The 534,722-nt window shown below is 53.4% G+C and overlaps 170 protein-coding genes and 4 pseudogenes across 174 annotated transcripts, besides 4 other annotated features; 88 read left to right on the forward strand and 86 right to left on the reverse strand.

Annotated features, from left to right (window-relative positions):
• Positions 1–1,173: 1,173 nt before the first annotated feature.
• On the reverse strand, positions 1,174–2,595 carry NCS54_00836400 (LDB19 domain-containing protein; the record flags this gene model as incomplete). Its single annotated transcript, XM_053153752.1, has 1 exon — positions 1,174–2,595. The coding sequence occupies one exon, from the start codon at positions 2,593–2,595 to the stop codon at positions 1,174–1,176; it is 1,422 nt and encodes a 473-aa protein (XP_053009727.1).
• A 2,486-nt stretch (positions 2,596–5,081) lies between these two features.
• NCS54_00836500 (Hypothetical protein) lies at positions 5,082–5,606 on the forward strand (the record flags this gene model as incomplete). Its single annotated transcript, XM_053153753.1, has 3 exons — positions 5,082–5,299; positions 5,482–5,530; positions 5,589–5,606. 3 exons carry the CDS (start codon positions 5,082–5,084, stop codon positions 5,604–5,606), a joined length of 285 nt encoding a protein of 94 aa, XP_053009728.1.
• A 5,510-nt stretch (positions 5,607–11,116) lies between these two features.
• NCS54_00836600 (Arylsulfatase) lies at positions 11,117–13,062 on the reverse strand (the record flags this gene model as incomplete). The annotated part of the gene is made up of 4 exons (XM_053153754.1): positions 11,117–11,476; positions 11,525–12,493; positions 12,542–12,699; positions 12,747–13,062. 4 exons carry the CDS (start codon positions 13,060–13,062, stop codon positions 11,117–11,119), a joined length of 1,803 nt encoding a protein of 600 aa, XP_053009729.1.
• Positions 13,063–14,007: 945 nt separating this feature from the next.
• Positions 14,008–16,001, forward strand: NCS54_00836700 (MFS domain-containing protein; the record flags this gene model as incomplete). Its single annotated transcript, XM_053153755.1, has 12 exons — positions 14,008–14,129; positions 14,184–14,252; positions 14,301–14,403; positions 14,451–14,518; positions 14,567–14,638; positions 14,687–14,830; positions 14,882–14,933; positions 14,988–15,188; positions 15,244–15,431; positions 15,482–15,545; positions 15,593–15,680; positions 15,730–16,001. The coding sequence occupies 12 exons, from the start codon at positions 14,008–14,010 to the stop codon at positions 15,999–16,001; spliced, it is 1,443 nt and encodes a 480-aa protein (XP_053009730.1).
• A 784-nt stretch (positions 16,002–16,785) lies between these two features.
• On the forward strand, positions 16,786–18,018 carry NCS54_00836800 (Hypothetical protein; the record flags this gene model as incomplete). The annotated part of the gene is made up of 3 exons (XM_053153756.1): positions 16,786–17,094; positions 17,206–17,296; positions 17,351–18,018. 3 exons carry the CDS (start codon positions 16,786–16,788, stop codon positions 18,016–18,018), a joined length of 1,068 nt encoding a protein of 355 aa, XP_053009731.1.
• A 2,690-nt stretch (positions 18,019–20,708) lies between these two features.
• On the reverse strand, positions 20,709–21,925 carry NCS54_00836900 (Hypothetical protein; the record flags this gene model as incomplete). The annotated part of the gene is made up of 3 exons (XM_053153757.1): positions 20,709–21,170; positions 21,217–21,581; positions 21,634–21,925. 3 exons carry the CDS (start codon positions 21,923–21,925, stop codon positions 20,709–20,711), a joined length of 1,119 nt encoding a protein of 372 aa, XP_053009732.1.
• Positions 21,926–28,779: 6,854 nt separating this feature from the next.
• Positions 28,780–30,099, forward strand: NCS54_00837000 (Mitochondrial distribution and morphology protein 10; the record flags this gene model as incomplete). The annotated part of the gene is made up of 1 exon (XM_053153758.1): positions 28,780–30,099. The coding sequence occupies one exon, from the start codon at positions 28,780–28,782 to the stop codon at positions 30,097–30,099; it is 1,320 nt and encodes a 439-aa protein (XP_053009733.1).
• Positions 30,100–32,092: 1,993 nt separating this feature from the next.
• On the forward strand, positions 32,093–33,148 carry NCS54_00837100 (Hypothetical protein; the record flags this gene model as incomplete). Its single annotated transcript, XM_053153759.1, has 1 exon — positions 32,093–33,148. The coding sequence occupies one exon, from the start codon at positions 32,093–32,095 to the stop codon at positions 33,146–33,148; it is 1,056 nt and encodes a 351-aa protein (XP_053009734.1).
• A 675-nt stretch (positions 33,149–33,823) lies between these two features.
• NCS54_00837200 (Hypothetical protein) lies at positions 33,824–34,626 on the forward strand (the record flags this gene model as incomplete). Its single annotated transcript, XM_053153760.1, has 3 exons — positions 33,824–33,856; positions 34,151–34,214; positions 34,268–34,626. The coding sequence occupies 3 exons, from the start codon at positions 33,824–33,826 to the stop codon at positions 34,624–34,626; spliced, it is 456 nt and encodes a 151-aa protein (XP_053009735.1).
• Positions 34,627–35,517: 891 nt separating this feature from the next.
• On the forward strand, positions 35,518–36,849 carry NCS54_00837300 (Hypothetical protein; the record flags this gene model as incomplete). Its single annotated transcript, XM_053153761.1, has 1 exon — positions 35,518–36,849. The coding sequence occupies one exon, from the start codon at positions 35,518–35,520 to the stop codon at positions 36,847–36,849; it is 1,332 nt and encodes a 443-aa protein (XP_053009736.1).
• A 272-nt stretch (positions 36,850–37,121) lies between these two features.
• NCS54_00837400 (Hypothetical protein) lies at positions 37,122–39,399 on the reverse strand (the record flags this gene model as incomplete). The annotated part of the gene is made up of 2 exons (XM_053153762.1): positions 37,122–38,586; positions 38,633–39,399. 2 exons carry the CDS (start codon positions 39,397–39,399, stop codon positions 37,122–37,124), a joined length of 2,232 nt encoding a protein of 743 aa, XP_053009737.1.
• An 812-nt stretch (positions 39,400–40,211) lies between these two features.
• On the reverse strand, positions 40,212–43,094 carry NCS54_00837500 (Hypothetical protein; the record flags this gene model as incomplete). Its single annotated transcript, XM_053153763.1, has 3 exons — positions 40,212–42,544; positions 42,595–42,922; positions 42,975–43,094. 3 exons carry the CDS (start codon positions 43,092–43,094, stop codon positions 40,212–40,214), a joined length of 2,781 nt encoding a protein of 926 aa, XP_053009738.1.
• Positions 43,095–46,569: 3,475 nt separating this feature from the next.
• Positions 46,570–51,139, reverse strand: NCS54_00837600 (COP9 signalosome complex subunit 5; the record flags this gene model as incomplete). Its single annotated transcript, XM_053153764.1, has 12 exons — positions 46,570–47,567; positions 47,622–47,718; positions 48,006–48,236; positions 48,288–49,427; positions 49,477–49,908; positions 49,957–50,376; positions 50,433–50,504; positions 50,560–50,628; positions 50,678–50,857; positions 50,916–50,987; positions 51,045–51,086; positions 51,137–51,139. 12 exons carry the CDS (start codon positions 51,137–51,139, stop codon positions 46,570–46,572), a joined length of 3,756 nt encoding a protein of 1,251 aa, XP_053009739.1.
• Positions 51,140–52,666: 1,527 nt separating this feature from the next.
• NCS54_00837700 (Hypothetical protein) lies at positions 52,667–54,216 on the forward strand (the record flags this gene model as incomplete). The annotated part of the gene is made up of 4 exons (XM_053153765.1): positions 52,667–52,781; positions 52,835–52,907; positions 53,005–53,515; positions 53,560–54,216. 4 exons carry the CDS (start codon positions 52,667–52,669, stop codon positions 54,214–54,216), a joined length of 1,356 nt encoding a protein of 451 aa, XP_053009740.1.
• A 286-nt stretch (positions 54,217–54,502) lies between these two features.
• On the reverse strand, positions 54,503–55,350 carry NCS54_00837800 (Hypothetical protein; the record flags this gene model as incomplete). The annotated part of the gene is made up of 3 exons (XM_053153766.1): positions 54,503–54,546; positions 54,599–54,851; positions 54,904–55,350. 3 exons carry the CDS (start codon positions 55,348–55,350, stop codon positions 54,503–54,505), a joined length of 744 nt encoding a protein of 247 aa, XP_053009741.1.
• Positions 55,351–56,164: 814 nt separating this feature from the next.
• NCS54_00837900 (Hypothetical protein) lies at positions 56,165–57,427 on the forward strand (the record flags this gene model as incomplete). Its single annotated transcript, XM_053153767.1, has 1 exon — positions 56,165–57,427. One exon carries the CDS (start codon positions 56,165–56,167, stop codon positions 57,425–57,427), a length of 1,263 nt encoding a protein of 420 aa, XP_053009742.1.
• A 6,690-nt stretch (positions 57,428–64,117) lies between these two features.
• On the forward strand, positions 64,118–65,950 carry NCS54_00838000 (Hypothetical protein; the record flags this gene model as incomplete). The annotated part of the gene is made up of 1 exon (XM_053153768.1): positions 64,118–65,950. The coding sequence occupies exon 1, from the start codon at positions 64,145–64,147 to the stop codon at positions 65,948–65,950; it is 1,806 nt and encodes a 601-aa protein (XP_053009743.1). The 5' UTR covers positions 64,118–64,144.
• A 2,817-nt stretch (positions 65,951–68,767) lies between these two features.
• NCS54_00838100 lies at positions 68,768–70,687 on the reverse strand (annotated as a pseudogene). Its single transcript has 3 exons — positions 70,045–70,687; positions 69,744–69,992; positions 68,768–69,681 (listed from the first exon to the last, which is right to left on the reverse strand).
• Positions 68,768–70,687: a sequence feature.
• Positions 70,688–71,618: 931 nt separating this feature from the next.
• On the forward strand, positions 71,619–72,911 carry NCS54_00838200 (uncharacterized protein; the record flags this gene model as incomplete). Its single annotated transcript, XM_053153769.1, has 1 exon — positions 71,619–72,911. The coding sequence occupies exon 1, from the start codon at positions 71,637–71,639 to the stop codon at positions 72,909–72,911; it is 1,275 nt and encodes a 424-aa protein (XP_053009744.1). The 5' UTR covers positions 71,619–71,636.
• A 960-nt stretch (positions 72,912–73,871) lies between these two features.
• Positions 73,872–74,281, forward strand: NCS54_00838300 (Hypothetical protein; the record flags this gene model as incomplete). Its single annotated transcript, XM_053153770.1, has 2 exons — positions 73,872–74,011; positions 74,074–74,281. The coding sequence occupies exons 1-2, from the start codon at positions 73,977–73,979 to the stop codon at positions 74,279–74,281; spliced, it is 243 nt and encodes an 80-aa protein (XP_053009745.1). The 5' UTR covers positions 73,872–73,976.
• Positions 74,282–74,872: 591 nt separating this feature from the next.
• NCS54_00838400 (Hypothetical protein) lies at positions 74,873–84,022 on the reverse strand (the record flags this gene model as incomplete). The annotated part of the gene is made up of 1 exon (XM_053153771.1): positions 74,873–84,022. The coding sequence occupies one exon, from the start codon at positions 84,020–84,022 to the stop codon at positions 74,873–74,875; it is 9,150 nt and encodes a 3,049-aa protein (XP_053009746.1).
• Positions 84,023–86,175: 2,153 nt separating this feature from the next.
• On the reverse strand, positions 86,176–86,989 carry NCS54_00838500 (Hypothetical protein; the record flags this gene model as incomplete). Its single annotated transcript, XM_053153772.1, has 4 exons — positions 86,176–86,465; positions 86,518–86,634; positions 86,696–86,809; positions 86,863–86,989. The coding sequence occupies 4 exons, from the start codon at positions 86,987–86,989 to the stop codon at positions 86,176–86,178; spliced, it is 648 nt and encodes a 215-aa protein (XP_053009747.1).
• Positions 86,990–87,749: 760 nt separating this feature from the next.
• On the forward strand, positions 87,750–89,762 carry NCS54_00838600 (RRM domain-containing protein; the record flags this gene model as incomplete). Its single annotated transcript, XM_053153773.1, has 7 exons — positions 87,750–87,753; positions 87,825–87,878; positions 87,973–88,020; positions 88,076–88,081; positions 88,141–88,212; positions 88,262–88,543; positions 88,594–89,762. 7 exons carry the CDS (start codon positions 87,750–87,752, stop codon positions 89,760–89,762), a joined length of 1,635 nt encoding a protein of 544 aa, XP_053009748.1.
• Positions 89,763–90,792: 1,030 nt separating this feature from the next.
• Positions 90,793–91,413, reverse strand: NCS54_00838700 (Nudix hydrolase domain-containing protein; the record flags this gene model as incomplete). Its single annotated transcript, XM_053153774.1, has 1 exon — positions 90,793–91,413. One exon carries the CDS (start codon positions 91,411–91,413, stop codon positions 90,793–90,795), a length of 621 nt encoding a protein of 206 aa, XP_053009749.1.
• A 661-nt stretch (positions 91,414–92,074) lies between these two features.
• NCS54_00838800 (Hypothetical protein) lies at positions 92,075–93,733 on the reverse strand (the record flags this gene model as incomplete). Its single annotated transcript, XM_053153775.1, has 1 exon — positions 92,075–93,733. One exon carries the CDS (start codon positions 93,731–93,733, stop codon positions 92,075–92,077), a length of 1,659 nt encoding a protein of 552 aa, XP_053009750.1.
• An 834-nt stretch (positions 93,734–94,567) lies between these two features.
• Positions 94,568–95,248, reverse strand: NCS54_00838900 (Hypothetical protein; the record flags this gene model as incomplete). Its single annotated transcript, XM_053153776.1, has 1 exon — positions 94,568–95,248. One exon carries the CDS (start codon positions 95,246–95,248, stop codon positions 94,568–94,570), a length of 681 nt encoding a protein of 226 aa, XP_053009751.1.
• A 456-nt stretch (positions 95,249–95,704) lies between these two features.
• NCS54_00839000 (Usp domain-containing protein) lies at positions 95,705–98,195 on the reverse strand (the record flags this gene model as incomplete). Its single annotated transcript, XM_053153777.1, has 3 exons — positions 95,705–96,367; positions 96,422–96,797; positions 97,780–98,195. 3 exons carry the CDS (start codon positions 98,193–98,195, stop codon positions 95,705–95,707), a joined length of 1,455 nt encoding a protein of 484 aa, XP_053009752.1.
• A 3,596-nt stretch (positions 98,196–101,791) lies between these two features.
• Positions 101,792–103,519, reverse strand: NCS54_00839100 (Autophagy-related protein 1; the record flags this gene model as incomplete). Its single annotated transcript, XM_053153778.1, has 4 exons — positions 101,792–101,855; positions 101,906–102,867; positions 102,929–103,144; positions 103,196–103,519. 4 exons carry the CDS (start codon positions 103,517–103,519, stop codon positions 101,792–101,794), a joined length of 1,566 nt encoding a protein of 521 aa, XP_053009753.1.
• Positions 103,520–103,964: 445 nt separating this feature from the next.
• On the forward strand, positions 103,965–105,658 carry NCS54_00839200 (Protein kinase domain-containing protein; the record flags this gene model as incomplete). Its single annotated transcript, XM_053153779.1, has 3 exons — positions 103,965–104,035; positions 104,097–105,579; positions 105,626–105,658. The coding sequence occupies exons 1-3, from the start codon at positions 103,980–103,982 to the stop codon at positions 105,656–105,658; spliced, it is 1,572 nt and encodes a 523-aa protein (XP_053009754.1). The 5' UTR covers positions 103,965–103,979.
• A 393-nt stretch (positions 105,659–106,051) lies between these two features.
• NCS54_00839300 (Eukaryotic translation initiation factor 3 subunit L) lies at positions 106,052–107,671 on the reverse strand (the record flags this gene model as incomplete). The annotated part of the gene is made up of 3 exons (XM_053153780.1): positions 107,284–107,671; positions 106,191–107,228; positions 106,052–106,135 (listed from the first exon to the last, which is right to left on the reverse strand). The coding sequence occupies exons 1-3, from the start codon at positions 107,590–107,592 to the stop codon at positions 106,052–106,054; spliced, it is 1,431 nt and encodes a 476-aa protein (XP_053009755.1). The 5' UTR covers positions 107,593–107,671.
• Positions 107,672–108,175: 504 nt separating this feature from the next.
• NCS54_00839400 (Tr-type G domain-containing protein) lies at positions 108,176–111,412 on the forward strand (the record flags this gene model as incomplete). Its single annotated transcript, XM_053153781.1, has 2 exons — positions 108,176–108,238; positions 108,290–111,412. The coding sequence occupies 2 exons, from the start codon at positions 108,176–108,178 to the stop codon at positions 111,410–111,412; spliced, it is 3,186 nt and encodes a 1,061-aa protein (XP_053009756.1).
• Positions 111,413–112,593: 1,181 nt separating this feature from the next.
• Positions 112,594–114,014, forward strand: NCS54_00839500 (Hypothetical protein; the record flags this gene model as incomplete). The annotated part of the gene is made up of 4 exons (XM_053153782.1): positions 112,594–112,782; positions 112,832–112,959; positions 113,006–113,453; positions 113,505–114,014. 4 exons carry the CDS (start codon positions 112,594–112,596, stop codon positions 114,012–114,014), a joined length of 1,275 nt encoding a protein of 424 aa, XP_053009757.1.
• Positions 114,015–114,741: 727 nt separating this feature from the next.
• On the forward strand, positions 114,742–115,869 carry NCS54_00839600 (Hypothetical protein; the record flags this gene model as incomplete). The annotated part of the gene is made up of 1 exon (XM_053153783.1): positions 114,742–115,869. The coding sequence occupies one exon, from the start codon at positions 114,742–114,744 to the stop codon at positions 115,867–115,869; it is 1,128 nt and encodes a 375-aa protein (XP_053009758.1).
• A 1,159-nt stretch (positions 115,870–117,028) lies between these two features.
• NCS54_00839700 (Histone-lysine N-methyltransferase, H3 lysine-79 specific) lies at positions 117,029–118,563 on the forward strand (the record flags this gene model as incomplete). The annotated part of the gene is made up of 2 exons (XM_053153784.1): positions 117,029–117,582; positions 117,633–118,563. The coding sequence occupies 2 exons, from the start codon at positions 117,029–117,031 to the stop codon at positions 118,561–118,563; spliced, it is 1,485 nt and encodes a 494-aa protein (XP_053009759.1).
• A 223-nt stretch (positions 118,564–118,786) lies between these two features.
• Positions 118,787–119,546, reverse strand: NCS54_00839800 (Hypothetical protein; the record flags this gene model as incomplete). The annotated part of the gene is made up of 3 exons (XM_053153785.1): positions 118,787–118,960; positions 119,015–119,355; positions 119,462–119,546. The coding sequence occupies 3 exons, from the start codon at positions 119,544–119,546 to the stop codon at positions 118,787–118,789; spliced, it is 600 nt and encodes a 199-aa protein (XP_053009760.1).
• A 382-nt stretch (positions 119,547–119,928) lies between these two features.
• Positions 119,929–122,784, forward strand: NCS54_00839900 (Putative vacuolar protein sorting-associated protein 16-like protein; the record flags this gene model as incomplete). Its single annotated transcript, XM_053153786.1, has 6 exons — positions 119,929–120,073; positions 120,197–120,461; positions 120,514–121,010; positions 121,057–122,299; positions 122,392–122,473; positions 122,533–122,784. 6 exons carry the CDS (start codon positions 119,929–119,931, stop codon positions 122,782–122,784), a joined length of 2,484 nt encoding a protein of 827 aa, XP_053009761.1.
• Positions 122,785–126,076: 3,292 nt separating this feature from the next.
• On the forward strand, positions 126,077–127,993 carry NCS54_00840000 (Hypothetical protein; the record flags this gene model as incomplete). The annotated part of the gene is made up of 3 exons (XM_053153787.1): positions 126,077–127,167; positions 127,221–127,317; positions 127,373–127,993. 3 exons carry the CDS (start codon positions 126,077–126,079, stop codon positions 127,991–127,993), a joined length of 1,809 nt encoding a protein of 602 aa, XP_053009762.1.
• Positions 127,994–128,746: 753 nt separating this feature from the next.
• NCS54_00840100 (Hypothetical protein) lies at positions 128,747–130,535 on the forward strand (the record flags this gene model as incomplete). Its single annotated transcript, XM_053153788.1, has 2 exons — positions 128,747–128,881; positions 128,937–130,535. 2 exons carry the CDS (start codon positions 128,747–128,749, stop codon positions 130,533–130,535), a joined length of 1,734 nt encoding a protein of 577 aa, XP_053009763.1.
• Positions 130,536–131,030: 495 nt separating this feature from the next.
• Positions 131,031–133,752, reverse strand: NCS54_00840200 (Hypothetical protein; the record flags this gene model as incomplete). The annotated part of the gene is made up of 3 exons (XM_053153789.1): positions 131,031–131,528; positions 131,583–133,475; positions 133,534–133,752. 3 exons carry the CDS (start codon positions 133,750–133,752, stop codon positions 131,031–131,033), a joined length of 2,610 nt encoding a protein of 869 aa, XP_053009764.1.
• Positions 133,753–134,284: 532 nt separating this feature from the next.
• Positions 134,285–139,777, forward strand: NCS54_00840300 (Hypothetical protein; the record flags this gene model as incomplete). Its single annotated transcript, XM_053153790.1, has 2 exons — positions 134,285–134,722; positions 134,774–139,777. Exons 1-2 carry the CDS (start codon positions 134,315–134,317, stop codon positions 139,775–139,777), a joined length of 5,412 nt encoding a protein of 1,803 aa, XP_053009765.1. The 5' UTR covers positions 134,285–134,314.
• Positions 139,778–140,674: 897 nt separating this feature from the next.
• NCS54_00840400 (Hypothetical protein) lies at positions 140,675–141,159 on the forward strand (the record flags this gene model as incomplete). The annotated part of the gene is made up of 2 exons (XM_053153791.1): positions 140,675–140,909; positions 140,963–141,159. 2 exons carry the CDS (start codon positions 140,675–140,677, stop codon positions 141,157–141,159), a joined length of 432 nt encoding a protein of 143 aa, XP_053009766.1.
• A 214-nt stretch (positions 141,160–141,373) lies between these two features.
• Positions 141,374–143,368, reverse strand: NCS54_00840500 (EH domain-containing protein; the record flags this gene model as incomplete). Its single annotated transcript, XM_053153792.1, has 1 exon — positions 141,374–143,368. The coding sequence occupies one exon, from the start codon at positions 143,366–143,368 to the stop codon at positions 141,374–141,376; it is 1,995 nt and encodes a 664-aa protein (XP_053009767.1).
• A 640-nt stretch (positions 143,369–144,008) lies between these two features.
• NCS54_00840600 (Hypothetical protein) lies at positions 144,009–145,204 on the reverse strand (the record flags this gene model as incomplete). The annotated part of the gene is made up of 2 exons (XM_053153793.1): positions 144,009–144,741; positions 144,798–145,204. The coding sequence occupies 2 exons, from the start codon at positions 145,202–145,204 to the stop codon at positions 144,009–144,011; spliced, it is 1,140 nt and encodes a 379-aa protein (XP_053009768.1).
• Positions 145,205–145,964: 760 nt separating this feature from the next.
• NCS54_00840700 (HET domain-containing protein) lies at positions 145,965–147,530 on the reverse strand (the record flags this gene model as incomplete). The annotated part of the gene is made up of 1 exon (XM_053153794.1): positions 145,965–147,530. One exon carries the CDS (start codon positions 147,528–147,530, stop codon positions 145,965–145,967), a length of 1,566 nt encoding a protein of 521 aa, XP_053009769.1.
• A 1,152-nt stretch (positions 147,531–148,682) lies between these two features.
• On the reverse strand, positions 148,683–149,393 carry NCS54_00840800 (Hypothetical protein; the record flags this gene model as incomplete). The annotated part of the gene is made up of 2 exons (XM_053153795.1): positions 148,683–149,275; positions 149,372–149,393. 2 exons carry the CDS (start codon positions 149,391–149,393, stop codon positions 148,683–148,685), a joined length of 615 nt encoding a protein of 204 aa, XP_053009770.1.
• A 1,135-nt stretch (positions 149,394–150,528) lies between these two features.
• Positions 150,529–152,677, reverse strand: NCS54_00840900 (Glutamine--tRNA ligase; the record flags this gene model as incomplete). The annotated part of the gene is made up of 6 exons (XM_053153796.1): positions 150,529–150,609; positions 150,659–151,485; positions 151,542–152,057; positions 152,113–152,186; positions 152,236–152,243; positions 152,297–152,677. The coding sequence occupies 6 exons, from the start codon at positions 152,675–152,677 to the stop codon at positions 150,529–150,531; spliced, it is 1,887 nt and encodes a 628-aa protein (XP_053009771.1).
• A 1,031-nt stretch (positions 152,678–153,708) lies between these two features.
• NCS54_00841000 (MFS domain-containing protein) lies at positions 153,709–155,285 on the forward strand (the record flags this gene model as incomplete). Its single annotated transcript, XM_053153797.1, has 5 exons — positions 153,709–154,190; positions 154,246–154,258; positions 154,313–154,554; positions 154,616–155,054; positions 155,118–155,285. The coding sequence occupies 5 exons, from the start codon at positions 153,709–153,711 to the stop codon at positions 155,283–155,285; spliced, it is 1,344 nt and encodes a 447-aa protein (XP_053009772.1).
• A 516-nt stretch (positions 155,286–155,801) lies between these two features.
• On the forward strand, positions 155,802–158,703 carry NCS54_00841100 (annotated as a pseudogene). The gene is made up of 7 exons: positions 155,802–155,945; positions 156,022–156,500; positions 156,563–156,938; positions 156,994–157,445; positions 157,505–158,060; positions 158,115–158,209; positions 158,262–158,703.
• Positions 155,802–158,703: a sequence feature.
• A 2,524-nt stretch (positions 158,704–161,227) lies between these two features.
• NCS54_00841200 (Hypothetical protein) lies at positions 161,228–163,641 on the forward strand (the record flags this gene model as incomplete). The annotated part of the gene is made up of 3 exons (XM_053153798.1): positions 161,228–161,341; positions 161,392–161,656; positions 161,711–163,641. 3 exons carry the CDS (start codon positions 161,228–161,230, stop codon positions 163,639–163,641), a joined length of 2,310 nt encoding a protein of 769 aa, XP_053009773.1.
• A 3,199-nt stretch (positions 163,642–166,840) lies between these two features.
• On the forward strand, positions 166,841–168,326 carry NCS54_00841300 (Peroxidase; the record flags this gene model as incomplete). The annotated part of the gene is made up of 2 exons (XM_053153799.1): positions 166,841–168,016; positions 168,066–168,326. 2 exons carry the CDS (start codon positions 166,841–166,843, stop codon positions 168,324–168,326), a joined length of 1,437 nt encoding a protein of 478 aa, XP_053009774.1.
• A 273-nt stretch (positions 168,327–168,599) lies between these two features.
• On the reverse strand, positions 168,600–169,591 carry NCS54_00841400 (Hypothetical protein; the record flags this gene model as incomplete). The annotated part of the gene is made up of 2 exons (XM_053153800.1): positions 169,253–169,591; positions 168,600–169,205 (listed from the first exon to the last, which is right to left on the reverse strand). The coding sequence occupies exons 1-2, from the start codon at positions 169,553–169,555 to the stop codon at positions 168,600–168,602; spliced, it is 909 nt and encodes a 302-aa protein (XP_053009775.1). The 5' UTR covers positions 169,556–169,591.
• A 415-nt stretch (positions 169,592–170,006) lies between these two features.
• Positions 170,007–170,958, reverse strand: NCS54_00841500 (Hypothetical protein; the record flags this gene model as incomplete). The annotated part of the gene is made up of 3 exons (XM_053153801.1): positions 170,007–170,446; positions 170,499–170,750; positions 170,811–170,958. 3 exons carry the CDS (start codon positions 170,956–170,958, stop codon positions 170,007–170,009), a joined length of 840 nt encoding a protein of 279 aa, XP_053009776.1.
• Positions 170,959–171,777: 819 nt separating this feature from the next.
• NCS54_00841600 (Zn(2)-C6 fungal-type domain-containing protein) lies at positions 171,778–173,188 on the forward strand (the record flags this gene model as incomplete). Its single annotated transcript, XM_053153802.1, has 3 exons — positions 171,778–171,843; positions 171,893–172,012; positions 172,064–173,188. 3 exons carry the CDS (start codon positions 171,778–171,780, stop codon positions 173,186–173,188), a joined length of 1,311 nt encoding a protein of 436 aa, XP_053009777.1.
• Positions 173,189–174,062: 874 nt separating this feature from the next.
• On the forward strand, positions 174,063–174,925 carry NCS54_00841700 (Hypothetical protein; the record flags this gene model as incomplete). Its single annotated transcript, XM_053153803.1, has 2 exons — positions 174,063–174,675; positions 174,735–174,925. 2 exons carry the CDS (start codon positions 174,063–174,065, stop codon positions 174,923–174,925), a joined length of 804 nt encoding a protein of 267 aa, XP_053009778.1.
• Positions 174,926–174,969: 44 nt separating this feature from the next.
• On the reverse strand, positions 174,970–176,970 carry NCS54_00841800 (Zn(2)-C6 fungal-type domain-containing protein; the record flags this gene model as incomplete). The annotated part of the gene is made up of 5 exons (XM_053153804.1): positions 174,970–174,990; positions 175,090–175,715; positions 175,766–176,061; positions 176,115–176,753; positions 176,804–176,970. The coding sequence occupies 5 exons, from the start codon at positions 176,968–176,970 to the stop codon at positions 174,970–174,972; spliced, it is 1,749 nt and encodes a 582-aa protein (XP_053009779.1).
• A 470-nt stretch (positions 176,971–177,440) lies between these two features.
• NCS54_00841900 (Hypothetical protein) lies at positions 177,441–178,417 on the reverse strand (the record flags this gene model as incomplete). The annotated part of the gene is made up of 2 exons (XM_053153805.1): positions 177,441–178,032; positions 178,083–178,417. 2 exons carry the CDS (start codon positions 178,415–178,417, stop codon positions 177,441–177,443), a joined length of 927 nt encoding a protein of 308 aa, XP_053009780.1.
• Positions 178,418–179,112: 695 nt separating this feature from the next.
• On the reverse strand, positions 179,113–181,000 carry NCS54_00842000 (Hypothetical protein; the record flags this gene model as incomplete). Its single annotated transcript, XM_053153806.1, has 2 exons — positions 179,113–180,657; positions 180,713–181,000. 2 exons carry the CDS (start codon positions 180,998–181,000, stop codon positions 179,113–179,115), a joined length of 1,833 nt encoding a protein of 610 aa, XP_053009781.1.
• A 1,587-nt stretch (positions 181,001–182,587) lies between these two features.
• Positions 182,588–183,580, forward strand: NCS54_00842100 (Hypothetical protein; the record flags this gene model as incomplete). The annotated part of the gene is made up of 1 exon (XM_053153807.1): positions 182,588–183,580. One exon carries the CDS (start codon positions 182,588–182,590, stop codon positions 183,578–183,580), a length of 993 nt encoding a protein of 330 aa, XP_053009782.1.
• A 384-nt stretch (positions 183,581–183,964) lies between these two features.
• Positions 183,965–184,752, reverse strand: NCS54_00842200 (Hemerythrin domain-containing protein; the record flags this gene model as incomplete). Its single annotated transcript, XM_053153808.1, has 2 exons — positions 183,965–184,396; positions 184,444–184,752. The coding sequence occupies 2 exons, from the start codon at positions 184,750–184,752 to the stop codon at positions 183,965–183,967; spliced, it is 741 nt and encodes a 246-aa protein (XP_053009783.1).
• A 1,147-nt stretch (positions 184,753–185,899) lies between these two features.
• NCS54_00842300 (Eukaryotic translation initiation factor 3 subunit C) lies at positions 185,900–188,600 on the reverse strand (the record flags this gene model as incomplete). The annotated part of the gene is made up of 3 exons (XM_053153809.1): positions 185,900–187,162; positions 187,214–188,190; positions 188,255–188,600. The coding sequence occupies 3 exons, from the start codon at positions 188,598–188,600 to the stop codon at positions 185,900–185,902; spliced, it is 2,586 nt and encodes an 861-aa protein (XP_053009784.1).
• Positions 188,601–189,174: 574 nt separating this feature from the next.
• Positions 189,175–189,955, forward strand: NCS54_00842400 (Fe-S-biosyn domain-containing protein; the record flags this gene model as incomplete). The annotated part of the gene is made up of 2 exons (XM_053153810.1): positions 189,175–189,531; positions 189,584–189,955. The coding sequence occupies 2 exons, from the start codon at positions 189,175–189,177 to the stop codon at positions 189,953–189,955; spliced, it is 729 nt and encodes a 242-aa protein (XP_053009785.1).
• A 359-nt stretch (positions 189,956–190,314) lies between these two features.
• NCS54_00842500 (Hypothetical protein) lies at positions 190,315–191,402 on the reverse strand (the record flags this gene model as incomplete). Its single annotated transcript, XM_053153811.1, has 3 exons — positions 190,315–190,941; positions 191,111–191,316; positions 191,363–191,402. The coding sequence occupies 3 exons, from the start codon at positions 191,400–191,402 to the stop codon at positions 190,315–190,317; spliced, it is 873 nt and encodes a 290-aa protein (XP_053009786.1).
• Positions 191,403–192,090: 688 nt separating this feature from the next.
• On the forward strand, positions 192,091–192,738 carry NCS54_00842600 (Hypothetical protein; the record flags this gene model as incomplete). The annotated part of the gene is made up of 4 exons (XM_053153812.1): positions 192,091–192,157; positions 192,214–192,286; positions 192,373–192,533; positions 192,587–192,738. 4 exons carry the CDS (start codon positions 192,091–192,093, stop codon positions 192,736–192,738), a joined length of 453 nt encoding a protein of 150 aa, XP_053009787.1.
• A 415-nt stretch (positions 192,739–193,153) lies between these two features.
• On the reverse strand, positions 193,154–196,648 carry NCS54_00842700 (Transcription-coupled repair protein CSB/RAD26; the record flags this gene model as incomplete). The annotated part of the gene is made up of 1 exon (XM_053153813.1): positions 193,154–196,648. One exon carries the CDS (start codon positions 196,646–196,648, stop codon positions 193,154–193,156), a length of 3,495 nt encoding a protein of 1,164 aa, XP_053009788.1.
• A 1,181-nt stretch (positions 196,649–197,829) lies between these two features.
• NCS54_00842800 (Hypothetical protein) lies at positions 197,830–199,158 on the forward strand (the record flags this gene model as incomplete). The annotated part of the gene is made up of 1 exon (XM_053153814.1): positions 197,830–199,158. The coding sequence occupies one exon, from the start codon at positions 197,830–197,832 to the stop codon at positions 199,156–199,158; it is 1,329 nt and encodes a 442-aa protein (XP_053009789.1).
• A 3,327-nt stretch (positions 199,159–202,485) lies between these two features.
• Positions 202,486–203,418, reverse strand: NCS54_00842900 (Hypothetical protein; the record flags this gene model as incomplete). The annotated part of the gene is made up of 2 exons (XM_053153815.1): positions 202,486–202,710; positions 202,798–203,418. The coding sequence occupies 2 exons, from the start codon at positions 203,416–203,418 to the stop codon at positions 202,486–202,488; spliced, it is 846 nt and encodes a 281-aa protein (XP_053009790.1).
• A 4,955-nt stretch (positions 203,419–208,373) lies between these two features.
• NCS54_00843000 (Pre-mRNA-processing-splicing factor 8) lies at positions 208,374–215,480 on the reverse strand (the record flags this gene model as incomplete). The annotated part of the gene is made up of 1 exon (XM_053153816.1): positions 208,374–215,480. The coding sequence occupies one exon, from the start codon at positions 215,478–215,480 to the stop codon at positions 208,374–208,376; it is 7,107 nt and encodes a 2,368-aa protein (XP_053009791.1).
• A 1,111-nt stretch (positions 215,481–216,591) lies between these two features.
• Positions 216,592–216,983, forward strand: NCS54_00843100 (Hypothetical protein; the record flags this gene model as incomplete). Its single annotated transcript, XM_053153817.1, has 4 exons — positions 216,592–216,604; positions 216,658–216,693; positions 216,762–216,877; positions 216,930–216,983. The coding sequence occupies 4 exons, from the start codon at positions 216,592–216,594 to the stop codon at positions 216,981–216,983; spliced, it is 219 nt and encodes a 72-aa protein (XP_053009792.1).
• Positions 216,984–217,191: 208 nt separating this feature from the next.
• On the reverse strand, positions 217,192–217,968 carry NCS54_00843200 (Hypothetical protein; the record flags this gene model as incomplete). The annotated part of the gene is made up of 2 exons (XM_053153818.1): positions 217,192–217,822; positions 217,883–217,968. The coding sequence occupies 2 exons, from the start codon at positions 217,966–217,968 to the stop codon at positions 217,192–217,194; spliced, it is 717 nt and encodes a 238-aa protein (XP_053009793.1).
• Positions 217,969–218,310: 342 nt separating this feature from the next.
• On the forward strand, positions 218,311–219,403 carry NCS54_00843300 (Pre-mRNA-splicing factor 18; the record flags this gene model as incomplete). Its single annotated transcript, XM_053153819.1, has 2 exons — positions 218,311–219,027; positions 219,080–219,403. 2 exons carry the CDS (start codon positions 218,311–218,313, stop codon positions 219,401–219,403), a joined length of 1,041 nt encoding a protein of 346 aa, XP_053009794.1.
• Positions 219,404–219,741: 338 nt separating this feature from the next.
• On the reverse strand, positions 219,742–221,387 carry NCS54_00843400 (PCI domain-containing protein; the record flags this gene model as incomplete). Its single annotated transcript, XM_053153820.1, has 5 exons — positions 219,742–219,972; positions 220,026–220,787; positions 220,843–221,123; positions 221,182–221,226; positions 221,318–221,387. The coding sequence occupies 5 exons, from the start codon at positions 221,385–221,387 to the stop codon at positions 219,742–219,744; spliced, it is 1,389 nt and encodes a 462-aa protein (XP_053009795.1).
• A 5,556-nt stretch (positions 221,388–226,943) lies between these two features.
• Positions 226,944–230,021, forward strand: NCS54_00843500 (Hypothetical protein; the record flags this gene model as incomplete). Its single annotated transcript, XM_053153821.1, has 4 exons — positions 226,944–227,190; positions 227,293–228,667; positions 228,722–229,106; positions 229,158–230,021. The coding sequence occupies 4 exons, from the start codon at positions 226,944–226,946 to the stop codon at positions 230,019–230,021; spliced, it is 2,871 nt and encodes a 956-aa protein (XP_053009796.1).
• Positions 230,022–231,136: 1,115 nt separating this feature from the next.
• Positions 231,137–232,971, forward strand: NCS54_00843600 (Xaa-Pro aminopeptidase; the record flags this gene model as incomplete). The annotated part of the gene is made up of 5 exons (XM_053153822.1): positions 231,137–231,258; positions 231,316–231,380; positions 231,447–231,573; positions 231,625–232,698; positions 232,752–232,971. The coding sequence occupies 5 exons, from the start codon at positions 231,137–231,139 to the stop codon at positions 232,969–232,971; spliced, it is 1,608 nt and encodes a 535-aa protein (XP_053009797.1).
• Positions 232,972–233,353: 382 nt separating this feature from the next.
• NCS54_00843700 (Hypothetical protein) lies at positions 233,354–234,720 on the reverse strand (the record flags this gene model as incomplete). Its single annotated transcript, XM_053153823.1, has 2 exons — positions 233,354–234,563; positions 234,626–234,720. The coding sequence occupies 2 exons, from the start codon at positions 234,718–234,720 to the stop codon at positions 233,354–233,356; spliced, it is 1,305 nt and encodes a 434-aa protein (XP_053009798.1).
• Positions 234,721–235,932: 1,212 nt separating this feature from the next.
• On the forward strand, positions 235,933–237,550 carry NCS54_00843800 (Alpha-1,3-glucosyltransferase; the record flags this gene model as incomplete). The annotated part of the gene is made up of 3 exons (XM_053153824.1): positions 235,933–236,009; positions 236,072–236,838; positions 236,889–237,550. The coding sequence occupies 3 exons, from the start codon at positions 235,933–235,935 to the stop codon at positions 237,548–237,550; spliced, it is 1,506 nt and encodes a 501-aa protein (XP_053009799.1).
• Positions 237,551–239,397: 1,847 nt separating this feature from the next.
• On the forward strand, positions 239,398–242,639 carry NCS54_00843900 (Chromatin assembly protein; the record flags this gene model as incomplete). The annotated part of the gene is made up of 6 exons (XM_053153825.1): positions 239,398–239,400; positions 239,461–239,526; positions 239,585–239,643; positions 239,699–239,783; positions 239,835–241,519; positions 241,574–242,639. 6 exons carry the CDS (start codon positions 239,398–239,400, stop codon positions 242,637–242,639), a joined length of 2,964 nt encoding a protein of 987 aa, XP_053009800.1.
• Positions 242,640–243,263: 624 nt separating this feature from the next.
• NCS54_00844000 (Hypothetical protein) lies at positions 243,264–247,148 on the forward strand (the record flags this gene model as incomplete). Its single annotated transcript, XM_053153826.1, has 4 exons — positions 243,264–243,301; positions 243,354–243,748; positions 243,802–244,108; positions 244,886–247,148. 4 exons carry the CDS (start codon positions 243,264–243,266, stop codon positions 247,146–247,148), a joined length of 3,003 nt encoding a protein of 1,000 aa, XP_053009801.1.
• Positions 247,149–247,451: 303 nt separating this feature from the next.
• On the reverse strand, positions 247,452–248,525 carry NCS54_00844100 (Hypothetical protein; the record flags this gene model as incomplete). Its single annotated transcript, XM_053153827.1, has 2 exons — positions 247,452–248,414; positions 248,463–248,525. 2 exons carry the CDS (start codon positions 248,523–248,525, stop codon positions 247,452–247,454), a joined length of 1,026 nt encoding a protein of 341 aa, XP_053009802.1.
• Positions 248,526–249,093: 568 nt separating this feature from the next.
• Positions 249,094–250,394, forward strand: NCS54_00844200 (Hypothetical protein; the record flags this gene model as incomplete). Its single annotated transcript, XM_053153828.1, has 2 exons — positions 249,094–249,177; positions 249,228–250,394. 2 exons carry the CDS (start codon positions 249,094–249,096, stop codon positions 250,392–250,394), a joined length of 1,251 nt encoding a protein of 416 aa, XP_053009803.1.
• Positions 250,395–250,744: 350 nt separating this feature from the next.
• Positions 250,745–251,603, reverse strand: NCS54_00844300 (Translationally-controlled tumor protein-like protein; the record flags this gene model as incomplete). Its single annotated transcript, XM_053153829.1, has 5 exons — positions 250,745–250,829; positions 250,890–251,052; positions 251,105–251,242; positions 251,347–251,458; positions 251,589–251,603. The coding sequence occupies 5 exons, from the start codon at positions 251,601–251,603 to the stop codon at positions 250,745–250,747; spliced, it is 513 nt and encodes a 170-aa protein (XP_053009804.1).
• Positions 251,604–253,490: 1,887 nt separating this feature from the next.
• Positions 253,491–254,676, forward strand: NCS54_00844400 (Hypothetical protein; the record flags this gene model as incomplete). Its single annotated transcript, XM_053153830.1, has 2 exons — positions 253,491–254,211; positions 254,273–254,676. 2 exons carry the CDS (start codon positions 253,491–253,493, stop codon positions 254,674–254,676), a joined length of 1,125 nt encoding a protein of 374 aa, XP_053009805.1.
• Positions 254,677–260,102: 5,426 nt separating this feature from the next.
• Positions 260,103–261,864, forward strand: NCS54_00844500 (annotated as a pseudogene). The gene is made up of 2 exons: positions 260,103–260,390; positions 260,647–261,864.
• Positions 260,103–261,864: a sequence feature.
• An 810-nt stretch (positions 261,865–262,674) lies between these two features.
• NCS54_00844600 (YL1-C domain-containing protein) lies at positions 262,675–265,328 on the reverse strand (the record flags this gene model as incomplete). Its single annotated transcript, XM_053153831.1, has 2 exons — positions 262,675–263,294; positions 263,351–265,328. The coding sequence occupies 2 exons, from the start codon at positions 265,326–265,328 to the stop codon at positions 262,675–262,677; spliced, it is 2,598 nt and encodes an 865-aa protein (XP_053009806.1).
• Positions 265,329–266,008: 680 nt separating this feature from the next.
• Positions 266,009–267,892, reverse strand: NCS54_00844700 (Hypothetical protein; the record flags this gene model as incomplete). Its single annotated transcript, XM_053153832.1, has 1 exon — positions 266,009–267,892. One exon carries the CDS (start codon positions 267,890–267,892, stop codon positions 266,009–266,011), a length of 1,884 nt encoding a protein of 627 aa, XP_053009807.1.
• Positions 267,893–268,586: 694 nt separating this feature from the next.
• NCS54_00844800 (FACT complex subunit POB3) lies at positions 268,587–270,516 on the forward strand (the record flags this gene model as incomplete). Its single annotated transcript, XM_053153833.1, has 4 exons — positions 268,587–268,597; positions 268,722–269,459; positions 269,515–269,886; positions 269,937–270,516. The coding sequence occupies 4 exons, from the start codon at positions 268,587–268,589 to the stop codon at positions 270,514–270,516; spliced, it is 1,701 nt and encodes a 566-aa protein (XP_053009808.1).
• Positions 270,517–274,108: 3,592 nt separating this feature from the next.
• On the forward strand, positions 274,109–274,719 carry NCS54_00844900 (Hypothetical protein; the record flags this gene model as incomplete). The annotated part of the gene is made up of 2 exons (XM_053153834.1): positions 274,109–274,406; positions 274,475–274,719. The coding sequence occupies 2 exons, from the start codon at positions 274,109–274,111 to the stop codon at positions 274,717–274,719; spliced, it is 543 nt and encodes a 180-aa protein (XP_053009809.1).
• A 132-nt stretch (positions 274,720–274,851) lies between these two features.
• On the forward strand, positions 274,852–277,114 carry NCS54_00845000 (Allergen Fus c 3; the record flags this gene model as incomplete). The annotated part of the gene is made up of 2 exons (XM_053153835.1): positions 274,852–275,223; positions 275,756–277,114. The coding sequence occupies exons 1-2, from the start codon at positions 275,164–275,166 to the stop codon at positions 277,112–277,114; spliced, it is 1,419 nt and encodes a 472-aa protein (XP_053009810.1). The 5' UTR covers positions 274,852–275,163.
• Positions 277,115–280,180: 3,066 nt separating this feature from the next.
• Positions 280,181–282,673, reverse strand: NCS54_00845100 (CRIB domain-containing protein; the record flags this gene model as incomplete). The annotated part of the gene is made up of 1 exon (XM_053153836.1): positions 280,181–282,673. The coding sequence occupies one exon, from the start codon at positions 282,671–282,673 to the stop codon at positions 280,181–280,183; it is 2,493 nt and encodes an 830-aa protein (XP_053009811.1).
• Positions 282,674–289,947: 7,274 nt separating this feature from the next.
• On the reverse strand, positions 289,948–292,209 carry NCS54_00845200 (Hypothetical protein; the record flags this gene model as incomplete). Its single annotated transcript, XM_053153837.1, has 2 exons — positions 289,948–291,269; positions 291,327–292,209. 2 exons carry the CDS (start codon positions 292,207–292,209, stop codon positions 289,948–289,950), a joined length of 2,205 nt encoding a protein of 734 aa, XP_053009812.1.
• A 794-nt stretch (positions 292,210–293,003) lies between these two features.
• On the forward strand, positions 293,004–294,224 carry NCS54_00845300 (Hypothetical protein; the record flags this gene model as incomplete). The annotated part of the gene is made up of 1 exon (XM_053153838.1): positions 293,004–294,224. Exon 1 carries the CDS (start codon positions 293,100–293,102, stop codon positions 294,222–294,224), a length of 1,125 nt encoding a protein of 374 aa, XP_053009813.1. The 5' UTR covers positions 293,004–293,099.
• Positions 294,225–294,464: 240 nt separating this feature from the next.
• NCS54_00845400 (Hypothetical protein) lies at positions 294,465–296,717 on the reverse strand (the record flags this gene model as incomplete). The annotated part of the gene is made up of 1 exon (XM_053153839.1): positions 294,465–296,717. The coding sequence occupies exon 1, from the start codon at positions 296,625–296,627 to the stop codon at positions 294,465–294,467; it is 2,163 nt and encodes a 720-aa protein (XP_053009814.1). The 5' UTR covers positions 296,628–296,717.
• Positions 296,718–296,942: 225 nt separating this feature from the next.
• On the forward strand, positions 296,943–300,068 carry NCS54_00845500 (Cnd3 domain-containing protein; the record flags this gene model as incomplete). The annotated part of the gene is made up of 2 exons (XM_053153840.1): positions 296,943–299,607; positions 299,659–300,068. The coding sequence occupies 2 exons, from the start codon at positions 296,943–296,945 to the stop codon at positions 300,066–300,068; spliced, it is 3,075 nt and encodes a 1,024-aa protein (XP_053009815.1).
• A 237-nt stretch (positions 300,069–300,305) lies between these two features.
• On the reverse strand, positions 300,306–303,207 carry NCS54_00845600 (GPI ethanolamine phosphate transferase 2; the record flags this gene model as incomplete). Its single annotated transcript, XM_053153841.1, has 7 exons — positions 300,306–300,871; positions 300,928–301,382; positions 301,436–302,320; positions 302,370–302,497; positions 302,552–302,843; positions 302,893–302,937; positions 302,993–303,207. The coding sequence occupies 7 exons, from the start codon at positions 303,205–303,207 to the stop codon at positions 300,306–300,308; spliced, it is 2,586 nt and encodes an 861-aa protein (XP_053009816.1).
• A 314-nt stretch (positions 303,208–303,521) lies between these two features.
• NCS54_00845700 (Hypothetical protein) lies at positions 303,522–303,985 on the reverse strand (the record flags this gene model as incomplete). The annotated part of the gene is made up of 3 exons (XM_053153842.1): positions 303,522–303,661; positions 303,712–303,768; positions 303,823–303,985. The coding sequence occupies 3 exons, from the start codon at positions 303,983–303,985 to the stop codon at positions 303,522–303,524; spliced, it is 360 nt and encodes a 119-aa protein (XP_053009817.1).
• A 724-nt stretch (positions 303,986–304,709) lies between these two features.
• On the forward strand, positions 304,710–306,722 carry NCS54_00845800 (Hypothetical protein; the record flags this gene model as incomplete). The annotated part of the gene is made up of 6 exons (XM_053153843.1): positions 304,710–304,905; positions 305,054–305,365; positions 305,434–305,741; positions 305,818–305,923; positions 305,975–306,200; positions 306,257–306,722. 6 exons carry the CDS (start codon positions 304,710–304,712, stop codon positions 306,720–306,722), a joined length of 1,614 nt encoding a protein of 537 aa, XP_053009818.1.
• Positions 306,723–307,609: 887 nt separating this feature from the next.
• Positions 307,610–310,003, reverse strand: NCS54_00845900 (ATP-grasp domain-containing protein; the record flags this gene model as incomplete). The annotated part of the gene is made up of 1 exon (XM_053153844.1): positions 307,610–310,003. One exon carries the CDS (start codon positions 310,001–310,003, stop codon positions 307,610–307,612), a length of 2,394 nt encoding a protein of 797 aa, XP_053009819.1.
• A 535-nt stretch (positions 310,004–310,538) lies between these two features.
• NCS54_00846000 (Hypothetical protein) lies at positions 310,539–311,373 on the forward strand (the record flags this gene model as incomplete). Its single annotated transcript, XM_053153845.1, has 4 exons — positions 310,539–310,855; positions 310,909–311,026; positions 311,083–311,172; positions 311,242–311,373. 4 exons carry the CDS (start codon positions 310,539–310,541, stop codon positions 311,371–311,373), a joined length of 657 nt encoding a protein of 218 aa, XP_053009820.1.
• Positions 311,374–311,598: 225 nt separating this feature from the next.
• On the reverse strand, positions 311,599–313,346 carry NCS54_00846100 (Malate dehydrogenase; the record flags this gene model as incomplete). Its single annotated transcript, XM_053153846.1, has 8 exons — positions 313,199–313,346; positions 313,047–313,078; positions 312,886–312,996; positions 312,718–312,805; positions 312,144–312,606; positions 311,948–312,092; positions 311,757–311,893; positions 311,599–311,605 (listed from the first exon to the last, which is right to left on the reverse strand). Exons 1-8 carry the CDS (start codon positions 313,209–313,211, stop codon positions 311,599–311,601), a joined length of 996 nt encoding a protein of 331 aa, XP_053009821.1. The 5' UTR covers positions 313,212–313,346.
• A 2,792-nt stretch (positions 313,347–316,138) lies between these two features.
• NCS54_00846200 (Hypothetical protein) lies at positions 316,139–317,022 on the reverse strand (the record flags this gene model as incomplete). Its single annotated transcript, XM_053153847.1, has 5 exons — positions 316,875–317,022; positions 316,671–316,765; positions 316,579–316,602; positions 316,392–316,513; positions 316,139–316,319 (listed from the first exon to the last, which is right to left on the reverse strand). Exons 1-5 carry the CDS (start codon positions 316,927–316,929, stop codon positions 316,139–316,141), a joined length of 477 nt encoding a protein of 158 aa, XP_053009822.1. The 5' UTR covers positions 316,930–317,022.
• Positions 317,023–317,589: 567 nt separating this feature from the next.
• NCS54_00846300 (Hypothetical protein) lies at positions 317,590–317,982 on the forward strand (the record flags this gene model as incomplete). The annotated part of the gene is made up of 1 exon (XM_053153848.1): positions 317,590–317,982. One exon carries the CDS (start codon positions 317,590–317,592, stop codon positions 317,980–317,982), a length of 393 nt encoding a protein of 130 aa, XP_053009823.1.
• Positions 317,983–318,699: 717 nt separating this feature from the next.
• Positions 318,700–319,796, reverse strand: NCS54_00846400 (Putative Delta(7)-sterol 5(6)-desaturase; the record flags this gene model as incomplete). The annotated part of the gene is made up of 2 exons (XM_053153849.1): positions 318,700–319,486; positions 319,537–319,796. The coding sequence occupies 2 exons, from the start codon at positions 319,794–319,796 to the stop codon at positions 318,700–318,702; spliced, it is 1,047 nt and encodes a 348-aa protein (XP_053009824.1).
• A 4,722-nt stretch (positions 319,797–324,518) lies between these two features.
• NCS54_00846500 (Transcriptional repressor rco-1) lies at positions 324,519–326,579 on the forward strand (the record flags this gene model as incomplete). The annotated part of the gene is made up of 4 exons (XM_053153850.1): positions 324,519–324,651; positions 324,725–324,806; positions 324,865–325,822; positions 325,884–326,579. 4 exons carry the CDS (start codon positions 324,519–324,521, stop codon positions 326,577–326,579), a joined length of 1,869 nt encoding a protein of 622 aa, XP_053009825.1.
• A 546-nt stretch (positions 326,580–327,125) lies between these two features.
• Positions 327,126–327,985, reverse strand: NCS54_00846600 (Hypothetical protein; the record flags this gene model as incomplete). Its single annotated transcript, XM_053153851.1, has 2 exons — positions 327,126–327,582; positions 327,690–327,985. 2 exons carry the CDS (start codon positions 327,983–327,985, stop codon positions 327,126–327,128), a joined length of 753 nt encoding a protein of 250 aa, XP_053009826.1.
• A 1,524-nt stretch (positions 327,986–329,509) lies between these two features.
• Positions 329,510–331,768, forward strand: NCS54_00846700 (Aa-trans domain-containing protein; the record flags this gene model as incomplete). The annotated part of the gene is made up of 5 exons (XM_053153852.1): positions 329,510–329,679; positions 329,735–330,819; positions 330,873–331,033; positions 331,086–331,151; positions 331,205–331,768. 5 exons carry the CDS (start codon positions 329,510–329,512, stop codon positions 331,766–331,768), a joined length of 2,046 nt encoding a protein of 681 aa, XP_053009827.1.
• A 1,476-nt stretch (positions 331,769–333,244) lies between these two features.
• On the reverse strand, positions 333,245–335,110 carry NCS54_00846800 (Protein kinase domain-containing protein; the record flags this gene model as incomplete). Its single annotated transcript, XM_053153853.1, has 1 exon — positions 333,245–335,110. One exon carries the CDS (start codon positions 335,108–335,110, stop codon positions 333,245–333,247), a length of 1,866 nt encoding a protein of 621 aa, XP_053009828.1.
• A 6,285-nt stretch (positions 335,111–341,395) lies between these two features.
• NCS54_00846900 (Enolase-phosphatase E1) lies at positions 341,396–342,727 on the forward strand (the record flags this gene model as incomplete). Its single annotated transcript, XM_053153854.1, has 3 exons — positions 341,396–341,441; positions 341,586–341,626; positions 342,098–342,727. 3 exons carry the CDS (start codon positions 341,396–341,398, stop codon positions 342,725–342,727), a joined length of 717 nt encoding a protein of 238 aa, XP_053009829.1.
• A 440-nt stretch (positions 342,728–343,167) lies between these two features.
• On the reverse strand, positions 343,168–344,046 carry NCS54_00847000 (25S rRNA adenine-N(1) methyltransferase; the record flags this gene model as incomplete). Its single annotated transcript, XM_053153855.1, has 1 exon — positions 343,168–344,046. The coding sequence occupies one exon, from the start codon at positions 344,044–344,046 to the stop codon at positions 343,168–343,170; it is 879 nt and encodes a 292-aa protein (XP_053009830.1).
• Positions 344,047–344,572: 526 nt separating this feature from the next.
• NCS54_00847100 (Ribosomal-L23eN domain-containing protein) lies at positions 344,573–345,440 on the forward strand (the record flags this gene model as incomplete). The annotated part of the gene is made up of 4 exons (XM_053153856.1): positions 344,573–344,603; positions 344,899–344,951; positions 345,009–345,301; positions 345,353–345,440. The coding sequence occupies 4 exons, from the start codon at positions 344,573–344,575 to the stop codon at positions 345,438–345,440; spliced, it is 465 nt and encodes a 154-aa protein (XP_053009831.1).
• Positions 345,441–345,915: 475 nt separating this feature from the next.
• Positions 345,916–346,464, reverse strand: NCS54_00847200 (Mitochondrial import inner membrane translocase subunit; the record flags this gene model as incomplete). Its single annotated transcript, XM_053153857.1, has 2 exons — positions 345,916–346,079; positions 346,140–346,464. 2 exons carry the CDS (start codon positions 346,462–346,464, stop codon positions 345,916–345,918), a joined length of 489 nt encoding a protein of 162 aa, XP_053009832.1.
• Positions 346,465–346,830: 366 nt separating this feature from the next.
• NCS54_00847300 (Hypothetical protein) lies at positions 346,831–348,742 on the reverse strand (the record flags this gene model as incomplete). Its single annotated transcript, XM_053153858.1, has 2 exons — positions 346,831–347,410; positions 347,463–348,742. The coding sequence occupies 2 exons, from the start codon at positions 348,740–348,742 to the stop codon at positions 346,831–346,833; spliced, it is 1,860 nt and encodes a 619-aa protein (XP_053009833.1).
• A 1,788-nt stretch (positions 348,743–350,530) lies between these two features.
• Positions 350,531–350,939, forward strand: NCS54_00847400 (Signal peptidase complex subunit 1; the record flags this gene model as incomplete). Its single annotated transcript, XM_053153859.1, has 3 exons — positions 350,531–350,581; positions 350,641–350,700; positions 350,757–350,939. 3 exons carry the CDS (start codon positions 350,531–350,533, stop codon positions 350,937–350,939), a joined length of 294 nt encoding a protein of 97 aa, XP_053009834.1.
• A 146-nt stretch (positions 350,940–351,085) lies between these two features.
• Positions 351,086–351,613, reverse strand: NCS54_00847500 (RING-box protein 1; the record flags this gene model as incomplete). The annotated part of the gene is made up of 4 exons (XM_053153860.1): positions 351,086–351,184; positions 351,235–351,305; positions 351,365–351,443; positions 351,509–351,613. The coding sequence occupies 4 exons, from the start codon at positions 351,611–351,613 to the stop codon at positions 351,086–351,088; spliced, it is 354 nt and encodes a 117-aa protein (XP_053009835.1).
• Positions 351,614–353,023: 1,410 nt separating this feature from the next.
• Positions 353,024–354,205, forward strand: NCS54_00847600 (Hypothetical protein; the record flags this gene model as incomplete). The annotated part of the gene is made up of 1 exon (XM_053153861.1): positions 353,024–354,205. One exon carries the CDS (start codon positions 353,024–353,026, stop codon positions 354,203–354,205), a length of 1,182 nt encoding a protein of 393 aa, XP_053009836.1.
• An 835-nt stretch (positions 354,206–355,040) lies between these two features.
• NCS54_00847700 (Hypothetical protein) lies at positions 355,041–356,750 on the reverse strand (the record flags this gene model as incomplete). Its single annotated transcript, XM_053153862.1, has 4 exons — positions 355,041–355,211; positions 355,264–356,424; positions 356,480–356,635; positions 356,697–356,750. 4 exons carry the CDS (start codon positions 356,748–356,750, stop codon positions 355,041–355,043), a joined length of 1,542 nt encoding a protein of 513 aa, XP_053009837.1.
• Positions 356,751–357,348: 598 nt separating this feature from the next.
• On the forward strand, positions 357,349–360,339 carry NCS54_00847800 (Hypothetical protein; the record flags this gene model as incomplete). Its single annotated transcript, XM_053153863.1, has 9 exons — positions 357,349–357,939; positions 358,033–358,212; positions 358,283–358,458; positions 358,589–358,626; positions 358,700–358,773; positions 358,843–358,903; positions 359,059–359,216; positions 359,357–359,679; positions 359,904–360,339. 9 exons carry the CDS (start codon positions 357,349–357,351, stop codon positions 360,337–360,339), a joined length of 2,037 nt encoding a protein of 678 aa, XP_053009838.1.
• Positions 360,340–364,935: 4,596 nt separating this feature from the next.
• Positions 364,936–365,952, forward strand: NCS54_00847900 (Hypothetical protein; the record flags this gene model as incomplete). Its single annotated transcript, XM_053153864.1, has 1 exon — positions 364,936–365,952. The coding sequence occupies one exon, from the start codon at positions 364,936–364,938 to the stop codon at positions 365,950–365,952; it is 1,017 nt and encodes a 338-aa protein (XP_053009839.1).
• A 1,023-nt stretch (positions 365,953–366,975) lies between these two features.
• Positions 366,976–367,942, forward strand: NCS54_00848000 (Hypothetical protein; the record flags this gene model as incomplete). The annotated part of the gene is made up of 4 exons (XM_053153865.1): positions 366,976–367,124; positions 367,180–367,496; positions 367,554–367,800; positions 367,852–367,942. The coding sequence occupies 4 exons, from the start codon at positions 366,976–366,978 to the stop codon at positions 367,940–367,942; spliced, it is 804 nt and encodes a 267-aa protein (XP_053009840.1).
• Positions 367,943–368,553: 611 nt separating this feature from the next.
• Positions 368,554–370,669, reverse strand: NCS54_00848100 (Hypothetical protein; the record flags this gene model as incomplete). The annotated part of the gene is made up of 3 exons (XM_053153866.1): positions 370,569–370,669; positions 370,247–370,511; positions 368,554–370,191 (listed from the first exon to the last, which is right to left on the reverse strand). Exons 1-3 carry the CDS (start codon positions 370,661–370,663, stop codon positions 368,554–368,556), a joined length of 1,998 nt encoding a protein of 665 aa, XP_053009841.1. The 5' UTR covers positions 370,664–370,669.
• A 256-nt stretch (positions 370,670–370,925) lies between these two features.
• Positions 370,926–372,718, reverse strand: NCS54_00848200 (Hypothetical protein; the record flags this gene model as incomplete). The annotated part of the gene is made up of 2 exons (XM_053153867.1): positions 370,926–371,531; positions 371,591–372,718. 2 exons carry the CDS (start codon positions 372,716–372,718, stop codon positions 370,926–370,928), a joined length of 1,734 nt encoding a protein of 577 aa, XP_053009842.1.
• A 430-nt stretch (positions 372,719–373,148) lies between these two features.
• Positions 373,149–374,424, forward strand: NCS54_00848300 (Maintenance of mitochondrial morphology protein 1; the record flags this gene model as incomplete). The annotated part of the gene is made up of 2 exons (XM_053153868.1): positions 373,149–373,183; positions 373,242–374,424. The coding sequence occupies 2 exons, from the start codon at positions 373,149–373,151 to the stop codon at positions 374,422–374,424; spliced, it is 1,218 nt and encodes a 405-aa protein (XP_053009843.1).
• A 276-nt stretch (positions 374,425–374,700) lies between these two features.
• NCS54_00848400 (Hypothetical protein) lies at positions 374,701–375,917 on the reverse strand (the record flags this gene model as incomplete). Its single annotated transcript, XM_053153869.1, has 3 exons — positions 374,701–375,168; positions 375,328–375,708; positions 375,864–375,917. 3 exons carry the CDS (start codon positions 375,915–375,917, stop codon positions 374,701–374,703), a joined length of 903 nt encoding a protein of 300 aa, XP_053009844.1.
• A 3,434-nt stretch (positions 375,918–379,351) lies between these two features.
• NCS54_00848500 (Hypothetical protein) lies at positions 379,352–381,992 on the forward strand (the record flags this gene model as incomplete). The annotated part of the gene is made up of 3 exons (XM_053153870.1): positions 379,352–381,219; positions 381,268–381,695; positions 381,742–381,992. 3 exons carry the CDS (start codon positions 379,352–379,354, stop codon positions 381,990–381,992), a joined length of 2,547 nt encoding a protein of 848 aa, XP_053009845.1.
• Positions 381,993–382,814: 822 nt separating this feature from the next.
• Positions 382,815–384,729, reverse strand: NCS54_00848600 (Hypothetical protein; the record flags this gene model as incomplete). Its single annotated transcript, XM_053153871.1, has 5 exons — positions 382,815–383,314; positions 383,364–384,382; positions 384,433–384,532; positions 384,599–384,643; positions 384,708–384,729. 5 exons carry the CDS (start codon positions 384,727–384,729, stop codon positions 382,815–382,817), a joined length of 1,686 nt encoding a protein of 561 aa, XP_053009846.1.
• Positions 384,730–386,036: 1,307 nt separating this feature from the next.
• NCS54_00848700 (GDP-mannose transporter) lies at positions 386,037–387,366 on the reverse strand (the record flags this gene model as incomplete). Its single annotated transcript, XM_053153872.1, has 4 exons — positions 386,037–386,473; positions 386,522–386,902; positions 386,951–387,041; positions 387,103–387,366. The coding sequence occupies 4 exons, from the start codon at positions 387,364–387,366 to the stop codon at positions 386,037–386,039; spliced, it is 1,173 nt and encodes a 390-aa protein (XP_053009847.1).
• A 553-nt stretch (positions 387,367–387,919) lies between these two features.
• Positions 387,920–389,012, reverse strand: NCS54_00848800 (Hypothetical protein; the record flags this gene model as incomplete). Its single annotated transcript, XM_053153873.1, has 2 exons — positions 387,920–388,834; positions 388,890–389,012. The coding sequence occupies 2 exons, from the start codon at positions 389,010–389,012 to the stop codon at positions 387,920–387,922; spliced, it is 1,038 nt and encodes a 345-aa protein (XP_053009848.1).
• A 1,167-nt stretch (positions 389,013–390,179) lies between these two features.
• NCS54_00848900 (1,2-dihydroxy-3-keto-5-methylthiopentene dioxygenase) lies at positions 390,180–390,931 on the reverse strand (the record flags this gene model as incomplete). The annotated part of the gene is made up of 3 exons (XM_053153874.1): positions 390,782–390,931; positions 390,362–390,733; positions 390,180–390,308 (listed from the first exon to the last, which is right to left on the reverse strand). Exons 1-3 carry the CDS (start codon positions 390,809–390,811, stop codon positions 390,180–390,182), a joined length of 531 nt encoding a protein of 176 aa, XP_053009849.1. The 5' UTR covers positions 390,812–390,931.
• A 625-nt stretch (positions 390,932–391,556) lies between these two features.
• NCS54_00849000 (Derlin) lies at positions 391,557–392,408 on the reverse strand (the record flags this gene model as incomplete). Its single annotated transcript, XM_053153875.1, has 2 exons — positions 391,557–392,114; positions 392,232–392,408. The coding sequence occupies 2 exons, from the start codon at positions 392,406–392,408 to the stop codon at positions 391,557–391,559; spliced, it is 735 nt and encodes a 244-aa protein (XP_053009850.1).
• An 803-nt stretch (positions 392,409–393,211) lies between these two features.
• Positions 393,212–393,730, forward strand: NCS54_00849100 (Histone H3-like centromeric protein hH3v; the record flags this gene model as incomplete). Its single annotated transcript, XM_053153876.1, has 3 exons — positions 393,212–393,284; positions 393,335–393,459; positions 393,515–393,730. 3 exons carry the CDS (start codon positions 393,212–393,214, stop codon positions 393,728–393,730), a joined length of 414 nt encoding a protein of 137 aa, XP_053009851.1.
• A 416-nt stretch (positions 393,731–394,146) lies between these two features.
• Positions 394,147–394,740, forward strand: NCS54_00849200 (Hypothetical protein; the record flags this gene model as incomplete). Its single annotated transcript, XM_053153877.1, has 3 exons — positions 394,147–394,396; positions 394,453–394,532; positions 394,588–394,740. The coding sequence occupies exons 1-3, from the start codon at positions 394,189–394,191 to the stop codon at positions 394,738–394,740; spliced, it is 441 nt and encodes a 146-aa protein (XP_053009852.1). The 5' UTR covers positions 394,147–394,188.
• Positions 394,741–394,765: 25 nt separating this feature from the next.
• On the reverse strand, positions 394,766–396,956 carry NCS54_00849300 (Putative Xaa-Pro aminopeptidase P; the record flags this gene model as incomplete). Its single annotated transcript, XM_053153878.1, has 4 exons — positions 394,766–395,194; positions 395,247–395,508; positions 395,619–396,711; positions 396,779–396,956. 4 exons carry the CDS (start codon positions 396,954–396,956, stop codon positions 394,766–394,768), a joined length of 1,962 nt encoding a protein of 653 aa, XP_053009853.1.
• Positions 396,957–398,664: 1,708 nt separating this feature from the next.
• Positions 398,665–402,063, forward strand: NCS54_00849400 (Hypothetical protein; the record flags this gene model as incomplete). Its single annotated transcript, XM_053153879.1, has 8 exons — positions 398,665–398,709; positions 398,792–398,973; positions 399,026–399,367; positions 399,416–399,536; positions 399,584–401,354; positions 401,410–401,594; positions 401,644–401,924; positions 401,979–402,063. 8 exons carry the CDS (start codon positions 398,665–398,667, stop codon positions 402,061–402,063), a joined length of 3,012 nt encoding a protein of 1,003 aa, XP_053009854.1.
• A 182-nt stretch (positions 402,064–402,245) lies between these two features.
• NCS54_00849500 (Tryptophan--tRNA ligase) lies at positions 402,246–403,564 on the reverse strand (the record flags this gene model as incomplete). The annotated part of the gene is made up of 5 exons (XM_053153880.1): positions 402,246–402,700; positions 402,750–402,868; positions 402,924–403,039; positions 403,088–403,168; positions 403,292–403,564. 5 exons carry the CDS (start codon positions 403,562–403,564, stop codon positions 402,246–402,248), a joined length of 1,044 nt encoding a protein of 347 aa, XP_053009855.1.
• A 500-nt stretch (positions 403,565–404,064) lies between these two features.
• Positions 404,065–404,943, reverse strand: NCS54_00849600 (Hypothetical protein; the record flags this gene model as incomplete). The annotated part of the gene is made up of 3 exons (XM_053153881.1): positions 404,872–404,943; positions 404,773–404,813; positions 404,065–404,692 (listed from the first exon to the last, which is right to left on the reverse strand). Exons 1-3 carry the CDS (start codon positions 404,908–404,910, stop codon positions 404,065–404,067), a joined length of 708 nt encoding a protein of 235 aa, XP_053009856.1. The 5' UTR covers positions 404,911–404,943.
• Positions 404,944–405,262: 319 nt separating this feature from the next.
• NCS54_00849700 (Fcf2 domain-containing protein) lies at positions 405,263–406,167 on the reverse strand (the record flags this gene model as incomplete). Its single annotated transcript, XM_053153882.1, has 2 exons — positions 405,844–406,167; positions 405,263–405,619 (listed from the first exon to the last, which is right to left on the reverse strand). The coding sequence occupies exons 1-2, from the start codon at positions 406,078–406,080 to the stop codon at positions 405,263–405,265; spliced, it is 594 nt and encodes a 197-aa protein (XP_053009857.1). The 5' UTR covers positions 406,081–406,167.
• A 242-nt stretch (positions 406,168–406,409) lies between these two features.
• On the forward strand, positions 406,410–407,635 carry NCS54_00849800 (Histone domain-containing protein; the record flags this gene model as incomplete). The annotated part of the gene is made up of 5 exons (XM_053153883.1): positions 406,410–406,589; positions 406,676–406,689; positions 406,792–406,845; positions 406,901–407,557; positions 407,606–407,635. Exons 1-5 carry the CDS (start codon positions 406,511–406,513, stop codon positions 407,633–407,635), a joined length of 834 nt encoding a protein of 277 aa, XP_053009858.1. The 5' UTR covers positions 406,410–406,510.
• A 331-nt stretch (positions 407,636–407,966) lies between these two features.
• On the reverse strand, positions 407,967–410,921 carry NCS54_00849900 (Exocyst complex component SEC15; the record flags this gene model as incomplete). The annotated part of the gene is made up of 11 exons (XM_053153884.1): positions 407,967–408,045; positions 408,104–408,357; positions 408,414–408,570; positions 408,619–408,911; positions 408,959–409,094; positions 409,139–409,248; positions 409,300–409,401; positions 409,458–409,589; positions 409,641–410,651; positions 410,711–410,832; positions 410,873–410,921. The coding sequence occupies 11 exons, from the start codon at positions 410,919–410,921 to the stop codon at positions 407,967–407,969; spliced, it is 2,445 nt and encodes an 814-aa protein (XP_053009859.1).
• Positions 410,922–414,881: 3,960 nt separating this feature from the next.
• Positions 414,882–417,403, forward strand: NCS54_00850000 (RRM domain-containing protein; the record flags this gene model as incomplete). The annotated part of the gene is made up of 12 exons (XM_053153885.1): positions 414,882–415,340; positions 415,394–415,564; positions 415,620–415,880; positions 415,944–416,396; positions 416,448–416,569; positions 416,620–416,650; positions 416,703–416,720; positions 416,779–416,807; positions 416,859–416,902; positions 416,952–417,031; positions 417,080–417,194; positions 417,249–417,403. The coding sequence occupies 12 exons, from the start codon at positions 414,882–414,884 to the stop codon at positions 417,401–417,403; spliced, it is 1,938 nt and encodes a 645-aa protein (XP_053009860.1).
• Positions 417,404–417,816: 413 nt separating this feature from the next.
• Positions 417,817–420,390, reverse strand: NCS54_00850100 (SUN domain-containing protein; the record flags this gene model as incomplete). Its single annotated transcript, XM_053153886.1, has 1 exon — positions 417,817–420,390. The coding sequence occupies one exon, from the start codon at positions 420,388–420,390 to the stop codon at positions 417,817–417,819; it is 2,574 nt and encodes an 857-aa protein (XP_053009861.1).
• A 6,033-nt stretch (positions 420,391–426,423) lies between these two features.
• NCS54_00850200 (Hypothetical protein) lies at positions 426,424–427,281 on the forward strand (the record flags this gene model as incomplete). Its single annotated transcript, XM_053153887.1, has 3 exons — positions 426,424–426,706; positions 426,767–426,938; positions 426,996–427,281. 3 exons carry the CDS (start codon positions 426,424–426,426, stop codon positions 427,279–427,281), a joined length of 741 nt encoding a protein of 246 aa, XP_053009862.1.
• Positions 427,282–430,792: 3,511 nt separating this feature from the next.
• On the reverse strand, positions 430,793–433,980 carry NCS54_00850300 (Mur-ligase-M domain-containing protein; the record flags this gene model as incomplete). The annotated part of the gene is made up of 8 exons (XM_053153888.1): positions 430,793–430,994; positions 431,044–431,903; positions 431,951–432,176; positions 432,396–432,943; positions 432,999–433,581; positions 433,628–433,661; positions 433,717–433,870; positions 433,918–433,980. 8 exons carry the CDS (start codon positions 433,978–433,980, stop codon positions 430,793–430,795), a joined length of 2,670 nt encoding a protein of 889 aa, XP_053009863.1.
• A 1,096-nt stretch (positions 433,981–435,076) lies between these two features.
• On the forward strand, positions 435,077–436,117 carry NCS54_00850400 (PKS-ER domain-containing protein; the record flags this gene model as incomplete). The annotated part of the gene is made up of 1 exon (XM_053153889.1): positions 435,077–436,117. The coding sequence occupies one exon, from the start codon at positions 435,077–435,079 to the stop codon at positions 436,115–436,117; it is 1,041 nt and encodes a 346-aa protein (XP_053009864.1).
• Positions 436,118–436,586: 469 nt separating this feature from the next.
• Positions 436,587–437,668, forward strand: NCS54_00850500 (HNHc domain-containing protein; the record flags this gene model as incomplete). The annotated part of the gene is made up of 2 exons (XM_053153890.1): positions 436,587–436,827; positions 436,893–437,668. 2 exons carry the CDS (start codon positions 436,587–436,589, stop codon positions 437,666–437,668), a joined length of 1,017 nt encoding a protein of 338 aa, XP_053009865.1.
• A 1,188-nt stretch (positions 437,669–438,856) lies between these two features.
• Positions 438,857–439,237, forward strand: NCS54_00850600 (Hypothetical protein; the record flags this gene model as incomplete). The annotated part of the gene is made up of 1 exon (XM_053153891.1): positions 438,857–439,237. The coding sequence occupies one exon, from the start codon at positions 438,857–438,859 to the stop codon at positions 439,235–439,237; it is 381 nt and encodes a 126-aa protein (XP_053009866.1).
• A 2,154-nt stretch (positions 439,238–441,391) lies between these two features.
• Positions 441,392–443,564, forward strand: NCS54_00850700 (Hypothetical protein; the record flags this gene model as incomplete). Its single annotated transcript, XM_053153892.1, has 3 exons — positions 441,392–441,917; positions 441,968–442,754; positions 442,808–443,564. 3 exons carry the CDS (start codon positions 441,392–441,394, stop codon positions 443,562–443,564), a joined length of 2,070 nt encoding a protein of 689 aa, XP_053009867.1.
• A 777-nt stretch (positions 443,565–444,341) lies between these two features.
• On the forward strand, positions 444,342–446,134 carry NCS54_00850800 (AA-permease domain-containing protein; the record flags this gene model as incomplete). Its single annotated transcript, XM_053153893.1, has 4 exons — positions 444,342–444,641; positions 444,697–445,573; positions 445,620–445,960; positions 446,021–446,134. 4 exons carry the CDS (start codon positions 444,342–444,344, stop codon positions 446,132–446,134), a joined length of 1,632 nt encoding a protein of 543 aa, XP_053009868.1.
• A 570-nt stretch (positions 446,135–446,704) lies between these two features.
• Positions 446,705–448,255, forward strand: NCS54_00850900 (Amidohydro-rel domain-containing protein; the record flags this gene model as incomplete). The annotated part of the gene is made up of 2 exons (XM_053153894.1): positions 446,705–447,408; positions 447,457–448,255. 2 exons carry the CDS (start codon positions 446,705–446,707, stop codon positions 448,253–448,255), a joined length of 1,503 nt encoding a protein of 500 aa, XP_053009869.1.
• Positions 448,256–452,312: 4,057 nt separating this feature from the next.
• On the reverse strand, positions 452,313–453,449 carry NCS54_00851000 (ADH-zinc-N domain-containing protein; the record flags this gene model as incomplete). Its single annotated transcript, XM_053153895.1, has 1 exon — positions 452,313–453,449. The coding sequence occupies one exon, from the start codon at positions 453,447–453,449 to the stop codon at positions 452,313–452,315; it is 1,137 nt and encodes a 378-aa protein (XP_053009870.1).
• A 659-nt stretch (positions 453,450–454,108) lies between these two features.
• NCS54_00851100 (HET domain-containing protein) lies at positions 454,109–455,926 on the reverse strand (the record flags this gene model as incomplete). Its single annotated transcript, XM_053153896.1, has 1 exon — positions 454,109–455,926. One exon carries the CDS (start codon positions 455,924–455,926, stop codon positions 454,109–454,111), a length of 1,818 nt encoding a protein of 605 aa, XP_053009871.1.
• A 2,449-nt stretch (positions 455,927–458,375) lies between these two features.
• NCS54_00851200 (Prolyl endopeptidase) lies at positions 458,376–460,708 on the forward strand (the record flags this gene model as incomplete). Its single annotated transcript, XM_053153897.1, has 2 exons — positions 458,376–458,386; positions 458,620–460,708. The coding sequence occupies 2 exons, from the start codon at positions 458,376–458,378 to the stop codon at positions 460,706–460,708; spliced, it is 2,100 nt and encodes a 699-aa protein (XP_053009872.1).
• Positions 460,709–465,172: 4,464 nt separating this feature from the next.
• On the reverse strand, positions 465,173–468,833 carry NCS54_00851300 (Linoleate 8R-lipoxygenase; the record flags this gene model as incomplete). Its single annotated transcript, XM_053153898.1, has 5 exons — positions 465,173–465,303; positions 465,354–465,630; positions 465,683–465,901; positions 465,954–468,576; positions 468,625–468,833. 5 exons carry the CDS (start codon positions 468,831–468,833, stop codon positions 465,173–465,175), a joined length of 3,459 nt encoding a protein of 1,152 aa, XP_053009873.1.
• A 1,754-nt stretch (positions 468,834–470,587) lies between these two features.
• On the forward strand, positions 470,588–472,433 carry NCS54_00851400 (DUF2235 domain-containing protein; the record flags this gene model as incomplete). Its single annotated transcript, XM_053153899.1, has 4 exons — positions 470,588–470,813; positions 470,866–471,026; positions 471,072–472,065; positions 472,114–472,433. Exons 1-4 carry the CDS (start codon positions 470,651–470,653, stop codon positions 472,431–472,433), a joined length of 1,638 nt encoding a protein of 545 aa, XP_053009874.1. The 5' UTR covers positions 470,588–470,650.
• Positions 472,434–472,926: 493 nt separating this feature from the next.
• On the reverse strand, positions 472,927–473,622 carry NCS54_00851500 (Hypothetical protein; the record flags this gene model as incomplete). Its single annotated transcript, XM_053153900.1, has 1 exon — positions 472,927–473,622. One exon carries the CDS (start codon positions 473,620–473,622, stop codon positions 472,927–472,929), a length of 696 nt encoding a protein of 231 aa, XP_053009875.1.
• Positions 473,623–475,107: 1,485 nt separating this feature from the next.
• On the forward strand, positions 475,108–475,945 carry NCS54_00851600 (Hypothetical protein; the record flags this gene model as incomplete). Its single annotated transcript, XM_053153901.1, has 3 exons — positions 475,108–475,183; positions 475,233–475,454; positions 475,509–475,945. The coding sequence occupies exons 1-3, from the start codon at positions 475,129–475,131 to the stop codon at positions 475,943–475,945; spliced, it is 714 nt and encodes a 237-aa protein (XP_053009876.1). The 5' UTR covers positions 475,108–475,128.
• A 211-nt stretch (positions 475,946–476,156) lies between these two features.
• NCS54_00851700 (Translation factor GUF1, mitochondrial) lies at positions 476,157–478,315 on the reverse strand (the record flags this gene model as incomplete). The annotated part of the gene is made up of 4 exons (XM_053153902.1): positions 476,157–476,368; positions 476,437–476,624; positions 476,680–476,862; positions 476,916–478,315. 4 exons carry the CDS (start codon positions 478,313–478,315, stop codon positions 476,157–476,159), a joined length of 1,983 nt encoding a protein of 660 aa, XP_053009877.1.
• A 679-nt stretch (positions 478,316–478,994) lies between these two features.
• On the reverse strand, positions 478,995–482,988 carry NCS54_00851800 (MIT domain-containing protein; the record flags this gene model as incomplete). Its single annotated transcript, XM_053153903.1, has 3 exons — positions 478,995–479,182; positions 479,234–481,802; positions 481,849–482,988. The coding sequence occupies 3 exons, from the start codon at positions 482,986–482,988 to the stop codon at positions 478,995–478,997; spliced, it is 3,897 nt and encodes a 1,298-aa protein (XP_053009878.1).
• Positions 482,989–483,939: 951 nt separating this feature from the next.
• Positions 483,940–485,829, forward strand: NCS54_00851900 (DUF1716 domain-containing protein; the record flags this gene model as incomplete). Its single annotated transcript, XM_053153904.1, has 3 exons — positions 483,940–483,966; positions 484,020–484,068; positions 484,151–485,829. The coding sequence occupies 3 exons, from the start codon at positions 483,940–483,942 to the stop codon at positions 485,827–485,829; spliced, it is 1,755 nt and encodes a 584-aa protein (XP_053009879.1).
• A 172-nt stretch (positions 485,830–486,001) lies between these two features.
• On the reverse strand, positions 486,002–486,628 carry NCS54_00852000 (V-type proton ATPase subunit G; the record flags this gene model as incomplete). The annotated part of the gene is made up of 6 exons (XM_053153905.1): positions 486,002–486,160; positions 486,219–486,319; positions 486,381–486,389; positions 486,445–486,478; positions 486,535–486,573; positions 486,626–486,628. The coding sequence occupies 6 exons, from the start codon at positions 486,626–486,628 to the stop codon at positions 486,002–486,004; spliced, it is 345 nt and encodes a 114-aa protein (XP_053009880.1).
• A 564-nt stretch (positions 486,629–487,192) lies between these two features.
• NCS54_00852100 (Hypothetical protein) lies at positions 487,193–487,537 on the forward strand (the record flags this gene model as incomplete). The annotated part of the gene is made up of 2 exons (XM_053153906.1): positions 487,193–487,288; positions 487,376–487,537. The coding sequence occupies 2 exons, from the start codon at positions 487,193–487,195 to the stop codon at positions 487,535–487,537; spliced, it is 258 nt and encodes an 85-aa protein (XP_053009881.1).
• Positions 487,538–487,861: 324 nt separating this feature from the next.
• Positions 487,862–491,744, reverse strand: NCS54_00852200 (DNA-directed RNA polymerase II subunit RPB2; the record flags this gene model as incomplete). The annotated part of the gene is made up of 3 exons (XM_053153907.1): positions 487,862–488,024; positions 488,073–489,301; positions 489,351–491,744. The coding sequence occupies 3 exons, from the start codon at positions 491,742–491,744 to the stop codon at positions 487,862–487,864; spliced, it is 3,786 nt and encodes a 1,261-aa protein (XP_053009882.1).
• A 1,654-nt stretch (positions 491,745–493,398) lies between these two features.
• Positions 493,399–494,639, forward strand: NCS54_00852300 (Cellulase; the record flags this gene model as incomplete). The annotated part of the gene is made up of 2 exons (XM_053153908.1): positions 493,399–493,724; positions 493,781–494,639. 2 exons carry the CDS (start codon positions 493,399–493,401, stop codon positions 494,637–494,639), a joined length of 1,185 nt encoding a protein of 394 aa, XP_053009883.1.
• A 495-nt stretch (positions 494,640–495,134) lies between these two features.
• NCS54_00852400 (Hypothetical protein) lies at positions 495,135–496,601 on the reverse strand (the record flags this gene model as incomplete). Its single annotated transcript, XM_053153909.1, has 1 exon — positions 495,135–496,601. The coding sequence occupies one exon, from the start codon at positions 496,599–496,601 to the stop codon at positions 495,135–495,137; it is 1,467 nt and encodes a 488-aa protein (XP_053009884.1).
• Positions 496,602–497,940: 1,339 nt separating this feature from the next.
• NCS54_00852500 (Hypothetical protein) lies at positions 497,941–499,755 on the forward strand (the record flags this gene model as incomplete). The annotated part of the gene is made up of 4 exons (XM_053153910.1): positions 497,941–497,991; positions 498,096–498,183; positions 498,279–498,517; positions 498,583–499,755. The coding sequence occupies 4 exons, from the start codon at positions 497,941–497,943 to the stop codon at positions 499,753–499,755; spliced, it is 1,551 nt and encodes a 516-aa protein (XP_053009885.1).
• A 1,113-nt stretch (positions 499,756–500,868) lies between these two features.
• On the forward strand, positions 500,869–502,079 carry NCS54_00852600 (Hypothetical protein; the record flags this gene model as incomplete). The annotated part of the gene is made up of 2 exons (XM_053153911.1): positions 500,869–501,619; positions 501,670–502,079. The coding sequence occupies 2 exons, from the start codon at positions 500,869–500,871 to the stop codon at positions 502,077–502,079; spliced, it is 1,161 nt and encodes a 386-aa protein (XP_053009886.1).
• A 541-nt stretch (positions 502,080–502,620) lies between these two features.
• NCS54_00852700 (Hypothetical protein) lies at positions 502,621–504,849 on the reverse strand (the record flags this gene model as incomplete). Its single annotated transcript, XM_053153912.1, has 1 exon — positions 502,621–504,849. The coding sequence occupies one exon, from the start codon at positions 504,847–504,849 to the stop codon at positions 502,621–502,623; it is 2,229 nt and encodes a 742-aa protein (XP_053009887.1).
• Positions 504,850–505,460: 611 nt separating this feature from the next.
• Positions 505,461–505,772, reverse strand: NCS54_00852800 (Hypothetical protein; the record flags this gene model as incomplete). Its single annotated transcript, XM_053153913.1, has 3 exons — positions 505,461–505,467; positions 505,525–505,574; positions 505,644–505,772. The coding sequence occupies 3 exons, from the start codon at positions 505,770–505,772 to the stop codon at positions 505,461–505,463; spliced, it is 186 nt and encodes a 61-aa protein (XP_053009888.1).
• A 621-nt stretch (positions 505,773–506,393) lies between these two features.
• On the forward strand, positions 506,394–507,262 carry NCS54_00852900 (Hypothetical protein; the record flags this gene model as incomplete). The annotated part of the gene is made up of 2 exons (XM_053153914.1): positions 506,394–506,724; positions 506,775–507,262. The coding sequence occupies 2 exons, from the start codon at positions 506,394–506,396 to the stop codon at positions 507,260–507,262; spliced, it is 819 nt and encodes a 272-aa protein (XP_053009889.1).
• A 2,204-nt stretch (positions 507,263–509,466) lies between these two features.
• NCS54_00853000 (GH16 domain-containing protein) lies at positions 509,467–510,360 on the forward strand (the record flags this gene model as incomplete). Its single annotated transcript, XM_053153915.1, has 2 exons — positions 509,467–510,228; positions 510,280–510,360. The coding sequence occupies 2 exons, from the start codon at positions 509,467–509,469 to the stop codon at positions 510,358–510,360; spliced, it is 843 nt and encodes a 280-aa protein (XP_053009890.1).
• A 1,067-nt stretch (positions 510,361–511,427) lies between these two features.
• NCS54_00853100 (LisH domain-containing protein) lies at positions 511,428–514,208 on the reverse strand (the record flags this gene model as incomplete). The annotated part of the gene is made up of 5 exons (XM_053153916.1): positions 511,428–511,589; positions 511,643–511,924; positions 511,975–513,301; positions 513,352–513,518; positions 513,693–514,208. The coding sequence occupies 5 exons, from the start codon at positions 514,206–514,208 to the stop codon at positions 511,428–511,430; spliced, it is 2,454 nt and encodes an 817-aa protein (XP_053009891.1).
• Positions 514,209–516,922: 2,714 nt separating this feature from the next.
• NCS54_00853200 (Trafficking protein particle complex subunit BET3) lies at positions 516,923–517,669 on the reverse strand (the record flags this gene model as incomplete). Its single annotated transcript, XM_053153917.1, has 4 exons — positions 516,923–517,234; positions 517,285–517,507; positions 517,564–517,572; positions 517,635–517,669. 4 exons carry the CDS (start codon positions 517,667–517,669, stop codon positions 516,923–516,925), a joined length of 579 nt encoding a protein of 192 aa, XP_053009892.1.
• Positions 517,670–518,111: 442 nt separating this feature from the next.
• Positions 518,112–519,329, forward strand: NCS54_00853300 (Hypothetical protein; the record flags this gene model as incomplete). The annotated part of the gene is made up of 4 exons (XM_053153918.1): positions 518,112–518,243; positions 518,296–518,422; positions 518,470–519,225; positions 519,280–519,329. 4 exons carry the CDS (start codon positions 518,112–518,114, stop codon positions 519,327–519,329), a joined length of 1,065 nt encoding a protein of 354 aa, XP_053009893.1.
• Positions 519,330–521,200: 1,871 nt separating this feature from the next.
• Positions 521,201–522,636, forward strand: NCS54_00853400 (annotated as a pseudogene). The gene is made up of 3 exons: positions 521,201–521,984; positions 522,046–522,353; positions 522,412–522,636.
• Positions 521,201–522,636: a sequence feature.
• Positions 522,637–525,147: 2,511 nt separating this feature from the next.
• On the forward strand, positions 525,148–525,973 carry NCS54_00853500 (Zinc knuckle domain containing protein; the record flags this gene model as incomplete). Its single annotated transcript, XM_053153919.1, has 4 exons — positions 525,148–525,250; positions 525,296–525,307; positions 525,360–525,523; positions 525,578–525,973. 4 exons carry the CDS (start codon positions 525,148–525,150, stop codon positions 525,971–525,973), a joined length of 675 nt encoding a protein of 224 aa, XP_053009894.1.
• A 2,859-nt stretch (positions 525,974–528,832) lies between these two features.
• On the forward strand, positions 528,833–531,827 carry NCS54_00853600 (Calpain catalytic domain-containing protein; the record flags this gene model as incomplete). Its single annotated transcript, XM_053153920.1, has 5 exons — positions 528,833–528,992; positions 529,041–529,555; positions 529,606–529,902; positions 529,954–530,161; positions 530,212–531,827. 5 exons carry the CDS (start codon positions 528,833–528,835, stop codon positions 531,825–531,827), a joined length of 2,796 nt encoding a protein of 931 aa, XP_053009895.1.
• A 152-nt stretch (positions 531,828–531,979) lies between these two features.
• Positions 531,980–533,745, reverse strand: NCS54_00853700 (MFS domain-containing protein; the record flags this gene model as incomplete). The annotated part of the gene is made up of 4 exons (XM_053153921.1): positions 531,980–532,705; positions 532,754–533,214; positions 533,263–533,588; positions 533,639–533,745. 4 exons carry the CDS (start codon positions 533,743–533,745, stop codon positions 531,980–531,982), a joined length of 1,620 nt encoding a protein of 539 aa, XP_053009896.1.
• Between the last annotated feature and the right edge of the window lie 977 nt (positions 533,746–534,722).

Genomic DNA, 534,722 nt, shown 5'->3' on the forward strand with positions numbered 1-534,722 from the left:
TTCGTCACATATCTCCTCGGATTTGAATCCCGCCCTCCCCCCTCCCCACGGCCCTCGGGATCTACGCTGCACCTCCTGTCTATCACCCCCGCCTTTCAGCCGCCTAAACGTCTTGGATACATACAGTAGCGCAGCCTTTGGGTGTCATGACCTCGACTGGCGATGCACATGCCAGCCTCAAACGCTGTTTCCGATCCCGGCTCGGCTCTAGAGTGGCTATTATCACAAGCCAACAAATGCAGCCTCTACGCACAGCTTGTCCAGCTCACAAGCCATGTCCTGCTTCAACGCTTCGAATTGGCCTACCACGATCCGCGCCGCATCCAATTCCCCCGCCCCCGCGTCAATCACACCCCAATACCTATCTTTTGCTTGTTTAGCCTCTACCTCTCTTGTCTCCCTCGCTTCCCCTTGTCCTCGTCTCTCTTTTTATCCAGCCCTCCTTCACCCCGCTCCCCCCCCCTCATACCCCCAGACGTCCCCCAGACGCCTCCCGCTTGGCGTTGCAGCCACGTCTATGCACTTCCGCCCAATGCCAGACACGAGACGAGAAACATCCTCGGGAGCCATCTCTTGACTTCTGTCATGGTTGCCTGACCTTGCCTTCGCTATGCCCTCGCCTAACTTTAGCTCTATGCCTTTCTCTTGGCAGCGTCTTCTTGGCAAATTCAACTGTCACTGTGGCACTGATCATGAGATGCAATTGTCACGGTACATGACAGGTAGTTACGAAGTCATTACACTCGACAGTTCACATTGGGCTCAGACAAACAAGTTCTGTCATCTTTCTCTTGATGCTTATGATGATGCCTCCGAAGCCTGCTCCTTTTTAGGCGGCCTGGGCTATTCATGGCTACTAAGATACAGTGGCTCTCGTCGCTTGGTATTTCCAACACATGGGATCTGTTTTCATCCCACCCGTTCGTGGCCTGTTCTCTGTGTGTCTTGCACACCCAACACCTTTTTTTTTCGTCATTCCCATGTGTCCTGTAGTCCCGTTCCTTTGTAAATGCGGAAGCATCTCTGTCTTCCTTCAACGCTGGTGGGTATATCGCTTTTTCAAATCAGATCGCCGCGTATCTCATGGAGTTGTAACAAAGAAAACATGCGGCAATTTATGCCAGTAAGAGTATTAGTGTGAGAAGAAGAAATGTCGAGCGGTTGCCGAGGGTTTCAGGATTGTCGGCTGTCAATGGAAGAGTTGGAAACACTGAGTCGGTGAGCATCGAGTTGCTCCAGGCTCTCGTACTCAATGGGAGACTCCTGCATAGGATAGGCCGGGGGGCTTGGGGGCACGTCCTGGTAGACAGGCGGGGCCTCGTTGTCCCAGCTGACGCCCATGCCGGCGTGGTCCGTCATGACAACGCCGTAGTGCATCCGTAGAATGCGGCCGGTGCCCGTTTGTGTTGCGAGTTGTGGCTTGCCCTCGGGCGCGTACTCCCTGGACACGACCAGCTCAATGAGGAGCGAGTGGGTCACCTCGATGCCGTCGTGGGACTTGGTATCGCAAGCATACTTCAGCTCCTTGCTGTGAGACTTGTACTGGTTGGCAAAGTAGTCAAACTCCATCTCAACCTTGCCGTCGGTACCGGTAAAGTCCGACTTCCAGCCCTCGTGCAGGTGCTTCTCGCCCAGGACACGGACCTCGTTCCGAGGAAGACCCTTCTTCTCGGGGTCTTGAGCTTGGGCGGGGGCGTGTCGCTCACAGGCGGGAGCCACAGTCTTGATCGTCTCCTCGAGCCTCCAGGTAACCTTCTTTAGTCGCCAGAAGTCAATCGTCTTGGCCTTCTCGTTACGACTCATCAAGCCGTCGAGTCGCAGGTTGACTGTGTTGGTACCGGTGGGGTGGATGACGTTGTTGTAGTGGGCACTAGCCTTGATGTTTGTGGGAGGAAAGACTCGGACAGAGTGGTGAGGGATCTCGTTCTCAGGCAGAGAGCGCTTCACGGGGATGGTTCTCTCAAATCGTACGGGCGCGCAAGTGCCAGAGGTAGAGTTGATGCCGCGAGTGACGTAGGCATCGGCCTTGAACTCGTAGGAGATGGTGGCCAGGGGAGTATCCATGGTAGCGGGGAGGTGACCACCAAGGAGGATAGAGAAGGGATATGCGTGACGACCCTTTCTAAGAGTGGTAGGGTGAGCGAGCAGTTGCCAGGCCTGGAGCTCAGTGTACTGGTTCTGGCAGTCGGTGCAGTGGCTCTGGAAGGGTCGCTTCTGGAAGACGTGAAGCTTCAGGGATGCCGAGAAGCTGCCAATTTCGACAGCCTCCTCCTTGACATCGAGGAACATTTGGCCCGTGATGAGGGCTCCGGTGCTGTCCTCGGCGTTGCCATGGAAGACAACCGGGGGGCTCTCGATGCTCCAGTCGATGGAAACGGCAGAAACCTGATCCTTGTTCGACTTGCCAAAAGGCAGTGAGATGCGGTGGTGCTTCTTGACGGCGTCTGCGAGGTCGGGCATTCTGACGGCGTGAACTTCTGGTCGATCCTCACCATCAGATGTGTAAGGGCTGTTTGTGCGTGATCGAGCGACCTTCTTGATCTGCGCAATGTTGCCCGATGAAGTACGGAGGAAGTTGGCCACACGGTGGGGCATGGCTGCTAAGACTGAAGGAGCGACCTTTTGTAAGTCGCTCTAGAAAGGAAGTTGCGGTGGGGGATAGGCGGGTAAGAACGTTCCAGGGACGGGCCCTTGGAAGTCGGCGGCTAATAAGTAGCAGAGACGAGTTTTGCAAAATCTCTGCACGCTGATGTAATTCTGTCTTGTCGACGCCGGCGCCGATGGCGGGTGCTTCGATTTGATGGCGTCAACCGGGCGGGAGATGGCCAGGGGCAATTGTGCTGTTTTGAGGGTGGCCTTGTGACTTGTGGCAGTCCCTAGTAATGCAATGACGATGCCTTCAAGGGTCTTTTTTAGTTCAGGGAGCCTTGTTCGTGTGCAAAGGGTGTGTGGTCGGCAGGGTTTGGAAGCCGGGTATAAGCTGCAGGTTCTGAGAGCCGATGGCGGGGCGATTCTTGGTTTTCGCTCTTTTCAAGGTCAGGTGCCTCGATTATATGAATGGTCTGCAGAAAGAACGAGTGACTGAAATCAGAACTGGAGATGTGGTCTCGAGTTGATGTCCGTCTGCAAGGTCAATTGTGGTTGACTGTCTTGAATCGTTCGGTCTTGGGTTTCTTCGAAAGCTTCGATCGTGTGTAAGTGACGACGATGGCTTGTAAGTGGGAGGGCGGAGGGTTTGTGGTTGGTGTGAATGCTTGTTGATTGTGTGTGCTGTGAACCTTGTTCAAGTCTGGGGGACTCGATATTCAAGTCGAGATGAGTATGGGGAAGAATGGAGAGAGAGTCTTCCTAAACAGAGAGGCAGAGGGCATCACCAAGACTAAATATCTGATCTCAGGACTACGACTCGCAAAGAGCTCCTACGCCGGGCTGGGCGAAACGATGTGTCATAGCAAAGGTTGCCCTGTAATGGCGAGCTTGTAATGTGGCGCCTGGTGGGCATGCACTGACAGGCGGCTCCCGCCTGACTCTCCCACCTCTCCATGCACCCTGGGATGCTCGAGGATTCCCCTGGGCGTGTGGGTTGTGGTTGTGCCGTTGCGGTTCTGGGCAGTAGGGCGTGGCCTGGCCACCGCCGGTGGGTGTGAGACCATCAGGGTGGGCTTGACGACCGGGCCCTCGCGACTGAACACGGGCACAGTCTGGCTGGCTTAGACCTCGCCATGGTCTGTGGAGGAGCACCAGACGGTGCGGTTGGCTGAGAGCGCGACTGTGGGCCTGCGTCTTGGCCTGCCCGACGTTCTGATCTGATGCCCTGAACGGAGCACGGCACAGTGTAACGGACAGTACGAGGAGCAGTACGATGGCGAGCTGCTTGGTGGGTCTAATAGGAGGGATGTTGGATCTTGCGCAGAACGATCGTGGATCGTGGGACCAGGTTTAATTCCCGTGGGTGGATAGGACTTGCACCAGGACAACAGCCATGGAGACGTCGAGACCGTGAGGGAGACGAAAGGAACCGACGCTGCCCGGTTGTGGCCGGTTGCCAATTCGCAAGGGAAGCTCCCCATGCTTAGCAAGGTTCGTCCGTTGATACTGACTCCAGAAGAATACTGTGACTCCTGATGCAGATGAGTTGGATCTGATGAGCAGGTTGCCCTGGCTTAGCCTGGTGATGTACGGAGTACAGTGTTGCTCAAACATGCTCACTCTCAGAAAGGGAAATTTAGCCCTACTACGGCATGGCAATTCCGCTTTGCTGATCTGATCCCATGATTCCCCTTCGCTAGGCTGAGTTTGCTGTTGCTGTCTCGGCATGGCTCCCGTCGATTCACACCAATCCATCCATTCACCTAGCACAGACGGGCCATGTTCCCGAGACTGGCTCCTCGTCAGGAGCACACTAGCCTTAATCCAGTACGTTGTGAGAGAGCGCCCATCAGCAGTCCAAAGCATCGGCACAGCACGACCGAAGACCGGGCCGGTAGGCGCAGGGGAGGGAGGCCCTTTGATCAATCTGTGCCGTTTGAGAGCTTCTCGACTCCCCGTGCCTCGAGCGTTCGGGAACTGCTGTGGGAACAATCGAAGCCAACACCATCAGATGAGGTGAGGTGAGGTGATGCGACGCGACTGGACAGCACATGACGCTCTAGATGCGACAGAACCACAGCCAACCAGCTTCATACGCCCCGTCTTGTCTGGCTGTTTCTCCTAGACGAGCAATTGAAGCAACGCCATGCCGAGAAAGGTTGTAAGTGATCATACTGCGGAAGGCTTAAACGTGCTCAATTGCATGGAAATTCGGAAATCCGTTGTTCGGAGTGTCGAGAGTCCAGAGTCCGCGGAGACGACATCCAACGCCACACGGGCACTGGCGGCGGCAGATGCAGGGAAGGCACAGAGGGCGTTCCGTCCTCATAGCGCTGTAATTTTTTAGGCTACAGGGCAGGAGTGCGCTAAAGCGTTCCCGTAGCGGGAAGGAGTAGCGCATATCACGGCTCGCAGCACCTAAAACACGGCAAGTGAGCGGACATTCGGACCTTGGAGGGACCGCCCGTGATTCTGGCATCACCAAACTCAACATGATCCAATGCTGCTGCGGTGCATCCCTCTTCTGGCACGGTTGGTTAGGCGTACTCCAGAGCACCTCAGTGCCCGCAGTCGCTGACGCTACAGGCGGTGTACGCCCTCCGGAGCCCTGTCAAGGGGCAGAGTCAGGCGCTGTCTCGTCGAAGGAGGACCCCTGTGTCTTCGTGCGAGAAGAGACAACTGGAACCTCGTCCACACCAGTCGACCTTAGGTGCCGCTGCTGAGGTTCTGTGCCCGGAGCTGGACAGATCAGCAGAAGCAAAAAGCTGCTGCCCGGAGGTACCAAGCCCGACTCTCGGCCGATGGAGACGCCGGCTTGCCCCACTGGGAAATTCTCGTTTCTGGTCCCTGAAAGGCATCAGCCGGACATGGCCGGTTGTCACCATGGAACAGCACAGAACGGTTCTGGCGGCTAAACTACGCCTCCCGTCGCGGTTGCACTGTGAGTCGCCGCATACGACACATGGTCCAAACATACGAGACGACATCATCTACTCCAGATTCGACTTGACCAGTAATAGATTGCGCCTCCGGGTTGATGATGCGGAGCAAACTGGCTGGGGTCTGGGGATTGCCTCTTTCTCGCCGATTCCGACTTACTACGTAGTACATATCGTTGAGACACTATCCAAGCCCTCTTCACATGCTGGCTTGCAGATGTTCTGCCGTGTGCGCTGGCATGGATGTGAGGTGGCTATCCGGTAATAATGCGAATGGCTGCTTGATCAGCATGTTCAAAGCTGGGCAAAGGGAGTCAAATGGCACATTCAAGCAGCCAAGAGCAACTGCACGGGCATGAACAGCCGCATCAACCACAGCAGATGCTGCAAAGCCGACAACAAAACGGCATGGTCCACTAAGATGCCGACTCTGCTCCCTTGCAAGTCGTCTGAAGCAGGCGCCTCAAACTTGGCATGTCCATCATGTGAGCAACGCCCTTACCCCGGCTTCTTGACATAACCACGTCCGTTTTCAATGGGAGTCATCGAATTGCCGATCATCACCCTCATACTGTATCCTGCTTTGATCTGTCACTTTATCCTGTTCTCGTGAGAACTTCCAGATCCCCCAGTGTCCTCGACTCACCTGTGACGACTTGTTTACAGTCCAGCGCCCAGCCGTCACACACGTCAGGTGGCCGGTCTCAGATTTTGCACCTCCGGTGCCGGCCCCGCCAAACAAGGCCAGACTAAGAGAGCGAAAAACTTCTTCGATGGATAGCGTATCCACACCATTCATGCCGGTTCCGCTCTGAGCTCATCAGGCAAAACGGTGACCTTCTTACGTCTTTGACGCTGGCCTGGTTCCTTGGCCGTCAGCTGGTCTCCTTGACAGGGCCAGCGCTGAATGGTGCAATCCACTTGCGTCCAGCGCCTTTCCTCCTGCGACTGAGCACAGTGGGGGTACGTTGTGGGGCTCTTTCCTTGGTCACCATGGGATGAAAATTTTTCTTGAGCGTGACGGTGGAATGTGGGAAGGGACGGAGCCGAGTTACCGTACGTTAAGGTGAAAGCGCACGAGCCAATCGCGGTTGGAAGTCGAATGGAAGGCCACACCGCGGCGGGTACGTACCGATCTGCACCGTGCCAGCCCGTCCCGTTTCCTCTCACCTTCTAGGCGAGCACGTCCCTGACCTCACTTTCCTTGTTGGTCCGTCATCGTTCTCGCTACTTCGACCATACCATCATCGGTCATCGAACGGTGCCATGCCATCCAAAGATCCTGGGAAAAACTCTGAACCTGAATATCCGCCTCCACAGTTTTCCAAGGCACTAACACGATTGCGGTCGTGCTCTCACGGTGCCTTCGATTTGGAGCTTCGATCTGGTAATAGTCAAGGGGTCTATTACTGGAGCCGAGTCGACACCCAAGACGAGCGTTCCTTGAATCTTGCGGCATGACGACTTGATTGGCCCGTCACCCACGTGGACCTTCTGGAATACACACACACCCTTCCACGTAACGATTCGATCACAACATCGTGAAGCAGATTTGTTGCATCAGCAAGGTTTGCGGCCAGCGAGGCCTTCCATGGTGAGATAATCTATGTACTACGGCGATCGCTCTCCTATTGTCGTGGAGGTCCAACAACCAACGAGTCACAGGCGTCCAACTACACTAGGCATCGCGGTGTGTCACTCTGGTCTCACAACACGTGGCTCGACATTGCCGCCAGTGTCAACTTACAGTTGTAGTTTGATGCCACATGGGCTTCACGTTCTATACTTCCAGCATTCGAGTCGTATCTGCGAGTCAACTACCCACCCTAGTAAATCACATCACATTAACATCGCCAATTTGAACATCAACGCGACCGGGACCTTGTTGCCACAGCGTCACTGTCGCAAAGCCACTCAGACCATGAGATCGGGCGCTCAAACCTTCTCGATGAAGCAGATCTCACTCTCATCCCGTCTCAGATACGCAGACCTGGGTGACGTGTTGAGGGTATCTGTTCGCTTGAAGCTTCACCCTCATCTCCACGGATCTCGACAGTTGGGCCACACCAGAATATTCCCTGCTCCATGCCTTAGTCGCGGGTACTCCCACCCCGAAGAAGCACCAGAAGCATCTCCGCCTTTTGCATCGAACGTCTACTGACCCCATCGCGGAGTCAGGTCTGGAGGTTCTGATGCGGTCTAAAGTGGATCTTAACCACCATCTCAGCTTCTTTTTCTTGTTCTTCGCCACCAGCACCTGAGTCCCACACGCACGCGCACCTTTGCTTGCGCAAGGCCTCCGGCTCTCAACCACTAAACATCAACTCTGAGGCTGCCAAGTTCTTGTTGACAGACACAAAGATCGGCAACTACATATGCGGCGCAAGCCATGCCCGAAGCCTCCCTCGGCATAACCCGAATCAAGACGAGCCGCATCTTACATGCTGCAGTTCTCGACAAAACCCTTCACTTTTCAAGGGACCCGGATATTTTGCAAGGGTGTGCAACGTAACGCATTGCTCGTTCCTGACGATCCATCGCCAGCCACACAGTGCCTTTCCCGTTACATAAGAAGCCTCGCAACCTTGGTCGGCCACCACCCTTCATCAACTTTCCACGCCCTTTCACACCCTGTCTCCTGGAAGACCAGATTGGCCGAGTCTGCCTCACACGGCCCTGAGCCACATCTCATCGTGAGAACCCCTTGGGTGTTCGCGACTCAGCCCTGTCACCCTACCCTGGTTCGTCGCCATCTCGGGAGCCGCTTCTTTACGATGGTGCAATCATGGACCAAAGCAGCGCAACGTGCCTCCAGGCGTCAGCTCTAGACTTTGGCCTTGGCCCTCGTTCCTCAATGGCTGGTTCTAGGTCATTGCCTGAGCATCAATGGATTTAAGCCAAATGAACGACACATTCGCCATCACTTACACCATTGCTGTTAGGCCATCACATCATGGAAACCCGCCCGAGATCGAATTCTCTCGACCAGGCTTGGCACATCGATTTTAGCTGGGGGTCACCCACCACCAATGTTGGGTGCACGGGCACTTGCTAACCACACGTCTTTTCATTTTTCTGCTTCTCTAGCTCACAAAAGCGTGGGCCAAGCGCCGGTTTTGAGCCGCATTTGAACTTGGTGCGCGGGCCATTTACGCTATTATTATACCATGGGATCCTCTTTATCAATCACAAGACGGCATGAGACTTTTGGTGGGTTCTTTGAGATTTCTCCCTCAGCTCCGTTCCACCTCACGACAATCCCACGGATGTTTCATCTCCAACCTGTCCCGACACCAAGCGGTTAATGCCGGTGAAGACACGGTGAATGGGAATGGAGTCAATTTCGGCGTCCCTTGCCCTGTTTGTTTGGCTGAGAGCAAGGGCTTCTGAGACAAGCTTCGGTAGCGGTCTGAGTAACGGAACAGTAATTGCTACCCGTTCATGATCGAATCTGGCATCAACTGCATTGTTTGGGCTCCAAGAGGGTCCACGGCAAATCTGCAGACGAGATTAAGCCCAAGAAAGAAAAAACTTGGCTTCAGCACGGTTGCGCCCGAGTCTGCAACGGCGGCGATCGATAGGCATCAGTCGATGAAGCTCTATTTCACATAAACTACCCGCCAAGATCGATCTTCATGGCCCAAACGTCTATTTCTGCGGCGGAGCTCCATGCGAGCTCGCCCAGAGTCTCGAGCTTACCAAGGGGTGCAGAATAGCCGTGAACCGCTTGGCGCTGCATCGGCACACGGCGCCGTAGCGACCACGGAGCTCCTCCTCAAAATCGATCGCGACCGTCCTTGTGAGCTCCGGCTCTCACTTGTCCTGCTTAACGGAGCCAAGACCTGGGACGGACACGAAGCTCCTCGGACGTGGCTCACCTGGCACAGTGCTTGCGCTGGCCTTGCTTGCCCTTGGTTACGGATCCATACCCTTGCATGCCCTGTCTTCCTCTGCCGACTGTGACCCTTCCAGTGCCTGTGCATCATGTGCCTAATTATCGGCCTGGCCTTGGTAGGCCCTGGTCTCCCTGCTCAATGCGTCCATCTGAACGGCTGTAACCCTGGCCGGCGACGTCCGTGCCAACATGGGCCGTTTCTTGGGATCATCAAGCAAACGGACCATTTCGGCAGACCTGTCATATGGTGCAGTTCCCGATTTCTGCTGCAACACGCCAGTGCTTCAAACGGCGGAGGGCGTGATGTGGACGCACAAGTCAGCCTGTCATCTCCTGTCCATCAAGCTGGCTCTTCTCTCGGTGTCAACAAACGATACCCATGGTCTCGGCGACATGTTTGTCTTGCCATTGCAATAGAATTGCACCATAGTTTGGCCGGCCTTGGCAGTTGGTTCCTTAGTTTGAGCACCCTTTTTGAGCTTCATTACGAAACTCGTCAGGGTCGGAATAAGCTACCTACGACAGCAGCCACGTTCTCGTGGGATATGGTTAGGGGTTGCAGGGGTAGCTGTGGGATGGTTACCAAGATCCTGAAGCCTGTTCCCGCTCCTGGTGTCTGGGTTATTTCGGCTCGCGTGACCGAATCTCGAGTAAGCGACAGCGATTACTTCGGCGACCAGCTAGATGATGCCTTGTGAGGACAGACCAGGTAGCGCCCCTATGAGAGACGAGTGTCGTCGATTCCGTGGTGTCAACTCCTAAAACACCGGTCAGGTGACCGCGGTTGGCAGTGTCGTTGATCTCTCAGGCTCAGTAGGACAACCGTAAACTACATGCATGAGATCTACGAGTTGGGTGGGCGCTACTCTCTAGCGACATCTAGAGATAGCACATGCATTATCCAATTACAGAGCTGCCCAGATTCTCAGAACGCTAGCTGATATCTTTCATCCTCTGCCGAGAGACTGTCCGAGGATTCCGGGGTTGAAGATAAGTTCCCTTCTGGGGAATGATAAGGCTGCTTGAGATAAGAGTGTGTGGGATCATGACAGATAGGGCTGCCTGAACGGGCTGTGATAGATAGGCCTGGAAACTGCCACCTCTCGCACAGTGCCAAGAGGCCTGGTATGGGTTTTCTGTCCATGTGGGTAAAGTGAAGAAAAAAAAAATCTTCACACCGAAAATGGGTTCACGATGGTGTTGAGTGTTTTCACCAAGAGCAAGTCCCCCTATCCTGGCTATGCCCCTGACAACCAGCCCAGTGACAATGCACGATGCGATAATCTGTTTCTATACAGGGAAAGTGGGCTTCCTACATCACCTGCAACCTTGGATTGTGTGCCTGATTCCTTTTAAGGTTCTTTGACTCATAGTCGGTGGGCTTGTGGACCCAATATCGTTCATAATGACACAACTTGGGCTCTAAGCGAGGTGTATCGAGATCGAACGGGTTTCACCGATGTCGATGAGACGGGAGCTGACATGGTAGAAGCTGGTTGTCATAGGTGTAAGTTTGAGCTTTTGCAGAATGTCACAATATTCCTAAATGTTGAGATGTTAGACTTGGCTACCCTGAGGTACACAGGCATTTGATAAGAGAAGTGATCGAGTAACTAGCACGACGAGGGCTCTAAACATGACTTCATGTATAATTGAAATACGTTTTCTTATGATGAAGTACGTTTTCTCATGATCAAGTCCAATCACTCCATCTCGAACCCTGCCAATACACGTTCCCATCCTTCTCGAACTGAGGCCCCTCGGCGTCAATGATGTGGCCCAGCTCGCAGCGAGAGTACTCAACTCGAGTCTGCTGTGCGTAAAACTCATCGAAGCGAGGTGATAGTGCATCACGTAGACTTCTCACATTGCCCTGGGGATGGAGGGCTGCCCATGGCTGAGAGCAGGTCGATCCCTTGCAGGACTTGAGCACGAAGAGGAGTGAATCCAATCTTGGGACTACATCCTTGAGAGGATATCCTAGTATTGTTGTTCGAGAAGCTAGATCTGCTTCATCTGTGTGAAGGAGGTTTCTGAGCTGGCCCGGGTCCGTCTGTATAGGTTAGTCGCCAGTTCTAGTGGTGGATTCTTGATCACTTACAGTCATGTCATACAACTCCTTCTCGTTCGTACACCAGACAGAGTAGTAGAGGTTATAGTCCTGACCAACAACCCGCAGAGCCTTGTAAGTGTTGTTAAAGATTCTCTTGTCCTCGCCACCGTTGAAGCCCCATTTGCCCTCACTGATGGCCCATCCCCAATACTCGACGTTGACGTGCTCACGAGTTCGGGGGGCATGTGCTAGCTCTGAAGCAGAGAGGGGGATGGGAGACCCATCAAAGTCAGCTCTGAGAGGCGCACCGACAAGTGACAAGATTGTAGGTACAAGGTCAACATGTGCTGTGACTGCTTCGGAGATGCCTCCCTTTGGCACACCGGGACCACGGACGATGAGCGGAATGTTGATATCCTCCTCGTAGCTACACTCTTTTCCGGGCTGGAGACGGTGCTGGCTGATGTGATAGCCGTTATCGGTCGTGTAAAAGATGTAAGTGTTGTCTAGAATACCGTGCTGCTCAAGCCTTTCAACTAGACCTTCAACAAGTTCATCCACTGCTTGGAGAGCCTGAAGACGACCCCTGTAATGGCGATCATTAAACTCAACCATCTCATCCGTGAGCTTAGGCTGACGCCGGATCCAGTCTCCCCCCGAAGGCTTGTCGGGGTTGAAGTTTTCCGTCCTCGGGACCTTGGCGTCTGGGAAGAGATGCTCATGTCTCTTTGCAACCTTGGGGAAGTTCACACGGAAGAGGTCGTCAGAGACTGGCACGTCGTCGTCTGGTCCTTTGACGGGGTTGAGGATCGTGCTGTTGACGTTGCTGTGTGGTGCGATGGGCGCAATGCCGAGGAAGAATGGTTCGCCAGCTGCGACGGCATCGTCGAGGAAGCCGTAGGCTTTGCTGGCTACCAGGTCGGTGGAGTATTCGCCGAGATGGTTCTTGGGCTTTTCGTGGTCTCTCTGGAAGGTTGCGTTCCAGTAGTCATACGTGTTGGGGTCCAGGAGGAAGTCCTGGTGGTGTTAGCTCAAGGCTTGAGAGGGGAAATGTTGCTCACTAACCGAGCTATTCCACCCCTTGAGATGAGGACTATCATAGTTCCACACGGTATGGGCGTTGAACATCTTTCCGGTATAGAATGTGTTGTAACCGGCATTTTGAAGCCACACGGGGAGGTAGTTCTCATTGTGACCATTCTTTACAAAAATTGGAAATCCGCCTTTGAGAAGTTAAAGTTGAGCTCACAGAGAAATGGACAAGACTCACCATATGGAGGATTCAAGTCAGTAACGTTAGTGTTGTGAGCAAGCTTCCCCGTCCACAGGCTGGCGCGAGATGGGCAGCACACAGCAGTGGTACAAAAGTGACGCTTGTATGCAGTTCCCTGATCGATAAGATGCTTCTGAATCAAAGGAGTAAACTTCAATGAGTCCATATGAAGGTCCTGGTCGTCAGTGAGGACAAAGACGATATTCGGCCGAGTAGGTTTCTCCGGCCCGGAGCCGAACAACGGCGCTTGGCTATCTTGGGCCTTAGCAACGGCCCATAACGCGAGCGCAGCTTGAACCGACTTGAGCTTCATCTCGACATTTGTTGTCTAATGTCCTCAGGTTAGTAAAATCTGCTTCTGCGAATTGAGCTATATTTACGCCATCTGGCGGAACTCGTCTCGGATCTCGCAGCCGTTTTCTGCCTAGATTCGGAGGCCCGGTCTCCAGATTACGAGCCGGGATAGTTGATGATGTGCTCAACCCCATGGATCACGCCAATGCTGAGCAACGTATTGATCAACGCTAACGTGTGGTTCTCTGCGTCTTCTAGTGGAAAAGTTCAGCGACGACCCGACGAGTTCCAAGAAAACTTGCGATCTGTGATCAATATTTGGTCTTGGTTGTCTGAGTATCAGGTCTTGGTAGTGGATAGAGCCTGGACTAGATAGATTGGTAGCTTAGAGGTTCAACATTCTATTCACCTCCCCCCCAACCAGGCACGGAAATACGGCAAATCTCAGATACTGCCGAGCACGGGGCATCGCATTCACCGATGATTACTCGCACAGAAATCTCAGTACGCGTACATACAGCCCAATTGCACCGCGCGGTCAAGTTTCAAAGGCTCGATGTCGCAATTCCATAGTTCGATAGCATCAGACACAAGAACCACAGTGGTCCGGGCTACAGTGGGCCGTGGCCTGGCATCTCCGTACGGTAGTACTCGCCGGCATAAAGCTATCTGGGGCAGGACGTCGTAGCAGTATGGAGTCGCACCGCGTCGCCCCGACAGACATGTCCGTAACAGGAAATTCTAGACACGTTGATGTCGGTGCAGGTTTCCACTCGGTGGTATTGTTCGTCCCGATAGATGGGTTCCCTGCAAAGAAGTGGAATGAAGTGAGGGTATGGTCCATCTGTCTTAAATAGAGAGCGTTGCAGTCAAACTGGTTTCCTTCCGTAGTCTCTTGGTTCGCACCGATCTGCAAAAATCTCGTCGAATTTGGTCGTTAGCTTTAATCAAGTCATTTTGTATCATGGAGACCATAGGAGATGAGAAGCATCCAGACACTCTGCAGAGTGATCTTGTCGGAAAGTCCGACTCGGACACTGATGCTATTCAGTGGACTGAGGAGGAGGAAAAGAGACTCCTTCGCAAGTCAGTATTCCTATGAGCTGGATGAAGATACGACACATGCTGACAATATCCAAGGGTCGATCTTATCATCTTGCCCCTCCTGATCCTGGGTTTCTTTGCCCTGCAGCTCGACAGAGGAAACATGTAAGCATGGCATTCAATAATCCTTCATACCGGTACTAACCAATGCAGTGGTAATGCTCTGACCGATGGCTTCTTCAAGGATGTCGGGATTACTCAGAACCAGTTCAATGTTGGCCAGCAGTTGCTGTCGCTGGGTATCATTCTTCTTGAAGTATGTTCACTCTGTCCGTTGTCGAAGATCGACACTAACAAGTCTAGATCCCTAGCAACCTCATCCTGTACCGTGTTGGCCCGACTATCTGGATCGGCGGTCAGATCGTTGCATGGTAAGCATAGAGCAAGTCAATGAGGTGCTATGTACTAACTGATACTAGGGGTCTGGTCGCAACCTTCCAGGCCTTCCAGAAGGGCCTTGGTCCATTCATGGCTACTAGACTCCTCCTTGGGTACGTCACCTACACTCTCAAATAGAAGCAGTTACTGACTTGAAGTAGACTTTGCGAGGCGGGTTTCATTCCGGCTTCTCTCTTTACTCTGACCCGATGGTACAAGAGAGAGGAGACTAGCAAGCGATACTCTTGGTTCTTCATCGGCAACCTGGTCGCTGGCGCCGTAACTGGCCTTATTGCCTATGGCATGTAAGTGTATTGAGAACTTGGGCATGAGGATTAATCTGACACCCTATGAAGCTTGCACATGCGAGGAGTCGCCGGCCTGGCTGGATGGCAATGGCTGTTCATTGTTAGTTGACAACCCCTCAGTCTTGGGAACCTGTACTGACCATTGGTACTCTAGCTCGAGGGAATCTTCACCATCCTTGTTGGTATCGCCTTTCTGGTCACGTTCCCTACCCAAGTTGCAAAGCCGGTCTCCCTTCTCGGTTTCCGCTACTTCAACGAGCGGGAGGCCCAGATCCTCTACGAGAGAGTCTTGCGTGATGATCCTACCAAGGCCCAGGTCAAGCAGAGCGTCACATGGGAAGAGATGAGGAATGTCGTAAGTTTTTGAAGCCAAATGAATTGTCGTTTACATGTTTGCTCACATTGTTCAGTTGACCGACTGGAAGCTACTACCTCACGTCGGCTTCACCATCTGCGGTCTCGCACCCGCTTCTGCCTTTGGTTCATATGCACCAAGCTTGGTTGCCAGCTTTGGATACAAGCCTCTCGAGTCCAACGCCATGTCTTCAGTTGGATCATGGCTACTGTTGTTTACCAACTTGTTTTGGGGTTGGGCGAGGTGAGTACCCATTAGTTGCATGTGCGGACTGTTAGCTAACAGAAGTTCAGTGATAAGATGAGAGCCCGTGGACCCATGGTTGTGCTCGGCTTTGTAATAGGTCTGGCTTTCAACGTAAGTCTTTGATTGTTACTCGATGAATTTGTTCTAATGCTTTGTAGATTGGCATGTACGTGTTGGTTGACTCGACAAACTCCAACCTCAAGTTTGCCATCTTTACCCTTTCAAACGCCTTTTCATGGCCATGGCGTAAGTACAACTTTATAATACAAGAAAGGCCTCAGGCTAACATTAACAGACCCCGTCAACGGCGCCTGGCTCTCGTTGAACGCGAGAACGCCAGGTGAGCGATCAGTCACGCTGGCCATCCACATCATGTCGGCCAACTGCGCTGGAATCGTAGGAAAGCAGCTCTTCCGCTCAGAGGACGCACCCAACTATCCCATCGGATTTGGTGTCATTATGGCCCTCACAGCTGTGGCGGTCGTGCTGTCATGTGTTGCCAACCTTCAGTACTACTTCTGCAATGGACGGAAGCTGGCTCGGAGCGGTTTGAGGTATTCGTACTGAGTGGTTGGAAAAGGTATTGGTCTCGATAGTCAAAGGAAAATATAGGGTAATCCTCCTAGAAGATTGCAGGAGCATGCAGTTAGTTGTAAAAAAAAGGAAGATACATTAAATCAGCCTCTCTAGTTTCTAACGCAAAAAGGGTCCCTAAACATAATAAGAAAAATAGTAGAGGTGACTAAGTAAAGTATTCAAAGACTTGTGATATTATTTAGGTCTCAGGTTTTTTTACGATCGCGTGAGGAGGTCAAAATTGGCTCGAAGCGGGCTTTTGATAGTGAATCAGTGCTCGCCAGCCGTCAGGCATTGCTCTCATCTACGCAAAACAAAGACAGGCTATCTCCTCTGAAACAAAACTAAACAAACCTCCTTCCCGATTGAATCTTTGCATCTTGTTTTTCTCCTTCGCCTTTGTCGCGATTAAAACCTGACATCTCCCTCCTCGCCTTCTGACAACGAGAAGGATATCATGCACAGGCTTCGGCTCAGACTTGCCATACTAAACTACCCATTCGCATTCTACTTCTCTCTCAAGGCCATATTTCCTGGACCCCTCTGGTTCGATCTGAGGGCCGAAGTCAACGATCTTCGCGACTTCTTGTTGGCTCAAAGCCTAACCTCAAACCCGGCTACACCTCGATTCTAGCCTCAAGACAGGCCGTCGCACAAGAACAGAAGTCTTCATCGCAATTCGATCCAAACGTTTCGTCACTTCCCTTGAGGTTGGTTCCCAAACACTCTCGTTGTCGGGCTAACCGTTGATCCAGCGAGTTAGAATCCCATCATCATGGCCGCCTCAACATTCCCGCCCTTGTCCAATTTATCCCAGAACCCCGAGGACCAAGCCAGTCTCGGACGCATCAAGGCTGCCTGGGACGATTACTCTTCAGGATGGGACCAAGAAACTAAGACGACGATCCTTTCACGACTTCACGAGGTTCGCGCCACGCCAAGTAATCGAAGGAGGCCATGCGATCACAAGCTCCACAAGGCAGACTTCAACTTTGGCATCTGGGTCATGATTCGCTGCATCTATCCCACCCTCAAGCTTCGATTCCTCAAGGCCCGGCTCGTGGAAAAGTATCCCTGGATCGACGTCGATAGCTTTGCTGGGCCGAGTCACGGGAGGCTTGCCCATGATATTGGGGGTGCCCATGGAACGACAACTGCCGGAGGAGACGCGAAACCTGATCTTGACCGGCTCTAGCAGGGCTTCCAGGTACAGATACAGGACTATATCGCTTCTTCTTCTAATAACAACGAGCGTATGATCAAGCGTGAGAGTGGTTTGGCACCTGGTGAGTAAGAAGGAGATAGAGTGATGCACTCTTTGGCTAACTAGGCATATCGAGTCTTCACGCAGTCACGTCATTCAGACGGCCTCAACCGACAACAGGACCTATCGTTCAGCAGCCTTCGCCCAGTCCAGTCTCTGTTTCCCTCGCGTCAGAATGTGGTTCAACCTGCCGCTGCTCATCCACCTCGCGCAAACCCCTTTCCAGATGCGAACCCCCGACCACCGGCCGGGTGTGTTCCACAGTCGGACTCGTTTTCAAACTTTCTCAAGAGAAAGGTAGAAGAGAATATCCCCAACACGCCCTCCAAGAAGCTCGGAGTTTTGGCCACGCGTGCTGTTTCGCCAGTGGGTTTTGACTCTCGTTCGTCGTTCCTCGATGACGAGCTCGATCGCCAGGCACCCAATGCCCAGCCCGAAGTAGCTCCCGAGGACCATCAGCGCCCCTACGGTACTCCTAAGGAATGCTGCAAGCTGTACCACGAGCGACGCAATGCAGAGTCCATAGGGGTTCTGGAACAGACGCTTCAACAGATGCAGGCCGACTTGAAGACATTGGTTCAACGCTACGGCGAAGACATGAAGAGAGCGGTAAATCCACCCGGGGCTCGGCAGCAGCAGCAGCAGCAGCGACGTATCGGAGACGGCGACTTCGATCGCGACGCGTTTCTCGAACGCCTTGATGCAAGGGTCACACGCCTCGAAGAAGTTATTCGCTCGCTGTAGTTATGGTCAGCCTCACTCGTCGGTGTAACACAGGGTCGGTTGAATGAAAACAGAGCTTTTGGTCGATTGCTTCAGTGGGGAACAAAAGCAGGGCTATTCGCTTTGTATGTATGTAATAACAGTAGTTGTATAGCAAATCTGTAGATTCCATCACCCGCAAAAGCAAAGTGAATCGCCCAACGCAACCCAACACCGACTCTCCAAGGCACCAAAACTCTTAGCGAGAACGATAGCCGACTCGATGGACCTCCACTGTCAGTCATTGATTACTACCGTACGCTTCGCTTGCTATTATTTACCGCGCAAATTACCGACAACCCCAGCAAGCATCCATACATACGAACCACAAGCCATGTCCAACAAATCTCGCCTGACACGAAAAGCACAGATGCTCGGCTTCCTCGACGACAAGAAACGGTCACCGTTAGCAATCCCCTTCATCTTTTACTCTGGGAAAGACTCGTTGATGATCATCTCATGCTCATTTCTCAACACCTGTTGGCTGCAGGAACAAATCCCAGCCACTCCCAAGGGGGACCAACCGCAGACGAATTGTGCCTCCAATCGTTGGGGCTGCTGCTGCATCTCAGTGAACAGGAGGGTATATCTCGCTGTTTGATCTCCGGTTCGCCCTGAGATGCAATGCATCACCTGATTCTCGAGGGTCTGATCTCAGACGCCACCCTCGTCCACAGATGCGACAAGATTGATGGACGGAGAATCAGCTATGGGCTCAAGCGGTTTTAAAGCCTTCTCCTGTAATACACACGCGCATCAAGACGCCATCCCGTCTCTTGCGTGGTCAGAGCATGCACACACGTAACGGCCAGGACAGGGATCAAGCACACACAGCCATTCGGAGGCGCCGGGTGCCATGTAAATGAGGACACCATCAATGCCCCAGGTTATACACTTGAGTTCCTGGTGCTTATCAAAGGAGAGCTGCCTGGTCTCAAACACGGCAAGTCTCTCCGCGGCTGTTCCCGAGATATACGGATAATGATCACGGTGCTGGATCAATGATGGCGAGGCTGACTAGTGGGCATCGTGGCTTTGGCCGAGGGAAAACTGAATTTGCGGTAGAACAACTGCCAAGTCTTTAGACTCTGTGTCTCACTTCGTAGTTGGCAGATGAGAGATACATTCGCAGCCGCATGTCAAAGGACACCCTCCAACAAGACACAGTCGCGTGGCAGCAGGGTTGATGCACACACCGACTCAGGTTCCCGGCCGAGTACTGCACATTGACTCTCGAGCCCTCCTGAGGCGCTGCGATCAGACTCCCTTCCTTGGTCGTGCGATTACGCAGGGCCATGCACGTTGGGCAGAACCAGTCCAGTTGGACGAGAGAGAGGAGGCTATGCCCTTGCAGGTGTTAGTCTTGTTCCCTCTCGCATCCTTCGTCCAGGTCTTCTTTGCTTGGCATTTCTCAGAGCCTCTCGCTGACTTGCATTGCCGCGGTCGCGGGAGCTAATGAAGCCGACCCGACCTCGTTCTGGAATGTCGAGGGCAGCCGCGGCCACTTGAAGAATAATGTAATGGCTCTTGGTGTGATCGACAATGTGTGTCTCAGTCAAGAGTCATGGAATGAGGAACGGTCGTCGAGACTCGGACCAAAGCCACCCGAGGAGAGAAGTGATGCTGACGGCAGTAGAGTCTCTTCTCTCGATGCCTTGGAACGTCTGAGGTTCTTGACGATGTGACGTTTGCATGATTCGTGAAGAGTCACATTGCAAGCGCCACGGCTCTCTCAATGATGCCTTTCTAGGAAACGTTTCGTCCCCTCATCGTCTGCATGCGGAACTCCCCCAGACTGCTCATGTAAGAAGGCATTTCAAACATTGTCAAGGGTCCGTACTTTTCGACTCTTCTCCATGGCGACCGGGGGGGTGCTCTCCCCCTCATGCAGCGGGTGGTTTGACCGCGACCGGCGTTAAGAGAGGAGAGAGTTGGGGTCAGTCTGGTCTGTGAGGCCCACGACGGACGATGCGGGGAACTTTGAACCACCCGGGGAACAACGACGTTGAATCCCCGGGGGTGGGAACCGGTAAAACTCTGTAGAAGAAGTTCCGGGGTTCTTTGAAAGGGTCCATAATCATTGACCACCAGTTGTGTTGCCTTGGGGCCACAGGTTGGCCGAGGCAACGCTGCGTTGGTTCTCAAGAGTCAGTAGCCAGAGAGACAGAGAGATTTGATCTTGCAACCCCGGATACAGACTGTGCCTATGTTGGATATCCCCTTCGCCCGTTCCCTTCTCCCCGCCTATATCCTTGTCAGGAGTTGTGGGGTCATCTGAGGGTAGACAGGGGGTTTCCTTTGGTCAACGACGAAAAAAACTAGTGAAGATCGAATGTGGACCTGGGACAGGGTACCAGGGCAGGCCTTCAAACCGCTGACAGATCGAGACGCGAATGGTGCATCCAGGGAAGTGCCCTGCTTGTGAGTACGGGGCTGTCAATGCGTATGCTTCAAGTCTTTCACGAATGAGTGAGGAGAGTTTGGTTGGTGCTGACGCCTGTGCTCGTATTCCATGTGTTTTCATTACATTATACCTTTTGCTGGCAAAAAACCCTCTAAATAATCTATGTATGTGTGTGTGTGTGTGTTTGTAGGTTTGTTTCTGTGGTATGTATCTTATAGCAGTTGTAGCAGTGTGTGAGGTATCTGAGGTGCAAAACAAAACAAGATTCTTATCGCGCGTGCTCGATGCTGTATGGCTCCTGGTGAGCCTTTGTCGAGCTGGCCTCGCTGACGGCCCTCTCGTGGTGCTCGGGGATGTCGTCGTCCTCGTGTCCGCCGTGTCCGCCGTGTCCCGGGCCGGTCCTCACAATCTCGGTCACGACCGTCTTCTTGATGCCCTCGAGGTTCTGGCGCTCCTTGAGCTCCATCTCGTCCTCCTCGCCGAGCTCGATGTGCGTCCTGGTCAGAGTGGCGCCGAAGCGGCCGGCGTGCGTGGGCCTGGAGCCGCTCTTGCCCGTGGTGCGGGATCGTGAGCTGTAGTCGTTGGAGTCCTGGTTGTTGCTGGCGCGGACAACCTTGCCGATGAGGTCGGCCATGTTCATCTCGATGTGGAGCTTGAGAAGGTAGACCAGAGGATGGAACTGCACGTAGACGAAGCTGTTGGGCAGAGACATCATGCAGATGAGGAGGATCTGAAAGGGTCAGTTTGTGTAAGAGACATGTCAGAGTCGAACCTACATCAAGAGCAATAGAAATAGCAACGAGGAACAAGTTCATCTGGTACAGACGGTTGTACTTTTGCAGACCGTTGGAAATCAGACGCTTTTTTACAACCCAGATAAAGTAAAAGTTGAGGGCGGCATCCATGACGGCAAAGATGACCTTTTCGCAGCGATCCCAGACCTCGTTGACGTGGATAAAGGTGTCGTTGATCTGGAGCCGGGCGGGCACCCAGATGCAAAAGACGCTGATGTTGATGGCCAGGAGGATGAGGAAGCAGAGCCACTTGAGCCTCGTTCCGTTGGCGCGGACGACCATGAGAAGACTGACTCGGTTGATGATGATTTGAATGAGGCATTGCACTTGTGTTGACCAGAAGACGACTAGGGACGTGTTAATCACTGCATCTTGGTGTTTCGATGAGAGAAACCATACTGATAAAGAAGTAAAACTGAAAGCTGGGAGGAATGATGCCGCGCAGATACAACCACACCATGACGCCTAGGATGAAACTCGAGATAATCTCGAGCCACACGAGCACCACGTAGGTCGTCAACCGCTTTCTCCTGTGGATGGCCGACTTTGCCTGTCGAAAGGCCTTTGCGCAGTTGAAGACGACGACACCCAGGGACAGGCCCCAGATGATGGAGGCGATGTTCATGTCATCTTCGTTGGGAAGGTCGTCCTTGAAGTTCTCGGGCACGAGAAAGCCTCGCTCGGGAGCCATGGCGAAGGCTGAAAGGACTCGATGTCCTCGACGTCGTTGTTATCGGTTCGTTTCCTCTTTCACCCTCCCTCGCTCTCTTCCACTCTATCGTGTATGTTTGATGTATGATGATGCACCTGAGATGTGACAAGAACAAGAAAAGCAAACAAAAGACTTGCAACTCCCGATCGATCAAATTGAAAAGAAGAGACACAACAATGAGTGGGATGCACAGGCTTCAATAAGAAAGGACGAAACCGGGGTGTGTGTGTGGACTCCTTCTCTCGCACATCCGGAATGGAGAGGGCGGCGCCAATGGGGTTTTTCACATCTCTCACTCATACACTCACTCTCTCTCTCACAGTCACAGGTTCGACGGTTCATACCTTCTGCCTCCCCTCCTACAGTAGTCCTGGCCCCAGGCTCTTTCTGGAGAAGCTTGACAGCTCGTAGCGGGCGGTGATCCGAGTCGTGCACTAGGGGCATCCCCTGTGTGCGTCGATCTCGAGCCAACAAATCTACAGCAACTAATCCAGTGGAGTTATGAAGCAGCCCTGGTCCTCCTCGTCAGCCCAACTGGGGGGAATCCTTGGCTTCAACCATTAGTCTCGCCTCTTTTTTTTGGTTTGGGTCCTTTGTCGCCCAGGTTCCATGCTCCCGGACAAGGGGCGGGACTCCGCTTGAGCTCCGCCGAGCCCGGCGAGTTGGGCTTACTCTGCCTCATGATACGACGAGCACGGGGGACGCTACAGAGAGTGCTTTGCTCTAGCATGAGGAATGGCTTGGTGGCGGCCTTGCCGGGGGGGAGGGCCAGCCGGGCCCGGTACAGTAGACCCGGGGTGTGGTTCAAGATCTCCGTCTGCAGGAGAGACACAGAGTGCGAGTGATCGAGTGTGTGTCGGAAGAAATCTAGAAAAAGAACGGTTTCAGTTGACACAGAAGGACGCCCCGGCGTGGCAGAGGCTCAAAGTAACTTTCCTTCCCGGATGCCAGGAAGAAGGAAAAGAAGGATAAACAGAGTTTGACTGGTGATGGCTTCATCCGCCCCAGATTCTCCAGAGTAAAGAAACTCAAATCAGTAGATACCGAGGGAAATTCATATCCGAGGAGAATTTCGAGCCTGGAGTTGTAAACCCGCCCCAAAATCTTCATCTCGTCCCCCTCCGCACTTTTTCTCCAGACAGGCCTTATCCTGACCCTTTTGCCAGTGTCTGGACCTTGCAGCAGGAGATGGGAAAAACCCTGCTAAGATTGCATCGTTCTCTGAGCTGTGAGTGGTGTTGGCGTCTGGCGCGAGTCATTTGTCGGTGCGCGCTGATCGGCACTAGACGCGCCTGTCGATGGACCTCTGCGGGACTTTTTTTTTTCCTTTCTTTTTCTCTCTGTGTCTGATGAAGAGAAAAAGATGGCTTGAAATCCGCTTTGACTCTTTCTGCGTTGGCTTGTCTTGGCGGCTTCTGGAGCCCTCCCCAGCCAATGTATGTATGTCTCAGAGTGTTAGTCGTTGATGTTCGTGTCATGTTACAGTTCCATCGTTTCTCAGAAGGAAGCCATCTCGAATAATCTACTACAAGTCAGACGACCCAGAGGCTTGGGAAAAAAGAAGCAAAAGTTGGGGTTCAGGGGGCCGATGACGGTCGAACGTTGCTTCCCCCCCCGACAATCGAATCTCACACTTGACAGTCCAGCCCTTTTCCCCGGATCCCCGGATGAAACCCCACGAAACTCTTGTGTGCCTTTTTCTCTATTGTGATTTCAGACCTGTCTCAAAGGGCTAATCCCTCCTGCACATCATCTTTGTTCCATTCGTCCATTATGACAGGTTCTTTTTCTCGCTTCCCCTATAGAAGATCTTCACTTGATACCCTTACTCTCTCAACCTCGTCTACGCTACGTCTCGTCTACGCGATTGCGCTTACGACTGTTGCTGAACCCTCCCCCCGGTGCCCGGAGCCCTTGTTTCCGCCCTAGTGTCGACCGTGCGGGCCGAATCATGGGACGCCGTCGCCCATCTCAGCGCCTGAGCGCTCTCGTACGACCCAGGAGTCGAGACGCAACGCCTCGCGACCGTCCACTAACCACAGCTAGCTCGCTCGTCCCCATGGGTTTGTATGGATAGGTGGACGGAGAGCGATCTCTTGCTAGTGGCCCTTGATCGAGCTTGGTTCCTGGCCTAGCGGTATGGATGGGATGGGATGGGATGAGCGACAATCGATCCCGGGTTCTTCGCTACGGCGTGTGCTATCTTGGCTAACTAATCTTGACCCGAGCACGCCCGGATAAGTGCTTATCAAGAACTGTTAAAACGCACACAGGGCCGATCTTCATTCAGGTGAGAGAGTCATGTTGAGCCCTGAGATGCCGTCTGCATCCGGAAAAGCCAAGACGAAACGCCCAGCGTTGGCAAACACCGGGTGTTGACGATACCGTCCTTAGTTGATCGTACCTCTGTCCGATATCATATTTCTTTCGCCCCTCCCTTGTGCGGCATCAGAGATCAAGCGTTGTCGATCCTCGAAATTGGAATCAAGTGCCGCGCCCTCTAGATCTCGTTACGTCTTGGATTCCCCTTCTGGGAGACATGTCCGAGAAATGATGATGTGTGATCAGCAAAGCCGCCCCCCTCCCCGGGCCGTTGCAGACAGCCTCGTGGCTTCTTCGTTTCCTGATGACATTCCCTTCCCTTCTCCCGTAAACTCTGTTCATGTCCATTCAATATCCGGTCCGTCATTAGCAACAGCCACGTGGAATACCACGAGAGTGAAAGCTGTCAGCCTTGGTATGGTGTTGAAGATGTGAAACCGCCGAACCCTTGCCATCGTGGCATCCTTGGCTGCCAAAGCGAACCCCGATTCATCACTCGCCCATTCTCCCCAGAGCGGCGAGTCAGATCGTCGTATCAATATCAAATAGTGTCTTTTTGTCTTTTCATATCTTTTTGTCTCTGGCAGTCACCTCACACTGCCGAACGGGGCTCTTCAAGGTCCTTGTGGCCGGGATATGCTTGCCTCTGCGATCTCACCAAGCAAACACCACTGCTGACCCTTGGGCCAAAAACAATGGGGAAGACAAAACCTTAATTCCCTTGAAATTTTCAGGAACCGGGCGGCATTGACCCGGAGACCGAGATGTCGCGAGGTAACCTCATGCGGCATTCTGCGCCGACGCCTTGCATGGCAGCCTCACACACACAACAACACACAACGCGGTCAGACGCCAAGGACGCCAGTCCGAGCACATTCTGTGGCACAGACTCTGGTTCGACTTGACTCGACTTGTTCTACGGCGCCCCGATGACACACTACTCTGCCACGGCGTTGAGTACAGGGCGGAACTCTTTACATCAACCCGGGCGCCTAGAGTGGCTTCGCGCTTCATCAAGGCCATCACGCACGCCTTTCTGATCCTCACCTCCCCCCCTTCAGAAGGCCCGTCTCATTTCAGAAGGCGTATAGCAACAAATCATTACTCACCAGCCACGTGGTGAGCAGCCTTCGCCGGCCGCCAGACTTGAGCCTCTTTTCCCTCGTCCCGTACCGCCGGCCTTGCCACGTGTCTGAGCCGCCCATGACTCGTTTTAGGGCTTTGATCTTCAGTCTCAAGTCAAGTTCACCTGAAGCTATCAGGAGAACAAGGTCCTTTCTCTCCCCTCCTCAATCAGCGCTGTGGCCACCGCTGACGCGCTCATCAAGAGCAGGAGGGGTACTGGCCAAGCCCTTTATCCGTCCAGTCTGTCCTAGAGCGCCTCTAGCTCGAGCGGCCGCTTCATCCCATCTCTCTCCGTGTCAATTTTTCCCCGATTTCTCCAGGCCTTGTCTTATCCCGACGATGCTTCTCCAAAAAGAGAACCCGACGGTCTTCGGGTCCCCTACGCTAGGGGAGCGTTTCCGTACCTAGATCAACCAACCCCAAGGATCGTAGACTGAGAGGTTGCAATCCATCGCCCCGAAGGCTGCCACTCAACTGCCTCGCCACTCGCCCGGGAACAAGATCATCAACAGTGATTTCCCAAATCGATGCTCGAGTCAATCAATAGTCGTCAACCGAAATGGTCGACAACAGCCTCCTGGGGAGGGCCCCCCTTTTCTCTTCCCAGGTCCCTGGCCAACTTGGCAGGGAGCACGCAAACGCCAATGGTATCAACGGCGTTGGAACCCAATCTCATCCCTATTTCACAACAGCACACTACTGTAGGTACAGTACAGCCAGTGGAGATACTCGGCAGTGCCTCCCGGTTGTCATGTCCCAAGACGGGGTACTGCTGTCGCCATCACTCAGCTGTCAACAATCAACGCCGTGTGTTTTGGTCCTGACGGTAGTATGGTATCCGGTTTTATTAGTGTCGTGAAGAATTTGCTTGAGTATCCATAGCCACGGGAACTTCGGCCTTGACCGGACATGAGAGTATGGATCTGGAATCGCTTTTTTTTTTTAGATGATGAGGATGTTCTCTGTGGACCGAGGTCGTCGTCAGCCCAAGAAATCCTTTCAAATACGAGGCTTGGAAAGTGTCCATAGAGATAGGGAAGCTTGGCCATGACGTGCAGGTCTGTTTTGACGCCACTTCCAGGTTTCTTCTGAGCAGTGTCTAGGCACGTATGGTGAAAGGTGATGGCAAGGCAGGCAAAGCCTACAGGCGATGGGACTGGCGAAAGACCATGCCAGTGTCCTGCAAGCTTTGCTTGATCTATCTTCTGGTCTCGGCTTGATATTGCTTCCAAGTGGTCTCATCAACATATGGATGCATGCTCTATATCAAACCCTCGCTTCTGTGCCTCGGAGCATGCAACTCATCAATTGTCGCACCCTCGTGGTCTATAATAAAGTCCGCTTGTGTCCGATAGAAAGTGTATGCATCAATTTGCCGGGGCCGTAGCCCTTTTTAAAATGAGTGCACAATATCCGTCTGATAGCGTTCGAGGAATCTGCCGAGAGCCTTGATACTTTGCTCCAGGTGTCGTCACTGGTCTAGAGCCTAACAAGACGCGGGCATCAGGCAAAGCCTGTCTCGTATATAGAGTTCATCCCATTTACAGAGGTTTTCCCGACGTTCTTGGGCGGGATAACCGGGAGAAGCTGCAGTCAGAGGACGACGACACAGCCCGTTGCGCGTGTCCAAGTCGGTGAAGAAGCTCGAATGCAGGGACATTCAGCGAACAGGCCACTTCCAAGCCTCCCGTGTTTCTGTCTTCTCAATACAGTAAGAATGAGCGGTACCATGGAAGCTCGGGCGCAAAATTGAATGCCGCCAGTATCTTGCGAGCTCGCAACGTCGGCAGATGATGTGTCACTAGATAACATCGGTTTCAGCTCACAATCAATGAACTGGGCACATGGGCAATAGGGATGGAACCATGGAATTTCATCCTCTCGCAAGCTTTCCCCTTTGCTTGAAGGTTTCTATGTGTAAGCGCTGAGTGTTCTCGTCCTCTGCCCCCTTGTGCTTCAGCTAGCTCGGCTTACATCGGGTTTGGAATGACACGGGGACATTGCGATCGTGACCACTGCCATGCCAACAGACAAAGGAGGCAGTGAAGTCAAGGGGGGTGCCTAGTGTACTCCGTACTGGGTCTTCATATCTGGATGATGGCAAATAGCAAGAGAGTCTCTGTTAGTGGTGTTGTACGTGAGAGAGGTAGGAAAGGAAGCTTCGCTGTGCTGCGCCGAACCTCACATTTGTAGGGGCTTCTAACAGAGCGATTGAACCCATTGACTCACTTCATTGCCCCTTTTCACGGGGGCTTCGGGGTCTGAGTGTGCAACGTTCCGGTCCGCCAGAGCGGCTTACATCGCTCGGCCCGACAACTCCGTGATGGTAAACGTTGCTGATAAGTACATGGGGGGGGCGTGGCAAAGGGAGATTATTGAGCAGGTGAGTATTACAATTCTGTCGAGCAAAAATAGGTGAGAGAGATGCCTACTCCTCTAAAGCCTCAGTGAATGCATCACCAGACGACAGAACAGGCAGAGTTAAAATTGGCAAAAAAAGGAGCTCCGGTGCGGGGAGTCGAACCCCGCTCGCCGCGGTGAAAACGCGGAATGATAACCGATACACCACACCGGATGTGAGCTGTATGACCAAGGGTCTCGAATTGAACCTCATACAGTTTCAATGTAGAGGTCAATGTTGTTGTGATGCCTTCAGACATGAGCTCCCAAGTCGCTCTTTCTTATCTCGGATGACAGTTTTTAATCTCCAGTCAATTGAAAAGAATCATCATAATTTTAGGGTGGGCATGGCTTGTTTAGGAAAGAGATTTTTTGTTTGTAAGTGGGCAGCCCGGGCAAATGTCTTCGCTCTGTGTTTGCCCTGTGCTTGCTTGGGCTGTTGCCTTTCTTTCCTTCTCTCGTTGATGTCAAGGGCCCGGGTGAATGCTCTTTATGGCATCCCTTCTTCCTGTGATTAGACCCATCAGAACCTAAGATACCTGAAATTATACTCGTGTAGTTGATTTGAGAAGCATGCCGTCTCCTTCATTTGGCTCTGCTCGTTGACTCTTGTTCCAGAAGCGAGCTCTGGGAACATGGTCGAGATGAGTTCGTTGACAATCGGCGAAAATTTCATGCGACTACGCAAACAAAGAACTAACCCTCAAACAATGCCATAGTGCTCGGTAATTGGACAAGAAATCAAGTTAGAATCACCAGAATATTGTCAAGGGTTGAATTCGCAACATTCATCATCAACTTCAACATCGATTCTGACGAGTGGTACAGGGTAGCTCAAAGTTCCGATATTTCCCCGGCCCATCGCGTCGGATCCGACATGCAACCATCGTCATCATCACCGTCACACACTCTACGACTTCACTTTCACCCAGTGCTTCCGGAGCGACACCCTCGCTCCAAGAGAGGCATGCGCACTACGCCATAACATGCGCGAGTTTATGGACTATGTCCACAGCGCCTTCTACGAAGCTACGGGTTGGAACCGCGACAACTCGTACGCGGCGCTGAATGCGACCACCGATGGTGAGGACACGGGAAGAGTTGAATCAATTGCTCGAGTCATCGTACTGACACTGCTGATTGTAGCACTCCTGAATTTTCAGACTCCCCGTGGGCTGCGGCTTACCCTCTCCGCTCTTGCAAGCCCTAACTTTGCGACATCCTACCAGCTCGGTTCCGTTGGCATCGTCGATGGCTCCATCTCGTACCTCTTCTCGTCAGTCCCGCTACGACTACTCCTCACGCCACAATCGGAAACAGTAAATCTACCGGAGCTGCTGCGCTCGTTCCGACCCCTCGCCGAGCTCCCCCACCGAACCGATCCCTTGCTGCAGACCCCAAAGGATAAGCCCGAATCATCACTTCTGTATGGCCGACTCTATCTCCCACAGTCTCTTGTCGAGGCGATGGTGGTCAGGCGGCTATCGCCTGCGTTGCAGGTTCAGCTGAGTGCCGTGTCTGCGCAACACCTTAGAAACGGAGGGACAGTTCTGGGGTTGGCGCAGTACGATGTGGGAAAGTATGCCCTAGAAGGACTGGCTTCTTCAGATGGAGGACTGCTGGGCTTCAGAGGAGTGTACAACTTTGGCGGCGATGCCGAAAACCCGTCGGCACCGAGACTCTCCGATAATGGAAATGGCGAGAGGGAGAGGATATACGGGCGGTTCAGCACCGGCGGAGAATTCTATTACGGCACGCTGAATAAGTCTGGTGGGATCAGCCTGGGAACTCGTTTCGCGACATTGCCCTCCCACACGGGGACGCCGTTATCCGCAACGCTGACCCTCAACCCCCTGATGGGTAATATCAGCGCAAGTTACGCCGTGGTGGCCGGCAGGCATTGCAGCCTCGCCACGCGGATGGAGTTTAACGTCTTTAGCTACGAGAGTGCCTGGGCCATTGGTATGGAACTCTGGCGGAAACCGTTTACGCGACCTGTCTTGGATGAAGACGCCGATCCCGGTCGACCAAAGGAGCGCAGCTTCCAAGCAAAGCTCGAGTGGCGGCTCGACGAGCCGGAGCCAGTTATCGTCAAACCTCCAAAGGAAGAGGTTGACCCAGATAAGCCCGAAGAGGAGAAATACGCCGGTGTTCTCAAGACGCGGTTGGACCAGAACCTCCGAATAGGGGTGCTCTGGGAGGGGCGGGTCAAGTCCCTCCTATTCAGTTTGGGCAGCGGAATCGACCTGCGGAAACTGGACAAGCCATTTCGGACGCTTGGATTGGAAATCCAGTTCTCTTCATGAACGGGTACCAAGCCACCGACGCGCGGGCTAGACATGGTTTCCGGTCCGTAGGGACGGTAGGAACCCGTTACCACCCAGTTGGGCCGCATTGATGGCTGCGGACAGGATCATGGTGGGAAGTTTATGAGGCAGATCATGCGTGCAGACGCGGCCATTATCTCGATCCACATACATGAACGCTACGCTAACGGGGATAACAATGGACGAAAGTTGGTTGTGGATTCCCATGGGACTGAGTTCGTCGAGGAGGATGTTGTTGGTAATGTTAACTAACTGTATGGCATATCACTGGCGTTGCGGTTGATGAAATCACTACTTTGTATAGGAACGCTAGACTTGGAATCAATGATGATACGAGCGTTGAGGGATGGTAATCTCGAAAGCTCCAATAGAAGCTGTGTCATCTCTCTTGCTTGATCCCTCGACATCACGGATACTTTGTAGTTGGTTCGCTTGCACCTCATCAAGAGATGAAGTTAGCGCCCTCCATTCCAGACATGCACGCGAGCTGAACAGGATGACGATGCCGTCTGATCCGAATGAGTTGTTTGGGCGTTTACAGTTGCGTGGGCAGTTGACGCATCCCGCGCTTACATGGGTCGTGAGAACCTTGATAGACTCCGCGATCTGTCCGACGATCCAAGGTGTGGCTGGTGACGCGTGGGATGATCGAGTCTGACCAATTGGAGGAGGGAGAAATAATAGACGCCACATCTGTAAGGGGAACGGACTCGAACTGCTTACCGACAGACGAGTTGGATAGAGAGGATTTCACAAAGAAACTCGATGGTTCTGGAGACAAGAACCAGACATTTGTCAGCCAAGGAACCTCACTCACCATCAGCAAAAACCTTGTACGTCGCAGTCAGCAAAAGAGTCACCAGCCACAGCCAAAACAGAGTTTCCTGACAAAAGTCCATTAGTCGTATGCTTACTTGCTAGCGGGGGTTCCCTTGAGGCTGAGATGGCCATCAAGGTCCTCACCTTAAACTGACCCACCCACACACCTCCTCCCCCTCTTCCTGGCCGCGGATTTGGCAAAACGATTTTGATGCCAAGGAACGTGGCAGTTGCCGAGTTCCCTTTTCTCTGGGACCCGATGATGCAACGGGTTCGTTGTCTGGCATCTGATCCGGTGTGGAAATGGAGTGGGATGGACGTCATGTGGGTGGGAGGGATGGAGAGTTTGTGTGATGCGTGGTTGTTCAGCTACTTGAATCGTGAACAACTTACTAAAGAATGAGATACCCTTGAGATCTTTATAATCAAGTTGAGAGGGACGGACGAGTATAAAAGCAGCAGAGTTTGGTAGATCAGAACAAGTCAAGATGCTAAACATATCCAACCTCCAGCTTCAACAGCCTGCTCTTCAGCAACCAAATCTTCAAAGTAAACCATAATCCCCTGGTCCCTGATAACGAATCACCCACACATACCCACGCTACCGTCGACGCATCTCTCGGCACATCGCTTCCGTCAGCTGGCCCAATATCGTTCTCTCCCCCGGCAGCTAACCAAAGAGCCGCCGCGCCCACTTCCCAGCTGGGTCTCGGTTTACCGGCACACTCTTTTTTTTGCCCTCGACCTATACATAAGTCTCGAGTCTGCACCATCAGGGTAGTGTCGCGTACTTTCCACGAAGAACCGGATTTTTTCGAATCACGGAATCTGTTCATATTCGACATACATATAAACCCCTCGAGAGGTTCGCTGGTTCACGATTCCTCACTCACTCTGCAGGCCAAGCATTTTCTGTGGCACAGGCGAATAGATACTAGCGCATCACCCAAGCCCTTGGCATTCAACCCTCCGCTCGAATCGAATCGCTCCTTTGCCCTTGTTCGCTTTCCTCTTTGGGGAATTTTCCAATCGAGGTCCATCCTTGGCCTTTGGAGATAGACGATCTTGGCATTTTCACCTTGTTGGACAACCACAGACGACTTATACGATACTTTGTGTCCCTGAGCGCCATTGACACTATTTTCTCGACAACATGGCGGACGCTGCTGATAGCTGCAATGGCGATCCCGTCGATCTCGGCCGCAAGGGCCTTCGAATCGGCGCCATCTTCATCATCATGGCCTCTTCGCTCATCGGCGCCATGTCCCCCATCATCCTAGCGCGACAGAAGAAGATTGCCGTTCCCAAGTTTGCATTCTTCATCTGCAAGTTTGTCGGTACCGGTGTTATTATAGCAACCGCCTTTATGCACCTGCTGGTGCCGGCCGTCGAGAACCTGACCGACCCTTGTCTCGAGGATCGGCTTGATGGATATGATTGGGCTGAGGCGATCGCTCTCATGACTGTCATTGTCATGTTCTTTTTTGAGATGCTCGCTACTAGGTTGACCAACGATGATATGGAGCACAACCACAAGACGGACATCGATACCGATCTTGACCCTGCTATGGATGTCGCCAAAAAGTCGATCAGCCCCAAGGCCGAGGGACTCAAGCAGGCCACTGATGTCGAGATGGGTCAGCGACAGCCTGGTTTTGCCCCTGTTGGTGATAGCCACCTTGCTCATGGTCGAGAGCACAAGGAGGGTGATTCTCAGGGTGGTCTCGCTGGTCAGCTTCTCGGCATCTTTGTCCTCGAGTTCGGTGTTGTGTTCCACAGTATCTTCATCGGTCTCACCCTCGGAACCATTGGCACCGACGAACTGAACGTTCTTCTCATCGTCCTCGTCTTCCACCAGATGTTCGAGGGTCTCGGTCTTGGCTCCCGACTGGCTGTCGCTCCCTGGCCTAGCAACCGCCAGTGGATGCCCTACCTCCTCGGCTTCATCTTTGCCCTTTCCACCCCCATCGGCATCGCTGCTGGAATTGGTGCCAAGCCCAACAACGCCAGCGACCAGAAGCTCGTCAACGGTATTTTCGATGCCATCAGTGCTGGTATCTTGATCTACACCGGTCTGGTTGAGCTCCTGGCCCACGAGTTCATGTTCAACCCCTATATGCGCCGTGCCCCTCTCAAGGTCCTGTTGACTGCATTTGCCTGCGTCGCTTTTGGTGTTGCCGTCATGGCTATCCTTGCCAAGTGGGCTTAAAAAAAGAAAGATTATAGAATGATTGGGTCAGCCTGGCTGGCTTGAGTCGAAGAGGTGGACGTGGTGGACATAATTGGGGGGTTTGTCGCTTGCATCAGCCTGCTTTCTAGTGATACCTCTCTTGTTTTTCATAGCATATTAGAATTACATGGGGAATTGAACCATGGTTACCTTCTAAATCCGAACCTTACTCCGTAGTTTATTTATTTTGAAGTTGCTATGCCTCTGGTTCTTGAGTCTGTTGGTGCTTGTCCGTCGTTAGCTCGGCCCGTACTGGTAGGAGCATGTCAACATAAAAGTTACCTAGTTCTCGTACATAGAAAATTCAACGAGGCATGAAGATAATACCTTTTAATTGCAAGGCAGAGATCTGCATGCCCTTCACTTACACGCCTGCAATGTCGTGTGCTGGTTTCCTAACTCGGACGCTGTGAAGATGGCCCCACTCATATCTACAGTGCATCACACATGGCAGACTGTATCGCCAGCACTGTCCTTAGTCATCATTCTGTGGGCTCCCCCGCTAGGGCCGCAAACCCTACTCTGAAAAAGTTCACGAGTTCGAGATAGTCGAATTGCTTCAGCCCGAGCTCACCAACCGACCACGTTCGACATCTCAACCACCCAACGCACCACCCCAATTCCCCCTCCATCCCTCCCATCAATACCGCAAAAATGGCCGGCGGAGTTACCGTGCGCGACGTCGATGTAGGTCCTCCCTGAAAAAGAATCACAGAAGCGACATCTTTCGACGAAATAAACCCACACACTTCTCGACGACTTGGCGACACAATCTTCCAAGAGAAACCGCCTGCCTTCGCATCACGAGCCGCCCCGTCCGCCGCAGCGCGAAAGAAGTTTATAAAAAAAACAACTGACCGCTGCGTCGGGACGCTCGCCGCGATGTCGCAGGTCGGGAACAAATGGGATTGAGGAGCAGGCGCGAGGGGGTCGAAAGACTTCTGACGACGGAATCATTGCTAATGGGTATTGTGTCTCCAGGCGCAGAAGTTCATCACTGCCTATGCTGCTTTCCTGAAGCGCCAGGGCAAGCTGCCCATCCCTGGTAAGAACCTCTCACTCAAAAGTGTTGAAAATGCCTGCTAACTCTCATTCCAGGTTGGGTTGACACCGTCAAGACTGGTGTCGCCAAGGAGCTCCCTCCCCAGGACATTGACTGGTTCTACGTCCGCGCCGCCTCCATCGCCCGCCACGTCTACCTCCGCAAGACCGTCGGTGTCGGCCGCCTCCGCAAGGTCCACGGCACTGCCATCAACCGTGGCTCGCGCCCCTCCAAGCACGTCGACGCCTCCGGCTCCGTCGACCGCAAGGTCATGCAGTCCCTCGAGAAGATTGGTGTTCTCGAGCAGGACGAGGAGAAGGGTGGCCGACGCATCACTCAGGCCGGCCAGCGTGATTTGGACCGAATTGCCCAGACCACCGCTGAGGCCGAGGAGGAGGATGAGGATGACGAGTAAAAAAAATGCAACCAAAAACTTGCAGGGTAGCAATGGATTTGGGCGTTGGGTCATTAGATTTTGTCATGTATGAATGAGATTCCCCCGACAATGGGTCAGGTCATTCGGTTTGCTCAATTATGACCCGTCCACCTGTCGTTCCACTCTTGACCTGCTCGGTGAATGCCTTCTGTGAATGTGATGCTGCAGATATGTGAATGCCGTCAACTCATGCGAGCAGGTGTTAAACCCCTCTTCTACACTCATTAACTTCACGGCTCGTCACCTCTCACTTCAGCCCCCTTTGCCGCATCTGAAGCTATCACGAGGACTGGGCTACCCACGAGCGGTCAGTCTTCTTTCTCATAGAAGCCCATCGTTGCCGTTGCCGCTTGAGGCTCTCGCCTTGAGCGCCTATTCCATCGTTGAAGCTTGATGCTTTCACTTTGAAGGTGCATCTCCTCTCCAAGTTGGAGGCTCTCACCAAGCAACACAACTCGGGCACTCGCTCAACTCCTTCATCGCCAGTCGATGACTGCACCGAACCCTTTCATGTTTGAGTTTACTATTTATTCTGTATTCGACTTGCATCCATGTTACGAAGCTCCTTCACTTCTTCCCGAGTTCCCTCCTCGTCATCTCGCTGAGCGAGTGCGAGTGGTGTAAGAGTTTCAGGAGTCTCTGTGCTCACACAACTCCCCTCTTACCCACAAAGGATTCCCGAAAAGCATGCACTCGTTGAAGTGATTAAGTGCCTCAGACTTTGTTAGCATTCTTTCTCTTCTGGCTTTATTTCTATGTGAGTGCACACCAACTCTTGACTTGCCTCAGAAACTCATACACCTCTCAGCCAAAACCACAACTCCACTCACTCTCACATTGCGATACATCCCCTCTTAAGAGAAGCCAACAATGTCAAACTTTCAACAGGTCATCGAGGTGCCTCCCACCTTCCTCTCGAGCATCGAAACTCAACCTCCCCCCATCTACTTTCACCATGCCATCGACACCGAAACCGCCACCCTCAAGGTCATGGTCCTAGGTGCAAACCTCACCTTCAACTTTGCGCACAAGCGCGCATTAAGGGTTGTGAGACCCTCTCAAATCGCGAAACAGCTCGAGAACAAGACTACTGGTTTCCTCGCCCTCGTTACTTGTTCCCGCGAGAGAGTTGTCCTGGTGGCAGCAGAGTCTGGACACGGCGCAGGACGCTTTGGTGATCTTTTAGATCCGCAGAAGGGTGTGCTGAGAAACGACATCTGGACTAGACGTGTCATCGCCTTTGGAAAGACTCTCGGGTTACGCATGAACCGTCCCTTTGACGGCATGGGTCGTGCGGCTGTCACTAAAGTTGACGGAGTCTTTCTTGGCTCTCACGTCGAGGTCAAACTCGCAGTCCACGGCATATGTGTCCTGCTTAACATGTTTGGCATCACGAAGGACTATGACAACATTACTGTTGAACAGCTTCGTCACCTTCGAACCGCTCGCTGGGAGGATGGATCGCGACCAATCTTTGAAGTTTACTTCTCCCGAAAACACTGCCATCCTTGCCGGAGCCTGATCCGGAAACTCTCTGAGATGACGGGGGTACCCATCAGACTCCTATGGAAGCATAGGCTCATCCCCAAGACGTACGCCGTCACCTGCAAGCCCATAGGTCCACCCCGAGCCCGAGACGACCCGGAACCCGAGGTGGTGGTGTGCGACAGCCAAGACATGGACTTTGGCGACGAATTATCCGATGCAGAAACTATCTCCGACGGCGAGCTGGAAACCATCGACACCATCGACCTCACAGAGGTCGATCGCTCAGAGCAAATCGAAGCTTACATTGACGGCCTGGCTTATCGAGTTGGTCAGATCCGAGAGTCCCCCGAAGGCGTGACGACCGCCATTGTCGAGTTCGCCGCCACAGTGAAGAGACAGAAGCAGAAAGCCGCCGACATACCCAAGCCTCTCCCTGCGACGCCGGTCATAGAGGATCCAGCTCTTGCTAGGGAGCGACACACGTGGCCACCCGCAAGACGGACCTTCTTCCATGATTCTCAGACACGAAGCGGCATAGCGAAGAGTAGTTCGACATCTATTGGTCAAGGACGTGTTCAGAAGCAAAAGCCACCCAGACGATTCAACATGAAGGTCCCGGAAACGATTGTGCTGGACAGGGACAGTGAGCCACCGCGAAGAAAGTCGAGAAGCAAGTCCAAGGGCCGCCAGCGACCGACTCGGGCTTTCTACTGAGTTGCTTTTAATTCGGAGATGATGACTTGTCAAGGGGTCATGTTCTAAAACAACCAGAGGGGCTGAGATGAGATGAGACGAGGTTATCAGGCGAGACGAAGAGGACTAGATTCCCCGAGAGGACTGTGTATGAAATTATCGAGTTCGTGGTCTATCCGCATTAGATCCATCAGATGTGCTAATGCCCCTGTAATGTAATTGTATCTATACCAATACCCAACATGTTGCTCTGTGTGAGCCGCAACCATCATCGTACATCAATAGCTTAGTTATTACTTCTCCTCCTCTTGCATGTCTTGAAGTAGCTTACGGAACCCTTCAGCCATCTCCTTCAAAACAATGTTTACATCTGGAGCCTCAGGTCCCTCCTCCATCTCCCGCAGCGCCGCTTCGAGCGCGACCTCTCTCGCCTTCTCTGCACCCGCTACACCCGTCTTGCCCATAGTCAAGGTATGCTTCACATCCTTTCCATGTCGGAGAGGCCCCTTTGGTGTACCCGGGGTGATGGCTGTGTCTTCTATGAGACTCTGCCAACGTGAGAGGTACACTCCTGGTCCCGACATGTTGGAGTCTGAATCGTCAGAGTCGATGATGCGTTGGAGGCGACAGATCGAGAGCGCCTCTAGCTGGGCGAGATACGCAGCATGATTGTCGAGGGCGTTGAGAACAGCTTGTTGAGAAGCTTGGGGGAGCGACTGGAACAGTTTATTGAGTCGTTCATCCATGGCGCTCATGTCGGTCGTTCCGTTGGCCTTGGTAACGTTTGCTTTGTCTTCCTTGCCTGGGGTTTCGCAAGGTTTCCGCTCTTGTTGAAACTTGAGAACAGCATCCTTTGCCCACACCCTCATCTCACTCCACACATCCGGACACGACGCCGCAAGCGAGTGAACCCACTTGTACATGAGCTCTCGGTTCCTCATGAGCAGATCAACATAGTCGTCCACGCTCGGCATCCTCCCAGGCTTAGCCTCACCGCCCATCATGGACTTGAGGGGCGTCGAGGTGCCTGCATCGGTCTTCTTGGGCTTGCTGGTCTTGATAAAGTCGTCGATAAACAGCTGGCCTGCCTCAACGTGCTCGCGCAGATCTACCTGGGAATGCACCGTGCGGAGGATCGGCTCATACGCAGTAAAGACATCCTTGATCGCCGCGGTGAAAAGGTCAGGGGGCTGCCGGCAGAACGCAGTTGTGATGCTCTCACGGTCTCGGACGGATAGCAAGGCGGAATAGTACTCGAGGCACTGGGCGTGCTTTTGATCGGTGAGCTCGCTCGTCAGAGCCGGGTTGGAGCCGTTGAAAATGGCAGTGATGATGGACTGAGAGTGTTTTGCACTAGCATTTCTCACAGTCTCGTGCTCATCACGACCTAGAGCAATGTACTGCCGAATCGCCTCGAGCATCTCGTCACTCGGTCGTTCCTTGGCTTTCTCAATCTTATCGGCACCCTTGCGGAACTCTCCCGCGTCCCAAGATAGCACAAGAGATATGATACGCTGCAATAGGTTCATGCCATCGTCGGCATTGGCTGTCAAGCCGATCCAGTTGGTGACGCTGGTAACGCTCAGCTTGGCGAGGAGCAGGCGCATCATGGCACTGATCATGGTGGCCGCGTTTCCCATCCGCAGGGTCTGCTTCACCATCTTGTAAGGGATAAGGTTGTGGACATTTTCGAGAAGCTTCAGCAGGTATTGACCTTCAGGGGAGAGGACAAAGATGTGATGAATAAAGGTGGCGAGGCTGGACTGCCGTTAGTGATGAACTTGCTCGACGGGAGGAGACATACTGAATAATGGCATACTCTGCCGCAGCTTTGATGACTGGAGAGTGAGACTCGAGGTCGTCGGTCTTGCTGAAGTGGTCAAACATTTCGTCAACCAAACTTCCATATACCAACCCCTCCACAACATCATCCCAAGCCCTCACGAGATCTGCAGCCTTGGTTCGATCATACTCGTCCTCTTTATCACCTTTTGCCTTTGTCTCTGGCCTGTGTGTTCTCTTGACGCCGCCCAAAGCTCCTCGACCGATCATCTCGAGCAGCCCGCTAGCTCCAGTCGCCAACACCTTCCTGGTTCCCAGGGCACCTTTATCATAGCTCTCAGATAGCTCAGCTTCCCCAAGTCTCGCCAAAAGTCCCTGTACCCTAACGGACCAGTACTCCCGTGGCAGATCCCTCACACCCGGGAGGGGTAGCACGAACCGTGATAGCATCGTCTGTAGGATAGGCGACTCCGACGGCCCGTTATCCTCCTCTTTGCTCTCACCGACAGGCTCACTGACAGGCTCCTTACCAGCAACCGGTGTCCTTGATCGCGGCGTTGCAGGCGTAGAAGTGGCGGGCGTTCCGGCCCAGCTCCTCCAGCCCGTGCTAGGCGCGGGAGCCGGCGGAGCCTGGGGCTCAACCGTGGTCCTGGCAAAGGGATACCCATAACCCGTCACGGCGTCGGGAAACTTGAAGCCCTCGATCTCTGCGTACGTCTCATGATGAGTTAGAATGTCAAAGAGCGCATGCGTCTGCTCGGGGGCCAGAGTGGCAGGCGTCATGGCCATGGTGGCTGCTGTTGCATCGAGGGGTCCCTCCACGTGTGTAGGTGGATGTAGGTCAGGATAGTAGCCGGGGTGAGAGGTGCTGGTGGAGCGAGAAGAAATCCTTGTCTGATGATAGCTTTCGACTTTGCTTTTGATTCAAGGTTGAATAGGATACTTGATTTAGGTAAAAGCACTTTCATTAAAAGCGCCTGTGTCGTTTTCGAAGGTTCTCGTCTTTGAATAGGCAGAGTAAAGTTGTTCAGGTGGAAATAAATACCTTGATACCTACTCAACTCGAGTCGCAAGCGGTGACGTCGTCTGAATGGCCCACCTTCAACCTCAACGCTGTCTAGCCTATTTAGGTCTAGCCCTTGCCGTTTTAAATCCTGCCCGAGGCGCACTGAACGACAGTGCAACCTTCTTTTCCTCAATGACCACCTCATCAACCTTCATCGATCTGGCTCTCACTATTCACTTCGCGTCTTCACTATCATCATCGCCAGGATTGGACATAGCCCAAACTCCTCTAACTTCTTACTGTGACAGATGCTGCAATCACTCATCACGCTTGGTACAGTAAAGGCAAAACATCAATTTATCTGAACAAAGCGTATAGTCATTAACAAAGGAAACGGTCGTAACTAAGTAATTATCTCTCCAGCGTTTTTCCTAACCAAGTCCCAGTCTTTTGTTGTTTTATCCATCCATCTTCGTTACCGCCGTGGTATCAAAACAAGTTGAAGCAAAACTCAAGTCCTTTAGCATGGGTATAACGTCAACACTTCTTCGCTGTCACTCTCCTTTCCCCTGTCTGCGTTCTCATCACTGTCCCTCTAGATGGTGCTGATAGGCTGGCCAGTAGGCAGGGCCTGGCCAGTAGGCAGTGCCTGGCCAGTAGGCAGTGCCTGGCCAGTAGGCAGGGCCTGGCCACCGTACGCGGTCTGGCCATTTCCGAGACCGTAACCGTTGCCAGTGTGCGAGTGCTTGCCATTGCCGTTCAGGTGATAACCGTTGCCGTTGCCATTGAGGTCCTTGCCGTTCAAGGCACCGTTACCGTGACCGTGGCTGTGGCCGTTGCCGACGTGGCTGTGACCGTTGCCCGCCTGGTGGCCATTGCCGGGGAGGTAAGAGCCGTTTCCAGTGTCAGTGGTTCGGGGGCCGAGGTTAGAAACGGGGTGAGCTTTGCGCTGGATCTTGGGCGCAGGAGGAATGTCGGTGCTCTTCTTGGCAGAACCGATGGAGAAGACAGGGCTCTCCCACTTGTCACCCTTGCGGGCAAGCTCCTTGTACTCGGTGGCCTTGGTGCTGATGCCACCAGGGAGGGAGATGTTGGGGAAGATGCTATCCTCCTTGGTCATGGCGATGTTGGCCTTCTTGTCCTGGGTAGCCTTCTCGGCCTTCTTCTTGCCCTTGGCCAGCTGCTGCTGGGCGGCAGTGTAGTAGCGGTTGTAGATGTTGGGGGCATTCTCAGGATCGCTCTTGGCCTCAGCGGCGGCGCGCTCCGCCTCCTGCTTGATCTGGTACATTAAGGCATCGAGCTTGTTACACTGATCCTTGATGACCTTCTCAACTGCCTTCTGCAGAGGAGGGCGGATGGCCTTGAGCATGAGCGGCTTCACCAGGGCGAAGAGGAGCTTGTGGCTTGACTTCTTGATCTTGATCTGGAGCTTCTTAAAGTCGACGTCAACCTTGTCAACCTTGAAGTAGTTCTGGCGATCCTTCTTTTCAGCGGTAGACACCTTCATCTTGAAGGAGAAGCCATCGCCAGGCAGGATGATGTCGGCAACACCAGTGTCGGTGATGGAAGGGAAGCCCTTCTTGCGCTTGACGTGGAAGCTGACGTCGCGCAGATCCATCTGGATGCCGGCCACCTTGACCTCGATGGTCTGATGGTTCTTGTTGGCAATCTTCTTGCGGCCCCAGCGGAAGTAGTGCTCGCTCGAGAGCTCAAAGACGTTGGGCGCAAAGTTGTCACTCTCCAGAACCAGGTTCTCGATGATGGCATCGAACTGAGGGTCGGTGTACTCGATGCGAGGGATGGGAATGTAGGCAATGTTCTCAAAGACAGCCGGGAGGATGACATCCCTCAGATCCTTAAGAAGATGAGGCTTGAAGACTGGCTTGCCGTCAACATCGTTGCCGAGATCCTTGAAGAGCTTCTGAAGAGACTGGGCGAAAGCATGGTTCTGGGCATCCTGATCGAACTGATCGGCAAGGAACTTGATCTCATCGACGACACGGTCGGTGTGACCACGGTACTTGTCGCGGAGAAGGAATCGGCCCTGATCATAAAGTTGATCCCACTCGCGAGTAGACTCATCCTCCAGGATGTAGCCCTGCTGAAGCAGGCAACGGCGGATGTAAGAGTTCATGGCCTTGAACCAGTCCTTGAGCTCCCGGTCGTTGTCGGCATCACGGTAGATCTGGCCGATCGAGTCCCAAAGATCCTCAGTCGAGGTACCGTTGGCAAATCGCTCAATGATAGTGCGCAAATCATACTCGGCGGAAGAGAACCCGGATCGGGCCTCCTTGGCGGTATCAGCGGATCCCTGACCGTAGGTGCGGCCGTGCTTGCCGTAGGTCTCAGCCAGACGGAGGAGAGTCTGGATGGCCTGGGAGTAGTCCTCATGCTGCTGGCACTCAAGAATCATCTTCTTGAGGCGCCAGATGATCTGGTCCTTGCGCTCCTGGGGCATCTTCTTGTCGAAGTACTCACGGGCGCGGCGGCGATACTCCTCGTTGCGCTGAAGAATGTTCTGCCTAGTCTCAGGGTCGGCATTGTCATCGAGCTTGGCCTCAGCGGCCTGCTTAGCAGCACTCTTTCCAGCCTGAGGGTCAACGTTCTGGCCAACCTCGCGGGCGCCAGCGACGGTACTAGGGCCGTCAGTGACCTGAGTGTAAGTGCCCTGTTGTTCCTGCTGGGGAACGGCGGCATTGAGACCGGCGGCAGCAGTGTCCTTGGCATCCTCCTTGGGGTTTCCGCTGTAGAAACCCTTGGCCTGCTGCTTAAAGTTCTCCTTGGAGAAGTCGGGAGCCTCATGCCAGACATTGTCCTGAGCAGGCTCGTCAATCTGTCGGAGCTGCTCATCCGAGGGACGGACACGGGCAGCGGCGTTGGTAGCGGCATCGCCAGCCATGTCGCGCAGGAGAATAGTTGAATCCTGGACTAGATGGGTTGTTAGTATAGTTCTCAATTTGCGCTGGAGAGTAACTCACGAAGCTTTCGGAACTGGCCGTTGGTGATCAGAAGAGTACCAAGAGTCCTCAGGCCCTGGAGAGCCTCATCGCCGTCCTTCTTGGCAGCATCCTTGCTGATAGGAGCATTGGGAGTGTTAACACTCTTGGCGTCATACTGAGTAGTCTGCCAGATAAAGTCCTGAATCAAGTTGCCCTCGTTCTTGGACAGAAGAAGGTACTTGGCCTGCTGAATAACATCGCGCGCATCCTTGACAAGAGTCTTGCCTTCCTCGGAGAGCTTTTCGTGAGGGTTCGAGAGGGCGCGAGAGGCGAGGAAGCTGCTTAGGGCGACGTCGATTTGATCATTCTGGAGTATTGTTAGCGTGTTGTCGTCCATAGTCGAAGTTGTAACCACATACCGAAGGAATCTTGCCATTCTGGAAAGCAGAGGCAATGCCGTAGAGCTGAAGCTTTCGGTTGACGTCGGCCTCCTTCACCTCGGTGTTTGTGGGCTTGTTGACGTTGGCGTTGGAAGTCATGTTGGCGACAGAGTGTGAATGTGCAGTATTACGCCTCGAGATAGTGCTGGGTGTTTTGGACTAGGAATGGATGGAACGACTTCGATAGGGTTAAATTGTCGACGGCAAGAGATAAGTCGTTTGTGTTGGTTCTTGAGGTAGAGGAAGCAATGGGAGAGCTGCTGTTTGGTATCCTAGGGTATGGGGTATCACAAAGAGGATGGTATTATTCGTGAATAGGTTGGGGTATAATTGCTTGCGACTTCCACAAAGTAAAATGATGAGAATTGGTGTTTTGATGGGATGATGAAATGAGGAAAGAGCTGCGAGAAGCGAGTAGGAGAGATGCTGGATTACATATACTTTTTGGAAGTTGGTGACAGGCAGGCACAAGCACAGTCTTCTGGCCGCGAGTTACACATTGACACCCTACCCTACCATCCATCCCCTCCATCCATCCATCCTGATCGCATAGGCCAAGCGGGAGTTGGCTGGATCCGGTGCCCCTTCGTCTTGGAGGGAGTGACGTTGACGTTTGCTAAGGGAGAACGAGCCGCTGATCAAGGACGTCATCGGCCAATTTGTCGCAGAACCACTAATTAAGATACCTACGCTGCAGTACCTACGTCGACCAAGCCGGACACCTACTGTGTGCACTACCGCACGCGCGACCCGTCAATTCGCCATGATTTAATTGCTGGGGCTGCTTTCATTTCCTTGCTTGCTCCGGCTGGCGGCTCATTGCTGTCCCGGAGCGAACCCTACGGCGCAGCAGGGGTCGAGCAGATATTCATGGATCCTCAGCCAAGGGCAGCAGCTGAAGAGCAAGGGTTTTCGTTTCTTTTTTTTCCTGCTACTGCAATTTGTATCCAGTTGGAGGTGGTACCAGGCGCCAGGGGAAAAGAAACGGCGGCGTCGAGCCTGTTTGTTCATGATGCTACCTCAACGACGTTCTGGGCCCCTCTACCAAACAAGTCGACGGGAAGCTCTTGTTTCGGCCACCAAACTCTTGATGCTCTCCTTCACCCACCGTCTCGGTTTAATGGTTCGATCAAAGAGTGGGTTGCCCTGGTAAAACGACCCAGATCAAGCGCTGTTGCTGCTCCATCATGTCTCACCGACCCCTGGCTACCTCGCCGAAAGCAGGGTGAGACGAGAGCAATTCCTGTCTGCTTGCGCCTCAACGCTTCGGCTGTGAAGTGGACACCTGCTGGTGTCTGACCCTGTGTGTCGACGTTGTGCTCTGCTATCGAGATGATGCTCTTCTGGATCAATGGATACTACTCTGCTAATCTAGAGCTGTCTCCCGGATGATTGACATGATCTCCAGCCCCATGATTTCCCTCTCCACCCATAGACCTGAGAGAAAATCGACAAGGGCAAGGCTCTCAATATTGTCTAATCCATCTCGACTTGACCAAACAGGGATCCTTTCTTGGCTGGAATGGGCTACGGGAGAGCTAGCACAGACTGATCTCTTGGTGTCGTCCCCACCAAATGAAAAAGACCAAGCCATCATGGACCTCTACCTTGAGCCATAGCATCGTCATCACCCATGGATTTGACCCAATAACACGTAATCGCCAGCTGCTCCCTCGCGCGCATGCCCTGCTTTCTCCCATCTCATTTAATCGCGTCGCGTGGCCTGATGCTGCGATCGCATCAGAAGCTTGGCTCGCTGGATGTGAAAGTGAGCGATCCATGACGTCACCGACTGGACCAACCTCTACCTCGAGCACACCTCAATCCCCAGCCCAGCAATGTCGTCCGAGCGGAAGCCCAAGAGGTAATACGCCAGTCACGGTGCCTCGACGCCTCGACTGGGCCTGTCGACGTCAGGTACCCCTTGTTGATGTGCTGTCCAATGCTCCCCATCACGACGACAATCGTGATCCATTAGGAAATCCTCGACCCAAGATGGTGTCGACCTGGCACCGATTCCGACGGCCAACATTTCCAGACCCAATGATTCCATTTCCGCTCGCCAGCTGCAGAGGAAGTCTCCACGCTTCCAGTAAATCCCCGACCAGAAATGCTGAAGACGGCGAGCATGTGAGAGAGCTTGGCAATCGCAGCTGAAGGGTGACGTCTTGGTGGTTGTCTCGGCAGGAATTAGCTCTGAGCCACTGAACGCATCAAAACACACACGATACTTTGCGGTTCCCCTGCCTTTTTTTATTTTTTATTTTATTTTTTCAAACGGACCGGCTCTGCAAGAAGCTCTCCTCAACCGCAACCCAAACCATCACGCCTCACCTTACCTTCTCCGGCCTCGGGAGGCTGGCAATCATTGCCCAGTCGGGGGCTCGAGACAAACTCCCAGAGCACAGCGTGTTTTGTTGCACGCGCGTCGCATCTAGATTTCCGTCTAGATTCACCACCTCGTCTCGTGAGGCGCCACAGGTAGCACTGCCGATGGCTGGGACGCACACATGGCTTCATGGGATGCGAGCTTCCATGTTCTTAGCGGCAGCCAGTCTGAGGAGAAGGATTGGGCCTTCATTCCTCCCGTTGATACTGTGAACGAGGGGACCCTGTAAACTTAACGGCACTGAAGCCTGTGTCACATCGTCTTTCCCATCGCCAAGCCGGGAAGTCTTACTACGGGTGTGCAGCCTCGGCAAACATCTCCGGCATTCACGCTCAGTGAAAGAGAAAGCTCAATCAAAGTGAAGACAACCGAATGTTGGGTCGTAAAACAATTTCAAGTTGACTCTTTAATAAACGTAGGCAAGCTGTTGAGGAAAAACGATTGCACAGCGAGACAAGATTGCATAGATAGTAGTTAAAAGAGAGATGTCAGGGTGGCCTAAGATTAATCTGTCAATACTACAAAGACAATAGAAACCACTCTTCTTCATTATCTTCGACGTTAGAACCCCTATTGTAGAGATTAACGGTCTTGCTTCAATGATGGCATGGCTGGTATCGTCTTGCCTCCGGTCCTTGGACCCACTTCCCCGGATCTCCGCCCGGGGTTGTGGGCACCTCAACCCCGCAACGGAGCATTGACTACGTGAGAAAATGGGACATAGGCATTCATGCCACAGCAGATGATACGTAAGAGATAATGATAACAGGTTCAATATAATTTTCGGTTCTGTGGAGGAACAAGCTCATACATGTGGTTTTCTCACGTGTATCTTCTCGCGCCTGGATAGCCGAAACATTTCTCAAGAGTCTGGCCACATGACAGCCATTCACTGTAAACGCCTTCTTGCCTTCCAAAAGGCCCTTTGGGATCCTTCAAAAGCACTCCAAGTAAAGCGCACTGTTCCGGGTCCAGGATCCCCGGCAATCGAGAAGCTCACATTTAGCATGAGGGCATTGCCAGCTGATAGCTTAGCGACCTCACTGAAGCGCATGAAACACCAACCCAAGCGATCAAAAACAAGCGAGTGCAAGGATACACAAGGCCTCTTTATTCACCTCTGAACGCCATCTATGCCGTTTGTAATGCTAAGCGCATTCCTAAATTCCAGATCATCAAGCTTCGTTACGATGTAGGGTTCTCCTTGGACCCGAGCCCGTTGAAGACGCTGGCCTTTACTTGGCTCGCAATCAGACCAGACCGTTCCTTGGTGGCGATGAGGTTTGCGTCCTTGGCCAACTTCTCCACTGCCTTGTCGGTGTTCTTCGCCCCGCTCCTCATCATCATGCTCTGTGCTGCTTGATTGCGTGCTATGCCCATCGTGGCCTCCTTGATCTTAGAGCTCAGGTCCAGGACCTGTTTGTTACCGTAGTCGCGGTTTGTGAGGAGAGGGTTCTGGCTAAGGGTCTGGACCCAGTACTTGTGCCAGAGAAGTTCTAGGAGATGCGCATCAAGCGAGCTCTTGAAGTGTGAGACCTCGAGGCTGTAGTAGCGGCTCGAGTGAGCGCCAAACTCGGCTGCCTTGGCGAGGGGCACTGCCTGGAATCCATCGGCGGTTGTGCCGCCAACAGGATCCGCCTTGTAGTGAGCAGGGTAGGTTCTGAAAGCGCCAATCTCCACCTTGCCGGCGTTGATGGTGCGGTCAGGGTCAATGACAACAGCCAGGAAGGGATCCTGGAACTGCTGCTGCATGGCCTCTGTGTCCACATCGATACCACTGAGCCAGCATCCGTAGCCGGGGTGGCTGTGATACCAGCCCACCACGTTCTCCTGACGGCCCTGCGCTCGGCAAAGGTCGAGGTATTCAACCAGATATTCGTTTGCCTCTTCCTGGGCGTTGACTCGTGTCTCTGTTCCTTCGACGGGAAGGCGGAACGCATCGGTGACGACAAAAGTGTCCTGATCGATGTAGCCTTGCATCAGGCCCATGACTTCGAGATTGCCACCAGAGCGCGCGTGCATGGTCATCTTGATGAGAGCGGTGGCGCTGATTCGGACATGTTTGAAGTAGTTTGGATCCTTAGTCCACGGTTTGGCATCGGCGATGGTCTTCTGAGCTGCGGCATCGTAGTTGTAGAGAGCGTCGCGTTTGGGATCGATTAGCTGGACATTATTGTCCAGCTCTGTCGCATGTGTCAGTACCGTTTAAGAGCTGAGAGGGAGTTTTTAGAGCATACCCCACGCTTTCAAAGCCGATGCCTCCATCGTGACAACCCCAGGTCCTTCCTGGGTATGGCGAGTGATGGAGATGGAGGACGAGTTGATGTTGGTGATCTAGGCAGTCAACCGAGCCAAGGGCGGGGCTCTTCCCACTCGGCTTATCGATAAGAGCTCGGTGCTCCACCTCAAGCTTACATCCATCTTATCACCAGCTCTACAACCATCTCATCAATCTTACAAACACATTGATCATTATTTGAATTCTTGATTGAACGAAACAACTTGATTAAACTACTAAGACTCATAAAACTTCATCCAGAGAAGCTAAACATTAAGGTACGCAACATGACTTAAACCGCACTCCCCGGGGCAGCGGTATTGACTGGAACAGAAGAGTACACTGGACGCTGAATTCCAAGGCGGAACCGGGGCACTCGGTCCATGCGGTTCAGAGCGGTAGTGGGCATCCTCAGCACCGTCTCGCGGTACATGGTCTGCGTCTCCCACTCATAGGAGCATCCGATGGCTCGCTGCATACCACCCTCGGAGGCACAGAACATGAGAGTCACGGGGGGTCTGACGGCCTCGAAGAGGGTCAGCTCCATGTTGTAGGTGTCGACAAGGGTGAAGATCTGGATTCTGTCAGCTATAATGGCACGGAAATTGGGGGGTTGACTTCTTACCCTCTTTTCACCTGGACGGGCATTCTTGGCCGCCTCAACCTTCATTCGGATCTCGGGATCCTTGCAAGGGTCAATACCAACACGCTCGCCATACTCGTTGACGACGCTTCGGCTCAGGGGGCTTCCATGGGTGCTCCAGGAGAATCGCCCAAAGTTGCCGCCAAAGATGGCACGCTCAATGGTTGGGGAGTTGAGGTGGCCCTCAAAGCCAAACATCTCAGCCTGCGTGTCGGCAAACTTGCCGCCATAGATGACTCGCACCAGACCTGGTGTGATCATCCAGATATAAAGGAACAGAAGCAGGAAAATCACACCAGGGGCGATGGTGCTTGCACCGTATGCGCCAGCCTGTGCGCCAGTGGCAATGAGAGCGATGGCGATGATGAAGAAGGCACCATTCCATTCGACGGCGAGACCGGCAAGCCATCTCTTCCAGGATGGTCCAGTCGACCAATAGACGGGGTAGAAGGCCTTCCAGCGGATGGAGATGCCCCAAGCTCCGTCAATGATGATGGTGTCATTCTCTGCAATACCAGCCACCTGGCAGTAGGGAGTGATATCCCAGAGCGAGGACTCGTACGCATCCTCCATGTTGTACCATGGCTGATCGTTATCCACAGGCAGAGTGCAGATGTAGCGCTCAAGGAGTCTATCTGAGTCATTGGCCAGAGACAGTCTGGAGAAGGCCTGGAAAGCAGTATCGGTTCGGTCAACCTGGGGTCGAAGCCTCAGAAGACCCATGAGCGCATAGGCCTGGTCACCGGGAAGATACTCAGTTGTGTGACGGCTGTACAGACACTTGAGGGCGAGAACAGCTTGTTCCAGCCGGCTCAGGCTGATGGTGCCCAGGTAGTGGTCAATCAAGTGACGGGCGACATCTGGGTCCATATACGTCCAGACCTGAGCAGCGAATTGGTTCTTGGCAACCACCAGCGGAGAAGATAGGTCACTGTCGCGAGTATAGATGGAGATGCTTCGGCCGGGGCTGAGAAGAACCTCGGGGAAGGTCCACATTCGGCTGCCCCATTCACGAAGGAGAGACTCCGTGTTGGCCTTGCCCGAAGTCATCGCCGTCTTGCCTCTTCCGACAGCGATGATCATACTGTTGGCGCCGCGAAGAACATCCGAGATGCGGTAGACCTATTGGCGTTAGTCAAGGTGGCAACGGGACGGGCCTGTCAGCACTTACATCAGACTCCAGCTCACTCTCATCGCGCATGCAGCTGCAGGCAATCCAGTACGCAGGAAGCTTCGCAGCGCGACACGCCGTCTCAGCGATGTGATGGAGGGCCATCATGTCCTGCTCAGAGCTGTGGCTGAAGTGCTCAGTAGAGTAGGCGACAAATAGGTAGGCCAGACTGGCATCCCGACCGTCGCTGTTCTCCCACTCAACAACGCTGCGGACGTCGACTCCCCTGTTCTCATCGTTGAAGGGCTCGCGAAGGAAGCACAGGTATCGCGGGCGCAGCATGCGATAGACTTGGTTGTTCCGGGCCATGAGGGAGAGACCCTTGCGGTTCTCGAGCAGGTTGCTCCAGACCTTGGCATCGCCATGGTAGTTGTACAGGACCGGGGCATAGCAGAGGCTTCGCTTGATAACGGTGGGTTTACCATCCCAGAACTAACATTGTCAGACAGATGCGCAGCGCTGAAGAGAAAGGCAACTTACCACAAGAGCCATGGCAATGGCCGCAGGAAGGGCTCTGAGCACCATGATGCCCCAATCCTCCCAGCTCTGGGGGTCATAGCTAAAGTCAATGACCCAAGTTGCGATTCGCACCTTCATGGGCGCAACCTTGCGGACATAGGTCCTCTTCCAAGTGGAAGTTCCTGGCCCTTCATAGATGTCGTCGGTCGCTGCGACGTACATATTGCGAAGGTAGCCATCGTTGTGATGCAGATATCGATCGGACCGGGTCTTGTATGAGACACGACCAGCATAGTCGCGATGTCTCATCTTGGTCTCGGTGTCGGTAAAGTTGTACCCAGGCTTCTGGTACAGCACGGGATTGCGCCATCGGAAGACGCTTCGGGGTTCGAAGAAGTGATGGGAGCCCTTGAGCTTGATTGGGAACTCTTTCTCGCCTTTCTGTTGTCAACCTGTCAGCAAGCGCAATTAGGCCACGATTGGGAGTGAGTATTTACTTCGCCATCCTTGGAGCTATTCAGAGGCGACAGCGGCGCGGCAGACACGGGAACGATGGCACCTTTGGTTTGCTAAGAAAAGTTCAATTTGTGCCTATACGCAGAAGCAGCCACGGAAGAGCTTTACCATTGTTCCGTCCTGCTGTCCATTGCCTTGTCCTTGTTGTGGATAGACGACACCCTGCTGCCCACCATACTGTCACGGTCAGCAATGCGAGAAGGTTTGGGGAGAGGCTGAGACAAACCATGGGCTGCTGCTGCTGTTGATACTGCATTGTGTTTTGGTGCTGCACTTGTCCGAGGGGAATGGGCTGCTGCTGTCCTACGGGGACTTGATAACCGCCGGATTGGGCTGAGAGAGGGCTCGTGGTAGGTGACACGGGCTGCTGTTGATAGGGATGTGTGAAGGGCTGGTTGGGGTGTGACTGGTACATATCATGGTAAGAAACGTTGGGACAGTTGCCAAGGGAATGGAATACTCACAACGACAGAACTGCCTGGAGTGTAGGCACCACCGTGTGCTTGGTGCGACACTGGGGGAGGCGGCTGCTGGTACTATGAAGTGTTGGCACAATACGACCTGGAAGAGAAGTTCTCGGAGGGCAAGCTTACATTGACCACGTTGGGGTCGTAGGAGCCTCCGTGTAAGTGAGCCTTGACGAGAGTCAGCAACAAGACACATCCGCGAGAAGAGGGAGACATACCATGGTTAATGTATGCGAATTATGAAGAGGCAAAGATAACGAATCACTCGCTGGCTTGAGGAAGAGAAGAAAAAAAGAAAGGGGTCAAAGAGCTCGGGTGATCTCTCTGGCTATCTCTCTCTCGGATGGCCGCACGCTAATATGTTGACAGGACAAACCGAAGGACTCTTGTCACACCAAGAGCTCACAGGTGGAAAAGGAGCTGAGGCTCCATGAAATGCAGCTCGCCGTCTCGTGACGGTGCCTGGACGGGCTCCATCATGTCTGCATACCCCATGCCCATGCCCATGAGTCGAAGGGGGCTGAAAGGAAAAGGTGCAATGTCCTCTCGCCACCGGAGACCTAGACCGTTTGGGGAACGGGGGTGGTATTCACAATCTATGCATAGGACCACTTGCGTCGCACGTTGGATCAATCCAAGGGTGGGCGCATGTGATTGCTACGGTACTCTACTCCTGCGTCCAGCCTCACGATGCGCCGATCCGTGTGATAGGACGTGACTGAGCGACGTTTGCTTGCTGCAGTAGGGGTTGAGCGGCTTGTTCCGTGGCTCTAGGCCTCTGCTATCCGACAGACTAGGAACTATTCAAAGCGGCTGAGCCCTGAGGGATGTCACTCCCGTGGACGATATTGGTAGGCCTTTCAGCCGTGGCGCTACTTGTGCAAGTCGGTCGTGTGCCACGGCGCCAGCAGTCTCGACCTGCCCTGCCAAGCAACGCAGCCTGGTTTGAAATGTTTACCGCCATCTGGCTTGTTCAGCCCTAGACGACCCCCCATCTTTCCAGAAGCGGCACACCGGGCGAGAGAGGTTTGGATTTGTCTAGGCAGGGGTAACGGCAGCGCAGCCCTACAGAGTCTCTCTTTACTCCGGAGGTGCGACGATCCGCCCGCGTAGTGAGACCTGCACGGCCTCAGATGAGGGTTCGGCAGTTGCGATAGTGTAGAAACTAGGTTTGTAGTGAATAAAGGGAACCCCTGTCCTGGGGGACCCCTGGCAAGTCCAAGATCCAGCCTTGAGAGCGGGCTCTTGGGAGATACACTAGACCAGTGTCCGCCTAAGTGCAACCCAACCCAAGTGGTCGGGACGCGCCGAGTGGAGAGCAAAGAGGAACAATCTCAACTATCAAAACTCTACGCGAGGAGACGAGCGAATGGGAGCCTTTTCACGTCCGTTTTTGGTCTTGCACAGCTAAAAGCCCTGCATTTCCGTTCAGAGACGGCGATGCGGCGTCTGCAGGCTGAAACGTGGCGTCAGTCTAGACGCAACATCCGTTGGATATTCGGCAAACCTGAACAATATTTCTGCAGAAAATAGCTCGACGCTATGAAATAGTCCTAGATATGGGATGCCTTGCGCCGGTTCGACGCCGTGGCTCGATAGTCCGAGACCCCTGAGTGTTGCGCGGCGGCAAGCATCCCATTACTTGACTGTGTCAAAAAGACGGTCGAGGGGCGAACAGTCAGTCAGGCCGAGTTTTTGTCTAGCAAAGAAAGAGAGGTCCACAGAAAGAAAGGTAGAGGCAATTCATCATGTCGTGGACGCACAGAGACAGTCCTCACGATGCGTTTGCCCGAGAGGCAACGCAGACGCCCATCACCGTCGCTTTCCCTCAGTGGATGCTCAATATCTGGGAGGTTTCCCATGGTAAGAAGCCGCTTTTTCCCCGCGTAGACGATCTAGCCGCTGATCAGTTGTAGATCATCCCGAGGGCCGTTGGTACCTGGAGCCAAATGCGCAGTGTCTCCGCCAAAAGGCGAGCTTGAGGATTGTGTAAGTTTGCGCCATCTGCAACTCCATGAATTGGGAATAACTACAGGAACGGGAGTATATAATTTTTATCGAGACTTTAAATGACTGATTCTCTCAGGTTTGCTCCTCTAGATCTCCCCCGTCGAGATGCCCTCGCGCAGAGCCTCGAGCTCTTCGACATCCTCCACATCCCAGGTGACTTTACCAAAGAACGTCTGCAATCTGTGAGCCACAGCTTCGGCAGAAGCACCGATCGTAATGGCTCCAGCTCGTGGTTTCACTTCCTGTGCAAGAACATCGACATCAAGCAGGATGGCTCGAACCCGCCCGAGGTGGACAACCGCGCCGCAACCATGGGATACCACATCTCGACGCTCCCGCAAGCTGACTATAGCTGGCACCGTGCAGGCTTCTTCCTTCGTGTAGAGAACGACGGGAGCACTACTCTGGTGTGCTTCGGTGCCATGCCTAGAATCAGGCAGAGGATCAATGAGTTTGTCGCAGCCAAGGCGTGGCAGCACGTCGTGACGGATCCATACATTCTATTTGATCTGCTCTTTGAGGCGCTTTACTTTGAAGTCGACGATACAGTCTGGAAGATGAACACTGTGTTTGGGCCTCTAGAACACGCAAGTCACACTCTCCCCTTGTCGTCCCATTCTAACAGGAGCAGTTGATCCTCGAGTACGCCAACTCTAAAAACATCCGCAAGATGAGCTCCAAGATCCCCTTCGCGGCCATGCACAACTGCGCCAAGCACATCATCCACATCGCTGAAGCCATCGATTCGTGCATCATGCTCGTCGACGCCACCATACGTAATGTCGGCAACCACGAGCACACGAGGCCGACGACCAACGATCCTGTCCTGAAGCAGCTGCGCGAAACACTCCAGTACCGGCGCTCGCTCTTCGGCTCTAGCCAGCTGCGTCTGAACAGTCTCCAGAAACGCATCGACAATGCAATCACGCTGTCGTTTAACCTGGTCACGCAGCAGGATTCGATGGTGATGATCCAAGACTCCAACTCGATGAAGGTGATTGCCGCCATCACCATGATCTTCCTACCAACCACGGGCGTCGCCACGGTCATTGGCTCGCAGCTGTTCCTGTCCGAAGCCCACGACGGTGGCAAGACATGGGACGTGATGCTGACGCCCTTGTTCTGGACGATGTGGTGGATCTCGATTCCCCTGACCATCTTTGTGGTTCTCCTGGCTATTATCTGGCACTGGTGGGTGCATACCGAGGCTCCTGTTGTAGAGGTACAGCAAGTCATCAAGAGAGCTGCGACATTCAGTTCTTCAAACACCAAGAAGTCGGGAAAGTGATGGAAGCGTGTTTTTGAGCGTCGTTCGTGCTTCAACAAGTGTAATATCCCCATGTAATTCAAGACATTTCACTGATGCACGTGTCATTTGAAGTGGCAAGAGTGAAGCCGGTTCAAAGCCAGGCTTTATATGTCTTTTTAAAGAAATGTACATGCAATGTAGGTATATGTACAAGAAGTTTCGAATACATGTACAACCCGAACGTTGTTCATCATGCCGACTGGCGGCCATGAGAACGAGACCTATCTACAGCTCCTCAACCCCCACGGCGAAGAGTTGTCTGCATTTAGCAGGTGAACAAAGCAGGGCCAGGGATCTTGTAGGTGGAAGCTAAGACGACAGTTAGCAGGCATGCAATAGCTGATAGATAGTTAGAACTCACCCTTGTAGGCGTCATAGACGATGCCGGAGTCATTCTGGGCATAGGCTCCAGGGAAACCAACGAGATCAGTGGGAACGGTCGAGCCGGCACCGACGACCTTGAGCTGATGGCAGCCGGGGTAGAACTGGGCACCGGGGTACTGGTAGGCGGCGTGGAGGGCAATGATCTCGTGACGGACGAGGTAGTAGCCGGGCTTGAGGCAGCTGGGGATGGTGTAGTCGATGCCCTCGTTGTCGGCCTTCATGAGCGAGGTCTAAAGTATTGTTAGTTTCTCAACTTGGACTTTTTGGAGACATGAAGCTTACAGCAGCCCAGTTGTTGGAAGTTCCCTCTCGTCCAGCCTCCTGAACCTTGAACCACACCTTCTCGCTGGCAGGCTCCCAAGCATCGCAACCCTCATCAGGGCAACGAGCCATGTAAGTCAGAACAGGACCGACATGAGAGTCGGGCCAGAGAGTCCAGCGAAGGTTGACAGTAGATCCGGCCTCGGCCTCGGCGTGCAGAGCAGCAGGCTGGCTGCCCTTGACACCACCGGCAGTGTAGCCGTTGCACTGGATGTCGATCAAAGAGATGTCCTCGACAGGGCCGTTTCCGGGGATGGGGCGCGAGATGCGCTCGGGGGTAGGGTTGGAGTAGGGGTCGACGTTGGGGTTGTAGAATTCGTATTCTTTTCCTCCGATGGTCGCGCTCTCGACGTAACCGTGGGCGGCCACCAGGGCCACGGAGGAGAGAAGGGAGAGGATGCAGCGCATTGTGATTTTGTTTTCAAGGGGTGTAGTTTTTAGGTATAAAAAGAATGAATATATGAGGACGGCTAGCGTCAAGAAGATGTTGCAGAATGAAGACGAAAAATAAAGAAAGTGTATATAAGAATTCACACAACGGCTGGCGTCGAGAGGCGTAACGAACAAACAACTCTATCGCGAGGAATCATGACATTAAATACCAACTCCCCTTTCAACCGCCAAGACTTCTCAACGGAGATTCTCAGATGAAAGGGCCCCGACGATGCAGATATTCCCACCACTGAAGCTGATCTTGGCAGTTTCACGTTGGGCGTCTGGGATGAAGCCGTGATTGGTGGATGTTTAAATGTTTCCCAGACGAAACATACGGAACCCTGCTTTTTTTCCCCAAGGGATGGACTGATTTTATCCCGGTTTAAGCGACCGAAACTGTAGCGGTTTGAGATTTTGGCTGGGTCCGTCCGTTGACGTAGCATTCGCGGCTCTGTTGAGAACGGATGAATGCATACAAGATCTGCGAGGTAATAAACTCCAAACAATTTGGATAGAACAAAGATTGTTTGTAGCAATTCGGACGGGACAACACATATTGTTTGTAGCAACCAATATTGCTTGTACATTGAAAGATATTGTTTTTACAAGCTCAAGCTTCTCGGACGTCTGCCTAGGACTGATGATGGAAATCTAGCGGGTATAAGCACAGACAAGGGTTTGCGCTCCCCTGCAACTACAGCTGTGTAAGACGGCATCTCAAACTATCCTCTCTTTATATCACATAAGCATAAACCTATTAACTCTGTCTCACTACATCGCGGTCATCATGATTATACCCCTCGAGCTCATAGTGCTCATTGCCGAAAAACTTGCTCATCGCCTCGCCCAGACCTCTCCATTTCTTGTAACCACCGATGATGCTGAGAGGGCGGATCTGGAGGTGCATCACCAGGCTCTGATCAGCCTCGCAGCATCATGTACAGTTGTTCATCACAACATCCGACACCTACTGTACACAACTCTGGACATTTGCAACCCCGTCCGTTTAACTAAAGCCTTGGTCGACATCCTCAAGCATCCGCAGGTCGGGCCGTCCATCCGCCACATTTATTGTGACACCGCATTGGACTTTGAGGCTGTATGCAAAGGACCTCGGGGGTCTTCGTTCCGGAAGCAGATGGAGCGGACGGTAGACATCGCATGGGTCGAGGATACTCTTAAGCAACGCAATTGCTGCCCTCCTTGGTGGCTCAACCCTAGAACCACGCATTGGCTTCACAGAAACGGAATCAAAACCTGGATTCATCGGGAAGGACGAATACGTTCGGAGTATCTAGAGGTTGCGTTTCTATCGATACTACACATGGCGACAAAAGTCGAGTCCCTCTCTTTTCATCACGTCGACTCAGGCTGGGGAAGACTGGCATCCATGCAGGGCGCCATGGGTCACCCAAGCTCGCGTGTTATCGTCACGGTCGACGAATGGGTCGATGAAACGGTCATGACTTGCCGGGACGATGATAGCCAAGGACCACCACGTCTTATTCTGGGCAACCTCAAGGCGCTGCAAGGTAATTTCCGTGAACACAGTCAGTGGCTGCATCTCGCCGACTCTCTATTCGGTGGCGGATATGAGAAGCTGAAAACCCTCGTCCTTGACGGGATGAGTCTACGAGACATGAGCGAATGGTCAGACAAGATCAAAGTCGAAAACACAAAGACTGAGCAACTCTATCTTGGTTCGCGGAACCCATTTAAGCGCCCGATCTCCAACCCTCGCTTCGCCAAGCAGGAATGGGTCAAGGGGAGATGGCTCGTCGGTGGGCCAAGACTGGAGAACCCCCAGCTGGAGCTTGCAAGGGAAGACGAGGAGGGGTGGAGGCCTAATGCGGAAGATCGGAGGAGACGGAAAGCTAATCTAAGTGGCTTCAAGCATCTTCGGGTCTTGGATATTGTTGTCGATTCTCCGCCGAATTTCCCGTCCAGGACCCTTGTGGCGTTGAAGGATATTGCGAGTTCGTTAGAGGTACTCCGGGTCGAGGGATACCCATTCAACCTGTACATTCCAGATGACCACGTGTTTAGCTGAATAAGAATGACCCTCCTTTTCGATTATCTAGCCCCAAGGCAGAACGGGGGCTTTCAGGGGTGAGCCCGAATGAGGTTTCTCGGAGGGCATAGTCCGATGTAACTAAACGGCCATCTACCGCCTTAAGCACGCCGCAGCATGTCCTCTTTGGGTTTTTCCCGAAGTCTTCAGACAGTTAATCCCTTGGGCCGTGTTGTTCAGAGTTTTGGTGCGGTGTCGATACGACATGAGCCACCACAACTCAAGAACAAGGATCTGAAGACATGGGAGTATGCCAGCTGTTATTCTTCTTTTCACACGCGTTTCCCGTATTGTTGCAAGTGACCAGCATAGGGGGCGCCTTAATTCCATTGACAAAAAAACCAGGGTTGTCTCAAGATATCCCCCACATTTGCCGGTATCAACCCCAACCACTCTTCTTCACATCAAACACACTGTTTACAACAACATAAAGAAAGAGCAAAAAAAAGAAACTAACTGCAAAAAACATACAACAGCGGGGATTCGCTGGTCGTCACCGACCCAACTACTAATCCGCCCCTCACTGGCTTGTCTATGGGAGAGCGGACGGGATCCCGAGTTCTCCAGTGGGTATGGTCGTATGTGCTAGACAGAGGTGCTGAACCAGCTTATGGCTTGGCCGCTCTCAATGAACCTGGCATCAGAAAGACCCGACTATTCTTGTGCAAGTGAGAATGTTGACAATGTGTGTGTCACGCCTAGAGGTTTGGTAGCCAGGAGCATTGGTGGAGCTAAGAGTTGCTAGTCATTTAATACTAACGTCAGTGTTGGCTCAGGATGATCATTTGGTGTTGAAACACGTATCATTTGAATGACCACTTGAATCTCTGTCTAGGATCCTCTAGGATATGTGTCGTAGCCATTGGCACCTTTAGAAACCATGTCCCGTACTTTGGAGTGCGTCTCAACGTACGGCTTTAGGTCATCATGTCCATGGCACCGGGCAGATATTCGGCTTCCGGACCCCAAGGACCTTGAGCAAAGATAGCAAAAATACCATGAAGTTCCTCAACCTTTATCACTATCAACATTTGCCCAAATACAGTTCCTTGAGCATCCTACGTTCCAAGTCCCTTGTGTCCCTGGCATCCCTGATATGCTCATTGGGGGGGTGCCAAAGCAGCCTCTTGGATTCTTTTTCTTCCTATCTATGCTACTCAATGATACTGGCATCTGAAAGCGTCATAATAACTCGGAACCAGCTGACAATGACGCAGTGGAAATGGGGAGTTCTTTGGCATGATGAGCCACGGGGTGGGAAGTCATTTTAGTGGCTGCCCCATTAAATGATCGTAGCCAAGATTTGAATGAAGTTGTCCAAGATCTAATATAACATACTAAAAAAAAACTAAACACTAAAAAAAAAAATAAAAAAAAGTTGTTGCAAAGGAAGAGTGCCCAGTTCTCTCAAACCCAGTCGAGGAGAGGGGCCAATACACATCGCCATTCGATCCGACAGTTGTTTCCAGAAACCATCAATCCCCTTCGCTCACTCTAAACGGAATGATCCTGTTTCATAACCACTGTTGCTAATCTGCGTGCAGAAGTCAAGGTATCGCTGAGTTGAGATGTAGGGCCTGGAGGATTGACATCTCGCTGGCCTTTTAGCTTTCCATTGCTGTGTTATTTGGATTTACCGAGACAGTTTCATAATAACAAGAAAGACAGAGTATGAGAGATCCAGCCCTCTCATTTATATTGCCACATCCTCCATAAGATGTCTGGATTGTCCAAAGACTTCATCCTGATGTCGATCCAGATTACCCTATAGCCGGGCACTCTCCTCCAAAGGCTGGAGGGACAACTCCCAATTACCTCACTCAGTCTCTGAAATGCCAAGGAACTGAAATGCTCTATCACGATTGCAAGAATAAGGTCCTGTTCTCTATGGATTACCTTGTGTATTGGGAATGCGAGCATCAATTTGCCATAACTGAGACGGATTCATATGGCCTAGGATAAGTCTATGAAATGGAAGACAAGTATTTACCCATTTTAGAGTTCTCTTCATAGATATAGTATACAAAAACCCCTAAAAAAATATCATTGAACCATTCATTCGCACACAATAGTGACAATCAATGCTGTCAAAGTGAGCCCAGCGAGTCATGAAATCTCGATAGTCATCTGGAGCAGCTCTTCGGCTCATCGCAGATCCAGCTTACCCCGGACTATCGTACGAGCACGCAAGCCCACCACCACGCGGGAAGTGTGTCTCCATGCATATCTAGACCTGCACCAGCTGCCCTTCCTGGTCTAGAGAATCTCGGCCGGCAACTCGATGGTGGCGGCAAGCCCGGGGGATACCGGGGATCCTACAAAGGTAGAGAAGATCATCTCTGTCTGTGCGGACTTGAGCAATGAGGCCAGTTGCCTGGAGGTCTCGGCTGCGGAGAGGGAACAGATCATGGATGACGGGGAGATGGTGGTGTGGGAGTGTTGGCACAGAGGAGGAGTAACAACTGTCACTAGCAATGGAACGTGATAGGTAGAAGAGATAGATCTGTAAAGCTTCTGTAAACCATATTGATCTATTGAACCATACCGCTGGCTCCTGTGGAACCTAGGGAGCACTCAAGGAAGGTATCGTGACTGGCTACCTATGCGAGTGGGCCAATTGGTACTTCGTCGTCAATCTACTACGTAGTCTACAGACTGAGAGCCTGATCTACCAAGGGAACCTTTGCATTCGGCGATAACTACCGCAACAGCGAGTCAACCCGAAATATAGTCCCCTTCTTAATAGCTCCTGAATGGCTTTCTCTGGGGCAGCTCCCCTTGGCCATCGTCATGAAGCAGCGGCTAATAGTGGGCACAGTTGCATCGTCGCAGGGAACGACGGTACGTACCTTCTCGACTTGTCCAAGCCCGCTCTGCTCCCTACCTGAAAACGGCAAGGCGAGCCAAGCGATGAAAAGGGAATCGCTCGGTTGAGATAATGAGAGAGTGCTGACAAAAGTTTGTTGAAAGTTCTAATCTTGAAGCTTGGCCCCAGTGGCGATTGGGGGGACATAGAACTGTTTGCAACTTGCACCTTGTCCGATGGCCGGAGTTGATGGGGCTAGCCTGACGGCGAGATAAACAGCGTGGGGTATGTATGGAGAGAGCATGCGTTGAGGAACTGCTGCTGACATTACCGACGAATGGGAACCGCAGAGGCGACAAACTGATGAGTCGTTCATGTTCAGGTCAGTTGACGGGTCCCGTGATGGCAGTCGAGTGAAACATGGGGTTCAATGGTTCATGGGGTCGCGGAAGCCTTCGCTAGGCACCCGAGATGCTAGCCTGGGCTGATGAGGCCTTCTCAGATGAGGAGGCGGTGCTGGGACGATACAGTAAGACGGCCGACCAGTCTCTGTCGCGTGGCACCTGCAGTTGTCAGTCAGCCAAGAATAAATCACACAGAGTATTACTGGTAAAGATGGGCTTGGGAGATCTCGATGAACGCAACCGAGTCTGAAAACGAGAACCTTGTCAAGTCACCACCAATATCCATCACACCCCAGACCCGCTGGTACACCACCTATAAAACGGCAGCAGGAATTCCAATATTGTCGGCCAACTTTTGGAAGCGAACGAGGGGATCACCAACCACGATAGCCAGACCCTGCAGGTGGGGAATCCAGACCCCGCGTTTTTTTTCCCAGAGATTGGTGTGTGTGGGTGGTGGATGGCGTATGACGGCGCGGCGCAGGGCCAGAGGTCAAGGACGAATCAGACGGCCGTGATAAGGAGAAGCGTCGAGGGAAAGCGGGATGGGACAAGAGCACGAGGGACAGGCAAGCTTCCAGTGTGGAGGGGGGCACCAAGGTTTTGGTCCCATTGCCCAAAACGAGAGAGTGGCATGAACTGGGGGAATACGGGCTGTGTGACGGATTGATCGGATGGCCCATGTTTCGCGTGACCAGGGATGAAGAGCAGTATCTAGGGCTGTATTGTTTCGGTGATGTCACAGCGAGAAGGACCGGAACCAAGGTAAAGGGGGTTCTGGGGAGAAATCCAAGTGATGGCCGGCGAAATGTGAGAGAATGATCGTCAGTTCCCAGCGCAAAACTAGACGGCACGGTTGAGGACAGACTGGCGACAAGCAAGATTCCTCCCGTTCTTGTTGGCTCTGCGCGTCACCACTCGCACTTCTTCCTCACCCTCCCCTCCAGAAGTTCGAACCTATTCTCACCCCGAGACCCCATTGGAATCCATCCGGCACGCTCAGGCGCAAGGGGGGAGGGCTGACCCCCTTCGGCAACAGAGACATGGCGTCACCAGGAATGAATCAATGTCTTGCCCTCAGGTCGTTGGCCTATTCGCTCTCCCGAGACCCTGCAGACGCTGACAGGTTTCAGAGGGAGACCACCCCCCTTCTGACTCTCTCTGTTCGTGAGAGTTCGGAGGGCCGATTGATAGATACATGTGCCTGTGGAGTGATGTTGGGCCGTGGAGGTAGTGTAACCGCCGGACGCGGATGAGAAACAAAAAACGGTCGACGTGAAAAAGCCAAAAGATAAGGATTCCCATGCAAGGTTTGCTCCGAGGGTCCGGTCTCTGCTTTTCGGACGACTGCCGGAGTAGCCGCCGAGGGCCTCCGGTTCGGCTTCCTTCACCTTGACTCGCGAGACAATCGCCGACTCGTGAAGATCAAAAGTGCGAGTCGCGACGAGAAATAAAAAAAAAAATCCCTTCCGCGCATGCAGCTATAGAATAGCTTGGCTAGAGATAGATTGCTTACCCTGACCATGACGAGTAGGCTGAGGCGTGTGCGTCGTGATACCCGCGAGGCGCGTCGGCGAGCTGCCTTATCAGCTGGGCGCGCGATAGGACCTACACCCGAATCAGGCAGCTTAACTCGTGTGTTTGTTATCTCTTGCCTGCCTGCCGTTGTTCAGCTTGATAGAAGAGACAGTCATATCATAGGCAGGTCAAGAGGTTGGGGTACATACATACATACCTACGTCCCTCTGTCCATCGCCGGGATCTGTATGGAACACTTCTCGACGACTGCTGTTGTGCCAGCTGGCTCATCTCGATTTGCCCACCGCGGTTCGAAATCGATATCTTCTCAGTCCACCATCACAGGACATTTGCATCCATCGTATCCGCACCTCGTTGTCGTCGTCCTTCGTTCCGTTGGCACCCTTGCCTGCATGTGTCTTTGACCCGATAACCTGACCAGCTCATCCTCATCCTCCGTGTGGCCGGCCGAGGCTTTCTTGTGTGTGTCCCCTTTCAAAGAGGGCCGTTATTCTCTGTCCTGTTGTTGGCCGACTGTACTCCCCCGTTTGGCGCTACGTCTTGGACGACGTCCACCCATTGCTTCCTCGTGACGGTTGAGCCTGTGGTTTTGATTGTTGCGTTCAATCTCAGACATTTGCTTGGCACGCCTTCTTCGCCCAAGGACCCCAGTTATCCCCATCTGGATCACTCCCCTCCCCCACGACCAAGACCCAGGGCGCATGCATTGGGCAATTGTCGAATAAGTATTCGAGGTCACCGCTCATCCGCTGGGGAAGCTAAGAGATTCTGAGCAAGAGGCCGTCGTCTCCTTCTGGTCTATATCAATCCATCGACAAATTCACGAGTTATCGAGATACGGGCGTTTCTTAGGCGAGCATGGCCTTCAGCTTTCTCCGCGGCCCCACGATCACCGTCTCTCGTTTCGATTCGTCCACGCCCACGCGGCATCTGCCTCTCCCCCAGACGCCATAGACACACGACACGAGTATAAACACAGCAGAGAAACCCTTCAGTGCTCTGCAAGGCACAACCCGCCATCCGCGGTAGCGTCATTCGAACCCTCCTCCAGCTGCTTGCAACACAGGCAATTCGGGGTCCATCACTGAGGGGCCACTTGACCGTCGACGCCGTGATTCGTCCAGCGTCCATCACAACTTCAGTTCTCTAGCTCGCAAGCATCACCCTTGACCCTAGGAGCCAATCCAAGGCTTCGTTTTTACGTTAGTGAAATTGTCCTGCGACGCACAGCCTGGGGACAAGACGGACACGCGGTCATCCCCGGACTGGTCCATCGCTTTTTTGCTTTGCATCTCTTGCCCTCCGGTCTGCGGTGCGGATCTGACAGCCGGGACTGGGCTGGGCCTGGAACCTCAGCCGGTTGGGCCCTAGACTTGGTGTCGATTTTCGCTCGAGAAGGAGGAGGACAGCAGCTGAGCGATCGGGCGTCGGAAACCCCTCAGAAGACGACGTCAGATTTGGGAGGTCCAAAAGGCATACAAAAAGTGATACATTGACCCAGAAAGAGAAGGATCCCCAGACATCGTGAAAGGAGGCTTGCCTGCTGAAAGCTGAGGCGGCTTGGAAACCAAAGCCTTGAGCGCCGCCGGCGGGACCCACAAAAACTTACAGTGCCGCCCGACCCTGGAGCACTGCACGCTGAGCAGGCGCAGGCGCGCTACAGCACAGGGCAGAACCCCCCGGAAGGCCCTGAAAGCCCGCCCCGTGGGCCCACCCCGCCCCGCTGTCGCGAGACTGAATGCCAGCGCACCAGGCCCTGAGGTACCGACCCGAGAGACCCAACCCACCTGCAGCCCACCTGGCCAGCCCTGGCTGTCTGACTGAGGTGTCTGACGGAGGTGTGAGTGCCCGTGAGTGTGAGTGCCAGCCAGCCAAGCTCTGCCCTGTCGCACTTGCCCCGTCTTGGGTTCCGGGACTCGGACTAGGATTGACTGGGGGGTGGCCACTATGATGACTCCACGCTCCTTCCTGCTGGCCCAGCGCCAGTGCCAAACCCAGTATCAGCACCAGCGCACTCCCTCAGCTCCTTCCACGAGTAATCACAATACGGCTTTATCTATTCCGACTCCCTCTTTATCTCCCGCCCTCACTCCCACTCCCTCCCGTTCTCCCTCCCCTTCACCCTCGTCTTTGTCCTTGTCCTCTTCCATTCCTTTACATACTTCGCATACTCCTCGATATTCGCCCTCCTCTTCCTCCTCTGTAAACTACTCCTACACCGACGACTCGTATACAGCATCTCGACCATCCTCTTCGGCGACTGGCACAACCGCAACCACGACGCCGACCACATTCACCCTCCCGCGCTGGTCGCCCAAGTATGACGATAGCAAGAACGACATTACAGTCACCATTACGCCAGTACAACCAATATCCGATGCAACAATGGGCAAACGCAAGGACCGGCGGGAGACCTCTAGTCTCTCCCCTTCCAGCCCTCCTACTACAACTACGAGTTTGACGACAAGGCCGACAACTCCGACGAGCCCGGTCAAGATTCCCTCCGCCAGCAACAACCGTCATGGAACCCACCCCCAGAAGCGTCACACATCTCAGCGCCGACGGCCCCGTGATTCGCGCTCATCGGAGACAATGTCGCCTTCGCTTGCCGCTCTGTTGGCTGTGACAGATATTCCCCGGCCAAGACAACTTCAGCGCCGCCGTCGCAGCGAAAAGACCCTGACTGTGGAAGAGGTCATCGACTGCCAGCAGGCGTCCGAGAAGGAGCTGAGCTGGTCATTTAGCCGCAGCCCTCTCGACATGCTGCTCTCGCCTCCTCATGAGATTGCCGATGATGACGATAGCGTTAGTGACTGCAACATCGGGTCCGGCATGTCAACTAGGACTTACTCTGTCGACTCGATTCCTTCTCTTGATGAGTCTTTCACCAGCGATTGCCTCTCATCTCTGGACAGCCCTAGGACACCAAGCCTCTGCTCACGGAGGACGAGGTTTACTCCCATGCGAAAGTCACTGGAGCCTGTTATCTCACCACCTGGATCCGTGGACGAGCACCCCCTGGCTGGAGATGACGCCGATGTTGATGAGATGGACATCATCATCCTGGAACAACCTGAAGAGGCTCAGCCCAGCAAGCTGCAATTCCTACAGCCCTTTAAGCCGCTTCGATCTGTTTTCAAGTCGAACTTGACTGCATCGCTGCGTGCTTTGAGATCGGCTGCCAAGTCTTTCTCGGCCATCAACCTTCCATCTATCCCTCCGGACGACTTCCTGACCCGGTCGATTCTCACCATCGACCCTAACGTGCCCTATGCTGATGAACGCCGGCCACCCGTCTCGGAGGAGATGCCTTCGGCAGCGATGCGTCGTTACTTGAACCCTACGACGAATGCACGGATCGAGTCCCCGACAAAGACGGTATTTGCAGGCACATTTGCTGCTTCGATTCAAATGCGCACCTACAAGATCCAGCGTTCCCGAACGGCGCCGGGATCTTTCCGAAACGCTTATCCGTCAACTTCGCTGCAGTCACAACCGTCACCTGCGCCTCAGCAGCCACAGCCGCAAGCCCCCACACAGACACCGCCGGGCATGCGACAGCGCGAAATGCGTGAGAACCCCGATTTCATCCGTATCGCCGTGATGGAGATGGCTATGCGCAAACGCGGAAAACTAGACGACCAAAAACCCGGCCGGGCCCGCTGGGCACTCCCCCCGAGACAGATGTCGACAAAGCCCTACGAGGTGGCACCCAACGGAGTTCCGGTGCGGTGGATTCCAATCACCGCTTAAGGGCCAAGGGCAATGCTGCTGTACCACAGCACCACAAGCCACGAGCAGGTCAAAACAGAGGGCCTCCGATTCTTGCAGAGCGATGACACGTCATGTACCTGAGCAGGGTTCCTTTGCAATGCCGGATCGGGCAGGACAAGCAACGGGATGCCTGCCGACAAAGCGCCCACCTCCTGGGCTCGCTCATTACGGAGTACCTGGAAGCCTACCCGCACCACTGGGTAAAATGATGCAAATTTTCGCCCCCTAACCACAATGGAAGGATTTTGGAAGCCCAGCCACGAGTCACGGTCCCACAAGCCGGCGATGGAACCCCGGCAATGTCCAGCAGTTTCGACAAACTGACAAGGGCCCTGACCTGACTCGACCAGACAGGACGAGGGGAAATGATGCAGCACAGCATGGCACAATCCGCCCCGAACACGAAGCCGAAACGTCAGTCTCTTTTTTTTTTTTTTTTTTTTTCTTTTTCGATCGAAACTGGACCTCGGGACAAAGATTTCGGCACAAAGTCAATTGGCATTTGTCAATGGCAACACGATCACCCAATCACGAAACCCATCCCATTCGACATGGGACACATAACATCATCTAGACAGCGACCGGCATTTTCAGGAGTTCTGACACATCACCCAATTTTTCTTTCTTGTTTTTATTATTCCCCTTTCTGTCACCGTCGGTGGAGAAAAAGCATTCAAAGCACTGTACTGGCATGCATGCGAGGCGAGGCGAGGGTGGCATTGCATTGCATTTGTTGAGGGAGTTCAGTTGGCATTTTTTTTTTTTTTGGAAGGGTAGGGTATTTGGCTTGGCTTGGCGAATATGGACAAGGGCATTGAACTACCACGCACAAAGGTACATATCACACACACAGATTTCACTCAACTCACACAGAGTTACCTTTTGAGACAGACAGCAAAAGGAAAGGTCAGGGCGGCATGGGGCGCAGGTGGCATCAAGAACTAGCGGTCTATATTTTCGGATACCATTTGTTGAATCGAAGGCACATTTTTCAGTCACACATACTCATGCATCCTCAAGAGTCTTATCTCGTGTGTGTGTTGTTTTGGCGCGGGAACTCTTGCATGGCCGAAAGCGGCAGGGCTAAAACTTGGCCTCGGCGATGAATGGGCAATTGGCAATGCAGGCATGCCCAACCACTTTTACCCCATGGATAAAAAAGTGTGTGTTGTACGTCGTTTCCCGGTCAATGAGGACTCGAGCAAGTTGGAAACGCGTGATGAAGTCAGCGTCAAACATGGGAGCCTATCAATGGGCCGCTTATTGATAATCTCCTCCTCCATCCTCAGTCCTTCTCTCAGAACTGGATCGGCATGACCTTCCTCGACCGTGGGGGTCCCTGACAGACACTGTCCCTCGAGAGCTCAGATCACGCGGGAAGAAAACTTCTAGAAAGAAACGGAACACCCCTTGGTCTCCTTTCCTTGTGGAGATTCTTCTTTGACTCAGACGCTAATTAGCCAGGGGGAGAGAGGCTAGAAGTGCGCACCGAGCAGGAGAGACGGGAGCGCATTCTGGTACTGTGCCATCGGTGATTTCCCGGCAAGCCAGCAAAAGATAGGGAATTTTTGAAATTACCCCGCTAAGTAGGAGGGAAATAAGGCGGAAAGAATTTTTCGGTCGTTTTACTCGGCAAGGGTCTCTTGTACATGTGCAGTAGCGCGTGGTTGGGGAAGATGGGGACGGGGGAGACAAAATGAGGTGTTCTAGACCGCTAGATACTGTTGTGGTTTTTTTCGTGAGTGTGAAGCGCGCTTAACGAGAGGCGGTGTGTGTCTGTAAATTTGCGGGTTGATGATCAAGTTGATCTTCTGGGGTTGGGATAGGGCAGGGATAAGGGATAGCCCTGATACTTGTTGACATGGGAGTAGGCAACTTGTAGAAGGTCAATCAAGATGTGCAGCCGGGGAGGTTGACTTTGATACAAAAGAACTGTTGTGAGAACACACCTGCCTCTTGGAGATAGATATCTCCGTGAAGCAAGGGGAAGAAAGAACTGACATTCTCAGTCATGGCGTGGGCAGTTCCTGGGAGTAACTACACACCCCTTGAATCAAACGAGATGGGGAATCACATGCTTGGATATGGCCATGAACTCGGTCTGTCCGAGTAACACCGATAGCATGATAGAGCGAGGCTAGGGAAGTTGCTAAGCATGTCATCCATTGGACCCCCATCGGCTCTGGAGCTGCCGGAGTCGTGGTGCTGTCAAGAATACAAAGGCTGTACTGATCTACGTAAAGGGAGACAAGGCAAGACCATGTCTTTGCTGGGGAGCGGATATTTGACATGGACTTGACTTGGCATCCGTGATAATGGATATTCGTGGTTCATACCATGGCAAAGGATCCATCAGAATCATTAAAGGAGACTCCAACAAGCTCTTTCTACCTTGCGTCTCTTCCTTTTGCTCTCAGATAACTGTTACGATCTTCTGGCTCAGTTATCCCATCGAGGGCCGGGCTTCAACTATAACAAAGAACACATTGACAACACGTCATAGCATCATATCATATCCCAATGCAAACACAGTGGCCTTTTCCTAGTCTTTCTGCTGCCTGCAGTAGAAGACTCATACCTAGCTGCATCATGAAAGGTTAAACCTCTCAGGGGGTAACTTAACTGCTCTAACCTCCCGTACGAGAAACGCAGATAACAGTCACATACAATCATCAAGGATATCGATAAGGATAGATAGCCCTCACATCACGTCGAATAGGTAGCCAAATTGATATGCCAATTATTTACCCCTTTTCATTGATAGTTGGCTATTATGAACTTCTATCATCATTGCAGCTATGAATACGCCAACCATCCATGCCATGTGCTCCTCAGCTGCTCCATCCTCGACATGGAGAGGTACGCAGTCTCGTCCAGTCTATCCTGCAGCTCCTTAAACTTGGACGTTGGAGCCTTCTTCTCAAACAATATATCCAACTCCAGATACGTGAGTTTTCTCGTCTCGGGTAGCCTGAAATAGCACCAGATCAGACAGACAAAGCTTGTGCTGGCGTAGAGAAAGCACGCCTTCCCACCAATGTTCCACGCTGACGGGTTCAGCATCTTGGGCATGACGATGTTATTCACCATGATGGCTATATTATACGTCACCCTGGCCAGCGCAACAGTCTTGACGCGTAGACGAGTGGATGGGATCTCGGCCACGAGGACGTAGCACACCGGACCGATGGTGAGGTCGTAGAAGAAGGTCATGGCGATGATGATGGCCCCCAGTGCCCAGTCTGCGCCCTTGCGGCCGCCCAGCGTTACCGAGACGATGCCACCGGCGAAAAGCAGGATGACTGGTATCAGCAAGCCAAAGAGGTATAGCCTTCGGCGGCCCACGAACGAGAGGAGAGTCCACGACATGATGCCACCAAGGATACCGACTCCGTATCCAGCAACCGAGAGGTTAAACGAACTGGACGGGTCGAAGCCGGCTTGTTCGAAAAAATACGGCGCGTAGGACGTAAGAGACCAACCGGAGAGCGCCTGGCATATCCACGCCATACAGGCTATCTCAGTTCTGCGACGGTTGACGCCCTTGAACAAGTCCAGATAGCTGCCACCCCCATATTTTAGAGTCTTCTCAACTCTATTGGTGTGTTGCATCAGCTCTATCGTATCGTCGATATCCATGTTGCTCTCGTTGCTGAGACGATAAAGAGCGTGCTTTGCTTCTGCTGTCCTTCCATGACGGATAAGCCACCCTGTATATCATCTTGTGTTAGTCAAGCCACAAGACTTAGGGGTATAAAGGATTTAATCTCACATGGACTATCAGGAGCAAAGCAGATGCCAAACAACAGGGGTATCGCCCAAGCCCATTGCAAGGCAAATGGGAGGCGATAGGACCACTGAGATGAGTTGTGCACCAACGCCCGAAGAATGCCAGTCCCAATCACTTGACCAACGAGCCAACACATGTTGATGTTGCTCAACACAAAGGGGCGCAGGACAGATGGCACAACTTCAGCTGCATAAGTGGCAGCCAAGGTCTGGATGACGCCCCATGATATTCCTAAGTAGTTGTTAGCTAGGCATCACCCGAGATTGGTAGGCTTGATTAATACCACACAGAGCTTGCGATGCCAGCAAGACGCCGATGCCGTTGGCGAAAAAGGCCCCAGAGACGGCAGCACACATCCAGAGCAGACTTGCAATCATCATCTTGCGATATCCAATGACGTCGGTGATGTATCCGTGTGCCAAGAGGCCAATGATCTCGCAGCCAATGGCCGCGTTCTGCAGACCCATCTGCCACGAAGGCGATATCTCGTACACTTGGTCCTCAGGAGGCGTGTTTGGTGGCAAAGTCGGCCGTCCATATTTTCGCCTGAAGGCCGGAAAGGCAAGGAAACCTGTAACTAGAGACTTGTCGTATGCCTCCATAACAACCGTGAGGAACAGCAACAGAGACCAACCGACGGCTTTGGGATACTGCCGACAGCAGCGAAGGAATGTCGTCTCCTTTTCGATGGCCACGCCGCGACGAACCCGCCCCGCGGTGGTATCAAGGCTGGACGAACGTGGAAGCCAAAGCGCGTCTGCAAAATTCAGTGATACCTGTCCGGTAGAAGATTCATTGTGGCTCTGCAAGATTGCAAGGCTATGAAACTCGGGCATGGGGATTTCGTCTTCATCTTGAGAACGGGTTTCGCTGGCCGGGCCCATTGAGTTCATCTCGGCCGCACGCCTCTTGGTCGTCGTCGTATTCTGACAGAACCACGTCTCTTTGGAGGATAGGACTTCATCGGGTGACAGAAACGGGAGCCGCGGCAAGTGGAGGAGTGGTAGACGAAGGTGAGAGTTAGAAACGGGCACAATTGAGGTTCCTGGCCCATTCCCTAATAGGTGGGAGAGGTTGAAGAAGCATCTTCGCTCGAAGAGTGTTTAGACGACATGAAAAGAAGGAGAGGAACCTCCAATGGGGAAAGCAGGCTCTTTAAGACCCCATAAACCGTGCAATGTTACATGTTGCGAGGCGTCATGTTGACAGGGCGATTGGTCAATGGCGCCCGGGGAAGTACAAACCCAGGCCGTGGCTGAAGTTTAAGGGACAAGGCGAACAGAAAGAAGAAGAAATAGTACACGTAAAAGGATCGAAATGCCATGTTATTCTGCGCCCTTGGGGGTACTGGTGTCCTGGTGGTGTCCTCGGGCATACGCTCGGGCTGTCAAGGTCCGCCTGGCAGCCAGGGATGGACTAGCCTGGGATTAGCCCAGCTGGACAAGACTCCGAGGAGCGAAAAAACCCCATGATTTCCAGGCACCGTCTCTATTAGCGACAGAGTTTGGCCGCTTAACGCCGTTGGAGTCGGTGGAGCAGCACGTAAGAAGAGGCTGTGACAGGTTAGAGGTCAGTGAAGCGGGCCACTGGATCGCCAGTCGGTTTCTAACCAGGGGTGAAGGCCCGAATTGCCGTCATCTTGCAGAATCGATCAAGAAATGTTTTGTGCATTGGATGGATGTTGCCTGTTGATGTTAATGATCAAGCTGGTATGAGGGAGTACAAGCCACGGTGCACAACTTCGGTCGGAGTGGAGTCACGTGCTCGTGCATTTCGTGGCTTGTCACTGCCTTCCGCCACAGTCTTGTAACTGACTGTCCTGGTTCTCACGAATCATGTGCAACCTCATTTTTCACTTTTATACAACTTCACCACATGATCTCAGCCTTTCGTATCCGACTCCCTCAACATGGGAAGGGCCATCTGGCTTGGCCGGTACCGGCCAAGAGAGCTTGGCAACATCAGACATTCATCAACAAGCACCAGTTTGCTAGCTATCACCGCTGGCAAGACATGGGCCTCATGGATGACTATCACAGCTGGCAAGACGTGGACATGAATGGCGTCCAGCTAGACCCAGCAGGTCGTCTAAAGCGCTACACCGGCTCGAAAATGCTTTCACCCGCTCGAATAACAAGGAGGCAGCAACCCAAGCAATTCGGTCTCCGTTCTTCTCCTCAGAGAATATTGAACCAGAACCACGAAACAGATGAGCGAGATCTCCGCGTGCTGCTCGGCTACGCCGCGGACGCGTGGGCATCGAAGCCGTTGCGGGAACATCTCTCAAATATAGAGGTGCTTCACCCTCCAAGGTTTGTCTGCCTGGAAGGCAAGCAGATGCATCGTGACGAATTACCCATCAAGTTCCATTTGGGGGTATCCATATTCGATACAAGATCCCTGGAGCTCCTTCAAAAGGGTGAAATGGATCTAGAGAAAGCCGTGGAATCTCACCATTATCTGGTTCATGACCCAATGTTCCACCCCTTGAATAGTATCGACTTCTTGCGTGGAACCCCGGAGATGGCCACCGATCCTGAGATCGCGGAGATGCTCAAGAAACTATGTTCACCGCCTAACATCCTCGTGACCTACGGGCCTAAGAGGGAGCACCGGGCGTTGAAAAAGCTGGGTTTAGACCTATCTCGCACATACGTCTTCGACATATCCAACATGGCCCTGCGTATGTTCGATATTCCCTACGCCATGCCCCTGCAGTGGCTGCTACAGAAACTAGAAATACCGTTCGACGAAGAGCTTCTACATGTCGCGGGCAACGACGCCTATTTCGCACTCCGAGCTATGCTCCTGATGGTCGCCCAAGATGCAGAGAAGCACCCGACTCCGCGCAAAGTACCGACATGGGTGCCGACGTTTAAAGCAATCGCCAACGCCAAGCTCCCTGATTGGGACCCTCAGAGACAGTGGTCCACTCAGGCATGGTATCGCGAGCAAGAGGATCGTCTTCGTCAACGCAGAGACATAGAGCATCGCATTGCTAAAGAAAGATATGAACAGAAAAAAGGACGACGAGAATATCAAGAATTGGTACGAGGCAATGAAGAAAGAAAAAGGTATCTTGAACATCTAAAAGCTCGGGCTGCTTATTTGGAAGAGTGGCGTGCTACTGGAGGAATAGCAGAGGCTTGACCGAGCAATGATTGCCCAGACGGATAGGGAGGAGGGCTGGCAGCTGTCGTTGAGCATCTGTCAGCAGATGAGAAAGAAGCCTAATATCAGTCATCAATGGCCCAAGTCTGGGTAGCATCACATGCCACGTACTCAAGCAGGGGGTTCCTCCAACGTCGGGATTTCATTCTCGTCCTTGTTCGATGTTATCTGGGGTATGGCACCACGCGGCCCGGGGCCACGGCAATTTAGCCAACAGCCACCAGGCAAGGCCAGCGAGGGTTTGCCACAGGGAGCGGCACTCAGGTTGATCTGATGACCTTGTGGTTGATTGGGATGGGCTAGAAGGGGGGAACTCGTTCGGTGGACCCCGACCCGTCGAATCGTCAGATGGTCAGCACCAAAGGGGCAATCATGATGCCAGGAGGAGCGAATTCGTTCCCGCGACATCGAAAGTTGTTGATAGATTTCACTCCGGCTGGAGCCGAAATCTAGAGATGCATCATGGGATGGACTCTTGTCATGGTTTATGCGCAGAGTTGGGAGTCATGATCGAGACTCGTTCATCATGGTAACAGTTAATATCCTCACTGTTAGTGGTCGTTACAAAGCATACCCACAATTCCCCAGTACCAACTACCAGGCTGCATCACAGCGACTTGGCAAAGTTCACAGACGTCAAAAAAAGAATTTTAAAAAATTAATTAATTAAAACAAACACTTCTATAACTCATACAAGACATGCATTCTTTCGTCCGAACACATCAGCCTCATCCAGCGAGCCCTGTTCCCCGGAATCGCCCGAATAGGGTCAGACTGCCCAGGATCCCAGCCAGCAATCACACCACCATCGACCGACTCGCAACCGCATTGAGCCCTATGTGAATGCTACGCCTCGGGGGCTCAAGGTGAGGGCCAAAGAGCCAAAATTTGATATAAAGATGACCTAGGAACTCGAAATGGAGTGATTCTTTCTTCACCAAGCTCTTCAATACCAGCATCGATACACAGTCAATTGCGGACTATCCCATCTCGACAACCTCTCAATCTACTTTTTCAACTCACTTACACGCCTCAACACTCACAATGGCCGCCCTCGCCAAGCCCGCTGCTGCCCCCAAGTAAGTCGAAACAAGCTCAAACTCATTCGCATATTTTCATCCTAACACTTTTCTTCTTCAAGGGCTCTCCCCATCATCATGGCCGTCGGAAGCTTCGCCATCATCGCCGGCTTCGTCCGCTCCCAGCTCGCCATCACATCAGCCAAGTTCGACCGATCCTTTGACAAGTACAACACCCCCGAGAGCGAGGCCTCGCGGGCAAAGACATTTGAGGGAGCCGTCGAGAACCCCCGAACAAGCCTGTTCAACGCCCTCGGCCGACGACAGTAGACGACAACAATATCTAAGGGGATGGGGATCTTTTTACTGCGTACATATTCACAACGTTGAGCGTTCTCTATTACTGTCACCAAATACCGCCCGGAATAGAAAGAGGTGGAATGGTTGACAAGGTTGGCTGCATTTGACGAGCATCGATACCACAAATTCATATACATACATAAACATGAGCATTCAATAAACTGTTAAACATGACAAGAGTAAAATCTGAGTGAAATATAGTTATCAATTCTTTTTAATTACATACGGAAGCCCTCCGCCCAAGGGTGTCTCTTTGTTCGCCAGTCATCCCCTTTTCCTCATCATTGAACTTTGGCCTATCACCTCCTATCCAAACACCACTCATCCATGCCGGAATCGACGTGTATCCGCCCTGTCCATTTGACCTGTACTGTGCTATGCTATGTTGAATGCTTGCTTCCCTGCTCTCCAATGGGCTGAAGCAAGTTATGCAAAAGAATAAACAAGAATCCCTCCTCCTATCCATACGCCCCTATTGTACCATTGTTCTATAAACTACATGTACCTTGCCGTCACTGTGGAGTGACTTGGCTTTTCCTCCTCTTCGCCTCTCCCCTCCCCTCATCCCGACTTCATCCTGCTGGGCGTCCAGCTGAGCCGTGGTCCCGTCTGGCTCGACGACCGCCGTGTCCTAGGCCTGGTCGTCGGAGGTGGTGGCGGTGGGGTTTCATCCACGGTTTCGGAATCGTCCTCTTGTTGAGAGCTGCTGGTGTCTCTATGACCGATGCGAGAAGTGAGTGCGCTGAGCTTATCTTTGAGGTTGCTTGTGCCGCTCTTACGACGCACGCCAGATCCACCTGAATCATGATTACTTAGGCTCGATGGAGGCCGCTCAATGCCAGTCGGGATTCTCCTAAACCCAGGCTTGAGCTGCTGTTGTGCAACCGGCACCGGGATGTTGCTGTGTACACTGCCGTGCACACTGTTGCGTATGCTCATGCCGCTGTGCATGCTGCTGTTCATGCTACTGTGCACGCTACTCTGGGGGCTTGCGGTTCCTGGTCTAAGGAGCTCGATGCCATGAGTGTGGTGTCGGTTGTTGCGGTTATCCTCGACGGGTGTTGGTGGTGTCATCATGAGGAAGGATGGCACATTTGGAGCATGGTGGCCGTGAGGTGGCTGAAGGCCATGAGTGCCAGAGGCGCCGTTGCGGTAAGATCTTCGGCTCTTAACACTGGAGCTGCGGCTTCGGCGTCGCATTGTCGATGATGGCGGTATGCTGCTATGTGTGCTTCCGGCTCGGATGCTGCGAGGTGGTGATCGAGAAAAGTCAACTGGGGATGAGCCATACATGCTGGAATCGTCGCTGTCGTTGAGACTGCCAGGGTAGTGCTGGGATCCTCCCGAAGACGATGGGGCAATGAGAGCCGAGCTGCTAGCCAGTTCTCGTAGCTTGTTCCGTTGTTCAGCATTGGGTCGGTGCTTGGAGAGCTTGTTCCCGATGAGAGCGCCCGTATGCGAGATGAGAGCCTTCACCACAGCCTTCTTGAGTGCCAATGCCAGGTCCAGGTTGGACCACGTCTTGTTCTGCCACTCAATAGTTGGCATCCTGAACACGAAATCGTGCACATCCTCGATGTTGCGGTTGTCTTTGCCTCGGTAGCTCAGGCATAGTACAACAGAGGGCATCTTGATGGATGCAAATGTCATGAAGTGACTGGCACGCGTCATCATCTTAGTGAGGTCGTCAGAGGGCAGCTTCTCGTTGTTTTGCTTCTTGCCGAGACCGAAGCGAGACTTCTTGTCACCGTCCCTTGACTCGCGGCCATCCCTTGAAGACCGTCCAGTTGAAGTGCGTCCGATGCCGACCCGAGGTGTTGCAGTCGATCGTAGCGATTCGTAGGATGCCTTCTTCAACATCGTCTTGGAGGTTCCAGGGGCACGGAACAGACGGAACGAATGTCCATCACTGCCGCCGGTATTAACGCTCAGGGCCTTGCGTGGAGATCGCTCTGCCTTCGAGTTTGATGTGAGGGTAGGGCGAAGTCGCAATTCGAGAGAGCCTGAGCCGGCTGAGAACGACGATGAAGACGACGCTCGTTCGTAAGCTCTGTCAAATGACGGCATATCAATGCCATTGGGGCTGTGCATGGAATCATCCTCATCTTCCTCTTCATCTTGGTCAGTCTGCTTAAGCATGAAGGGCGAATCGTTCCTTGTGCCCGACATCTTGTCCCCGTTGATGCCAGGGAAGATGTACTCAAACAGCCGCTTGCCCACTTCGCGCTCAAGCTGAACCTTGATCGGAAACAGGTTCACCTCGAAGCGATCCATGACTGTGATACCTGCAATAGCTTCCAGCATATGCCAATACACCCGAATCATCTCCTTGTTTTGACTCTCTGGAGGAAGAGGTCGTTCGGGGTCGATGTACGGTGCAACCATCTCAGGGTACGTGGCATCTGGTAGCAGATTCAGACCGAGGACCTTGCCAACTCGGATGAGATTGACGTGGGAGCCATCCGAGTTATCCGTCCGATCGTACTCCAGATCCTTCAGTTGCAGCTCCACCAGAGGATCACTAGAGTCTTGCATGAGATGCCACACAATGTCTCGCACTGAGATGTTCCACCTCAGCAGACCAGTGCTGTCAACCGAGTTGACATCGTATTTTCTTTGAGAGCTGGTGATGGCTTTCATCATGAAGAACAGCTCATCTTCGCAGGCAGCTAGGTCCTTCTCGAGGTGCAAACGGTCTTCCCAGCCCTTCTTGTCAAGGTACTTGGAGTACGTCTGGAAATGTTCCTTGATCTCCTCCATCTGTCTGATTCTCTGCTGCAGCTTCTGAACCATGGCCGGTGCGCCACTCAGGTCGCTGAAATCTGATGCGAGGATGATCTTTTCTAAGCGCTCGCTTCTTGTCTTCTCCATGGGTTCGTTGTACATGAGGAGATCCAGCACAATGACATACAATGCATAGTACTGTGACGAGTTGCAGAGTGCACGCGCAGTCGGGAACTCGACCCAGAGGTTGTCCATGCGGTTCTCCACATTGTCCTTTGGCGAGAAACCTTCATTGTCGTCCGCGTTGACTTCATCGTTGTACTTCAGGCGCAGCGTGTTGTACTTATCATATCGAACCATGGCTGAGGTTTTCTGGACAACGCGCTTGAAGCCGAAAGGATCCGCCTGGAAGTCGAACACAACCTCGATGGGCACCCAAGGTGGCCAAGATGAGCCACTTGGGGCACCATACTTGCTTCCAACGTACATGGAAACGAGGCTTGTCTGGAACCACTTCTGATGCGTGACGAAGAACTGAACGCTATCCATGTTGACCAAGAAGCGGCGTTGAACGAGACCACTGACATTGTCAGAGATTCTCTCCTTCTCCATGACTTCCATCACCTTGAGCTCCATCCCCTTGGCTGTCGCGAGCACCACATTCTTCTTGTTCTTATCGCTCTGTAGTTGGATCTGTGGCGCAATGATGCGGATGTGATAGCTGCTCTGAGGGGTGAACTCTTCGGCGATTCCGGTAACCAGGTCCTCGATGGAACCTTCGACAACTCCGTCGGCGTTTGTGCTCCAGGTTGCACTCGTGAACTTGCGGCCCTCACCAAGAATCTTTCGGATCCGTTCCTCGATGTCTTGAGCGTTCTCCTCCTCCCTCATGCTTGACGCGCGAGAACTTCGACCTTTCCTACTGTACGTCGACTTGGCCTTCCCGGGCTTGCTGTTGCTGTTAGCCTTGGCCCTGTTCTGTTCCTCCACAATGTCCAGGATGAATTTGATAGCAGGGCGTGAAAGGTAGTAAGTAAATCCTCGCCGCTGGCTGTTCTGGTGGAGATAGCGAAGTACGATGTTTCGTAGCAGATTGTTCCACTTGAGCTGCAAGTTGTGAATGACGAAACGGTTGTTGAACTCGCTTTCGAACTCGCTGGCCGCCGGAATTTCAATAGTCTCGTCCTGGAATGCAACGGTTTCGCTGGATGGCTTCCGTCCATCAGTGCTGCGCCTGTGTGTGCTTGACGGCGCCCTCATGTAGGCCTGATTAAGCATGGTCTCCAAGAACTCCTTCTTTTCCCTCAAGACGTGAGTGTGCTTCCTGTACGCCTCAAACTCTTCAACCGCGTCGGTGTCCTTGGCATCGCATTTGATCACCTTCAGCTCGGCTTCACCCACTTCACGAGCGTGTGCTTGCATCTGAACACCGAGCTGGTCCAGTCGGTGCTGGATGAGTTGACCCTGAATCCGTCGGGGATCATCGTCATGTCGCATGACACAAAAGTGAGTGGGCTCGTTTCCAAACGGACTAGTCCTAGTAGGATCACCAGCAATAACACCTCCAATGTCGGTTTGTCGGAAGTATGTGAGTCGGGGTGCGTATGCAAGGGGCAAGATCTTGGTGTCAGGATGCGGTTCAGTCGGCGTGATCCAATCCAACTCAACAAAGTCGTCCATATCGATCCAGCTGAAGTCATTATCAGGAATGGTGAATCGAGACAAGTCCGGTTTCTCCTCAGTGTCACTCATCAAAGTCGCAATCGACCCCTTCTTGATAGCCTCGGTGGTGGTTCCCTTCAAGCTCGCCGAGACTGCCCTGACATCGGCGCTAACAAGGTCAAGCTGGGCAGCATGGATTTTGATGCCGGATGTTTTACTCTCGCTGTCATCATGTCGACCTTTTCCAAGAGTGTTGAATTCCTCTCGTCGTTGGTGAAGATCAAGTGAGAAGCTGTCGAAACGAACCTTTATGCCAGTCGCAGAGACGGCGTTCTCGGAGTAATCCTCTACATCCTTGTGCTTGTAGATGTGACTCAAGAACAAGGGCGCAAGCAGCAGATTGTACTTGACAGTTGCCAGGTGGCGACCAAATTTCTTGCTGTTCTTCTCGCGTCCAGGGAACAGAGTGCCTTGGCGAATGGGGAGAGATAGTGGCTGGCCAAATAACCCCCACCAGGCGAAGAAATGAGTGAAGAATCTCGGCGTAAGATGAACCGTGTTGTAGCTTCGTGAGGGCTCGGGGTTTTCTGACATCCAATTGCGATCGGCTGGAGCTCGGACCGCGATAGAGAGATGGATATGCCGACTCCTGAAGCCACGCATGGCATCGTACGGAAGGCCATTCTCGTCGGGCTTGGCAAAGTGCGGGTTCTTGAGGACGATATCGTAATGGGGTCGAAACTCGAAGCTTCGTCTGCCATCCTCAATGGCACGCTCGAAGATGAGCCCTAGCATCACTTGCACCTTGCCTGATAGCTTCATGACGACCTTCTTGAAGCTTGCTTCGGACTTGTAGTTGTCATCTGGCAAGTAACCCTCGACATCGTGTTGCCGCCTGGCTTGCTCTCGGACTTCGTGGCTGAAGTCTGGAATAGCGAGAATGTACTCGCCACTTTCCACCGAGAGGAATCGCTTTGGGTCATCATCAGCGTTGATGCTCCATCGGATATCGTTGCGCCAGCACATGAGGAAACCGGCACCATTTCCAGTGACCTGATAAGGATCGCGAGAACCCTTGAGAGCCAGGTGCACGTCGCCATCACCCTTCCAAGCCGCGTGTATCCTCGAGTGGAAGTTGAGTCGGAGCTTATCCCAGAACCCAACGCGTTCAGATGGGTCGAACTGAGGTTTAGTGAAAGATTCGATCACCATCATCATATCTTGAACGGCAGGCTGGTAACAGGGGCCCCAGGTGATCCGCGTCGGGAGAGCACTGTTGACGTCCATGTGCACGTCGGAGTAAGACTTGACGGGACCTATCGTGCGTCTCACCTCTATGGCAAAGCTGCCTTCGTTGGAGGAGCCTGGGAGCGAATTCCTTGGAGGAACGACGTTGACGCGTACTCGGCGGGTCGACTCAACACCTCGGAACTCTTCAGCAATGACAAAATTCGTCTTCAAAGACACCGCTTGGATCTTGGCTGATTGTCCATATTTCATCGGAGGGATGTGCAAGAGTGGAAGCGGGTAGTCTCGTAGTGTCACCTTGGCTTCTCCCATTGCGATGCTAACATGCATTGGTACAAGCAAGCTGTACTGCATATCCCGAGGCATTCCCTTTCCAATCGTGTGTAGGAAATTCGGCAACTCCTTCATCGGGAATGTTGGCTTGTCGATGGTGAAATGCAAATCACTGATAAGAGTGGCCATGAGTGCTGGTCTCGGTGGCACTTCAAGCAAATTCTCGGCCTCCTCAATGTCCTCGGGAACCTGGTTGGCCCCCCAGAATTGGCCACGGGACTCTTTCATGCTGTTTCGAGAAAGCTCACAGGCGCGGTCGATTCGCTTCTTCCAACTCTGTGCGTTGAACATGTCGAGATGGTTTCGAGCGTAGTGTTCAGTGACCTTTGAAACGCCATTCACCTGCAGGGCCTCCGACTCGGGGTCGTATCGAGGCACTCTTCCGCGCTGCGAGCTTGATCGATGCTCCCTTACATTCATGGCATCCATGCTCCGGCTGCGCGCTCCATGGGCATCCGCCGTTTCGGGTCGCCCACGAGGGAAAGTTGACCGAGAGCGAATCTTACTTGTTCCTCTGCGGATCTCGTCTTCACGCACTCTCTTCAACTTGACCCTAAAAGCGTTTTCTCGTGCAATGCGCTGTGTCTGCTCGATAAGGCCAGTCCGATAGATCATGTTCAACTTCCACTCGAAGCCTCCGTCCTCGAGCTCAAACAAGAAATTCCGCGTACGGACCGACACCTTAGGTACTAGTTTAGGTCCTTCTGGCTTCTTCTCGAGTATGTACTCGTTGGTTCCGGTCTTGAAGCGATGATGTAGCTGCTGTACTGCTTTGATGACATTGATGAAGTTGTCGCTGATTTGGCTGACGATGACTTCATGTGGCACAGCGACACGGACGGCCTCTGCCACGATATCAACCATCTTCTCGTCGACCACTCCACCGTAAGCAGTCTTCTTGCGAGATTCTCGGAGATCAAGACGTCCCGACTTGACGCTCACGAGCCTTGCCCACACGTTGCGCATTCGTGGCGGTTCCGTGTAAAGGCGAACCAGTCTGGCTGCAATGTACGGAGTGGACCACCTCTGGCGACCTAGTTCCAGACCATACATGTGTAGCATCATGGAAGGGTCATGAGGCATCTCAGCCTTAAGCTGGATGAGTGCCGCCTTGAAATCGAGCGTGACCAGCTCAGGGGTAACGGTAGATAGCTCCCCACCAAGATCTGGCGGGGCCCCTGGGGGAGCCAGTCGGTCCTTGCTGGGGGGTGCCTCCTTGAAGGTTCCCTGCTGCTTCGGTCGTGGAATGTCCCGGCCTGTTCGCATGAATGCTTTTCGTAGAGTCATGACAGCAACGCCAACTGCGTAATGTCGGTAGAGCGAATACTGTGCCAGGATGGACCGCACGGTGACTTGGATGTTGAAAGTCGGTCCACTGGCATCACTGGCAGCTCCCAAGGAAAGCTCAAGTCTCGGGATGCTGAAGAATGGCTCTGGTTCGAGGATATCGATCGCATCCATGATTTGAGCCTCAATCCCGCGCGCAAAGATAGTAAGCCTTCGACCATCCCCGACGTTTTGCGCCTTCTTCTTAGGCCGAGGCGAGCTAGACGGGGGCGTGAAGTCCGAGTCAGATTGGTTGACTGATCGACTGTTGGCTCGCCTCCTAGATGGCCGCCGTTGCAGCCCATCAAAGCGATGAGCACGGTACTCGGCCGAAACGGTGTCCCAATGGATGAACACTCCGCGAGTGTCGTCTGAGATCTCTTCGTCAATCCCGGCAATCTCCAAGTTCATGTCCGAGGCGTCAAACTGGCATCGCAGTAACCAGCTCGGCATTGATCGCAAGAAATTCTTGCCACCTCTTGGCCGGCTTACGGGTCCCTTCTCTGGCTCCACGTCGATTCGAAGCTCTCGGACGATCTGGCGCACACCGTCTGTAATTTCAGGTCTGATTACGCTGATCGAAGCGGACTGGAGGTTTCCTGTGATGTCAACGTACACATCGGGGCGAGCGCCAAGGTGAACTTTCATATCCAGAGACTCGGTTGTGATGAGGTTGAACCGTTCACCGTTGTTCGTCTGGTAGTAAAGGTCATGAGACTGAAGTCGAATGGCCCCATCGAGCGTGTAGTGGAGATCTTCGAAAAGGCTGTGTGAGGATTCCATGTCGAGAGATATGGAAGAGATGGAGGAGATGATGAGGTCGAAATCGTCGGGGTCCTCCGTTTTCTGTAGTGGCTTGAGCTTGATGCGCACAACGGGTTCATGCATGGAAAATTTGTAGTTGGCCTTGGGTAATAGGCGTGAGATGAGATGATGATTCTCGCTCTTGGCCTTTGGTGCCTTGGGCTTTGATTTAAGGAGGGCGATGAGGAGCGGTAGATGTCGAGGGTCCAGATCGACTGAAGGAGATGTAACCACAGAGTTGGCGAACATGATATTCGCGTTCCTCTCGTCCACGGTGCCGTCCCGCAAAACTTCCACAGTCTTGGAGAGTAGGGTTGTCTTGATTGTGGTCGTGGCCATTGGGATGTAAATGAGGCGCTCGGGCTGGCCATGGCCATCGTCAAGGCCGACAGAAATCGACAAAGCGGCGGCCAATGCTTCGTGCGCGATGGCTTCGGCAGGGAAATACATGCGGTGCGCAGGCGATTTGGAGTCTAACCTATGAAGATCTATACCAACCTCCTTCATCGCGAGATTGAGCAGAAGAGGAGTTGAGCCGGGTTTGATCGACTGGACCTTCTTGCTAACACCAAGGAAGCTCACAGCGAATTGGATCTCCTTGATGCCTCGCAGAATGGAGCTCAAGAACTCTTTGGAGTCTGATACGGTTCTCATCAGATCCGCATTTGTACTTCCGGCTTGGTCAAGCTCCTGGACAACCTTGCCCAGGAAGATATCCACGGGCTCATCGGTGCTGGGAGTTTTGGTTTCGTTCCGGCATTTCTTAAACCGGTCCATGCAAGTCTGCAAGTCGTCAAAGGGGATGTGCAGACGCCCAACCTTGACAGCCACGGCAGCTTCGCGCAAACCATCCATAGACTTGTACAGATACCCGTGGACATTGATGAACAAATGGTCGAGCACCTCCATCGATTCGCTGCCGTCGGCAGTGAACAGAACGCTCCGGAGCGTAACCGTCCATTCTGCCTGTCGATCCTTACTACGGGAATCGGACCTCCGGGCGAAGAAGCGAGCGCGGTCAACCATTTTGCGCCGCGTGTCCACAGCCAGCGTGAAGCTCCCAACCTGAACATTGCCCACGTCCACAATGTTCACGGCCGAGTTGGTTGCGACCACATCAACCAGTTTGAGCCAGCTGATGTTCCTGTGTAGCCTCTTGATCTTTTCTTTGACATTGGTCAACTTCTTCCATGTCTCGCTTCGAACGACGGTACTCGTAGGTCGTCGAGATAGTTGTGGTTTGGGACGGGAGTTGGATTTATCCGCCGTCTTTTTGCTCTTGGTCGTCGGCTCGGTATCGCTTCCTTCGCCGTCCGAATCGACCGACTTGTTTCCTTCCAGCTCCTTGATGTCCAACGTAACGACAAGCTCGCTCAGAACGATACTTAGCCATGTGGGCTGAGCAAACGTCGGCCGATGGACGTTAATCCCAAGGCCCCTGATCTCGATCCTGCATCCATCCCGTGGTGTGTATGCGAGGCGACGGAGGGAGAAGTAGCCGATTCGTTGGATGGAGATGCCGGTAAGGATTCGAAGTACGGCGAGGAGGACAAAGGACGATAGGTATAGGAGGACAAGTAAGCCGAACACGAAGGTCGGGTTTAGCAGAGCCATGTTTCAAAGGCTCTCGCGAGCCTCTCCCGCCAAGCTGACTGCATGAGGGCAACGTTAGCCAGGGGCGGTGTATGATGGCGTGGTCAGGCAACTCACATTTACTGTTGGTGGAAGAGGTACCATGCCTTCCTTTCTACTCGAGTTGTCTTGAGGCGCGCTATGCCATCGCCGCGAGCCCGGATGTGTTTGTGCGATCAGAATGCCGAATTTCCGGTTCCTCCCACAACGTAGATCGCTTAGCCTCCTGATAGCGTCGACCGAGAAGCTTTGCGCGACGAAAGATGCCGGAGGAAGGCCAAATAAATCAGATGCTGATGACGACGGAGCTTGTGGTCGGGCCGTCCGGCATGGAATCGACGACGAATTTAACGAAGCTGAGTTTGGGGTGGGATCGGCGGGATCTCTCGAGCGCGATAGATGTTGGAAGGGGACGGGAGGCGGGTAGATTATCCGTGACGTCAAGGGGGGCCACAACGGTCGGCGGGAAAGGAGAAAAAGGGGGTTGCACGCAGGCGCAGGTGTACAGAGCCGTGATATATAGAGATGGAGATGGCGACGCCTCTTCGTCGCGACCTGAGCAGAGAGAGATGCAAGGTTTGGCAGCGTCGAGTCGAGGGGATGGAGGTGCCAAAGACTGAGATACGTATACTGCCGTAGCGTCCAAGATTGGTTGGGATGGATGGCTCCCGTCCAGTGAGCGACAGATGGAGCAGGCGGGCGGGCGTGTTCCGCCGGGGCCAGCCCCTGCCCGTTCAGACGCCAGCACTCAAGCGATCAGAGGGGGTACGTACCGAATCTTCCAAAGCCTCCACTCAGAAGCCTCCAAGCTGAAGCCACGAGCCTCACTCGGGGGTCGATTAGGGCAGAGCACGGGCCATGTCATCTATCAGACAGGGAACGCCTTGTAAGCTCTTGGCAAAGCCAATTCCATTTTGATGATGACCAATCTAAACTCGGCAGCATGTCGAAAGGGCACAATAAGGAGAATTATTACTCTGATACTGAGTCTCAGTCAGCCATTCGGCATCGAATGTCTTGAAAATCGTGTCTCCGGCATGTCAATAATCGTCCGGAGATGTTGTCCTGGGCGGAGCAACGGTCTGCCTGCCCAAGATTGGTCACCGCGGAACGGAGCGTTCGCTTCCCGGAAGCCCGCATCCCAAGGTTCAACTTACGCACCAAGCAACACTTTCTTTTTCTGCCAGAATTCACCATTGGCTTGGTTAGGTAGGTAGCTTTCTGTCTCAAAGTGCGGGGAAGGCAAGGCAGGATCTTCTATCTCGTTCCAGCACTAAGATCTCGTTCATCATTTGGAGGCGTTTTGCCAGTCAGAGCTAGCCCATTCGTATCCGGCTTGGATTCGTCGTCCACATACCGCCAAGCCCATGTTCGGACCCCTCAGACCACATTATCAAACATTTTACCTGGACGACAATCTTGGGTTGCTATGGCGCCACGTTTGGATCTGGCCACGAAGTGTGAAGATCAGATACTGAAAACAACGTTTCAACCAGGAGCTCGACTGGTGTGACCGCGGAGATTTGTTATCCAGGCCGAGTTTCTGTCTCTCGCTCCGAAATGCGTCATCCTTGTTTCATTCAACGGTGGCCGTCCACCGACTCGTCTTACAAGTGGCGTGTCATAGCGTTGTTCATTGAGCTCCCACACCCATGATAGCGGTGCTGTGCTGTGCGAGGTTGGTTGCAGACAATGTGGGCATAGCTTGGTATATGCCTCCTTACAACGTGCGGGCTTCGCTTTAATGAGGTTCTTGTAACCCTAATTGCTGATAATGGCAACGCACATGCGCTCGTCCCTGCATTGCAGTCCAAAGCTCAATGACCCTGCGCCATTGGGCTTGTTGTTGAAAGTTGTTGGGGATATGCGTTGTCGCTGCGAAAAGCCACCTCTCGAACAAAAGGCGGGGTTATTGGAGTCTTGGTTTTGTAGCTTCTCACCGTAAGCTCTCCAGTCTGGACGATCATCTCACAAACTCCGCATGATATGCCGACGCATCGCATGAGCCGCCTTTTCAGGGCGGCATTGTGGCCAATAGCATCTCGGCCACCTCCTACGAGGGTGCATCAATGCGTTTTAGTTCCCGCAAGTGAGTCGAGGACAACGTGGGAGCATGGTTCAGTAGGAGTTCATTTTCATCGCAAAGGGGTATCTGCTTGAGCTTCCTCCTGTGCCTGCTTCCTTAACTCGGCAATGCGATCATCGATGAGCGCAATGTCAGCATCGATTCTCAGCATCTTCTCTGACATCATGTTCGTATACTCTTCGTCAGTAAGTTTCTTGAGAGGGCTCCATCGAGAGATCCAGCTAGCGTTCTCGTCCTGAACCTTGGACTGGCGACTGGACATTCGGTTCACTGCCATTTGTCCTCCGGCACCCAGGACTGTCCAAACTAGCATGGCAGGGAGGATATTTGAGGGGCCCCCTGATATCACGGTTAGTTGAGACAAGTTGTGTGAAATGCCGACTCAACTTACGAATCAAACCTCCCATGGCACCAGCTGCCGTGCCGGCAATGGCACTGGCCTTGGTCTTATCCGAATTTCTGAGCTGTTCTTCACCGCCCCATGCTTTGACCACGATACTTCTCGTGACTTGGGACTGTCAGTCGAGTTCATCAAGTGAATTCCCTGTGCCACGTGAAGATGAACATACACCAAAAGCTGGTCCCTAGTGTGAACCATTGGAAGCCAGAAACTGCACCCCAGACAATGGGGTTTGCTTCTTTAAAGATAGAGCCTCCTACGCCTGCCAAAACACCAGCAGTCCCTGTCATTTGTTAGCTAATGACGACCTCGTGAGAAGAACTCTGGTGAACACACCTGTCAAACCACCAACCTTCAGGGGTGGTAGCACTAGATCGACGATCTCGGGAGCAAACAAGCCTCGAGAAGACTGCCGTTGGCGCAAGGGCGCTGCTTGAGGGTCTCGACTGCTATTGTCTGCCATGATGAGTGTGACGAGGATGAGAAGAAAGCAGGTTAACGGTGAAACGGAAGAAAAGGGAAAATACAACTAAAAGTACAATGGGAGGGATCTTGACAAAAAGAAACAATATTACATGGCTCGCCGTATCGCCGACGTTGCCGTTTGATATCACGATAAATGACCTCGTGGTGGATATATCGACTTTTCCCCGGCCGGATATTTCTGACGGAGCCCAGGGAGGCTGGCAAAAGGCCAATGGCAGAAGGCAGGAACCGTGGATGAAAAACCCGTGACATGACATCGGCAGGTGCCCGGTCCAATCGATTATTGGTGGGCACTTCGGCGCACTTCGACAGGCGCTCACTCGCTCCTGCCATTGCTGAGGCAGTCCTGCAAGCGAGACAGAGGAAGGGGGCCCGGTGGGTGGGGCTAGTGACCAATCGGGTTAGCGCCTCCCACTCTCCCACTGCTGGCCTGGCAAAATTAAGCCAACCCTCACGGGCGCCTCCATCATCATTTTTTCTACGCCGAGCAAATTTCGACTCGTCAACCCCCAGACACGGCAACACTCGTCGGGGCCCAACCACTTCTCGCGACCGTCCCGTCACCATCTTCGAATCTTCAACTTCCGGTCTCCCGGTCCCCGCCTAGACAGCGACCGATCTCGACAGCTTCACTGAGCGAGAGCTGAACCGCCCGCTAAACCCCGGTCGGTTTCGCACTCTGCAATCCTACGCGCATCGGTCTTGGAATCGTTGCGCGTGGCCGCTTAACCGCAATCATGGGTAAGCATTATGCCTCAACACCTCTGCAGCCTCTAGCGATGATGGACATGCTGACCATGACCTTCGTGTAGCTCCTAAGAAGAAGGAACAGCAGAAGATGTCCCTTGGGGACTTTCTGGCTGACAGTGAGTTCTGCCCCTCGTCTTCTCCCTCTCGTCACCCCGCTACTGCGCACATGTGCCTATTACCCCTCGCCTCTCTTGTCTAACCCTCTTGTAGGTTTTGGTGGTGGAAGCTCTTGGGCTGATGAGGTAGAGGAGACCTATGGTAAGCATCCCGTCGTCGAGTCCATATCCGTTGTTGGTCGCTAACTCCCTCATAGTCACTGGTACGTGCCATGTTTCATGCCATCGCCGCGACCCACGGTGGACTGACCACACCCTTTAGGCACTCAGGCCCTGCCCCCGAGCGACCGCCCTCGTTACAACAACAACTCTTCCTCCAGTTGGCAAGATCGGGGTATGTATCAGCCTGGTCGCAGCCTGATTTCCCGCGCTTACATGTCCAGGCTTCTCTGTCCGCGAGGCCGCGCCTCAGCAGATCCCTGACAAGCCTCCCTATACCGCTCACCTGGGAAACCTGGCTTATGATGTTACCAACGATGCCGTGAACGATTTCTTCACCGGCTGCGACGTCGTCAGCGTCCGTCTCATCGAGGACCGTGAGCTTCAACGACCCAAGGGTTTCGGCTATGTTGAGTTTGCCAGCGTTGAGGGCCTGAAGCAGGCTCTTGCTCTCGATGGAGAGTCGTTCCAAGGACGTACTGTCCGAATCAAGGTTGCTGATCCTCGTAAGTCGATATGCGCTATATAATTATCGAGTGATTCTAACTTTCGTCAGCCCGCGGAGGTGATCCTGGCAGAGGAGATTCTATTCGGGAGCTGGGAGACTGGACTCGCAAGGGTCCTCTGCCCGATGCTCCCTCTCGAGGTGGCCCCCGGGAGTTTGGCGAGCGCCGACCTCCCCGTGACCCCGCCTCCTTTGAGAGCCGTCCCGCGCGCGAGCTGACCTGGGAGCGACACGGACCTTTGGCCCCCCTTCCTGCCCAGGAGGGCTCCGGCTCCCGAGACGGCAGCCGTCCTCGCCCCTCCCCCGAAGGACTTGGCGAGCGAAGTGAGTCTTACCGTGGAAACCGCCGTGACTCGCCCGCCTGGGGTGAGGCCCGTGAGGGTGGCTCGCGTCCTCCTCGCGCTGAGCGTCCTGAGCGCCCCGAGCGCCCCGAGAGAGTCGCCACGGCCGCCGAGAAGGACATGCAGTGGCGGGACCGTATGCGCCCTGATGCTAAGCCTACCTCTCCTGATGGCAGCGCTCCTCCCTCGCCTGCTCTGTCAAACGCCGGCCCTGCTCACGGTGGACGCCCTCGCCTGAACCTGCAGAAGCGAACTGTTTCCGAGGCCCCCGATGCTGCCTCGCCCTCTCTGGGCTCCGATGCCAAGGCCAGCCCCTTCGGCGCTGCTCGCCCCATCGACACTGCCGCAAGGGAGAAGGAGATTGAGGAGAAGCGTCAACAAGCTGTCCAGGAGAAGCGTGAAGCCGATGAGAAGGCCAAGGAGGAACGACGCATCGCCAAGGAGGCTGCTGCCAAGGCTGAGGCTGAGGCCGCTGAGGCCGCTGAGGCTGAGGCTGCTGAGGCGGCCAAGGCAGCGGAGCCTAAGGAGGAGCCTGCTGCCGAGGCTGAGGCTACTGAATCAGCCAACGGCGAGCAGAAGGTCCCTATCCGAACCCGCGAGCCCCGTGAAGGTGCTGCCCCTCACCCCAAGTCGAGAGCCGCTGAGGCCTCAAGCTGGCGCTCTGCTTCTGGTGATCAGCGAGGATTCCGCGGGGGACCCGGTCCCCGGGGCGGACGTGGTGGTGGACGTGGTGCTCGGGACCCACGACCTCCCCGTGCCAACGGAGCTGCTGGTCAGCAGGCTTCTGGCGATGCCGAAGCCGCAACTCCGACTACCGACGAGGACGGATGGACCACGGTGCCCAAGAAGGGTCGCCAAGGACGTGCGGTGGCACCCTAGAATGTGTACATATCGCCCCGTTTCTCTACGGTTTGACGACTAGAAATGCCCGTCGCAAGATATCCCACTCGCACGACTCGGCTCTCGACTGGACTCGACGAAGCGGCTTACGTCTTGGACTCTGGAATTTCCTCTCTCGAACGACTCCCATCTCATACCCACCTGCAAGCGATGTCGGAAGCTTCGGCGTCGCGTGCTTTTCTCTCGTTGTCCTTGATACCCAGCGTGTCCAGGACATGGACTCCTCTCCCGCCTTGGTTTCTCTCGGCCACGGTGCCCTAGTTCCTCGTCTGACCGCCACCACGTCGGACTCAACTCATTCAGCCTCCAGACCTTGATCACTCGCTTACAACAAGGTAGGGAGGGGGTTTTTGAGCATTTGACCTTTTGGCGTTTCGAGACAAAAGCAAAAAGAATGGCGGCGAAACGGATGAATGGATGGATGGACGGAAACGTGGCATGCATTTGAATGATCACAGCTCTCTTATCTCTTTGTTTCTTTTTTTCTTCTCCTTCTCATTCTTGTCGTTCTGTTTCTTGATTTCCCCAAAAACGTCTTTGCTGGTTGTTGATGAAGGGATGAGATGAGATGAGGAAAGGGATGATGATGAAAAAAAAAAGAAGAGGAGGAGAGGGACTGGAATCTTGCTCTGATGATGATGAGCAGCTCGCAGTCCTCTTCGCAGACTTACACTAGCAAACACGATGAGACTACCCCATGCTCGGATCTGTGTGCTGATGCTGTGTGGAGTGGTTTACGGGATCAATGAAATGTACTTTTTGTCTTTCTTCACGCCCTCTCTCTCTACTCTAATGCCTTTCTCGGTCAACACGTCTTTTTGGTTCAGGGGTTGTTAGTTGGTGTTGTTTCTTCGTTGTGCTTTAAGGAGGTGATGGTGAAATGGGGGCTGGCTGGTGTTGTCGCCTCGACAAGTGATGATGACCCGATAGACGAACAGTAATGAGCACACGATATCCCTCCTTCTCAGCCCGATGCCCCATTCACTGCCATGCTCAAGATGATGGCTGCTCACTTGCTGTCCCTCTCCTCCCTCCACAGCCTGAAACCCTCCAAGACATTCCTCCTCACGCCCTCACTCGTAAAGTCCAGCTCCCTCCCGTCATTGAACTTTCTCTCCCTGGCTTCTTGCTCCGTGACCCATGCAAACTCGACGTGCTCGTCGTCGCAAATCTTGACGGCGTCGTAGCTCTCAACGTCGATCCAGACCACCAATTTCCCCCACACCACCTCTTTAACGCGGAATATCATAAAGTCCCCAATCATCTCCAGTTCAGTCTCGAGCACATCAACAGGCAGCTCCCCAGCCTGATCAGCCGGCACAAGTCTAACGGGAGCCTTGACAAGTTTAGCCCTCAGCCCCGTCTCCTCCCACAGCTCCCTCACGGCGGCAGCCACGATGTTGACGTCCTCGTCGTCCACACACCCGCCGGGGATCTCCCACTGCAAGGGCCACGAGTCATGGGGCGCGCGGCGGAGGATGAGGACCTGACCCTGGGCGTTGGTGACGAGGGCGCCCGTCATGAGGTGGTGGATGGACGGGTTGGCGGCGAGGAATGCGGCGGGGGTGGACGAGGCGAAGGCGTGGAGGGAGGGGGACGCCTTGTAGGTAGTTGGCGGTGCCGGGTTCATTTTGTAAAGTGATGCTTGATAATTGTGTCTTTAGGTCTTTTGTTGTTGAGTCTGAAGTTGTGATGTTGCGTATTGATGAGGTTTTGAGGTTGAGATTGATTGGAAGAAATACCTACCCACTAGGCATGATTCATACCTAAAGCCTTGGTTGTACCAGGTACAGCATGCACTCTGGTTACATGCAGATTTTCCCCAGCCTGGGCAAGCACGCAACCAGAACCCGAATATCTTCAACTTCAAAAGAAGAGACCATCCGATGGAATAAGCAAATACGTAGACACTAAGGCTGTATCTCTCTGTGCTCTAAAAACAAGGAATGCGGCAATACAACCAACACCTCATCATCCCTTGCCAAACTCACACGTCTTAGCCACAAACTCCAGCAAGATCAATCGTTGTAAATTGTCAAGCAAACGAGGTATACTGCCTCGTACATCTCTTCCTTTCCAGGGAACCGCTGGACCAATCCCGTATCCTTCCCTTCTCCAAGTAGGTATCCATTCCCAGGCTGGGTCTATGTAAACGCCTGTCCTCTTGTCGTAGATTCTTCCTCATTCCCAATAACGCCAAAAAGTCCCCCAGGTGAATCAATCGTACACAATCAGCCGCTTATTACAAGTTTCAAGTATAAACCATAGTGCTTCAACCGAAGGGAAAGGGACTACGACATCTTGGCGCCCATCTCCTTGGAGCCCATCTCTTCCATTCCATACTCATCCCACTCCTCGTCACCCCCAAGCTTCCTCCCGACCCAGATACCGACAGCTGTGACCAGGCTGCCCATAAGGAACCATCCTTCGAACCAGCCGTCCACGAATGCAGGGCTCAGTGCACCCTTAAGCACACTTCCAACCGCCGAACCCAACGCAGAAGGTAGCTGGCTGCGCAGCAACAGGGCAGATGAGATGACGTATGTCGCAGCGATCTGGCCCACAACAAGTGCGAGATTCGCCTGTGCTTGACGGAGCAGGCCAGGCATCCACTTCGCGAATAGGTGGAAGGTTTGAACCACACTGTTGGCGCTGGCGAGGAGGATCACACCACTCAGGGCGAAGCTGATGAGACGCGCCCAAGCAAGCTGGTCCAACTTAGGGTCCCAGTGACGGGCAAGAATACTGAGGAAGCGGTTGATGGGGTCGGTGTTGGCGAAGCTTGATGTAGGAGAATATACTCGACGGATCGTAGTCAGTGTAGTTGCACCAATGCGGTACAGACAGTACAGGCTGAACAGCTGTGAAGGGATAAGGAGAGCTCGTCCCACAGGCGTGGAGGCGCGGACAGTCGCCGCATGATGGCTCTTCATCAGGGAGAGACCTGAAGCAAGGTTGGCCTCCATGGTCTCCAAACCAGCAATTTCCAGGCGCAGCGTGCGCATCTCTGCCTCTTCGCTGGTCGGGCCTCGCAGGGAACCCATCACCTTTCCAACAAGACCGCTACCCTTGCCCACTGGCGCAGCTGGGGCGTTAGCTGCCTTGCGCTGCAGGTACTGTAGTCGGTGTTGCTTCGTGAGGAGCATCTCGTTGGCGGCATCCAGTCCGGCTTGCTTCCTCGCAACGTCAACCTCGGTGACAGGCCGCTTTCGACGAGTTGTAACGTCCACAAAAATGTGCCATGGTGAAGAAACGGCAGCGAAACCGGACAAAAGAGCCATGAGTGAGATGCCGACAACTCCAATACGCTCCAGGCACCCACGAGTCAATATCTCGCTCAAGCTCATGTCTCCATAACTCGAAGTCTTGCGCATAGCGCCCTCGGGAACAGCCTGGCCAACAGACCAGAAAGCAAATAGCCATCCCATAAATAGCGCCAGCTGCAGCAGCCAAGCAAAACGAGGGAACTTGCCCTTGGCAGTCCTCTGAAAACTCCATCCAGCACTCGAGACGATGGACCTAGCCTCCAACCAGGGCACTAGGACGACCAGCATGAACAACAGGCTTGGCACCGTAATCCTCAACGCCAGATTCCTCGAATCCGCATTGATCAATTCGATAATCTCATCCATTATCAGCGCGCCCAGCGTAGCGGCCAACCCGACCGTGACGCCAAACGTCCAGGCCGCGCTGCGCCGCCTCCAACTCTTTGCCCCATGTTCAGCGTGTACCTGTCGCAGCGCAGCCGGTGCGTGCGAGGGCAGTACGTGGTCTTCGCCGTCGCGGGATTCGGAGCTGGCGCTAAGCCGTGGGAAGATGTGTCGGACGACGAGGATCGTGACGGAGACGAATACGAAGAAGAAAGGGAGGGCGGCGATGGAGGAGGCGAGGGTTATCGGTCGGGGAGGCGCTTCGCAGGCGTCCTCGCCGCAGCGAGTAAAAGGCCACATAATGGATAAGCGACGTTTGTTATATTCGTATCGTCGTCTTTGTCGTGCGTGGCCTGTCGACCGAGGCCGCGGGACTTAAGAGGTCGGGCGAACCCCTCTCGACGCTCGCTGTCGCAAAAGGACGAGAGTCTGATGGAACGTCGACGTCACTGCGCCTCGCCTTCAACGTCGATGCAGTGCCGTTCTGAACCGTTACTTGAAGCACAATGCGGATAGATACAAGTCGGTCCTCGTCCTTGGTGTGTCGAAAATGTCGTTGATAGAGGGAAATGGAATTGGCTAGACTAAACGGAATGAATGATAGTGAGCTGCTGACGTGTGGGTGTCGTCTCCCTCTCTTCCTCATTCGAACATGGCCCAGACCTCGAGTGACAGGCGCTGCCTCAGGCTGCCCCTGCCCTGTCCTGCCCAGGCCGGAATGACATGCTCGCACATGGCTCGGGACCGGGACAGGGACAGGCAGGGGCCTCTCTCCCTTCACAAATTGCTGATTTTGTTTCATTTGCCCCGCTGAATCATGCCTCCTGCGCTGCTGCCGCGCTCTGCTGCACCGCTGACGTGCGCCTCAAGACAAGGGGCTTCACCCCCTGGCCTCGTGAGGTTTCAGCAGTTGCAGCCGTTGCCATTGGTCGCCATCGCCGCCAACTACATCTCCTTGAATTCCTCCCTTCAATTCATGGCACCACACGTCTCAACTCTTTATTAAAGTCAATTCCACTTGCAGCCAGTTGGACACACTGCTCACGCCATTCAATGCTTCCAAGAGTATTCCAGGAACTCAAAATCGCTACGCAGTTTCATATTACTGCTTCTACTTACTATTGACGACGGAACCTATTGATAAATCCGATCCAGCAACCTTGACACGCAACGTAGCTCAGGAGTCTCGACGTTAAACACGTCTCTTACACACTCGGGGTCCACGAGACATGTCCCGCAGCAGTCCAGTGTGCCTTCCCAGCATCTCCACAGCTTCCATGAAAATGGCCTCTCAACCGCTGGAGTTTCATCATTCGCCAGAGCCACTTCAGGCTGGTCGACCGTTGACATGGCTTCAACCTCTTTAACCGGTTGGATTTCTTGCATAGGCTGGATCTCTTGAATTGGCTGGATCTCCTCAGTTGGTGGGAATCCGCTGGTCATGTTGCTAACAGGTAGAGAGCCCTGTTCCGCATCGATACTCTGTTCGTTTGACGATTCCTGCTCTTGATGCTTCTCATATGCAGGCTCTTGTTCTTGATCCTCGGTGTTGGATGCTTCATGCCCTTGCTCCTCATCGCTTGACGATCCTATTCCCTGACTCTCGTCTTCTGAGGGCGTTTCATTCTCGTTTTTTGACGATGAACTGGACGTGTCCGCCCCAGCGCCACCCCTCACGGGCTCTTGCTCTGCGGGAGGATCATTATCCTCGCTGACACGAGCTTGGTTCATGTCCTCGATATTTGAAGAACCGCGGGTCTCGCCTCCGTCGCCAGTATCCGAGTTGTGAACCCCTCCATTGCCGGCATGGGCCATGTGCTTCAGACCTTGATCCGCCTCCTTTGATTCCGCAGATGACTCCGGCTTCCCTTAGGCCGTGACTTTGCGTGATTCGGAACCAGCCATATCGGAAGACGCGCCATCGAGAGTACGCATCCCATACAGATGAGGATAGACATGATGCAGTCCGCATTCGCCTTCTCTTTGGGTTTGATTTATCCGGTGAGGGCACCGCCCAAGATGCACAGCTTCCAGGTCTGACACTTCAGAGTCCATTACGCCATCCTCGTTGCCACCGCAGGGAGTAGAAGGGGAAAGCTGTTTTTGCCTAGGCCGAGCGAGAGGAGAGCTCGATCTCCGAGGGAGGACTTCATTGGCTGACCCAGACACATACTTCCTCTTGAGCAAGTCATATCCTAGTTCCCCGAGGTCTCTTACACACGTGCCCTTCCACTTCTCTTTGTTGCCTGTCGATCGGCTCTCTTCCATCTTCTATGATGTGCTCTTCTGGCGCGTGGGGGTATCATCATCGTCGTCATCATCGTCCTCCATCTTCATCTTTAGAGCAGCAGCCTCGCCCACCTCCATCTTATGGAGCTGTTCGAGCTTCTGCTTGTCCAAGATCTGCTGTCCTGACATGACCTCGAATTCACCATCGTCGTCATCATCATCATCGCTCTCCGCGCCTGCGGTGGCAGGATCCTTGACAACTCGTTGATCTTCTGGGGCTTCATCGAGAGTATTGATGCTCGCCGGGCCGGGAGTTCGAGTATTCAAGAGTTGACTGGGGTTGATGGGCTTGATCGTTGGGTCAAACGATGCAGGAAGGCCCAGAGCTCGCGCAACCTGATGGGCCTCCTCGTCGGGTGTGTTGGAGACCTCCAGCTCATAGGTACTGCTCGCTTCGCTGTCCGCCTCATGCTTACCAGCGGTTGCGGCCAGCATGCCCACATATGTCTGGCGAGTTGAATCGTTGGCACGTTTCGTCTTCTTCTTGAGGCGTTTATCCGTTGGTCGAACCACGACAACGGGCACGGGTGAGTATTGGAGACAATACTTGGAGAAAGAGTTGTGTGTGTTGATCAGGCCCTGAAAGCCACCCAGTGTGCGGCCTCTGGTTCCGACAATGAGCATAGCAGGTTGATACATCTGGATCTAAAATGTGGCTGTTAGCTTTCAGTAGAATCATTCTAGGCAGGACTGGCGTACCAATGTTTGGAAAGTTGTATGCAGTTTGCCGACGGCGTATTCAAGAATGATGTTGATAGCCCTGTTAGAGCCATTCCGCTTCACGACACCTTTCAGAATCGATTCGGCCTCCTCCTGGTAGGACTTGTCGATGCTGCGAATGTCCTTCTCAATTACTCTCACACACACGACATCGTCCCCGTCGTCGACCAGCTCGTCAAGCAACCACTGCAACGCATAATCGGAGTAGGGGTGCTCGTCGACGCCAACCATAAAGGTGCGTGACCTTCGTCGCGCTTGATATCCACGATGCCGAACATTGAGTGTCAGCGAGATGGCATTGTTCTTGGTCGGCTCGCCGGTTGGGACGTTGTCGAAGGAGATGTGGTTCCGGAACCTGTCGGGCGGGGTCTCGGTTAGCGTCGCCATTGTGATGGATGATGTGAAGATGCCACAGAACGTGGGAAGGATGATGGTAAATAGATGTGAGAGATATGGGCAAGCAACAACAGAATTGGAGGAGGAATGCAGAGAGTTCAGGTATGACGCCGATGAAAGCCCAAAAAGCCTGCGGGAATTTGCGGGCTTGCTGCGTTCAGGGTGGCTGTGACGAAGGATGGATGGCCTGACAGCCCAGACCAAGTGACTAGCTTCCAAGAAGAGAAGAGTCTTTTGGTCATCCCCACGACAAGGCTTGTCGCAAGCAGCGGGGTAATGAAATAGTGATGCTGTGGGGACCAGGTTATTGCCAGCGAACTGGACCAGGCCAACAATTGCGAGGTCCCACAGAGGTCGGCATTTCTACCATGTTGGAAGTTGAACCTCGGACAACCAGTAATCGCATCCTTGAAGCCAATCGTCGTCACTGTAGCGATCTCGGCTACAGTCGCATTGGGGATGGCTGCCGAATGCTGATGTGGGGTGTCCAATGCTGAGCCAGCTGTCCCAAGTGTCTCGTTGCATAGCATCACCTCGCCAGCATTGCCGGCATGCCCTTCGGTTCCCAGGGATGTCGCTTCACCCAAGATCTTGAACAACTTCGGCTTGCAACGTGGCGGAGTGAGACCACGATCGAGATCAGACATGAAATGCTTTTTCGAACAGGGTCTCGAAAGTGATCGGCCAAAGATGGCATTAAAGATCATGTCTGGGAGCAACGAGCTTTTGTGGACACGCCACATGGAACCGTATTCGGACCATGGTTCGCATGTGAAAACATGGGTTTTGGATAACGTGAGGCTCGATCAAGGTTTTCGAGTTTGGCTCGGTGACAGGGAATCGTTTCGACCAAGTAACAAACCCACAGGCAGGACTCTCATATAGCCAAGGAAATTGGCGAGACTAGGGAGGCAACAAGGAAATTATACGATACAACTTACCTAGCTGGAGCAGGAGAACTGACACGGATACGCGCGTTGCCCATCTTTTGAGGCTTTCCTTGTGGCAGTGCAGGATCTTTTGGAGAACGGAACGTGACAGAGCTGATGGATGAGTGCCTGCTAATCAATGATCCGGTTGCTTTTCCTGCATTATCGTTGCTCTCGAGGCTTGCGCTGCGAACTGACGAGGGGTCGGCAGCAAAAGAGACGCTCGATTTGTGACCTGACGACCCGTCGTCGCCGTCGCTGGCCCTCACACTAGTATTGGATCCATCGACAGTGTTGGAGTCGCAGGAGAAATACTCAGCCTTAGGACCTCTTGTCTCCGAATCGGCCGGAGGTACAGTCGTCTTGGGAGATATGTCGGAATCGGAGCGTTTGACGGGCACAGGTTGGACGATGGAGGCAGTCGCCATGTCGTCCACCGTGTCGAATCTTGGGACGAAGCGAGCGCTGTGAAAGGGGAAGAGCCGTGCTTGGCTTTGACTTGGTGTTTCCACCGATGTTTAGTCCAAGCAAGAATGTTGTAAGGATGCAGCTGTGTGATGCCAAACTAGACGGATAACGGACGATGGTCAGGACAAACAGGTTGCAGGCGAAACAGTCGACAGAGGCCTCCCTTGATGGATGAATAAGGAAGGAAAACTTGCGACTTGAGATCGGCTTCGACAAAGACCCAAGGAACCCTGAGAACCTCCTTCCCGAGCTGCCAAGATGGATGCGACTGCTGCCAAGACCGAGAGGCTGATAGGCAAGCTTGGCTTGGCCTGGGGAAGACCGAATCACGAGGCGCACAAGAAGGCGCAGATGATGGAGACGAGTTTCCTAGCGCGATAGGCGAAGGGGGCGAAGCCGAGTCTAGTTATGACGTTGAATGAAGCTGTTTGCAGGTGGATGGATAGTATGAAGCTTCCTGACGCGGGTTGCGATGCGAGCACAAGCAGAAGAGAGCAAGCAGCGGGCGCAGATTCGATTTGACGGGAAAAGCAGGAGCGAAAAGATGCAAAAGTCAGAAAGAGGACTGTGCGTCGCTTTATCAATCGAAAGAAACCGACAGCGGTGAGTAAACGAAAAGTGCTGGTCAGACGCGAGTAATTCAAGTTCGGCGAGCGGGCGGTGGTGAGGTCGATCCTGGAGCGTTCCGAGGGAAGCTGCAAGTGCAAGCAGGTGATGGTGGCGGCAGGAGAGAGAACAGAAAAACCACAACACAACAGGGTTGCTTGCAATGGATATAACGGAAAGTGGTTAAAGATCCTTGTGCGAGTGTGAGATGAGCAAGAGACGGTGTGCGGCGTGTAGGTGTGCTTGTGTAATTGTTTTGGTAGGTCGGTGGTCAAGGTGACGAGAGGTGAAGCCACGGCCAAGGCCTAGGTCAGCCCAGATTTTGTTAGAGGTAAGGTTATAGTCAGGCAAGGAATGGAGAAACCACGTTTTCGGACGTCGCCTTTTACCACAACAGGCCAAGGAGACGGGACGGGATGGAGAGGGAAAGGGGGAGGGAAGGTTTAGATTTCGTTTGCGGAGTTCTTTTTTAGTCTAATCCGTCCATGGTCCTTTTTTTGTTCCTTAGGCAGGCAAATTGAATCATGGCATGGGGATCTGCTGTCGCAATAAGAGAGGCGGCGCGTGAGGGAGGGTGAAGGAGGAAGCGGAGATACCTATCCCCCCCTTCTTCTACCCACCCCAAAGGCGCTGGCGCCGAACGGATCGGGCCTTGATCCACGTAGCAGCAGGGTGTTTGCAGGGAAAAGGAGGGTGAGGCTAGAGACAGCGAGCAGGTACTGGATTTCATTTTCAAGCGTTGCAGAGTTGTGCGGTTCGTGCACTTTTTGAAACCTAGGTTGGGGCGGTAGCAGCGGCGGAATTTCACCGAGTTGAACACGACCTAGGTACTAAAGGACATGCAGAAGCAGGATCGAGGTGCGATCAAGGTTGGCGATGCAGATGTGGTGGCTGTGAAAAGTGCAAACGCTTGACGTAGTCCCGGCCCGTCAGAGCAAACCGTTTATCATCCATACGACGTGCTTATCCCATCCCTTGTTGCTCAACCCTCAGGGATAGTAGCTCACTGGGTAATGAGTATCCGTAGGTAGGTTGTGTGGCAACGGGGGACAACGGCGATGCGATGCAGGCCAAGACACGGGACGATTTGGCACGCGAGAGGCATGGGCTCGCTGCGGGGAGTCATTGGCTGAATTCTACGAACTACAGGCAGGGTATCTATCAGAATCCCTTGGAGATAACGACAGACGCGAGAGTAGGAGTCGCAGAGAGAACAGAGGGAACAAGAGGCCGCCGGTCCAGCCCTCCCTCAAGTAGAGCAACGAGGAAATGAAGGGCACACCACCAGGCACACGCACGCACAGCGCAGCACACTGACAGTAGTTGGCAAAAGAAACATTAGCCCACTCACACTCTCTCCGCTGCAGTCAAATACGACGAACCCTATCAACACCATCATCCCTGGGGATCCATTAGATCACATGGAAACTCTTTGGCTCTAACAGCCGGCAACCAACGAGTAGGGCTGCTTGCCGGAATATCCACTTAATAAGCGGCCCTTAGTGAGGACCGCTATCCCCCTCACTAATGCCACCTTGTTTTTGGGCAGCCATGGTTGGAAATCATATTCTATCCCAACCGACTTTGGGTGCAAATCCGTCACCCGCCGCCCCGTCCCTCCGCTCTCTCAAATCTTGGCTCCGGCACTCATGGCCCGAGTGTTACTCTAATGTCCGAGAAAGAGAAAGCCAAGCCCGCGCTAGATGGGCTCGGCACTCGTTGGGTGACGAACACCTCTCACCCAGCACCTGGGAGTCGGGAAAAAACAAGCTGCGACTCCCGCCGCCCCGGGTGGATCATATCACCAGCCGGTGCTGCACTTGGGCATCGCGGCGCAGACGCCTGTGGCGGGGGGTCACAGTTAGCTTTGCTTAGCAAGATGAGCTAGCGGGGTTGCGGCTAGATCCAGCATGGTGTGTCGACTGAGAACAGAGCCTCCGTAGATGAGATGGGATCGATGCCGGTATCTCTTGTCTGACAGCTTCCCGGGCGAGCGAGCAACCATCAGGCGAAAGAGAGGGCTCACCCATGCAAGGAAGCACAAGCGAGAGACATTCAGCCCATTCAGAGGAAAACTTGCCACAGGCTCTTGCTCACCGCATCACACAGGTCATACCCGGTCCGCCATGATACCCCTTGAAGCAGGGCGTCTCTGAGCCAGTCAGTCCTCTTGGTGGGCGCACATGAAGGCTTCTGGTTGTTTGAGCTGTCAACTCCACGACTCCATTCTGTGTCAACTCTGCACATTCCCGTTCCGAGGCCGACTAAGAACGGCTCCGGAATCCTACCCCGGTAATTCCGACACCGCCGGCTTGGCCCAGCCATCGGGTGCAGCCCCAAATTCAGGTTCCCGGCTGTGGAGTGCCATAGGCAATCGGCACTTGAGCTGCTCTTCACGTGGCCCGATAGAATATCTCAAGCAAAGTGTCATTGCTTTCCTCCCACCAATAACGCCAACCTCACAGCAGAAAACTAGAAGTGACTGAGAAAAGAATGCAAGAAATCCGTCCAGGCCAACCTTGTATTCCAAGGTTAATGATTATCAACTTCATCTCCTACGATGGCAGGTTGCTTCCGAAACAAGCTCATGATCCTACTCGTGATCCCGAGTTTTCTTTCGTCGCGCTTGATTTCAGCTCTGCGGCGCGTTGCGGGGGGTGTTGGCGCCCGAGGCCAGAGAGGTCGCTGAGTTCGGGGCCTTGCAGCTCGAGGGGGCATTCTCATGGGCGTTATCGCCCGAGGCTGGAGAGGTGGCTGAGTTTGGGCCATCCAAGCTCGACGGCCCATTATCGTGGACGTTGTAGGCTGGGGCATTGTAGCTGGAAGGGGCCTTCTTCTAGGCTTTGTACGCCGGGGCATATCAGAGGGCATCCTTGCGGGCATTGTAGCCCGCCGGGTCAGTCTAGGGGCCATTATCGTGGGCGTTGTAGGCTTTGTACGCCGGGGTATATCAGAGGGCATCCTCGCGGGCATCCTCGCGGGCATCCTCGCGGGCATCCTCGCAGGCATTGTAGCTCGCCGGGTCAGTCTAGGGGCCGGTTGCTTTCCCATAACCCTTCCATACCCAGGGACTGTTTCAGAGAAAACCCGCTCACCTGGCGCAGAAGAAGGCCGCCGAGGTTCATGGCTCGAGAGATTGATACCCTTCGGACCTTCAATGACAAAGCTAAATCTATCCCGCATATTGGAAGGCCGGGGTTCGGGTCCGCTACTGCTTCCGAGAGCGTCTTGTGGCTCGTAGCCCGTGGCTTCACGATGAACGGCAACGGGTACTTCGGAACGGGCCTGTACCTCGAGCTCGGATTGATCCGATAGTAAAATTTCATCGCCATCTTTCTGAGTCGAGGTGTTGGTCCCGCGCTCTGGTCCTTGTACTGAAGATGGTGGTCCGGTATCATTGTTCCTGTGGCTTCTAGGAATCTGAGCCGGCAGGACTTCTTCAACTATTTTCGAGCTCTGTGAGCCTGATGGAACCCCCATGCTTTGCTGGTGAGAGGTCCCCGTAGTCCAACGGCCAGATGCCGGGTCTTCGGGAATCATTGTTGATGGATCTTCCTTTCCCTCAGGAGTTTCTCTCGTTTCCTGGTCTACCTCCTGGAAAGGCTCCGGCTTCATCAACTCATGCTGGTCAGCCAACTCAGCAGTAAGCCTCTGGGCTGGAAGAGGAGCCATTAGTTCTTGGACGAAGCCGATAGCAACATCGCTGGCCCGCACATGCAACAGAGGCTCCTTGGGGAATGGCTTTCCCTTCCAATACCGTCGTAGTTGAATGAGGTCGCCGCCAAACGTCCGTTTGCTCGTGAGCAGGTAAAAGATGGTTTCGCCCAAGCACCACATGTCAGCTGGGAAAGGGTCAATAAGCCTAGGGTTATCCCCAATGCTAGGGACCAACTCGGGAGGCATAAACCCAGGTGTCCCTTGAGCAGTTGTAGTGTCGGCGTCGGTCCCAATTCGTTTACTGAGCCCAAGATCACAAATCTTGACATGCCAGTCACCATATGGAGGCTTGCTTTTAATCAGAATGTTCTGCGTGAAAAGAATATATGTTAGTGCAACCCTGTGTAGATCATGGAAATGGGGTGCTTACAGCGGGCTTCAAATCGCGGTGCGCAAAGTCATTGTTATGCATGAACCGTAACCCCTGAAGAATCTGCCATCCGATGTCCTGCACTTGATCCTCGGCAAGTTTGCCATGTTCCTCGACGTGGTCCTTCAAGTCTCCTAATTCGCAATACTCCATGGCCAAGAATAGCGCAGAAGGACCTTGGAACCAACCATACGACTTGACAAAGAACTCGGAGTACTGCAAGCGTTAGTACACTTGTTCCAATAACGAAGACGAAGCATAGCCAACCTTCGCCTGCGAGAATTTGGCCAAGGCTTCCAGCTCCCTCACACAATCGTGCGGTTTTGACCTAACGAGTTGTTTCACCGCCCGAAAGTTGTAGGCCGCTGGGCTCTCGGGCTCTCTCTTCTCCAGCCAGACAATGCCGAATCCTCCGTGGCCGAGCATCTTCTGGCGTATCCATCTCTCCTGTTGGGGCCTCCGTCTTCCCTGGTATTTCAGGTGCGTCGTTTCATTGTGTATATCGGCGCTTGGGTAGAACGTTGCCTCGAGATGTGAGTCTCGGACCAGCTCTGGTAAGTCTTGGAGAGGAAGGCCTTGAAGTGTAGCCATGCTGCGTTACTGTTCAGGCCATCTCCATCGCCGCTCGGGGCGGCGATGACGAGGTCTAGATTGCGGTAAGACGATTATTGGGGTTCGACCAAGCTCAGGATTAGACAAGAGCCAAGGTAAGACGATCCCGAGAGCTTAGTCGAGCTGAGAATTAGACAAGAAAGACAAGAACAATGTTGAAGGTTGTAGGTCAGCACTCTCCAGATTGAGGGGAAATATCCATGTCGACGGCGTCGAACATTCAGCCTGGTGTTCAGCCATGCACTGCCACCAAGGCGAGACACCTAGACGCCAATATGCAAGCCCTCGGGGGTGGTTAGTATCTTGGCCCAATGACAAGGTCGGGCTGTTCAGCTAGCACAGCCTGGTCTTAGCAGCGGATGTGGGTTAAAAAGGCTCCAAGTCGAGTCACCATTCTTGATCAAACCGATACTTTGTCTTTTGCGAAAAACCATTTCATATGGAGGCAGCTGGGTTTGCATTTGCAGTGGTCGGCGCGGTAGACTTGTGTATCAAGTAAGAGTGTTTCCAATCCTTCGAAACAACCTACGGTGAGGTAGCTCTAACTATGAAATAGGTATGGAAGAGAGTTACGAAAGACATGCACGGCTTTCAAGGGAGCCGAGCCCGAGCTCGAAGAGAGAGCTCTCAAGATAGAGATTGGTTGGCACAGATGCTTCACTCAGCTCGACTTTCTCAAGTCTATCAGTCACCTTATGGACGAAACCCACCAAAGCCTACAAGAGAGGACTTTGCGAATGTTGTCCATCAAACTCGATAGCGCAACTCACACGCTACGGGGAATGGTTCAGCCTCAGACTGTCAATGATGGCAATGGCAAGAGAGTCGTCTTTGTTCCTCGACCGTTCAAGTATGCGATGAAGAAGGAGAAACTCGACGAAGCTATTGATGCTCTCAGCTCCTGGCAGCAAATGTCAGATCCGTCGTGGTTTCTACTCATGAGGATGCATGGCCGTGAGATGGGCAAGGCTCTCACAACAGCGCCAAAGGTAACAGGGGCTATTCCTTCGGTCGCTGCTATCCAAAAGGATCTAAGAGAAGCCTCACTGGAGAGCTCCAGTCAGACATCAACTGGATTATCACTACCTGCCAAGGAACTCTACAAAATGGACATTTCCGACATTCCCTTCTCAGACTTGAAGATTGCCAAGAGTGAAAGACCTGGGAGGACTACCACCTACGTCCTGGACGAGCTCGGTACTCTCGACTCGGCCTCCTACCAGGATATGGAGAAGAACATTCGAAGCCTGGCTCGCCGGCTCCAGCATAAAGAACCGCAGACATTTGGCCTACTTGGCTGCAAAGGTTTCGTTGCCGAAAAGCTAGGTCCTAGCCTCGGGAGGTTCACGATAGTATCACGTATGCCGCCTGGCCTGGCGAGCGCTCGGAGTCTTCGACAGCGCTTATTACAAGGCGGCAAACCCAGCACATTGTCTCGAAGGTTCTCAATCGCCCAGGAGTTGGCCAAGTCTGTCAGTTATATACACGTCTTTGGCTTTGTCCACAAGAACATTCGTCCCGAGACTATTCTGGACTTCGATACCGAGGGAAAGGATGGTGCCTCGGTTTTCCTACTCGGCTTTGAGGATTTTCGACAAGAGGATGGAAGAACACGACGTCGCGGCGATGATGCCTTGGAGAGACACTTATACCGTCATCCTTCACGGCAGGGTATAGTCCTCAAGGAGGGGTTCATCATGCAGCATGACATATACAGCCTTGGAGTTTGTCTGCTAGAGATTGGCTTGTGGCAAAGCTTTGTCAACTACGAGGCCGAGGGAGAGAACCAAACTCTGTCTCCCGTGGTCGGTGTATCTTCTGATGCCTCGCATGACGAAGCAGCAGCTTTCCTCTTGACTTCGGTAAAAGACCGTTTTGTCAAGTTGGCTCAAACTGACCTCCGAGAATGCATGGGGACCCGATATTCGGAGATCGTCGAAACCTGTCTCACTTGCTTGGATCCAGGCAACAAGTTTGGAGATCAGCAAGAGTTTCAAGACAAAGACGGGATTCGTGTAGGTGTGAGGTATATTGAAAAGGTGAGAGTATCTAAGACGCCTAAGAGCTTCTTACTAACTCGGTCAGATCCTCCACCGACTCAACAGCCTCTCTGTCTAAAGGCTCAGAAGAACATGCCCGAGAACCCTCTAATACCAAGTACGCAAACCCTGGAGCAGGATCATGATGCTGGATTAAACGACTTTTGATTCCTTTTATTCTTCATTGCCCTTGTCATAGGCTCCCATACCTCTACGAGGATGTACCATATCTCTGCCACACATATAGCCAACTCGAGAAATTCTCAAGCTTTTGCACGAGCATCACCAACTCCGAGACGCCGTTGCCATGCCATGCAGCCTACCTACCAAGTCGGCCTGCATAAACCCCAAGTGTTTGTCCTGGCCATGACCTTTGGGGGCTTTCAGCCTCAGGGTGCTAAGCACCGTCGGGCTTGAATCGAAGGCCCCAGGAAATTGAGAAATGAGGCTTTCCAGATTTCTCTGAAGCACCTCAGTTGTAGGTGCGGGACAGGTTTCGGAGGTACCAGTCCACGAGCTTGCGTCCAACCTTGGCCTCCGAGATGTGAATCAGGTCCTGTAAACTTGTCAGTGCTTGTTCGATAAACTTTTGGGATTTTCGGAGTACTCACACCCTGGAGAGCATAGTCAAGGTCGCTAACGTTGACGAGCTCACCCTCGAGCAGACCCTGGTCCTGCCATCGCAGCTGCTTGGTGCGCTGCTTGGTAACCAGGAGCCATGATCGCAGCTCCTCGGGCTTCACCTCGAGGAAACCAGCGAGCTTGTTGAGGTCCATGGTGGTGTAGAGTCGGAGGTAAGACTTGATGGTGGGGCTCCACATGTTGGTCTTGACCTCGTCCATGAAGACAGCGAGGTGATGCTCAACGGGATCGATGTTGGCCTCGGGGTTCTCAAAGTCCGGAGGAACGGGGGAGATGAACTTGGGGCAGGCGGTGCGGAAGAGCTCCTCAAAGATTGGGAGGGACTCGGGGCCACCGCGCTGGAGCTTGAGAAGCTGGTCACCGTACTTCTCACGGAGGGCGCTGTGGATGGTGTCGTCCAGGCGGGTGGGCTGGAAAGCGACGCAGATGGCAATGAGGGCGTACATCTGCTCATTCTTCTTGGTGATAGAGTCGTACTGGGCGCTCTTCTGGAAGTTCTTGGTTCGCGACACATAGACCAGGATGTGGCTGAACATGCGGATGGCATCGGCGTAGCGGTGCTGCATCATGTAGGAGAAACCCACATAGTAGTAGGTGGTGAAGTGGGCGGCCATCACACGGGCGAACATGGCCTTCTTGTTGAGCTCGATGTCATCGAGGGTCTTGAGGGCCAGGCTGAAGTCTCCCAGAAGACAGTGGACCCGGAGGAGACCAATGATGGAGAAGTAGCCGAGCATTCGGTACAGGTTCTTGGAACCGTAGTCGCCGGCAACAGCCATGGGGTCCTCGTTGCGCTTCATAGCGGCCAGCTGGTCGGTGATCTGGGATCGCTGGATGAGGGAGTAGAGAACGTTGAGGACGCTGTAGCAGCCCCATGTGTTGGGGTTCTCGCGGAGAGCCTGGCGCTCCTCCTCGTTGGATGTTTGCCGGGCAATTCGCATGCGGTACGACGAGAACGAGTTGAACTGGTAGATGAACTCATCGATGACATCCCAAGCCCAGTAGTACTATGAGCTCTGTTAGTCCCAGCCAATCCGGGATAAATATTTTTGGGCCACCAACCGAAGGAGGCTCAAGGTCAACGGGACCGTCCGAGTTCAGGATGTAGTGGAACAGACTGCAGTACGCATCGTAGCTCTGGAACTTGGTCTCGAGAGGGGCCTGGAAGTCGAGAGGCTGAGCAGCCTGGACGAGGCGGGCCTGGATATCGTCGGTCTGCTGGGCCAGGTTCAGAGAGGTGGTGCGGCTGAGGTCATCACCATCCTCGTACTGGACGTGCTCCTTGTACTCGGCCACCAGGGCCTCCTCCTCGACATCGCTATCGTCATCGAGGGCGCGGGCCGGAGCCACGCCGTTCTGGTAGGTAGCCATCGTGTGCGATCGGGCGTGGGTTCCGCGTCGTGTCGGGTCGCTCGTCGTGGTGAGGGGTAGAAATTTTACGCCCCTCCAGAGGTCTCGCGAGTTTTCGTGATTTTAGGGCTTTTGCTTGAGTTGCAGGGCGTTGTGGCTTGAGCTGTGCGGTGTGGCGCAGCTGCACGTGATCTGGCACTGTGCACTGTACCGGTTAACTGCGTCACAGGTGCCTCTATCGGGGAAGCGGGGCAGCAGCTCAGCGACTTGGTGATGTCTCTATTTGCAGATATGAGTCATTCTCAGTCACTTTGCAGATGTTTCCTAGAAAGAGCATGACAGGGCCTTGTTTTGCTGACTCTCGCGTGAGTACCTGTGAAGGCTAGATTCGTGGATTAGTCACACTACCAATGAGCAAGACGCAGGCAACCTACCTCCATATCTGCGCCTCCACATCAAGGTTGATTTACAGTTTCTGAACCGTTGGCTATAAAATCTGAAGGCCCGGTTCCATTGCCCCAGGCAACTCAGTCTCTGAGACTTGCACATTTTGATACGCAGATTTCCATTCTACGAGTCGCTTCTCAGAGGAATCGCCACAATCATGCCTGTCGTTACTCCAGAAAAGCTGGCTAGCCTGCAAAGGCAGTCCAGTGATATCCGAAATGTGAGCTAAATTTGCCAAACTGTGGTTGTTCTCAAGTTAATGAGATTGCAGATTTGTATCTTGGCCCATGTTGATCATGGCAAGACCTCACTTACCGATGCTCTGCTCGCCACAAATGGCATCATCTCGCCAAAATTGGCGGGCAAAATCCGCTACCTAGACTCCAGACCCGATGAGCAGACAAGAGGAATCACCATGGAGTCCTCTGCCATTTCTCTCTACTTTGCTATGCGTCGGAAAACAGCCCCTGATGCCGAGCCCGAAGACAAGGAGTATCTGGTCAACTTGATCGACTCACCCGGCCATATCGACTTCAGTTCCGAAGTTTCAACAGCTTCAAGATTGTGTGACGGCGCCGTCGTACTTGTGGACGCCGTCGAGGGAGTCTGCAGTCAAACAGTTACTGTGCTCCGTCAGACATGGATCGAGAAGCTCAAGCCCCTGCTTGTCATCAACAAGATTGATCGACTAGTGACAGAACTCAAAATGACGCCCGGAGAAGCATACATTCACCTAAGCAAGCTTCTTGAGCAAGTAAATGCTGTTCTTGGAAGCTTTTTCCAGGGCGAACGAATGGAGGAGGATCTCAACTGGAGAGAGAAGATGGAGGAGCGAGTGAACGCAGCGACAGCCGCCAAGGAATCGGCTCTTGCAGATCAAGTCAGCGACACTGGAGATATCCAATTCGAGGAGAGAGACGACGAAGACATTTACTTTGCCCCAGAGAAGAACAACGTCATTTTCAGCAGCGCCATCGACGGTTGGGCCTTCACCTGCAGGCAATTCGCCGCCATGTACGAGAAGAAGCTTGGCATCAAGCGAGGCGTGATGGAAAAGGTTCTATGGGGCAACTTTTACCTGGATCCCAAGACAAAGAAGATTTTGGGCCCAAAGCATCTCAAGGGGCGAAACCTGAAGCCCCTTTTTGTCCAGCTGGTACTTGAGCCAGTGTGGACTGTCTACCAAGCAACTGTGGGCGGTGACAATGGCACTGGTGATCGAGAACTGTTGGAGAAGGTCACAAGGTCCCTTAACATCAAGCTCACGCCGCATCTGCTCAAGTCCCGAGACCAGAGACTTCTGATGACAACAGTCTTCGCATCTTGGCTACCCTTGTCGACGGCGTTGTTGGTATCTGTCATCGAATCCTTACCGTCTCCCGCTGCCGCGCAAGCTGAGCGACTACCCGAGCTACTCGAGGAATCCCCCGGCTCCGAGCACATTGATAAGTCTATCAAGGACGCTATGGTCTCATTCAAGCACGAAAAGTCCGATCCCGTCGTCGCCTATGTCAGTAAGATGGTGTCTGTTCCCGAGAGCGAGCTACCCGAGAACAAGCGACGAACCGGAGTGCAAATGAGCGGCGAAGAGGCACGAGATCTCGCCCGCAAGAAGAGGGCCGAAGCTGCGAGGGCTCAGGCTGCAGCTGGCGAGAATGGCGTTGACAGCATGGCAACCGCTCTTGATGCGGTCAACCTCGATGATTATGCCCCTGAGTTGGAGGAGAAGAAAGTCGATCCCGAGCATCTCATCGGATTTGCCCGTATTTACTCTGGAACTCTCTCGGTTGGCGACAAGCTCTATGTCATCCCTCCCAAGTGGTCACCGGCTGAACCACATGCTGCCCCTGAGCCTCAAGAAGTTACTGTCACCGCACTTTATATGCTCATGGGCAGGAACTTGGAGGCTCTTGAGTCGGTCCCTGCAGGCTGTGTGTTTGGCATTGGCGGTCTTGAGGGCAAGATTCTGAAATCAGGAACTTTGTGCAGCCGCCTGGAAGGCGCTGTCAACCTTGCAGGTGTAAGCATGGTGGGCAAGCCTATTGTCCGTGTTGCTTTGGAGCCTGTGAACCCCGCCGATCTCGACAAGATGATCCATGGTCTGGAGCTGCTGGTGCAGAGTGACCCGTGTGCCGAGTATGAGCTTCTTGCAAGTGGCGAGCATGTCTTGCTGACTGCTGGCGAACTGCATCTCGAGCGATGCTTGACGGATCTTAAGGAGAGATTCGCTCTCTGCGACATCCAACCCGGCGCTCCCCTTGTTCCCTATCGCGAGACCATCGTCAGGGCCGAGGAGATGCGACCCCCTGCGAACAAGGAGCTTGGTCGCGGCGCTGTTGTTGCTACTACCAGCTCAAAGCAGGTCACCATCTCACTCCGTGTACAGCCAGTGCCAACAGATGTGACAGAATTTCTGCTCAAGAACGCGGACGCCATCAAGCGTCTGTATGACCGCAAAGCCAAGGCGGAGGAGTCTGAGGGCGAAGAGATCGCCGCAGAGACCGACGTTGCTGCCGGCAACACTCTGTCCGTGGAGGACTTTAAGAAGCAGCTTAAGGAGAAGCTTGAGAGCGGCAAGGGCAGGGAGAACTGGAAGGATCGCATAGACAAGATCGTGGCCTTTGGACCTCGACGAACCGGACCAAACTTCCTCATTGATGCCACTGCAGATGGTATCTTCTCCAAGGCTTTCGCGACCGAGAACACCACAGGTGCGGCTCCTCGTGCTGGAGAATCCCTTCACCCAAGCCATCTGGCCGATAAGATCTCCTACGCCTTCCAGCTTGCTGCTGCTCAAGGTCCTCTGTGTAACGAGCCCCTTCAAGGCGTGGCTGTCTTTGTTGAGGAGGCCACACTTAACCTTGCTGAAGACGACACTTCGGCACGAGACAAGCTGGGTCGTCTTACCGGCGAGATCATCAAGACCTTCCAGTCCGCCCTGCGTTCTGGCTTCCTTGACTGGTCTTCCCGTCTCATGCTCGCTATGTACAGTGTCGAGATTCAAGCCTCAACTGAAGTCCTCGGTCGTGTCTACGACGTTCTGACTCGTCGTCGCGGCCGTGTCATCGCCGAGATCATGAAGGAGGGCACACCTTTCTTCACCATCCAAGCCCTACTCCCGGTCGCCGAGAGTTTCGGTTTCGCAGATGAGATGCGCAAGCGCACCAGTGGCGCCGCACAGCCGCAGCTCATCTTTGCAGGTTTCGAGATCCTGGACGAGGACCCCTTCTGGGTGCCCTTCACTGAAGATGATCTGGAGGATCTCGGTGAGCTGGCTGACAAGGAGAACGTGGCCAAGCGATACATGGATGGTGTGAGGAGGAAGAAGGGATTGCTTGTGGAGGGAAGGAATGTGGCTACGGATGCTGAGAAGCAAAAGACTTTGAAGAGGTAGAATCATGATGAATGAAGTATCAGGAGGCAATGAATAAAAGCGTTTGTTTGTTGACTGCCTGAGTGCCTAGATTTGACGTGCTACACAGGGTAGCACGGGGGCATAGCACTGCACGCTCAACAGTCTGTTTAAATCCATCTCGACGACGAAAAGAAACACTTAATGGAACTTGCTGAGAATTGCATGTTGCTATTAGATCTCGATACTACCGGGGTTTCCAGCTACAAGCCTGAGCTGAGAGATGGGGTGCTTCCTCTACTACACCCAGGAGCAACTCATCTCCATCCCATGGGAAATACATCAAAGACCATCTTTTACCGATCTACAGTCCGTGAGAGTCACAGTCCCCAGTTCCATCTCCCGGGAAAGGTCGATATCTGACAGCTCTGAACCAGAGTCTTGGAACCGCTGGCCAATCACAGGGTAGCAGCCTTGACGTCAGGTGAGACAGTCTTGGAGTTAGGAACAGCACCCGGCCTGCCGCAGTTTAGTGGTGTTTTTAACTTTTTCCAGGGAGTTGGATTCATTACTACTGCAGTTCTAGTTGGTAGGCATTTCAGTTTCTCTTGGGGTCTTTGTTGTTTTGTTGACCTGAAGCCCTTTGTAAAAATCCCAGCAATGCTCCTATCTCATCAAAGCAATTCTCATCCAAAACCAAGAAAATATTCCGACTTTTCAACTTGATAATTCACCCATCGAATCAAAACTGGATATCCCTTCAAACCTAGGAAGTCATTCTCGCCTTTAGAGGGGCCCAGCGCTATGGAGTTGGCTACCACAAGCGCCCCCGTCCAGGTCTCGGGCGACAAAGTCCACAGAACTAACGTTTCTTTTTCACCTGCCGCGAAACAAGATCCGTTCCTCCGGGCCTTCTCGTTAGGGATAATACTCCGTAGAGATCGTCGGACGGGTCTCCCTCGACTCCGCCACGGCAGTTGCCCCGTTGCTAGATGAGGCTATCTCTTCTCCCTTGAGAAGAAGGGTCCTCTAACATGGGGAAAGACCACTTTCACTGGCCTAGGAAGAGGACTATTGCCAAGTGAAACAGGATCAGAGGGGGATCTTCACAGGGTTTATAATCTGAGCTCTTGCTCTTATATAGCCGAGCATCCCTTTGGGACCAGTTAGTTGGATTCGTTCTTCTGTCAACTTTTTCTTTCTGATGTTCAAGTTAGCCCCAGATGGACCTCGATGCATCTCACGATGAGAAAGCGGCCGCCGCAATGGCCTCGCTGAGGGCCTTCAACATCGAAGCTTTCACTCTCCTCGCTCTCGCATTGTTAGTCACTGCTCTGAGGTCGTATGTGCGTATCAGCACCGTCGGCTTGAGGAATCTTTGGGCGGATGATTACCTAGTTCTTCTTGCAGCAGTGAGTTTTGAGCAACCTGGAATATTGTGTGACTCATTAACACAAACAGGTCGTCTACTCAATAGAAACTGGCTTGGCATACTCTGTTGGCAACATTGCCAAGGGAATGGCGAACAACTCCATGACAGATGAGCAGCGGGTGGCCCTGCGGCCAGATGACACAGAGTACCAACTTCGGTGAGTATCAGTAACATAGAGACAATATGTATACTAACCTGACCAGCGTCTTGGGTTCCAAGATTCAGTTGGCTGGATGGTCGACGTACTCGTTCCTCCTATGGATTCTCAAGGGGGCAATGTGCACCTTTTACTACCGACTGACAAAGGATCTCGAAGGATACCGGACCCGAATTCTGGTTGGCTTTGCTCTCATCATCGGTAGCTTCGTCGTGGTTCAGCTCAACCTCATACTAAGCTGCCACCCCTTCTATCGCTGGTGGCAGATCTACCCTGATCCAGGAGTCTACTGTCACCCAGCCATCTCGCCCAATCTTGTCTGGACGTACCTCTCATTCAATGTCGCCACGGATCTTTACTTGATAATGATCCCTATGCCTATGCTGTGGAAGGCAGCCATGCCCTGGTTTCAGAAGGTCTGGCTTATAGCACTGTTTAGCTGTGGCTTGTTCGTCACCATGGCCGCCATCCTACGTGTGGTTCTACTCGTTTCGGTAAGTACACAAAGGCCTTCTGTAGGATTTCGATTGTCTAATATCTTTCAGGATCCCGTAAATGGAGCCCAGCTGGCTGGCTCCTGGGCAGTTCGCGAGACCTTTGTCGCAGTTCTGGTGACAAACTTGCCCATGCTCTTCCCACAGTTCAAGAAATGGGCTGTTCCGTTGGTGGCTCGAGTCAGCTCTTCACTAAGCGCATCTCGAAATCCGTCAAGTTCAAGGGCAGAGTCGAGATTCTCCAATATCACATCCCTCGATACATGGAGGCGAAAGAGCCGAAGGTCATCTCGTCCAATATCTATCAATCCGCCACGCAACAACGAGAGCGAGGTCACAATCATCGACGAGATCAACCTTCCTGAAGCTGAGCTTCAGCCCACCACCAGCCAGGAAGAAGCTCATACAACAACAAAGGAAGACCCGGTACCGCACATCCAGCTTCATATCGAGGTCTCAGTACTAGAAGAAACCGAAACCCATGATAGAAGGGCGAGCGCAAGGAGCGGCAACTACGCAGTCAGCTGGTCAGATTCGCCTCCGAAAACGGAGAAGCCATAATTCGTTCCCGAGCACGCACCTCAAGACGGCTCTAACAGCACCTCTACTTCTTGTTTTCTTTGTCCACTCAAGACATTTTTCTTTATTTTTTAGCTCATACTTTCAAAGACTATATTTTTCCTACTAAATACGTACAATTATGATTAAGATGGTAACATATACGGGATACAAAGGGTAGATACACGGAGGGGTCTGTATACTGTGGGAACACTGCTCACTGCATGGCTGTCGATGGCAGCTCAGGGATGCGCTGTGTCCCTGTTGATCGGGAGTCTTTTTGGTACACACATTCAAGGCATAGAAGTGTAGTTATTCACTTTAAAATGCAACATCAAATAGAATTCAATACAGTTATCTACTGTCTATGCCGAAAGAGAAGTCATTCACCAATTCCATTCACTTCCAGGCTTGATTCGATGGTGCAAGCCGTGACATCAGGTTCAAAACCAATTGGGAAAAGGCTGCCTCAGTCCAGGACAGCCCTTCTTTCTATCGAGATCTTGTTGGTCTTTGTTCAAACGTACAAGGCTCTTTCAGTATCTCACCTTTCGACGGGACCACCTCATTCTGGAAACTCGAAACAAAGCCTCCTTGGGTTCGACAAACAAAGGCTCGTCTCTTGGACATCTGTCGGTATACCAGATACAAAAGGAACAGAACATATCCAAAAGGCTCATATAAACTGGAACCAGTAATCAATCATCAACAAACATCAAACATTCGCAAGATGGCCCGTACACAGTCTAGAGACCAGGAGGCTGAGGATGCTACCTATACTCTCACATCACCCATCTTGGAGCCCAGCTCGCCCCTTTCTAAGCCCGGGTCGTCGTTTTCAGAGCCCAACTCGCCCGACCTAGACTCAAACACCACAACATCTACCAAAAAGTCCAGGAAGAGATCCAGCCCAGAGGCTCAAGATCAGAAGTCTGCAAAGAAGATCAAGTCGGAGCGAAAGCCACTGGTCGCATCTCCCCCGGAAACCTCCCAGTGGCACACCAGTGATGACGCCCTGGACTTCGAGGAGGATGTCCATTCCACCGTCAAATCATTCGGTCAGGACACCTTCATGAGTCAATGGGAGGCCGATGAGTCGGAGGATATGCTGGAGTTTTACCTGGCGTATCCTCACAACCGCAATGCCACCCTCTGCGAGTACCACTTCCTCCAGCTTTCGGAGAAATGGTACGAGCGACGCAAGCCAGGGGTTGAAAGTGCCCTTGAAAAGATGTTTGAGACGTCATTTGGCTGCAGGGACTCGCCCGACTTTTCACCGCTCGGGCTTCCAATCGATCAAGACACTTGGGATCTCAAGACGTTGAACGAATTTATGCGAGATCTTTCGCGACAGATCGAGCAGGCCAAGCTTCGACTAGATCAGGAGCATAATCGAATCTCATTCACGACAGCCCATACACCTATATGTGAGGTTGGACCCAGGGATAAGCATTTGAAGTGCACCCTGTGTCCTGAAGATGACGAGAAACCCGTCCCGGTTGAGCATATGAGTGTTGTCCCTGAAGAGTGCGATGCCGAGATCGCCAAGTGGGTACAAGAGAGAAAAGAGCAGTGGGAACAAGACATCCTCGCATGTGGCCATACCTCACCTATCATGATCTTGGGCGGCGGCAAGAATCCAGATATTCTTGAATGCGAAGAGTGTGGGCACACTCAGCCAGCCGACAGCGATGCCTGTCCAAGCAAATACGAGTTGCGAATAGCTACCATTCGTGTTCCCGTCGAGGTCTCTCCCTCTCACATGGCCATGAACAGCCGACTCGGCCACGGCGATGTTGGGGGCATTCATTTTGTCGTTGACATTTGCACCGGCAATACCCTGATCAAGTTCCGGTGAGTTTCTCTCAGAGATCTCTTGGAGAGCGGAACCTAATCTGGTGTTAGCTCAACCCGGTTTTCTCATGCTCATGAGGCAGAGGGCCGCGGCGTCGGACGTGATCATTGTATCGCGGCTGAATTGTGTGATGGTCTGGGAGCTTATGAGCCAACAGGATGTTCAGACTATTTTACAAACTGTTCTTGCAATTGAAGGCTCGGGGAGAGGGGGGACTTGTACAATTAGATTTAATAGAGGTTGGTGGCTGACATCAACAAAGATTTCGATACATCTGGCGTGTTTGAGTAGCGCTTGCTTGATGTTGCTTCCGCCCACTGTCTTTTGTGAAAACACACCATCTTTTAAACAAGCATAAACACAAGTAAACTTTATAATTTGAAGGCTCCGATAAGTCATGTCAGCAAGAAATTACAGCTTCAAGCAATGCACGTAGGGTAGACGAGTTATGTTGCATCCGGAAGTTATCCAAGCAGGCACCCGACCTGCGGCTGAAGGGGAAAGCCCCCACGTGCCTAACGTGCTAATGTGCCGTGCGCCCCACTTTCAGCGCCTGGACCAGTCGCCTTGCTCGTACTGGCAGACACGGCTTACAGGGCATTACCTACCGGGCTTTAGTGGCAGGCGCGACCTACCAGAAGCGACCTGCCACTCCTGCCTGCTGCTGAGCTGCTGGGCCCGGCCTCCACTCCACTGGGTCGCACCTGCCCACCCGGCCCCCAGAGGCCCAGAGGCCCTCCCCCCCGGCTGATGTAAGGCTTCATGCACCAAAAGACAACCATGGCATGGATGCCGACTCCGACTCCGTACTTCGCCTCCAACTTGAACTCTGCATACTAACCTGCCACGATGCGATACTGAAGGAGAACTTGTCACGACACGAACCAACCACGCGCCCGCTATAACTCTGTATCTTCCTTGTATTACAACTTGACCTCTTTTCTCTACATTCCTTTTTTCTTTTCGCGTCTCCTTCGATCCATTCATTTGTACTTATCCTCCCTTCTACTTTTAATCTGGTCCCGCCCGCTGCGCGACATTGCCGAGCGACACGCACGCCACCGCGAACCCCTCCATCCCTGACCCAACCCGGCCAGCCTGACTCCGTCATTGTCGCTCACGATATTCTTTCTCACAAACACTGACCTCCTGAACCTCCACGATGCGTCTTTTTGGTGGAAAAAACAACAAGTTCAAGGCCGATCCTCCCAAGATCCGGATCGAAAAGGTCGTCGTCGACCGGCCGGCCGCAAAGCCAAAGCCGAAGCCGAAGCCCGCCCTCAGCGGCTCAGCCTCCCGGTCCTCGTCCTCGCATCGACCTTCTCCGAAGCCTCTCGCACGCCAGGCTAGTCACTCGCCGTATCCCTCATCATCCGACGAGAAGCGGTTGGAGCGTAAGCGCAAGGCTCCCTCGGTGTCGCGTCGATCGCCGGCCAGTGACCGGATCGAGTTTGACAAGGATAGCGATGGCGAAGACGACGGATGGATGACCCTTGACAGCAATAAGAGACAGCGCAAGGGCACCGAAGACGGCTTCGTCGACACTAACCGTAAGCTGCGGAGCGTACGGGCCTTTAAAGATAGGCTAGACAGGAGGAGCTTCATTCATGCCGTGGATGTGGCCTCGCTCCAACACAAATGTGTGCCCGTGATGGGCGCCCAAAAGGAGGATGTTGCCATCGAGCTGCAGTATCCCAGCCTACAACCACGCGAGAAGTGAGTGCCCATGCTGAGTTGGACTTGAAAGTTGCTAACACTATCTACAGATATGAGCTCGTCTGGGGCAAGGACAAGATTGATGCAGTCGAGGCCAGCATAAAGGTTGTTCGACATGTAGCCGAGACATATCTGACCGACGACGAGGCCGAGCCCTTCACGAACCCCAACGGAGGCATTATCCGTCGATTGGAGAAGGCATCCAATCGCAACATACAGGACCTCATGGGTTTCAAGACGGCTCTGCGCGAGTACAACGAGAAGCTCCTAGCTCTGGTCGAGGACGGTGTGATTTCCAAGAACCTCGACAACATGCACGAGCTCCCCCAGCACCTCGTGGCATTCATCCTGGACCAAATCTATGACCGGACCGTGGCGCCCAAAGTCGAACTTCTCTCCAAATACGAGAACGGAACCGATTATGTCTATGGCGAGCTCCTTCATCCCTTCATCTCCAAGATCCTCGTGGAACAAACACAGATGACATCGGGACAAGTCTTTGTGGACCTGGGTTCGGGCGTAGGAAACGTTGTTTTGCAGGCGGCCCTGGAGATTGGTTGTGAAAGCTGGGGCTGTGAGATGATGGAGAACGCATGCAATCTTGGCGAGGCTCAGAAGAAGGAGTTTGACGCTCGATGCACTCTCTGGGGTATCAAGCCAGGCAAAGCGCACCTGGAACGTGGTGACTTCCGCCACAACCAGCACATCCTCGAGGCCCTGAGGCGTGCTGATGTTATCCTGGTGAACAACAAGGCCTTCACCTCGAGCCTCAACGACGACCTTACTAGGATGTTCCTTGATCTGAAGCCGGGCGCCAAGATTGTATCGCTCAAATCGTTTGTCGCGGAAAAGAACAACAACCACAACATCAACGACGTCGGTAGCAGGATCCTCGATGTGGAGGAATGCACATACCCCGAGGGTTATGTGAGCTGGACTAATGCGGGAGGATCGTACTTTATTTCGACGCGAAAGCAGTAGACTATAGAGCTTCATCAGCATGGGAGCAGGAGCAAACGGGACAAGATTGGGTCGAGGGTTAAGCGATGGGTAAACAGCTGGGTTAAGAGCCGGGAATTACATCAGCGTTGTAAGAGGATTGTTCGGGCTTACAGGATACTCCATATAGTACTTGTTTTTGTGACTTGAGCGTTTGCTTCTTGAATTTCGTGTGTTGGGATATCATGATGTGGTGGACGGTCGACTATCGTTCTTTTTCGAAGATGGGCTCGTTGGCGAGGTTCATAGCATCGGCTTCCTGGGCTATCCTCTTCATCCACCGGTCGACGAGCTCCTTGTTTTCCTTCTTGACCTTGTCCCGTTCCTTCTCGGCCATGGACATTTGAAGGTTGAGGGCTATCATCTCGTCTTGGACTTGCTGGCGGGGTGTCAGCATGGTGTCAGGCTGTGGCGGTCAGGCCGCTGCACGCACCTCGATCAACTTGCGCTTCTCCCGCAGCTCGTACTCCCTATCCTTAAGTCTGGTGGTGAGATGGGTCTTGTCGGCCGTCAAGTCTCGGATCGATCTGGAATCGGATTTTGTTTTTGACCGCAACTTCGTGAGCTCTTCTTCGGCGGTTCGTAGTCGAGATTCGGTGACGCCCTTGGACCGCAGGGCTTCGGCGAGGTCTTGCTTTAACTGGGCAACGCCGGGATCGTTGGCCGAGGGTTCGATGGGTTGTTGCTTGGTGGGTTTGCCGCTGCTGGAGATGAGCGACTCTAGTCCCGTCTTTTCAGCCTCCAGCGCGGATATTCGGTCCGCCATCTGCGAGCCTTGGGAGCATCGTCAGTTTCCTGCACCCGGCTCGTTTGATGTCGTGTCGCAGATGGAGTAGGTACAAGAGGGGTAGCAAGAGTGAGTGGGTGGGGGTTTACGGACAGGTCTGGACGAGCTCCATGTTGACGGGGTTGCTGAGCTCTGCATCTTTTAAAGATGAGAGATACTGGTCTCGCCAACTGGGCATGATGGAAGAGGGAGGGTGATGGATGTGTGACGGGCGGTTGGTTGATGTGTTAGTAAAGAAGGTAATAAAATGACTTGACTGATTGTCTGGGGGAGACCGAGTGATGGGACCCTCGATTGACGTACCCGCTCATTCCTGTGGAACCTGAATGATGCAACTGGCGGGAACCTAAGTAACAGCAGGGGTGCCTATTTAGTTGGGCCGAGGAATAGCCATCCCTGGTACCTCCCTATGATAATGGGGGGAGCTCCAGCCTAGAATCCAAGCTCATTCATCATATCTGCTGGGGGATAGCTGACGCATAATTCCATCTTCACAGTGCGTGACCTTTCAAGAGGGACCCAAAACTTTGTTTCTGCCGTCAATCATGAGATAACGCGAGATGGACACGCTTCACGCGAGAGCCGATTGGGAGAGTGTCGGGGACAGGTGGTTCCGCAAGACGCAGCAGTATACAGCTGTGTTTGACCAAGATCTGGACTTGGACAATTATATCGTCACTGGAGCTCCATATGCGGGTGCACTAGGTAAGTCTTTTGAGCACAAGAGCTTCGCCATTCTCGAGTTTGCATGGATTAGGCTGGTTTCGCGCATTCTTTGACACTCATGATAGACTCACCGTGAGCTCAACACGCTAACCTTGTTCTCAGCACTCTGGCGCGACGACACCAAACTCCTGGCCTACCAACCAGGAAGAACATCAAAGCCAGCCATAGATACTTACAGCCTTGCCGGAAAGAAGATTCGGAGCATTCCCTGGGATAAAGGCGCCATCAAGGGCCTTGGCTGGTCGGAGGATGAGACACTCCTTGTTGTCACAGCCGACGGCACCGTGCGCTGCTATGATCTGCAAGGAGACTTTACACAATTCTCTCTCGGCCATGGTGCTGATAACTACGGTGTTGAATCATGCCGGTATGCTCTTTTCACTGCTCGTCGACTGGTTGCGCCGGCTAACCATACACAGATTCTACGATCACGGCCTAGTGGCGCTTCTGGGAAACAACTCCCTAATCACAGTCTCTTCATACTCTGAACCTCGACCCAAGGCGCTCGCGCAGACGCCTGAGGGCGAGATTCACTCTTGGTCCCTCATCTCGCCGAACCATACCTTGTCTCGGTCAGTCGAGGTCCTGCTGAGCGTCGAAAAGACGGTCTACGTTGTCGACGCCACGGACTGCGAGGATCGATTCCTTGACATTGGTCCTTTTAGCCACATCAGCGTCTCTCCGGATGGTCGTTACGTGAACCTGTACGGCGTGAACGGAAAGGCGCATGTCATCTCGAGCGACTTTCAGGAGAGGCTGTTTGAGCATGACTCTGACTCGCAGACGCCGCCTCTGTATGTGGAGTGGTGCGGCAGTGATGCGCTTATTGCCTGGGAGGATGAGGTGCATATTATTGGACCTGGTGACGTATCATCTTCATATATCTATGATAGCACTAGGGTGCATGTCGTTTCTGGTAAGTCCTCTGCTTCAATGGGAGGTATCATGCTCACCTGGTTCAGAACATGACGGCGCCCGACTCATCACAAACGACTTTTGTGAGTTTTTGGAGAGAGTGCCACGAGATACCCTTGAAGTCTTTGGCCAGTCTTCGGATTCATCACCAGCCTCGATTCTTCTGGACGCTGTAGGTCAGCTTGAGCTCCAGTCACCCAAGGCGGATGATTATATCCAGTTGATAAGGCCAAACCTGACGGGGGCCGTGGATACCTGCGTTAATGCCGCCGGCCGTGAGTTTGATACTCACTGGCAAAAGCGCCTGCTCAAGGCTGCCTCCTTTGGCAAGTCAGTGCTCGACATCTACAATAGCGACGATTTTGTCGACATGTGTGAGACTCTTCGCGTGCTCAATGCTGTACGGTTCTACGAGGTCGGCATACCGCTCTCTTTTGAACAGTACCATCGCTTGACGCCAGAGAGCCTTATCCGACGACTTCTCAGCCGCCATGAGTATCTCCTGGCCATAAAGATTGCGGGTTACCTTAAACTTCCTACGGACCGCATCTACGTGCACTGGGCATCAAACAAGGTCCGCGTTGGAGGTGAAGATGACGATACCATTTGCCGATTGATCGTCGAGCGATTGTCTGGCAAGCCTGGCATTTCGTTCGAAGAGATTGCGCGAGCAGCGTACCAGGAAGGACGTGGACGGCTCGCTACAGAGCTGCTCAACCACGAACCTCGTGGCGGCAGACAGGTTCCCCTTCTTTTGAGCATGGAGGAGGACGAACTGGCTCTAGACAAAGCCATTGAGAGCGGAGACACAGACCTCATGCTCTCAGTTCTGCTACAGCTGAAGAGAAAGTTGCCTCTTGCTGCATTCTTCCGTGTCATCAACGCACGACCGACTGCAACAGCCCTTGTGGAGTCATCTGCCATGGAAGAGGGTGATAATACGTTGCTCAAGGACCTATACTATCAGGATGACCGACGAGGAGATGGTGCGAACGTGTTTATTCGCGAATCACTCAAACAGCCTGACGCTCGAACTGCGTCTGACAAGCTGGCTCTGGCAGCGAAACTACTTGCTGACTCAAAAGAGTCTACGTTTGAGGTTCATGCCCTCAAGGAGGCCACGACTCTGCTGCGGATGCAAGAGTCATTTGACCGGGATCTCACAGACACGTTTACGGGACTCAGTGTCAACGAGACCATGTTTAAGCTCATCCGGCTTGGCTACTCGGGACGGGCCAAGAAGATCCAGAGCGAGTTCAAGGTACCAGAGAAGGTGGCGTGGTGGATTCGGTAGGTGGACCTCTTCCCCAACAGCCCAGCCCTGGCACCGGGAGGCTGAGGGACCGGCTTCCTTCAACGGCTAACGTGTATGGTCCCTGCAGATTGCGAGCACTAGTAGCTAAGCGGGACTGGAACGGGATCGAAGAGATCTCAAAGACGAGGAGGAGCCCCATTGGATGGGAGGTGAGTCTATCGGCACCGCGGTCTACCCCGGAAGAGTTGCAACGGCTAACGTGGGCCAGCCCTTCTTTAACCTTACGCTTCAGGCAGGCAACCCCAGATTGGCAGCCACGTTTGTGCCAAAGTGCACAGGGTTGGAGCCCGGGGAGACGATTACCATGTACGAGAAGTGCGGGATGCGGGTGAAGGCGGCGCAGGAGGCAGTGAGGCTCAAGGATGCCGAGGCGTGGGAGAGACTTTTGGAGGCGGCGGGTCAGGGGACGGCTGATGGCAGAGAGATTGAGCGTCTTGGCCAGTCGGTGTTTAAGAAGTAGATTGCCGAGTTTAGCAGGTTGACTGGATGGGTTGGTGTTTTGGCAGAAGTGTACATCATTAATCATCTACTCCTTGAAGTTTTCTCAACAAGTTTAACTCGTGATCTACAGGAGCAACTAGACGTTTGAAAGAACCGCGCTTGGCGCCGTGGCCCTAGGAACACAAACCAATGGTCAAGTGGCTGCATTGGCTAGATGCAGTGTGGGAAGGATAGACGCCTCAGGGCCTGAGGGCATGAGGCGCGAGGCTTCAGACGGGGCTGAAGTCAATGACTGGAATGTGAAAGTCTGGCTGGCCGTTTCAGAACCTGACTCTTAACTCGTGATACAGTCTCGTGACAAGTCGGCGGACGATTCTGAAGAGTCATGGCTCTTGGCAGGTGAAGTTCTACCATCTTTTGGGGAAGCGGCATGTTGGCGCCAGGCTGGAATAGGAAAGGATGAGGAGCAGACGACGGGTTCCTGGGCCTGTTGACAGGATGTTGGGTGACACGGGTAGAGCAACGAAGAACGGTGGCAATAGACAATTTGGGGGGGGAGACCATCTGGAGGTTTCACGTGTAGCTCGAGAGTCTGGATGAATCGGGGTCTCCCGAAGAGCCGTCCCACGGATCGGACAATGCGTGCAGCAGCGAACAAGGAGGGCAGATGATGTTCGCATGAGAGCCGGCGGGTGGCATGACAGCTGAGGGAGGGTAGGGTGATGATATCATGGGTTGGGCTTGTCGCTGTGCAGTTGCAGTTGCAGTGGGGCGATCGAGACCTCGGCTGTTGCTTGACCGGGCACCACAGGGAACGGAAACTCAAGAGAAGGAAGGAAAGTTTGATTTGGAATTATGCTGTGAAATCTACGGAATCTACGGAAACACAGATTGAGTTTCCATCATGGGCTTGTTTCTTTTGACTCGAACTTGTGTTTTCCTTTTTGTTCTGGTTGGACCGGTTGGTTGCCTCTTTGGGACATGGCCCATACCAGGGTCTGGATTCTGGTCTGGAAGCGTCTACGGTGGCGGTCTCGATTTGGGCTGAAGAGGAGAAGGTGAGAAAAAAAAAAGGAGTTGAGGGAGGGGTGTCTTCCTTTCTCGAACCCGTTTGCAAAACAAATCCACATTGAAAGAAACGGTCACGAATTGAAGAAAAATGGCGCAGAAGGGCCGTCGTTACGTTGAGTGGAGGAGGAGGTATAGATGGAGAGGTATGTAGTTATGGAGTAAACAAACTAACATGGGCAGATGTTGAAAGAGGAGAAATATGACGAGAGGGAATTTCCCAGAAAGCGAATTGTGGGAATGGGCATTATCAGAGCTGGGGACTATGCCGGTTGTTCAATATGAAAAAGATGGAGAAGAATATGTCATGATGGGGAGTCTCCAGCGGAGATGGCCGTGGTGTTTCCACAAGCCCGACTTCAAGTATACAATATCCATACTGTACATAACGTTACTACATGCAAGACGACTCGAGCAGCTTTCATGAGCATCTGCTTATGGAATTGGAATCGAGATATGACGAGTTGGTTACGCACTCGGATGTCAGTGACGAATTCATCAAATTGCCCCGGATCCGTCAATGCCCTGTCCCTCGTCGTCGGCCGCCCCTTTCCCATGGGATGGGGGATGGAAAAGAAAGCAAGGCAAACACAAGAGGAAAAAAAACCCTTGCGCATCCTGGCAAGCAAGAACCCCAGCTCGCAACAACTCCACCAGGGATGTCTCACGCTGGAGACAGGCGGCCAGACCGAATCACGCACTGTCTGTTTGTCTGTCGTGCGTCCTGATCACTTGAGCTCGTGCGTGCAGTGCGGGCGTGGGTGTGGCTCGACCCGTGTGCCGTCTTGGTTAATACCTTATGGATGGGGCCCGCCATCCTGGTACAGCTAAACTAGCTAACCTAGCATTCAGCACGCGCCGCGAAGGCGACGACGACGCCATCTCTCCCAAGAACCCATTTGGAGCTAGAGAATCAAGTTTCCCATTGAGGAGTGGAGGGAGGGGGGGGGCAAGGCGAGATCTGGACAAGGGTAGATTACCTCGTGGATTGATATCAACAAGCAGGGTCTTTCTTTTTCTTATTTCTTTAAGCAGCTGCTCTGGCAACCTGATTGCGTATGTATGTACTTGCAAGAAGGCTTTCCCATCCCATCGGGCTGTTCTCGTCAGGACATACAGTGCAGTACAGGACTGGGGTAAGGTTCCCTCCCTCTCGGCCACCTCCACTTCAAGACTGTCCATCTCCCAATCACCCTCCATCATTCCCCCCCTGTCACTTGAAGAGGGCCCCTACTGCTACTGTACACCCCCGGTCGCCGTCCCCGGTCTCCATCCTCGAAATACCGCCGCCACTGCTGTTTGTCGCGACCATCGAATCGCCGTCGCCAAGCCGCATGGTAAATGAACTCGACTCGCCAACCTCCAATTCTTCCAAGACCATTTTTCCCTCTCTCCCCTGTCCTGCCATCTCATTCCCGTCCTGTCAGCATTCTTCCTCTCTTTCTTTACTTCTGTCGCACAAAACAAAACGCCAAATATCCAACTGCCAGCCTTGGCCCCCTAGCTGACGTCGGTTCCCGAGACGAAAAGAAAGACCCTACCCTTCCTTCGCCCTCCCTTACAGAGCCTCCGGGGCCCCCTCTTCTACCACTCAAGGACGAGCACCGCCTCTGGAGCAAGAGCTGGGAGCGCCCATAGCTGCAAGGCAAGCAAGCAAGCAGAGATATTGGCACAGGAGGAACAAGGGGATATTCAACAATCAGCCATCGCCAATATCCTCTCCCCCCTTTCGTAGGCGATCGAATAGGTACAAACAAGACCAGTGGCAACTACCGCCATACGCGCGCGACCGTAAAAGGGCCTTGAGTCGCTCTTGTTTCCCTCAGGCTCGCCTTTCCCCCTCCCCACACACAAAGCAATCGATTGACCTCGAGCTGCCATCTGTCTCAGTCCAGGTCTCAGCCTTCTTTTCATCGTCACATCCATCGCCCTCGTGCAGCTGGACAGGGCAAGTAAACAAGGAGCAGCAGGCGAGACCAGCAAGGAGAGACAAACCCCGGGTGTTTTCTTTGGCCGAGTTTAAGCTTCGACTTGTGTGTCCGGCTATCGCCGCATCCTTGGCTTTGCTTTGATTCAATCACTCTCTCCCTTTCCTTCTTGGACTCGAACCGTTCTTCTTTTGCTTTTGCCTCCAGTTCCTCTCTGACGGTCCAGTCTTCGAAGAGATATCTTGGCCCCATCCCACGCATATCTTCCCCTCTATTCATCATTTTGTCACCCCCTCCTTCTCCCTCTCCCTCTCAATGTTCACCCAACCGGTCGTCTCGCCGCCGGCTGTAGCGCCGCCACAGTCGTCGTCGACGTCAACTTCGCGGCCAAGCCGACTGCGAGGCCTCAGCTACCTGCGCAACTATACACAGAACCATTTGCTCTCGCGCGACAGCAGTCATCACAGCGGCGCAAACGGAAGCGGAACAGGCTCTGGAGCCGGCAGCCCAGGTGCAAGTGGGAGCACGTCCCCTAATCGACACGGCTCTAGCCTCACGCGATCCCTCAGCCATTCGCCTACCACTACGAGTGGATCGCCCGCCGGAGCCCAGAACGCCAATAATACCAACCACTTGACCCTCGTCAGTTCGACCCCCGATCCCGTGAGGATTTTGACCACCACAACCTCGCTGCCTGTTGCTGCTACTTCTGCCTCGCCTCCGGTCCCTACTTCAGGAGCACCCACTTCTGCTCCCGCTCCCGTTTCCGCTACCACGCAGCAACCCGAGGCCCACGACCCCACCAACAACACCACCACTGTTGCAGATTCCTCCTCACCCGCAGACATCGCGACATCTTCTGCCCCCGAATCCGCTCAAGACCAAGCCGCCATGACGAGATCCCGAGCTCCCACCGGCGCCGATACGGGCTCCGCAACCCCTGAGAATGCTCCGTCAATCCGATTCTGTGCCTACTTCGATCCTCGCTCCACCCGCCCGTCGCTCACCTTCCCCCCGATTTCCAGGACTCTGCCCACAGGCTCAGAGAGAATCCGTGTCGGCCGTTACTCGGAGCGTGACAGCCACTCCATGTCCAACATGCCTGGAAACCAGCCGTCGGCCGCCCCAGTTGGCTTTAAGAGCAAGGTCGTCAGCCGCCGCCACTGCGAGTTTTGGTACGAGGACGGCAAATGGTACATCAAAGACGTCAAGAGTTCCTCAGGAACCTTTTTGAACCACATCCGCCTAAGCCCACCTTCCCAGGAGAGCAAGGCTTTCCCAGTTAATGACGGCGATATTGTGCAGCTGGGAATTGATTTTAAGGGTGGAGAGGAAATGATCTTTCGATGCGTTAAGATGCGGTTGGAGCTCAACCGAGGATGGCAAAACAAGCTCAACTCTTTCAAGTGCGTTTTTTGTCCAACTTTCGCTGGATTTCGTATGCTGACATTTTTAATAGTATGGCGGCCCATAAGCGGTTGCAAACAATGGCTACGAGCGGCGGAGCGGCTGGTTCTAACTCTCAAGATTGCTCCATCTGCTTGAGCTCTATCGCGGTAAGTCTTGAACCGTCGTATTTTCTCCTGAGCGTGCTGACTGACAATCTCGTAGCCATGCCAATCTTTGTTTGTGGCGCCGTGCTCTCACACCTGGCATTTCAAGTGTGTGAGATCACTTCTTACATCACCACAGTATCCGATCTTCCTCTGTCCCAACTGTCGTGCCGGTGCCGATCTGGAAGCGGACGTGGACGAGCTGGCTGAAGAGTGGGAACAGATGAAAGAGGAGGCGGAAGCGGAAGCGGCTACACCAGCCAAGGCGGACACAGAGTCCGAGACAGAACAGGCACCCCCCGTTGCTACCCCGGGAAGGTCGACACCAGAACGGTCCAACACGTGTGACAGCGACCCGATGGACGTTACTGTTAACATAACCCCTGAGACACCTCAGCGACACGAAGTCTCTCATACCGTTTCCGAACCCCTACCCATCAGGAATGCAGCGTCGGGTGCGGGTCGCTCTGGACAGATACGGGATAGCCGAACACCATCACCGCCTGGGATGACCAACGGCGCCGAGGGCCCGATTACGCCAAGAAACAACGTCGGGCCCTGGGTATTTGACGGAAGTGCCGGCCGGGCTGCGGCACCAACATCGGCCGAGATGACAAGTATAGACGCGGCTGCAGAAGTGGATTTGAGCGCAGATGACAAAGACTCGAGTTCACGATAGGAAAGCCTACATCGACGCCCGGAGTTAAAAATGCCGTATAGACAGACGACCTCAGATGGTACCCTCCCTATTCATACCTGGCGCCCACGATCTTGATCTTCAAATACAAGGCGGCGTCCTTTCGTTTTCCCCTGGCTATCGTTACAGCACAGGCGTTGGAGGAGTTTTACAGTCACTACTACCTGCTGTCGGAGACGCAGCAGCTCACATTGGCGGCACAGCGATGCTATTTCTTCTGTTAAGCGAACAAGCAACTTGCGAGAGAACTAGATGCGAGAGAGCATATATACTGCATGGAAGGTTGGATTCAAGGACAGCCAAGACTAGGGCTCATGAGTAGGAGTTAATGGAATAGAACAAATTACAACATGTCCACTGGGATACTTGAGATAATTCGCACAACAGCTTTCCGTGATGTACAATGTCACATCTTACAAGAATCCTCCTGTTACAAATTGTTGTCTACTGCCTCACCACGAAGCAGACCTGTATTTCCAATCATGGTCCACCTGATGCTCGAACTGGTAGCATGATGGACGCATTATGTCATCATATGCCGGCCGCTTTTTCCGGCATCGGCACCGAGATGATCCGGCCTATCGCCGAGTGCGGGCGGACTTGCCGGGGTGTGGCTAAATTTCCACAGGCCTTGGTCGCAAACTCGTCCCGTCCGGCTGCTCCAGAGCATTTGCATTTGCGTTGCTGGACAGGGCAAAACTCTTTGGCATTTCTTCCAGCAAGCGCAACGACACCATGCTCCGACAGTTTAGCTCGCGCCTGCCGGCAAGGGCCCGGGCTTCATGCTCTAGAGCCCTGGGTCAGGCCTCGAGGTTCTCGTTGGTTCCGAGACGGTCCATGGCTACGGTCAAGGTGGAGGGTATTCCCAAGGTACGAGGCGGATATATATATATATCTTGTTTTTGACTGATGCTCATGTATTCAGGAACCTACAGAACTTGACCAAATCACAACCCTCCCCAATGGCCTCCGAGTCGCTTCGGAAGCCCTCCCCGGATCCTTTGCTGGTGTCGGCGTCTACATCGAAGGAGGCTCCCGGTTCGAGAATGACTCCCTCCGCGGTGTGTCCCACATCATGGACCGGCTCGCCTTCAAGTCGACGTCGAAGCGGTCCGCCGATGAGATGCTCGAGCAGGTCGAAGCCCTCGGCGGTAACATCCAGTGCGCCTCGTCGCGAGAGAGCATGATGTACCAGGCCGCCACCTTCAACAATGCCGTGCCCCCGACTGTCGAGCTGCTCGCCGAGACGATCCGCGACCCCAAGATTACCGACTCGGAGGTTGCGGAGCAGATTGAAACTGCGCGGTATGAGATCCGTGAGATCTGGAGCAAGCCGGAGCTCATCCTACCTGAGCTCGTGCACACGGCTGCGTTCAAGGATAATACGCTTGGAAACCCGCTGTTGTGCCCGGAGGAACGACTTGGTGCCATTGACAGAAACACTGTTATGACGTACCGGAAACTGTTTTACCAGCCTGAACGCATTGTCGTGGCTTTTGCTGGTGTTGAGCATGGCGAGGCTGTTCGGTTGACGGAGAAATTCTTTGGAGACATGAAGAAGAACGAGCAGCCGGTGTTGGAATCTACAGGCTCTGAGACGAGCGAGAGCGAGCTATCAGATAGCGAGGCCAGCTCAGCGTCACCTGCGTCCTCTGCTTCCTCATCACCACAGTCATCACCTCACCTCCTCTCTCGAATCCCCTTGTTCAAGAACATCTCTACTTCGGCGCCTCAGCAAGCCACCGTTAACAACACTCCCCCCTCTCAACTCGATATTCAACGGCCTGCACACTACACAGGCGGCTTCCTCTCTCTCCCTCCTCAACCCCCATCTCTCAGCGGCCTACCGACCTTTACACACATCCACCTCGCCTTTGAGGGTCTCCCCGTAGCTTCGGATGATATCTACGCCCTCGCTACGCTTCAGACACTTCTTGGTGGAGGTGGCTCTTTCTCTGCCGGTGGACCCGGCAAGGGCATGTACTCGCGACTTTACACCAATGTGCTCAACCAGCACGGCTGGGTTGAGTCGTGCGTTGCTTTTAACCACTCCTATACCGACTCTGGTCTCTTTGGCATCTCGGCCAGCTGCCTTCCCGGCCGCACCGCCGCCATGCTCGACGTCATGTGCCAGGAGCTCCGCGCGCTGACCCTCACCACGGGCTTCTCGCGCCTTCAGGAGACCGAAGTGGCTCGAGCCAAGAACCAGCTCCGTTCCAGCCTGCTCATGAACCTCGAGAGCCGTATGGTGGAGCTCGAGGACCTCGGCCGCTCTATCCAGGTCCACGGCCGCAAGATCCCCGTCAGGGACATGTGCCGCCGCATCGAGAACCTGACAGTCGACGACCTTCGCCGTGTCGCGAGCATGATTGTCGGCGGAAAGGTCAAGAACCCTGGCGGTGGCAGTGGCGCTCCCACCGTTGTGCTGCAGGAGGCCCAGGCGTATGGTGTGAGCAACCACACCATGACGTGGGACCAGATCCAGGACCGGATCGACAGCTGGAAGCTGGGTAGCTCCTCTTAGGGGGTTCGAGGCTTTTGTTCAAGTGTGAATCCACGAGTACGATGTCACGTCTGAGTCTGTATGCTATCTCACGATGATGAAATGGGGTGTATAATAGAGGGTTTTGTACAGCATATACCGGATTGTGGACTGCAGCGGACATATAGGAGGGAGCATCATTCGCGAGTAAGGAGCCATATGTACAACACCGCTGGGCAGAGATGATCCAAACCAGCATGATTTCTCTACTAGACTCAAATCAACATATATCAGTAAAAAGAGAACTTCAAGACGTGTTAGGAATCGATAATAGATGTATATTGTGCTTGACGTCGTAATCGCTAAACTCCGAAATATCAACCGAGTTCCCAATCTATCTTGGTCTTTGCCTTTCCGTTCCGTGTTCCGTATTCAGTACCCAAGGTAGATAGATATGAATTCAGTATTCCCCAAGTCTCTTTGTAGTGTTGAACATAGCAAATTCGCCATTCTTGATTTTCCCCAATAGTTGCGTCATCATAACTTAGATCTTACTGCCTCGAGTCGGTATTTGACATCCTTGAGGGCTTTGTTGGTAGGTTTCCAATCGTCAAATTGCTTCAGCAGCTCATCTGCTTCGTTGCTGAGCTCTGTCCGGACAAAGTCCTCCTCGAGCAAGCCCCGCATGATCCACGGCAGGACATATGGGTTTGCAGATGTCAAAGGACCTTGGCGCGCGCTCACGGTGCATGGTGGAGGCATTGCACCAGTTGACGCCGTCTCAAGGGCGTGAGAGACGGCAAGATCGTAGACGGCATCGTCATAGTATAGACGGGAGTGACCAGCGCCGGAGTAGAGGGAGCCGGCAAGGGGGATGGACAGTTCACGGATCAAACCATGATCCGAGACGCCTAGATTACGGAGCTTGAGAGCGAACCCGACAAGGTGGGCGATAAAGTCAGGGGCATGAACGCGTCCGTCGATGAAGACTGCGCGGTAGATGTAGGGATGATTGGCAGGAGAGTAGACGGCGGACTACCATGGGTCAACTTCTGAACTTGGGACATGTACAAAGGGGTAATAGCTTACCTCCATCGGGACGAGTTGGTCATCGATGCTGCCGATGAACGTGATGCGAGCGCCGTAGTCTACAACATGCTTGAGCGCATTCTCAAACCTCTTCGAGTTGTCACTCTCTGGGTTACCAAACTCCCACAGCTCAGCAGCAGAGCCCATGAGCAGACCAGACTTATAGTCTGGGAATGGACCCAAAGCAACTCCAGCCATGGCACATACGCCGACCTTGGCATTGGTGATTACACCGAGGTCAATTAGCTTCTCAAGCAGCATGATGCTTACCGGAACCCCCTGCGAGTGACAGGCGATCAAGACAAGATCAGCACTGCGAATGTGATCAATCCAGTTAAGCATAAGCTTCCACAGGTTGTCGACCCGATCCCTGATCTTGCCTTCACCTTCGAGAGCAACCTTTTCAATCTCACAATCCCCACATCCATGAGCTTCAGCCCACCGCCGGATCGCTTCAGCGCCAAGACCTGCAAAACGAAGTGACGTGCCGGTGGGCTGCCCAATCATCGGACGGAGATACGTGGCAGGGAAGAGGCCATGCACACCGATCGCGATAGCCTTGTGGATCTTGGGAGGGTCTCTGATGCGGAAGACGTGGTTGGCGGGAGCTTGCTGTGTGCGAAGGAGGAATTGGGTGAGTTGCTTCAAGATGGAAGGGTTCTCCTTCATCTGGTAAGTGCTTGAGAAAGACGGGAGGAGGAGGTTATTTGTGAGCTTGACTGATGCTTCTGACTCGGCTATGGATTGACCAGAGGAGGCAACCTTGGCAGGCACTGCGCTGGGCTTGTCCATATCGTGTATCTGAGGTGTTGCGCTCCTTGGAGTGGAAGCACCAGACAGTGAGGGTGAAGGGGGATCCAGATCCATCGACTGTGGCCGCCCTCGCTTGTTCTTCCGCCAACCCGATTTGACTTCTTTCACCTTGGGAGCGTTCTTCGCGGGTTCCTTTGTAGGCGACACATCGCATTCCGCCATCGGCCTGGGGTGAGCCTCTGATCCTTCACCCATCACAGCCATTTCTCCAGATTCTGGGGAGGTTGGTTTCTGTGGTGACTTTGGTGATTCTTTGGACCAGAACGCCCATGTTGAGCCTGCTTTAGGAGGAGGCTCATGTTGATGTGGAGGAGCAGGAGGCGCATCTGTCATGGTTACATCTTCCGAAACGGCCTCGGGCACTGGCTCCGGTTGAGCATCAGGCTTATCATCTGTGACTTTAGGAGGCTCAACGGACGAGTACCAAAAGCCAAACCATGAGGCAGATGGCACTTTTTGGGCACTTGGTGGTGATGCGACCTCTGGAGGCGCTGTCTGTGCTGGTGGAGTGACTGGTCGAGCTTCCTCGGCTTCCTTTGTAGTCTCGGGGTCGGCTGCAGGAACTATAGTCTCATCGGGCTTCGAGATGGTCTGGGTCTCCGTAAATGGTGTCCTTGACCACCAACCAAGCCAACCGGATGAAGTCGTTGGTCGTTGGGGTGATAACTGTGATGCATGATCGTCCGGTTCTGGTTGAGGTTGAGGTTCGGCTTCTCTTTCAACTGTCTCGGTACTGGGCTCAGGTGCTTTCGGCGTCTCTGGCGTCTCTGGGGCCTTTGGTAGTTCTTTAGGAGGCGCTTCGGCTCCTGGAGTTTGTTTAGAGGGCTCGGTCGGCGCGTTCTCTTCCGTCATCGTCACGTCGGACTTGTTCTCGGGGATCTTTGGCATCGCCTTGATGGTGCCAGCCGTGCTTCGCACGCTTGCTGTATCGTCGTTCTTCTTTGGGTCAAATCGACTGAGATCGGGGGTCTTGTTCGATTTCACTGTTCCCCCAAAGATGTTCTCCTTCGCTACCGAGGTAGATGCTGAAGCCTTGGGAGCCCGGGGCCAGGATCCGTACCAGCTCTTTGATTTCCGGACCTATGCCTGTTATTAGGCTACGAACATGGATAAATCAGCCAATAAGCACAAGACACACCTCTTTACTCTTCTTCTGACCGGACGCGACACTGTCGCCCGCGGTCTGCTGTCGTGCTGGTGGCATTGGGCTGTTGCTGGTTGCTTCCGATGCCGATGACGCCTCTGAAGCCTGTGATTGTGACGTAGCGCTCGCTATCGACGCGCTGACCGGGGCTATAGAGTCGACCGTCTGTGCTGCTTCCGCCGGGTTAGGACGGGCCCTCTTTCGCGGAAGCATTTTGAGCTGTGGTGATGTGTGAGGAAGCACATCAACTTGAAAAAGTTTCAAGATGCAGGTTCATATTACGTGTGTGTTTTGAAAGTTGTTGAGAAGTAGGTTCTTGTGTTAATAGACGTGCCTGGAGTTGTAGGTACCTTATCGGTCGCCCCTCGCCCCGCAATTTCCAGAAGCGTCACCAGGTACATGGTACATGACCGCCGCGTGCAGGTGGAGTTGGCAGTCCAACATACGACTGAGACATCAACACCCACAACTTTCGGCACTGGGGTTATAGACATAATGAAAAACTGAAGAAATTAAATGAGAAAAACTAGGAGTAGGTTTTATTGCTCAAAGTAATTTCCTAAATATTTTCTTCAACCGCAATCGCGTTGTAAGTGAGAGCTTCCAGCCTTTGGAAGCGCGTGAGCATGTCTGCTGTCTCCGGAAAATCGTCTCCCCGAGCCCCCACCGTTATCAGCTTATCGGACTGGCAAAGGAAAAAAAATCCAGACTCGAATTTCAGGTACTAAACCACTGCGAAGAGTGAGCAGTCGGTGTTGCGCCAGCGCCTTTCATAATGAGCACCCTCAAGCGAAAGGATGCCCCTGGTGGCAATCCTCCCTCCAAGTCGGCAAAGAACACAAAGGAAGCGAGACCTTCAAAGAAAGAAGGCGGAAAGGATGCGAAATCCCCCAGCAAGAAGTCGAAGACCGATGAGGCGCCTGCTAAGGGTCCTGTCGTGTCGCTCTTGAAGGAGGAGGAGCCAATGTTCCCTCGAGGCGGCGGAAATGTCCTCACGCCTTTGGAGCAGAAGCAAATCCAGCTTGAGGCCAAGGCTGACGCTCTGCGCGACGAAGAGTTCAACACTAGCGGCAAGGCGCTCAAGAAGAAGAAGCGGAAGACGGCGCTGAAGAGCGACAAGAAGACGGAGAAGAAGAAGGAAGAGGAGGAAGATACTGTCAAGGTGGAGAGCTTAAGCTTCAAGGTAGGCTATGGGTTCGAGAACAATGCCGTTCTTAACTGACACTGGATACAGCGGCTGGTTAAGGGCTCTCTCGTCCTCGGACAAGTCACACAAATCAACAACCTCGATATCGAAGTCGCATTGCCGAACAACCTTACTGGTCACGTCTCTATTGTCGCTATTTCCGAACAACTGACGGAGCGTCTTGAGAAGGATGCTACCGAGAAGGATGATGAGGAGGACGACAAGGATGAGGATGGGATTGACCTCGAGACCATCTTCTCTGTTGGACAATACGTAAGGGCTTATGTGGTATCTACTGTGGACGAATCCGGCACCGGCAAGAGCAAGCGACGTATCGAACTCTCGCTACGACCCAGCGAGGCCAACACAGGACTGGAGAAGGACGATGTTGTTATCAACAGCACCGTTGCGGCATCCATTGTCAGCGTCCAGGACCGCGGTTTCGTTATGGATACGGGTATCTCCAACCTGGGCGCCTTCCTGTCCCGAAGCGAAATCGATTCGAGCTTCGATGAGCAGAGACTGCAGCCAGGTGCCGTCTTTTTGTGCCAGGTCATCAGCAAGGGCGCCAATGGCAAGATTGCGCAGCTGTCTCTTCAGCAGAAGAAGCTGGGCAACCCCAAGAACGTCCCCGCCGACGCCACTACTATTAACACTTTCCTCCCCGGTACCATTGCTGACGTTCTCGTGTCTAACACTGACCGACGAGGCTTCGCTGGCAAGATCATGGGTCATCTTGATGTTACCGCTGACCTTATTCACTCTGGTGTCGGTCCTGCTGGTGTGAGCTTGGACTCGACCTACAAGATTGGTTCCAGAGTTAAGGCAAGGATTATCTGCAACTTCCCCGCTGCTAAGGAGCCCAAGCTGGGTATTTCTCTGCTCCCTCACATTACATCTCTCGAACAGAAGCGACCGACCAAGACGACCGACGCCAAGAAACTTCCTACGACAGTCCTTCCCATCTCGTCTTTGGTTGAGAAGTGCACAGTTCGCCATGTCGAAGGCGAGATCGGTCTTTTCGTCGACATCGGCATCCCCGGCCTGAGCGGATTTGTCCATATTTCGAGAGTCAAGGACGGCAAGGTGGAGGCACTGTACGAATCGAGTGGCCCTTACAAGGTTGGCTCTGAGCACAAGGGCCGAGTTGTGGGATACAACCAAATCGATGGCCTCTTCCAAATATCTTTCGAGAAGTCAGTGCTTGAGCAACAGTACCTGAGGCTCGAGGATGTCCCGATCGGCGCTGTTGTTACTGGCGAAGTCGAGAGGGTTATCGTTGACGAGAAGGGAGTTAGCGGGCTGGTTCTCAAGATTGCGGAGGGCATTACTGGCCTTGTCCCTGAGCAGCACCTTTCTGACATCAAGTTGCAAAACCCTGAGAAGAAGTTCCGTCCCGGCATGAAGATCAAGGCTCGAGTTCTGTCAACCAACTTGGTTAAGAACCAAATGCGACTCACCTTGAAGAAGACCCTGGTCAACTCGGAAGCGCCCATCATCAAGTCATACGAGGACGCCAGCGTCGGGATGCAGGTTCCTGGCACCATTGTCAAGATCCAGTCCTCCGGTGCGCAGATTCAGTTCTTCGGCCCTGTCAGGGGCTTCCTGCCCATCTCTGAGATGAGCGAAGCTTATATCAAGGATCCCCATGAGCACTTCCGCGTTGGCCAAGTTGTCAGCGTTCACGTCCTGGATGTTGAGCCTGAATCGCAAAAGCTTATTGTGTCTTGCAAGGACCCTTCTGCCTTTGGTCTGGACAAGCAAAATGCCCTCAAGAAGCTCCAGGTGGGCGGTCTTGTGTCGGGCAAGGTTTCTCAAAAGACCGAGGACCAGATCTTTGTCGAGCTTGAGGATGCTCAGCTGAAGGCTATCCTTCCTGTTGGACAACTTACCGACAAGTCGGCGTCAAAGAACCAATACGCTTGGAAGCGTATCTCTGCTGGCCAGACCATCTCCAACTTGATGGTGCTGGAGAAGAATGAGAAGCGACGTGTGCTTATTTTGACCCAGAAGCCAAGTCTCATCAAGGCGTCTGAGAACCGAACCCTTCTTAAGACTTTCGAGGACGCTAAGGAAGGCAAGGTGGTCGCCGGCTTTGTGCAAAACATTACTCTTACGGCAGTCTTTGTGCAATTCGCTGGTGGTGTCAGGGCGCTGCTGCCCAAGTCCCGACTCCCTGCTGACGTCCAAGAGCAGCCCGACTTTGGTATGCACAAGCTCCAGTCCATCGAGGTCAGGATTGTCTCTGTGATCCCCGACCATCGCCGCATTGTTGTTGCCCCAGCCGACTCTGACGAGGACGACGTGGTAAAGAAGGAGAGGGCTACCGACGCGGCTTCTGCCCCTTCGGATAACCTCGAATTCGGAACCGTGACCAAGGCTAAAATCACCTCTGTCAAGGATACGCAGCTCAACGTGCAACTGGTCGGTAACGACGTCCAAGGCCGAATCGATGTTTCCCAAGTCTTTGACAGGTTTGAGGACATCCCCGACCCCAAGGATCCCCTTGAAAAGTTCCACAAGAGGCAGACAATCACTGTTCGTGTGACGGGAGTGCACAACGCCAAGGACCATCGATTCCTGCCTTTCTCGCACCGATCCGCGCACTCTGTGGTTGAACTGACTGCCAAGCCTAGCGACATCAAGGCGGATTCCCTGGAGCCCCTTCAGCTTAGCAAGCTCAAGGTTGGTGACACTCACGTTGCCTATGTCAACAACGCCAGCCCCCAATACCTCTGGGTGAACCTTTCGCCTTCGGTCCGTGGCCGCATCTCAGCCATGGAGGCGTCGGATGATCTGTCTCAGCTTAATGACCTGGAGGCCAACTTCCCCATTGGATCCGCCCTGAAGGTTAGAGTGATTGCTGTTGATCCCAAGAACAACAAACTCGATCTCTCAGCTCGCTCGTCTAGCTCGTCTGAGGCTGTCAGCTGGAGTGTTGTGAAGCAGAACATGGTTCTCCCTGGACGAATTACCAAGGTGAACGAACGTCAGATCCTTGTCAAGCTTAGCGAGCTCGTGTCTGGTGCTGTCCATCTCCCTGACATGGCCGACAACTTCGACGATGTCAACACTCTCAAGCACCACAAGGGCGACCTTGTCCGTGTCTCTATTGTGGAGCTGGACACAAGCAACAAGAAGATCCGATTGTCGATCCGTCCTTCGCGCATCATGAGCTCTACGTTGACAGTCAAGGACAAGGAAATCAGCAACATATCTCACGTAAACCCTGGCGATCTTGTTCGAGGCTTTGTCAAGAATGTCTCGGACAAGGGACTGTTCGTTCTCCTTGGTGGACAGGTGACTGGTCTTGTCAAGATCTCAAACCTGTCTGACCGATATTTGAAGGACTGGAAGGATAATTTCCAGGTTGACCAGCTTGTCAAGGCCCGAGTTATTGCCGTTGACAGGGAGGCCAAGCGTGTCGAGCTGAGCTTGAAGACTTCTATTGTCGACCAAGACTACACTCCTCCTCTGACTTTTAACGACGTCAAGGAGGGCCAGGTCGTAACAGGCAAGGTTCGAAAGGTGGAGGATTTTGGTGCTTTCATCCTAGTTGACAACTCGGACAATATCAGCGGTCTTTGCCACCGCAGTCAGATGGCTGAGAAGCCTGTGGCCGATGCCACCAAGCTCTACAAGGAGGGTGATGCCGTCAAGGCTCGCATTCTGGAGATTGATACCAAGAAGAGGCGAATCTCATTCGGCTTGAAGCCATCGCTCTTTGAGGACGAGGACACTGACATGGACGACTCCGACCAGGGTGCTGACCTTGATGCCGAGGACAGTGATGAGGATGTTGAGATGGGTGAGGGTGGTGTTGAGATTATCGGGGCAGACAACGCTGATGACTCGGAAGAGGATGAGGATGATGACGACGACGACGATGATGAGGCGGACAGTGATGATGACGAGGAAGAGGAGGATGAAGATGAGGAGATGGAGGACAAGCCAGCCAAGAAGGGCAAGGGTCTCGGAGCAGGCAAGAAGTCGGAATGGTCGACTGATCCCTTTGACGAGGCAGAGTCTGACTCTGAAGAGCAATCAAAAGACGAAGAGAAGCCAAAGAAGAAGAAGAAGCGAAGCCGGGACGAGATCCAGGTGGACCGAACCGCCGAGCTTGACGCCAACGGCCCCCAGACCTCTAGCGACTACGAGCGGCTGCTGCTCGGTCAGCCCGACTCCTCGGAGCTCTGGATTGCCTACATGGCCTTCCAGATGCAGGTCTCGGAGCTGTCCAAGGCTCGCGAGGTGGCCGAGCGTGCCATCAAGTCTATCAACATCCGGGAGGAGACTGAGAAGCTCAACGTCTGGGTTGCTTACCTCAACTTGGAGGTTGCGTACGGCAGCAAGTCGACTGTGGAGGAGGTGTTTAAGCGGGCTTGCCAGTACAACAACGAGCAGGAGGTCTACGAGCGACTGGCCAGTATCTACATCCAGTCTGAGAAGCTCAAGGTGAGACACATTGACACGTTTAACAAGGACCAAGCTGACCATAAGCAGGACGCCGATGACCTCTTCGAGGCCATGGTCAAGAAGTTTGGTGCCAAGGCTCCCAACGTCTGGCTCAACTATGCCCACTTCTTGCACGTCACCCGCAACGATGCTGCTCGGGCACGATCCCTTCTCCCCCGTGCCACGCAGCAGCTTGACAGCCGCCACAGCCAGAACCTTGTAAGCCGGTTCGCGGCGCTCGAGTTCCGATCTCCCAACGGCGAGCCGGAGCGTGGCCGAACCATGTTCGAGGGTCTCCTCGCTGCCTGGCCCAAGAAGGGTGACCTCTGGGGTCAGCTCCTGGACCTCGAGTCAGGTCTCGCCGACGCTGACCCGACAGCGGTTCGGGACGTCTTCGAGCGAAGGACACGGGTCAAGGGCTTGAAGCCCCAGCAGGCTGAGAAGTGGTTCAGACGATGGGCCACCTGGGAGGAGAAGCTGGACCCCAAGGGTAAGGACCGGGTCATGGCCAAGGCTCAGGAGTGGGCGGCAGCCTTCAAGGCCAAGAAGGAGGCCGAAGCTGCTGCTGCTGCTGAGGAGGACGAGATGGAGGAGTAGCTGTCCTGTGGTTTGTTTTCGGATACCATTATACGGGAGTCAAAAGTTTCAAGCATAGAATCTGAATAACCAATTGTATGATTAATCAAAGGTCATTCGTACGAGGTGAAATTTCCATGGTGAATACGCAGAAGTCAGCAACGAATATGTCTTGCTGGTCAGCATGAGGCGTGAAGAGTGACGTATCGTAAGATTCAATACGGCAGATGACGGCAGATCCACGATCAAACTGGACCCCTACAATGTTGCCAGAATAGGTCAGCGGTGAATCCTCAGCGCAAGATCTGTCCTAAAGACGAAATAGCGGCCGGCAATTGCGAGGCGGTCTCTAGGAGTGCCTTGCTAGTGGAGCACGGCAGTGAGCGCATAGTGCAGATCGCTTCGTATCCTGGGGTTTCAGATATGTAGAATAGCAACGTTGCAATGACCTTGATCAAATCATCTCATTCTCATAAACAAAAAGACATTTTTTTTCTTTCTCACGCACCTTCTTCAGCCTCATTGATGACATTTCCCCGAGTTACATACCGTTGTGACGTCTCATCCAACCAAAGCGCCACTCCCGTTTTTGCCACTTGGAGATGGAGGTGAGAATCGGACAAGTCGGAAGTTTAACAGAATGACGATCGGCGGGGACCCCGTCATGACGGATGCCACGGCGGAGAAATACGAGGGGGGGGATGATCCTATCGTGTCATTTTTCTATATGCAGGTGCTGAAAATAGATGTCCAATGGATGGGAACATGGGGATTGTTGAAACAAGTATAAAGAGGAAGATCCTCACGATAGTATACTTAACTCAGCAACAGGACACTCACCAGCAACTTGACCATCGACAACAAGACTCTCACCAATAACTCTACATTCACACATCTACATCGACTATATCCGCCAACATGCGCTTCTCTCTCGCCCTCGCTGCCACCTCCCTCCTGGCCCTCACCGAGGCCCGCATCGTCGGCATCAGTGTCCCCAAGACCATCAAGCCCGGTGAGGACTTTGAGGCCATCATCATCAGCGAAAACTACATCCAGAGCGTCTACGACGTTGCCATCGCCTTTGGCTACTCACCTGGCAAGGGCTTCCCTGGCTCTCTCGGTCAGGTCGCCGACTCTTTCTATCTCGGTCCTGGTAAGCAATATTCCTGCTTCTTGACTTGTATGCGTGGCTAACGGTATAATCAGACGAGTCTAACCAGCTCCACAACTTCAACAAGACCATCAAGATCCCTACGGATGCCGTCAAGGGAGAGGGTCTTGTCACTGCCTCCCTCTTCAGCCTGTACGGCGCCGCCAGTGCTCCCACCCTCAGCAACTACAATGTCTCTGTCACCTTTGGAGACAAGACCAGCAAAGAGTACAAGGCTAGCAACAGCCAGTAAAGGGGCACCTTGCATGGAATAGCACATGGAATTACATAGCATCTCCAGGACAGGGGTTGCGTCGTCAGCGACAGCGTACATATCTTAGCCTGCATCAACTTGCACATATTAGAGCTATAGAAATGGTTTATGAACAAGTATTATCTCTATCTAAGTAGGGTATCACTCTATGAAAAAGACACTAGCATGAACATATTCCTAGCCCGTCCATGCTCTACTTAACCCTGGGCTTGATCACCTTCATGCCGTTGGCGCTCCCCCATACGCTGTCACTCACTTTGGCCGGGATCTTGCGGCCACGGAGCCTCTGGTCAATCAGCCACATGCCAACGACAAACTCTGCTCGTCCAAGAATACCTCGTCCCTTGCGGTCAACGAGATCCCAGACTTCAGCCAACTCGTCTGCCGGCAGACGCGAACGCTTCCAAATCTCGCGAGCTATAACATTAACAACGTACTTTGAAGGGTCGTTGTCCATGGCATCCAAGGGAGAGTTTGGATAATCAAGTAGAAGCCCGCGATTAGAAGCCCATACAGCTTCATATCGCTTCCGCTCACGGGGTGTAATCTCTTCTCGCCACTTCTTTCTCGACCCTTCATGATGAGAATGCTTCCCAGAAGAATGGAGCTTGTGCAGAGGCTTCTTCTTGTGACGATCCAAGTCTTCATCTGATGCCTTAGCTGGCTGGCGCAAAGTCTGCATCATGCGAGGTGACTTTTGTCGTCGAGGCAGTTGTGGAGCAAGGCTACCTCCCGTGTTATGAGGTGTAAGACGAGCTGATGCCAGTGAACCTGCCACAATGGCACTTGTAAGAGATTCCAATGGGAGATTTGTAACCGATGAGCTTTGAGGGCGATGACGTCGGACCTCTCGAGATGGCGAAGATGGTGTACTAGCAGCGGTTCGCCTTTTCGGAGGTAAAGTCGGGGGAGTTAATCGTTCAGGGGACTGAACTGAGGAAGCAGACACAAAGGTATCATCAGATGAGGCCGAGTCCGGTGTTGACGGCCGTTTCTCTACAGGATCGGGTCTTGGGCGAGAAAGTCTAGGGGCCAGTTGGGGAGCTGAATGCCTTGGCGTAACAGTCCGCGTCTTCTGAACGAAACTCTGGGATTGTACATTCGGCTTGTTCGTTCCTCGAGGCTGCGGCGGCGTAGGCGGACCTGATTTCTTCGTCTTGACTTTGCGTTTCTGGGGATCCGGCGACGGAGGTGAAAGGACTTGAGTTGCTTGACGAGTGATGATTTGCGGTGGTGTCTTTGGCCTCAGCACCGGCTTCGGGGGTCTGGTTGGCTTGGGCGATAGCACCTCTGGAGCTCTTATGGTGGCAGCCAAAGGTGGCGGCGTCACAGGGCGAGGCTTCGGTTTTATTTTCGGCTTGGGTTTTGGCTTGGCCGTTGGAGTATTGTCGAGATATGGCACTGGCTCCTCCGGAATACTCTCGGCCGAGTCTCTAGGCGCCCTAACCGGAGATCTCTTTGGAGAGGCCCGCTTCACGGGGTCGCCCGTTCGAGCCTGCTCGAACATGGAGATGAGGTTCCCCGTAGGTGGAATAGACCCCGAGTCCACAACATCGCCGCTGTGCGATGAGGCGCGCGTCCGTACCTTGGGACTCGGGCTGGCGCTTCGACTGGCCGCCAACGTGGCCGCAATGAAGCTTGCGCTTCTAGCATCCGTCTTCCCAGCGGAACCCGGATGTAGCTGAACAGGACTCGTCCCCAACTGCTTCAACCTAGCAGCAATCGTCGCTCCATTATGCTCAACACCAGTAGCGCTCTCCCCCGTACTCTGTTCGGCGAGCGGCTTGGCCGGGCTCCGCGGGCGTCCGGCTGACGGCGTCAGGGGGCCATTGCCTCTTCGTGAAGGCGGCGGCGCGGGCTTGTTCTTATTGAAGGCGAGCGTTGCGCCCTGGAGGGCGGCTGCGGCGGCATCGGAGGAGCCTGTGGTTTGGCTTGCGACGGGATTCATCGCCGTGAGGGCGACATCGGATGGGGGGCTTGGGTAGAGGATCACGAGGGCATTCGATGGATGTAAGAGAGCGTCGGAGAGGGCGATGACGTAGGATAAGAAGAAAAGTTGAGATTCGTCGGATGAGGAGTGAGATGCGAGATCTCGACGTTGGAGATCAATCGCGGGGAAGTTGAAGAAGGAAGGTCGAAGTTGGAATGAAGCTGGGATAAACGCGGCAGCCACGGGAGGAGCTGACATCAACCTGCCACCTGGAGACTTGACTTTCAGGGACCTCGAAGCGACAGTTCCACTTGCGTAATGAGGACGCTAGAAGCTCTCTAGGTTTAGCGGCCGCTGTAAAAACGATTACGCCCCAATTTCCAGGGGTTCTCGCCCCTGACTATTTTTGGACCTTCTTCCCGTTTTTGGTGGCTGCCTGTCATCCAGAGCTTGAGATTCGCGAAGGTTGTCTTTGTTGATGCCAAGATGCCCTTTGAGTGACATCTTTGTGTCTTTCGTATGGAACGCAATCACCTGGACGACAAGTCTCAATAAACAACACTGGGTCAAGATTGCTCAAGGGTTCTACTCCACTCTGCTTCAGAGGTCATGATGGGAGGGGAGTCATGTCTCATGACGAGAGCGCCACAGACATGATCAAGACACTGCGGAAGTTTTCACTTTCATCCTCGGATGTCTTGGAGACGAGACATGATCGATAATGTTTTCAACTCGAGCTATCAGGTAATATATGCATGTACCCATAGACAGTCACGCTAGTCAAGTGGCAAAGCTCAAGTAAGCACTTAAAACAAAGCTTCTTTCTCATGTATTCATCACCTAGGCTTCCATCTTATCATCTGGCTACTCAATTCGCTGTTGCTCGGTTGACACAAGCTCATTTGTACTGTACCTTATCCGGCAACTCATATACCGCCACGGCATTTGAATCAGGAGCCTCGACCGCCCCCGGGACAGACGTCTGGGTGGACGGTGATTGCTGAAATCCTTGGGGCGATGGCGTCTGGTGGAACCCCTGAGGTGAAGGTGACTGCTGGAATCCTTGAGGAGGCGGTGTTTGCTGCCATCCCTGATAAGGCATTTGTTGCTGCTGGACCATGACGGGATATTGCATCTGTTGCTGGGGAGGAGGTTGAACCTGTTGCACAGGCTGTGCCTTGTTCTTGTCTCGTCGGCGGATCAAGAAAATGGCCAGGACAACAATCGCAATGACTGCAATACCTCCAACCACACCACCAACAATAGCGCCAATGTTGGTCTTGCTACTGCCACCCTTTTCATTACCATCTTCCTCACTAGCATCTTTCTCGCTCTCAGATTCGCTCGAGGCAGTCGGTCCCACCGTCACAGTCTTGGCCGCCTTGGGCTTTGTAGTTTCCGCATCAGACTCTTTTTCGTCCTTGGACTCTTCAGCTGTGGACTCCTTTGTCGATTCGGAAGGCTTTGTCGTCGCAGCTTCGTAGATGGTGACGTCCATGGTTGAAGTAGCAAAGTTGGCTGCTCCGTCGGGAAAGATCATGCTACTAAAGCCGGCAGCCGTATGGCAGGGATACTTCTTGATGCCGTTGGGCATGTAGATGGTGAAGCAGAACGGTCGAGTGTCGAGAGTACTAAGACACAATCCGTGTTAGCAAGTGCTACAATTCCCCTGCCTCTATAAACTCACCAAAACTGAATGTTGGGATCTCGTCGGCAATTATCGTCACACTTGTCCTCGTCCGTGGCATCAGCCTGTCCCACACAAGCCGTCTTGAAATCCTCGATGCCGCAAAAGGCGAGGTTGTACTTGTTGTTCTCCCACATACATGATGTGCCGGGTGAGCAGGTGAAGCTGTAGGTTGTGCTGGGAGTATAGAATCCGCAGAGTGTGTCGGGGGCGACAGTGATGTCGAGTGTCTCCGTCACGGTTCCATCCTCGCGTCTGAAGAGACCTTGGAGAGGTCGAAGAGCGCGAATTCTCGCTGGGGCTGTGGGCTCTGGTCCTTGCGGTGGTACATCAGAGGCATTGGTGTTGTCGAGGAGTGCACATGCTGCTACAGCCGCCACGGCAAGCCATCTCATTGAAGAGCCCATACTGAAGAATGATGAACAAGAATAATGGAGGATAAAAGAAGGTCAAGTTCAGTCCTTCAAGGGAAATTGGCTCTTCAGCCTTGGGAGCGGGCGTGCCGCCATACCATCATGACCCATGTCGAATAAGTAAGTCTAAAGATGGGCTTAACTAGCTTCAAACGCGGCCGGTCCCCTTGGTGCAGCGATGTGATGTCGAGGTGGCTCAGGAGTGAATAAGCGCTTAGGTGCTTTGGGACGGAATGGCGCATTGTTATTTTAAGTGAAAAGAGGCTTGCTTTCATGTTGCACTTGTCAAACTTGAGTTGTTGCAATATATCGCGCTGCTGCGGCTGACGGTTTGAGCTAGATACAACTAAGACGAGCCCTTTCGTTTCCAGATAACTCATTTCTTGAAACTCATTCGAGCAAACATGTTGGACTCGTGTCGAGACAATGCTGAAGGAGCAGGGTTGCGTTGAGGCTGCATCAAATTTGAAGCCATCGACAGAGGAACAAGGATATTGGCTGCTAATACCATACCCCTGTCTCCCCAGTGCCGATCCTCGCAATTTCCCAATTGAACTGGCCTGATATCCATCCGAACTCAGCCCTGCCAGGCGTGTCGAGGCATGCAACTTTGGTTTCATATAAAGACCTCAGAGAGTAGCATCCATCTACCCTTTTCAGTTGGATACAAGCCGAGTTGCTTCTGGTGATTTCAAATTGTGCGCTACATCTTCCGACTCTTTACCCACAGATTGCTCATGATGAATATCCATGACTAGTTGAAGGGCCAATGGCCGCTTGGTCGAGACAGCCGAACTTGCCAACCATCTTCAATCTTTTCGACTTGCACATGGATAGCAACCGGAGTGTTGGTTGGACGATGCACCCACATACCTTCTCCCAGATTGTCCTGCCCTCGTTCGTAGAAATGGCCAGCCAGTTCCCTGCTCGCAATTTGACGGAGATCAGCCTTCCCAATGCTAGCCATGGCGTTTGACCAGCTTGCCCATTTCTTCTCGACAATGTCATGCTGCACCACGGCGTCGGTTCCCAGAAGGTGGAAGAGGATCAAGAGGGGGCAGGACTGGCCATTGCCCAAGTCCACATCCAGCTCTACCATGCCCTGCGCCGTATGTATAAATGCCTCTCTGTATGGGTCCCATTGTCTTCTTGGGCAGACATTGACTATGCTGAAGGGGCCCGAAGTGGACACATGAATCATAGACGAGGCCAGACTTGTGGCTGCACTCCCCCAGGAAATGACGTTGATCTGTTCTGGGGGCAGCCATCTTCCTTCAAGCTCGTCAAGCTCGTCAAGCTTAGTCTGGAACAGCTGGTCGGTCTTGACTCTGGCATAGCCGTCTGGAAGTTTCTCGAGAAATATCCCCCCCTGGGCGCCGGTCGAATCCGGCATCTCTTTGAAAAGGTTCAGGGGCATAAAAAGCCCTTGTCCCTTGACAACCAGGAGCTCCATATCGTCAAAGATGACACCCCGGTTCGACACCCGCACATCTCCAGAGTAAAGCCTGTACATGGAGCCTTCAGACGAAGCGTACGCGAACTCGTTGGGGCTGCGCGCGAATATGCCCCGAATCTCGGCACTTTCATCGGCGTCGGTTTTCCAGGCGAACAGGGTGAGGTCGGCGACACGTTGGCAGATCTCTTCCTGCAATCTCAAAAAGGCCTTTTCTCCTTCTCCGTAGAGCATCGGTAGGTTGACATCAAAGATGCCAAACAGGCAATACGCGATGTCTTCGGCTCTTGTGGTCTCCCTCCCCGCCGCCCACGACATACGATAGACGACGTCAATTGTGCTGATATCACATTCGCCCAGAAGAACGTCTGAATCGATTCTTGTAATCTTGGAGATAACCTCGTGAAGTTCAATTTTCGAGCCGAGAGACTCCCAATCTCGGTTGTAAAAAGTAAGAAACCTGGGCGCGATGAGCTCCTGCAGCGTCCATCCGCGAGTAAACCACCTGCAACGACCGAAACTTGAGTCGACGGTGGTTTGGTGATAGTCGGAGAGATATGCGTAGCAGTATTGCGCATCCTTGTACCAGCGAAACATGGAGTTGATGGCCTCGGACAGCTCAGCGCTGCTGGACTTGTCGATGCAGCAGGTATCGACCCAGGCGTAGCGATAACCTTGGCTCTTGGCGAAAAGGCAAGTCATTTCTATCTTGGCAAATCCTTTCCTCGTTCTGGCGAATCCAAGATCCTGAAACTCTTGGAACGAGACCTCTTCCTCCTCCCAGGTATGAGAGAGGATGGCATACTCGACGGTTTCGGGGTTAACCACAGACTCGAGCCTCAAAGTATCAGTATTGATGAGCCACATGTTAAAAGGCTTTGACGGGGCTGGTGAGTTACAGACTGCGTTTCAGTGGTGGGGAGCGAGTTATAAGAAGTCTGTCGATTGTTGCAAGGTTGGAAAAGGTCGAGAGACCGGAATCAGGCTGTGGGAAACGAGGCAGATTCCTGTCCTGTTGTGACCATGCAGTCAGCCCAAACATTCAGCCAAGCCATGGATGTTGGTGACCAGGCTGGCGCTTAACTAGATTCATGTGCCCTCTCAGAGACACTCACACGATTGGGCAGATTACGAGGGGGATTTGCTCGGCAGCATACAAAATTCTATGTCTCCTTTTATATTCCTTGCCAAGTATCTTTTGGAAGTCTTTCTTCTGAAAAGTCAATTCGTCTTGTTTATATAGGCCACAGCATGGTTACCAGAGGTTACAACCGCTCGGCTCAGTGCATAAGTATCTCTATATTTTACGACTAAACGTATTATGCACATGCTGCTCAGACTATCCAACGCCGTCTTAAATTGGTAGTCAACTCTGTATAAACTGGTTGGAGTTAACTCAACGCTTCCAAAGGCGAATGACATTCCGTATTGAGATAAGGTGCCTCCATAGCTATTTTCCAGCTACCCAACTGTATGTCTTCTTCAATCTGAACAAGATGACCGTCGTACAAATCCCACAGAGAACCCGTCGTCTCTCCTCAGTCTCACCTTATACTTGCCCACACGCTTCTCAATACCATCAGGCTCATCCAGGCCCTTGCTAGCCTGCTGCCTTATCTCTTCATCAACTTCCATACAGACAGGTAAAAGAGGGTCATCCTTCCATGGTCTCACGCCAATCTTCGCAGTCCGCACAATCTCAACAACAAGATGGACCATAGAAGCACCCACCATGACCGCTGGGTATACGATCCACCCCCATCTCACCACGATAACAACTTGACTTGTGATGGCTGTGTCCCAGTACCGTGCGTCTGTTGGCGAGTCAATGCTGTTGATCCGCACGGCATTTGTCAAACTGTTTGTGAGACGATCCATCCAAGCGTTAATGTCATCGAAGGCGTTGGACAAGCTAAGAGCAAATTCTGTCTCCCTTACTCCATAGGTACCAATGCTGCCTTCAAAGGTTGTTGTTGCAAATTCCCTTACATCATAAAGCAACGCCCAATCCACGGTATATTAGTCGCCCGTGGCCGTGCCCATAGAAGACGGTATGTTGGCGAACGTGACATTGTCGGACAAGTATGATTTGTGATCAATCGGTACTTCGCTCCAGGTTTCCGTGATCCTGTCACTCAACTCGCCCATTTCGACCCGGATTTCCCGTGTCTGAAGGCAATACCACAGCGCATACTCGGCGACAATAGAGTCGTTGGTCATCACCATCGGTTGTGCCGTTATCCTGCTTTCCGAGACACCGATGGCGCCAAACTCAGCAATCGCATTAAACGCCTCACGTCTTGGTATGTTTGGGGATGAGGTGAAGACACGACCAGAACCTGGGCCGGTGGTGAAATGCTTGCCAATACGAAAGGGGTATGGAGGGCCGCATGCATCTCTTTGCAGTGTCGTGCCATTAGGTATATCCAGTGCGCACGTCGTCTCGTTCACATAGGTGAAGCGGAGATCATCTGTAACATCCAGACAAGTCCCACAAACGCCGATTGTCGGGATAATTGGCCATGTACAATTCCCGGTCGGGCATTGCACTTGTGGTATGCCGGTGCTGAGTGCCATAAAGCCATTGTAGGCGGCAATCTTAGTAGCCTGTACTGCGCATCCGGCAGCTATCAGTATATGCAGATGCAGCAAGGAAGCAAGAGTTCATAGGTAAGGCCAGGACAATATGAATAGTGTAACCGACTCACGGTAATCCTCATCAGACCCCATATTTCAGCCACGTCGTGCGAGCAACCTGTCCGGTAGCCGTTGCAGAACGAGGCTCGATCTGGTCAGTACGCAAAGTCACCAGCTGTTGAGAAAATAGACCGAACGCCTGGGATAGAATCAGGAGTGCTGCTCCAAAGCAAGCTACATGGCTAGAATCACCTGTTATCTTCTGTAACTTCAATCAAGAATAGGCATGTTACTTACCTTCCCTTGAACTGGTACAGAAGTCGAGCACTCCCCCAACTTCCTCTTGAAGCCTCATCTAGCAACGCATGATCTTTGAGAGGGAAGTAGTCCGTCCCACGGCGACTCGAGAACCGGTTCCACTTTGCCTGGGCGAGAAGGCTGCCTACCGTACACATCAATGAGGTACGACACATCGTCGACAATGTGGCGATCAGGGCGTTGAGTGTCAAGGTCTGACTCGGCCAGCTATCTTGTGGTTTGCCGTTGTAGCGTGCAAGCACTCCAACTTGCGCCGCGAGGCTGGCCAAGGAAAGAAGGCAACAAAGTATTTCCAGAAACCACCAACTAAGCACCGACGGTGGTTTTGGGGTTTTTGCAGTTGTTGGCGATGCGTCCTCGAAAGTGCGCGTCGCATTTTTTCGCCTCTGCTCAGACTCTTCAATAGAATCGTCCGCGAGGAGTCGGATGCGTTGATGGTCTGCTCTCTCAGCAGTCTGAACATCTGCATCTGGCCGCCCTAGGGCCGATTGCGGTGGCGACTCTGGTTGATGGCCGTCTACATGAGACATCGTTGAGCCAACCCTGTAAGACGTGGTTGGACAAGAGGAAGGCCAAAGAGCCAAAGCAAGTCATTTAAAGACTTCACTTTTATGGCACAGTCGAATGCAGGACTCGTTGCCAAGCGTAGGCGGTCGATCTGTCGTTGTTCACCCAATTAGCACCCATAGAGGTGCTTCCTGTGTCTTGCTTATGAACGAGTGAAGCCTCTGGTTTGCTCAACCTGCATGGAAACAAGGCGGATTTATTCAGTTAGCCTTGATCTGCATCGTGCAAAGGAAGGCGGAGTAAGGCCGCCCTGATGTTATCATTGGGTGATAGGGGTGCAATGGGCAAACCAAAACAGGCATCGATCTCGGAGATGGACTCAATTTTACACTATGACATTTTTCTAGTTCTTTCCCGAATCCTCCTTCAGTGATACAATACGGTTCAGCACAATCTTGTCGTCTGTGCTGTCCGAGTCCATAGCCTGCAAGCACGTTAGTTGGGTTTCTTCTACTAGGGCAATGAGTACTCACAAAGTAAGCAACACGCATGGCCTGGAATCGGACGGTTTCCGGTCCGCTATCTTCGCTCGTTTCACCTGCGGTAACAGGCCAGGGAGCCCTCTGGCGAACCTCGTTGAATCCCTCCTCGATCAGAGCATCAGTGTAGACAACCTCGCTGTTGGGGTTGATGTCGTTCAGGAAGCCACCCTCAACGCTGGTCGGGTCATCCGACTTGAAGAGAGGGCTGTGCACTCGAACCTCCAGCTTTATGGAGCCATCGGGCACCCACTGGATGTATGTCTTGGGCTTGCTCTCCTTGTCGAACACAGCCTTGATGCTGGTAACCTTGCCCGACTCGTCCTTCTCGAAGGATGTGGCCTTGATCGGGTGGGGGGCGTTGAGGAGACCGACAGTCTTTCCAGGGGCCAACCGGAAGTAGCCCTTGATGTCCTCCTCGCGGAAATCGGATCGGTCGATGTAGACAGTCTTTGTCAGGCGGACCTTGTGGTTGCCAAACTTGGGGTCCTTGGGGGAGTAAGGAACATCGAGCTCCTGGGTCTCCTCAAGGTCTTCGATGGTGACGGCGACAGGGTCCAGGACAAGCATCAGACGGGGCACCGTGTTTTCAAGGTAACGGCGAACACTCTGCTCAAATCGGGTGATCTGGATGAGGGTCTTGGCAGTGGTGACACCAAGCTCGTTGACAAAGGACAAGAGGGCACCAGGGGGGATACCTCTACGTCGAATGGCAATCAGAGTGTAGAGGCGAGGGTCGTCCCAGCCTCGGACAATACCACCCTCGACCAACTTCTTCAGTGCTCGCTTGCTCATGATGGTTCCGCTAACGTTGAGTCGGCCTATAAGATTTCATGTTAGAGTAACCAACCCACTCGTCCGATATAGTTCGCCTTACCAAACTCGCGCTGCATAGGCTCGTACACCTCAAGTGTCTTGTTCAACCACTCATAGCTCTCTCGGGACAGAATGAACTCTGTAGTGCAAAGACTGTGGGTAATGCCCTCGAAGCTGTCGCAAAGGCAGTGTGTGAAGTCATAGGTAGGGAAGATCTTCCACTCGGGAGCTCGGTGGTGAGGCTTCTGCTTCTTGGGTATCCGGTACGCGGCAAGATCCCACATCTGAGGGTTTCCGCTGGTGATGTCCTGCTTCATGCGGAGGAACGCGGCCATGGGCTCGTATTTGCCGTCATGCATGTCCTGGAACTTCTGGAGGTTCGTCTCGACGTCCTGCTCGGCGTGCTTGCATCGGTACCGAGGGCCCTCCTTGCCATCCTTTCCTCCACGCTGGAGCTTGATCTCAGCCTCGTTGCAGTGGCAGACATAAGCCTTCTCCTTCTTGATGAGCTCCTTGGCAAGGTCGAACAGCTTCTGGAAGTTGTCACTCGAGTAAGTGATGTCGGCGGGAGTGAAGCCTTGCAGAATTCGCATTAGATTCGGGCTTCAAACAAACTGACACCAAAAACTCACCCAGCCACTTGATAATCTTCAGGATCCATTCAAAGTAGACTTCCTCCTCTTCGTCGGGGTTCGTATCGTCGTATCTTGGCCTTCGTCAATCGTAGCTCTCACCCTTCGACACCTGTAACGTACCTAAGAATCTACCAGCAATTAGTTTCATGTTTCAGCTCCATACCAAGGGGTTCGAGCTTACCGTCTTGCCACCGTGGAAACGCGCAAAGCCAAAGTCAATGGCAATGGCCTTGGCATGACCCAGATGAAGATATCCGTTCGGCTCGGGAGGGAATCGGGTGACGACAGGCTTGACAGGTCGCTCCTTGTAGACGTCGGAGAGGAAGCCCTGCTTGAACATGGCATCGGGATCCAGCTGGGTGGGCTCCTGGGCCTTGGGCTTGGGGGCGGCAGCGGGCTTGGGATCCTTCGCCTTCTGCTCCCGCGCGGCCTGGGCAGCTGCCTTCTTGGCTCGCTTCTGAGTGCGCTTCTTCAGCTCATTCCTCGTGACCTGCTCTCCCGTCACCTCGTCAAGGACCAGCTTGACAGTGCCCTCGGTCACCTCAGCGACTGGGTCCGACATGGTGAGAAATGGTCTCGAGGTCGATCGATCGGTATTTCTATCGTCGTCTGCTCTCGCAGTCTCGGTACTCGTGGAGGTAGCTCAAGTTTGTTTGATCTTTGAAGTCGTGGTGGGGTTATTTTCTGGCGGTGGAAACTTATCATCGGAAGATGCTTGGTGGGGGAGGGGCGATGCGCACAGTCATACGCCGCAATTGGATGGGATTGACTCATACAGATAAGCGATAAGCAAGACAGCAGTGCCTAAGGTACAGCAAGCTGAGAATATGTCTGTTGATGTAACACCAATATGTGCCTAGAAATTGAGCTGGATTTGTTCAGGAACCTAATTATGCGACCGTTGAATCCTGCTGGCTGTAAGATAGGTGATTCAGTCCACCACGTAGCCCACGACCCGGCCTAAAGCTGGCGGATTGATTTCTTGGCCATTGGGTTCAAGTTCCTAATCTAGGGTTAATTATCCGTCCAAGGGACTCTCAGAGCTTCAAAGGGCTTACCGTCAGAGATTACAGGTGGATATATAGACCCAGGCATTGGGTAATTGGTGACAGGAACAGTTAAGACATTGGAATGGCATACCTTCCTCTCCAAGCCAAAATAAAGACTATTCCATCTTGATATCCTTTCCAAAATCCAAGCCCGGATCCATACTTGGAGGGTTGTATAATTGGATCTTAAGAGCGCGAAACGGCTTCGCATAGATTGGTGACCGGGTGAGTATCTGATTACCCTACGCCGAAGGCCCGAACATATTTGAACCCAGACACAAACTTGGAACATCACCACATGTTTTTAGACATCATAGGAAGGTCGGTCTTATTTTTGACTGCCGGAAAAAGACCAAGCGGGACCGTTAACTAGTTCTTCATGTCATTGACGCCTCTTGACATTGTCGACCCACAAGAGAGACCATCGTCGGAGCGGAGTTCTTGTCATCTTCGTCCGAGGATCCAGTATATAACTGTTCTCCGGGACTGAAAACGTCCTGAAAACTTGAAGTTGAATGTTGCAATCCTGCGTTGAAGTCTCACAATGTCTACTACTACGACGGCCGTGGAGCTCTGTGAGCCCATAGAACGGACTTCCCGTGGTCCATACATGTCCGACACCAAGCACGAAGCAGACTCGTCAACAGACGAAATCCTAAAAGCCTCCCGACTGGCCGATTCTACTGTCCCGGATGGCGGATACGGCTGGGTCATTGTCGGCAGCGGCGCCGTGATGCTCTGGTGGGCTCTCGGAACGACATATGCATGGGGTGTGATGCAGAGGGCGCTCGTCGAGGATGGCTTATCAACGCCCGCAACGCTCTCGTTCATCGGGTCGCTGGATGCAGCTCTGATGTCGGCCCTCGCGATTATAAACTCGAGGTTGATGCGGGCGATCGGGATGCGAAATACGGCAATGCTTGGAGTAACCGTGATGGGCGGGAGTGAGATTCTGAGCTCATTCGCCGTCAAGAGCCTGGGTGCTCTATTCTTTACCTCAGGAGTGTTGATGGGCACTGGTGTCAGGTAAGTTGATTATGGCCCCCCTTTGCTCATGGAATACGATCTAACAAGAGTTCAGTTTGTGTTCAGTGGTCAGTTTCACATCTACCCAAGGAGGGTGACACCAAGTTAACATGCGTCAACAGGTTGCCTTTGCAGTGATTGCGCAATGGTTCAGCACCAAGCGTGGTCTTGCTAATGGCCTCATGTTTGCCGGAGCAGGATTTGGCGGTGCCACGCTGAGTTTCGCAGTCGATGCTCTCATCCAGAGGCTCAACATCTCGTGGGCGTATCGAATTCTCGGCCTCCTCACTCTAGCCACCGGTCTCCCGGCGGCCTGGGCTATCAGAGAGCGAACCCCGACTCACACTCCAGGATTCATCGAATGGTGAGCGACACGGCGAATTTGCAATGTTCCATTGCCAGATATGATTTGCTGACACATTCAGGCAATTGTTCAAATCATTCACCTTCGATCTGGTTTTCTTAGCCAGTGCGGTGGGAACGTTTCCGTTGTTTGTGCCACCCTTCTTTCTCCCGTTGTACACAAAGTCACTCGGGTTCTCGTCGACCACCGGAGCAGGGTTGGTGGCGGGTTTCAATCTTGCGTCGGCCTTTGGGCGGATAGCCTGCGGACTGGCTTGCGATAAGCTGGGATCCCTTAATACGCTGTTCCTTTCGCTCATCTTGGCGGCGATTAGCATGCTGGCGATATGGCCAACATCAACGACTCTGGCGCCCATGATCGCCTTCGTCTTGATCAACGGGGTGTCGAATGGCGGATTCTTTTCCACAATGCCGACCGTGGTGGGTAACGTTTTTGGCAGCGCACGGGTCGCCATGGCGATGAGCATGATCCTCACGGGTTGGGCTGGCGGATATTTGATGGTAAGTTGGGTCGGGGCGGACGAAATGAATGACGAGACATCTGGCTGACGCTCGTCATCGCAGGGTGCGCCCATCGCAGGTTACCTCCTCGAGGCGTATGGAGGTGCCGATGCTGGGCTGCAAGCATACCGACCAGCCATGTTTTACGCGGGATCTCTGGCTCTTGGGTCCGCTGGGATGGTTGCAACGGTTCGATTGCGCAAGAACAGGTCGCCTTGGGCCAGACTCTGAAAAGACTGCGGCTTGCGTGAGAACAAGTGTCTCCATGGTGTATTGCGTGTAACTGATGGATGTGAGTGATGGTGGTTGTCGAAAAAAAAGGTGGTTATGACGAAGGAGAGACAGGGTGGGGGTCACCGCGATGCGTTTGGACGAGACTTGGGATGAGCCAAAGATTTGAATGGCTTTACGTATCCTTTACAAGGAATATGAATGGTCGAGACACGGCGTGAAATAGACTCCAAGGCAAAGCCCCCATATCCGACATCCGGACCCCCCGTTGAGGCGTGGGATTTCTCAATCAGCAGCAAAATCGTCATCCCCAATGTCAATGTCGTGATATGCCTGGCAGGTGTTGCAAGCGGTTCCGGTGGAGTATCAGCCCACATAGCGCCCGCTGGCAGTGGCTGGTGCTCACCTGGGGTGCTCATACTCCCCGAGAAAGGCCTGTGGCACAAACCCACCTTGGCCGGCGACCCGGTCTCGCGGAGGGAGAGCTAGTCGTCAACGGCCCCTCGGCAGCCTTAGGCCACCCTGAGCCCTCGCACGCCATCGGCTGCTCGCCATGGGCAATTGGCAACATCACTAAAGACCTCGCGAGGTCCTTCCGACAAGCGACTCTTGAGCGTCAATCGCATCGCCATGGGCTGCCGAGTTTGTCGCGCGAGAAAGGTGTGTTTTCCCTGCCCTCCTGGTCGAGTCCGACTGCCGAGATATGGTCTTCTGACTCTGTGTGTACTTGGTGTAGGTCAAATGCGACGGCAGACCCAACGGGTGCCGCAATTGCGAGCGCCTCCAGCTTGAATGCGTCGACGATGACGGATCCAAGTCTGGCCGTCGTTCAGTTCCTGTCTCTCTGCGAAAGATCCGGACATACCGGTCCTGTACCAGCTGTCGCGTCTCCAAGACCAAATGCGACGGCGACCGCCCGAGATGCTCGCGATGTTGCGCGAGGGACCTCGAGTGCCAGTACGACGGCGGCTCGGCTCCTCGCTGGGCCCGCCACTTGAGCAAGGCGCCGACCTCGGCTTCGACCGAGGAGGATTTGAACTCTTCTCATGATGCTTCGTCCATCGCCGAAGAAAGTACCACGTCGCGAAGCTTGATCCAATCCCGAGAGACCGACGACGCGCCGTCCAAATCGCAGAGATCCATCACCCGAGAAACAAGCAACCCCGTCCCCCCGATTGATTTTTCCGACGACACCGAATTATCTATTCATTCATGGTAAATATTTCAAACGGTTTACCCATGGAGTCAATATATATATATAAGTCTGACATTTATAGGCTCGTGTCACCTGATCTTCCGTCCGGAAACAATATCCGTACGGTAGTTGACCACTACTTTGCAAACATCCACCCCCTCCGATGCTTTGCTTTTGTACACAGGCCATCTTTCACTCGGCAACTCGAGAAAGGCCTTGAAAATGACGATGAAAAGGCCTTGCTATATACTATTTGCGCACAAGGAGCCAAGTATGACCTCTCCCACCCTGTCCTTGGACGCATTACTGATAAGCCCAGATTCTATGCTTTGAGCCTCGAAGTAGAAGATCAGGATGCCAAGGCGAACCTGATCCGTGCCGCAGGGAACCGTTGGGCACAGAAAGCTGAGCTTCTGGTTCTTACCAACTTTGGCAAGATTTCCATCCAAAGGCTCATGGTACGTCTCGCCGGAACCTCGCTTGAGGGCAATAAACTGATATATACTTCCTCAGACATGTGTTCTACTCTACGACTTCCATTTCCGCTTGGGAGAATACACACAAGCTCTCATGTTGAGTGGTCTCGCCGTCCGGATGGCCCACGCCTTACAACTCAACGTTGAATACTCCCCTGACATCCTCTGTGCCGAAGCAAACGAATCTGCCCCGCCGGCCGTCGAAAAGGAAAGCCGCAGAAGGCTTATGTGGGCTTGCTACATCCTGGATGCCTGGACGGGTAGCGGCGTTGACCAGTTGACCCTGCTGCGTGAAGCAGATATCAAGATCCAGTTACCTTGCAATGAACGGAATTTCAGGCTCCGGATCCCTTGTGTGACGGAAACCCTTGGCGTGGGACACGTTTTGCAGTTTCTGCCTCCTGCCATTGTTCCACGAAGGCCGGCTGCCAACATGGGTATCATGGCTTACTACATCCGAATCGTCACGCTGTGGAAGCGAGTTGTCAGGTTTGTTTGAATCTTTGAAGTTCCCGAAAGAGATTTCAGATTTCTAACCCTAGTCACAGATATGTCAAGCACTTGAATACGAGCCCGCCTCCCTGGCTTCCCGAATCCGACTTTGCTGCCCTTGATGCCGACTTGCGGTCATGGGGTCGGCATCTCCCCGAGTTTATCTCTTACTCCACCGATACCATTTACGCCCGTCTAGAGTCGGATCAGCTCGGTTCACTTGTCCTACTTCATTGCACATACCACCATAATCTACTAGACTTGTACAGAATATCCATGCCGGATCTGTTCAAGTTGATAAAACCCTTCTACTTCCCGCCCAACCAGCAGGAGTTTCTACAGTCCTTGCAGGCCGACTGTTTTTACCATGCTCAGCAGATTGCGAGCATTCTTTCCGAAGCTGTTCGCCATGGAGCACGTTATTTGGCCGACAGTCTGCTTCCCTGTTTTGCTTATGATAGCAGTCGGGTTATGCTCTACTATATCGCTCGGTTACTCGATCTGAGCAGACCAGATGCCGAGACCATTGTGGCAGACGCCATCAACGCCGTTGAAAGCAATAGCAAGATCTTGAGGACTATGGCTGCTCTGTTTCCCCTGGCTGATTCTCTGGTGAGTGAAATAGCTTCGGAATATTAACGTGGAACTCGCTAACCATGGATCCAGGCCACTACAACGGAGAGATGGCTGGCCAAGATTCGCAAGACCTTCGCACAAGATGAGCATATGAGTGACATGCCTCGGCAGGATGATCAGGATAAGTGAGTTTTTGGGCCTATGATTCTGATATAATTACTAACTTGGCGGCTTTAGATCACCAGTACTTCCTGGAAGCTCCTCTCAGAGCAGCCCTGACGATACCCTCGGAGCGCTCGGTTTGACTCGCCTAGCCCGCGGCGAGGTTCGAGACACTAAACATGCAGAACATGACCCCTGGCATAGAGGCAGTGGAAGTGTCAGCCCGACCATGAGCAGGGCCGGACTTGGAAGCAACTCAGGATCAGTCTCGGGTCGGCGACCAACCAGCCAGCTCGAGGAGACGCCGGCGCGATCCAAGCTCCAACATGAACAACCTGTGGCTTTGCGAACACCACCAGGGACCTTGACCTCACACATGGACAACCAGGCAGTTGATCTGAGCGACCTGCAAAACTACTTGTCCTGGGACATGTATGGCATCATGGAAATGAGCGAAGCGGGCTTGAAGGCCGGCATTGAAGGCAACGCCCTGCCATCCTGGACAGGCGCGATGTAACCCGGAAGCCACTTTTCGAAGCAAGATATGAGATCGCCCAAAACCGAGTCACCGGGCTACCATTTTGGTGCTTGGCAAACGATTTTGCCATCTCAGATGAGAGTTACAACCCCGCTCACGATGCGCTCCGGGCCGTCGGCTCGGAACATCGCTCGCTGACAAAGTCACACAACTGTCACGCGATGAAGGGCGCCGGGTTTGGTCGCTTCAATGATACATGCCTAGGTATTCTTCATGGTACTCTGGGCTGTCATTGAGATTTGGGGATCAATTGCCTCGGATTCGTGGCATACGCCACACAGGCTCCTTCAACACCATGCCTACGTTACAGGTGATCGCCTTGGACGTTGGTTGAGTATTTGTTGGATCACTGTAGAGGTCCAATCATCTTCGCGGATTCTGCATGACGGTTGGCCTGGAGAATGGGAACCTTCTTCGCACCTATGGTGGAAGTCGGACTACTAGCGACAGGGGCCTATGCATTGGACAGGATGACAACTACGACGCCCGGCTGAAAGACCGTGGCTTTGTTTGAACGAGGACGAGATCGCCCAGTTCTTGCAAGGCTTCTCAAAAGTGTGCGAGAAGCTTGTGATGCGGATTAAGGCATCGATGCTATGGTGCGATAGGCGGTGGAGGGCCCTGGGCTGGCTGACGATACGCGGTGCTATTCCGAAGTGAGAAGCCCAACCACCTCAGATTGTGTCGTCAACCGGACCGGCCACTTATATGCCAGCACGTGTTTGCCGTGGTTCTGTACTGGGACGCTCCGATCCTCAATTGGGTTGGCAGGGCCTTTTGGTCTGTGGTTGTGGCCTGAAAGAAGATTTGGATAAGATGTACAACTTGGCAGATGCGCAAGTATATCACAGTGAGGCAAATGGAAATGGAGGGCCTCGTTGGAGGCGTGACAGAAAGAGACGGAAGGTTTGTGGCTTGAAGACATGGGGAGGCGGCACAAAGGGTTCGCCGAGGAGACTGAGGATGAGAGAGCCTGGGAGATGAGAGAGTCTCGGTTCCAAGTAATTCGGCGCGAAAAGAACGTGTCAACATGTAGTGCATGAAAGGGCAAAGATGATACCATTATGACAAGAACCTGTATCGCATTGTCAATGCGATTCGATGCATTCCCATGACCCAACGAACCAAGGCCAGAAGTTGAGGGGCAGCTGAGATGGATGGATTGGTTGTCGTGTTGCATTGTTTACATGCATGTTCCACGCGGGTGTGCGAGATAGAGGCAACCGACATATGTAGGGTGCAACGCCAACGAGGTCACCTGCAGAAGTGATGGAGCGCAATCAGTCGCCAATTGGATGTTTTGAAGCAGCCATTGTTTACATGGATGGATGCAAAGCAACAAGGATGGATACCCGGTAGTTGAGGTGCGCAACATACTGCAAGCTAGACTCCAGCCGTAGTCGCGGCAGGGAAAAAAACAAGATCTGGTTGCGGAGGTTAATGCCTCCATCTGTGATCCAGACAAACATTATCCGGTTTGTTTTTGCCTCTGCTTCCGGGCAATTGATTCGCTCGATACCAACGCCGGTCTGGTTCGCTTCTGCACATGCAAGTCAGAGAGACGCAAGGAGCTAGGCGCTAAGGTACATGTAGTCAAGGCCAAGATCCTCTGCGGGTTCATGACCTTTTCTGTAGCCGGTTGAGATATGGTTTCTGCAAGACGCGATGCGATGCGAGGCCGCAAAACAAGGAAGACAGAAGCCGATCGTGGAGGGGCATGGGGCACGACAGCTTGTTATATGCTACGAGGCTATAGTCGTTCGATCTTAACTCGACAAAGTGGAATGCCCATCCTTGAAAGGCCATCAGCTCCCGGTTCACACGAGATGGGCGGGCCATCGGTTGCCCTTGGAAGTGAGGACGGAGAGCTGCACCAGGCCAATGACGGGCGTTAGCGGGTGAAGCTCTGGAACAGCGGGCGATCAGTAGCGCTTCGGAGCAAGCTTTCAGTGGGCTCACAGTGGGCAGCACCCCTGCCAAAAGCGTGCGACAGCGGGGTAGCGGCGCTGAAACACGGACCCATGGACCGCCCCGAAATAGCCCGCCAATGGCTGGAAGCCCATCGGCACGGGGTTGCCATGGCAACTCGCTACCCCCATCCCGGTGCCACTGCCCGTGAACACTTCGCTACAATTCACTCTGCTCTCCCACTCCGACGCACACTCTTGTCTCAGCCATTTCTCGTCTCTCTTTCAACTCCAACCCTTCCTTCAGAAATCCGCAACGGCGGTGCATAGCTATCGACCGCTCATTGCGCATAGGATGCTATTCCCGCCTCAACGATTTCGCAACTGCTCGATGACCAACTGGGAGAGAAAGTAAACAACCGTACTAGGGACACGACTGCACCGCACCGAGACGACGATATACGTTATACCTCCCCTTCCTTGATATCACACACCTCTCACGCCTCCATCACCGACCTTCTTCCCCTTACCGGCTTCATAGCATTGTTATCGCACCACACTCCTTTCTCGCACAACGGTCCACACATCTGAACACAATGGTGGACACCAGCTATCTGGCCCAGCAGGTCAACAGCAGCATTGGCCAGCTGCACGGTCTCTTTGATGAGATCGGTGTTCCTGATCATGAGCGTGAAGCTCGCGAGACCGAGGTACGTTTGGGTCACGGCTAGGAGGTGACGGCTTGCTAACTTGGGTGCAGCTCTTCTCAGCTCTATCCGAAGCCCTCAACAGCCAGGTCCGACTCGTCACTTCTGAGAAGAAGGAGATGATAGACGAGGCAAAGAGGATTATTACTATTATCCGCCAGATGGAGACTTCTCTTGACGACTCGAAACGTCGCCGTGATTATGAGGAGGACGATGACTTGACCATCACGTACCCCTTGATGCGATGCTTGCAGGTGCTCAAGGAGAAGCATATTCAGATTAGCCGACTCCACAAGGAGCGGTTTGAGCAAGTCAAGAGTGAGTTTCTCTCACAAAACTGCCCCCAACCGACATGCCGCTAACCATTTGCAGAGCTCGTCCAAGCCCTCGAGTCTTACTCGTCTCATCTTGAGCCCACATTCGTCCAGATCGCACTCCCTCCCACAGCACCGAACCAATCCATCCCCCCGAACTTTGATCTTTCTCCTTCCTACGTCGACAAGCTCGACAGCGAGTTTACGCGAGTATATGAGGAGTATTCTCGTCGCATAGCCACCGTTCAAGCCCTCGCCGACCAGATCATTGGACTTTGGGCGGAACTCGGCGTTCCCCAAGCGCAACAGGACGGTGCCATCGTCAAGTACTACCGAGACGCACCCGAGCAGCTCGGTCTCCACGAGGAGGACATTGAGCGACTGCGCACCAAGCGCGACAGACTCTCGGAAGAGAAGAAGAACCGAGAGAGAAAGCTGAAGGAGCTTCGATCCGCTGTTGAGGCGCTCTGGGTCAAGCTTGGTGTTGATGAGAGCGAGACCAAGCCTTTCCTCAACTCAAACCGTGGCTGCGGCGTCAGGCAGATCAACGAGTTTGAGGATGAGCTGGCACGGTTGAACGAGTTGAAGCGCCAGAACCTCCACCTCTTTGTCGAAGACACTCGCATCAAGCTTCAAGAGCTGTGGGATGCACTGTACTTCAGTGAGGATGAGATGCTCGAGTTCACGCCGGCCTTTTCCGATGTCTATAGTGATGCTCTTCTGGAGGCCCATGAGCGTGAAGTTGCCCGGCTTGAGGCTCTCAAGGAGCAACGCGCACCCACACTTTCTCTGGTTGACAGGCACAAGAGTTTGATCAAGGAACGAGATGACCTCGCGACATCCAGCCAGGATGCGTCGCGGTTGATGGCTCGAGGTCAGAAGGGCGAGAAGAGAGATCCCGGCAAGCTGCTTCGCGAGGAGAAGATGCGCAAGCGCATTGCCAAGGAGCTACCCAAGGTCACGGCTGAGTTGCGCAAGGTGCTTGCCAGGTGGGAAGATGAGTACGGACGACCATTCCTTGTGTTTGGCGAGAGATACTTGGATGAGTTGGAGGCTGCCGACGGGCCGAGGAAGAACAACATCCCGCCAAACCGCTCCAAGACACCATCTGGACATCCTCCCTCCGCTATCAAGGCTCCCAAGTCGGTTCCCGCACGCGCTCCTCCCAAGTCTATTCCTCCTAGGTCCATGACCAAGACACCCACAGCTGGTGGTACTCTCACCAAGCGCCCTCAGGCCCCCGCATCCTCCACCACCAAAGGCAGCCCTTCACGGAGCCCTTCCCGAATCCCTGCACGCGTCCCTCTCTCCAACTTGAAGCATGGAAACAACTCTCCTGAGCGACCCCGGCCAGAGTCGAGGGCCGATTCTTTCCGACAAGCTCCTCCATTGATGAGAGCGCCTCCTCCCAAGATGCGAGACCTTGTGCCTCTGCCTGAGTTTGAGGCTCCCGCGAACCCTTACAAATCAGTTGGCCTAGCATCAAGCATCGTTCGACATGTTGAACCTGAGGATGTTTACGACGACCGGCCGCGAACAGAGCGTTCCAACTCTGGTCAGTCCCAGTACAGCCAGTCTCAGTACAGTCATCCCAGCTACAGCGAGAGCCATCCTAGCTATAGTGAGGATAGCTATGACGAGCGATTTGCCACCATTCGATCACAGACCTACCGTCAACCTGTTCAACCGCCACGACAAATTTCTGGCAACTCGATGACCTCGACAAACATTTCAGGGTCTGAGAACTGGGAGACGTATGACGATAACAGCGAGCCTGAGCCAGACGCGTCTGATGCCTACTATGCCAAGCTACGGGCAGCTCACAGCAAGCGATTCACCCCCGAGCAAGGTCATCGACCAGGAAGCAGTCAATCCAAGCGCATCCGAGGAATCCCTCCATCAGCATCGTATGGCGGACCGGTGATGATTGACCAGGATGGCAACCGCATCATCTCTGGAAGTGAGTGGACTGACGAAGACGCCTACTGAGCGTCATCAAATGATATGAGTCGGTTTCTCGCCGACAAGTCAATCTTGCAAAACGAATGATGCACGATGATGGATTCACGCAAGCTTTTCATGATGATGCAGGCATCTCGCGACGGCCTTGGGTGAGCTGAAAAAGAGCACCACCAGGACAAAACAAAACCTGTCTTGTTGCGGCGTTGGCGCATAAAAAGGACATCTCGCCTATGACTATTCCAGTCAAGACAGGCGTCTTATCATCTCTCCTTTGGACATGTTTGCTCAATACCTCTTTCCGTTCTGACTTTTATTCTTTTCTAACTGTTCATGTTACATTTCGTCGGGCCCGACGCCAGGTTATGTATTCTTTTTCTTTTTTTTTCGAGAGCCTGTCTTTTACGCAGCCTCCCCGGTACGAGAGCGAGGCTTTGCTGATAGGAATACTCGGTTGTGTGCCCAGGTTAATGAGGGATGTGCATCGAAAGGGGGTGAGGGCTATGGAGGGAAGGGTAGGGATGGGGGATGGATGGATGGAAGGCGTCCCGGATGGTTGGCGTTTAGTGTATATATGGATGGAGTGAGGTCGAGCTCCTCAGCTAGGTTCTTCAGCGATGCCAATTTCCTTGTTGCTACTTTTGACTTGTGCCTGTGATTGTCGGGATAGTTTGCGGTGTCTGATGGGCATAAACGAGCTGACGGGCTTTGGGCGTCCTACGTTACAAGGAGGCTCGGAAAGGCTTAGGCTAGGAACAATTGTGCTTTGCTTCGTAATATACCAAGAACACTTGGCACTCGTTGATCCATCACCAAGCGAGTGTTTGTCTTGGTGATCTTGTGTCACTTTTATGAAGCTCTGGGTGAGACGTGTGGGATTGCCTATTTAGGCAGCCTAGCGACACGCCGTTGGATGAATTCTCCGAAAGGGCTGTCTCGCGAATAAAGTGGGTGGAAGCCAAGGTTTCTTGGCTCTTGGCCTGATGGACGGACCTCGCTGGATCTACCCTATATTTGGCAACATTTAATCTGTCGCTAATCCTTTGAAGTGATGTTATATCTGATGTCGTGGTTAATATCAAGTCCATAGCGAGGCTCTGCTGGAGGTGTAAGCTATGGTGTTGGTGCTACCCCGGACCTGGTTGATGGTAACTTGGGCCATTAAGAGGGGGATAATATTATGATGAGGCTGATGTCGGTGTGAGCATGGCCACATGGCAGTTGACCATGGACTGGTCTATGCACGTGTAAAGGTATGGCCCTGTACAACGTAGAAGGTGTGTATATTGAGTACGGAGCAGAGCTACGGTGGCAGTTGAAAGTGGTGGTTGAGGACGTACTGAAGCAGTATCTTGCGATGGCAGCTATTCTTGGGTACAGACTTGGCTTTCAGCCTGACAAGACGTCAACGTCGCTTCCACGCAAGTCATGTGTTTGAATCCGATAGGGCGCTAGAGGATACAGCCAGGTGATATGCCGTCGGAGCGTTCCAGAATCCGGTGAGAGTGTCTCGCCCGAGTCCCGGCTCGGCGAGATGATCCCCCGGAGGTGGGCCGCTGAAGATCGGATCTCGCCCACTTCCCTGAAGCGAGGCCATCCATTCATTCACATTAGAAGCGAGCAAGAATTACCTATAATAACCTGCAGTAGCTTTGCATTTCGGGATATTCTTGCGACCATGCCAGCTGAGTTCAATTTGTTTCAGGATCCGCTGGCATCGCTAGTCAGTCTTTTCCTCTTCAGCTCATTTCATTTCCCTTCACCGTTAATAGAACACAGGCCAGCCTTACCAGAGTGGGCAACGCTTGTTTTTTGGTCTGCGTCGATTTTTTTCTGTCCCGTTTCTAAAGGACGACGCCACAACTGGGTCTGGCGCAGGGGGGGAGTTTTTTTCGTTGCTTGTTTCCGTGTGACGGCTCAGGAGGGAGGTTACTCTGGATCATTGCTTTTGACGGGCTTGTGATTGGGTGTCAATGTCTGTAGGGATGAAGTGGTTGGATGGAAAAGGAGGGAGAGTATGGAGTTGATTTGACATGTCGTGACGTTAATGAGTTCCATCAGAGGCTGTCAGCGACATGTCTGGGCCGTCCTACTTCACATCATGGCTGAGTGTCTCATTAACGTTAAAACGCGTAAGTCGTTTGCTCTACTCACCTGGCGTAGTGCAACGCCCTAACTCTCAACATCAGCTGTAGGGCAATCCAGACCACCTCCCGCTTTCAATATTGACCAGGGTATGAATCACCGCCCGGGGGCCCATCACCGTGGAGCACACTTGCAGGCCGATCCTCCGGAATTTGAGACTTGGCGTCACGGGCGCTTGACTTTGAATAGACTTGCAGTCGTGTGCTGTCCAATGGGATGTGTACAATTCCAAATCGGTTATCCCGTTGGGCCTGTGATGGCCTCTTTTCAAGGGTGATGGTTGCTGATACGATATTACATGCAGACGCGGCACGACATGACCAGGCTCTCTCACTGAGAGGGGGATGCATCTTCAGTTCCTACGTGTCAATTGTCCATGGATACAGAGTGTGCTATTAGCTTCACTGACTTGGTCCTCAGTGGTGATGCTCACCTTGGACTCAACCTCCTGCCATGAACTTGTCAGTTCTCAACACCATCAGCACCTGAAGTTTCCCTCAGAGGAATCAGGCCAGAACGGTCGTGATGGGCTCACCAAACACCAAGCTAAAGGCGTTGGTAAAGATGGACGAGGCGTCAACGCCTGGCGCCTCGAACGCACTATCCGGCCCCACAAGCGAGCCTTTCCTTGATCTACAGCTCAGTGATGCTAAACCACTTTGGCAGGTTCAAGGACCTTGTGCAGAGACAATAGTCCCCATATGGTCAGGGGTAGAGAAACACACGGCGTCCGGGCACCCATGTTCGTTTCGTTTCCTCGCTTCGTCCGCGATCGAAGGGGGGAGCCAGGGGGGCTGGAACTACCGTGCCGAGAGTTCTCGGCGTCCGGGCTGAGGATGAAGGTCCAGATGTTGTGTATATATCAGTTGTTTCCTCTCCTTCAAGTTGAAGAGGATTTGATCTGGAACTCACACTTTCTTTCTCCATCTATTCTTTTCTATACGTTTTATTAGTCTCATTCTACACTCGCTATACACCTTATACTCAAGGATCTTTTATACACCATCGTTTACATTGACACTCGCTCATATCTCAACTTGCATTCTATTCTACACTTAAAAAGACTCTTTTACACATCAACAAAATGAAGCTCTCTACCATCGCGGTAGCCGCTCTCGCGGCCGCCCCTATCTCCGAGGTTGCTGCTCACCCAGGAATGGGAGACACCATCCGTGAGATCAAGCGCATCGCTGCTCGCACCACATGGGGCAGCAGCAACACTCAGAACAACAAATGGGGTAGTTCTGGCAGCTCGAGCAATGGCGGCAGCAGCTGGCCTGGTCAGAGCCAGAACAACGGCGGCCAGAACAGCTGGCCCAGCAGTGGCAGCAGCAGCAGCGGTAGCAGCCAGTCTGGCAACGGCTGGTCCGGCGATAGCTTCAACCCCAACCAGCTCCTCGGCGATCTCCGCACTCTCAGCGACAGCTCCCTCACCCGCGTCGGCAGCGACATCAAGAAGATCCTCCAGGGCAGCGGCAACCCCGAGAGCCGGGACCGCTACCTTGGAGTTCCTCCCATGAACACACCTCGCTGCAAGCGAGACACTTGCTGTGTGTGGAAGTACATCTCTGATGAGCTGCACACACTCTTCCAGGGTGACTCTGGTCGTTGCAGCAAGTGGGCTCGCTATGCTGTCCGCATGGGCTTCCACGATGCCGGCACATGGTCCACCAAGACCGCAGCCCAGGGCGGTGGTGCTGATGGTTCCATCATCCTGGCTGGTGAGCTCAGCCGTGGTGAGAACCTCGGTCTCCAGGACATGGGCAAGAAGTACCAGGAGGTGTACACAAAGTACCACGACAAACTCGGCTTCGACCAGGTCACCTACGCCGACCTCATCCAGATGGGAGCCAACATCGCCGCCGTGACATGCCCCCTCGGTCCCCGCGTGCGCTCCTTTGTCGGTCGTCAGGACAGCAAGAAGGCCAACCCCAACAACCTCCTCCCCAACGTCAACGGCAACGCTCTATACCTGATCAACCTCTTCAAGGACAAGACCATCGGCCCAGATGATCTGGTCGCCCTCATCGGCGCCCACACAACCTCTCAGCAGAACCATGTCAACACCGACCGTGCTGGTGATCCCCAGGACAGCACCCCCGGTGTGTGGGATGTCCTCTTCTACAAGGAGACCATAGGAAACGCTCCCGACCGCGTCTACAAGTTCCAGAGTGACATTGCCCTCTCTAAGCACCCCCTGACCCAGCCCGCCTTTGAAGCCTTTGCCGGTGGAAACGGAGCCCAGCGTGCCTGGAACGTGGTAAGTTCAACTCTTCCTTTCCCTCAAGAACATCTCCTAACTTGTATAGGATTACGCCCGCGCCTACGTTCGCCTCAGCCTTCTGGGCGTCAACAACATCAACGACCTCACAGAGTGCACCAAGGTTCTGCCTCAGCCCATCGACGGCTACAAGCACCGTGACGGCAGCCGGTTCAGCAAGTGGCTCAAGAGCGACGACAACTCGTGGGACTCGAAGAAGATCTCTCAAGAGGTTGAGAACGGTTACACCATCTCGACGCCCGACAACAAGATCCCTACCAAGCGTGGACCCTGGCGCAAGTGGTGGTGATCTACAAGGTCACATCCATCATGATGCAAAGCACGGCGTTAGGGGATAGCAAGAGCAGGACAAGGGATACGGGACTTGAGCTTACACATATGCCTCTTCAAGGCACAATTAATCCATCCATTTAATTCTTTCTAATACAAGATTATCCTATACATGTTGAGCGAATTGAGAGCCATGCATGATGAGTGAGTGAATCATTCAACTGATCTTCATGAGCCATGATTAGTGACCAAGAGATAAAACTCTACCAAATGCACAATTCTACCCAAAACATCACCCCTCGGCTGTTCCATTGACCAGCCCTCGTCTCTCTCCTCTAACCAACAAGGCAAGGCTCGTGCCCTCTCTCGTCCGGCATACGCTCGCTCCAACAGCCGCCTGAATCGCCCTGATAGCATATGAATGAACCGTCAAGGAGAGGAACTGGATGTCTCTGGCTTCTTCAAAGATCTCCTCCAGTGCCCGCTGCTTCCTCTCGACATGTTCCTCCTCCGTCTCTGGCCCACTTCGCTTTCTAAAACCGTCATCTTCGGTGAAGCCTTCTTCGATCTTGTAGTTGGGATAGCTCTCTACTATCCAGGTGCGCGATCTCCGGAAGTCGCATGTGTGCATGGTGATGCGCTCTCGTAGCAGTTCTTTCACCAGGGGCTGGAACTCCGCGGAGTGAGACGACATGAGCGAGGAAAAGACGAGAGATGTCGTCTGCAAGCAGCGAGCAAGAGGACTAGTGTAGAGAATCTCGGGGAGAGGTGCGCCGTCGACGTCGATGAGATTGGTCCAGAAAGTGTTGAGTTCAGCTGCTTGTTGAATGCCTACGTCGGTAAGAAAGGCGTCAAACCAAGTCTCTTTGTCGTTTCCATCCTGAAATGATACCCTGCTCTACTTGATTGTCAGAATCTGAGCCTGAAGACCGCGGATCAACTCACATTCCAGGCCTCACTTCCCACCTCAGCATGGACCTTGTTGTGCACTCCAGTTCCATGTCGCGTCAGGTAGAGCAGCTTGTAGCAGACATTCTCGGGGCATGTCTCATTGAGCCATCTCACGTACGCTGTCAGCCGAGCCCAGTCCCGCTGGTCTGAAGCGTTGGGATCGTCGGAGGGATATTTCTGACCCGGGATGAGACCCAGGCTGGGCTGAGTGGTGACCTTGCCTTGAGGATACTGATGGGCGATATCCGCAATCTCAACAAAGATGCCGGGCTCGGCCTTGAAGGTCCAAGTGGTCATACCTTGAGCGGGCAGTATCGCGGCTGGTGTGTCGAGTCAAGTTAGTTTATGGTTAGAATGTCATGGTGTTTGACTCAGATAATGACGTAGTTGTTGCAGCAAAATTGGCATCAGATTCGGACCCGGGGTGACTCCGCAAATGCGGGGCTTCCGAGCTGAGCGGCATCGGAGCTCCGGTTGGCTTCGGGGCCGGAAGTCGGCGTAAATGAATGTCCTGATTTGCTACTATTTCAAACGCCTAACAAAGGAAACCCAGTCTATAGAAAAGCAGGAGTTCCATCTAACACATCCCATCCTCTCCTGTTCGTTCTTAGCATTCTACCCGAAATCCTCAATTCCCGTTATCAATACGCCAACTTCTCAAAGAGCCAAAGTGCTTGACAAAGCAGGGAGCTCTCGATACAATGCTCCCATCGAAATCGGCACGCTACCGCAGGTGTCATGTCCATCCTCAGCGCAGAGATTGGAGCTGGTTCTCGGAATCCGTGTTGTAAATGCGCTGCATGCTCTGCTTGTTGATAATGGCAGACGGATAGAACACATTAAAGATGACCGAGACGATTAGCATAAGCGTCGCGTCAAAGACGTAGATATAGGCCTCTTTGGCCATGAGCTCCCCGTCCTCGCCCATGACATACTCGATGACCCTGAAGATGGACCGAACCATGATGAGCGCGCTGGATACGTAAAGGGCGATGAGGAGCTTCTTCCACGGCGAGTGAATCTTGAGGCTGGCCGATGTTGGTTCGTTGTGGATTCGACGGTGAAAGACGATGGCGACGATCATGAAGACGCCGAAGAAGATGAGCTGGATGAAAAGACCGACGATGATGATTGTCTGTCCCCTATCGCGGGCTGACGAGTCCTTGGCTCCTGCGAGCATACCGCCACCTGTGCCATTGTCAACCTCATTTCTGTACCATATTGTTCGTCTCGCACTCACCCATGCCCTGGGCAAGGATGGAGGCCACATCGCCAAACAGAAAGATCTTGGTCAGCCATTTGAGCCTGACCATCGAGTATTTATCAGCTTCGAGGAGCCGGATGAGTCGACCGAGGACCATGTAAATCGAAGCGGCGTAGAACGGGGGACCTAGAAGCAAAAGAAGGGCCTGGATGATGTAGGGGCCCTTGGACCATTGTCCCGAGTCCTCGCTCGCGTTGACTGCTCTTCCTCCGTATCCGATTGCCTCGACTGTATATTCAGGATTAGTTTGTTTGTCATGTGAATAAGGTGTCTTTTTCGAGTTCTTACCAGCACAACCGACGACAAAAGGAATAAAGTACCAAGACCTCAGGCGTGCGACCTGATAAGCGTGATAGAAGCCGGATAGCCCAAAGGCGACAATGAAGATGATGGCCGCAGCCAAAGACGGGTCATACTGATAACGGTCGTTGGCCATGTTGAATATTCGGTGTTTGGATTATGAGGATTGGTTTGTTGCTGTTTTTATGATCCAAAATCAAAGCTGATTGTTTGAATGTTGTTGTTGTTTGTCCATGGGGAAGATTGTCCAGACTTAAATGCTTTCAACTCAACATTTTGACACTGACATGTCACGAATAAAGGAGAGAAGCGAAAACGAGCATCGCCATCGTCACCTCTTGACGTAAGCAACACGAGCAAGAAGGTCACCAAAGAATTAACCTTAATGGCTTTAATTTCAGAAAATGCACCTCGTTTATCAGAGATATGTCTATAGGATTCGCGATCTAACTCTGTTTCAGCTAGATAGTCATGAGTATAAAAAGCTTAGCAGGCTCAGCCTTGAGAATGGGGTTGCCTCGTTATCGGAAGTTAATGCGATTGAACCAGAGACAAGCTTAATGTTGGTTGAGACGAGATGGCCTTGAAGGGCTGGACCAAGCTGTGCACGCACGGTTGAGGCTTGGCCTCCACAGTAACCGCTCCTCGTTTTCGCATCTCGATATTATTGGTCAATTCTCTACCAACAAGTAATTCACTACGTCGCATGCGGCTTAGTAACACTCGCAAGGGTCTTGATCTCGTCTCGTCGGGTCTGCCGGGAGTTGCCCGTCTGCAACGGCCGACAACAAGATCCCGCCGCGTCATCAACTGTGGCTTCTGGTGTGTGACGATGGCATGGAGAAGGGGGGTTCAAAGAAGCTTTTGACTCTATAGCCAAGATATACACTCCCGGCTAGACTTGCATACGCCCACTCTTTTTGACATCACATTGCCCATCACATCCCCATCAACCATGAAGCGGCTCGGGTATAAGAAATCCCGTAAGGGTTGTTTACGGTGTAAACAGCGAAGAGTCAAGGTTGGTAGTTTTCCCCTTGTGTCAGAATGTCCCACTCATTGTTTCTCAGTGTGACGAAAAGGTCCCCTGCACTGCGTGTTGCAGACACGGCGTGCCCTGCAGCCTCGAGGGGTCAGGCTCTGTTACCCCTGAAGTCCCATCGGGTCGAGACCGTGTGCCAGCTAGACAGGTGGGTAGACGTTCCTTTTCATGCAGATCTCGAGTACTAACAAGCCAGTAGCAACCGTCTTCTTCTAGGTCTTCTTCTGAGAGGAGCAAGGAGCAGAATACACCGCCAACATCCGACTTGTTTTCATGTTTTTCACATTTCCAATCCGAGGCCGCAAACAATCCACAAGATCCAGGTTGGATATCAGATATTGAACTAACACATCACTACACGGCCAACGCCCATCGGACTCTATACTCACCATGCTGTCATGCATACAACGCACTCCAAAACGATGTCCCAAGGGAAGGCTTCTCCCACCCCTTTCTCCTCCACCAACTCCTCGCTTTCTCCGCCCTCCACCTAGCGTTCCTGAAACCAGAGTCTCGCAACAGATATCTCATCCAGGCCTCGCAGCACCAAGGAGTGGCAGTCAGCACCATGAACTCTCTCTTGGCAAAGTCTCTGCCATCAAGTGAATTCCACGCCATGTATGCAACTTCAATATTCGTCGCCATAAGCGCTTTTGGTACCTATCCCAGCTGCGACAGGTATCAAGAGTCTTTCCGTCCCATAGATGGCCTGGTCGACATATTCATCCTCATCCGCGGCATGAACATTCTTCTCCGCTCATCTGGTGAGGAGTTGCGAAACGGACCCTTGAAGGGTTTACTGAACGGGTGCGATTGTCCACCCTTTGAGAACATTGGCCGCCTTGAGACGGTGGCTTCCAAGCTAGGGGATCTCCTACCAGCTGTACAAGACCAATTACCCTTGCTCGACACTGAAGATGGACAGCTCTGTGTAGACACCATCGCCGGGTTCATTGAAACCATCTCGAGGGTCACCAGCACCCCCAAGTCGGCGCCAACACCCGAGCTGAGGGTCATCTTTGCCTGGCCCATGGGACTCTCAAACACCTTTCTATCACTCTTGAGAAACTGCGAGACACTGGCCCTGGCAATCCTTTCTTACTACTGCGTGCTGATTCACTCGCGAGAACCAAAGTACTGGTTTCTCCAAGGCTGGACGAACGCGCTGATGAAGGTTGTGGTGGCAAAGGTGGTTGGTACACGGTGGGAGGGACTGATACAATGGCCATTGCAGGTGATGAGAGAAAATGAGACGGCGACGGGGACTGTAGGGGAGCACCCGGAGTCTCGCGCCGCCCAAGAGGTAACGTATCCGATATGTTGACCAGGAGCAGATGCTTCTGCTTTAAAGATAAGAGAGTTAGTTGCTATAGACAATGCCTCTATCGAATCCTCACTCTTTACGATTTTCCATCACGGAGAAAACTTGAATTACAGATCTGGCACTATCATATCATGTTGGAATTTTTATTATCTGACAAAGAAAGGGGTCATGATGACCGGCCGCCTGGTATGAAATTAAGCCCCAAATTCAGGCTTTGGTCGTTGCTTTGCGTGGCCGAACTTTAAACATCATGTTTGGAAAATCTAATGAGATCAAATCTATATTGCGGCGATCAATAGGGGGCCGTATATTTGTCTTGGAAAAATGGTGTGTTATTGTCATTGGTGTCATACAGGCTACAGGTCAAGGTCAGAGTACTCCACGCACCCGGAGGGACAATGAAGTCTTCTCCCCTAAATGAAAGTGTTGGCCTTGCCATCACAGATCCGTTCCACCTGCCAGTCCATGGGCATTGCCTGTTCTGACCGCGCTTGTAGTTCTCGGCTCTTTGTGAAGGTGAAAATCCCCGAGCTTACAATACTAGATTTGAAATCAAGTCATATTTTATTTGGAATCACAGATGTCAAGAATCATTTGGCTTATTCAAAGGTGGTATCTCGTGCTTATCTTATATTCGATATTGTGGAGGCGCGGATCGGCTCAAGATACTTCGGCCGACCGGTTCATCGGACCATCCGATCAACAACCACAACACAGTCTGTGTCTGAAGTTTCCTCATTATATCTTGTATTGCGTGTGTTTAAATAACATGGTTGATGAATATATAAACCCAGCTCGTCTTGCAAACAATTCAATCTTCCATCCACACTTACACAATCACAACTCAACCAACACCCACCAAACAATAGTCATCATGCCTTCTTACGCCATCACTGGAGCCTCCAAGGGCATCGGCTCCGAGTTCGTCCGCCAACTCTCCCAAGATCCCTCAAACACCGTCTTCGCCATCGTCCGCGACCCCGAGCTCCCCAAGCTCAAGTCCCTCGCCGAGCCCAGCAACGTCCACCTCATCAAGGGCGATGTCACGAACCCTGCCTCCATCCTCGAGGCTGCGTCTCGTGTCTCAGAGCTCAGCGGCGGCAAGCTCGATGTGCTCATCCACAATTCCAACGCCAATGATATGGAGACCATTGCGTACTCGCCGTCTCAGGTGCCCTTTGACGTTGATGCCACAAAGAAGTTTTTCGATCTTTCTTTCCACACTGCCATCTACGGTGGTCTCTGGACAACGAACGCCTTTCTCCCGCTCATTGAGAAGGGAACTGATAAGAAGATTATCCACATCTCGAGTGGCATGGCCGATATCGACCTCATCCGAAAGGCGGGCATCACCCATACCCTTGCCTACGCGGTTGCCAAGGCCGGCATGAACGTTCAGGTCGCCAAGTACGCCGCCGAGCTCGCCCCCAAGGGAATCAAGACGCTTGCCCTGAGCCCCGGATGGGTCGACACATATGAGGGACCCCGTAAGCTTCCCCCCGTCAGTTTACAAATCATTGCAAATATCTAATTTTTTTTTCGTTAGTGCCAAAGCCTGCAGAGGTGGTCCAGATCGTCGAGGCCTTGAAGGCCCAGTTTGTCAAGGTTGATCCAGAGCTCAACGGGCAGATCACGCCCGAGGAGAGTGTCACGAAGCAGCTCCAGGTTATCGCCAACTTGAACGAGGAGACGAGCGGTTCGTTTATGAGCCACCGGGGACTCGTGGGTAAATACTAGGAGCATATACATAAGATCGTGTCAAGGCCTGAATCACAAAGGGACTACCTGTATAGACGGAGGAACTAGAAGGATATTAGTATGATTATTCGATGGGTTGTATATTGATAAATAGACATATACATTTATTAGGTCCCTTCATATCTTCCAAACCCATTCATCACCTCATTCCACCAAGCCTGATCAAAAACCTGATTATGGGTGAGGAGTGGAACATCTGCCATCTCTTGTCTCAAGTCAACACCCCCCTCCCACATGTCGCTCTGCTCAACCACCACATCCTCGCCAACTTCCCATGGATCAACACCTGTAGAGTCTTTGATACGCTTATCGTAGCACTTGGCAAATAGCTTGACTCTAGAATGAAACACGTTGAACAGCTCCAACTCCTTGTCCGCCTCGGGGACGTTTCTCGCCGTCTTCTCTAGCCTATTTCTCACCTCAGATATGAGCTTGAGAAAGTTGCCCTCGGCAAGGATACCCCGCACAGCTGCTTGATTGACCGGCTGATCCTTTTCGCCTAGGAGAGACTGGATAAGTGCCCAAGTGGTCTTGGCCAGAATCTCAAAAGTCGTCCAGACCCGGTCTAGCGTGACAAACGTGATTTGTCGAACCTCTGCCTCTGGGGTATTGATCAAGTTTTCGATTATTGATCTACTCAGTTTGAGAGCCCGCCACAGCATCGTGCTTCTTCTGGCAGACGTGCTTTCGGAAACCCAGAGACTATCTACGAGGCAAAACCGCAGGGTGGACAACTCGGCGCATTCAATTTCCATTCGCAGGAAGCGCTCTGGACCGCAATTAGTATGTTTGAATGGACGGATTGGAATGCCAACTTACCAACAGGCTTGGGACAACCAACGAGAGCTCTTGCTACTGAGCTCTTCAGTTCCTCGAGCTCACGAGCGTATCTAATGCTGAAGATTTGGGTAAGAACTTCAGCTCCGGCAGATTGAAATACGGTCTTGTGCGCATGGTGATCATCATCCACTTTGCTCATGAATGACTGTAAGCGAGCAAGATGCCCAGCCCACGGGTCACTCGAGCATGCGGTTGAAGCTGCCAGCTCCCGAGAACAATCCTCCACCTGCTTGCTGTGCGGGAGGCCGACTGGCTTGTTCAGCATCAACTTCAAGCTTTGGCACATGATGAGTTAATCCTTTGATCGACCAGGGGAAAGTGTACTGACCTTGCAGAGAGCCAAAATGTCCCGAGTACAGCATGTTGCTCCTCTATCGTCAAGCCCGTCTTCTTGTCCAGATCCAAGTCGTACACCAGAGTTGTGCACAACTGGACAAACATCACAGCTTCTCGCTTCCCAATATGGAGAGGATGGCGATACCAGGCAGCATATACAAGAAGACCCTGCAAGAGATCCAAACTTCTCTCAGCATCACGGATGATCTTTGAAGTGATCTGGTCCATGATCTCGTTATATATGCGCTTGCGAAGAGGGTGTAGAAAGTCCATGGTAACTCCAAGGATGCAAAGGCAGAGAAAGGGGTTGTGGGCATGAATATCGACAGCCGACCTCTCAAGCGCAACGACAACAAATGGGAACTTTGACGTCCAGTTGGACTTGAAGTCGTTTATGAGAGATTCTGCCTCACTCGTGCCCACCAACTCGTGCAACACGGTAACTGGTGGTTCGTAAGGGGTAGCATCTTGAGTATCTTCCACAAGCTCACCCAAGGAATAGTCTTCAACTCTGTCACCAGAAGACACAGTAGAGGTTGAAGCAGTGCTAGTTTGAGGATCGTTCTGCTTGGTCAGGTGTGAGATCTGAGCCATGAGACCATCAATCTTGCTTTCGAGAGCTTCCACTCGACTATCCCGAGTCAGCATTACCCATACCAATCACAAAGGTTAAAAACATACCCTGTAACTCTTTGTTTACGTCTCCTTTCGGGCATATTCTGATACTCGCAGTGCTTACCCAAACGGGAGCATCGCTCACACCGGCCGTTGGCATGAGGTGTACATTTCAGCTTAGCCGATGTGCATGACACGCAAGCGCGACGCTTGGCGATCGAATCAGGAGCCATTGGATCCTCTCTCTTTCTGGTAAAGCAGCAAAAGATGAAGCTGAAGTTGCACCCGTCGGCCGATCGAAGTAACGAAGGGATCGGGTAGGGTTGTTGGGTATCCGACCCGAGCCGTGCTTGATATGTCAGCGCTTACATCCTCGCCATTGGTCAGGTTGGTTACCGACCCAGTGCAAGTCGACGGCATCGGCTCGTCGGAGCGTCCGAAGACCGATACGGATCCGTGTACTTGATGGCACCAGACCGACTCTAAAGGCATAGACAATTTGTCATCTATATAATTTTGTTTGAGGTCGAATGAATAATAATATGTAGTCGCTTGAATAATATCCGAATGCAAACTTGTAACTCCTTCCCGCGCTTTCACGCAGACTCACCCGGCTCCTACACAAAGCTTCCGTCAAGCAATTCTCCATGGCTAGAAGCCAAACACCAACCACGCCGTCTCTTACAGAATTGCCAGCCCAACTCTAAGCAAGTTCAACAGGCTCCTTCTTGGGTGCATTGTCGGCAAGCTCCTGAGGCTTATCCTTGACCTCAGCCTCATGGATAGCAGGAGCCGCGTTCGGCGGAGTGTCAGAGTACGGTGCGCCAGCCTGCTGGCCAGGCTGCAAGGCTTCTTTGTTGTTGTTATCGTCGCGAGGTGTCGCTTCATACTCGGGAGGGCTCACATCCTGACCCTTCTTCTTCTTCCTCATTCGGAGGAAGAGAAGAATGGCCACGGCGAAAAGGGCTATGGCGCCGACACCTCCGACCACACCACCGACGATGGCACCGGTGTTGGTCCCCGAACCGCCAGAATCCTTGGCCTCGGTGGCGGCCGGAGCAGAACCCTTGGTAGCTGTGCTATCGCTCGCTTCAGTCGTTGACGCGGGCCCGTCCAGGCCCTGGAAGAGAGCGCTGACTTGTTCATCGTTCATGGTGAAGAATTTCCTGTTCTTTTGTCCCTTGTACGTGAGGGCAGCGCTCATTGTCGTCGTGATGTCGACGTCGTTGCACGAGTAATCGATCGTGTTTCCTTCCCACGAAACGGTGTGGCAGTACGGGTAGTCGGTGCGTGTGCTGTGTCTTGTTAGCCAACCATCATGAACTCGAGTGTGTGAGGGCCTCACCATTTCAGGATGTAGTTGTCAACCTCGCAGCCGTCGGTACATTTCCTCGAAGTATAGTACTCCTCGAAGTTGTAGCACGTAGAAAACCACTCGCATTCTCCCTCGCCGCAGCAGACGACTCGGTTGTGCTGTGGTGTCTGTTGAGAAGCTGGCGGGAAGAAATAGCAATAGTCCCCCAATGAACAGCCAAAGGTGGCACCAGGACGCTCAGAGATGAATCCGCAGATTTCGTCCGGCGCCCTAGTGACGGTGATCTTCTTATCTTCTCGTCGGTGAAGGTCGTCGAGTGAAGGGGCAGGCGTCTGCATTGAGCCATAGCTGGTTATGAAGCCCATGATGCCGATCGACCTGATGGTAGGAATTGAGTTGTGTGAGTGGTTGAGATTGAGTCACAAATCGTCACGATTGAGTACAATCAGGCATCAGGCATCCAGACAATCCTGATGTCCCGGGTGAGGAGCGAGAAGCTCAAGAGATGACGGTGATAATATTGAGTGCTGAGGGTGTAATACGACTGTGGACGAACCACACAAACTCGCAGGAAAAGAAGAATCAAACCCTCGACAGCACCAAAGACAATTCAGCAACAAGACAAGAAGCGAGGGCAGAAAAAAGAGTATAAAAAGGTTCCAGAAATATGAGCAGTCCCATCGACTTGGTCAGCACAGCCCGCTACTCCTTGAGCCAACCTCGCAGAAAACAAAACCAGGCCACCCCCATGCAGCATAGCCCTATAAGGCTCCAGAGAGACAGACTTGATACGGCGACATGTCGGAGCTGAGCAGGCATGCCTCCATCGCGACGCCCGAACCCTTGTTGTGTGATTGCCGTTTTAGGTTGAATTCTGCGCTCAGGGTCAAGCCAGCATAAGCAGACGCACGAATCAGCTTGGCACATGCAGGGTGTAAGGCAGGACGCTGCTTTAAACAATTGGACGCCGTAAGATATTCTTTGCTCGAGATAAAACCTGTGCTTATGCTTGGCATGCCATCCTCTCGTGTTGTTCATCGGAGCTGAAAATGTTTGACCATTAATGCTCGCAAAAGTTCCACTCATGACGCCGTATCTCGCCCTCCGCTGCCTCTTGGATCACACTCCGCTCAGCCATGAGCTCCTCTCGGATCTTCTTGGCATCTGTCAGGGTAATGGGGAAACCCATGTTGTTGATAACCATCTCTGTCACCTCCGGTGGCAGCTTGCCTAGTCGGTCCCCGGGTATTGTCTTCTCGCTCCACCAATGCTGCTGCTGAGGCGGCACATTGGCTGTCGAGATGATGGGCATGACAGGGTCGATGAGGAATAGAGCCAAGATCTTGCGGTGGCCAGGCCGCGTTTTGTCAGCTAGCTCGAAGGGGCTGACGTGGTGTTGGTACAAGTTGGGGAAGAAGAGCATGCGGTCCTGGCGTGTGAGCACGCTTCCAATGTTCTGTACAGTGTCTCCGTGCGAGTCAATGTCAAAGGTGCGCATAATAGAGCGATGGTCGTCCTGTTCGTAGCTGAGCTCCATCATGAGGTCATCCTCATTGGCAATCGTGCGAAAGTCGAGTTGACAGTCAGTGATGTTGTCGCAGTCATAGTAGTAGAGAGCAGTTGCGCAAATGTGCTCATTCAGCTGGCCCTCAATGTGCCAAGAGCCACCGTCGTACTTGGGCTTCTCAGGGGTGAGGTGGATGTTGGCAAGCTTGACAATGACCTGGGCGCGAGATGCGCCTCCAAAGAACCCAGAAGTTTTTACGTCGCTGGGCTTGAGCTTGAAGAGGTCATTCAAATCCTTCTTGGGCTGCGGCTGATAGATCGGATGTGTGGAGTTGAACCATTCTCTGTCAAGTCTCTCACGCTCTGAGCCTTCATACCATTCCTCGTTTTCTTCATCCTCCTCCCGAGGCTGCTCGCCTTCGTTCACCGGGCGCTTCACAGGGGAGCAATACGAATACTGCCCTTCACTGCATTCATCAGCCTGGCAGTCCGTGCCGACGCGGGTAGCCTCAACACGTTGGACTTGATATTCATCATGCCATTTGTAGATGACGTCCCAGGCAGGTAAGGATTTTGCAATGATTTGTTCGATGATGGGGTAGAGAGCAGCATGCTGGACGGGGTGCAGGTTGTTGATGTAGCTATCAATACGTGGGTGCTCGCCGGTCAAATCAATGTCACAGGGAAGCCACTGAAAGCGAGTTGAGGAGATGGCAGTCGGGTGATTGTAATGGCTGTATCGGGTTTCGGTCGCTAGCCTGGGCTTGTCAGTCCTCTCGGGGAGTACATCGCCCATGCCACAATGCTCAAGACAATTCTTGACATTGATGCGCTTGTTGGGGAGAATGTGCGAGCGTCCATAGATGAGGGGCCAAAGCGAGGGATGAACAAGGTCAAGGACCTTTTCATCACTTCCGGGATGCCAGTCCTTGTGCTTGTCGGGGACGTTTTCGAGAGGAGCGGCAGCAGCCTTTAGAGCCTCTCGGAGTTCCTCAGGGATGAGCTTATCAGACTTGATGGCGGCTGAGCTGTAGTCCATGACAGGGATGAGGCCCGTCTCTTGATAGAGCTTGGCCTTTTCGCGCAGCTCCAGGATACACTGCCAAGCTCGTCAGTCATGTCCACCCCCCTTCGATATCAAGGCCAGCACTTACAGCGTCAGCCATTGCCTCGGAAAAACTGGCATGCTCATGAAACTCCGACCAAGGCATCTCGAGGACCTCTTTGGCCCATCTTGCAGAAATCTCAGGGTCCTGGGCTTTGACCCACCACTCTGGCTTGTTGGTGATGTCCTCAATGAACTTGAGCATGCATCTCTCGCGGATGGTGAGAGTAACAGCACACCAAGTGTGGTCACCCACAAGGCCCGGAAAGACTCCGACAGGTCTGTAGTTGTGAGGCAGTCCGAGGCCAATGACGGCAATCTTCTCGTCGCTGGACATGATGAAATATGGCAATGGAAGCTCAATTGACAATTTTGATTGAATTGATTAGAGAAGAATCGACCAGCAAAGGGGTCTTTATGTAAACTCCAGAGATGTCGTTAAGAGGCGCCGAAACGCGGTGAGAGCTGGAGGATTCCGACCAACAAGGCACCAGCGTCCACTCAGGGTTCAGCTCAAGCCCCATGCCCGCTGTGCTATGGCTGTGAGGCCCACCGGGCTTGCTCGGCGCTTGCCAGAAGCAGGAGGGCGTCACCATGAAGTTGAGGGGAGAGATTAGGCATGCAGAGCGCGACGGGAGTTCACGGCTGAGGGTGAGGACGCGATGAGGTCGTCACGCGAATTACGCGAGGTCACGTTACCAGCCAGGCCTGCTGCTGCCTCTAGGGCAAGGCAGCAACTTGGGTCTCGTCTCCATAGGTACCTAGTAGACCTTGATGACTCGGCCCAGGGACTCACAGATGGGGAAAGCTTGAGCTTGCTCGGATGGAACATGGCAATGTCGGTGAACAACTCAACATCCATGCAAATTTCGCTCAGTAGACGACTAATCCTCCAGCTTCATCACGGCACATTGTTCCTCCGGTCCGCCAAGCCTCGTCAGCAGATTTCCGCGATGGGAGATGGACAAGTGGGACGAGATCAAATGCATCATGACCTTGCCTCGGGATCCTTTGCGCGACCCCGTGTTGGTCGTGTCACAATTTCGTGTGTTGGCTCGCTTCCCCAGGTTTTTCTCCTCGCGGCTCTTGACACGGGAGTAGATGCGCCGATGAGATACAGGAGATGTTGTGGGCCCGAGGCTCAAGGAGTGTTTTCCGGGGGGCGTGTCAGACAATCATCAGACGTTGAGCTATTACCTGTTGTGGTGATTTTAATGAGAGACTTCTTTTTACTCGGGACTAGATGCCGATAATGAGAGCCCCTGAAGCTCTCAGATCTTGTCTCTGTTGCTCATAAATCCTGTGAATGGCTTCCATAAACTTCCCTCTCCTCAACAACTCATCATTTACACAGCCGGGAAATCCTCGTCCAAAAGGGGATAAACACCATTCCCCCCTTCCCTTGAGCAACTGCCTTGACCCCCCCTTGTACCGAGGTTTCTGCCCTGGCTCATCTCATTTTCTCCTCGTTCCCGACCTTACACCCCACGCTCGAACGAATCATATCCACAAGCCTACCGAGGCACGGCGCGGCTTTTTCCCTTTTCTCTCTCGTAAAGTAGACAGTCCCCGTCCCGGACCGGGGTTCTTCACCTGCGGCCTCGGCCATCTCTGCGATCTTTTTTATCAGCTCAGCAGCTCCCACCCGCTAGTTATCAATCAGCGGATGAGGTCAGTCTCCTCCACCCCCCACGACTTCTCTCTAGTGCTGCGGGCCGGTTCAAGTACATGTACTGGACCAAGCCAGGTTCTTGGGACCACTAGCACTACTACCGTCGAAACAATTACGGATTTATTTTTTGTATGAGGCCATTGATTCCTCCTTGAACCCTATTGTGTCATTTTTCTTTTTCTTCCCTCTCCTTTCCTCTCCTTCACCTTCGATGCTCACCGTGAGCTTCTCTTTTCCAAACCACCCGCCGCCATGACCGAGACCGCCGTCGAGTCCCCCGCCGAGGCCATCGCCGTGCCTTCGGCGGAGCCCGTTGTCGCCGATGCACCTCCGGTAGCCGACCCCGTCGAGAAGAAGGCCAACGGCAAAGCCACAACACCCAAAACCGCCGCCGCCGTGACCTCGAGCCCTCTCAGCCGTCTCGCCGCGACGCCCTCGGCCCTCGATGATGTTATACGCCATATCCATCGCTGCATCCGCACGCGCGGCGGCACCGACTGCGTCCTGCTCTTTACCACCTACTCTGCCCGTCTCGTCGGAGCCCTCCTGAACCTCCTGGGCCGGACTACTCTCCGCCACTCGGCCCGCAAGCTGGTCGAGCTGGCCTTCAAGCTGCCGCCCTCGAGCACTGTCGTCCTGTCCACCGCGACCGCGCCACCGCTGGCCACCCTTGCGCTCAACCTTTCCAAGCGCATCCAGGGATTCACCGACATGTTGGGCGAATGGCGCACCATGAACCGTCTATGGGGTATCTTTGCCACATACCTGGGGCTCAGGGACCTCATCCTGCGCATTCGAGGCAAGAAGCTGGACGAGAACGGCGAAAAGGTGCCTCCTCCTAGCCGATTCAACACCATTATCGAGCTTATACAGTACACCCTCCTCATCGGATACCACTTCGGCGAGGCCAGCTGGCTGCTCACCGCCAAGGGCGTCACCAACCTGTCGCAAAAGACGGGTGGCAAGCTCGCGATCTGGGGCGCACGTTCGTGGAGCACCTGGGTCTTCCTGGAGCTGTTCCGTTTGCTGGTCGAACGCGCGCGCAGGACGCCCACCGGCGACGTCGCCGCCGAGGAGGAGTGGCAGACCAACTGGAAGGCCGAGTTTGTGGGAACCCTGCCCTGGGCTCCCCTGTCGGTTCATTGGAGCAGCGAGGGCGGCCTGCTCCCCGAGCTTGCCATTGCCGCTCTCGCGACTTGGCCCGCGACCGTCAATATCAAGAACCTGTGGCGCCAGACCGCCTAAGTAGGCAGTCGGATTTTGCAATAACATAGTGGCATCACGGACACAACGAGAATAGAGCACTGGCACCGTGGTGTGTCAGGAAAGAGAAGGATCATCGCACTAGACTTGGCTTCTGGAGCTGGGGAAATTGTCGGCATCGGCGCTTCAGGGGTAGCAACAGAGCGCACTTGAGGGGATCGGTTGGCTTCTCATCTGGAAAAATGGCGAAGACACATGCCGCCATTGGATCATGACGCGATATTGGGGGTCATCATGCGGAGGGTATTATATATATAAATGGGCGCTTAGAGATACCTCCTCGGTAGAATAAACCTATGCTTTCGTGTATTGCGAGTTGAGCGGCCAAAACATTAAAACATGCCCTCCTCTAGACACATCTCCCGCTCACATTGGCAACCTCATAATCTCCTCCTTTGTCCAATACCTCCTCATATTCTCCGCTCCCAGCGTCTTGACCTCCTCATCCAGATGCTTCCACAGCACCTCTCCCCACCCCTCCATCTTTTCCTTAAGCACGTCCATCTCAAAATCGACCTCGCCGGCCCTGCACTGCCGGAGGTACTCTGCAAAGACATCAAGCCCAGCATGAATCTGCTTATGCTGGCGTAGGAGCTCAGCCCGACCGCCTCGGAACTCGGGCATCTTCTTGGCCAGCACGGGGAAGACGTACGTCTCCTCGATGCCGTGGTGCGCCGTGAGGTTATCGGCAAATTGGATGCCCTCGAGAATGAACTGCTTGAGCGACATGCCCTGCGGCCGCTTGTTGGTTGTGCATGCTCCCCAGAGGAGGTTCCATGAACGGCGGAAGTGGTCATGCTAGGAGTTGTTAGTTGTATTTCAATATGTTTAGAAACCTGTCTCACAAAGTAGTCCATCTTCACAGCAAGACGGTTATAAACCTTAAAGTCCCGGTCCGACAGAGGCGGCAGCTCCTCTACCACAGTCTCTGTCTTCTCCTCAACAGCCTTTGTCGGCTCCTCGGGGGTGGGGTTTGATGTCGACATTGCTGCTTGGTGATATCTCCGTAACCGCAAGGAAGGTACAACAAATCTCGTCTTGGCTGATGTAACAAATTTCGAGAGAGTAAAAGAAGTAGCTAATCGTTCTGTTTGTCTTTGGAATATGCTCTCGTAGATTGGTCTTACACGATGTCGCTGTAACATCAGCCTCATTGCTGGCCCAACTTGAAGTGAAAATACTCGAGGAAAAAAAGAGACCCAGAGACTGGATCACTAAAAAAAAAGGCCGCCCAAGGCAAGACTCCGCAACGCCCTCCCGGGCTCTCAAAGAACCGTGATCTCCCCGAACCCTTTACCCCTTGGACCACTCAGGAGCCTCCCATTGCCATTCGGATTGGAAATAGCTGACTGAGCCCGACTACCCGCGCGCGAACTGAGTAATCTCCGGGTCGTCGCCGCGCGGGACGCTCGTCTCGGTGTGCTTGGCAAAGTCCGAAATGCCATGCTCGGGGAGTTTTTAGATGGACGGGGCATTCCAATTCCTATCCGGCCGGATCTTGATGAGGCATGCATCTGACTCGTAGGACTACCAGGGACCTACTTATTATACATGTCACCCCATCCGTGTATCACTGCAGCGGCATTGCTTTTCCGAGTACTCGGCAAGAAGACCGACCTCATCTCGCTCTTCATTTCCAAACCAGGATCGAGTCTAGCAAGGTTAGAACGCGCTTATCTTGTTTTAAGCTTTGTTATAGCCGCTGATCAGTCCTAGCTGGAATCATAGCATGTTTGTGGTGGTGCCACGGATGGCCATCTTTAGGCACTTGATAGCCTGACATCTCTCTACCAACCACTTTCTGTAAAGACGTTGGTACCAAAGCCAACAGCATCTCATATAATGACCTGTCTATAGTATACTTTCCATCGTTTGATATTGTTTGTAGTGACATGATACCAAAACCTAGCCAACTCTTCGTATCCAAGAGACTAGCCCAACTCACAACTCCCATGTCTTCAACCATCGTAACTGTGGCCTGCCACGCTCAGCCTTACACAACTTGAAACATCATTCATTGGAGAGCAACATCTCTCACGCCAACCCGATGCTATTCAGTTCATGGCATTGTTGCCTACACACTATCTCTCTTCCATCCAATCTCAAATGGTTCGATAGTCCCGCCAACTTTTCACAACATAGCACAAGCATGAGACTGACGAGTTCTATGGATCCTTATTCCGTTTCGACCTAATGACACGTAGCGAGTGCTCCCGCATCCTCGCCCCTTTTCATTAAAAGCAACCATCCCATGCAAAATGCAAACGATCAAGACGCCTCATCTCGTTCATTCTTCCCATCTTAACCTCGGACAGCCGCACCCAGCGCGCCACCCGTGAACTGCGTTCCACCAGCTTGTCGCTGCGTGTTGCCGCCCGCCCGTGCTCCTCCTCGGCCCTGTCGTTGTCCTGTCCTCTGTCCTCCTCGGCCTCGGCCGCCTTGTCGCTCAAATGCGTTTGAGGTGCCCTGTGTTCGCTGCTCCAGAGTTCGCTCGTTGGTCTCGATGAGTGCGCTGGCCTTGTCTGACAGGGCAAGAGCCAGGGACTGGAGACGGCTGAGCTCGACACCCTTGCGGAAGATGACAGTAGAGGTGACCTGGTCGAGGGAGGCGGAAAGCTCCTCGTGGCTGATCATCTTGCTGACAACGGCCGAAATCTTGGTAACATCAAGCTCAAACATGGCGCTGAGAGTCTCGATGGAGAGGGTGTCGTAGAAGGGGGCGTAGGTGAAGAGGTAGGTTCGCAGACCCTCCTCTTGGATCTGCTTGGAGAGCATGGCCTTGATCTCCTCGGCGCTGGGCATGAGGTCCCAGATCTTGATGCTGTGGATGAAGCTGATTGACTTCTTCCACTCACCAGCAGCCAGAGCCTTGGAAGCCTGCATCACATGGTCTCGTGTGTTCTCGGGAGGACCAGTGAAGATTTGCCTCTCGTGATACTCGAGCATGCGGCGATAGGTCTTGCTGATGACTCTCTTCTTAACATCCGGTGAAGAACCGGTCTGGGCCAGCAGAGGAATCTCGAGAAGCATGCTGCAGGTCAGGTAGACACACTCGAGGAGCTCAAGGTTGATGTGCATGTGGAAGGGCAGTTGTCGCTGCTTCTCGAGGCGCTCCTGCTCAGGAGACACCTGGTTGTATCGCTGCATCATGACACCCTGGGCGAGCAACTCCTTCTGACGGCCGCTGCCGCAGATTTCTTGCAGAGTGTTCTGGGCATCGTAGACAAGACCCTTGCGGAAAGCGCAGAGACCAACTTGGACCAGAGTTCGGTTGTACAGGATCTGGCTCTGGACGTCAAAGTTGGGGATGTTCTCCTGCAAATGCGACATCAACATCATGTCACGGGCCTTGTAGTACTCGCCGTGGAGGGCGAGGAAGTAAACCTGGCACAGCATGGCTCGGGCACGAATAATACCGTCGCTGTTGCTGAACAGGTAGTTGCAGAGAACATTGACGAGGTTTCCAGCGTTCTGGGCCTGGTCGCGGGGGGTGATGACAGACTCGACCGAGTCGCCAACAGTCTTCCAGCAGTTCTCCTCGAAAGTCTTGACAACCTGGGCGGGCTAATGCGGAGTCAGCAACAAAATCGTTATGATGGTAGCGAGTTTACATACCTTGAAGTAAACGTGTTCCAATCGGCGCATCACAATTCGGTTCACGCTATCTTGAGGAGTTTCCAGGGAGTCGTCCTTTCGGATGTACTCATAGTAGAGGAGGCCGCGGAAGATGATGTTGTAGAGGGCACCCTCGTCTTGCAACCGCTCGATGTACTCGGAGGTGTGGGGGTCGATGCTCTGGAGAGAGCGAACGAGCTCATCGTCAAGTCGCTCAATGTAAGAGACGATGCTTCCGGGAACCTTGATGTGCTTCTCACCAGGCTGCAGAGTAGGGGGCTTCTCGTCATCGTCCCACTCCTCGGCGTTCTCAACGACAACGTAGTCACGGTTCTCCTCGAGGACCTGGAGGAGGCTCGAGAGTTCCTTCTCGGCAGCCTTCCAGTGCTCAAGAGGCATGGCAGAAGCACCACCAGAGCCAAGGTCGAATCGGGCAGAGACAAGAGTGAGGAGGAGACGGATCTTCTGGTAAGGGGTGTTGGCAATCTCGTGCAGCTTCTCCATGACCTTGATCTGCTCAGCACGATCGGTGTTCTTCTTTCCTCGGGACTCCATAATGGTTCGAAGGTGCTTGAAGATGCTCTCGGGAGTGTACTGGAGTGTGCGGCCACCCTTGCCGACGGTAGCAAAACCCTCATCGTCAGCCTCCTCAGTAGGAGCAGCCTCAACCTGGAGAGAGACCTTCTTGGCCTTGACGGGAGCAGCCACAACCTCCTCCTCGGATGACTCCATGAAGCCATCCTTGTCCTCTCGGTAAGAGTCAATCTGACTCTGGTACTCCTTGTTGGTCTTCTTGATCTTTTGCTTGACGGCGTTGAGGGCTCGGGCCTGGGTGGCGTTCATCTTCTTGGGGGTGACCTTCGCCTTGGCCAGTGACTCATTCATAAAGTCCTCGAGCTCAGCGAGAATTCGGATGTAGGGCTTGGGAGGTTTGCTGCCGGGCAGCTTGGTAACCTGGCGGTTGAGCTTGTCATATTCTGCATGTTGTTGTCAGTATTCATATTTGCGAGATGGGTTTGATGATTTCTCGTCATGTCGTACCGGCAGAGATGAGGGTCCAGTCGCCGTTCTTTTGGCCGTTCTCGATCTGCTTGATGGATGCCTCCAGCTCGTCCAGGCGCTTGTCCTTGGCACTCTTGACCTTGCCTCGGTGCTCGTCATCACTCTCATCGCTATCCGAGTCGGATTGTCCGACCAGGAAAGCACTGGCACCCGTCTTCTTCACGCCGCCATCGTCGGAATCATCGCTGTCGCTGTCTTCCTGGGAGGATTCCTCCTGGGAGTCCTCCTGCTCCTCCTCCTCTTCCTCCTCCTCGGAGTAGAGCTCCTCCTCGTCGCTGGAGCTGTCGGTGGAGCTGTCGTCGCCGCCGCGGAAGAATCGAGACATTTTGGGCGAGTTTCTTTGACGCTGAGCCTTGTCTGGTGAGGGTCAGGTTCGCGAGGTGCGTGCGCGGGGTTGTTTCGACGGAACGAAAATTGTTGATTGTGGGAGGTGGGGGCGTGCACCGGGGCTTAACGATACGGCGACTCGCGAGTCACAAGCCTCTCTGCTATCGATAAGCGGGCGGAAAAATCAGATTGATTATGTCAGCGCAGCCCACAACTTAGAGATCGAGTCATTGCAGAGTCATAGGGGGCGACAGTGAGGCTTCAGGGTCTTTCAGGGCATTACAGCGCCCACGAGTCACTGAAGGTGCCCTGTGACAGACCTTTGGTCCGTGACCGGAATACGATCGGCTACCGAAGTACGTACTTTTCTTTCCCGAACTGGTGGCCGCGCCTTGCCTCGTCGAACCGGCGTGCCCTTCTTCGGTCCCCGGCTCCGTAGCAAGAAATTCGAGGTCCGGCAAACCAGTGAGTGCTTCGGCTTCTCGCATTTCTCAGCAAGCATCCACTACCACCACCTCGACCGCCACCATCTGCACCCACCTTCGACCTACAACTCTCCATAAACCGTCGCTATGGCTTCTCTTCACTGCGCGAATGCGCCATCAGCCGCTAGATCCTTTATCCAGCTCGCTCGACGCAGCTATTCCACTGCCGCTTCCCAGTCCTCCACACCCCTCGAGTTCCTCGTCCCGCGATGCGCACCTTCTCCGCTCCGAGTCACCGAGGCTTCGACCACTGCTTCGAGAATACATATCCACACACGCGATTCCAATAATTCCAGGTGGCTTTGGCGTTCCAACTTGCATGCTCCGGCTGTACGAGCGTTTTCCACTTCTGCCGCTCGACAGCAGACACGAGCAATCTTGAACCCGCAGCAAGACGAGGATGGCAACGAGATGATGTTGGAAATTACTGAACGGGCAGCCAAGGTATGTCATGCCATGGGAACCCTTCTCGTCAACTCAGACTAACATTGAGAAGCGCCTCAACAAGATTATGGAAAAGGACGGCAACCCGAACCTCGCACTACGAATCCAAGTCGAAAGCGGCGGCTGCCACGGCTTCCAATACCTCATGAGCCTCATAACTCTACCACCAAAGGACAGCCCAGAATGGTCAAACATTGTCAACGAGGACGACACCATCTTCCAATACATCCCAGAGGACGCCGACCCGGCCACGGCTTCGGAGGACGGTCCGAAGGTCGTGCTCGATGAGCCATCTCTCGATCTCCTCAAGGGCAGCAAGGTGGACTTCACAATGGAGCTGATCGGCTCTCAATTCAAGATTGTCGATAACCCATTTGCTACTAGCAGTTGTGGGTGTGGTACTAGCTTCGACATCAAGATGTAGAATCCCAACAGGTTTGGACATGGAGGTTAAAGAGCCGGATGACATAGACATAGACAATTGTTCTCCACATGTAGACTAGGATTATTAATACCCCTCTTCAAACAAGATCTTTCCGAGGTCGTCCTTCCCAGGGACTCAGAGACTCACGGAGACAAGGCAGATCGGTACAGCATCAGTCACAATTCACATCATTTGGCCATCAGGGTCATCACGAATGTTTGAAATCTCGGGTGTCATTCATCAAGGTATCAATTGCCAAATCCCTGTCGTGATATGAACGCCGAGCAGCCATGCAAATCTTTTTGAATCCGTTAAGGTCCTAACCATTCCCATTTAACCATTTTCCGAGAATAACCATCTTAGTTCATCTGGCGGACGAGGGCGTTGATGGCCTCCTCACGGTTACCAAGGTCACCACCCTCAATGAAGTGCTTGAACTTGCGGGGGCGGAAGCCACCGTTGGGGTTGGAGAGCTTGAAGGGCCAGAGGAAGTTGGAGGCCTGCTTGAAGTTGGGGCCGACGGTGTAGATCTCGTGGATGAGATCCTCAACGCAGACAATGCCGTACTTGCCGAGGGACTCCTCGACAATGGCGTTGTCAGTGAGGGCAATCCGCTGCTTGTTGACCTTTCCGTAGCCACGCTTGTAGACGAGCTCCTTGACGGTCTTCAGGTTGGGGTAACCGTAGGCGATCCAGGGCTCGACGACCTTGAGCATCTCAGTGGTGGCCTTGGTGACCTTGATGAAGACACCGTTGTTGATCTGGAGGAGACGGAGGAGCTGGAGGATCTTGCGGGGCTTGGGGGGCATCTTGTTGATACCCTTGATGCGGACGACGAAGATGAGCTTAGCCTCAGCGGGGATGTAGGCAGAGTCCTCGCTCTTGGCAACGCGGTGGAGGCGGATCTTCTCACGCTCAGCATCGCGGTACTCCTTGACGTACTTCTCAGCACGCTTGAAGATGACGCCACGCTTCTCCTTGTTGGCCTATTGTACTTGTCAGTCACAGGTCTTTGAACAAGTATGCAGGAATCATGTGTTTCAATCAGGCATTGTCAGACCCGAAAGAAGGTTAACTATCAACAGCATCGAGTGTGTCTAGTTGATGTGTATGTTTTCCATCATATGCCAAAGGAGACGGTAGGGTGGTACTCACAGCCTTCTGCTTCTGGATGGCGTCGGTGCGCTCAGCGCGGGCCTTCTCCTGAGACTTGCGCTTCTTGAGAAGGGTCTCAGGGACCAGGATCTGGTCGTTGGTAGGGACGCTATTGATCAGATTAGTTCGAAGTCCGAATACCACAGATGTGGTATGGAACAGAGCGCCGGTGCGAGAACTGTTGCAAGCAGCATTCTCCGCCTTGGCTAACTCGAAAGATGATTTTGATCGGTGAGCTGAGAGGTCCTCGACACGTAGTGTCTGTAGGCGGTGCCATCTCGTAGCCGCTCATCCGACAACACTCCAGACAAGATGTCCGGAAGAAGTAGTCAAGGGATGGGATTGCGGTGCGTGTTTCAGCAGACCACAAGCATCCAGTGACAATGATTTTAGGAGCGAAGAGTTTGCATCTTCATCTCCAACACCCCAAGCAACATCTCTCAACACACAAGCCATGTTCCAGACCTGGGCAATTGAGGGAGAAACCCGAGAAAGATCGAGCTGGCAGGCCAGCGAAACTCGAAAGAGGGTCGAGGATCGCGGCTTTCCAGCGAGAGGACCACGATTAATCCGCAAGCGAGAGAGAACTCGGGAGACCGGTGCATCTGCCCATATTGTCCACGTCTTCAGGGAGGAAGCACATACGTAGCACCCATTTTGTCGGCGACGGCTGTTGGGATGGTCGGTTAGTGGTTGTCGGTTGGGGAGGCTGTAGAGAGAAGAAGAGAAGGGGAAGCTCTTTTTCTGGGGGGGAATTACAATGAGTGGGTCCCTCGTCTGCGAAAAAAAAAATATTCCCTGCTAGGGCTTGGACCTTTTTTCCCCCCGCGCACCATAATTTGCGTGTGGTTTTCTGCCGCACCCCACCGCTCGAGCGGGCAAATCCACCACCACCAAACTGGCACCTCGCGAGAAATCAGTTTGGAGAACCTCATTCTCAACCGCCAAGTGACGAGTAACCAGAAGTCGCCCATTTCAAAATGCCCCCCAAGAAGGTCGCCCGTGCTCCCCAGGAGAACATCTCCCTGGGCCCCTCCGTCCGCGATGGTATGCGCCCGCGTCGAACCGAACGAGAAACGAAAAGACTAACAGTTTTTGCACAGGCGAGCTCGTCTTCGGTGTCGCCCGTATCTTCGCCTCCTTCAACGATACCTTCGTCCACGTCACCGATCTGAGGTTCGTCAACCCGTGAACAAGGAGAAGAGCTGGTTGCGGCTATGAAAAATTGTACGGTTCATTGTGGCTAACTTGGGTGATTCCAGTGGCCGTGAGACCATCTGCCGTGTTACTGGTGGTATGAAGGTCAAGGCCGATCGCGACGAGTCCTCCCCCTACGCTGCCATGTTGGCTGCTCAGGACGTCGCTGCCCGCTGCAAGGAGCTTGGCATCAACGCTCTTCATATCAAGATCCGTGCCACTGGTGGTAAGTTCTGACTTGTCTAGGCGCATCAGACTCATGCTAATTCACCCCTCCAGGTAACGGTACCAAGACCCCCGGCCCCGGTGCCCAGTCCGCTCTCCGCGCTCTGGCTCGTGCTGGCATGAAGATCGGTCGCATTGAGGACGTCACTCCCACTCCTTCCGACTCTACCCGCAGAAAGGGTGGTCGCCGTGGTCGCCGTCTCTGAGCTGCTCACAATTGGGTGGCTTGGATCGGACAGGAGATTCGCTATCTGGTTTCTCTGTGGCGTTGAGAATCACGAGGAGAACGGCCAATGCGCCTGGTCTCCAGTCTATCCTGCTATGCCTGTTCCGGTTATGGGTTAGGACGCAGTAGACAGTTATGAATTCGCCCGAAGAAGGCCTATGAATCATCCTCCTTGTCAGACCAACTCTCCTTCGTGAGACTTTGATTTATGATGCAACATGGACATAGTTTCTCGTTGGCCATGATGATGAGCAAGAAGAAAAAAAAGCATATGAATTTCTCAAGTCGCGGTATCTATTATATGTGATCTTGTAGTATCCGAACGCCTCGCCGAACGACCAGCCAATTCATGATCCCCCTCGAGGATTTCATCCTCGATTCAGCCTCCCTCTCCATCACTTCACTCCCAGCTTCAATGTCCAGATTCCTCTGCCCGTGCCGCCAGACTTGTTGAGCACGGCAACTCTATCCAGGGCAGCTTTGAACTCGTCGCTCTGTTTCTTGTTTGGACAGTACGGGTTGAAATGGTCCACCAGCATCTTGCTGGGAACCCGGCCGCCCTGACGGTTAATGAAGGTTTTGATCATCGCCACGAAGTCCTTTGCCTTGAGATTCCTGTCCGAGCCTGGGGTACCGGATCGTGAGCTGCTTCCACTTCCACCGTCGAGACCTTGACGATCAGCCAGGTTACTAATAATGCCTGTCGAGCCAGGTCCCCCACGCCGACGGTTACCTCCTGGGCGACCAGCCTGTCCAACCTCTCCGGTCCATGTCACAGTACCGATCGGGACTCTGCGTGCCTCTAAGCCAGCCTGACGAAGATGTGCCGCGGCTTGGCGGGCGACTTGGTTCGCCTCATGTCGAAGGACAGACATGTCCGCCTTGGCTTTCTGGGGCCCGTTGACGATTTGTTCATGATCGTAGGCGCTGTTGACAGACTTCGCAAAGATGCCCTCCAGCATGCGCTTCTCATCATGAGCAGACTTGTCTTCTTTGAACTCCTCCATAGCAGCCACTAGATCCATCTGCTGGAGTTCTCTACCCTCAACGTCGTTGGTGTCACGTCCAATGCTGCTGATGGGTTGTACGTTCTGGTCTCCGCCCTCTCCTCCATCAGCATTAGCCAAGTCAACTTCAGCCCCTTTGAAGACTTCACTTCGTTGAGCTCCCGCCTCTCCCACTGGGTTGAAACTGAAGAGATCGTAGAGGTCTGACAGATCATAGCTGCTTCGCTGCTTTGGATCCTTCAGCACCTTGTTGGTCATGAACTGCTTGAAGATCTGACGATGATAAATCTTCTCCTCGATCGTTCCCTCAGTCATCAAGCGGTAGATCTTCACTGGCTTCTTCTGACCCAGCCTCCATGCTCTTTCTCTGGCCTGGAGATCAGTCGACGGGTTCCAGTCTGGGTCAAAGATGATGATCCGGTCAGCGCCCGTCAAGTTCGTTCCCAATCCTCCGGTTCTCGTTGTCATGAGGAACACGTGGATGTTTGGATCTTCGTTAAACTTGTCAATCATGGGCTGACGTTGGTCGACGGGGGTTTCTCCATCCATTCGAACATAGCTGATGTCACATTCTCTGATACATTTCTCGATAATGTTGAGCATTTGCTTTCCTTGGGAAAACAGAAGAGTCTTGTGACCATTGGGGATCATGACCTTTTGCAGCAAATCTTTGGTCAGCTGGAGTTTGGCGGAAAGCTTGGGGTTGCCAAAGTCGTATCCGTCTTTGCTTCCAAGACTCTTGTCCAGCAGATCGGGGTGATTGCAGATCTTGCGGAGAATATCGATCCCATAAAGGGATTGTCGTGTTCGGGATAAGATGGACGAGACCTCATCAGATTTAAGAAATGTCTCATAGGCTTTGCGTTGCCCATCTGTCAGCTTGCAAAACAAGACCTGCTCCGTCTTCTCGGGGAGATCAGCAGCAACGTCGACTTTCAATCGCTGGAGTAGGTACTCGCTGATTGTCTCCTTCAGAGCTTCGGCACATTTCTCTGCAGTCATGACTTGCAAGTTGGAGGCATTGGCATAACCGCCTTGCCGAATTGGGATCTCAAACTGTGTTCTGAAATTGACAAGCGTTCCCAGGCGCATAGGGTAGATGAAGTCAAACAGAGACCATAGCTCGGTCAGATTGTTTTGAACGGGTGTTCCTGAAAGGATGACACGGTTGGGGGTGTTGAGTTCTTTGCAGGTGACCGTGATCTCAGCATTGGGATTACGAATCTTGTGTCCTTCATCAAGAACGGCATAGTCCCATTGAACTGGCAGTAGGGTGTCTGCGTAAGTCTGAAGGCCGGCATAGGTCGTCACCAGAACATGGCCATTCTTGACAACTCCGTTGACAATCCTTCTTGCAGCCTTCTCTGATTTGGTCGCGAGAGGCTTGAAATGATCCAAATCTGCCTCGTCCTCGGCTTTAGGATCCATCATTCCGCTACCAGAAGCGTGGAGGATTGCCACACGAAGGGGTGGCCACCAGCGATGAAACTCGCTTACCCATTGTCGTAGGAGCGTGGCTGGAGCAACAATAATGACAGGGCGTGTGAGCTTTTTGCTGTAGTGAAGAGCCGCGAGGAATGCGATCAGTTGCACAGTCTTGCCCAATCCCATCTCATCGCCCACGATGCCTCCAACATGCTGCTTGTAGAGTTCCGCAAGCCACTGGACACCAGTCTTCTGGTATCCGAAAAGGGAGGGGTGAATATCCCCAGGGAGTTTGAGTCCCTCCCCAAAATGGTGATCTGGAAAGTCTGGAGCAGGCTTGAACCATTCCTCTTCCTCCTCGTCGCTCTGGTCGGCGTCGCCGCCGGTCTCAGTTCCCTGTCTGCGTGCTCGTCTCGCGCGACTTCTTCGGGTGACCCAATCGTTCAGCCTCTTCTTGTAGTGCGCCGCGTTTCCGTCATCGATCTTGCTAAGATCAATCGCGTTTTGCTCGACGAGTTTAGCTTTGGCCTTCGCCTTGCGGCGTTGTTCCCGGACGAGATCATCCTCGGTTCCTTGCTGCCAAACAGCATCATCTCCTGATTCAGAACCAGGGGTTCCTTCAGGCTCAAAATCGGCAGATGGGCTTCGATCTCTCTGAATACGTCTCTTCTTCCTTGGTCGGAGAGAAAACTCAGTCTCAACTGCCGTGGTCTCTGGCTTGGTCACCGGCTTAGTCGTTTCGGGCTCGAGCTCGTCAGCAAAGCCAGGGCGCCGGAGGCGTTGGTGAGAGGTCGGGCCTGCGAACTCCTCATCTAACTGCTCTGCCGCAGCCTCTTCCTCTGCATCCAAAATCGTATCCGCGAGCTGTCCCTCAATGCCGGCTGGTCGTGGTCCACCAATCTTGGCGAAAGGCGTAATCTTGCCAGTTCGGATGAGAAACTCGCGATTGCTTTCGCCTGGAAGCTTCTTGGATTTGGCTTGCTTTGAATCCTCGACAGGGTTCTCCTGGTGTCGCTTCTCGATACGTGCTTGAAAATCCGAGATGTCGCTGCTGACTTGCTGAATCTCGTCATCCAACTTGGCGATTTCCTTCTGGATATTTCGGGACTGGTAAATGTTTGTGCCTACTTTCTCGAGGCGCTTCTTCTCCTTGTCCAACTGTAATTGAAGCCGATGTTTGGTTGCTTGCAGCTTGTCGATACGATTCTGATCCTTCTTGTCATCGGCTTCCATCAACGCAGCGTTGGCTTGGAGAGTGATGTCTCGTTCAAGTTCATTCTGATCTCGGACAGCACCAGTCAGGTTCCGAAGCGCATCTTCCTCGTTCAGGCCCTCCGTCGTGGGCTGTTCCTCGTTGTCATCTTGGGAAGCACCTGCTTGCGCGGCGGCGAGCATTCGATCGCGAAGTGCGGCTCGATCAACCGCTTGGTTCTCCGAGTCTGCATCTTCTGATGCCATGATGGAAGACGGGTTTCGGTGGGTAGGAAAGCGACGTAGGTGCAGATGCTCTTGAAAGGAAAGTGATGAGAGGAGCAGGTCAGTTTGCTCCCGGAAGCAGAGGAATCAGCGTGAACAGTGAATCACAGTCTGACTATTCCAGTGGCATCTTCTTGAGCGGAAAGATGGCGGTTGTATGTGGCAAAAAGGAAAGAGTCTTGGAGGCAAGCGTGAATGAGATGGTGAGTGTTGCTCTTGATGTTGACACCGTTAGGCACCATGTGCAACCCGGATGGCTCTTCCCCGCAGTATGTTCTCCAGAACTGCAGCCTCAAGAGGAAAATAGAAGGAAAAGCAGAAAATTTCAGGCGTGTAGACACAACACTCAGTTGTGAATAGGTCAAGTTGAAGCTATTGTTCACTATCGCAATGACGCACAGGAGTTGAGTGCGACTAAGCCGGAGGAATTTAGATGACACGCGCGCGCTGATTGGTGCACTCGAAATTTCTAGGCACCAGGTGGGTGTGGATTTCTAATCTAGCACCTGGCGTTCGGGATTCGGGAAGAGGTACCTCTCTCATGAAGCTCTCCAAATTCCGACAGGCAAAGGAGAGAGGTGGATGAGCAATCAAGCAAAACAATGCAGTTCTATATACTCGAGTATCGGACAATTTCAGAGTTCTAATTCTATATTTCAAATACGAAATACGTTAGTAGTTGCCCTTTCAATGCATTCGTGGCTGCCTACATCTGTATTCCGCACCCGCTTGATGCCTGCTTCTGAGCTGATACAGTGTATTTATAGGCGCAATCACGCCAATAAACACTGTACTACCAACTCCACAGCCCCAGCATTCATCTCAGATCACCAGCCTCATTTCAACCTCACCTGAAGTACGATGCCAATATCACACGGCATTCGTTTCGACTTTCACGGCCTACCTTGTCAGCTCCAGTATATTTTCACTCTGAGTCAACCCCTGGTTTTCAGCACTTCATCGTAAGCACTTTTCGGTCCTCCTTGCCGCATCGGTCACCCAGGGGGTCATTCGAGCCGCCTTGGCAAAACATTATACCGCGAAGACGATACGCTCGCTCTATAGCGTTACCAGACATGAGACCTCTTCCATTCGGATCAAACGTATTCCATCGCCTCAAGTCTACTAGCCATCAACGGCCAATCCAGCTCTCATCAATCAGGATGTACTCTCAAAGACCATCATGGCTCGAAGCCTTCTACAATGACTCGGGTCTACCCCCAAAGTTATTTGCCTGGAAGCCTTCAAATCTCAATTGTGATTCCAACCTTGGTACTTCTTCAAGCGCTTCGACCTCAAGTGTCTCAGGCGACTCGGAACAGCGCATATATGTCCTAGGACTTGGCAACTTGGGCCGACTTTTCGCAAGCTCTCTGGCACAAGCACCTGAAAGGCCTCCTATAACGCTCGTTGTGCACAGAAAAGAGCTTCTGACACAATGGGTGGAAGGTCAAGGCATCGAGTTGTTGCGCTCAGGCACACTAGAGAGGAACAAGGACTTTGACATTGAGTGGTGGACAGAGTCCAAGCCAGAAACTGGTCCGGTCAGCGAGGTTGCTCAAGGCGGAAAGCTGAAGAATCTAATCATCACCACCAAAGCCTCTGCGGCACTGCCACAAGTTGATCGGGCTCGAGGATATCTGGATCGAAACAGCACCGTCGCCTTTGCTCAGAATGGAATGTCCAAACTCTGGCCGCCTCATGGGCCGGCTTATGCCAACCATCGATTTGCAGTTGGTGACGCACCCAACTTCTTGGCCTGCGTAACAACACACGGGGTTACCTCTCAGGGACCGTTCAGAAGTCTGCACGCTTCTCAGGCGGACGTCACAGTTGGGTCCGTTCTCCCAAATGAGTCATCGAGTGAGCAAAGTGCATACTTGATGAAGCAGATGCTCCAGGCACCTCATCTCAACGCCAGATCAGTTTCTAGAGGAGAGCTCTGGATTCTACAGTTGGAGAAGCTGGCTGTAAATGCCGTTATCAACCCTTTGACGGCCATTCTAGGGTGCAAGAATGGTGCTCTATTCACAGAGCCTGATGGAGTAATCGCAACCATCATCGATCAACTTCTAAGCGAGGCAAGCCACGTTCTGCAGCTTCTCGTTGCTCACGAAAGCAGTGCAGAAGTCATTGGACGGTCGTCCAGCCAAGATGATACAGCAGCAACGCAGGCAGACACGAGACTTGACCTGTCTCCAAGCAGCCTGCATGAGAGATTCTCTCAGCCACACTTGAAGGAGATGGTGTACCGAGTGGGTCACAAGGTGAAGGACAACACCAGCTCCATGCTGCAAGACGTGCGCGCCGGCAGATCAACCGAGATCAGGGACTTCAACGGCTGGCTAGTTGAGACAGCTGCCTTCCTGGACAGAAGCTTGGACGTGGCAGGCCATCGTGCAATGGTGGACCTGGTAGAGGGAGGCCAGACCCTGGATGTGGATCGTCTCGGAGCGCGTCTCAACGGTTCCGGCGCAGGCGCCAGAAAATAGACAAGAAGGAGAATAAATGAGGGATCTCGGAAGGTGCCCTATCACAAGTTGAGATCAATCCCGAGTCATCCTCCCTCCACAAGCTTGGAGAGATGGGAAGCATTGGCCATGGGGTCTGAGAGAGGGCAGACCTTCAAGGACGGGCCTTGACCTAGAACTAGTTTGACTAGGGTCAGCCGCGATCGGCTCCGGGCCAACCTCGACGACGACGCTACTCTATTGTCCCTTCTTGTCGTCGTCGAGGGCTCGCTCGCGTCCCGTTTGGGAAACCGAACCTCGTACCGCCGAAGGAAACTTGGCTTTGGACAAGGTCCTTCTTGGCAATTCCCGCAAGTGGCGTGTTTTGTTTCGTTTGCCTCTGTCCCTGTCCGTTTCGTCAACCTTCCGGCTCTCGTTGCCAGGGGGTGTGGGAGGGCGAGGGCGAGCAACACTTATAACATCCGTGATATAGGGCCATAAGACAGGCGAGTATCGACTCGCGCTAGCCACCACAAATCGAATGCCCTGCCAACCGCAGCCAAACGAAACATTCGTTTTAGGGGCCCTTTACTTCTTTCTTGTCCCGTGGGGCAAAAAAGGGCAAGGGGCTTGTTTCCATCTTGACCCATACCCAAAGAAACAGCGTCGCACTGCATCACCACCAAAGCCGGTGTCGCGCCTCTCCTCCTCAAAAGAGGGCGGCCGATGCTACCTCGGGACCCGGCCATTATAGCCCCAGGGATCTGTTGACGAGAGAGAAAAAAAAAAGCCTTTGCTGCCTTGCCAGCCGCCGGCCAGTGAGGTGAGGTGTGAGGTGACAAATCCATGACGAAGCTCTCTGTCCTCTTGGTCTCCCTCCCTCCCTCGTTGCCCCGTCTGCCTGCCCGAGACACATCGCTACTCTATGTACCGTACCCGTGCCCCCCGGGATGGGGACGGAGACGGGGACGGGGACGCGAGACAGGCCGTACGATCCAGTTTCAAGCTTGATTCTGACAGATCGGGCTGGGTTTGGTCTGGAGCAGAGACAAGACCACCAACCACCCACGGCCCTTCGCTTAGAAACTGCGCGTCGGAGATTTCTCACGACATGTTTCAGCGGGCTAACCTTCTTGTCTGCTTGCTTGCTTGCTCCCTGGTTGCACACACACAGACACACACACACATGCTGCCATGCCATGCCGGGCTAGGCCATGTCATGTCCATGTCCTTTCCCCATGCCATCCATCGCCTGCTTCTACCGGACCACCTCTCAAACCCTCCCTTGTCAGGCTCCTCCCGACGTGACACTCCCCGGAATGCTCAACAGATGCTCGATGGGACCCCGACATGATGCCCATCTTGCATCATCACCCAGTCAGCCGCCTTGCTCCTCCCAGCTTTCTCCAGCCTCCCTTCTTTCTTCACCGTAACCACGTCACCATGAAACACGCGCGGCTCACCGCAAAGAGTTGTTTTGAGTCCCCCTTCACACTACGCCGTCCTCGAATGTTCTAGGCTCTGCCTCTGTCTCTCTCACCAAGTGCCCTCCTCCCCCCCCTTCTTCCGTTTAGCGCCCTGCGAGTCGCATGCCATGCCATGCCATGCGATGTGATAGCCCATCGTCCTGCGGGGCGCTCCAAGTCCAGCCGACCAACCAAGCAGAACAGACTGACAAGAAGGAGACTCGGGAGAGAGACGAGAGAGTGAGATCGGGCCTTTTGTTTTCTTGTCTCGCTCGCTCGCCTTCTTAGACCACCGTCAAGGTATCACGAGGCTTCTCGGAGTCAAGGCTCAAAGCCGTTCAAAGCCCCGGGGTGACACAGAGGCCGTCTATACTCGTTTCATCGGTTCGATCCGCTCGGCGACAAAACAAACAGACACCAGTGAGAGCTTCCACCAGTCGGCAACTACGGCGATCGGGCCGCCGGCTGCTGTACTGTACCGTACCTACGTGGCAAGGTCCCGCCCTCCCTATATCACCGTCTACCGTAGCTCTTATATCCCAAGGGGCCAAGTCCAAGCCCAAGCCCAAGGGGGGGGAGGACGAAGCGCGGAGTGGCAGGGGATGGGTGCTTCGCTGTCAACTGTTAGAGCATAAACGTTACCTTTTGCCTCCAGGTCAAATGTGGAGAGTGATCCGGTGAAGCAAGGCGGCCGGGGGGTTGGGTTATTAGTTAGTTTGCTAGCTCAGGCAGCTCTTCAGATCCGAGGAACTTTGGGCGCGTCTTGAGGACAGACTTCCGGACGTATATCGCAATTCTCAACCTCAACTATAGGGCCAAAACGCAGAGGGTATAGGGATCCATTTTTTTCGCTATCGTAGTGCCGCTGGCATGAAACTCAAGAGGAGCCTCATGGCGTGATTTCAGTGACGATCCAGCAGATCCTCTTCCTCTGTGATCTAGCCCGCTTTTCTCCAAGTCCACCCAAGGTCGGTGCTGTGCTGTGCTATACTCCAAAAGACGACGCCTCGTGTCTCTGTCCTGTCCCTCCCTGTCAGCGCCTGCTTACTGCTCTCCAGCTTTTCCTTTCCTTTCCTTTTCCTCTCGTCAAGTAATAGCAGACATGCCCCTGCCTTCGCCAATCTGCAAAATGTAGTACACCAATCTTAGTACAACCCTCCAAACAAGATAAGTTCCGTCATGCCCAACCAAAACCCGAAGAGACCTGTGTCATCCCGGTCTCAACGGTCAAAAAGAAAGCAAAAAAGTAATAATAGTAAAAAATAAAGGAAATGAGAAAATGTGCTCAGCCACAAATAATCCCAAGCGATTGGACGGTTCCCCTGGCTGAAGGATGGGGAGCATTAGGTGCATGTAAATAATTCTCTCTCCTTTTCCGGGGTTCCCAAGTCTATAGTTTTCGTAAAGTGACATAGGAGATCATAGACGTTCAGCTGCAAGCATAGAGTACAAGGCAATTTCTAAGAAGGTGGAAATCGGGAAGTGAAATACAGAATTAGCGTGAAAGGGGTAATGGGGAAAAGAGGTCAGGATCCAAACGTGAAAAATAATGATGCGACCTGCAAACATGGGATTGAGAGAATAGTACAGAGATGAGAAAAAGAAATCAAGTCGTAGAATGTGTTCTTCTGTCCTGGTCCGGTCTGACCCGTGTGTTCAGGCTGTCGTCTCTAAAAAGATGTTCCGTTCAAAGTGATGGTGATGTCAGGTTATCCAACGGGACAACGGGGATAAAAACAATGGTTGAATGCGGTTCCGGGAGGTAAGCGAGTGTCTTCGAGGCTCCGCGGTTCCGTTGCAAGTTGGTGTGTGTGTGTTTGAAAGAGTGTCGTTTGGGGGGCGGTGTGTATCGTCGTTCCGTTGATTTCGCCCTCCGTCTTCGTGGGTCGGACGGTTTCTGGCATTACTGAAGTTGCTGTGAGTATATTGCGTCTCCAGGTTCGGGAACCGAGGCAACAACAGGTGATAGTGACTGTGAAAGAGTTGCCAGAGTCGTAGTGTCTCCAGATACGAGTTGTTCGGCTCTCTCCCGGCACGCCGCGGGAGTGAATCCGGTGCCAACCTTATTAGCTACGATTCTCCATTTCTCGTTCTCGTAGTCCTGGAGTGCGGTTCGAAGTTTTTGGTCCTACGGCAGAGTTAGTACGGTATCCCGGCAAATAACAGTATGGATGACAAGGTCTACTAGTCTAGTAGCAACAGGGGCTTCTCTTACCGTCTCCTCTGTCCAGTTTGTAGTCTTGGCCTTGAGTTTGGTACAATACCGCACCTGTAACGTCCCAGAAGAGCGCCCAGGGAAGAAATCCGCAATTTGCTTCCATGTGAGGTTCTTGTTCTCCTTCAGCTCGATCAACAGCTGGTCATCCTCGGGTGTGAATTTTAGTTTTGGTCCTCGAGGACGAGGTGCCGGGGCAGGCATCCCTGCTTGACCCACGACGCTTGGAGCTCCTCCTCCCCCGTCGTCGCGACGCATCATCTTTGAAGGGGGTCCCGAGTCCGGGAGGTGGTGGTGGTGATGTATCGGCGGCGGTTGGGACACGGCGGCAGCGGCAGCTTGGGCGTATGCAGCCCCCAGGGGGGTCTGTTGCATGCCGCTGAGGTCTGAGTGCTCCAGGTCTCCTAGGCCTGTAACGGAGAGGTCGAGTTCACTTGGCCGTGGCCGCTTGGAGCTGGAGCCGGGGTGAGTTGGCGGCGTCGGAGTCGACATGGCCTGGTACATGGGCGCCATGACTTGACCTGGTGCGCCAAACTGCGGCGGCCCAAGACGATGATGGCCCATTTGGGATGGGTCCATCACCATCTGGGGTGAAGGGTGCTGCTGGTGATGCTGGGCCATGGCTGCGTGCTGGACGTGAGGGTTGGCGTGGTGCGGATCCGAGGCGCCATGAATACCAGCAGCCGGGCCTCCAGGGTGATGGATGGAGGCCCGATGCTGCTGGTGTCGGGGACGTTGGTGAATCGACGGATCATATGCGTGCTGATGCTGGCTCTCTCCTGGTTGTGAGTCCTGGCCAGAGTAGTCCACATTGTAGTCCCCTACTCGATAAGTGCCCGCCAGCGTGCCTCCGATACATGAGGTCCGCCAGAGCGAACCGCTCTGGACGGCCGCCGGGCTCTGGATGGAAAGAATTTGACAGGATGAAGCCCTTGCGGGCTGCGGCGCGGAGAGAGAGGAATCGTTTATCTGAGGGCAATACGTTGCGGGGTCGTGTCCGTCGGCTCAGGCTTCTCCAACTTGCATCCGGTTGTCAAGCTATAAGTCGACAGCGATATTGGCTGCTGGTCAGCTTGCCACATGCGTTGTCGGGGTCTGAGTGATTGGCACGGGTTGGGGGCTTTCCCGCTTCCGTAGTTGAGCGAGACGGTAGTGGCGGGCGCTGGAGGGCTGTGTTGGAGGGGTGAGCTCAGGCTCGAGTTATGATGTCGTAGTGGTAAAGAGTAGTCCAGAGGAGCCAAAGGAGTGTGTTGTAGGCGCATGTAAATCGACGACGCCCTTGTGTTCGGGCCAAGGGCACAAAGGAAGGACGTGTTCAGGACAGAGAGGGCAGCGTCGAATCGTCTCAAGGATCGATAAAAGGGAATCAACGAGAAAGAGAGTGAGTAAGTCGAAGTGGTGATGTTAGTCTTTGTATGAGCGCTACCGCCACTTGGTAGGGCAGTCGGAAGTGTTCCCCTCTTCAAGATCTCTCTTCTAGCTCCCGGGCCCGGGGTCATAAACGTATTTAACACAAGGGCTAGCAACCTGGCAGCGCTTGCCAGGGCAAGGGCCGCTCTCTATCGTCTGATGACGGAGTTGCTAAGGCAGGGTAGCAGAGGGAGTGGATCTCTGAGTCTGCCTCTCTGTTCATGCTGCAGGTTTAAGCACTTCAAGATTTTGTTCAGTCCCGTAGGAGAGCAACCCCCGTCCGTCCTCTGCTGGGTTGCGGAGACTGCCTGCCAACCCAGGCCAGGGTTGGGAGGGTAGTCAATTTCGACGATCTTATGCCATGGCCTCCAGGGTGCCGGATATAGAAACAAGAGTCACCCCTGACATCCATCATGGCTAGCAAGGGTGACAAGGTAATGCGGTAGCAACGCCCTCGACGGACGCGGGCTATCCTGTCCAGATGGTAATTTGCCATGACGAGATCCCTGCACGCAAAAAGATTTGGCAAAGGTGACCGCGTTGAAGCAGACGACATGGAAGGACTCTGGGCGGTCGCGCTTATTGGGGGACGAGCCAAAGGTGAAACGCGCCTCGCCTTGAGAGCGTGGGACTAGGCCGGACTGAGGGTGACTGAGCTGGCCACGAGCAGCAGTGACAACAAAACAGCCAATGCCCGTTTTTCCGCCGCCTTTCTAGACCAGAGGAGAGCCACAGTGAGCGGGTGCCGAGCTGATGGCGTGGCAACAAGGGAGCGAAAAGTTCTGGTGGTCGTTGCAGGACAGGAGAGGTCCACCATTGAACGTTGTGGAGCGGGGGGGATATAATACATCCAGGGTCTCCTATATTAGATGGCTCAACCAGGATCAAGTCCACCACCTGGGCTAGATCGCAAAGAGAGCCATCTCCACAAGCCGGGAACTGCCACTTGACAAATCTGGATGCAAAAGCAGGGAAATGCCCATGCGGAGCTATGAGAAGTCAGTACGCCGGGTAGCCGGGACTGGTCCAGATTGGTTAAGTGAGCACGCACGCCATGATGTCGCCCTCGACGCAGTAGATCGACAACCCAGTCGCCTGTGGCTGAGGCAAGGAAGTTGCCCCCACCGAGAGAACAATCACACTGCGTACAAGTGGCTGTCGCCCAGAATCGGGGCTAGACCGCTGAGCTCCTGGACAGGGCACAGCTGGGTGCGTGACCTTGGAGACTAGCCGGGGACGGGGACGGGAAAATCAACCTTGTGAACCAACCCTCTGGAATCCAAGCAAAAGGGGACCAAGGGCTGAAGGTGGCGGCAGCCGCATCCGCATCAGAGAGCAAGCCGAGATGAGTTGATGACAGCTCCCTTGGCGACAGACAGAATGAGTGTGGAAAGGAGTTGCTGGTAAAGGTGATTGAGTCCGAAAGGAGGCAGCTCCGAGATGCTTGCAATGGAGTACCGAGTGAGGGACAAGCGGATCCAAGGTGATGGGAACCCAGCCAGGGCCAAGCTCAACGGCCCTAGGCGCAACGGCTTTGAGCGCTTCTCGCTTCCATTCTGGAGACGGACGATAACAAGATCACAGCGTCTAGAAGGCACGGGCGCCAATCGCCATCCACGGCCGGCGTGCTCGGAGCAGCCCTACTGAGTGGGCGATGGCGTTCTGTTCGGGGTCTCCAAGATTGCACCCGTCAATGCTTAATGCCACTTGGTCAGGCTCCCCCGCGGAATGTGCTTGCCGGTTTCCTCAGCGCACCACCCAGCTCAAGCGAGCGTTTCGACATGCTCCGAACGCATGTTGGCCAGGGACACGCATAAAGTGAAGGCAGGAAACGGTCTTGTCTCCGGGTGAGGTGCCTAGAAGATGCGGAGCCTCCTGTAAAACGCATTGCTGTCTCGGGCATGCAACAAGCCAAGCGGCACGGGTGCTGCAATCATCGTCATGAGCGTCAACGCAATGGGGAATCGGGTTCCAGGGCCCTGGCCCAGGAGTCGGGATGGTCTTCTAGAAGGACCTTCTAGCGCGTCCAGGGCAGACTCGACTAGCGCCATGACCCTGGCTGGCAGTGGAGGGTGACGCCAATTTCGTAATTCAAGACGGGCATGAGCGGGCGTGAGCGGGCGGTCGGTCGGTCCTCTAGAAGGTTTAGGGAGGATAAGCGATGACGGATGAGCTGAAAGTTGAGTGATTACAGGAAAGGGACAATGCGAAGAAGGGGGGAGGTCGAAGATGGGCCAAGTTGGGAAAAGGGGAGATGGAGATTCATCACATGTTGGGTTGAGATAGCAGGGGGAAGGAGCAAGTCGACGAGAATGGACAAAAATTGAGTTGAGATTCATGGAGGAGTCGGCGACCAGATGTGAAGGAGAGGGGAGAAAACCCCAAAAACAGAAAAGAAAGAAGAAGGAAAGAGGGAACAGGCGGTAAGAGGGCAAGAGCCTGAGATAACCAAACGGCAAGTGCCAGCAAGTGGAGGCAAAACACCATCTTTCACCATCAAGACAACCTGATCCCAGTAATAACATTCATCAACAATATCAACATTGGTGTCATCACTATATTCAGCTACGTCAAGACAATATATTCCGAGATTATCAAGATTAGGTTTCTTCAATACGCCGGTACATCAATCTCATCGCCGACTTCTAGAAGCTCGCACCGTTGACCCCTACCCGAAAGCTCCCCAGCTTCGGCCAACGGCAAGCCCAACATTACGACACGACAGAACACAGAGATGATGTCCCACAAGAGAGCCGAGATGCCGTCACCCTTTGCGCCAACTCGATGCTCACTCGTCATATCGGTCATCCATGCACCGCTAGATTGTCAAAAGCCCCAAGCGCGCGCCGCCAAGAGAAAACCCAACGGCCGGGAGCTAACTAGCAGACGGCAGGCACCCAGCTGAGCTGGGCCGGAATGGGCTGGGCTCCCAAGCTCCCTCACACGAACACCCTCCATCTCGAGTACCAACTCTGGGGCAGGATCGACCATCTTGCCGAGCTCCCCTTTGACGCCATCGGGGGGGGAGGACACTCGTACCACCGCTTGCGCAGGTACAGACGCCGCGTTGACCACAGCGCGGCAGATTATCCATTCACTGCGGGTCATGACCATGGTTAGACGTTGCTGACATGGGTGATGAAAATAGCAATCGACGTCAGCACAAATCACCCGCTGCAGATCTCATCCCCCGTTGGACGAACGGCCGAACAATCTCAAGATGGCCTATCCAAAACCTCGGGATGCGTCCCTGATTAGCGTCCATCCCAACGTCAGGCTGCGCCTAGAGCACCAACGTGCAGCCAGAATTCCTTTTGTCATGCCGCCCAAGCGACTCCTGCGTCGATGAAGCCGCTCACGCACAGTCCAAGTCCACTTTACGCGTTTTTACTCACATCTCAGCTCGCCTGTAAAGTACGCGACGCATGAATGCATAAATAACCAATTTCACTCCCCCACGCACATGATCCAACTCACGGCGCGGTTCCACGCCCTCGGTGAAGCCGCCTCCCAGCAGACCCAGCAGACCCAGCAGGACCCCAGTTGGGAAGACTGCTTGTACTCCCCAGCCTGTCGAGCCTATTCATCCCAGTCGCCTGCCAGGCCAGGCCAGGCCAGGCCTGGGACCCGTCTCTTCCCAAGAAGTCGGACAAAGGCCCGGCTACCGACGTGGGTCATCCATCATGCGGCCCCTGTCTTTGAGCCGTTTGTCAACTGTCTTCACGAATCGCAGAATCTGTCAAAGCCAGATCAGGAAATCATGCCGCTCGGAAACAACTGACATCGGATGTGTGCGTCACCCAGGAACGGAATTGGTTTGATTGGGTCATCTCGGTCTTGATTTCTCCATGAACCATTTTAACTCTTATTTTACAGCAAAAAAAAGATAAAGTATGCATGCCTAACTACTACAATCAATTACAACAAGACAAGAGGCCAGCAGCAACAAAAAGAACGCCTCCCTCCCTTCCTCATTAGCGCGCATCTGATGTCCAGATGCCGAACAAAATAGATTGCGCTGATCGTCCAGTTTCCCTCCTCCTGTCTGTGCTTTTTCTTCGTATGGTGGTCCCTCTCCCACGTTCATCCCAGTTCCCTTCCCATTCTACCGTGCCCTATATCCATGCTCATCCCCACAACTCTTGCTCTTTTTTTGTCCTGCCGCTTTACGCAAAGTTGTCCGATCGGTCCACCCAGATGTCCTCCAACTCCGCAAAACTGTGGAAGTGCACAGGTCTATGCTGGTCGCTGTAGAATGGGATCGGCGTATCCAGCTTGACGTGCACTGGCTTCTTCTCCATTCCTGCGAACGCGCTGCCCATGAAGCTGTAGTTCCACCTACCGTCATCCGGTACCAGGAAGAAACCCCTGAAGCGCGGGCTCAGGAGCAGCTTGCGCTTCTCACCCATGGTTGTCGTAAAGCCCTGAGGCTGGTCGCTCTGAATGTCTTTGTTCTCTGCACCCCACTTGTAGCCAGCAGGAGTGAGACCCCAGGCGGAGAGAGACACACTACCGGGCGTGAACGCTACCGATACCGTCACCGTGTTGGTCTTGTCCCACTCGCTATGCGCATCGAGGAGTTTGGAGTGCTCCGTCACATCTGTGGCAGACATGTACGGCAGCTCGTTGCCAGACACGGTGTGGATCACACCCAGGGGCTCCATACCCTCAAGGAACTCGCTCTGAGGCAGCTGCTGCGGTAGCTGCACGTTGCGAAGGCCACCGATCTGGGGGATCATGACGATACACTTGACCTCCTTGACCTGGTCATTGTCTGGTGCTGATGAGCCATACAAATAACCAGCCACCTGCACCCTAAGATCCGCAATGGTGATGAATCGCTTTAGGATATTGTTAGGCATGACGTAGGTAATGTCGTCCAAATCGTTGTCGACTGATGAGACGTAGATGTTCTTGGCTCGAGTCCGCAGGTTGGATGTAGCGATGGCCCTGGTTCGCCACTCGGTCTTGGAAGCAAACGTCTGCTGCTCAAACTGCGACGTAGTCGTAACGATAATCTCCTCGCCGTGAACGTTCTGCGTCATGGTGGTCACGGCCGTCAACTGCGCCTGTTCCTGCTGCTGCTTCTCGATCTCGGCTGCCTGTTGTCGCTGCATGGATGGAGCCGAAATCTCCATACCAAGGATAATGTCTCGCACTTCACTAGTGGTCAAACTCGACACATTAACATTGTTTTTCTTGCCGTAGTCGTTCAGGATGAGATCTCGGAGCTGCGTCTCAACCTTGATCCACTCCTCGTCCGGCAGAGATGGCCAGATGTGATGCTCGTGGGTGATGACGGTCTTGTCGGGTCGAAGGATGAGCTTCGTCTTGTCCGGGTTGACGTGGAGCGCACGCAGAATAAGAACGAGACGAGAGAAGGCAGTGTAAGACGAGATACTCTTGAGCCACTCATCGTACAGGTTGAAAAGCACCATCTGAGGTTCAGTCGCACGAAGGATCATGTCTCCCAGCTTCTCCACCTTCATCGCAGCCTGGAAGGGCAGTTGAAGTTCGGATGCTCGGATCGAAATGTTGGGGAAGTCGAGCAGATGGACCTCGAGAGGATCCAAAAGACCCTTTCGGGTCACGATCAGCTGCTTCGGCTGTTCCTCCACAGGCAAAGAGCGGATCAGGGCAGCCACTTCTTCGGCAGTCTTCCATTTGGCCAGCTGACCCAGACGTTTCTGTCCGGCCCAAACGCTAGTGTGAATAATTTTGAGGAAGAGCTGACCGGTTCGAGGGTTGAAGATGAAGATAGCACCGTTGATGGGTTTGGTTGTCAAGTTGCCCTCGAATGTCTTGTGGATGGTCACACGGTAAACGTTAGTGTCATCAATGAACAGCTGCGTCTGGTTGCTGAAGAGTTCCGAGTAGTTTTGTGAGTTGAGGAACTCCTGGTTGCTCTCAGAGGCGTACAGCTGCAGACCCTTTCGAATACGCTCCCGCAGAACGTACAAGGCGGGATTGGCCTTCATGATCTTGGCCATGGCTTGTTGAACAAGGACCTTCAAGCCAGGGAAGTACATGCCATAGGCAGAGTACAGGTTGTAAGCAAGATCAATACCAACCATGAGACCGGTAGCTGAGGGGTAGATGCTGGCACTGTCGGTTGTGTAGTCGAGGTACTTGGCACGGGTATATCGTTCAATGTCGTGAGAGTCGTAGTCACCATATCGAAGCTGGACATCGATCCAGAACTTGTTGGTGGTTGTCGGCTCAATGACGTCCTTGGTGTCGTAAAGGAGAGATGGTCGCGTGACATTCCACTTGTGGTTGGAGAACAGCAGAATATCGGCGCAAGAACTGTTCATCTTGTACGACTTTCGAGGATGAATGGTCTCCTTCTGGACTGTCTCAATGCCGAGAGACTCTAGCTCCTGGTCAAACACCTGGCACAGATCCATGACGACGGACTCGTGGATCTTCTGCCACAAATGGGCTCGGAAGATCTGGATAAGCGAGATCTTGAGAGTAGGGATCTTTCCGTGCAAGAAGATACCCGTAAGATCAAGCTGCACCTGGAAACCGACGTAGACGTTGGCGCGGTTAATGGTGGGTGACCACCACAAAGTGAATCGACGGTTAGGGATTTGGTTCAGACCGGAACGCTGAGCGTTCGTCAACTTCTTGAACTTCATGGATTCTTCAAAACCGCTCGCTTTCTCCCAAAAGAGACCTTCCCATGATGGGAAACCGGTGGCTTTGAACAAGGTGTGCTCGAGGATAGTTTCCACACCACCCAGAGCTTGGATAACATCGGTTCGGTAAGCGTTGAGATTCCAGAGTTTTCCGTCATGGCGCTGACTGGTCCACCAGAAAGGATTGTTCTTCATGAGCTGATAAACTTTGAACTCTGCTCGGGCACGGAAACCCTTGTCGAAGCTCAGGGTACTTCGGTCCTTCTGGAAGAGGGTGTTGATTCGAGGGAGACCACGATCCCAGCTATCCTCGAGATCTTCAAGAGTAAGACGACGGTTCTGTTGATTAGCTTCGAGACGCTTCTGCGAATACTCGGTCCAGACGCGCTGAGAGTCGATAAACTCGGCCTCCCAGGGGATGATGTAACGGAAGATGTTGGGAATCAAAGTCTCCTCATCATGAGTCATTCCAGCTCTGTAATGAGTAACACCAGTGTCAGTTTGCTTCGACCAGCGTTTGTCACTTGCGGGAATGAGGATGTGAGAGCCAGAAATCATGCCAAGACCACCCAGCTCCTTGGGGGTATAGAAGACGGCAGGAGGGAAACGAGACGGCATCTTGGAGTTCAGGCCAATCTTGACACGAGTCTGAATCTTGGTCTCGCACTTGACAATGGTATCAAGCAGGTCGACGGTGGAGACAGCTGCTTCTCGGTAGTAGGTGAAGAGTGCGATCAAGGCAGTGTTCCACTTGTTGGCAATCTTCGTGAAAGTAGTGGAGCCCGAGGACATGAGAATTTGTCGAATGCGGTTGTTGAACTTTTGGATATCCTCCTCAGTGACCTGCAAGAAAGCATGTGCTGTTCTCTCCTTGGTGGTGTTGTCGACAAGAGACCAGACACTGTCTTTGACCGGGAACTCATCGTTCTGGTTCCGAATCTTTGGCAAGATACGGACCTCAAAACCGCACATGGAGAACAGCAGATTAGGGTTGTCACGACTGTAGACACTCACGAAGCTGTCATCCCACTCAATCGTTGTCACGGATCGAGGCAGGCGGTTCTTCATGTCCCAGAAGACAGCTCGACCGAGGTTCACATCGTGACGCATCAAGCGCATACGCGAGTCTCGGGGCCAGCACTTCTTGCTCTTGTACCCAATAACGTTCTCGAAGTTGGGATCAGGCTGCTCAGTGAGGAACCGCTGGATGAGGTCTCGGGACTCTTCGGCGGTAAATCGGAGGAAGATCCAGACCTTGTCGATATATCGAGTGTAAAGTCGGATCGGGTGGCTGGTTTCTGTTTCGCGGTCACGGAACTGCAAGAAGTCGTTGGGGCTCTGAGGAGGTCCAGCAATCTCGCTGGCTCGCTGAGGTCCGAGCAGGAGAAGATCCAAGACAAGACCATAGTACTGGAACACGAATGCAGAGAACTGCAGACCACGAATCATACCGTAGCTGTTGACATGGTTCATGTCCTTGTACGTAAGCTGAACGTTGTTCTTGGCTGTGATGTAGTCGGCCAAGTTGTGGTCCATGATCAACCTCAGCAGAGAGTTGAGCAGCGTGAGCTCCATCTTCTCATACACCTTGGAAAGCTCCGTCTCGATCATGACATTGCACTCGCCATTTTCAGACTGCCAGACACCACTCAGGTTGTTGATACCTTGCGCCCACTTGTAAACCAACAAGGGGGGAACCTCAGAGTCTGAGGGCTTGATCCATGCTGGGAAGAGGTGACGCTGGTCCGCCTGGTACCAAAGGTACTGATCCAGATAAGCATCGCTGATCTTCTCAATGGGCTCAATGTCATAAACGGGGTTAATGGTGCTGTAGTTGTCGTTCATGTCGATGTTCACCTCCTTGAAGGCTCGTTGAGTAAGCAGGAACCGCTTGATGCGCTCCAGCGTTGTGCCAGGGCTGTCGTAAGCTTGCTCAATCAATGCCAACTCTTCTCGTTGACTCTGGTTGAGGCGGCCCTTTACCGAGTAAGCTTCCCTCAGACGCTCAAGAGCGAGAATCAAAATCTTGGTGTCATGCTTGTAGGAAACACTGGGGAAGGGGATGGGAGAGAACTTGCGCGACTCGAGCCAGTGCACAGTAGTGGTGTAAATGGCAACAGCCTCCTCAGACGAGACATAAGGACCGTCCTTCATGTGGTTGTGCTGTCGCTCTTGCTCGGCCTTGAGCCAAAGACGGGTCAAACGGCCGACGTTCTTCTTCGCCACCGTCTTGTCGACCGTAGCGCCTCTTCGAATACGCTCACGGTTGTAGTGAGCAACCGAGATCCACCAATCAGCCTTTGACTTGACATAACGGAGGATGATGTTCTCAATGGGCGCGGGCAAGCCAGGCACCTTCCAAGGGATGTTGCTCTTCCAGCATCTCCACGCCTCAGACAAGTGCTGGAGGACGGTGTTGACCTTGTTCTGCTTGATACCCTCGGGCATCATGTCCATGAGATCAGCCATCACAGACGCGCGGAGTTCCAAATCGAAATGGGACTCAACGCGCTGCTTTGTGACAGTCTTAGCCACTCCCTTGCTGTGTCGACCCTCGAACTGACGGGACAGGAGGTTGCCAAGCCATCGTTCGAGGAGGGGAATAATACCTCGCATAAAGAAGAGCCAGACTCTCCAGGCGGGAGCCCAGAAACCACAACCAGGTCCCTTGCCAACCGGTCCAGAGTTGAAACGGTAGTAAATCAGATGCTTCAGATCCTTGCAAGTTCGGATTTGGTGCATCAACTTGTACTTGTATCGGTACATACCGGTCAGCTGACCGACATGGTTGAAGGCGTACAGAATACCATCAGCGAGTTGGAAAGCATCGATGTTTCCAAGTCTGTATTGCACTTGGGCATCGACAATCAGCTTTGTCAACCTCAGGATCTCACGCATCAGATGGAATGCGTTTCCGAAACGAGACTTCTTTCGCTCCTTGGTTGTCAGAGTCTTGACGGGCTTCAAGTTGAAGTTGTAATCAAGATGGAGGTATGTCAAATTCTTGCGGTGGATGAGAAGGTTGAGCATGTTGAAACCCTGACGACAGACTTGCAGACCAGCCTCAACCCAATCGATTGTAGTCTGCTGGAAGAACTTGGTTTGCTTAAGAGATCGCAGCAAGTTCTGCTTATTCTGCGCCTTTGGTGTCTTCTTGTGAAGCTCGTTGAGGACAAAGTTCTTGAGGAGCTTCTGATACGAAACTCGAACCTTGACTGGAGGTCGGTCGGATGGAGGGTGCTCGAGATACCACTGCTTAACCAGAGGCACGTCTTGCGCCCGCACCATGCTTCCCGAACGTCGATCGAAGGGATATGGCGCCCACCACAGCTCGACGGCTGACGATGTGTCCTCGTTCTCAAGGTCTTCATCAGCAAGGAATGGCTCCATGCCGGCAGGGAGCTGGAAAGCATCTTCCTCCGGCTCCTCGATGTTTCCAGGTCCAAAAAGCTCATCCTCGAGCGAAATCTCGACGTTCTTTGACGCGACAGTTCGTGAAGAGATGGGGTTGATTCGGCGATCGAAGTGGAAGGTCGGCAGGTCGGGGTCATCAGCTCTGTTGAACACAACCTGGGGGTGAGAGTGCCATGACAGGTGCACACTTCTCGGGAGAGAGTTGTAAAGGAAGGGGTAGGCCACTCGGAACTCGGTTCGAATGGGGTTTCGGAAGATGATACGGTCGATGGCGTTGAATTCGCCAAAGTCCTCGTCATTAGGGTCGATATCCTTGTATAGGGGCTCGAATCGAGGTCCACCGGGCAGAGCGACGTTGAGGGCCTTGGCTGTTAATAGACTCTTGAGGTCGAAGAGGTAGAAGTAGTTTTTATCCACCACATCCGAAACAAGAGGCCGACTGAGACGGAATAGTGTGGCCATCTGGGGTAATGTGAGGTTCCAGGACTTGTAACTCGGTCCGTTGACATGGGGCGTGTCCAGGAGGGGTCGATGGTCGTAGAACCATTCGTAGACTGCCGCATCATCATCCTCATCGAGTTCCATCTGGATAGGCTCCAGGGGCTCGACATCCTCCAAGTTCTCAGACCACGACAGGGGAGGTTCTTCGTCATCAAACGGCGGGAATCGCATGCGCTTGAATAGTCGTCGGTCGGCCTTTTCCTTTCGCATAAACGTCCACATCATTGCCCACTGCGCAAAGAAGACGGGCTCGATGACTCGGGGGATCTCGTTGACAAGGGTCAGGCAACCGTTGACGTGGTACAGGACCTTGACTTCGCGCGCCGACTCCCAGGGCATGGGCATGTTCTCGAGGAGCTTCAGGACCGCATGAGGCATGAACTTGAGAGCTCCCAAGTAGCTTCGCTTATCGTTCGTGTACTTCTTCTGCGAAACATCACCGATATCCTTGACGATCTTGCGCAAGTGCTCCGGTGGCATGTCCGCCTTCTGTGTCTGCACAAACCCGCCCTTCCGCTTCTCACCAAATCGATTGCGCTGATTTCGAACCCATTCTTTTTTCTTCTGGGCGAACTTGGCGATCTGGGGATCAGTCGGAGGGCGATAGCCTGGCGGAGGAGGTGCCGGCGTCGAGGGGGGAGGAGGTAGTGAGGACGACGGCGGAGGAGGAGGAGGAGGTCCCCAGCCGGGGGGTGGTGGCGGGGGATGCTGCGACATGATGATTCCGCGATGCGCGCAGCGACAACCAAGGCGGAGATGAAGTGAAGTTCTTGGTGTATGGTCGCCTCCGTCGCGACAAATTCAAGTTCTGGTCGCAGGGGCGACGCGCTAGGTATAGTGGGTCCAGTCACGTGTGTCATGCAGGAAGGCAAATGAGCGCTGTGCAGGCATCAAAGACTTGACACTGAACTCAGTTGACATAAACTCCTAGGAGGACAGCTGTGGTGAGAATTATCACGCAAAATGTGCCGCTTATTTCTACACCTTGTGATGATCACTTTTGCTTACTAGTGTAGAGGTCAAAAGATTTGATAAGGGCCTGGGATGACCTTCAGAGCAGCTTGGCAGAAATATACAGCACTAACAAGACTGAAGCTTGGACCGAAGCTTCAATAACACAACATTGGATGCCAATAGGCTTCAGTCACCATAAATCGCGCCGCGGTGGCCTCAACAAAGCTTCTTCCAGGCTCCCGCCTACATGTCATCGTGTGTGCCTAGGCATCATTTGTGGGGTGTACATGTTCTTGAGGCTTGAGCTCGATAACAATTCACGGGCGTCAATTTCCAGCTTACGGTATCTTGTTTTAAATTGTATCCCTGGCTCCTGTGCCTCGTTCCTCTACATGTCCCGTCGGGTATATCGTTTGGTTGATTCATATGTGCTGGATATACGAACTTTGCTAGTATCTCAATGACAACGAATTCAAACCTGAGCAAGATGACATTATGTTCACCACGAGTATTGATGCAACACATGGAAACACAAATACAATGCTTGCAATGAATGAAAGAAAGCCCAGTCCTAATATTACATTATATTTAACTAGAAATACAAGTATTCGCACTATATATTCTTTCCCAATATCGCAAACGCATTTTCCCTAAGTTCCCGACTGGTTGGTACAGGGTACTTACCCACATATGTGAAGCGCGCTGTGATCCTCAGCGCCAGCCAATGGCGGCCACTGGAATTGCGTTACCTAAGCCTCGAACCTTCAACTTCCGAGCATCGTCGTCCCAAGGTAAACGACCTCTAGCTTGACCACCACGACGGCCAATTCGCCCCCGAACCGCACCAGCAAGACACCCGCTGCCGTCAATCAAAATGGCGCACCTTAGTAGGCTCCCCGACATGCCGGATTGCTGTCAATCGCTAACCACCGCCCGACAGACGTCAAGCCGGACCCGGCTTACCTGAAGTATCAGGGTGCGTGACTTCTCCCCGGCTTCGACGACAACCGCCCTCCCCCGAGCCTTTCTAACAGGATGGAATAGCTATGATGAAGACCCGTCACCACTACTTCCGATGGACTCCCCGAACCGCCAAGATCACCTTCATCTATGTCGCCGTGATTCCCGCCATCATGGGCTACATTGCCTACAAGACTGACGTGAGTTTTGCCGAGGAGCACGGTACACGGACCGAATCACTAACAACACAAGGGACTATGGGACTTCCGAGCGAAGCGAAAGGGCGACCTCGTCTACGAGAAATAAGTTCACTTGATGCCGGAGATGTGGGAATTGTACATATAAAGCGTCCAGCTTGGGATAGAACCCATGGTAGGAATTCAATGGAACGAAGAGGTCAAAACGACGGCATTTACAAGTATTGAATGACGTGAAATTTCGAATGAATTGTCAAACGGCAATTGGGTATAACGCATGACGCCGCCAACCTAACAACAGCATGGTCCTCACTTTACTACCACCTCCCTCTGCCTCTCGATCTCCCACCGGGGCCATCCGGCAGCGTCTCGCCTCTCCTCCACTCGCCCATCGGAAATCCGCCCCCGATATCGTCTCTCCAACCGCCTCGTCCTCCCCGAGATCCGCCACGACCAAAACCATTCTCTCGGTCCCGAAACCCCCCTCGCGAACCACCTCGGCCTTCACGCGGGCCTGGGCCTGTCTCCCTTCGAACGCTCGACGCCGGGGCCACTGACCCATCTGAAAAAGGTGGTAGGATGGCGCACGAGATGTAATCGCCCACCACGAACCGCGCGTCGCTGAGTGTCTTCTCCACGTCCTTGGGCCGTCTCAAGGGGGCATCCATGTCGACGTCTTCTGGTGACACCGTATCTGGCTCTCGCTCACCTATCACAATGCTGCCGAGGTCCTTAACACCAAACCGGGGAGGTGAGTTGGCGATTGCACTGGTGTTGCGCAGATCTGGAAAGACGAGTTGGAATACAAGACGAGTTCCAATGGCGGGGGAGGGGAAGGCGGATGGTTTGGCGGCTGCTAGTTCGAGAGCCAGCTCGTGGAGGGTGCAATCCGGCCATGTGTATACGGAAATGTGCACCGGTTGTGTATGCGACGCGAATTCATCTGGCCTTTGATAATCGTTGATGAGTATTTGATCTTGAGAGCGGCGGTTGGTGGGCCTTCAATACCTGTGAAGTGCTCCAGTTCGATAGAAGAGCTGTAAGAGAAACGGGGTCGTGTCCTCGCGAAGCGATTTTTGCTGCGGAGACGCCATACCTGAAGGTCTGACCGGTAAGACGCGAATATCTCTCCCAAAGTGAAATTAAACTATCCAGAGATCTTTTGTTATCGATGGTCGTAAAAGACGAGAGAGTTGAAATGCCATCACGTCCTGTTGAGTCGACCCATATTCAGCCGGGGTATAACCGCAATCGATAACCATGTCGCGACCAGGAAACTTCCAGATCCATCAACTTCAACTTTGCGACAACTGCTGGAATCATTCGAATCCAAGACCTTTAACGCCGAGATCTACAAAAGACGGAAATATCAGTTGTATTCAACCACACACCCACGACAAACACACCCTCATTAGCGACACATCTCCCGTATCACCATGGACTTCGCGGCGTTGATGAACAAGGAGCTCTCCAAGTCCAAGAGCAGCGGCAGCAGCGGCGACAAGAAGTACCTCAAGCGCTCAGAAGTCGAAGCCCAACGCAAAGAAGCATACCTCGCCGAGCAGAAGGCTCTCGAGGCCGAGCGCGAAGCCAAAGCCGCTGCGAAGCGCAAGCGCGAGGAGGAGGTCACCGCCGAGAACGCCGCCCGTGAAGAGAAGCGCCGTAAACTCGCCGAGGAGTCGCGCCGGAGACGTGAAGAACAAGAAGCCGAGGAGGAGCGCGCGAGGCGGAAGCGTCTAGGCCTGCCGGAGCTGGTGAAGGCCAAGAGCGAGGATGCTGAAGATGGTCTCCAGGGCAGCGAGGATGTGCCGGAAGAGGAGCTTGTCGAGAAGCTGAGAGCGCTCGGCGAGCCGGCAGTGCTGTTCGGAGAGAGCCATACCGCAAGGGTCAGAAGATATCGCAAGTTGACGACTGTGGTGACAAAGGGGCCGATACCGACAACCCTACAACTGGTGGAGGAGAAGGATATGAAGGTCGACGGCACGGTACCGCAGGACAAGGAAGGTCGCAAGTGGCTCTTCCGGCAACTGGCGAGCTACTTCACCATGGTTCTGACAGAATATGAGCGGGCAATGGAGTCTGAAAAGCGGGATACGAGCGCCAGCAAAACGGCATACAATGCCATGGTGCAGACTCGTGAGAATATGAAGCCGGTATGTCTGCTTGTCTTATTAATGCTTGGATCTTGAGCCTAACTTTCTGTAGCTGTTTCGCAAGTTTGAGCAAGGAGAACTCGACGACGACATCCTGAAGCCCATCATTGAGATCGTCCAGGCTCTCCAAGAGCGACGATACGTGGACGCCAACGACGGATACCTTCGTCTGAGTATCGGAAAGGCAGCCTGGCCTATTGGTGTTACTATGGTTGGTATCCACGAGCGAAGCGCTCGAGAGAAGCTGCACGACGGCGAGAAGGGACATGTTATGGGCGACGAGGTCACGCGCAAGTATCTGCAGAGTATCAAGCGCTGTCTCACCTTTGCGCAAGTGCGGTGGCCTCCTACGGATCTGAGGCAGTTGATGGGCTGAGAAAAAAAGCTGGAAGTAAGATAGGAGACGGAAGACTGGATGCATTTTATATATGATACCCCCGCAAGGACGCGGAAGAAGTGAATACCAAATAACTACAAAGCAATTGCCAGTGATCCCATTTCAACGCATGCCCCTGTACGCCTGATCTAACTCTAATAGGGCTACCTATGCACCTATTGATGTGTGATTTCGTGGTGACCGGATACCTAAACGCCCGGATCGCAATGGTGCAATTTCGTCTCTCATATTTTGTGCTCTTCCATCAAGCTTGGTCTTGAAAGGGATCATCTGCTGAGCTTCTTCTAAAACCTTTTAGAGCGGCCGACGAAGTTCCCCTAAGCTTCAGCAGCGGCGCCTTGCTCAGATGCTTTAGATTCGTCATACCAAGTCTCCTCGACACCTCGACCGAGAAGAGGCGGCTGCCTCTTACCCACGACCTCAAGCCCAGCCGAGATTATGCTGATGCGGCGGAGTCTCTCCTTGGCCTCGAGCTCGTACTGACGGGCGACCTCAATAGCACTCTGCTGCATCTGGAGACGGGGGTCAGGCTGGACCGCGATGAGCAACTAGGCAAGCGTTAATAATCTGTCATCGTGTCGTAGACATGGGTTGATGTTACCTTGTTCTTCGCGTCTAGTCGGGCTCTGAGCGTCCCGTCCCGGATCATAGATACGAGCTCGTTCTCGATAGACTCCCCCTCTGGCGCAAAAGCCTGGTTCAAGTTGTCCAGAGTGGCACATGAGAAGGGAATAAAGTACTGAGTGATGCACTTGCTTCGAATTTGCGCGTAGATCGCCGCGACATGTCGCTGCAGATAGATGTCCAGCATGTAGTCATTCCGGAATGACTCTAGAATCGACAAGCAGGCTGAGTATCTACCATTCACGAAGAGGCTGATAGCTTTTCGGACATGGGGCTCGTGCTCGAGGAATGATCGGAACGATGGGTTGTCTAGGACGCGAGCCTGGAGTTCCTTTCTCTCCATGGTCGCCAACGCCAGTAGACCTCCGTACGTAGCGATATCATTGGGACTGGCGATGTGGTTGTACTGGGTGGGAGGGATATCGAAGTCAATCTGTAGGAAGTTCTTGGCTGCATCCGAGTAATGCTTCAACCCAAGGAGGGCAATACCGGATACGAGCTTGGTGAAGGGCTGATAGAACTTCTCCTCCTCACCACTCTGGACTCCGGTGATTTTGCCGAGACTGTTGATTACCATGGTCCAATCCCGACGATAGAGATAGATGTTGACAAGATGGAGTCCGCAATCGATGATGTGCTTAGTTGTCGTCACATCCTGACGCATGCGGTTGTACGCCTCGGCTGCCTCGCTAAGCGATCCTATCTTCTCAAAATGCTCTCCAAGCTCCTCGTTGCCCATCTACACATCTTAGCACTGCCCGATTCTGTATTTTACACTAGGGGAAGAAGCATACCCGAATGCTTTCCTTGATCAAGTTATGACGGTATTGCTTAAGTTCGGCTTCGAGTCGTGCGGTTTCGGCTCTGTTCGCGCGATCGGTCTTATCGACCCAAGCCTGGTCTTTCTGAGCTTCTGGCTCCCCGGGAGCCGCAAAGCGGATGCAATCCCAGGCATCGTTATACTGGGTTATGTCCGTGCCAGCCTTGGCCTCAGCAATAGCCGCCTTGAGGGCGTCGACACATAGCGGTACCGAGGACTTTGCGATGTGGAGGAGACGGTCGAATCTCGTTCGGCCTGGGCACGGGAGCTATTAGCGGGGTGGAAGGAAATCGACGAGGTTACCGTAACGTACCGGAGTAGTTCTGGATGTAAAGATCGAGGTCAAGCTTGGGTTGATCTGGAGGGAGTCGAGTCAGCAATGCTCAAAGAACGGTAGATTCACGCGACTCATGACGTGAAGAGCATCTGCTGGCGGTGGCTGAACGAACCTCTAACGATGGTACCACCCTGGTTGCTCATCAGGGTAAAGAAACCCAGCAGAGAGTTTGACGTCGACATGGCGAATGTGAGTGTCGGCAGTCAAGGCCCTCGAGCTCATCCGGGGGTAGGAATGTGAAGATCAGAGAGCTCTGGAGCTTGACGTTTGGAGGGTCGCACGTGTTGGTGTGGCCTTGCGATGCTAGGCTGCGGTGGGGGTGGAGGAGCTGGGGAATTACGTGAGGTGGGGGATCTCGGTGAGCCCAAGGTGGGAAGGTGAGCCCAAGACAAGGTGAGTCAAGATTGCTTGGCAAAAATGTCTGAGAATAATCATTCAATTACAGTTCATCAATCCCTCAAATCCAAATTTTTGTCCATGATTCATCAGTGAAGCCTAGAATAGCAATTCTTTGAATCTTTCCTTGCAGTCGATAACGATTATCTCGCTCAACATGTACCCTTCGCATTTGGACCAGAGTGCTATGAATAACAACAGCTGCGAAATACCGCCTTTCGTCGACCGCTTCTCTTCTCCGTCTTCACAGCTCCGATGCCGGTTCGCGGAGCCAAATCTCGGTCCCGAAGCGGCAGGCTGCTGCGCTGTAAAGCAGATACGGCGGCCGACTTCACCGTCTTGCTCGATAAACACTTACACTGTGGTCGGGCCAAGACGGCACATGGAGCCTGGGATTCATAACGTTGGCGGCTGGACGTCATGATTTGGCTCAAGAGCGTTGCACTCCGCCATTTGTCATTCTGCAGGAAGCGTCTGCGATATCAGCCACAAGAACATGCCATTCGTTGGAGGGCACAGGAATCTCGGCTTCCCCCAAACTCGGAGTCATCTTTGGCATCCTGCGAGTGGTGGATTTCGCGCCATTGCTGGCAGCAATGCGCCGCCTCTGTCGTCATCTCACCTTTGACCAAAAGAAAGCCATGTGACTAGCTGGGATGATTGAGGCTTGAAGTTATTCCCGTGGTCTTCTAGAAGCAGGGGAGGAGAGACAACGTTACAGATGGGCGCGAGGTTATCCACCATCATGCATCAGACGAACGAGCCATGCCACAAAGACAACTCCGGCACTTGATGCAGCCATTGTCCTAGCGATATCGCCACAAATTCGAGGACCCTGAATCCCCAGAATCAACCCCCAAAGTCTGATTGTGCCAAGCATGACGTCGTTGGGGATGTGCCGGCTTCCCGGTGCATTACTTCTCGCGTCCCGCGTAAGCGAGAATGTCCATGTTGAGGATATCGTAGAAGCAGAATGGCATTAGCTGGACGCTATTGTGAAGAAAATGCGTCGTCAGCAGGGGTGGCATGATGGGAGCACCTCACGACGCGAAAAAGAAAATGGCGCGTGTAAATATGGCCAGGGAGGATTGTCCTGTCTGGGAAACGATCAGCGGCGTCACTCGACTCTGGACGAGAGACGACGGCCTCAGTTTACTCGAGAGTTAAGATTTTAAAGTCTTGGTGGAATATTTAGAGTACAAGAGGTGTAAGCCATAAGGCTGAACGAGTCGGCACGCATGGTTCCATCTGCCCTTCTAAGAAGCATCGTGGAAGAGGTTGAAACAAAGCTTTAGTGCCAAGACCAAAGCCAAGACCTCATCTCAGCGCGGTTCTCTGCACAAACTCGTTCGCCTTCTCGTCCGGCCTGCTCCGCCCTTATCGGCCGAAGAGAGAGCCATGCCGACCCAGAAAAAAGGACGACGGTTGTGCATGGGTCTGACGTGAAAAGAACCACCGGGCACCTTTTCAGCCAATGGGTTTGCCTCGCGACTTGAAAGTCGGGGCGAAGAAGCGAACAAGGTGAGAGAGAGCCTTGCCTGTTGAGGTTCGTCCCATGGAGGGCGGAATGGCTTGGCGACCCAGCTGAAACCCCATGCCCGGAGCAAACCCGGGCGAGAGCCGGAATGTGAGAGGGCAGGAAAAAGGAGCAGGAGGGATGATGTCATGGACGAGAATGACTCTGAAAATAGTCACCGAGAATAGAGGACGCGCATATCTTTGACAGACAAGGGACGCCGCGGATGTCAAGTGGGACGCCGTTTCGAGTCCGTTCTTTACTCGGCCGTACTGTTAGTTACGAGGCTTCTTGAGTCTGGAAATGCGGCATGGCACGTCGAGACCAGGATTTTTGGCATTCGTGGCTCCCCCTGCTCCTCGTGTGGCGCCCACCTTCCCAAAAGGCCCCGGCGAAAAAAAACGACCCACAGTGCCGTGTCAGCCAGACACTGGGCGGCCGCCATCTTCCGTGTCTCCCGGAGCCGACGACATGGTTGCTTCCAGATTAAGCTTGCTCAACATTCGACCCTAGGGCTGAGGCTCGTCGGGAACCAGCGCAAGAAGGGCCTGCAGACTTGCTCTAGCTTTGCTGTTCTGCTGCTTGCCCGTCAAGAAGTGACTGGTTGTGCCCGTACGTCATGATGCAGAACATGCCATCTGTGTGGCTTCTTCGGGGCCGCCGTACCAGTGAGAAACGGGGTGTGTCAAAGAGTCGGCCGCTGTACGGTCTTGGGTTGTTGTCTCACCTTATTCCACACAATTCGAGGGCTCACTGCTCACACACGGGCCACTGCTCAGAAGGTTGTAGGTTAAGGTATGAACAGAGTTGGGCCCGTTTCTTACTGCTGGGAGATTCGCGTAGGTGACACCGGCCTGTCCGGACCTAGATGAACCAGTGATATGTTACTACGAAGACTTGGCTTTCTTGACGTTTGATATTCGAGATGCCATCGTTTTCTTTCATGACTGGCATTGTCTGCGAGTGAAGGGAAACTCGCCTTGGAGAACCCTCAAATTCGTCTTACACTGCCACCACGAACCAAGTCAGAATTACAATACTTGACAAAAAGGCTTCTGATACCCAAGCCGTGAATCCCTCGTACGATGTAGACTTTATTTCGGCAGCTATTCTTATTGAGATCCACCACCGCAGATAAAACGGGAACACGACATCTCTCCACAAATCCTGGCAGTCTCCGTTGTAGTCCGCTCTGCTCAACCACTCCCGTCTCGTGTTGGCATCCAGATAGAGGCCTGCCCATGCAGTCTCATCGATGTGGATGGGGGATCTCGCTGACGATGGTGGTCTAGAGCCTTTGCTGGTTTGCCCATTCGTCCATGGGTCCCCATAAACCTCCGTTTGGCCATCCATGTCGCTTTCCCCCTTGTCGCTATCACAGCCCTCGCGTCTCGCGGCTTCAGAGCCCACCAGCAAACTAGCCGCAGGTCACTTATGCAGTGCTGGCAGTATCTGTATCCGCTGCGGTACATTGCTGCCGGCCGTCTCATGCTGGGCTAGGCTAGACGCACAGCGGCCGACGCACAGCAGACTCTAATTGTCTGGAGCTATGAGGCCTGGCCGGCCACCGTCCGGTGGATGGAGAGGTCCTCGCTCAAACGGGGGGGCGCCCTGAGACTGCGAGTTTATTTTGTGGCCGCGCGGCTTGGGATCATGGGTGGTTGTCTCTGCTCCCGTTCCACTCGCATGCCCTGACTAGTGGAGAGGCCTTGCTCTTTTCTTTCGAGGTTACCATCCCGTCATAGCCGTTCTTCCGCCTGTGCATGTAGGTGGTAATGAATGATACGCGTTCTCATTTGCAGACGACAAAAGAGACATACAGAGAGCGTTGAACAGGAACGGAACCCCAGCAGCCAGCCACCGACGCGTTATTTGGGACAGTGAGTGTCGTGCACAAGGGCTTACCTCTGAAAACTCAACATGAGCTGAATGTCTTTGTTTAGAAAATAGAAAAAAGTTAGCATAGAGAGTTGGCTTAGATCGATTGACACGTTCCATGGCGCCGCTCAGCGCAGCGCAGCGCAGTGCTGGCCTGGACTCTCTGCACTGGCCAGAGTCCTCCTGCATCTGGGCTCGCCCCTAAAGGTTGTCCCCCAGGGCCGATCCCACCTGCAGCAGCGTGGAAATCGCTCGGTCAGGGCACAGTGCGAGTTGCAAAACACCGAGCTCCCTCCACAATCCCCCCCATCCACCCTCCACTCGAAGCCTCCCGTCAGGTCTCCCCCCCATTTCTCCAGGTGCCGTGTATCCAGCGCCATCTTCCATTATTCCCGGTCTTGAGCATCATCGCTAACAAGGTGTCCCTTCAGCTTTGGGGCATATGTTCCTTTCTCTCGTCTCAGTGGTTGCTTGGGATCAATCAATTGACTTGCCTACTCGGACGGACTCCGCTGATCGGACTGAAGGATCTTGACCTCTTGCTCGTCCCGTCCATTTAGAGCCCTCATCTCCCGTGTCTTTCACAGCGCTTGAAGCCATCGTCGCCTTCAACTCAATTCTGGCCGCCCTCCCCTCCCCCTTGCTACTACGTTAGCTCACGGAGACATCCTTATCTAATATTTGACTTGCGCGTCTCCCCTTCCTCGTCGCTCCATTCTTGTCCTTCAGCCCTCGCCAGTCAATCGCTCGCTGGCGCTTGGATTTTGCTTGGCTCCGGCTCTTGGCTCGTCATATCCTGTCCCTTGGTTCTTCTTGGCACTCAACTTTTCAGGCCTTTTGTCTCAGCATCCCCTTCCTTCCTTTCTGGCTCCTCTCATCAACCCTCCCTCAATCTGCCACGGCCGTCCCTCACCGGCCCCGGGCGTTCGCTGTGCGGCATCTCCCTACGGCGGCTTCATCACCCGCTTCTGGCACTCTCCGTCCGTTCCCCTACCTCCCCAGGTTGGAAGACGGCACCACGGCACGGCCGTACTGTGTCGATTATACAGTGCTGATTGGCTCTGACAAGCCCCAAAAGGACCCGATCGAAAGCCCCAAAAGCCTGGCCTGGTCCTTTTGAGAGTCGAGGTCCACTCTCCACTCGCTGACTCCCTCCTCGTTCGTTCGTTCATTCGTACTCTCGCTCAGCCAGCTCAACTCAACTTGGTCGCCCGCTTTCCTGCTGCTGGTCTGGTCTGCCCGCCCCCGTCGGTCGCGAATTCTCTCCCCCATCCCAACTCCTGCTCTGCGACTGTACTTGACTGGTACTATCGTCTACTCTTGGCCGCCCCTCGCCATCATCGCGATTCCGTCTTCGGATTCTACTGCTGCTTATTCCCCGCCTCTTCGTCTGCGGGAACCTCTCTTGGCGCCCTCTGTTTCGCGGATGGCCTAGGCCTTGAGTCTTGGGGCGATTGGGACATGGGCTACCGCTGGCCTCGCTACCTGCGACCCTGCAACTCATCCATCCAGCAGCCCCTTCAACTGCCCGCCTCTGTCTCCATTTCTGCCGCACGCCGGCGACGACTACAACCTTCTCCTTTTTGAACACCTCATAGTATCTGATCCGTGGCGTTCGGCTTTAGTGTGGCTATTGAGCCCGACACCTGGTGAGTGAAAAGTGCTTGCGAATCCGTCTGCCCATTCTGCTCAAGTCCCACCGACACCTGAGCGTTGCACTCCTGAAGTCGCCTTTCCTGCGCCTTATTACCTCCGTCCTCGACGCCTTCGAGGCTGAACCCGCGCGATTTGCTCACGTTGGCCGAATCAATCGGCCATGGCTCATTTTGCGCCCTGCCAGGATATTCACGATCCCTTGTCTTCCGCGCCCTGCCCCCTCCCACCTCGAACTTGCTCCATTCATTAAATCATCAAATACATCGCGTTTGCTAATTCAATCAAGCCCAAGATGTCACCAGACGTCGCCGATGACGATGCCGGCCAGTCTTCGACCCAAGACTGGCAGGATAACGATGCCCCATCGCCATCAGCCAGCATCAAGTCCGACAACGAGGGCGATGAGGATGCACCCAACGCACCATCCCAGCCCATCCAAAAGCGACGACGAGTAACGCGCGCTTGCGACGAATGCCGCCGAAAAAAGATCAAGTGCGATGGCAAACAACCTTGCACACACTGCTCCGTCTATAGTTATGGTATGAAGCCGGCTCGATTTCCTCCCTCGCCCAATACGCCTATTTTTCGATCCCCTGATCTTCACGACCGAAAGCGACGCGCGAGCTAACCTTGACTCTTAGAATGTACATACGACAAACCCTCGAACAGAAGAAGGAATCCGGCACCACAGTATATCGAGGCTCTGGAAAGCCGTCTGCAACGCGCAGAGTCACTATTACACAAATTCATGCCAGATGTCGACCTGGCCGATCCCAATCTTGACCCAGCCATTCAACAAGAATTCCGCAATCGAGAAAATGCACGCGCCCAAGCCGCCAAGGCTCGACAGACCCAGCCGCCCCAGCCCGACCCGAACGACGCTCACCTCACTTCCATGATCGACTCGGTTGGCCAGCTTGATCTTGACGAAAAGGGCAGCTGGGATTTCCACGGTATCTCTTCCGGCGCCGTTTTCTTGAAACGCATGAAGGAGCATTTTAGGGGAATGCTTGGTCCTACAGGAAAACAACCCTTCTTACCACGCGCCGAACGGCCTCCAGGCCTCGAGTCACCATCTCTCTCCTCTGTCGGAACGCCTTTTTCTGCCGTACCCAGTTATCCCGAGCTACCACCTAAAGATGTTGCCAGGAAGTTGTGTTACTATTCTCTCAGCTGCGCGACCTGTCTCGTTCGAATTGTTCACGTTCCCACTTTCTACGATAATATGGAAAAGATTTATGACCGACCGCTCGACAATCTAACGAAAGAGGAAACGCAATATCTTGGACTGCTCTTTTCTGTCATGGCCCTCGGCTGCATGTACAACAATCTTGACGACAACGACCCCGGGAGCATGGCTTATCGAGAAGCGACGGAAGAAGGTCTCAAATACTACAATGCGGCACGATCCGTACTACAGGACCTCACGGATTGCCGTGATCTCATCTCATTACAAGCTCTCTTATTCATCATTCTCTTTCTTCAAGCAACATCAAACCTCAGCAGCTGCTACTCTTTCGTCGGCATCGCACTCCGTTCATCACTGCGAATTGGTCTGCATCGACACTTGCAGCACGAAAAAATCGACACCATCGAGCAAGAAGTCCGCAAGCGCGTTTTCTACGTGATTCGACAGATGGATATTTATGTTTCAACACTACTTGGCTTTCCTCTCCTCCTCAATGTCGACGATATCGACCAGCCTTTCCCCACAGAGGTCGACGATGAGTACATTACATCGACAGGAATCCTGCAACCACCTCCCGGATCCTCATCTTTCTTCCAGGCTTTCAACGCTCATTCAGAACTGATGGAAATCCTGTCCAAGGTCACAAAATACGTGTACCCAACCAAAGGACTGGGTCAAAGTATCACCACCAAGGATAACACACCCGCTTCAACGTACCTGATCAGCTATGGCCGGATCAAGGAAATTGAGGCTGACCTTCATTCATGGTTTGAGAGGCTGCCTCAGCATTGGAGACCAAGTGGTGAGGGTCCGATAGAAACGGTCCGGTGAGTAGTTGATCCTTTAAGACTGTTGGACTGAAATGCTAATCCGAGAAATAGCATCCGACATCTGCTCAGATTTGCTTATGCGCATGTGCAACTTGTGCTATACCGACCATTCCTGCACTACGTGTCTCCACGCCTGAGCCAAGGGAACAAGGTTGACGAACTGTCATACGCGTGTGCGGCGGCTGCTATCAGCGTGTCTCGGAATATCGTGCACATTGGCCTGGAGATTCGGAAACAGCGTGTGCTCAGCGGACCTTATTGGTTCATGCTGTACACCGAGTTCTTTGCCGTCCTCTCACTTGTGTTTTACGCCACAGAAAATCCCGAGAAGCCTGGTTCTGGCGAGGTTCTAGCGGATGCCCGTGCCGGAAGGCAGATGATTGCGGCCCTGGCAGAAAAGAGCATGTCAGCAGAAAGAGTGACGAATGCTCTCAAGGTATGTTCTCCTTTTTCGTAACAGCTATTCTTACTAACATGACGGGTTTAGGTCTTGTTTGACCAACTGCCTGAGCAATTGGACGCTGGACGCGTGCGACCAGCTCCCTCCAAGAAGAGGTCGGCGCCCACTGGGCGACCATCGTCTGTGTCGTCTCACCACACCCCGATCCCTGCAAGCATGTCGTCACTCGGAACGGCCGATTTCACTCGCACCAGCCAGATCTCGACCAGCTCGTATCCGACCACGCTGTCCCAGGGCACCGTGGATCCCATTGCGGGCGGGAATATGCCAGGCTTCCAGGACCACGGATTCTCGGCCAACTTTGGCGACTTTATGCCGGTTGACATGCAGCGAGGCACGCCTGAATCGACCAGCAGCACGGCGACAAGCACACAGCGAAACCCTTACACGGGACAGCCGCTCAGCATCCACAACCCCGTCAACAAGCTCGACTCGCTCATGTTTCCCTCTGAGGATCCTTTTGCGTATCCGAACCAGCCTATGATGGAACTCGGATTCCCCAGCAAGACAGATCAGTCTTCCAACGTGGGTGATCATAACCAGGACATGCAGCTCTTCCTGACCGGGACGTTTGATGATGTGGAGAGCCAAATCTTTGGACAACCACCACCATACATGATGCACCAGCAGGCCCAGCCCATGATGGGTATGCCGGGTCAAATGTACAACCCTTCAAGCGTGATGGCCATGCAGCAGGGTCAACCAATGATGCAACGCCGGCCGATGTCGCAGACGCACGCAATTCATCAGGGACATTCGATCTCAAACCGGAGAGCACACACACAACGCCACCAAGAAAGGCAAATCCAGCAAATGTTTACGGAGCAGGGAATGCAGGCGGACTGGGGAGGTTTCTTTGGTTCTGGAAGAGGAGGATTTCAAGGAATGTAACGGTCTCTACATTTGATACCCACTTTACGATACGGGAGGAAGGAAAGCGCGCGAGGCGTTGGCCATTGGATTTTACTTTGTTTTTTGTTTTTTTTTTTTTCGGGGGGAGAGCGATTATGATTTGAACGATGAGCGTCGGGATGATGGCTGTAGGGAGGTGGATGTCTTTATCAGAGGAGGGAGGGTAGGGGGAACCGGGCAACGCCAGCGACGCAAGGACGAAAAAAGAGGACCACATTCTTAGAGAGATGGACCGGGCACATAGACGGGGCGCGATTGGATGTATATACATGGAAGGTCTCGGGCATGTGTAGGATGGATATACGCAGTAGACCGACATGTTGGGTTGGGAGGACAGGATAGGGGTGAAGGGATGAGATGGGATGTAGGATGAGAAAAGCTGCATCTTGTCAAGGAGTGCATCTTGTCGTGGATATAGATGTAATGATATTTGCCTTGAGGGCATGAAGAAGCAAAAACTGTGTTGTTTGCGTGAAGAAAGTGTTGAGGCCAAGATAGCCACTTGCCGAGGCGCTATGGATAATTAGATGAGATGGATAACTTGATAGGGCTGCGGCTATTGGCACATGCTCGAGAAGTGTCTTGGAGCTTGTATGAATATGATTAGAGGCGCTCTAGATCGTCCAAAACAAGGGGTAGAGTAACTTACTACGTAGTATTTCTTCGCGAGAGAATCACACGTGAATCTTTCGACGCCAACTCCCGTCCTCAACATTCGGATCGGGGCCGGTTGCGTCATGAGGTCGATGCATTAGTATCGGGTCGAGGCGAATGGCACCAGCCACCAAACGTTAGCAGTTAGGGCGGTTAGTGCAGGCAAGGTAGCTATGGTTGCAGGGCGTTATCGCTGAGACGCGATACGCTGAGCTAAGCCGTCGAGCACCGCAACGGGACGGGAACTGGCACCTTCTGGGAGGAGACCTAGATACGGGCTGTGCCGGTCGGAGCTTCATATTGCGTCTTTGTCCTTTCACACAAGGTTAGGTTTCTCATACCTCATACTTCATACCTACCATTCACCTAGGATCGCGCTTGTCTTCTCTCATCCTCCTGTGTTCATCTCGACAGCTCAACAACATTCAGCGACACCGGTCATGGCAGCTCTCACAACGCCGCCCAAGCTGGTCGGCGGGGATGACCGGCGAGACGCACCGCTAGCACGTGAAAGAAACACCATCCACTTCGAGCTTGTGCCTGAGGATGAGTTTGACGCGCTGTGAGAATCCTTGCTCGTCTCTGAGCGTTTCTGAGCTGCCGGCTAACCGCGCGGTAGATGCGTCGAGGTCAAGAAGGTTAACGAAGGCCCGAGCAGTCGGAGTAGCGGTAACAAGTATCCCGGTATGTGACCAACTCACCAAATCTCATCCGTTGAGGGTCTATTCCTTGCTAACCGTTGCATTATAGCAAAACTCCATGCCCGCAAGGTCGCCGCTGAGCTCGGTGCCACTGATGGCCTCATCTATCTTCCCGGTGAACCCACTCGGCTCTACGAAGACTCGGATCAGTCGCCTCCTTTCAAACAACGCAGATAGTCAGTCGCCCATTACTCGCATTGATGAGCCGTCTTCTAACAAACGCCCAGCTTCTATTATCTGAGCGGTGTCGACTTTCCCGACTGCTCCGTCACTTACGAGATAGCACATGATCGCCTCACTCTCTGGATCCCCTACGTTGAGCCGCGACAGGTGCTATGGTACGGTGCCACTCCCGACGCCGCAGAGGCGATGCGTCGCTTCGATGTGGATGATGTTCGATACACGGCTCAGCTGCCCAAGTTTCTCCATGGCCACCTCCGACCGGCCACGACTCTCTACGTCCTCCACCCGGACCAGGCTCCTAAGCTGGCTGACCGTCCTCGTGGCCAGACGCAGATTAACTGCTCCAAGCTGCGACCTGCCATGGACCAAGCTCGAGTGATCAAGACAGACTATGAGGTTGCGCTTATTCGCCGTGCTGCGCGCATCTCGGCGGCTGCTCATCGTGCTGTGGCCGAACGCATCCTCAGCATGCGGAACGAGCAGGATGTCGAAGCTGTTCTCCTCTCAGCCTGCACCTCTCGTGGTGCTCATGCCCAGGCATACCCCATCATTGCCGGGGCCGGTCCCAACGCCTCTACTTTGCATTACGAGGCCAACAACCAGCCTCTAGAAGGCAAGCAGGTCATTGTTGTCGATGCTGGTTGCGAGTGGCAATGCTACGCCAGCGATATCACTCGGACACTTCCTCTCACTGGCACCTTCACCAAAGAGGGCGCTGCTATCCATGCTATCGTCCAGCGTATGCAAGATGAGTGTATAGCGCGGATCCGCCCTGGCTGCATCTTCTATGAGCTCCATCTGCACGCCAGCGACGTGGCCATCCAGGGGCTACGCAAGTTGGGTATCCTGCGAGGCACCTTTGATGAGATTCAAAAGGCTGGTACCGTCGCTGCTTTCTTCCCTCACGGCCTGGGTCATCACGTTGGCTTGGAGGTTCACGACGTGACGGGCGCTGAACGTCTCTTGATGAGAGACAACTTCCACATTGAGGGTGGAAAGCGTGAGATGGTTACGGCTACAGCCCTGGTCGCTCTACAGCGAATGGTAGCTGCGCCGCCACCTTATAAGGGACGACAGGCTCTTCAACCCAACATGATTGTCACGGTTGAGCCTGGAATGTCAGTGTAACTCTCTTACTTGTGACTCCTTTAATGCTAACTGAGTCCCTTAGCTACTTCTGCCGACCTTTCATTGAGGGATACTTCCTCAACAACTCGGCACACGCCAAGTTTATCGATCGTAATGTCCTCGAGGCCTACTATCCCGTTGGAGGCGTTCGTATTGAGGACGATATTCTCGTTACAGCTGACGGACATGAGAACCTCTCTGCAGGTGCGCCCAAGGGTGATGAGCTGCTGGATGTGATAAACGGCAGCTTTGAGAAGATTTGAGGGCTAGTAGGGGGTAATATGCTCGACGAGCAATGGGGTTAATATTGACAAGTGCGTGACGGGTATATATGGCATATGCATTGACTACTTTGTCCTTTGCTTGCCTTCGTTGGGTCAGTTCAGCGCTAGGTTTGGTTTGAGGAATGAGAATGATATAAGACAACACAGGTCAGCATGCGGCACTATTGGTATCAATTTATGGAATTTATCATGCTCATTGCTACCCAAAACATAAGCTCTCGCATGTGCAGCTCATACATCTAATATACAAGAACACATTGACGATTAAGGAAAGGCGTGAAGTCGTAACAACCTCACTCTACTAGATACACAACCGCCTACACACCAGGTATCAACCCTCGGATACATCCAAGGCATCCGCTTACAAGTACTTCTTGGGCATGGTGGCCCGCCGCCGCTTGTAGATGACATAGGCGGCAACGAGGGCGAGCTGGGTGCCGAGGAAGAAGAGAACCAGGAAGCGGTGGCCGGGGGTGCTGGCCATGACGGCCTGGGAGAGCGAGTTGTGGTGGCTCGAGAGGACGTCGCGGACGGAGCGCTCGGTGGACTGCAGCTTGCGGGTAAGGTCCTTGCGGAGGCCCTTGACCTCCTTCTCGAGCTCGATGACGCGGGTCTGCAGCGCCGTGATGTCGTCGAGCTTGCGCATATCGGCGCGAAGCTGGCCGATGAGGTTGGTCACCTCCTCGTGGCGCTTGACGTCCTCCTGCTGGTGGCGCGACGAGGTGCGGTGCAGGGACGAGAGCTGGTGGTTGGTGTTTTGGAGGCGGTTGTGGAGGTCCATGAACTGCGTCTTGGACGTCTGGAAGATATCGGGGTCCTCATCGGCGTACTCGCCCTCAGGGACCTCCCTCTTGGGGGGGGCGCCTCGGCTGGGGGGGCTCTTGTTGGGCGTCTGCTGCTTCTGCTGCTGCTGCTTGGGCGGGTCGTTGTTGCGGACGGGGGCCGAGTCCGAGTTGTCGGCCATGACCACCACCTTGAAGACCTCGAACGAATCCGGGTTGTCGGGGGTCGCGGCGGTGACACCGAACTGGTAGCCGGTGGGGATGCTGAAGCTGCTGGACTCGAAGCACAGGTTGCCGTCGACCTCGACGCGGAACGAAGTGGATGTCTGTCGGAGCTTGATCTGCGAGGGTCGGCCCAGGTTTCGGTAGTTGTAACCGCAGTGACCAAACGACAGCTCATCGACGTTGCTCTGCCTCGTGAAGTCGACGGTGCCGTCGTTGAGGAAACCACGGACCATGCCGCCCGCGCCGCCGTGTGTGTCCACCACAAGAGCCAGACCGTCAAACTTTCCGACGGTGTAGATGCTGCCGGAGCCGACAGAGGCAGGGCCGTTGCGGACCAGCCAGATGTTGAGGTTACCGCGGCCGCGATCGGGCCCGTTGGCTCGGAAATCGACGTCGGCGATCCATTGGTTGCGGAGCAGAGGCTGCTGACCCCAGACGGCACCGCGCTGGTTACCGGGGGCGAGAGGCGTGAGGATGATGCGGTTGGAGAGAACCTCTGGCATCTGGGGGTTGCCCTGGAGGGCAAAGTTGGGGATCTCCCCGCGGGATTCGGGGGGACTTATCCTAGACGAGGGGGTCAGCGAGACACACAAAGGTTGTACTACATGGGAAGAGCAACAACAAACCTTCCAGCATGACCGAAACTGAGCTCGCTGATGAGGTATTGCGCCTCTGAGAGGCCTGCTGCCAGCAGCGCAGCCAAAGATAGAGAGAAACGCATGGCGAAGAGAGAGAGGAAAGACGTAGGTGGCTCCAAGCTGCGAGAGGCCGTTCAACAAACAAGGGAGGACAAAGGGCGGGCGGTGCCTGGCGCAGGACGAGAGCGCTCAACCTCGTGACTGGACAAGAACAAGAAGCGTCCGTCTGTCTGTCTCTCTACCCAAGCTCGGGGGGGTTGATTGTCGAAGGGAGGGAGTGGAGAGAATGGTACGAGCAGAAAAGGCGGGCAAGGCTGAGGACACTTTGCACTATCAACGATGGAATTGGGCCCCTGGGCGGTCTTTTTTGGCGGTGGAGGGCACCAATAGAAGAAATAGAAACCCAACCCCGTCAGAAAAAGGTTCAAGACAATGAAATGCGCTAGCAAGTCTACAGAAGATCTCAGCTTTCTATGCAAAGAAAAAAGGGAGAAAAGGGAAACAATTGAACAAATGCTTCGAGGGAAAAGGGTCTCATGAGGGGGGCGGCTGTTGGAGTGTGGGTTGATGAAGCCACACGCGACAGCCACGACAAGCCCAGTTCAACTCAGCCTTGACGAATGCCCCTGAAGGGACCTAGTAGATGCTAAATACAGCCATTTGATGTCAGATAAATCATGATATACATACATATAACTATGATAGCAACAGAATAGAAATTTCAGCCATTTATTTCATATCCTTTTCAATATTTGCCTCTCTCGACTCGCCTTTCCTTCAGCTTCACACTGAATCATTGTGGCTAGTTTAACATGCAGCTGTCTTTCGGCTATTGGTGGGATCCAGCCCAACCCCAGAAGACAAGGCCAGGGGTTCAAGAAGCTCGGGCCCTCGCTAGAGGTAGCGGAGGAGCATCGCACCCTTCTAGAAGCACGACGAGGTTTGAACGAGATGGACACAAGACGCAGAGACTGAATTTCTTTTCAATGTCGATTGTTACAATATCACTACCTATAGTCAATATGAATTCGTTATTCATTGTCTAGATTTTACAATACCACCATCCACAGTCAACATCCGTCCAACCCCAGCTTCAATGGAGCGATGGGTGCACATTTCCCCATTCGGCCTGGTGGGGACCCTACTCCAAATAAGAACAACGAGCCAATCTCTGACTCCTGAGAGCTCCTCGTCATGATTGCTCCCCAACAGCAGCAGCACGCACCCCTTCATCTCTTCCCTGCCAGTGAGTGTCATGAGGCTGAGTTGAAGTCCACCGAGGCGACACCATCACCATGAGCGAGTCGTACCCGACCTTGACGCAGACGGCGCTGGTGGCTGCTGCTTTCAAGATCCTCTTGTTCCCAGCCTAGTAAGCTTCCCGGAGCTCCCACCCATCATGCCGTAGGTAGAGCTAACCACCTCGTCAAACAGCAAATCCACCGACTTTGAAGTTCACCGCAATTGGCTCGCCATCACCGAGAGCCTCCCCTTGGACAAGTGGTACTTTGAAAAGACGTCGGAGTGGACCCTCGACTACCCGCCCTTCTTTGCCTACTTCGAATATGTCCTCGCCCACGTCGCCCGCCTCGTCGACCCCCTCATGGTCAAGGTCTACAACCTTGACTACGACAGCTGGCAGACGGTCTACTTCCAGCGGACCACCGTGATCATCACCGAGCTCGTTCTCGTGTGGGCTCTCCAGTCATTTATCGATTCCACGCCTCTCAAGTCGCGACGCGCCGCGCAGGTCGCCGCTCTGTCCATTGTCCTCTCGCCGGGCCTGCTCATCATCGACCACATTCACTTCCAGTACAATGGCTTCATGTACGGCATCTTGGTGATGTCGCTGGTGCTAGCGCGCTGCAAGGGCACTCTCCTGTCTAGTGGGCTCGTGTTCGCCGCGCTGCTCTGCTTCAAGCACATCTACCTATACCTAGCCCTGGCCTACTTTGTCTTTCTCCTGCGGGCATATTGCCTGTCGCCCAAGTCCATCTTCCGGATCCGTTTTCTTAACTGTATCAAGCTCGGTCTGGGTATCGGGACCATATTTGGAGCTGCCTTTGGCCCATTTGCGGCCCTGGGTCAGATTCCTCAGCTCTTGAGCCGACTGTTTCCCTTTTCGCGGGGTCTCTGCCATGCGTACTGGGCGCCCAATGTCTGGGCCCTCTATTCCTTTGCGGATCGCGTTTTGATCCATGGTAGGTTTATTACTTGGTAAATGGTAGTTCTTATCGCTAATTCATCATAGTTGCCCCGCGACTTGGCTGGGCGGTCAACCAGGACGCGTTGCAGAGCGTCACTCGCGGCCTTGTCGGGGACACTTCGTTCGCTGTTCTGCCTGAGATCAGCCCAAGAACGTGTTTTATCCTCACACTCATCTTCCAGGGCCTGCCGCTTCTCAAGCTCTTCTCGCAGCCTACTTGGGAGAATTTCATTGGTGCCGTCACCCTGTGCGGCTATGCCTCTTTTCTCTTCGGCTGGCACGTTCATGAGAAGGCCATCCTCCTCGTCATCATCCCCTTCAGCCTCATTGCCTTGCGTGATAGACGACATCTGGGTGCATTCCGGCCTCTCGCCGTTGCAGGCCATGTGTCTCTCTTCCCGCTGCTCTTCACGCCCGCTGAGTTCCCCGTCAAGACCATCTACACCATCATGTGGCTGGTGGTGTTCCTCATGGCATTTGACCGTCTCGCCCCGGCGTCCAACAAGCCAAGAATCTTCCTCCTGGACCGATTCAGCACTCTATACATTGCAGTGAGCATCCCGCTCATCCTGTACTGCTCGCTTCTGCACCAAATCATATTTGGAAAGAGCTACGAGTTTCTACCGTTGATGTTCACCAGCTCATATTCCGCAATTGGAGTTGTCGGTAGCTGGGTGGGCTATATGGTGGTGTATTTTACCGCATGAGATGGGTGTATATAGCAAAGATACCCTAAAATAGATTTCCTATTGTTTAGAAATTCTGAAAGATTCCGAAGCAACCAATCTACCTATTTAGGCAGTTATCTGGAAAAGGGGAAACCCAGTCAATAGTACCTTCCATCCTCACTTCTGTGAAGCCCCTGGCGGATTTGCTCGGGAATGTTGTGAGCCACATTGGCAGCTGAGTCATCCAAAATTGTGGGGGTCTTCCACGTGAAGCGCAAGGCTGAACGCCCCCTTTGGTCTAAGAACCTCCAGCTTGGTCCCGAGGATCCAGGCATCCCCCAGATCGACGCCAAAAAGTCAGAAAAGCCAGGTGTTTCATTATGGCGGCCTGAAATGGCATGCAGGGGAACATCAGGAGCTAACACGGCCAAATTAAATACGTTTTGTCTGGACATGATGTTGCTCATACGACGCGTTCAAGTTGAGTTATGGAAACTTGCGGCGCCGTATATCGCACAACCTCGATACGAGACAATGCCGTGGCGCTGTTTTTGATAATCTGCAGTGAATTCAGCGTTGCATATTGCTTGATTGACGGTTTTGCGTGCTCTTGCGGGACGTGGATGGTCGTCGCGTCAAACCCTCCATCGCGGTCCCGGAGGAGGCGGGCAGACGAGACGGCCCACCCTGTCTAAAGATGAGATTTGCAGGTCGAGCAATAACGGCAATATCTGGTCGAAACTGGGTCGAAAAATCATGCTTCAGGGTTCATTAGATGCAGCGGAAGATGACGATCCCAACGAGCCCAAGAACGTGGGCAAAAGTCTACGATGCGCCTGTTTTGTTGGCCGGCGAGGGTCAGTCGCGCCGAGTGGAGGGAGAGGAGAGTGGGTGGTTCTAAGGCGAGGAGGACGGAGGACGAGGAGGATGTGGTGCCGGCGCGCGGGTGACAGGGGTGCGTTGATGCGTGGGTGCCCGGGAAGGCTAAAAAAATCTGGGACATTTTTTTCTTGGGAAAATGTTCCTCTTCGAGCAGGCACAAACGGGTCGTCGGCCTGCAAACGGATATATTTTATAATCATCTTCAATGAGCTTAATATTCCTGATGGGGTAATTTATAGCTTGATCCCAGCTTGTGTGCATCCCATGGTAGAGCTGTTGACCCTGGTGTTCAGCACGGCCATGCTAGATGCTGGCGGTACCTGGGACGGCACTGACAAGGAAGTAGATGTACCTTTAAGATACCGCGTCACCATCTGTGCCGTCAGTCGCACGACAGGTACTCTGAGATTCCCAATCGACCCACTGTACACCCCCATCTCTCGAGGTACCTTGCGCTGGCGCCCACCCTCGCTCCTTCTTTTCTAGTTCCTCCCCCCGGGACCACCTCGCCGTTGCTCCCGTCGCGTCAGCCCGCTTCTTTCCTTTCCTTCCTCCATTCTTTCTTCCTACATCACTGTACTCGAGGCATCCTCGTCCACCATTGTGCTATACCTCGACGCACACATCTACAGCATCCCCTTACCGAGATACTTGAATATCAAGCATCTCTTCCCGTTTCACACCTTCTCGGCCACCTCCCGCCGTGTAAGTCGTTCGTCCCGGGCTCGATCAACCCGCGACGCACCCACCCCCGATTTCCCGCCCGCGCGCCCGCGTTCTCCTCGATCCGCCCACACGAGCGACGAGGCACCAATTTCGCCTCGCAAACAATCGACCGCCCGCACTCGCGTCTCGCAACCGCAACTATCGCCCTCACCCATGCTGCGCCGTCGCGACATCCTGCAACGACAAACTTGTTAGTGGGGGGGAGGCTGCTTCTCAGCCTTGCATGTGGTTTCTTTTGCACTTGATTCTCGACTGCTTGCGCCCAGCATCACTAGACCATGGTACGCTCTCCCGATCTTTTGCTCTGGCCGCCCGCGCACCCGCTAAACCACCATCGTCAGGTTCTCTTCAAGCGAAAGCCCGTCCAATTCCTGCCTCCCGCAGAGATTGAGGATGAGAATGCCGAGGTATGCCCGTCAACGTCGACCGGGTTTCTTGCTTCGCGCAGGAGCTGATTCTTGATAGGTTTGGTACATCCCCCAAACAGGGGAGATATTTGCTTCCTATGAGGACTACTTAAATCGGTAAGTACTGTTCATGCGCTTTTGCTGGAGCCGTTTGTAGCTTACACCTTCTTAGCATGGATTTCTACAATCAGCGTCGGTTCAATGATCAAATCACCGGCCACTCAGGCCTGACCTTTTTTGAAGCTTTCAAGAGCGAGGTTAGTCTTTGGTTCTTGCGATCACCGTGCACCAGCTGATCATAAAATTAGCTTGCTGGAGGCAAAGAAGTCGAAGCTTCCTTTCCCGAGGCGCTGAAGGGTCCTATTCTGCGTAGAGTGCAGTTTCAGACCGTTTCTCGCCTCGATAACCTCGTCGACCAGATTTACGAGGAGTTCAAGCTCGACTACTACCCTGGCGAAGAGGTTACAGTGACCTTGGATGGCGGCGAGCGCGTTCATGGCTTGGTTCGCGACAAGACGACGTTTGGCCCTCGTGCTCTTCCAGACGGCAGCAAGGCCCTGCCCACGACTCGCTACCTCGTGAACCTGAAGGACTCGGAAAAGGAGACGATCGTTACTGACGAGCACATTTGCCGAGACCGGGGTGTCTTTACAAAGGCCATGCTCAGATCGTTCATCAAGAAGACAGTGACTCGCGATGCGTGGAACGGCGCACCTTGGTTGGTCAAGCATGATTATGCGAGCCAGTACCACATCGATACGCGCGTGCCGCCTCACCTTCGATACGACACCAAGATTCTGGAGCGCAAGCAGCTTCAGGCGCAAAAGCGAGCCCACATCAACCATGACACCAACGGTCACAACTTGGTTGCTGCCCTGCACTCGGGTCCTGTGCGATTACCGGAGCTTAAGCCAGCTCCAAAGAGCAAGGTGAAACCCGGTCAGCAGGGAACCGCATCCAAGGGACTCAAGTGGCCTGTGAACATGCCCGTCCATAGCAATCCGTTCAGCTCTCCTTCGGATTATGGCATTCAGACTCCCATCCACCGCGACCCAACGCCACCACCACCCCCGCCTCCTCCTCCTCCCAAGTACCCGATTGAGGATCTACAGCTCGAGCCTCGAACCGATCGAAAGCGCCCTGCTTTGAAGTTCCTGTGCAGAGACCCGCCCGTCAAAGTTCAAAACGGCGATTCTACCCACGATGACCTATCTAAGAACATTGACATGTCTTCCGTCGGCCCATTGCTCGAAACCTGGGACACACTGAACGTGTACTGCGAGGTCTTCAAGCTGGACTCCTTCACATTTGATGACTACGTCCAAACTCTATGTGCTGCATCTGAACAGGTTCCGATCCAACTTTTCGACGAGATTCACTGCTCGGTCCTCAAGATTCTTGTCGATTCTGAAGCCGATGGCGGCAAAGTCCGAATCACACTCCCAGAGATCGAGGAAGAGGATAGCGACGAGGAGGAAGACGAGGACACAAGCGCACAGCCTACTCCCGAGCCAGAACCGAAGCCCGTTGGACGTGCCACTCGTAGCAGCCTTGCCAAACTGGAGGCAGAGAGATTGGCTGCTGAGGCGGCTGCCGCTGAGAAGGAAAGCGAGGAGGAAACCAAGCACCGTGCCGAACAGCTTCTCCAGGACTACGATTGGATCGAGCATCTCCGAAAGCGCGACTTTGTCAACGGTGGTTGGGAACGCATCATGGTTGGGTTGCTCCATCAACTGTCCAAGAACGAGCGCCAACACGACGCTTGCGAGGAGCTTCTCCTTGAATTGGTGCCTCCTGGAGTCGATGCGTCGCAGGAGACAGTACGACAGCGATACGCTGAGCTCGATGTCAACCACCGTGTCAAGGCGCTGCAGATCATCTGCATGTTGACCACTGAGACCAAGGCCATCCGGGGGTACATGGAGGATTGCAGTGAAACCATGACCACCTATCGCAAGGAAAAGATTGACTGGCAGCGGCAGCGCAAGCAAGCGTAAGTTGAAGCCGGTTCAAATTACTGATGGCTGTTGGCTAACGAACCGTATAGCGTTGAGGAGCTCCGTCACTTGAACGAGCAAAAGAAGCTGATGTTGCCGGACAACATGCCGCCTTCGCCACCACTGAATCCCCGCGAAGATGAGGAAGATGTCAAGATGGCCGACGCGGACGACTCGCACATCTCGCGTGAGGCAGATGGCGAGGAAACAGAGGACGACCCAGTGTCAACGAGAAAACGACGACGCCCTTTGACGGCTAAGCAACGAAAACGGGAGGAGGAGAAGGCCCGCAAGGAAAAGGAAAAGGCTGAAAAGACCCCCAAGGGCCCAACTCAGTCAAAGCAATTCATCAAGCTACTCAAGGACATCCAGAAGAAGGAGGATGTCGTCAAGAAGTGCGAGGAGGAAATTGCTGTCATCGACAACGACCTGCGCGAGGCCGACTGCCCGCGCACCAGAGTTCTCGGCAAGGATCGATTCTGGAACCGTTACTATTGGTTTGAGCGCAATGGCATGCCATACGGCGGTCTTCCCGACAGCTCGACTGCGTCGGCCGACTACGCCAACGGTCTGATCTGGGTGCAGGGACCCGATGAGCTGGAACGAGAGGGCTACATCGACCTACCTGCCGAGCTTCAGGACGAGTACAAGGCCAAGTTCAACATGACGGTTCCCGAGCGAAAGACCATGGAAGAGGGTGACACCAGCGTCTTCAACGCCTACCAATGGGGCTACATCTCTGAACCAGAACAGGTCGATGAGCTCATCAAGTGGCTCGACCCCCGCGGTTTCAATGAGCTGAAGCTCCGCAAGGAGTTGCTCAACTACAAGGAGAAGATCGCCAAGAACATGGAGAACCGGAAGGCGTATCTTTCAAACGAGGACGAAACAGAGAAGAAGGAAGAGTCTCACAAGCGGATGAGCACTCGCATTCGAGACAAGACGCCCGAGATTCCCCACTACCGCTGCCTCAAGTGGGAGAACACGACGGCTCTGGAGGAGTTGGGTCACCTGCACAGTGATCCTCCCCCGCCCCCGCGATCTCGCAAGCAGAGCCGGAAGCGGGAGGCAGCTCACGAAGCGCCGGCGCCGGCAGCAAAGTCCCGACGACGATGAAGAGTCAGGGGCTATGATTTAGCAAGTTTGAGCATGTGATCTTTTTGGCATGGAATGCAGTGTTTTGTTGCATAGCGAGATGCGTTGAGGAGGAAGGCAGGCATGGCATGCAAGGGAATACAGGAAGCGGACGGCGGCAGGTTGTCCTTTCAGGTACAGGAACAGGACGGAGTCTAAGAGAGCTTTTTTTGGCGTTTGTGTCCCGCCTGGCTTCGGGATAGGGAGCTGGCAGCATAAGGGAGGTAAAATAGACTACAGCTAGCCAAAATCAAGACATGTAAGAGTTCAAATCTCGATATATAACAGTTATGGAAGACCATGTCGGAGTTTTGAAGTGATTGAGCTGCACATGTGACAGAGCGGATGACGGCCTGAATAGGAAAACTGCACCGGAAAGTTGATCGGCATCTCAGCATCCGACCGCCGATCCGCAGGATCGGATGTCATCATGATCGGACAGTTATTTAGACCGGCCGCATCGGGCAAGTCGACCGGGACTAGAATATATAACATGAGGACATTCCGCAGAATTATTGACAGTTTCTCTCGATTCAGACATCATTACACACCTGAACCATCATTTCAACACCCTCAACACTTTTAATATAATAATTCCAAGACACAATGGCTTCAAACGAACTTCCCGAGGTCAAGCTCTACTGGTACGTCACATGCCGGGGACATTTCTCATCATGATACTGACCTTGGCTCAAGGCTCGATGAGTCGCGCTCACAGCGCATTCTCTGGTTGTTGGAGGAGCTCAAGCTCCCATACACTCTGGAAATGTTCCGGCGCAACAAGGAGACCAAACTTGCCCCGCCAGAGCTTGAGAAGGTGCACCCTCTGGGCAAGTCGCCCATCATCAGTGTCACTCCTGCGGGCGCGGGTGAGGGCGTGGAGCCGGTGATGTTGGCCGAGAGCGGCTTCATCACGCAGTATCTCACCGAGCACTGCCCCGAGGGGAAGAAGCTAATGCCGCCGCGGTGGAAGGAGGGCATGGAGGGCAAGATCGGTGGAGAGACGGAGGCTTGGATGAGATATCAGTATTATCTGCATTACTGCGAAGGAAGTCTGATGCCTGTCCTCGTCATGTCTCTCATCGTGGGTGGTAAGTCTACATATGCGCCTCTATCCAGCCTCGGCACTAACAACTCATGGCAGGACTCAAATCCCCCAACGTCCCCTTTTACATCCGACCCATCTCAACCATGCTAGCTAACCGCATCTTTTCCTTCTGGATCTTCCCCAACATGCGGCGCAACCTCTCCATGATCGAGGGTCACCTGGCGACCTCGGGCGGCGACTACCTCTGCGGCGCCAGCCTGACGGCCGCGGACATCCTCATGAGCTTCCCACTCATCGCGGCGCAGGGCAAGCTAGATGAGTTTGGTAGCTGGGAGGGAGGCTCGTGGAGAGAGGAGTTTCCAAAGGTGGCGGCGTATGTGAAGAGGCTTGAGACGGAGGAGGGGTATGTGAGGAGCGTGGAGAAGGTTAAGGAGATTGATGGAAGTTTTACGGCTTCGCTGTGAGAGACGGCTTTGATTCCCCTGGTTTGCTATGCTAGAGACGATTTGGGTTGTTACGAGAGGTTATGTGTGATGGTCCAAGATTAATGATATTCCAATTAATTGCTCAATGAAAAGTACTAAGATGAGAGTTTCGTGTGTCAGTCAATCTTACCAGGTAGACACTTAAGGCTGAGACTACATAAACATTCAGAGAAAGTACGACCAATCAGAAGAGAAATATTCAACATTCAAGTCGCTATGGATGCCAATGAGACCACTGTTGGTGAGAGATAACTCATGCCAATAGAGCTACCCGGTACATATATACACCGAGGATTACCGAGGTGGTGTGCAACTACCGAAACCTGATTGGCCACACACCTTGACTCCGACCTCACCTTGAAAATAATTGGAGCTCAACCATCAAGTTTCCGACATCTGCAACCTTCATCCTTTTGAAGCCCGCTGCGGCCATTCGCCATGTATGCATCTCGAATAGTCTGTTCAAGATGCTTGGTGCAGGCCCGCACGGCCTCTACAAGGCGGCTGGGGGCCGTGGCCTTGTATTCGACAAGGGCTGATGCCTCACACTCGCCCACGCCCGCCTCATCTTCACCACACAACCCCGGCAGTGGGCATCCAGCACGACGCCGACCATGGGGGAACTCGAAGGATTCGAAAAGAAAGCACGAGGACCCTGCATTGGCGTTATTCAATGAAGTGGTTGACCCTTCCAGCAACAATAAACCCGCCAATGTCCCCATTCTTGGTGAGCTCGAGATCGCCTCGAGACTCAAGGAGCTTAGGGAAAGGGACATCAAGACACATGAACAGTTCAAAGTATTTGACGAAGAGATTTGGCCCAGCATCCAGGAGCTCCGAGGCCAACTGCCCAAGCCCATCTACATGGCCGTCACTGGGCTCCTCAGCGATCAAAGCCTGACAATGCTACGAGATGGGCATTACCTACGCAGCGTACGGCTGTCACAGGTGTATAGCACCCTTGGGAAGTACGACCTTGACATCCGGAACGACCTTATCCTGAACCTCTGTATCAGGATGACGCAGGCCAGAAACAAATCTTACACCCGCACTCAGATGAGGGACGAGCTCATTGGCATGTGGAAGCACGTCTCTCAGCTCAAGCGCCCTGGAGAAGTTGACCGAGAACTCCGCTTCGCAATGCCCTCGGTCCCCGAGGTGCTGAAAGACGCGGAGAAGGCCAAATTTGTCGAGAAGGACCAAACACAGGACTCCAGCAAGAACCCAACAGCACGCGCACTGGCCTCGATGTTCCTTCAGTATCCGCCACCACAAGCTCAAGACATCATACCGGCTCTTCTGGCGACTCTAGCTGTTGCGTCAGATGTCAGGTACTTTGGCCGTGAGAAAAGGGTTGCCCTGTCTCCGCTGTTGGTGCTTGCCCGAGCCGTGCTATCCAAGCATCAGCTTACTGAGGACAACATTCACTCCATTCTCTCCAATTATCACACTTTGCCTGCTGACAAAATGGACGCACTTGGGGTCTACGTCAAGAACCAGTGGCCAACTGTCATGACCATGCTCACGACCGAGGCAGAGCAATGGATGAAACCTGAAAGTCATGAGTGGGCAGAGGACCCTATCAAGCTGGCCGCGTCCCGTGTTACTTCGTTCCACAAGCTTTTGAAGTCGGCGTACCGCGCGCGCAACATTGGCGCCATGAGTGCCATCTGGGAGGACATGATGAAGAGCCTGGAACAGAACCCCCGGGTGAGGGAGCAATTGGCCGACAGCCCCGACTTCCTCGACTATTGGATCTTTGTGTGGTGTGCGGTTCGCCGAACAAAACGGCTGGAGGAGACGATTGAGCTGATGCGCTCGTTGAACATGCCCATGACACTCAAGTCGTACACGGCCATGATGCACGGGTGGAAGAAGTGCAAGGACCTCGCCAAGGTGGAAGCACTATGGGGCCAGCTCGTCTCGGCTGGCACAAAGCTGGATATTGTCATCTGGACTGAACGTATCTCAGCCCTCATCGAGCTAGGCAAGACCCAGGCGGGCATCCAGGCGCTTGAAGAGCTGGTGATGACGTGGAAGAAGGCAGTCCAGAATGGAACCGAGGCCCAGGCCGTGCAGCCCACTATCCATGTCATCAACGCTGCCTTCAAGGGCATGCTGCACCTGTACCCAGATGCTGCTCACGAGCTACTGGCATGGGCTGGCCGAGAGGGCTTTGAGCCCAACGTCCGAACATTCAACATCCTCATCAGCGAAAGCCTCCGAGCCGGACACACGGATAAGGTGACGGACCTTCTGCGCGCCATGAGGCAACAGGGGATTGACCCTGATACTGCCACTTTTACTATTCTCCTGGAGGAGGTGGTCAGGCGAATGGACTATGCCACCTCGGAGGAGCAGGTGGAAGCCGTGCACTCCATCTTTGCTGATATGGAGGATGCCGGCCTCAAGCCCAATCTCGAGACGTATGGAAAGATGCTGTATGCGGTCGATGGCATCCAGGGCAGCTCAGACGACGCCATGGCCGCCGTACAGAACCACATGCGCAACAACGGCTTCGCCGTCACGCCGCACATGGTTACTATCCTCATCGAGCGCGCCCTCCGCCGAGACCCCCCGGACATCAAGCGAGTACGACTGCTGCTCAAGGAGAACAAGCTCTCAGTGGTCAAACAGGGTGACCAGACCCTCTGGGAGCGCGTCATGAGTGCCCACGCCATCAGCGGTGAGACTAAGGAGGCCATGCGCATCTTTGACGACCTCGCCAAGGCTGGTCGCCCCGTCACATCGTTGCCGTGCTTGTCGGACCTGGTGGGCGCTCTGCTGCAGAAGAAGGAGACCGAGTCTGCGCAAAAGGTCATTGACACGGTGCTGACGCACAAGGCCAAGAGTACCGACAACCTGGAGTCCAACCAGCGGTACTGGAGGCATCATCTTTGGTTCATGGCCAGGCGGAACGGGTTGATCAAGAACGACACGATTCCTCTACCTCACTGATGATTCATACGAGAGCAAAGTGGCATGTTTTGGTTTATGTAAGAGGAGAGGGAAATGTATCAAGTAAAAAAGACATGTTTTCAAGTTTATCAGAGGTAGAAGTCCTCACTGGATGAATGTATTTCTCGTGCTTGAGACCGCACGCCTGTAACATAGCAAAAGAAGAAAAAAGAAGAGACGTCAGAGCCATCACCACCCATGGAACCGGGGGGGGGGGTCCAACCGTTTTCCTATCCTGCGCCGGCACGCCGTTTCCCGATCTTTGAAGATGCCTAAATCCAAATGTACAAATGACATCAATGTTCATGACTCGTCCATTGGTTCCCCCTCGCCGCCTTTTGACTTTGGCGACTTGTTGTTGCCCAGCATGGAGACTACTTGCTCTAGACCCTCGACGTCTCCTCGTGTTATCTTGCGTCCCTCGCCTTGCCACTCTCCATCGCGGACTTCGCCCTGAGCTCCTAGCTCAAGACCTCTCGCTGTTTCGAGATATTTGCGTGATGCCCCTTCAACGTACTCTACCCGCTCGCGCCTCCATGTCTTTGAACCGCCTGCAGCGTCCTTATCAGCAGCATCGGCATCAGCGTCATCAGGTCCAAGATCAGGAAGAAGCGTGCGCAGAGACGTCGACAGCGCACGGAGAGCCTGTAGCTGAGAGAGGGTAAACTCGGTCGTCGTAGCAATGGGCGTATTGGCGTCCGCGTCTTGCAGGCTGGCTTTATCACGGAGGAATCCAAACGCCGACCCGGGCTGAGCCTGTCCCTCCTCCGCCTTGACACCTCCCGGCACAACACCCAACGCCGCCCTCAACTTGACGAGAAGCACGTCGTTGCGCGCCCGCTCCGCCTCGAGCGCCGCATGCAGCTTCTGGCTGGCGTGCAGCCTCCTCCGCAGCGCCGTGATGGACTCGGCGGTCGGGCGGTCGGGAGCTTCGAGGGCGGCGAAGTCGAGGCCCTCGTAGTGAGCGAGGCGCATGTAGGACTGGTCGTCGGGCCGCACGGTGAGGATGTTGCGCATGGTGTACAGCTCAAATAGATCAAAGTTCTTGTCGATGGACGCGTTCAGCAACGTTTCGAGCTGATGGGTGCCATGCTCAATCTCGAGCTTGGCGGCTTCATCTGGGGGTAGTGGTGTCTCTCCAGCTGGAGCATGTTTTTCGGAGAAGCCGAGAGATTGTGGAGGGATGGAGAGAAGAAGACGCTCGACTGAATCAAGGGCGCGGTCGGCGAGGACGTTGATTGTGTTGATGATGTCGTCGAGGAGGGACTGCAGAGGGTGTTAGATAGAGCACGGAAGAGGTTGTGGGCAACATACGACTGGCGGGTAGCCAAAGTGCTCCGTAAGGAGCTCATAGTCTGAAGACACTGGAGCTGCCATTGTGGTTGAGGTTGTAGAAGGTGGTCGAGTTGGAGTTGTAGTGGGGATGATGGTTTGGCGGTTTAGACGCGTCTGGTCGCGTTAATGGGTGCCATTGAATTCATGGACTATCAGCACCTGGAGAGAAAAGCCACAGCTGTTTAGATCTTCTGAATGTAAAATGAACGTGGAATCTCCAATATGAATCTCCTTGGACTTTCAAATTGTAGATTAGGTATTTGACGATCCGTTACAAACTGCCTGTAAGTGCGTCAGCGGCATCATGAAGGTCCAAATCTTAAAGCCTGAATCGCAAGGCGTCAAATCCTCACGAGATCCGAACCTTCCCAATCGAGCAAACACAACCCCGCCAAAAAGGAACGAACCTGTGGCGCGGTTGCGCTTCCGAAATTGTGGCTGAAAGTACGTCACTTTCCACCGGGGACGTCCCCCTCCTACGGACGGACTTGGGCTCCCTCTGAGCTAAGCCCAAACCTCGTGTGTCTCTTTTTCCTCTTCCTTTGACCTTGTTTATTCCGACCTCACCTATACCTATTTCCCCTAAGTTCAGCCATTGGATATTGTCACCATGTCGTCGGGGTCCAAGTATAAAGATATCATGAAGAAGGGATGGCACCCGGAGAAGCCGGGCACGACGTTCAAAGGTCAAGTGGTAAGTCGTCCTTCACCTCTTCTTTCACTATCGCCGCCACGGCTGACAAGATATCCCCCCCAAAGAATGGCCTCCTCCATAGGAAAAAATCCGACGACGACCGCTCCGATCACGTCTCCGTGCCTCTCTCCCGGCTCAAGGACCCGGCATCCTTTGCGCCACCGCCAAAGCGTACCGGCTCTGGTCTTGCGCCTCCGCCGCCTCCTACGGGGCCGAGAAAGGTCATCACCGCTCCGTCCAAGTACATGGATCCGCGGGCACCCGCTGTTGAGGAACCTCAGTATGCTGAGCCGGAGGAAGAAGAGGAACCCAAGCCGCGCGGGCCGTACCGTGCAAACACCACAGGCCTTGCGACGAATCATCTCCCCAAGCCGCCGGGCAGGAGGGACGGTGCTGATGGACGACCTGCGGAGCCGCCGTCGTATCAGTCTGCCATGGCGGCCGTTGGAGGAGGAAGATCTGCGCCTCCCAGCTTACCGCCCCGTCTACCACCAAGAACCAACTCGGGCAGTACAGTCTCGTCTAGCGCTGCAAGCCCAGCTCCCTCGAGCAACCCTCTCATCAACCAAGGAGCTCTGAACCAAGGAGCCATCAGCCGTCTTGGCGCAGCAGGCGTATCGGTCCCTGCCTTTGGCATTGGTCGTTCCAGTCCTGCGGCTTCAGAGTCTGATGGTCCGCCTAAGCCCCCGCGTCCCGGAGTTGCCTCACCTCCTGCTACTCCCTCGCATATGAATGAGCTTCAGAACCGCTTTTCCAAGCTTGGAGCGTCAAACGCCAACGCCACGGAACCGCCTAGTGAAGGAACGACATGGGCGCAGAAGCAAGCTGCCCTCAAGACCGCATCCAACTTCCAAAAGGATCCCTCATCAGTATCACTCTCCGATGCCCGGGCGGCTGCCAGCACCGCCAACAACTTCCGCCAGCGTCATGGAGAGCAGGTTGCTGCAGGAGCAAAGACAGCCAACAATCTGAATCAAAAGTACGGGCTTATGGACAAGGCCAAGAGCTCATATGCCAGTGTACAAGGCACTCAGCAGGGTCAGGGAGCCCAGGCTGGAGCTGCCTCTCCGTCCCTGTCAGGTCTCGTAGGGAAGAAGAAGCCACCTCCACCGCCGCCAAAGAAGAAGCCGGCCCTCGTGGGCTCGGTGGCCCCGAGTGCCCCCGCCGACGATGATGCGCCACCGCCTATTCCCATGGCAACGAGGCCGCAATTTTGAGCAAACCTTTCCTGTCCAGTCCAGTCTTGTCTTGGTTGGGATAAACAAACAAACAAATCAGCATCGCCGGGCGTATTCGGAGTTTTGTCGACTATCTTTCCATGTCGTCCATACATAGCATCACTCGCGATTATTAGAATGTTAGAGACTGAAAATTGGGTGACATCGTGACGATCAGACTGGATTGGAATCTGCAGCCTTCTTTTTTTCATTTCATCGATACGTCTCGGGGGATATTCCAAGCGCCGAGGACGAGTTTCGTGTGGCTCGTAATCTTCTAAATAGGTGCTTGCCCGTCCATCATCACGGGTATAGCAGAACTTGCAGCACCTCCACCACGCTTCACCACCTTAGACCTTCATCTCGGTAAGACCGTGCTTCCAGACGATGATGTAGGGGGTGACACCATCCTCACGGTAGTTGAGGAGGACAACCCTGTGGTTATTGTTAGTGACCTATGTAGCTTGACTGAGGATAGTGGGGCAGAAAACGTACATTCCGTCGGGGTTCATGGACTCGCCAGTGTAGAACTCAAAGTCCTTGAAGTTGGGCAGGAGGTGCTCCTTGACGTAGGCCTGAGCACCCTTCTCGAAGGCAGTGATGGTCTCGGCGGGAGCGTTCTTCTCCTGGAGAGCAGCCTTGACAGCCTTCATGTAGCCTGGATACAGAGTTAGAGACGGACCCCAACCGAATGGAAGAGGAATTGTTACCCTTGAGGTAGGTGAGGTAGCTCTTCTTGTCGAAAGAAGTGCTCTGGAGACGGAAAGAGCTGACGATGTTGTTGACCTTGACGACGGTGTCATCGAGGGCCTCCTCGGCCTCCTCAGCGGAAGCGTTGGCACCGATATCTGAGAGGATGTGGTGTTAGCGTGGAATGAAATTGTTGACACCACGAACCGCGGGCCGTCGGGCACAGTTTGGTCGACAGTGTAACAGAGGGTTGGTTACATACCGACGTTGAGACCGCCCTCCTCGATCATGGCACAGTCAGCCTCATAGACGGTACCGGCGACCTCCTTGAGGTCGTACGAGTCGGAGATCAGCTCATCGCCGGTGAGGATGTCCTGTTGTTGCGGGGTTCAGTAAAAAAAGATCATGCCAAAGTCCAACGCGGGGTCGTTGTATTTGCGAGGTAGTCGAAGGCGGGGGATTCGGCATTGCGGGGGACGGGATCGAGTGATAGGTGTTGCTTACCTTGAAGATAATCATGGTGACGGTTGGGTTGGATTTGAAAGGATGGACTTGGAGGGAGAAAGAAGCTGATGTGACTGGCAAAGAGAAGCGAGACCAGAGGAGGAGAGCCTGATGGTGATAAAATTCAAAGTGGGAGAGGGTGGCGGGGTCATTCTCTGGTGGGGCTTTGGGCGCCAGGTTTTGGTGCAAATATTGTACTTGCCCCGCTCGGGTCTTATCGATAAGATCTGTTAGTGGCCAACTTTTGCGCTACAAGGAGAAAGGCAGACTTTACAACTAAAATATCGTACTTCCAAGGTTAGTCTCTAACCCACAAGTAAGCGGCGATACTTGCAGCGTGTGTTAAATTAAGCTGCAGCAAAAGTCACTTTTCTTCCTACATGCTGGTTGGCCAAATACCCCTGTCGGTACGAAAATTGCACCGGAGCTCTCAAAACAGCCTGGAGCACCGCGGCGTTGCCAAAACGACCAGAGTGATTTGATTTTGGTTGTGGCGCGCCCACCAATGTTATTCCGGTCCCTTTTTTGCGACCCCATAGGAGAGTAGAGCTTGACATGTGCATAAAATGCAGAAAAGCATTGGATCGGCCGATAAGCGAGTTTAGTCATGGTTGCCCCTGAACAGAGAGCAGAGAAGGACCCCAGATCCAATCCGTCATGCCGCGTGGTCCGGCGGCCGGAGCCCGCACAAGCCCGCTCCGAGCCTTGGATTCCGAGTTGGGAAGGAACGCCACCCCGACCGTCGATTCACCAGGGGTCAACTTTGGCCCGGGCTTATACGCGGGAAGGACTCATCTACAAGCATCGAATCGAGGGCCTGACGGAGTAAAGGGTCGGGAACCCTCGGGTTTGGGGCAGCGAATCTACGCGAGACGAACTGGCATGACCTCGAGAAATGCTCCAATACCGACATGTGCCGTGCGCAGAACTCGCAAAGACAGACCAACGATAGCGAGTGCGAAATCACCATGACCTGTTGGTGACGTTCCCATGGCGCGAGCCACAAGGAGGCTTCGCAGGGCACAGGGCTTGGGCTGGGGGAGCTCGGGGAGAGGAGGATGAGAAAACATGCCATGCAAGATCAATTGGCGCGTCAGCCCTTCGTACGAGGTACGATAAGTTTGCTTTGCGCACTAACAATGTTTCTCCCCCTTGAAATGACAGCTAGAGCCCTGGCAGATCGATTGTGCCTGACTTTTGAATATGACTTGATACCGGGCCGCCCTGAAATGGGCGTGGGCTGATTGTAAGGGCAACTCGTTTTTTGCCTCTTGACCCCATGATGCAACCTTCGGGGGGACTTGTACCTGAGATTGCACTCTGAAGGTCATGATTAGCAAGGTATCATTGACATTCATTGAAAGCAGACAAGAACGAGATTGATTAGCAGACAACAACTCGCATCCCCTGCCATTCCCTGTTCAGCTCCCAGGATCTGGCCGCGTTTCGCACTCTTGACTTGGTCCGAAGGTGCCGGTCGGGGCTCCGCCTCGGTCAATCACTTTCCTCACTGGCAACTAACAAAAGTCTTTGCTTGGCGCCACTGCACATGAAGGAAGGCGACGAAAAAGAGGGCCCCAGCGGCGCGCGCGGACGAGGATTGGCACGCGCCTTAATCTAATCTTTCCCCCAACTCCAGTTTAATAAACTTGGCTTCGACATCCCATCCCATCGACGCTCCCTTTTTCCATAAAACCCTCCCATTACCTCCAGCTAGTTACCTTCCTTTAATCTTCCCTCGAGGTGCTATCTTGGGTCTTGTTTGTCTTTTTTCTTGATTGCTTCATTTTGGCGCTGTTTCTGTTGCGTGCCACCTAGCCGCACCCTGAGTCTCTCCCTGCTTCAACTAAACCATCGACTATACGCGACGCTCCGACGCTTTTCGCAGCAAATCTAACCGTCATGGGCAACGACAGCTCCATCCTCGCCGACGGTTCCGCCATGGCCGCTCCAGGCTCCCCCCTCAACCAGACTCTCTTCGAGACAGCGCTGCCGCCGCTGCCCACCTACAGCCTCGAGCCTCAGCCTGACCTCCTGTCGTGGATGTCGGACTTCTGGCTCTCCCTCATCATCCCCGTCGTCGTCTACTGGGCCCTGTCCTTGACCTTCCACGCTATCGACGTCTATGACTACTTCCCCCAGTACCGACTGCACACTCCCGAGGAGATCACCAAGCGCAACCATGTTTCCCGGTACGAGGTCGCCCGCGACGTCATCCTCCAGCAGGTCATCCAGGTCATCACCGGCGCCATCCTCGCACTGACCGAGCCTCCCGAGATGGCCGGCAAGTCCGACTACGACGTTGCTGTCTGGGCCACTCGCATCCGCGTTGCTCAGAGAGTCCTCCCTACTGTTCTGGGAGTCTTTGGCTTCAACGCTACCGCCATCTCTAAGAGTCTCCTCGAATCTCACCCGCTGCTGGCCGGCGCTCTCGCTGGTGGCTACTACCCCTCGCTCGTCACCGCCACCAACGAGCCGGCCTTTGCTTCGTGGGAGATCAACGTAGCCAAGATCATCTACCACTTCCTCATTCCCGCTGTCCAGTTCTTTGTCGCCATCTCCATCATCGACACCTGGCAGTACTTCCTCCACCGTCTGATGCACGTCAACAAGTGGTTGTATGGTGAGTTTCATGCTACCTCTCCCCGGACGTCACATTGCAGCCTGCTAACTTGATTTCACAGCGCACTTCCACTCGCGACACCACCGACTTTACGTTCCTTATGCCTACGGCGCTCTGTACAACCACCCCGTTGAGGGCTTCCTCCTCGATACCCTCGGCGCAGCTGTTTCGTTCAAGGCCACCTTCATGACCGTTCGCCAGGGCATGTGGCTTTTTGCCATGTCCACCATCAAGACTGTCGATGACCACTGCGGCTACGAGTTCCCCTGGGACCCCCTCCAGCTTATCACTAGCAACAATGCTGCGTACCACGACATTCACCACCAGCACTGGGGCATCAAGACCAACTTTGCGCAGCCATTCTTCACCTTCTGGGACACTCTCCTGGACACGAAGTACAAGGGCAAGCGGTCCAACAAGCCTGTTGGCCTCAAGAAGGCTGAGGCTGAGGCCAAGAAGCAGTAAGCCTGCACACATGCGACTTGATCGATTTTCGGCACATGGGCATATGAATATGAAAACCACGAAACAACAAAAAATACACTTTTACATGGATATCGCCCGGGTGCGCGGTCTAGTTCACTTATCTGGGAGATGCCCTTCATCATGTTTCTTGATGGCGGGGCATGACAGCAAGCAGCATTACCAGCATCACAATTTTTCAAGACGGCTCGAAGCTGACGGTAATAATATCAACCTTTAATTCACGGCTCTAATGAGAAACCCGGTGGATGAAGCCACCGGGATAATGCATTCAACCTACTTTCGTTATCTTCAAAGTACCATTCTTACACCCTCCGCTTCTGGTCTCCCCTTTGTCATGACGGGGAGGGGACCGGCAAGCGAGGGGCAGGGGCAGGCGTTCTGAGGATGGTGTCGGGTGGACAAGGAACGTCTTCCCGAATTGTTTCATACATGTTCGTTGTACGATATTTGTTAGGGCCTTGAGATGGATGTGAGGCAAGTTGAGTTTGGTTTGGTTTGGCGGTGAGAGGGTATACAGATTATGGAAACGCCAACCTTGCGCGCGCGTGTTGGGTCTTGTGTAATGCGGAAAGGTTCGGGACCAGGAGGAGGACAATGGCATGATGGATGTTATGGATATCTGGGAGGTGTACAAAGGCTGTATCTAGGGTTGCCTATCGAGCAAGACTGGAATGAAATCATTATCATCATCATTACTATTGCCTTTGGCAATTGGGCGTGAAGCAAGAGCGCAAGAGCTGTATTGAACATGGACATGCTGAGTGAGGTTTACCGAGGTATCCATGTGATGCTAACCACCTAGTTTTCGAGATCATGACGATGGATACGTACGTGTAAACCTGCGGCCGTCATCTGGCGCGCGCGTGCAGAACTGGTTCCTGAATGGATCTCAAAGAGAATGGTGTGATGTTGGCATGGACAACAGCAGAGCAGGGGCACAAAGGAAACATCGAACGAGGGAAGCGTGAACTGGCAATGGGCATAGGGACGGGGTGCGCAGGAAGGTCGATGCACAGAGGGCGCTTCATCATGACCAGAGTTCTGGAACAAAGAGGTTCAAGAAGGAAATTCTGGTTGTCATGGGTATTGAATGTGAAATTGATGAGACTCGAAATGCAATGGGATATTAGCTATATGAGACGCCGATATCAACGACCCAATATAAGTTGTATTGGATGACAGCGTCAATCAAACAATGGAGTGACATGCAGAATCTCCACAATTCAGCCCTAGTGAAGTATCTCTTGTTTTTTTTTTTTTCTCATGAGCTGAGATTGATGCCCGCCCACTCAGCTGAAATGCACAGATGCAGGTCATGACCGTGAATGTGAATTGGGGAGACACAGAAAGAAGAAACAAGCAGGCGGTGAGGCCGCATTCGGCGGAAGCTCTCGGAGCTCTTCTCGTCTCTCCGAGGCCGGGAGGGTTTTCACCATGTATGTGGTTGCACGATCCGAAACAAGGGGCGCTTTGATCAAGTTTAATGGAGTTTTGCGAGACAAGCAAATTCCATGCTGGTGAGCTAACTAGACAGCCTTGCGTGAATTAGTCGGAGAAATAAAAAAGAAGGCTGGGAAAATGAGATGCGGTGCCGTTTGCTTTTTGAGAATCTCGGGGCTGCCGGACTATGGCTGGGATAAGGTGGCTTGCGATGGAAGGACTTGGATTTGGCTGATGGACATGGCGAGATGAAATGAAATGATCATCTTCACGTCTGACTCTTCTACTCTTGTGTTACGCTTCACGTATGTGCGAATTCATGCCATCACTTTCATGAGTGGCAAGCTTGTTTCAGCGAGCAGTTAAACAAGCACCCGCATTACTTTCCCTGAGGTCATACCCGCCATAAACCCTCTACCGACGTTCGACTCTCGCGGCCCATCATCGTCTTCTTCAAAGCTCCACATGTGGCCCAAGACGTCAAAGCCCACCGCCACCCACCGGCGTGCACCGCCGCAGGGGAGATGGGGCTGGAGATGAAGAGCCTCACTAAGACGTCTCCAGATGCCCAAGGATTTATGGAGAAGCTGACTGCCTAGGTAGCAAGTATCGTGAATGGAAGCACAGAGTATCGTGAATGTCATGCCAGACAAAGGCGGTTGCACCGACGGGGAGTCGGCTGCATCGTCGGCTGTAGGCCTTGTGCGTCCGAGACGCAATAAGTCTAACTATTGAAATCATGCATCTTGACAACCGTCGGGAGCTGCACCGCGTCCTGAAAGCGGCAGCCAGCAGCAGCGGTTGCTGATGAGATGGTGTGGTCGCAGGTGACGTGGGCGACCATGGGCCGCAGCATGACTGACGCATTAACCTGCCTGGCTGATTCCGGCCACCTGCTGTCAGAAGCTCAACATCGTCCATTGCTGAGAACGGCTCTCTATGTCTGACGATGATGCCTGCTAGGCGAAGGGTTTCAGATGGGCGGTTCGACGATCCCAGGCGAGCCGTGAGTGGCCGACTTCTTGTGTGGGGATGTAAAGAGATCCTGATTTCAGGAGGGTTGTATTTAGTGGAGGCATCCAAAAAAGCTACCCGATTGATGGGGTTTGACTGGTTCTTGTCTGCTCACGTTTGCAGCTGAAGAGTCAACATTTTTTTCAACTTGATTTCTGACAAACTTGGATATGCCGTTCTGCAATTGAAATGCTGGTAACCTATCACATTGCATCGCGTGTGCATCTCTCCAATCCCAAGCGCACCCGCCCCTCCTCCCCTTTGGCCGCACATGGGTTAGGAACTTGTGCACAGAATAAGTCAGACACTTGACTGCGCGTGCAACGCATTAGTATTTATGTCTTGTACAGCTTCTAGACCCCCCGGCCCCGACCCCCATGATCCCTGCCGAGGATTGGATCCACAATGGTCTCAGGCTGATCGCTAGGCCGCTTCGAGCCCCTGTGGAATTCCTCTTTGGGAATCATTCCAGGAGTCTAGTGGATGCGTAGTAGCCAATCATGAGCGTCAGAGGCTTTAAACACCAGGTTCCCTGTCGCCCATCGCCCATCAAGATGCCACCCGCGCGCTCCGTGCCCGCGAACCTGTTCCCCTGAAATGTCGCCAGTTGAGGGCCGTTTCGCATTGTCTCTCTTGTCCGCCGTGTCACAGGTTTTATGGTTCGTGGCCTCCCGTCTCGAATGTGTCTAGGATGTGGACGTTTTCGGCGGCACCGTTGGATAGACTTTAGCAACGGAGGCGCAGAACGATGGGATGCAATCTGCACAATCGACAACGATCAAAGGGCGGGACAAACCTGATGTCGCTTGCTGAACCGAACCCAGAAGAGGCGCGCCCGGGGGCCCTCGTGCATGGTTTGCGGCCTCTCAGCCTCTCACGATCGCCTCTTCTTCAGCTGGTCTCACTGGTCCCGGGCCCCCAATCGCAATTGGAAAAGAGAGCCCAAGCTGAATTCGAGCATGGCGAACCGGGCTGAGCTGAGGTGATTTATCCTGTTGGCCAGCTTTTTGCTTGGCTTACCTGCTCGTCCAAGATTGGCGAGGTAAGACGTAATTAATGTAAGGAAGGAAGGAAGGAAGGAAAAGAAGTCCTTCCTTTTCCCCATCCCCAGGCTCTCCAGACACAGCTTGGTCCTCCCGCCCCTTCCGCCATCCCATCGCAATAGCAACTAATCTCCTCCCACATCCAATCTCATTTTGCATTTTGCATCTCTCCCTCTTCTCTAACCTTCTCCCCCATTCCTCATCTGAAACCGCCAAAAGCAACGCAAGACCTGGACAGCAGAAGAGCCAGCTCGATTTCGCGGCGACGACAACTTGCGCTGGGCCTTCTTCCGATCGAGTCCCCCGGGTCTTTGCAGCTTCGGCCACTCCTGGACCACAACTCGACTCCCGAGCGTCGCTGGCGACACGAACTTCGGAGGAGCAGCGTCACTAGCCGCCCGCGACCCCCCGCCCGGCGCGTCTTATTTCGTTCTTACTCTTGTCGCTACTGTACGGCACATTGCTTCGCCTTCCAGGCCCCGATATCCACGCCTCGCCTCGTTCTTTGTCTGTCGTTCAGGGTCTGCGCTTCTTTGTTTGCCCTCCACTGCACTGCGCTTAAGCGCCCGTACCGTGCCGCAATCCATTATCCACCCCGTTGTCTGGTACACCTCGACATTCGTCAAAGCTCGACCTGACACCCCGTCACGGCGCTTACCATCCATCCATCTCAGCCGTCCTCGCTTTCCCATTGGTCGGCTCTGGCTCGTCCCCAAATTCGCAGTAATCTGGGAGTCTCAACTCCAGACTTCAGCGGCCAGTCTCAAGTCTCGAGAACCACTTCGCGTCTGTCTGAACATGCGACGGGCGCCTTCTGGTGTTTCATCCGGCTGCTATTATTGATTCATCCCCAGTTCTCTGAGCTTCCCAACAGAGGTTTGTTTAGGCGCCGTCGTGGGCCGTTGCTGCAGGGCCAAATTGGATCCGAGTTCGTCCATCATCCCTACGACGAGGTGCATCTTCCTACATATTTACATCGGGGGGACCCTTCCATCTGTCGCCCGCCATGGACCCGTCAACGACACTCTTCACTTTCATGTTGTGAGTCGGGACCTTTTCTTTCTTTTCGCCCTTCATTTTTCCTTGGTCATTGTTTGCCTGCCTGCCTGTCATTGTTTGCTTCTTCCTCCGCCTCTCGCTGGCCGATCGATCTTGAACCCACTGTCTCGATTCGCCGTTCCCGGACCGTTGCGCCGGGTTAAACGATACTCATTCATTCATTCTTATTGCCCTCTGGAGGCAATTTCCTTACATTCCCTTTGTGTTTCAATTGTCGAACGTTGTCATTCCCTTCTAAGACCGGGATTGGCACTTATCACACCAAAAGTGTCTTAATTGCCGTGGTATGCTCGCTCTATCTGTTTTATTTATACCCTCGCATGAATCTGGTCTGAATCTGGCTCTTACCCCCGGCCAAACCCCCTGTTGCTGTTGTCTGAGACACGAACTGGAAATCTTGTTTTCTGAATTGGATGCTTTCTTCTGAGTTCTGGGCCACGCGAGCGAGAGAAGGGAGGCGAGCTGAAGTCAGCGCCGGTCCCATCACGGCCAGCCTCTGCGTGCGTGTAGTTGCGTGCCGTGCATTGCATTGGCAGATGGCTGGCTGTGCTTAGGCTTCACTGCAGAGGCGGGTATCCATGGACTCCATCTCTTTGGGACTATTTGCTGGTTGCAGCCGACAGTTGACCAAGGAATTGATGGATACTGGGTGTACCTGGTCTCCCTGGTCTCTCTCCCCGCGATTCTCAGCTGTCATGCCAGTGCCGTTTCTCCCTTCCCTTGGGCTGGGGCGCCCGCATGTGTGGCTGGCTGTTTTATGCAATTTCCCATGGTTTTTCTTTTCTTCTATTCCCCTTCCATGCCGTGGCCCGATGCATCGTGCGTGGCTCTGAGCGGCGGGCGCTGACATGCATCCCCAGTCAAACACACCCTTCGACCCAGTCCGTGCAGCTTATTGGGTCGTGGGACAATTTCAGCCAATCTTACCCCATGCAACGCGACGTCCGGCGTGGCCGTGGCCAGTGGAGAGGCTGCTATTCTTTTCGCGACATCGTCTGCGACGACGCTTCCGTCTCGGCTTCTGCGACGTGTGTTGGCACAAGCGCAGGCACAGGCACAGGCACAGGCTCTCCCTCAGGCTCGTGTCTGAACAAGAGGCACGGTGGTCTCAAGATGGGTCATACCTATTATTACTACGTATGTCATCCCACTTTGGCATGTGTCTGCCATTCTGTTTCGTCTTACCATCCATACCCCATAACAAACATAAACACTCAGTCCATCCCTTGCATATTAACTAACAACAACCACCCACCACTGCCATTCATATACATCTACACGCGCTTGCCCAACCCCCCAAGAACATTTACTCAACCTCTTCACTCCTTCTCTTGTCTACCTAATTCAGTCACTCCTTCACAACACTATAATAATTCTAACAATGGACTCTCAGTATGAGGTGGATGGTTCTGTCGAGACACACGACCCAAGTCTCCCTTCGACAACTGCCTGCCCTTATCTACCAGGCCAAGCCGTCAACACCTTGATTGTCCCTGTCGAGCAGGCTCTCCGACAGCGAAGTGCATCTCTCACATCTATGCGTGCTGCCGACTTCAAGACAATGAACCCCGAATCAAAATACACCACCCCTCGACCCGCTCCTACAACAGCCGCCAACCATCTCCCCTACCGTGTTGGCTCCTCTCCCTCACTACACCACAAGGCTTCGTCTCGGTCATTGTCCCCCGCCCCGGCAGCATGGAAGCGTTTGTTTGGTCGCAAGTTGAATAGCCGTGATGGTGAACGAGGTCGATCTCCTGTCCGCAACGACATGGCTGGCCTCACTGAGGAGGACTTTGACGATCGGTGTACAACCCCATCGGAGGGTACTCGTACCCGGGAGATCTCCCCCGAGTCTCTTCGCCGCTTCCTGTCCGACGATCTTCCTCCCCGACCCGACTCAAACCTCAGCGAGAGGCCTTCGTTGGTCATCCCCGAGGACATCGCCGACGACAATGACAATGACGACGACGACAACTTTGCAACTTCGGCAGCATCCGAGACTCAGTCTTATGTCACCCGCCTCTCCCCTCCTCCCTTCAAGCGTTCCGCTTCCACCGAGTCATTTAATGCCGAGGCGGCCAACCAGAGCTCCATCACCCTCATTCCTACTGAGCCACCCAAGCAAAACGTTCACGAGACAGACGAGGTACCCGCGTCCGCTGTGCTGCCCTCTCGGCCCCGGCTTGAGACACTCTCAGTGCCTCGTGCTCCTTTCAACCCTGCTACGAGTTTCTTCCTCTCTCCCGTCTCGCCCAACTTCCCCGAGGATGAGTACACCAACTTCTTCGACCTGACCGACGACGAAGACGATGTTGTGTCAAGCAACAACAGTGATATCCTCTCCTTTCAGCCCACCGCTGACATGCCATCGACGACCGACTCTTTCGAGTGCTACAGTCTTCCTGAGCCTCATGAGCAGGGAGCCAAGATTGCGGAGCCCAAGCCGACCTACGGCAAGGTCAACTCCCCTTCTCTCCTCTCCCGCAGCGATTCTGGTTTCACTGTCAGCGGTGGCAACTTCCTGGGTGCTCCTATTGACACTGGATTGGATGACTTCGCTGCTGAGCTGGGCTGGATGGTTGACGTTATCGGCACCAAGCGCAACTAAATCGCAACACAACTCTCAACTTTTTCTTTTAATCTCACTGGGACACATCCATGGGATTTGTCATCACACAACAGCATCATGATATAGAAGGCGTTTGGTCTGCAGTTTCAGCATCTGTTTTTGTATTACTCAACTGTCCCAGCTTTTGCTGGTGACAAGCTTTGCATTTTGGCGTTTTCCAGGAATGGACAAAAAGATACGGGGATGGCGCAAGAGTGGGCAATGGAAGCGAATTGAAAGTGGCATACTATACAACAAACATTTATACCCTTAGTGGTAATACGGAAGGAAGGAAGGTGGGCATATGGGGGCATAGGGATGGTGTACGAGGCAAAATAGACATGGATCAAAATGGGATTCGGAGAGCATGTGGAAGAGGACGTTATGGTCATGTCTGCAACGCAATCTTGGTAGGACAAGGATGCAATGTTTGGGTTGAACAACCATGTTCTTTACATCTGTCGATGACGCTATGTTCGTCATGAAGGGTCTATTAGGACTTGTATAGATGAAATGAAGTTGATCTTCGACTCGAATTTGTTTGTCTCGATTTATCTCACTCAAAAGATGGTGTACTGCTTGATCTAACAAAGACAGTATTCTAGAGGGATAGAAGTGTTGCATGTCTCCACATTGATTCCATCTGTCATCGCAGGCATCTCTATCTATACATTTTTTTGATATACGAAAAAATACATTGGTTCTGTCATATCGCATTACCACTACTCTTCCTCGCCTCAAGGCAGCAACCAAAATGTGCCAAATAGCCCGAGACCACAACGCCCGTATCGATAATCCAAGAAAATCATTTCATTTTGCCTCTTGAGCTGGTGTCGGCGCAGTTCCCACGGTTGTCGGTGGGGGGTTGGTCGGAGCCTGTAGCTGAGGTTGGGGAGCAAAGGTTGGAGGAGTAAGAACTGGAGCTGAAGCCGGGGCTGGAGCCGGGGCTGAGATTGAGGTTGAAGGTCCAGCTGTTGGGGGTTGTGCCAAGTTGCCAGGTGCAGCCGTGTTGACCTGAGCAGTGGCCTTGGCCGTGTCGGGTTGGGAAATAGGAGATGGCTTTGACTCTTCCTTGACGGGATTGGTCTTGTTCTCTGGAACTTGAGCGCCAGTCGTCCCATCAGGGCCCTTAGGTGCGGGTGCCACATCCGTAGTCTTCGCAGCCTCTCCCTTGGTCTCATCACCAACTGCCGGCTCCTTCTTCTCAGGACCCTTCTTGTGAGGATTCAGGAAGCGCTCAGGGACTCCCCTGGCCGCGTATGTCCCGCTGCCGACCCAAGCGTTGAGGGCACAGCTCCAGCGGTACTCGTTCCGGATGAGACGCTGGATCTCGCGGTACGCGTACGCGTTGTAATAAGGGAGGCCAGTGCGAGGATCACGGTAACGGGCAGGGTGGTTTGTGATGACGCAGAGTGGAGCGGGTGAAGGTTCTTTGAGGGTGGAGCGTTAGCAACAGAGCTATGAATAGGGGTTCAAGGGGTCTTACTGGGTAGCTTGTTCATCTTTCGGCCAAAGATGATCTGAGTTTGGATGGTACGGTCCTTAAGCGCGTTATTGTCAAAGTTTTGAAAAACCATGGCGTTGCGAGCTCCGGTTGATGGTTGAGGTGGTTGAGGTTCAGCTTCAGGGGGATTAAGTGCAGCTGGAGGGTCGACATTGGGGTCTTTGGCGGGGACATCGGAAGGCTTGGATGCAGGCTGTGAAAGGGCGTCTTTTGGAGCTGCATCGGTTGTTGATGATGAAGTCGCCGGCGCTGGTGAAGGCTTTGGGGCAGGAGAAGCAGTAACTGGAGGGGACAGGGAGGGAGGAGGAGGGGCGATGGCCGACAAGGTGGGAGGGACAACACCTTGGGATGTATTCGGCGGTGCAAGAACATTGGATTTGGGGTTGCTAAAGCCCATCATAGGAGGCACCGCCCCGTTGACACTTATGCCGAGAGGGGGAGCCAGGATAGGGGCTGCCAGAACGCCAGAAGGTTTCGGTTCTGGTGGACGGGCGAGGCCTGACGGTGGAGTCATGATGGACTGCTGAGTTGTGTCTGGTGGTGCGGTAGCGGGAAGAGGAGATGGAGCGGCGAGGCCACTTGTTGGGGGAGCGAGGGGAGAGGGTGGCGGCGGTGTTGGTGTTGATGATGGAGGTTGAGGAGCAAGTATGGCTAGACCACTAGGGGGAGGTGGTGGCGGCATCGCCATCGACCGAACAGGTTCTTCAGCCTTGAGAGTGGGAGGCGTCGTTTTCGGCACCGTTGAAGGTGAATCTGCTGGCTTTGTAACGGCATCGCCGACTTTGGGTGTTGGCTCAGCTTCCTTGGCCCCTGATGCCGCAGCCGGTTCTGATGGAGTCGTTGATGGTGGTTGTTGTGCTAGCTGTGACTCCTCATCTTTGGCCTTGGATGAAGCATCGCCAGCAGCCGGTGTTCCATCCTGATTGCCGTCCTTCTTCTCCTCACCAGCAGGTGTCTTGTCTTGGCCCTTGCTCCTGTCCTTATCTTTGCCCTTAGCCTTCTCACCCCTCTTCCTCTTCTCCTTGGCCGGCTCCTCGATCACCATGTGCCTGCCCATCCACTCGCCGATGCCGCTCCAGAATGTGATGAATGGTCCCTTGAGTGTCCTCTGATGCAAAGCCGCTAACTTTGCCCGTCTCTCCTCTTCGCGTTGCTTCTCTGCCATCTCCCACCGGTTGAGACTCTTACTGTTGCGCTTCTCCACGATGGCCGCCTCGCGCAACCTCTCCTCCTGTGTCATGGGTGGCTTCTTCATAGCCTCGAGACGAGCCGCCTTCTTCTGCATCTGCGCGACCTGCTTCAGTCGACGTGCCTCACGCTCCACCATCTGCTGGTGAAGCTGCTCCTTGGATAGTCGGGTCGTTTGGCGGGACGACGCTCGGGTCGGTAGGTCGGCCGGTGAGGGCAGCCACGAGGTTCGCTCGGATTTCTTCTTAGGTCGCGGCGGGGGCCTCGTGGGTGCAGCAGGCGTCTTGGTCGTGGGATCGATGCGAACCTTCTTGCGAAACTTTGCAGGGATGGCCTCTTGGGCCTTTCGCTTCCGTTGGGCGGCGCGCCGCTCCTTGGCCTGTCTCTCGAGCTCCTTCTCGCCCTCCAGATCATCATCGTTGTTGTCATTGTCCTCGTCATCGGAAGAAGAGTCCATGTGCACGTCCGATGCATTCTCATCGACGTCAGAGAAGCCCTGGTCGTTCTCATCCTCTGCGAACAATAGTTCAAGGTCTGAATCGGGCTCTTCGTTGGCGAGCATCGACTTCATCCGATTACCGGCGGTCGAACGGCGCTTCCGTGTCGTGGCCAGCCATTCTATCTTGTCTTCATTGTTGGTCTGGCTATCGGAGTCGTTACTGCGGCGTTGGAGATTCTTCGCTGTCTCGCTGTCGCTGTCACTATCGCTGAGGCTCGACAGGGAGGATGAACGGGGAGTCCCCATCTCCGAGGGCTTGGATTCCGTCTCCATCGCGCTATATCATCGGTCAATGAGATGAATCGAGGCTGGCGACATCATATGACGCTGTTTCGGCCGCCTTTGGGTTGTTTCGATGGGATGTCGTGGTGTCGCGGCTTTACGCCAGGAGTTTGTTGGATGCAAGGAAGACGCGTTTTGGTGGGGAGCACTGGAGAATTATTTTTGGCTGCCCGCTGACATCAACCAACTTTACCCATGTGCCGGTGGAGGTGGGCATGACAGCCTTAAGACGACAACTACGATCATGATTCACAGCATAATCAGCATTATTCATTGTTAAATACAAGAGATTCAAATATTCTAATGCTAATGTCTAACGGTCGCTGTTATCCGCCACTGACTCTCAGGTCAAGTAGAGTTGATCTATCTGTGCTAACCCAAAACCATCAAATTGCTTGCGTGCAACCATCCCAACCCAGCCAAACGCCCTTATCGATTCGAACATGAAAAAAAAAAATCATTCTCACTGTTGCGAGCGAGAGAATGCCGTCTGTATCACTAAGCCCCCTAGAAGCCTCCGCCCTAAGCCAAATGCTAAAAATAAGACCAAATGAACTCGAACTTGTATCCGGAACCCGAGCTTTCCGGGATTGCGTGTATGATCAGGTACCATGATGTCGTATGAGTAGCAGATGACCATCTCGACAGGGGATCTCATTCATCACCCCATACTAAATCTCGTCGGGGTCAAACTCCGTTTCCTCTCCTTCCCACTCTTTGCAGAATCCAAGCCAGTTGCGGTGGAGGCACTTTGATTTCTCTGGTGGCGAAGCACTCGAGGGATCCGTTGACGTAGCTGTAGGCGCAGCAGTGATAGGAACTTGCGTCACACTACCAGGCTGAGCGCTCGTAGTCACGACCACTTCATCACGGCAACCCCAAAACCTGCCTGGAGTTTCACAAGTCGTAGTCGGGGTCGATTCCGCCGTAGTGGTTTCAGTCGTCGTCTTATCCTTGCATCCGAACCAGCCAGGTGTATGGCAGGTTGTAGTTGACGACGACGTTGTCGATGTTGTAGTCGCCCCTGGGGTGGTCTTGTCCAGGCAACCCCACCACCCAGGCGTCTCACAAGTTGATGTCCGAGTCCGAGTCCGTGTGGTTGTCGACGAAGATGATGTTGTCGTAGTCTCGGTTCCATTGCTCTCGTACATCTTCCATTGTGCGCAGTCTCGGCATTCTGGCGTGCGTTTACACTCCGGAACATCGTCATACTTGGTGATGATGTCGTCAATGACGGAGCGGATCCGGTGTGTGCCGATTCCGACTCTCCAGCCCTTGTCAGCCACAACATCATACACACACTCGTAGCCAGTATGGCATGCGCTTTCCATAGCGTATCCGGCAAATGAGCAGGATGCCGCGGCACCGTTGCAGGTCCCGATGTAGACTGGGTCTGCGGTGTGGCCAAAATGAAACGTGCCCGTGTTCTCGCGCAACTGGGGGAAGCTTGGGTCAGCACCAGGAGGAAGAGGCAGGCCGAGCCTCGAAGCCGGAAGAGCCTCTGGAACAGCCTCGAAGGTGACAACGGGCAAGCCGTATGTCATGCCCAACATGGACGTGACGGCACCACCGAGGGAGTGGCCTGTGAGCCAGACATTGGCATCAGGATAGAGCTCTGTCACGTTCGAGTATAGCTCGCGAGCAGCAGCGTAGTATCGGTTCTCCTCCCGCAGTGCCTGAACAACACAAGTGTTGTTGCAGGTGTATGTGCTAGTAGCGCAATCGCAGACCTGATGCCAGGTCCACTGGCCCTGCTGAGCACAACAGCAACTGAAGAAGAGGTTGTCATTGACTTTGTCATTAGTCGTGGTTCCTTCGCCATCAAAAACGGCAGTCGTCGTTCCCTTCAAGCCGATGACAATGGTTGAGTTTGTGTCGTCGGCGAAAACATGCCCACGAAGACCGTCACCCTCCCATCCGAAATCGGCACTTCGATTCCACCGAGGCCCGACATCCTCCCAGTCAGCATCAGTGTCGCGCTCAACATAAGCGTTGGCAGTCATGCGCGCTAATGTGAGGACAGTATTCTTATCTTTGATGTCGGGGGATGGAACTTGATCTGTGGTCCACGCCGATGCGTCAAGGACGGATACGTAACCTCGTTGCCGAGACTCGGCGACCATGGGGTCAACAACAGATGGTCTTCGATCTACCAGACGTTGGATCGGTTCGGCGCGGCTCTTGGCCGTGAGCCGGGTAATCTCGTATTCCTCAAAACCATCTTCAGCGGCCAAGTACACCCTTGACTCTGCGTGGTTGACATCGCGCTTTCGATGAAGGTTGGGATGGAGATAGGTGCCGTGGTGGTATATATGTCGAAGTGTGAAAGTGTGTTCGGCAGGAGCAGGCACTTCGGGAGTTGATGGTAGTGCTGGCCCAGGAGGCAACAGGATATCGTCCTGGAAGCGGCTACCGCGGTCGACAACGTCGGAGGCGGACGATGGTGTGAAGGCGAGGAATGATAACAGTAGCGCAGCAGATACTCGAGCAGTCGAGGCGCATCGAAAGCCGGATGACCGGCGGCGATGGTTTGTTGTCATGACGGCATGAACCATCCAAGTGATGGATGAGCAATAGGCATAAGTGTTGGTTCAAAAGGGGGAGAAGGCGTGGACGGAGATGATGAGGAAGAAGAAGAGGGAAGAGTCGGAGGAAGGCGACGAGTGACGGATGGCGATAGCCAACGACGTCGTCATTTCAAGCACGCGGGCGCTATCGCTGGTGGAGCATTGCCGGGAAGGTTGCAGAAGTACCGCGACGCTTTGTAGGAGAGCAAGCCACCCATTGAAGATAAGGTTTTATCCATCTTAGGTATCTTTTCGATACTTTTATAGCTAAGTGTACCCACCTTTTACGAACCACTATCATCCAATGCTAAGTCAGCAGTCTTGGCCCCCTCATGATACCTCCAGCAGCATGACCATGTGACTGCACGGGCCGGACAAACGTTGGGGAGGCCTACGCCGCCCAACCATTGCTGCATGGAGGCTTTCCCCAGGGCGAGCTGACGCCTCGAGCACCCTGGAGCCTTTGTTGAAGTGGGGCCTTTATAGTGGTTCACGGGGGAGCGCGTGTTTTCAGGCACTTGGGGGACGCGACCGCGAAGCTTAGCTGAGAACCTATTCTCAAATTTCCAAAGACCGTGCTCTGCATCGCAACCCATTGTCGCCTCGAAAGGAGAGAAAGAGACGACGCTGTCCTTTCCCAATCTCATCTCTCCACAACAAAAGTTTGCGCAAAGTCGTCGCGATGACTGCCATGTACGTTTTGGATCAATTTCTTTCACCCTCGAGGCGTCTTTGATGGTCTCGAGGCTTCGTCGAACTCTGGATCGCCTCAGAAAGCATCTCCATGGCAACAGCTAACCTAATCATCAATTTGCAGCGAGAGTTTCGACAACATTTACTTGGACCTCTCCAAGGAGAGCGGCAAGTGCAGATTCGCCGAAACTGGCTTCGGTTGGAAGCCTGCGAGCGGCGGCGACACCTTTACCCTCGATCACAGCAACATCGCCTCAGCGCAATGGAGTCGCGCCGCCAAGGGCTACGAGATCAAGATCTTGCAACGCGCCAATTCCGGCATCATCCAGCTCGATGGCTTCCAGCAGGAGGACTACGACCGACTCGCCAAGGTCTTCAAGAACTGGTACAGCACTGTTCTCGAGAACAAGGAGCACGCTCTTCGCGGCTGGAACTGGGGCAAGGCAGAGTTCTCCAAGTCTGAACTCACCTTCAGCGTGCAAAATCGACCTGCTTTCGAGCTCGCCTACTCGGAGATCGCAAACACCAACCTTGCTGGTCGAAATGAAGTGGCCGTAGAAATGTCCCTTCCTGCCACAGCTGCCGATTCGGGCGCCAACCCATCGCTCGGCGGAGCTCGGTCAAAGGGCTCCAAGGCTGCCGCTGGTCGCGATCAGCTGGTCGAGATGCGCTTCTACATCCCCGGTGTCACCACTCGTAAGGAGGCTGAGGGCGAGGATGCTGGCAGTGATGCCGGCAACGCTGAGGAGGAGAAGAACGCAGCTACCCTCTTCTACGAAACTCTGATCGACAAGGCCGAGATTGGCGAAACAGCTGGCGACACCATCGCCACATTCTTGGATGTTCTGCATCTCACTCCCAGGTATGACTCAAGACTGCGACACCTCTCCGTGCTTTCGCTAACGTGTCCTTTGCAGAGGTCGTTTTGACATCGATATGTATGAGGCATCGTTCCGCCTCCGTGGAAAGACGTACGACTACAAGATCCAATACGAGGCCATCAAGAAGTTCATGGTGCTTCCCAAGCCCGACGAGGTCCACTACATGCTTGTCATTGGTCTCGATCCACCTCTGCGCCAGGGTCAAACTCGCTACCCCTTCGTTGTCATGCAGTTTAAGAAGGACGAGGAGGTTACCATTGACCTCAACCTCAACGAGGAAGAGCTCAAGAAGAAGTACCAAGACAAGCTTGAGCCTCACTATGAGGAGCCTCTCCACCAGGTTGTGGCCAAGATTTTCCGTGGTCTCGGTAACAAGAAGATTTCGTCCCCCGCCAAGGACTTTATCACGCAAGTTCCCTACTCTTTCCTAGTTGACACGGCTGCTAACTTCTGTTCAGACACCGCAACCAGTACGGTATCAAGTGTTCCATCAAGGCCAGCGAGGGTTCCCTCTACTGTCTGGAAAAGGCCTTCATGTTTGTTCCCAAGCCGGCAACTTACATCGCCTACGAACAGACTCAGTCGGTTACCTTCTCTCGTGTCAGCGGAGCTGTGTCAGCCTTGTCGACGTTCGATATCACTGTTCTCCTAAAGAACGGCGCCGGCTCATCGCAGTTCAGCAACATTAGTCGTGAGGACCTGAAGGCTCTTGAGACCTTTTTCAAGCTCAAGGGTCTCCGCGTGAAGAACGAGATTGACGAGGACGCCAACCTTCTCGCTGCAGCACTTGACCAAGAGATGGATGATTCCGAGGATGAGGTGGTCGCTAAGGCCGACCGAGGCTCAGCGGATGAAGACGAGGAGAGCGTGGATGAAGACTTCCAGGCTGACAGCGAAAGTGACGTCGCAGAGGAGTTCGACAGCGCCCACGAGAGTTCCGGCTCAGGAAGTGATGAGAGCGGTGTTGATGATGATGACGATGACGATGACGAGGACAACGAGGAGGAGAGGCCCAAGAAGAAGAAGAAGACCACCTAAGTATAGTCTCGGGGTGTCAATTGGAGGGGATGTAAGCTATGCGGCAATCCGTGGGAGAATTTTAATGGAACGAGGCTGGGAAAAGCTCTTGGTCTTGGAGATACAGATGTATTGGCGGCGTTCAGGCTAGAAAGATGATATCACACATGGGCTCATGTAGTAGTGATAGCTATTAACATTTCGCGGTTATTGCACCTGTCCCGGCCCCGGATTGTCTAGATCTTTACAGGGCTAGTTCTCAGCTGACGGCAGGCAGCCCTGTCTTGAAGACAGCCATTGACGAGGGTTCCTTGACTTGTGACATTCTGATCGTCAACTACTACTTATCAGCCGCAAAGAGCGGCCCCAAAGCTTGGGCATCTTGTTCAGCTGCCTCATATGAATGTAATTTTGATAGCACAAGCCACCATTTAGACAATTGTGCTTCAGCGTGCGTCGACAAGGTCCATTGAATGTCCAATTGGTTTTCCTAGCCATTACCTAGTTGTCAGTAGACACCATTTCCCTTGAGGGCAACTATCGCCATTTGGCAGTGAGAGGTCATTTGTTTCGTGGCAGCGGTTGGTGGAGAAGTTGTATGTTTTGGTGGCCGTTTTCGTCTTGGCAGCGACGATCAGGGGCCCCTTCGATCGGCGATGGCAGGTTTTTGAGAAGACAGGCTACTGCAAGGCGATGCGACATGGCACAGGGAGGATTCTTTAGTGGCATCTGGAGGAGTGAGTTGATGACGCCTCATGGGAAGCCAAGTTTATTTCAGCCAGTGGCTGATGAGATCTGAGCAACTAAAGTAACGAGATCTGGGAGGGGCGTTTGTGAAAGAGAGAGATAGTGGTTGTTGGAAAGAGTTTCATCTTAAACGCGCGCTACTGAGTTGATTAAGGTTTGGACAAAGATCAGATCAGCCAGGGTGTAAGTCAGGGAACTTGCTTTTTTCGCGAATTTCTAAGAGGGGCCGCAGGAAGGGGAAAAAAAAGAAAAAATTTCTAGCTGTGGGCGAATTTCCCTATTATGACAGCTCATTATATCCGGCTCCGATGTCTTGTGTCAAGCGGTCCGAACGAGTTGAGAGGGCCCGCTTCGCGTAGAGGCTTGGGAGAGAAGCACAGAAACAGGCAGGGACAAGGGCATGATGCCCTCGTTCAGTCGGACTGGATTGCATAAACATTCCATCTCAGATTGACGAACGAATCCTTCCTTGACGGGCGGCTACTCGGCTTACAAGAATGCGGCACGGCTTGCGGCGGAAGGGGGGAGTGTTTGAGGAGCATGGTCGAGTATCATGGTGCTTCATCTAGTGGCGGTTGGGTTGCGAAATTGGGTCTCGCGAATATATGATCTGATCCTCAACTTGGTTAAAAAACAAGGAGAGCAGCCCATTCAGGAGACTCGAGTGTTTGAGAGAACTTGAGTAGATTCATTCAGTCGTAAAGCTGTGAGTAGGAATAACCTCTTCTCGTGAGATGTAGGTGGGAAGGAGGTCGTCCACCACAACTATAAATTCATCTCATCCATCCATCCATCATCGTCTTTCCCGCCAACCTCTCCCCAACCTCACTCCCTCTCTTCTTCTCCCCTCAAACGGCAACACAGCCGGCATCCTCGGCGATCCACCGTCGACACCGATGCGTCCATCGTGTAGCACCCGGCAAAGTGCTACGGATACCTCTAGGGATGGACACTTCCTGCCTTACCTGTCTTGCCATACCTACCCTACCTGAGCGGCACCTTCCCAAACACACTCATCCAGGGTTCATCTGCAACTGCGCCTTACGAAGCAGGAAAGAGCGGCTCACATCAGAAATGGGAAAGGGGTCCCCCCGTCTGTTCTGTTTCTCATCATTGGTCAGCCTCGAGGCTCGACCTCTACGCCATGCCGCCGCAGCGTCTCCGTTACATCTTCCCTCGGCAAGGCGCTCTCTCGAACCCTAGGAGGGATGGATATCAGCTTTTCCAAAAGTCGATGTGTCACGGCTGAGCAAGCCGCGAATTTCCCATCATGCAGCCCCTACATTATGCTGTTTCACAGAGAAGCCAGGTGGGAACCAACAGTTCCTTTTTTTTCTCTCTTTCCCCTCCGGATTGACTGATCTGACGGTTCGAGCTCACTCTTGGTGTTGCAGCTGGGCGGGCGCCTCCTCGATCCGCATACCTGCCCAAGAACGAGAGCGAGCGAGCTATGGCACGGCAATGTCAAGAGAATGCCATTATGCCCCAAAGAGGAACAGAAAAATGCCCTCGAAGCGGTGACGTCGAGAAAAATGCACTACACACAAGCCTAGCCCACAAAAAAACCGTTGTCCCTTCTCGTCCCCTGATGCCGCCCCCCCAAACGACATATCAGCCCAACGGCCAACGACCACACTTGGCTCCATCAGTCTCCAGCCCGCCTCAAAGCGTCCTAGCCCCAGCATCCAACGTGAATCCCCTTCGTCCAGGGCCCTCTTTTCCCAATCATGGCATACTTTTTCGTTGGCTGCGCTGGCCAAGCTTGCGGCCCCCCCTGGCTATAGCCAGCCACCCCCCCGCTCCTCGGTTGCGAATCTAGGATCAGACCACCATACCACGGACATCTACACCCCAAAGGCTGCGCCGTCCACTTGGTGAGAGGCGAGCCCATCTGTACCTCGCAGAAGGGTTCATGTCCCGAGCAACATATCAATGGGGCCGCCTCGGGTCCGTGTACAGCGTCGTTTCCGTCCTGCTGGGACTAGAAGAACCGGTTTACATCACAAGATCATGTTGGGGACGCATGTGGTGCCATCTAGCGTCATGATGACCGTGCCGTTTGTCTCCCAGGCAAATATACCCAGTCCCTTCTAAACCTATGGGTGGCCCGTCCTCGAACAAGGCCCCCAGAGCAACCCAGGCTGGCTGAGCTGGAAACTTGGCATGGGCCCTGATGAGATAACGGACGGCTACTGTACTTCCTCTCCACCGGGTATCAGAGACAGGAAGACGGTGGCCGGGGGAGGGAGCAGCCTGACCTCGGAAGATCGAGATTTGACCGCTCACAATGCCCCCCAGCAATATGATACCGTATCGCGCCAGACTGATGAGGGCCCGGAGACCGGCTCTGACAGGGAAAATCTATACGCCTCTTCATGCACCCTCCCGCGCTTGACATGTGAGCAGTAGGGCTTGTCGGGCCAAGGTATCCAATAAAGACGGGATGGGCAAGGCCTCGAGATGCCGATCGCCCTGAAAGAGAACGAATGCCCAAGTACCAGTCCCCGTCCCGGTCCCAGTCCAGTCCCAGTCCCAGTCCCAGTCCCAGCCCAGGCTGTCCCCCGAGCCCACCTACTTACCCAGCTCCAGTTCCAGCTCCAGCTCCCTAGGAGCAGTCCCTTAAAACCCCCTTTGGGGCGGTAAAGGCGGGGACACTGACCAATTCCAAGGTCGAGTCATTGCAAAATGCAATCAAGGCGTCAGCTTGAACCCACACATGGCCTTCCCCATTATCCGGCATTGGGCTTCCCACGGCCACGGGTTCAAACCATACAACCCCTCCCATTGGAAGCCTTCCCATTCACGTGGGGAGGGAGGCCGAGAAGCTTGTCTTGCCTCGACATAAACCCCCCTTCCGAGTTGCCCTATGTTATTTTTGACACCAAGATATCTCACCACATTCGATTCCCGGGGCGAGTGCAGAAACACGCGAGAGCAGTGCAGTCATCAAGGGCCTCGAACCACCATCTGCTCAGGCCTCGGGTTGCCATTGGGTGTCCCCGTGACTAGTCACTCGACTCTAGTAGCCTCAGGAGAGGAGACACGGGAAGCCGGGGGAAGACGACAGAAGGAAAGGAAAGGGGCTATCGTCCCCGAGACCGAGACGCGAAGGAAGGGACGCTGCTGGGACCGGACAGCCGATAGCGCGGCAGAAGAGGGAGCTGGTGAGTAAAGATGTGCCGATGGATGGAAAAGTCGCCCTACCCAGCATGCGCTCTGACGTTAACAACAGCAACCAACAGGCAGACCAAAGGGGCAGAGAGGGAGACCTTGAGTGACGTTAGCGAGAAGACGGGCATCGTAATTCGCTCATCTGAGAAGAAGCAAGGACTGGGAAGGACATCCGATCGGTCGCTTGACCGATTGTCTCGTGGTGCCGAGAAATCTCTTCAGTGGGGTGACATTTTGTCCGGCTTCGTGGGAGCACGAGACGCCGGCATAGCCTCGCCCGACGGGAATAGGACCATCAGTTTCTAGGCTGCTAGTCCGATGCGGTGCGCCGCGGGTGGCGTTGGAACTATCGAGCAGGCTCCGGTGACGTCGAATCTGCGGCTTCACCAGCACCGTATAAGCAGTTCGGCCCCTTGATCACCGGCCTCCAAGGTGAAGCACGGTGCCGGCCGTAGGCCCAGGCCGACCAAGGTCAACGAAGAGTCGTTTATCAAGACGTTCACGAATCGAAGCCAGAAGACCTTCCACTGGTCTCTGCATCAAAGACAACTTACAACCTCCTCGACAGAGACGAACACAATAGCCGCCGCTACCGAACAGGGCAACCTGGACACGCCTGGTTGCAGAGGACATACAATCGGATACCCGGCCCACACCTTCGAATATCGACAACGCGGGGGCCGGACGAACACCCAAGGAACCCCAAAGACCCAGGATCTCTTGCATCCTGCCGACTCCCCGATCCCTACCATGGCGGGGGAACACAGCGGGGACCAGTCATTCTATGACTTCCTCATAGAGGAGCCAGAGGTACGTATGGTGCTGGTAGCTGAAGCTGTTGTTGTTCCCGTCTCTTTGCGCAAAGTGATGTTGAGATGGTAGGTGGTGAGGGTCAGGAACGCCGACGCTAGGGCGTTCGAGATGGTTGCTGTCTGCCCTCTAAGTTGCCGCTCGCAGCAACTAAGACATGGCTGCTCCAAACATCAGGCCAGTGGCTGAGGCTCGAATCCACCAGAATCCATCTCTACCCGTCTCTTTGGCGCCATGACTCGAATGACTGGTCATGACATGTGGTCATGGCTTCTCATGGCTCTCGAGAGAAGGTGCTGGAGGGAGCCAGATTGGACGGAGAAAACCCCTCCGAACCAGCTCAGTGGCGATGTCACTCAGGAGAGGAAACGCGCGCGACCTATGAAGCGGAGCCGCGACGAGACGGGACGGGAGGCGGCGCGCAGCAGATCAGATTCGAGCTGTAGAGACGGGACAGGACGACAGCATGAGGCCAGAAAAAAAAAGAATGATGAAGAAAAGAGTCTAACGTTTGTGGTCTTTGTTGGAACAGATGATGGCGCCAGCGCCACCCGGTCATTTTCAGCATCAACAGCCCATTTCGCCGCCGAATCGAACCAGCCGCGATCCGCCGCGGCGGCCAGACCCGACCGAGATCGAGACCCACCATCCAGCCCATCACCCGGTACTCGGGATGCAACTACCGGATCCATCACGTGCGCAATCACGCGGGCACCTTCACCTCGACTTACACGGTCCTCCGACTCCTGTAGCTCACGGAGCGCATCCTTCGCAAGCCTTGCACGACCTCCATGGGGCCGTTCACGCGACGCAGGGCCCAGCGGGCTTTGCGAATCAACTCCCAGATTCTACAGGCCCGATGGCAATAGACTGGGGTCTTTACAGCGTTGGACATAACAGTCTTCCGCTGAATCCACCTCAATTCGACTTCCCAGGAGCCATGATCCCTGCTGGCGACGGCACGATCGGCCATCAGAATCATCTCTCACATACATCGACAGACCCCGCTTTCGCGTATGGAAGCGAGCTCGTCTCGCCATCCAGCATACATTCATCCAGGGGTCACTACGATAGTGCCGTTTCCAGTCACTGGGATGACGCTCTCAGTCATGGAGCGAGCACCCCAAAGGTGACGACGCCCGCTGCTCATGTAACCACAAATCCCTGGGCCGAAGTGGACGAAGTTCAGGAAGACAACCACCTTGCGCCCGCCTCGAGGCCACGAAGAACACCCCGACCTAGAAGACAGAAGAAGGACGCTAGGAAAACATCTGAAGCTTCTCAGGGCGGCAGCAGCAGCGCTGGCGGTGCGCCTTCGGTATCTGATGCGGCCAGTCCCAGTTCTGCGTCACAGAACAGCCGCGCCAGCATTGGCTCGAAATCCGCATCCATGGCATCAACGACATCGACAGCTTCCAGTCGCCAAAGCAAGCTTCGCAGTGCCTCTCGAACTTCCAAGAATAGTCGTGACAAGCCTAATGATACTCCAGAAGAACGACGGACCCGAGCGTCGCATAACCTCGTCGAGAAGCAATACCGCAACCGTCTGAACGCGCAATTCGAATCACTCCTCAGTGCTCTACCAGAGCAAGCTCGATCTGGCGGAAACGGAAACGGAAACGGTGACGATAACGAATCCGATGCCGCGAACGATGCCGACCGCCGTGTGAGCAAGGGCGAAGTGCTTGAAATGGCCCGCAAGCATATTCAAGCACTGGAACAGGAACGAAACCAGCTCGAGCGCGAGAACCTCGAACTACAAGGCAGTCTCCGGCGACTCAAAGGATCTGCCTCGGAGGGTACTGCATCCTCGTCAGGCCAGCAAACGCCGCTCGATTTCAATAGCAACACGGATCAGGACAAGGCCCGTGACGATCGAGATGAGGACTGACGACAAGAGAGCATCAAAGACCGGAGGGCATTACTCAAGATTGTGACAAGGGACGAGCCCTGGAAGATGCTCTCAGGGATACGAGACCGAATTTCCTTGTTGCGACTATCGCATTTCCCCTCCGTCCTTTCGTTCATTCATTCGTGTTTGATTTTTGCTACGCATGTTTTTGTTTGTCATGCTTGTTTGGCGCAGCGCAGTTGCAATATGGCAACGACTGGTCATGGACAAGAGGGGTCCATGCACCATCAGCAACAGGCTCATGAAGCAAATTGTTTATCGCGTTTTGGTTATGTTGTCCCCTTCTCATGGTTCAAGAGGGTTGGTGATAGTGGTGAGTGGGGACTGGATCGTGTTCAACAAAAAATTGGTGAAGATAAAGGGATGGTACGGATGGGTATCAAAAGGAAAACGGACATTTGATATCTCAAAGGGTGAGGGAGGGTGGTGGTTGGTGGGCTTTGTCCTTGCGCAACTTCTTTCTGTCTCTTCTGTCTCATGGGGGTTTGCCTTGATACTTTTTCTTCTTTTTTTCATTTCTTCTTCCATCAACATGTGTGTGTATATATGTCTTCCCCCTTTTCCCTCTTCCCTTCTCTTATCCCTCTTCTTTCTTTCTTCCTTTCATTTCTCCTCATGATGCTCATGATATTAGAACCTCGACATCAACGAACTCATGTAGACTTGGGCTGGGTGGATGTGGTTTTGTGTTTTTATATTTGTTTTCCATCTTCTTCTTTGGCTGCATTGAACATGGAGCATTGGTTGGTACTGGGTTACGGCACAAGGTGAGAAAAGAAAACATCAGACGTTGGGTTGGGGTTGACAAAGATAAGATGGTAAAGAGGAAGAAGGCAAGGGAAAGGGAAAGGGGTTTCGGAAAGGGGAACGGGATAGACATGATGTTTGGACAAGTGTTTACACAGCATTGGTTCTTGGGACGAAAGAATTATGGCTACTTGCTTGCTTGCTTGGAGGGGAAAACAAACACCGAATAGAAAACTCGACTACGGATTCGGCATGGTTTGGCTTATCATTCTTTATGTCACCCCCTTTAATGATTCCTCATGCGATGTATCGATGTTATCTTTCTTATTCATCCCTCATTACCATTGCTCGTGTAACTTTACATGGCAATAAGGAGTATGACAGCTTGTCATGACCTGCCTTGCCAAGTCGTTATTGATAGTGTACCTCAGGTCCCCGATCTCACTCCAACCTTGGGACATAGATATCAGTCAGCCTCCATTGCATGACTGATTCTTCGGGTTCATCACCGGCGCGACTTGGTTGTAGCGACGCCTTGTATCTTTCCAAACAGCCTTGGTAGACTACTGTGTGCCTCAGGTCCCTGGTTCTATCCCAAATTCGGGACATTAATGTCAACTTTGCCGTAGAGTTGATTCTTTGGGCCTCATCATCGGCGCGACTGGTTGTTACGACTTGTATATCCCCAAACAGCTTCGGGAAGCCCTTGGGTGCCTCAGATCCCTGGTCTTACTCCACGGGACAATAATGCCAACCTGCTGGAAAGTTTATTCTCTGGGTCTCATCATTGGCGTGACTTTGAACTTGTTATGATTCTTTGGTTGCTCCAACAGCTGGTTGAAGCTTTTGTTGTTGTTTTTGTGTACCTCAGGTCCCCCCAACCTCACGAAACTTTGGGAGACGTGAATGTCAGCTTGCTACGGAGCTGATGAGCTGGGTTCTAATCATAGGTGCGATGTTGTTACGACTTTCAATAATCTGATCTGGCTGAAAAGGGGGGAGCATTGTTGTTGTTGTTGTCTCTGAATATCAAGTTACCTCAGAACCCCTATACAGCAACAACTCCAAGTCATTTGGTTTTGTCAAAAGAGTTAATGTTGATGTTGAGTTCATCATTGGCATCGAGACAGGCCGCTGGTCAGTTCGGCGTTGTTTTCTGATACTTCATGATGAAATATCATAAGTGTGACTAACCACACACCCAGGAAGAGCGCCAAAAAGAATAGGAACTCACATCACGAGGTTGGCTCTTTCCATGTGTGGGATGAGACGTCTTAAATACTTGACTGGTAGATCAATGTTTTGTTCAGAGTTTGCACAGATTTTGTATAAAGGCAGCCTAATATTAATATTTGTTGACGTTGATCAAAAGGTTTGTGAGTCACTGGATACATCTTGGGAGGAACGCTATGGTTGGTTAAACTTTTTTTTAAGTCTTTTTTTTCTTTCTTCTTTTTGTTATATACAGATGTGAACAAGCATCGCTCCAAGCTAGTAGCCATCAAGGCAATTGTTGTACAAGGTAGCTGTCGATGCCGGTCTGTCTAGAAGGTCATAAATCCATCACTCATAAGAACCGGAACCTCGATCCGGTTGATTCCAATGTCGCATCCCGAGGATGCCTTCCACCACGCTTCCTGTTGGCTTGTCTCAAACCAACTCTAAATGTGCGCGGTAAAGTAAAGTATGAACAGCAAAAGAAAAAGTAAAAAATACACCCAATGCCTTGTTTATCTTTTTTGAGAAACCCCCAATGCCCCCAACTGCTTTTATGCAGACCCGCGTGTACGCCTCGGATAGCTTGAATGTAAAGAGAAACATGACCAGACAAAAAAAAAAAAAAAAAGCAAGGAGGTCGGTCCATGGGACCGAGTGGCCAGCCAGGCATGTGGGAACAAACAAGGCCCAGCAATGCAACGCCTCTGAACGAGAGACTCCAAGTCTAACAAAAGGAAACCCATTGATGGGTCGATATCCCCAACTAGGGACGGCGTGTAGAGATCGGTATGTAGGTAAGGTAGTATAGGAAAGGGAGGACAGTGCGAGCCAGGAACATCCTGCTGCTCGCATGTGGGACAGGAAAAGGATCTTCAGGGCATCAAGCCCATATGTAGTAGGTAGGTAGGTATGCAGTATGCTGCAGCGATGCAATGTGACGAAGACGGGGACGGAGATGGAGCCGCAGCCGCAGCCGCAGCCGCACGCAACACAGCGGCGTAGCAAAGCTTCAAACAAAGCAAAACATGACGCCATCATCATACCAGCTTTGCCCGGGAATTCGCGAGTTCCGTTGCTTGCTTAGATTCGATCGTTGTTTCCCTTGACGTATGCCCGGGGGAACAAGGCATACTGTCCGACCGGCGGAACCTGGGCGCTGAGGCTCGTCGTCCTCGCCCGTGGGCGTCGCTTGATAGTCTCGGCCGACTTCATCGGTGGCACCTCGTCTCGGACAATTGACTCGCTTGCGTGGCTCTTGTGAAGAGATCGCTTGCCAACAGGCACCGAGGGGAAAGGTGTCAGCTCCGGCACCGTATCCTTCTCCCTGAAGGCGGGAGGAGTCGTCTCCTCTTCGTCGCTGTCATTCTGTGGGTCAACGAGGTGGGACTCGGGGATGCTGTCGTTTGCCTCAGCCCACTTGCTAAGCGATGTGCTGCTTGTGAGCCGCGTCAAGTTGGTCCATGTCGAGTTGGTCGAGACATGGCGCTCTCCCGTCGAGTCCGAGATGGTGGTTGAGCTGGTCGCCGTCGTCGAGACGCTGGCACGCTGATGCGACAGGTTCAGCGAGGCGTGGCTAGCTGCGTTGCTGGCATCCTCATAGGGGTGTCCAGAGCCGACCATGCCGTGGACAATCTCGTCTTCGCCCGTGTAGTTGTGCTTCTCGGCCTCGGAGAGGAGCATCTGCTGGTGGTAGTCGCCAGGAATGAGAAGAGAGGGGGAAAGGGTGAAGCCATGGGACTCCTTGAAGCTGGACGCGCGAGAGTCGGAGCGGCTGTGGCTATGGCTCAGGTTGGGCGGTCGGGTCCCCTTCTCCCCGCGTGGGAAGGAAAAGTTGTTCGTCACCGCACCCGAGCTGGGGGTGAGAGCCTCGTGGCCGATGGGAGGCGAGGCCTGACTGGCTGGGCTTAGAGCCGGCATATCAAAACGGGATGCGGAAAGCATACCGGGAGACGACTCGGCCGTGCCGATGGTCGGTACCTCCCTCAACTCATCATCTGCCATGGCCACTTGCACCGGCGGCGCCATGTCTTGTTCAACATCCATAGAGGGTCGCTCCCACTCATAGTCAAAGTTGGCATCGGCCTCGTGTTCGTAGCAGTAGTCGATATCGTCCTCCCAGCTCTCCCTGATCGATGGCACGTCGGCTCCGCTGCCGTCGTGATGACCACTCTTACGGTTCTCCAAAGGCCCCAGTGTGTCTGAAGCTCCGCTCATGGGCCTTTGGAATCCTCGCAGAACAGGCACCGACTGACTAGCCCTCAAAGAAGACCTAGTGCTAGTGACGCTGACTCGGGAACGGCCAGTGTGGACAAAGTGCTCCTCCTCCTCTGGCACGTCAGGCAGTGGCGACTCATAGGAGGCAGTGCCAGGGACTCCCAATGGCCAAGCTGCGTCGTCGGGCGTGGTGATGGCATGCGAAAACCGATGCTCATCTACCGCCAGCTCCTCCGATTCATGAGCAGCCCCATAGCCGTGAGAGGTTGCTGGAGGTTGATCCAGGGGCTCATCGGGGCTAAAGGGTCGGGGTCGTCGGAAGCCACCGCTGGTCTGGGGGCGATCTGCGGACTCGCCATCTCGCTGGGTCGATTGGCGGCTCGACACTCGCGGAGGAGGTATAGGGCCCAGGGTCGGAGAGTGTAGCGGCTCCATTGGGGGTGATCTCGGGGGTCGCACCGGCCGGGGAGGAGGGCTGGTCCGGAGCTGCTCCTGTGATCGGGCGTGCTTGAGCAATCGCCGAGGTCCCGTTTGGAACCTCGGCGATGGGTTCTGATGCTCAGCCAGATGTTCTGAAGAGAAGTTTCGAAAGTGGAGATCCTGGGTTGTCGGGTCTGCAGTACGCATGGCCGACATCTCAGACATCAACTCCATGCGGCTGCCCCGCTGAAGGCTGACGATCTGATCCCGTGGTGTGTGTGTAACATGTTGAAAGTTGAAAGGTCCAGATATTTGCAGCTTCTTCTGCAGTGCTGATTCGTCTCGAGATGTTTTCCGGCGGGCGAAAATGGTTGGGATAAAAGAGTCCTTGAAGGTCGCCAGGGAATTCTCACTACCCGTTTCGGCAGAATATAGCGAGCTTCCTGATGAGCTGTGAGCACTGCTTTCGCGCTTCGACCGACCCGACTTGCTCGACTTGGCACGGCGATGGAAAATATTCTTGCCCAATACCTGGACACTGTCGGGTCGGTCTCGAGAAGAGCTGCCACTGGTTGTAGATCGCTGCGAGGATCGGCGTGTGATACTCATGCTGTCGAATTCAGAGGCCAGAAGTGATGAGGAGCCCGAAGACACGGTTCGGTGGCCCCGGTGGAGGTGAGACGCATGTTTCATTTGCTTGCTTAATTGACGAATTCTCTCGGGGGAGGGAGGGCCCTCGATGGCTGGCCCCATTAATTCATTCAGGTCGACGGGTGGCTGTTGGTTGGGAGCCACATCTCGGAAACTATGGTTGCTGCCGTCCATGTTGCTGTCGGCGTCCGTGTGCGTGCTTGACCTGGCGGAAGCGTTCTGGGGTACATCGCGTTCGGAACGGTTTGATTGATATTCTGAGTAGTATGGCATCGTCGAAGCCCACATGTCGATTGAGGGCCTCAAGGAGGCAGAGGGCGGCGAGGTTGAGGCTTACCCTCCAAGTAAACAAATAACAACTGGTTCCACGGTTGTCGAGGTTGTGTCAGCCCCAAATAAGAGCAAATTGATCCAAGCAAGACCCAGTAGAGACACCAGGTAAGACAAGGAAGCAAAAACCACGAAAGGATTCAATCCTGTGGCAAAAGGAGGGGCAGGAAAGGGAATTGGGGACAGCAATGATGAGGGTGCTATGTATCATATAGGATAGCCTAGGAGCAAGAGATTGATGCAATCTTGGGGCAAGGCAACTTTGTACCCTCCAAGATTAGACAAGCCCTGTGAGCTGGGGCTAGAGAGGACAGGGAAGACTAGGGTGGTCGTAAGGGGGGGGAGGACCCTCGACAGGGCTCCCGTTGGGTTGGCCTGGCCCGTCTCGACGGACACAGGCCCCGGGAATCTGGGGGGGTTGCAGCAGGGCCTGGTCAAGGGGAGGGATGGATCGATCAGACGGACTGGGCGTCGTACTGTGCGAGCGCTTCCGCAGTCTCATGCGATGCTGGACCTGTTGTAAGGCGACCCAAGGTCCGTGGTGGTGCGACTCGACGCCCTGCCCAGGGACCAAGTGGGCGAGGCTTGTTTGATAGTGACCGTCCTAGCAGCAAACAAAACAAGACAGGATGAGAAGAGGATGAAGAAGAGATGGAAAGCCCTCCACGAGACCCCCAAGACCAAAAGAGGGGGAGGAGAAAAAGTAACAAGAAAACTCTTCACGGCCGAAGAAGCAACGACGAGAAAGTGGATGTTTGATGGCTGGGCCGCCAGACCTGCGCCGATCGGCTGGCAACGCTGGTGTGGTTTCTCAACGGCTCGGAAAAAAAGGATCGAGAGCTCAAGACACGTTCAGCACATTAGGACGCTGCAATATAGGGTCAGGATGGGGCCGATGACAGCAAGACACACACACAACATCTGTCCAGGCAATGGTGAGCTCTCGAGTAGTGGGCCACGATGCAATGACCTCCCTCACTCCCCATCTTAGAACGTCGCTGCAAGCCCAAGCCAGAACGATTCAGGTCAAGACGCAAACCCGCCAAAACAGCGGACACTGGGAGGATCGGCATGTGGGTTCTGTTTCGTGGTTGCGTCGTCGCCAGTCTAGTTAGGTCCTGCGCTGTGCAGTCGAGTGAAGGCCTCCTTAGTGATACAGGCCGCGTCAAGCCTCGATCCAGGGGCCTCAGTGTGTGCTTCCCAGCACCAAGGGCCTGTTCCCTGTTTAGCTCTGTTCTTAGTCAGTCGTCTGGCTGGGAACCGGCTCCGTTGAGCAATGCAGGAACGAAGCCGTAGCAACTCCACCCGGCAAGGGTGACGAGGATAAATCCACAGAGTACGTATACCATTATGCCCGCGCGGGCTTGCTGACGTCGTAGCCTCGTACAGTGCACAGGCTGGACACTATTGGACCTTGCACAAGCCGAGCCAGGATAGGAACACTCTGAGAGCTTAGCAACTGGACCCTGCAGGCACGGGCACAAGGAGGACGAAACTGAGGAGTCAATCAGCAGACAGCGTGGGATCTGATGAAGGGTCAAGGTTACCAGCCGAGAGACACTGATGCGGGAGCAGCAGAGCTCAGCACCTTGGAAGGAGAGACACAGGGCCGGTCAATGGGACCAGAAGAGAGGGGATCGGTGTATGGACAAGGATGTTCCCAGCCAGCACTCCCCGCCGCTGCATTCCCACCCGTAGAGTCGGAGCCTTGGGACGCTGCTCGGTTCGTGCTTCCCCAGCCGTGCCTTGTTCAGCGGTGTCCTCTGGCTAAGGTATGCTGTGCCGCCGCTGTGCCCCCCAAGAGCATTTGGTCCGGAGGAATCCTTATGACAGCTGTGTAGTCAGGCACCTTCCTTCTGTTTTCAGAGCTCATTGAGCCAAACCAAGCTCAAATGCAACGCACTGGATAACGCGCTAGTCGAGGTCCCTGTTTGCGGGTCTTGGGAAGAAACGCGCTGCAAGCTTTGGAGTCGCTAAACCAGCTGTGGTTCGTTTTAGTGTCGGGGAGGGCGACGATGAGACAAACTGCGACCGAGCCTGAGCAGGGACCACATTTGCAGATTGCTTCATCTGTTCTCCTGGTTCAAGGGGATGAGGCGATTGCCCAACTGCGTTACCCAAACAATGACGCCTCAACTGTGTTATTTGCCCGTAGCGCCGATTTTGAGGATCATGGCGGTTTTGGATGAGATCCAGCTGAGAGCATGGCTAAAACACGGGTATCGTGGATCAGGCCAGAGACGTGGGATGTGCTCGACAAATGGGCTCTTCTGGTACGAATCTGGCGCACCTGGCGCATCTTGCTACATCGTGGAGCAGACAGCTGATGCGCAAGCTACAGCAAACTGGATGTAGCGCTCAGGCTTCAGTCACTCCCCGGTTGAGCTGCTTCTTCGACCCAAATCGATGAAAGGGCGAGCAAGCAAGCCATGGCCATGGCGAAGTTACCATGTCTCTCTTCCATGTGTTAGACTCGGGCCTTTGTCGAAGTAGGCCCTCAATGGAGTAAGGTGCTGTCCCGTTGAGAAGAACGATGGAACGTCCAATGTCTCTCCCTTTGCAGGGCGGGCGGCCAAGGGGATGAGAGCTCTCCAGCTAGGCTTCTTCAACCCCATGAGAGAAACAAGCCAGAAGGCTGGAGAAACACGACTCCTGGGACTAGGGGCTTGGCCAGTCTGCTTCTTGTGCAGCGGCCCAGCACACAGGCGGCACGGCAGCCGACTTGAGCGTTGTGCTGCGCTCTCGCGCACAACACAGAGAACAACAAAAACAACATGTCGCTCAGACACTCTTGAATGTGACGACCCGCTGCGCTGGGAACGGGGCCAGGTGCTAAAATGTGGGACGACGTGCGACTCGCGGAGGTTGCAAGGTGCGAGCCCCCCAAACTTAGTACCTATATGTTTGCTTAGTACTGGAGGTAAGTAAGTAAGTAAGGTAGTAAAGAGAGGGATCGACTCGTGGATGAGGCGGAGGAAAAGCCGGATGAGCCAAGCTGAGGCAAAGGCCCGATGCCGATGACCATCGAAACAGACGCGATGCATCTCTTCTAGGATCCCGCCGTGACCCTGTTGGTTCTACGGTTGCATGCAAGTTACTGTGCCAGTCTGGGAGGGTCAGCGACAGAGGAAAACAAGGGCCCCGGAGCCAGTGTGCAAAGCAACTAACTGTACGGATTTCAAGGACCAGGGCTCAAGACTGAGGTCGGCGGTCAGGGGTAAGAAGCCCTGTTCGAAGGGAGCTCAAGACATCGAGAACATATCTGCTGCATGCCTATGAACACATCAGCGGGAGTTTGCAGAGTCCTTGTCAGCTGCGAAAAAAGAGCTCCTGCTCATGAGGGATTCTTGTCTCCAGGGACCCACGGCCCCTGTCCCAATCCCCACCACACGCTGCACCATTTGTCGGAACTAGCACACGGTGGGCGACGGGATGTTTCCCGCGACTGGGCCAAACCTGCAGAAGCTGCTTCTGGAGGTTGTGACCTGGGACGCTAGGCCTGGAGTTGGGTCGTTCGGAGGCTGCTGAGCCGGAGACCAGGCGTCGAGACAGACGCCAGAAGCTGTGATGGAACCTTCGATTTGGAACGTCGTTGTGACGCTGTCGAATGCGACGACCCGCGATAGGCGCTCGAAATTAACTTGAGCTGGGCTTAATCTTGATTCGAGAGTGTGGATGCTTGTCTAGAGTTGAAGCTGGAGCAGCTAGGAAAGTAAGTGCTCAGGTCCGTACTGTAGCTACATTCGAAGTCGGCAGGAGCCACAGTTGAGATCAAGCCCGCTCTTCCCTCATTGCCGTGCCTTTGCTTTTTTTTTCATCCCCGGTCCACAGGATCGGACCCGGGACTGATAAGAGGTACTTGAGCCAAGCTTGAGAATGCACCTAATGGGCTTGCCTGTACGGTACAGTATAACTCATGCGAAGTCTTCATCATCACCCATTCAAATATTCTGGATGATTCCGATGTCAGCATGCACAGCAGGCCCATATCATACATCCACAGGACTGCATCTAAGCATCAGCCGTCAGCAACTAACCATTGGCCCTCAACACAATACGAGGATTGATTCTCCATCATCACGCACGCGTGTTTATGCGCAGGGCGGAATAGATGACGAAGTGGTCCCCGGCTCCATAGACAGATTCTACGTGCGAGTTGGGGGTTTGATACACGGCACACTGTGCCCAGGTTGTTGTACCCCCAAAAGGTGTTCAGAACCCGCCGCTCTAGAGCACTCGTTCCTCTAGCTCCCGCCCCAGTGGAATGGATGGATTCAAACGGCTAACTGCCGCCGAAGTGACGAGGGACAGCTGGTACAAAGTACAGCATAGGTAACTAGTTTAACCTGGGTTCTCATAGAACATCCATCATTTACATCCCAGTCTTGGCCAATTACCGCATACTTTAGCCGGTGGCTGACGTTTTCATGCACGGGAAGATATGTCGCAATAAGAACGTTCAGCAAGGGCATTTCCAGTTACTTGCCTAACACGGTAGGTCCCAACAACATATCCATGTGTCTAGGCTGTCAACTTGTCTGATGGATGTCCGGGCTGCCTTAGTCTTCGGTGAAGGGCCTGGTAGACAGACTTAAGGTGTGGGAGCAATTTGGACTTGCAACGCAGGGGACGATCAAGAAGGAAGTGATGAGAAGGATAAAGGCAACGAAAGGGAAGGTGATGGGACCGCTAACAGGGTCTGTCACCTTGGGAGGGCGGAAGGAGCATCTTCCCAGATGTCTAGTGAACGGGAAGGAACCTTTTCCCTCCTCCTTCAGGCAAAGGTCAGCTTCCAATTATCCCAGCGAACTTGAACTTTTCGTCCTCCTACATGCTCGTTGCATGCGAGCAACCGACCAACATCTGCTCGGGCCCGACTTAACCCTCGCGATACGTGACAACAACCATGGATGCTCGATCACAAGAACCAATCGGCCTCGTACAGCCGAGATGCGCACCATGCTCGGTCCAACCCCCTGCGTGCCTGCTTGAGCGCGCGCTCTTTGCGGCAATTGTCACCACAGAGTCATCATCCCCCACAGGAACCTTTCCAATGCTGCGGATCCTTTCCTCTCCAACGGTTGACGACAGGCTCAGGTGCAGCCGCAGGCACAAACACGGGGGGACAGGCTGCGGTTGGCAACTCTACCTAACCGCATATCCGAATCCTCCCCCTCAACATGGGCAAGCAATGCGCCCATGTACGACGTTGAAATTCATGCAGCCCCCAGCACCGGGCTAGAGGACGAGTCGGTGTGACGGTCTCGCTTTGCCTTGCGTTTGAGTCCTCGGCCCTTGCAGCCATCCTCCTGCAGAAACTATGCTTTGACACTATTCCCAAGAGGTCTGTGCCATCTTCTTGACAGACAGCACCAGCAGATGACGACCACAGACCCGTCGTCATGTGGGACAATCGAAGGCCTCGAAACAGGAGCATCCATGGCAGTTCCATCACCAGACCTAGGTACTCCGTACGCCTACCTATCCTTGACCCCAGCCCCTACCGATCTCTCGAGCATCTCGCGTCTACCGCGGGACGATACCCCGTCCCTCACATCACGCCAACAACCCGACCAGGTCATCATGATCTTTATCGAGACCAGCATTGCCTCGTCGGGTGTTCAGCCTCTCGTGGCTGCACATGCCGTAAGTGCGCTCATGTCAGTCTGCACCGCCGCCCTCAGTCCTCCCTCCCACCCTTCCATCCCTCCCGCCGCTAACGAGGCCTGTCAGTTCTCCGAGGCTTAGCGCCGGGGAACATGTTCGGCCTTCCGCCCGTGGCGTGTGGCTCCCTTCATGCGTTTCTTGATCAAAATGTCCAAATGCTGCAGGGTAGGCGAGCTTCATGGACTGCCCGGCAAATGCTGCTTGCGCAAAGGCTTCCGTCATCTCAGTGGCTTCTTGCTGCCCTGTGGGGACAGAGTGTTCGTATCTAACGAAACAGTTTGTTTCCAGTCTGGCACAAACCTTCTTTCTCAGCGAATGGACCAGAATCGTATATCACAACTGCCTACGTTACATGGCAGCAGAGCTACCCAACTGCCGGTAAATGAGTAACCGTCACTCCGGTACTGCCCTGCTGGTCATGTCACTGTCCCCGTATTTTGCACAACTAATATGGGAATAATTTCAAGCCAGCAATGGATTGTCATGGACCGTCGAACTCTATTCATCCAGATGCCCAACGGTCAAATTCAGGCACGGCCGGATGATTCCGTCGAGTCCATTATTGTCGCATTTTTAGGTTCGGAGACCCGAGAACTAGACTGTCCGTTCACAACCAGGGAAGTTGATCGTAACCCAATTGAGTCGACTCGCGCAACGATTCCCCTGCGACGCCAAATGAACGAGAAAGGGGCCGCTTCCCTTTTTGTTCCAGGGACCTTGTTTGACGTCTGACTTCTGCACCTGGCGTCTCTCCAACGTACGCTCGCTCACAGCCAAGGGCTCAAGAACCTTGGGTGCCAAATTTGCAGGCAAACTCTTTTCGAGGGCCGCATTTGCCCAACCATCACGAGTGATGCTGGCTAGACGACGTAGGCCAAGCGCATCTACAAGCCAACAGCACACACCTCGTCTATCGACAGTGACTCGCAAACCTGGCTGTCCCTAGAGCATGTGACTGCCTTGTGTTTGATACACAAAACATCCTCCTGCAAGTCCCGTCACCCAGGATAGGAAGAGGCCTTCTAAAACGCTAGGCGTCGTAGCACGATGCGACACCAGGCACAAGGCTTGCGAACCCAATGCGACGGAAAATTGCCTAACTTGGCCAATTACGGCACTTCCTTCTTCCTCCTCGTTGCGATCGACAGAGACCATGGACGGTTCCGTTTCAGGATTGAACGTTTCCCTTGGCTGTGACCGAGGAAGCGGTATACACGTATGTATCATTATTCAAGATTAAGAAGACCAGGACAGACTGAAGCCGCCCTGGTGATCACTATGAGGCTACGCAATCCTTGGGTGCCATCCAGAGGTTTTACGCCAAGAGAATCCGGTCACCATCCTAAAAACAGCAGTTCAAAAGTCCAAATCATGCCAAACCAGGCAAAAGGCTCCAGGTTCATCTCCCCTGCCCGCTCTAACAATCTACCGAACCCAAACGCCGACGCTAGAAGCCCGGGTAATAAAATGACTCCGGCGCCGGCCAGAAACAAGATATGATATGCATGCTAACGAATGCCGAGTCGCGAGAAGATGAAGATGATAATTAGAAGTAATTGGTGTTGTTATACGTCGTGGGCCCCTTCTCGTCGATCGCCAACCTGCCCGTCGTGGTCGCGGCGTGGGGCGGTCGTTGCAGTCGGCCCATCCTCGATGTCGCCAGCAAAGTAGCCGTCTTTGCGCTTCTTCCTCCTGACGCCAAAAAAGTCGCCCAGGGTGTCACTGACACTGCGCGACCGCCGGCGCACCTGATCATCGTCGCCTGCGGGTCCCTCAGCCTCGTCCAGGGCACTGGCGAGGTTGTCCTCCGAGCCCGGGACCACCGCGTGCGCCGGCAGGGTACTTGCGCGGGGGTTGCCCGCGTCGTTGCTGTCCCCAGCCGCTTCGTTCTCCTCGTTGAAGAATAGGCCGGCGCGGATAGTGGAGCGTATGCGCCGCATCGAGGACTGGCGCACGCGGGGGTCGTCCGAGGCACGCAGGAAGGCGTCCTTCACGACGGCCGTGACCGTCGACGAGAGAGGGGACGGCGAGATAAAGGTCCTGGAGCGACTGTGTGTGCCGCTGCCACCGGGCTTGGTCGGGCTTGCGCCGGGACGTGGAGGAAGCACCCCGTCGGGATCTCTCAACGGGGTTGTTGGATGTGATACAGATGCTGTTAAACCAGCAGTGCCAGACGCCCCAAGGACTGAATCCGTTGAAAATGCCCTTTTACCTCTTCCCGGGGGCGTGGATGGGCCCCCCACGTCGTTCCAGGGGAAGCCGGAAACTGGAGCCTCCTGACGTGGGGATTGCTGCAAAGCGCTTGAATCCATGATCTTAACAGACGGTACGTTGCCATCATGCTGTGGCGTGACAGCTGCTATCAGTGCCCTCTGTGCCTCAGGGTAGTTGAGGGGCGACAGATAACTAGACCGGCGCGATTGCGACTTTGGGGTTGGGAAATCCTGATTATCATGGAGTGGTGAAGCTGGGTTGGCGTCTTGGCTGGCAAGCCCAATCGTCTCCTCAACGCCTTCGGCATCAGATAGAACCTCGTCGTCATCGTCGCGGCTCTGCTCACGACCACTAGTGATGAGAAAGACACCGAAAAAGGTGAGTAGGCAGCCGCCGACAAACTTGGCCGCCTGCTCAGCCGTGGTTCGCTCGAAGTCGCGGTAGAGGACGGCGCTGCCTACGATAACGCACAGGGTGAACATGACAAACTGTATGGGTATGACCTGCGTTGAGTCGAAGCGTTGTAGGGCTTTGTTGACATAGCGAATCTGCATGACGGCGGTGGCGAGAAGGATCAAGATGAGCACGTATGTGACGGGAGTAGTAAATGCGCGCCAGAGGGTGGAAGACAGCATTGACGAGACGCCCTTGGTTGCAAGAGCAGTATAACCGCCTATCTCTCAGTCAGTATTGAAGTTTTGTGCTCACAACAGAACATGATGTCACATACCAAACAGACCGACAAGCCCAAGGTCGATGAGGATGGTGCGCCTCCCATACCTAGGGCTTGCCCACATGAGGACGATAATAAGAAATATGGTCACGGCCAAGTAAATCTCAAATGGCAATGCCGTGATGGCGTCCAATACGTCATGGGGATTCAGCTTGGTCTCCTCTTGCTTCGCACTCAGAACAACAGTGACAACACCGGCGACGGCAATAACAACGCCCCAGAAGTCCCGCTGACGAAATCTCTCATGGAACATGGCGGGAGCGATGATACAGTTTGATATCAACGCGACGACACCGAGCGGGGAGACGATGGACGCGGGAGCAAAGCCATACGCCAGGAAGTTGCCCATCTCGCCAAGTGTGATCAAGACTTGGCCTAGCCACCAGTAGGGTGACTTGAGATATGTCGACGCGGCCTTATCCGGGTTGTTTGATTCACTATCAGTGCTGATGGACTCTTCAGAATGAAAAGATCCTGTCAAAGGATCAGTCTCGCGGGCCTCGTCGATGAGATTCTCTTGCTCCACAGAGATGCCAGAGGCTCCGTGACCGTTCTGATATCCATTGGCATGGCTGTCCCCTCCAATGGCACCGTAAGATGTGCCATGATCGCCATTCTGAGCATGCTTCAGGGCCTCTCTTGCTCTTCTGCGGTTCCACCTCCGTTGTCTGTGAAGCTTGATGTGGGCGTATCGCTGGACATTGAGGGCGAGGGCGATGAGGATGTTACCCACGATGGCGGTGATGATGCCAATGAGTGATGACCATTCCTGTAGGTTATCGCCAACATCGCCGGGGTCGGATGTGTCGTTGGAAGTGGCTCGCGGCCACTGGTCGACCACGAGCGAAGGCCATGGCGGCTCGACAATGGCCAGCGGCATCGTCGGGCGCCCGGGGGAGGAGGAGAGGAGATGGAGGAGAAGAGAGCGACGCGGTTGAAGTTGCGACGGTGGAGAGAAAGAAGGAGGTCAGAGCAGGACGCGGAAGAGTCGGAGGATCGGAGTTCAGGTCGCCGGAGACGGGGGACAAGACAGCCGAGCGTGTGCGGATGGGCGTAATTGGCGTCGTTGTGGTGGAATCGGTAGTATCATGGGGGCAGCGAGTGACCTCTAGAGAGCTGCGTCGCACACAACATGGCCAGCCACCAGCAGCCAGCGGAGGAGAAGAGTCTGAGCGCCAGACGGGAGAGATAGAGATAGAGATAGGCGGAAAGACGGCGTCTCAGAGATGAGCTGCCGTCGTGAGCGAGATCAAGATGAGTGCCTTGGAGTCGTAGACGTGGAGAAGCAACGGGCTGTAACAATACCCGTCCATTCTCCGTTCAGTAATTTTTGGCGGTTGCCACGGGCTTGGCGGGCCCCATCTGGATGCTGTCATTTCGCATTTGCTGCCAGAAACCCGAGGCATGCGAATGGAAGCACTCCACCTCGCTCAAGAACCACGCGGTACGTACCGTTATCGTGGCGTCCTCTCTGTGGCGTGAGAGGCTTGAGAGAGGGTCCAAGCCTTTCCAAGGGTCCTGGGCGAGCCTGGGCAGGCGCAAGCCACCAGTCGTAGCTGCCCGTTTTCTCTCCTCACCCAAGTTCACCCCCACCGGACTTTTCCGTTTCCCGGCCCTTCCGTCATAATAGCCCCACACTCGAAGGATGAGCTCAGTCTCGGGTCGCGTCGTCATACGCAGTTCATTTCACACCCAATTTCTAGAACCATCACGAACCGCTTCGACTCTAGCGCCAACAGCAGTTATCTTAACCCACGTGCCCTTTTTGCTATGGGTCGTGAAGACGACGACTCACATTCCAACCTTTTTGGCCGCCTCGTCAAAAGCGATAGCGAAAGCGACAGCTCTAAACGGTCGGGCTTTGGCTTCAACGGCTCATTCTCAGCATCAGCCTCAACCTCAACTTCGGCTGGAGATTCATCTCACCACCAAGAATCGGCCCCGACGACGAAATACACAATGTTTGGCCCGTTCGAGATTGAGTTTGGCTGGCCTAATGAGCGGACCATGGCCTCTGTAGCCCTCTCCTCTTACTCTCCTCTCGCACTCCGCGACATGCCACAACCTCGACCCAGTGATGCTCCCTCAAACCTGGATGCTTCCATCTTTACCTTTGAAGACGCCTTTGAAGATTTGCTTGCCGTATCACAGGGTCAACCACTACCTGATATCACCACTCGATATGAGCAGCGAAAGCTCCTTCGATCCATGTTCCCGACCGGCGAGCCTGCGTGGTTCTGGATGCGTAGGCTGAGATCTCAGGGACTCTTGGAGGATACAGGACCTAGTCAATGGATGAAGTCGGCGAACCACAATTGGGAACAATTCCACCGCGAGTTGGACCGAAGGGCTGCCAATGTCTGGCGGGCAGCCATGGGCGAAGAAGAACGGCAAGACCGCATCGATGATCTCCCCCGCCGTGAGCAAAAGGACGAAGATGAAGGCTTCCATGGTCACAATCCTCTCCTCGAGGACTCTGAGCAGCACAGACAACGTCGACGTGAGCCCGATAATTTTGATGAATTCTTCTCCTCGGTTCAGTCATCCTTCTCCGACGCCCAATCCACATGGGATTCGTTTGTCAAGGCTATAACTGAGGGCCATCCTTCTTCCTTCGACAGGAAACCCCTGTCCGATAAGCCAGCAGATGATGAGAAGCGGGTGGTGACCAAGGACGAATACGTCGATCGGTTTGGCTACCTCCATAGCAAGACCACGGTCAAGACTTTGGACGAGGAAGGAAACGAGATTGGTATTGAAACCCACTATACCGTCCGACCTGCCGAGAAGGACGAGAAGAATGCAGAGTCTAAAGAGCAGGCCAAGGACGGCGAAGGATCTGGTATCAAGGCTGAGGGTCGTGTTGAGACCAAGACAGGATGGTTTTGGAAATAAGAGTCAAGGAGAGTTTCTAGGTCTTTTCCGAAATCTCGACTCAACGATGTATGATTTGAATGACATGGGAAAATGTATTTGTATGGCGGGAAAAAGGGAGACAAAGCATTTCGCACTCTTAAATAGTTTTGGATAGTCTCTAATCAGAGTGACTTATTAACATCTCACTTACACACATTTGAGTAAACACTACCCTTGTACAACGCCAAAATCAACATTTTAGGTATCAAATGCCAGCACTTATTTCTTGCCTCGGATCTGGGCCTTCTTCTTCCGCATGAGCCTCTTCCGCGCAATCAACTTTTGCTTCATATCCTCCTTGGCATTGGGCTTGCCGCTGTCGTCCTCCGCCATATCGGCCTCGGCTGGCTTGCCGCCCTTTCGCCCACGTGGCTTGCCCTTGTCTCTAGAGAATCGGGCATTCTCCTTAGGCGCAGACTCGGTCTTTGCAGGCTTGGTCTGGTCTGGCTGCATCTGCTTAGACTTCTCCTCGTTGGCCCGTCGTCGCTGCACGACCTGAGCGTTCTCGATGGCGAATTCCACGACGAGCCTCTGCTTCTTGCCGGCGTCGTTTTCAAGCTGGAGACCGTTGAGGTACCGAAGACCCATCAGTGCCCAGTGATGCGAGTGGTACTCGATGAAGCCGTAGCCACGGCTCTTGCCGCCCTCCTTCTCTTGTAGCTTCTGTCCCTGGGCGCTCTCAAAGACAACCTTTGCCTGACGGACGATACCCTTGCCCTTCGCCTTGCGCTGCTGCTCCTTCTCCTTGGCGTCCTTGCCGTCACGAGCATTCTCTTCCTTGGAAAGGGGCTGCCGGCGACCGGCCTTGACGTCCTTGGCGAACTCGACGACGGCCTTTCGCGCAAGCTCTTTGAGCTCCTTGGAGCCAATGTTGCGTGGAATGTTACGCAGGGCCAGACGTGTCAGACTGATGTGCAGACTGGGGTTGCCCTGAACAAGCTTCTTGCGCTGGGCAGCGCTGGCCTGACGCATCCGGATCTCAGGCTCTGTGAGGAGGTTGAAGATGGGCGAGTTCCTGTCGATGTTGCCCTCGGTGAGGAGGAAGAGTCGGCGCTTGTCCTTCTGGTTACGCTTGGCGAGAGCACTGTCGGCAAGAGTGCTCGCCTCCTCCTTGTTGACGGCCTGCGCGACCTGGAGAAGACGACCGTCAAGGGTGTACTTGCCATCAGGATCGGCGCTCTCGTCCTGGAGGATCGAGTTCTTGTTTGCCGTGACGGCCTTAGTAGGACGGGGGGCCCCCTTGATGCAGTTCTTTGCGTCCTCAACGTCAAAGAAGCACACAAAGCCAGTTCCGGCGGGCTTCTCGGTGACCTTGTCCATGACGACACGAGCGTACCGGACCTTGCCAAAGTGACCAAAGAAACCCTTAAGTTGCTCGTCGGTGGTTGTGAATGGTAGGTTGCGGATGAAGAGGGTGGAAGTGTTGTCCGTTGTCCTCTTGCGAGCCTTCTCGCTATCGTCTTCCTCCTCCACATCGTCCTCCTCATCCTCGTCTTCGTCTTCTTCCGAATCTTCCTCCTCGAGGTTCTCCATATGGTTCTTGAAGAAGTTTTCCAAGTCGGCGTTCAATTGATCATCCCGGTTTTCGGTCTTGGCACCTCCGTCTTCATCCTCATCAGCGCTCTCAGCTTCATCTTCGTCATCCTCCTCCTCCTTCTCCTCCTCCTTGTCGTCACTCTCCTCCTCTGCTGGTTGTTGTTGCGCCCAGGTTTCCTTGTCAACAGCCCAATCGACAGCAAGAGTTCTTCCGTCAATTTCCTTGCCATTGATAGCCTCCAGAGCCTTTTCGGCATTCTTCTTTCCCCTGATGGTGACGAATCCGAAACCCTTGAGCTTGCCCTTGGATTGTGGAAGATCGGCAAACTTGATCTTGCCGAAACTTCGGAAGAGGTTGCTAAGCTGTTCCGAAGTCTTGATGCTCCAGGGCAGATTGCGAATAATCAGCTTGGGGGGCTTCTGGAACTCCTCCTTGCGGGCCTTGTTTGCAGAAACTTCGCCGTTTGCCGCATTTCGGTGTCGCGGCTCAGCAATATCGATTCGGAGTCTTCGACCGTCCCACTCCTGATTGTTGAGTGCCTTCTTGGCCTCGGTAGCATCGTCGGCGTCGGCGAAAGTAACGAAACCGTAGCCTCGGGACTCCTTCGTCTTTTGATCGACAACCACAATGGCATGCTTGACCGGGTAATGCTGGGAGAAGAAGTCGGTCAAGGTCTCGCTGGTGGCACTAGGAGGCAGCGAGCGAACAAAGAGCGAACGTCGTTCCTCGACTCGCGCTCTCTTGGACGATTGCACGGCGCCATTGTCGCGGTCTTCGAAAGAAGCAGGATCGAGATCCTCAGCTTCGGCGTGGGGACGCTTCCGATCGTTCTTCGATTTGCCCATTTTGTTGCCCGATTCCCAAAAAAAAGACAAAGAGGGAGATCGAGATGTGACGCTTTGCAACGACAGAATCGCAAGCGCTACCTCAGAAAAAATAATGGTAGTTGACCGATAAGGAATATTTTTTGGTATCCTGCTCTTATCGCACGTGATGGCGGGGAAGTGCCTGACACTAAACCATATCTGGAAGACTGTTTACGCGCGGAGTGGTTCAACAACACACCGCGACAAGGGGAAACCAATGCACAACTTCTAACAATTACATAGAGTCTTTTCACGTTACTGCTACATATTAATGGGCTAACAGTCATTAACATCATGCCCGCACGAACTTCAGCCCGGTCGACGCGAACGTCGGCTGCGAGATCCTCGGTCACATCTTCAGCGCCTGAGGTTGTCGATACTCCAGACAACGCTCTTCGAACCAAGGTATGCGCAGTCTTTCGCGATGCGCAGCGAACCACAGCCACCCACCGCAAGCTGGTTGTGAATCTGCGAAAGATTCAGGAGCCCTGCTGCTACGAACCCGAAAACCCGAATGCCTCACAATTCAACGACTTCGACGAGGATGCCTTCAATCGCGAGTTCATTAGATGTGTCACCAAGATTATGCCCATCAAGAAGTCCGAGAGCGTTGGAGAACGGTCGATCCGATTTGTCGGCCTCTTTCTGCGCTACGCAAGCGAGAAGGATAATGAACTTATGGGGGATGTCGAGGATGAGGCGAGCGTAATGCCCGAGACTCCGAGCACACGGCTTATCTCTCAGCTCCTGGAAGCCATCCTTCCGCTGATGACAGCCAAGGACAAGGTTGTTCGATACCGATCGACTCAACTCGTCTCTCACATCATCAACTCGCTCGATGCCATCGATGACGACCTCTTTCAGAAACTGCGTCATGGCCTGCTGAAGAGGATTCGCGACAAGGAGGCCATGGTTCGCTCTCAAGCGGTGCTGGGTCTTGGTCGACTTGCAGGGAATCAGGCCGAGGGTTGCACCAACTCTGATGATAGTGAGGATGGCGACACGGGCCTACTTGAGAAACTTCTCGAGGTTCTTCAGAATGATCCAAATGCCGATGTGCGAAAATCTCTTCTCGTCAACCTCCCTATTCTACCCGAGACTCTGTCCTTGCTTCTTGAGCGAGCTCGAGACCAAGATGCAGCAACTCGAAGGGCTGTTTATTCCCGACTCTTGCCCGCACTAGGCGATTTCCGACACCTTTCAGTTAAGATGCGAGAGAAGCTCCTCCGATGGGGTATCCGAGATAGAGATGAAAACGTCCGAAAAGCTGCGGGTAGACTATTCCGCGAGCGATGGATTGAGGACTGTGCAGGAGTGCAGCCCCGTGAAGATGGCGCCCCTGCGGAGCCATCACCTCCGAGCTTTGAAGGTCTTCAGGAGCTGCTGGAGCGAATTGACGTGGTCAACACGGGAGTTGAGAACGGAGTGGCTCTGGAGGCTATGAAGGGCTTCTGGGAGGGCCGACCAGACTATCGCGAGACGGTTGAGTTTGACGACAACTTCTGGGAGACCCTTTCTGCCGAGTCTGTTTTCATGGCGAGGAGCTTTAACGAGTTTTGCCGTAACGAAGGCGATGGCAAGTACTTGGCCCTCCTGGAGGAGAAGCTTCCCGAGGTGACAAAGCTTGCCTTCTACCTGGAGCGATATCTGCACGTCCTTGTTGAAGCCGTTAAGAGGGTGGCTGAGGGCGATGAGGATGAGGATGAGGACGAGGAAGAAGAAGACACGGTGGAACAGGAGTTCATCGTTGAGCAGCTGCTCCAAATCGCTCTGACTCTCGATTACTCTGACGAAGTTGGTCGACGGAAGATGTTTACCCTTCTTCGACAAGCCATCTCAATCCCTGAGCTGCCAGACGAAGTCACCAAGCTTGCCGTGGAGGCACTACAAGGGATCTGCGCCCCTGACGCTGCCGGAGAGCGAGAGTTTATCAGTATTGTCCTTGAGTCCGTGGCGGACGTTCACGACACCATCGTCGATGACCCGCCAGCTGAGGAGCCCGAGGACAGCTTCCACTCAGCCAGGTCCGAGGTCAGCAGCCGCCCGAGCACGCCAACTAAGAGTAGCAGGCGAGGCCATACTCCCGAGATGAGCGAGGAGGAAGCGCACGACAAGGCTGTCAAGGAGATCATTGTCAACATGAAGTGCCTTCACATTGTCCAATGCATGCTCACGCATGTGTCCATCAACCTTCAGGACAATACAGACCTGGTGTCGATGCTGAACAACCTGGTTGTCCCAGCCGTCCGCAGCCACGAAGCGCCTGTTCGAGAGAGGGGCTTGGTCTGTCTCGGCCTCTGCGCTCTTCTCGATCGCTCAGTTGCGGAGGAGAACCTGACCCTGTTTATGCACTTCTTCAGCAAGGGCCATACCGCTCTTCAGATTACGGCGCTACACATCTTGACTGATATCCTCAACGTCCACGGCGCAGATCTGCTATCCTCTACCCCCAGCCTACTCAAGGTCTACATCAAGGCTGTCAAGGGCGGGGCCAAGTCTCCAGAAGTCCAAGCAGCTGCTACTGTTGCTGTCTCAAAGCTTCTGCTGGGCCGCGTTGTCAGCGATGAGGAGGCCTGTCGGGATCTGCTCAAGTCTCTGGTGGTTGCGTACTTTGACCCCTCATCAGCATCAAACCAGACAGTTCGACAGGCCCTGAACTACTTCCTCCCCGTGTTCTGCTTCTCACGAGCTGAGAATCAGGATCTCATGCGGACTATTGCGCTCGATGCCATCCATGCCCTCTTCAATGTCCGCGAAGGCTTGGAAGATGATGATGTCGATGTCGAGGAGGACATGGTTAGCATGACCACCATCGGAGCCTGTTTGGTGGATTGGACGGATCCCAGAAAGTGCTACAGCCCTACGGACTTGTTGGATACCGAGAAGAAGGTTGTGAATGGTGATGTGCATCTGGAGTTTGCCATGGACATTCTGGAGAAGCTGCAAGGCAATATTGCCAGTAAGTTGAGAAGCTGCAAGACCGTAACGAACAGTACTAACTCCTTTGCAGAAGAAGAGAAGAAGCTCCTCGCTACGCTCCTTGGAAAGCTCCACGTGTCCCCTGGCTCAACCGAGGAGAAGCTGCGCGAGGCATATACTGAGGTTAGCGTTGCTGTCGAGGATGGCCTGCTCTCTGATGCCACCAGCCGCAACGCCCTCTACAAGATCCACGTCAGTCTGGGCAAGATTGTCAACGCCCTTGACGATCAACAGCAACAGCCTACCTATAGGCGCTCTAGCCGCAGCACGTCAGTGACTCTGGACCGACAAACACCCGAGGAGGAGAAGTCGGTGGTTTCGGAGCCACGTATCAAGGAGGAGGAAGAGAGCGATGATACCATTGTGCCCAAGGAGGAGAGGGAGTCGTTAGTGGAAGAGCTCTTGTCAGACGGCGACGATGTCGAAATGACGGACGTCTAAGACCCAAGATGTAATGAAGTAATGACTGGACCTTTGGATGATTTGGCATTGTCACGAGTGGGTTACGGGACGGCTTGAATGGGTAGAGGGACATTGAGTTTGGCGATGGGGGGTTGATACATCTATTTATGCGTGTTTCTTGATTGCACTAATTGTCAACAATGTGACGATATTCTCATGACATGTGTAGATTTGAGTCTTGGACTATGACCAAGCTGTGGGCTTATATCCTACTGTCTATCCGCGCGAGCCGTGCCAAAACAATTGGCCTCCAAAGGCAATGTTGACCAAAAGGTGCTGTCCAAGGCTCCAAGCCATGCAGTAAAGGTACTTGGGCGAGAACACAGTCCAGATGAAAAGATGTGTTCTAAGCGCCGTGCAAGCCGCCATGACAAACGCGACGCTGACGGCAACGAAGAGGGTCTGAAGGGAGATGTACTGCACAAAAGCATCTCGACGGCCCTCGTGGTACTTGCGAAGCAGCAATAGGTTCGCGGCCGAGGACCAAAACAGGGGGCCGGCCCAGTTGCTCACAAAGGTGAGGACGCCGACGGCGACGACGTTGAAGCCGCTGATGCCGTTGTAGGCGCTCGACAGGTCGACCGACGAGATGGCGTTGGAGCCGCCAAAGGCGAAGAAGGTGGCGTACTGGAGGAGGATGGTTGTCGTGGCGATCTCGGGGACCGACATGTCGACGGCTTGGAGGGAGTGGAAGAGGACGTCGGAGAGGAGGAATAGGGGGATGTTTGTTGCGCGAGATTGGGTCATGCCTAGAAGGGTGAGGAGATGGTGGAAGAGGTGAGCTGGAGGTTTTGTTAGATTGTCATGGATGAATTCTTTGATGGAAAAGGCGCAATACCTGATTGCAGCTGACCATTACGACCACCAGTAAAGGAGCGATACGTTCCATACGCAGAGAAGATAGCTAGGATTGTAAAAACAGTCCTCGCCCTCCAGAGCAGAGACTGCCCCTGAAACAGCTCATTAAGGCTCCTCGCGAACCCAACAACAAGCTCCGGCGCGTCCTCGCTGGTAAAGTCGAGCTTGAAGCTAAAGGCGCTCATCAGGAGGACCGAGGTGAGGGCGGTGCTGGTCATGGATGGCAGGCTCTTGAGGCGGGCGAGCATGCGGAACGAGAGGATCATGTACGAGAAGATGAGGAGAGACCAGAGGAGCTGGGGGTGGGTGACGATGAAGCTCTTGACGATGTCGGGGCTTCCGGCGAACTTTTGGCCTGTCTGGTTCCAGGCTCTGGTTATCCGAAGAGCGGCGAGGGAGATGAATAGCCAGCCAATGTCTTCCAAGCTGTTGAGTCTATTACTCGGTTAGCATGATTCAGGAGTGTGTTCAGTGTTGCATAAACATGCCTTCGAATGTGTCGAACCCCCAGCAGAAGCAGCCAGATGGAGCTAGTCCAATACCAGAAATGCTGTTCCTCCTCGACGTAGCTGCTCGCAAACATCATTGTTCCATACGACAGCGTGAGAAGAGCATAAGGAAGCAGAGGTCCTTGCCGATGAGCCCCAAGCTTGAAGACCACCAAGCCGCTTGCAATAGCAGAAACCGCAGCGATTGCTTGGCCAATGTACAGCTTGGGCATCTCATAGTTAGAGGCCATGCTGCTCATCAACTCCTGAGCACGGCGAAGCCATTCAGACATGGCGTCGAGCCACTCCTGGTCCACCTTGTTGCCAGCAGCGAGAACATGTGCCTCCTTGTTGATCTTCCGCCACTGGCAAGCAAGCTCGTTGATCTCAGTCTTTTCCAGAGAACACGGGTCAGAGTTGCTCTCTGCATCAAAGAGCTCAGCCCCAAACGCAGCAGTAACGATGTTGAGAATCTGTCGAGCATTACGAACCAAGATCTGGATCTTGTCACTCGTCTTGGGCCAGAAGGGGAGAAAGTCCGGGATAAAGGCCCCGAGATTGTTCTTGGACACGGGGAAGCCCAGGAGAGCGGCAATGGTTGGCGCTATGTCAGACTGCTCGACCATTGAGTAGTAGTCAAACTCATCCTTGGGCTGAGCCGGCGCGGGGAGCTTGGAGGAGATGGTCTTGAGCTTGGGGGACAGGAAGACCAAGGCGGGAGATGTCTCGCCCGGCGAAGAAGCACCATGGTTTCCAGCATCGTTCATGCCATGGTCGCCGCAGAGGACGAGGAGAGTCGAGTCCAGGTGAGGCTTGGACTGCATGGCCTCGAAAAGGGTCTGAACAATACCGTCCATCTCGCGTTGCTTGGGAATCATGTTGGAGCTTTTCGGCGTTAATATGAGAGATCAATCATACAGACAAGAATAATTACCTCCTGGGCCCTGCCTTGTGGCCAATATGGTCCAAGCCAAGGTAGTGGAGGACCATGAGGCCCCAATCGTTGTTCTCTAGCTCACCAGCAATGTTCCTGGTGACATTGTTGTCCACCTCAGTAAAGTCCTTGTAGAAAAAGGTTAATCATACTATCATGAGTAATCCCGATGAAAGACAAACCGCGACAAAGAAGCTAGTGGTTCCATCCTCACGGTCAAAGGTGTTCGGAAACAGCTTCAGCCAGGTGTCATCGCCGTACATGAGGGCCTTGCCCATCTCTCTGGCCTTGATCTGAGCGACCCAGGTGTCCTGAGAAGCAAGAGTTGACGAAGTGTCGGCCTCGTCAAAGTTCAAGATGAGATCAACAAAAGAAGGGATAGAACCAGTGGTCATGGACTTGATCCTAGGCATGGTAACTGTGGGTGATCTGGCATTGGCCGTGAAGGGCATTGCGCTGCCATCTCGAATAAGACTAATAGCGCATAAGTAATAGAATATCTAAGAGAAAGACTTGGTTGTACCTTTGAACATATTGGAAACCCGACACATCCGAGTATACAAAGTCGCTGTACAGAGTCAACCCAGTTCCCATGAGGGAGGCTTTCGGAGACATATCCCTACCTCCTCAAGGCATCAACAACCATGAAAATAAGACGATTAAAGGGAGCATCGGGCGGCGACCCAATATCTAGAGGCTCAAACTCGGCCAGTCCGGGAAGAAAGGGCTTGTATGGGAAGAAGCCCATCGCGAAGACGAGGATCGAGACAGGGATTAGAAGATTGGCCACAACGAGCAGCAGGCTGCGCAATAGCGAGCCATTACTTGAGGAAACCATTACGAGGGTGAATTATCAGTAAAAGGAGTGACTAAGGACACATGAAAAAGATGGACATGTAGACAGAAATATGGTCAAAATGTAAAGGAAGAAGTGAACGTGTCGTGTTGGAGCGCGAGATGTGCCCATGTTGGTTCAGCCTCACCAAGATGAACCAAAAAGGTAGGGGGCCAGGGATGAGCCGTGATTGGCTGAGAAGAAATTATTGGAGAGCTGCGCCACACGAGGCTGAGATTTCGGGTATCACAGATTCAGATTCAGATTTGCTGCTTAAATGACGATGGAAGAAACATGTGTCAATAACAGTTGGTCCCTCAAGAGCTTCTCTTCTTCTTTCCCTTTGACCGGCTGGCGTAAGAGGTAAAGACAATCTTGGACTTTTTCTGCTTGCGCTTGTCGCCTCGCTTCTTCTCAATACGGCCGCTTGAAGGCTTACCAGAGTCGACGTCCATTGCTGAAGGACAAGTTAGCACCTACAAAAGCAAATTCTGGGCCTATACTCACTTGTCACCTCCTCCTGAGCATCCTCCTTTTCATTCGAGTCCTCTTTGTCCTCATCAACTAGAAAGCGAGTTAATGACATGTCTCACAAGTTTCCAAAGCCTGAACGCTCACCACTCATCTTGACATCTGAGGACTCGGGCTTTGGCTGCTGGGCCAGCTCAAGCAGCTTTGCGGAGAGACGCTCGGCTCGCGCAGATTCAGCCGGGCCAAACACGTTGGCTACCAGGCGCCGGTTGTTGGCCTTTCGGGTGCTTGATCGTGAACTCTTTGCCATGTTGTCGACGTGAATTAGTTGCTTGTTGAACAAGGTGAAGAGGAAGAGAGCGAGGATGAAGATATTCGTTATCGTAGATTGGCGATAAGACAGAAAAAAAAACTATGATCTGTGGCGGATGTGGCTTAGTTTCAACCCAGGCCCAGGGACTAGGGACTCGACGCGAGCCTAGAATTAACTTAGCCCCCCAGTATCTGCCAGTCTCCACCGCCTACCGTTCCAAGACACGGTCGCGCCGAGGATTCCTAGGCGAGCATGACCTCAAACGAGAGAGAACGACGACCCTCTGGAGATCGCGCGCGGTGGTAGAGGAGATAGACTGAACAAGTATCGCCGTCGCTGAACAGACGAAAAGAATAGCGCTGCGGCGTTTGTTCTGCTTCTCTTCTGCCCGTTTGGCGCGCCCGTGTTTGCTTTTCCCTTTTCCATCACTGTGGCGCAGTTTTCTCTCCTTCCTCGCAACCTGCCCACCCGCTGCCACTGCCACTGGAACTCTTCACTCACTACTACTACTGCTAGAGTAGGGGCCTCTTTCCTTCCGACAGGCTGCATCGGCGTCGGCCTCCATGCGCACTTGCCTTGGATGCGGCTGCGCGACCACCACTCGACAACGTCTTTTCTCCTTCTCCTTCTCGCGCCCGCCTAAAGGCTCCATGGCTGCACCTCCCTCCTACAACCTCGAGCCTCCTTCCTGAATCACTGCCTTCCATTGTCAGCATCCATAATGGCGTCCTCAGGCCTGGGGTCGGCCATGAACCCCGTCTTGTCAACACAAGCCGCTGCGGTCTCGCGGAACGAGGCCAACGCGCTTGTGCGGCAGGTGAATCGCCTTCTGAATCGACAGCTCTCGTCAGTCTGCCAGGTCAACGGCGTTAAGAGCACTGGCATTAAGGCGGAACTGCAGAAACGCATCGCCAATCGTAAGTCATCCCATCCCATTCACGCGGCCAGCCGGCCATCACTGTCACACACTTCAACATGCATACCTTCCCACTCACCCTCTTGTCCTTTACTCTACACATTCATTTCGCATCCGAGAAAACGAGCTGATCATGTTGGTACCCATAGTCATCCAGGAAGCCGTCGACGCCAACGATCCTGTGCGATTCCAACAGATCCGTCAGAGCGTGCACAACACTATAGCGAATGCGCCCGCCGGAACCTCGCCCGCCCGAACCACTATCTCGCATGCACACACTCATGGTCACTCGCAGCCGTACTCTACGCAGGGTATGTCGTTCTCTAGCAGTGCACCCGGTTTATCCAACGGTCATCGGTCTAGCGCCGGCTTCGGCGGGTCGCAAACAATGGCACTCAGCTTCAAGTCGAGTCCGTTTTACAAGATCGAGGCGACCATTGGTGAAGTGCGAGCTTGCGATGGTATGTTATGTCCCCGCGCCCATGATCTCATGAGTCAAGACCTTTGCGCGACTAACGCCCTTGTCCAGCCATGTCACAGCACCGTAACACGGTGTCTATCCCCATCAAGCTCAACGACCACCCCTCTCTGCAGAACTGCGTTGACGATACTTCGTACCGAGTCATGGTCTTTTGCGCTGGCGACTCCACGGGCATGCAGGATATTGCATTCCCTCACCAGTCTGAACTCAAGGTCAACGGTGGCGAGATCAAGGCAAACCTGCGCGGATTGAAGAATAAACCTGGCTCTACTAGACCGGTTGACATCACCAAGGCTCTGCGTCTTCGACCACACTATACTAACAATGTCGAATTCACATATGCGTTGACGAACAAGGTGAGTGGTCACCAAGTCAGGATTTTCATCACTCTTGACGCATGTTTGGTGGCACATGAGAACTAACCCTCTGCAGAAATTCTACCTCGTGCTCAATCTCTGCCGGGTCATAACCGTAGACGAGCTTGTGACGCGTATCTCTACCGGCAGGAGGATACCAATCGACATGGTAAAAAAAGAGCGTAAGTATCAACCTGGAATCAACTGGGAGCAACACTTCTGACACTCTGTAGTCAACGCAAAGGCACAGGATCCTGACGTGGTAGCAACGTCTCAAGTCCTGTCCCTGAAGTGTCCGCTATCTTACATGCGACTGAGTCTTCCATGTCGCGGGCTAAGCTGCTCGCATATTCAGTGTTTTGACGCGACATCGTATCTGCAGCTCCAGGAACAAGGCCCGCAGTGGCAATGTCCAATCTGCTCTAAAGCGGCGCCCTTTGACCAACTGGCAGTTGACGAGTAGGTTCCGAAGTAGATGTTGTTTATACTGTTAAGGTTGCTAACAATGTTAACAGGTACGTCAAGGACATTCTCACAAGAACCTCGAAAAGCCTGGAGTCGGTTACCATCGAGCCGGACGGAGAATGGCACCTCAAGAACTCAGACGACAGTCTGGGTCTGACCAACGGGGATTCGTCTTACCACGATGACTACGACGACGACGACGACGTCTTGATTTCAGAGGTCAATCCCATCAATCATCGTCGCCTAGAGACTCCCAAAACCACTACCCCAAGTATCGGCACGCCTGTCACAGCCGGTCGGGACGGGTCCTCTTCTGGACCTAGAGGAATATCCTCCATCAGTGGCAAGCGTCCAGTTGCCGCTATCATTGACCTGACGCTTTCGGATGACGATGACGAACCGGCTGTTCAGCCACCCCCTAAGCGTCAAAACACGGCAACGAATGGCTTCTATGGATCTAATAACCTGCCGAATAACTTGGCATTGCCTCCTAATGGGCCTAGTGGGTATCTGTAGGAAGACACCCAGCCTCCAAGGCAGAAGAAGTCCAGGTCGCGAAGACGTAAGACTTCGTAGAGACTTGCAAGCAGCAGAGAAAATCGAGCTGGCCTGGGATAGGTAATTACTTCCTAGGCCACATGGCATCGAAGGGAGTTGGTTGATAATATTTCCTTTTTTGCCTGTTCTGGTCTGGAGTTGGAGGAGACGGAAAATGATTCCCCTGTCGCCAAAGGATGAGGTGGCTTTTCTTTAACAGGCATGCATCTGTTATTATGTTCTTTTTTTTTTTTTCAGTTCCGCGAGGCGAGGTGTAACGGAGTAAATGGGAACCGCCACGATTCTACGACGACTCCATATTCTTGGCGAGGTGGATTGGGAATCATGGGAATCGGTCTTGGGCATGGCAACGGCGAATAGAGAAAGAGGGATGAGGTAGCATGATCTCGTCCCATACATGATGGATATGGAGGACAGCCTTGGTTGTTGCATCAGATCAGAAACGGCGAGCCTGAACGGTCCAGTTGTGAATCTTGAAACGGGTCTCATCTGTCTGACCAAGGAGTGGTTGAAGAAGTGTAATCACTGTTTGCCATGTTATCGTGAAATGCGAGAGTGTAGACTCCTTTTCAGGGGGGAGAAAACTACCACCAGTGTCAAAAGTCATCACGTATTCTCATACCTATAGAACGCTTCGAATAATGAGCACCATATCAGAAACACAAAACTTATATGCCATTTATGTAGGAGTAGGCGTGGCGAGATACCACTTCAGCCATGCCTTCTATCTGTCCTTAATCCTATAGACACCCCCTTTTTCATATCATTTCCCATCGTTAACCCATCCTTTATATCAATTGACTCCATAAATCCCATGCTTTTTTTTCTCTCTCTTTTCTTTCCCATTATGACTCCATCTCCTTGCGCTTGGTAGGCACCGCCGTCTCGGCACTCCACGAGTCGACGTTGTGGATGAGGCACGCCTCGCCCTGGTCACGGCGGGCAAGACGACCGATGCGGTAGACCTTCTCACCTCCGTCGACCAGAGCCTGGGCAACGGCATCGGCTTTGGCGGGGTCGACGGCGATGACCATGCCGACACCAGAGTTGAAGGTACGGCACATCTCCAGGGGGGCGACGTTGCCGGCCTCGCGGAGCCACTTGAAGACGGGGTTGATCTCCCAGGAGCCGAACTCGATCTCGGCGGCGAGAGCCTCGGGGAGCATGCGGGGAACGTTCTCGACGAGACCGCCGCCGGTGATGTGGGCGAGACCCTTGATGTGAGGGAGAACGGGGAGGAGGGACTTGACGTAGATGCGGGTAGGGGTGAGGAGGGACTCGCCGACGGTAGTGGACTGGTCCCAGGGGGCAGTGTCGTGGTAGCTGAGGCCGGCGCGGGAGACGATGCGGCGGGCAAGGGAGAAGCCGTTAGAGTGGACACCCGCGGAGGCGAGACCGAGGAGGACATCGTCCTGGGCCATGGCGTCCTTCTTGGGCAGCTTGGTGTCAGGGGTGACGGTACCGACAGCGCAGCCCGCGGCGTCGTAGTCGTCCTTCTGGTACATGCCAGGCATCTCGGCAGTCTCACCGCCGACCAGAGCACAACCAGCTTGACGGCAGCCATCAGCAACACCCTCGACGAAAGCAGCGGCGGTAGGAAGGTCCAGCTTGCTGCAGCCGTAGTAGTCGAGGAACATGACAGGAGTAGCACCCTGAACGACAAGGTCGTTGACGTTCATGGCAACCAGATCGACGCCGACGGTGTCGTGCTTCTTCATGGCCTGGGCAATCATGAGCTTGGTGCCAACGCCGTCAATAGCGCCGACGATGATGGGAGCCTGAGGGTAGCCACACTTGGACAGGTCAACCTCGCCTCCAAAGCCGCCAATCTCAGCATCAGCGCCAGGTCGCTTGGTGCTGGCAACAGCCTTCTTGATCTTCTCGACAAAGTCGTTTCCGGCCTGGATGTCAACGCCAGCCTGAGCATAAGTCATGGAGGCCTGAGTAGTAGCACGGAATGCCCGGTGGGCAATGTCCTTTCGGTAGAAGGCACCCTCGAACTCGATCACCTTGGCGTCAAGGGCAGCGTAGGCAGCATCGACAGCAGCCCGGAGGGAGTCGCCGACAGCGTTGATAGCGATAACACGGCCACCAGAAGTCTTCAGAACGTTGCCGTCAAGGGTAGTACCAGCATGGAAGATGGTGGCACCAGTAGGGGGAGTCTGGACAGACATGACCTTGCCCTTGGAGTAAGAACCAGGGTAGCCGCCAGATGCCAGGACGACAGTGGCGCTGAACTTGTTGTCGATGGTCAGCTTGCAGTTGTCCAGGTAGCCATTGGCGCAAGCAAGCATGATCTCGGCCAAGTCAGTGTCGGCAGAAAGGAGAGGGAGAACGGTCTGAGTCTCAGGGTCGCCAAAGCGAACATTGTACTCAAGAACCTTGGGTCCGTTGCTGGTGATCATGAGACCGGTAAAGAGAACACCACGGAAGGGCTGCTGCTCTCGTCGCATGCCGGAGATGGTGGGCTCGAGAATCTCACGGTCGATCTGCTCAGTGAGCTCCTTGGTAGCAATGTTGGTGGGAGCGTAGCAGCCCATGCCACCAGTGTTGGGGCCTTGGTCGCCGTCAAAGATGCGCTTGTGGTCCTGAGCGAGGGGCAGAGATCGAACGGAATAGCCGTCGCAGAAAGTGAGGACACTGAGCTCATCACCGATGAGAAGCTCCTCGATAACAACCTCATCACCAGCGTCGCCAAACTCCTTGTCCACCATGATCTGCTTCAAGGCGGCCTTGGCCTCATCCTTGGTCTGGGGGATGATAACGCCCTTGCCAGCAGCAAGGCCGGTGGCCTTGATGACGACGTCGTGGTTAATGCTGTCGAGGTAGGCAATGGCCTTGTTGTAGTCGGAAAAGTTCTCGTAGGCGGCAGTAGGGACGTTGTACTTCTTCATAAAGTCCTTGGAGTAGGTCTTGCTGCCCTCGAGGCGCGCAGCCTCCTTGGAGGGACCGAAGCAGGGGATACCAGCGTTTCGGAACCAACCCTCGACACCATCGACAAGAGGGGCCTCGGGGCCGGGGACAACCAGGTTGACTCCGTTCTCCTGGGAGAACTTGACGAGGCCGGCAAAGTCCTCAGCCTTGACGGAGTTGACGTTGGTCACCTTGGGGCAACCGGCAGTGCCTCCGTTGCCGGGGACAGCAAAGATCTGCTGGACTCGAGACGACTGGCTGAGCTTCCATGCCAGGGCGTGCTCACGGCCACCATTGCCGATGAGGAGAATTCGGAGGTCCGCCATGTTCGATCGTTGTATGTGAGAGGAAAAGATGCGAATGCGATTCCGATGGTCGGCGGCTGGTCGGTAATGGGTATCTCGACCAAGATTGTCCTTTCAGATGATCCCGGACAGGTACCTTTCACCAAATTCCCAGTAATTGAATGCTCGCAGGATACAATTAGTCCGCCAATGATATGGGAACCAACCCCAGAAGGAGAGAATTTGGATCGCGAGTCTTTTGTAGCTGCAACCAAAACTTTTTTTTTTCTCTCTCCGAGTCCTGCCCCGCGCCGCTCTCGACCTTGAGCCCCGCGTTTGCCAAGACTCCGATAACACCCCATCCACTTCTTATCAGCACGTGCTGGCGCAAGCACGGGTGCCCCTGGCTGGACATCCCTCAGCTCGGTGAGTTGGAGCCAGTACGTACTGTGAATGTAGCTTGGGGCCAGCAGACAGAGAGCGCTCACCAATTCCCACTTCTCAACATCACGACTCTTCTCTGATCCCCGTATCACAAGGCGCGCCGAACAATACAAACCGATCCGACTCGCCTATCATGTCTTTTGAGACAGTCATGCCTCCTTTCAACTCGAGCGACCCATCCGCCAACTTCCTAAGCTCATCCTGCTTAGACTTCCTCCTTATTGAGCTCGTCCCGCTCGCATACCGCGTCACTCACGAGCGAGACACGACTCTCTCGGACCCGAGCAGCACACCCGCAGATGTCGCATCAACGAGCCATGCCGTGAGCTCCAATGCCGCCGGCGTAGTCGCTGGCGCCGCCACGAGGAAGGACCAGGAGGAGGATCTAGATGCAGTGCATCATCGTCTGGAGATGCTAGGCTATAGAGTCGGCCAGGGGCTGGTGGAGAGGTACGAGTGTCAGGTCGGCGCATGTTGTGGCCTGATGGCTTATGCTGCAATAGGTTCTCAAGAGATCGACCCCGGTTCAACGATACCCTTGACGTTATCAAGTTCCTCTGCAAAGACCTGTGGACGCTGGTGTTTGGCAAGAACATTGACAACCTAAAGACGAATCACAGGGTACGAGGTTGCGACGCCACCGCACTGAGGGATATCATGCTCATGCACTCATCTAGGGCGTCTACGTCTTGACAGATAACGTCTTCCGGCCCTTCTCCCGCATGAGCACAGAAGCAGGCGGCCAAGCCATAGTCCGCGCTCAACCGGTACGTCCCCCGCCCTCTTCCGTGTTTCCGCCGTCTGCTTTCCCTCGGTCCTGACCGTGCATGCTTCAGTTCTTATGGTTCCCCTGCGGCATCGTTCGAGGCGCCTTGGCGGCCCTGGGCATCAACACCACGGTCCAAGCCGAGATCAACGAGTTACCGGGAGCCGTGTTTCAAATCAAGACTATTCCCAATAAGCCCTAGGAGAGCTGTCTACCTAGGTACAATATTATGATACCCTTAATGCAAGTCCAGCCACAACGCGCCAGATTCCCGACCATCGGCTGTCATGGGCATAAAAAGAGCCAACCACCGCCCAGGGCTTCGACCAAGCCTTGACCAAAACTCCATCCATACCTGCAGCAATCCCTGAGACCGAGAGACCGGGGTCATGAAGAAACCGGACACGACCAACGCCGCCGAGACATTTCACAGCCTGTAAGAGAGAGCCATTTCATCAGCAATTGTGGTCATGATTCATATTTACTATGCCCTAGCGCCATAGTTGCGGACCTCGACTCGAGTGTCCTTGGCTTCTCTGGAAGCCTCTTACTGGGTATTGGAAAGATGTTTATAGGGGTATTCACTTTTGGGGAGGGTTGTGGACGAAGCTGATGCCCTTGGTAATGTTGCCCTTGAGACCCTCAACGCACTTGGCCAGAAGGCCCTTCTCCTTCTCGGTGATGCCCTCCAGAGGGTTGATGGCCTTCTCGGCGCCGTTGGGCTATGTAAAGTTAGCCAATTCAACATTTCAAGACACTAAAGATTTTCAACTCACGCCGAGCTCAATGGGAACGGAGAAGAAGTCAGCGCCGGTCTGCTTGGCGATAGCCTCACCTCCGGGAACACCGGGAAGGTAGACATAGCTGGGCTCGACGAGGCCGGTCTCGCCCTTGGCAGCACGGAGAACCTTCTCGGCGAATCTGTATCCAGGTCAGCCATTGATGGAAGAGACGACAATTGGAGCAACATACCGGAAACCGGCGTAAGCCATGGACAAGGTGGCGGAACCAGCACCATCCTTGGCCTTGACAACCTCGTCACCGCCAAACTGGACGCGGTTCACGAGGGCATCGTACTTGTCGTCGGGGATAGAGACAGAAGGCGAGGCCTTGCTGAAGAGAGGAACAATGGTCTCACCAGAGTGACCACCAATGACGGGGATGGTCAGGCTCTGGGGGTTGGCCTCGCCAACAATATCAGCGACAAAGGTCTCTGCTCGGACAATATCGAGGGTGGTGACACCGAAGAGACGCTGGGGGTTGAAGACGTTCTTGGCCTTGAGAACCTCGGCCGAGATGGGGACTGTGGAGTTGACGGGGTTGGAGATGACGAGGATGAAGGCCTTGGGAGCGACCTCGGCGGCGACCTCGATGAGGCCCTTGACAATGCCAGCATTGATGTTGAAGAGATCATCGCGAGTCATACCAGGCTTGCCTGTGCGGGGAAGGTGGTCAGTCAGGAGCTAAAACTGGGGGAGGGGCTCCGGGGTCGGACGGCCGGGGGAGGGGGAACGCGGCGGTCGTCCGGGGTAAGGGGCTCACGTACGGGGAATGCCAGCGGGGATGACAATAATGTCGGCGTCCTTGAAGGCGGCCTTAGCGCCGTCATTGGCAGGGAGGTAGCCAGTGGTCTTCTGCAAAGGATGTGAGCAGGGCTAGTGCGACTCGGAGGAAGGGAAACATCCCCTGTTGGGGAAATCTGGGGTCGACCTACGGCGCGGGAGGAGATGTGGGAGAGATCGGTGGCAACGCCGGGGGTGTTGACAACATCGTAGAGAGCAAGCTCGTCGACGTGGGGAGAGGTCTTGAGGAGGAGGGAAAGGGGCTGGAAGAAGTCAGTATGCGAATTGTAGTTTGGAGAGTGAGTGCACATACCTGGCCAATGCCACCAGCGGCGCCAGCAACCACTAGAAACACGTCAGTATTCTGTTATAGGAGCTCTCTTGAGTCAGATTGAGGTGTATATGAGCAAAAACACCAAGACAGAGGCGGGGTTTGGACAGAAACAGAGCTCAGGTCGAACGTACCAGCCTTGACCATCTTGACTGAGTGTGTGAAGAAAGAAGTGGGTATAAGTGATGAGGAGTGAAGAGAGACAAGACGACGGCTTGTGGGAGAGGAAGTGGAAGAGATGGATGAATGAAGAGGAGAAGAGGACAAAGTTTTTGGGTTCAGATGGAGGTGGGAGGAGGGAGATCAAGTACTAAAGCAGATATGGATTGGATGGATGGATGCTCGTGAATGCGACGGACGGCGGCATGAAGCGATGACCGGGGAGCATGCGGCAAGTACGGCGAGGCGGGCGAGGCCCAGCTCCTGCTTGAGTCCATCTAACTTGGGCTACGTACCCTTTAGGCCTCTGCCATGTTCCAATACCTCCACGTACCAGGTCGCTCTAATCTTGCCTCATCCGATCTGGCCGGGGACCTTGCAGCCGTGGGCTTTTACATGTCCGAGACCAGCATCACCTCACACACGCACGCCTTCTTCTGGCGCGCACACATGTGCGACAGACACGGGCGGGGAAAGGAACAAGACAAGAGCAGGTAGCTCTAGTGGGGGGTTCCATCGCAAGCCACGCCGCCAGGAGGGGCTCTCCTCTCCAAGGACCAAGGGTCAGTCATGGAAGTCAACAGGCGGCCATCAATGAGGGGCATCATCCACTATCCAAACCCACCGCCCACTCCCAGACCTATCGAACTGGCGAACCAAGGGCGCGGCATCATCATCCTCCCTCTCTTTCACCAGCTGTGTCGCTTGCGGTCATTGACGAGTCCGGCAGTCGAGTACGTTATAGCCTAAAGGTACATCCACCGACCGCCCTTCGAGAAAATCCTTTCATCAAGGCGGGGTGAGGGTGGAGGGGACATTGTTCATGATATCCTCCACCATCATGGACTTTGCATACCCATCCATCCAGCCGCAAAGAACACCTAAGCGCGGGTCTTTTTTTGCCCCCCTCTCACCCGCCCACTCGCACCTGGACGATCCGCTCCAGTTGTGAGTGACCTGGCGCGCAAAAGCCTCGTGCAGAGCAGACCAGACCGCGCGGGCAGTCATGGGCGCGCGTAACAAGCCTCTTCTCCTCTCACTCAAACCAAGACTATGGAGACATGGAAGCACGGTGCCTCTGCCCATACGCCTATCAATGGACCATGATTCCCGGTCGCCCGTCTCGCCCGTCTCGTTTCGTCTCGTCAACCATACGATGGCTAGTAATAGGAGGTTACGCTCTACGGACCCGCGCCCCTCTTCTTCCCATCCAGGGCCCTGTGTATCGCATCAGTCTCCCGCCAACTGGCCCCGGGCCCGCGGGGAAGGGCTGCCCAGGGGCCAAAGCTCCCTCCCCTCCCCTCCATTCATGGATCCAATGGATCGCGACAAGCATCGCATTGCGCTACGTCCATGCATCGTTGGACAATCTTAAAATTGCATCGCCTGCTGGGTTCCTCAAGCAAAGGGTGCCCGTCTCCCGCCCACACCCATCAGCTCAGTCACACGTCAGGACGGCTGACCGGCTCCGGCCGCTTCAAGCCCGAGCCATGGTCGGTCTTTACCCCGAGCCAACTCCGTCTTCCCTCAACCACTGGAGCTACCCAAGCAAGCTAGCTTGAATGTCCGATGAGCCTCCGTAGGGCGGAGAGGGGCGCTGAAACAAAGTCGCTCACATCAACCACCCTAGGTAACAAGCGGCCGTGTGAGATGATACGGGTTTGTAATGTCATGGGGTAAATCCCACGCGCTTTTTATTGCCTTTTTCATTCGTGGCTGTCCTGCTACAGCTGCAGGGACTGGCTTGATCCGTTACAGCAATGATAGCCTTCCGGACACAATGCCATGCCCCCCGAGGCCAGCAAGGTGAAAAGGAATAAAAAAGGGCCGCCGTCCCATCACCCCCTTCCAGAACTGCCCAAGATGGTAATCCAAGCTGGGTTTGGGGTTTGACCTTCGGTGGTTGGTTGCCTCACCTTGGGCTCACAAACCGAACCATCTGAGACTCAGGCTTGCTCCAAATCCCACGACGGCTACTGGTACTGGTACATGATCAGCCCCTTGCCAGTACCTCAGAGACAATAGTCTCCGGCCTCCGGACTTTGATTTGCTTCATATGCGTGCGTCGAAACGAAAACAGGGTTCGGCCTCGGATTTCGAAGTGGACATTTACCTGCCATATCGCGCATCTGCTACACCTCGGTCAACACCAGGAACTTGATCTGCGATACGGATTCCGGCTCGCGGCTATGTGAACGCTTGAGCTCTCGAATCACCTTCCGATATTTTTAACTTCATGGCTCGTCCCTCCGGACTTATCCGGGAGCGGGAGGTGACGTCTTGTTGCCGTCTTCTCTTCCTCGGCGAAAGCGCACCAGGTCAGACTTGGCATGATCCTCGGTATCTCGTGGCGCCGATTCATGAGCCGAGTCTAACACCGTTTCACTTACACGTCCATGCGGCAACTCGGATGTCTGCGAGAAACATGCAGGCATCTCCACGAAGAGCCTCGCTTGTGAGCTGTGCGGATATTTATGACGACACGACGGCAATCTTTCAGCCGCTCACCTCATGCTACAAGCGACAGGCGCCTTGCACAACCTAACCTTGCAGATTGACACGTGTGTCGCCGGGTGTATTCTCACGTACTAAGAAACACATGCGCACTTGCGACGGGGACTTGACTTTGGGGTTGCCAGCATTGTTGCTGACCGGATATTCATTCATCTTGAGTACAAATGCCAACTCCAGCCGTGAATGACCCAGAGACCTCGGTTGATGCTCCTTTGCCCTCCCTGATAATCCCTTTTTTTTACTCATCAGGATTAGAGCTATGCAGCTTGCCTCCCCGGCTCCATTTCCCAAGTCTTATTCATCCTCGCCTTTCCTTCTCCACCTGCGCATCAGAGGTTGTATTGAGGCTCTGCTGCTTGGTGGGAGGAGTCCTTCTTTACCACCAATTGCTGAGCGATCTTCTAGTTCTCCTCAGCAGCGGCGGCAGCCTTCTTGGCCTTGTTGCCGCGGAGCTTCTGCTCGGGCTCGGGCTTGACGGGCTTGTTGGATCGCTTGATGGCGGAAGCACGCTCGACGGCAGCGGCGCGGAGGTCAGGGCGATAGCTGTTCTTGGCGACCTGGTTGGCAACAGCCTGGTAGGTCCTTTGAGATGAAAGTCAGCGCAGTCCTAAGGGGGGGTTCTCCGTCGCAACCGGAGCACTTGTCCAAACTTACTTGCGGTTGGACTTGACGGCGCTGTAAGAGGTCTTGGTGATGTTCTGGGCGGGCTTGTTGGGCTGAGCCTTCTTGGTGGTGACGACAACCTCGCCCTTCTCACCAACGGAGATACCAACGGCCTGTAAATTCGTTTTGTTTAGCTTCCCCTCGCTCGTGCGTCGACGTGTGCTCATCGTAGTCGTACCTTGTCGTTGACGAAACCAGCGTGCTGTCACAGAGTTAGCCCACATGATTCAACATTTGATAACCCCTCCAAACTTTCAAAGATTGTCATACCTTTCGGGAGCTGATGTTGGTCAGGTTAAGGGGGTCCCGGGAGAACTGGACACCGCCATTCTTCTTGCTCTTAGCAGAGAAGGAGTTGTTGTTGCCTGCGCAATCGCAAAAAAAAGCGTTTCAGTAAACCCAATTCCACCAATTCTGGCGCATTTTGTTCGACGGCGTCGAAATATGCCGTTCATGAAGGGGGACGAGACTCACGGACGATCTCCCAGACCAGGTCCGAGGAAATGTTGGAAAGCTGAGCGGAAGGCATTTTGACTGTGGTTCTGTCGTGAAGATTGGCCGGGGAGGGTGAGGCTTTCGACGATTGAGGTTGATCTCGAAATGGTATCCAGGGCTTCAAAATTCCAAACTTCGTGGGCTGGGCTCGCTTAACGAAACGAGGTGGGTTTAGCGCCGACCCTCCAAGGTGGTTATCACCCGTGACGTGCTTATCGGCGTTAATTGAATGCAACGCGGGCAAAGTGGGCTGTGGCTGTGCAAAGGTCAGGTCAGTCATTCAATCAGTCGCAATGGGGATGCGCCGCGTGGCTCGGGTGATTGGGGACGGGACGGGAGGGAGCCACGGGGCACGTCAGCGTCCCGTCTTCCGAGAACAAAGAACTTCATCTCCCTCGCTCAACCTTTCGGATCCAACGGAGGGCGAAAGAGAAACGACGACGATCAACGACGCGACGCCCTTTTTGGCACTTTGCGACCTCGACGCTCCTGAAGAGGGCAATAGGGTCTATCATGCAACTTTGATAGATCTCCCTTGTCTCACATCCAACTTTCGCCTGCGACTCCGCGGTTCCTCTCGTTTCAACCCAATCAGTCCCCTTACTCTACGCTACTTGCTCTTCTATAACTTTAATTAATTCGATCAATACCTGATTTTATCATAACGAATACATCAAATACACAAACCGTCACCATGTCGTATCTACTCTACTCCATCTCCGCCTTCTCCCTGATCCTGGGAACCGTTCTCTTCTTCACCCGCGCCCGCTGGCTTCCCCACCTCCAGCAAATACGACCGCGACTCCCTGGCGCCAACTACCTCTACTCACGGCTTCCCAACAGTTTCGCCGACGACATCGAGGCGGGTCTGTCGAGCAGCAATTTTGACCTGTCGGGCAACGTCGAGGCGGGCGACTCGCGCGCGGGACTCGACGATGCGGCCAAGGCTGAGGTCCTGGCCATCATGAAGAAGAGGAGGATGAATTTTGACCAGGCGAGGAAGGTGTACATGGAGAACCGATTCAAGGCCAACGGTATTGGTGCCGACGGACGGCCGAGGGATCCCAAGTTTGTGAGCTTTTCATAAGCGCCGGGATGACTACAAGGCCTATTACCACGCACCTTGGCTTCTTTATTACAAAAACGGCGGCGGCTGAACTCGATCACCACTCGAAGACAACACGTTGCTCGACTCTACCACTATTACGACGAAATGCGCCTTGTTCAGACTTGAACATGGCCTGACCTCTACGTTGGCACACCGGATGCAGCTTTCCTATACTTGTCGATTTCTTTATGTTTTATCACTTGGGATTTTTTTTGGTTTCGGGAAGAGGGATCAGCGGTTCTCTACCAGAGGCCCAGCAGTCACTTGAGAGTCTGCGAGGCGAGGAGTTTAAGAGGAATTATTATTATAACACCGGGTCGGAGTAGACCTTTTTTTCCCCAGTCAGATCTTGGACTTTTTTCTGTTTTTGGTTTTCTAGTCTCCGAGTATCAAATATGCAAATCAATCAGTCGTCAAGAATCGTACCATCCGCCCAACGCCTTGAAGAACGAGTGTGGACCAATATATACAGGTCAGAAACTATGTACAGGGGAGTTCACCAGCGCGACCTGGTGCTTTCGAGTTGCCATCAAGGCTGCACGCTTGTAGGTGCTTCAAGTGAGGTCTTCTTCCAGAGACATGAATATCCCGGTTATCTCGAAGTGCCGTGGATTCGCCAGGATCTCAGATCCAGCTTATCCGTAAGCAGATCTGGGGCTGCCAGGGGGGTTGAGCAAATGGCCAGGGCCAGGTCATTTATTGCGTCTTCTTGGTGTCGGGCGGGCCGTAAGTACGGTTGTCATCGCCCTCGATCTCCTCAATGAGCTCGTCCACCTTTTCAACCTCGCTCCTCCACTTCTTGTCGGACATCTTCATGTCACGCTCAAACATCCACTGCTCGGGCATGCGGTAGGTACCGCCGAGACGGTCAAAGGCAGTGAAGAACTGGCCGTAGTTGACCTCGAAGCGTGAGTGGTGCAGCGAGTGGCAGGCGGCACCGTTGACGATGGGGTTGTTTGTGAGGTACTCGCCGTCGTGAATCATGACGGACCAGAGGTTGACAAAGACGAAGAGGGCGACGTAGGCCATCTTTTGCAGGGGAAAGATGAAGGGGAAGATGTGGTAGGGTAGCGACTGGGTGAAGCCGTCGAGAGGGTGGAAGGCGTGGCTGGCGAAAGGCGTGGGCATGATCCACTTGTGGTGAGCCTTGTGCAGGTGCTTGTAGACCCAGGGGTGGTGAAGCCATCGATGGGCCCAGTAGATGCAGAAGTCGGTGAAGAGGAGGAAGAGCGGGAACTGGAAGATATCGTACCAGAAGCCGGGACCATCCTCGGTGGTGTCGTAGAGCTTGCCGTAGCCACGGACCTCGAGGAGGAACAGGGGCGCTGTGATGACGGCCATGACGGGCATGGCCTTGTTGGCCTGGATGATCTCGAGGCGGACCTGGTTCTTGATGAAGCGGGGGTGGTTGAAGGTACGCTTGTCAAAGATGAAGATATATGAGAGGGTGGCGACGATGAAGTAGACGGCCAGTCCAAAGATCCTGTCAAGTGTCAGTTGAGTTTTGAGTCGTTGGCTGTCATGAGCACCCACCATGTGATGAGGTACAGAGTAAGAGCTTGGCGGAGAGGGTTATCACGATCCCATGCGCTCATGTACGCAGCCTGGGGAGGCTCAAGCGTTATGAACTTTGTGGCGGGCTTATAAGTCCAAGTGGAAAAGGCGGCCTGGGCGGACGAGTCGGTCGCATTGGAGGATGCAGGGAAGTCGTAGGGAGTCGGCTGCCTCGGATGGAAGTAGGCATAGCCGTAGTCGGCGATGAAGGTGTCGACAACCTCGAGGACGACGTCCATGATGGGCGACTGGGGAAGCGAGTTGCCAGACTAGGTAGATGATGTGATGGCAGTTGATAAGGAGGAGGTCGCGTTGACGTGCGGGTGTAAGTCAATGACTGAGAGATTGAGGTTGCTATTACCCTCGAAGAAAGAGAAACAGTGAAACAGAGCGGGCACCAAAAACAATCCGAGTCCCCGACGAGAACTAAAGATCAACCAACTCCAGGAGGGAGGGACCTCGCCTTCTTTTATCTACAAAGTCCATCAGTGCAACTGGCATTGTCCGATACTGGGGTCCCTTTCGGCGGCTCGCGGCGCGGGGCGGATGGACGTTTCTGGTCAGGGGTGCTTGGATGAGGTGTGTGGGGGGGAGGTTGGAATTGGAAAGGGTCCTGAGCAAGCCTGTAGAGCTCGATTGAGCCAATTGGATCGTTTAAAAGGGGAGGTTCTAGAGTTGAATCTCATGATGAGGTTGTTCTTGTTGCGATTGACGTCTTGTTGTTTCCTCTAACAAAGAGCATCCTCAGAACCAAAGTGAAGCAATTTTTATTTTCTTGTCAACTCGTAAATACGAATACAGGAACTCAAACATTCCTATTGGCGAATTCCTCGTTGGTCTGTGAGCAACGCGAAGGGGGGAATGAGATGAGATGCGCCAAGTGCCGGTGCAAGCAACGGTCGTCTTTGGAGCAGAATCGCATGATGGAAGACCAACGGCTCCGAAGTAGCCCGTCTACTGTCCCAGGAGAAAAGAGGACCAAGGCGGCTAGGCGCTCATCGGTGGATTCACAGTGGGAAATGGAACATTTTCCAAGGGTTCAGAGCTTCCCATGCCCTGTTGCGTGTGGTGGCCTGTTTCGGCTGGCACGGGCCCGAGCATTCGTCTGCCAATCAGCGACAGAGATGACCTTGAATCCCCAGCATCCCGAGAACGAGAGATCGAACGACTTCTAAATGCATCATTGAATGGGCTTTCTGTGCCGCAGCAGGCATGGAATAAACGCTGTTCAGCTGGTTGATCGGTAAGGTTATTCTGTTGGTCAATTGGCATTGACTTCAGTTGTATATTAACACTGCAAAGTTCTCAATTCAAGTGAATTGATCAATAAAAGCAGTCAGGCATGCCATGAATCACCAACAACACCACAGAGTATTGACAGCCTCAAAAATTAATTGTTTACACTGACGACATACAACAAGCGGTGGGCAGCTGTGGAACCCGGGATTAACCTCCAACAAACTCCTATTCCCCTGTCCGTCCAGGCACAAGAAACCGGCACGGCATGTGAAAAAGACCAGTAATTATGCTCTTCCATTGGAAGCTCGCTAGGAACCAACCGGTCAACCCGTGTAAAAGAGTGCATAAATAGTTGTGAGGGTGGGGATACGGAAACGAATACGTCGGGGGAAAACGTTGGGCTGAGTTGACGTACCTGGTGATTTGCAGTCGACGGGAGCTCCAAAGACCCCTAACCCACGGGCGGGATTGTGGTGTGCCCGCCCGGTCGGCTCTTGACGGACGAAAATGCTGGTCGGTCTACGGACTGTCGAGCCCGGGGATAATCACGGCTTTTTTGAGCCCGGCGTAGACTTATGACGAATCAGAGTCATCCGGCCATAAGAGCTCTGAATAGCTACAGCACTCACCGGTGTGCCGGTTCTCTGTTGTTCCGGGAGTTCACTGTGAATACACCGTCGGCGCCTCGTCTGTCAGATGTTTATCATTTCCCTGCCGGTACGTATTCGGCACCGTTTCAATGAACACTTTGCCCACTGAACCCTGCAGTTTCGTGACATTTCACCGTGACCAGTATGCTTTCTCACCTCCGTTTCAGCTTCACACCGAGTCCAGCGGTCTTGGGAAGACCTGACTGGACCAGGCCGGCCTCGACCGGCGCTGCTTGGCTTATCAATCCCGTCCACTCGGACTGGTAGGTTGAAACCCCGGATTATCAGTCGGAAAAATACTCGATATTCTCCTTGGCCATGTTTCCCCAGATTGACTTTGGACTGACTCAGCAGATTTCTTCGTTTTCCCCTTTCAGTAGTCTCTTTGAGTCGTGCTCCATGTGAATGATCGCCATGTATCTTGAATCATTCTTGTGTGTCCCTGCACCTCAAAATTCCAACACGGACAAAAATAACCTTGATAGTTCCATAACTGTGGCGTCTGCGCTCCTCGGCCTAGACGCCGCCCAGCTATGCTGTTTACTTCTATTCCTCGTCGGCGCGCCAGATAATCCAACTTTGTCCTCATCACCACTGGAAATGTGGCACCAGTCACCTCTCGTCAGCTGGCGCACAGGCGTTACACCGAGTTGCCAGAGGATATATACCCACCCTATCACACCTTGCCATTAGGATACATGTGTCTTGGTGGCGGCGCGGCTCTTTGACATGCAAGCAATTCGCCAGGGTCGGTGTGGCCGCTGGTGTAGGCTACCACTGAGGAACACACCCTCATTCCTGTTTTTCCACGCGGGTCTCTTTGTCGGCCGGTGAGGAACGGGTGGGTTGGGGATGTTGACACTTCGTAATTTTTGGCCGCACCCTGGGGATTGTGTTGGTTGGGGCCCCCAATATGCGTGTCCTATACTTGTCATTTTCAACCATCGTAATGGTGCTTAGCTGCAATGTAGAAGCATGCAGTCCCACACAAGTAAGCCTGCACGATGTTGACGACACGCTGTGAGGGTGTCACCAGAGAGAACGTTGTCGAGGGAATCTTCCACCGGCTCTATAGGGTATGTTACGCAGCATGAATGGATGCCATCACTGAGCAGGGGATGCTGCAGCTAACTTGTCAAACCCCATAGCCATTAGCGTAGACGGACACATGGGGACTTGGCCTAACGACGATGTTTTCCATCGTGCCATGAGGTGTCGCGACATTGGTGTTGCGAATGGCGCACCTGTAGATCGTGAGCTTCAAAGGAAACGTAGTATACAGGTCCTGGCTTCTATCACAGTGATAGACACAGCGGCGCGAGGGTATTTACCTGCATCAGGTCCTCGAGTGAAATCGTAGCATCTTCTGCCACAAGGGTGCTTCGTCTGAAGGATGCACCAGGGATGGAGCTTCGGGCAGCGCTCCGATGACGCTGAAACCACCCCTCACGCTCACACTTCGTTTCCTCATCTCGATATCTCGGCCGGGGGCATCTGCGAGAGCTCAGTGGCTGATGATAGTGGCGACTCTTCCCGCCTCGACCAGTACCTGGGCGCTGGGCACCCCAGGATCTGTCGCGATGTTGCATCCTAGGCGGAGGGAGTACGTGCCAAGGAAGGGAGGCGTGAGTCGAGAAAAGGTCCCCAGTTATTAGGCGAAGGAGGCTCTTTAGAAGACCGCAATCAATTTGGGCGAACCACCAGAGAGAAGCCAGCGCCAGGTCTGGGAGGACAAGGGTCATCTCCTCAGCCACATGGAGTCGATTTTGAAAGTCAGCGGCTGACCCGCAGCAAGCCCCGTCCTTCCTCCTAGGATCCACTGCATGTGCCCGGCGCCAGGTCAAGCTGGAGGGTGTGTGCGCTTCCGTCGGGACGGCAGGTACGTTGGCTGCAAGTACCCTGCACCGTGGGCATGTACCTTGACCCCACCGACCGTGCCCGGTCCCCACTCATCCCCGGCCCCGACCCACATCCGCAAAGGGGACCCCACTCCGGGTCACCAAGATATCGCCAGGATCGCAGGGGTGCGGTAGCCCTGGAGCACTAGAGGGATGCACACAACAGGCTGACAGGGCACTCGAATCCGTCCCAAGGTCGCTGAAACGTGATGAGGCACATGACGGAGAGCGAGAGCTCCTGCCCCTGCTTGCCCCCCGATTCGGCCCCGTACAGCCGCCCCATCTGCAGTCGCCGCTTAAAGTACCGCTACCTAGCCTTGCTGCATGTCCCCTGCGACCGCCCGGCAACCTAACCTCTCCCCATATCGCTGCCCCTAGGTAACCCACCCCCTCAGCGGCTCCCGTCCACATTTTGAGAGCTCGTGGCTTCTCTCATCTAGCATCCAACACATATGCAGCACGTTCCAATAGGACCGTTCCTTTCAACAGTCTTTTCTGCACGATTTATAGAGGCTTACAGGGATCTTCAACTGGAGGCGCTCACCCTCTCACCTTGGCAAAGGCGAGGCTTGTTCTTCCTGGTCTCCGTTCGGCGTAGTTCCAGCCGCCCCACTTATAACTGCGGCACCCACACCTCCCCTGCACCTTCCGTGCACGAGCCTGTTAGCACAGCGCTGTACCACGCTGCTTGGCCTTAGCACTCCTCCAGCACCTCCATCGGGTGCTGCCTTTTTTTTCTTGAAGAGCCCTTTTCCTCCCCCTTCCACCTTCCAACAACATCATCGCGCCTAACCCACCCATCCCAACCATCCGACTCTGGGCTCGGGATCAACTCTCCATCTCCAGTCGCATACTCGCTACGACACTCACCGGCCCTTGTCCACCTCGGGCCTATCGAGTCAAGTTTTCTTACCGGCGCCTTCCTCGTCAACGTCCCGCGTTCGCGTTCGCGTCGTTGGTTGTCGTGGTCATCAAAACCACCTTGGCACCCAGCCTCGCGCTGTCCTCTACGTCCAACGGCGCGCGCCAAAACTCGATAATTCGCGCCGCACGCGAAAACACATCGACTACGATCCGCTTCTCGTCCGTCCCGATCTCCCATCGCGTTTTTAGTCCATCTCGGCCTCGCGGCAAGCGTCGTTACCGAACTCGTCGCTGAGACCCGCCTTGCGCAATGTCGATGTACCAGCATCGGGGAATGGGGGCAGCCCCCCCAGGCAGCTCGAATCGTCTCAATGACTTGCTCAACGAGATTAGGCAGGAGTTTGAGAACCAGTCGCGCCAGACGGAGGGCTTTGAGCACCAGAGTATGTTTAATTGTCTAGCTATGTCACAGCGGCAGCGCATTTTTCTTTGGACGTCGTTGACTCGTTTAAACAGTCGCAGCGCAAGTCAGCGAGATGCAGCTCGTGCGAGAGAAGGTTTACCAGATGGAGCAGACGCATATGACCCTCAAGCAAAAGTGAGTTGCATTGCGCGAGCTGAAAAGTTTGACAAGGCATTAACCTCTCAATCTATAGGTACGAGGAGGAGATTAGCATGCTCCGACACCAGCTCGAGGCGGCCAGAAAAGGTGCCCCTCAGCCCGGCCTCCCCGGACCTCCGCAGCACGCTGCACCCTCCCAGCAGCCTCCATCTATCGCCCCCGGCAATGGTCTCTTCAGTGGCATAATGGCTGGTGGCAGCCAGGCTGGTCTTGCACCTCCTCAGCAGGGTCAGCAGCAAGGCCAGCAGCAGCAGCCACAGGGCGGACAACAGCAGCAACCATCGCAGCAGGGCCATGCCCCTCCTCAGGAGCAGCAGATGGGACCTCAGCACCAGATGGGTCAGGGCCCCCCTGGCCTTCCTGTCCCCCCCCCTCATCCCAGTGCCCAGCAGGCTCCTTACTCTCAGAGCTACCCTCCAGGCCCAGTCTCCAACGGTATGGCTCCTCAGCCTCCTCAGAGCACTGCCTCTCCTGGCCCCGGCCGACGAGGTATCGGCCGACCTCCTAATGCCGTCGGACCCGCGACTCCTCAGATTAACACTCCAGTCCCGTATCCCGGAAACGCGGCGTCGCCTCAGGTTAGCCACCCGACTCCCGACCACGCTCGTATGGGGGGCCCTCGCGCTCCTCCCGTGGGAAACGCCCTGGGCGACCTCGAAGTTGATGCTGTGGCTCCCCACAACAAGAAGACGGGCCAGGACTGGTACGCCATCTTCAACCCTCAAGTGCAGCGCGTTCTCGACGTCGACCTTGTCCACTCTCTCAACCACGAAAGTGTGGTTTGCTGTGTGAGGTTCAGTCACGATGGAAAGTATGTTGCGACTGGCTGCAACCGATCTGCCCAGATCTTTGACGTCCAGACTGGTGAGAAGGTTTGTGTTCTTGAGGACCACAATGCTTCCGACATGAGCGCCGATCTCTACATCCGAAGTGTCTGCTTCAGTCCTGACGGTCGTTACCTCGCTACTGGCGCAGAAGACAAGCTTATTCGCGTAAGTACTCTATCAATACTCACCTCCATACCACTTGAGCAAACACTAACTTATTACAAAGGTCTGGGACATCCAAACCCGAACGATTCGCAACCACTTCTCTGGCCACGAGCAGGATATTTATTCGCTAGACTTCGCTCGCGACGGACGAACGATCGCCTCGGGTAGTGGTGACAGGACCGTTCGCCTGTGGGATATTGAGCAGGGCAGCAACACGCTCACTCTCACGATAGAGGACGGCGTTACTACTGTTGCCATCTCTCCTGACACTCAGTTTGTTGCCGCAGGCTCACTCGATAAGAGCGTGCGTGTCTGGGACATTCACTCGGGCTTCCTCGTTGAGCGTCTCGAAGGACCTGACGGCCACAAGGACAGTGTGTACTCGGTCGCTTTCTCGCCCAACGGCAAGGACCTCGTCTCTGGCAGTCTTGACCGGACTATTAAGATGTGGGAGCTCAGCGCCCCTCGTCAAGGAAACCAGCCTGGCCCTAAGGGCGGTAAGTGCGTCAAGACGTTTGAGGGCCACCGTGACTTTGTTCTCTCGGTTGCGCTCACCCCTGACTCGAACTGGGTGCTGTCCGGATCCAAGGATCGCGGCGTGCAGTTCTGGGATCCCCGGACGGGCACAACGCAACTCATGCTGCAGGGACACAAGAACTCTGTCATCTCGGTTGCGCCGAGCCCCCAGGGTGGTTACTTTGCCACAGGATCTGGCGACATGAAGGCTCGCATTTGGTCGTACCGTCCGTACGCTTAACCAACCACCCACTTAGCGGCTCTTTGCGTAGATGCCGAGGGGGAGGCAACATCATGGTTACGAAAAGCGATACAGGAGGACTACGAAAAAAGAAATGCAAGTTAGGGAGCAGATGTACTGGGAAGATGTTTTCGGGAGCCTTTATTGACGGGAAGCGGCCAAGGGGAGCTTGTGACGGGAGTGGGCGACGACTATTCTTGTTTCTTGGGACTTGGACACGGCAAAGACGATGCGCACGTTCAGCCCAACGGCGCGAGGGAGGATCTTGCGAAAGAGGCGCAATAGGACTGGAGGAAATGAGGATCAATCACACCTCTCTTTGCACTGGGCGGAACGAAAGAAAGAAAGAAAGAAGGGAGGGAGTGGAGGTCTTGTATGGATATTCGCCGGTTCGATGCTTTTCTACTTGTGCGTCTTGTGTTTATAATGAATGATACTTTTTTTCTACTCTGAAGGCGCATGTTTGAGATGTATTTTGTGAGATGTGACTGTCATGTATGGATGGTGGGGTATGCGACTGAAGTTGTATTTGACTGAAGCAAGATATCATAGTGAGCCGAAGAGACTTGAGAGTGCGTCGCCACCCTTTTTCTTCTTTTTCTTGGGTTTGTCCTTGGCTGGATCTTTCGACGAACTCTTCTTGGTGTCTTTTGTTAGACTCTTGAGCTTGCGCTCCTTGGAAGGAGGCTCTGTTAGGTGGGCGTCTAGTTTGGTTTCCGGTTGTGACGTAGTCGTTTTTCGAATGGGTAGCACCTTGTTGCGCGAAATGGTAACGCCCATGTCTATATCTGGGCTATCCGTCTCGGCAGGCGTTAAAGTTTGGAAATTAGAGGAGAGGACTGGGCCGGTAGTAGTTGGCTTTGCTGAGGTTGAAGCTTCAGGTATTGTGTTTTGATCGGCGGGCACAAGGTCGGAGAGGATACGGTTGATGCGGGCGAGGATAGAGAGGAGTAGGAGGCCAAGGGGGGCATGTTGGTTGTCGGCGGCGAGCTGGGAGAAGGCGCTGTTGAAGAAACGAGCAGTTAGTTACATTAAAAGCGCATAATGAGGTCACTGCGACCAGGCGCATAGCATATGGCTGAGCCTGCGGATACGACAGTATGGACTTACATGTATGTGCGGGGGACTACATGGCGAATCATCCACTTTGCGCGCGCCAGAGCTGGATGGTTGTCGCCCTCGACATTTCCAGGCTTGTTCTTGTTCTTGATCGGCCGGGGGCGAGATGTGAGGTCTGTCGAGAGATTGCGCGCAGCGCGACGGACGAGAGAAAAGGAAGACCACCAGTGGGAGGAATGGTGCTGATTCCTATGGCGGTGGGCAAAGGCGTTGAGGATGGGGAGGACTGGCGCGAGGGACTCGTTTGCGGTGGTGAGGAGGGCGGCGCTTAGATGTGGACTCGTCATGATGGATGTGTCATCTTAGATAGATGTGAAGGTCTAGATCAATTGAGTGGATATGATGGCTAGGACGCGCTGGATCTGACGAGCTCGAGGTTGATAGGTTTGGTGTTGAGGATGTGACGTGCAGTGGACTTTTCCTTGGTGGAGCGATAAGATAAGGATGGGAGATGTGCACCGCACCATGCAGGTCAACGGGCGGGTTTGAGCGGAGAATAGTTACTTTGCTAGTTTGCGAGATGTGAGATTGGATGATAACACATGATAACAATAGACCGAGAGTTTAGTCAAGCTGCCTACCTAATTATATCGTGCCATTAATTAACGGCAGCGGTTCGTGGGTAAGGTAATAAAGTGCTAGCAGAAGAGATCAGGAACAGCTTACCTCACCAAGTAGGTACCTACAGAAGTAATCCCCTGCTCTGTATCATTCTCTCCCTCTGCGTCATCTCTCGTTGCACCACATACACATACATTCTCTCCCCTCTCAACCAAGTTTGGTCTCGTGAACACCTTTTTTTTCTCCACCGCCCCATAGCAAAAAAATCAAGGCCTAACCGATGGAGTCTCGCGAGCCCATCTGCGGGCAAGGGTGACTTTAGCAGTGGAGTGGAGATTGGGGCGGGACAAGACAAGACAGCTGCAGCAAGGGGGGCCATGCGAGTCGCTCAAATGTCACGATAGACGCTGCCTGTCTTGCCTTGCGTTCCGGAGTAACAAAGACGTCAACTCATGCTTGCTCGTGTCTGCTGTCTCGGACGGTGGGACTGCCATGGCAGCTACGGCTGTTGTTTGAGAGGACGGGGCACCACCAACAACAACGGCCGTGCCACTACGAGAACAGACTAGCCAGTTACCGTAGCGCCCGTCTGGTGTCTGGTGCCTCGCGTGGGGATCTGGTTTGGTTCCATGATTGCAGTGCTGCTGGTGCTGCAGACGGTACAGCCGACATGGAGCGTTACCAATGACCATACTGGCTTGGGCAGGTGTGTATCGGCATCGACGATCCCTGCTGGTCCCTAGGGGCATACGGCTACGGCTATCGCGTGCACTGGTCGCGGGCGTTCTCGAGCCATTCTTGGCTGCGATAAGCGTCATGTCCCTGCTTGCTTCGCTTCATTCACTTGAGTCGAGTCGGGTCAGGTCAGGTGTGTTGGCGCCAAACCCGACTTGTCTGTTTTGTCCTTGTGCCGATGCTGTCCTGCTTAGCTTCTGCCTCTCTCTCAATATTTCTTCTACATCTCATTGTCTTTGATTTGACCTCAAACTGCACGGTCTGACGCTGTCTGTAATCCCCTGTCCGCCGTTGCATCGCTACCCTCGTCGCACCCCCCTCCAACCCGTTGGGTTTTTTTTCCTCTTTACCTTTTGCCACCTCGGCGCTTTGTCTGTGCGAGCGAGCGACGGACTTGGCAGACAAGGACGAGTGTGTGAAGAAAAATTCTTGCGAGGGACTTGGGCGAAGGAAATAGACGAGACAGACGAAAAGACGCGAGGAAGACAAGACGAGACGATACACATACAGACCCAATGGCTCCAGCGCGGAACCCAACCAGTTGGGACGAATACGATGGTAGACCCTCGCCTACAGGCAGTGTGACGTCGAGCGTCCTTGCGCGGGAACAAGCTGTCGACGACGACGATGACGATGACGATACTAGCGAGCATGATCATGACAGAGGATTCATGGCGCGACGACGGTATGACAGCTAATACCACCTTGGATTACAACCCATGGCAGCTAAACTTGTCCAGGTCCTCGGTCACCAACCACCTCGCCGCGATAGCAGACATTGGCGGTGTCAACAGCTTCCGATCATTCGCTAGGAGCTGGCAGCGAGCCGCAGGATTCCCCGAGGTCATTCCTCGCCGACCGAGCTTCGTCCTTGCCGGAGACCAAGACGGGGAGAATATCCAATACGGACGGAGCCATGTCGAGGGTACACCACAGTCTCAAACAGGACTCCTGCGCCAGCATCTGGAAGCATCGTCGTCGGCGCAGCCCAATGGTGAGCCCAGCTCGAGCCTCGGGTCGTCGCCCAGGCTTATTCGGGGCGCATTGGACGATGGGGAGAGTAAGCCGCTGCTCGATGTCGAGGCCGCTGGTGCTCTGCATGTTGGGTCATTCTCCAGCCGATCCAGCATCTTCGCTCTTCCCCCTCATCTCGCGGCCCCAGACATTGTTGGCAGCTATGGTTCGTTCCGGAGCACCTCGCCGTATGGCGCTGTAGACGGTACCATGCGCCACCGTATATCTTTTAGCGAAGGCAGCGGATGGGGGGTCGCGGATGAGGAGGGGCCGGTTGAGGATGCTGCACATGGCGAGCATCAACCGATTCTCATCAAGGAGGTCAAGCAGGGTGACAAGGTTGTGCTCGCTGTTGAGGGTCAGAGCACTCTCCCGCAGTCCGTCTTCAACTCGATCAACGCCCTCATCGGCGTGGGCCTTCTCAGTCTCCCCCTGGCCCTCCAGATATCGGGATGGATTCCCGGACTCATCATTCTCACACTGACGGCGGCTGTCACTTCGCATACCGGCAAGCTGCTGGCCAAGTGCATGGACTACGATGCTACGCTCATCACCTACTCAGACCTTGCCTATGTCTCGTTTGGCCCTCGCGCCCGAGTTGTCGTCTCTGCGCTCTTCACTCTGGAGCTGGTCGGAGCATGCGTCGCCCTCGTGATTCTCTTTGCCGACTCGCTAGACCTGCTGCTTCCAGGTTTAGCTACTGTTAACACATGGAAGGTTATTGCGGCTGGGTTGGTATTGGTCCTCAATGCGTTGCCGCTGCGCCTCCTGAGCTACACCAGCATCGTAGGCATCATGTCGACATTTTGCAGTGCGTATTGTCATCCCTTGTGCTTGCTGTGTTCTATTACTCACCTCCAATAGTTGTCATGATCGTCATCATCGATGGTCTCTACAAGCCCAACTATCCGGGTTCTCTACGGGAACCGGCCACGACGTATCTTCTTCCTGAGAACTGGCTTGCGCTGCCTCTTGCGTATGGTCTCTTGGCTAGCCCTTGGGGTGCTCACTCGGTCTTTCCATCGGTATGGTTGTTTGCGTTTGTTGTCGAGGATCAAGGCTGACTGGAGGTTATAGATCTATCGAGACATGCGTCACCCCTATAAATGGGGCAAGGCCGTCAACGTGACGTTTTCGTTCTCTGTGAGTTATCAGCATAGTCTCTCATATTGTGCCCCCTTTCTAACCGAGCTCAGTACGTCTTGGATACTTGCCTGGCCGTCATCGGCCTGCTCATGTTTGGCGATGGCATCAAAGACGCCATCACATCCAACATCCTCAAGACGGCAGGATATCCCGAGGGCATGGACATCGTCATGTGCATCTTCATCGCCATCATCCCCCTGACCAAAATCCCCCTCAATGCCCGACCCATCGTCACGACTATGGACGTCCTCTGCGGTGTCCACGAACATCATCACCATCACCACCATGAGCATTCTCACAGCCAATCTTCCCGAACCTCGCCCTTCGTCACCCAGAGCATCCGAGGTCTCGTGCGCGTCTTTGTCGTGCTCGTCCTGCTCTTCATCTCCATCGTATTCCCGGCCTTTGACTCTGTGTGCGCTTTCCTCGGCGCTGCACTGTGCACCCTCATCTCCATCATCCTCCCCATCTCGTTCCACCTCAAACTGTTCTGGGACGACGTGTCAGCACGGGAAAAGGTCGTCTCTGGTGTGTTGCTGGTTGTCTTTTCCATGCTGGGTGTGCTGGGAACCATCTGGACCTTTTTGCCCAAGCACCTCATTGGCGCTGATTAGATGTTAAAGTCCATGTTTTTGTATCATCTTGGCGGCAACGTTCTTGATGAAAACTTGGTTTTAGCTGAGAGTTGGACATTTTATCGATACCAAAGACCTATATACAGAGGATATACATGCTTGACATGTAGCTTCTGCCACTTGACCAAACATTGATACCAATAATACTTGGCAAACACTGTACTCACAATCACCTTGTTACTTGCATGGCTGAGCCTATTCACTTTGCACACCTACATCAGCATGCATTGCATGACGCAACCACAGTGTCCGATGCTGAAGTAGCTTCGTTTCCCATCCCGTCTTTGTCCGTTGACATGACGAAGCCGTGCAGTTGCTTTGAATCGAGGGGATTCAGTCGTATCGGAAACTGTGACAGTAGTATCTCTTGATAGACACTGTCATTACTTGAGAGTGCTTCTCCGTGTATCAAAAGATGAGGGTAGAGATACCTTTGAAACCAATGTACAGAAACCTGCAACTTGACAAGGATTGGTATTCTGCCAATCGAACAAATCAAATCATAACCAAACTATCCAGAGCTTCCACCATCTTCTTCCCCGCCCGCTGATCTCCCCAACATGAAATCCTCATGACATCCGCCCAGCCCCGAAAAACCACGCCACCCTTACATCCACCTCTCGGGAGAGCAAACGGCAAGGGAAAAAAAGCAAGTTCCGAAGAAACCGTTCGATCGGGCCACCTTTGACGGCCATCGACATCAAGATGGGGGTTCTCCTCCACTTTGAACGAAACCCTTCAACTGCCGTAGTCAAGCACGCGAGCTATTCGAGCTTAGCCTTGAAGAGAGTGTGCATATTGTAATCCCTGTCTGCGATGCTGGAGAATGGGGAATCCATCGTTCCACACTTTGTCGTCTTCGCCGAGAATCGTTGGCTTTCACCCAAGTCAAGGAAAAAACGAGACACGAGCATCATTCTCCCCTAAGATAGTCAATAGAGTAAAATAATGATAATCTAAACTATTAGATTCCTTTATCATATCATTTACAAATTTATTCATAATGTTTAAGAGTAGTTAGGTAACCCCTCTTAATTTTTTGGCGTATCGTCTTTTTCTTGACTCGCGTGGCTTCGTTATCGGCAAACATACCTCGGTCTACAATATCTAAGTTGACTAGTTAGCTAGCACACCATGCTAAGAACAGAGCAATTCATGTCCATCACTGAGGGGTTCAAAAGTAGGCTAGGAATGGCCTCAATTCAAACAATTGAGCCATTTAACAGACATTACAGTTAGAGCGAGTAGAGTAGACAACACAGGCATTGAGTGAGGAAAGTCTTGTTTGAGTGGGTACTTCTGGTATTCACATTATTTCTAGAATATCTGATACTCAGAAAGCGAGTCAGGCTCTCATCTCCATCCAAGCAACGCCCGAAATATCTTCGAGTATCGCGCCAGGGACATCAGACGGCCAAACTACGATTGAAGGCTGCCAAAGAGAATCAATCTCCTTCACCAGCCTCCAACCCACTCAACGTCTCCGAGATCGTTGCGTCTATCCCGACGCCAGTTCCAATCTCTGCCCTTGTTCCAGGGACATTCCTTGACCCGTTCTTTCGCGGTCCCAAATTTGTGGTGATAATTAGAATGATCCCAAACTCCCGCTTCATAAGACTTGTATCCAAAACCAATATTGTGTCGTCGGGGCTTAACAAAGTCCACCGACTTAATCGAATCCAAAGTGGCAACCTGACCCCGGCGTCGCTCGCCAAGCGCCGCCCACTTGTCCAGAGGACTCTTCTTGAGCGGCGGCGAGTAGCGAGGCGTGATGGTGACATGATGTTGAGGCTTGGGAGCCGGGGCTTCCTGGAAGAAGAAGCCGTCGGCAACCAGGTCGTCGTCGATGTCTCCCTTGATGTCATGCGCATGCGACACCGGCTCGGGTTCCTGTTCCACCTTGTAGGCCTTCTCGGCCTCCTTCTTGATCTCCTCCTTGCTCTCCTGGCTCCACGTCCGGGCATTGAGCTCCTGCAGCATCTGCATCTGCTGCTCACGTTCCTCCTCTTCCTCATCCTCATCCCACATGTCACTCCAGCTCTTGGACACGGCTTCCTGGCGTCCTCCAAACACCATCGACATGGCTGGCGCAGGCTTGGCCATGGTGATGGGGAGGGAGCCGGCGGTGGGGGAAACCCTGTTGAATCGAGCATTGGGCTTGATGGCAAACGACTTCATCGAGACACCCATGTGAGAGTCGAGAACAGATGACATGGGAGTCTGCATGTTGGCAGAGCACCAATCAGCGGTAGTCGCCTCCGACTTGGGGAAGAGCTCTTCGGTGTAGCTCTCGTCGTCGGGAATGACACTGAGTTGCCGGCCAGTTCCGTGAAGGGCCTTGGCCCAGGGGAAGGCACCCGTCTCGACCTGGGGAGACTGGATTGAGGGAGTGCGGAGGGGCTCGCGGTTGGCGGTGGCAAGAGTGGCGGTCTCGGCGCCGCAGTAGTCGTCGGCATCCTCATCCTCGGTGGTGAAGCTGACAACCCGGAGAAGGGCATCGCGAGCTCCCTCCATCGACCGTCGCTTGGGATCGAGGTTCATGCACTGCACGAGAACCTCGTATGTGTCCTGGGACATGGAAGGGAACACATCAAACAGAGACTGCTTATCTCGCGAGTAGTCGAGGAAGAGAGGGTCGGCCTCGGTGGGGGTGGTGAAGGGGTTGCGAGAGAAGAGGATGTTGAGAAGGCAGATACCAATGGCCCAGATGTCCGCCTCGGCAGGCGAGTAACCGGCGCCAGCCGAATCGAACTGCTCGGGAGCCATGTAGCGATCGCTGCCAACAGTCATCTCATAAGACCACTTCTCGGTAGTTGCCAGACCGAAATCACCGAGCTTCATGGCACCATCCTGGCTGAGGAAGATGTTCTCAGGCTTGATGTCGCGGTGATAGACACCCTTGGAGTGGATGTATTCGACGGCATCGATAAGCTCAAGCATGAATTGGCGGACGTGCTCTGTCTCGAGGGGACCATGTCCCTTTCGGATAGCCTCGTAGAGATCACCCTGTCCGCAGAACTCGAGGACCAAGTAGAGGTGCGACTCAGTCTCGAACGAGTCGAGCAGGTTGACGATGTTGGGGTGAGAGCCCAGGCGGCTATGCAAGACGAATTCCTCCGACTTCTCATCGATGGCAAAATCGGAGCTAGCTTCCGGGCAGGCATTCTTCTTGGTAAGGCACTTGATGGCCACGGTCTCATTGGTCACGAGATCCTGAGCCTTGAAGACCATACCAAAAGATCCATGGTTGAGGGGGGAGATTGTCTGGTAACGTCCACCGAGGAGGACACCGCCAATGAACTTGTCCTTGAGGCATTCCATGGCGAAGAAGGGGAACAAAAAAGGCTGAACAAGAAAAGGGTTGAAAAGAAGTGAAGATAATAAAATGCAGTAGTCGTACAAATGTGTTTTTGTGATTTGTCGATGACCGGTTCTGTAGGTGTGTTCCCGGGGAATAGTTGAAGGTTGAAGCTCTTGTAAGAAACGGCTAGAGCTGATTGAGGAAGTGCAGATGCAGAAAAAGTAGATGGATATTTCGCAGTATGTGTTGAATGTACAGGTTGTCGTGATGTCGAGGAAAGAGCAGCAAAGTGAGCAATTGTTGAGTAGCTTGAGTTGGTTGATGGTCGTTTCGGAATCAGAGGCTCATTGGAGGGTATTCGATAGGCTGAACAAAAGAAATGATTATCGAATGGTCGTGACGGCGAGTTGCGAAGACCGAAGCGGCCGAAGAAGGTTAAAGACAAGGAAAAAGAGATTCGTTATAATGACATGGATGCGTTTTTTGGTTGTTTTCAAAAAGAATGACTCTGACAGTTGAGGAGTTGGGTTGGGGAAGGACGGCTGAGGACGAGGCCGACCAGAGGGTTTATCAAGGTTGACTGGAGTGCGGAAGAGGTTGTAGCAAAAGAGGGGATCCGGATTCGACGTGGCCGATGAGTCGACGTGTCGGACCAGTCAAGCTGGCACCGGGATATAGGGGAGCGGAGCTCACCCGGGCGGAGTTGCTATCGCTCAGCCGGGGAGGTTGAGTCACGCGGGCCGGGTAGGCCGAGTTACGGAGTCGGGAGCGGCTGGGCGGTTGACAAAGTCGAAGAGCAAGTCCTCGACGACTCAATGCAGCACAAAGCGAATCTATGCGACGTGTCCGACTGCAGGTAGCGATTCGTTGATGGGCCGAGGTTCGGCGTCGAACTAGTCGAGGTGCCGGTAAGGAGTAGCTGGCTCGATGAACGGCAACTCTATAGGTAACGGAACGGAGCAATCGGCTCTAGGCGAACAAGGACTTGGAAGTCTAGGCAGCGACAAACAACACAAGTCAAGGACGCTTCTTCTTCTCGATAATGACCCAAGCTGGATGTATTGGTTGATGGCGCTGGTGTTGTCGTCGCTTGAGTCACAGCTGGGCAGCGTTGCTTGCTTCGGAGGTGGTGGCGAGGCGGAGTCGTTGGGGCGTTGGGATTGGGTGATGGACGGTTTGACAGATGAGATGAGAGTAGATAGGGAGAGAAGAGTGGCAAGCTCGAGAAGAAAGAAGGCCTTTGAAGATGCGGAAAGCGTGCAAAAGAAGGGAAGGAGAGGTGGAGAGATGGCAGGGAGACGATGATAAGAAAGCAGGGGAAAGAAGACGAGAGAAGAGAAGTGAGTTAGAGGGAATGGCGGTGATGGAACAAGGTGGAGAGGGATGGATGGCCATGGATGGATGGGATGGGCCATGGGATTAGTGAGTGACTGAGCGAGCAAGCCAGGCTTGACAATAGCGACGCCCAAGACCCATCCAAGGCAGGCGGAACAGCGAGTAGGAGCGAGGGAAGGAGCGAACGGGGGGTGTGCCTTGAGGGACTAGCCACCTTGGGTCAGGACATGAGCGACCTGCCGACTGAGGTACCTCCCCGCCTTCGTTTGCCTGCGTGGGTACATGCATTGTTGCTCTGGCTGCAGTACCGGGGCGGCCGGGGTCCGGAGGTGGACGGCCAAGGTGGCAGGCAGGCACGAAGAAGGGACGGCCAAGGGCAGGTGTATGCGTACCTACCGTACTGTACAAGATGGCAACACACTAGGACCACCAAGGCAAAGGCAGGTACGGTACGTAGCGAGCTGCACTGTGACCCCCCGGCCCCGAGCATAAGCCCCCCTGGCTTTTCCTTATTGCTCCACTCGAGGCGGCCTTGATTGATTCCCCTGCCACCCGACCATTAGTGCAAGCCCGTGGCCAGCGAGCGGGAGGCTAACGCTCAGAGGTTTCCCTTGGGGGAGGCTTGCGTCGTGGACGAACCGCGAGCGAGGATGGATGGCGCTACAGTGGGACGATGGCCACGACGGGACAAGGCAGGGCCTGGCCGGCCAGGGAGAGAATGGCGGCATGAAGAACTGCAGCGACCAGACCAGAAACAAGTTGGGGGACCAGGATTGGCGTTGGCCGTCGATGCTGATACAGTGACGGGCGTTCCCTATCGTCTCAGAGTCAGGAATCATTGCGACAGCAGCATCAACAACATGACGACAATCGAAGATCAAGATTCGTTATCGGAGCACCGTTGTGCATGCGATGCCTGTACTGTATTGCACAATTCGTGTTATGTACAGTACAATTCGGATCCCTCGACGCAACCCGCTATCAACACGATGCACCCTTCCGTCTCACTGAGCGGGCAGCGTTATGATGGGATTGCGACGGACCTGACGTGACGTGACGACTTGCCCCTCTGGGCCTAGGCAATCAAGCGTTGCTCTCAACACTGTACCCTCGACGACGGCACGGCGCCCTCTGGCTCAGGTTCAGGCTCAGTGCGGACAGTCACGCTGGCGCACGGCGGGTCGGGGTTCCAGTTCTTGGCCCCGGAGTCCATTCTCATCATCAACGGGAGTCATCAGCGTCCGGTGCCGGCTCGCGACAATCAGTCACACGGAGGGTACGTGGCCCAAGCGGGGAGAATTGGTGACGGTTCGAGTACCTTCTGTCGGCGTCCAGCTGCCGGGCTCCTCTGCCAGAAGCTCCAAGGTGTCCTCGACGGGAAATGACATGTTGGTCAGCGTGACCCTACAGTACGCGCCCCCGTCGCGCACGGTACCTTCGCGGCAGAGAGAGACAGTCGGCTTGGGGCCATGGACGGGCTCAGACACTGGGAGGACCTTCTGGACCTCTCTGGACGCAGCGCCGTGATAGCGGCTTCACCGCCCGATACCCGTGTGGGAGGTATCTGCAAGGCCTTGACTCAGTGGTTGGGCGACCAGCCCGTCCTGTACCAGCCGGCGCAGATCCCAACACGGCTGGGCAACAGAGCTACTGCTGGACGCTGACGAGAGGGTGTACGGGCACGAGGTCTGAATGGGCTGCTTGCCCAGAGGACGCAGCAGTGCGCGTGGCACCAATGGGCTCACGGAGGCAGAGAGATGCCATCCCCAGGTTTTACTGGGGCAACGAGGCGAATACCGTCCCGTACTCAAGCCCAGGGTCGTCTTCCCCCAACAAACTCGGGGTCACGAACTGGGAGGTGCTGCTTCTGAGGTCCTTCTCGATCTGTCCCCGTGAACAAGGAGTGAGCCCATTTCTGGGCGATCCCGAACAAGAGCGCAGACAAAGACCATGATTTCTCGGACTCGTTTACGGTGTAGACCTTGTGCACAGTAAATCACAATTCACAATTCGGCTTCACCTTGTTCATGCTTTGGATAGCTCCCGCCACAGTGACAGACGGCTGCCAGCCAACAGCAATCCGACCAGGACTCGGCCAAGCCTTGGTTCAATTGTGCAATTGAGCTACAATGGTACAATGGCAGAATGGCAGATCTCGAACTCGTTCCTGGGCCGGCTCCTGGCCATCATTTCTCCACCCGATGTCGAGATATCGATAGCAAATCATCCCTGTCAGAGCTATCAATTCCAATGCCCCCAGCTTTTGCCGCCATTGTTGTCGATCCTTCCTTCGTCCCGACGCTCGCTTTAACGCTTGAACCTTTGACGTCTTGCTAATCTTATCAGCGAATTGTGCCTGTCAGCCTGTCTGTCTCAAATGCTCGACAAGCGGGGCATGCAGGGCCTCGAATGGCTTTGGTGGTGCCTGGGGTGGTCATGCACTCCTGGATCCTGCATTCCAGTTGGGCATGTCACCCTGGCTTCAGAGACCTTCTTGGTCTCAGAGCTAGCGATCGTGGAGCGCGGCTGGAGAAACTCATTGTTTACTTTGGAGGGCGAACGAGTGCCATACAGCAACCGCCAGAAGCTTCGAGGTTGGCAAGGGGTTGGCTGTCGTCTCGTACCGAGCAGCCGGTGCGCGTCTGCTGCTACTGCTTACGACCAACATGCTGTTCTTCTCGTACTCATGCCCAGAAATAGAAGGGTGTGTGCAGGCTGCTTAGAAGGCAGTGCACCGAGGCTGGTACTGTACGTACGTGGAAGACTGTGTACGGTGGACGACGGTGGACAGAGTCGTCAGTTCTCGACCGTGACTGGGCAATGTCCAAGGGTCCGTGTCGCATACTGTCCAGCCATGCACAAAGCTTGTGCATCTCTCGACTCCGATTGCAGTAACAAGTAAACATCTGTGCACAAAAGCCATGAGGCCAAGGGGGGCGCTGATACAGATGCTTGGCGTCCAATCCAATCCATTCGGGATAAACAACAACAACAATCCATCCCACAGGTACCTGTACCTGTGCCTCCCACGTCTTGGAAAGCGTTGATCGTACAATCTTGCCAAGTACCGAGCGAGAATGCAACGTGCAACACGCAATTGTGCAACGTCTTTGCCCCGAGTGGCCGGTTCTAAAGGAAGCGCCCGTGATGCATCACTTTGTCGTCCTTGGAGATGCCGACATGCCAGTCTCCACAGGCGGTGGAGAGGACAGCAAGCAGACAGATCTCGAAGGGCCCGCCCCAACAAACGGGGTCCTGTGATGATGAAGCAATAGAGCTTCCGCGGGACGACAGCTGTACTGTATAGCTTCGTAATCCAGCATTCCCGGCTTGTCTCTACGACCCCGCTTCCCGCTTTGTCAAGGACCTGAACAGGAGAAATTAGATGCCGTCATGGTCTTGTCTCGTGTGTTCGAATTGGCCCTGTCTGCTTCTTTTCTTGTTTGCTGCTAAGGTCTGGGCTTGCGTGTCTCATCTTCCCTGACCCCCGTCGTTTCCGGTTCCCCCCATGGCTGTCTGTGACAGTCGTCATATTGGAAACACAATATTTACAATTATCACGCACTGTATGATGGGAGATCAACTCATTTTCAGACAGAGATTCGGCAAGGGCGGGAGACGGGGAGAGATTGAGGGGGGGGGAAGGGATGGGATGGAAGGGGAAGCCATCTTCAGATTGACCTCCTGACAATCAGATTCTTCCAGATTCGCCTGACAATGAGAAGGCGAGTGCATGTCTCTCTTGTCCAGGGTAGCACAATGTCATGGGATTGGGGACACAGGCTACGCAAGGGATGTGACCCATCACCTGGTTCAAAGCTCAAGGTGAGGTGACCGAGAAGCAGAAGCCTCTCAGCTTCAGGCCTGGCGCCAGGGGAGGCTGGGGATAGGCATGTACAGTGTACACGGGATCAATAGTCAGCAGCCACGCAAACAAGCGTTTCCACAGGCTGGGTCATCAAGTACCGATGACCTGTCCCCTTCGCATCGTGCCGACAGGCCGCATCCTGCGCGTCCTCGCCCAGCTTTCCACCACGAGGTCCGGGAACTCCACTGTTAACCCGATGGAGCTTGCAGGGTCCTTGCCGCTCAAGTGGGAATAGGCGACAACAGCTGTTTTTCCTCATCTTCTGCTGCATGAACTGGCCACCTTGGGGCGTAACGCCCGTGGATGCTTCTGGCAAAGTCGTCAGGGATTCGTATTGGACTGTTACGGGATTAGCGACAGTCACAGGGGAAGGGGAGTCATCTCTTTCTTTCTCCGGAGTACGGAGAAGCGAGGAGATGATGACACTTGTCACGGAGCCCAAGAGATCCAATTTCCTCCGGTCTTGACCGCACCCGCTCCGCTCCGTCCTCCGAGCCGGGTGACGTGACACCTTGGATTTCCGAATTAACCTACCCTGCAGGATAAAACGGAAATGTGAACATGATGCACGCTGATTGGCCAAAGCTCAAGGCTGAATGGATCTTTGTTTGGAAACCTTTCAACCTCTTGACCGCTTTTCCTCTTGAAGCATGCGCCGTCCAATCCAACGCTGCCATCCTACCACCTTCTATTAGATTTCCAGATTCGATCTTCAGCTGCAACACAACAGCGCTCCTTTTCAGCTGCACCAAGCTTAATCTGGATCCAGCTCATTAAACGCAGGATAACACTTCACTTCAGAGAAAGAGTCAGAAGGTCGCCAGAAAAAGACCGCGCTCGGAACGAAACTAGCGGCCCGCATTGAATCCAGGAACAAGGACCACCAGCTGCCACGGCCTCAGCAAACATTTTTCCATCAGAAACAGGGATCTTGTTCTTTTGGGCTCAAACAAGCCCGAAACGGGAAAACCAAAGGAAAAAAAAAAAGTTTTCATCCTTTCTTCTGTCTCTCTCGGTTCGGTTCATATTGCTCCGCCTCAAATCTCACTTCTTTTTCCGGAGCATCTCTTGACCGCCTCGGGTATCTTTCCGTCCGTTCATCATGACTCTCAATCTCGCCGAGTACGACGTCCTGGTCTTTGATATTGGTAAGACTGATGTTGTTCGTTGACATTGAGTTGTTGCTGTGAGGACTATTCTGGGTCTATGGATGTAGTATCGTCAATTGTACTTCTCTTCATCTTGTTCACTTATCTACACCTTCAGAATAGCTTAATAACACACGATTGCAGAAGGAACCGTCTGTCCCATCTCCTTTGTCAAGGACGTCCTGGTAAGTCGTCCCGTATTCCCGTCTTACTGCTGCGTGTCTCGCGCCCTTACCGCCTCGGAATCTGTTTCCCCTTACCCATCCATTCATGTGCAACCACCACCACACACGGTGCCTCCGTCCATCACTCCCCTTTACCGCCTCCCGGGCCCGGACCTCCGTCCGGAACCCACTGGAAAAACACCATCCCCAACCTCCTCATCTCCCGGGCCTCGGCCGATCACCTGCCGGCCATCACACCCAGTTCTCGGTCCCTGGCTGCCAAACCAGGTTGTGCCAAGTTGCTAGTAGCGCAGGTCTCGGACGTATGCAGGTTGTTTGCTTGCTTGCTGTTGTTGCTCGGCCGCAGACACCCAATCTTTCCAGCCTCTCCCGTCTCTCCTTCACCGACTTCTGCTCTTTCACACGTTTTTTCTGCCCAGTGTCGTCACTCAGCAACCCGACTGACCAAGGTTCTCTCTCTGCTGGCGCTAGTTCCCATACGCCCTCGAAGCTCTTCCCAAGGTCCTCGACCAAGAGTGGGATAGCCCCGAGTTTGCAAAGTACCGCGATGCCTTTCCCGAAGAGTATCGCAACTCGCGCCCCGACTTCGAGGCCCACGTCCGCGATCTCGTGAAACGCGATGTCAAGATCGCCTACCTCAAGTCCCTCCAGGGTTACCTCTGGCTGCAGGGCTACAAGTCGGGTGACATTGTAGCTCCCCTCTTCCCCGATGTTGATCCCTTCTTCAACCAGGCCGTCAAGGACGGCAAGAAGATCATCATCTACTCGTCTGGCTCTGTCCCGGCCCAGAAGCTCCTCTTTTCCCACACAAACTCGGAAAAGTCCGACATGACGCCTCTCATCGCCGACTACTTTGACACCACCAATGCCGGACCCAAGACCGAGGTTGACAGCTACAGGAAGATCATCTCCAGCCACCCAGAGCACAAGGACCTGGGTAGATGGCTCTTCCTTAGCGACAACATCCACGAGGTCTCAGCTGCCGTCGAGGCGGGCATCCGTAGCGTGCCCGTTATCCGTGACGGCAACGCGCCCTTGCCGCCAGACAACTCTCTGACCAAGCTCGCCATCTCCGAGTTCAAGCATTCGGAGGATGCATGATAGACAGCTGCAAAGGTCCCGGTGGGGAAAGGGTAATCGTCGAATCGTGTGGCACCCTGGTGCGGAGATGCAAAGAGTAGTGACTCGCTAGACATTCTAGTCCCCCAAATCTGAGACCGCACCGTCCAGCTGATCTTTGCTCACTGGTGACTTTGGTGTGCCCGTTATCCATGCATGCATTGCCGTCGCATGTCTCGGTGGTGCGACATGGCATACTGCGAAGAATCGACCCATCTTCTCCAGCACAGTACCCAGTAGATGTTCGCCAAGACTCCGTAGATAACCTCCTCGTCCAGATCAAGTCGATCCTCTTGTGCCAGTTCATTGCCGTGTGCCCGAAACTCCATGAGTTCGTCCATTATGGAGGGGGAGTTGGTTGGGCACGCGCGCATATGCAGCTCGTTTGAGGTCCCACGCGTTGTCGTGTCCATCCACATCAGTTAGCTTGAATGAGTGGTCGAGGCCTTCAACGTCATAACAAAGTTGTTTCGTGTTCTCCCTGGGTTAATCTCCTTCTTGGCAAAGTCGGACCGCTTATCGGAGACTCCTCCGGCTCTCCTCCACAGTGAGTAGGCCAGCTTCTGAGTCATCTTGGACTTTTCGCGAACGTAGCCAAGCATCGTCATCAGCTCTTCAAACCGGGTCTCGGTAAAGTATCGTGAGTTGTCAACACAGCTGCGAGGGAGAACCACAAATAGACAAGGAAACAGCTTTTCAGCCGTCACCGCCGAATGCTCAGATGCAGGTCGAAGAAAGGAGAGTGTTCTCAGGAGCATCTGACCACGCCCCTCGGCTTCGGGCACGAAGTTGAGCACCAGACTGAGAGAGATGATGTCAAACAACTCAGACTCGTCCTTCGGCAACGGCCGCTCCATGAAGTCTTGCTGCTTGATCCCTGGCTCCTGACTGTTGAGGTCGATATGCTGCATGGAAAAGATGCCACTCGTCGAACACGCATTGCGCGTGCTCAATGCACCAACCTCCAACATACTAAGGGGTTGGGAGCGTTTCTTGAGATCTGACACCGGTAGCCATTCGAGGAGAACTCTTGACGTGTCGCCTCCTCTATCGACACTCTGTCCCTGCAGACTCGCCTTTTGGTAGTGATCGAGGCCACCCAGCTTGGCGATTTCCGACGCAAGTCGAGACTCTGTGTCCTTGTCCCCCTTGGCCGCGGCCTGCCTCCTTTGCTTCTCGAGCTGGTGGTGGGTGTTGATGAGGGTCCTGCTGGCTTTCCTTGACATGGACCGGGAAGACTTGGCAGTTGGCGGACGGCCGCTGGAAAGGCTTTTCAGCCTTGTCTGCTTTTTGGAGACCATTCTTTCCCCCTAGTCGAGAAGCCTGCCGTGTTGACCCTGAACTAGGCTTCAATCCCCTTGAATCTCAACTATGATATATGTTAGTCTCAGGGGAGGACTTGAATAAGATGTCTTGAACTCACTCTTCGGCAATACTGATGAGCCTCCTTCAAACAGTAGAGTCGTATGAAATATACGTCATTCCAATTGGAAAGACATATTGATCAATATGAAAATTGGCTACAGAATTTGAAGGACCCTTGCAGCTTAGCTCCCTATTTCCAACCCGCTCTCAGCGACCTCGCAAAACTGTGATTACATAATACAAGCGTAGTCAAAATTCCCCTCGTTCTGATCACGTGGTTTCCAGAGCCAAAACCCCTTTGACCAATCAGACCCTCGCGTTCGTCAACCCTAATCGACAATCCACACAGAAGCTAAATTCCTCTTTTTTCTCGCGTTGGTGAATTTGAACTTTTGATCAACCCCGACGACGACAACCAGCACCACTCGACAATCTTCGTGCTCACGACAACCCATCGACACAATGGCCGGCAAGGATACCAAGGGCAAGAAAGGTACGACATGATTTGAAAGAAGCAAAAGAGGGAGAAAGGAGAAGAAGAGGTGGAACACAAAAAATTCAAGAGGGAATGGCGACGGGAATTCTTTCGAAGCGATGCGATATTGGAAACGATAATCTCGGTCGTCGATACGATACGATAGATTCTCGAGCCGAACTCTCGCCTTGAACATCTCCTTCCTCTCTCCTCCTACTCCTCTCGAGCTTCAATACTCCTCCCCGCGCATCATGCAGCAGCAGACTTTGCGAGTTCTGAACAAGGGCGATTGCTGATGCTTCTTGTGATATAGCCCCCAAGGGCCTCTCTAAGGCCAACGCTGCCGCCAAGGCTGCTCTCAAGGGCGTAAGTTGAACAATCCTCATCCATGACGGCGCAACAACCAGCTGACCATCATCGCAGGCCAACTCCCACAAGAAGACCAAGGTCCGATACAGCACCTCGTTCCACCGCCCCAAGACCCTGGTCGTCTCGCGCACCCCCAAGTACCCCCGCAAGTCGATCCCCTCGCAGCCCCGTCTCGATGAGCACAAGATTGTCATCCACCCTCTCAACACCGAGAGCGCCATGAAGAAGATGGAGGAGAACAACACCCTCGTCTTCATCGTCGATGTCAAGGCCAACAAGGCCCAGATCAAGCTTGCCCTCAAGAAGCTCTACGACATTGACACCGTCAAGATCAACACTCTGATCCGGTACGTCTCAAGCCGACATTTGACGCAGTTCTTTGCTAACAGAGTTGAAAGCCCCGACGGTTCCAAGAAGGCCTACGCCCGCCTCACCCCCGATGTCGACGCTCTCGACATTGCCGCCAACAAGCTCTCCCTCGTTTAAGAAAATTAACGACAATGGGCTTGTGGGTTTCTGGTGTGTCTTTGGGTTGGTTTTTGGTCTGCTGAAAATGCGAGGCATGGGCATCGGAAAAATTAAGGCGTACAAAGAGCTTGTCGTTTAGAGTGCAAATGATCATGAATTCAAGGCCGCCCAGCACGCTGTGCCCGTTGGAATGAAAACTGTAACTGTGAAGAGTGATGTTCATGAGTGTTGTACTAGTGAATGTGAAAAGTTGTGTTCTTGTCTATCATTATGTCGAGTGTCATTCAACGTAGAGACGGTTGACCTTCGAGACGGACCCAAGGCCAAAGCATGCCCAACACACGAGGCACCCGTAGTGTCTTCCCCTCATAATATACACGGCCGTCCGTAAATCTCTTCAACCGACAAAGCCGAGCCAGTCCTGGCCATGTCCATGACCCGTCTATTGTACAAACCCCTCCTCCCACTCAATACAAATGTCATTATTGCTTGTTTAATTGCGCATGCCGTTCAGGTGCTTCATCGTGAGGTAGTTGACATCGAGGAATCGCTCGACGCAGTTGGCAAGGCAAGTCTCCTCGCCCTTGTCCAGCTTGTTGTTCTTGATGCTGCCCTGGACGCACTTGTTCCAGCACATCTGGGTCAGGCTGTGGGTTTCTGCATAAATGAAATCAGTATAGCGTCCTTTCACTATATTCCCGGTGTTTGTGAACGTACGGGCCTGGATCTGTGAGCGCTGCTGCTCGTTGGCGAGGAACTGGCGCAGCTCGCCGCGATCGTTGTCGCTGAGCTTCTCGAGGTCGGCGTTGTCGATGGAGATCTGCTGGGCACTCATATTTGCGGTTTGTGTGTGTGCGGTACGTGACGGCGTGGACGGTGGACAAGAGAGAGGTTGTGTGCGAGTTGAAGACTTCTGTGAGTGTCGGTTCAAGATTTTCGATGATCGCAACGCTTGAAGCAGCTGACCAATAATGGACCGTGGAGGATTTGCGGGATGGACCCACAACTTGCTCCTCATGAGTAAGGCACTCCAAAATTGCATCAAGAGAGCAACAAGAGAAGATAGACTATTTATTGTTGGGTTGATAACTGTCTAGATGGATGAGTCCGCTGGCTAGGTATACTGTTCCAATCTAATGCTCATGTGAAAGTCTTGTCAAACCTCCAACACCTTCGTATCATGTCTCATACAGTCACACAACCAAATACACCAAGACTATAACTCTATCAGTAACCTCTATTGACTAATTACTTAGGAATCATTATAATGATCCTGCAGAGAATACTCTTCTTCGTGTGTCCATTTCTATACAGAACACGCCTTCAAGTATCTACACCAGTCTAATAAAGTCCAAAGAAACCTTAAAGAATGCACGGCGCCTCAAAGACAACCCAATATAAACAACATCTAGATGTAGCGCTTCCACCGGGCAAGCAACATGAAGATGATGCAAAGGAAGACCATGAAGCTAATGATGCAAAAGAAGGCCGTCAGGTTACCAGGGTCGCCAAACGGAACCGGCACGTTCATTCCAAACACACCGCTGACCAAGTTCAGAGGGACGAGTACCGAGGCTAAGAAGGTGATCTTACTGAGAACCTCGTTGGTGTGCGTGCCCTGCGCGATACTGTTGATCGAGACTGTCGCCAGGTAGTTACTGTGTGCCCGGGACAAGATCTTTTCGAAGTGACCCAGGTTGGTAGCCATGGTCACAACGTGATCCTGAATGTCACCCAGGTACATGCCAATGTCCATCCGTGGAGTCACCTTGTAGTTTTCGTTGCATCGCTTGGTGAAACCACGGAGAACATCCGCCTTGCCACCCAGGAGCCGGAGTAGAGCCAAGCAGTTCTTGCGGGCGCGGCCAATGGATCGGAGGAATGAGTTGGAGTCGTCCTCACGCATGACGAACACCTCATCCTCGATAGCATCTGCCTCGAGCTCAATCTGGCGAATGACGGGGCCAAAAGAATCGACAATATCGTCACTGTATGTATGGTTAGACCGGTTTGTGTAACCAAGAAACGGTCGATACTTACATCAAAGCATAGCAGATCCAGTCACTGCTAAGAGCGACGTAATCCTTGAGGGCCGTAATTCTCTTGCGGACCTGAGCGGCGTGCGAGTTGGGCTCAAAGCTAAAGCTGAGCGTACCCTCCCGGAACACAATCACATATGTATTGAAGGGCTCATACTCGATGCCATCAGGCTCCTGAACAACCGAGAAGGAGCGGAAGCAAGCAAAGTAGTACGACGGGAAGAGTTCAATCTTCTCGCGAGCCTCCTGCGTAATGATATCCTCAATGGTCAGGGGGTGGATACCAAAGGCCTTGCAAATGCTCTGGACCTCGTCCTTGGTGGCCGTGTTGACGTTGAGCCACCACACACCATCTTCCTCATCTTCTGGAAGCTCGAAAAGCCCACGAATGTCCTCGCCAGGAAGCACGAGATCACCCATCTCGGCCGCGTGGATAGTAGACTCCCATGCTGAAGAGAAGAAGCTGTACCGGTTGGGGTCAATCGGCGCAGCGTGAGGCTTCTCGGAGACGGGCCCCTCGGCGCTGGTCTGAGCGGTCTGGTTCGTCTTCTCACGTGTCATAGAGTCTTCCGAGAGTGGCTCCATAATATCTCCATCAATAGTCACCATCTGCTGTGCTCGAGACTGAACCCGCTGGTCCTCGAAGCTCTGGACTGAAGCCTGGCGTTCAGCAGCCCTCTCGGCCGCACGCTCAGCAGCTTGCTCATTGATAAAGTTCTCAAGGTAGTCAAAGTCGATATAGAGCTGATCCTTGTGGTGGCTTTCTTTGACGGGGAAGCAGACGTCCTCTTCGGCAGTTCTATTGGTAGAGATGCTGGCATTGTCATTGTCGATGGTGTGAGGCTTGCTCCGGTAGCTGCGCTTGCTCGAGATGGACATGGCACGGCTCACAATATCCTCATTATCGGGCCTAGACTCGGAGAAGGATAGGCCTCGCTCTCGGCGACGGGCCTGAGCAAACGCCTTGACCGAGTTGGGTGGAGAGATGGAGCGGTCCGCAGAGTCCACAGTAGGTCGACGGCTGCGGCGGGTAGTCGGGGAAGCATCGCCGGCCTCTTCATCGATAATGGCCTCTTCGAAGTCGCGAACTCGGATGGTAGGGGGCGCAAGGGACTGGTTAGGCTCGCTCTCAAACTGTTGAGCACCGTATAGGCTGTCAAAGGTGCCACGACGGGGACGCTCAACCCTCTGAGTTGAGACCGACTGGTTGCGGTGGTCGTCGAGCTCAGGGACGGGGGTTCCGTACCGAGGCATGACGGCGGATTCTTCGTGGTCAGACATTTTGAATTGACGTTATCGTTACCTCAGGGGTATCAATGCCGATATGATAACGGTGTATCGTGGATGAAAGGGGGTTGATCCAGGGGAGGGAGGTTGGTGACGGACTCGAGATTATAGTCCCATAGCTTGATGATTATACTGGCGTCGTCTGCTCAAGTCGATTATAGACGTCGCACCCGGCGCGGCATGGGCGCGCCGCGTCTGGGTTTTGTTCAATGCGAAACTATGGCCCGGCGGGTGTCGCCAGTGGCCGCTGGTGGTGAACCGGGAGGATATATAGGAGCAGAAAGATGACGGCGTGGTAGTATCGAAAGACCAGTTATGGGGGCTTCTGGTTTACTCCGCTGTAGACCCAGAAGCTGGGACCGAAGAGCGAAGGGAGGGAGACGTTGGAAAAGGCGAGTTGAGCCAACTTGAAAACTTGAATCGAGATAGGCGAGACGCCGGTTATTCGAGATGATGTCGAGTGGCGTGGTTGCGCGAGTCGACAACAATAGGAGCGGTCGAGATGGAAGCTCTTAGGGATTCGATGAGAGTAGTCTCTGGAAGAGAGCAGAGGTGCATCAGCCTAAGGGAGTCGGGCTGATTTTATTCTGTAACCAAGATTGTTTTTTTTTTCTCCTTGGGCCTGAACGGGGGAGAAGACGGGGCCGGGTGACGATGCTAGGGCCTCTCGTATGACGGTGCAGGGTCAAGGGCCAAGTTGGATGCCGGCGCGGCTAGGCCTAACGAGATTTCTTCTCGTTTCTGGTCGAGCGCAGCCGGTTCGAGGTGTTGTACTCAAAGAAAGAAGCTGGTTAAACAACGAGCACGAAGAATAAAAAATAACTCGTGGGTTGTTGAGAGCGACGAAGCGAGGGATGAGTTGGGTCAAGTTAAAGAGGAGTTGGGATGGGGTTCCTTAAAAAAAGAAGTGGGAAGGGCTAGTTAGAAAAAATTGTCTTTGGTGGTGCCGGGGACCGAGTGGCCGATGGCGCCAATGACTATCACAAGCCGAAAGAGAGCTCTCGGGTTGGTCGAGAAGGAAGAAGGGGAGGCCGCCACTTCCCGAAATTGGGCACTTGTCCTGCAGGTTGAGAGCTTGGCCTGACTCCTCGTCTTTCGTTTGGTGTGTGTCGGCTCCTTCCCCGATTCTGGGAATGTCTGGGCGCGCGGCATGGAGCATGGATCCCGCATGGATCCTGCCATGGTTTGCAGTGGGCGCCACACCTAGACGTGCCAGGCTCGGGATTTACAGCGCTGTCATGCGCCACATCAGGAACGACTCAGGCAGTTGGATCCTGATAAGGTCCTGACAGGGCGATAAGCAGCGGAGACGGCCTGATAAGATAGTGCCATTGGCCACGCCGTACAGAACGGAGTCAGAGAATAAGGTGGTACGTACCTCCGTTCTGGACCCAGGCCAGGCTGTTAGCACCGGCCTCGGCCGCTGAGCTCCATCGTCTCAATGGGGGTTGCTGCTGCTGTAATTAGCAGCCCTGCCAGCGTGGTCCCTAGGTCAATGATCCATTCCTCCATACCATCAAAGCAGCCATATCACGTCGCCAGCACGACAGATCCAACCCAACCAGTCGCGGATCATCCATTGCAGCCGCTATCGCCTGACTCGCTTTCCACCGTCCGCCATTTTATCCAACCGACCAAAGCTTGTTTCCCGCCAGTTTCCTACTAGCGGCATAGTCACCGAACCCGTCTACAAAGGGCCAGCTGTCGACACCACAGCGTGGCCATCACATTCTCGTCTCCCGATCGGAACTATCACGAGCCGTAGACTCCCGGAATACAGCCATGGCGGACCAGGTCCTTGACCAGCTGCGAGACGTCGTTGACGGCCAAATTGTATATTCCCCTTGTTGCTATGCTGGCCAACATTGGATCTAACTGAAGCTCCCCTGCAGGACTTTGAAGGCCAGAAGATCGCCGAGCTCCTTGCTACTGTTCTTCTCGTCATTTCAGGTGTATGTTCACTCTTTTCCCCCGGTCTGATCCAACTGGTTGACTGACCTTGCTCTAGCTTCTCTCCTTCGTTGTCGGTTACGTCCTCCAGGATATCAAGCTCGCCGTCTACATAGGGCTGGGCGGCACTGCCCTGACCTTCCTCCTCGCAGTTCCCCCGTGGCCATTCTACAAGAGACACCCAGTCAAGTGGTTGCCAGCAGGTTACGCATATGATCTTGCGAGCAAGGGAAATCAATAAATTGGCTGGCCTGCCTCTGGCTCGGCTGTGTCATCATGTCTAAAGCTATCAAAGCTTGTCCATACTCTGTTGGCAGTTCTTTTTCCCGGCCAAGTCTTTTCCTTGCCGTCGTTGAATATGATGCTCGAATGCGTCACTTTCTTTCTTCATCGTCCGTACTTCTGGAACTCCCAGTCTCTGTTGTCCAATGGGCAGACAGATCGGGCCTTTAGCCATCGTGAAATGCAGTGGAAATGGAAAGCATGCTAGATAATTGTAAGCCCAAATTCGCAGTAAGCCCATAGAGTCATCTTACGTTGCAAATACCCCATGCCACAGTGCACTCCTCGCTGGTAGCAGAAGCCTGGTTGGCCTGGCATTCGATGCCTGTGACCCGTTGTCAGCACATGCCCATGATCTCATGAAGAGGGCGTGATAAATCTTACAAAGGTCCATGATGTGGTTTCGGCAAATGGCGCAGTTGTCGACGACGATGTCCCAAGCCCAAAGAGCAACGGCATTCCACTATGCGGTTCCAGTCAGCATGAGGCACAGCAAGGCCATGCCTGGATGATGGGTTCGCATCATACCTTCTTCACCTCGAACTTCTTCTTGCCCTCGACGGCCTTGCTGCTGGAACCTTCGGCCTTCTTGGCGACAGCGCCAGGCGCATCGCTCATCTCGACATCGGCCATGGTAAATGTGGGAGTCTAAGGTCGGTGTGGGTATATGGTGGTTATGTCGGACGGGATACGGCGGCGCAGTTGGTCACTGGTGACGGTCAGCACGAGACGTTTGTGCACGACAGAATACGGCGAGCGTCGTGAACAGGAGCAGTTAAGGCTAGGGTTATGGTCGAGAGATCGAGGTGGAGGACGTACGAGCTGTGCTGATAGACAGGTGAATGCTATGGACAGTGAAGGCCTGCCTGCAGTTGTTAGAAGCAAGAATCTGACAGAAATGCGGGCGAGGTTGGCTGCTTAACAGAGGAGCACCTTGATGGTGCAGAAACGAAGGGAGACTCACAACTGCTTATATGTTTGGCTCAAGTGATGATGCGGTTCAGAAGATGGACGGAAGGCTGGAAGTGGGATGGAGAGCTAGGCAGCTAGGTAGAGATCCATCCATTCCGATCCGGTATCGTTGGTTGTTGGCCGCCTCAGTCACAACGGGCGGGCAGCCTGTGTCAGCCGCCAACTCATCGCTGAGTCCCCTGTATTTACAGGGCATTTACAGAGAGGGGCAACTCATGCGGCCCTGTAGCCTTGCAGCCAAACACTTCAATGGCGGGGTGATGATGACCTAAGCATTCTGGATGGGCAGCCAGGCCGATCGTGGTCGGGAAGCATTAACCGTCGCTTATCGTGTTTTGATAATACGTTAGGTTACTTCTGTCCAGGCGCCACCAAAGGGTTAAGTTTGATTCACGCATAATTGTTAGGAATATTCTTTCGTTGAGGGGACCTTCTAGAAATACAATACAGTTAATCTCAAAGTTTGAGCCTGATCAACCCCAAATTCTTCCATGGATACCCAGTCGTCGCTGAGTTTTTCTGCTGTTTGCGTCAGGTGCGGATTCTGGTAAGGTCGTGTACCCAATCGCTACCCTGTTGGGCGCCTGGGCAGACTCTGTTTTCGCTGCGTTGGTAGGTGCGTGCTTCGCCTCGCCCTGTCACAGGCTCTGAAGCGCCTCAGGCGCCCACTCACGTCCCTTGTTTCCCGTCCCGCAGCAGGCCAGTCCAGTCCTGTTTCTTCTCCCTCCCACCACCCAGCGAGCGTCATCGCCTCTTCCTTATTAACTCGCCCTCCCGTCTTGCTTCCCCCCTCATTACTCATTCCTGGACTTAACTTGCCTTGCGCGCACCATGATCAGACTAGACAACCCTTTCTTCAGGATAACTACTTTCTATTCAATCGTCACGCCTGCTTCCTATTCATCACATCTTTCAGACAATCCTCCCGGATCTTAATTCGTCCTTTTCTTCTTCGCGCCTGTCGCAATCCGTCGCAACCGCCCTCGACAGTTTCGGTTTCGTCTCACCCTTCTTCTCCCCCCTCACGCCCCGACCGACGCCTTTGACGACTCAGACGTCGCCACCAACACCATGAGCGAGACTCCATCTCAGCCAACAACCACACCCGCGCGCCGTAGGCAGGGTCGCGGGAACGGTCGCTCTGCCGCCCACAAGGCATACGCCTCGGAGAATGATGTCGCCAACCTCGACCCTTCTCGCTATGAACGTGGTCCACGAACTCCTCAGAAAGGTGCTGGCACGGATTCTCCCGCTGCCCAATCGAATCACACCCACTCTAAGCAGCGATCTCGGAACAACAACAACAACAACAATAACAACCATCACGGCAATAACAACAATCATAACAACAAGTCTCGGAACAACAAGAACTCCCCCAACTCTCCAGACTCTGCCCGTCCCGGTCGCCGTACTCCTCCGAATCAATCATCCATGAAGTCGACTGCTGGCCCTGCTTTCGCCGGAGCAACCTTCCACGCTTCTCCCGCTCCATCCGCCCTTCCACTTCCCAGCTTCGTCACCCGGTCGTCTATGGAATCGCCCAGTGCCAACAGGACCTTGGAAGATGCTGTCCAGGAGCCTTCTCCTCCCAGCTCTAATGCACCCACTCCTTTGCAGCAACCCTCTTCTGCTGCCAAGGGATCTCCTCTCGACTTCATGTTCCGCGCTCATCGTGAAGAGAAGGAGCGCCAGCGCAGTGGCAGTTCTGCCAGCTTCCGACCCTCTGGCCTTGCTCACGATTCGCCTTCTTCTCAATCCCCATTCGAACCTGGCAGTGTTCCTAAGCCAGCAACTCTTCCGCAAACGGCTCGCACCCAGGCCCGATACAATTCCGGACCTATCGACAGCGCCGACCTAAACGCAACACCCGGCCAGCCTATGGGCCCGGCCTTTTCAACACCTTATCAAGAGCGTATCAAGGCAGCTCGCTCAAACTCTGCGCGAAACCCTGCCACGCTGGGCTCTTCGCCCTCTCAGCCAAGGCCTCACCTTGAATCAGACGACCCTACTGAGGCCCTCAAGAAGTTCTTGTTCGGATCAAGCGGTGCTTCTGCAGCCAAGACTCTTCCTAATGGTTTCTCTTCTGCCCCTCCTTCTCAGCCTTTTAATCATCCCCGTAGCGGCCCTGGTGCACCGGTTGCTTACGAGGGCCGTCCCAATAATCTGCGGGCTATGGAGGATGATCTTCGACGTATTCTCAAACTTGACTTGGCGGCTGGATCTCCAGGCCAAAACCCACGTCTATTTTCCTAGACTCTACACAAACACACACACACACCATCATTCTGGGCGTTTGACGGTTCAGGGGTTTTCATTACTCCTTTTACATCTCTTTTCAACTGACGGCAGTCCTCAGACCAGACGGCATCAACGGAACGCGATATATGACGACGGTGTTTCTCGTCACATGACAGGGGAGAATCGGCTTTGTCTCTTGGACTTGGGCGTTTCAAGGATTCAAGACATATCGGACGGAGTGTCGGGTTAGGCTTTGTGATTCAGCTATGGGATACCTCGGAGTCATCTACTGATTTTTCTTTTACTGCTGTCTCAGACTCTGCTCTTGAAGGAAGAGCCTACAAGTCGAGACGGTGGGTTGTTTATATCGAGGGAGCCTGGATGTACATTTGGGATGTGCGGGTTGTATCACAATCAATCATTTGCTTCTTGGACTGTTTTTGACGATACCCAAGGGTTTTTTCTTTTTCAGTTCATATGAAAGCATGGCGGATAGGAGGGATGGAGCGAGATGTTGGCAGTAAAGACGTTTTTTGGCATCTAGTATGAGGCGCGTTGGTAGCGATGATTACTAGTAGTTGATGAATCTCATGATGCGTTGCCCAGCAACTGGCTCATGTGCAATAGAGTGACATGTTTTATAGTAAAATTGCAAGTCTGATGTGTGATTCACTTTATTGTTGGGATATACGATAGTATCAAGCTCTTTGGTTTCGTTGGGGTGTAATGTGTAGAGGCACGAGACCTGGAAGCAACTCAGTTAACCGTGAGATCAAGTCAACAGGGATACACAGCAGTAGCGAGACGCCCAAGGCCTCAAGGGCATAATCAAATCTGATGATTAGTTGTATCACTTCTTGGACTTCTGCCTCCTCTTTTCCTCTCGCGAATACATCATCCCATGAGAAAGAAGCAGATACTTGGAAAAGAAGTCCTCAGCAAAGTCGTCAAACTTGACATAGTCGGCACCGAGATGGTAGGCTGCTGCAATGCCACTAACACAGGCAAGTTCGTGCATGTTCTGGAACCGTCTGTCAGTTTCTTAAGTCAGATATAGAGTTGGGGGAACATACAACCAATGTCCAGGAGCCAGCAAAGAAGGTGCTCTGCTTGCCGTGCAGAAACATCATGCCCGGGACGACACGCAGGTAATGCTGCCACCTATGTCCTAGCTGATGCCACCAGTTCTTCTTGATGATCTTGGCCTCGTCAATCTTGTCAATCGTCCACTTGTCACGCTCCTGGCTGTTTAGGAAGATGGTCTGGTACACCGGCTCATACGCATCCCCAGACTCGAGGTTTGCCTTCTTGAGCTGGTGCTGGTAGTTGCTGCAGTTGAACGACATCTCAATCTTCTTGGGATCCTGGGGGTACGTGTACGTGTAGTACATGGGCCGGAAGCCTGGGGAGTCGCCCTCGCCCTTGGAGAAGGACACCTGTTTCTTCTGGTCATCCGACTTGGGCTCGGCGCAGAGATTAGGTTTGAAGTGGGTTTCGTAATGCTCCTCGAAGTACTTGGAATCAGAGTGAGTAATGGTAATATCGTCGTAGAAAGCTGCGCCTCCGAGGACGAACTTCTCACGCATGGTGGCCGTCTTGCCCAGGATGTTGAGGGCAGTGTCTGCAAGAACGCAGAGGACCATTCCATCGAATGACTCCTCGGTGACCTCCTCGGTCTTGTTGTTCTTGATGCGGAGCTTGACACTATTCTTAGATCTCTGCAGGACTGCCTCGACCTCAGTGTTGGTCCTGACATCGGCGCCCTTGCTCAACAAATCATCCTTCCATTTCTTGTAGAACTCGTGAAGATTATCAAATGTGACCATCTTTGGCAAATTAGGCAGCAGTGTCTCCGAATCGTAGTCCCACAGCTTCATGTTGGGGTCATCAAACAGCCGCTCTACAATGGCCGAAGGGACATTGGCAGTCTGGTTTCCGGTGCCGAGGAAGAGGGCGATGAGGGGGTACACCATCTTGTCGCCGAATTCCTTGCTGAAGAAGAAGAGCCGCATCATGACTCTAATCGGTATAAGGCCGAACACCGGTATTGTCCACTTGATGAACTTGAGGAAGAAGCCGAACCGCTTAATGTCGGACGAGAACTGGGAGATGAGCTTGCTGGGGAAGCAGTTGGTCCAGAAGCGATCTTCCCCCTTGCCGAACGAGACCTGCAGCTCGACCTCCTCTGGCGGGTGGCCATGCTGTTTGAAGAAGTTGAACGTGTGCTTGAAAATCTGAGCAGCTTCCATGTTAATACCGTCGATACCTCACGAGAACATTGTAACTGACCGGAGAACCGCCTTGAACCCCATTGTTCATCCAAGCAGCACCGTATCGTTCCTCGTCGAGAGGGATTGAGGTTGCCTGGCCGCCCGCAACATCGCAGGCCTCAAGCACAGTGACCTTGAATTTGTTGGGGTGGTTTATGAGAGTGGCCGCACATGACTGTTGCCCGGTCAGTTGGTGTTGATGGCTTACAGTATGGGTTAGGTAATTCATCACTCACCATGCCGGCTGCCCCCGCACCGACAATCACGATATGCTTTTTATCGCTGGTCATTCTTGCAGATTGAAGCCACGGCGATATTAACGGTAAGGTTGATGAATGCAAGAGACGTGGTGGCACAACAACCGAGATATAAGGCCGGGTGGCTTCGTGGACGTCATTGACTCTGATCCAGCCTTGTAACATGATCGGAGCCACCATGCAAGGAATTATCCACGTCTCGGAGGCACCACGGGTCATAGACTGCAGCCATGGTATCTAGTGACCAGAAGGGCCTGACTGAGGGTAATTTCGACAAGAGGCCACGCTGTGATATCGGGGCTGCGATATTCACGACACTCATGTCGCATCCCGCGTCTTCTGTAGGGTAGCTCCACCATCACCCGCCCGATCACCTGCCTCCCTTTGACAAGGATCATGGGCGACACGATGGCACGTGACCTCGCGTCGTGTAACATTAAGATGGATGTGAATGCAGGGATCTTGACGTAGCAAGCCTCATCTCGACTTTAAACGACGACGTACGTTTGATTAAGCCATCCAAATTCAAAAAAATTACACTCGATAACCGTCGCCCAAAACCCCCAAACTCAGTTGACTTCATCCAAACACCTTGCCTTCAGGAACCAACGCTGGAGCCGAACTGGACGGGATGACTGGATCCCGCCAAGATGTTCCCGACTCGGGGAGCGACATGGACGAGGACGAGGCGCTGCGCTATGCCATCGCCCTCTCGCTTCAGGAACAGGAGAACCAAGATCAGCAAACATCATCCCAGGTCCCACCCGCATCAGCTTCTTCAGCTTCATCCAGCCGCCGGAACGGGACTGGCTCGGGCGGGGCCTCGTTCGACCTCCTCTCGCTCGATCGCAAGAAGATGGAACAGGAAAGGCTGCAGAGGTTGGCCAAGCGGCGCCGCTCTCCTTTGGACGAAGACGACGACGACGTTGTAGAGGTTCCACCGCCCAAGAGAAAGACGCCCGTCGAACCGTCTAGGTCTCTGCCCAGGCCATCGCCCCCCAGCTCCTCGCCGCCGTTTCCAGGCGGTGTCGTCAAGCGGACTTGGGCGAGGGGATATCCACGCACTTCCGAGGACATCAAGATCGAGGAGGTGTTTCAGAAAGATAGGCTGGAGCTTGCCGTCCTCAGCTCATACCAGTGGGATGACGAGTGGCTTCTATCAAAGATCGACCTCAGGAGGACCAAGTTGCTGCTCGTGGCATATGCGGCAGACGAATCCCAGGTGTGTGTCAATCACGACTGACTCGAGGTCTCCACCTTTGGGAATTCGTGACACGGGACAAGACCTGGAGGCTGACGACGGACCCTGCCACAGAAGAGAGAAATGCAATCCAACACGCCACCGGGCATCAGGTTCTGCTTCCCGGCCATGAATGGGCCCGGGGCGATGCATTCCAAACTCCAGCTGCTCAAGTATCCCGACTACCTCAGAGTGGTAGTACCCACTGCGAATCTGGTCCCTTACGACTGGGGCGAGACTGGCGTCATGGAGAACGTTGGTAGATGAACGAGGCTGCGCCTTCCGGGGCGCCCTTGAGCATGATTTGCTGACCAGATCTCTCCAGATGGTCTTTTTGATCGATCTCCCCAAGCTAGAGGCCTCGGTTGACCACCAACCAACCCATTTCAGTACCGAGCTCGGCCGATTCCTGTCAGAGACCGGTGTTGGTGCGGGCATGGTCAGCAGCCTCAGCAACTACGATTTCTCAAGGACGAAGCACTTGGGGTTTGTGTACACCATGTAAGCCCGCCCAAACCCGTGATAATCCGCCAGCCAGTCAACCAGTCAGTCACTTGTGATGGCGACCTGACCTGACCTGACATGGCTGGGCGGACCCCACATGGATGATGCGCTGATTGCGGAATTTCAGCCCAGGAGGTCATGTTGGTGATTCTCTCAAGCGAATAGGTGAGTTGACAAGTCGTCTCTGGCGAGATCCTGTGTAACAGTGGCTCACATGGTGGTCGTCGTCTCCGAACAGGCTACTGCGGACTCGGCAACAGTGTGGCTTCTCTCGGACTAGCCACCGACGACCCCGTCGAGGTGGACATAGTGGTGGGTGCCGTCACTGCCGCCGCCGAATGGCAACTCGAATGAGAAAATGACTAAGAACCATTGAACCAGTGCGCTTCTCTTGGATCCCTCAACTACGATTTGGTGGGCGCAATGTACAATGCCTGTCGAGGTAAGGAGGCACCTCTACTCAAAATACTGTGCAATGCGCTGCAATGCACTGCAATGCACCCCTCTTCCCCTTCCCGACTGACTCCACCCCACACATGGCCCTTGGATCGCCGCGATGTGGACTGACGGAGACGGATGGCCTGACGCGCGACATAGGAGACGATGGCCTGGCCGAGTACAAGTCGAGGATAGGCCGAACGGGCGCAGCAGCCAAGAACAAGTCGTCAAGCCCATGGGCAACCAAGCTAAAGGACCGTTTCCGAATCTATTTTCCGACAGATGAGACGGTGGCCCAGAGTCGAGGAGGGCGCATGGTGAGTTTAGTTTCTGCCCGTCTTGTTTGCAGATCGGAAAAAAACTGGAGAATCCTCACATGCAAACAAATGACGAGAACAAGAGGCGCTGCAATCAGTAACTACTGTATGTACGCTAACACAAGAGGCGCGGGATGCAGGCTGCGGGCACCATCTGCGTCCAGCCCAAGTGGTGGCGCTCGCCGACCTTCCCCACCGAACTGGTGCGGGACTGTGTGAACACTCGGGAGGGACTCTTGATGCACAGCAAGATGATCTTTGTGCGACGGGTCTCCAAGAGTACGGAAGCGGAAGATGGAGATGGAGCTGGGCAGACGCGTGCGGAGCCGCGACTGGGCACAAGACGCGGCCAGCATGAGCCGGATCGCCATGATGAAAATGATGATTCAGCGGAACTGAATGCGGCGGTGCTATCTCCGGGTTGGGCGTATGTGGGCAGCGCAAATCTGTCGGAGAGCGCGTGGTGAGTGAGACCCTTTTTTTTCTTAATCCCTAACCCCCTTTGTGAGACATGGGGGAAACATGAGACAACAAGACACCAAGCGACATCCATCCACGGACGGTGCGATGGTGCCGTGGTGGAGCGCCCTACGAACTAGCTAGAGAGTCTTGGGAACGACTTAGACGGAACGGTGACGAGTGTATGAATCTGACGCTGACGGGTTGCGGCCGTGATGCGCCAAACAGGGGCCGCATAGTCAAGGACCGAGCGACAGGGCAGCCCAAGATGAGCTGTCGCAATTGGGAGAGCGGCGTTGTGGTGCGGGTGAGCAGCCGCAACAGCAGTAGCAGCAGCGGCATTAGCAGCAGAGGCACCACCACCAACAGCATGGCCCGCGCCAACGCCAACGCCGGCAGCACCAGCAAGAACCACCACCAGAGCAGTGCCGTCCTCGTCAGCTTGAGTGGTGGCAGCACCGAGGTCAAGGCGGCGGAGGCCCAGGCACGCGTGCAGGCGGGGAACCCATCGGGCGAGCCGGACAAGGGCGATACGAGCCATACCCAGCAGCAGCAGGTCACGGACATGGGCATATTTGATGGGACGGTTCCAGTCCCGGTGCGAGTGCCAGGGCGACGCTACCGAGCAGGCGAAGAGCCCTGGTTTTACAGCGGCCAGGGCTGAGTGACGAGGGCGGCGCGGGCGCATGTATTGGCCATTTTGGACCACCACGACGTCGATGAAGATGCTGATGCTTGCGTCTGATACCATTTTCGATGTTGTTGTTGGCCTTTGCGCTGCGACTGCGCCATTTCACCAGTCGAGCACGGGGCATATTGTACAGTAGGGAGAGAATGCACGTGAATGAAGGTGTATGGGTAGGGTACTGTAATGGGTATGGGTAGTGTAGAATGGACAGATTGTAGATTGGTCAAGGAGGGGTGATTCCGGCTGATTGTTGTGGTTATGACGATGATGGTGATTGTAATGATGCTGACGATGTTGTCGAGTCTTGTAATACTGTATCTGTCGCTGGAGGCTGGCGCTGGCTGGCTGGCTGGCTGGCTGGCTTGCCGGACGATTCTCACTCAGCACGAAGTGGCATGTATCATAACTGCTAGCTAGGGGACTGCTAAGGCACGAAGACGTAATTGTAAGCTATCTCGATTGTGTGTCATGCCAAGATGGGAGTTGGTAGAAGAGCCGTGGGACCGGGGGAGGGGGGCGGCGCAGCGCAGTAGCAGCAGCAGCAGCATCAATTCGAGTCGGATGGCGGGATTTCCAGCTAAAGCCCGCTCGGTATGTAACGGACGGACACTATGAGGAGTGCGGCCGATACAGTGTTGTCGGAGCCTGACACGGTACCTATTACGGTTACGGTAGAGGGAGAAGGAGAGGGAGAGACGGACAGAGAAAGAGTATTAGAAAGCCAATTGGAGAATCCCACCCAATGTCAAGCTGAAATCCCGCCTCATCGGCTCTCCCACCTTGGGCCCTTGCACGTTCCCGGGGCCCTTGCTCTGCTGCTGCACCTGTTCTGTGTCCTCTGCCTTCATGAGCCGAGACCGAGGGGAGAAGGAGAGAGGGAGAGGGGAGCCATGGAGGGGAGCCATGAACAAGGACAAGGGGGGGTGGGAACCCAAGCCCAAGGCAAAGAGGACGAAAAGATGGGGATGGGCCAGGCGTCCAATGGCGGAACGAGGCAGAGATGGTCTGCAGGACGGCAGAGGCAAAAGGCCAATCCAAGGGCCAGAAAAGGTACCAAAGAAACTAGGGACGGGTGGGGGCCGCTAAGAGCTCCCCAAGAGCGACGATACAGGCACCAAAGCCAATGCCGGAGGAAGATGCATGCCAGACGGGGATGGAGGTGCTGGGAGGGTGTCATGGCATGGACCGTGGGTTGATGGAATCTCCTTGTCCTTGGGGGAGGGGAGTACGTACCATCCTTGGGATCCTGGTCCTGATGTCGGACCTACAAGTGTGGTTCTTCACAAGCCAGAAAAAGAAAGGTCATCATCACTGGCCCTGCGTGCCCTGCAAGGTGTGGTATCACAAGACAAGGCGCTAGAAGGAAAAAAGAGAGGCCATCATCCATGAGACATGAAGGGGAACAGGGTAAGGCAAGGCGACGCCGACAAGGCAAGACAAGACAAGGAATAGAAAAGAATAGACAGCCCAGGGACAAGGATCCGGCATGCCATCCTGGCAGGAAAACGGGTGGGAATCAGCAGCTAAAATAAATTACGGCATCTTCCTTTCATGTCTCTGCTCGTTTTTGTTTGATGGATAAAAAAAAAAGATGGGGGGTCAATCCCAATTACATTACATCACGTAGAGTAGGTCTTAGATGCGACTGTGGTTCATGTCGATTAAGGCTGGAAGGGGGGGACATCCCATCCCATCCCAAGAACCATGGACACGGCATGGAGGGGACTGGGAACTTTTGGCAATCGATTCGAGCCCAGCCCAGCATCTGCCCCCATCTCTGCCGACTGTCGTACGTACGTATGTCTCCATCTGTTTGATGAGGCGCAATCTGCATAAGGCTCCTTGATCATCTTGGGGTGAATTGAGCTAGAGTCTGTCGTCTCACGCACGTGCTTGGAACCTGATGCGCCCTCCCCCTCCCTCACCTTTGAGAACCCAACGGGACCCAGGATCATAGTATTAGTTGTTATTCTGTTCTAAATACTGGACATAATTAAAATGAAACAACTGTCGACATGTCGATAATAATTATATTTTGCACGATCAAAAAGCAAATGGGAATAAAGTAGGGAAACAGAGACCGTTGTGAAACTCTGAAATCGGGGTCGGGGAGATGGAGATCGAGCCCTACGGACTGACGATGGATGCTTTCGTCAACGGGACTGGGCTACTAGACTGTCCGGGCTCCAGCTACTGCTACATACCTACGTACGCACGTATTCATCTGTGACGCCTGTCTGACCCTTGTTGACCCATGACCCATGACAAATTCGGGAACCCCAGGTCGTCGCAAACGATGGCAGGAGGAGCACGAGCCATTTTGCTACAGAGGAAAAAAAAAACGAACATGAAAAAAAGATTAGGGGATTCTAACCCGAGACAGCGTCACGGTCGGGGTGGTGTTGAAGACCGGCGTCGGACGCCTCGGCCGTCTCCGGGGCTCCGGGCGGGGGATTTCATGGGCGGGCGCCAGCCACCTTTCTGATCGTGTTTGTCAGAAACGACGACGACGACGATGGATGTGTGATGTGTGATGTGCGAGGTGCGAGGAGGAGGACGCGGCCGTTCTCTCACAGCCCTCTTCGGCGCCGACGGCCACCCGGACTTTTCTTGTTATGCCATGCCTGCTTGCCTGGTGCCCGTTTTCCAAATCCATCATGGTCATAGCAATCCATGGGAGACGGGGCTGCTGGTACTGGTGCGCGGAGGTCACGGCGATGGCGTGCCTTGGAATTGTGGCGTCCAGGGCACCCCAGGCAAGAAAAAGAGCCGACTAGGAGTCGACGAGGCTCGGCAGTGACAAGACGAGGTTCTCTTTTGGTTGGGGGTGTGTGCTTTGGCCCTTTTTGGGTGGATCTATGGGAGAGAGAGAGAAAGAGAGAGGTCACACAGGGTCAAGTCAAAGCGATAATGGCCGGAAACAGCTTTTGTTCAAATGTTGAGAAAATTCTTTCGTCTCATCTCTCGGCCGATTGTTAAGCGGAACATGAGAAGCAAGCGAACGTGACACATCTGGCCGAGATGAACACGGCCTTGCGTTGCGAATGGATGCAAATCAAATCAAATCCCCAAGCTGCGTCCGTGTAAGAGCAGAGGCCCTGACTGATGGGGGTGAAACGAACGCGTAGAGGCGCAAAGCCACTGCAGACAGGAGCTCTCGCAGTGCGTCAGAGGTGCATCAAGGAGGGGCGTGCATCTTGGGCGCAGGGGGAGTGTGCAGAGGAGGAAACGCCAAGCTCCAGCCACAGCAGCCACGCATTGTCACCCAAAAAGGCTTAGCGGTCCCTCCTCTGGGGGTACAGTCCCACCAGAATTGGCACGCCGGGACCTGCCAAGTACCTTGTCGTCGGTACTGCAAGATGGGAAAGGATGAGGTCGATGGGCAGCAGAAGGGAAGGATCCATGGAGACGACGCGAGGCCAGTTGAAAAAAAAAAGGCGAGAACGAGGCTCACTCTCCACCCCTAGGTCTAAAGCGAGGTCACGGTGAGAATTAGAAACCCGAACGAGAGGGGGAAGGAGATGATGAGGAGGAGGAGAGAGGCGGGGGTGCAACAAGAGGGAGAGGAAAGGGCACGGCAAGGCAAGGCAAAGAGGCACCACTTTGCCTGGCCTAGTCCGAATAGACTACGCGCGCGCAACAAGGACCCTCGAGGAGACAGAGCACGGATACGTAAAGACCAAGGCCGCAAGCAGTCTAGGGGGGGGGGACATCTGAGGAAAGGACACTGAACGAATATCGCGGCGACGGACGGACGAACGATGGAGGGATGGATGGATCGCTCCATGTTCGCTGGCTCGTTCGGTACATACAGCCCAAATCAATTCCCGTCCACCAACCTAAGCGCAGTTCCACTGGCACACGCCTGCTGGGCTGGCTTGGGCTGTGGAGTGGAGGTAGGTACCTCTCTCTCTGAGCGCCGCCCCACAGAGCCGCCGCAGTCCCGTCCCAGTAAGTCAAGTCCCAGGCCAAGCAGAGCAAGGTCCCGGGCTGCCATCCATCCAATCCATCCACCATCATCGTCTCCATCATGGCTCCCGGAGCTATTCGCGCAGCAAACACACTTTTTGCTTCGGACCGCAGCAGCTGCATCTCAGGAACCTCGTGGCCGAGATCAAGATGCAGACATGCAGGAACAAGATCAACTGACATCTAAGCAGCTGTGACTCAGTATTTCTCAACTGTGAAAAAACTCGTTGGGAAGTTGTTCTCAAGGCGCATTGCCGTGTGGTGTTTTTTTATCTCCTCCTCGAGTCGACTTGCGGCAGTCACAGTCTATATAAGGTACGGACCCCCCTTCCTCTCTTCCCCACACCAACTCCATTACATCCAACCTCCAAACTCAACCCTCTTCCCAACTTCTCTCCAGAGATAATTGGAACAGCTCAGCTTGAACTCTTATTTCAATTACCTGTACTCAATACCCAGCGACAGACAACTGAAGTAGTACAGCAACGCACAGCACAGCAGTACTCCATCCTCACATTGCTACACCCCCCCAAGGCGCCTTGCCTTTCTATCTCTTCTCCTTCTCTCTCTACTCCATCTTGTCCTCTCCCAGTCCTCTCCACAATGAGCAGTACTCTGCTACCCACATACGTGGGGTACATCCACTCAACTCTCGATGCCCTCATCATCTTCGAGGCCTGTCTGTCAGGTGCACGCAATCACGTCCCACGACGACCACAAGATCGAGAACGACAAGAGCTTATCAGAAGCGGGAATGTATTCATCTACGAAGAGCACGCCTCAGGAATCAAGCGCTGGACAGACGGAGTCTCATGGAGCCCAAGCCGCATACTAGACAACTTCCTCGTCTACCGCGAGCTCGAGCGGCCCTTTGGCCCAGGCGAGAAGAAGCGCGCCCTCAAGAAGCCCAAGAAGATGAGCAACGGCATCACAAAGACCGAGTCGCGCTGCGAGACTAGAGACGAGGACCGTGCTCTGATCGGCTCTCTGGTGGACTCGTACGACTTCAAGCAGTCGGGCCTGGTCAAGAAGACAATCAGCATAACCTTCCAGGGTGTCCCCCACCACCTGGTGAGCTACTACACATGCGAAGATGTCAAGTCAGGCCGCCTCACCTGTCCCTCGAATCATCCGGACCTCCGGAACCTCATCCCTCGCAGCGAGCTCCTCATGTCGCAAAACTTCCGCGCGCCCATCGACGGCACCGACACATCGACTGACGAGCGCTACCAGAGCCAAGTGCTCGTGGACTATGGTTACAATACATCTATGCAACAAGTGCCCCCGATGATGTCCAATTACCACATGGGCTACTATTATGCACAAGGCCAGCTGCCGCCTATCCACATGCAACAACAACAGCAGCATCACCATCAACATCATCCACATCAACAACCACCACAACAACACGAACCACAGCAGCTTATGTCGCCAACACACCTGCAGCATTTGCAACAACAACAGCAGCAGCAGCAGCAACATCAGCAGCAACAACACCATCACTCACAACAACAGGCATATGTCACAATGCCTCCAAATACACACCTTCCTACATTTTCTTACATGCCCGAGATTTCGGGTATTGACACATCAAATATGGATAACTCAAATCTCTTCTAAAAGCCCAGTTAGTATTAGGTATCAAATTAATAAACAAAATCCGAAAAATCATGGGAGTGCTGGCACTAGATCTAAGTGGCGCCCATGACTTGGAGATGGATTCAGAGTTTCAGAGTTCCGTACCCGTGTGTTCCGCAACCTTGTCGCAGTTGTTAGTAATCAGCGAGAGGCGTGATGAAATGTGAAACAGGCCCTGGACTCCTTGTCAAATCGATAACCTTGCGAACCTATGCAAGCCAATCATTGATTAACTCTGGGCAGCGGATGTCTGATGTGCCAAGTTGGGGATTTGATGACCCAATAAGGTTATGCTCTGCCAATCCTCGCTGATGTATTGGGATAAATGTCCGGTAGCGAGCGACCTTCTAGAAAGAAAACGGATGAAAGACGGAATGCAAACTCTTCTGATCATTGTCTCGTTGTTTTACCTGTCTGCAAGTGGTGAATGCTCAAGTTGGTGTGTGTAACTAGGACTCTCAGATTATTCCGTGCACGGTTGTCTATCAAGTCACCTGGCTAATCTCGACTCCATACGAAAAAGAAAAAGATGACGTTGACCCTAGCCAAAACCATCTCTTGGCTCGACAGGCTGCAAATCTCTGGAGAAGACCGCGTCCGGTTTTAAAACAAAAGGGGGCTCCGACGTGTGCGGGCGGCAATATCCCATCTCGGCTCCGGGAGTGGGAGATACCGGATCCCTGTGCCGTGGTTCCCGCGGACCCCACACCCCGTCCGGCGAGTGCCGAGAGTACGTATATATTTTTTTTTGCCGTGGTGCTCGAAAAAGATGCGATTGGAGAGCACGTGCTTTGGATGACAGAAAGGTACGTATTCAAATGTCCGGGGTGGACAGGCCGCTAACGGGGGGGGAGTTTGTTGGTGGTGGTTTTTTTTTGCGCAGCCAATCGACAGATGCGCGAAAACAGTACAGGAAGAAGATCGGTCGGTTCGGAATTGGGCAACCGGATTTGCCCTCTCTCCAATTGCAATCCTTTTGACTGTTTGTTCTTGACAGTAGTATAGATGCTGCTGTCTGCGAGGCTGGCTGGGCGGGCGGCGGCTAGCAGGTGCTCGCCCGTCGGGTTGAGGTTTGCGACGTCAGGGCCGAGGAGGTTGTTCTTTACAAAGTCGCAAGCTTGGTTGGAGCAAAAGAACAAGGAGGAGCGTGTTGAGTAAGTTTATGTCTGAGAATGGAATAGATGAGACACCAAACTGACTTGTTGATAGACCAGCAGCCCTCCAGAAAAAGACGAATCCTCCTACCCGCCCGGCCGTCCTCCACGAAGACATCTACACGATCCCCAACATCCTCACGTTTACACGCCTCATTGCTGCGCCCGCCATTGGATATCTTGTGCTACATGATCAACACGCCTGGGCCGTGGGGCTGTTTGCCTACGCTGGAGTTACAGACCTGCTGGATGGATGGATCGCACGGCGGTGGAACAGCAAGACGGTCGTGGGGACTGTCATTGACCCCATGGCGGACAAGACGCTCATGACGATATTGACGGTGTGCCTCGCCATCAAGGGAGCCCTGCCGAGTACGCTATATCACATATCACATAATCCCTGAAACGAAACAACTGACACTTGCATAGTCTGGGTCGCCACCGTCATCCTCGGTCGAGACGTAGGACTCGCCATCTCGGCCATATACTACCGCTGGATCTCACTCCCTCCTCCAAAGACGTTTGCCCGGTACTGGGATTTCTCTCTCCCTTCGGCTGAGGTGCGCCCTACTACTATCAGCAAGTACAACACGTTCTTGCAACTCGCTCTCGTTGGAGCAACGACTGCCGCACCGCTCGTGGGAACAGATCTGACACCCGCATTGACGATAATGCAGTAAGTTTAGAGTATTCCAAGTTGGGCTACTGAAGCTAACAGAGTAAAAAGATATGTCGTTGCTGGTACGACCATCTGGAGCGGAGCGAGTTACATTTATACAAAGGACGCTGTCAAGATCCTCAACAAGCCCAAGCCCTGAAAAGAAGAGTCTTGGCTTTCGGAAATTTAACAAAAGCAAAAAATCAAAATGTCCAGACTTAGTAATTCGAGTCGCCACGGACAAGGTAGAGACGACACCGTTGATGAGACTAAAAAAAAACCTCACTAGCCAAGAGCTGAAAAAAGAGACGGGTGAGTCTTTAACGGTGGTGGTGTGATGTACACCCCCTCCCCAGTTACACAAACATGTATAACAGATATGCCTACTACCCCCTGATGAATTAATTCAACGTCCCGTCAAGTTAAGCTCAATCATGGTTTCGAACTAGCTCATGCTTCGGAACTGCTTTGGTATGCTTTGAACTAGTGAAGTTATCCCAACTAGTCCCAACGTCAAAACATGCAGCCCTACGAGAACCGAAAAAAAGACGACAAGTCAAAATATGCTTTATGTCCGTTCGAGATAAGCTTATTCCACAACACCAACCGGTTCCCCTAACTATAGATTGACTTTGTGATCTCCCCCTGCAAGATGAAAAAAAAAACGCCTTAGCCCAAATGCTCCCTTCTATTTTAGATATTCGTACATTTCTTCATACAAGGGGAAAACTCAATCCAAAGCTTGTTTATTTCCCTTTTATTTCCCTTTGTTCAAGGGACCTCGCCTAAACTCTCTCGATATGGGTTTCGTCTGACGTAGGCCAGGAGTCGTAGACTTCCTGATGGAGTCACACCCTCGACTCGTCGAGCCTGGGCAAGAGTCTCTGGCCTGGCGACCTTGAGGGCTTCCTTCTCTGAGATGGCAAGGCCGGGAATCTCATCGTAGTCGAGACTCGTGGGGATGCGGACACGCTCGTCGTTGGTGAACTGGCTGCGTTCCGCCTCCTGCATCTTGATATAGGGGGCGTAAAAGGCTTCGATGGCAACACGGCTGCGTACACGCGGCGAGTAGCTCATGATCTCGGGCACAACGGACACTAGCTGCTCAAGCTCGATGCGTGTGTTGGAGCTTGAGAGCCGGAGCATGTCTAGGCCATCACGTCGGGCCGTGTTGCGCTTGAGATGGAAGCCTTTTTCGATCCACTGCGCAGGGCTGAGGGATACAGACCGAAGAGCCTTTGTGAGATCGTCCATTTGCTGACGCTCGTCACTGTATACCCTCCATCGCTTGTCCGAGATGACACCCCATCCATGGCCCTTGGATGTAAGTCGAAAGTCGGCGTTATCAGCCCGGGCAGCCATACGGAATTCGCTGCGTGAAGTGAACATGCGGTATGGCTCAGTGACGCCCTTGGTGATGAGGTCGTCGACCATGATGCCAATGTAGCCATCGCCTCGTGACAGGGACACGCCTGGGAGACCCTTGGCTGCACGGCCTGCGTTGATACCCGCGAGAACTCCCTGACCTGCAGCCTCCTCGTAGCCTGTGGTTCCGTTGATCTGTCCGGCCAGGTACAGACCGCTAATGGCCTTTGTTTCCAACGTTGACCTTAGGCCGCGAGGGTCGATGTAGTCATACTCAACTCCATAACCGGGCTGAAGCATCTTGGAATCCTCCAAGCCTGGGATTGTCCGAAGAGCCTGCTCCTGAGCGTCCGCAGGAATTGTCATTGACAACCCGTTCGGGTAGACGATGGGGCTGTCGAAACCCTCAGGCTCGAGCCAGACGATGTGTCGGTCCTTGTCGGCGAATCGGATTACCTTGGATTCAAGGGAAGGGCAGTACCGCGGTCCCTTGATGGTCTCGCGGATGTGGATCGTCTTGTCGAGGTTATCCCGAACAATCTGATGCGTCTTCTCATTCGTATAAGTCACACCGCAAGTAAGCTGTTCCTCCACTGCCACCGTATCATTGAGGTAGCTGAACGGAGAAGGAGGATCATCTCCATACTGCTTCTCCAAGATGTCAAACTTGATGCTGTCCCGGGCGATTCTCGGAGGTGTACCCGTCTTGAGACGTCCCAGCTGAAAACCCGCATCCCGGAGCGACTTGCTCAGGCCAAAGGTAGCAGCCTCTCCAATGCGACCAGCAGGATAGCACTCGAGACCAATATGTATTTCGCCGCCGAGAAATGTCCCCGTCGTGATGATGACTTTACTCGTGGGGAGAACCTGGCCCGACTCGAGTCGTACACCGGCGATGCGACTTGAAGCGCCATCTACGGGCTCCTGGTCTGAAAGGACGATATCGGAGACGCTGTCGAGGACGATGGATAGGTTCGGGTACGAAGAGAGTTCCTCCCTCATGTATTTCTTGTACAAGTCTCGATCGATCTGAGCGCGAGGTCCCTGTCGCAATACCCGTTAGCTTGTCAATCTCGTCAAGGCCAGCAGTGTCACAAACCCAAACCGCCGCTCCTTTCCGCCGGTTCAACACGTGAAACTGGACGCCCGCCTTGTCAATGATCCTTCCCGCCAGACCATCAAGCGCATCAATCTCCCGGATGATGGTTCCCTTGCCAATTCCCCCGAAACTCGGGTTACACGAGCATGTCCCCAGGTTGTCAATCTTCGGTGTGATCAAGGCCGTCCGGGCTCCGGCTCGTGCGGCCGCGGCGCATGCTTCGGCGCCAGCATGGCCGCCTCCAATTACCACCACATCAAAAGGCCTATGGCGGGCTGTTAGACGAGATTGCGATAAGCGACAGAGGGATATTAGAGCTTACCTTGAGTCGCCGGAGACAGTTGCAAGGTGCCGTCGTCTTCCAATCTGCCATTGACGTCGCCAGACGGTTGGCCTTGGTCTTAATAGGGAACGCATTGCATGTCGTCGCTTGGGATGCAAAATTCGCCTTTCGCCATCCAATGTTGAAATCAATCAGTTGCCATTAATGGAGTTGCGACTAGCCGGAATATGACGCTATCGAGTTGAACTACCTACCAACCTAAGTACCTACCTAAACACCAAAACCAGGCTCTCCCGTCTCTGTAGACACCCTCAGAGCTTTTCAGACCCGATTCTAGACTAAAAAGAGACCTTAAAACTCATCGCTGTCATAAAAGAATACACCTTCTCTAACCATTTATCGCCTGCCCCGAGCCTCTGGCCATGAGGTGACAGCATCATCAACCTCTTCCAAGAACGAGGCCGAATTGTGGATTGTTGTACCGCCGAGCACGATTCGCACACCGGGACTCGTCGCATTTAGCCCTGCGATCATCTTTGCCTCTTCATACGTAGCGCCACCGGCAATGAACACGATAATGTCCTGAGGCTTGTCCTTGGTCGTGCCTCCACCCTCCACGAACGGATACTGCTGTTCCTTTAACCTGCCCTTGATCATGTTCTGGAGGGTACTCTCAAGAAGTGGGCTGTGCTGCGTGTAGACGTTCTCAACACCCTTGAGACCCTTGAAACGGCTCGACGCTCCAGAAAAGATGCCGGCTGACTCAAAGATTTCCGAGATTCCGCTTTGGGACTGAGACGCCTGAAGCGATGCGTGATATGCTGCCAACTTGTCGACAAGCTCTGCCTGCCGATGGGGCACACCACCAGCTGCAACGAGGAGTTCTGTGAGCATGGCAAGCGAGTTTGAGGGATGCTTCTGATATCGAAGAGCATACAGGGCCACTAAGCCAACCTTGCTTTCTGGAGTGACGTTGGGAGACTGGATGAGCCGTTGGATGTTCTGTTACTTAGTTAGCGACGTCGAATTCTCGCATCAAAGTGATGCAGTATTATTATTACCTTGACGTCAGTTCCATGATTCTCGTTGCAGGCCAGGCTCTGTTCTAGCTCGCTGACCTCGAGCAAGTTCTCGGCTGCTACCCTTCGACTGAGTTCTGAAACCAGCGTGACATGTTTGCTAACATTGCCAGAGAGCTTGCGGAACTCGGGATACTCCTCAATAAATCGTTTCATATCGGATATTGACTCGATGTTTTCGTTGTTCTTGGTCTTGGACTGAAACTGGCCAACGTACTCCTTGATGTTGCCTCCCAGGTCGCCAAAGTTGAGGAACATGTTCTTCTTGAAGAAGGGATCCTGATCCTGAGACAGAACAATCTCCTTCAGGTCCGGGCCAACGTCGGGCACGTCGCTCAAGTCGACACGGCCGTTCTGGATGCCCAGGAGGTGATGCACCATGGCCTGGTATGTCCACTGTGTAAGTAGCGGCGTCACGGGGTCCTCTCGACGATCCAGCACAAGAAGGATCGGGGGCGTGTCCACTGGACGGAACTCAAATAGTTGATCTTCCTGGGTCATTAGATACCGGACCTCGGATGCCAATTTCTTGGCGATGGGGCTTGTCTTTTGGTATCTGATGAGAGGCTTCTTCTTAAGCGATAGTAGCACTGCTAGAAGACCCTCGGCGCAGCGTTGTAGGGAGTCGGGGTTCCAAGTATCAGGGCCGCCGGCCCAGATGCGGCGTTGGGGAAGTGTGAGACCGATGGAGAAGAGATCTGGGTTGATGACGGTGTAATCGGCATAATGCTCCTGAATCAACTTGACCACCTCGTGGTCATCCGACTCGGCCAGGCGTTCCAGTGATGACTTCTTAATCACGTTTGTGAAATACAGTTGGTACTCTCCATACTTGGGGTCTCGCAGCTCGTCTATGAGCAGCTGGATGGTTTCGGGTGATGGCCGCACGACACAGATACAGCGTAGATGTCGCATCCTCTCGCGGGTTGCACTGTCCAGACGGTCGATGAGGTAGACCTCGTGGCTGAGAAGGGAAGATTGTGTGATTGCGGTAGAGACGATTGAAACAGTTTCCCTGTCAAGAAGGAGGATCTTCATCTTGGCAGACGACGTATCGGCCGTCGTAATGATCTTATTGATGTACCCAGAAATTGCCTGGGCGACGTCCATGATGGCGGCTGGTGCAGCACTCTACGGCTGCGCAGCGAGGTATTCCTTGGTTTTTGGATACTGTATTCAATAGAATTGTGATGGAACAATTTCTGTTATTCGAACGTGTTGTGATTGTTTGTTGGGGAGATCGATGATGGTTCTTGCTTGCAGGGAGGCTGGTTGAGCGTGGTCGTCATGAAGTGAGCCCAGTAACAGCATGGCCACCCCGGTACCTGCATAACTCCGACTTCCCCCGGCAAGCTGAGAAGGAGCTCCACATGCAGCCAACCTCTTCATCATGAGTGCTGTGACATCAAAAGCTTGAATAGGCAACACCGTCATCATGTCGGACGGCTTCTATTGATTGCATTGTAATTTCCTTGAGGCTATCTATCAAGGGCCCTTGAACCTCCCAGAAGCCCATTGAACCTCCCCTCCATCCTCAATCATGGGTGATACCTGTCCCCAGTCACCCGAACGGACGTGAGTATCAACGTACCCTGCATCATGGCAATTACCCGATCTGACATTCTATGACCAGTCTGTCTTTCACCCAAGGCTTCATAGTCGGGCAAATCTCGGTCGTGCTTGTGTTGGCCGCCTTCATAAAGTTCTTCATCTTTGGTGACCCTCCTTCACCCGACGTCACCGCTTCCTTGAGGGCAACTGAGCGACGGTCAAGGACGCTTGCTCACAAGCGCTCGTTGCTTAGTTTGCGCAGCTCTGGCAATCGTCAGGACAGAGAGTTGAGCCGCAAGAAGTCGAGTGTTCTCCGAAACCCTCCGGTGCTTACCATTGGGTCCATCCTCAGCAAGACGTACTACAACGTCGACAGCCATCAGCCCGAGAGTCTCGACTGGTTCAACGTCCTCATTGCGCAGACCATTGCTCAATTCCGCAGTGATGCGCAACATGATGATGCTATTCTCAACTCTTTAAGCAAGGCGCTGAATGGGACCTCGCGCCCGGACTTTGTTGATGAGATCAGGGTCACAGAGCTGAGCTTGGGCGAGGACTTTCCCATCTTCAGCAACTGCCGCATCATCCCCGTCGATGAAGATGGAATGAGTCTTGGTATCGGAAAGAAGTTTGACCCGGCTACGGCAGCGAGAGATGGCACACGCCTTCAAGCACGGATGGACGTTGATCTGAGCGACATGCTCACCCTTGCCGTGGAAACGAAACTCCTACTTAATTATCCCAAGAAATTATCGGCGGTACTTCCTGTCGCATTGGCCGTCTCGGTGGTCAGATTCAGTGGCACACTCTCAATATCCTTCATTCCCAGCAACCCCTCTCAGCCGACCAGGATGATCTTCAACTTCCTTGACGACTACCGGTTGGACTTTTCCATTCGGAGTCTTCTCGGCAGTCGTTCTCGACTTCAGGACGTCCCCAAGATTGCGCAGCTTGTCGAAGCCCGCCTCCACCGGTGGTTTGATGAGCGAGCCGTTGAGCCACGGTTTCAGGAGATTGCCCTCCCAAGTCTGTGGCCGCGAAAGAAGAATACCCGTGGCCCGGATGACGGACTAGCTGAAGGGAGCGCTTCCATGGGTCGGTCAAAGGGTAAGGATGTTGGCCGAGACTTGCGGGATGAGGTATTCGGAAGTGATGCAGGTAGTAGGGACCGAGCATCACTTCGTAACCGCCGAGGAACGAGAAGTGACAATAGTGACGACTTGTCGATGCCCGGATCGCTCCCTCGGTCCCAGAGAGGTACATAGCCATGTATTATTAGTATTGAGAAACACTCCAACTCACTTAATTCTGAAACACTCGCACGGTTCTTGTCAGCTTCTGGAATGTCCACATGACCGGCAGATGTCAATGTTTAGAGTTTCGTTGCTCATTACGCGCACAGATAAGAGCATTCAGCGTTGACCTACACGTCTGTAACGCCGAGTCTGGGGAAGACGGCCATAGCGTATTCTATGAAGGGAGATTCTTTATTAATTCTAGTCGTGTGGACGATCTAAGCGTGCGCCGTGGCGGAAGTCATCTCAGAACTCGGCTAGAGCCATGGGAGTCTCGGTCAACGAGTACAAGTTCTGCAACCAGGCTACCAGACCAGCCACCAGGAGCACGTAATAGATGGCCGTATATCGCTTCCGAGCTGGGTCATCTTCTGCTAGCCAATATGGGTCAACTTGGCCCCAGAAACGAGGCAAGCCCATGCAGTTACAGAAAGCATGGATAAGAACAACAGCTAGAAGGTTGCCGGTTCTCAGGAACAAGAAGGTGGCATAAGCACCGAATAGTGTGGTGTAAGTCAGCTGGAAGAGGGATCGGAGAATGGCCACTGGAAGAGGAGTATGAGGATGGGTGATTCGGAACTCATAAAAGTGGTGAAGATGAGCCAGTCCGAAGATGAGAGGTGAGAGGAAGATGGTGCCTGTAAGGCTGGCTCCGGAACGGAGGAGTAGGGGTACTCCAGCCGAACGGAATAGACATTCTTCGGTGATTGGGCCCTTTCGGTAAATCAGTATTGAGACGAAAAAACCAGGCTAGAACAAGGTACAAGAAGCGGTGTGAAGAAGAGGCTGAAGTTGAGACGACTGCGGGGGTTGTTTGAGGATTGACAGGGGCAGCATGGGGGATATCAAGGGGACAAAGTCAAGTTGACGTACCGCTACCATGTTCCTCCAGGTGGGCCAGTCAGTCCAGAGGTCCCTGAGAGGCTGGAGATGAAGCCATTGCCGGGCGGCTCCTTCGACGACGAGCGACTCATACAGGGGGCCGGCGAAGAGCAAGGCTGTGAGCCAGAGGGCCCGGGCAGCGTCGACGAGGCCGACGGGCCAGTAGCCCATGAAATGCAAGGGGTTGGGGATGGCGATGGCGGCATGGGACGAGAGCAGGTACAGCGTCACGAGGGAGCAGATGGCCGTCGACAGCGAGACGACAAAGATGCGCGCGCGGATCGCCTCGGGGGCATCCCTGGAGCGGGTTGGCGAGGGCCTTGTGGCCGCCGAGAAGTAGAGTGGGATGACATAGACGAGGCAGTAGACGACCTGTTTTTTAATGGTTCAGATGATGCAAGTCAACACTACATGAGACGCAAGATGTGATCTCTTGATGCTGGGGGAGGTAGAGAGTGATATAAACCAGGGGGTTGTGAGAATGTGGATGGATCGTGGTTGGGGGACTAGGAACAGGTGAGGCTCACCAACGAGGCCACAGCGTGAGGCGGTGCGAACCCCGCTGAAATCGAGGTAGACATTGGATGCTCTTGTGAGGAGGGCCTGTTTTTACTTTTCAAGCGGTTGTTGGTGGAGGATGAAGAGGAACAGGTTCAAGTTTGAGAGAAGAGAGAAGAAGAAGTAGCTGGCTAAAAGAAGAACCGAGTTGGAGGAATGTCAACGGGGTAAACAAGAGAGAAAACAGTCAGCATTGCCACACTCTTCTGTCGAAGAGAAGCCATTCAAAGAAACGAAACCGCCGGGCTAAGAAAAAAAAAAGGACCAGCATCCAAAAAGCACAGATTGTCCTCACCAGCCACAACTTGGTTGGATGCCATTGTCCTCAGAATTGGATCCATCCATTTTGCCTCAATGGAGTATGCTTGCTTGGGTAAGCAGACTGGCACTCTTCTCCCCCACGGCAATAATGGCATCCATCCACCACGGGGAAAAAGACCATCCCACTGTGAAAAAAAATGTGCAGGGTCTTTACGGGAGCTAGTGAGGGATAACCGGGCACTTTTCCTCTTCTTTTTCTCCCCCTGGCATTGTTCGTCCTTCATTTCAACGTGCATACGAGCTATGGGGGGCATGCGTGGCTTCCGCATGCGGTGAGCTACAAGGTACATAAAAGCCCTGGGAAGCGAAATGATGTGGAGATGTGAGTTATAACGCGCGCTCATAAGGGACCTAATGAAAGCAGAACACGAATGTTTTGCAATATCCCGAGCTGGTCAGTTGGGAGATGAATTTGTGAACGGGACATGATGTCCATCGACAGGCGTGCATGACTAGTGTAGCCGCACACTCGCCCGTCTGTCTGCTCAGCCACCACAGACATTGACGAGATCCCCTTACCTCAGCTCAGGCAAGGGCATGAATCAAGGCGAGAGACGGTGAGTGACGGTACCTGCATTAGGTTCAGCGGGCCCCGGCACCAAGGAGAGACTGTCCGTGGTCACTGACCGATACGTAAGAGCATGAGGAAAGGAATCGTCGAGAGGAGGACTTGTTGGCTCAGACCAGCTACACCGAGCATGCCGAGAAGCATGACGGCATGGAGATTCTTGTATAAGAGAACAGATCCATCTCACCTGAGAAGGGACCGTTTGTTGGCTTTGCGGTCAAGTCTTCATGCTTGAGACATTGAAAGACAAGACCGAGAGACAAAGCTCGTCGGCAAGCTGCCGACACTAGCCAGCGATAGTCCGACAATCAACAGTCTCGCCCGTCTGTCCTAGACCGAGGTTTGGAACCCCCATGGGACACTAAAATAGAGGGAGAGACGCGACTTAATAAACACGGAGACGCGAGCCTGACACGTCTGACAAAGACATCAGCGGAGCCCCAGTGGAAGATCTCGTCCGCGGCGCCAAGCTAGGGCAAAGCTTAAAAAAGAACAGAGACGTCTTGAAAAGTTGTAAAGTGCCAGCGAGGAATGGCTGTCGACAGCCTGGACACAGAGGACACAGAATGCGACCTGGTGGAGAGAAACAAAAAGGTCACGTTTAGGTGTTTCTGCAGGTCTCGGTTTCGAGAGGCGCCCTCACTCGGCTGGTGGATTGGAACAGACGCCGCGAGGACCATGTACATGTGGGCGCACCGGATTTGCTAGGCGGAACAAGTACCTGGTCGCTTTGACAAGTTTGCGACATTCAGGTAAAACAAGCGCCAGAAGCAGAGACAACAGAGGCGGCCAATTTCGACGGCCCTCGACTTTCGAAACTGCTTCTTTTCGTTCCAAGAAAAGAACAAACGCAAGAGTTTATCCTGGTTTTTGTGAAATCGAATGGCTGACGGTAGTTGATGCCCATGATGGGATCCTGTATTGATGCCGGCACATCGTCATTCTGTGCCCAGGCTCCCCCATGGCTTGACCACTCCGTTAGGCAGAGCACCCATTGAAGGCTTGCCACCTGGCCGAGGTGGTCCCAGTTAATTTCTCTGCTCTCTCAGAGCCTGGCCTTTTCTTCGCTGTTCCAGAAAGACAGAGGTCAGCGACATCTTACGAGCAGCGGGCTGGTGTTTGCAGGGAACCATGTGCTATTGGGCGTCGAGGCAGAGCATCGTCCCCGCCAATAGTGTCCCGATAACCCAATCAGTTCAGACAGATTTGCCCACAACCTTTAGAGGTGCAGTCTCTGAGGGGACAAATCAGAACTCGTCGTGGACACAACCGTTTTCATTGCCCTCTTCCCCTGAGATTTGAAGCCCGGTTGATTCGCTGCCCCCATTCTACAATGCCCTTCCCTTTGGAAAAGGAAAAAAATCTCTTCAGATCTCGCCCAGCCCCCGTCCCAAGTTGCGGTGTCTTCAAGACACCTAGACCCAGATGTCAGAACCACCACCCCTATCTCAGCACCCTAGCTCCCCGTCTTCCCCCCTGGTCCAACGGTCCCCATCTCCGCCGCCGCGCCTGCAGGAGGGAACCCTGTTGCAGCTAGGTAATATCCCATCGCCGCTAGCTGCAGAATCGCCTCCATGGCGCTTCCAACAACTGGTTCACGTCGGGCGATTGCACTCCACGTCACCGGCTCCAGGGGGGAGGATCCAATAGCGGCGCTATCGTCTGCTGTAGACAGGCCCTGCCTGACGGGATCTCAGGTAGGTTCTGTTCCACACAGCCTGTAAGGGGAAGGGAAGCTTTCCAGCCATCGTCTGTGTGTGCCCCAGGGCTGCTTGCGCTTCGTGCTTGTGCTTGTGCGTCGGCCGTCCGCCTAAGGGATCGCTTGACAGCCTCCTCTGTAGCTTGTTCAGGTCACTGCAACCTAAGGTACCTTAGTACCTACTCTGGCCGCTGCTCCTGCCGCCCGTGGTCGCATGTGGAGGCGACCTGTCTTGCCCTTTTCTCTCTTGAAGCTACCTACCCGCCCGCTCCTTCCCCATGATCCCATCCATGGATCTCTCGTCTTTCTCCTTCCGTCAATCGTTTCCAGTCCTCCTCTCCCCGTACATTCGCTCGCTATAATCGGCCACTGGCCAGTCACTCATTCAATCTTTTGATCTTTCTCACACTCCTTGCTTCTCCCTCTATTCGTTTGATGCTTCATTGATTATTCTTTCTCTTCTTGGTTCTTTCCCTTTTTGGCCTCATCTTTTACACACCACCAGTCAGACGAGACGAGATTTCACGACCTCAAGATTCAACTTCACGATAGTTTGGATATCTGATATTGGGTTGCTCCGAATATTGCTTACTCGACTCTGTTCCCAAAAAATTGGTGCTCTATTAATGCCATCTTCTCGCTGTGGCTCTTAATTCCTCCGTCGACCTCTCCCGTCCTGGCCGTGGCCCTTCTCACGACCTCCGAACCCCTGACCCACCTCCGGCTCCGACAGAATCGACGTCTACGCCTCAACGATAATTCTTTGAGAGATCAATTGATCTTGCCCATTCTGGGGACAAGATTGTCAGCTTCTTCTTTTTCTCCTCATGTTGTGGATAGAACGGCCATTGCCGCCAAGCGCGTAGAGCATGTCGGTTTCACCGTCTTGCTCTCCGCCGAGACGGGCCTTACACGAGCGCACCGACTCCGAGAACAACCGCCTCCAGATTCGAATCGTTCCTTACAGTCCGCCCCGAATCGCCTCCGACGGCACAACGCCCCGGCCCGTCTCCTACGCCGATGCGAGTACCGAGACCGATCCGGAGCTTAGTCAAATCTGCTGCGACTCGTTACATTCCTCCAGTCCACTCTTTGAAACGCCTTCACCATCCCTGCAGCGGGGCAGGACTCGAAAGGCTGCACTATCGCCTTCACCATTGAGCCGTCACCCTCAATATCCTTCCTCTGACATCGAGCTGAGCCCTTCTCCCTGGACGCCACACAACGATGCCGACGACGAGACTTCCGATGTTTCACATCCGCGCTCCCGCGAACCCTCGACTTCCCCTCGACCCCCATCTCGCCGGAAGGTGATCAATGTACACGCCGATAAGACCTTCTCTGTACATCCTCAAGAGGCCTCAACTTCGTCGAGAGTCGACTCCTTCTGGTCTCGATCTTTCACAACCGGCAGCAGTTCCTTTGGTCGGGCATCATTTGGTCGAGGATCCTTGGGTCAATTCAGTGAAGACCGTGCCAGCCGCCCAAGTTCTCCCTTGACGCCTCTTACAGAGCGAAGTTCCAAGTCGCCAATACCTTCTTCGCCACCCCAAGCTCTCGCTAGCCCTGACAATTCCTCGCCATGGAACTACCGCATGTTTGGGGGTTTGCGCAAGGTGCCAACCACACCTGATGTGAAACAGTCACAGTTGCAGATTCCGGGACCAGCTCCTGAACTGCCTCTCCCCCCTCTGCCTGAGATCGAGTTCTCAGACCCAGCAGTTGGCCCATCTTCACAGTTGCTCAACCAAAAGACGTCGTTTCAGTCGACTCTTTCTGAGCAATCAAGATCAACCCTGTCTGACAGGACCAACTATAAAGTCTATGGCCAGAGCTCCCCAGTGGCTGTTGCCGATTTGACCAGCTTGCCAGCATCATCTATTCATTCCAACATTGAGCTAATCGGCGATCCTTCATCAGTGGATCCCTCCTTGCATGACAATACTCGTCCCCCTACAAGGGACAGCGAAGCGAACTACGTAGTTCATGGCCACTCAGCCTCTTCATCTGTTGTTGCTGTCAAGACCCGCGTAAGACCCGAGTACTCTCAAGAGAGTCTCGTAGTCCCTCCCCTGCGAACCAGGAGGAGGCGGTCCTCAGACACTTTTGGTCTCGTCAAGACTCGGTCCCGTGAGACTCTTCGAACGGCATCCCTGACCTCGCTGTCGACAATCTTCACTCAGGAAGCCACTCGTGGTCTCTTTGTTGGACCTGCCACCATTCTACATCACACTGGTCCAAGCTGGTATGACCCTGCCGCCGCCAAGAGCCCCAACATCAACACTCCTCGCTCCCACCAATGGAGCGCTCAGCTCTCAACCGTCATGTCAGAAAGCGAGGGAGGCAGTGAGCCGGCATCTCGAGCTCTATCTCTCTCTTCCGTCCCCGGTAGACGCGGCAGCGGTCTAGGTAGCAGCCACAGCAAGTACGTCTTGAGCATGGCTTCTTCGCTCGCTGGCCTCGAGGAGCATATCGAAGCATCCTCTCATCACTCAAGAAACAGCTCACTGGAGCCCCCTGCAGCAGCATACGTTCGGGGATTGTCTCGTGACCCTACAACGGGAACCATCCGCCTTATTCGCGACCATGATGAGGATGGTGATGGCCTTGCGGACCTGGAAGTCCTTCACCATCGCTCCTCACGGACACGGATGGGAAAGTTCTTGATGAGCTATGCCTCGGATCGGAGTCTGCGATCAACTGCTAGTTTCAATGCTGCCGTTCCAACCTGGGCGAAGTGAGTACAGATATGAATGAGCGATGAACTTGTGACTGATTCTTCCAGGGTTTACTATGGTAGTGGCGAACGAAAATGGCTTGCTGCTCAGCCTTCTATGGAATCTATGTACTCTGAGTTCAGTGATAGCCAGCCTCCTGCTTCGTTCCTCAGCAGAACACCAAGCCAGGATGCCAATGTCACCAACATCCACAACCCTCGGCGCCGACCTCGGGAGCCTCTCCCTCACCGGAGATCTGAGGCAGGCTCCATGGACATCACCCCTGCACCGCCAGCTCACCCGGTTATGACGGTTGTTCGCAACTTGAAGAAGCAAACCTCGAGCATCTGGTCGCCGCACCTGGCTCGTGACCGACGTCCTTTCCAGCACAGTATCTGGCAGCCACCTACCTCAGACTGGGAAGCTCGGAGTGAGTTGACTGGACGACGAAATGCCCAGGTCACCATGTTTGTAGTGGGATTCATTTTCCCTTTGGGTGAGTCCATTGGCCTTATCTCTTGAGTAATCACTAACTGTCATAGCGTGGATGTTTGCCGCATGCATGCCCCTTAAGCCAGTTCAGTCGGAAGATACTGAACGCAACCACAGCACATCTAAACTGGAGGTGCGACGCAACCCATCTGGCCAGACGATTCCCGAAGAGGACCACGTCTTCACCAGCGCAATCTGGTGGAGAAAGGTCAACCGTGGCATGTCCATCATCGGCTTGCTCATGGTCGGCGCCATCATCGCCCTCATCGTGACGGGCGTCAGAGCTCACTGGGGCCATTAATATTCGACAACCAACAAGACATCACGTTCTGATGACCTGAGTCGGGACAAGATCCCTGACATTGAAACCCACTATGGAACTTCACGGCATCTCAACGATTGACGACACATCACGACGATACTTTTGTTTTTGCTTATCGATCAACTTTGATCTTTCAAGTCTCACGATCTTTTACGCACCTTGTCAAAAAGCTTCAACGACCAACGATTTTATTCTGAACAAACACCTTCGACGAGACACGATGTTTTTGAATTTTGTTTTGCCTTTCATGTCTCAACGTTTCAACGACATACGATTTGCCCCTTTTTGAATTCCTTTGCCCAAGACACACTTACACGACACACCGTCCCCTTGGATCTCATTTACTCGAGACTTGCAACACTGCAAACCATTTCTCTTTTACACAAACAACTTACATGGGCTCTTGTACCACCAATCTACCAATCATATATGGATCGATCCGTATACCTGTACTATAGTTGGATCTGGCAGCAATGCTGAGCGGGAGAAAAAAAGGACTGACAGCATGAAGACGCTCATTCTTACGATACCATGTAATTACCATACCATACCAGGCCCTGAGCACTCGCACTCGGGCGTCACAGGAGAGCCGCCATGGCTTATCCCAGAGATAGACTAATGAATATCATGTAGAATCTACAGTACCTACTTGAGACTAAAGATTGATTGTTTCATTCCATCGTTGATGTCTTACATGCGCTTACAAGCTAACTTCCCAAGACCTGAAACAGACACACCATGATAACACCGGATTGATTGCTTCGTGGAGATGAGATGTGCGCCACACCGCACCTGAGATGATTACTCGACATGAGCCTTGTTCCCGTTGATCCCGTTGATCCCGTTGGCCTTGGGCTGATGGGCTTCAAAGTCAGCCTTGAGCTTCTTTTGCCTGGCCTCAACCTCGGCCCGAATCTCCTCGACGGCCTCGTTGATGTCGCCCTCCGGATCCTTCGAGATGCCTAGGATGGGATCCTTGCCCGTCAGGCTATCCGTGCTGAGGGAGCGGACCAGTTTGGCGCTCGCTCGGCCCTGGCGCTTCTCGAGCTGCTTCTTGAGGGCGACCTTGCCGGGGGAGTGGAAGAAGACGAGGGACAGGGCGGTCCAGATGATGGCGTAGAAGTAGACGCGGGACCAGGCCAGGAGAGAGCCTTGGAGGGAGAGGACCAGGAAGGGCGCCGTGACAAAGGTGAAGGTGAGCTGGGTGGCGAAGTAGGATGCGATGTCGTAGTACTTCTTCTTGGGGGTGGGGTTTCCGGTCACGGGGTCGAGGAAGAAGGGGCGGACGTGACGGCGGAAGTCTGGAGGATGTTAGCATGTCGATGTGATTTTAGATCTTGAGAGACTCACGCTTTGCGGCTGTCTGGATAAAGCTCGCGAGGACAAAGCTCAGATAGTAACCCGGGTAGAAGCCGTGCCACAGGGCACTGGTTCCAAATGTCATGAGACTGGCGCGGAAGCCGGGCTTCTTACCACGGGGCGTGACGCGCAGATAGACGTAGTTCCTGAGCCAGTTGTTGGTGTTCATGTTCCACCCGGCGAGGTATCCTCGCGGGTTCTGGGCCGTCTCGACAGCCCAGGGGTCAATGTTCTGCAGACGGTTCCATGAGATCTTGCCCGTAACAGGATCCACCCCGTTGTAGCCTAGACCCGCGAGGATGCAGGAGCCTTCTGTGAGGTACCAGACGCCGTAGTACTTGAGGCGTGCGGTGAAGCTGACCATGTAGAGGGACCAGATTCGGCGGAGGAAGCCGTACTCGACGAATGAGTCGGCTGTTAGCATGCTGGGGTAGTAGGAGCCGCTGAAGCCCATGAAGAGACCGATGAGGACGAGGCCGCTCACGGCCTTCCAAGCGGCAGGGCCACCGCTTCGAGGGATCTTTCGCTTCTTCCTGACGGGAGGTTTCTTGGCTGGGTCGACGTTGGAGACGTCAAACATGGTTGTGTCGAGCCATTGTCGGTAATCGGTGTAGTCAAAAGACGGACCGGCAAAGAGGGCGGGGAAGAAGAGAACCCAGCCAGCATAGTCGAGCAGAGGAGGAAGCTCCTTGAGCCTATTCCTCTTTTGAGAGTCGGATAGCTGATCATCGGGGAGCTGACCGTCTGCAACGTTCCAGCAAAAGGCGCTCAGCTTCATGAGGAGCACCATCTGGGCACCCGTGACGTCAACACTCGAGGGGTCGTCGGCGATCTGGCGGTGGATGTGGTTGACCGACATGTGGCCCATGACAAAGGCGAAGCCGATCCATGGCATATAAGGGCTCGTGCGGAGGAACTTTGCGATGCAGTAGATGCCGCCGGCGCTGATGAGGAGGGTGCGGATGCCGTCCCAGAGGTCGAAGAGGCCGACGAGGTAGAAGAGGGAGACGCTGGATTGTGTTAGCTTGGGCGTATAAATGAGAGGTATTCGAGGTTGTACCTGATGATGAAGATGTTCTTTGCATCTGGTCTCGAGTCGGGGATTCGCTTTAGAAGAGCTGCGAAGGGGTAGGATAGGAGAAAGGAGGAGACTAGCTTGACTGAGAGTGGAGGTATTAGCGACATTGTTGAAGCTGTTGATGTCAAAAAGAAGAGGTCCAACTTACGCTCATCAGGAGAGGCACCAAGACTATTAGCCAAGGCCTCGAAAGCTATATGCGAGTCAAAAGTTAGAGATGGATCGCTTGGGAGGTTATCATGAAGCTTCCAACTTACGCCTATGTAAGAAGAGCAGCATTCTGTCGCGGGCTCTAGTATAACGCACGAGAGGATAATAGAAAAAAAGGAATTGAGAAAAAGGATCGCGATGGTATATCCCTTATACCATGGCTTCAACAACTGCCGAGACAAGCTCTTGGGGGTGGGTTAAAGGAGAGAAGTCAACGATGCAAGGGACGAAAGGAAGGGGAACGTGCTAGACGTCATAATCTTTTATCCCCAACATTTCTGTTGGAGAATGCGAAAAAAAAAAAGCTTGGATGGGGAACAACTTGTGACGTCCCGAGCCCCACGTGGGGTGGGCATGCCTGATTCACGTGTGCAACATGGCGGGGGATGCATTTAAATGATAAAGGGAGCCTTCCTTTACGCGTGGTCTTATGGATAGAAGTGATCATGAGGTCCATCTTACTGTATCCTCTCGAGGCCTGGAGGTTAAGCACATGTTTGTGATTTGAATTGATATTGAACGGTTACTTATCTGTCTTGAAGACTCGTGGACGTTTACGTTTACGTGACACAAAAGACGTTTTCACATGCAGCCCGTTACACATAATCTGCAGCCGCCTCAACAGCTTCTTCAGCTCATCTCCGATCATTCAAAACAGTATCTAGGAAATGTTTCTATTCTGCAGGGAGAAAAAGGGGGAGCAATCCAGAGTCAGGACTTTGCTTCGGAGTATGGCCATTTAGGGAACTTGCTGTCTTGATATCCGGCCAACTACCGGGCTTGAAAGGAGAGAGCCGGGCAATATGAAACCTTTTCTACAACAAGGCTGCAAGACCACAAAAATCGTTGGGTGAGACACAAGAAGAAACTGCACAATCCCGCTAGTGGGCTGTGCTAATTCCCGCCCGCTTCACTGCAATTTTAACCCAAGCCGGGCCCCTTCTCGTTCACATACCACCAGGGAGTCTCGAGTTGAGCCGCCCGTCGCCTGGACCTTCACTGTATTTAACCCCAGCCGGGCACTTGAAAGCATCACAAGGTTGATAAACCCCTCGACAAGGCCCGGGTTCACGATAAGTTTGCACTCCCGTGATTGCTTTGGAACAGTGCCTGCTTCATGCCATGTATTGAACCATTGACCAAACGACCTAGAGCAAAGTAAATATGAATCCCAGTGGTCCTTGTACTCCAGCCACGCCATTGTCTAAGTCAATACGAGAGAACCCCCCCTGTGCCTGTGCTCATTAAAATACTGTACACGCACAGGAACCCATGTCTTTCTGCCCCAAATTGCATCTTTTATTCTATTTTCCTTTCTCGTGAAAACTCCCACCACTCTCCCACCATCTTTCGCCGACTGGCCAAAAGCAAAACGTCTAAGAGTTGGCATCGCGGGCGCTCTTAGCACTGGCGCTCATGGTTGGCCGCACTGTAGGTAGCGAGTTCCGGGATGAGACCGACTGTCGCACACGAGCCCAGGCGTAGACGATGCCACTGACGAAACCGATGAAGATAGCAGACACGCTGCCCACTGTAACGGGGGCTGAGAAGAAGACGAGGCCGCTGATGGCGATGGGTAGCTTGTTGAGAGCGCCCACCATAGAGTAGGTAGTCGACGACGTAACTCGGATGCACCAAGCTGAGCAGTAAGAGATAAAGATAGCGGCGAGACCAGAGTAAATCATGCCGATAATGATCTTATTGCGAGTCTCCTCAGGGAAGTTGCGAGCAAAGTTAAAGGCGGACCAATCCTCGCTGATCAACGAGCACACCACAAGAACGGGGATCGTGAGAAGGTTGTTATAGTACATGGCTAGAAAAGGTCAGTGAATGGAGAATCAAGGCGTCATGTGCAACATACTATCCCAATCCTTAAAGTTCATCTTCTTGATAACCTTGCGCATGCCGAGCACATAAGCAGCGCTGCAAAAGACGTTCATGCCCATCCAAGCGTATCCGGCGTTGAGGGTGGACATGGCAGCAGCCGAGTCGCCAGTGCCAAAGTCACCGGCGATTGCGCTCTGGATGTCAGCCCAAGCGGCCACGACAGAGCTCAGAACCATAAGACCAAAAGAGAGCAGGGCCATTGGCGTGACGCTGCCGCCGAACCAAAGCACCTCGCCGTAGGCAATGACGATAATGGTCAAGTTCTTGAAGATTGTGTAAACGGGAACCGAAAGAAATTGAAGCGATTTGGTGCTGGTGTAAATCATTCCAACCAGGAGGAGCGAGATAGGAAACCCTTCGTTTTGTTAGCAATGGTAGCAGGGGGCTGAAGCTGGGAACATACACTTCTTTGCCCTGTCGGGGTCAAAGGGGGCCAGGACCTTGATCAGACCCAGCTGCTTGCATAGAGTAATGGTAGCAATGCACACAATGGCCTATACGTAACCCAACAGTCAGAACAACACCTCAAGCCCCAATCATGTATTGCAAGCATACCTGAACGGTCAAGTAGAAAAAGTTGAGGTTCCAGAAGCTACCCGAAACGACATACTTGTTCACCACGGTCATACTGATCGACGAGAAGCAGTACGCCACGATAGACAAGGGCGGGCTCTTCTCGAGCTGCTCCAGACTGCTCCCATGCATATTGGAGCCGTAGCCGGAACGGGTCGGGGACCGAGCCAGGAAGGCATCCTTCTCCTTCTTTCCGTAGTCGTCGCCCATGCGCACGACATAGTCCTCGTTCTTCTTATCCGTCATCGTGAATTAGTGTGTGGGGAGAAAACGAATTCGCGATCAGCGCTGGGATGTAACGGGAAGCGTCGGGTTCAGCCGTCGAGGGTGAGATGGATCGTGGACGAGGGATGGGATCGTGATCGAGTTTCGGCTTGAGGATCTCGTCGGGGCGAATCGCGTTCAAAGAAGGAATGAAGTAGAAAACGCAATGAGGGCTCCTCGTCCTTGTCCCTTGCTGTAATCGATTTTCTTCTCCCTTCGCCTGGCCGGAGCAAGATGCCACAGGTCGAGGGGCTCAAGGAAAGATAGGGAGACGTGGAGCAACCGGGCGCGTTGCGCTTAGTCATACAGCCAGGGGTTGAACCTTTTCAGTGGGTAGGATCTCACCTCGGGCCCCCCAGATGCGCATCTGACAGGTTGAGCCAAAATTAGCCCTGGAAGCTCGTAAAGAATCCGTGTAGAAATCAAACCAAGCCAAGGGCAATCCCTAGGTCGCCCACTTGGTATGAAAGACTCTAGTGTGGCTGCCCTTGGTGAGCAAACCGCATATGTGTCCTGCCGTGGCTTCCGGGCAATCTCAAGTAGCCGCAGACGCAGCAGCCTCAGCTTCAGGCTGTGTAGACTCTTCACCGACTTCCTTGTCGTCGTCTGGAACTGGAAAGTTGAGATGCTTCCAATCCTCCAGCTCTTCCGTAACTGAGCGCATGCGATCCCGGATGCTTTCGATAGCGTAGCTTCCCAGTAGCAGCCGCAGCGGTGGATACGAGCAATGTCCGAGCTGCCACACGAGCTCGGCGCACTTGACTGCACTCGTGGGCCGATGCTTGTCACCGAGCCACTGCACGATGCGTCGCGCGTGTAGGGCCGGCGATGTCGGGTGTCCGTACGTCTCGCTCGGCGGCTTGACGAGGAAGTGGCCCCACGACGTCGGGAGAGCCGTGTCCTGCATCTCGGGCTCCTCTGGTCTCACGTGTCCCGGCTCGATGAGAGTCGCTTTGATATTGAAGGCATCCGTCTCGTAGAGCATCGCTTCGATGAGTCCCTCGACTGCGTATTTTGTAGCGCAGTAAGGGCCCAGACCTGGAACACCCAGCGCACCCGAAGTTGAGCTGAAGATGAGATATCGTCCTGCACTCTGCCTCCGGAAGTAAGGCAGCGTAGCATGTATGATGTGAAGCGTCCCCATAAAGTTGGTCTCAAACTGGTTCCGGATGTCATGCTCATCCTGATCCTCGCACGCGCCGATGACGCCGTAACCAGAGCAGTTGACGACGACGTCGATGCGCCCAAAGTGCTGAAGCGTGCGCTCGACGACGCGGTTCACGGACTCGCGGGCGCGAACGTCGCACAGAGCGCCGAGACAGTTCTCGTGGATGTTTTCCATGTCGCGGGGGCTCGTCTCAAAGACGCGCCCGACTGAGGTGACCAGATCTCCGTGGGATAGGGCACACTTGACGAGTGAGCGGCCCATCTGGCCAGTGCCCCCGAATATCTATCAACTGTAAGCATCTGGTTTGAATCGGGGAACCGTCTCAATGGCAACATACAACCCAGACCAGCTGTCTCGGGGGGGCGCTGCCCTGGGGAGGATCGCAACTCGCCGGGAGCTGTGGCACCCGCGATCTTGCTGATGCCTCGGTAACATCAGACGCTTCTGTTCTCGTGTCCATGATTGGTTTCCCTTGCGCTTATACAAAGGTCGTATTGTTGATCTTTGGGAGTATGGCTGGTGTTGGAGAAGGAGGATTGAGTTGATGACACCGCCCGTCAAAGGCTTAAACCCCAGGTTTTGGTTTTGGCGATGACTTGTAGCGGTGGCGGGGTTGAAGGTCCAAGTGTCTGTACGTATCGGTTCTTATGCCCCACACAAAATGAAAGTTCCTGGAGAAGAGACTGCAATTGTGGCTGTTAAATCACATCTAGGTATATAATTGGTAGATTATTTGATTAGGCCCTTTAATTGAGTTCACTATCGTTCTAAACTGCAAACAATTGCAGTTGATTCGTTCATGCGCCGCAGTTGATCGGCGCCGAGGTTCGGTCCACGTCTCTCCGGCATCCCGGTCCTTGGAATCAAGACCCGAAACCGGGCGGACCGGGACCACCTCCGAAAGGCTCCGGCATGACAGAGTAGAATGATGGCAACAAAGTCTGGGTTCATCAACTTACCAAATCTGCTTGGAGTCTAGAATGATAAGCGCGAGTCTCACCTGTGGCGGCTTCACTTAGACCGTCCTCCCCCCGCAACTCCGCATTACAGGGCCAATGCCGTGAGCCCGATTACTTGCTGACCAGGATGAGATCACTGACGCCCGCAACTCAAGCAGCTCTCGTCTAATTCACAAAATGATCGGGAGACCAAGGGTCAAAACCTCGAGGATGGTAGAGACAGGATGTAGTTGGCTACCTAGACTGGATATCTTCAAAACTCCCGCTAAGTCTCGACTCCAACAGAATCCAAAAGCCCCGTGGTGGGAAACCCGAGGAATGATTATCCAAAGCTGCATAATATCTTGAACTGCTCCCTTGACAGTGGTTCCATGTTGTTTGGCTGCAAAACCATGTACTTTTTTTGCCTACAAGTTGGCCTGCGTTTCTGACACCACTTGTAAATGACGTAAAACACCTTTCAAATCACGCCAACCGTGCGCTCTCCATCATGGCGCAAAGCCCCTCAGCGATTGAGGGCTTCGTAATCGTATAGACATGACGATGTTGAAGTAGTCAAAAATGTCTCTTGATTTTTTTTTTCATAATCTGGACGGGGTTCTGCCAAAAACTGGCCCGGGATTGGTCTCCTCGTAAACAATGAAAGCTCGCTTCCCACGTGGGGCCTCTCACTGGGCAGGCTCGGCCAGGAAAGTCTTGACGTATTCCTGTCGGTGGCCGTTCTTGTCCACCTCGGGGCCGCGGTTCAGGGCTGTCCACTTGGGGTCCTCCTTGAACAGGCGCATCGCGTGGACGTACTATCACAAGTAAATGAGTATCTGGATCGGTCAAGAGCGTCTGGGGAACGTACGTTGGTCTCGTCGGTGGTGAAGCGGTGGTAGATGCCAGCAGGAAGAATGAGCAAGTCATCCTTCTCAAGCAGCACGCGCACCCAGTCGTCGTCCTTGCTGCGAACGTCAAAGTATCCGCGTCCACCACGGATGTAGCGGATCTCCTCATCCTCGTGCAGATGCTCGGCAAAGAACATCTTGACCTTTGACTCGTAGACGTCGCCCATGGTCTTGGGGGAGACGGTAATCTCGTCGCGGTTCTTGTAGCCCCGGTCGCGGGCCAGGTTGTCGACCGACTCGAGCTCAGGGAGGTGGTAGTAGTAGACGCCGATGGCGAGGAGGTCGTCGACGTTGACGGGCTTGCCCGAGTCGTGGGGGAGGCGCTGGTCGCCCTGCAATAATCGTTAGCTTTGTTCGTTTTGGGAGAGGGGATGGCGTACAGGAAGACCGTCGTAAAAGTAGGCTCGCATGATGACTGTTGGTGGATTGTCTGAAGAGAGGAGGTCCAGATGATGTTGTACAGAAAAGAGTTCTGTTCCGGGAGCAAATGCAGTGATATGTATAAGCCAAGTGGCTCGCGTCAGCAGGTCAAGTCTTTTTTCGCTACAAGCTTCCGACTGGGGTCAGCCAGGCCAGGCCAGGCCTTTTACTTGGGTACCATTCGCAAAGACCCAGTTCGGGCAGGTAGCGAAGGTTCCATGGTGGCGGGGTCAACCTGGAATGTCGGCAAAGCTAGCGACGTCAGCGCTTTTGCAAGGGTCTCTTGGCTGCACTGACATCACAGCCACAGGCCGAATACAGACAGGAGTGCAGTTCTAGACTCTGCTACAATTTAGTGATATGAAGCCGTCGATTGTGAGGCTCTACAGCTAGCAGTTGGTCAATAATCTGCATTCTTGTTGGGTATACCACAACCTGTGTTGTGCCCCGCCCGTTCAACATCATCGCTGCAAGACCACGATAACAGATAGACATTGAATAATCAGTGTATCAGCGCTAAACGGCGAACGCAGCCGTGTCATTTCAATTCACCAACGCCATGAACCCAATCCCCCCGCCGTGAAAAGAGTTTCCTGTCCTGGTCTCTCTATCATAACGCCGACCCTCAATGCCAAACCGAATAGAAATAATGTGAGCATGTACGCCAATGTGGCCCATTGAGCCACCGTGAATGTGTTTGCATAGGCCACCCTTGCCAACCTTGCCGCCTCTGGCTCACAAGTCACGAGGCGCCACGTCCCTTGCCCCAGCGACCAAGATGTCGTTGTCAGTTCCCTCGTCCACGTCGTTGCGAGCACGCGGCTCAAACAGGCGCCTCCACCAGCCTGGGGGGTCCAGAGGACGGGAACCGTTGTGCAGCGGGGGATAAACGTCGCTGAAAAAGTACCAGACGTGTCCAATGACAACACCCATGATCTCATCCTTGGGAACCGTGCCGTGAAGGACAAGGCTGAAGCCCATCAACACCCAGGGGAGGTACGGGGCGGTAAAGACGAGCAGCCCGAGAAAGCTGAGTCGGGTATCGGGATTCCGCCGGGACCAGATGTATACGAGCGTGGATGAGAGTGGGTGGCCGAGGAAGGGCATCGAGACGAGTGGCGACAAGGCGATTAGGCTGGCCATCGCATAGAGAAGCAGCCATGAAAAGTGCGCGGGCGAACGCCCGGATGACTCTTCAAGAAGTCGTGCATAGCGTTGGAGGAAGTAGACGTGGAAGAGGAGATCGAGCGAAAAGGGGCCGAAGTATAGGAATGTTGTCAAGAGCCGCCAATACTACAGAGAAGGATATGTCAGCAAGAGTATAGGAGAACCCAACTCCCGGAGAGGCGAAGGATAAAGAAAGAAATGGCATAGACAGGGAGCTACTGCGTGGAGAAGACTGAAACTAACCTGTGATTTCACAAATACAGCGCGGAAGCTGTAGAAGAGTTGGAAAGGTGTCACCATCTGGCACTGAACCAAGGCGCTCGTCAGAACAGTCGCAGTGGTCCACCACCGAGTACATGTCGGCATTTCCCAAAACCACGCCTCAAGAGGCAGACGGCCTCCATCCATGACCTGATCCATTGGGGGCGAACGTTGAAAAGTTGTTGTTGGGGGGGGGGAGAGAGTTTCGTATCAAGGGCGTTTCTAGAGGGTGTTGCTGCTGCGCGGGCAAGTGGGACAGCGAAGGCGATGATCGGAGCTGGAGGACGTCCGTGGATGCTAATGCAAGGGAGAGACAGGAACCATGAATTTCAGGTGCAGAGGGAAAACATTAGGCGCCCATGAAATTCTCCGGGGAAGAATGATGCAAGCTGGGGAGAGAATGCGAACTTGATTGCAAGTATGCGGAAGATGACAGAATAGAGGATGAGACACGTAAGGCGGGATATCCAGGCGCCGGCAACCGATGGATCCAGGGACGGCGGGCTCGAAGCATCCCGTCTTAGCGTGGGGCGCCTCACCTCCACCTCCGGAATGACAAACACAGCAGGTATGGGGTACTTTGGCTGATGTACCTATTGCTTTAAAAAGGTGGCTGGGGAGCCTGTGGCTAGTGCGCTGTGAGTGGCTGAAGGAATCAATTAAACTGGAAAATCGCGGGGCTGGGGAACGAGAAGCACGCGCTCTCGCGCGCCCCTTCCCACATAGTTTAGTCGCGGTGGTCCCTTTCTACCTTGCGAATCGCACACCCGTTTCCATTCCTTTCGACCCTCTTTGTGCCAATAAAACTCCAAAATAATTATTGTTTCGAGCGATCAGATTTCAGGAATTCGTCGTATTTTGCTCGAGACCTTGCCACTCGCTTCCGGTCCTTTACGGTGTTCGATCAACAAGCTGTTGGAGCTTCAAACCAAGACCGACCCTTCTCCCATACGCTCCTCACAATGCCTCCGAAGAAGGCTTCAAGAGCTTCTGGTGCGGGCCGAGGCCGCCCGTCACGGACGAGCGATGTTCAAGGTACGAAAGGTTATAATCGTCGTCAAGACACTTGCTGACAGAGATTCAAGCTGGCGATCCCGTTCCCGTTCGCGCAAAGCGTCGCTACCGTCCTGGCACCGTCGCCCTTCGCGAAATCCGACATTACCAGAGCAATGCAAAGCTCCTCCTCCGAAAACTACCTTTTGCGCGCCTAGTGAGTGACATTCGTGCCTGGAACTGCGCCCCTGAAACTAACCCTTCGCTACTAGGTTCGAGAAATCGCTTTGACTGTACGACCGCGAGGCGAAGGCATGCGCTGGCAAAGCCAAGCCATCATGGCCCTCCAAGAAGCCGCCGAGGCCTACATGGTGCACCTGTTCGAGGACACCAACCTATGCGCCATCCACGCGAAGCGCGTGACCATTATGCAGAAGGACATCCAGTTGGCGAGACGAATACGCGGTATTTGGGGCGGTCTGGGTTAAGAGGGAATGAAAACTGATACGGTGTAATGCGACAATGGAGAGGGGATAGGATGGGACATGGACGGCGTTGGGCGCTCTCGAGGACAAATACCTACGGGCTTGTGGTTTCCTGTTGATTTGCTTGGAATGTTGGGTGCATTGGTTGCAGCACTTGGAGCGGATAAGTGCTTTTTATCTTGATCTGTAATATCTGCAATAAAGCATTGCCAGTCAATTCTGTTGCCGAGGTATCTTGGGTGCATCAGGAGGAGGAGCTCACATTCCTTTGTTCTCCCCACGCTGCTCATCTATTGGCTGGGAGCTTGTGTCAGCTAGCTCGAGATCACTGACGTAATGAAACCGACCGCCGGCCGGACTACAGCTCCAGCTCCGGCTTCCAGGTTGTCATATAGCTCACTTTCGCCCTTGCTATCAACTCAATTCCTTTCAACCCAGGTACAAAATTTACCAGGACGACAATGTACCGGACATTCAGCTCTCGAGTCGCCCTTCGGGCCATGACTGTTGGCGTTGGCCCCGCGGCTTGTGTCGGGGCTTTCGTTGCGACTCGCCCTGTCATCCGCTGCGATGGTCCGACGTTGGCTACTGGTCCACCTCGACGCCGACAACCTTCTCTGGATATCTCACCAGATACCGTTCGCCAGCTTTCCAGCGGAAGTGTTGCAGGTTTGTTGCCTTGAGAACTCGTCGCCCAATGGGCCGCAAGCTCACGTATACTGTAGGATTTGGAGTCGGTGTCCTGGTTGGTCTCTTCTCTAAAACCCTCGCCCTCCTCACAGGTTTGGTCGCCTTGTCTATCCATGTAAGCTTAGTAACTGCCACTTGTTCACCCAGCCCACAATCCCTGACACCACTAGATCGCTTCCCGCTACGGACTGGACATTACCCGCACTCTCGGCATCGACAAGTACTTGAACCGAAGTGCCCTATGGGCCAGGAGCAAGAAGAACCCATTGTGGACGTCGTCATTCCTTGTAACATTCATCTTGGCTGCGTTTGTACGTCTATAGTGTCGCTCGGATCGACTCCTCAACATCACTCAACTTGCACCGTCTCCCGCTTCAGCCAAGCAAGAGTAACGTTGTCGCCCTCAAAGTAACCCTGCGTCTTGTCCACAACCTTGGCATTGTAAGCGTTGAGCCACTCCTTCTCTTCGCTTGTGAGCAGCTTCGTGTCGATGAGGTTCCGGCAGTACGGCACCATGGTCACGTGCTCGAAACCCAGGAATGGCTTGTCCCCAAACTTATGCTTGGTCTTGATCTCCTTGACGACAACGATATTCTCGATTCGAATACCGTACTTTCCGTCTTCGTAGTATCCGGGTTCGTTGGACAACACATTGCCTGGAGCAAGGGCCACCTCTGCGAACTGGACTCTAGTTCCGATGCCAATGGGACCCTCGTGGACATTCAAGAATGATCCAACTCCGTGGCCGGTGCCATGTCTGTAGTCCAAGCCATTCTTCTGTTCTGGGTATCAGCGCCGTCACTCATATCATCCACCTTGCTGTACTTACCCAGAGGTGCTGACGAGCCAATCCATCGAGGGCAAAGCCGGTAGTCCCCTTAGGGAAAACTGCTTGGTCCAGAGCAATGTGACCCTTCAGAACCAGCGTATATGCCTCTCTCTCAGCTTCAGTAGGTGTTCCAAAATGGAGCGTCCGAGTCGTGTCGGTCGTGCCATCGTGATATTGGGCTCCCGAGTCACAGAGGTAGATGGCCTCAGGGTCGATGGTGGCACAGCTCCCACGCTCAGGACCGTAGTGAATAATTGCAGCACTGCAGAGGGAAGGGTTAGTGTAATGTCTCCTAAGCAAGGACGGAGTCAAATCATGCAAGGACTACAGTCATTGGCCCATCGGCAACGTGTTGCTTGGCATGAAACTCACTTGGGACCAGTGGAGGAAATGGTTGGGAACGAAAGACCGACAAAGTCGCTCTTCTGGGAGCGGAGCTCCTCAAGCTTGTCGGCGGCTTCTACTTCATCAAGGGTGGCCTTCTTGTTCACGAGTTGATCTTCAAGCCAGGCAAAGTACTGAATCAGCGCAGCGCCGTCCCTCACATGGCAGGCCCTCATGCCCACAAGCTCAGCCTCGCTCTTGATAGCCTTGGCATCACCGACAGGGCTTCTAATCTCATCAACCGACGAGTCGCCGCCAAGAGCCCGCTTCAAGGCCCATGAACCCTTGTTAGAGATGAGGAAGTTTCCAGTGGGGGCAGCGTTCTCGGACTTCCCCTTTTCACTAACTGAGGCGTGAAGCTTGCGAGCATCATCCAGAATGGAATCGTAGGGCTTGATCTCAACCTTGTTAGCAGAAAGATGAGAACGACACTTGTCATCCAGCTTCGAGTCGTCAATGTAAAGGGTGGCAACATCAGGAGTGACGATGGCGTAGGAAAAGAAGACGGGGTTGAAGGGGATGTCGTTTCCACGCAGGTTGAACAACCAGGCAATTTCATCCAGCATGGAAACGAGGAAACCGGGCGAACGCTTCTTCTCCAGCTCTTGACGGAGTTTTGTAAGTTTGTTGGTGACAGACTCTCCAGCCAGCTCATCAGGTTGAACAATAACCTTCTCAGAAGGCCGGGCTGGTCGTTCCTTGCCCCAGACAAGATCGACGAGGTTTTCTTCGATGGGGACCAGCTCAGCACCGCCGCTCTTGCGGATCTTTTCGGCAAGGTTCTTGGCGGTGGCTCCAGAGATGAGGGACGGGTCGACTCCTACATTCTTACCCCCTGAGGACTGCTCAGCGGACCATTCCTGCCAGGTAGGGACGTCTTGAAGACCCTGCTTGAGAAGCGTCCAGTTGCTGTCAAGCTGTGCCTCGGCCTGGTTGAAGTAGCGTCCATCAGTGGCGAGTGCGGCGGTCTCCAGTGTGACAACGGCACAGCCAGCCGAGCCTGTGAAGCCTGAGATGTGCTCGCGCCGGGCATCGCAGTCTGCAATGTATTCAGAAGAGTGACTGTCTTCGGAGGGGATAACTGAGAGGACGTCAGTCATGCCGTCTTGCCAGACGGACAGAACCATATTTCGGCAGGGTAAACTCACTATAAACTTGAACGTTGCGCTCCTTCATGAAACCCCGCAGGCTAGTGAGCCTGGAGGTAGTGTCGATCTTTGCCATTGCTTTGGAGGAGAGAAAGCGGCGGTTAGAGAGAAGTGATAACGAGGCCAATCGCCGTGGTGCTGCTGAACGGAGGAGCGAGGTGGTGGACTGGAGTAGCATTGACTATCAGACGCACGCAACGCAAACGCCAGGGAGGAGAGAATCACTCGAACCGAAACGATCACGGATTGAGGAACGATGTTCTCGAAGTATGAAGAAAACTGGTTGAGTTTTTAGAATTTGCTCTCGAACTGGAAATGAGTTGAAAGACGGCAATCGGTATGAGGTTGAAAGTGAGGCAAAGTCAAGTGAAGGTGAAGCAAATCAAGAGTGGCAAGTCACGATCAAATGATCCGGAATGTGGGCGGGAAGGAAGGTAGGGCGAATGTGTTGAGGTCAAAATAAAAAGGCAGGAAACGATGGGCAAAAATGCAAATTGGGGAGGGAGAAGCAAGAGTCAGGTCGCACAAATGCGCTGTGTTGCGTGGCACAAGATGGTGAGGGAGGTCCAGGGATGAGGGGCAGGGCAGGGCAGATGGGAATGGAGTCATTGCTTGGGGGAGTTGCATGCTTCAACATTTGATGTGGATGTGGACAGGGTCATACCTTGATGAGCAAATGTGTTTAGATGCAAAATTCGAGGAGATTTCAATATGATTAACAATAAAGATGCGAGGTGAGAGGTGAGCAGGTAGTCGTCAAGGCCAGTCAAGCATTAGATTCCATCCACGAAATGATGAAAGAAGCAGGGTCGTCAAGCCTCACGAGACACTTGACGATGATGCACAACTGGCGTGGGCGTCAAGATGTGGAGGGGTTGAGGGGCAGGAGCGGATCTTTGGAATGGCCGCAACCCGAGGCAAGCCGGAGACCCCCATATCTACAAACTCAACTGGATTGAGGCCATCAACCACTGGAAGCTCAGCTCCATCGCAGCTCTCGAGTGGAGTGCTTCTGGCGACATTGAATCTCCAACGTCGGTACAGTGACCTCGACGCCGGGTACTTTGTCGGATCCGCATGATTCACCAATACTTTTTCGTACCGTGACGGGGCCGATAGGTACCCACATTTGGGAGCCAGGTACCCGTGTCTTTCAACACCTTGGGTTCCATTCTGAATATCTCACCACTGCTTGAGATTCGCCGGCTTTGCCAACTGCCACTCTCTGCCTTTCTCCCGCAATAACTGGTCCTTAGACATTTCGAATCCAACTCTCTAGGACGTCTTAGGATACCCGTCTGGACCACACTAGCTTCCTATTTGCGCCAGATTTTCCTCAAAGGACCCGTACAGCCACCCCAACAACAACCCCCAGTCTCTACCCCCAAACAGAGACCGCGGATCTTATCCTCAACTATACGCGCTTTACACGAGTTTCTTGTGCAAGCAACGATATATTTGACGGTAATTGGTAAGTATTACTCGTTTCTGTGGCCTCCTTTGTCTACCCGCGTTAACGTGCATGGAGAAAAAGTCGGGACGAAGAGGTTTTGCTTGGTGTTACAAAGCGCTCACCGGCAAGGTCATTCTCAGTCTCACACTATGCAGTTCTCCAAGGAATCAGCTGACATAAATTGCTAGGCATGAATAGGAGCACGAAAGCCAAAGCCCTGGGACACCACATTGAGTCCTCGTAAACTGTCACTAGGTAGGATGAGCCTCCAGTGTTCTCACAGAAAGCATATGCAGCAAAAGAGTTTTCTGACTAAATATATTTATTAGTCTTTTTTAGTCCCGAACTACCGTCCTTGCCAGCTTGCCGGCAAGACCTCTCTTAGAAGAACTTCTCTTCAAGGAGCCCCCTCGCTCTATTGCGTCTCCAGATCATGGAGGAGCAACCACTCCCTACCTCTATACCGGAGGTAGAAGCCGTAAGTCTCGCCTCCAACGAGCCAACGAACATTTCCAGTTCCCAAGGCCTGAGTTTCAGGAACAACGCTGACATGGTTGTAGCTCATCCTCTCCCTTTACCAGCCAAACCCTCCAGAGACCATTGCACGAACGCAAGCAACTTTGTCCCGGTTACAAGGGTCACCTCAAGCTTGGGGAATAGCTCGAGACTTGTTAGGGAGGTCTGACGAGAAGGTCAAGTTCTTTGGCGCCCTCACCATCATCATCAAGCTCAACAATGAGAGGTATGACCAAGACACCGACAGGACCTACTCTTATCCGCTGACTTTCCTCTAGCTCCTCACTCACATCTGACGACGCAGTTGAACTCCTGCTAGTTCTAATAGGCTGGTATTTGGACTCACTACGAAATGGAACAGGGCCCCTGGTTATAAGAAAACTCGCTTCGGCCCTTGCAACCTTCTTCCTCCACTTCCACCGAGTCTGGCGTCGCTTCACCCACCATCTCTGCCTCTGTCTCGCATCTAGTCAGCCCTTACGGCCTGATGCTCTTGATGATGCCCCCGAATCATCCGCCCTTATTGAGAGCCTTGACTCTGCTCAGACACAAGCCGCACTATGGGTGCTGAGCAACGTACTGGAGGATATTGCAAAGTTCGACTTGAACTCTGCCAGCAAGTTTGTGCCCTAGCACCTGATATGCCGCTTGTTTCTTACATTTATTAGCATGGGCCTGTACGATGCCATCCTGGAGAACATACCGGCTGCTGTGGCTTTGATGAGCCGTGGAATGTCACCTCAGTCCACCTCTCAAGCTGCTCATCAAGACTCGATCAAGTGCCTTCAGGTAAGCCGCTGATGTTTCTTTCCCCGTCGCTTGCTAACATCATCTAGTCCTGGGTCTGGTTCGCGCAAAGAGCTTCCTCTCGGGACACGAGACTCTCAGAGCCCATCGGGCCACTCGTCACAGCTGTCATTAGCTCGTTGACAGTAGACGAACTCTACGATGCATCCGTTGAGCTTATGGTAGATTTGCTGTCGAATTGTTCCATGTTCTTGACCGACGCCCACATTGAGAACTTGGCTGAACTCTTTGACAGCTCCTGGTTCCAGAACCGCTATCAAGCGCTCATGCAAGGGGATTTCGACTTTGACTCGGTCCAGTTCGGTCAGCTTCTTCTTGCTTTCGGTGATGCCAAGGTAGAGAAGCTTATGCAGCTGAACGACCGCCGAAGCCAGAACCTGCTGTCCAACCTCTGTGGCCTTCTTGCTGCCCAGGGATACCCGGTTGCCGAGGACAAAATCTTTGTGCCTGCTCTGGAGTTCTGGTCTACATATGCAGAAACAATGACTGACGCCATGTACTCGGACGAAGGAGCAGCTAATACATGGGTGCCACAGGCCCTCTCACATGTCCTTCAGGCCGTGTCCAATGCATGGCAGAAGGTGGTCTACCCGCCTCATGAAGAGTTTGTCTCTTGGGACTCCAACGAGAGGATCGGCTTCAACGATGCCCGGAAGGATGTTATTGATCTCCTCCAGTCTGTCTATTCGCTGGCAGGACCACAGCTCGTGGTCACATTCGCGGACTTGGTGCTCAAGGCTCTATCGGGCTCATCCTGGCTTCAGCTTGAGGCGGCCGCCTTTTGCCTCGGTGGACTCGCTGACTGTGTTGGCGAGGACACCCGCTGCGATGGCGCTCTCGCATCCGTTTTTACATCTCCCCTGTTCTCAGCATTGCGCCCCGGTCAAGCAGACATTCCCCCTAAGGCACGGCAGACTTGTGTTGCCTTGATCGAGCACTATACGGAATATTTCGAGCGAAACATTTCGCATCTGCCCCCTGCTCTCAACCTGCTTTTTGTCGTTGTCGGAGAACATCCCATGGCGAGTGCTGCGGCAAAGTCTATCTACAGGCTTTGCTCCTCCTGTCGAGGTCACCTTCACACCGAGGCCGAGGGCTTCCTGAACGAGTACCGGAACCTCGTCTCTGGAGGCCGCCTTGATTGCGGAGCCAGTGAGAAGATTTCCGGTGGCATTGCGTCGGTCATTCAAGCGATCCCCGACTCGAACCTGAGATACTCATCTTGCGCTCGACTCCTGAGCTTCGTTCAGGCTGACGTGCAACGTTCACTAGAGCTGCTACACTCTCCCGATTCTGGAGTTACCCCCTGTTTCGTGGCACCTACTTGCTCATATGCTGCCTCTGACGAGAGTCCTGCACTCCACACGGCCTTGAAGGCCCTCAGATGTCTTGCCAGCATTGGCAGAGGACTTCAGGCTCCTGATGTGTCAGTTGACTTGGATGGTGAGCAGGCAAGGGCAAATAAGGCTGACCCACAACTATCGCACCTTCAGGAGAGCATCATGACCATGATCGGTCAGATTCAGGGGGCCTTCAACACTAGTGGAGAGGTTGTCGAGATCATCTGCACCGTGCTGCGCAGTGGCTTCTCTGAAGTAGAGCCTGGTCCGTTTGTGCTGCCGCCTCACAGCGTTGCACAGTACTTGACAAACCAGGGACTCGAGACACCAAGGGTCGGTTTGCTCGTCAGCACCGCGTGCTCGTTTGTTAGTTCCTTAGAGCACGATGGACTCCAGAGTCAGCACGCGATGCTCAACTCTGTTCTTCTCTGGGTCGTGGGACTCCTCAAGCAACTCCCCAGTAAGTCGATTCGAAAGTGACAAGATATCTTCAACTGACATGGAACACTCGGTAGACCCGGAAGCTGACCCGGAGCTTTCTCAAAATGGAATCGAGTTCGTAACTCGATTGCTATCCAAGAGTCCTGTCATCCTTCTTCGACTGGAACCTCAGAACGCTGCCGAATTCTTCTTCCTCTTTACTCTTCAAGTGCTGGATGGAAAGGAGCCACTGCCAAAGGCTAGTGCAGCAGTATTTTGGGTAAGCAATCCCAACGACCACTATGTGACTGTACAACTAACGTGAGCAGGCCGTTTTTGTGGACCTCAAGTGTGACTCACAAGAGTTGAACGACATTGCCCAGCAGGCCATGCAGATGCTTGGCCCTCTCCTCGCTCAGAGTCTCGCGAGAAACATTGGCGGCAACGCTTCCAGGAGCGAACTTGATAAGCTGAGCGAGCCCCTGAAGAAGCTCGTTGTTCGCTGCCCCATGGCCAAGAGCTGGCTCGAGGCCGGCCTGGGACACGAGTCATTTCCCAGCACCCGGATCACACCCCAGGAGAAGTCCATGTTCTTGAAGAAGGTCATCAGGTGAGCTTCCATATCTATCTCAACTATTGAGTTATAGCTGACGATGATATGCAGTCTTCGAGGAGCGAGGGCGACAAACCAAGTCGTGAGGGAGTTTTGGCTATCTGCAAAAGGATCTAGCTTTGCTTATGCTTCATGAAGGCGTGGAGTTGAGGAAGTTTAGTTGGAAGAAAAAAGTACCAAAGTCGGGAGTATGTGGTTCATCTATCTTAGCATTGCTCGTACACGAGCTCTATTCTTACAGCACCATCTTGCTATGGCGTGGAGGAGTACAATGTAGGAGTCGTGGTGTAGTGTACAGAATAAAAGTCGTCATGGCGCTCAAAATCCAATGGCTCCTCGGACCAGCTGCATCGTCTCTTCGGCGCTCTCTCGTGCTTTGCGAGCGCCCACTGCCTCGATGCTGTCGAGATACTCGTCTCCCTTGCCCACTAGTTCGAGGTAACGATCGCGAATACCGTCCAGCCCGGTAACGACGGCATCTGATACCATCTCCTTGAGCTGTTTGGGGCTGAGATCACTGTAAGCCTCAGCTAGCTGCGCCGCCTGTCTCCCTTCGGCGTCAAAGATGGACAGAATATCCAACAGGTTGGAGATTCCGGGCCTGGTAGCAGGATCATATGAGATTCCGGGGATAGAGTCCGTCTTTGCAGAAGCAATCTTGGCCTTGATGTCCTTGGGCGCATCTGTGATGAGGATCCTTGACTTCTCGGCCTTGTGGGACTTGGACATTTTGGATGTTGGGTCTGTTAGAGACATGACGCGATGGACGGGGGCTGTAGAGTGTAAGTAACATGGTGTATGATAACAGCATTGAGGACTTACGAATGAGGGTCTGGGGAGCAACGAGATGGTTCCCGTAGGCGTGGTTGAAGTTTGTGGCACATTCACGGGCAAACTCGAGGTGCTGCTGCTGATCATGGCCAACAGGGACATGAGTTGCTCTAGAGAGAACGTGTTAGTGGTCAAGTTCAAGATAGCCTCGTATGATGGCAGTACCTGTGGACTAGAATGTCGGCAGCCTGAAGGACTGGGTATGAGAAGAGGCCGAGCTTGAGGCGGGAGCCAGCTTGTCGATCCTCGATGGATGACTTTTGGTCGAGGTTCAACTTGCTCTTGGGATATGTCAGTCTTTGCTGGATATATAGGATAGTGGTTTATACCTTCCACTGTGTCATTCGAGAGAGATATCCTACAGAGGCTGTGCAGCTAAGAATCCACATGAGCTCTGAGTGTGCCGGAACCTAGACATTCGGTCAATAAGAATTCAGACACTAGTTTTCTTTTACAGAGCTGAGTCTCAGCATAGTCAAGAGTCTAAACTCTCAATGGCTCTCTAACACGAAGCAACAGGTCCCGCAACTCACCGAAGACTGGTAAAACAGCGTCGCCCTCTCCGGATCAATCCCAATAGCCAGCAACGCCGCCAACGCCTCCCTCTTCCTACTCCTCAGCTGTTCCGGCGGCTGAGGCATTGTGATGGCGTGCAGGTCCACGACCGAGTAGATGAGCTTGGTGCTCACATCCTCGCTGCGCTGGAGTTGCACCCACTGCCGGAGGGCGCCGACGTAGTTGCCGAGGTGCGGCACGCCCGTGGGCTGGATGCCTGAGAATATCACCCTGGGGTTCACTTTTGGCATTGTTTTTAGGGGGAGATCGGCTGAGGGGGAGGGGATTGGGGGTGGTGGTGATGGGGAACTGGGGTGAGGTTCAGAAGTTCGAGTTTGTATGCACTTATCGGGGCGGATGCGGACTACGACATTCAAGTCACGAAACCATCCAAGGTAGTTTATATCTCGAACTGAGGAGCAAAGTAGCTGAAACGAGGTAATTCATGTGTATTTTAGTTGAATTCCTCTCATGGCTGGTAGAGTTGTGGTTAGCACCCTCTTGGTCATGCTTGGTTAGATAGAATCAGGCACTTGGAGCAGCCACCCAAGGACTTTAGGATAAGCTCCTGGGCGTTATATCTACGCAGTCAAGTCCTGGTTTACAGTTCGTCTTTGCCAATTGTTGATTTTACATGGTTCAAGCCTTCTATGGCCTATTGTACATCACATCCAAACATTGCTCCCTCCCCTCCGGTAAAGATGGCCACTCTTCCCGGAGCAGCGAAGGTGTCATAGCCATCCGTCTCTTTTTATGACTCCATTGTAGGCGGCACCCTCAAGCCAGCCGCCTCCCGGAATCGCCTCCGGCTGAGCAGCTCCTCAACCTTCTCCACCGTACCAATCGTCTTTGTCTGTCCGAGGTGCGCCCACTTGGCCTCAATCTGTCCCTGGTCCGCCTCAGGCAGAGCATCCATCTTCTTGCCGACGCCGAGCTCGCTAAACTCCCACACATTAGCCTTCATGCCCACGCCGTAGTACTGGTGCTTGCGCAGGTAGGCGAGCCAGATCTGCACCGTCTCCGGGTTTCCGTCGCGGATCTGGATTAGTCTTCGGAGGGTCTTTCGCTCAAAGTTCTCCTGCGACTTCTTGAAGATGAAGTTGCTTCGCGGGACTGTCCAGCGCTCCGTGATGCGGGGAAGAGGGACGGGTCCGTAGGCGGGGAGGCCGAGGTAGTAGGCCGCTCGGAGGGCAAAGTCGGAGAAGAACTCGAGGGGCTGGACGCTGTAGGAGCGGAGCTGGAGGTCGCACGAGGGGATTCCGTGCTCGGCCTCTCGCTTCAGAGGCTTGAGGTGCAGTGCCTCGAGGGCTCGTGGGTATCGTGGTTCCACGGGGGTCTGGTTCTCAACCTTGTTGGGAACAAGATCTCCAGGTTGTGCTCTACATGAATGTGTCAGCGTGGACTCGAAGAATGCGAGGTTTCGATTCGAAGAACGGCGGATTTGACTCGGTGGACGTACAGAGAGGCCTTCGTTCGGCGGGCGATCCATGGCACTTCGGCCTACTTGGGTGTTAGTACATGTGTCAATTGGCTTCTCACGACATATTTGGAGGCTTACCGAGAGGACCCGCAAGGGTCTAAGACTTTGTCGCATCATCTTGCCGGTCCCTAGGCGTCGATGATGTGAAGCTCGAGATTTAGTTCGAGGTGTAACAGACCTGAAAACGTCGGGTGAACTTTTGCGCACGGACCATCGCCGCACACAACCGACACACGCGCTTAAGCGCGCGTTTAGGGAAGAAAAGTTCGAGATTTGCTTCAAACTTGTCTGGCCTCGTTGAAGACGAGCTGGTTCTACCCAAGATTGACAGAGTGACATTATGCTTAGGGGGTTGGCATTGGGAACATTGGTCACAAGTTTGTTTGTCGCTGAAGAAGCCCGGAGATTACATCTCACGTCTGGACTTTATACACACGAATGGTTCTGAAGTTTTTTGGTCTTGAAGTTTTTAATTACGTTTACGGCGCTGAGCCACTAGCTTCTTGTAAAATGCCTTCTTTCCGCTGGTCTTTTGCTTCTGAATGCCAGCGTACTTTGTGGTGAACTTGTCCTTGTCATAGGTGCTCATAACCTCCTCGAGCATGGTGGCCTTCCTCTCCTTGCGCGTCAACCTGGCGCTGTAGAACTCGGTGGGTCCGGCGATGATCTCGCCGACCTGAGAATATTCGGGGGCGCTCGCGCGGAGGGTCTTCTTCTGGTGCTTGGGGTCCAGGATGCCTCGCATGCGGAGGAGCTGCCAGTCCCGCTTGAACTCGGGGGTGAGAGCCGTCTTGGGGAGGTCGAACCAGTTGGCTCCGGCGGTGGTCTAATCGCAAAACATGTTAGCTCGGAGGTTCTTAACAGGTGTCCTCGTGTGATTGCCAATTGTTTGCGCCAGGTAAATGTCAGAGTAACTATGAAATAAGATATCATGTGGTCACGGTCCTTTGATCCAAAACGGATACTGTCCCATGTCAAGAGAAAATTTGGGATTTACTTTCATCATGAAGCGCAAGAGTAGAAGGGAGTAGAGAGAAGTAGGAATCTTACCTTTTCCTTGGACTTCAGTCCCGTTTGCGGCTGAGGGGGTGCTCGAACAGACAGGTCGTTCTTCTTGCTGCTGCTGCTGCTCTCGCTGGCAGGCTGCTGCACGACCTTGACTGTGTCGGGCTTCACCCCCCGAGCAGCAGCCGGGACGAGGTCGGCAGACGCAGCAGGGCCATCTCTCAGGCGCTGCTCAGCCTTGCGCAGCAGTTCATCGACCTGAGCATCCAAGATGTCTGTCATGATCTGCTGTCGACCAGGAAGGAAAGAAAGGAAGTAGGTCGAGGAGAGAAGGCTGGCGCAAGAAATAGTTGATGGCAGAAAAAAAAAAATATGGGGACGGAGCGTGGTGGAGAAGGGAAGTGTGGCACGGGCGGTGACGCACCAGCCACATTCGGAGTTGGTAAGGTTGACAGAAATGCATGGGGCTCAAGTACATGAAACGGGGGTCCAAGTGCTCACCCTATTTTGTCCCCCCTTTCAAGTCCCGCTTACCTCCATTGGCGCCCCATCACTCCAACCTTCTGACGCCCAATCGTCATGGCTCATCGCCCTCCGCCAACCCCAACCACCATCTCAGCTGTTTGTTTAGGTACCAACACCAAATCCCCCCCAGGCCGTGTGCAGGTGTTTTTTTCTCGTTTACTTACCAGTTCAAAACAGCTTCATAAAAATGGATCCCCAGAACCCCCAAGGTGCTCAGCAGAATCGCCAACGCCCTGTCTACGACCCCAGTCAGGGCGGTCACTATAGTAAGTCCACGCGCGCCGCCCGTCGAATAAACAGCCCCTCCCTCTTGACCGCGTCTTTGGAAGGCTGACCTTGTCGTGACGCGCAGGCGCATGTGCTGCTGTACGTCCAGCTTAGATCCCCTTCGATTCGCGATCGCGCGCGTACCTCGCCGCGTCTCGCGATAGCTCCAATTCCATGCGCTGACAGCTCGTCGTTCTATAGCTTGCATCCCAGGGTTTCGCGCCCTCGGAGCTCTACACCGGACCTTGGGCCAATGTATGTCGCATACCGTCTCCGCGCGCGCGCAAAGCTGACCACGCAACGATTGCAGGCTCATCAGGGTCTCACCGGCCAGTACAAGGACATCCTGACCACCTACTGGCAGCACACCATCTCGCACCTCGAGAATGACACCCACGACTACAAGATCCACCAGCTCCCGCTGGCGCGCATCAAGAAGGTCATGAAGGCTGACCCCGAGGTCAAGATGATCTCCGCCGAGGCTCCCATCCTCTTTGCCAAGGGTTGCGACATCTTCATCACCGAGCTCACCATGCGCGCCTGGATCCACGCCGAGGAGAACAAGCGCCGCACTCTGCAGCGCTCCGACATCGCGTCCGCCCTAGCAAAGTCCGACATGTTCGACTTCCTCATTGACATTGTGCCTCGCGAGGAGGCTTCCTCCCACGCGAAGCGAACTACGCAGACGGCTGCCGCGCCCCAGGCTGTTCCCGCCGCTCCTGGCCAAGGTCAGATGCCTGGTCAGCACGCCAACATGCCCCAGGCTCCTAACCAGCCTCATCCCATGGGCGCTCCCGACTACATGGGCGGACATGGTCTTACTGAGCAGGACTACCGCAATCAGCCCAACATGTACCCGGGTCAGGCTGTCCCCGCTCCTCAGGCCGCCTACGGACAGACCCAGCCGCCAGGCATGTACGGCGAGATGGAAGGAATGTATCCGTACTCGGCCATGCCTCCCCAGCAGGTATGATCTCCAGTCTCGAGTCAACCGTTAGTTACTAACAAGAGGCAGGCTCCTATGTCCTCGGAAGAGTTTGAGTAAACACTCAAACATGTTATGCGTCCCTATCTCAAGCGCTTGATCCTTAGAGGCAAGGAAATGAGGCAATGATACTTGGGTGTACAAATTTGAGCAATCGCTCGGCCCGGCTCAGGGTTCACGATGGAAAGGATGTCTGGCGTAACGGAATTTATGCTTTATATGCAAACACAATTAGCTTCCCAGGTAGACCTGGTGGACTGCACATTACAGTAAGAAACACTCGCTCATTGCAATTGAACAACAAAGAAATTCAGCAGCCGCTCCGGTAGTGGGACGGCAGAGGCTGAATTATTTTGCATTTATACATTCGTGGCACTATATATATGCTTGTTTATCTGTTCATGCCGAACCGTGAGGAAAAGTTGGCCAGTGGCGCGCTTCTAACGGGACTGGCCGCGATGGGTGTCAATCTGTAGTTTGTCAGTAACTTGAGAAACTTGTGATGGCAAAGTTTGCGGGTAATCGTACTTTTCTAGTAGCATTGGTCCGTTGAGGGCATCCACGCGTCCGTACTTCTTGTTGCGTGTAGAAATGTCAAAGAACTCGTCCTGGTTGTCCGTCTGGAGGAGGTTGATGGTCTGCTGGAGTTCATCCAGGTTCTCCCGCAGCATCTGTCCATTCTCGAGGCTGTCGACGAACTGCACAAGATACTCTACATCCTGTGCGAGGGCTGCCACACCGTTGGGGTTGATGTGCCTCACATCAGGCGAGAGCGGTAGGGCCTTACAGAGTGTGAGCATTGAGGGGAATCTCGGGGATTGGGACAGAGGCAGCATACCAGAATCTTGTTGGCTGTGTGACTGAGCGCGTCAAAGTAAATAAGCTCCTTGATCTCTCTAGGGAGACCGAGTAGGGTTGAGTTCATGATGTTAGACAAGTACCGAGTCAGCGTCTGCATGTAGTTGCTGGGCTCCGGTTCGACCGTCGTTGCCGTCCTATGGAGCACATTAGAACCGTGATCCGTATTTGTCTCGGAAACATACCATTCGTATTCCGCAGTATCCACGAGATCGTCAATCTTGGAGTTGACGAGCTCAAAGATTCGCTTCTCAGCAGTCTTCTTGTTATTCCTAAAGGATTCGGTGGCATTCAACTTCACCGGACCGCCTGCCGAGGTGGATGAACGTGCCCGAATGAGCAGCTGCTCGAGCTCTTGACAGGCAATCTCAAAGTGCTCCAGGTTGATGAGAATCTGCACGATCTGGCCCAAGTATTGGGAGCTCAGACGCTCAACCAACGACTTACAGACCTTTTCTGTAAGAAGTTCGTCCAGGGACTAACAGGCGTTAGTATCATGTCACTTCAGTGCGTCAGCCAACTCACCTTTTTGAGAGTCTCGTCAATAACATTGGGGTGTTGGAAGTGATCGTCGGAAAAGAAGTAAAACTGGTTCAGGAAATTTCGGATATCTATGCAGCACAGGGGGTACATCTGGGAGAAGGGCAGCACGCAGGGAAATCTAGCTGGTCAGCAAGTCCTAAGTAAGTGAGGGGGACAACCTACGTGAGCTGGTCTGCCGGCTTTTCCTGGGTGAACCAGCTGACATTGACCACTTTCTCGTACTCCTCGGGTGTGTTGATGGCCATGGGCATATAGTCATCGGTGGACACGATCTATGAAAACTGTGAGCAGGCAGTAGCTTGGAAATAGGGGAGCCGACCAACCTCCTGGAAGTCCACACTGAACCGTCGTTTCAAGAGCTCGGCGTACTTATCGAACAACTTGAGGAGGAAGTTGTCTAGCATTGCCACTGTGTATCCCCAGCCCTGAGTAATGTTAGCCCCATGTAAGACACTGGCATAGTGTGTTGACGGCATCTTACCTCCATTGTTTGGATGAAGAGGGCAATGATGGTCTTGATCTTTATCAGTGCCTCCGCATCAGTAACGTCATTCAGGGACTTCGAGGTCAAGTTGATGACCGCAGTGCACATAGACTCCCATAACTCCTCGACCTATAGTGTTCCGTGTTAGTGAAAGCTCGACCAAATACGCTGGTTACTCACGTCAGCTGCAGATCGTAGATGCGGCACCCGTCGCATTGTTGCCTTTTCAATGATGGCGAACCCCGAGATTCCCTCTAGCAAGCTACTCAAGGATGATTCATCCTCCGCCAGGAGCTCAATTGAGCTGGGAAGTAACAAGTCCTTCTGCTGCCTTCGGGTTGCACCGTATTCTGAGCGGAACTTTTCGAGCTGGCCAAGGGCCTCATGGATATGAAGGGCCTCAAACAAAGGCGTAAAGTCAACCTGCAACTCTTCATTGTCCAACACGTCAAAGTCCTCGTTCTCGTCGCTGACAAGTTCAATGGCCGAGTTCAGCTTGAAGTTGGCCAAGAATGGGTCCTCCTCTATCCTCTTCTTTTGCCGTGACCTCCTCATCTCGGTGTGATAGAACGCCACCTCGCCGAGGAACTGCGATGTCTCTCGGATACGGAACAGCCATGTGTTGAGATCCGTCATTACAGCCTCTGAGATGGCCTTCTGGGAGGCGGGGATGGATTTTTGGATGACATCGGCCAGCCGATGCTGAGTGGAGTAGCGGTTTTGGATGATGGGTACGAGGTGTTCATTTTGTAGATCTTCGAGCGATTTTAGAGCGGGATAGTACTTTTTGCGACGGATGAGGTCGTGCGCATTGTTGACGGCACGGAGGATGGTCAGGGAGTCGTTCAAGGCATTGGTAGCATCGGCGATGTTCTGGCGAACGGAGGATGTATTCACGAGAGCTTCTTTCTGAGCTGCCAGCTTCTTTGTACTATCGGCGATCGACTCGTTGAGGTTCAGGATGTCATGGGTCAGAGCTACTGTCTCCTCGCGGACACTCTGGAGGTGGTTGATCGAGTCAAGGAACTCCTCATGGCGAGTCAGGCCAATACGTTCGATCTCGGCTTCACGATCCTGGTGATAGCGGGCCAAGCACTGGTTTAGGAGAGGAGTTCGGTTCGAGTGCGCAGCATCCTTAAGGACGGGGATGAGCTGGTCGAGGAACTCGGCATCGGAAGACGCGAGGATGACCTGGAGACAGGAGGTTAGCGTACAGCCCAGAAACGAGCGCTCGCCGTAGGAAGCCGTACATGAGGCACCGCAGATGCATAGTCATCCACGGCAGGTGGACGTCGCGGCATGCCTACTACCTGATGATGCGCGGAGCTATTGACGATGGGGTTGGGTGTCGTTAGACGTCGCGTGTCGCAACCTGCCTGGAGCTCCCCTCGACGTTATCGAGTGGTACGTACCTGTCGATAAGGCGAGGCTTCCAGTGCCCCACTCAAGCTGCGCCTGCATGAGACGACAGCGCGCGGGCGTGAAGGGCAAGCTCTCTAGCGCATGAGCCACGCGGGGCTGAAGAAATCAGCCACACTCCACACACGACGACATGTCTACCTGCGCGCTGGATGAAAGCGACGACGGGCTCAGTTTGTGGCCAGAAAATGCAGTATGGAAATAGTTTGCCTGGCTTTTGGGCTTCGATACCTTTGAGGAATACTCTACGTCTTTCATAATGAGCTCAAAGACTTGATGTGCGACTATGTTTGGGTGCTTGTTTGCGACGCCTTGTAACTCACCAAGACCAGTTCAATCGACGAACCCAGCACGATGCGAAGTCAGGAAGGGTAGCCAGATAAAGGAGTAAGCGCGCAGTCTCATCAGGCACCAATTTATGCCTTTTTGGGGATCAAGAATATGTGGAAAACACGCCTCCAAGCCTGGAACTGCGAGCACTTGCAAAGGTGTAGGGTAGGTAAATCCACTAACAATCATCCACGGCAGCATCGTAAAGTCTAAGTATGGCAGGACTTCTGCAGCTCGTCCATGCCTGACTGTAGGAAATAGAGTACAATAATGATAGTTGAAACAAAAGACCACTGAAAAATGCCAGCAACTTTCTGGAGGAAGGTGACTTTCCCTTGCATGCAATCACCATGATGCTAGCTGCCAGGAGCATCGTTTAGGGCGCACTACAGCATGCACACGCGCAGGATGTAGAGCATCATGGGAAAATGATCTTGGGCTGGATTCAAACTGTAAAAGAGTTCGGGGTATATGGTAATGTAGAGCAAAAAAGGTATTGTTCTTGTCGAAGAGGAATACGCCGAACAGTCTATTTCCACCCTTCTAGGTCACGTCCAAGAGATGCCGCTTTGTACATTCTATGTGCTAAACCAAAGTATTCGGTAGGATTTGGGAAGCTGAATGGATACAGAGATATGAAAAAAAAATCGGAAGTGCGAGAGTCGGTCACTCTTGCGGGGGACAGAAGACAAACGGGTCGTGGGTAATCAGGGGCTGGAATCGGTGCCTGGCACAGCGAAGATCCGGCATTGTAGATCATAAACCGTCCCTGGCATGCTTCCGACGATATGCTTGTTCTCTGCAAAGCAACCGAAAGGCGCCATCCAGTTGAAGGTTTCACTGGGTACCTAATCTTGAGTGTAGGCTTGTAGGCTTGCCTGGAGACATGGAGCGGAGGTATGGGGCGGCCGTGGAAGGATCGTTTTCGTGGGAAGTTTGTTTTCTCGCGAGAGAGAGCACTGTAGTCTGCAAGGCATGTCAGTGCGAAAGAAATCAGGAAATGTCTCTGATACTTACAAGTGATACCTAGCATGGGCGACTCCGACATAGTCATCAGCATGAAACCTTGCTGTAAACGTCTCCTGGAGAATGACTGCAATGTCGCTGGAAGCTGTAAACACTCCGAAGCACGTTTGGCGACGTATCTTGAAGTCTACCAAAAGAATGGAATCTAACATACCCAGCCCGTAGGGACCCTGATCTTTTTCTATCCCTGAAAGCACCGAGAAACTGTTGAGAAGGGTATTATGTCCACTAAGAATGCCCCCTATCGAGATCAGCACGTTTGGGGATTTCTCTTGAGCGTGTTACCTCCCGAGAATACTTTTTCTCAAAACCCACCCTCCCGAGAGGACGATCGTTGTGAGTGGCGTATCCTGAAGATGTACTACTTAAAAATCTTGGCTTCTCAGAGCACCTTCTGTGAGAGGCGCTTGTCACGAGGCTCAAGCTTCTTCTCTTGTGCCTATCAGTTCGACAGTCTTCAGTGTTCTGGATTCAACTGACTTCTTGTTGTCTCATAGTTTTCTGTGCGTCCCCTGGATCTTGTCTAGTCATCCTCTTCAAGGACGTGTCGTTGCTCGTCAGCTATCTGGCTCGGAAATGGGGATCAATAGTTCGATGAAGTGCAAAAGGTTCGGTTCTGTTCTCAAAGAAGCGTTGGCTGAGTGTGGCGTGGGCTCGATGGAGCCTGGAACGCTGATCTGGTACCAAGGTCAGTAGTTTGGATAGCCTGGATAGATGAACGAGCAGGCTGGTGCCTGACAGAGGCTTCTCCAGGTAGACGAGGTCGCCAGCACCAACCTTCTTCCATTCCAGGAGTGAAATCTCGGCCTGGGTCGCATCAACCGTACTGGAGAGACAATGAACATGGACCAGTGGCGTCGATCTTTCAGGTGAGCTAGCCCCTGAGGGTCTGGCAGTGTCTTGGAGAGTGTCGGGAGTCTTCCATCGATGGCTGGAACGCCGCGAGTATCGTAGTAACGCTTCAAAGGCTTTATCGCTGAGGATACTGGTCAGTAGAGAGTAACAGAAGGGTGCTGGGGCATTAATTACTGACCTGATGGGCTGAGAATGCTAGAGTCTGCTACACAAATATACTGCAACAGTCAGATTTGATCAATACTCCTGTGTGTCGAATTCGCTGGCGCAGTACCTGGGAGAGACAAATGTGAACGAGGAGACGATGGTCTCGGATCCGACCTCATTTTCCGCCGCCCGGCACTTGTCAACCTTCACCCCCCACCCGGGGATGCATGGATGGTGATCCGTCCCTGGCACATAGATCCAGTGGGGCAGAATGGGGACGTTGAAACAGCTAGACAGATGTTTGCTTGCGTGCATGAACCTTATTCAGAGCTTCATGCAGGTCGAGGAAGAATACTGTCAAAGGGGGACGCGCTGGAAATCAAACGAAGCAAACATGGACAAAGGAGGATGGTTTGGAATACTAAGGGCGTTGACCGTTGGCTTCAATTATTAAAGAATGGTGCCTGATTCTTTGACGAACGGGACGCGGCTTGGTGCCAAAACTTCAGGGGACTAACAGTGATGGTAGTGGTTTGGAGGGGCCGACGCATCCTGAATGCCCTCCCGCCGGCCGCGCCAGCACAGCACAAGTAGGAAGAACCAAGACAGTACGCCATGGTTAGTAGATTTGCATGCATCCGATATCGATGGAGAATTAATTAATGAAGGAAGAGATGCTTCTATCGCGCCATGGTTTTCAAATATCATCGAGTGCAATATATGTAAATGTCCATGCCCAGGTGACACACTCTACGAAATACCAATCATCATCAACACCAAGATTTTAGGATCATGGGCATGAGGTAGCTGGATGCGAGGGGACATCTGGGAAGGTGTGCCTCAGGTTGGGGCGCGGCTGGCTTGGATGAATCGGCATCCGTAGCCGTGACCCTGACGGCCCAGCTGCATCTTGATATCAACCCACGATGCATCACCTCCTCGTCACCAAGCGAGGCGAGCGCACAAAATCACAATTCAAATCAAATAGATCAAAATCAATTAGGCGGGAGACTTCAATAGAATCTCAGGGAATTACAGTGACCTCAGGGGGCGTGCAAGGCCGGTAGACCTCGTCCCAGCGGACCGGGACAGCAGTCGCCCTCCCTATATCAAAATAACTGCGTGCCAAGACACATCACCCCTGTAAACTCTATGCTTTACGTCTGCCTGACACTGGACTCGGTCGGGTTTGTCCTTATTGTCCAATGGGCGTGGCTCCTTCCGTCTGATAACCTGGCGACGGATCGTCCGAACGTGGCCGTGACAAAGCACCCACGCTCGTGAACCGCGCCTTCCTTTCCCGCAGTTCTTTCTCTGGTCAGGGCAAAAATTCCCAACAACCCTCGCTCCCCTTCCACGACATTCTCTCCCATCACCTCCCCAACCTGATTCCCCTCCGAGATTTTCTTCCCTCTCCCACCCACCCTCACCCTCCCTCACCCACACATCAAACATCAACAACATCTTCCTGGTTCACCATACCCGCATGGGAGTGAACCCGGGATCTTTGTTTCTTTGATCTTGATCGTATATCTCTTTCTCTCTCAGCTTCCTTTCGGAAGCATTGCATACAGCAACACCTGCTCTTTGATCTAGCACTTGGTCATTTTGTTCACATCTCGTACCACCGCGAACCAAGGCAACATGGCTCATCGCCGTGATCCCGCCTTCGAGAAGGCCATCTCGCCTCCTTCGGACAATGGCCCAGTTGATTCGTTCCAGGTGTCCCCGACTTCGTCTCAGGACACTCACGTCGCCATGTACTCCACCGACGAGGGAGCTTCCAGCGCTGCCAAGGGCAAGGGTCGTGCCGTCGACGCCCCCAACGGCTTCGCTGGTGTTTCTTCCGGTGCCGCTACTGTTCGAACTCGTATCTACCCTCACGTCGAAGAGGATCCCTTCGCGGGACCGTCGACCGTCTCCGGCCAGTCTAACAACGCCGGTCTTTCGCCCATGGCCTCGGCTTTTCAGCCCACTCCCGCCTTTCAGCAGAACGATGGAGTCGCCGATTTTCTCAGCACTGACCTGGGAATCTCTCGCCTGATCGAGGTCTCCGGTGATGGTGTCACCGTCACCGTGGCTGAAGTCGGAAACTTCGTCACCGTAAGTGCCATCTCCTGCCGACCGAGTGAACGAAGAATCTAACAAACCGCCAGGGCAAGGCCAAGAATGATGGAGTCCAGCTTCATGGCGGTCGAACTCTGTCCACTACTGATTGCAAGGTGTATATCAGTTTTGAGGACCTCCGCGACGCTGGCTGGGCCTCTACCGTGCTACGACAGAAGCACGGATGGATCAACGGTTTTCTTCACGGAAACATGACCGAGGTTAGTCTTCTCACCGAATGGCTTCATTTGATAATAAGCTAACATAGTCTCTTAGAACGGCTACGAATATGCCGGCGATCAGCGACTGACCCACCTGGGTCAAGTTGCCATTTTTGCTTCGCCCCCATTCGGTGCTGTCGCCGACCCTATCCAGGTTGTTGAGGTAGCCAAGGCCATCCTGAACTCGCATGGCCAGCTGTTTGGACTCGTCAAGCAGCTCGGGTATGGTGATGGATCTTTCCGAGCAATCGGCCAGTTTTGCAAGGTCGCGGACGCCATCAACGCCGTTCGAGTTTTCAACGGTGTCACTCCGCACGTAAGTATTCCTTTCATCCCAAGGATTCAAAACATGCAGACGATATCTGACGCTGCTTCCCAGGGGCTCCACCTGGAGGTTACCGCTCCTATCGGGCCCAGCAATGCCAAGGCAACTGGTGGAAACGATCCCGCCATGCATGGACTCGCTCTTGTCCATGTCGCCAACCGCCAGCAGGGAGCTGGAGGTGGAAACCGCCCTGTTCATGCTCCTTACCTCATCCCATCCGCTCCGGCCAGCATGCAGTATGGGATGCAGGGCATGCACCTTGTCGGTCCTGTTTACCAGGCTCCGCCCTCTCCTGCTATGACCTCTCGCCATGGTGCTAACATCCACTCGCCTTCCCGTTACCGCAACGGTAACCATTTTAACTATCACCATGCCTATCACAATGGCATGCTCACGCGATGGGATCCTCGTCGGCAGCCTCGTCCTCACCGCACAGGTCGAAATGCTAACAACAACAACCACGTTGACCTGCAGGAAGTCATCTCGGGCCGTGACTGTCGCACGACTGTAAGTTTTACACTCCCTTGCGGACTGCCTTTGATACTGATTTGCAAATAGATTATGCTGCGAAACATTCCCAACAAGGTTGATCAGCCCATGCTCAAGCGTTTTGTTGATGAGTCGAGCTTTGGCAAGTACGACTTCATGTACTTGCGCATTGATTTTGCCAACGACTGCAAGTAAGTTACTTCTGTTTTGTGGACATGATCAGTGCTGATTCTTTTACTAGCGTTGGCTACGCCTTTATCAACTTTGCGAAGGTATGCCCCGACACATTCCACTCTTCTTCAAGTTCCATGCTGACCACTTTAGGCGGAATACATCATCCCCGTATGTCAAACATCGATGATGGAGCTTACGTGCATGCACAACTGACTTAGTGACGCAGTTTGTTGAGCATCGTGCTAACAAGCGCTGGTAAGTAACGGATTTGGGAGCCTGGCTCTATCATATCTAACCACACCATAGGAACTTGTTTCGTTCCGACAAGGTGGCTGAGGTCTCTTATGCCAGTAAGTTTACTCTCTCCTTGACGAAGCGGCAGCAACTGACACGAATTAGCAATTCAGGGGAAGGACTGTTTGGTCCAAAAGTTTCGTAACTCCTCCGTGATGCTGGAGGCGGAACATTATCGCCCCAAGGTAAATTGTTTCCTCGGCCCTTCTCTGTTCCTTATCTAACGTGCCCAGTTGTTCTACACGGATCATTGCGAGGACCAGCAGTTGATTGGCCGTGAGGAGCCGTTCCCCGGTCCCGACAACCACTCGAAGATGAAGCGATCTTGCGAGAATGCTGAGCATGTTGGTAAGTACTTTTCAAACCCAGTCTTGTTTCATATGCTGACTCCGCTTGCCGCAGGGCTCTTCACTCCCAACGCTGGCCAGCACTACCGCGACGAGCAGCGCCGCCGCCGCTCGCAGTACGACCGGGGCACACGTCTCGCAGTCTTGGAGGAGATGCATGAGACTACCATCGGGCCTTACTATGCCCGTGACCTCAACATGCGCCGTTGAGGCTTGGATCACATCACTCTTCCTCTTCAGAAGTCATTTTGATTTTTGATTTTTTTCAAAAGTCATTTTGCTCCTTGAGTGGTCGTTGAGGCACATTGGCACTACGCCCATTGGCTTGACGCGCAGAATTCGATTTCAGAGGCTTTTCCAGGGGTTTGAAGGCTATGGCCTGGTCTGCATTATCTCGGTTGGTCGTCTCGAATAGTCACAGGAAGAAATAGCTCTTCGTAGCTACATGGAATCAATGATATGGATCAACAAAAGTTTGGCAGTGATGCATGTGTGCGCGTGGTGCTTGGCAGCTGGCGTCCCTGTCACATCACTGCGAAGCATGTCACGTTGTGGAAAAGTACTTCTAACCATCTAGTAGCCGAAGAAAATGCGCCATTACTATCTATGCGGCCAGCCGCGATTTATGGGGATGAGGGATTCTCAGGTAAAGCAGGTAAGGGTTTACGTGAGTTGTTTGGATGCATGGCAGGGGAGCGGCGGAGGATAGTAGGCTGGGTTTTATGAGACGAGAGAGAAGCATCCGTCGAAGATGTATAACCATCAACAGGCCCGGGTGTTGGAGGCGGCGAGAGCTGCTCACATTCGAGACGAGAGTCGTCGACGAACGAAGTGCGACGACGAAGATCAGCAGAAGGCACGTCTCCAGCTGATGACGACAGGGGAGTGTAGTCTCTTCTCGACCGAGGCGTCAACAGAGACGGATCCTCTCCATCGGTATCGTATGAATTCCCATACAGAGCGCGAACACGACCTGGCGACGAGGCTGAGGCGTCATACGAGGCCAAGCTGGCCTGGTCCATGAAGGGCGCGAGGTAAGGGAGGGACACACCCCGAGAGAAGATGACGAGTAACAGGCACGACAGAAGAAGCACGGCTTGCACTATGGCCATGCGCTTCTGGAAGACGACCTCGTCGGCGAGAAGGTTCAGACGGGTGCTGAGAGCAACGATCTCGCGGTTGGACTGCTCGCGCTGGCTTTCCAGTGCGATGACGGTAGACTGCCATATTTGGTCGTACTGCTCGCGTACGGACCGCAGCTCGGCGAGGACGGTCTGGTTGAGGTTGTCAAGAAATAGGGTCGCTTTGGAGATTTGCTTTTGCTCCGTGCGATGGAGGGTGTCGGACATGTGGCGGGCCTGATCCTCGACGTACTTGAGGGAGAGTGTGAGGTTGGATTCGACTTGGTGGAGACGCTTGGAGATGGCTTTGAAAAAGCCTTCCTGAACAGTGGGTGATGCGGGAGAATTCGATGTCGTGGCGGTTGTACGGTTTTTGGGGTTGGCTGTGTTTGCTGGTGAGGGTTTTGCGATGGATGTGGAGGCCGAACTAGAGGTCGAGGTGGACGAGGTTGAAGCTGTCTTGGCGCTTGTTGCTGGAGCTGTCGAGTTTGAGCCGGTGCTAGCACTCGACGAGGAGATGGAAGAAGGGCTGGTTGGTGAGATGGCTGGTGTTGCGCTTGGAGAGGCGGTGGATGAAGATGACGAGGATGTGGCATCTTCCGTCGCTGGGTAGTCGGCCCTACGGACGTGAGGTGTCGAGGTACCACTCCTTTCCCTATCCTCCGTTGATACGTTCTGAGAGCTTGCGCTAATTCCCTCGATAGAACTGGTATCAGGCTGGCTGGGGACTCTGCCTGTCGTCGCGTTGAACGAGGCAGGGCAGACCAATGGGGCCAAGAACAGCATTGTGGGATCATCGACTTCACAATACGGCATTTTTTCTGTCGATGTTGGCACGATGGATTCCTGAGGCTTCTCGATTTCCTGGGGCTTTGCAGATTCATCCTCTGGACTGGGTAGCTGTTGAGGCTCTTCATGCTCCTCATGGGAATCATCATCACGGTCCTTCCACGAGTCGAGCATTCGAGAACCGTGGATACGGATCAATGACACCGGGCAATAATACTCGTTGCCATACTGAGTCAGGAACTCGATGCGGACATACTTGGCCCAGATCTGCGGATTCTCCACCAGGAAGGGTTGGATATCTCGCGAGTTCCTCGCCTCAAAGGAACCGAGCTCCTTCCACTTGTCGGGCTTAACGGGATAGCGGTCACTAACACTGACACGGAATAGGCGGACCATGCTGGAGAAGAACTCAAAGTTTGCAATGACGACGGTGTCGATGAGGACGTCGTCGCTGAGCTCGACGATGACGAACTTGCGCGGGGCCGAGCACTCGAGGAGCATGTACGAGTCCTTGTTCTCGACGAGGATGGCCTTGGCGTTCTTTGCGCCGGGGCTCGACTTGAGGACCGTGGCGCCGGCGTCAAACGACGAGTAGGAGAAGCGCTCCTTGCACGTCTTGCCGGCGTCTTTGCTCTTGTGGATGGAGCCTTCCTCGTACACGACGGCCTGGCCTGCGCCGTCCCTCCCATGAATCTCGACGTCGCCGCCAGAGGGGCGATTCTTTTGCTCCCCGGCATTATCGAGGTAGCTGTCAAAGTTGAGAGCTATCTCGTCCTCCTCGCCGAGGCCGGCGTGGCCCATGTCCGGGGGTATCCTGTCGTCTGCGCGACGAGGCTGGTTGTTTCGGGATCGCAGGTCCTGGGGGTCCTGACCCGTCTTCCGAAGCATCATTTCCTTCCAGTCCTCAAAGGACATGAAGGGTTTTGTTGGCTCCTCGCCTGCGGCATCTTGTTCGCCCTCGGCGGTGGCGGCGGGGGTGGACGATTGGGACTCGGCGTCTGCGCTGGAGGATTGCGGCGCATCGCTGCTGGTCACGTTGGACGGGGCATCGGCGGTCGCATTGGCTGCTGAGGGTGTTGCGCTCGACCAGGAGCTCGTCAGACAGGATTGTGGGAGGGTATGGGTAATGTAGTTGATGGTTCGGGCGTCGCAGGACGAGACGGTCGTGGACGTCGACGAGTCGGCGCGATTGGACTCTTGGCTCTGGGCTTGGGCTTGGGTCGGAGGCGTCCAGGCTGACGAGATGGCTAGGAGGCGGAGGACAGTCGAGCCCAAGGACGGAGTCATGGTCGAAGGGACATTGGGACTTTGCGTTGGGGGGGTTTTCGCTCGTCGGGGGGGCGTTGATGGACGGACGTTGGTGTGGGTGAGACTTGTACCGACGATCTCTCGACCCACCGACGTGTCCAGAGCGCTGATTGGTCGGTAGGGTCGTATTATAGACTTGCAAGGAACAAAGCTCAACTCCTTTTATTTGGGATTGATCGAGTGGAGGTTGAGGAGAGAAGAGTTTGGAGATGTAATTGCTGTCTAATTCCTGGTGTTGTGTCTTCGCACTTGCACTTGTACTGTAGAACGTAGACGCAGTTGAGAGAGAATGAAAAGAAGAGGCTTAAATACATCATACTAACAAGCAATTCCTACCAAATGACAAAAAATAGGCTCTTGATTCCTTTCGAGAAAAATTAGAAAATCAAAGGAATCATGTTGGATTGAACAGGAAATAGTATCTACATCACGAGATTTGGCAGTGCATCATGGTGTGGCGTATGGTGGAGTGTGACTCAGAAGATGCTTCAGCTACCAGCTATAGCATAATAGTACCAGTAATACCATTTGGCTTCATAAAAGAACTGATTTGAAATCATGCACCAAACCCCATTACAATCCATGGCATGTCATTTTCGATCAGGTATCCTCCCTTGCTTGCAAGGATGAGGCGTCTGCCAACTCTCCTCGGCCATGTCCTCCTCTCACATTAGAATGGAAAATTTGCGCCAACGACCATTCACCAGAACCCAGCTTCGGTCGAGAATGCAGTCAACGCATGGGTCTCGCTTTCGAGTGAGCCCAAAGTAGTTCAGGTGATAATCACCACAGGGTTTGGTATCGCAGCACCAGCGCATACGAAGGAGTTCGTCTGGGCCGCGGTGGCCGCAGACCATTCTGGAAGGGGCAACGTCGAACCAACACATTTTCTGGAGTAGAAACTTGTTAGCTCTATGAGTGCATGATGTAATAAGAAGTGAGATGTGACTATACCGGTGGTGGAATGGCGCTTGGAGTCGATAGGCGAAGCTGGTGAACTGATGGAGGCTGGGGATGCTTGCGCAACTGAAGGAACTGAAGAGGAGGATAAGCATGATATTTCTGCACGGGAAAGAATATCATACCTGGTGATGCGTGTTGCCTGAAGTCGTAGAGAATGCTCTGATATCATGCTCTGATATCGTATGCCGTTGGTGTTTGGTAGAGGAGGGGTTGACGAGCAGAAGTTGAAATCTGGCACAGAACAATTGCAAGTTCGTGCCGCCAGGCAAAAGGTCAGTCACAGTATGGATGAGTCGGTGCCTGAACAACACTGGCCGAATATCCACTGTCGTTTGCTACCGCGTGCACTGCAAGCTCTTTGTTCAGGGGACTCGACAATGGCGGGTGACCTTGATGGGCAAACAGCCGAATTCTAGCTCCTTTGTACCTGTTGAATGATGTAATTTCCAGTAAATCCTTGGAAATGCATGAGAGCAGTCTACAGAAATCAACGTGGTGGTGCATGGTGCCTGTAAGCCCGTGGTGCGCACTTTGAAAAAGTCTCCATCATGTTCCGGTCTACGCAGCATTACGCCCTTATAATCTATTGCCCAGATTAAGATACATCTTCTCATATCTTATAAGAAGCCTTTGAAAGCTGCTGCCTCAAACCTGGGGCACTGAGCCCCTTGATCATTCCATCCTCGGTGACAAAGTCAATCTCGTCCACAGGCAACCCCTGATAGCGGAACTGATCAACTGAGAACCAATTGGCGCAGTAATCTTTGTAAATACCTGTCACAGACCTCTGGTTGTTGACGGCTTCGAATACTACACGCCAACGCTCGTTCTCGCACACTGGATAGATGCGTGCGTCGACGTTAGGATCGTTGCCGCCGCTGATCGCTGCCCAGGCCTCCAGCAAGGACTTGCCCTGACTTGTCCACTCTGCGATCTTGATTCCAGGACCTTGATCAACAATGAGAACAAGGGAGCCTTTGCCGTTCGTGTATTTCCCAGTGTACCTGTTGCGTGCCTGCTCGCAAGCTAGGCTTTCGAAGTAACGCACTACCTCCTGAACCACGAGATCCAGTATATCTCTTCCAGCCGCGTAGCTGTCGGACCCTGCGACATTGATTGTGATTCCGACGTTATACTCGGGGATGATGACGATGTAGGCGGCGTACAAGACGCCGTCGCCAGCTTTGGTGTAAACGTCGACAGGCCGCGGAGAGGGCGTTACATCCGAGACTCGGTAGATCTCCCAGGGCATGCCAACTGCGCCTTGAGCGGTCGAGAGGAACGAGGTAGGCTTGAGCCAGAGGTCGGTTCGGGGAGCGGAAAGGAGGTCGTGGCGGAGGATGCTTCGAATGAACTTTGCGAGGTCTTCAGGGGTTGTGTACAACCCAGCTGTTCTTTCACAGCAGTTAGTAGTTGATTTACAGAAGAGAGAGGAGTTGGCTCACAGGTCATAGTTCCCCAGGGGAACAGACATCAGCTCGAACCCGCCGTCAAGGGGAAGTACTGCCCGTGATGAATCCTGAAGCTCGAAACCAGTGGACGAGGAGAGACCCAGGGGCTTGGAGATCTTCTCGTAGATGATGTCTCTGAACTTCATCGAGGCCACCCTCTCGAGAACAAAGCCAAGGATGATGAAGCCGCTGTTGGAGTAGGCTACCTTCTGGCCTGGCTGCCAGGTGAGATTGTTGTTCTTGAGGGATTCGAAGAATTCTGTGTAGACCTTGTTAGAAGAAGCATAGAGATGGCTGACGAGAGACTCTACTGACCAGAACGAGTACACAGTCCAGTGTCTGCAGTGTCACAGACAGGAGTACCAGAGGCTGAATATGCTTCCGGGAAACCTAAGGCACGGAGAGTCTTGGATTCAAGTCCTGTAGCTAAGTCAAAAGCGTATCCTACAAAATGTTAGTCAACTAGAGGTTGGCACGAGCCAAAGGAGCAGAGCAGGACTTGCCGCCTTCACGAGGGACACCACCAAGCTGGCTGGCCAACACCCTGAGCGTGATGTCCTTGTAGTGATCGATCTTGGCCAACTCTGGCACATATTTCGAAGCGGGATCGTCGAGGCTGAGGTTCTCCTGGAGCAAAAGAGCCAGGACTGTGAAGACTTTGGTAACACTGGCCATGCGGTAGATGGAACTGCTGGTCACCTTGGCTAACGCCAGTCTTGTTGAGGTTGCCAGCGGTATGGTGGAAACTGGACAGAGTCTGTTCCTCGCTGGTCACCTTGACGGAGAAGGAGTTTGTCGAAGCGTTCCAAGCCTTGCTTGACTGCACGAGATCCCTAAGGCTTTCGGCCAAAGAGTCGGTGAGGTTTCCGTCTGATGGGACTTTTGGGGGAGGAAGGACTGGGCCAGTTGGAGGACAGTATGAAGAGGCTAGAGGAAGCCAGAGGAGGCTAAAGAGAGGGAGGATAGAGGACTTCATGTTGGATGCTGCTTCTGCGGCGGATGTTTTGCACTCGGAGGCTCGTTGCAGGACATGTGGAACTCTGTCAACAGGTCAACTATATATATATATAAGACGTACTAAGACCACATTATATAAATGGACTTGAAGATAGTTGGTGCCATGCTCGGAGTGGCCATGATCGTCGCAGGTGAGGGAGGTGCTGGCAGTGCAAATTGCAGCAATACGGTTTACGACGAGCAGTGGGGGAAACAGCCTTACAGTGGCTGCGGCCCCTGTAATTTACTGGGATATTCATGTTGCAACGTAACGCATCTGTCGATAGCCGATGCGGCTGCGCCCCGCGAAGACCATCAGCAGAGTTACTTGCGCTGAATCAGGATAGGAATGCGAAGAGACATGGAATTCCAACATGCAAAACAACAGAAAATTGATCTTGGAAAGACATATAAAAATCAAAACAGTTCGAAATTGATTTTGATTTCGTAGGTGGAATTCAGGGGTATCTGGGACCTCGCCTACTTCAGCTCGCAGCTCGAATGGTGCTGAACGGCTTGGTCTCGCCCTGTCAAATCTGTTGCAGTCTTCTCTACCCTCCGTAAATTCTCAAAACTGTAGTATATGCTCAGAGAACCGTGTGTATAGATGTAGACAAGCTCTTCTTTTGGGCCTGACTCCCAAGCTTCCCTCATGCCGACCCTGAGATTCCTCAACTGGTGTCCCTTCTCACGCTTCTCTTTCGACGGAGGAGCAATGCTGACGATCTAGGCCAAGTAAATTTTATCGAATGTAGCCTTGGCATGTTGGAATGCTCGAAGGAGGAAGGGTACGGGATTGGTAACTGCATAGTCGTTAGCAGAGAATCAAAAGTGTGAGGTCGTGGTAATACTTGCTGCGTAAGCCCTGCTAGACTTCCCCATGAACTCAAATATACTTGTAGATACCAAGCAAGAAGATCAAGAAGATCAAAGCTGATTCGTGAAGATGCCCTTGATCTGCCCCTGAAATACCTGGTGATGGTTTGACTGCCCTCCGTCCACGTCGGCAATGGAAAGCGTCGAATGGTACCAGGATAGCCTTTGGACGCACGTTTCGAACCAGCTCGCAGAAGAAAGCCCACATACTCTTGTACTCCGAGGAAGCTACAGCTGCCATACTGGCCCTGACAGGTGTCCGGCGAGAACCCTGGCTGACGGGGAGCAAGTAGTATTTCGGGCTGGCACGGTGTATGGTGTACCAGAGGTCTTCGACCCCCTTTCCACCCACAACGGTTCCCAGAGCAAAGTAGGATATCTTGAGCAAGAAGTTGAAGACGGCCGAAGGATGCCACGGTCTGGCTCGAGGGAACTGGAATCTTCTCATGGTGTTAGCTTGAAAGAACTGCTTGGTAGTGTAAGTCAGTACTGCTGCTTCACAGTTCCTACTGATGGAATAGGGGAACTTACTCCTGATGTAAAGAAGTAGTTGAGAAGCTTTTATTTGAGATAATGCGATGATTGGGGGATCGGCTCTTCTTGGGAGAGCGCGAGGGAGAGAAACGTCGGTTTGGGAGAACAGCCAGCAGCACCAGAGGTTGTAGCGGAACGATTTTTACAAAGCGAAGACTGAATGCCAGTTAGCCAGAGACTTAAAGGAACAGTAGAGAGTATTTATATCTGCCAGTGAGCGACACTATACCTGGAAAGACTGCGCAGGCGATGTGCAAAGGCCGAGTTTCATGGTAGCGACCGTGAAGACCGGCAGGTTTCGCTGGACTCGGTCGGAAGCGCTGGAAATGACAGACAAGTATGTATATGTAGAGCTTGAAAGAATCCTTCCAAAGGAGTGAAGGGGCATCTGGGACAATATCGGGGTCGTGAGAGAGAGCTGGAGCGGACCGACGGGCGCAGCACTTGGCTGGGGACGAAGCGTTTGGATGCACCACGACTACCTTGCAACGCAGCTTGTTATATGGCATTCTCAGGCACGCAGAGAGATGAAGAGAACAAAGAACTGACTTCTGACGAGGTGTATTGGACTTGAGGACTCGAGGGGCGTAATATGTCGAACAACTTGGGCATGCACGAGGAAGTTAGGGGCCATGATACATCACCAGGGCTTCATTTAGAGGCTAGGTACTGCTCTGGCTGTCGGCATACGGGGAGCGCAGCTGCACGAGGCCACTGAATTCCCAATATCAAACCCCTGGACCTAACCGTCCGTAGTGGGCGAAGTCCCTGGAACTGTTCCAAAGAGGGACACGCTCGAGATTGGCGGATAAGTTCCCCATCCTGCCAGTGCCAGCTCGCAGTGTCAAGCGTTCCCACGCAGGCATATAGACCGTGCCGGCTCAGAAAAACAAAATCTCCCCGCTTCTTCTCTTCTTCCCCAAGAGAATCTTCCCACTCACCCTCACTTTTCCCTTCGCAACCGCACACTCTCTCCTTGTCGTCAAGACATTTCAAGCATTCTTCTCTTTCTTCAAAGCATTCTTTTCTTCTTCGAAGAGTTTGCCGCGAAGCGCAGCATTCCCTTGTACCCATCATCACAAAGCCCTTTGAGCATCTGCTACCACACACACACACAATCGCCTTTGACTTTTCCAAGTCGCTCGACTGTTTGTTTCTCTTCCCCTCAAGGTTCAAGAAACATCTCATCGCCATGGATCACACTGTCCAGAACGACGGCGGCAACGCCCTTGTCCCTTTCACTTATCCTCACCACGAGGATCTTGTCGACGCCCGCCGCAACGACGGTAGACCTTTCTTCCGCGGCATGGTCGTCGAGGGAACCGACGTCGAGGTTGTCAGCCTCGGGCCTGACCTCAAGGCCGACTTCGACTTTCGCCGCCAGTTCGCCAAGTTGTTCCTGGTTACTCACCTCTTGGCTTTCGAGACTTACGCTCGAGCCATGATTTCCGCCAGCCAGCCCGGTGTCTCTCGCAGTAAGCTACTCCCCCCCTTCCACCTGTTCCATGGCACATTGCTAAATATACTCTCTTTAGCTTTCTGGTACCTTGCTCGCTACATGGGTCGCGTCCAGGAGAGAATTTACATCGAGAAGTCCCTTGACGCCATTCGCCAGCTCGGTATCATGTCCCATATCATCAACGTTCTCGAGGTCCATTACAAGCGCACAAAGCCTGGTATTGATCGTTTCAACCTTGGCACTGGCATGTAAGTAAAAATCGTGCTTCTTTTCGTCTGGAATGGCTGTCCTAACTCCGACTACAGTGCTGTCGTTTGTTTCTCAGCCTTCTTTGCTTCTGATGGTTTCTTCGCCTGTCTCCTTCTGGGATTCGCTGTTCTGCACATGATCATCCTCTTCTATCCCATCGTGGTTCACCTGTTCCTGGGACTCATGCTCCGCGAGGCGAAGAAGATCGTCGACAAGGTTGTCCAGAATGCCAAGAAGGGTCGCGTCACCAAGGCCGACATTGAAGCTCTCGACGACTGGAAGTTCCGCTTCCTTAAGTATGTCGCCCCCGAGAAGTGCAACTTCATCAACATTGCCGTCTGAAGAACTCGTCCGAGTTCGAGTGTGATCCAAGTGGCCTGGACGCACGTAGAGGTTTCTGCGGGGAACACTCTTCACACGCCACTCACTTTTTGCACGATCATTTCACAGCAACTGACGAGATGATTCATTCAACGGAGGACGAAAAGGAATCGTCACTCAACAATCGGCTCAGCTGATGAGGGTGGGAACATGGTCACTGACTGCGGGTGATGGAGGCAGCAGCATGGAAAGGAATCTGACTCGAGGCCGGCCAAGGGCCACTGCGCCCAGGGCAGGATAGCTTTTTGTAACATCCACAGTACAGAATGAAATTTCGCTCTGTAAACCCTCTCGTCCCTGCTCGTGATGCCCTGTAGACGTGTTTCTCCATGTGCCGCCACGCGTAGTTTGAACTGTGGCAAATGATGCGAACAACACGCGTCTCCATGGAGACGCGATCACGACCACCTGACTTCTCTCCTGCTGTAGACCCGACGCAGCGTGCTGCTGGAAAATGGCTGCCTGCCGGAGGAAATCTTCCGGAGCTGGCTGGTGGGATTCTCAGGGTCAGCGAGCCGAGGGGGTTTGGGACTACGGCACTCGAATCCAGACCTTGAGGCAGGCCATGTCTTCTATGTAAAATATCTTCACGAAAATGCTGCCCATATGCTGTCTAATCTCTTTATATGCTCTTGAAGCTCACCAGACGCCTATCAAGTAAGCAATGTCCAAGTGCCAGCCCAAGAACGCGTCTAGCTCTGGTAGACCCCAAGGCAAATCCCCTCATTCCCAGGGACCTCTAAAGCTTCCAGCGTCGCCATGCATTGTAAAGGTAGCAGTAGATAGAAGAAACAGTTTTTGACCAGATTCTTCCCGCGATGTGGCTTCCCTAAGGTTTGGGCCTTCGAATCTGCGCTGCACGACTGTTATCCCTGTCGTTGTTTCCCGCTAAGGGACACCTACAACGAGAAAACATCTGAGGCCTGGTGGAAAAATCGGAAAACTGAGATGGTACTTGATCAATTCCCTCGGGGTCTTTGTAGAGTGACGGGACGTCGAAGAGGTCGTTCGGTGGAGGTAAGGGGTGGGCTCGAGGGAGAGGTCTTCACACGATTCTTGGTAATCTGAAGAGAATCAGAAATCAGTACCATCTTTTCAAAGCTCAAGAGAAAGATAAAGAGACCTGAATCGTAGGCCTGAGCCTTGGGGAATCTATAGCCGGCCCGAGCACTTCGGTGGACATCAGCCTCGCCCCCTGAAGGCGCTGTGAACCTGAGCCTTAAGGACATAGGGGATCACTAACACAGCCAGTAAGACTCAAAATGAACTTTTGATATGCATAGAGTGTTAGATTCAAGTGGTGGTGGTGCTTGGATGTTTTCGCAGCTACTCGCACAAGCACCATGACCAAGGCTCAGGGGGAGACGACCTGTAGAAGCTGGGCTGGGAAAAGTACTCTCCCTTCGACAACGAATATCAAGTAAATAAAATAAGAACGAAATGGCTGATCAAAAGACCAGCGAGCCCTAACAAAAATATCTTTGACTTGACCGGAGAGGCAGTGTGTGCTACCCTGGCCCTGACGAGGTGCGTGGGAAATCTTGAAGCTGAGTCATCAAAGGCCTCATTTGGGCTTCCTCGGTGCGGGTGGTTTGGCGAGGACCATCACTTTTGCTTCTAGCTGCCTCCCTTTGTTCTTTAGAAAGTGGATATTGTGATTTCTTCTTGTGCGACGACAGGACGAGAGGCCCTTGTAAACGACCTTGGGAAACCCTCTTCTCAAAGAGTCTATAACATGGCAGCCTGTCTGCCTCCATCGCATCTGCAGCTATAGAGTATTTTCTAACAGTCTCTAGTTTCCACTGGTCAATGAACCTTCGGAAACCTGGTCAACCTCCTCCACTAAAGCGAAACGATTCAGGGAGAGATCAAGACAAATTGACTGTCTGAGGAACTGCGCCAACATCACTGGTCACTCTATCTTGTAAGCCCTCCAATAGTCGAGGCCAACTCACTTCCCTCCTTTCTGATCTACTAACACGGCTCTCCAGGTATATTTGAAATTGGGGATACCTATACGCCGGCGAGAGATCCCCCCAAGCTCTTGTAGCCACCGCGAGAAATACCCCCGTCTCCAGACGCCCCCCACCAACGTTACTTCCCCTACGAAAAAAACAGAAAGGACGACGATGTCGTTCTTAATTTATCTTGAATCTCAGCATCATTGGAGTCTCTTCAAGCTTTGAAACAGGGCTGCAGGACGGTTGTGCTTGCCCATGCTGTCCTATCACGCGCTTTTGTTGACGAGGTGCTGTGTTACTGGTGCTGGAGAAGTCGGGAACACAACAAGAGAGACCGATGATGGTTTTTTTTTGCTTGGAGGCTCCCAAGAGGTCACCTTAGGTACATCAAGGGAATGGGCTTTGAGCGCCACGAGCCCTTCGAACTTTGAAAAAGTGATGGGATGCTGGGCGCCAAAGACATTCGGCCACCACAACACCGTTGACTGATTGCTTTGCTGACTTGGATTGGTGTTGTTATCTGATATTTCTCACCAACCTTAGTGCCTGGTGAAGGTGCTCCTTCGACGCCGTTATGTTTCCGCACACAAGCCGCACAGGTTTCTCATCGACGAGTTTCTGGACTACCCTGACTGGCCGCGAATGGCTCTCAGAAACTTTTCGAGGTCAGCCTGAGGGAGCATAGGGGCAGTTCTGCTTTAATACTTATATTTATGTTTTGACAAGCAAGTAAGCTATATGGGTTGGCCTTCGGGATGGCCGTTCCAGTAGCCCAATTCTACCCGTGAAGCAGCCATATCACTCATCAGATTGTCCGGTATTTGGGATGAATAACCCCTCACGACATGGATGACATGATGTGGAGGATCAAAAATGTTGATGTAGCTAATCTATCTTCAAGTGTAAAGTACCCAACCATCCATTCGATTTGACAGACCAACGGCTTCCTGTTAGCAACCCGACTGGACAGTCTCGCCTTGCCTGCTTATCGACGAACTTTTAGAAAACTAGACGGGGGGGCACTGCTGATGCATGGCATGTCTGTGGTCACATCATCATAATTCATGACCAGCAGGCTAAACGCCCCTAAAACAGGGAGAAATGGCAAAAAGCAATGCCTTGCCGTCAGCAAGACTCGAACTTGCGTTTTCAGTGCTTCAAGAGACCACAAACTGATGTACTAACCCCTATACGATGACGGCTTGTCCGGTGTTTGCTGAAGGGTGGTGTTCTATCAGAGACTATGTCCCATCTGTGCGAGCCTGCTCGGCGCCTCCTACACTAAAGCGCCACCATTGAGGCAAAACAATGCGGCACCGACAAGATGCTGACTTCCTGTGACAAGTGTGTGCATTCCTCCAGCTGATACCCCAAGGTTCCTGGCGGTGTCCAGGGCATAGTGGACGCTAGGCGTATAGAGGACACGGGAATCCTGGTGCAACCTCCTCCATGCTTCACCATACGCCCTATGGGATATAATTTCTAAGCCAGAAATAATGGCTATTTGTTAGTTAGAACGTAGTTTCGCAGGGAGGAGGCTCGTTCCGACCTGGAGTGGGTTCGACATCGAACTCCTGCCTTGGATCGTATAGAGTGAAGATGACGTGGTGAATCTGGACGCGATAGAGTTCGTTGGCCAAGCGCTTGAGCACTGATACTCCATTTCTCTGGTTCGAGACTTGACCAAAGATCAAGATACGCGTAGGAGCGGTTCTGTCTAGGGGTCAGCATGATACGGGCAGCAGCCATTGAGACACAGCACCTTTGAGCCGTGTTATCAATGAACCATTCAGCGGCTTTGACAACACTCATCTCATTGTGCGCACCGTCGAGGAACCAGTTGAACTTGTCCTCTACCACATGCTGGAACCGCCCCGGCCAAGAAAACTGACTTATGCCGTGCAGTTTATCCGAGGGCGACAATGGTCCAGCTTTCTTTTCCCGGAGAAAACGATCAGCAGCGGCAAGTGCAACAGAGCAGTTGGTACGCTGCACATCGGGCCTTAACTGTGGTACGTCTTCAGGGAAAGGAGAGTCCAACTCGACAAACTCAAGATTGACCCCTTTCTCTATCGAGCGGTGCAGCAGAATCTCAGCACCAGGGGTTTCTTGTAGAGACGAAAGAGCAGGGGATCCGGTTTTGAAGATGCCCGCCTTGTGCCAGGCAATAGTTTCAATTGTAGGGCCCAGCTGCTTTACGTGGTCCATCCCGAGTGGAGTGATGACAGACACGACGGGGTGCTCAATGACATTGGTAGCGTCGTACTCGCCTCCGTGGCGAGTCTCAACGATGGCTGCTTCGACGCCCTCTCTGATAAAGGTATGAAAAGACACTAGGGCGAGGAGCTGAAGATAACGAGGCAAGGGGCCTGAGCTTCTAGTCAGGGCATCCCACACCTTGAAGAAGTATCTTGCGAAAAGATCCCGGTCGATGGGTTGGAAATCGAGTCGAATTCTCTCCTCGGGGTGTATGAGGTGTGGCGATGTGTAGAGACCTGTTTTGCGTGGGAAGCCGGTTCTTTTCCCGTGGGCCCTGAGGAAGGATTCGATGAGGGCGCAGGTGCTGCCCTTTCCCTTGGTGCCGGCGACGTGGATGATATTGAGGCGGTCGATGTCAGCCGTCTTTGTGCTTGGTCAGTGTAGTCCCGGGTATTGCAAGCGAGTCATACCGAGTGACCGATAAGATGCAGCCATTCTTTCATTCCGGCGAGGCTTGGAGTTCCTCTCAGGTCGGGATTTTCATCCTTGCTTGGAATACCACCGAGTACTGGGACAGTGCCATCTGGTCTTGCGCTTGGTCTCTTTGGGCGGCGCCGAGTGTTGAGAATGGCGATGGCATTCTGATCGGGGTTAGATGTAGTTTGATAGAGAACTGCCTGGTTCACCTTGTAGTTCCTGTTTGTTGGTGGCAATGCGACGTCCCTTTCCATTGTGAATACTCGGCCAAACGGCGACAAAACCCCCCAATGTTTAAAGTACTCGAGAAACCAGCTTTTGTGGTTGCTGCATGACACACTAAGCGGAGACATCTTTCCAATTTGACGGGACTGGGTCGATTTCTAACTGGAGCCCCCAGCAGTGAGAGAGAACAAAGAACTGCACCCCTTTGCTTACACCTTGGCCTTCCAACCCTGATCTAGCTTCTTCGCTCTGATGCCCTTGGCAATAACAAAGGAACAGCTTCCAAGAATTAAGCAGCTCCCTGCAAAAGCCTGGGCCCCGACGTACTGCCCACCCTGCGCTTTGATGATGGCCCCTGCGATTGGCTGGCCCGTCAGCGTGGCGAAGCTCACAATCGTAAAGGCCATGCCTAGCCTGGTACCCTGTCTGCTCGGATCGGACGTCATGCTGCTCAGGCCAACGGGGAACATGCTTTGTACGCCTCCAGTCCATATCCCGTAGATGGCGGCCCATATGAATAGGCCGGTGGTGGACTTTATAGCTGCCCAGCAGTACATCATTACCCCGGTTACTAGAGCCAATGGGATCTGAACTGTGAGGCAGCCGTAGCGGTCTGCAATGTAATTTGGTATTACACGGCCGATGGCCCCGGTTCCGTTGAGGACCAGCAGGACGTCGAGGGATCGGGTGAAACTGACTCCTAGGACGTCTCGAGCATAAGCTGCGAGGTAGTAGAAGGCAAAGTATACTCCCCAGAAAGCCTTGATTTGTTAGTCAGCTCCTTGGACATTGAAGTTAAGTCGAGAGAGAACCCACCATGAAAGAGCCAAGCACGTAGAAGGAGTATTCAAGTTCCTTGAACGCAGACCATTCAACTAATGGCCCCGACCTACGGGGTGGAATCCGAGACTTGAGGAAGCAAGCTGCTACTCCTAGAGTTCCAAGCTGTACAAAGGCAATGGCACGGATAGCCCAAGGAAATCCAACTGAAGGGAGGAGCTGTCTCATGATACTCGGGTAGACCAAGCCCCCGGTGGCACTTCCAGCGGCAGCAACACCCATAGCCAGAGCACGCCGCTTCTCAAAGTATGTCGAGATAGTAGCCATCGAAGGACAGAAGATGAAGCCGTTTCCTAGACCCATGCATATTCCTTGAGCTAGGAAGAACTGCCAGTATGTCTTGCAGAAAGAGGTGGCGAAGCAACCGACGATGACGAGTAGGAAGCCCAGAGCGAAGAGCTGTCGAAAGTATCCCGCGTCTGTCATGCGGCCGGTAAAGGTTCCGACGAAGAAGAGGAAGAAGACTTCGAAAGATCCAATCCAGGATATGTCGGAGGGGGCGCGGTCGAGCATTTGGGCGTAGTATGGTTGGAAGACGCCGAACGAGTTGATAATGCCCCTGGTAGAAGTTAGATGGGTTTCACAGAGCCGAACGGTAGACTTGCCAACTATTCATGACAACGAAATGGCCGCTCACGACTTTCGGTCTGTCAGGATATGAGCTCCGTGATGCTGTGCATGAGTGTCAACTCACCGACCATCCAAGCTATCCATCCTCCGTCTGGCGCAGGGCCTGGGTCTTGGTATTGCTGTTCCACATCTTGCCGACCATTTGTCGGAGATGTAGTCTCTGCTTCGGTATACACAGCCTTTTCATCACGGTTGTTTCCGGGCAATGTCGTATCGACCTTGGTTGTGTCAGTTGCTGGACTCGTGGCTTGGTCAGGGCGCATACCTGTTGAGTTTCAGAGACGGAACGCAACGCCGATTGGCCACGCGAGGAAGTGATGTCATCCATTTCAACGCTCAACGGGGCAGAATGTCTGTTTTCAACGTGCTGGGACCTCTTCTGTGATGTGCAACGGACGCTTCGTTGCTGCAACAGAACCAAACATTGGATTCATAATCAAAGGGAAATGAAGGGTTGCGGGGATAAACATTTCCGTGTTTTGTACGGATACGGTATCGGCATCGAAGAGTGGAGAGGTCAGCGAACCCCGAGGGCCGAGTCAAATAGCCTGAACGGATACAGGCCGGATCGTCGGTGGTGGATCTGTTGGCCGTGGGGATACATCCATGAGTTACAAGGCTTTGGGGTCATTATTGTAACTATTCTCGATTTCAAACAAATAAGCACAATCAATCTATGCCAACAAAGCCACCAGTTTCACCTCGGGCCTTGGCATCGGGCAAGTTGAAACTGGGGGGCATCCGGGCTGGCTCAGACCTCGCCAAGATAGCTGAGTCAGCACTCTTGGCGATAACTCGGGACTCCCAACCGACATCCGTGGCATCAACCATTACCGTAACACTAACGGACAACTTCCCGAGGACAAACTGCACCATGTTAAATGACGCCTCCGCGGACAAAGAAAATCATCATAGGCAATCCGCCGCACCTACAAAGACCTTTGGGTCATTATGCCGTAAGTGTTGATATTGCATCAATCCGGCGAGCCATGATTGGCTGGACAATACGAGAGGACTAGCATCACGGGCGGGGTACGTAACTATCCCGACAGCCAATGTTCATTTGAATTTGTCAGGCCAGAGCCTAGCAAAGGCGCGCCCTGAGCTTGGCATTGTTTGGAATCATCTTTATTGCTGCGATAGTAGCATCCTCCTAGCACCTTGAGATGGCGGGCACACCATGGCTGACAGAAACCTACGCTGATGTGAGCTTCCTGATATGCCATGAACTCAAATGTCGGAAAGGTTTGTAATTCACCCGCAGCTGAAATGCTCGCCGTGGCATTGAAGGGCGATTGGTGACTGACAGTCCAGGACATCTATATAGGTATGCAGCACCCCTTACCTCTGGTTGACATTCACAACATACAACTATCAGTTACAGTCCATCACTAAACCAGCAACGGCGTCACACAATCCCCAAAATGTCGACCACCATGAAGGCCATCATCATCTCCGAGTTTGGTCCCGTCGAAAATCTCGTCATCAAGCAAGTTCCGAAGCCGTCTGCCAAAGAACCAGGCACAGCCCTCATCCGCATCAAGGCCTTTGGCATCAACCACGCCGAGATGCATATGCGTCGCGGAGAATGGGCTGAATCAGTTCCAATCAGCGGCATCGAATGCGTTGGAATCATCGAAGACTGTCCAGGCGGCGAGTTTGCCCCCGGAACACCTGTGGCAGCGCTCATGGGAGGACTTGGTCGCACGATTCCTGGTAGCTATGCAGAGTATACCGTTGCGAACACTTCCAATATCGTTGCTCTGGGAAACCCTGGTGAAAAGCTGCCCATCTCTTGGGCTGATGCTGCTGCCCTTCCCGAGAGCTATGCGACGGCCTGGACTTGCCTCTTCCGAAACCTGAACCTTCAACGAGGACAGCGGATCCTCATCAGAGGTGCCACATCTTCTTTTGGCAGGGCAGCTGTTAACCTGGCTGTCGAAGCGGGTGCCATCGTCACAGCTACAACCCGCAGTGAATCAAAGTTTGCGACACTCAAGGATCTCGGAGTGTCTGAATGTGTTGTCGAAGCACCCAACCTGAGCGAACGTCTTAGCAAGGACGGAGACTTCGACAAGTTCGACAGCGTGTTGGAACTGGTAGGCAACAGCACCGTCGTTGACTCACTGCGTCTTGTCCGCCGTGACGGTCGTCTCTGTCTAGCCGGATGGCTCGGAGGTCTTGACCCGATCAAGGGACCAGCAGGACCTGAGGAATCACGAGGCTTCAACCCACTCTTGCAAATGGCCAGCGGTGTTCACTTTAGCTTCTTTGGTAGTTTCGTGTTCGGAAATAAGGACTTTCCCGTCTCTGACGTGCCCCTGAGGAGCGTCCTGGAAAAGGTGGCGGAGGGCAAGATTGACGCCAAGCCTTGGAAGGTGTTTACTTTTGAAGACATTCGGGCTGCTCACCAGGCTATGGAGAGCGGACAGACAGGTGGGAAGATGGTGGTTGTAGTTGACTAGTTTCAGGGAGAAATACAAAATCCAAGCCTTTTGATTCCTACGCAGATCAGAGTCCGTGCCCCCAAGAAGTCGAAGATATGTAATATTTCCCGTCCAATTCATCGCCTTGAGAAAACTGCCTCCGAATCATACTCTCGCCCACCTGAACTTGAATCGCTGCCTAGGCCGTCACGAGGTTCCCAGCAAAGCCAGTACAGTTAGATGCGAATCCGAATGGCTCAACAATAGGGCCGAGCACTGATTTGAAAGCCTCTCAATGTCTCTAAGAAGGTTTTTTCGTTGCGTTTGCACAACCTTTAGTTACCCATTCAGGCCCGCCATCCTCTACGTTTGACTTGGGCTGATACAATGCCGACTTTTACCTTCGTAGGCATAAAATGCTTTTTTCCGCCATATCATGCTGAGCAGCTTCATTCTCATTTTTCCATCACATCATCCTATTCTCCCACACTTCCCAGTCTAAGACATCATGACTCGCTCTAATCACTTGCACCGCGCGAACCAACGACTCGAATATGCCAAAGAGATCGAGTCTAAGATCCGGACATGGAGCATGGGAGAATTTTTTCGACTGAGTACGGTGCATCTCGCCCTCTTTATGATGGCACCGATGTCGGTTTTCCAGCCAGGCCGGATCCTTTCGCCAGTGGACCAGACAGAGGAATTCCTGCATCTGGGTATGACAACATTCCCTCCGCTAATCCGACATTGTGAGTTATGGCCCTACTGGCTAAAAGCATTTGTATAGCATGGGCAGAAGCTAATGTGATACTAGTCTTGGAACAGTCCCTCATTTCCCAAAGCCGCAACGATGACCCTGTCAACCAGTCCGAGAAGAGCCTGTGCCTCCAGCGAGATGGGAATGTTTGCGTCTTCACCGGAGATCCCAACCCAAGAGTATGTCATATACTCCCTCTGTCGTGGGGCAACAGCAAGGCGGCCATGAAGAAAACTCTGTTGTTGCGTCCAGCGATCAACGTCATGATGGGAACCGACTGGATGCATCAACACGACAAGCACGTTGGCGATGCGGATAGAGTTTGGAATATGCTTTGCCTCAACGAGAAGCTTCATGAACTATGGGCACGTGGTTCCTGTGCTTTTAAGGGCATCAGAGTTCAGCATCTGAATCACCGCGCGTCTGTGGTTGTTCTTGACTTTCACTGGATGCCGAGACTAGAGAACACCAAGCCTATGGTGCATGTGAACCTTGAAGGGAGGCAAAACGACTGGACCAAGATGGCTAATGCCATGCATCAACTTCATGCCTCGAAGGTGCCAGCGGCAACTACGGAAGTTCAAACAGGGTTATCAATTCCATTGGGGAAGCGCATCGACATCCGAATGGCAAGGAGAGAAGCCGCCAAATTCAAAGCCATGCTCGACTTGCAATGGGCTTGCATCACGGCGGCAGCTCTCAGCGGCGTTGCATCGCCCAGGATGCTGCATGAGTACGAGCCATACTGGTGGAGATGTGACGAGCCGTACTGGTATAAATGTGAGGAGGGCATGAGGTTCAATGTCTTGTCGTGGCTTGACAAACTCGACTAGACATGGACAATGTGTACGAGATGGTATATGGCATGGGTTGCCTTTGAAGAGAAATGGCCTTATGAATTAGAAATTAGACTAAGCATACCATGACATCGCAGGACAAAGACGACATGCTTGTTATTTGCCCCGTTCCTTTAACCAGCTGCCGAGAGTTTGTGACTTTTGGATACGAGAAGGAATGAGATCACATGCGACAAAAAAATCCTCCTTGTAGACGAGACGTGCAGACGGGGCTCGTACGACGCTGCGAGGAATAAAATAGGAACCTGTACACCGTTCTGCTCCTGCATGAGGACACAGCCTCCCCCGTTCCCGGACGCCTCTGTCAAGTACATGAGAGCTGGCTTCCCAAACTGGAGCCCAAACAGTTCCAGTACTCGGGCTGCTTCGGTCTTCAGAGTCGAGAATCAGGCAGCCTCTGCCTGGGCCCAGCGCCAATCCACCTTGCCTGTAAATCGAGCCAGGGGCCTGGATAGTTCCTACTATAGTCTTCTCGGTTCACCTTTTCAACGCCTCTGCCTCAGGTGACGGTTGATGGGAGTAAAGGAACAGGTGCAGCTCCAGTTCCGTGGTGCGAAGAGGAAGTCGATTTGCCCTCGATTTCGAAGGGATCCTGTTACTGGCTTCCCGAGCACGTCGCATTTATACCCCCATGTCAACACATGACCCCAAGGAACGAGTAAGCCACCCAGGAATGATATTCCGAATCATTTCACGGAAGAGATCTATACGAGGTTGAGGCCTTAAACTGAGCTGACCCGAACCAGTTAACAAGCCAATTATATACTGATGGGATGTTGCAATCCTACGTCGCATCATTTCTCCTCTCGGACATCGAGGCTTCGGAGTTTTCTGATCTGGCCTAATACGGGGAGGTAGATCTAGGATCGGCATATTCCCTGCATGTCAGATGATTCGTGTGAATGAAAAGCAAGCCAAGAGCTGACAGGTCTGATGTAGCGCGTCATTCCCTATGGAATGGGGTGGCGGATATATCTGCGTCACTGGATTACTATAATTAGGTGAGAGCAATACGAGGTACTAGGAAGAGGCATATGCGGCGACCCGGAGGGATATATAAAGAGCGTCTTGGGGACCGCAGATTGATTTTGAACCAAGCAGACTCGACCTAGATAACCTTGACTAAACTACACTATAACACATCAAGACCATCACTTGATCATCATGCGCTTCACCAACTCCTTCTTCACAGCCGTCGCTGCCCTCGCATCCGCCGTCTCAGCCGGAAACATGGGCGTCGCCAACATCCTCGCCATCACAGGTCCATCCGGCGGGCAGCACACAGAAAAGACGGTCACCGTCCCCTTCGGCCAGCTCACGCACTACGAAATGACCATCAGCGAGCTCCGCCTCGAGAGCATCGCCGTAACACTCCCCGGCGGCGCCATCGAGCCCGACATCCAGGACATTACATGCCAGATGTACAAGGACGAGCATGGGTTGGATCCTGGAAGTAGGGAGTTTACTATTGATCGGCCGGCGCTTTTGAGTACGAATACTGTTCAGTTTGGATGGGTTCTGTGCTATGTTGAGGTTGAGAAATAGCAGGGTGGACTACGGTGTTGAGATGACGGGATCCTTGGGGATTACTTAGTTTCGTTCCACCAGCCTTTCTTACACTTGGGCAAACTTCTTGCCCATGATCATGATCTATATTTTATCCGCACATTCCGTTAACTGCTCGTCTTACTGTGAGCACAAACCAACAACGAGCTCCATCATGTGTTCTGCATCTCCCCTTCCCCTTCCTCAAAGTTACTCAATGGCCCGCACTTCTTGAACTTGAACCTTCAGGTGCTCCCTCCTTGAATAGTATCATGGGAGCCGGAATGACGAGTCTGATCACGTAACCAAGATCTGATCCCCTTCTTTCGATGCCATCACCCGGGCTCTCAACATCCATCAAAACCACAGCAAGTTATCCCCATTTGCTTCAGGTAGTATTCTGGCTCAATTACGTCACCTGCTAGCAACTATCTATCGGTGCATTTATCCCATCAAGGGCCGGGTTTTAACCATAACAGAGAACACAATATCAGCACATCATATCATCATATCCCAACGCTAATACAGTGGATCTGCCAGCAACAATTCGAAAACCAAGTGGACCGATCCTCACGCAAGGAAGAAACAATGCTCCCTCACTTCATCACGCACACTCCGCTGGTTGTTTTGAGAATGCACGGATAATCGCCATAACGCACCTTGCTTGACTTGAGTCTCTCCTCCGTCGACTTGCTCCATGGCATAGCCCCGATCTTGGTCTCGTGTCACTCAGCCCCATCGTCCTCGCCAAGTTTACGTGGCACATGAGCTTGAACCGAGGATAGTATGCCTTATACGTCATGGTACGAGAGCCTTCGCCTGTTGGTTCCTGACCGAGGACGCGAGGACGGTTATTGCTACAGAGCTCCGCCCCCGCAAAGCACTTCCTCGGGTGCCACCATACGGCTCAGCCTTTGCAGTGGAACGACCGCTTGGGATGTTCTAGTTGAAATAGGCTTATCGTTTCACAAAGAAGAGGCGCTGTCGAGTTGAGCGCTCTTGCCATTAGTCTCGCATCCTTGGGTGCGCTCGTCGCTCTGTTGTCCATCTCTGACGGACAGCCGGTATCGACATGGGCTGGCCTCTCACCAAGCTCCATCGTTTCTATCCTTGCAGGTACATCAAGGGCCAGCCTCGCATTCATTATTAGCACATGTCTCTCACGGCAAATGGAACTGGGCTGGAAAGTTTGTCGAACCGCTAATTGATTTTGATCGATTCGATGCCGCGAGCCGTGGTGCTTGGAGGAGCATACGCCTATTGAGAAGCATGCAACACCCTTCGTGCTTCCACTCGGTGGAGGCATATCAGACCATCTTCAAGGCGGAGCTTCGGCTGCGCCATAGCCGTTGCCTTGGTTCTGGACTATATTTAAATATCTCCAATACTTAATGATATATTAATACGATCTGCAGAACAGGATATACATCTGTGGATTTTGAAAAGTTGATAGCTGCGTTTAGTCTCTGGTCTTGCTGAGCTCCATTACTGTTAGCTAATACCTGGACAGTCTAAGACAACCTGCGGCCCGGCTTTCCGACGCTGCTCATTAGTTAGATGTGACACATCGGTTATCCCTGTATATGTAACTCACTCTCCTGGTTACCATCACGTTGCCCTTTAGTTGAGCATGGGAGATCAAGGTTCCGTGCCACATTGGCAATCGGTGGCTCTTTTGAATACACGGGTAACCCACATTGGATCTGGAAGGGCTCTTACAAGTCGACTTGAGTTCAAGTTCCTAAATCATGAGCACAGCAGAGTGCTCGTGTTCTGGTTGTCGCCAAAGGCCAGCCTGAAACGTTGGTTGTCACGTGGGACCATCAATAGGGATAGGCGTTGTTCCCGCACTCCCGTCGCGAGCGGCTGAATTCACTCACTCTTTCCAAATGCAACATTGATTAAATTACAGTCAACGCCAAGACTCAAAGTCGGTAAATCAGGCGACGTCCAGGCTGAGGCAGAGATAAGGGAACCCCGCCCACGATGCATGCTCCGACGCAAACTCGCTCTTTCAGCGCGAAAGCGATAATCAGTTGCCTGTGTCATATTAGTGACTGCGCAACCAACATACCTATTGATTGACGGCATTGTCGCGCGACAAATAACTCTCTCTCCCTTACGCCTGGCCGGCCAAACTCGCCCATCTTCACCATGGGGCCGCCCAGCGACAACTTCGAGCTCCATTCAGTCCGCACCGTGACAAACGACGCGCCTCGTCGACAAACAGGCTTGGCCAAGGACGAGCAACTCCTGCGCTATCGCAAGCGGTCGGCATGGATATTTGCCTTTTACTTTCCCCTCCTCGTTCTGCCCTGGATCTTCACCGCCATCTTGATGTACCGGCCCATCAAGCTGCACTCCTACATTGACCAGGCCGGAGGATACACGCTCAAGGATGTTGCAAATCTCGAGAGACTGCGTGTCGCCGTCGATATCCTCACGCAAATCTCCTCCACCCTTGGTATTCCTATCGTGTCGACCATGCTCGCCCACGGAGCTGTTGTATACACGCAGCGTCGCAGGCCGAGCCAGCATCTCAGCCTGTTGCAAATGTTTACGTTGGCAGACAGACAATGGCTCAACGTTCGACACATCTGGAAATCCCTGACCACACTGCCAAAATCTTGGAATTCCTCATCGACATACCTCCGGTTGGCAGCTGGCCTCATTTTTATCAGTGAGTGTCTTTCCGTGTGATCCATTCCATCGCTAACACGGCGTTCCAAGCTGCTGTCCGGCCACCTCTGCAGTCCGTCCTTATCCGAGATGAAACTATACCCACCGTGACATGCACGCCAAATACGTGCTATTCCAACAATCGCGATACCTGGATCGTTGGCAACGATGTCGACCCAGAAGCCCTAGCCCAGAGCTCCAGCAAGTGGGTTATTCAAAGAACGTCCGAGAAGATAATCAGTGTGGACAGCAAAGAAACACAACAATTCCTTTGGTCCGACACCCCCTATTGGCTTCCCGATTCCATATATTCTTCGACCCGACTCCGCGATAGAAGGAACTTTGAATGGGCTTTAGGAATGGGAAGGCTAGAGGACGAACCCGAACATCTTTTCTTCGCCTCGTCAGTTCCCAATGGCACTTCGACTGGGATATTCCGACATCACGCCGTCAGAATGGATTCCAAGGCTACATGCACTAAGGGCCGTTCAAGTCGCAGCGGCTGCAAAGGGACCAGGCCCTTCACTGCCTCCTTATCGCTGCCCTACGTAGATGTCGAAGTCTGTGCGGATGGAAACCAAGACACCAACCCCTGGGCGATTAGTCGCGATAAACAAGAAATCAAAGAGAATTTGTGGCTTCAGGTGTCCTCGTGGCACCCTGACCCTTACTACGGTTCGGACAACTTTACCATCCAGTGCGAGAGTGTTTCGAGGAGGGGTTGGTTCGAGCTTTCTAGCCACCACAATGGCTACAAGCCTGGCCCTCTCCTGGACGTTTGGCCCTCGGAGAAGGAGCTTGCCCGAGACTTTAATGACAACAATCTAGGGGGCCATTGGTAGGTGTTCCCAAGTTATCAACATGTGGAAGACAAGACTGAACATGATGCAGGCTCGAGACGTTGGACCCAACCCCTGGCCCCCTCATGATAGCAGCATTGGCCATGTTCGGCAACACATCCTTCTTTCACATGGCCATGGTAGCAGCAGAAGAATCCAATAATGAGACAGCCCGACAGATATGCGACCAGGTGAGGCTGCCATTCACCCGCCTAAGTTCCTCGGATTTTCCCAGGCCTGTCTCAGTGTGCGATGAGCTGAGTTTCCGAAGAGACCGGAGTGACAATGTGTTGGACCTGCTGGGGCGCTACTTCATGTTTCTGGGCTCAAACAACATGACACAAGACGCCCTCAACATTGCAATGTACTTTGCCAACGAGGCCCTCCTTACAGGTGCCGCTGATCGGCCCCTCTACTCTAACCCAGGCCGCTTAGTATCCAAGCCCAAGAACAGTCTGGCCGGTCTGGTCGTCATCACTATTCTCGTTGGTCTACAGGCGATTGGTCTCTGTCTACTGATGGCATTTATCTACTCGACGCCCACTTGGACAGACGATCTTGATGCTGATGCCCTAACCCAGATAGGGGCCCAACTCAAGGATTTGGACGAAATCATGTCTCGAAGCCAGGTATGCGGTCTCGTGGGAACTGTCGAAAATCGAGGTAACGATGAGACATCATCCGTGAGGGCATCGTCGACAGAAGAGGCACGAGTTCAGGTCAGGAGACCGTTCCACCTTAGCCTAGGCGGAGAAGGCATCATATCGCCGGAACTACTAAAGGAGGGGGGGTCTGGGGGGACTTCATAGTGGATGATTTGGCGGCATACCAACAGCCCTTACCTTTAACCAGCCATATGGACCTGAGTCTCACTCTAGGCATGGTTGCACTATCTTCAGATACGAATACACCGACCCGATATTTCCAAACAAGTTCTAGACATTTTTACCTTGAACTACACTCTTTGGACGAACTGTTTCGCGGAGAGGAGTCAGGGACTGGGGCATGGCCAAGTGACTTGGTGATTGGCTGAGTTGAAGTCAACTGAGAGTTTGAAAGCCTAGTTTCGTGATTTGGAGATGGTTGTATCTAACAATCACCAGTCGCATTACACTCTCGAAGTCAAAGCTAATAAAGCCCCTTCTCACATAGGAACCGGCGACCATCCCGAACCCCAATAATTCCTTCTGGAGTCTTTCTTCACCAAGTCTCCATATGCCGACTCCACGTCATGGTCAAAGCTGTATTCGGGGTCCCCGATTTTCGCCACAGCATCCACAAAACCCACAACGATCAAGAGAAAAAAAAGATAAGGTCGGTTCTCTGTGTCATGGCTCGGTCCGGCCCCTGTCTGTTGCAAGATTTAGAGTTCCACTTACACTAGACACCAAACCAGAACCCGCAAACCACCCCGGCCATCTGCCCCATTCATCTGTCGATGGTCTGGAGCCATTACATAAAAGAATGGTTGGTAGTGAAAACCTCGAATTGCGCAATCGACCTGGACGCGTGGTAGATATAGAGCGAAGGGCGCGGCTTGGCTTTCTCTATTCTATTGATGTCTTGCGTCAATACTCAAGGTCATCATGGGGGCTCATCAACAGGACGACATTGTCGAAAGCACTCCGAGAGTGGAGGATGCTCAGGATTTTGTGGAGGATGAGAAGCCTGTGCTTAATCATGGTGGTCATGGACCTACGCAGCGACGGCTGAAAGACTATCACATCACCTGGATTGGTCTTTGCAGTGGCATTGGAACTGGTCTTTTCATCGGAGCAGGATCTGCCTATGCCACAGCCGGTCCAGCAGGTCTGCTGTTGGCGTACATCGTCGTCGGTTCTGTGCTCTGGTGTGTCATGCAGAGCATCTCGGAGCTGGCCACGCTGGTAATTTCAAACTACCCCCTTTCTCAACGCTAATGGCTAACACTGCAATTTCTAGCTTCCTACAGCAGGTTCCTTTCCTCACTGGGCAACCCGCTTCATTGATCCTGCCGTCGGCTTCTCCCTGGCAATCTCCTATGGCTATTGCTACACCATCGCTCTCGCCTCAGAATGCTCAGCTGCTGCAGTCCTCGTGGGCTACTGGACAGATCTCAACCCTGCTGTTGTAATCACAGTCAGTCTCGTTCTGATTCTCGCCATCAATCTCATGAACGTGCGCTTCTTCGGAGAAACGGAAGTGGTCGCTGGTGCCATCAAGGTTCTCTGCTTCATCGGCCTCGTCATCGTCGCCATTGTCATCACAGCCGGAGGAGGTCCCAACCACGAGGCCATTGGTTTCCGGTATTGGCGTGATCCTGGTGCATGGGTGAACTACAACGGCATCACTGGCTCTGCCGGCCACTTTCTGGGCTTCCTCTCAGCGTTTGTCAATGCTTCATTCTCATTTGTGAGCGTTGAGACGGTTGTCATTACTGCCGCCGAGTCTGTCAACCCACACAAGTCGATCCCCAAGGCGGCGAACCGAGTCACATATCGAATCGGTTTCTTCTATATCCTCGGGGCCTTCTTGATTGGATTGATTGTCGATCCTCGAAATGCAGACCTCGTCTCTGGCACTGGAAACGCCAACAGCTCGCCCTGGGTCATCGCTATCCGAGAGGCTGGCATCACCGCCCTCCCCTCCATCGTCAACGCCTGTATCTTGGTGTCTGCCTGGTCAGCTGGCAGTTCATACTGCTGGGTTGGATCTCGTATCATTCTCGCAATGACGACGGACAGGCAGCTTCCGCAGTTCTTTGGCCGCACGACATCGAGCGGTGTCCCCTGGGTTGCAGTCCTTGCTTCCTGGCTCTTTGGGCCTTTGGCGTATCTCAGTATGTCTGGTCCCTTCAAGTCAAGTGTGCTTGCTAACCTCCCTAGGTCTTGGTAGCGGCGGTGCCGCCCAAGCTTTCACCTGGCTTCTCAACCTCAGCACAGTCGCTGGTCTCATCGCTTGGGGAACACTCTGTGTCTGCTACATTCGCTTCCACCGTGCCCTCAAGGTCCAGGGTGTCAGTCGTGACACTCTGCCGTGGAAGGCTCCATGGATGCCCTACACGGCCTGGTATGGAGCCATCGGATCGATCATTATCACGCTGGTGGCTGGGTTCCCCGTCTTCCTCAAGGGGAACTGGTCCACCACTGATTTCATCGCTTCTTATATCGGCATTCCTATATTTATTATTCCAATTATTGGATGGAAGATTGCGTTCGGTACCAAGGTGAATCTTTGCTCCCTCAACCCAACAACGGGGCAACTTTTTCTAACTCATTCGCTACAGTTTGTTCGGGCCAAGGATATCGATGTGTGGTCTGGTCGTCTCCCCCATGATTGGGTTCCTCATGACGCAGCGAGTCATGATACGAGCGACAAGGCTATCCAATCTGTTGCCTAGATTATACATGACGTTTAGGGCTTTGCTTAGTATAGCCAAGCCATCTTTTTATCAAGAAAGGCGATACGCGGCTGCTTGCTTCACCTTTGTCATATTTTACTCGTCCAATCTCTTGGGGGCATACTCTTGCACGAAGCACGCCTGTAATGTACCGTTGAGATGTGATGGCAAAGTGAATAGAAATAGAGGCACTCAAGTATCCATGATGCGACTACATACTAATACTCCTCACGCAGCTTGTCTTTCTTCGGATCGGTAATGGCCCAAACTCCGCTTAGTCAAGTTCCTGCTTCACCGAATATCTCGTGAATGCCAGCTCTTAGTCACGACCCGCGCGGGTCGGGCTCTCAAGACGTCTAGCGAGCGGCATGGAATTGGGGAATCCACGCTTCCTTGGGCATTACCTGCATGTTGCCAAGATATTTGGGTGTCTAATGTGAAGTTGACCCTTGTCTTAACTTTGTGCTGTCGACTATAAATACCCGTCAATTCGGCTTCTCTCTCGCTCCAGACTTTATCCTTGTTCAATTTTTCTCGTTTGCTTCTGAACCTCTGGTTCACATTATCATCATGAGATATTCCTTCAATCCAATCTCTTTGCTAGTGCTAGCCATAGGGACCAAGGCGGCGTCGACATTGTTCAGGGGCGGAACCGTCATCGGCTTCGATACCAAGACTCAGACACCCCAGCCTCTATACAACACCTCCATCTTGGTCACCGGAGATACAATCACGGCAATCTTTAATGAAAGTGACAAGGACTCTGTCGAGATACCTTTGGATACGGAAATAGTGCCAGCTGCAGACTTGATCATCTCGCCCGGCTTCATCGATACGCATCGACACACTTGGCAGACGACCTACCGAACTATTGCTTCCAACATTACCCTGTCCGAATACTTTGTCCGATACAGTCCCCTATCACGAGTCCCTGACCTGTTCACCCCAGAAGAGTTTTACCTGTCTCAGGTGGTTGGGCTCTGGGAAGCGCTCAACGCCGGCGTGACTTCGCTGCTGGACCACTCACATAATATCAACACCCGGCAAGTCGCCGAGGCCGCTCTCGCTGCCTACTCTGATAGCGGTGCACGAGTTTGGTTTGGCTATAGCTTTGACCCTACTGGTAACTTTACGATTCCGGAACGAGCGGCACACGTCCTTGAGCTGGCCACGGACCAGCGATTGTCAACAGGGCTGGTCCAGATGGGCATAGCATTTGACACATGGACGGAAGTTGATAAGTCAGGCCTGGAAGCGGTCCTCGGTTTACTCAAGTAGGTGCCTGATATGTTCTTGTCTAAACTCCACTAATAACATCAAAGAGACGGCAACCTCTCGGTCTTGACTACACACTGGCTGGACGCACAGTGGAATATCCGCAACAGCCCATCCTTATTCCATGGCCTTGGAATATTGAACCAAAGCCTCCCGATCGTCTTCTCTCACGGCACCTTCGTCACCCCGGCTGAATACGAGCTCCTCAAGGAATACAATCACTACGTCTCCATCACGCCAGAGTCCGAGATGCACTTTGGACACACAAACCAGGAGAGCGACCTCATAATGGATCAGGCAGCTCTTGGGGTGGATACCCACGCCACGTACTCTGGGGACATTGTCACTCAAGCCAGGATGTGGCTGCAAAGCGTGAGACTGCGATCTTTTAGAAAAACCCTCGACGAGTGGAAGATTCCTCGATACAGCCCGATGTCTGTGAATCAGGCCTTTCACCTGGCCACTCGAGCGGGTGCCCAGGCTCTCCGGCGCCCAGACCTCGGTGTCCTCAAGGTCGGAGCCAAGGGTGACATTGTCACCTTTGACGGAAAGTCTGTAAACCTGGTTGGTTGGAGGGACCCCGTTGCAGCCATTATTCTTCATTCCAACGTCGGTGATGTGAAGGACGTCATGGTTGGTGGAAGCTTTGTCAAGAGGAATGGAAGTCTGGTTGCAGAGCAGCTATCCGATGTCATGACGAGGTTTCAGGAATCCGCGGCGAGAATTCAGGAAGAGGCTGTCAAGATTCCATATGAGATGAAGGGCGGTTTTGTCTTTAACCCTGCTCTTCCATTTGCCGTTGTCGAACCTGTAGATGCTGTGAGGGACGACGGCACAGGGTACTAGTCATCGTCTCGATACAAGAGCCACTGACATTTATCCTTGACAGTCAAGTATTTTCTACTAGATAACTCAGCCCATAGACATAGCAAGAACGATCAATGGAGTGTTTAGTAAAAGTAAACCGTAAGAAAATAATGCACTTATAAATATATATATAAAACGCTTAAGTGCCAGTAAATATAAATAGGCTACTCTTATGAGCATTACTATGTAAAAAGGCATAACGGTTGCTCTACTTGGTAGACTTGTTAGTAACTACTCGGACGCACTGGTAGGCATCGATCTGGATCGAGATGTCGTCGCCGCTGGTTTTGTACGAAATAGAACCGCTCTTAACCCAGCTGGAACCATCAAACGAACCGGATTCCACTGAACCAATACCGTAGCCTTGAATACCGGAGAAGATGATCTGGGCATCGCCGGTGCTGAGAACTGCAACCTCGGTACCACTTCTGACATCCACAATACAGACGGAGCCGGTGTCGGCTGGCTCATATGCGAGATCGACCTTTCCAAAATCTCCCGGGACGTTTGTGTCGTTGGAGAAGATGTTGAGAAAGTCAAGGTCTTTCCCTCCTGCACTGACGGGGAGCTTGGTGGCGAGGTCAAGCGCGATCTTGTTGAGCATCTTGTTGGTGTTTCTCACGTCGGTAACGTATGAACCGCGAGGGACGGGGGTGAAGTCTCCGGAGCTCGTGTCCTTGGGGACATACATGCCGTGGCCATCGGTGCTCATCAAATCATAGACATTGTACAGCGACCCGCCAGCAAGACTGGCCAGAATGAGATGATCAAGGTTCGTGTATTCACCACCGTTTTCCATGATCATGGGGAGGTTGGACCCAGTGGCGTAGTTCTTGCCATCGAACGCCGTCGTGTGGCCAAACTTGAAGATAGTCTTGACGTCGTTGCTGTAGGGATCCAGACCAATAAAGTCGACACTCGCTCCCACGCTTTTTCGCATATTCTCGTTGTAGCTGGTGTGGGCGGCGTCAACTCCTCTGACGTCGTTTGACCTTGTCCAGACAGGATAGTCCGACTCCTTGACGGCATTGGCTAGGTTGGTGCAGAACTCCCACATGGTGCGATCCTTGAACGCCTGCACCGAGTCGAAGCTGCTCAGAGCCCCCCAAGTCTTGGGGTTTCTCCAAGGCTCGAATGCACTACCGTGGAACTTGTGGATGGCAGGCTCATTGGCTACGACAACCCCGATGACTGTCGACTTGCTGCCATGTCCGCGGTTGTACTCGGCGATGTGGTTCATCATCGCCTTGATAACAGCCTTTTCCTGCTTCCTCAAGTCCAAATCGTTCTTATCCATGTAGTGCCAGTAAACCCCATAGGCTGGGTCCGTGTTCTTCTTGAAAACAGGGGTGTGCGAGCCGTCGGGTTGGAGCTTCTCGATCTTGGTGAACTGCTGCATGACATAGTACGGAACGCGGCTATCCATGGTGACACCGGTCGAATCGGAGCCGAACCAGACCAGCTCCAGTTTGAGACCAGCGCTCTCGGCCCAGCCAATCATGGTGTCGAGATAGGTCCAGTCATACGCCTCCTTGGTTGAGAGGATGAGCTGGGGCGGGCGCTGGCCCTTGGCTCCATGGACAGATGCGCCGATTGCTGCGTCTTTGACGTCGGTAGAGGCCTGAAGAATGAATGATGCGACCTGACTGGGGCTATGATTCTTGACAAAGTCGGAAACGTCAAAGTCGTAATAGCCAGTCTTCAGAACCGTGTCCCAGGAAGGGCTGCTGGAGGCCAAAAAGTAATCCGCATCCTTCTTCCCGACAACGTCAACACCGTTGTGGTTTGGCGCTCCCGATGCCCAGGTAATGGACGAAGCCTTCCAGTCGTTCTTGGTGATTCCGAACAGGTTTGCCGTGAAAGCCTTGGAACCGAGGGCCTCAGAGTCAACATAGAATCTGACCTTGGCAGAGTCGACCTTGGACTTGTAAGCCGAGAAGTCGAATTTGACGTAAGTCAGCTGCTTGTCGCCTTCGGAGCCCGTCTTGTAGCCAAACTTGCTGGAGGAGCTAGAGGCAAAATTCTTGTTTGAAGAGCTCCCGCCCTGGATGTATGTAGACTCGCTGGCGTTGAAGCGTTTGTCGGGCTGGATTTCGGACCACAGCAGTTGGGTGTTGACGACAGTGAAGCCATCACCAGCAGTGATGTCATACAGGGACTTGATCTCACTCTGCGAGAGGCCCCAGACGTCTCGGACTTTGTCCGCACGCAGCTGGAGGCCGTTGAAGAAGAAGGGCTGGTCGCCAACCTTGAGCGTGAGACGGTCAAATTCGTTCAGGCTGATGTCGACAGAGCTTATGGGGTCCTTGGTAGGCTTGGAAGGTTTGAGGCCTTTGTCGATGGCCTGTGAGGTGACGAGCGGCAGCATCAAGGCCGCACAAGCAGCCAGAACTCGGGGTACGAGCATGATAAAAATTGTAATTGAAGCAGTAAGAAATGAGAGATTGTTGTGATGTTGTACGCAATGTTCTGGTAAGACTGAGCAGTTGAATGTAACAAGTCGGGATCAGATCTTTATATACAAGTGGCTTTGCATCAGGCGAGAGGTCAGTCACCTTGAACAGCTTCACTCCATAGCAAGTCGCGAAACCTAACCCAGCGTCTATGTTACCTGAGTGTTGTAAAACCGACAACGACTGGTGCGAAATCACCCATCGCGGGGGCGTCTGTCCGGGGTTGGTGTTGAGCTTCCCCCAGACGCCTCTTGCGGGTTCCCCAGGTTTCCATTGGGGGTTCCTGCCGATCATCTGAGTTCCATGCATCTAGACGCCACCCCCAAAGACGTCTTCGTCGCAGGAAAAACTTGTGACTGATGGCAAAAAGCGACATTACGTAGAACCAAAGATACGAGGACTACGTAGTTGGGTCGTGGGCCATTCACGCCAACTTTGGGATGGTGCGTCGGCGCTGATAGGCGAGGATGCTAGAGTAGCTCTTATTGGGCGGGAACAATGCGTTAAGGCCAATGCCGATCATCGAACCATGTTGAGGTCAGCACACATGCACGGTACTGGTCGTGGACAAGGGGAGCAGAACATGCAGGGAACGGATGTGATGATGAAAGGGCGCGGTTTCATCAGCTAGCTAAGTTCAAAGGAGTAATAAGGTTATCCGCCACCAAAAGGAGCAAAGGACGATGTGTTGACGTTTGGATACTAGTGGAATAGCAGAAATAGGCTTAACAGTAAAAGCCCATAGTGGCTTGGTTAGTACGATAGACACAGGGAGTAGACTATTCGGGCATTTTCTATCAACTCTCAAGTAGGGTAGACACAAAGAGCGGCCTTTGTTGATTCCTGTGAGGTCTCAGTAAGAAGGCAGCGGACACAATTTGAGAAACACAGTAATGAGCACATGGCAGCATTGGAACCTGATGATTTGCGATGTTTCTTTGTACAAAATAACAATATGACATGGCCAACATTCGATCACACGATCATGATGAACAGAACTATCTCAAGGTCATCAAAGTTGAAATGGCACTGCCCTAGAACACACCCCAAAGGGATGACAGTGTAGTCCATCCAAGCTCAAACCTCCTCGAACCGCCAACTACAACTCGCACCAAGAAACTGACCGGGCGATCCCAATCCCACGACTTAACTGACAAGCCAAGGTTGTATCACTGCATTTGCTCCTCAGTGGCCTCCTTAACAGTCTCCCTCGCGGCAACATCCACCGGCTGGTGCTTAAACTCGCGTGCCGAGAGGTCCAGGCCAAAGAGAATGTCAAGTTCCTGCGACTGCTAGCGCAAACGAGGCAGGATCCATTTCGAGTGGTTAATTATCGCTCAGTGTTAAGCTAGGACTCTGAGATGGCTATCCTTGGGTTTCCAAAGTAAATAGAGAGTATTGAAAAGATGGAATATCATACCCTAGGAGAATGGACTTGCTCAACGGTTAGGAATAAAGGCGAGGAGCTGACAATCCCGAAAGAGTAGCTGCCTTCCGGTTACGGCGAGTCTCAATGGTACATTGCAACAAGTCTTCGATCGTATTGAGAAAGCATCCATGATCACCCTGACATAGGTGTCAATCTACGGGACAATGACAACCTCTCCGGGCTCGATCCTCTTAGCGGCCACATCCAATGCTTCCTTCCACTCTTCCAATCCAAATTTCCTCACAGGTCCCATGCTAGCTCGGGATCCCAGCGGCAAAACACCCGTCTCAACCATGCTGACGAGCCTCCTTGTCTGCTCTCTTGTGCACATCCAAGTCCCCTTTATAGTCAGCGCCTTGAGCATGATCTGCATGTAATCGAAGCTGACGCCCGATGCAACGCTTCCCAGGAGACTGACACGAGCACCCTCTTTCAAGACGTTCAAGCTGCTGGTAAAGTGCGTTGACTTTTCAGCTCCGGGCGGTGACATGTCCCAGAATACATCCGCACCGCCGGGGCCAGCCGCCTCACTCAGTGCCTTGGTGTCCTTGTCGATATCGCCAGTGATCTGGACGGTCTTCAACCGTGTGGGATTGATACTGCTCAGCTGTGAGAGAACAGCAGCATTACGACCAATGGCAATGACTTTAGCGCCCATAGCCAACGCGACATGCACCGCGGCGCTGCCATATCGTCCCGTCGCGGGTGCAATAATAGCCGTATCCCCGGCCTTGACATTGACATCAGCAAGGCCGCCGAACGGGATAAGCATGCTGAACAAATGCGTGAGATCGTCTAGAGTGTACCCAAGCCCGCCATCCATGACATCACCCAAGAGCCTCTCCTCATCCAGGCGATGACAGTTTTCCAAAGGCAGCTTGGCGTACTCGGCGAGTGTCGAGTCTCGCCACTCTCCACGTGCAAGCTTTCTGCTTCCTTCGTTGAAACCTTCCATAAGTCCGCTAATGTACTTTGCGTTTGGGTCGTCACGGCCAAGGATGTAGGGGTCAAAGAGGACGAGATCCCCTGGCTGCAGACGTGCAGCATCAGGTCCAGTCTCGGCAACACGGGCGATGGCCATGAATCCAGGGATAAAGGGGAGGGGTAGTGGATGGCCACTCTGGGGGTCTTGGTAGATTCGTGGGGAGTTGGCTCTGAGTGACACGGCGAGGACGCGAACGAGTACGCTCCCAGGGCCGGTCTTGGGTGTGGGCCGCACTTCCAGGCTCAGCGGCTTTCCGGCCTCGGCTAGGACGAGGACGCGGTGCTCAGGTGGAATTTCTGGGGCCATGATGGGCAAGGAAGAATAATGTTGCTTGTGCAGGTAGAAGCCAAGGAGGGAACGATGAGCTGCTTGAATGGAATGTCTACTATCTATGAACAATACTTATATCTGGTAAAGAAAAGCCCCAGATTTTTAGGTTTAGACCCAGTATCAAATGCCGTCGAAAGAGATCAGCTAGCGGTGGACGTGGAATGATTGGGCTGCGGAGTTTGGCATCCAGACCCAGCCTTGCAGGATGCCATGGATAACTGCACGCACCATACGGTATCAATTAGATTCCGATCTGATAAATTCAAACCGGCCTGTACCTATCCCGACATCACAGACTATTGTTTCAGCTCTGGGGCCATGGTTCGGAAGCCATATGGAGCCGTCTCGGGTCGCGGGCTGTAACAAGACTCCGGTGTATCGTCATGGCTTGCGAGAAAGTCTGACCGTTACTTTAACGCTATATCTCTGCGGAGTTTCAACAAGGAAGAGTTGCGGAGTTGCGGACATGTGCGGAGAATTGGCCCCTTACCTTGGCGTCCATGGCAGACAACTGACTCAATCCTATTTTTTTAGTCATAGAATACGAAGTACATAGGGTAACAGTATAAAACGCATATATTCAGAAGTGAGTCATATCATTCACATCCCCGTAAAACGTGACACCATCCATCAAGTCAACGCAGATGCAACGTAGTATCCTGGTCCGACCAGTGGACCTTCCCATCCATCAACCCATGCACATAGCACTCCCCTCGCAGAAGATGCCCCTGTGAGCGATAACTTACTACGAATGGTGTCTTGAGCCCGTGAATAAGATAGATTGAGTCTCCCTCCTCAACCTGGCTACTTCCCAAACCCAGCCTCCCACTCTCAGTGACGAACAAGACGCGGTAGCGGCAGAGCTCCTCGGCAAGATACCGAAACTCGGTTACCGCATCGATCGTCTCTTTCCAGTAGCCTTTATTCTTTTCAGGATATTCTCCAGGCACCATCTCTTGGGCATGACGTTCAAGATGGTCCAGGATGGTGTTGGGGTCGAAGCGGTTCGGGAACCGTCCTGGTACGGCCACCTTCCTATCCATCGTCACAGTTAAAGGGAACATGGACTCGGCTTCCTTGCTGCCGATGTAGTGTTTGACTAATTCCAGCCACTCGAGAAAACACCCATCCACGAGACCGGCCCAATGGCCGCCGAACGGAAGGTACTGTGGACCTCTCATCTTCACCTTGTCAACCTCGACGGCGCGGACACTCAGCGTCTGAGAAATTCGATTCAGGGAATAATCCGGCTCAGAAGCCGTTGCCGAGAAGTTTGCCTCGATGTTGTCTTGAACGTTGGTCAACAGTGGTAATGGCCGCGTTCTCACTTGCCAATTTGGCACCCATGAAGCGAGATCATTCACTGGGGTTGTTACGGGAAGGAATCGTAACCCGTCTGCCTCTTGTTTCACTTGAACTAAAGTATCATCGCATCCTTTGAAGTGCAGTATCTCCAGCCCTCCGGTGACGAGTATGTGTTCCGCCGCAAACATGGCGAACAGCTCGGGTCCTGACATAGAGTAGCTAGGTTTGAACCACGCGGCAGCTGGATCGCGGCAAAAAGCAACCCCGAACAGACCGTTCAGGCGGTCTTGAGGCTTTTCACACTCCCAGGCGCATATTTTCTGGAGGAGATGGGGAAAAGACTCGCAGGGCCCGGTGAATGTTTGTTCCCGAAGCTGTCCTAGCTTCAGGGCACTCCCATAAATGGCACCAATGGCGGTCGAAGCAGAGTCTGTGATTGCAGAGAATAGCGATGCAATTGCAGTGAAGAACTCGTCGCCAGAGATCGATGATGTGCCGCAGCGGAGTTCGAGCTCTTTGGCCAGAGCCATCTCCTGGACGATCCACAGCCTGCGAAACCACGGTCGTTGAACAAGTGCAGCGCAGGCACGTCCCAGCTTTCCTCCCACAGGATTTATTATATCGGAGATGAGCTCAGCATGATTTTTGCTGCTCAATTCGTGGGGCGGCGGACTCAGTTTGGGATCCTCGACCATTGCCTCTCTTGAAATGCGAGTGATGTAGCTGAAGGACACGATGGCAAGGTCGCTTTCGTCGGCTTCATCGCCAAGCCAGCCTACGACCATTCGAGCCTGGCTATAAATCTTGGACATGAGCTGTACTTGTTGTTCCTTCTCCGTGTTGTCGTTCTGATTAATGCAGATCTGATCGATCCAGATCCTGATCTTGGTGTCGGATACCAAGGCTCTGATGGCTTGAAAGAGTGATTCTCTGACTTGGAACGGATGATCATCGATGTCAATCAACAGGTCCGTAGGCGATGGAGCTCCCCAGACATAAGACAAGGCGACATAATCGGGCTGATCGTGCAGGCTTTCGGTGGTGAGTCGCCCGCTTAGCTGATGGCTATCCGGGTGAAGCAGACCGATCTCGAGTACTCTGATAGTGTCGGGGTCACTCAGCGGCGTGTAGATGTATTCTGAACTCATTTTGGAGGACCGTCTGTGAATTAATTGATGGACTGATGGTGGAAGAAGAGCGTTTGTTTGCAGCTGTGGGCACATCGCCGATGTTTTATGTGGCAGCTGCCGGGTGAGAAAACGCCTTGGCGAACCATATGTGGTCGCCTTGAGATGTGCTTCCATGTCCTTCTACGACATACACCGAAGGTCAGCAGATTGAATCTTCCTTGTGTAAAGCCGCTCAAAAACTATCCATAACTCAAAGGCACCGCGCCGTCATACAACTCCCCGTTGGCTTCGATCCCGTGTACCAACAGGACCTGGGATAATCTGTTAGAGACAATCGTGCAAGACTTGTCAAAGCCCTCGGTCATTGTAGATGCCAAGAGAATTACCCGCCCCAGCTTCAGCTGATCCCGGACTATCTGGATCGTAGGTCGTGCTAGAAGGGTTGGGAAAGTAACGTCTTCCCAGCCGCTTCCCCGGGCCAATATCTTGTCAATGACCTCTTCAAGAAGATCGAAGACACCTGTGTCTCTACACAGGAGCCCTACTAGAAAGAGAATGGAGCAGATTCCTCTCCGATACATGTTTCGGTGAGCACGTTTGGAGATATCCAGTCCACGAGTGATTCGCACCAGGATTTGCAGCCAATGTGAGGCCTGCCCTTCAGTATCCAGACTACAAGGCTTGGGCGGCTGAGCAAGGTTCTGTACCAGGGTTTCGTCACAGAGAATCTGGAAGAAGGCGTAATCTGCAGCATGCATTGCGCGTTCGTGACTCTCAAAACGGATAGCTTCAGGCTCTGCAAAGTGGCCCGGTTGCGAAAGGGAGTCCGAAGGAGGTTTCAAAACTGAAAGCAACCTCCACAAGTGTCTGATTTCTGCGATCGACTGTTCGTATGCTTGCGTGAGGCTCAGCTCTGATGGTTGCTCGCCGTGGCGTGGCATTAGCTCGGGTGCTATGAGCGGCAACAGTTGCTTGATCAAGGCCTCCGCCACGGGATTTGGGCTTGTCCGGTTATGCTGCATTGTGATGATCAAACGGATGCGCTGTATAATCAAGTATGCGTCCGATCCAGCCTTTTGGAAAGAGATCGAGTCCGACGATAATTAGCGTTCCAGTCCAAGCCAGAAGTTTTCTCTCTCTGAAGGAGCTGTCGAGGTGCTCCAAGGTCCGACTATGTACCTCTGTGTGGTGCAAGCATGAACTGCAGCAGTCAACAAATCCTGGCCCCTTTCATAACCAAGGAGCTTGTCTTTTGTCTTGTAGACGAGGTCGTCCAAACTGCCGAGATATCGATGCAACCCGTCAAACGTCCCTAGTTCCAACTCGACGAACGACAGTAGGATGTGGGCTGAGACAAGTACGTCGACCCCCACGAGGGGACCTCTTGTTGCCAGCGACAATGACTTTCCAGCATAGTTCAGAGCATCAAGCCTGTGGCGGTGGTCGGGGACCCATAGCTGCAGCCCGGTGCTTTGGTGGCGAGTGTAACTCCCCTGTAAGTTGGCCAAGTTGGCCGCGCCAATAGCCATAGCGGCATTTTGAAGTACAGCTTTCCCTTTGGCAGCAGTACTCACAGCCTTGAGGCTTGGGGGCAGGATATCGCAAACATGGACGGCGAAATGCGTCATGTATAGTTGCTCCTTGAAGCCCCCGAAGAGGCTTGGCCTCGGCTGAAGTGCACGGTATCGGGATGAATTTTTATTTGCCCTCATCACAGTCACCAATTGAGTCCTGTTGAGACGTGGCGTCCGGACTGGATCGTGGTTTGGTGCAGATTGGCGACATTCAAGCTGGGTTTCTAGCATAGCGCCTCCAACCTCACGCCCAGTTGTGCCAGGGTTAGAACGTGGATTCTGAATAGGGGGTGGACAGGGCAAATCAACCCTATCACCTCTGACTTGCTTGACCTTTTGCGCCGCCCAATAGTTGGCATCGCGGAATTGCAGCGGAGCGCTGTCATATGAGCAAACTGTTCCCTTTGGCGCACAGCGTTGGCATCTAGGCTTGCCCTCATCACACTAGTGTTACAGTCAAAATAAGCAATATGAACCAATCAAACAAAGCCGAGAAACGCCGTATATCCCCGCACCTTCTTCTTAATGCTTCGGCGGTTCACAGCCAGCACGGCTTCGTCGGAAGTTGGTCTTCTTGGGACGCGGGGGAGCGGGACCGTACATGACTGGCTCAGGGTAAAGTTTCCAATGCCATAGTTGGTTGTCTTGAGTGAGTCGTCAGGGTCGGCCAAAGGTAGAGAGAGGCTGACGAGATGTAAGATCGGGTGCATCCGTTGAAGTCCGGGACCGGAGGCTCACCTTAACCCGGCTCTGACCCCACCCGGAACCTCAGTTAACCCATCGAGACCCCGGCTTCTTCGCTCCTTCACTCCACTCCTCCACTTCCTAATCGGGTCAGCACAAGCGCGAATTCATCCTTGGCTGCTTGAGATCACCATGGACAGGGATGGACCATGTGGACCATGTGAGGCGATTTCCCAGAGGAGGGGAATGTCCATCATCTGGAATCCTCCTTGTTGCATAAAAGCCTCCAACAGGCCCTTTCTCTGACTGTTTTTCTCACTTTCACAAACATCCCAGTGATTGCACTTCGAGGCGTCAATCTACTTTCAGCCTGTCGTTGCTACAAACATGTAAGTTTCCTTCACCCGCAGGCTGAGAGACAGGCCACGGCCACTAACAGCAATCATCCGACAGGCCCATCAAACCCGACAGTGATTACGAGTGGCTTGAGACACAAGAGTCTCCCGAGGGCCTCAAATGGGTCGACAACCAAAATGAGCTCGCCACGCGCAAGCTGGACTCGTTGCCGCACACCAAAAGTATTCAGGAGAAGCTGGTGGCCTTATCTTCAACTGACGTGAATCGCCCGAGCTACTGGATCGCCGGTAACCTCTTTCGACTAAGAAAGGACTCCACCAACAAACATGGCATCCTCGAAGTCTCTGAGAGACAGCTTGATGGATCGCTGGGCAACTGGCGACTCGTCCTCGATATCGACGAGCTAGGTCGGGAGGAGGGCAGAGAGCTCGAGTTTTTCGAATTTGACTTTCAGAGTCGTGCCTTTGGACCTGATGCCTCACGCCTCCTTGTCCTCTTGTCCGATGGAGGCTCTGACTTAGTCGAGTTGCGTGAGCTTGATACCAAACAAGGCAAATTCGTTCGAGATGGATTCCGTACAGGGCTGGGTCGTATCGCTGTTACGTGGCTGGACATCGATCATGTCTTGATCAACCACAACCTCAACGGCAGTCCGACTACGGCAGCAGGTTGGGGAACCACTTCGTACATCTGGAAGCGCGGGATCGACTTGAAGGAAGCCAAGGCTGTCAAAGAAATTCCTCCAACCAGTGCACTCTCTCTCATCTCCTCGGTGGGCCAGACCAACAGTGGCCGTGCCCTCATCACTTGCGCCGTGGACTACTCCACCCTTGTCTACAGCATTGTTTCCCTTGATGGGACTGTGGAAGAGCTTGATCTGCCAAAGAAACAGTCAATGTCGCTGCCACCCAAAACTACATCCAAGCATGTGGTGGCCGTGCTGGGTGAGAAGGCGACCGTCTGTGGTCGAGAGGTCCCAGTTGGTTCCGTCGTCGCGTACAACATGGTGCCAGACACACCGGCCAACGAAAGGACCTCGATTGTTTACGTTCCGGAGCTAGGCGAGGTCAACGCTTATCTCTTTATTGATGGAATCCAGGCAAGCAAGACCAGGGTTTACTTGACAATGAACAAGAGACAATCAGAGCGCCGCCTGACCCTGGAGAATGACGCCAATGAATGGAGAATCATTCGAAGCATAGAGACGAGTATCGGGTCTCATGCGGCTGCGACCAGCGGTGACCCTTACAGCAACGAGACAGTCGTAACCAAGTCTGGCTTGCTCTCCCCGTCGACTACTTGGCTAGAACGAGGCAAGACCAAAGAGTCTTTGTACACCCAGCCATCGGTTTTCAATGCCGACGCCTTTCAACTTAGTCAGAAGACCACTTCAAGCAAGGACGGCACTTCGATCGACTATCTTGTCCTCTCGCCCAAGGAGCCGAAACACCCACACGGCGAGCAGCCGATCATGATGATTGGGTACGGTGCCTTTGGGCTTTCCGTTTCGTTGTCATACTTGGACATGATCCTGGGCGGCATCTCACTGGTCCCCTGGCTGGAGAGTGGAGGGTCGTTGGTGATTCCATTCATTCGGGGCGGCGGCGAACGAGGCGAGGCGTGGCATCAAGCCGCGCGACAAGAGAAGCGCCAAAACTCGTACGACGACTTTACCGCCGTTGCTGAAACACTTGTCAAGGATGGGATGACTACCCCAAAGCACATTGGCGTTGTTGGCGGATCCAACGGCGGGTTGCTTGCTGCCGTAATGGGCACGCAGCGGCCAGACCTCTTTGGCGCCATCGTAAGCGACGTGCCTCTCACGGACATGTTGAGATACCCTCTGATGGGGATGGGAGCTGCGTGGATATACGAGTACGGAGACCCTCAAGATGCTGAAATGGCCAAGGTTCTCAGGGCGTACTCGCCATTCCACAACATCCGCGAGGGGGTGCAGTATCCCCCCTTTCTCGTCACCGTCTCGACAAAGGACGATCGAGTCGGTGTAGGCCATGCGCGGAAGCTTGTTGCGAGGTTGAAGGACGCGGGGGCATCAGACGTGTTTTTGTACGAGGATCGCACTGGCGGACACGGTGTCAGTGATCCCTTTAAGAATGCGACGTTGATGGCTAGACGTGTCGCCTTTTTGATAGAGTTTCTCCAGTCCACAGGTTCGGGCGCCTAGGCGAGGTGGACCAGGCAGTCCATATAGCTTACATCTATAAGTCCTTGCCTTGACCTTTGAATCGATCAAGCATTGATGTGATCATACTGAGACTGCAGACTTGGACATATTGCCGCTATAGTGAATTTCATATGTTCCCCCTAGTAACAGGTGTGCTTTTCCATGTATCCTTTTTCGCAAACTCGACGAGGAAGAAAATTGTGATTTACGTAAGATGAACATTGTTGGGTCCAACGTGGAGATGAAGAAGTAGCTATATTTCATCTTTAGTGATATCTGAGGAAGTACTCCCTTCGTGGCGTTGTCAAGTTGATCGCCGCCGAAGCCAGTAATCCCGAGCGCTTTGGTAGTATCGGAGGCTTTGAGTGATAGAATTTAAAGGCACCTATAAAAGTCTTCTCGTTCTCTAGCTCGGCACTGAAATATTCATGCTAAAAAGAGAGGCTTTGGTCCCAGTTGCGTTCAGTCCAGGCAGGGAAGGCATTGTTACTTTTGCGTATGGCACTAATTTCCCAGCAGTTTACCTACGATCTTCTGGCTCAGTTAACCCACCGAGGGCCGGGCTTCAACTATAATAAATAACACATCGTCAACACATCATAGCATCATATCTCAATGCTAACACAGTGGCCTTTTTTAACCTTCTACTGCCTGCAGTAGAATAGTCATACCTAGCTGGCAGTTTAGCTACAGGCTTAAAAAACGCTTTGTCGTATCTGATTGTCTACTGACAAAGACTTCCGCTTTCTTTCGCTGTTAGTGACTATGACCTAGACAAAGGAGACCATGACTAGCCCTGTTGTCCACCGCCATGGGACACCTCTCAACCTGTCCCCCCTCAGCATCTTTCTCCGATTCCCTCTCCAGCGTTTCTCTCTGATTATTATGTTACTTAGTACGCCTTGTTGCTTGTTTTGATGATTCCTGTTCTATTCCACGGATACAAAGCACAGTGTGAATAAAGAAGGGCACAAATTGAACACCAAGGAACACGTTGAAACAGCCCACAAAGAGCAAAGAATAGGTGTGTTCAACAGATTTCCTACAAACATCTCTCTCTCCTGCGTTTTCACTTCTCAGCGCAACGCCAGCACAACCAGCAGGTTTTGTCTTGATCAGCTACCCACGCCTGCCTCAGATCCCCTCGCGTCGGAACCGTCTTCCAGCTTCCGTTTCTCGACCGACAGCAACGACAACAACACCATGGCTCCCCCCACCTTCCCCACCCCCGTTGCCAGCCCCTGGCCCTCTGTCTACGAAGCGGTCAGCGCTGTAGCTAGCAATGAAGCTGAGGAAGATGAGAGACACAGGGGGCTCATCCCTGTCGAAGTAGTTGCCTTCGGTATCGCAGCCGTTGTGTTTCTTATCGTCGTATGCTGCTACTATTCATTCCGCGCTTGCCGGAATTACTGGCAGAAGAGGACATGCCTGAGGCGGAGCTAGAGGGATCAGCCTACATGTCTGACGAATTTAACATCTGCAGCTATCAACCCGTGTCCCAAGACTTTGGTCACTGTGATCCTGTCGTGCTTTGGGATTAAGAATGTTTCACGCCCAACATTAAAATGGAGGATGAATGACTGCACTATATCAATGACCGCAACACCAATCGCTACATTTGCTTTGTATTACCGCCAGGCTGGCGGCTGCTAGTCTTAAACAGAGTGATGTCAAGCCTTGTGAAGGTATCGTTGGTCTCGGCAGAAGAATCTAGCTTCACTCCGATACAGTATTACAGCCATCATAAGAAATTTCATACTATCGGCATCGTTTTAGTAGCAACCAGTCTTGTTCTACTTCTTCATAATGCCATCTCAAAGCATGAATGCAATGTTCAACATCCAAACCAAACATCAAACACTACCACAAAGGATATGTTGAAACGACCAAAAGAAGAATACAGAATAGGTCTTGCAATATCTCTAAAAGTATCCAGCTCACTCCCCATGTCTACTGCTCGAATATAACAGCCCAGACTTGGATCAACCCTCTCAGACATATCCACAGATTCGTAGCCATAAATCTGACCCTAACAAAAAGCACAACACCATGGCTCCTCACAACTACAAGTCCGGCGACTGGCCCTCCCTCCAAGAAGCCGCTGCCATGACCGCTATGTTGGCCAGGGACGAGACTGGGGAAAAAATTAAAAACTGGTTCACCCCAGACAGGATTTTCTTTTTCGTCTTCTTTGGCTTCCTGTTGGTCGTGATTTTGGGTTTCATCATCTGGTGCTGCAGGCGTAGATCTAGAGAGTAGATGGGGACTTGGATGGAAGCCTGGTAGATTTCAGGTTCCTATTATCAAGGTTGGATCAGGTAACAATGGCTTTTTCTTGTTCATCTCTATTCCATTGTTAAACTATTTGGCGGTTATTCTGTCTTTTCGACAGCAAACAAAGAACAAAGGTCGTCAACGTAGTATTAGAACAATGAATACACATCGTAAATATAAACATACCACTTCTCCATTCGCTTCTCATGTTGCTCATCCCAAACCTTTGGCACAAATAGCTTTCTCTCGACATGACCCAATCAACCTCCGTGTCCCGAGTCCTCTCACTATCAGCCCGGGACGTTGAAGCATCCGACATGGCAATAGGAGATCGCCCCATACGCAAAGTCTGCAAGGCTTCCATCATGCAGATAATATGCGGCATTCTCATCTTTTTCACTGCCGTCCCCTCCCTCGCATTAGTGATTGTAGTCGTCATCCAGGGACTGAAGACAAAAGGGTCGCGCAGGGCGTATGCGAAGAAGGGTGTGAGAGTCCATAAGACCAAGGTGGACTAGCGAATCAGCTCAGTTCCGTGTCAAGAGTTATCAGTCTCATCTGCAAATCTCTATGGCTCGCCCCGCATGAAGGGTTATGAGGTAAGAGCATCTCCGCGCCTAGTTAGGACCGAGCGGTGGGCTGTTTGTTGCATGCGGAGGTCTTATGCTTACAGAGGCTTGCAGGACTTTACCATCTGTTGATTGTGGTGGAAGTTAGCGTCCTGGTTCAAGACCATGCAATCAATATTAGCTTCTTCAGTTGCTGCCCGTATAGTTACAGATGTACCTACTTGGCCAAGGTAAAGATCTATCTGTACAGGTGGCCAGGTAAAACAGCTAACGGCCTGAGTATAGATGGACAACCTACCCATATTGGCGAAAAGGATTGCTTGACGAGGAAAGGCCCAAGGAGTAGTGCAGAAAGCATACCCAGTGTGTTGACCACACTCATGTAATTTCACCCTGCAAGTTTGGAACACAGTTATCCATGTAAAATGAAATCATTGACTCGAAACCTCCAAGGGTAAAAAGAGGCTCCGCATTGAGATCAAGGCTGAGTCAACTCAGCGCAAGTGTGGCCGAAACACTATGATAAACGAAGGGGCCATAGTGAAGGACACCCGAGGCCGAATCAAGAGGTTCATCCCGAACGACGACATACAGTTCCTTGAGAACCAGATCCAGCGAGCAAGGTCATACCCTCAAAATCCTAGGCTGGAAAATGTCCCTACGGAACCCGAAGGTGACGAGTCTGAAACAGAAGACGGCGCAGGGGAGCTGGCGAGGCCGGTGATGTCGGTATCCTTGAAGGTCCCCTTGGTCTTCCTGTTCTTCTTCTTCGTGGACTTTGGGGTTTTCATCTCGGGTATCTCAGTATATGACCAAGAGGCCCGAAGAACCGACAGTCGGGCCGGGACAACCGTCACATGAGACTCTCTATCGGGAAAGGGGCGGATCGGACTCCCATTTCTCGATTAACCTTCCAAAAAAGAAGAAGCCTGGAATACCAGAACCTTGAAATGGATCCAAGGGCAAAAAGAGTGGTTCCGCCCGGGATCGAACCGGGGACCTTCTCGGTGTTAACGAGATGCCATAACCAACTAGACCACGGAACCGAGCCTTGTGATTGGTTGAGATTGATGCCTGCAAAGACAGTCCAAGACCCTGAACATAATAGAGTTCAGAATAAACACCATTGACTGCCTGAGAGTCTTATAATAAGATTCAACCCTTTCTCTCCCATCCTAAAAGCACATCCGCGTGCTCACCTAGTCGAGTGGTTAACTCTTCCTTATTTCCGCTCCTACAAACTCTCTCTTCATTCCGCAAACCTAAAAACCACTCTTTTGCCAGGCTGCCATGTTGGATCAAGGGCCTTATAAGCAAGGTTACCCTTTCATCTCCCACCCTTAAAGCACATGAGTGCTCAGCGGGCACCTGGTCAAGTGGTATAACTCTTTAATTCCGCTCCTATAAACTCTCTCTTCTCTCCGCAGACCTAAATCCACCTCTGGCCAGGTGCCAACACGCCCACCTAAAAACCATTCTTTTTGGTTTATGACAATGGCATGACGTCTTTCCAGTGTGTCTCGGCAAAGTATGGTTTATTCATCGGTATAGTAGCCAAGATTTACAGACAATTGGAAACCCATCTCTCGGGGTCAATTCCATTTTCACCCAAGAAACTAGCTTAGAAACCAAGGATCTCCTCCTTGCGCTTCTGAAGCATGTAGTAGTACTGCTGCAGAGGCGTCGTCGCTGTAGGGACTCTGTCACCCTCAAAGGTACCCTTTCCATGGCCGTCGAAGTGAAGCTTCCAGGCTGTTCGACGGTTAGTTTGCTATCCAATCCAGGTGTACTCTGAAACTTACTGCTGGCATCAAAGCCAAGGTACGACCAGCTGTCGTTGAGGTAGGCCTTCTCGGTGCCGACTTGGATTGTCTTGACCTCGCCCATCTGGCCTGGTGCAGGTCGGAGTTGCTTAAGGTCAGCCGCCAGCTTAATGAGGCCGGTGACAAAAGCAAGGGCCACATCCTTGGCCAGGCACTCGTGCTGCCCATAGCTAAAGGCTGTCACGGCATCCGTCTTGCGACGAGCGTCGAACTTGTCGGCGTCGGGAACCTCCTTGCCGTTGCGGCCAGCCATGCCCTATAATACAGTCAGTGATTTTCTTGCTTCTGGTGGGAAATTATGGACTCACAAGCATCATGACAACAGGGGTGCCGGGCGGAACAGGCTTTCCCTCGAGCTCCGTTGGCGCCGTGGCAATGCGCACGTTTCGCTGAGAGCTCGTCAGACGCTGAGCCTCGGCGACGTAGGCGTGGAGGGTGGCATCATCGCCCTTCTGGGCAATAGCCTGGACCTCAGCCCAGATGGCAGCATTCTCGGGGCGCAGGAAGAATGCGAGAACCTCGTAGAACTAAACCCAGTGTCAGTACATGATCATGGTGAAGAATTTTAGGAGTGCTTACTGAAGTAACCGGCACACCAATACCACCAAAGGCAGTGAGCCACAGGTTGTCTGTGACCTGGTCGGCGTTGTTGCCCTGAGCCAACAGCTCCTCAACGAGCTTCAGGCCGCAGGAGCGCAGAGAGTCCTTCTTGAGGTACGACTTGCGGCCAACCTTGCTCGAGATGGCTGAAGCGATGCCCAGTCCCATGCCGCGGCCGAGGACAGCCTCATCGACGAGCTTCTTGGTCGAGTTGTAGACGGCAGTGACACCCTCCTGGGCCCAGCGGCGACGGTTCCATGCCTGGCCGGGGTCGTTGTTGTTGACGCCCCAGATGCGGATGTTGAGCAGATGTCGGTACAGCTCGGCAACGCCAAGAGTTCCGTCAGGGTTCTCATCAGTCCGCAAGTCAAAGTAGAAAAAGTCAGCCAGAAGCTGTGTGTTGAGAGGGATGGCAACATCGCGGATGATGTCAATTTGCTCGAGGCCAGCCTTGAGCTTGAAGGTCTCCTTCTCAATGAGCTTGGCACCCACGCGCTCAATCATGTTGTGCACAGCAGCGTGAAGGTTGGGAATCTTGCCCATGGCCTTTTGGAAGTCGGCACGGTGCTTGAAATTCTTGGCCTCATCACCCGCAAGCATGAACCAGCTGTAGTCCTTCTTGCCAGGGAACAGAGTGTTGAGGGGCTGGAGCCACGGCACGACAAACTGCTTGGGGTTGCCGAGAGTCTTCTTAACGGCCTCGTTGGTCGTGACGACAATGGGCTTGGCAGGGGGCTTGGGGTCGGCCTCAGTGAACTGGTCGTAGGTGCCAATCTCCTTGGCGATGGCAATGTTGGCCTTCTTGGTGTACATAGGCTGCATGACGGCAACCGAGTTGAAGGGGAACCAGTTGGGGACACCACGCTGGATGAGCTTGTACAGCATCGAGCCACCAAGTGTCTTGTAGTCCTGCTGAACCTCATTGTAACCCCAGGCTGTCAGGTTGGAGACTGTGTAGTCGATGGTGTTGAATCTGTCTGAGCGGACAAGTGTGACAGCATCAGACAGCACGGCTCGGCCAACAGAGTATGTGGGCATGATGCCGCTGCCTGGGTTGCGAGCAGGCTTGATGTCCTCAATCATCAGACCAGGGTAGAGCTCAACCATGTCAGGGTCTGTGTACAACTTCTCGAGGATGTTGGCAATCTCAGGGTTCGAGTTGATCTCGCTGAACTGATCGTACCGCTTAAGTCCAAAGAACTCTCGGAACTCGTTAAGAGAGGCAACCTGCCACTTGCGGCCCTGGATAATACCCAGGACCTCGACCACCTTGAGTGCCTTGGGGACCATGCGGGCACCAAAGGTACCAGCAGGATCTTCCATGGCGTCCTTGAGGATACGAACAAGGTCCTCATCCTTGAAGGTGCCGTTCTCCTGACGCTCAAGGCCATCAAAGGTGCGGACGCTGGGGTCCTTGGGGATGCTGCGCTCAAAGTTGAAGAGGGCCTGTCCGAGCTCGTCCCAGCTGACATCCTGGAGGTCTTCGGCCTTACGACCGGGGAAGAGCTTAAGGAAGAAGTTGTTGATCCAGTGCTCATCTCTCTTGGAGATGCACGAATGGAATCGGTACAGGAGGTTGAACTCGACACTGACTTGGTTGCCAACGCCACGGGGGACACCTTCACCATCGAATTGCTTGTCAATGGCAACTCGGGGGTCCAGGGTCCAGTCACTCTTGGAGTGGTGGGTGTTGGTGATGGCTCGTAGGTAGTCGTGGAGGCAGATGTTGATGTACAGTCCGCCAGTGATGAGGCGGGCCACGTTGAAGAGGTCGTGGTCCTGCTTGGCAACAGCCTTGGCCTTGTCCTCTGCCGAGGCATTGGCGGGGCATTGTAGAGTGAACCGGCCGTTCTCGTTGATCTTGAGCAAGATATCGGCAACATAGTTGTGGAAACGGCTGTAGAGGACCAGCATGACATTGACACCAGCAGGCTGTCCGAGAAGACGCTTCTCATGGAAGGTATCGGGCTTCAGCTTACCCTCCTTCATGGTACGGATCTCAAGTTGGTCCTTGAGGGACGAACCATACAAGGGGGCCAAGTCGAGATACGATGAGGTATCAGACTTGTTAGGGTCTGTCCGGCTAGTGCGGAAGATATCGTGGATGATGATGGCGGCATGGTAGAAGAGCATGGAGGAGATACCAGCCGGGTTCTCGGTGAAGTTCTTGTCATCACGAGCAAGAAGAAGGTCGAAGAGCAGACCAGGATCAGGCTTGACACCATGAAGGCGCTTCTCAGACCTGACTGACTTGGCGTAGGGTGTGCCAGCACGACCCAGGTTGGGCTCAAGGATGTTGTTGAAGCTACCATCAGGCATACGGTACTGGTGAAGGCCATCAGGAGCCTGAGGGACCTGCTCCCGCAGGATGACATCGCTGTCTGGGGCCTTGAACTCGATGGTATCGTAGAGCTCACAGTTGTGCTTGTGTGCGGGCTCGTTCGAGTTGACCACCTCGTACTTGACGTCACCGCCAACGTAGCTCAGGGGTGGGTGCTGGAGGTTGCCCCAGAGGGTGTCGATGAGCTTGTTGGTGAGCTGGGTCCTCGCCTTGGAGGTACGGGGGAGGGAGGTAAGGATTCCGATGAGGAGCTCTGTAGTTCTTGGAGGTGTTAGCGGTGTTCATGCTGGTGACAATATCAAATCTTACCCCTTCTTGTCATCTAGAGGCTTTCCCTTCTCGATCGTTAGCTCCTTGATGAGCTCGGCGAGCTCTGGGATGGAGGCCTGGGTTCGGATACCAGCATATTCCTTGATGATATCTGTGGCGAGCTTGACGGGATCATCCAAGAGGCCAGTTGAGCCCGTCTTGGCGTCACCGTACGACTCTCCAGCCTGAAACTTTTCGTTGAACGACATGATGGAGTCTCAGGACTTGATTTTTAAGGGTAGAGAAAGGAGTGTATGGCGTATGAGAAGATGGGAACAAAGTCCTGATTCTGCCAGACTGAAGCTCCTTCAACTCGCCCATTTATACCACAAGCGACGTCAACCGTGACCCCTCTTCTCTCCGCGGGGTCCTCAGATCAGAGGGGACTCGCATTCCCAAGCTCGCATGGCGGAGGCGAGTGGCTGCTGGTAATACGAGGGCTCATGCGGAGCGCGTTGAAGCATCGCCGGGACGATGCACGATTCAACAATTGAGAGCTGAATGGCGTCGCGTCGAGGTTGATTTGATTCGCCGGGACCATGATTCGTTGGGCACGGGCTGGGCAACAACAGAAGAGCTGAGAGGCCATGTTTCACATGCGCCGCCTTGTTGACATGTCGTAACTGGAGGGGAACCGGGCAATCTTCCAAGACTTGAAGTCATCTTGATGGAGACCGCCACCGTGGACGCAGACGGCCCGTTCCGGGAAGACGGAGGCGGGGGAGCCGGATGGTCATCACATACCGGCGGCGAATTAGTGGAAGACAAGCATCTGCCGAGGAGGTCGCCTTGTCTCAAACAGTGCTGACCGGTTGGAGTTGAGGCTGGTGGTACAGAGGCAGATGGACCAAACAGGTCAGACAAGGTGACATTGCAGGAGCAATGATTGGATCATGCAGGAAAGATGCATATGCCGACGAGGATCCATCTGGATCGGTTAGGCCGATTGTACCATGTCAAAGAGACCGGACGTGCCACCTGGAATATGAGAGGAGGAAGAGGGAAGAGGAGAGGCCTTGAGAGAGAGGGGGCTCCAAGACCTACATCACCGCCATGTTCGAGACCGGCATCACGTGTTTCCCTCTTTCCCACCCAGCACTGAACCAAGCAGCACATTGACCGCTCAAACAATCACCATCCAGTTTCTTGACCATTTTCCATCTGCACAAGCAAGAATTGAAGTCTACAATCATCTGATAATCATCTGGAATGCATCGTCGTAAAACAAACACAAAAAACCTTGGCGATCCTTCAGCTGTTGACACATGCAAGACATTCGACCCCGATCAAGGCTCGACGATAGGGATTTTTAGCCGCCGTCGATCCCTGCTGCCTGTCGCCGCTAAAGACGGCATCCTGCATTCGCATCCATCCATCTTGGGTCTTTCCCCGCCGTCAGAATCTGGCCAAGCGCCCGCAGTGGGTTTGCGGATGCTATCCGATGTACTGTACCTTGCTGAGGTTATTCGCAACCTTCAAGGTAGGTTGCAGCCCGTGTCACCCCAGTTCCTTGTCTTTCCTCATCTCCTCTCCACCCGCATACATCTACTTCAGTTCAGCTCGCCCGTAAACGACGGTATTTTCCCCGCTTTCAAGGCTTTGTGGCTTGCTGAGCTTTGTGACCTGTAATGTCATCCAATTGGCCTCAAAAACGAGCTGCTGAGTACCCCAGCGAGAAACAGCCAGAGCAGGAAAAAGCGGCAAAAGATCATCCCCGCGCTTTGATGTGCCGTGTCTCTTTCTGCCCGCTTGGAGCGGTAGGGAGACGCCCCGTGGCTGGCTGAGTGTCACCCCTTGTACGCCTCTCTCATCACCAAGACATCAATTCGCTGCCCCGATTGGACGCTGTCCATACCGTCAGAATGCCAGACGACCTGTCGTGGTATTCCACGACAGGTGCATAGGTTTGATAAAGGATGTCGATGAGCCGAAATCCCTTAACTAGCCCCCCGATGTTGAGCGAGACGATATCCTCCCCCCGACTCTTTTGTCCCTCTACACTCGCGCGTGTTCTGTCTGCTTCAATATGCCTTACATGGAGAATACCGAGGCTTCAGAGCCCAAGAAGCTCATTCTCTGCTTCGATGGCACGGGAAACACCTTTAGTGGTTCCAATGCCGACACCAATGTTGTCAAGATCCTCAGCAAGTTGGATCGCAATCACCCGAACCAATACCATTACTACCAGAGTGAGTTCAACCCCCTCTCCAGTCAAAAGCTGTGCTCTAACACTTCAGTTAGCCGGTATTGGCACATATGACATCGGCGAGACATCCGTCAACAAGACGTACTTTGGGGAGATGAAGAGCTCCATCTCACAGACCCTCGACCAGGGATTCGGTATGACGTTTGACGCCCATGTCATTGCCGGGTACCGCTTCTTGATGCGTTACTACGAATCTGTTAGTATCCCTCCACTTTACAATACCATATACTGACCCTCGCAGGGCGCCAAGATTTACATCTTTGGCTTTAGCCGCGGCGCCTTTACGGCAAAGTTCCTGGCGCGCATGGTCAACAAGGTCGGCCTGCTGTGCAAGGGCAATGAGGAGATGGTCCCCTTTGCGTTCCGTCTCTACCAGCGTTACCTTGCTGGTGACATCCAGGACCGTGTCGATGCACAGGGGAGGTGTGAGGAGGACCACGGTGACACAGACACAGGGTCGGACGCCGATCCCCTGCTCGCCGGTAACACCAAGGTGCACAGAAGTCACACCACTGAGGTTGCCTTGAATGAGATCACGGCCTTTAGTCAGACCTTTTGTCGCAAGGAAAAGGCCAAACCCTGCGATGATGATGATGATGGCGACGATGATCAGGAAGAGGACCAGAACATCAAGGTCTTCTTCCTTGGCATCTGGGACTGCGTCAACTCTGTCGCTGTCCTCGAGCGCAAGACTCCAGTCCCAGTTCCCGTCACAGGCACCGCTCGCTATGTGCGTCACGCCGTCGCCGTCGATGAGCGACGTGTCAAGTTCAAGCCAGCTCTCTTGGCCCAAGACATCCGCGTGTCCAAGCACAACCATGACGACGAGGACATCAAGGAGGTCTGGTTTGCTGGCTGCCACGGTGATGTGGGTGGCGGTTGGCCCTCAACTGAGGACAACCCCCTTGATAATAACAAGGCGGGCGACATGTCCTTCTGGCAGCGCGTCAAGAACTTCTGGACCTCTCGCAAGGCCAAGGAGCCTAGCAAGAACATTAACGACGACCGCCTACAGATGAGCGATATCCCCCTCGCCTGGATGATCCGCGAGGTTGAGCTCGTGGGTCAGAAAGAGCCCGAGGCCGCCGTCAAGTGGTGCGACAGCCTGGAAAAGTTCAAGGCGCACATCAACGACAAGGAGAACAAGGAGCAGGCCCTCAAGGGGTTCATGCATGACTCACTTGCTTTCGGCTACGGTACTGGCTTCTTCAAGGTCTTGATGTGGAAGTTTATGGGTAAGCATTAACATGACCCCGTGAAGTTCAAAACCCTAACCTGTGTAGAATACCTCCCCTTCATCACCCGTTGGGAGCTGGAGCAAGCGGGCTGGGTCAACGTCCGCTTCCCCCTCAACAAGGGCGCGGCGCGAGACATTCCCCAAAAGGCAGTCCTCCACGCCTCGCTGGTCAAGCGTCTAAGGGAAGACCCCGAGTACTGGCCCACCAACAACCATGGCTCAGACACAGCCCCCTGCCTCAAGCGTAGCAGCGATGAGGTTCAGTTCCAGGAGCACCGAGAGAAGAACAAGAAGGACGAGTGGATCAAGGTGGTGGAGAGTGACCCTGACCATCAGACGTATGACATTGTGCATATTGTCCAGTGATGGTCTTGCTCAGTTCGAGCTGGACGATTCTTGGCGTCAAGGTTCTTGGGCAGGTATAGTAAAGGAACAGCGGGTTATCAGGGTGATTGGACAAGACACTCGACAGGACTTGGGCAATGCAATTGGCAATTTGTAACTTGGGTATTATGGTACAATTAGGTAGGTTTATGGTAAAATTTAATGTCTTCATGTTGTTTTCCATGTCTTGGTCACCAACATCTGCGGTGCGGATGTGCCCAGCAATTGGTGTGGTAGTACAAGAGCTCCCTATTATCTACTGATCCAGTGTCACTGCTTGAAGAGTACAAAGGTCGCAATTAAATGCAGGGTATATGTCAATTGAAGACCGACGAAGCCGAGTGAGCCAACACGAGACAGGATTGGCATAGACGAAAGACCAAGGTGGTATTACTAGGTAGTCCCAAGATGTATCCAACAAACACACCTAGGAGAGTGCTAATAGGCGCACGCTATCCCAAGTGAAGTCCTCCCCTCAGCGTCTCTCAGGGTCATATGTCTTAAAGTCAAACTTGATGTTGTCAATCCAGCCAAAGTTCTGCGTGCACCGAAAGTTGAACAAGACACGAGCATGTCCCTGCGCAAGCTGCTCCTCAGTCCACTGACAAGTCGCCGTGATGCGCTTAAACCCACTGGCCCCATTGACAGCGTCCGACGCCTGAAGCTTATCGCCCAATCCCGCAAAAGCGCCGTCCTCACCGAAGGAGCAGGCCAGTCGCGCGTCATGACATCCGCTTGAGCCCACCGAGAAAGCCTTGTTGAAGCCAACCCATCCTGAGAGCTCGTACTCTGTATCAGGAATAATGCAGCCCGCGCCAATTTCCTGGTAGACGTAGTCGTCGGTGAATGAGCCCGTGCCGAAGCCGAGAGAGTAGCTGAAGTCGTTGGAGACGCCGCCGACGCTGATCCACGAGTTGTCCTTGTGCAGGAGGCTCCAGTGCTCGGTGCTGGGGGGCGGGCCTTCAAAGTTGCCGTTCTTGACGAGGAGGGAGGGCGTCTCGGTCGCTGTGCAGACGCTGATGATGGTGCTGGTGGTGGCCTCTGCGGTTGTGGTGGTTGGCGCAGCAGTGGTGGTGATGAGAGTGGTGGACACAGCGGTAGGCCTGCAGTTGTGCGCCTCTGTCAGCGAGGACAGGGCAGCAAAGGCGACGAGAAGGCTTCGCGACATCATTTTGAAAGAGTGAATACGGTCAGAGAAAAGAATGTGGTTGAGCAAGCACTGATCACTCAACAGGAGACGATTGCACCTTATACTCCATTCCCCTGCCAAGAAACAACCGTCGTGTAAGCCGTTGGTCTTTCAATCAGGTTATCTCTTTCGATAGTTTCTAGATAGTCTTGCTTTGCCAAGCGGGTATCCCAATCACGAACAGGTTAGCATGGGAGAAATGGAGTTTTGCAACCCCACAGCCATGCGGAAGCCATATGGGATAATCTCACAGACACGAGTTGTTGGTAGACCCCTGGATAAAGGATTTTCGATAGCGTCTACTTAATCGGGCATCAAGCCATTCCCGCTTGATAGCTGAACTTATTTTGTTCCTTGCGCGAGGGGATTGTGAGTCTACTCAAAGGGTAGATTACAAGGTATCACAAGAGCAGCAAAATAACGTGTAGAAAACTATTAGAATAATCTCCTACTATAACGCCCTTCTATGAGTGTAGTATTCTCATGCAAATTCTCATCTTAAGAAGCATGAATGCTTGAGCAGACAGAGTTCGAGGCACTTCATCGACCTCTGGATGACATTTCTCGAACCTGTAAGCGGGAGAGTGGACGGGGTTGTGCCATATTCAGGCTTGATTGCGCCTGGAATGCTGTAATCCATGGCTTCCAGTGTCTACCTGTGGATATCCTTGGTTTGTCTGATTTGTTCTATTCCTTACCATTCATTGCCCATCGTTGCGGTTCGGAATCGTCGGACATTATCTGATGGAGCCATCTCGGCGGGTCGATCTTAGGCACGCCACTCTACCGTTGACAGAGGCCTCTTTCTCTGTGGCGGTCTTCCATGTAAGATCTAGATTCTTTAGATCTGGCGTTTAAAATAGCTTCGCTTTTTTTCATTGTGGGTGTTGCCTTTATTTCAACTAGACGGCGTGAGAAGGGCAACGTGACATCGAACTATTCACAGGTGTCATTCACATACCCACTGGTGATGTCTGCCTCATAATGTAATTCATATTTTCACTATTTCTCACTGGCTGGTTTGATCAAAGTAACTACGGCGAAGAGCACAAAGGCCTCTTTTGGCCACTTTCTTTGTTAGCCGTCTTGCGGGATCCTGCATGGTACATACTACCTACCCAAAGACCACGATTACCAGCCGAGCGAAGTCCACTGCCTAGCCTCCAGAAATTATTATTCGTGGGTATTAGAATGATAATCCTCAGTTATCTACTGGACACATGAGACCTTCTCCTCGTCAAGCAGAAACTACGGGTCAGGCCTGCCGATTGTGTCCTGTTTTCCCATAACCTGCAGCAAGACCACTGAGACTCAAACACGCAAACACAGTCATAAATATCAAAAACCTCGTCAATTATGCCAATATTTCTCATTCACCCATTCTTAGCTTTGTCATTCTCCTCGTGATGCAACATGCGGTCAACGCCTCCCAAAAGTGGGACCTCGCTCACTCTCACCTCCTCCAACTACACATCATCCCGACTCAAGATGCCGCCTACCATTGTCCTCATCCGCCACGCGCAGGCCCTCCACAATCTTCACAATAAGTTTTCCTCTTATCTATAGATATGTACACATCTAACATGTCCCACAGGACTACAGCCTCCATGATCCCCCGCTCACTGACCTAGGCGTCGAGCAGTGCTCCGCCCTTCGCAAGAACCTCATCTCTACCTTTTCCGACTCCACCACCAACTATCAAGATGTCGCCATCGTCGTGAGTCCCATGCGTCGTACTCTTCAGACGGCTATGCTGTCCCTCGACTGGCTCGTTGATCGTGGCGTCAAGATTGAGGGTAGCGCTGATTGGCAGGGTGAGTCTCTCTCCGCACCGTGAATCCAGTGACTCATAGGATTTTCGTCAACAGAAAACTCGGATAAGCCTTGTGATACGGGAAGTCCTATATCCTCAGTCTCTCCCGACTTTGCTAGGGTCAACTTTTCTACCGTTGATGCCCTCTGGCCGGACAAGACATCTCCCGCAGCTCAGCGTTACGCCCACACCAAGCGCGACATCCTCGCCCGTGGCCGCCGTGCCCTCGAGGACCTGCACAGCCGCCCCGAAAAGATCATATTTGTAGTCTCCCACTCTGGCTTCCTTCGGGTCGGTGTCGTGGGCTTCTGGTTCTTCAACAGTGACTACAGGGTGTTTGACTTTGAGGCTGAGCGGGGTGAGGATGGGAGATTGAAGGTCAAGCAGAGTGAGGCTACTCTTTCTGGTGGATTGGGTTTGTCGTGGACGGACCCCGTTCTTCTTGGAGATGGTCTCCCTGATGAGGACGTCGAGGTTGATGGAGTCAATTAGTGATTTTTGCCGCAATTCTCATGTCGTTTTAATTCATCGGGGAGACCTCTAGATGGAGACTTGGATAGAATCCTACACAAGATACATACACCTCAATAGACGTGATGAGCTGGGTATCTCCTATTTTTCAAAAAAGCCATCCAACCATGCTCCTCTTTTTATCCATGTCCCGGAATATGATACACCATATTGTACACGCTTTTTTCAACACTCATCTAGACATGAAGCTCTGGAATGCCGACTGGTCAATGACGACATTTCCCACAGCACGCAACCTCTTTCTACCCTCCTTTTGCTTCTCCAGCAGCTTCCGTCTTCGGGAGACATCAGCAGCATGGAGCTTGGCGAGCACGTCCTTGCGGAAGGGCTTGATTGTTTCTCTCGCCACGATTCTGTTTCCGGCTGTGGCTTGGATGACGACCTCTGCAGGTGACGTTAGCAACCTTTCAAAATAACCAAGATATTTCGTTTCAAGTTGGGAATAGACTTACCGAAATGCTGACGGTCAACATGCTCCTTGAACTTGGTCACCCACTGGCGTCCAAGACGGTCAACCTGCGATGAGTGCACAACTCGGCAGATAGCATCAACTGGCTGCCTGTTGACAAGAAGCTGAAGCTTGACCAGGTTACTTTGTCGCCAGCCCGAATCCTCATAATCTAGAGTAGCATATCCCTTGCTGTTTAATCATGTGTCAGCAAGTGTGTGAATGAAAGGGGGGGTTGAAAACATACGTTGCACTCTTGAGCTTTCCAAAAAGATCATCAACTAGTTGAGCTGCCGGAATCTCATACTGCAGAATGACCTGCGTCGTGTGAAAGAACTCGAGACTCTTTTGTTCTCCACGATTGGCCTCGCACAGCTCAATAACTCGACCGAGATACTCCTCGGGCATTGTAATAGTAGCCGTGACAAAACTGCATTCGAATCAATATTAGAAACAATCCTATGCAAGGTTATGTTGACTTACGGTTCAAACAGCTGAGCACCCCTGATGCGTGGATGGCTCACATCAGGGAACAAGGCTGGATTCTGCACAATCTCCTCAGACCCATCAGGCCAGATGATCTTGGACGGCACAGTCGGTTCCGTGAGGATGACGCTCTTCCCATGTTCCTGTCTCAGACGGTCCTGAAACACGGAGCAATGCAAGCTTCCCAGAAATCCCAAACGCCAACCCGATCCCAACGCCTCAGAAAAGTCCTTCTGCAACGTGACACTACGGTCGTTGAGAACGAGCTGGTTGATACTGTCCGCCAGTCGACTGTAGTCGCTCTGATCCGTAGGGAATGCAGCGACAAACACCATGGGCTTGGGCTCCTCAAAACCCGGACAGGGCTCGACCTCGTCTTCGGCGCCGACAAAGGTAAAGGTGTCGCCGAGCTTGGCGTCTTGGATCTTCTTCATGCCGGGGTTGAAGTAGACGTATCCGACTTGACCAGCGCGGAGGACCTTTTGCGGCGTGGCGTGAGGATATTGGATGCCCACTTGGCCGACTGTGTACTTCATGCCAGTACCAAGAGATATAACGTTGTCGCCAGTCTTGATGGTACCGTCAAAGAGTCTCACCAGCAAGACGACGCCCCGGAAGTTGTCGTACCAGGAGTCCACCAGCAGCATCTTCAATGGCTTGTTCTCGTCACCCACAGGATGGGGGATCCGCTCAATGACAGCAGGCAGTACATTCGGCACACCCTTGCCCGTCTTTGCGCTCAACATGATAGCCTCTTTGGGGTCCAATTCGAAGCTGTTCTGCATCTGCTCAAGTACACGGGGTATATCTGCAGCCGGCATATCGATCTTGTTGACGACAGGAACCAGGGCGAGGTCCTGGGCAAACGCAAGGTGGAAGTTGGACACCGTCTGCGCCTGGATACCCTGCGTCGCATCGACAAGCAACAAGGCACCACCGCAACTGGCATACGATCGAGTAACTTCGGCGCGGAAATCGACGTGGCCGGGGGTATCGACAAGATGTAAAAGGTAGTCCTCGCCCTCGTGGTTATGAATCATGGTACAAGTCTGCGCCTTGACAGTGATACCACGCTCCCTCTCCACATCAAGCTTATCCAGAATCTGCTTATTCGCATCGCTAGCCGATATCGTGCCCGTATACTCCAACAACCGATCGCTCAGGGTACTCTTGCCATGGTCAATATGCGCAACGATGCAAAAGTTTCGATACCGCTCGATCGGGATGGCAGCGATGCGAGCCTCGAGCTCAGACGGCGGAGTCTTTGCTGCGGCGGGGGGAGCAGCGTACGCTCGGAACGGTATTCGCGAGAGGAGGAGCTGGGCAGGCCACGGCCGTCTAGCTTGCGAGAGACATTGCCGACTCCAGGCGCGGCCAGCGCTCCAAGCCAGGCTCATCTAGACTTTTCCCGGGCACATTTGGCGGGGCGGTTTCGGTATATATTCGTCGAGGCCGGTCCGCGGGCAGAGGCGGCAGTTGACGCGGCGGGAATTGGTCGACAATTGAAGGCTCGAGATGCAATTGATCCTCAAGTTCTCCAGACTTTTTCCCCCCATGATGCACGAAATCCTTCCGGCTTGGTGGAGGTACGTACCCTCTATGTCGATTCATCCCACTTGGCTTTATTCAGTTAAACGGTGGGACTTGGGGATAATAGGCGCTATTCCTGACTGGGCAATACACTTTATCATTTTCCCAGGCGCCAAGGTTGTATCTGCGGCTGTGTTGAAACACGACGAAACTTAATACTCTTGATATAAGCCAGTAGAACAAAGAGATGCAACGAATAATACGTCGATTAAGGCTTCTTGTTCACCTCGTATGATAAACTCTCGGTTGACATAGTCAGAAACTCGCTTCACTCGAACCGAAAACTCATCAATGCTCACACCGGGGATCCAGAGCATCAGCACTTCAACAAACCGAAACATGTATATCGCTTGGGTATCGAGCCTTTCCCACCATGTGGGATACATAGTAACTTCTAAGTACTCCGCCTGGTTCAAAAACGAATGCGTAATGCCTCCATGCACCTCGTCCAACTCCTTGCATAACCCATCCATCTCTTTGTTCGCCTCATGTGAGAACCCATTCGCTACCACGCTTAATGAACTTGTCTAGTAGCAACCCCAGATCTGCCAGGACAAACCGGCACACGTAGAACCCAAAGAACTCTGCAGCGTGTCGCGTGCACAACTCAAGCCCAACCTGCGTCTTGTCGGCGTGTCGCAACCCAGGATCTTCTACTTGTCTTGCGATTTGATCTATGTAGCTGTCAGCATCTGCTAGTGTTTCCAAGAAGCTAATCAACTTACCGATAGCCTGGGCCGCATCAAAGAGGCGAGCGAGCGAGCTCATGTACATCGCATTCGGGCCCGTAAATTGTGCTTGTGTCAGATCCCTCTTAGCCGGGCGACTCGTTGGGTTCGGTGTCATGGGTAGGCTGGCGATGCTTGGCACATCCTTGCCTGTGTCTGTCGCCACCAAGCGGCTTGTGTATGAGCCACCAAGCCCAACCGCAGAGTTCTTGGAACGAAGACGCCGCCAAGAGAATGATGATTTCCCTGAAACGCTGGAAGATCGTGGCACGCCAGGTGCTGCGCTGTCATCGCCATTCGTCGCATCCTTGAACAAGGTTCCGGAGCTCTGTACGCCAACCTCATTGCCTAGCTTGCGGCTCAAGGCAGTCTGAACCTGCTCTAGAATACCCTCCAGAGACTGCATTTCTTCGAGCACTGCGTCAGCATCGCACGTATCGACCCTCTCGATCTTGAGCAGAGCAGCGGTGAGGAAATCACAGTTTGCCACCTTCTCCTCAATATTCTTGAGCTTGACTCCCTTTACTCGCCACACATCCCTTGGTACGAAGAGCTTGTGACTGAGATAGCCACCCCGTGGATGAGCCAGGGTTTGATAGAGACATCGCATCAACCAGAACGGCCGAAGCATAAAGTCCGTGGGGCAGGGCTCAAGAGGGACAGGCGGGTCCGGGTATAGCTCGTTCGGTGATCCAGGGCTCGTCGGGGAGTAAAAGTGATCGTCAAACAGAGAGAGTCCAGCAGCATTGGTGTCTGATCGTTCTCGGAACGTGGTCGTAAGGGGAGTGGGGAGTGCCGGCACAGAGGGAGCATGAAGACTGCCAAAAGGATTGCTTCCTGGGGTCCCAGGAGACATATCTGAGCCTTCTTCAAGGTTAGTGACCGACATGTTGCGGCTCTTCATGCTTCTCAAACTCGACGAAGAAAAGTTCTTCCTCAATCGTGTCGCAGATGGAGATCCAGTATGCTGTGCCGGGACAGATTCATCTCCCTCAGCTTGTCCCAGTTGGCCGAAAGGTGATGGTGTGGGTTTGGTTGCCGACACATCGGTAGGACTGGCCTCGAATAAGGGGGGCGATGAAGGTCTATGAGGCGCGCTTGTCACCCTCATACCCGTATCAGCGGGAAAGTGTGACTCCTGGCCATCCATAGGAGCAGACTTAGCCTGTGCCAGATCCTCGGGGTGGTTCTGGAGAGGAGCCACCAGTTTGGAGGTCTCGATCTTGAGCTGCTTAGCATTCTGTCCAGACATGCGACGATTCCGCACACTCTGGGCGGATGAGCCGGGCCGTTGGGGCAACTCAGGGAGCGACTGTGTTGGTGGCGGTGCAGCAGGCGCCTGCGAGATATTTGTGAAGGCCGGTGGCAGTTCCGTAACGGTAGACAATGAGGTCGCTGCTGTGGGAGGGTTCGATCCCTGTGAACTATGCCATGTGCGCGAGGTGACGCCGCTTGAATCGGATTCGCGAGGGACTGATGGCTGTCGCTGACTTGCAACATACGGCCCAAGGCCATAGTCGCGGGTGATTTCTTCCAGTATCCTCTCTTCATCGTCTGATGAATTATCGTCGTAGAAATCCTGGGACATACCATGATTATCCGAGGGGAGCGATTGCTGCTGCTGCTGCTGCTGCTGCTGTTGCTGCTGTTGCTGTGCTCGTCGTCCCATCTCCAAGGCCATCCCGTACTCTTCTTCCTCCATCTCTCGAACCCGCTGGCGCGCCAATTCAACTTTGCGCAAGGCATTAACTACTGCTTCCTCGCTCGCTTCAGCTGAAACTCGTCGTCCATAATCCATTGGGCTCATCGGCTCATAGCCGTCGTCATATGCCGCTTCAATGGCTGCGTCCAGTGCAGTGTCGAATTCGGCCTCAGTTTCACCGCTAACAGCCCGGATGTGCTTTCTCCTAAAACCAAGCGAAGATGTGCGAGAGTGAACAGAGGAAGAGGTTGAGCCACCAGACTCATCGATAGGATCAAGCCACGAGTTCAAACTGTCGTCCCGGAAATGAGTTTGAGGTACCGCGTTTGCGACTGGAGGATTAACTGGAGCATCTGGGGCCATGGAGAAATCAGATCGAATAGGCTCATCCATTTCGTCCGCTTCCGGCTTGACTGGTGACAGCGGGCGGCGTGGTGACAACGGAGCTGGCATGTATGGGTCTGCAGATCTTTGCAAAAGGAGATGGTCAGGCGTTCGGAGCCGGATAGGGGACCGCGAGAAGGAAGACTGAAGGAGTCCAGGTTCCGGTGTAAGGGTGGTCACTATCGGCTTCGGCTTCTGTATACTCCTTCTTCTATATCCACCATCCTCTTGTTGGGGTGGTGAGTAAGCTGGATATGGGGGTTGAGGACTGCGGCTGTCATCTCTAATAACTCTCGTGATAGTTGATGTCTCGAAAAGCGTCGCGTCGTTGTCGTCATCCTCGTCAAGATTAAGTACAGACTCCGATTCCGAGTGCTGTGCCAGGCTCTCGGGGCGAGCTGGTAGGGCTTTGGACTCCTCCTCTGGCTGCCAAGGAGTCATTTGATCCAATTCTTCAATACGACTCGTGTAAGTTCGTCGCTAATTTGTGTTAGTACTGCTTTAAGCCTGCAGCTGATCAACTTACAATAGCTTCAAGCTTTCGTTTGTCTTCATCTGCTGTCGTCTTCTGCAGCACTTGCTGCAAAAGATCACAAGCCTCCGCATACGCCTCCCGGGCGCCTTCAAAATTCTGCGCATTATCTAGCTGAACTGCAGTGTTGGCCTTTTGCAGAGCGCGGGACAGCATTGCCTTCTGCGACGGAGGCTTTGGTCCACGTCCTTTATCATGGCTGCTCTTCCCGGAGCGGCTCCGAGAATGGCCTCGGTGAGGCGCATATGCCTCGTGGTCCTGGTCGTAAGGCATGGTGGGTCTATATGAAGCCATGGAGCGCGCACTTGCTGGTGTCAATGTCACAGACTGGATTGGAGAGTCGGTCGTTCCAGGGCTTATCAGGGACTGACTCTCGCGGGCGATGGTCGATCGCCCAGGCTCAGGCGAACCAGGGCCAGTCCCTTTGGATTTGACCGCGAGGAGTTCGCTGAGCGCAGGAGGCTCTAAAGGTGATAAAGTGACAATTGGCGGGAGCGCTTGCGGTAGCTGAGTGCTCTGTTCTGGAGGTTTAGGGACGGAAACGTCGGCGTTGACGGATGAAGCGCTAGGTCGTCGATTCTTCTGTAATTTCCGGGGCGATGGCTTGGATGACGGTGAAGAACGGCTACTGGGGCTCGTCGCATCGATACTGGAGCGACTACCGAATCGAGAAGCGGGCGCGCGGTGAGGTGCAGCCGAAGCACGACTAGAGACAGTCGAGGTCGACCAGCGGTTGAGAAGCCACGAGCTCTCGGCAGCGTTGTGGGGGACTTCGTGTCCAGCAGAAATCGGTGAGAGATGATTCGACTGCTCGTGAGGGCTGGATCTCGAGGAGGGCGTGATTTGAGGCGGCGGGAGAAGCGACGAAGTCCGGGGAAGGCGTGCAGTCGCGGGTACGTGAGGCTGCGCGTTTAGCGAGGAGGGCGAGAACGAGGGCGCGGGCCTCGAGGGGTCGTGATATTGCCGATGCTGATGCTGGTGTCGCGAGTCAGTGTTTGTGGAGGTGGAAGATCGAAGCCACGACGGCGAGATTGCGACAGCAACTGCAGCCACGGCAACAGATGAGCGGGAGGACGTTGACGCGGTGGACTGGTGATGGCGAGAGTGAGAAGACGAGATCTGGCCGTCGGGCATCCTCTTTCAAAAGCCCCGAGTCGGATCCGGCGATGCGACTGGATCCAATCCCAAGCGAACAATTTCCCCCCTTTCCCGTCTATCAGTCGGCCAACGAGCTCGAATCGGTGGGTTGATTGACTGGCGACTAGGGGACAGCTAGTGGAAGCCCCCGTCCCAGTGGTGGTGGTAAGTTAGTCGTGGAGACTTTTGAGGCGGTCGAGCGTGGACCGTGGGCTAATGGCAGGCCCGCTTTCAGTACGGCGCAGTGACTTGGGCGGTCGGTACAGGGGGGTTCAGAAGGGTCCTGGTCGCTCGGTTGTGCAAGTATTCGATGGATGGGTCAATCGCAGCGGCGCATCGTGGCCGCGTCGGTCGTCGGTCGTCGGTCGTTGGAATGCAGCAGCGTATGTCGACGTCCGGATATCGAGGAGAAGAAGATGCAGTATGAACAAGTTGGTCTCAGACGGAACGAAACGCAGTAAAGACCAATCCATATCGCCCATCCATGTCAGGGGAGGGAGGAGCCGTACCTGCATCTGTGGTTGGTGGTTGAAGTGTATCGGTACATGGCCGTGACTCCCCTCTCTCCAACTTGTGACAGCCAGTGGATGTCTCGGCCGATTTCAGTTTAGCCTGGGCTGCAAGGCTGGCGTTTCGAAAAGGAGGTACTTGTCTGTGCGCTTCGGCGAAGTATTGGCTGATGACTGGTTGCGAGCGAGTTCGCCGGGAGCACTGTGCGGAATGTATCAGCCCTTGCTCCTTTTGTCTTAGTTACGCATTCTTCATTCCGGGTCTTCTGCCTTGCCTTTAACCGACTTGGAATGCATCAATCGGGGTCATCAGATGCAGGCTGAGCTTGGCACAGCTTTGGAGCAAGAGCGCGTCGCCTCATACCACGATCGCGAACAGTGCATTATTGTCTTTGCTTCTCAGTGACAAAGAAATTTGGGCCAGGTTACGTTTTTGACCATGGCGAGCGTCGACGATATCTTCAAGGTTTGTTTAACAGCAACTCTTTCCATCCGTTTTGTATGCTAACCAGCTTCTAGAGCTCAGGCATTTCAGGGAAGCGCAAGCTTGATCCCATTCGAGATCCAAGTAAGTTGATGCTTTTTTTTTTCTCCTTTACTTCGAATCGTGGAGTCGCAGCACGCGTTTCGCTAACATGAGTTGTTCAAAGACGAAATCTACAAGTCTGCAAAGCTCAACGCCGACAGCTCAAATCGTCATGCCCGAGTCGACGATGCGCCGCAGGACGACGACGATACAGAGGCAGGACCAGCACTTCCTCCCGGCGACGATGAAGACTTTGGCCCCGAACTGCCACCGGACGATGATGAGGGTCGTTTCTTTGGAGGAGGAATCACACAACAAGAAGAACAGATCCTCGACTACGTAGACGAGGCCGACGCTGGCGCAGCACCTGAAAAGATCGATGCTGCCTGGCTGCGCAAGACAGCACTCAACTTTGAGAAGCGCATCAACAAGAACGCCGAGCTTCGCGCCAAGTTTGAGGACGAGCCACAAAAGTTCATCAGCAGCGAAGCTGACCTCGACGCCGACATCAAGGGCCTCTCCCTTCTCTCCGAGCACCCTGAGCTATACCCCGAGTTTGTCAAGACGGGATGCGTCGCCAGTCTGGTCGGCCTGCTAGCGCATGAGAACACAGATATTGCAATCGATGCTATCGAGATCATAGGCGAGTTGACAGACGAGGACGTCGACGCCGAGGACGAACAATGGAACGGTCTGGTAGATGCCATGATGGAGGCGGATATCCTTGGTCTTTTGGTGTCCAACTTCTCCCGCCTAAACGAAGACGACGAGTCGGATCGGAACGGTATCTACCATGCCCTCGGTGTGATTGAGAACCTGTGCTCTAAGCAATCTGTGACTGAGCGCGTCGGTCAGGATGAGAAGCTACTACAATGGTTGCTGCAGCGCATCCAGCGAAAGGAGAGCCTAGTCTCGCAAAACAAGCAATACGCAGCCGAGATTCTTGCCATCCTTGCTCAAATGGCCGTCGCCAACCGCTCACAGCTCATCCGTCTCGATGCCATCGACCTCCTCCTCCAACTCGCAGCCCCCTACCGAAGACGGGACCCGGACAAGGGAGGAGAGGAGGAGGAGTACATGGAGAACATCTTTGCATCCTTGACATCTCTCGTGGACGAAGTTTCAGGCAAGGCCAAGTTCATCGAGGCCGAGGGAGTTGAGCTATGCCTCATCATGCTCAAGGAGGGAAAGAAGAGCAAACCCCCAGCGCTGCGACTCCTGAACCATGCAGCGGGAGGCAATGCTGGCACAGAAGTTTGCCAGAAGATTGTTGAAGCTGCCGGCCTCAAGACTCTCTTTACACTTTTCATGAAGACCAATGATCACCGTCTGGCAGAGCACCTCGTCGAGATCTTTGCATCCATGCTACGGCTACTACCAGCCAACTCTGCAGAGCGGATACGGACGCTGGCAAAGTTTGTGGAAAAGGACTATGAGAAGATATCAAAGCTCATCAAGTTTCGGAGAGATTACGTCGCTCGGGTCTCATTAGCTGAGCAGCAAAACGAGGCTGAGAGGGCTGTGACATCAAAGGAGGATCGCGAAACAGCTGAGATTGAATGGCTATCCCGGAGGATCGACGCCGGGCTTTTCACACTGCAGACGATCGACGTCGTCTTGGCTTGGTTGGTGGCAGAAGACACAGGAGCAGCACGCAAGATTAGACAACTCCTGGCTGAACGCGATGAGAAGTTATCCGTCATCGGCGCGACGCTAAAGGAGCAGCTGGATGGACTTGACACGGCGGAGGAGAACCAGGATCTGAGGGATATGTTGAGCACTCTAGTCGAGTTTGTTCAGTAAACTTAATATAATCAAAAAAAAGGCGTCCTCGATGGGACGCCGCAGGGTGACCTGTATGGCCTTGCTCTCTTGTAACAATCCTCCTCCTCTATCATGTGCAAATCACGAAGCCAACGGACCGGGTGTCGCTCTCGCCATTTCCCCATCAAACATCGCCATCTCGCCAGGTGTTTCAGGCCTTGGGGGCAACGGGCTGGACCTCAAAGACGGCGTTGAGCAGGTTCTTGACGACCTGGGCCTGGCCCTTCTTGCCGGCCTCCTGGATGCTCTTGATCTGAGCGTCGGCCTCCTTGTTGGCCTCGTCCTCGGCCTGCTGGTTACCCTTGCTGTGCTGCACACGGTCGGTCAGCTATCTCGACGAGGTCGGGGACGGTGTAGGATGTATGTACCTCGGCCTCGAACTTCTTGTACTCGTCCTCCTTGTTGTTCTTGTACTCGGCTATCTCCCGCTTGGCCTCATCGCGAGCCTCACGAACGCGCTTGGTGCGGACTGGATGGTGATGCATATTAGATGGACTCCTCGTGAGATCGTAGGTGTCGGAATAGCTTACACTCTCGGGCTGTTATCGTTGTGTTAGCAGGAGGGTATACAACAGGTAGAAAGTTTAAGCTCACCCTTCTGGACAATCTTGGAGGCTTCTCGCTCGGCCTAATCAACACAAATCAGCTACATGGCCAGGAGCACCTAGCAGAGACCAAACATACGTCGAGGAGAGTCTGAATGCCGGCCGAGTTCTGGGCAGACTGCCAAGGCTGGTTAGCGAAACGTCGAGCGGTGCGAAGCCGACCAGCTAACCATGATGATATAGGAGAAAGGTACGCGAAAGGGCGATCGAGTAGTGCGTATGTGAGGTCGGTGCGGAGGAGATGGGAATGTCGATGCGGTTTGCGATGGAAGCTGTTGATGCTAAGGTTGGAGGGATTGGAGTTGGCTCGCCCAGGTACCTCCAAGGAGGATTACGTCTGAGCTTGGGCAGGTGCCCGCCGCCCCAGCTGCCTTGCCAGACGTGCCAAGTACCGCCAGGTACCTCTGGCGCGTTTCCCAGCGCTGCAGCACAGGGAGTTACAGCGGATGAAAGTACCCCGGTTGGCGCTTAGCGCAGCATGCATGGCGCTTGTAGCCGCGCTGCCGCCGCCATGCGCTTTCACGTCATGGGCCGACAAGTCCCTTCTTCTCGGGCTTCACGATTATCGTCCTTCTTTTTCTCGGGCTTTCAAAACGTCGACTTAATTCCCCTCCGACGAGCCAATTCGGTCGCCAAGCATTCGACTCGACTCAATCGCATACCCGATCGATCGAATACCACCTCCACCTCCATTCGCGACTCCGAATACTCAGTCCGTGTCGAAACGGCCCGACGCCATGTCCCGCGCCTCCAAGCTCACACTGGCGGCCACGTCGCTGTTCACGGCCGGCACGGTTGTCCTCGTCCACTTCCAGCAAAAGTTTGAGAAGGATGTACGTCTATCCTCCGGGTCAATTGACTCCAAGCGACCGGTTCTAGACCGTTGAAACCGAACATTCCGAAATTAACCCACACAACAGGCCATGCACGAGGGCGTAGTCCGAGATATGGAACAGCAGAGAGTCAAGCGTGAGCGACAGCTGGACTTTGATATGCAGAGGCAGCTGGAAGAGGAATACAAGCGAGAGCAGACAGTGCATGACTCGATAGCAGCGGCAGAAAAGGGTTTACCGAATCGATAACATGAGCATCACCATGATAGACAACGTATTGTAGACCAAAAGATACCCTCCCCTCCAAGACATCACATTTCAACTCCAGACGTGTTCGCAATAAAGCATTTCGGTATTGTACTATCCTAATCTTGAACGACGTGCTAGTTTTGTACATGGCCAAACCCCCCGTCTCAACATTACAAAGCGTTAACTGGCTATACCGGCAAGGACGGTTGGTATTGGCATCCGCCTCGGCTGCCGCTCAGGCTTCTCCATTCTAGATATCCATGTGTAGCCTCATTCTCTTTTTTTCCTTTTTCGAAAAACGCCCGCCCTTCCAATCAATCTCACTTAACGAATTGAAACTCCAGAGCGGTTGGTAAACATTCTTGCCGCGATGTTCATGGACTGCAGCTCCTGGAAGAGCAGCTTGGCAGCGTAAGGAATATGGATCTGTGCAATCTTGGTCTTGTTCTTGCAAGGTCGGCATTCGAACGACTGCTTGGAAAGGTTGCTACATCATGTTAGCTTTGGTTCATCAATGTCAAGGGTCAAGACTTACGCAATCGGTGTCATGAGTCCACAAACCTCGCAGACGTGGACTCGGAAGGCATCCGAAACTTCAAACAGACGCTCCTTCAGGAAAGCGGCTGCTCCGTGGGCAATCATACAATCACGTTCCATTTCTCCGAATCGCAGACCACCATCTCGGGCACGACCTTCGACAGGCTGTCGGGTCATGATCTGAACGGGACCACGAGCTCGGGCGTGGATCTTGTCGTCCACCATGTGACGGAGTCGCTGGTAGTAGGTAGGTCCAAAGAACACCTGCGCTCGAAGCTTGCGTCCAGTATGGCCGTTGTACATGATCTCGAAACCTCGAGACTGGTAGCCGTGCTTCCGGAGCAGCTCCGAAACGGAGTCGACAGTGACATCGGTGAAAGGTGTGGCATCACCCTCCATGCCTTCGAGCGTTGACACCTTACTGAGGAGGCATTCAATCAAATGTGCAATTGTCATTCGCGACGGAATGGCGTGGGGGTTAATGATAATGTCTGGTGTCACACCCTCCCTGGTAAAGGGCATATCCTCCTGTCGGTAGGTGACACCAATGGTACCCTTCTGTCCGTGACGAGAGGCGAACTTGTCACCAATCTGAGGAATCTTGGTCGTCCTCACACGGACCTTGACGTACTTGACGTTGTCGGCATTGACCGTCACAATGACCGAATCAACGATACCATTCTCGGTACTTCGCAGCGGCGTGGAGATATCACGACGCTGATGCACCGTTGTCCTGGTACCCAGATCCTGGTTCTCTTGATCAATCGGCGCAGTCTTGCCGATGATGATATCTTCACCTGACACTCGCACACCGGGGGCCACGATACCATCCTCGTCCAGCTTGTCGTAGGTACCGTGCTTCATACGAAGCGTCGACTGCTGGAAGGGCTTCTCGAATACTTCCGTGTAGTTCAGACCGACCTTCTTCTCCTGGTCAGAGTAGGATCTGAAGAACAGACTGCGGAACAGGCCTCGATCGATACTACTCTGGTTCATAATGACGGAATCTTCTTGGTTGTAACCAGAGTAGCAAGCGATAGCGACGATGGCGTTCTGACCGGCTGGCAGTTCACGGAACTTGAGGAACTCCATGGATCGTGTTGTCGCCAGAGGTTTTTGCGGGTAGTAAAGAATGTTGGCCATGGTATCCATACGGCGAGAGTAGTTTGTCAGGAAGAAGCCCATGGCCTGTTTACCCATGGCAGATTGGTAGGTGTTACGGGGTGACTACATATTGTTAGCCGCGCTGGCATCACGTTGAATCATGGGCACATACCTGGTTGTGATCGGGGAAGGGAATGATGCTGGCACAAATGCCAAGAATCATACTGGGGTGAATCTCACAATGAGTGTACATGTGAGTTGTGGGGTTCGTCTTGGTCTTCAATCTCCTGTTGGGGTCGTCCGTGTTATCGTCATCTACGACGTAACCAGCCTTTTGCATGCGATAGAGATCAAGATCCTCAGGAGTCATGCAAATCATAGCCGTCTCCTCTTCCTCAGCATCGAGGTACTCAATGGTTCCGGCTCGGATCAGACCCTCCCATCCAATCTTCATTGATGGGTCCTCTGGTGGCTCCGCCTGCTCCTTAGCAAGCTTGTTGACAAGGTCCTTGGTCAGAACCAAAGCTCCCTTGGCAATACCAGACTCGTGGTCATCCTCCTGCTGGACCGTAAAGACCGGCCTCATGACTCGGCCAGCGTCGGAGAAGACCTTGAACTCTCGATCTCGAATGTCACGAACAAGCGACACCTCATACTGCAGGTACGACTTTCGTCGTGTGTCCAGAACCTGGCTGACGAGATGCTTGGGGTCTGAGTGAACACCGCACCAGACACCATTGACAAAGATCTTGGTAGCATGCGGGTATCTCAGGGGCTCGTACTCTTCCACGACTTCCATACCTCGGTTGATCATGAACTCAATCAGAGGTTCGGAGGGAGAGCCGACACTGACGTAGCACATCAGGGACAAGTTCTTGACCAGACCACAAGCCTGACCCTCAGGCGTCTCGGCTGGACAGACCAGACCCCAATGGGTGTTGTGTAGCTGACGGGGCTTGGCGAGCTTTCCATCTCGTCCAATAGGGGTGTTGGTTCGTCGCAAATGTGAAAGAGTGGATGCAAAGGTGTATCTGTTCAACACCTGAGAGACACCAGCAGTAGAGCTTGCAGCCTTCTTCTGGTCTCCCCAGTTTCCGGTAGCCAGCGAGTACTTCAAACCGTTAGACAGGGTTCCGGGCTTGATACCGACAGCCAGGTTGAAGTGCCTGTTGCCTTCAACACATCGCTTGAGGTAGTTGGAAAGCTCCGTGTTCATCCTTCGGACAATACCACGGAAAAGCTTGGCCAGCAGAGGACCAGCAAGATCCAGGCGCTTCTTTCCAAAGTGATCACGATCATCGGGCTCACGACGGCCCAGGGCGCACTGCAGAAGCTTGTGCACCATGTAACCCAGGAAGAAAGCCTTACGGGTCTCGCTACCCTCCGACTGGGAAATGTGTGGCAGGGTCTCCTTCTGGAGAATGTCCTTGGCGACACGCACACGCTTCTCACGGCCGAGACCAGCCTGGTCACGGTTTCCACGCTTTCCGATAAAGTCGAGCGCAACCTCTCGATCCTGAACACAGAAGGCCTCCTCGATACAGGGACGCAACATCTCCAGCATCTGACTGTCGGTTCGATCGTAGCAGATGTGGTTGAGAATATCCTCGTCGGAAACAACACCAAGAGCTCGGAAGACGATGGCAACAGGAAGATCTGCCTTGACGAATGGCAGGGTGGTGTGAATGGTCTGACCGAAACCTCCTCGTGCAGAGTCTCCCTTGCCATAGAGCTTCAGCATCATACTCGAGATCAGACGTGAACCCTTCTCAAGCGCACTTCGAATCTCGGCAGTGTATGTGTAAGGACTGGGCTGAGCCTTCTTGAAGACTTGGACGATGTTGGCAGCAGATCGTTCCTGAGCAATGAGTACCTTTTCACTGCCGTTGATAACAAAGTATCCACCCTGGTCGTATGGACACTCGTTAACAAGGAAGAGGTTGTCATCGTGCTCGCTGCTTAGGTGGCAGATCTTGGACTTGACCATGATAGGAAGCTTGCCGACAAAGACCATATCCTTCCAACTGTCGTCGGCCTTTCCTTCATCGTCGCCACTCTCTTCGAGCTCCCAGACGAGCTTGGTGGGGTTTTCACCAGTTCGCTTGTACTCTGCCTGCTGATCCTCGTCCATCTCGTGCAGAGGAACCTCCTTCTCGACGGCCACGGACACCTTCTTGGTAATCTTAATATAGAGGGGACTCGCGTAGGTCAGGTTTCGGTCACGGCATTCGTAAGGTAGCAGCGAGGTAACGGTTCCGTCAGTCTCGCTGATGGTCGGTCGCGAGACCATGACACTGCCAAACTTAATCTCATATCGGCGCAAGGCGATCGAAACTCCAGGAGGCGAAGGAGGGTTGGGCTGGTCTAGAGAGATGACAGAATACTCATTGACGAGATCCTGAATGGTCGTTTGCGTAAACTCGTCGAAAGAGTCTGTCTGCTGCGATACGAGACCCTTGGATTCGAAGAAGGATGAAATGACGGTCCAACAATCTTCGGGGGTGATGCCCTCCTCCTGGTCGTCGTAGTTGTCATAATCGGAAAGCTCCTCCTCGTAGTCAGCCATGATGTCGGTAATGCCTATGGCTATCGATATCTATTCGTTGATATTGCTGCGATCTGGCGACAAAGGTTCGGTTGCTCCGGCGATGAAGCGCAGAGAACAAAGACTATTCAGCGAGCGCTGGTGAATGCGATGGCGAATGTCAGGGCGGTCAGTTGGGGACCTGGCGCCTGATGCACCCCGTGGTCATCCGGCGATTAATTCGATGGTTCGACGACGCACTCCGGATAGGCGATGAAGCGAGGGATGTGGAGGCGCAAGATGAGGGAGACGTGGTGGAGTGGTGATGAATTTGCGTGAAGCCGAACCTTGAGCAGTCGAGCAGCCTCAGGTTGAGGCGACGAGACGCGCCTGAAAAGAGCTAATCCTAAAGAGGCTTAGCCTCTTCCATCAGGAGAAACAGCTTTGAAATCGGAAAGCGCCACATTGATGAGTCAGGAGCTTGTGGCTGGAGCTCTGCTCTCTGTGGCGCATCATTTCTGCCTGACATCCTAGGCACCCAGATTTCCCATCTCGCCCCAGCTGGTCCCAATGGAGTAACATCCATGCCTTTTGTAAGACGCTTCTTCGGGAAATCAGCTCATTCCCTCTCAAGGGACCAACAAGGAAAGGCTTGGGATGCAGGCGAGCGGCGACGAGCTAATTAACATGAAATATAGGGGGAAAGGGGATACGCGCGAGATGGCCCGTCACTCAATCGCCGGCACTTGGTCGCATTCACGTCAATGCTTGCTTGCTTGGTGGTTATCGCAACCTCAACATGCAACACAGCTACGGACCATCGGCACGCAGACCATCGGCACGCTCTGCCGTGTTAAGCGTCCTCTTGTTCATATGAAACTCTTCAAGACGTTTCCCCAGTCAGTTCAGCTCCAGAGTGACATGCCAGAGTACCATCCGAGAGCAAAGCTCCGCGCGGGTACGACTGCGATCCAGCGCTAACGGCCGTGGGATTCTAGAAGAGGCAGGGTTCATCTCATCTCAACTCAACGGCCACGGCAAACGGCACGATTCTCATTGCTCACCTGTATCGTGCAGCTCTGCCACCGCTGCTAGTCTCGGCAAACCTGTCTGGATCGAATAATCTGACTTCGAAACCCCCGTCGTACCCCGATCAACCCCTGTTTATCGGGACTCAATTTCGGAGCCACGGCCGAACATCCCCACAACTGTCCCTGAAACCAGAGCCTCCTGGCCTTCATTTCTCACTCGTGCGGTCCAGCCCACGCATCCCCGGCCCGTCAGACGAGCTCCGAGTTGCCCTATTAGTGGAGGATCTGCTTCCGTTTCCTAGCCCGCCCCAATATGCTCACTGGGTCGTGACATAGCACGATCATCAGCTCTTGTTCTTTGACTTCCATGATCCCTGACCTCTACCGACTCTAGCAAACATGCCTGTCGCCCTAAGCTGACAGACCACTTCGAAGAATATGCTCATGATGCTTTGGACTCTGTGACGGGTGCCGCAGCAGAAAGGCCTAACCCTGTGGGATGGTTCGTGTGTAGCGAGTATATAAGATGGCGGCCTGCATCTCCAGATGCTGCTTGGACACTCGAGCACTTCATTCTCATTCAGTCTTCGTTCTTTCTTCTACCGTTCTCTTAAACCACACTCTCTTTTCAACTACCAGTCTCTCATTAACCGCTGTTTGAAACCATGCGATCCTCTACTCTTATTGCCCTGGTCGGCCCTCTCGCCGTGCACGCCGCTTCTGGAAACGGCCACTCGACTCGATACTGGGACTGCTGCAAGCCTTCTTGCTCTTGGAGCGGCAAGGCCTCCGTCAGCGCTCCCGCCTTGACCTGCGACAAGAACGATAACCCCATTTCTGATGCCAACGCTAAGAGCGGTTGTGATGGCGGTTCTGCTTTCGCCTGCACCAACTACTCTCCCTTCGCCGTCAACGACAACCTCGCCTACGGTTTCGCTGCCACCAAGCTCGCTGGAGGCTCCGAGTCTACCTGGTGCTGCGCTTGCTATGCGTGAGTGCCACTTACATCTCGATATGCCTCCTTTTGATGCTAACCATACTTGGCAGTCTCACCTTCACCACTGGTCCCGTGAAGGGCAAGACCATGGTCGTCCAGTCCACCAACACCGGAGGCGACCTCGGTGAGAACCACTTCGATCTCCAGATGCCCGGTGGTGGTGTCGGTATCTTCGACGGCTGCTCCTCCCAGTTCGGCGGCAGCGGCCTCGGCGGTGCTCAGTACGGTGGTATCTCTTCCCGAAGCGACTGCGACAAGTTCCCCGAGCTCCTCAAGGACGGTTGCTACTGGCGTTTCGACTGGTTCCAGAACGCCGACAACCCCGACTTCACTTTTGAGCAGGTCCAGTGCCCCAAGGCTCTCACCGACATCAGCGGCTGCGTCCGTAACGACGACTCGAGCTTCCCTGCTTACAAGGGCGACACCTCGTCCTCCGGCAGCACCGGTGGCAGCAAGGCCTCCACCTCCAAGGCTGCTGTCCAGTCCCAGAAGACTCAGGCCCCCGCCACTGAGCAGAAGTCCACAAAGGTCCAGCAGCCCTCTAACCCCCAGACCCAGGTCCAGAACTCTGCTTCCAACCCTCAGAAGACTCAGGTCCAGAACTCTGCTTCTAAGCCTCAGCAGACCCAAGCTCCCGTGAAGGAGCCTGCGACTCCCAAGACCACCAAGGTCGGTGCCTCCAAGACCCGATCTGGCTGCTCTATCCCCAAGAAGACTAAACAGACTGCTCAGGCCACCGCCAAGGCCTCGGCCACCAAGTCGGCTCCCGCCACCGCTCAGTCCGCCGTCGCTGCCTGGTACCAGTGCGGCGGTTCCAAGTCCGCCTACCCCAACGGCAACCTCCCCTGTGCTTCCGGCAGCACCTGCGTCCAGCACAACGAGTACTACGCTCAGTGCGTTCCCAACTAAGAGGTAGATCCTTTTAGTGTTTGGATACGAAGGGGAGGGGGGTTCATGAGTTGAAGCGCTTTCCTGGAAGGGGGTCATCTCACGAGCAAGCTTGTCCATTGTAGGACATGGCATCCTGAACCTGGCGTTCCGCCCTGTTGTACATAGACCATCTTCTTGTTTTTCTGTATATACTTTTAGTATTCTTCTCGTCGGCCTTTGAGCTGACTACAAAAGATTTGACAAGCTTGCTCAAACGTTTGATTGAGTTCGTCTATATCTGCGATTTGAACATTCATGCACCCCACTTCCATTACCTGTCTGCTTAGCAGATCAGGGTCACATTTACTTTACTTTATACAAGATTTTTATGCTCAACACTTGTCGTAGCCTCCATCACGCCACTAACCTGTCATAAGCACTGTATCTGTGTTGTTTAACTTGCTTATTAGTGGCACAACCAGCCGTGTATGCAATACAGACAACGCTCTTTTTTAAGACAAGGTCTAAACAGGTCTAGTAAAGACAAATACCGCCGACATTATCATCCATGGTCCATGATCCAGCAAGACCCTTGACTTCCACATCCTCCTTCTCCAGGCTCAGGTGTCCCTGGGGTGTCTTGCCCAGGAAGAAATCATTCTTGCCCTCTGTCTGAAGCTTCCTCTTCATGAAGCGCCTGGTCCACTCCTCGACTGCAGGCTCTCCTGTCTCATCCCTTGCCTGCTTCAAAAAGGGAATCAGAGCAGTGCCGCCAGTTCCCTTTTGGTTCTGCTGGTTCTTGCGTGATGCGATGGCGAGATTGAGTTTCTGCCGAGTGGCCTCGGGACTTCGTGACCGGCTTCGGGCACGGACTTGCTTGGAGGGGTTGATGATGTAACGCGTGACGATGGCGATGTGCTTGTCGCGGAATGCGCTGAGCATTGCCAGGCAGGCATCATATGCGAGGCACAACTGGCGATCGGACTGGTTCTCCTCGACAAACTCGCGGATGTTGGCCACTAGGGACACGTCGTTGAGGAACTGTGCGTGAGGACCGGGCATGTATTTTCTCATCTCCATGATGAAGTTGTGTCGGTGAGAAGAGCGGCCACGGTCAGTGTCGGAAGAAGGATCACGGGACTCGCCGGTAGGACGGTGCTCGATACCAAGAATGATGTCGAAGAATTGGATCAAGCTGCTCTGAGCATTGCTGCCGCCGCTGTATTGTTGGTATGTCTCGTTTCCGGATCCAGTTTCGTAGATGACGCCGTTGGGTAGTCCAGCCTCGGCCATATTCTTGCTACCAGCCAGGAAAGGCCGAATTCGGTGGTAGAAGATTGTAGGGTCGCAACTCTCGTGCATCCTCTGGAGAATGGTTGTCAAATCCGTCAGGCGCTCTGCAAATGTGCGCAGACAACGGGTCACAGCAGCCGCGTCGCCGTGTCGGGCAGCCGCAATGGCCGTTAACATTAGAGGGATAATTGGGGCACCGCGGGCCTCAATGGCAACCGATACGAGATAGAACCATGATTCATCGAGTCCGCCGGTAAATGTGGTGAGTGTGGCGAGGTTCTCGAGGTTGTCAATGTCCTCGTCAACGAAGAGAGGCTTAAAGTTCCACAGACAGACGGCAGCATATGTCGCAACAGGAGGAACTTCTAGGTGTTCTGAAATCTCGAGGAGAGGCACTGAGATGGACGGCGGAAGACGGTCAGCTGGAGAATCGCCTCCCCAGATGTAACCGTGGGCCATGAAACCGAGGAGCGAATAGGCTCGTCGCCACTCCGCATCATGCTCGAGGCCGATGGTGGAGAGGACAGGCAACCTGTCGATGACACCACGCAACCTGCGGCTAAGGATGAGGGCCGTGAGGTTGGCAGCGATGGCCTCCCACTTGTTGTAGTAAGGATCCGGCAAGCGAGTCAGAGGTAGGACATCGGGGAGAAACCCATGAGTGGGAGAGATGCCATAGTCGGCGAGGGCTGGGATGGGAGGCAACATTTTGAGACGGCTGCCTCTTTCGCTGAGTGAAAATACGAGTTGCAAGGAAGAGAAGAGGGGGTACGAGGACGAAACAAGTAGAGAAGAGAAAGACCCGGAGATCCGGTTCCCGGAGTCGGAAGAGTGGGGCCGCTCCCGGAGAGACAAGGACAAAGACCGGTTCAGAAAAGTCTGGGGAAGTGGTAAAGCCAAGCTCAAGAGCTAGAGAGATGAGGGAGGAGAAGGAAAAGAAACGGGCGGGGAGGGGGGAATATGGGGAAAAGGCTACGAGTTGCAGAAAAAAAGACATTTTATTAATAAATGACTCTCTCTATCCTGTGCTAGTTTGGCGGCGAAACGGTTCAGCAAAGACGGCGATTGGCCAGTCCGGTCGAGGGGACAGGAGAGAAAAAATGGAACCATTTGCTCTGGTTGGTTCGCGAGACCTTGATGGGTTTTTTCTAGCAGCCACTTTGAAGAAATGCGACACTAGTAGGAGAGAACTCGTCCGTTTTCGCGGACCGGCCGGGGCCGGTTCCCACGGAGGTTGTGCGACCACGGGGTTTGTGGTGGCGTGACTCCGTCTTCGGCCGATGACAAAGACTTCTTTACAAATCAGATTGAGGTTTGGGCAAAGGCAAGAAGCAAAACCGGGAGAGCATCACTGCGTGGGAAAGTATGTATGGCTTTTAGGCTCAATGACTTTCACATGCTGCAGCCTGCATGCAAGACATTAAGCCAAAGCGTCTTTTAACCAAGGCGGCTACCCTGTAGTTTTCCCCAAGAAACTCGGCGCATAAGCATTTCACAAGATTCCATGTGCAATCTCTTCTTTGGGGCTCCATGGATAGGTGCTTCTATGTTTGTATGGAAAACTTTGTTGCATTTGAGTAATGATGTTTGTGTGTCACGTCACAGTTAAGTTTCTGTTCACGACTAGTTTTTTGGGGTGTCGACATTTTCGCGATGTCTCACACCACAACCGTACTGGAGGGCCAACTTCAGAGGTGGAAACTTGACAGTCATTTTGGCAACTCGAGTAGTTTGTCTAGACTTAGATTCAATATTTGATTAGCTCTTAGATTGATAAACAATAATTAAACAGTTCCTACAGGCATCTTGGTTCAGCGCTTGCCTCTCCGCACTCCAACCCCCACCCCCACTATCCGCAGTTCGGTTCCAGTTAAGAAGGTGCACGGTACGTACTCAATTACGTAGGTCGCTCCTACCACCAACAGGACGCACGCACCAACACCCGACGACAAGGACGACGACCTCCAAGGTCAGGTGTGAATAGCTCCCTTTCCCTCCAACTTCTACCTTCCACCACGCGCCGACATAATACAGGGTCAGGGTCATGATGCCTGTCCAGCAGCATGTGCTGAACTGGCTCTACAGCGTCCTCACGAGTGTTTGTTCCCTCCCTCGCACCTCCTGCTCCCCCGCTCATGACCTGAGCCACCTTCATAACCGGACCGCCAAGTCCAAGGGCTGACATTTGACGCGACTTGACAGGAATATCACGACGTGAATCGCGCCTACAACGATGTAGCGCAAGCCCTCACCCGATATCCTACGCTATCGCCGCGGACCGATGTGCACAGTACGTCTCCTCCAGCGCACGCGAGCTTCGAGAGCTCTGTTTGCCAGCTCCGCGCCGGCCCTCGACCTGTCGCATACCGGGACTGACCTCATTAGCTTTCTCGCACGGCGCCAATGCCCTGCTCCTCCATCTCTCGGGGACCCTACCCGTCAACTTCCGCGGAACCACCTACCGTTTCCCGGTCTCGATATGGGTCCCCCATGCATATCCGCGCGAGCCACCCATGATCTACGTTGTGCCGACCGAGACTATGATGATCCGCCCAGGCCAGCATGTTGACCCCCAGGGTCTTGTATATCACCCGTACCTTGTGGGATGGGCTGAGTTTTGGGATGTACGTTCACCTTGAAGCTGGCTTGAGCTCATGATAGACGATATAGCTGCTGACCTGAACTACAGAAGTCCAACCTTCAAGACTTCCTTGCCATCTTGACCGATATCTTTGCAAAAGAGCCTCCTGTTATATCAAGACAACAAGCACGCCCACCACCCCCTCAAGCTGGCCCAACACCTCCCCCTATCCCGCCTCTGCCTCCAGGCATGAGCTCAACATCTCGACCACCAACCCAAGATCCGCACACGCCAGAGCAGCCGCGCCCTCCTCCTCCACCCCCCAAGGGCCCTCAGAATGCATCTCCTACTCCAGCTAGTCCTCATCAAACTGGCCCGCCGCTGCCTCCCATCCCGGGCAAATCTCCTGCACAGTCTAATCGGATGTCGCGGTACGATTCTGCCCCTCCTCTACCACCTCAGGTTGCAGGCGCGAATGGACAAGATCCAAGGCTTGCGCGGCCTCCAGAACAATACCAACCTCATCATATGCCGCCTCCTGGGCCGACAAGGGTTGCCCAGCCGTCATACATGAACGAAGTCCAATCATACACCCCTCCACAGCAACAGTGGCAGATGCCTCCTCAACAGCAGCAATACCAGCAACCTCCACAACCCCCAGCATGGAACCAGGCACCTCCTCAACCGCCTGCCCCTGCTAACCCCCCTCCTCCCCCTGATTTGCTCGATGAGCCTCTGGAACTGGCATTGCCAAGTACGACAGTCGCAGCCCCTCCCATACCCCCCAATCCCGAGAAGGATGCCCTCCTCCGGCAGTTAGCTCAAACCCTACATGCAATCAGGATGCGCAGCCGGCAGCAAAATGAGTCCAGCATGGCTGGCTTACAAGCACAACGTACGGCGATGCTGACGACTATACCTAACTTCCAGGCCGAGGCAGGGCAATTGACCCAGCTGGCGAATGTACTGACATCAAATTCCAATATTCTACGCGAGGCACTTCGCAAGGCCGACGGAGTTATCGAAGGTTCACAGAGCCACCCAGTGCCAGACGTGGATGAGCTGCTTGTAGCGCCGACGGTGGTGGCCAACCAGCTCTACACGCTAGTAGCTGAAGAGAGAGCTCTTGGTGACGCCATCTTCATGCTTGGGCGGGCAGTCGAGCGCGGGCGCATCACTCCGGCTGTCTTTGCCAAGATGACGAGATCACTTGCACGCGAGTGGTATCTGAAAAAGGCCTTGGTACGAAAGATTGGACAGGGGATGGGCCTAGCCCCGTGATGCATCTGAGCCGCGCGCGCTGCGTCATGCATGAGGCTCCCCTGTGGAGAGGCGCTTCACATTGTTGAGGTGACAGTGACTGGTGGCTTGAAACGAGATCTGGATGCCGGAGGTGCGGGAGAGGCGGACAAGATAGGAGGTGATCGGGGGGGTGATCGGGGAGGACAAGCGAATGGCGGATTGCGACAAGAACGAGGCGAATTACGAAAAACCTTGATTTCAACCGACTTGGTGATGACCGGGTAGATGGCATCTCATGGAAGAAGGGGGCTGAAGCGATATGGAAGAGGTCGATAGCTATCGGCATGGCCTATATCCGGTAGGGCTTGCACTTGCAGGGCTGTCGGGGAGGTGGCAGGGCGATCGAGACCTCTAGCAACGGAGGTTCCCCGATTTGGACTGATCTCGGTAGTTGGCGTGCACGGAGCGAAGCTGCAAATAGCACACGGGGCATCCATCTCGAGAGGCCGTTGAGGTACAAGAGGCTCTGGACCTGTCAGTCAAGGCGTGGAGGCTGTCAAGATATGCACGTCCCTATTTCTGAGCCTGCGATCGAACCAAAAGGGGCTAGCGGCAAGCCTCGCAGCAAGCCTCACGACGGGAACAATACTAAGAAGCAACGCCACCAAACTCAGGAACAATACTAAGACCAACCTCACCCCGCCGACCCTGGCATGCACCATTGCTTGGGAGATGTGATGACTGAATCTGATATGCCTGTATTTCTGCTGCTAACAATATGTTCGCTAGCGATTGTCCTGAACGGGACAAGAACCTCCCCCCTCCTCGTCTTGGCTTTTGTGATCCGTCGTCAACCATGATGCCACGACCGCTGCCACGCCCGAATGCTATCGCTTCAAGCTCTTGAATCGCCTCAGCCGGCATTGTCTGGACCTATGTTTCTGACAATTTGAGATATTTCCTTCTCACAGCCCCCCTCTAGCTCAACTTCTACCCCTACCCCTTGAGCTTTGATCTTATATCTCGCAACAACATCCTTCTTTGTCGTGCACTCTCCGAGCTTCTTCATTAGAGTCTGTGCCCTATTATCAACAAGACCACTCGGACCAAACCACCAAGCTTCGACATTACCGATTCTTGTCAATACACAACATGGACGGCTTTGACCCATACACGCAGAACGTCACCTTCTTCCTTGCTGACGGCAAGACCGAGGTGCAGATCCCCATGCCCGTGCTCGATGCATTCCGCCGCGAGATCACCAGCATCTGCATCAACTATGGCACTCAGTTTGGTGCCTGTGTCATCATGCTCATCATTCTTCTCATCATGACCCCGGCGGCCAAGTTCCGCAGGGCCTCCAACATCCTTCACGTCTTGGGCCTCGTCGTCTGCGCCATCCGCATGCTCCTGCTGGGCCTCTACTGGCCCTCCGTCTTTACCGACTTCTACCACTTCTGGGCTAGGGACTACTCTCACATTCCCCAGAGTGAGTTTGCCCGCAGCGTCGCTGCCAATGTCATGTCGCTCCTCCTCGTCATCATCATCGAGCTCGCCCTCATGAACCAGGCCTGGACCATGGTCTCCCTCTGGCCCGACATCTGGAAGTATGTCATTGCCGTCTCCTCGGGCATCATCACCCTCCTCACCATCGCTTCCCGTATCGCCTTTACCGTTCACCAGAACAAGGCCAATCTGAACCTCGCCCCGGCGTCGAACAACTTATGGCTTATTCACTGGATGGTGGTTATGAATGTCGTGTCCATCAGCTGGTTCTGCGCCATCTTCAACATCAAGCTCATTTGGCACCTCATCTCGAACCGTGGTGTTCTCCCTTCTTACAAAGCTTTGACCCCGATGGAGGTGCTCGTCATGACCAACGGAATCCTTATGATTGTTCCCGGTATGCTTACTTCCTAAATCAGTATAATCTAGTAACTAACAAACGTCCAGTCATCTTTGCAGGCCTGGAATGGGGTCACTGGATCAACTTCGAATCCGCCTCCCTGACCCTCACCTCCGTTGCCATCATCCTCCCCATGGGCACCCTCACAGCCCAGCGCATGGCCCAAAACGGCTCCAACTTTTCCTACTCGTCCGCCGGCGACTCGAGCGTTCGCTACAACGCCAGCTTTAGTGGACGCGGCGCTGGAAGCTCCATGGTTCCCCTCAAGGCGTCCAGCTTCAGCACCCACCGCACCGCAACCACCGTCGAGCGTGCTCCAGCTGTCTTTGCCCGCTGCGAGGCTGGCATGTCGTCTCGTGACCGCATGAACCCTGTTGATCTGGAGCTCGGAAAGTATGACTCGGACTCACATGTTCGTGTCGATCGGAACCTCACGCAGCACGAGGAACGGGTCTAGTAGACTCGTCTACAACTGAGCTTTGCCTCACATACTGTTTCTTTCGTTTTTGAATTCTGGCGTTGGGCGTGATACACACTCAACGGACACCAACAAGTAGCGCGGCGTATCGGAGGGTCCCAAGACCTCACAGCTTCTTCTTTTTTTTTGGTTCATTTTTTAATGACACGCGACAATCTCAGATTGATTCCCCTGATGCTCGACCCTTGTCGCATCTCTAGTTCTTTGTTCTCATTCGCAAGCACATGTATTCATGTTTACTTGAGGGATATCGCAGTTTACCTTTGTTGCTTTAGTCGAAAAGATACATAGCAAAGTGCGCAGGCGCCAATACAATCCATGATGGAATCACCGCACTGTAAATGCCAATTATCGTGAATGTCAGTCATTGTATCAATAAGGATGAAAGTGACTTGGCACAGGGGGGCATGGATTGTAAGAGTTCATTATCTACTACATAAACGGTGCAGTACAACCACAGAATCACAATCACACCTACATAATGCCATCCATACCCAATGAACTTGCCTTGTCTTCATAGCTACTCACTGCCACCGGCTGACAACTTGCGGACCTTTTGCTTGCATATCCCGACCAGTCTTCTCAGCTCATTGGCACGCACTGGCTTGGGCTGCTCCAATCGGCAATGCACCTTTGAGATCAGCAAACCGTGATCTCCAAGGTGTTGGTAATGGGTAGGCCCGAAAACATCAGCTTCTTCAGAGTGGTTTCCAAAATCCGGAAGGGAAAATCGGTCCGAAGATCGAATAAGGGGGATCTTGGTTCTAAAGAATCTGCTGCTTTGGGATTCTGAGAACAAAGGGGCTGGCGCCGCTGCCACAGGACTTAGGCCAGATTCACCATCAATGTTGTACGTCGTAAGAGGGATGGAGGTGCGCTGCACTGAGAATCTTCTACCCAGATCAAGAGGGGAGATCTCGTTCTCCAGACGGGTTTGCCCCAAGACTGGTCGCTCAGGAATGGACTCAATAGTGCCAGGTGAAAGAGAATCTAGCTCAGTGTCTTCAATGGCGCAGTGTTTGACAGAATCCCCAGGAACGTCTTGTATGCTGTGCTGGGAGCCGCTTCCAGGCCTGGAGCTTGTGGTACTCCATTCAGATGTGCTTTTGCGACAGGAAGCAGAGATGTGACGCAGAGTTTTCCGAAGCCCCTTGAACGGGCCTGAGCCAGATGTGATTGTTTGGGGGCTGCCAAACACAGAACGCTTCTTTGTAGGATTCAGTTTTGCTGGGTTAGCGGCAGGCTTTTCGCGGTCGAGGGATTCAAACAGGTCGATCTTCTGCTTCAATGGCGAAACATTGTGCTCCGTTTTGCGCCTTTGGGGAGGGGTTTGTGGCCGACGCACAGATTTATCTTTCCAACGAGGAGCGAAGCTCTTGGATCGTGATGCGAGTGAAGTCATTGTGCCAAGGTTTGGATCAGTAGCAGACTTGGGGAGAGAGAGCTTTGATGACCAGTCGGAGTCCTCAGTTTTGCCCGAGTCAGTTCCTTGTCGCTTTATCGCAAGAGCCGGAAGAGAAGAAACGGTATCACTCTTGGACAGGTCAAACTTCTTTCGAAGGCTGGATATTCTGGAACGTGGCAAGTTGGATCGTCTGAAGGTACCGGTTCTCGGAAACTGAAAGGATCTGAACGCATTTATGGCGTCTGCAGAAATTCGAGGACTCTCTCGAGATCCCAAGCTGGCTTTTCCAACCAAAGCTGAACTGGATAAGGAGTGTGCCATCTTTTGAGCATTCTGTACCCAGCCATGCTGCCTGGTCTCATCCTTGGAGTGCCCATTCTCGGGCCCGTCATGATTATGGCCAGTATTGAGATTGCCATTGGTCTTCAATGAGGTGCGAGCGAAGTCTAGCTCCGGTTCGATGTACTGAGACTTGACGTAGCTGGGACTTGTATCAAATGCGGTTACCGCAAAGCTCTCACGCTTGAGGGCCATCCATCGTTCGTCCGGATGGATAATCGGTGTTGCCCATGTGCCAAATGGCTCTTCAGGGGCAAGAAAATGGTGGGAATGGTGCTCATCCGCTGAAGATGCTGGAAGAAGAGTTGAAGCCGAATCTTGATCATGGCTTGGTGGGTGTCGTTGTACCTTGCCAGTCGCGTTGGAAGGCGGGGGAGGCGTGGTACCCTCGAGGTGGGATTCTGGAATAGATCGACTTGTTTTGATCGATTTCCAGCTCTTGGAATGGGCCAGTTTAGAAGTTGATCGAGCACTGGTATATGTTCGGACAGGTGTTGAGGGAGCTATGCCATAATCAGTGTCATTCCCTGTGAGTTGGGTCAACATCAATAGCTCACCAGGGGCGTCGCCTTGCATCTCGAACATCTTCCTTCTCTCCGCCACTGATTTCTGTCTTGGCTTCGTACTCGCAACTGTGGCTGGAGTAACAAGCATCTTGGTTTCAAACGTTTGGGCACGACGAGGACGAGGAGAGGTTCGACGTGGAGGGATGAAACAGCCCGGTGATATGAGACTGGAGTCTGTAGAGCTTCGATCTCGGGTCTTGAGAGCTGATGGCTTGAAGGAGCTATGTCCGATGATTGCGGGAGATGCAGCGACAGCAGCTGGTACGGCCCTAGGAGTAACATGCGAGTCCCTTCGAGTACTCGCTGAGGACATGGCATCAAGGATTTCGAACTTAGAGACAAGTTGAGCGAAAGTGTTGCCAGCCATCCGGCTGCGATTGTCAGAACCATCAGAGATGTTACGCGAGGGAGGCATCGAAGGAGACGTCGGCGTAGCCATGTTGAGTCTTCAAGTGCAGCTTTGAAGCTGTTGTTGATTGATAACGCTGCTGAAGATGGTCGCCTTGTGATACTTTCCAGTATCAAGTGTGATGCCGTCAAAATCTATTGCAAGGATGAGGATTGAACATGAAGCTGAAGGAGTCGTTTTCCATGGCCAACGTGAGAGTGCAGTGTAATTGCGACAGAGTAACAGAATCGCTCCTGCCTCCCATAGAAAGTGTTGTTTTGGCAGGCACAAACTCTCCCAACGGCCGACATCGCCGTTAGGTTACGACGGTGAAGATGCAAGATGCGAAGCTTGTCGCGAAAAGACTTCAACACAAAGCAAAAAGCAAGAGAAGAATTGTTTGTTTTGTGTGTCATAACCAAAAGTCAGCCGCAATGGCCATGTTGATTTCTCTTGCCCTTCATATCATGAATGCCCTGTTTTTCCGGTAGGCACAGGGTCGTCGTGAAATCCCAACTGTCTAAGCGTACACCCCGTTTGCATCTAATGTACAATGTTGTTGATTATTTGTCTCATGGCGGGGGAGCACGTCTCCTCGCGACCCCCATATCATGATCATCCGCCTCTTTTAATTCATCGATCGCGCAATTGGTGCGAGTTATTTACTGGCTGCGCTGGGGTCAGATATGGCTCGTTGACAAAGCTATTGGGCTGGGGCCGACTTACGGAGGCAGGAGGATCTCGCCCCAGGAGCTGGAGAGGAATGTCACAGCAGCCTGAACCATTTCGTCAGTCTCTTACTTCTCGTCGCTTCGCATTTTCCAGCGAGGGAAACCAAAACTCACACCAAAGATGGCAATGCTGCGGACAAAAGCGGCGTTCTCGGAGGAGGTAAGAGCGTCATAAGTGGAGGCGAGGACGCCCTTGGGAGCCCGGCGGGAGGCCTTCTCGACGTAGATTCGCTTGGGAGGCATTTTGCTTATGTGTGTATATACGTGTCGGGGTGACAAAGGTTATCGCGACTGTGGTGTCAGAGGGGATTCGCGCGGAGGTGATGGAGATTCTTCGATGTTCGTCGATGGGGGGAAATTTTCGGATACACCTGGATTGAAGCTTTTCCAATGGCGAGGGCCGATAACGCGGTTATGAGCGATAGCGGCTAAAGTCACATGATTAGCGTCTAATTCTCTATCTTATTGGACGGAATCCTAGAAGGTACGTACCGCTTCGCTCATGCTTACCCCACCATGACTGAGCATCATCAAGGCCTCCGTCATCCTCTTCGCGGGGTGCAATCGTGAACCGCAACTCTTTAGAAAGACGATATTCTTGCATCGTGGCCTACATATTCCCAATCAATCGAATTTTCGCTGCACTATTGTTTGCTTTGCTTCATAAAAACCCAACTTTAAACTCTGAACCAAATCACAAGGACGAAGAAAGATGGACCATTAAAGGAACGCCTTCCTCCCGCTCCCCTCCAATTCTCTCCATTTACATCAGTCGCATCTCCAATAATATCCATCTTAACGCCGAGCTTGTGGCTTCTCATTCCACTCTTTAAACACACTTACTTGACCACCGTCACTCAAACCATGTCCAGCGACATGAACTCTCCTGGCCCAGGCGGCTTCTTACCGCCGCAAGTCGGTGGCCTTCCTTCTCCAGCTCCCTCTTCAGCATCATCATTTGCGACAAATATCCCCGGTCTTCCTTCGCCAAGGACCAAAGCTCTAGTGCCTAACGGCCGCAAGGAGTACACAGTTCGGAGATTCGCGGAAGAGCAACTCACGCTGGCCTCAAGACGATACGTCAAGAAGTTTAGCACTCCTGCACCTGGCGACTCGGTTATTGGCTATAAGAAATTCAGCGAGGTCTGCCAAAATCTGGACAGCGTTATCAATGTGTTGTGGCGATCGGGCACCCGTTAGTTCACCAGTCATTCTTGTTGAAACATGCTAACATTCATTGGGCAGCAACTCTTCAAATACCTTTCTTACTACGTCTCACAAGCGACTTTACGCGATACGTACGAGGGTTTCCTCCTGCGCCCAAGGCCTCGTTCGCGCTTCTTCGCAAGCTAGATCACTGCTTCTCGAGTCTTTTGGTTGGGAAAGACATTGAGACTAACGAGTCACTGCCTGGTTTTGAGAACGGGCTACGTGGGGGCATGACAACCACAGAGATGATTCGCTGCCGAAGCCTCGTCGACCAGTGTCGTGTCCTGATGGTTGAGATGATGACCGACCCCGCCGAGGACGAGGAAGATGAGGAAGAGTCGGACAGCGATACCGACATGGACATGGATGCCGACACAGACAATGGAGTCAACGGATGGGGCGGTGTCGAGGATGACGACGAGATGAGGTTGCAGATGGATGCAGCTCGCGTCTTTGAAAAGACGATTGTACAGCTCAACGAGAGACTCGGTGAGCTTGACCCGATCCGAATGTCTGACGACTGAGGCCCTGGGATACTCAGCCTGCAACATACAAATGCAAGTTCAGGTGGCAACGACATGGCAGGGCGACCTGTGAGCTGTTGGACACGGTGAAGGCTTGGCTGCAGTGCCGAGGAACAGGTATCACACTTGACCAACCTGAAAGAGACAAATCCAAGAGTCTCGAACCATTTCACCAGGACACGTGCAAGGGATAAAGAGCATGCTTAATGCTGCAAGTCAAGGTGGCGAGAGAACAGGCGGAGTGATACATTGTTTCAGGATTCTTGGTGGGGGGTTCAAGTCTGCCAACTCACCCAGCATCAATGGTCAAACAAGAGGTTTTTTTCTCAGGGCAAGTTGAGCTTCTGGTTGGCTACACCGCTTCAAGTCTCATTTACACTAGCGATGAAACCTTTGGGGAGGTGAGTTGTTGAAGAAACAACCATACACAGAATAGATCAAGCAAAAAGAGAAGAGTTGAACGTGGTCCACTTTGACACCTGTCGATCGTCTACAGGATTGTTTATTTCTCTTGGCGATATGGAAGGTTTACCGGGATAAATCATGGAGGATCTACCGCTACGAAAGTCAAATGGTTGATTTTCTGTAGGGTAGACGGCGTCGAGCCAAAGAGCGTGCATGGCTGTGAGATGGCGCTTTGCTGAAAGGGGTATAGAATCGATTGATACGAATAAAGGCACAGGAACAGAGCAGATCCAAAAATAAAAAGACTTCCAAAAATACTTGAAGAAACAGATGTCAAAGGGGGAAAGTTCTAGATTAAGCTACTACTCGTATCTATTCTTCGGCTCTCCATGATCAAACGTTTTGATGGTCTTGGCTTGACAATGCCATTGACCTTGGGCTGCACATCAGCCAACGCAACGCACACAAACCCCTGGCGCCCCCTTTTTTAAGCCGCGCACTTACAAGCTCTTGTCCGTTTCATATCCATGGGTATCGTGGAGGAGTGACATGTCCCTGTAGGTCCAGACAATTGCGCGGCCCATTCCAGAGGGGACGGGGTGGCGGCGGCAAGCGCCCTGCGAACGCCTCTTTTACGCATTTGTCTCTCTGGCCAAGATCAGGGCCAAGATTTCAGTATGCTTCAGCCAAGATCAAGAGTCAAAAAGAGCATGAATCTCAGCTGGAGAGTCGTTGTGTTTGCCCACTTGGCGGCGTTTCAACTGCTGTGCACTCATGGCGAATCCTCCATGAATGCAGCCCCTGATTGAAATTTCCCAAGAGATGGTACTCTCCAATCATGCGTCGCCACACAACGCCCGGGTTTATCCCCAAGAGTTGTGTCTCCTCCGGTCCACACCCCCGGAGCCTCCGTTCCTGCTGGGATGTTTCTTAGAAGCCCAATCCGGAAGACACCCTTGACGAATTAAAGGCCTATTCCCCGTTGTTATACTAACGTATCGTGGGTATCATATCACAGTCCTCAAGAGAGAGGGTCTGGTCCCTGATCATCACCTGCTAAGCACGAGTTTACCGCGCTTGGCTTTTTCATTCTGGACCTCGAACGTTCCCACTTCTGCTTGTTTGGGTAGCAGTTTACCTTATCCATTCATGCCTCTTCCCGGGGGACCTTGTTATCGTCCCTTCTTCCTCGCCCATGTCTAGCTAGCCCCCCCGGGGGGCGATGTGTTATGCGCCAGGGGGCCTCTATAGCCAAGGCCAAAACACCTTGGACTGGTCCTGCATCTCGTTTGCCCATCTCCTTCTCCACTCCTCTCTTCGGGGGTCAAGACTTGTATGGAGATCAAGGTTTCCCATCTTTGTAGCGTAGATATAAAAACATCCACATACCAGTGCTCCCCGCCAGCCACTCTCTTCGCTTCACCACCATCGAGTCCAGCCCATTTTTCGTGTTTTGTTTCCTTTCATACGTTCCCTACTTTTGAGAAGCCTGGTCTAGATATTCATATCTCGGCCCTTCCCTTCCTTTCTTTTGCAACAAATAACCAACCGCCTTCTTCGGTTACCTTCCTTTTAGCCCAGGAGGCGTTTTACCCTCATTCAACAACTTTGATATCAAATTCTCTCGGGCTGTGACTCTTTTGCTTCTTTCTTCAGGCTATTTAGCTTCTTTTGGTCTATTTTTAAGACATTCTCACACAGTCGATCTGTACCTGTCAAACATCTTCCGCACGGGCTAGTTTCACCTTTAAGCCATTCCCGACTTACACGGCATCTAAACCCGAAGATCGACCATCAACATGCGAAACTTCCTCCCCTTCCTCGCCGGCGTCCTTCCCCTCGCCTCGGCCATTCAGTGCCCCAACCGTCCTGGTTTCAAGGTAGTCTGGCAGGATGACTTCAATGGCTGCCAGGGCTGCGCCCCGAGCGAGTCCAACTGGAACGTGGCGCTCAACATCAACACCAACAACGAGCTCCAGGAGTACACCGAGTCCAACCGCAACATTCAGCTCTCGGGCGGTCACACATTGCAACTGGTGCCCTGGAAGGAGTCCAACGGCGAGTGGACGTCTGGTCGACTCGAGTCCAAGAAGGCATGGCATGCTCAGGAGGGCAAGGCCATGCGTGTCGAGGCTGCTCTACGCACTGGTGAAGCTGCCAACAAGCAGGGTATCTGGCCTGCGTTCTGGATGCTCGGCGATTCCATGCGTCGGGGTACTCAGTGGCCCCTCTGCGGCGAGCTTGACATCTTTGAGCGAGTCAACGGTGACCTCACTGGCTACGGCACCGTCCACTGCGGCCACGAGGGCGGCGGTCCCTGCAACGAGCCCGAGGGTCTTGGAAAGGCTGTTCCCATTCCCGACAACAGTTTCCACACCTGGTCCATTGTCGTGGACAGGAGGCCCGGCAACTGGCAGCAGGAGACCATCCACTGGCTGCTTGACGGAGCTCCCTTCCACTCCCTGACTGGCGCTCAGCTTGGTGACGAGGGAACTTGGGCTACGCTTGCTCACTCTCCCATGTACATCCTTCTCAACGTTGCTGTTGGTGGTAACTGGCCTGTAAGTTGACACCAAGAGATATATGAAAGAGTTGAACTAACAACGAAACAGGGTGACCCCAACGGTGCTACTCAGGATGGCTACGAAAACATGCTCGAAGTCGCCTACGTCGCCGTCTACGAAACCACATAGACGAGAGTGTCGGTCGATATTGTCTCTGCTTCTCTTGCCAGCTCCGGCTGCGCCTCCTTGATTCCTCTTCACACTCGTGTATTGCCACGAGTACACAGTACATCGTTGCCGTGACGGCTGCAAAAAGGTCTCTTGCAAGAGCCCACGATTACCGTGTTTTGAGCGCCTCTGTTTATAACCAGCTTTTTGTCATGTTTCTTTTCTTTGTCTTAGAATCTTAGAGATACCCCCCACATGAAAACGCTGGCGCAACGGAATTGGTGTAGATATCTAGGAAAAGAAAACACTACGATATTTATGACTGCAATTAAGCAGGGGCATAATCGTTGACTCATTGAGATGGTGCCATTGCAGCATGAATAAGTGAACCAGACCTTTAATGCGTCATGCATACTTTCACTTGCGTCACGGACAAGTAGTGAAACTAGAAGTTTTTATTCCTGCTTCAACGATAGAGAGCAAAAGCAACTAATAAAATGCAAACGTGGTATGTGATTTTTCGCCAACATCGATACACCGAGTAATAAACCAACAACACTTTACACAGAATGGCTCTCAGCCATGGATCCCAACCAACTGAACTGACTTCATCTCTTTCTTTCTCCTCCTCAGAGATCACCACCCAAGGGAACCCAAAAAACAAATCAAACCAGCGACAAGAGACAAGAAAAAAGGTCCACAGAAGTAGAAAGAAAAGGAGACGTGCGAGGAGCGTGTGAGTGAGTCCCAAAGGAAAAAGCCAACGCAAAAGGGGGTGTCGAAACGAGCTTTAGTAGGGAACCAGCTTGAGCAACGACTGACGGCAACAACACAACACCTCCGACACCACCACATACATCCATCCATCCACTACCACCGCAGCCAACGTAAACAACAGACAACAAAGCACAAAACAAAAACAAATAGAGGCTCTTTTCCCCTGAAGCCACCATGGAGGAGGGAAATCCTCCAAGACCTATCGCCGCATGACCATGATATAGTTTCCACATAAAACGCCGTGACGAATGATGCCTGATTAAGTGTGACCCAAGATGCGTAATGCCGACCCAACTCTTTCGCAAGTGCCATTAATCCGCTCCAATCTCGTTGTCCATTGAGAACGCCTCCGGGAAGGCAAAGGCCCCGTTGTCTCCGTCATTATCGTGGAGGAACGAGTCAAAGTCAAAGTCGTTGAGCACGTTACTGCCGTCAATAGGATTTGCCAGCTCCATACTAGGACCCATATCAAACTGCATCTAGAGTTAGCAATCTCGCCTAGTACTCTTCGCATAATTGCACATACCATGCCGCCAAAGGTGTTATCCATGGCCATGTTTTGGTTAGGGTCGTGGCCCTGGGGAGCCACTGGCGGAGCTGGAGGAGCACTGGTTGCAGCGGCGGGAGCAGCAGGGGCAGGTGCTGTGGTAGGCTGGTTGTTCTGTCCAGCCTGTCCGTTCTTGAGGTTGGCGTTGGCGTTGATGGGAGTTGCGGGAGTAGGCGTCTCTTGTTGGTCATTGTTGTCACCAGAGGGAGTAGCACCCGCGTTGTTGAGGTTGGGATTCGACTTCTTCTGAGCAGCAGTACGCTACAAGATTTGTCAGTATAAATGACAAGCATGTAATTAGAGTGAATTACCTTGTCCTTGGCCGCCTTGGATTCCTTCTTCTTGGGTGCTGCCTTGTTAGCCTGACTAGGGGTAGGCGGAGCAGCCGCTGGTTGTTGAGGCGAAGCAGTCGTCCGGTTGTTGGCGTTGTTCGCCGGTGGTGCCTGAGGAGGAGGCATTGATCGCTGTTGGGGCGTTCCTTGAATTTGAGGGCTGGCCTGTTGCATCTGCTGAGGCACCATCTGGCCATTGGGTCCCTGTTGCCATTGCTGACCTTGAGGTCCTTGTCCTGGCTGACCCTGCTGAGCCTGTTGTTGACGCGCCTGTGCCATCATCTGCGGCGTCATCTGTCCGTTGAAAGGCTGGCCAGGATGCGAGCTGGGAGGCCGCATGTTACCGTTCATAGGTGGTTGGCCAGCCATGTTGCTCTCCATTCCCTTAAAGAAGTGAGGTGGCATACCAGGTTCCACGTGGTTGTTCATAAAGTTCATCGCCGGGTTGGGAGAGCCGCGAGACTGGCCGCCCTCGGGGACAGGTGAAGGAATGCCAGAGTTGTTCATCTGGGGCGTGCCGCGCTTCATCTGCTCAGCAGGGTTGGGTGAGGCGCCGGCTCGCATGGCCTGAGGAGATGTGTCTGGGAATTGTCCGTTAGGTCCTGGAGGGCCACCTGGTTGGCCGGGGCCGCCTTCTCTGGGCATACCGTTGCCGATAGTATCCTGCTCCTGCCTAGCCATCATGAGTCGCTTCTTATTCTGCTGCTCAAGAAGCATCAACTGCATCTGATAGTCCTGGAGGGCATGGTTACTGCCCCCGGCAGTCTGAGGACCGTTAGGTCCCGGCCGCATGCCACCTGGGCCACCCATCTCACCCGGGTTGTAGAATGCGTTGAGAGCAGTTCCATCGGGGCCCTGAGCCATCATCGGCGATCCCTGTCCTTGAGGGGCATTGGGCATCTTGTTGCCCCCCATCTGGGTTCCGTGATGCTGCTGGAGGTTCTGAGAGTAGGTGGCGATCGATTTTTGCTGGGCGGCGGGAGGGGCGTTGACAAATGTCTGCAGCTGTTGCGGGTGTAGCGTGTTGGGGTTGATGCCATTGGCGGTAAGCATCTGCTGAGCGGCGGCGACGTTAGGACCGCCGGGCATCTGCTGTCCAGGCATGCCCTGACCAGGACGACCATTAGGCATCATGGCGCCGGGCTGGTTAGGGTTGAAAGGGCCACCTTCGAGACGTTGTCTCTTAGACGGCGACGGAGCGTTCTCCCCAGAAGCCGGAGAGGAGGGTCTGTCTCGGCCGTCCATGCCGGAAGGGTCTCGTTGCATCTGGTTCTGCTTGGCCTGCTGGACCATCTGCATCTGAGGGCTGAGTGAAACAGTCAGCTTAGTTCTCGCTACACTGACAGAAATGCTTACTTGTTGGCGTTAGCCATGGCGGTGCGGACAAGAGGCTGCTTCATGTTCATGGCAGCCATGTTGCCATTCTGCATGTTTCGCATCATTTGGTATTGTTGTTGGGCCATGTCTGGTCGCATCTGGCGCAGAAGTTCCTGCTGATGATTCTGCTTTAGCCGGGACTGTTGCTACATTGCCACCGAGGGTCAGCATTGGCCACCAGCGAAAGTGGTTACCAAATGTTAGGGGGACACGAGCAGCCAGCGCGGTCGACTCAATTCTCGATAGGAGGTAAGACAACCAACGATGACATGCTCGGTATGGCAGCAACTGACGGAGACAACTCAAGAAAATAAGCATACCTGGGTGTGCGCAACATATTGGTTAATAGTGTTGTTGTTGCTCTTGGCGCGCTGCGCGTAGTATATGTCCCAAAAGACAGAGAACCACTCGTAGAGGAAGGAGGTGTCGGAGGCGGGCATGGGCAGCTTCGGCGGAGGCAGATCGTCGGGGAGCTTGGCATCGATGTCGTCCTTGGAGTCGGTGTCCATGGGGTCGTCGCCGACGCCGTTGATGAGATTGCCGTTCTCGTCGCGACGGCGGTTCGCGCCGTCCTTGAGCACGTTGACCTGCTGGTCGCTCGACAGAAGCGAACGGGCACAGTCGAACATGCCCATGCGGATAAAGTACTCGTAGATGTATGTGTTGAGAATGCTGCGCTGGTTATCGTTTGCTTGTTGCTGGCGAGACGCGGCGGCGGCGGCAGCGGCAGCAGCAGCCTGGGGGTTCATGGCACCGTTGTTCATCATGGGCATGGGGGCACCGCCAACAGGGCCGCCCATGGGGTTCATGTTGGCCATATTGACGTTTGGATTCATGGCCGTGGCGGGTTAGGAGACGACAGGAGAAGAAGCAGTGAGAGGCCTAAAGGCTCTGCTGCGGCGGCGACGATGGCGGCAGCAGCAGACGGGGGCTCGTGTAGCCACGGGGACGTGCCACCAGGCGGAGCGGCGCTGGGCAGCCTCCCGACGTGGACGTGACGGGGAGCGATCCCACGAGGCGCGGAGGAGTCCCAAGCTGAGGACCCGTGGACGCGGTCCAAGATGTGAGGCGCGCGGTCGGGCGGGGGGCGAGGGTCGCGAGGATCGCGAGACTGGGAGATGAGAGGCGAGTGGCAGGAAGCGGGAATTGGGAGGATCGTGTCTCGTGTCGGCAATCGGCGATGATGAACGGCGAGCTGAGAGAAGATATGAAAAAGAGCGAAGCCGCAACGGCGATGCGATGGTCGACCGAGAGTCGATGTCGCGGTGATGAGTTGGGGGGGAGTATGAGAATGAGTAGGTATGGTGTCGGGTGGTGGTGTAGGTTGGATTTGGCGGAGTGTCGAGGTAACTGGGAGTGGAAAGTGGGCGCCGGGCTTGTCCCTTGCCTGAGGTGATGGCCTGCCTCAGTTGCTCAGTGCAGCACAGCGCTGGGTTCTGCCAGAAAAAAAGAACGTGACTGGGGTCGGGCGATTGCCAGGGGTGGGAGGGTACTTGTGGTCCGGCGGGAGACGCACGCAAATTGCAGGTACTTCTGGTTCCGTAGCGCAACTCGGAGAAGCCAGCGGAACCGCCCCCAAGGTCGGACAGGTACCTCGCTACCGTATGTAAGGTACCTGAGCGCGAAGGTACCGTACCGGCACTGACTGGAGCAAACGGAGAGGCTCAAACGCTGCCGACGGGCACTGAGTGGAGGGCGGCTGAACGAGACGAGAGACCCAGTCAAAGCCGTCCTAGTTTGTCTCGTCTGGTCTGTCTGGTCTGCCTGGTTTGTCTGATCTGTCTGATCTGAGGCCGAGGGGAACTTGGTGAGGTTCGCGCTCGCAGATAAGTCGCAAAAGCCGAGGCGGCACTAAGCCGAGCAAAGTGAGGTGATGGAGGAGGAAGAAAGAGAGTAATCAACGGGAGAGGGTGTGAGAGGGAGCAAGACACTTGTGGGCGAAAAAACGTGGTCGCTGGTTGGGGCGGTGGGAGGACGAGAAACTTTTTTGCTCGCTGTTCCCTTCCATTCCCTCCCTATTTTGGCTTCCCAATTGGATAATTCTCGTCGTCGTCCTGTCTACGGCATCTCTTGAACGACTTTTTGCATTTTAATTGTTAGCTTGACCCGGAACGGTGGTGATGCGTCTCGTTCCATTAAACGGCTAGACGCAAGCAATTTACAAGTACACAAATACTTGCGCCAAAAAGGCAAAAGGCGAAATGACAAGGCTGGACTTCCACTTGGCTGGGCCTGAAGCCTTGGGCCGGCCTGGGGCAGATCCACAAGCCTCTGAGTCCTTGCGGCTAAGGGGTCGGATCGATCATGAGTTTAAGGGAGAAGATGCAGTTAAAGGGATGGTACATCGGGATGGTTCCCGATAGATCTCTGGGCGAATTGAAGACAAAAAAAGCATTTTCTGAAGCCATTGATGCGTATCTTTCAGTCGATCTCTTTTCTTTTATTCCCTTCTTTCAGTATTGTTTTGCGGATTGACAATCGCTTAGACCCCAAGGCTGAAGCTGATACACGCCCATGCAGAAAAGAGGCTGGCATCCGACAACCGGGGGAGGCTGGATCAGCCCCAGGACTCTCCAGACCCGCGTTCGGCCGGCATGGAAGGAGCTTTAGACGCCGACCCGACCGTGACTGCCCTGTGAGGCTCATCGAGTCCAGTGAGCTTCAGTGGGAGATGCACGGGATTCAGCGCGCTTGGCCCTGGGAGCTTGGTACGGGTAGAGGCCCGCTCTTCAGGGGCTTGACGCTCCAGCAATCGCGTCACCCCACAGGACCCTGATCTCCCATGCGGCTGGGACGCCATGCCTGAGTGTGTAGGTACGTAAATTTCAAACCGGAGTGCGTATTCTTGAGACTGCAGGTGAAAAGGGAGTTGAAAAGTAGCCCCAGTTGCCTGAGGCAGGCACATTGAGTGGCCATCATTCTGGCCTGAGTTTCCACTGGGTCCGTTTTCTGAGATGTACCTCCACTATCAAATCTTGTCTCACTGACAATCCATCCCGTCGGCTGGGCTGGGCTGCTCTAACCCACTTGTGTTGTATCGTGGTCCCTTTCGCGGGGGTTCTTATCAATCTATCCGTGTAATCCGAAGCAACCTGACATCAACTATTTATCCGGCGGGGTTGAGGTTGCTGGCACCAGGCTGAATTGTGTACTTGAGTTGGCATTGCTCTTCCTGTTCCGGCATTGTAATGAATTCCATCAAGTTGTTCTATGACTTCAAATAACTTGATCTTGATGTGCGCCAGCGTGAAGCGCTCGAGGGTGAGGTATGCGCCTGTCCTTAGCCTCGCACGTGGCTGACAGCCGGCCTCTTCTATGGGTATCTACACGTGCCATGATCCCTAGCTCTACACTCAAAAATCGCATCTTGCCCATCCATCTCGGGTTGTTTAGAATATTGCCCTGATCGGCACTAGATCGTCATAGATGCTGTGTAGCGGCTTGTCGTAGATGACCTCCATAGCTCCCACATATGAATAAAGAGCTTGACCTGCCGATCGTCTTCTGCGCGGTTTCCGTCCAATCATTGTCTTGGCTGTCCTTGACAGGCTCAGTCATCCTCAGGCGGCAGCTCGTCGTCGATGTATCGAATCAGCGAAACCCTCATCTCGGTGCTGTCGTTGCCCCTGAGAATATCACTGATAAAGTGAGCCTCCACTTGCATCTGCACCATCTCTAGAGCCCCACGTAGTACGCCGCACAGAATATTGGAGTACCAGAGTTGATCTTGAGCTCGTCCGTCGTCGGGAAGCTCGACAAAGTCGGCCAATGGGTTCTCTTCAAACACAAGCGAGAACTGGTCGTTGTCGCTCGTCCAATTTGTAACTTGGGGGGTAATGTTGAGGAAGATCTTGAATCCGACCTGAGGTCCTGTTAGTTATCTTATTGTCCATGTCTATGATGCGCACATACACGAGCAATCATCTCGGCCGTCTCGCGGAAGTTGGCGCATCGCTTCATGGTATTGGACTTGGCAAGGTAGTCCTCAATGAGCCGCAGCCCAATATTGTAGCCCATCTTGTCGAGCTGCTTGTTGACCTCGACATAGTCGCTCTCGTAGTCTTTGCAGAGTTGTGCGACGATGGTTCCGTATGTTAATGTGACCAGCTCAGCATTGACCTTGTCGATTCGGGTTCTGTGATTCCAAGTCAGACAAACATTTGCGCCAAGGATCGGTCGGGTTTCGCGTACTTCCAGATTCTACCACAATGTTAGTATACATGTCGTTATTGCGATAAAGCTGGCGCTGAGGGTTGGCATACTCCTCGCCTACGCGGGACGCTTTGCTGGCCGACATGTCTGTGGATGGGGATGGAATCTGGCGGGGCGCACTGGGTGTAGGACGTGCGACGAGCTCGGTAGTTGGGCGGAGGAGATATGGGCAATGTGAAAGTAAGAGAAGCCAGCCAGGAGAATGCCGGATTCGAAGCCGTTAGGAATACCGTGAATCGTTAATCTTGGACCACCAGTACAGGAGTGAAGGCCAGTTCCCAACGTCACCCTGGAAGTCGGTGGACGGAGTGTTGAAGCGCCGATGTCAGGAACAACTCTCGGCCCGGCCACCAATCAACCGTTGCTACTCGATTTGCTTTCCATGCCCACCACCATCGTCGTGCTGCATGCAAGAGGCAGCTCCAAGCTCACTTTACAGCTCTAAAAGTTTGCCAGCGTCGAGCGCATTTGGATAATCAGCGTCGCATTGCATCACAGTTGACCCTCGAAACCCCACCGAGCCCAACATGTCTGCAGAGAAGCGTCCCGCCGACGACGATCCTGGTTCGTCTCAGTCGCTCGTGAAGCGGCAAAATGTTAGCTCTTCGACTGGCGCTCTCGCGCGTCTTAACGCGTCTGGCAATGCCCTCGTTCAGAGCGTGAGTTGATAAATCCCGAAACCGTGGAGATGTGAAAGACTAACTTGAACAGGCCCCAAGAACCAGTGCCCTTCAAGCTCCTGTTATGGAGCTGTCAGGACATTCGGGCGAGATCTTTACAGCCAAGTTTGATCCTACTGGAAACTTGATTGCGTCTGGATCAATGGACAGATCTCTGAGTAAGAGCACAACGACGTGACGCGTGCAACATGGGCTGACTCTTTAGTGCTCTGGCGAACATATGGCGATTGCGAGAACTACGGAATACTGAACGGGCACCGCGGTGCGATTTTGGATCTACAATGGTCGCGCGACTCGGAAATCCTGTATAGCGCATCTGCCGACATGCACCTTGCGAGTTGGGATCTGACATCTGGAACGCGAATTCGTCGATACGTCGGACACGAGGAAATCATCAACACGGTGGGCATCAGCAGGCGAGGAGAGGAGCTACTGGTCAGTGGCAGTGATGATTCGACCATTGGAATCTGGGATCCTCGATCGAAGAATGCTGTCGACTACATCCAGACCGAATTCCCAATCACTGCCGTGGCTGTTTCGGAAGCTGGCAACGAAATATATGCAGGCGGTATTGATAACGACATTCGTGTGTGGGATTTGAGGAAGAAGGCGGTGGTCTACTCGATGCTGGGACACTCGGATACCATCATGTCACTGAGAGTTTCACCCGACTCCCAGTCGCTTGTGTCTTATGCCATGGACTCGACTGTACGGACATGGGATATTCGGCCGTTCGCTCCCACGGAGAGACACATTCGGACTTTTGATGGTGCGACAATGGGTCTGGAGAAGAACCTGATGGGTGCTAGCTGGGACTCTGAGGGCAAGAGAATCGCAGCAGCATCAGGTGACGGCACAGTCATGGTTTGGTCCAGCGAGACTGGCAAGCTCGCTTACAAGCTTCCCGGTCACAAGGGTACTGTAAACTGCGCCGAATTCTCGCCAGGAAAGGAACCCATCTGTAAGTCTCTTGCGCCGGCAGAATCTGCGAGTTGTGAGCTAACGGAGAATCCAGTGCTTTCCGCATCATCGGACCGCAAGATGCTTCTTGGCGAGCTGAAATGAGCCAGCAACACGTGCTGGGCGATATCCTAATTCTGCCACTGTCCGTGTCTGAACTATTTCGAGATAATGGCGTGTCAACAACACGAAGGTTCGCCAACGATGGTCTGCCCTTGATACAACTCCTTGTCGAGGGGCAATAAGCCAACTGAAGAAGGGCAATCGTTTTTGGCAACATCTCCAGCAAACTCGATCGCGAAGCAAGTTGACGTGGCTTAACCTGTCAACTATTGTCAGGGAGTGGCAACACTTGTCGTCTTGGCGGACAGGACAGAGGTGTTTCGTGAGGGCTAGAAAAGCGCAACTTATTGGAGCCTGCATGTATAATTTGTTTGTTTTTCTTTCTGAAAGCATCGGGAAGGGCTTGAGGCGTTCAGGTGGATGTATCAAGTATGAGACATGTAAGACTTTGTAATTACATGAGGAGCTTGAGCTGGGGGGCACGGTGTCGCAATCATGATGTCTGTCCATCGTCGTCGAGGCAATCTCACTATCTGCAAATAGTCGATGGATAGTAGGTCCCTGCGTCTCCTTTGGAAACAGCCACGGCAAAACACGAGGGAAATACAAGATTCAAAGGGAACAGAGGTCTTCCAATAGTCTTTTGTATCCTCGACAGGCTGTGACGCCCCTCGGACAACCCAGGCCTTCATCACCATCCAATCGTGCTCCTCATGTGGCTTGCTTTTGTCCAGCTGGAGCAGAGAGCCAAAAAGTGAGAGCTCAGGTTTCAGGTGTTCCCTCTGCAGGTCGTGGTTGGCCAATTGCCGCAGCAAGAAAATGAGGGCGTGCCTTTACCCGAGACGGACAAACAGAGACACGGACGCCGGATCTAGACTAGCTTTTAAGTGTGCCTGGGGGTAGCAAAAAACGCGAGACTAACGCTACCATATCATAACGAGAGTGTTGACTTTGATCGCCGGTTTGATGACCTCTATGAAAGAGATATCACTTAGAAAGAACATCAAAATGATGTACAAGTCTTGGAGTACTATGTTGCATATCTTTGAGTATATCAAGACAGTATTGAGCGTGCCATGGCAATCCCGACGCTACTGAGTTAGTCTGGTGTTTTTTGTCACCCCTACTCCGGAGACCTGCCCCTGGATGTGTTGAAGCTTCGACTATTGTTCTCCACATCCCACGTTTTCTTGCTACGGTGCGCGCCGTTCGTTGGTGTTAGGCCGGTTGCAGGCATGGCGTGTTTATCTCTTAAGAAAACCAGGGGGGACTGACAAGGGAGGAGGAAAAGAGAGAGTCATGTCGTTCCCGCAACCAGTCGACAGAGTAGCAAACGCCAGAGTAAAGTCTCTGCAATCAATCACAAATCACACAACGGGGACGTTCCTTGTCCAGCCGTCATGGCCCTTGCCTCTGTCACTCCGTCTTCAGGCCTTCTGAGCCTCTAAAACAGGGCCCCATGTCGCAGAATCGCGACATCGATCCCTGGGTTCGCCCTGGCACGTCCCTGATCCTCTCGTCGGGGGACCCGTTATCATGGGTCGTTTAGGCTTGGCTTGGCTAAGGGGGGGTCCGTGGTCTCGTACGAACACATGAACCTCCTTCGACGGGGCGTTCGAGAGCCCACTAGGTAATTAGATCATATTGACCCGGCGCTGGTCGTCAACCTTGTCCCCTCTTTTTTATTGATTTCTTGTCTCTCTTCTTGTTATCATCGCCGTCTTCGTTCACACACTCTTGTGCGTTGCGGTCCCAGGTTCGAGACGGGCTCTTGAACCCGTCTTTATCTTGTTCCCCTGCCCTCCCAAACCATGACCGAGATGCTTCCCCTGATGCTACGACAACATCTTTTGCGTTGAGAGTGCTACCTCTTTGTCTGCTATCGAATTAATCTCACGACATTGTTCACGTAGTCGTTTGTCCGAGACGTAGCGGCCTACGCCCTGTCGCATTTACAAGACACGATGAACTTGAATAGCCCTGCCATGGAGCGACTGCGCTCCAATCTCATTCGACAGGCTCACATGGAGCGCCAGGGAGAATCTAACGGGAGCAATGTCGACATCGAAGGCCAGCCCGATATGCAAGAGTCACGTACGAATAACCCCTTCTCTCGACTGTTCCGTCGAGGTCAACCTCAATCAACGAATGCGCAACCTCAGCTGGCGGAAATCGAGAGCATCAAATCCCAAGACTCAAACCCCAATCAGACGAATCGACATTCTCGGGTGTTTGGTGTACCAAACTTCCTCCGGACATGGGGAAACAACAATTCGTCACTAACAAATGAGACTCGCAACACGACTGCTTCTCCCGCGCCGCTGCTCCCACTTACCCAGCCGTCAGAGCTATCTTCGCCTGCGAGACCGGACCCCGTGGCTACGCCTTCAGCAGAATCGAGACAGGCTCGTCGCGAACGTCGAGAACGCCGTGAGCGCAGGGAGCGTCGTGAACATATGGACCCAATTGAGGCGCAACTTGCTGAGATTCTTGGAGGATCTGTGGTTGACCGACGACGAAGGCGACGACATCACCATGATCGATCTCGATCTCGACATCGATCTCGTAGGAACAATGCGAGACGGCATCCGAAGCATTTCATGTTTTGTCTGCCATGGATCCGGTCAAGGCGTATGCGAGCACAGATTATTCGATGCTTTGCGTCTGGTCTGTTTCTCATTATTCTCGTCACTGTTTGTAAGTCACCATATACACCGTACTTCAATGACTTGGGAAAGGGTATTAATCAATTGTTCAGATCTCACCCTCTCGATGACCCACAAGGTCAACACTCGCGAGATGACCATCATGCTCATCATGGTCATCCTCTTTGCCACCATCTTCTTCTTCCATGGCCTTGTTCGACTTTGCATCCTCGTTATAAAGAGTAACCGCGAAGCAGCCATGCGCGCAAACCGACCCCCACGCTACCGTGGACCTCCACGATACGCCGTGCCTCCTGTGCCCATCCCGGTTGTCCTTGCTCGAGACGAAGAAGCGGTCGGCATAGAAAGTGAAGTGACAAAGTGTCAGCCGCCAGCTTATGGTCGTTGGCGAGAGACAGTGGTACGTTGTGTTTTGATCCTGCAGTTGCGGTGAATTTGTTGAGGCTGACCATGCGTAGCGAGTCGACCCCGACCGTTTATTCTGGCAACGTAATGAGGATGTTGATCTTTCTCAGCTGCGACCTGGAGCTCAGTCTGGACCCCGGCCGCCTTCTTACGTGTCCGAGGACGGCATTTCTTACGTGGTCGAGGCGGCTCCTCGATCAACTGCCCCTATGGCTGACGTGCCGCTCCCACCGCATCCTTCGGAAGTGGGACGAGTAGCTCGAATGCCAACTGCATAAGGGAACCGATGAGCCGGTAATCCTAGTCTTTGATGTTGACCCGGGGGTCTGCTATTTGCGCAAGTACAATGGAAGGGAGTCTGGTTGAAGGAAGCGTCATGCTGGGCAATGGAGGACATGCGAGGGATTGGATTTTAGAAGCCCTAGCGAGGGTGCTCTTGATTGAGCGTACATGATTTTACACGCATATATGACAGCTTGTTAGCGAGTTTAAACAGCATCACAACGTTAGAGACCAGAACAATACGTAGATAGAGAGGAGTCTTGCGAGCCAAACTTGGCGAATAGATACCACATGATTTAACAGAAAAAAAAGCAATTATAAACAAGGGCGTTTCTGTAAAGGATACTACTCGTATCAGTGTCATGTAAGCGTCTGGTCACCCAGGCTGAGCCGAGGACTGGGGTTGAGCTGAGAGGATCCAGCGACGATGGAACCCGATCGGTGAGCGCCCGGAAATCAGCCTATCTTTTTTGACCGGGCCGGGTAGGGGATATTAACATCCATCGAGGTTCGGGGGACTGGATCCAGCGTGACGGAAATGGCCCGGGCTGCGGCTGTTGTTATCCTGAAGACATCACGCGGTTTGCCCCTGCGACCGGATGTGAGTCTTGGTATATCCTTGAGTGATTGATGGGGAGAAGGAATTATTTTCGAGTCGTTGGGCATGAGAATGACGGAGCTAGAAGTAAGCTGTCTCTGATATTGAAGGTACCAACGATAGAGGTTGGATCAAGTTCAAGATTCATCACGTGAATACCCCGAGTCAAACATCACCCACCCATGTCAGGAACACGGCCAGAAGGCAAGACACTGTTCCTGCTTCCTTCCTCCCTAGCGGCAAAACAACCCTCACAACCCTCTCTCTCCCCTCGGACCACTCAACTCACCCTTTCCCTAAACAAGACAGCCACGACTCACGAGATGCCCAACCCCAAGAAGGGAAGGGAAGGTTTGAGGCCAAGGGCGCCTTTAGGCAATTAGTGATTGGACGGTTTTGCCTTGACTCGGGACGGGACTCCAGACCCCGGCTTGACTCGATGAATCGCCTTCCCCTTTCGCCCTCTGCTTCCGTGATTCCGTCCCAAGAGGATGTTTGGATGTCCCCCCCAAATCCAAGCCAGTGCTTCCTTTCAGCGCGTGATTCTGAGCGAGCAAATCCACTGGATGAGTGGGAAAAGAACCAACCCGCGCCGGTTGCTTCCCCTCCTCCCACGCGCTTGCGCCTGCTGCCCGAGTCGCCCCCTCCCCACAATCTACCCACAATGGAATCCGTTGGTCGTAGGTAGTAGGTTTCCAGTCGAGTCGTAGTCATTCGCGGGCTCCAGCTCCGTCCGTCCACTGGCTCTGGCTGATTTGTGTGTGTGTGTGGTCGGGTGTCTGTCTCCCCTCATTTCCTTCGTGCGAAAATTTTTTAATCAAAAAATAAATTTCCATTTGGGAACAAAGAACGAAAAAACAACTCTCGAGGGAAATCAATCTCTTGGTTATCATTATCATCAATCATCTTTGGATAAGCCTCAACCATCCATAATCCACCGTTTGGATATATTCTTATTAAAGCTTTCTTTTCTTTTACCCATCAACCTGCTTTCCAGGCCAAAAAGGTATGTGACAACCGGTAAAAGCGTGGTTTTGCTGCTGCATTGCGTTTTTTGTGTTGCCGTGTGTTGCTGCCCCTCCTTCGCTTCGTCCCCCTCTGGTTGCGCGACAAGCCTCTGGATGACGACCTCCTCCTGTCGCAACGTTGGCTTTCGAACCCTCATCGTCCGAAAACGACCGACTCGATTTGGCTATTTGTCGCATTCCGGATCTGTTCGTCTGTACTCGAATTTCCCCTCCGACCGGCAAGAAATCACGCGTTTTCGAAAGCTTCAAGCATCGGTCCACCTACAAACGACTCCCGCTCTTGGCCGTCGCTGTGTGCGACTCGACATCTTCATGATATCGTCCGTCGCGTCGGCGCTTGATCATGTCGCGTCGCATGTCGACGTCGCGCTTTCACGGCGAAACCTGATGCTCAGATTGCCCCTCCGAGCGAGATGAGGTGCGGGGTTTCGACCTCAGCACCAAGGTCAATCATCAACGAGGGCCGATAACACCAACGTCCAAGTATCGCGCCGCCATCGTCATCAACTCTCGTCCCGATGCTACGAATGCGATGCGATCATATTCTACCTAATCGTCGTTGCCGCACTGAATAACATGGCCTGACACTTCGCCGCTCGCTTCCTCATACTGCGCTTGCGATTGTCGCCTGGGCTTACCACCAACGATCGCATTTGTGGTTGATCGACAATATGAGCTTGGCTTCACGTCAGCACCATGGACTGTCTTCTAGGATCCGATACGGAGGTTCCTAATAATCGCGCATCGAGATCTGGAATCAACTTGATACGAACGACCATGGGACGAACCGGAGGGGGGCTGGTTTCCGCGCCGCAACCACGCATTGCAACACGCTCGATGAGCCCTTTTACTAACCGAGCTACCAGACACATACCCTCAAAATGTCTTCTCTTTCTCGACGTGCTTGCTACAAGTGTGGCAATGTTGGCCACTATGCTGAGGTCTGCTCCTCTGCTGAGCGACTTTGCTACAACTGTAGGATTTGTCCCCCCTCTTGAACGATTATTGGCGCTAACTTACATGTCATAGGCAAGCAGCCTGGTATGCATCTTAATCTCGACAACTACCATCGTTGATATCTAATACTCTCTAGGCCACGAGTCCAACGGCTGCCCTCTTCCCCGTACCACCGAGGCTAAGCAGTGCTACCACTGCCAGGGTCTGGGCCACGTCCAGGCTGACTGCCCTACTCTCCGCCTGAGCGGTACTGGCACCAGCGGCCGCTGCTACAACTGCGGCCAGCCTGGTCACCTTGCTGTATGCTCTTGTCGCCATCTCTCGATGCTCCAGAGACTAACAACGGATTAATAGCGCGCCTGCCCTAACCCTGTTGGCCCTGCTCTTGGCCGTGGCGCCCCCATGGGCCGCGGCGGCTTCGCCGGTGGCTACGGCCGTGGTGGTTTCGCTGGCGGCCCCCGTCCCGCTACTTGCTACAAGTGCGGTGGCCCCAACCACTTTGCCCGTGACTGCCAGGCTCAGGCCATGAAGTGCTACGCCTGCGGCAAGCTCGGCCACATCTCCCGGGACTGCACTGCTCCCAACGGTGGCCCTCTTAACACTGCTGGCAAGACCTGCTACCAGTGCGGCGAGGCCGGTCACATCTCTCGGGACTGCCCTCAGAAGAATGCCCCCGGCGAGATCCCTCCCGAGGTTGATCTGAGCAACGTCCCTGCTCCCCCTGTTGCTCCTATTGCCCCCGTGGCTTAAGTGCATACGGAGTCGTTTTGGGCCATGTCTGAAAAGGCCACTGGCCCAACGGCGGCCCCTCGGGCATGATGCCTCTTGTTGAGGTGTCAAACCGAGGATGCCGCCAGATGTGTTTCTTGCCTATTTATTCTTTTTGATGCCGACACGTGAACATATTATCCCTTTATCTCTTACCCTCGTCTTATTTCTTTGTTCCGGTTCTTGTTTATTTTGATCCGAAGCATGCGAGCCGGCACCATTTGGCTGGTCTGGTTTTCGGCATCTTCGATCCGTCTAAATTCATCTTTGAACCTCGTTCTTTGTTTGACCTGGATATCTCACGGATTCCTCGTCCAAGCTATCTGGGCGGCATCTACGTGGCTGCTACCCCGTATAGTCCAGAACGAGGAAAGGCCTTGGGTGACAGGAAAAGACATCTACCAACGATATTTCCTTTTTCCATCTTTCACCTAGACTTGTTTGCATGGATCCTTGGTTACTAGGGGGTCTCTGGGCGGTTCTCCGTATCTGGCACCTTTCCTCGGACGGAACTTTGGATCATTCACCCAAGGACTACTACTACGATTTGAACGACAGACGCTGTCACGTGGCTCTTAACGACTTTCAAAAATTCTACGGCACCCTGCGAAGGATATACCCCGCGAGGCGATGTGTTGGTTGTTGAGCTTGGAAAAGAAAAAGCGCAGAGACTCAGGCTTGACGAGAGAAAGTAGCCCCCAGAGCGGGTAGGTCAAGCCTCGGGAGAGCTTGTGTTGCCGCCTGGCGGCAAAAAGATCAGTGGACGCGTGCGTGAGAAGTGGAGTGGTGGGCTGAAGGCCAGATTGATCGACGACAATTAGGGGATAGGATGTTGTTTGTGTTGTGGACGACAGGTGTCTTGCCCAAGACCCTGTTCGATGCGGAAGAAAACGTCCCACAGAGCAGCAGACAGACAGACAGACAACAGAGAGTTTTATGAGTGGGAGAGAAGAAGTCATGGTGGGGAGCCTTGGGAGCGTGAAGGTGTCCCCAGACCCCTCGTCTTTGAACGACTGTCTAGATGTGGTGGTTGTGGCTGTGGTTGCGGTTGAGGTTGAGCGTGGGTCTGATGGTTGGGGGTGAAGTTGTGGTTGCGGCAAAGTTGTAAACGAACGATTTGATACACAAGCATTACCCAAAATGAAGCGAAGTGGCATCAGCAAGCAAAGAAGACATGAGGTGAGATGAGATGAGATGAGGTGTTACGATGTTGGTATTGTACAACGGAACGGCGTTGGGATGGCAAACTGTTTTTGTTTCTTTCTGGAGTAAGGACTGGACAGGACAGGCTAACAGTACTGTATGCTAATGCATGAATGGAAACGAGCTCGGGCTCAGGTCAGGTTTTCTCAAAAGGGCTGCGATCGGCGGGGTTATGAGGTTAGTACAGATTGTGTGTTGGTGTTAAATGTGTGTTGCCGGTAATCAAGAGGACTGTCCCTGGAGAATATCTAAGGGGTGCCATGTGATGAGGTATCACAGTGAACAAACAGGTGTCTGTTGGGTGCTGCCTCCTGCATGAGCTGAACGTCTTGGCAATAACTTTGCAGCGGACGGCACGATGGACCCCAAGGCTCATCAAACAGCTCCATTTGCTCAGAGCAGTCGGCTGTTGAAACACTTCCACTGTGTCGCAAGGGTGATGGCGGCCCGGGCCGCATGAACCATGACTATCCGGGTTGTGTAACCGGCTTCGGAGTTGAATCCGGAGACGGCCATGGATAGTTGAAAAGGGATAGATTGTACTCTAGCCTCAGAAAGGCGGACAGAGCATGTGGCTGAAGTAGTTGTATGGATGACTGCAGCCTATCAAGCGTCTGAAGGGCAGAGGTGACTATGTGCAGCCGTGTTACACATTATGAATGCAGTCATGTTTGAAAATACGACGAGAGACGGCATCTGCTCGCCCCAGTCAGAATACGGCGTGGCTCTCAATATGCAGATAGAATGCTACCCGTCAGCATGAGCGCGAAATGGAGCTCAAACAGGACGAACATCAACCCCACAGTAAATGTTTGCATCCTTGGGGCCAAGACAAAAGACTGCCGTGAATAGTCGCCATGGCCGACCTTGCATGGTGCCATGTCACAAAAGTCGTCAGCCGCAACGGGCTCAAACATGATCACCAACCACTTCATCTCCACCAAAGTTCCCCCCTCCAACTCCAGCCCTACGAGGTTTCGGGAGGAGGAGGGGGTCAGAGCTGCAAACTAACCCGGGGTGGGCTGACGGGTGGCAGGGGGGGATCTGGACCAAACGTCAAGAAGTTGGGGGCCGGGCGCTGCCGCTGGCTGATGTGAAGAGGTTGGGAAGAGGGAAGGACTCTTGCTTCAGGTCTCGTGCATTGCAGTTGCAGCACCGGAGGAGACGGCCTATTCTGGTTACGAGATGCATCTTGAGGATGGGGAACCGGTGTGGCTGTACGACCTTGTGAGTCCCAGATGTAGGGGACAACCACAAACCATAGACCCGAGACGCGCATGGGGTCCTTGCACTTTTGTGAGGGAGGAGGCAATGTATCAAAATGGAGACCGGGGGATGATGAGTTGGCGGCTGATGGAATTGCTGACGGGCTGACGAGCTGAAGCGGCGCTTAAACGCAAGCTTGCTCGGCGTGCATTTCGGGGGATGTGATAGAGGGGGAGAGGGGACACGAGAGGGATAAAAGGCGGGCGTCTTCCTTTTGCATTTGATCGTTTCTTGTGTTTTTCAGACTCTTGAGAGCTCACTATTGAACTCTCATCTTTAAAGTGAGGGTTGTGTGGTGTTGTTAATTCTCTTAGTACGCCAGGTCTTGTCTGGTGCTTTACACAACAGGAAGTCGACTCCACATTGGACAAGATGTCTTCCTCCTCCTCTTCCTCTTCGAGGTCATCGTCGCCCAACAGATCTTTTGCAGAGATCGCTGCTGGTGCTGACTTGGGCGACCGCTCAAAGGTTACGCCGCAGCATGTGATTGACAAGTTCTGGGGCAAATTCACCACCAAGAACCCGGGCAAGGGTATGTATCTTTGTGTCTTTGGAGAAGCAGCAAACTAATGCTTTGTAGCTACAACCGTCATCCCATCCAACACCTACATCCAGGCTGCTGCCAAGAGAGGCAACAGAGTGACCGCCAGCACCACAGATGCTTCTTACGAAGAGGCTGCGGCCACGTGCCGAGCCAAGGTCGAGAAGATTGTCAAGGAGTGCCGTCGCATCAACAAGAAGTATCGCGATCCCCACTTTGACATTGAGGCCGATCTCAAGTTTGGTCAAAATGACTGTCTTCAATCGCTCTCAAACGTCGAGGACTCCACGCCCGGTCTTGACATGCAGCCTCAGAGCGTCAAGCGTGTCGGTGACATCTTTGACAAGCCCTGCTTCTACATTGACGGACCTACTACGAGTGACATTAGACAGGGCCGTAATGGTGACTGCTGGCTTATGGCTGCTCTTTGCACTCTGAGCAACAAGCCTGGTCTCATTGAGAGGCTTTGCGTTGCTCATGACCAAGCTGTCGGTGTCTATGGTTTCGTCTTTTACCGTGACGGCGAGTGGATCTCGGAGATTGTCGACGACTATGTACGTGCCGCAACCTTTTGCTTGATACAGAAACTGACAAACATTTCCAGCTCTATCTGACCAAGCCCGACTATGACGAGAGCTATCTGGATCGAGTCTTGTTTGATAATGTTGAGCGCCTCGATCCAGAGGAGGCATACCGCCGGATCTATCAGTCTAACAGCGGCTCTCTCTACTTTGCACAGTGCCAGCATCCCCAGGAGACCTGGCTGCCCCTTCTTGAGAAGTGCTATGCCAAGGCCCACGGAGACTATGCCGCCATCGAAGGTGGCTATGGTGGCGAGGGTATTGAAGATCTTACTGGCGGTGTCAGCAGCGAGCTCTTTGCCAACGATATCCTGGACAAGGTAGGATCAGCGCACACGCATCTGAACAACATCAGCTAATGGATTTGACAGGATTACTTCTGGAATGAGGAGCTCCTCAAGGTTAACAAAGAGTTCCTCTTCAGCTGCTGGACTGGCGTCTGGGGCACTGGCTGGGGTGACCGAAAGGGCATCATCGAGCTTCACGCCTACTCAATCCAGAAGGCTGTTGAGATTGACGGAAAGCGTCTGCTCAAGCTCAAGAACCCCTGGGGCAAGGGAGAATGGAACGGCCCGTGGAGTACGTAACCTCGTCAAGTCTGCATCAGACAGGATACTAACAATACCCAGGTGATGGATCCAAGGAATGGACCCCCGAGTGGCTTACCAAGCTCGACCACCGCTTCGGCGACGACGGAGACTTTTGGATTTCGTACGAGGACCTACTTAGAAAGTACCAGTCCTTCGATCGAACCCGTCTGTTCACCCCTGAGTGGCGCGTCACTCAGGTCTGGACTACTCTCTCCGTCCCTTGGGCGCTCGATTACCACGACACCCACTTCTCCTTCACCATCACCAAGCCCGGTCCCGTTGTCATTGTTCTGGCTCAGCTTGACGACCGATACTTCCGAGGTCTCGAGGGCCAGTACCGCTTTGAGCTGACATTCCGTGTTCACAAGGCTGGCAAGTCGGACTATGTTGTCCGCAGCCAGACGCCCTACCGGATGACACGATCCACCAACGTCGAGCTTGAACTTGAGGCTGGCGACTACGAAGTCCGCGTCAAGATCAACGCCACTCGCAACGAGTCAGTCTTCCCCATTGAGAAGGTCATCAAGCAAAACGCCAAGTCCCGCCGTGAGAAGCTCCTCCGCATTGGTCTCACCTATGACCTCGGCCACTGCAAGGGCAGATTCGTCGAAACCCTCGAGGAGAAGGCGGCTCGCAAGGCGCACGAGGCGGAGCTCAAGAAGAAGAAGAAGGACAGAATCAGGAAGAAGCTCCTCAAGGACCGAGAGGCGGCCCACTACTTGGCCACCAAGGAGTGGGCGTGGGCAGAGCACAGACGGCTGAAGAAGAGGGAGAAGGCTAAGCTTAAGAAGGCTGAGAAGAAGCTTAAGAAGGAGGCCCGAAAGGCTGAGAAGGCCGCTGCTCGAGCTGAGAAGGCTGCCCTGGAGGCTCAGGCTGCTGCTGAGGCCGCAGAGAAGGAGGTTGCAGAGAAGAAGGAGAAAGAAGAGAAGGAAGCCGAGTCCACCGACAAGACCGAGAAGGTAGAGACCACCCCCAGCTCTGAGGAGAAGAAGGTTGAGTCTAAGGAAGAGGAGTCGAAGCCACAGGAGCCTCTTACTCCCGAATCTACTGCCGATGATGATGTCGAAGAGAAGGACGAGGAGAAGGGTGACAACGAGGAGGAGGCCAAGGAAGAGGAGAAGGAAGAAAACGAGGAAAAGGCGGAGGAGGGAGATGACGAGAAGGAGAAGGCCGAGGAGTCCGAGTCCGAGTCGGAAGAGGAGAGCGACACCGATGACGGTGCCGCCTCTAGCGTCGGTTCCCTCCGTGACCTTTCCGAACGCGAAATCCAGATCGCCGTCGACACGTACACCGGAGACATTCCCTCCGACTCAGAGTCCAGCGACTCCTCCTCCTCCGACTCTGACACAAACGAGGGCGACGACGCCGAGAAAGACCCCTGGAACGCCGTCGTGGTCGCCGGTATCCGCATCTTCCACAAGAGCCTCGGCGACGACGATGAGGACGGCAGCTCCCTCAACCTCAAGGTGATCCGACCCATCCCCTACGGCAAAGACAACGACAAGGTCGACGTGGAGAACAAGGGCAAGTCGACCAAGTGCAACACAAAGGTCCTGGACGTGGACGACAGCGCCAAGGATGCTACGCTCATTGGGGACAAGAAGGAGAAGATCAGGTTCATCAAGGGAGAGGGACGTAGGACTTTTACGCTGTAAATCAAGTTTGGATGCCTATGGATATGGATATGTACAGGGTCCCGGGCCGTGTGGGGCCGGGTATTGTGGGGATCTCGGCCGCTTTCGCCGATCCCCAACCGGATATCGGTAAACTTATGAATACATGACTTGTATGCTCTTGCTTATTGCTCTTAAACAGTCTCGTTCTTCTCATCGTGTGTGACTTCGCCGTGCTCATTTCCAAACATCTTTCCACCGCGCCCAGACACACTCTGGCGGTGCTCCCAGGACTCTGTGGGCTTCCACTTCGTGGACTTGCGAGCCACGCTGACCTCGTCGTAGAGCTGGTCGACCTCTTCGAGGGAGAGACCCTTGGTCTCGTAGATGAAGAAGTAGACAAAGGCGATGCAGATGAAGCAGCAGCCGAACCAGATGAAGAAGATCTTGCTCTGGAGGTTGGCCTTGCCGGGACCAAAGTCGACGAGGTAGGGGGTTGAGTAGGCAATTGCCCAGTTGAGGAGCCAGTTGGTCGCAGTGGTCATACTGAGAGACTTGGCACGGGTCTTGAGGGGGAAGATCTCGCCGGTGACGACCCAAGCAAGGGGACCCCATGTGGAGGCGAAGAAGAAGATGTAGATGCACACGAAAGACACGGCTGCCTTTTGTCCAGCGAGGTTCTTGACAAAGATTGTGCCGTTGTCGTTCTGACCGGTCGAGAATGTACCTGACATGGCGACGATGAACTGGGAGACACACATGCCGACAGCGCCCCAGAAGAGAAGAGGGCGACGACCCCATTTATCGATGGCGTACATGCCGGGGATGGTGGAGGCGACGTTGATGGCTGATGTGATCATGGAAATGACGAAGCCGCTGGAGATGCCAGAATTCTCAAAGTACTTGGTGCCATAGTAGAACTGGACTCTTGTTAGTTACGTACAGGTGAAGTGAATTGGAGGACATACGATAAAGTTGATGCCAGTGAGTTGCTGAAGAGCCTGCAGAGCCATACCAGTAAACTGGCGCTTCAGAATAGGAGGCTTGAAGCAGTCGAGATAAGAAGCCTTTCCAAGCGACTTTTCATACTCGTGGTTCGCCCTCACTTCCGTGAGCTCGGACTGAATAGCAGGATGGTCCTGGGGCAGTCGTCGAATTCTGCCCAGGGCCTTGGCGGCCTCGTCGTGTCGGTCTTGCTTGATGAGGAAGCGGGGCGTCTCGGGGAGGATGCACATTCCGCCAAAGAGGATGAGGGAGTAGGCAAACTGGACGGCGATGGGGATGCGGTAGGAGCCCGTGTCGTTGCGCTTGGATGTGGCGTTGTTGACGATGGCGGCGAGGAGGAGACCGATCGTGATGGCCCATTGGTAGGCTCCTACGATGGCGCCGCGAATCCACTTGGGGGCTGTTTCGGACTGGTAGAGGGGGACTGAGATGTGTTAGAGACGTTGTGAGTTGAGAGTGGAGGGGGACATACTGATGGCTGAGATTTGACCAACGCCAAAGCCGGCAAAGAATCGTCCAGCAAGGAACATGGGGATAGCAGTAGCAGCAGTCTGAAGTGCCACACCTAGGTTGAAGACCCAGGTGGCAATCATCAAACCGGGGCGACGACCGATGTAATCAGTCATAAAGGGAGAAGAGAGGGCGCCGAAGAAGGTGCCAGCAGACAGAATGGAGACGATGCCAGACTCTTGGGATGTGGTGATGTTGAGGTCGCCGTCCGAGTCTCGCCAGCCGGTGCTGAAGAGGCGTTGCCAATAGGGCATGGCAAGGATACCAGAGATGGTACCAGTATCATAGCTAGGCACTGTCAGTTACTGAAGCTGTGTAAGTTTGCTTCATCGACATACCCGTAGAGGACACCACCAAAGGCAACAAACATGCCAATGGCGATGGCAGGCCATGCCTTGCCCTCCTCCTCGGGCTTGGTGAGGGATGCTCTTCGAAGAGTATTCATGGCGATTACTCTTGTTCCTAACGACGACGAGCTGTGTTGAGGAGCCGGTTGGGCTGGAAATTTGGGATGTACCCCTGAGTCTTAATGAAGATCGACTCTTGGCGAATGAGTTTGTGAAAGTAGAGAAAGAGCAAAGAGCTCAATGGTGATTGGGTATAAGCCTGATGAAAAAGACTGGTTTATCGAGGAGGGAATCACTTCCTTTTAAACTCGAAGGCTCGAAGCTGAGCTTGCGAGATGGCCAACGGTCTGCGAGTAAAGAATCCACTCCAACATGACGTCTCTTACACGAATTTCCCCCATCGCTTACAACAAAGAGGGGGGAAGCTAAAGCTCGGGGAGCTCCAGACTCGACCCCGGGCTGACCGCGACTAGGGGGAAATGGGATTTTGGAGATGCGGAGCAGCCGCACCACCACCTGGACTGGGGGATCGCCACCGATGACATTGGCTTTTTTTTTTCTGGAGATGGCCTGACAGAGGATGGGTTACGGGGAAGGCGTTTTGTGGGGGATGAAGGGTGAGGAGAGTGTCACTTTGTCAACTTGGAGTGCTCCACATGGGCGTTTCCTTTGACGCCTCGCCGTGATATTGCCTAGCGGTGGTGAACTATGCGGATTGATCTGATGTTTTGAATGGGCTGTTGATGGTCTTGAGTGTTGAATTGTCTCGCTGCTTTGGAGAAAGAGGGTGTTGTGCCATACTACACTTGGTATATGGGAGATAAACAATGGAATACACGCTCAACGATACTTGGTGTTGTTTGCATGTATGAGGAGAATTGCTTGATCCTTGGTCTCAGCTCCCATGCATGACCTTGGACGGATAACTCGGATCAAGAAAAGTCTCGGCAGATGAAACAGAATGCTTCTAACCACGAGGCCAAGTCAGGATCTCCATCATGATAACCCATGACCATGTAATGAAGATCCCCACAGTAGTAGAGATGCCGGGGCAAAATGCGGGTCTCCCGAGATC

Source organism: Fusarium falciforme, chromosome 6 (assembly GCF_026873545.1).
Source record: "Fusarium falciforme chromosome 6, complete sequence".
NCBI lineage: Eukaryota > Fungi > Ascomycota > Sordariomycetes > Hypocreales > Nectriaceae > Fusarium > Fusarium falciforme.